Source organism: Manduca sexta, chromosome 20, assembly GCF_014839805.1.
Source record: "Manduca sexta isolate Smith_Timp_Sample1 chromosome 20, JHU_Msex_v1.0, whole genome shotgun sequence".
In the NCBI taxonomy this organism is placed as follows: Eukaryota; Metazoa; Arthropoda; class Insecta; order Lepidoptera; family Sphingidae; genus Manduca; species Manduca sexta.
In genome coordinates, this window is record NC_051134.1 from 9,369,131 (window position 1) to 9,912,830 (window position 543,700).

General features: G+C 36.4%; 7 protein-coding genes and 4 non-coding genes across 17 annotated transcripts; 5 read left to right on the plus strand and 6 right to left on the minus strand.

Moving 5' to 3' along the window:
* Positions 1-4,087: 4,087 nt before the first annotated feature.
* On the plus strand, positions 4,088-5,717 carry LOC115446284 (proline-rich protein 4). Its single transcript, XM_030172884.2, has 2 exons — positions 4,088-4,168; positions 4,547-5,717. The coding sequence occupies exons 1-2, from the start codon at positions 4,157-4,159 to the stop codon at positions 5,597-5,599; spliced, it is 1,065 nt and encodes a 354-aa protein (XP_030028744.2). The 5' UTR covers positions 4,088-4,156; the 3' UTR covers positions 5,600-5,717.
* A 4,489-nt stretch (positions 5,718-10,206) lies between these two features.
* Positions 10,207-46,657, minus strand: LOC115446281 (angiotensin-converting enzyme). Its single transcript, XM_030172882.2, has 9 exons — positions 45,988-46,657; positions 31,937-32,095; positions 30,598-30,838; positions 30,027-30,109; positions 28,508-28,714; positions 27,963-28,132; positions 27,468-27,592; positions 12,808-13,051; positions 10,207-10,309 (listed from the first exon to the last, which is right to left on the minus strand). Exons 1-9 carry the CDS (start codon positions 46,588-46,590, stop codon positions 10,207-10,209), a joined length of 1,935 nt encoding a protein of 644 aa, XP_030028742.2. The 5' UTR covers positions 46,591-46,657.
* LOC115446286 lies at positions 19,412-22,385 on the plus strand. The gene is made up of 3 exons (XM_030172887.2): positions 19,412-19,494; positions 21,335-21,496; positions 22,095-22,385. The coding sequence occupies exons 1-3, from the start codon at positions 19,434-19,436 to the stop codon at positions 22,295-22,297; spliced, it is 426 nt and encodes a 141-aa protein (XP_030028747.2). The 5' UTR covers positions 19,412-19,433; the 3' UTR covers positions 22,298-22,385.
* Positions 46,658-51,895: 5,238 nt separating the features above from the next.
* Positions 51,896-64,487, minus strand: LOC115446294 (angiotensin-converting enzyme). Of its 2 annotated transcripts, none has more exons than XM_030172901.2 (13): positions 64,375-64,487; positions 57,490-57,711; positions 56,952-57,207; positions 56,551-56,694; positions 56,104-56,295; positions 55,552-55,649; positions 55,112-55,284; positions 54,730-54,854; positions 54,229-54,356; positions 53,592-53,806; positions 53,225-53,365; positions 52,749-52,924; positions 51,896-52,021 (listed from the first exon to the last, which is right to left on the minus strand). In XM_030172901.2, the coding sequence occupies exons 2-13, from the start codon at positions 57,709-57,711 to the stop codon at positions 51,942-51,944; spliced, it is 1,950 nt and encodes a 649-aa protein (XP_030028761.2). In that variant the 5' UTR covers positions 64,375-64,487; the 3' UTR covers positions 51,896-51,941. The 2 variants fall into 2 exon arrangements, with proteins under 2 accessions (XP_030028761.2, XP_030028762.2); XM_030172902.2 differs by lacking the exon at positions 64,375-64,487 and adding an exon at positions 57,965-58,101.
* Positions 64,488-68,010: 3,523 nt separating this feature from the next.
* LOC115446292 (angiotensin-converting enzyme) lies at positions 68,011-126,330 on the minus strand. 6 transcript variants are annotated; one of them, XM_030172895.2, is made up of 12 exons: positions 126,204-126,330; positions 75,416-75,637; positions 74,408-74,663; positions 73,434-73,577; positions 72,424-72,615; positions 71,859-72,126; positions 71,404-71,528; positions 70,425-70,552; positions 70,063-70,277; positions 69,508-69,648; positions 68,705-68,880; positions 68,011-68,161 (listed from the first exon to the last, which is right to left on the minus strand). In XM_030172895.2, the coding sequence occupies exons 1-12, from the start codon at positions 126,216-126,218 to the stop codon at positions 68,085-68,087; spliced, it is 1,959 nt and encodes a 652-aa protein (XP_030028755.1). In that variant the 5' UTR covers positions 126,219-126,330; the 3' UTR covers positions 68,011-68,084. The 6 variants fall into 6 exon arrangements, with proteins under 6 accessions (XP_030028755.1, XP_037296715.1, XP_037296714.1 ...); XM_037440818.1 differs by lacking the exons at positions 71,404-71,528; positions 126,204-126,330 and adding exons at positions 71,255-71,379; positions 105,062-105,115; XM_037440817.1 differs by lacking the exon at positions 126,204-126,330 and adding an exon at positions 105,062-105,115.
* Trnad-guc lies at positions 115,516-115,587 on the plus strand. Its single transcript has one exon. It is a non-coding gene; the product is annotated as a tRNA-Asp (tRNA).
* On the minus strand, positions 116,374-116,445 carry Trnad-guc. The gene has a single exon. It is a non-coding gene; the product is annotated as a tRNA-Asp (tRNA).
* A 5,227-nt stretch (positions 126,331-131,557) lies between the features above and the next one.
* Trnad-guc lies at positions 131,558-131,629 on the minus strand. The gene has a single exon. It is a non-coding gene; the product is annotated as a tRNA-Asp (tRNA).
* Positions 131,630-132,130: 501 nt separating this feature from the next.
* LOC115440662 (centaurin-gamma-1A) lies at positions 132,131-480,035 on the plus strand. Its single transcript, XM_037440783.1, has 15 exons — positions 132,131-132,596; positions 414,863-415,009; positions 415,890-415,975; positions 462,324-462,465; positions 464,055-464,189; positions 465,260-465,387; positions 471,646-472,173; positions 472,352-472,517; positions 472,992-473,189; positions 473,421-473,626; positions 474,039-474,150; positions 474,557-474,674; positions 474,976-475,095; positions 475,363-475,585; positions 475,912-480,035. Exons 1-15 carry the CDS (start codon positions 132,401-132,403, stop codon positions 476,314-476,316), a joined length of 2,910 nt encoding a protein of 969 aa, XP_037296680.1. The 5' UTR covers positions 132,131-132,400; the 3' UTR covers positions 476,317-480,035.
* Positions 334,285-334,356, minus strand: Trnah-gug. Its single transcript has one exon. It is a non-coding gene; the product is annotated as a tRNA-His (tRNA).
* A 37,041-nt stretch (positions 480,036-517,076) lies between the features above and the next one.
* LOC115440699 (carcinine transporter) lies at positions 517,077-519,017 on the plus strand. Its single transcript, XM_030165116.2, has one exon. The coding sequence runs from the start codon at positions 517,129-517,131 to the stop codon at positions 518,836-518,838; it is 1,710 nt and encodes a 569-aa protein (XP_030020976.2). The 5' UTR covers positions 517,077-517,128; the 3' UTR covers positions 518,839-519,017.
* Positions 519,018-543,700: the final 24,683 nt, after the last annotated feature.

Genomic DNA, 543,700 nt, shown 5'->3' on the forward strand with positions numbered 1-543,700 from the left:
TGTTTCCAATTGTATTGTGTTATTGATATTTTCGCATCATTAAGCCATGCACTGTCGCCGAGAATTGCTCTGGTTGACTGATATTACTTCCTATCATATAAAAAGCTAGATACAGCATACTGTTACAAAAAGAAATGTATGCACTATTAAATTACAGGTGCTTATCTCTTAGATTCATACAATCCTGTAATATTTAGAAGCAGTTGTAATAAAACCTTACAATTAATAGTATTGTGTGTCACAAAATGGCGGCTAAAGAGCCCACAGCGTTTTATGCCGACTAACTTCATAATATAATTTATTTAAAATCAGCTAGGGGTTTTAAAACACATAATTGTAAAAAGGAATGAACTATGACAAGCAAGGGTTTTATACTTTTGGTCAGTAGACTAGAACGTTCTGGGTTCGAATCTTATGTCAAGCAAAATGTGTGATGGGTTTGTCTTTAACCAATTGTCTGGGCCTATATGCAACATATTTCATTATTTGGAATGCACTGTATCTAACACATCCAATGACGTCATTTGACAGCGCCAAAAAAACTCAATAAAAGACTTCACGAATCATGCCAGTTAAACAACGTTTCAAACTACATCTATGACCAATCGATTTGCCACCAAGTGTACGCCAGTTGGCATGAAGTGGACGTCACTCATACGCACACGCAACCATCATTACGTGGCAGCATCTAGGCGCTAATTCATTACTAGTATATGCATAATAGCGACCGGTTTTATTGGCCGCGCCTGTAATTATTTTATTGCGGGATTATTCAATGTAAGACGTAAGCTGATGGGAATTGCATTCGAATTATATTGGTAAATGTTTATTATAACATAGTAATTATAAGGACTTTTAAAGCAATAGTTAATTATAATTGTAGATGATAATTTTAAAAAAGCTCTGAGTTCCCGAGTTCGAATCTCAGGTCAGGCGAAGTGTTACTGAATTTTTTTGCTCAGTATCAGCCCGGAGTCATTAATTTGTCCCCGATATGATAATAGTCTCGTTCCCTATCACATCATAGGATGGAACACAGAGGCGAAAAGTGGATGCTCTAGTTGCAATTCAATCTTTTCCTGCATTCCTGCCGGTTCAGGGTTCTTTGACCTGGTCCTTACTAAGAATCTCAGATATCTGACATTCGAAGGTTCGGTGCGGTCGACCCCTATCGGCTCATCCAACAAACGTAACTAAAGTAAACAAGTATAACTAGACCCTGGTTTTTCATAGAAGACAACTCATAGATCCATCAGGGATTTTTGTATACAAGACTGTATGCTAAAAGTGAATTTCGAACGGAAACTGGTTCGCCGTAAGTTTATTTCATTTCGTGACGTCACACGCGATAATTCTATCATCCCGTTTGTTATTAATTTCAACGGAGAATATCATACGTGATTCATACTTCATCAAGTAATTGCCAGTAGACTTGGAGACCTAATAAAGCTTTGTACTACCATTTCAATGTTCTAAAAATCCAATCTTCCACAGCTGGAGGTCTATACAAACTTTATGCTACTATTTTAATGTACAAAAAATCCAAGCTATCATATCTTCCAGAACTGGAGTTTTAATCAAACTTTCTTATTATTTATGCTACCATTTCAAAGTACAAAAAATCCAATCTGTTCTATCTAGAACAGACAATCACAATTGTAATTAAAAATGACACAATATCTGCAATAGTTAACGTCATCAGCGGATTTTAGTATATTTATGCGCATATTGACCTTCGTTACAATACGTACTAATACATAAAAAGTTATGAAACTATTACTTAATCTATCGAATGACCGAGATATAAAAAGAAATCTGTCCTTTGATTGTAGTTTCTAAGGAATTCCCAAATTGTTTGATAGAATGGAAAATTTTATTCGATTGTAGTATTGATATATATTTATTGTTTGATTATAGCATACATATATCGCATATTTATTAAGAGCAGTAGTTTTCACAATTAGCTCTTGTTGGCAAACATCATTTCGAGTACCGTAAAATTAAATGTAAGCCAACGTAATATTTGAACCGCTTTTAGTAACCATCAAGTTATTTTCGATACAAAAATAAAATGTTTCAACTTAGTCTAAAGTAAGAATGTAGATAATAAAGTGCTGAGAAATTGTTAAAAGAACACAAAAGACGGTATTCCTTTGTTCTACATTTTATGTTTGTGAGATTTTCAACATCGTCATATTAATTTTTTTTAAATGACGAATCCTTAAACTCTTAATCCTAAATGAAAGATTAGAATATTGATTTTGTTTTAAAATGTTTTGATTATATTACTTTTGTATTACTAATATCATAAATGCTAGAGTTAGTGAAAATGTTTGGATGTTAATGTTTTGTTTGTTAATTAGATATACACATGCTGATACCGGAGGGCCTCTATAGTTTTGACACTTTGTGTACGGTAGTCGCTATCCTGGGGATATAAAATATATCCTACCACCATCCTTCTTTTAAGGGTTATCAATAGATTACAGGTACTGTCTAATACGTCATATCAAAACATGTTACAAGAACCAAAAGGTACTGAAATCGTAAACGTAATTATAAAAAGCAATAACGTTAGAGACGATAAATAATCTCTACAAGCCGCTTCTAGTACATTGGTCTTGAAATAATTATCAGAGGCATATGTTCAGCAGTGAGCTTCCTGGGCTGGTAATGATTTATAAATACGTAGTATGCTATCAGAGTTTCAAGACTTATTTCCAACAGCCCGGAATTTGTGTGGACAGTCAAGGACTAATCATCTCTCGTCAGTCGACACTCTATTGGACCCCACTCTACTTACCATCAGGTGTGGCGGTTACTTTGCCTTGTCCGTATAAAAAAAAACTTATGAACCTTTAAAAATATTCCTTCCTTCAAAGTAGGCGATTGTAACTCCTCAAGTATTATAGATGTTCTAAGCAACAATGACCACTCACCATCTAATGACCTACTTGCTAATTTGCTCTGATACCGCGCCTACAACCCTTCTATCATTCCCCTATTCATTTCTTTTAAGACTTGCAGCAACCTCTACAGTTTTTTCGTATTTTAAGTATCGGAACCCATTCGCTCGTACAAACCTATTAAAAAAAATAATGATTGCATTAATTAAGAATTTGGACAATTAAATCTAACCTACTCTCGCATAGTTTAACTTCACAAGGAAGTATTTCTCATTGTGTTCCTTCCTTACATTAAATGTCGTAAACTAGGTTTCGTTGTCTGAACGGCTTAGGAATACTAAATTACTTAATCTAGTGTTTTGTGAAAGTGGATATCGGTATAATCAGACACTAGTGTAGTGGTTAACGCAACGTATTAGGTTCGGTTCCGGCTTTAGTATTTTTAATACGATTTATTTTTATGTTATGTTTAAAGTAAAATTGAATGAACAAAAGCGAAATAAAAGTTAAATATAGATAATAAGGATGTTTTTTGAAATACTCAAATACAAAATTAAATCAATGAGAAACAAATGTTAAGACAATTATAGTTATAACTGACTTGAACTGCCTAAAAATATTTTGCATATAAATTATGATTGGAGCATAATAAAAGTGAAAAACATTTCAAAACTTTGCATATTTAATAAGATATAGCTATGTTACAAAATGATTTTGATTAAAAATAACTCTTATAAATATAATATGCATAAATATTGTGTGAACTTGAAATATCATAAACGCAAAACTGTGTACATTTCGTGGAAAGATTTTAATTCCCCATTGTTTCGATTTTTAAAAACTAGGTCTTTGTTACAAATAAGGAATTCCACGATCAGAATAACAAACGAAGAAAACTGGTCATAAATCCAACCACTCAATTAGAATTCAAACAGAAACATCTAAAACAAGACCAGACTGTCTCTTATGTAAAATGTTATCCAGAAACGAGATTTGAACTCTATTACGTATAAAATAGATCATACATGCAAATACACTTTGCTCCAACAATATCGGACCGTCGCAATTCCCGCCCCATCTTCGGATGAAAGAAAAAATAATCAACGCACACACGTAAAGTCAAATCACAACAAGCGAAAGCGTTTGCAACATTTATATATGAAACTACTTACACGAGGTATAAAATCAGAGAGCAGCCGGCTTACAACACACTCCGGCATTACATTCGCTGAACAACAAGCTAAGCGAAAATGAAGCTATTGGTTAGTAGAAAAATAAAAAAAAATGTGAATTAAAAAAGTGTATGAAAAGTGTGTGATGTGTATGATTTGTGTTGAGTGACATGTATAAACATCGCAAATAAAATATGATAAAGCTAAACATAAGTTTCTAGATCGGCGTTGCGTAATTGAAAATTTCCTGATTTGCATAACAATTTGGCCGGCAGTGTACAAATTGTTCGAAACCCACATAGAACGGCACTTCCCTGTTGTAGTGATATTGCGTTTTTGATTTAGTTTATTCATATTTAAAAGTAACAGTCATCATTCAAAGCTCTCTAATTGCAACTCATTGTTTAGACTTCAACGAACATCCTGTTTGCAAAAATTGTGTTTATAATTTGTTTTTCCGTTTTTCAGAGGGCATCCTTATTCCTGGCCGTGGCAATAAGCCTGGCTTCGGCAGAGGAAAAGGCTGAGGAGACCAAGGCTTTAGAGTCAAAGAAGCAGGACAAGAGAGGTCTGTCAGAGTACTACGGCGATTTCGACGGCGGTCATGGAGGACATGGGGACTTCGGCCACGGACATGAAGAGCACGTGAAGACCATCACTGTTGTCAAAAAAGTGCCTGTGCCGTACCCCGTGGAGAAGCATATCCCTGTACCCGTAGAGAAACACGTCCCAGTACCTGTGAAGGTCCCGGTCCCCCACCCCTACCCAGTCGTGAAGACCGTACACTTCCCAGTCAAGGAGTACATCAAGGTGCCAGAATACATCCCCAAGCCCTACCCAGTCACCAAACACGTGCCAGTTCCCGTAAAAGTACACGTGGACAACCCTGTCCCGGTGAAAGTTTACGAGCATGTGCCAATTCCAGTGGAGAAGCACATCCCTGTGCCCGTGAAGGTGCCAATCCCCCACCCCTACCCCGTTGAGAAACATGTTCCTGTACCAGTGAAGATACCCGTCAAGGTGCACGTTCCATACCCTGTTGAGAAGATCATCCACTACCCAGTCAAGGTACCAGTCGACCACCCAGTACCAGTGCACGTCGACAAGCCAATCCCGGTTCCAGTAGAGAAGCCAGTGCCTTACCCGGTTGAGAAGGAAGTACCATACCCGGTCAAGGTACCCTACGATAACCCAGTGCCAGTGCATGTTGAGAAACCGGTGCCGTACCCAGTTAAGGTGCCCGTGCCAGCGCCGTACCCGGTTGAGAAAGTGATCCCCTACCCGGTTGAGAAGAACGTCCCCATCCCGGTGAAGATCCCGGTCGACAGGCCCTACCCCGTGCATATTGAGAAGCATGTGCCGCATTATGTGGAAAAGCACGTTCCATACACAGTGAAGGTGGCAGTGCCCGTGATCCAACACGAGCATCATCACGAAGGCCATCACCACGAGGTGCACGAGGCCATCGACGAAGGCCACGGCGGCTCCGAGGGAGGCTACGACGAACACCACCACCATTAAAGAACTGATCTCTTCGTATCCTTTAGCTTTAAAATGTTATCTTGTGTTTAGTATTGTTTTACACACGACTGTCGTGAGTTACTATGTAAATATTAATTATAAAAATTGTGATAATTTATTTTGAAGTTTTATTGCACTTTCACAAAGTGGAGAAATCAATGTATTTACTCCAATATCACTCGCATTACGAAGTTTATTTTTATGTTTCGAAATGGTCGACACGCAAAAATTATTGCAATAATTTCCAATTTGTTGAGATTACTGAAATTTTAATAACATCCCAAGAAATGTATCTCTTGTTATGCAACACGTATTAATATTTAAACATTAAATATTATATTCAAATATTTGCAACACAAATATCAATAGCCTATATGTTTAAAAGATTATAATAAAATATTAAAATAGTGTTGGGGAATAGTGGAGGCCATATTAACCAGACTCCACACTCTCGCATTTAAAATGTATTGTTTTTAGAATATTTATACATATTTGATAAATATTAATCGTATTTCAAATAACAATTTCGCATGGTATTCCTATAGTATAAAGTTGTCTTTTGCAAACAAAATACTTTCGCTCATACATAAATAATAACTCATAATACGAGGTCAAAGTATCAACGAAACATGAAATATTAATGAAAAATCACAATTTGAATAAACAATTGGAAACCTGTTGCAGAAGAATAATATAATTAGAAAAAATTGGGCAATTTGGTTTTCGATTCAGCGTAAAGAAAACGTAAAATTGTTAAATGGATTCACTTTCCTTTTTATGCTAATTGAAAAAAATTACCTCACCTGTATAGCTATAGTTGAATACAGACATATACAAATAAGGATAGATATATGATTGTACATACTTAGGCAAATAAATGCTAAAAACTTAACAAAAATGTTATGGATGTTCCATTTTCAAAATTATATCAACGTAAATTTACTAGTGAATATTTGAAATTAGTATACAACTATATTTTGTGCTTAACCATTACTGATTTTTCTGTTAAGTATCAGGCCTGAGTTTGGAATTTGTGCCCGATATGGCGATAGGCTCGCCAACTATCACATCATGGGGCGGAACACACGTGGTGAAAAATGGTTGCCCTGGTTGCGCCTGAGCAAACCGCTTCGGGGATAAATGCTGGATGTTTGTATTTTGTCTTCAGTCAGGCAGGGCCGTATGGAATTACATGACTGAAGTTACGACTGATCAGCGAAATTACGCAGCAGTCTGACAAGTGTGCAGCAAACCATGCATAGTTAAATACGATACAGCTTGGGAACGGTTGGCCCAATATGCAAGAGTTTTTCTCTATATCATTGAATACGTGGGAACAAGTCTTGTATTCTAATGGGAACTTTTTGTTTGTTAGGTATCAACGTATAGCCAATTATCTATACCATACCTATTGTATTGAAGCAATGAGAAGTACAATGAGCTTTAAATGTATGTTAGTTCAAATATACTGATGTTATTTTTTTTTTCGATGAATGCTGTGACACCTTAGAATGTTGTGTATTAAAGTGTATTATTACTGTTATATATGATTGGAGCTAGTTATAATTAAATAACTACTGGCTGTCCTAATTAAATAAATAAAAACATATTATTAAATCTAAAAGTACAAAACTTAAACCTTCTTATGACAATCTACGTAACAATTGAAACAAGAAAGAAATAGTAGTAGTTTTGAATTTGAAAGATGAAAATAATAAATAAATTCGATTAAGAACAAAATAAAACCCTGAAACGCGAGTAATGATGGAAAAAAATATAATTCTAAACTTCTTGTAAGAATGCATTATATAATAAGCAAAAATAATTCAACCATAAATTAACATATCATCTAAACCAAATAGCCTTGAATTAATTATAAAAATCAACTTTAATTTGTCAAAGTGCTTGACAGTTATGTATATTTATAATAAATATGTCGAAATAATGCATCATTATAAAGAAGATTTGCAATCTTGCATCAACCATTCAATACTTATGTTTTGACATTTATATTTTATTCATTTCATAGTTTAAGTTAGAATGACCTCTTTCTCTTAAGGTCATGACCATTTAAAAGTTATATTATTTTTGTTTTGAACCTTCCCTGTACTGGGAATAGGAATCCTTCTTTTTTTAAATTGGTCTCGTTCCGAGGATAAAAAGTTCGCTGATGTTTTAGAACTTATTAGATCTACTATAAAAATATTTTTGACGACCAAAACTTGGTGGCGTCCCTCGACGGTCGCCACAATTAATTCGACTTATCTTCATGATTTTATTTAACTCTTAACGAGTCTTGACAAAATTGAGATTAGACGTGGTGTTTTCAGAATTCAGAATAGCTTGTAACATAGTTTATTCTCAAACTATTTTCACTACATAGGTAGGATATATTTTATATCCGCGCGGATAGCGACCACCCACACAAGGTGTTCAAACCTTAGTCGCCCACGTAAGTGTGTCGTGTTCCGGAATCAGCCTGTGTATCCGGTGCCAAAAGGCCGGCATTATTGTGTCGACAATCTAAGTGTAATCAGCTCGTCAGTCGATATTCTATTGGACCCAACTCCACTTACCATCAGGTGCAGTAAGTTCACATTGCAGTGCTTGTATAAAAAAGAACATCGTGAAGAAGGCAAGCATAAATGACATAGCAATTTCATCACCTGTGATGACAATCATTAAATCTTAATCCATAACACTTTATAATGTGAACGTCCATGAGTATACAATTACGTAGTGTTATGCGGAAACATGGTCCGTATGTTGCGAAATTTAGGCGGTATGTGTTAGTAAACATGGTCTGATGAGTGAGGAATTGAGATACGATGGATTTCAAAGTAGCCTTAAAATTTCTTCGAACCAGAGAAGCATGCTTATAGCATCTTACCTTGAAAACTTGCTTGCTATTTGGTACTAAAAATGTTATGTTTACATATTTGTTTTTTTTTTAATATTTATGGTGTAAAATAAAGTTTTAAATATATGATAAAGGTTTATAATAGTATTTAATTAGTAATAATTAATCTTTGATGAATGAGAAATTTAAGAAATACCCTTCTACGCCATAATATTATGTCCTCTGATAGAAAATTATAAAATACTGAAATTATGCGCCTAATGGCGTGAAGTGGTTGCCTTAGTGTGGTTCAGCATTTAGCTTGATATTTGTATAATCTTTTTTTAAAGATTTCAATGTGACAATTGTCAATCCAAATAAAAGAAAAAAACTCGAAATCGTTAATATTTTTTTCTCTTAATTAGCAATTGCGATATTTATTATTAAGTATCATTTTACACAAGCTAGTTTTGCTCTAAATTAATTTGAATTAGAAAATTACTCTTATTTTGGTACACTTATCCTTGTTCTTCTACTTGTATACATAGGAACTACATAATAGCATCTTTTTCTCATCAACTATCGGCCTACATTGAAGTACATAAGAGCTTAGATCTTCAATTTCCTTCAATAATCACTACATCATTAAGATTCTTCGTTGTTTCTTATATAACAGTTATATAATGTCAGCGATGGCACGTGGTTATTGTAAAACCAAGTAATATAATCATTTGATCTTCTCTCAAGAATATCGCCGTCAAGTCTATCTATTTGGTAGATTTAATATATAATTTACTAAAAACTAACTCCAGTTGTTTACCCTCATTGAAGTCTTAGTTAATAGCATCATAAATTGTTCATAGGAATTTTGCACTGTAATATTTCCTGCGTACTTGGCTGCTCCTCTGGGTCAAGATTGGTCACCGTGGCCGAAATTCGGTTAGAAAGGTATCAATTATAGGAATTTTAAGAACGTATTCTGTTAAATTATTATCGATGTAGAAAGTTCTGTTAAGTTTTATAGAGTACCTTGGAAGATTGTATTTACTAATTTAGCCGTTAACGTAAACAAGGGCCATATGGATTTTTTATTTTATATAAAGATATTTAGCCATTTCAAGCAACAGTAAGATTTATACTACAAAAGCAACTCATGCTACCGCCATCAAATACATTAGGCGTCTTATATCATGATCATAAATTTATTACTCAACAAATATTTTCATGTCAACTATATTTCCCGATTCAACTTTTCCAAGCACAAAGCACTCAATCAGCATTCTTTATCCTCATTACACAAGAGGTAATTGAACGTAACACGCTCTGGAGTCATAAAAATATCTCTCGCCCTCTAGGGAAAGTCAGCGTAACCTATAGGTCTGGAATAATCTAAGCAATGTGACATGAATTCTATATTGTGGTTGGACTGACTTCCTATTTTTTGTTGCGTAACATTAATTGATGTTTAAGTAGAAACTAGAATTAAGTTGTTTACGGAAAAGGCAGTTGTAATGTATTTTTGTCGAAAATTTATGGTTTAAATAATTGTACTGTATTTAAATTATAAAAATACTGCCCAAAATTATAAGCAATTAATATTTTTTTAAATATTTAGGTTCATATTTGGTTATGCATAGTCATATCCAATTAACATGCCTGTGTCAGAAAAAGATATGTTATCAAACATATTAGGTTCACGTATAAAAATACAGTCCTAAAAAAGAGATGGCTTCAAGTTTTTAAATTATCGTCAAGCTGAAATATTGACTTACCTTATATACGGGATGTTGGCAGGCACGTGGTACTTGGAGCCAGGGTCGAAGTCCAACTCGGAGCGAAGGACTGGCGGCTTCACGCCTTGATACTGTTCTCTAAGAATAAAAATATTATATTATTAGTTTTTCCCGTGCAAAAAAAATCGTAGATATGTGTTTCAAGTATGTACACGCAGTCGAAGTGCTTATGATTAATACTAGCTTTTGCTCGCAGCTTCGCTCGCGTGAAGGAGTTTTTCAATGCAATGCTGACTATTTAATGGATGTTATTATTATACATATAAACCTTCCTCTTGAATCACTCTATCTATTAAAAAAGACAGAGAAAGCGACTTTGATTTATACTATGTAGTGATACAGATATTGATTTCACGAATTACGTTTTTCTTCTCTTTTCATAGTAAGTGATGTCTCGAAAATTATAAAATATAATATATTATACATGTTTAACCCTATCGTCTAAGTGTACCTTCCTAACTTCGTCTGTTTTTGTTTTAGTACTACATATTTTTGGTCTGAGTCTTTAGAAAGCTTAGCCTCATCGTTCTCATGATTGATAACTTAATTAAGTACCTATTGTTAGTATGATTTTGTACTTATAAAAAATATAGACACCGCGTCAATAATATAACCAATAATCATCTTGCACGCAATTCGATCTAGATAATACGGTAATTGCAAAATATGAAATATTAATACGCATTGCAAGTATAAGTATGTTATGTCAAAACAATCATGAGACAATTTGGGCCAGTTGGCTAATTCGGCTTGCATTACGTCATAATGGCTGATGTTTGAACGCACTTCGTCGATTTACTTTTATTAAGACTGTGCCAATAATGCCAATAGCGAAATGAGTTCAATATTTTGTAGAAAGAAATTAGGTATAACCTATTAAAATATATTAGGTTTTAAAGCTGTTTTGGAAATGATCTATCTATATTAAATGATCTTGGAGTTAAGTGACAAGATATAAGATCCGTCATAACTTCGTGGTTGTAGCGAGATCCAAAAGACTTACAAATAATGGTGGACTAAATAGTCGGAATTCTATCCATAGAAGGCCAATAACTAATAATGAGATGTAATTAGTATAATCATATACTTCTTGTAGAATATATAAGGTTTCAATGAAAAAGTAAGTTCAAAAACTTTCTGTAATGTATTATAATTATTTCTTATGTTTACGCGAATGTTAGACATTGAAATAAAACTATTTTACGGATTTCTTCGCGGTGTTTTATATCATAATTTCTTCCGGATGTTTCGAAGACTTTGCAGCCTTGATAGTCATAAGTGACCCTTCTCCCTCCCGCCGTGATGATGATGAAGAATAGTTTTATTTCAATGTATTCTGTATTACCAAAAACTACTTCTGTTTTCATTTAGTACTGAATTAAAAGGAAAGAGAATTCCGCTACCCGCTAAGGCCTAGCTATTGGAGCGCTACTTTTGCTTTCATCCGAGAATTGAACCCGTTATATGCAAGTCAAGGTTGAGTAACACCATCACTTTTAAACAAACCAGTTCACTCTCCTATTATCAATGTTACGTTATAAACGGTTTGTACTTCGTATAATGCGGAAGATCTTTTATTTTTAGACTGTGGTATTGGTACATGCTGCCTTCTTAATACATCGAACTTATACGTGGCGAAATGTGGATTTGGTAAACCCTCGCCTGTCGTCTCGTCATTTATTTTGAACATTTGATAAAATTTCATCTGCCTACCCAGAAAGAGGAACAAGCCTGATGCTAAGTATGGTATAAGGGAAATTAAGATCTTTCTCATGTGACAAATTGTGTGCTAGTTGAATCAACAGAATTTCTCTAAGTTTAGTTTGTGGATTGACTATCTATTTATATTTCCATCTAAAATAAACTAAACTAATTAGTTTGAGTTTGTTTACTATGTTAGGTAATATCTTAAAATAAACTCATTATTATTTTTATAAAAGTTTTTCCTAGCATAATTAAATGCAGATTTCCTTGCCCGTTCTTCTCTGGTGAGTACTGCTTTCCGAACTGGTGGTAGAGCTAATATTGATGGAATCTGAATAATGTATTACATTTCACGGGTTCAAATAAATCATTTCACTTCATTTCAATCACATTAAAATAACATTTCCATCAAACTTAATTACATTAATGTTCACACATTGTTGGCTGCTCATTGCTGTTACTAGAACATTATATAACATTTTAATTCCACATGATTATAGATAATGAATTTATTGATTATGAAGTGAGCGTCCAGGTTACGTCCTGATGCGTAATTTCTTCGTCCATTAGACCGTAAGTATTATGTCACGTTATTTGTTTACTGAGGACATTAATATCACTTAAGGAATCAACATCATGTAGTTCTAGTTTTATTGTAGTATCTATTACATTATAAGCATTGATTGCATCGGTCAATTTTTATGACACCGATTTGCTGTGACCTGTTAATGCTTTGGCCGCCTTAAGAAATTGTATTCTTTCGGTTTTTCAATAGACTAGAAAATGGTACCTGCAATTCGCTCACCCGATGATAACTTCTTAGTTCAAGATAAGATTTAGCAGTATAAAAATAAAAAAAAAAACCAACAAACCTAAGCCTCCACCAATGACAATTGTACTGTTCCTTCCTAACGTCTCCTGTGAAGACGTCCCACCTCCACCGGTCCATCACCAGGGCAAATGGCAGGAAGGCCAACTTGTCCATGGCTTGCGTGAACAGATAGTTGATGTCGTGGGCTGTGTCATCCACGGACCGCTGCACGAGACCCAGGGTTTGGAGATGGCGAGGAGACGCTACTGACAGGGCGATAGTCTCACCAATTGCCTCGTGGAAACCTGTTGAAGAATGCGGCAGTTGTAGTTCATTAGTTTAATATAAAACGCTGAAGGACTCAGGGATTTATTTTTACAGTGTATCTCCTCAAATTTGGAAATCTCAATATCAAAGAAATTGCTTTTATAGTTAACATTTTGCCTCTAGCTTTGTCAGGGTGGAAACGGGACAATAATTTAAGCGTGGCTTTGAAACAACTTATATATTCCTAAACACATGTTGAGCTTAAATTTTCAGTGTTATTTGAATGCATGCTCTTGATGTTCCTCACATACAGTAACTTCAGTGTCAGCTGTGAGGGTATGGTCCCTATTAACTAACATTTTATTAACAAATCAACAATATTCGATCTTCTCCGCTTGTATAACTGAAGAAACGATTAAGTCATAAACAACTTGTGTCCTAATAAGAACGTGTCTAACCAAACTAGAATTCAGAAGGCTCGTGCTCGGAACTGGGGCATGACACCTCATGTATTATAAAACAGGCGGCGCATGCGCACAATAGCCAATTTAGTACGAGCCTCCGAACCATCGCCCAATCAAGTAATTCGAAACACGTAAATATCACGCAAATTTTAAAAAGGTTTGAATTGAAAACTAGATGGGTAGAATTTAATATATTTTCCCAGAACGAATATAGTAGTGTTAGAAGATGAAGTTTAGATTCAGAGTAGTATTTCTAGAGATTAAAGTCATCAAAAAAATCTTCAGCTTTCTAAAAGCCTAACGAATCATGATTAATACTTTTCAAAAATCAATAGGTACGATATCAGAGAACAATTTTCTCGATTAAGTACTAAGTACAAACAATCCATCGGAGAAAGCGCACGCGGAAGACTCCGATCCCGATTGATAGCTCGAGCTGAGAACCGGAACATCCAGCCGGAGTGTTAGCTCGTATTCGAGTCCCATTACTGTGTCTAGCCAGGTATAAAAATAGTGTAAAAATGTATCAACTTTTTATTAAATCTAATGTATGCAGAAATCGGTCCTAAGAGAAGGGATGAAAAAATATATTGCTATATAATTTGATATTTTGTTTCCGTGGAGGCGGTTTATAATTTTGTTTTTTCAGGATAAGCTTCCAGTTCTTATAACTAAACTTAATGTTTCGAAAACGATACTAAGATTTTACGGTAACCCTTTATGTTTTTTTAGGTGAAAATTTGTCATTAGCAACTTAATTTTAGCCTGTTAATGAAACTCACTTTATTTATTTGTTATTAGATTGTAAGTTTTAATTGAATAAAAAAAAACACATTAAAAAATTTGGATGATAGACCCCGATCGTCACGCAACCTTAATGAAATCTTCTACAATATTTTCTTATATCCTACATTCAATATAACTCCATCTAACTAGTACAACTACAATCCGCAAAAGTATTACAATCAACAATAATGGGGACATTCTCGCTAGTTCCTTAGATAACATTAAAAACGATTACAAATTCAGTGCATGAAGAATTTTAAGTTGAACTTGAACTCGCTTTACTAAAAAGGTGGGTTTGAATAAAGAGATAAAATTGCTAGATGCGTCAAATATCGTTTATTACACTGTTTTGTTGAAAGGTGGAGTACACGATCTAAAATTTATAGATTTATTTCTAAATTACAATGTCAATAGCTTGCTACTAATTGGTGGATATAATATTATTTTGATATATTTAGCATCATTCTATAATATTTTAATTCTTTACTACAAATTTCTTTTACATTTAGACATTGTTTTGTATGGAAGGAATGACGCTCGTTTTACTGCTGAGATACTTTACATGTATAAATATGAAAAAAAAAGAATTTATAGACTAATTAACTTATCACGTGAGTCATTCATTAATATGATACAAAAGTATGTGTTGTTGATTTGTTCTTCATTCTAGCAGAAAAGCAACGGATCAGCATTTTTCTCACATAGAGTTAATATAAAGTATGGGATACAAGAAAGGCTACTTGTTATTCAAAAAAATTTACTTCTGAAACATTTTATTTATGTAATAAAATAAGGCAACTCAGAAAACTATGTCAAATAATATCATGTAATATCAGTAGCTACGGTTAGGACTCATTTCTTCTACATAAAGGTTTTTCCTTTTTGTATGTTCATAGAATAAGATATTAGACGTTGTAATTAGGTTAGAAGATACTATGGCATATCCTTAATGGATAAAAACCCCGAACAAAATAAAGATAAAATCAACAACCACGCTCAATTATAAATGCCAGTTCCATAAACTTTATTTCGTAGCACGCGGCGGGCGGAGCGTGCGATGCGCGTGCGTTGCATCATAGTACCGTAATCTCAGTATAAATTTCCGTAAATTACTCGCACACAATACCACTCGTTATAGTGCAATTTAGTGTGATGGTATCATGAGTTTAGGAGTAGACAGAGGTGTATGCTGTTATGAAAACAGTTTTATGGCGTAACTTGGGTTTTATCATATCTAATTCTATAATTTTGTTATTTGATTTTTCTTGTGTCTATAGCGATGCAGGATTTTGAAATTGTAAGTTTGGCGAGGTTTGTTAATATTTATACTCATGAGCTCATGGTGGTGGTAGGATATATTTTATATCTGTCTGAAGAGCGACCGCCATACACAAGGTGGTACAACCGGCCATAGTGCTCACGTAAGTGTGTCGCGTTCCGGGATCAGAATATCTATTCGGTTCTAACAGGCCGGCATAGTTGTGGCGACTTTCGAAGGGTAATCATCTCTCGCCAGTCGAAATTTTATTGGACTTCACTCACCATCAGGTGCAGTGAGATAACTTTGATTTAAAAAAAAAGCTTACTATCAGAGTATCGAGTTGCCCGTGTTGTTACTAACATACATTCGACAAACACAAAAAGATTACGTAACACCACATTCTTCTAAACTGCAGCCATCACGTTTAACTATTTACACAACATTTAATAATCATCAACATACAATTATGTCCGACATAAATTCCCACTTCCATTTACATATTAACAAATTAGCTAAGAGCTGTGTACATATAATTATATAGAACAGTGTTATTAGCTTTTCCTGCCAATTTCGTTTAGTAATCTGACACAGATTTAGCAGCTGATAGATTTATGTAATATTTTACTGTCCTATAACATCACTAATAAGCGTAAATTATTATTTATTATAGTTTTAAATACAAACATAGTATCGCATCTATACCGTAGGGTAGGCAGAGACTATGGATTGCCACTTTTAATGATTCTGGCATAGTTCTCTCGCTTCCTTCACCTTCATCAATCTTTTCATGCATTCCCGCCGGTTCAAGGTACTTTTGGCCTGGCCCGTACTAAGAGTGACAGATATCTGACATTCGATGGTTCGGAGCAATCGACCCGTACCGGCTCTTTTAGTTTTAAGTCACAATAAATAATTTTCCACATTTCCCCATTCCTCTTCAAAGTTGAGTTTTAGCTTATTTTTTAAATTACATTGTAATTCGACCAGAGTGGAGTTGAATTTAGAATTCTGTAATATATTTGTATCCTGTCATGGTATGTTGATTACACTGCCCCCTGTGTTTTTTTTTTTCTCCAAACGAGTCACTTTTTTCATATATATTATTTTGCATAAATTTTTAACAATGTTACAAATTTGTATTTAACTCTAAGGATGTCAGAGAAGGGAGAGATTCTGATATTTAATGCATAGCTTACCCTCCCCCGATAGTATTGTGATACAAGAGGAATAAGTTATTTACCATAGTAGATTTGTTAGTGTATAAAATTAAAATGCTGGAAGGGGAGTAAAGTTCTTCTATTTGATAGCTCTCCTCCCCCTGGTATGCCCCTAACGGTATGTATAGTGTAATATAATTATAGTTCCATTATAAGAGGATGTAGCGCGCGACAGCCGCCAAAATTATGCCGGCCCGTGGGATAAGATTTACACAGGCTAACTGACCATGGATTCAAAATTGCGAACGTCAAATAATCAAAGTCATATTTGCAAATGTGAGAGTGGAACCCAAGACCTCATTTTTCCAGTTATCGCCTACTTTACCACGGATGTCGAATAATAATTACAATAAAACAACACTAGCGACAATAAAATTATTAATGACTAACACTTTCGCTAAACAACAGCGTAATTACGCGAGTGTTACGAAGGTGCGTAATTAGCATTACGTATGTTACAATTAGTTTATTAACAACACATAATTCAAACAAATGGCCTGGAATTTATTTATTTAGCACTTCATATACAAATGTATACAGGCGGACTTAATGACGTGGGCATTCTGTACCAGTCAACCATAGGGTCGTGCTGAGATAATCATGGTAGGTGCATGAAAGGAAGGTTGAAAATTAAAAATATTTAGAAATCAAATAATAATTACTAAATATATGTATATACATATAGATATGTAAAAAGATAAGATAAATATTATAATATATAAATATACATGTAATATATAAAGAACAAAAGTGGTGACTCTTCCGCTTTATTCGAAAGTAATTGCCGGAGTATCTTTTAATTACTGCATTTATTGCTTTAAACAGGTCAATATTTAAAGTCTTGCTATGGCCTAAATCCCGCGGTGGCCATTATCGATCCGTTAGGGACAGCTGTGGGCCACTTCCGACGGAAGTGTCAAATTTGTAATCCACAACTGCCCCTGCACGATGTCGCCAAGGCGGCTCGTCTTCTGAGTCTTCTCAGAGAGGGAGAGGGGCTCCAAAGACTCCGCGTACCGAAAGAAGCCTACCTTCGGCGATGCTGTCCCGCTCCCGATCCCTCTCGGCACTCTCCTACGAGAAGAACACCTCGAAGAAGGTATTGCCATTACCTATTATAAGTGGTAGAGCCACAATGAATATACGAGGATTGCTGGTGTTATATATTATTTTGTATCCGCCTGGATAGCGATCACCGTACACAAGGTCTTAAAACCTGCCATAGTGACCCACGTAAGTGTCGCGTTCCAGGATCTGTATATCGGGTTCAATCACGCCGCCATAATTGTGTCAATTGGCGAGCGATAATTATCTTAATCGTCAGTCAACATTCATCATATATATATTTTACGGATTCAAATAAATCATTTCTTTTCATATAAGGACCCCAGTACGCTTCCATCAGGTGCAGTACGGTATTTCGCGGTTCCCGTATGAAAAAAGAAGATAGTATTATAGCACCTGATGGTAATTTGATTGGGATCCAATAGAATGTCAACTGAAGATAGATGATTACCTCTTGACAGTCGACATGATAATGCTATCTCAATAAATAGCTATAGTTTCATCCCTTTTTACATGGAATCTAACATGGTTGCCAATAATAGAGTGCAACTTTGCCCCGGAAGAGAAAAAACCATGCTATGTTTATATTTTAAAAGGCTCCATAGACTTGAAACAATTAGTTCACTGTAACATTCCCCATTTTATTTCTTAACATAAATTGTCATCCGAGGAAGTGAAGTCATGTTATTTTGAATCATCTCAACTCCCTCAAGCCCCTGAAGGCTAGAACCATCGTGATAACGCTGAAGGTGATATATGCTAAAAATAGGGATCAAATCCCCATTTCATTGCTCTAGGTTAGAAAAATAAACTTATCAGAAAGAAGAGTAAAGTCATGCTATTAAATAACCCGCAAATCCGTTTGTTTACGCATCATCGATTTTCCTATCTAAGTGTTACCAGCTTAAACATTTTTACAGATTTTATGCTCCACCCAAGACCAAACCAAAGTAGTAAATTTGGAATCACATCATCATCGAAGACGAAAAAAAATATCAGCCCTTATAAAGCCTTTTGTAAAAGAGATATGAAAGGTTCAGAATATAATGCTCAATATTACATTTGCTCTAATGACCTTTACACAGTGATATACATTGATTTTTTGGCTAAAGATTATTTGGTAGCGTCTTGTTTGTCCATAAATAGTAACTATACTACACAGACCTTCGCATTCAAAAGTACTGTTTGGCACTGAACTTCGTATTATAGTTTTTATAATATGTAGTAATAACACTGGTTTCAATTGCCTTTAAACTGGAATACTACAATACTAGCACATGGCACTATACTGCTTTTTTTTATTGCTGCTGAACGCAGACGAGCTAACAGCTCACCTGTTGGTAAGTGGTAACCGTTTCTCGGGGAAGTCAGCAGTGCCAGATACTTAGTGGCAGATATCAGCATTGCCTATGTAACTATCAAATTTGCTTCTACCAATTGCCACGAAATATACATAATATATTTTAATTTCGAACATTAAAAAACATTTTTGTCTGAGCAGGACAAAATACTGACACTCCTACAAATTTTCTACGCAGGAACACCGAAGAATCAACTAATCAAATTATGAACTGTGTTACAGTACTAATTCAGTTTATTGTAACTGCCGCCCAAGTTCACATTTAACATGAGTTCATTGTTAACTTATATTCTAGTGGTTATCTCAGTTTTGTGCACTATCACTTGTGGTAAGTCGTTTAAACCATGCTTGTTTTATCTTGAGCATTTCCTTATTCTTTTTGTCACATGTAAGTACGTGAAAGCATCACTTGATAACTACTCGACTGGCTTGACTGATTCACTTTTTATTGTATACCTAATTATCAGGACAAAGTTTGTATCAAAGAATAATTTTGAACCCTCCTTGGGGTAAGACGGAAGACTTGGCAATTTGGGTGATATATCGCCGAAATCATCTAACCGATTTCAATCAAAATTTTTGTGAGAGTTTAATTAGATCCAGCTAGGATAATTTTGGACAGATGGCGCTACTGTCGAGACTTAAAAGATGAAAGATAGTTTACTTAAAATGCGCTCTGTGGCAGAACAATGTTTGCCACTCCCAAAAGTTCAATATATAATCATGATTAATATTCTTCCCCTTAGCACATTCGTAGTCACATACACGAGCAAAAACTAGTTGTAGTGATATGAGCTCACACGCCGCACCAACAGTAAAGTACATCCTCAGTCGATTTGTGCTTACGGAGATTGGCGCATGCAAATAAAATATAACTTATCTCTAAAGCTTTATCTCAGAATAGATTATATGATTAGGGCTAGCACATAGTAATGAAAGCATCAATTTAATTTAAAGTAATGTACATACACAAATACACTATAGGAAGTTGTCTTGTTTTCAATTTGGATTGGTTTCCTATCACCGGCGGCGTTAAAGTGTGGCAAATGGGTCAACCGCCCAGAACCTCACGATTAAAGATCCTCGATCTTGAAAGGGGCATAAAAACATAACTCGCACACTCATATGTTAAGTCCTGTTGTGTGTTTGTACAGACCCCCGATATAGATATATGATCTCTTTTCAAAAACATTCCTATCCCTATAACGTATTCAACATCATAATCCAATTCCGAGGATAAAAGTACGGATTCAGTAATAACAAGTTTGCCCTCGTTACCTAATAATATAGCGTACACTACGCGTTTAAGTTGGTATAATTCGGTTACTACTCTGATAGCTCATGACTACTTATTAAACTTGGTTGTGCCTTATGAATCTTGCCTTATCAAACAAGATGGTGGTGGTTCTTTTAATTAAATGGAAATTAAATACCGTCCTGGAAGTCTGTGTATATTTGACTTGTAGGTCTTTGGATAATAAGGGGCTGTTAGAGATGATTTTCTTCAAGTGACCATTGATAAGGTCATTGAAAATATTTTATTCGCTAGTCAATTTTTATATTATGTGAAGCCAGAATGTATTACTCCTGGTCGACCTCCGAGAGTAAGTATTGAACTAGAAGTAAACATTTTAAGCAAAAGACCATCTGGAGATGCAGTGCTGATTGACTGACGGGCTTCGTTGCGATTGATCGCCAGGATTAGCCCTGTATTATATACTGTCCCACTGTTGGGCACGGGCCTCCTCTACTACTGAGAGGGATAAGACCTTAGGCCACCACGCTGGCCCAGTGCGGATTGGTAGACTTCACACATCCTCGAAAATTCCTATAGAGAATATCTCAGGTATGCAGCTTTACTCACGATGTTTTCCTTCACCGTTAACGCAAGCCATAATTCACAAAGAATCCACACATAATTTTTTTTAGAAAAGTCTGAGGTATGTGCCCTTGGGATTTGAACCTGCGGACATTCGTCTCGACAGTCCGTTCCACAGCCAACTAGGCTATCGCTGCTTTAATAAAAACATAAACCTCTGTAAAACATAGACCCTCGTCAAATATTGCGAAACCTACCTATTAGGATCGGTCTGCTTCCATCTATAACAATGTGATAACATTGTAAAGGCTTAGAATAGCATTACTATATAACGATCAATCTCTTCCAGTGCATTCAATAATGTGTTATGACTGCAACAGCGCGTACGACCCGCGTTGTGGGGAAAATTTTGACTCGTTCAGTCTGGGAGTCGTGAACTGCTCGTTAAAGGACCCCCCAGAGCACATCCCACCAGTGGAGCCCACTATATGCAGGTCAATTAAGATGGAATGTAAGTATTTATAAAATTTATTGTATTTCACGTCAGAAGACAAGCAGACAATCATGACCCATGTGATGGTTAGTATCTCTTAGAATGAGCCGGAGTGTTAACACTATTTCAAAGGCACCTCCTCTCAAGCGGAACATTGTTGTGTTTTACATCAATAATTTTAACGTAGGCCAATTTTTCAGTTTAAAATTTGCAATCCACCTTATGGGTGCCAATATTGCCAATATTTTTGTGACAATGAAAATTTTTAGGCAATGACAATTATTATAATGTGACCCACCTGGTATATGGCTTTGTTGAAAAGAGCACCTTATAAATATTTAAAAAATCTGCCTGCCCCGGTAGCGTAGTTATTATGGCACGATTACAGTACAGAGGTTTAAGTTCGACCCCTGAGTCGGGCAAAATGATATTGAGTTTTTCTACACTATCAGCCCAGAGTCTAGAATTTGTGCCCGATATGGCGATAGGCACATCATATCATGGGGCGGAATACACATGGCAGGAATTGGGTTCACCAGTTGCGCCTCTGCCTACCCCTTCGAAGATAAAAGGCGTACCTAAGTGTGTAAAAATAATTAGTTTATACCTATTGCAGTTAACAACAAAGTCCGCGTAGTCCGTCAGTGTGGGTATCTGACCGACGAATGGGCAAACGAGACATCATGTCGTCGACTCGTTGGCGTCGGAGAAGTCTTCGTAACCTACTGCTCGTGCGACACCGACCTTTGTAACGGAGCCTCACACAACCAACAGATGGCGCTGATCGGCATACTATTACTAGCCGCGGCTACCTTTTAACTTTGTTAAATAAATTGTTTATTTGAGTGTTTATATCTTCTATAGTTAATCATATATGTCGGAATAATTATTAAAAAAAAAAAACAGATATAATTAATTGTTATTCTCCTTGCAACACTTTACGATATTAGCTGTCAGTAAGTTGTCAAAAAATTGACAGTTTTGCAGTACGACGAAAGACGATGAGTTTTGTTTTGCTTAAATTCTAATATAAAAATAAAGTTTTTTTTGGAAGAAAGTCGTCTGGCTGGTAATATCCCTACAACTTTTTGGGGGCTCGTCCGGGATAGTGAAAAAAACAGTCGGAAAAGGAGAATCAGACGCCTATCGAAGATTTGAAGAATGTAAGTCAGTTTGACCGTGCCGGTACGCCGCCATTGTTGAGTCGCGCCATTGAAAAGTTCGGACCGAACATAGGTTCAGGTCAGAAACTGCTTTACCGACATTCCGTCTGTTTCATCGACATCACTCTTGGGAATGTTGCCAGTTAAAAAAGAAATCTACAAAAATGGTAGTTTTTAAATTTGGACTACAATTTATTATTGAAGACGGAAGACTAAATGAGCCCAAATAAACCATCATTTTGTACGACGAATAAAAGAAGACCCAGCTTAAGAAGACGTTCCAGTGTGAAGAGAAAAACAAGTTTCGCAGCTACGATGCCGCCAAAGAAGGATGAAAAAAACGAAAATGAAGACGAAGAACAGGAGTATGACGTACAAATTTCATTTAAGGATTTGGAGAAATCGATGACTACTTTTACCGGGGATGACACCTACCCTATAGAAACATTTATTGAAGAATTCGAAGATACTGCTCAGATTATGAAGTGGACTAAGGTTGAAAAACTGATCTATGCAAAAAGGCTATTAGATGGAACTGCGAAGCTGTTTCTACGGACTTTGGGAAGAGTTAAAGATTATACGAGTTTGAAGAAGGCACTTAAAGAAGAATTTGGACCTAAAATTAATAGCGCAGTGGTACATAAGAAGCTTGCATCTCGTAAGATGAAGGCTGATGAAACCTATCAACAATACTTCCTCTCTATGAAAGAATTGGCGCTTCATGGCAAGGTTGAAGACGCTGCTCTAATGGAATACGTCATTGATGGTATCCGCGACTTGGAGACCAATAAAGCCATTCTATATGGTGCTTCAGATATAAAAGAATTTCGCAAAAAGTTGGATATATACAGTGAGTTTAGAAAGAAGACGTCTACTAAAGCTGCACATCCTGCACAAGCTGGTCCGTCATCTGCTCAGACTTCAACTAAAAAGAAGACTCGTGTGCACAGATGTTACAACTGCGGAGATTTAGATCATGTATCATCCAATTGCCCAAAAGGAATAAAATGTTTTAAGTGCAATGAATATGGTCACAAGTCTACTGAATGCAACAGTAAGCCTATGAAGACGCTGAACATTCAAAATAAAGATGAAAGGGAGAAAGTTCCTTACAAAAACATAAAGATTAATGGCAAAGACGTTTTAACCTTAATAGACACCGGAAGCGACATCAACCTTATTACGAAGTCAGAGTTTGAGAGAATTAAAGAAGACGTTAATGACTACAAAACAGAATCAACGTGTATTACCGGAATAGCGAAAAACGAAGTTTACACTGAAGGGATGTTTATAACGAAGGTACAAATTGATCAATACTACACAGATGTTAAGTTTCACGTTGTTAAAGATAATGAAATACCTGTTACCGCAATAATTGGAAACCCCATCTTGAAAAATTTTGAGGTATACTTCACTCCTGAAGGCATCTTCGTAGAAAAGATTATACATCTTACACTTCTAATGGAAGAGAAACATAACGAAGAAGATTATGATATAGGAGATTCAGTATACAAGGAAAAGATTCATAAAATGTGTAAAGAGTATAGACCCAATGAAAAGAAGAAAGAGAGCAACGTTGAATTGAAAATAATATTAACCGACGAAGACCCTGTTTATCAAAATCCACGCCGCCTGTCACCCTTGGAAATGACTGCCATTGATACACAAATTAAAGAGTGGTTGAACAAAGGAATAATTAAGCATAGCAAATCTGATTTCGCAAGTCCAGTTGTTTTGGCTAATAAGAAGGATAGTACACTAAGATTATGTATCGACTACAGAAAACTAAATAAAAAAGTAATTAAGGAAAGATTTCCCCTTCCGATAATAGAAGATCAAATAGATAAGTTAAAGGAGGCGAAGGTGTTCTCGTCGCTTGATTTGAAAAATGGATTTTTGCACGTGAATATACACAAGGACAGTCAAAAGTACACCTCATTTGTAACCCCTCAAGGCCAATATGAATTCCTTAAAATGCTTTTTGGACTTTGTACCGCGCCATCCGTTTTTCAAAGATTCATTAATGATATCTTTACCGACCTGCTTGCTGATGGCACAGTGTTAACTTATCTCGACGATTTGATTCTACCCTCCAGAACAGAAGAAGAAGGAATAAAAAAGCTAGAGAAAGTGCTTAAAAGAGGTGAGGAATTTGGTTTAGAGTTCAATTGGAAGAAATGTCATTTTCTCAAAAAGGAAATTCAATATCTGGGATACCATATTTGTGACAACGAGATTCAACCATCTCCAGATAAGATTAAAGCTGTAGCAAACTTTAAGAAGCCAGAGAACGTTAAAGCTGTACAGTCATTCCTTGGACTCACTGGTTATTTCAGAAAGTTTATACGAAACTATTCCCTGATCGCAAAACCAATGACTGACCTGTTAAAGAAAGATGCCGTGTTTAATTTTAACGAAAAATGTGAGAAAGCTTTCATAGAACTAAAACAAATACTGTGTAATTCACCAGTTCTCCGAATATACAATCCTGATTTAGAAACAGAATTACATACTGACGCTAGTGCCGACGGATATGGTGCTGTTCTTTTACAGAGAAGCCCTAAAGACGACCAATTTCATCCTGTACATTACATGAGCAAAAAAACTACTCCCGCTGAAAGAAAGTACCATAGCTACCATTTGGAGATTTTAGCTATCGTTGCGGCTATAAAGAAGTTCCGAGTTTATCTACTGGGAATACGTTTTAAGATAGTTACAGATTGCTCTGCCCTAACTATGACACTCCAAAAGAAGGACCTACCTCCAAGAGTCGCGCGTTGGGCTCTGCTTCTAGAAGAGTACGACTACAAGATAGAACACAGACCAGGAGCTCGAATGAAACATGCCGACGCCCTTAGCAGAAACCCTGTTTGTCTGATGCTCACAGAGACTACCGTCCGTATAAAAAAGGCACAGAATGAAGACGATTATGTAAGATTGATAAAAAAGATTCTAGAAACAGAAGATTACCAAAACTTCATGGTTGAGAATGAAATTTTGTATAAGATAAAAGATGGAAATAAATTGATTGTTGTACCGAAGAGGATGCAGTATGAGATAATTAGAAGGAACCACGAAAGGGGACATTTTGGAATTATTAAAACTGAGGAATTAATCAAAAGAGAATACTTCATTAATAATTTAACTGAGAAGATAAGGAAGGTCATAAACAATTGCGTTGAATGCATTTTATTATCCCATAAAAGGGGTAAAAAAGAAGGATTTCTACATCCTATTGACAAAGGTGATGTTCCCTTGTCGACTTACCACATTGACCATTTAGGACCGATGACGTCGACTCACAAGAATTACAAATACGTCCTGACGGTTGTCGATGCTTATACGAAATTTACATGGATTTATCCTGTCAAGACTTTAACAACAGAAGAAACACTAGATAAGTTAAAATTACAACAACAAACTTTTGGTGCTCCTGAGAGAATTATAACTGATCGAAACGCCGCCTTTACTGCGAATGACTTTCAAGAGTATTGTAGAAACGAAAATATCACGCTTTACACTATTACCACTGGGCAACCAAGAGGAAATGGCCAAGTCGAACGTATCCACCAAATCATAATAGCCGTGTTAAGCAAACTAAGCGTTGATGATCCCACTAAATGGTATCGCCATGTATCCAAAGTGCAAAGATGTCTGAATGGAACATTCCAGAGAAGTATTAAAATGACACCATTTGAACTACTTTTTGGCACTAAAATGAGAGATAAAGACCACGAGATCCAGAAATTGATAGAAGAAGAGAATATTCAAACTTTTATGGGTAAAAGACAAGAACTTAGAGAGAAGGCTAAGGAATCTATACGGAAAATACACGAAGAGAACATTAGGGACTACAATAGGAAGCGAAAGAAAGGAACAATTTATAATGTTGGAGACTTGGTTGCTATCAAAAAGACACAATTTGCACAAGGAAGCAAATTACTTCCAAAATATCTAGGACCATATGAAGTTATAAAAGCCAACCGAAACGATCGCTATGCTGTAAAGAAAATTGGTAACAGCGAAGGCCCGATTAATACGACTACATCAGCTGATTTGATGAAACCATGGATCTCACCAGAAGACAAATCATCTGAGACAGATGATTGACCAGGATGGCCGTGTCGGAATAATTATTAAAAAAAAAAAACAGATATAATTAATTGTTATTCTCCTTGCAACACTTTACGATATTAGCTGTCAGTAAGTTGTCAAAAAATTGACAGTTTTGCAGTACGACGAAAGACGATGAGTTTTGTTTTGCTTAAATTCTAATATAAAAATAAAGTTTTTTTTGGAAGAAAGTCGTCTGGCTGGTAATATCCCTACATATATTTAAATCGCAGGAGTTTTATTCAGTACTGCCTGGCATAAATCTTTATTTGTGAGGAGGTATAAAAGAAATCTCAAGTTATTTATTCTCACTCACAATAATCCCGAAATCCATAGCATTATATAATATTCAGAAAAATAACTATATTGCAAACAAAATATATAATAGCATTTCAAATAATAGTCCTTTTTTTAAATTTGCAAACGGCGTCAAATACGATAGAGTTAATTGAAAAGTGGGTAAATGCTAAAATGTTTTAGTTTTATAGTGCTTAATATATTATAGATGTTATAAAGACAAATTTCTTTCAATAGTTGTCCAAAGACCCAGTAAAAATTTTATGGAAATTGAATTGACTTACCATACTTTTTTTGTCAGTTTCCTAGTACTTAATATAATATGATAGACGTCATATTGAACTATTTCTCCTGATAGATTTTCAAAGATGCAGTAACAAAGACCTTTTATGGAAGTTGAATTGACTATTACTTACCAGGATTAGCGCCATCGCGGAAAACCTTAGGCTGGTTTCTGTACGCGAGGAAGTATTCTATGTGCGCCATTTCGTGGTGAGCCGTGATGAGGTCCTTCATGTCCACGTGCGTGCACATCTTTATTCTAAAAAAATATAAACTGTAGTTAGCAATGGATGTCACTAAAATTATAATTAATTTTTTTGATATAATTACTTCAAATAAAAATCATTGTAAGTGCGCTTAGTCATAATAAAAATAGCTATTTTTAAAAAAGTTTTCAAATATTTTTCTTTTTAATTTCAAATCTAACCTAAGTAAAATATTTAAATCTAGCATTATAAATCCTAGTTATAAAATTTAATATTTAGGGACTTAAAGTAAGACGTATTAACCTGCAGTAAGAAATATTTTTTTAAGTAGAAACTATTTTGTTGTTGCGATTTCAATTAATATTACTTCTACTCGTGAGTTTAAATTTGTTAATAATATATATTTTGTTAAGGTAACATTACCTGTAATCATGTCGGTTGCAAAAGTCCCACGCAGACGGCTGGCAGTGAACATGTCTGTCTGGGGGGTTGTCCAGCACGCTGAGAGACCAGAAGTCAGGAGGCATCGCTGTCATGTTCATAGAGACAAAGAACTCCTCGGCCAGTTGGAACATTGTCAGGGGAGTGTAACCCTGGAAAGAAATACAGAACTTATTGTGAACTGATCTCTTGGTAGTCGAGTTATTCTTGGATTTACTTTACAACATCACTTTGCCCAGTTAGTAATAAAAAAGAAAAATTAAAGACATCATTAAAGTATCAAAAGTGAGCAGAACTAGTACTAGTTCATTTACGATGCGTCAACATTATTTTAAACTCATTAGACGACAAAATGCAAGCCTAATATCGTTTGAGCAAAAATTTTCAAACTCTCCTCATGTGTTTTTTTGATCATAAATCGTTTCTTCTTTGCAATGAAGTATCAAAATCGAAACTCAACCTTAATTTGGTATATTCATAATTCTTTAAACGACATTTATTCCAAGCTTCTAAAATCCCAAACGAACCTGATTCAACATTTCTGGAGACACATCAACCAAATTCTTGCCAGGATAGGGGAGGGTGAAGGGCACTATTCCCGACCAGCTTTGCCCCCACATGTCGCCCAGGATGTGCGCCGGGATAGGAGCAGATCTGGAGATCCTCTCCGGACCGTAGGACTCTCGCAGACGACGACGGACGTAAGCATGAAGCTGGTCGTAGAGGGGCTTGATCTGAAAACAAAAACCATTATGGAGCTGCGTGAAATAAAAGATATAATAAACCTGAATTTGTGATACGAAAAAATGAGATAATAATATATCTGCCAATAGTAAGTGCCAGTAGCATCATGTTTAGAGGAATAAAAATAAGATCCTAGTGGAGTAATATACTTATCTCCAGATACCAATTAAAAGGAGGCAACGCGCTGGCTTAGGCCTTAAAGTTCAAACCTTAAAAATGTTAATAATTAATGATGAAATTGAGATTAAAATTGTATATAACTCAAAGCTGCTATCTTTATCTTTTTAAACTGATATTGAAGTTCTTCCAGAACACAAATCATATTTTTTTAATTAAAACAATATTCGATTAATAAAGATAGATTTTACCTAATCCAATCGAATCTTGCTTCATACTTCCATTTTTTTTTCTTAAATGATGAAAGTATGTATTGATTGTACCAATGTAAGTTATTCTGTGGTAGCAGAGTAGATCGCATGCTTTTAAAGAAATTTCATGTTTGTTAATTGTTCGTGATAAAAAGCAATTTGGAGATGATGTAACTAATCAGTGGTATTGTAACCTGGATAAGAGATCCGGGTTTTTGTGTTCCATCTAGATTTTATGTATAATATAGTTATTAGCATCTATCTGATGGCGATAGGCTTGCCTCCTATCACATCATGGCACGGAACACACATGGCGCAAAGTAGGTGACTTAGTTACACTTCTGTTTACCTCTTCAGGAATAAAGATTTAATGTGTATGTATATGTGTGTGTGTTTTGTTTTGCGGAGTCGGATAGTATCCCTTTACCATAGGCTTCAAAGGATCATTTATATTTAATTATTATTATTTGTTAGTAAGATTTTCTTTAGTTTTACAATCTACCTTTTTCCTAAAGTCAGAGAGTCTGTAGGATTTAAATTATTGACGAATGACTTAAAAAATCTTTATTAAACAGCGCGGTCATGAATTTAAAGGGATTTGTACATTGTAATAATACAGAACATTTAAAAAATAACTTAAATAAAAGCATTTTAACTCAAGGTAAAACGAAATAAATTAATATAAAACAAGATCAATTTCGCGGTTCTACTAACTATTTGCTAAAATAACTGCTTCAATCTTGTTCGATTTAAATTGAATGTAAGTGTCTAACATTCACGTAAAAATAAGAAATCATTAGGATAATCTATTATCAATTATATCGTTACAGCTGCCACAATTAGTTATTTCATGTTATATTTAATCCTTTGCTACTTGTATTTATTAATTGACAAATTGTCCCAAAATCTCATTAAAACATAAAATAACTCCTACCTGCTCCCACACCTCGTCTACTTCTTGTCTCATGTTTGTAGTTTCATAAGGGAACATCCAGTAAGCCGAAGCATCGGTGAAGTCTGAAAATAAGACGATACAATATTTATAATTACAATAATATAAACAGTATAATGAAAACGCCTATTTTGCCAAACTAGCAAATATATTATTTATGTTATTGCTATTAAATACTGACAGGCGTGGACATTGCATCACTTTTGTACAACACAAAAGCTTCAAGGAATATCTGTATAAGTTACTTCTTCAGACTACATTGACGGACTTTTTGATTAATATTTAGTTTAGGTTTTATATATTTTTTTATTCGGGTACGATAAAGTGCGCCCCCTGTACCTAATAGTATGCGAAGTGTGTCCAGATAAAGTGTTGACTGAGGACAGATAATTATTCCTCGCCAGTCGATACAATTATTTGTAATCCGATTTACAGGTGATCCCGCAACATGACACACTGACTTGGGTCTCTATGGCGGCTCTTACACTGTGTACGGTGGTCGCTATTCGACTGGATACAAATACTTTACAACTTCAAATGTAAAGTAACTTACTATTCAACCTGGCAGCTTGATTCGTCAGATCCACGAGCTGCTCGTACAGATCCCTGATCCTCCTGCCAGTGTTCCTTCTCCATTCAGTCCAGACGTGGGACAGCTCATCCCAATCTCTAGAGTGGGACATGATGAACTGCAGCTCTGGTTGCAGATGGAGACCGCACTTGAAGGGCTCGTTGTACGCGCATATCTCTGCTGTGTTGTATACTGCTAGCATGTCGTTGATGATGCGGTTGTACTGAAAATAGAGATGATTAGAATCATTAGAAAGAAAGCAGTACAACGATTTATTAATCCCACGATTAGAATAATTATAAAAAAAAAGAAAAACTACTTATTAGTTAAAGTCGTAATATCAACAAATATAAAGTACATGCATAACAAATAATATTAAAAAAATGGCTGGTGACCACATAGCAAATCGTTGTGATATGATTAAAGGTAATCAATTGCTAATTTATTTCCACCATAAGCGCAAAATTCATTGTCTTTATAATATATAATGACTAAAGGTTTTCCCCCTTATTCATAGACGTTATTTATCTAAGAAACAGAGTTGTTATCACAGCAATGCTCCGTCCTTAGTTAAATAACGTCTATGAATAGGGGGTTTGTGTATTCAAAAATAGTAACGACTTCTGGCACTGTTTTCGTAAATGATAAATGTTTGTGTCATATTCAGAGAAGGAAAAAACTAAATAAAATTTAAATATATTTCAACTTTTCAGCTATTTTTACTATACTTTAGGTGATTAATACCATCCCAAAAATTACATTTTATACTTTAACCGACTTAAGAATAAACGTTGTTAACATATGTAATAGTTATTCAATGTTTTGTCTATTCATGTTGGATAATATTTATTGTCAGATTAAGCGAGACGAAACATTATGCAACCAGATCAGACGTATACAGCGCGGCGATCATTAGTAAAACTCTAGTTATTTACGTTTAGTTCATCCTTCCTCAAACTTTCAATAATAGCTTAAATCAAATTCAATTAAAAGCGCTGATAGCCTAGTTGGATGTGGAACTGACTCCAGACGAATGTCTGCAGGTTCAAATCCCAAGGGCACACACCCCTGACCTTCCTAAAATTATGTGTGTATTCTTTATGAATTATCGCTTGCTTTAACGGTAAATGAAAACATCGTTAAAAAACTTGCTTACCTGAGAAGTTCTCTATAGGAATTTTGAGGGGGTGAAGTCTACCGATCTGCACTAGGGCAGCGTGGTGGACTAAGGCCAAATCCCTTCTAGTAGTAGAGGAGACCCGTGACCAGCAGTGGGAGAGTATATAATACAAGGCTGATATTATTATAAAATTGAACTTACTCTATCCAACTGATCAGGCGGTAAAGCAGCAGGGCCGATAATTGAGAGGAGACTGAGCTGCCTGTACGTGGCGAAGTCTCTGATGGCGCCTCGTGGGATCTGCTGGGCCGCCTCCCATAAGCCTCTTTGGAATAGAGTGTAGCGTTGTTGAGCGTCCAGCTGGAAGGAAAAAGCAATATTATTAATTGAGTTAATCGTTGGTAATAAATAAATTATAATATTTTTATAACATTTTCGAGTTTAGGAGAGTCAATTTAATACAAACCTAAAATTGAGAATCTCTTTCTAAAAGTTGGTTAAAAAGGCTATAAAAAACTATACAGAAGTGTAAATCATTTTAAATTTAAATTAAAAACAAATAAAATACAACAGAAAATTTATAAAACAAAATTCATATGATAATTAGTACCTATCTAAATTGTTTGCTTTAAAACATACGTCGACTTTAAACTAAATTTATATACAGCATGAATACCTTTGTAGTTAATTTCATAATACCTAGCATTACAATTATTGGAAACCCAAAAATTACGTAGAAAACGGCGATTACGGAAAACTTAAACAACGGCAATCTATCCAAGATTCCTCCAGAATTATAATTCATTCATTCATTTCAGATCCCCAACTGCAAAAATTCTCTGGTTATTTATTTATTTAAGGACCTCCAACGTAGGATACACGGCATATAATAAACACAATGTCGTAGCAACAAGTTAAGTTTAAATAACAATGTTATTCACAAGCAAGTAGCATTCAAAACTTCAAAATAGATGAGTAGCTGTCATAACTTTATCCTCATTGCTAATCTATTTTCATACACAATAACTAAACCAAAGCGACAATTAAGCAGGCAATTAAAAAAACGGCATCATTGTCATATTCGTCAATGCGGACAAATGGTTTCTTGCAGCATACAAAGTGACTGATTTGAACAGCGTCTAAGGTTTTAAGTAATGGTCGCCTTTTTTGTACTGTCGAGGTTGTACAAACATCAAAGTCATGGGAACTGATTTCAATATCTTTGAAAGACAATTTACTTAATTTTTCTTATAGATCTAGAACCTGGGTTCCTAATCTGGAGGTAATTACGCCGCGGGGGTAAATAAGCTATTACACGGGGGTAACAAAGACCGTAATTATAAGATCGTTAAAGAAAAAAAAGTTACAGAGCGTTATAATGATAAGGTTGTTGTGCAATTTATGATTAATAAAGATGTTTGTATTTGCTTATATTGTTTGCTTTGATAACATTTTGAAAGCGGGGTAAAATTTGTTTTTCACATAGATCACAGGGGTAACCATATTGAAAGGGTTAGGATCCACTGGTCTACAAAGTCAATTGTAAGTTGTAACGTTGAGTTTTTCTACTCAGTTTCAGCCTGGAGTCTGGAATTTGTGCCTGATATGGAGATAGACTCACCTCTACATCATGGGACGGAACACACATAACGAAAAGTGGGTGATCTGGTTAATCTCTGCCTACCACTTTTAGGATAAAGGCGATGCCTGTTTGTTTGTTTTATATTTATCACTACAATATTTTGAAATTCTAGTTTTGTTTTAAGTACAGTGTAATGCTAGGCAGTGTTAGTAGAGATACTATTATCTCCATAATGCCTCTCCAGGCATAATACTTAGAAGAGCTATTTCCTCATCTCCTTATTAAAGAAGTAAATAAAGTTAGAAACTCTTTTTTTATACAAGACTGGTGTCATGTTGGTTTTTGAACGTGCTAATCTCAGGAGCTACCCAATCGATTTTCATTTTTTTACTACATTACTGTTAAATGCTATAGGCTACTATTTATTCTAGGAAAATATTGATCCCCGAAAAAACTTTCACGCGGGTGAAACTGCAGACTAAAATAAGTAAAAACTATAACTAATTGATAATCCATTTTGTACTTGAATTCACTAAAAATGAGCTGACTGTTTCAATATAATAACCATACATAAAAACACAATTCATGGAAATAACTATACATCTGGCAAATTAGGGATATTAAGAGCCACAACTACTGTAGTCGTAAAAACTATTTGTCATACAACTGATGATTCACTGATGAATCAAGTGCGCAGATTCGTATCTGACTCAGCCATTAATGACTTGTGTAAAAAAACTATAATTATCATTGTTTTCTCACAATCGCCATCATTTTGAATGATGGCGGTCTTAAATTGTATTATGGAGATTTATAGTATTTTTTATGGTGTAGAAAAAAATGAAGCGAGCGAATTGCTCCCCTGATGATGAATGCTGCGACTGCGCATAAAACAAGATTCAAGAAACTCGTATCAGATTTTCTCTCATATTGCGCAGTAAGTATGGCAATAGTTTTCCTTAAAATATGCTTTTAAAGCCGTCTATCTATACTTCTATACTATTATATAAAGCTGAAGAGTTTGTTTGTTTGTTTGTTTGTTTGTTTGAACGCGCTAATCTCAGGAACTACCGGTCCAAACTGAAAAATTCTTTTTGCGTTGGATAGCCCTTTGTTCGTGGAGTGCTATAGGCTATATATCATCACGCTATACCCAATAGGAGCGGAGCAGTAATGGCTAATCTCAGGAACTACCGGTCCAAACTGAAAAATTCTTTTTGCGTTGGATAGCCCTTTGTTCGTGGAGTGCTATAGGTTATATATCATCACGCTATACCCAAAAGGAGCGGAGCAGTAATGGCTAATCTCAGGAACTACCGGTCCAAACTGAAAAAATCTTTTTGCGTTGGATAGCCCTTTGTTCGTGAAGTGTTACAGGTTATATATCATCACGCTATACCCAAAAGGAGCGGAGCAGTAATGACTAATCTTAGGAACTACCGGTCCAAACCGAAAAATTCTTTTGCTTTGGATAGCCCTTTGTTCGTGGAGTGCTATATGCTATAAGTATATCATCACGCTATACCCAATAGGAGCGGAGCAGTAATGGCTAATCTCAGGAACTACCGGTACGAACTGAAAAAATCTTTTTGTGTTGAATAGCCCTTTGTTTTTGGAGTGCTCTAAGTTATATATCATCACGCTATGACCAATAGGAGTGGAGCAGTAATGGCTAATCTCAGGAACTACCGGTTCGAACTAAAAAATTCTTTTTGTGTTGAATAGCCCTTTGTTTTTGGAGTGCTCTAAGTTATATATCATCACGCTATGACCAATAGGAGCGGAGCAGTAATGAAACATGTTGCAAACACGGGGACGATTTATTAGTTTTGAGAGCTTCCGTTGCGTGCGCTGCGTAAACGGTTAAAGTTATGCAACAATGATGTATGACGGGATTGTTCCTCTTAAAAAGTTGTAAACAATATATTATAAAACATAGTCCCCCGCTGCATCTGTCTGCCTGAACGTGTTAAACTCAAAAACTACCCAACGTATTAAGATGAAATTTGGTATGGAGTCAGTTTGAGACCCTGGGAAGAACATAGGCTCCCGGGAAACCACTACTTTTATAACGGAAAACTTAAGCCTGAAAAACTTTATAACGCGGGCGGAGCCGCGGGCAAAAGCTAGTATATGTATATATTAAAAGCAGATATTAGTGGTCATCAAGTGGGTCCGACCGACGAAATTAATATATTAATAACACATATAATATATAAGTAATAAATATAATTTATTGCACTGCCTTATATGAACTTTAATCATTCCAAATAATACATTCTTCTGTGCGCGCAATGTGCTTAAAGATAGGTACCAAAGTTTTTCACGCATAATTATTTGTCTGTGAACAATATTTTCCTTTAGCTTTCTGTAAATTTTAATTTAGTTAGCCTTCAGTCAAACATTTACAACAAATCTTTTTACAATGTAGGAAGTACTCACATCCTTAGATAACATTTTTAATAAAATAAGAATTAAATTTACTTCTCAAGATAGCATACAGACGGGGGTCAAAAGCTAAATAAAGTTATTGTATGTAAAATTCCCACTTTTTTATTGTGATTCATTTTAATTATTAAGAACACAGAATCAGAATTCTCCGTGGTTGCGGCAAAAAATGTGGTTCACACAATTATTTTCCTCACAGATCTGTATTTTATTCATAATTACGAGTACTAACTACTATCAAGATCTTATGGTATATTATTTAGACCGGGAATTTTTAGACTCAGTTTTAGGTCGAGCAATCCTTTTTACCACTAACTTAGATACTCACCGAATAAAGACGAGTCAAAAACACGGGTGTAAACAACTTATTCGGGTGTATTCGTTACTCAAAATTCATAGTCATATTTATTCGCTGATGGCTTAAATGAGGCATATGATGAAAAACAATTTAGCACGATAGCCTAGTTGGGGATGAAACGGACTGCGAAGGTGAAACTCCACAAGCTCAAAAGCCAAGACACAAATCTCTGTCTTTTTGAGGTACGTTTGCATTATTTATCAATGATTGATAAAATCATAAATTAAGTTGAACAAAACCAACGTAAAGAGACCTACATATCTGAAAATTTTCCATAAAAAATTTCGAAGGTAAGTGAAGGTTGCCCACCCGCACTAGACCAGCGAGGTGGACTAAAGCCTGAATCCTCCCGATAGTAACGAAGGCCCGTTTCCAACAGTGGACAGTACATAATACAGGGCTTGCATTATTATGAAACGTTTTATTATTGACAAAATAGGGGATTTAAAACCTGTGGTAGTTAAAATTAAAACTAACCTTACAGAGCTTACGATTAATTTAAGTAACAGACGTTATGTTACCTACATAATAGGTTAACACGTAATTTAGGTAACATAACATATTTTTGAACACGTAATTTGAACCTCAAATCACTGTCTTATCTTTGTCATAATAACTGTAATTGTTAAATAACCACAAAGTTGTAATTAAAATGATTTAAACTGAGATAATATGAACTTGGCCTTGTTTGGAGGTCTGTAGATCGTAAGCGATTACGTACAGTGTGTCAAAAGCATTCAAAACTTGAAGGTGTAAATTAGTGTAGGCAGTGAGGTAAGGACAAAATCTATTAATTTTTTCATAGACCCGAAAGTAGTAATAGTACTGAAAAGAAGTCTTATATTAGGCCTGGAAGATATTAAGGTATTAGTAATAGTTTCTATCTTAAAAAAACATGAAATGATTTTAGAGTTTAATATAACTAAAAGTTATGTAATTGTCCTCGCCACACTGTTTTCAATTGTTCCTTTTTTTTTTTTAATAATATACAGTAATTTTAATGAAAGATCGCAATCTTAATATTAATCTGATTCTGGGAATGAACCAATCAAAGTAACTCATTTGTAAGCATGTTAAAAAAAACTTTGTTCTGATGGCCCATTTTTAGATAGAACTAAAAAAGGGATTAGTATCGTTTATCGAAAATAGAGGTAAACTTTCTTGCAATTAAAATAATCAGCAATTTGAAACAAGTGGACTTGCATTATACATGTCAACGATTAGGAACTTCATTAGTCATAACAACCACACCGTCCATGGTTACATTAAATATATCACTTGTTACATAATCATTATGTTCCCACGCCACTAGTGAACTTGTGTCTTATTTATTTAATTTACATAGTACTTGTCACGATTTCTTGGTCGAGGAAAATCGGTGCTGATTATATTTATATTATGATGGAGGTACGTTGTATTTCTTATCTATAGCATAAATGTAAATGGGATAATTGATGCAGACTTTAAATAGGTCCGTCTGGATTCAGGAACTATATTCAGCAGAGGACTTGCAGTGAGACTTTTAGTACCTACGTAAGAGTGTCCTGTTTCTGGATCAGTCTGTATATATCTGGCTCCAACAGGCCGGCATAATCGTGTAGACTCTCGAGGGCTAATCATTTCTCGTAAATCAGGATTCTACTGGACCCCACTCAACTTACCATTATAAAAAAATGCGGCTGATTATAATAATGACCAAATAGGATAGCACTATTATCTCACAGGAATCAACGGTCAGTCGAAATTCTATTGGATCTCACTCCACTTACCATCAGGTGTAGTGGGGTCACTATCTCGTGACCAAAAAAATTGGACTGACAATAATGATCAAATAGGATAGTACTATTGTCTTACAAGAATCAACGGTAAGTGTCAGTTTAATCTTCCATTTTGTATTGTGAGTGCAATTTCTAGAAGCGTAAATCCTCCATTCCCTACTCCTTTCTTAAAAACCCTCGTGATTTTGTCAATCGCAAAGTTTCAAATTGATTTCCAGGTTTCATCAAAAACAGAACCTGTTTACTTTCAAAGATTTGGGCGTCGCGCTGTGGCTGGCAATTTAGCTCTATATCCAACATAAGACCGAAATTTTTACGGACACATATCAGAAAGGATTGGGATTAATGACAGCCCATCTGGCACCAATATTAAAGTAAACTACCAACAATAGTCACCCGAGGCAATTCTTGTGCACTCAGTCACCACACCGAATGCACGTCCAGGCACGGGAGGACATTTTTCGCGACCCTAGACACACAGTTAAGTTTGTATACCTCATGATTGTAAATTCACATTGAGGCCTATAAGGGCTCGCGAACATTTCCTGGCCTTCCTTGCTCCTCCTATCATAAAAGATTTCCCTATGCTTCCCCCACACTTCCTTCCCAACTGTTCCCTCCCAAAATTCATCCAGGGCTCTGCAGTTACTAAGCCGGGGGATTCCGCTATCCCATTCGCAAGATTCCTCCGGTGTTGACTGCAGAATCCGATACTTAAAAATAAAACTACTATAAAGTTACAAGTATGTAGACATCTTGTACCTAGGAATCTCCCTCAATGCCAAACCACAATAAAAAATAACGAAGCACAACTATTAATTCTCACACATTTAACATGGCCATTGTGGTCGGCTGAGGACATTCCCATGTTGTTTCGCAATTATATCGCGACGATGACTACGGTGACGTTCGTGGAAATGTTGGGAAATTGAGGGAAACTTGTTGAGAGAAAATACAGGAGTGTCGGGGCAATGGGTTGTGGTTCTAGAAAAAGGATGAAAGAAAGAATAGAAGATGCTTTTAGGACTAAGTTCTTTAACGCGGCTTGTGGTACGTGTAGTTTAGAAAATGTAACGTAACGAAAAATTATATAGCCATATTCATACAGGTGGCTAGGCAACAGAGTTTGTTATGTTAATAATGTTATCATTTATAATATTTTATTACATAAATAAAGAGCAGTCGGTTATATATTCTTACTTAAATATTGAAAAATGGAAACACAAAATTTCACTTCAATTACATTTGGAGATAAGAAAAAATTTGAAAGTAACTTTGTTCCTCGGAAAGGTCCCTGACCGCACACAGTTCATAACAAAATGCTCTCGCCTTTCATTAATATTGTCAAAGAAGTAAACAGGTGTGTAACTAGAGCACCCATTTTTGGCTTTATTTTTCCTTTCCATTATGTTTATATAAAGCTCTAAACTAATAAGTTATAACACTTTTTTTTGCATAATCACTAAGTATATTCCCAAGCCTTAACCGTCCGCTAAACACTACATCTAAAGGCATTTGTCACGCTTTATTTCAAAGACTTTTCATAAAAAAGTAACAAAAGATTCATTCATAACAAAGGAGTTCAAGTTTACTAGCGTACAATCGTATACACAAGCGTTTAGCGCCAATTTGTAACAGATACACTTATGCAATTCCTAAATGCACCGATTCACTATTCAGTGGTTAGCTAAATGGCACCTTAAGCCGTTGTAGTAAAGCTGTTAATAAAGATGATATAAAACCTTCTGTGGTTAAGAATGGAGTAAGGTCAGGATCCCCTTTGGTCATCAATTAGCAAGCAGCTAAACTTACGTGGGTTGTGTGAAATGGCGGTACAATTCTGCCGAAAAGTGGTTTACTTGTATTTGGAATAGCTCAAGACTTATCGAACTTTTTTTATTACCCAGGATCTATAACATAGCGTAATACCAATATAATATTATATATCTCTTTCTCGGACACATTTCACTCTCCGCTTTAATACTAAGCAGAAAAATGCAATATAAATTTAACCAACATCAGACACAAACCTGAACACATCATGACATAGTATTCAAAACAGTCTGCCTGATAATCAGATTCTGTCAATAATTATTCTCTACCCATCATCATTAGCCTGTTGCAGTCCACTGCTAGACAGACCTCTCTCAAAGTACACCACAGAGTCCAGTCTGCTGCTTTATGCACCCAGTCGCTGTACCAATCAATAATTACTGCGCAAACACTATTTTATACCCGACTGTACCCAATACGTGTTCAAAGGGTCAAGCTTATTGGAAAAAATCTCGGCCGCCGCGTCACGTCTGACCCTGGGCAGATCTCAAGGTACGCAAAAAATTGATAACATTGATAATACGTGCGCGAATTATTCAGAACTGGTCCAAAACAACCAGCTAGACAAGGATTTCGAATGCCAGCGTGTGAGTTGATTCTTTGCTGTGTCATGTGTTAGTCATTTTGTGTTACCACACTCTAAGATAGGGCCTAGACCATTATTGTCAGTTGTAGTAAACTTAACACTTAGAGAACTTAATTAATTGTTTATTAGTCTTATGGATAAGATAGTAATTTATTGCTAAGAAACTAGTTCTTATAACAAAGTTTCCGTCAAACACCAATGCAAATTGGAGCTGTTGTGTTGCAATATTTAAAAAACTACGTACAGAATAATAATATTTAACCTTAAAAAGCATGATAGCCGAGTTAGAAATCAAAAGGTTTGCCGAGACGAATGTCCTCAGGTTCAAAATCCAACTTTTCACTTGTATGTGTGTATTATTTATCAATTATCATTCGATTTAACGGTGAAGGAATGAAATTTCCCCTTTATTTCACTTTAAATCTGGAAATGTTTTAACTCGTATTTAAAAAATATATATCTATGTATAGTCTCTGTTCCTTAAAACTCAGAATGTTGTTGCTTTATCGTATTTAATTTCAATACTACAGATTACTCAACGCATGTCTCGTCTGCACACAATAATCACCCAAACATTTAATTTTGAATTGTAGGTTATGGAAAATATTGCAGGTAGCATATGTTATTCATATATAAACTTAGATTAGGTACTGTATACATGTATGTTATTGTTTGTTTAATTAATATTAATAAAATTAAAAATAAAAAAAAACAAAAAGGAAAACATCGTGAGAATTCGCATAGCTGAGAAGTGTCTAGAAGAATTTCAAAGGGTAAAGTCTATCAACCCGCACTAGGCCAGCGTGGTGGACCAAGGGTTAAACCCCTTTAGTAGTAAAGGAGGTGATATTATGTTTTTTTATTATAATAACATCGAATGGCTCAGGGCAACGTACGTAGTAATATGGAATACTCAAGAACTTGTATCACTTCTAAATCCTCAGGGAGAACTACATATAGGCACAGGTTACCATGAGCTTTATCAGAGTTGTAAATAGCAAATCAATAATAAATTCATGACTAGTCTAAATCGGGACAATTTTAGGCATAGGATAACCGCAATATTTCTAATAGCTTAGTGCAAATAAGAACACATTTTTTATCGATGAGAGAAGCACGTACGGAAAGTTTTTATATTAGCTTTTCTTACTGAAATCAATTTGCTATAGATTAAAGGAAATCAACCCATGAATCCAAGGACAATTCTATTGTATGCCAAAAATATGATTTTTTCTTAACGATTTCTTATGACAACACGAATGTTAGATATTGAAATATAAAAGACCACGATAAAATCCGTAAAATATATTATTTCAATGTATTTTCTGATCTTTAATTATTTTTTTCTAAAACTAGTATACCAAATGCAATCGATATTTCCAGAGCAAATATTATAAAATATCTAAGAAGGAACATTAGTTAGTGAACTCGTAATTAGGTATTAGGTACTTAATCTTAACAAATATCTAACTATATCAAAAAATTACAATCAAATGAAAAACAATGAATTTGTAATCAAAATTACCAATCCAATACAAAGTTGTATCTATAGATTTGTTATATATTCTTCCCAAAACAAATGAATATGGTCATAGGCCATTTACACGCGCGTCTCGCGATATCCTCCGAACATAATAGCCTATAGATAATAACACAATGCGAAGCCTTGGCGTAATGAATTATCTTTGTCTCATGGTCCCAGGCCATATATGTGGGTCAAGAACCTATAATTTACGGACGATATGGATTAGTTCCGCCATTTTGTCACCCTCCGTCCGCCATTTTGTTTAGCGTTGAATTTAAATTTGCAATTAATTTTAAGCATAAAATAATTTATAAAATATTAGTACAGATCAACTTTCCAACAAAATGCACTTGAGCATGTTTGTAGTCTTCGTGCAGGGATAACAATTATTTTTGTTTCATGAATACTAATTCATGCATTGATTTTATAAAAGGTGACCTATCAAGAATATTATTATAGGAGGTAAAATTCTCCTTAAGACACCTCACAGCTGAATTGGGCCACAGAATATTGCGGTGTCAGGGAGTGTTTTTTAATTCAAAGATCTAACTGATTATGCTATTGATAACGTAGTATCACTCATGATAAATCGAAGTATTAATCTTAAACCCACTAATTAAAATTACCATATTATTAGATCTCTTTTAAAATTCATTTCATTGCAATCGATAAAGCATTACTAATACAAATCAGCTTGAAGGTAACCATGATGGTTGAGTTTTGGGTGACAACCATTGTTCGACTGACAAAGCAACGGATGTTGCCGGTCACAAAGTATGCCGTGACAAGGAAATAATATATACCAATAAATACTCCAATGAAACTTGGTTATATAAATGGACAGATCAATTTTCAGTATCAACAATCTTGAATTAGTGCCCGATGTACAGCGGTGTAACGTGGACTAATACAGACATGGGCGTAGTCGCATCAACAAGGCCCCTTTTCTTACGTTCCCAAGATCTACCCAATAAATTTATCTTACCAAACATGCTTTGACACGACATATTTATGATAATAAAAAAATGTACGTTGGGTGAATATTGAAAAGCATATAGATTTGAAAAATCGCACTCAAAGAGGCCTCGCGAGGCCCCTAAAAGTGCGTCCGTGGGCTAGGGCCCACTTCGCCCACACCTAGCTACGCCACTGCGGATATGTATCGTATCATTAATGTGCAGCAGTAAGTTTCATCATTGAAGTCGGGCGTATATCGATTCAGATTTTTAATTAAAATCAGACTTCAGACAGACTTGAGATTCTACGTCATTGTAATTTATATAGTCACACTAAGCATATTCTATTACTAATAGTGAATATCCTTTCGGTCTAGTAACGCGTTAGGTCTCGATCAATATTAATAACGTTATAACACCGTGGGAAACGCCATGGTGTGCGTGATTCAGATACTTTTTGTACTTACTATGGTTTTAATTGAATGGTAGACCGAGCGTAAGCATACATTGTACCTACAAGATATGCCTGCGTGTTGTTAACTTTTAGTGCTGCTGATAATTCGTATTTGAATACATAATAAACGGATAAAGATGTTAATATAAAATCTATTGAACTGCGTAAAATATTAAAATACTTTTCGTTGTTTTAATTGTATTAAAACACCGACTAACGAAAAAAATAATCAATTGATATTTTATCACAGCCATTTATATTATTTTTTGCTACCAGATTGTAACCTTTTACAACATACCTATCTTTTACAACCCAAGACGATGTCACTAAACCAATGGCACTATCAGTTTCATTCCATACTGACAAAACTAAATACCGCTCGTAACTTCCGCGTCCTCCCGATCCTTCTAATAATACAGCCCTCGTGCTGACAAATGACAGTAACGGATATATAAATAGTTTTATCCAATAATCATTCCATTCTCTCCCAGTGGCCGTCTTGAGCTGAGGTTTGTAACCCATGAGCAGGATGCCCTCATTAGTCGCTAAATTTTAGAGGGTTGCAAGCGCCTAAAGCATTCACCCAAAAGTCCGTTATATAGTCTCCTTAGATGTAGATGCACATTGTTTTATACCATATTTTATTTTTATTTTAAGCGGTAATTGATTTATGTGTTTTTTGGAGAACTTATAATAAATAAATAAATAAGCCGACCCTTGTCAGGCTAACAAACGTGTAAAATCGAAAAACTAGGCCCTATCACCTAAAAACGTTAAACAAAAAACTTAAATAACAAAGGGCCAAATATCTCTATGAAGCTCCACGATTACCACAAACAATACAAACTCTTCATATAGCAAAAACAGAGAGTTTCGAATGTAGAAACTAGACGTTATCCATTGAAATATCTTACACATTGTTATGTGGGAACGAAACGCACCCGGAAACTTTCCAAGTGTTGCGTGCTGTATGGGATGTTTTTGGAATTTATTGTTGTAGACTTAAGCCTTTAAAGCCTTAAGCCTTTATAGCCTTAATCCCACAAAACTTAATTAAAATCTCTCTCTATAGGTTTCGGGTGCAATTGGCTTTGGCAAAAACACGTGTGACGTATGTTATTAAGTAATTACATTATTATACAAAAGGTGCATTTATACGTACCACTGCTAGACGCTGCTGCTGCACGTTTCGTCGTTGCGATTATGTGGTATGTGTAAATGGACTATAATATTACAAATGCGAGTTTATGAAGATATTGATTTGTTAAAAGAAACTCGAAATCCGTGCAAAATATTAATATATTTGGCACATAGATTGACCATATCTATGTGTAATATCATGTACATGTACTTTATTTCTACATTTAATTATATTATGTATGCGAAGACCATTCGTTGTACTCCTTTTCAAGTACATTGCGCGTACGCAGAAGTGTGGAATTTGGCATGATTAAAGTTCATAAAAATATCAATAAGATTATAATATAAAATTATAAACTAATGATAAGATTGTGTTACAGAATGTTTTCAATAAATTTGCCTTCGTCACCAAGTCTTCGGTAGTATAGTGGTCAGTATCCCCGCCTGTCACGCGGGAGACCGGGGTTCGATTCCCCGCCGGAGAGTTCCTTTTTTATAGACTTTTTCTTTTTAAGATTGGATTCTTGACGCGCAACATAAAACATAATTTGTATCTATTACATATTAATACGTACATAAAAACTTTGTACGACTTTTTAATCACATTGCGCGCGGAAGTGAGATTTGACAAAATTAAAATTCATATAGAGAAGTGTGGACAAGTAAAATCTATGTATAATATGTGTTATTCGACGGCCTTTGGACGGTCAGAATTTTGACCATTTGACGATGATAGTACTGAATTAAAGTATCTATCTATTCTGATACAGTACACGGAGCGTATTTCAATCTGAATATGTCTTGCTTCCGAACTAAACTAGTAAATAGTTCTAAAATCGAACTTTCTACCACGGAGCCGAATTGGTTTCCATATCACTAAACCCTAGATGTAACAATTGTCATCTCTATTGTTCGTTTGATAACTATCTTGATGATTGAGTCATTTGCAAGTAATGATTATAGCCGTACCTATAAATTATACGAATAAAAAATCTACGATGATTATCTGATGCACACACATTCACGCCATATATCCCGAAAGGGGTAAGCAGAGGAGCAACAGGTATGTACACTTTCCCCCATGTGTATTCAGTTCCATTATTGATGAATTCCACACTGATACTGAGTAAAAAAACCCAATATAATTTTGCCTGAGCCAGGGATCGAACCTGCGACCTCAACCCTCCAGTCCTACCAAAACACCACTACGCCACCAATGGAGTATGCATACAGAATACTAATTTTACTTATATTATTATTTTATAAATAATTAAGATTGCATTCGGATTTTGAAACGTAATGTCGTAGCAAAGTAAATCAACAGATGATAAATACATTATAGCCGGAGTATAATGTCCACAGGTCTTATCAAATTATACACGGTTATACACCGCTTTACCTGCACATCTCGTTTGACCAAAATGGCGTATTTGCATAGAGAATGTTATATAATATTTATCTAGTAATTTCCAATTAGTTCATATTGAGAGATTTTTAAAATCACTATCCTGCTCCTCAAGAACGTTGACTACTTATGCGTGAACGGGTGACCCAAATAGATGTTAGAAAACACGAAAAACGATTTAACTTACCGCTGCATGCTGAGTGGCGTCGTTAACATCGGTTTCAAAGTTCCACTGCGCTGCAACATTATTCGTACATTCTTTCGAAGCCTGGTCGTCAGCTTGGAGAAGAAAATCCCTGATCTGCTGCAAATTCACTCTATTCACCCTATCATCTAAGGTATTTGTATCACCTCTATTAAAATCGTAGGGGTTGGATCCTGTGTACCTCGGATCACTTCTTACAAAATCCGGATCGTTCCTTCTAAAGTTGGGATCGTTGTTCAGATCAATTCTATCATCACGACTTCTATCATCGTAGGGTCTGAGGGTAGAACTAGATACCCTTCCATCTACACTCGGATATCCATTGTTGTTTATATCAGGGTTGATTCTGCTATACGGGGTCGAGGAGACTGAGTAGACACCAGCGGTACTTGGACCGGCTGTCGGTCTTGCTGTACTGTACTGGAAGTTCCTATCATACTGGTTTCCTGGGGAGTTTATCGACTGCGTACTCGACAGTAATCCATAGCCGTAGTTACGTTGCGTGCTCGATATGGGAGGCAGGTCTAACTGGGGACTACTGGAGCAGGTATGTATTACAAACAGTAAACTAACAAGCCTGTACATTTTCACTGATCGCGTTCAATGGTGCGTGGTGCGCCGCCGGTCTCGCGTGGAAGACTGAAGTTTACCTCTGAGCCGGCGTGTGAACAGGCCGCTGTGGTACGTCTAACAATACCATAATACACGGTCATGAGGAACTGCGCCGTTTCAAGTTCGAATCGGTTTGTTTTCGACGTGACCTACGGGACAATCGTTTCACAGTGGATTATACTAGTATTATATCATACTTAATGGCCTCCTGTTTTGGTCTTGATACTTTGAATGTCGCTTTCCTACTTCATATTATAATTTCGATGATATAAGTTGTTAGACGAAAACAGAAGTATAGAAAAACCAAATCCTGGACTAACATTCGGGCTCTTCATTATCTTGAAAATCTCCACAGATAATAATTAGAAGTCCGTATTATATGGGTGTAGTCCGAGTTCTCTTTAAAACTATTAATAACTGTTAATCAATGGATTACACTATTTTCAAAGTAATTTGCCGCTTGAGTAACCATTGAAAACAATCTTCATGCATTTTTCAGCTTTATGCAAGTCATTTGACCTTCGCTTAATGATTAAGGCTCGGTTGTATCACCATTCATCGTAAATTTCGTCGGTCAGAAACATTGTCCAAAGCTTGCTAAAATTTGATTATCCTTATATTAACTTTGAATTTAATTAAGTAAGAAAAGAGTTCTAAAATAATTTTGATCAAATGTCAATTAATAATTTTATTGGAAAATTATAAACCCACAATTAATGTAGTGATTAGATTAGGTACCTAAGTACAATAAAGGTTATTATTACATATTTTTATTTTGCAATAGGGCCCAATACAGTGTTGACTGACGAGAAATGATTACTCCTTGCCAGTCGACACATTTACATAAACGTAGTTAAAACTTTGAAGTAACTTGCACATCGTTGCTGCTTGATTTTTGGAATGTTAATTAGTTGACACAAATAAACTAAGATAGAATTTAAATAACTAAAACTGCAATAATGGTTTACATAGCGTTATATACTACAAGAACAATATTATGAGAACGAATACGCAGGACATAACCCATTCTATTGACACTCTCTACCATTACCTGCACCATAAGATAAAAAAAACGTATAAAGGATGTAAATGTTTGTTACTTCGGCGTAGAATTGAACCTTTATTAAAATATCCCGGTATCTGGAATTAGTGCCGGATATGGTGTGAGACTCGGCCTCCATCATATCATGGGACGAAATTCACACGGCAAGAAGTGGGTGCCATAATGCCTCTGCCTACCCCTTTGGGAATAAAAAAGCTTGAATATATGTGTGTGTGAAAATCAAACCCGCCTTCCTCTCAAAAATCTACTTTAAGTAAAATGAAACAAAAAGCAATGCACTTAACTTACAAAATACTCGCAACTCGTTTACTCTACGACAATGAATGTGATAAGAGCGCTTTCGCTCTGATAAGATGTTAGTAACGTGGCCCCATTCGACAGGAAATGGCGACCTAAAACAACTACACTAGTTACTTTATAGTTTTACACTTTTTTTGTTGCGAGATTTTGGTTTACTTATTTTAACGATCTTCCGAACTTAATTACCCTGACCCTCTATATAGGTTTCACAGATAGTGCTATATATTTTCTTTAGCCCCTAAGCTAAGTTAGACTAGCAATTTCTCGAAGCAATATATTGCGCAAGAACGGCTGGTTACAATATTTGGAATATTTCGTAATCTTATACACACGCGAATCGCCGCAAGTCCAGTACGGTTCAAGATTTACAGAAATCAGTTTGTCGTGATTGTTTAAGGTAACATCGTTTGCCGAAGTCGACTAATAAGAGTTTTCTTTCTCGTTTAAAACACTTTAACCTTTAAGAAGCTTTTTTTTTTAATCCGGAAAAACTTCCAATAGAATGTCTACTGACGAGCGATGATTACCCCTCAACACTCGACACAATTATGCCGGTCTGTTGGAACTACATGTTCGGAAGCTGATCCCGGAACGCGACTCACTTACATAGGCCACTATGGCGGGTTTTAACACCTTATGAACTGTGGCCGCTATCCCGGCGGATATAAAATATATCCTACAAATAAGGAGAAAATAATGAAACAGTGAAGGTTCAAACACTACTTAGTTAATATTTACTTAATTATTGCAATTAAGAATTACACAAAAACTGCAAAAGGTTGAACCCCAAATTCGCATAAACAATTCACATCATTGCATGAAGCATATATCCAAAGCCATAAGTACTATCAAAACAATGCAGCAAATGTCTTCGTAGTAATGTTTATGTAACGCCATGACCTTCGCGGAGACAAAACTACAAGATGCAAACGTTTTCATCATACATTAAAGAATTTATACGAGTTACGGAAAAATCTGTATATTTATATAGAGTTGATACAACCTCCTTCGTCAATAACCATTATACTAGGATTACATTACAGCTACCACTTGCCTTTTATATTTTGGTAAGCACACAATAAAAATTTATGAAAATGATAGGGTATTTGTATCCGTCTTGACAGGCGTGAGGTACTCATATCTAACCAGTCGATGCTCTATCTCGATGCTGTTCCAATTACCATAAAGTGCAGTGGGGAGGGGGGGGGGGGGCAAAAAAACAAGCAATAATTAGTCTACAACCTATAATTTGCCCTATATTCCAAAAAAAGAACATGTATAATCTGTATATGTCAGTAATCAACATAAATGTACGGTATAACACTTTTTATAATTTTTTTTTTTTAAATAATATGGAGAGCCTAACATCAGCATATGAAAAAGCAAACAACAGATTTTACTATTAGATAAAGAAATTATATCATCCTACATTCTATGTGATTCTAATAGCCATGAATAATTAAGAGTCCTCACACAAACGAAATTGGTTTTAACATCTCTATATACATACTCGCAAAGCTTTTTAACGCAAACGCAATTTTCCTATTGTGCTAGTTCTGCCGTGGGAACCGGCGACGTACACATAATTACAAATATATACATATATATGCACAGTAGCGCCACGTACCAAGATAAAGATAAGTTGCTTTATGGAGACATTTGAAAGCCTTCGTAACTCATGATATGAATATATTGTAGGTTATATATAGGTTACCCTTGGCTTATATTACAGTTTAAATTGTCCTCGAAGGCCTAAAATGTTACGCGTGATTTAATTATTAAAAGCTAATATTTGACATGATTATCAGTATTTTCGCATTTAATGTCAGAATTAGAATGTAATTACGAAGCTTTTTGGTTCAAATTACAAATACGAAACTATCGCGGATTTTAATATAATCTGCACTATAGATATCAGGCCGTCGAAATCAAATACTGCAACTTGTATTATTGTAGCCTGGTTTGACAGGCATTCTACACCCGATGATAGAGATAGCACAATACATACAGATCGACTAACGTTTGCGCCCTTTGATGATTGTCAGAATTATATCGGTCGTAACTCGATTCGGTGGAACAAAACACTGTTAAGAGATTATAATTATGTGATAATTTTAAGGCATGAAATTGATGATGGTCGGGTTCGCTGGTATGAAATATGTGTTTGTTACCCTCCTAATAGTATCAATAACATTTTAATTTTCATGTCATTGAATTTTACATTTATATCTACATGTTATACTTCGCAGGATTATAATATTCAGTAACTAAGTTGAATTGGGTGTAACCTATAATGGCTGTGTGTTGATATGTAAATAAATGAATAAAAAAGTAAAACTGCCTTAAGACATTTGCCGTAAAGCCTACAATACAATGTACGCCAAAGGCCTTCCTACATCTGCATAAAAACTGCTTGAAATGACCTATAATTTATCTTATAATAATATAATTGTATCTATTACCCGCACGACTGCGCACTTGTTGACATACACAAGGTCAACAATTTGATCATTATGGTCTTTATCTACTAAAGAATAAAGGACAAAAATTATCCACTTCATTTTAAGATAACATTTTTTGTTTTTAGACGCATTTTGTTTACTTATGCCTGGAAATTAATTAGGTACCTATTTTTCTATGTTTGATTTTATAGATAGGTTTTTATCTATATTATATACTGAGAGATCATTTGACAGATATTGTGTGCATTGACAACCGTTGCAAAGAGAAGGTGCTTGAGAAGACAGAAGAATTTATCCGGGACTCTACTTTTTGGGTTGTTAATACCCGTTTAAATCTTTTGTTGGTAGCAAACATTTGCCAAATTTTTACTTCGTTTTGTAAAAGCGATTGGTTTTTATTATATTAGTACGCTTGTAATATTTATATATCGAATAAAGAAAATACATTCACGCTCTATAATGCTGACCCAACAGCCTTATTCTTTCACATATTATTAATCCATAGTCCATATTTTGTTTTTGTGGGGACGTAATAACGAGATATTTCAAATAAAATATAAGAAATAAAATTTCAACTTCAGATAGGTCTACTGACATATTATACGCCCCGTGCTTTAATAGGGTTTGAATCTAATACTATATCGGCCTACAATTCAAGTACCAAACAAATTGAGTTCATAATGAATCAAAAAACTCAAATCAAATTGAGAATAAACTGTACCTGGTAAAATAATCCAGAACTCAATGTTTCACAGTTCAATCAACCATTAAGCTAACGAATTAAAAAAAAAATATTTTTAGTCAATGGAATATAGGTCAATATTACACTTGAAATTCTTTTCTCTAGCTAAGTGGTGAACACGGTTACATGTCATGGTAGGTCAAGGATGGATGTTGTGTCACTTCCCGCCATTCAGTGTTACACTGGCTCTATGCTGGGTTTTACCTTTATTTCGACGGTAACAGTATTGACGCAGAGGATTGTTATTAAATTCACTGAGTGAGAGTGTAGTGTGAGTTTTTGAAAAGAACACCAGAGCTTCTTGCTCGTGAGAACTGATTTCCAAACTGGTGGTAGAGTTGACATTGACGGAATCTAAATAATGTATACCATTTTACAAATACAAATAAATTATTTCATTTTATTAGTCTATTGTATAATGTATTGTATTGTTTCTACAACAGACACAATCATTTCACTAGTTATAAGCATTCATAAAATAAACTTATTTTTTCTCTATGTTCAATTGAATTATATAACTAAATTAAAAAAGTATATTCTATAATATACTGTACGTAGTACATCTTCTACGAATTATTGAAAATTATTTTCTTTCTTCTTGTCAAACTAATTATTTTACTTTTATGATATTATCAATATAAAATCTTCAGTAAAAAAGGATATAAAATACAAAAGAACAGTTATTGGGATTGGGTAAAAAAAAATCGCGAATACATCTGATTAAAATTAACTTTATTAATATTTTAACATTCTATATTTACAAATTGGCGTATTTCTTCACTCTGGTGTTGAAACCTGAGGATTCCATCGCGGCTCTCTGCTCTGGCGTGCAGTATTCTGAAAAATGTTTCATATTAACATATTGACGATTCTCTTTTAAGAACTGGTGGTAGGTCTCTCATATGTGAGAGTCCGCCTGGGTGAGTACCACCCCAGTGTTTATTTCTGCCACAAATCAGCCGCGCGTAGTCACTGTTGTGTTTCAGTTTAAAAGACACTACCACTAATCATTGTAACTACCAGACATAACAAAACTTAACATCTCATGTCTCAGGATGGTGAGCGCAGTGGAATACCAAACAATACTTTGTAATTCAAGGTGTTGGATGGTGTTTCGACTGTTTATACACGGTCATATCGCTTACCATCAGGTAAACGGGAAACTCGTCTCGTCATTCAAAGCTATAAAAAAAGAACCTTTAATACCAGATTTCGCTTATTGTAGATATATCTTACAAATTAAAGAACATTGAGAAATCCATCCAAACTGACTTTTTACAATTACCTATTAATATGTTATGGAGATTCCTTATTTGGAATGTAATTTTTTTTATTGATTATATTATAGTATATTATAACTCTATCAATCAATCAATCAGCCTGTCGCCGTCCACTGCTGAACGTAGACCTCCACAAATGAGCGCCAACCATACAGCCCTTGAGTAGCCCGCATCCATCCATTACCCCCCACTTTTTTCAAGTTGTAGGTCTATCCAGTAGGGCGTCCCACACTACGTCTAACTTATATTCTACTGCTTGGTATAAAATCGTTGCATATACTTACGGACAGTGCTAGGTTCCCAACCGACGAACTCATTGTTTCGTTCGTTTTCAGCCTTCAACCAGTCATACAGCGGCGCGAAGTACTCCAGGACTCCACTGGCGTCCATCTTCCTCTGGCCTGTGATGGCCTCCATCGCATCAGGCCAAGGTCTCGAAGAGCCCATTTGTAACATTTTACTAAAATTACATAACATAATGTTAAGATTAGTTAAATAAGATGAAATAAATAATATAATACAAAAATAGAAAACATAATTTTTTGTTAATATAGCCTCAAAGCACAGGTATATACCAATAAGATAAAGGATACCATTAGGCTCCTGGTTTTGGTTTCTTGTCATAATATTTAAAAATCACATGAATATCACAATATAAGAATAAAAGCTGCGCGAAGGCTTAATCTCACTAGAAAGTCATCGCCTCCCCCTATCTGAAAAATTGTCTCCGTTAACCTTAAACTAGTAAAATAAAGCATACCCTAAAGCGTCACCAGCGGCGGTGCTCCTATAGATGTCGCAGTTGGACAGTAAATTGCTGGAGTCGCCTGGCGTGTATTCGCCCGCCAGCTGGCACAGCGTGCGGTGGAATTGGAACTGGATTATGTAAGAGATATAGTATCTGGAAGATAACATTATTATTATTGACTATATATGTGAATGGTTCATTATAAAAAAATACTTCTTATCAAATTAGGTTTTGCTCGCGGTTCCATATGTCTCCAAGTAAAAAACACAAAGCGGTCTTTATGTAAAAACAATCTATTTAATTCATGATTTGGTCTATTCATGCCAACTTTCATCCAAACCCATTCAGCAATTACTACATCAGTTAAACATAAACCTACCTCATATATTCAACATCAGCAGAAATATGATATTTAGCAGCGGGATCGAAGTCATCCTCAGTTCTTGGCACGGGGGGTTCGACTCCTTGCAAGGACTCTCTGAGTTGCCAGAAATGACAGTTGTACTCGTTGGGGGTAGTGGTCCCGCGGAAGACGCCATAACGAAACAGGTCCAAGATATATCCGAAGGGAAGAAACACTATTTTATCTAAGCCCTGGAATCAAAATTCATTCGAAGAGGGTAATATGCATTATATTAATGATAGGAGACTGAAAATAATTTATAAGTCAAGTGTGGATGGAACAGTCAGTAGGGGTCAGCAGCACTTCTTTTATTCGCATTCTTGGTAAAAGCAAAGTCAAAAGTATTCAGTACCGGCGAGAATGTACGAGGATATAGGTGGAAATGTTTCCCTAGAAGATATTAGCTTCAGGCAGGAGGCCGATCTTAAAAACTAAGGCAAGTTACTATCGTAAATATATGTGAAAAAGTGTAAACATCGATCCCACATTAGTGATATAAAGGAGTTATCAAGTCTCTTTCATGTTCATATTTTAGATAACGCCAAATCATTTATTGCTATTGAATTACTTTACTCCTAATGTAGCACAAAATAAGGCATATAATTAATCTTACCATTTTATAAAGTTGGTTAATGTTAGATTCAAGGTCATCGGGGCCATCTTCCAACAAGCCCATGACCCTCAAATGTTTTGGCGTGGCGACAGACAGAGCAATAACGTCTCCTACTGCCTCATGGAATCCTGTAAAATCAGGGTCCAAATTAGAATTAAAATTCCATAATTTGAAACTAAGGGATTAAAACTCCAAATAAAAGAAACTGCCTAGGAATATTAGGCATTTTAAATAAGAGAATGGGACTAAAAGTAACTTGGGATTTATCGGAGGTCTGATAAATTAACTGACCGTACGAAGTAAAAGAAGAGTTACAATCTTAGTTTATGAGGTACTACAATGTTGCCACTGGAACAAACCAGCCCCATCAAACCCAAGATAATTACAAGGTAAAAGCTTGGCTGAATTAATCCTATGTGACTGATTTTAATCAGATTTTACTTCCAGTTTTTCAAGAGTAAATACTTATATTACAAGGAAAGGTATATACAATTAAATAACCTGGATTTGCTCCAGCTCGGTACACCACAGGCTGGTCTTTGTACTGTTGATAGTATTGAATGTGGCCCATTTCGTGGTGGGTAGTTTTGAAAAATGCATCCGTGATTGTTGTGCACTGACGAATCCTGAAAAAAGTAAGATTAATTTATTTAAATAGTTGCCTGCATTGTTATGTCTTAAACATTTAATGTCCTTCCACTTTGCTTCGATATGCGATCAAATTTATTTTATTATGCTGCGTGTAAAAGTACTCTATATAAAAATATAAAAGTAGACAATCTATTGTGTGTGGTAGAATGACCTATTTCCTTACGTTTTAATCCAAACTTCCAGTATTTCATTTACAATACCACTTCTATTTTGAATAATACATAATATCTACCTGAAGTCTTCACCATCATAGAAATCCCATGCAGAGGCGTGGCAAACCATTTCTCTACCATCGTCAGGCTTCTCGATAATAGACTTCTCCCAAAACGTGTCAGTCATGGGTTGCAGGTTCAAAGACGTGAAGAACTCTTCAGCTGTCTTGAACATCTTCAGTGCTGTGAAATTCTGAAAATTGACATAATTAAAATATAGTACAATTTTTTTTATGACTACTGTCAATATTGAAGTACTCACATCTAAACTAAAACTGATGAAATGCATGAAATTGATAAAAATAAATAAAATGAAAGTGATCAAAAGAGTCAAGACTGTCTGTGCAAAGTGGCAGCCTCTATGCATGTAAACCGTTCAATGCTCGAAAACTATACTATATTCGCCCAATAGTTCTTAAGACTGCTTAAGAACCAAATAATGCCAATGAAATAACTCTACCTGGGCAATCAGAGCCGCTGTTACATCGATATCTGATTTATCAGGGAATGGGCGAGTAAACTTCTCCACATTGTTCCACGTCTGGGCCCAGATATTACCTGCAAATAAAATATAAAGAATAAAATTAATATAGTGATTGGAAATATTTAAAAACTAGCCAATCAACACGTCTGCGGATCTCCCCTAAAGGGTTCACTGGCAGAGATAGGAGACAGTATAATCCCGGAGGCCGTCAATGACCACAGCACGATGACTTACGACATTACTTTTGGCTTACACTTTATTGACCATTAGATGCAGCGTAATTTATTCCAGGATGAAAAAAAATTTAACCTTACAAAATAGCAGAGGCGAAGGGTGACGTTTTCTGTATGGTAACCCGACACCAATATGCATAAATGCCGTCTGCAAATCATTCTAATGATAATTAGATTACACATAATTTTTAAAAGAGACGCTGGCAAGAATCGGATTATATGGACCCTTCGCCACTGCAAAATAGTTTCTAAATTAGAGTTATTACTTGGGTTTGTTAATAATACAACAACTCACCAAGCAAATGCGCTGGTATCGGTCCTCTAGCAGAAACCACATCTTCGCCATACTTGAGACGCAAATGTCTCCTGACGTAAGCATGGATCTGTTCGTACAAAGGCTTGATTTGGGCCCACAAGGCTGCGAACTGGTCCTCGCTGTCTTCTTCCTCGTACTCACCTAGCCACCATTCGGCGACGCTGTCGTATCCTTAACATATAAAAGTTTGATGAATGTGGTTAAAAATGGTTAGAGAAGAATTCTTGGATTAAGCACAATCTGCATATTCTTATTGCAAAGAAGATGATGTGAAAAAAGATTAACAATAAGAATGTATCATTCTATGTAAGTTTTAATTATCTTCATTGAAAATCAGAGAAAAAATATATATTATTTATAGCAAAATAACTGCTTTTGATTTTATGTTTATTTTCAAAGTAATACGTTTTTTTATGTTAAAATTACCGTTCAGTTTGGCAGCCTCGTTATCCATCTGTACATATTCAGTGAAGTTTCCTTTAGACGGAGCTCCAGCTGCCTTATGCCATTCGACCCAGGCATACTTCAGTTCTTCGGCATCATTGCTGTTGGCGAAGATTTCTGTCACGTCTGAAAAAAATATCAAATATAAAGTTGCACAACTTCACCATGAATAATCTCTAACACCATCCTTTGCTATATGTTGGAAACGCATGATTGGTCTTGCATTGTCAAAGGTAATCTAGACAATTTATTCGATAAAAGTTTTGTCTAAAAAATACTGTTATGATATTTGAGAGTACGAAACGATTACGAGGGACGGAAAGAAAGTTTTGGTGTGGGTATCAGACCCACGGCAACGTGATAAAAATTATACCCATACCAACCTGGTTCGACATGCAAATCACATTTCGTCCTATCCTTATAATCACAAATAGTTGCCTTCGCGTAGTTCGACTGCATGTTGTTGATAGCCATGATCAGTCTCTCGTTCAGATCTTCAGGCAAAGCCGCAGTCCCCAGCTGAGAATACTTCTGGAACATTCTCTTGAGGTCTTCGTCTTCGAACTCGTGCCATAGGTAGCTCATGGTTTCCTTCCAGTATTCTTTTTGGTCTTCAGCCAGTTCCAGGGATATTTTGAGCTGAAATGAAGTGGATAATTTCAATGAATTTCGTTTAGTTCGCCGTATTGCATTAGATGTTATGACATATTTTTTTTACAATCGAATGTCGTAATAATTAAGCGGCTCGTCGGACGGTTAGTGCAGTTTACCTTTAAAAAAATATCCACAGGATCCAAAACTTCTAATTACAAAGCACTGCGTAGGATTCCACAGCACTTATAATCCTAAGACATAAGATGATAAGGCTCATAATGCCCAGTAATCACTTGCTATAATTTCATTCAAACAAGATTTACTCACCAACTGCTCTTCATTGTAAGTAGTCAAGTTACTCTCATAATTCCATGAGGCGATGGTCTTCTTGTTGTTGGCCTTCGCCATCAGTTCGTCAAGGTTCCTCATGTACTCCCTCCCAGCGGCCTCTTCTGCCGCTCTCTCCGCAGCGCGACCTTGGGCCGCCACCACGAACACCGAAGCGATCGCGCCCAGCAGGGCCAGTTCCCCGATGATCTTCATTATCATCTGGAAGGAATATTTTGCTTATAAAAACACCCATTTTACTTTAGGTATCCCGGAGACCCTGCGACATTTGAAACAAACACTATCATACAGACAAATTCTGAAATACCATTCTGAAGCCATCTTTGCGTCTGCGCGACGCCATAAAATTTAAAACTAAAACAATTTAATAAACACCATTTCTGCCTACCCCTATAAGCTTGAAGATAACTTATATTATGATCTCCTTCAAGGCAAAATAATCTTAAAACCATACCTGTTAAACCAAAGTATCACTAACAATAACCGGAGCGATCGCAACGAAACGAATTTATAAAGGCTCCGGATAAGATAAAAACTTCAACAAAACATCGAACATGTCAAGGAGATTATGTACTTCAGTGATCTAGATTGTAATGCATTAAACGAAATGAGACATCTATCGGTGTAACCATCCGTAAATAGTGTGGAATGTCAATCTAAACGATATAAAATAGATTATTGGTAGCCCAAGGTTGAAGGCTAATTAATGGCTTCCATCAAAGGTCGTGCCCGTAAGGTCCTGGAAGATATGATAAGCAAAATACTTAAAAAAATCCTCGGCAGTGACTTAAAAGAAACCTGAGTTCTTAAAAAGTTCATAGTCCTAGGGAAAATTTCAATAGGTAATATATGCGGCGGTATATATCACAGATAAACGTCTGCGATGGTCAAATTACAAAAGTAACGTAGATAACAGATCATTTAAAAACTCTAGACCACTTAATATAAGAATCATTTTCAAGCCAGCAAGAAAACATATTCAAAAAATTATACGCCTTATGTTGGTAAGGTACTGTAATTTTTTTGCTGAATTTCCAACATTGATTTAATAATGAATCTATTCAAAGAGACACTTCCAATAGGATTTCTTTATATTTAAATTACATTTAATATCATCTTCAGAAGTGAGGAATATGATCTTGAAAAAAAGTTGCACATCAAGATGAAAATGAAATGATTCTTTTTATATAAAAAAATAAATATCAATGTCAAATTACGCATTTAGAGATAATTTATTAAAATCCCTTAAAGAAGCACGGAAGCCTGTTTAGACTGATTGTTGATCGGGCCAGATCAATCAGAGTTAGTTATATTATTGCCCATACAATTCGCATAGAAAACCGATGTGAAATCATAGTTTTGTTATTGCATTTTACGCAGTGTATTATTATTGTTCATCCTTCCTTCATCTCCTCCATCTGTACTGCTTCTTCCAAATTCATATTACTCACGATTCTTCTACAATGTGCATATTTAATACAAAGACATTAAACAGTATAGTTAATTATAGATCGAGCACCAGGACCAAATTTATGCTTCAAAAATTATTAGTTATTATCAATTGGTAACAAGTCTATCTTATTTAAAATATACGAGTGCCAAGATGTCACAGCGTCCTTAGATGTTAACACAAAAATAATATATTTACAGAAAATATTCGGATTAAAAACATGCAAATCAGGTTATGGAAAAAATATATTTTACATTGGTGTTTTGCTATTTCACGGTAGATTAAGTAACCATCACATAAGCGCAAAATTTTTGGATAACAGTCTTCCCAATGTCTGTTCTATATAACCTTAGAACTTCTAGTATAGAAGTGTCTACATACAAGATTTTTACTCAAAGTACAGAAGTGATACAAGATTGTGATTACTCTTCTGATAAAATAAATATTTACTCACAAACAATACTCTTTTTGTAGTTTCACTGCAATAGCCACACGGCATTTTTCCTTTTTAACGTAAACTAAACGATCTACATCAATAACTATGGAACAACTGAAGGCGTTTCAGAGTTAGTTATGCAAATGAATTAGCGCGGTCGTCTCTCTGTCATGCTTGAAGATTTGGGCTTTTGTTTTGTGTCCGTAAAGATGTTGTTATGTCGTATGTCAGTTTTATGCATGTTTTCTTCAATATATTTTAAGAGCTGAACGTGACGTAAAATGCTTTGTCTGATGATGAGCTTAGCTACCGCCCTTATATGTATAAGCAGCTATCTAGAACTTGGTATCATAATCCACAGCATGTTAAATGTTGTGTAGCCATCACCCAAACATGAATCATTCAATGTCATAATACTAAATAAGTAGATATGACTGTCTCCGTTGCGTGGTTGTAATACGTACACGTACGAGTACGATTACCGCGCTGAGGTCCTGGGTTCGAATTCCGAGTTGTGCCAAAAATAATAGTGACTGAATGTTTTAATTTTAAATTATTCAATCGCAGCTCGGAGTCAGAATGTTGGCAGTAAGATACTCCCGTACCCCGGGAAGCACACAAAGCCGTTGGTCCTGCGCCTGATCTCTCTGGTCATGTCGGATTGCCGTCTCACCGGACTATGAGAGAAATGGAACAGAGAGTGTACCTGTGTATTGGGCTTACAATTATCACACACAATATCTCCTGCGTACCTGGCTGACCTCCGTTGAGATAGGCCACTGTGGCCAGAATTCAGCTAGGAGGGATTTATTCACTAGTTAATCACTTTGGGTGCCGTTTTCCTTAACACTGAACACAATAGTGATTGTAAACTACGAATTATAAGTGCTATATATTAACTCCAAGGATGCCTAACGCGTCTGTTCCTTATACGTACTTAATAACTTCTTTACACTTCACGGGCCTGTGTATTACCCAAGCATTGATGTAATCAGGTAATCCAGGTCTATTTGCAATTTTCTTTGCCATCCGATTTAGTAATTTATCTTAATGTTCAATATACTTTAGTGGCCTTAAACATCTTCCTGATTTATAGGAAAAGTACAATTTTCCTGATGCCATGCTATTATATATAAGGAAAATTGTACAGGAGTTGATTTGTATGTACAGTGTCATTTTGTCATTGCGTTACTAAATGAAACCATATACTTACCTTCTTGAAAATAATACTTTGAATAAGTTACTCAAACCGCAGAGGTATAATAAAAAATAAAGTTTTAAATAAAATAATTTTAAATAAAAAGTAATTTCTATTTTACACGCCCTAATTCTACTACTACTATTCTCAGAGAATTCGTCGTAGTGGCAACATCACACTTTCAGTCACAAATATTCTTGTGCGTACGCCACACTCGAACTAAATTAGAAAATGATCAAAAACTCAGCGTTAGCACAATGTTAGCAGATGTAAAGACGAATATGTGATTTCACATATTAATGAAATGCCAGAATGACTCTGGAGGGTACAGGGACACTGGACATTGTAATCAAAATACCTTCAGATCAGAGAACTCGATAGAACTGCATCTATTGATATAACAGAAGTCTACTAATACTTAATCAATAAGTACCATAGCGAAGGGTGAAATTTTTCAGAAGTGAACCTGGTAGGAATTGCTCATATGGACGCCTCACCAGTAATAAGTATGTAAGTAGGACTGCCCCGGTGACGTAACTGTATGCGTGCACGATACGACAACAGTCTGAAGTCCCGGGTTCGAATCCTGAGGCGGGGAAAGTAATATTAAGTTTTTCTACTCTCGGGAATTTGTGCCCGACAAAGTGATAGGCCCGCCCCGCATTACATCATGGAACAGAACACAGGCGAAAAGAGGGTACGTTATTTGCATTCCCAACCTCTGCTTACCCCTTCAAGAATACGTGATCGATGTGTTTATCTTATTAATAAGTACGTAACAATTACAATAGCCACATTAATTAAAGGCATTAAATCCGATTATACATCATGAATGAAGTGTAATTAAAATAATCCTTCAAATCCGAAATCCTTGACATTGGTGCTTGGTGACAGAAATAGACAATATAAGAATATACCTAACCATGTTATGAACCACGTTTCGTTTTATGTTCACATTAAAGCAATGCATAAAATTAAAGACAATGTATGAGAGTAATTGTGCCTTGACATCTATCATTCAAAATGATCTAAGTAAACATAATTGATATTAATCGAAGTTATAACCTCCTTGATCTACTGGTAATGATTACAGATTGTAAAATGTGAGTACATGGATTCGATTCCCTGATCACGTAACACTTTATGTGATTTATATCAAGGAGGCAGCTAATTATAATTCCAATCATTGAAGGAAAACAAGAGTCAGACGATGATACATAAATGATGGTATCCATAGAACTAAGTATTGCTTTGAATATTAACACGCTAGCGGCGATAACCTACTTGGAAGTGCAATGGACTGCCGAGATGAATGTCCGCATCAAATCTCAAGGACACGCACCTCTGACTTCTTTATAAGAATCTTGAAAGTATGTGAAGTCTGCCAACCCTCACTAAGCCCGCGTGGTTGATTAAGGCTATAACTCTCTCTGTGGGGAAAACCCGTTCCCAGAAGTGGGACAGTAAAAGCTTTTATTAAAATTAGTAATATGCTGACTTAACCGCAATATTGAAATTACTCTCTCGTTTAAAGTGTCAATGAGATTATCATAGGACCTACAAATTTGCCTCTGCTCTTTCCCTATATTCCTAAATATATACAACTCCTGTTCATAAAGGTTATTATTATCGAAGTACTCCTTAGAATTCGTGATATTGCATCTAGTTTATCTCCATAAGTATCCGACGCCTTAGTATATATATATTTCCAGAAAGATAAATATCAAATATATTCCATTTTCCTCCAGATTTTCCTTATACACTGTTATCAATAGCTAAAATCTTCAGTATCAAAACGTCAGTAAATATATTGCGTGATACATATTGCATGACACGTCCACACTGTTGTTGAAAATCGTAAACATATAAGTATACAAAACATTGTTAGTGAAGTAAATACGAACGTACATGATTTTCATATATACATTTAATATAGTATGTAATTCGACTTGAGGTAAACAAAATATTGCATACAAGAAGGACACGAGGCATGAACTGGAATCTTGACACAAACACGAGTAAACCGGTCTGTTTATGCTAAATAAATGAAATCAAATCGTAAATCACTTTTAATTTTTATTAGTCTTTTATCCTCTATGACGTCAGGAACTTCTCTTATCAGTCGACATTCTGTTGGACGCCAATCCACTTACAATCAGGTGCAGTGGAGCCACTGTGCCGTGCAACTATACATAAATCCGCACATTTTTTTTTATTACAGTTGAATGACGAGACGAGCATACAGCTCGCATGATGGTACGCGATACAACCACTCATAAACAGTAGTAACACACAGAACTGTGAATTACAAAGAATAACGTGGCACTCCACTGCGTTCGTCACCCTATGTCTTAAGATGTTAAGTTATTTTGCCCAGTTTACGCTGGCTACAATGTCCTTCAACTGGAACAGCATTCACTCTGCCCGGTATGATGATATTTTCGCCCCCTATCACATCACTGCTAGTACTGGTATGATGATAATATGCACCCTCGCCATTACAACGCAACGGTGACATATACACACATTTGCTGATGGTAGGACACATTTTATATTCGCCCGGATTACGACCACCATACACGAGGTGTTAAAACTAGCATCGTGGCCCACATAAGTGTGTCGCGTTCCGGGATCAGGCTGTGTATATCCGGCTCCTACAGGCCGGCATAATTGTGTCGACTGTCGAGGGGTAATCATCTCTCGTCAGTCGACATTCTATTGGACTCCACTCCACTTATCATCAGGTGCAGTACGGTCACTTTCTCGTGCACATAGAAAAAAACCCTCGATAAGTGATTAGTCTACTAATAGTAACCAGAGGAGCTCTGGAGGCGTCTCTGGTTACTATTTCGGGGATAAAAGGCGTGAGTGTTTAAATTAACATTTAGTGTTACAACTTACAAGACTGGTGTGTGCAGTATAATAAAATCACCACTGCTTAGAATATACCGTCTAGCGTAAAGGTTATATTGATGACAAAATATTCGTAAATGTCTAAGGCTTTCCGCACATTGGTGTCACGGCGGGATTTTTGGCGACGAGTAATATACCCTAATTATTACACACATACATACCAATACCACCTTTTCTCTTTTCACGAGTGAGAAAAAGTATACCACAACTATATTTCACCAGGTATTTTCATCTATTTAATAGATGACGAGCCTACTTGCGGGGACAATGCCAGATGCTAATGATACTGGATAGAAAACCCTATGTCAATTTACTGAGAATCGAACCTGACAGCATAGTAGTTGTATCACGTAAGCAATATTTCCACTAAGGCCATGACATTGTAGATGAACTAAAATAATCGCTGTGGCTACAAATGAAGGTAGTTCGGCAATCCTAATGAACCGCTGTATAGTAATTTTCATCAGTGTGCGCAAGCGCATAAGCAAGCCGAAGAAATACATGCCAAGGCGTTCCAACCGGTGTGCGCTTGGCCTAACATGCAATTCACTGGCATATTAGATACATGACTAATTAATTATCTAAACACGAATAAATTAACACTGCAATATTTAAATTTATATACAAATTTGCAAGAAATTACAATTATATTATTAAAGATCTATTAAAGGTATTAGTTTTTTTATAAGAAATAATTTTCATTCTTTTTTTACTACAATTTAGTTTACATATTATGCTTCTTTAAATTTACATTTATTTACGATTAACCTACATCGCGAAAAATATATTATATAATAATTCTATATAAAACAATAAAATATACATAAAATAATAATACAATCGAAAATTACAAATGTGTGCACTCACCGGCGGTCGATGATCAACAAACGATAGTACGCGGAGCGTCGCTTCGTTTATTCTCTCTGCTGTCTTGATCTACTGATATTCCTTAGTGATTTATAATCGTGTCACGTCTGTCTGTTTATAAGAAATAATGGTCAAGTGATCACTTGACCATCGAATTTAATATATTTTAACATATATACAATTATTTTTTCCGTCCTCTATGAACTTCAATCATACCAAATACCAGACTTCTTCGTACTCACAATGCATTTAAAAGGGCTACAAAGTTTTTCTCCACATATAAATATATAGATGATAAACAGATGCAGGTATTTTAAAGGGTGGGGACAGAAGCAGAAAACATAACTATATGCATCTATATTATTTTGTAACAAGGTTTAAGTTAATTAAGTAATATCAAAATCTATTCAACGGATGCCTGATTAATTAATAAATATAAAACATCTTCAAATTTCACTTTATCATATCCTCCTTCCTATAATTAGGGGTCCTTCAAAGGGAGCGTGAAGAAGCAATTATGCAGGCCGGCATGACTGTGCCGTCCTTCCAGAGATGCTTCTATCTTTTGGCCGGTCGACACTTACTATAGGTTCTTAACATCAGGTGCAGTGAAGCTACTTTGCCGAGTCACTATAAAAAAAATCAAATAAAGTTCCCAAGCAAAGCAAGGTGATAACGCTAGGGTTCTTAATGCCTTCAAATATAAGTATACTTTGAACAATGTCATTGCCTTTAGAGGAACGTGTGAGGTGAAGATGTCCTATATTTTTCCTTATACTATAATAATAAAGTTGTCATCTTATTATTTTTGTTATTTGTAAAGGTTTTGGATACTTACAATACTAGTTTATAGTTGAGGCTTCGCCTAAGTAAATGCCTTGTTGAAATTAAATTTCTGAGCGTATTTCGGAATAAAAAAACTATGCATTAATCCAAGCCTATGTCTATAATCTATACTGATATAAACTGAAGAGTTTATTTGTTTGTTTGAATCCCCTAATCTCAGGAACTACAAACCGATTTTGATTTTTTTTCACTAATAAGAAGCTACATTACTCCTGAAGGCTATAGGCTACGTTTTATTCCGGAAAAACTTTTCCACACCGGCGGTGCTGCAGGCAAAAGGTTAGTATTATATAAACTGAACATGAGATTCCCAGTTTGAGCATGCGCACAACGGTCTGTATAAAACATAGATGCAATTGACGATAGAACCTCGCGCAGGGTGTGTTTAGATAGGTCCAGAGAGCTACTCGTGACTGCGGCATTATTCTTTGGAGTAATTAAAAGACATGTATCTGTATCCGCCTGTGATTTTTGGAAATAACTAACTTTTTAAAATTAAAATTAAACTACTTTTCGGATTTTATCGCGGTTTTTTATAGACTATTCAGCCTTCATGGTCACCGGGGGGACAGAGGTGAGTGTGCTGCAAAGTCTTCAGACGTGAGGAGAAAACTAAAATATAAAAAGCCGCGATAAAATCCTAAAAGTAGTTTCATTTTAATGTCTAACATTCGCGTAAACATAAGAAATCATTTTTAAAATTATTTTATCATTTATATATGAATGTATAAAGACCTAACGCCAAAAGTATTGTCTACCAGTCTACCTTTGGGTGATGCAGAGATGAAATAAAATTAATTTTGATTTACGAATAAAATAAAGGTATAAATACATATTAAGATAAATAAAAGTGATGGCTCCTCAGTAATATATAGCTTTATTCTTTGGGATAGGTCGAGATGTAATATTTTATCTAAATCTATTCAACTGCTTCGGTGGCGTAATTGTATTGGGTGCACGTACGGTCTCAGGTTCGAATCTTGGATCGGATAGAGATATTGGGTTTCTTTGCTCAGTATCAGCCTGTAATCTGAAATTTATCCCGATATGGCGATAGGCTGGCCCATATCCCATCACGGAACAGAACTCACATGGCGAAAAGTAGGTACCCTAACTGCAGCTCTGCCTACCGCTTTGGATATAAAGGCATGATATGTCTTTATTTCTTGTGTTCTATTTAAAGATTTATGCACTGTTAACACATTCGAACATCTTTACATACTGTCGCAATTATAATATTAGTAGGATTTAGAAATATTAAATATCATTCAGGGGCCTTATTCTCTATCCCGCACGTTATCTTGACAGTGTGTAACAAGCACGTAACACAACGCATCATGTTTAGGACTATAGAAATTTGGCTTACAGAATACCATTCCACGCACATTTCTCGAAGATAACATGACACGGCCGCGTTACGCGTTTACACTATCATACAGAATAAGGGCCCTGTAGGACGCCAGAAAGGTTGAGGAGATACCTAAAGTGCATATGTAAAATGAGCATTTTTCATTGACCTTATTAAGCAATAAGGTCAATGGAAGCTAAAGTCTAAACCAGGGGCCTTATTCTCTATCACGCACGTTATTTTAACAGTGTGTAACAAGCACGTAACACAACACGTCATGTTTAGGACTATAGAAATTTGGCTTACAGAATACCATTCCACGCACATTTCTCGAAGATAACATGACACGGCCGCGTTACGCGTTTACACTACCATACAGAATAAGGGCCCTGGGGCCTTATTCTCTATCCCGCACGTTATTTTGACAGTGTGTAACAAGCACGGACCACAACGCATCATGTTTAGGACTATAGAAATTTGGCTTACAGAATACCATTCCACGCACATTTCTCGAAGATAACATGACACGGCCGCGTTACGCGTTTACACTATCATACAGAATAAGGGCCCTGATATTTGTTTTAATCCCGCCTCGAAATATTCAATATTATCTAAATATCAAGTTTTGAACCCACTCGAGATATGGCGTTCGGACAGTTTACACAATCTCTTATCTTGATGCACTAACATTTTGGATGCTAGATATTTTATTGTGACATGAGACGACATTATCTATTGATTACGAGCTAATAGCTAACCTGCACGGTTATTTCAAGTCTCGGTGGCGTATGCATGTTACGTAAATAAATTGTTACGATGCGGTGATCTGCGGATTAGGTAACTAGATAATTCTACTCAGTTATTTCCCCTTGATCTAGTAGCAACTTATATCCATGGACCAGACGGAGTTTGGATTCGATACCCACTTTGGGTAACACTAGAATCATATTACAGGTTGTTACAGCACGATTTGGAATGCTCAAAATAGATTTCTGGCAAGCGACTAATCGTAAAAAGTAAGATAATAATGAAGAGATCAGCATGTCGCTCTCCTGATGGTAAGCTAAACGCTCGTCCCGTCCCGTTGCAGTAGCAACACTATATAGTCCATTGAATAATAAACTTTCGAGTGCCACTCCACCACGTTCTTCACTCTCATAATGTCCAGTAATACAACGCTACAATGTCCTTCATACCGGAAAACAGTCACTCCCATGCGAGAAACCTATCAGTAAAGTCTTCTTTCTGCAAAATGCGTGCAAATGGTGTAACCATTTGCATGCATTTTGCAGAAGAGAAACAAAGCAAAATACATGAAGCAATTGGGTCTCCGGATGTCAATCTACGCTTCCAATAAACAATACCAAAAGAATCATCGATGCGAAAGAAAGCAATATGATATAATGTCCATCTGCAACTAAGGTTACAATAAAACTCAGTACTCCTAAAAACATTTTATTAAGAATACTGTGTCGCTTGTCTACTGATAATTATCCTAAGTAAGTACAACAGCGCGTCACGACTCCGCCGCCTCGTGTGACTCCGCCTGGGCCTTCGCTTGCAGCGCCGCTATTTGTTCCGCTGTGCAGTACTCTGGAATATCACATCCAATTTTAAGGCTAAGGAGCAAGTTTTCCAAAGTCAAGGAGGAACTTTCATGAGAGAGTTAATGCTATGGGAAAGTACCTAAACACTAGAAGAATAGGTAAACTCAGTTGCTAATGCGCTGCCTGCGGTTAGCAATAGACCCTGATGACGATAGTGAATGTGATTCAGTGATGTGCCCCTGAGTGACGTAGGGAACATTATACGGATTGTCCGTACAAGATACAACTGACTGAGCACCGGCACGCGAGCTTCTCAACTTGTTATTACGCCCAGCATATTTCGATTACTTGATAGTCTTCGAACACCATAACAGATTGGATTCATAACTGAGTTAACTTTAAACGTTCCTGCGACTTTTTTATAAACATAAGCATTGATAGAAAATTGATTTCGGCAAAGACATGAGCAGGTACCTTCACTGAACAAAATATGGAAATAACTTGTAGTATACACGCCATTTACGTTTCTGCCTACACCTTCAAAACAAGGTTAACGAAATGTATTAACGAATAGCAATGTATCACTCACGTGTTTTACTAGACTCCCATCCGATGAACTCTCCCGTCCGCTGGTTCTCCGCCTTGAGCCAATCGTGCAGCGGCCGGAAGTACTCCAGCAGACCATCAGCCTTCATCGCTCTTTGGCCGGTCAGCACCTCCATCGCGTCCGGCCAGGGCTTCGAGGAACCCATTTTTAGCATGTTACTGAAAATGTATTTGTTTGATTATTGTAAAAGTATATAAGTATACTCGTACATAAACGTACCTAGTTATGATTGTTCATACCTATATACTACATGGACCTTCTAGAGATTAGACGGAATTTCCGTGCTTTCTGGCGTATTTGCCATGCCTATTATTGTAATCAAATCTAACAACTCATGTGGACTATTTCGTAAATTTTTTATTAGTGGTTCTTTACAACCCGCTTATCCAGTTGTAAACGTCCCAACACTTAGGTTTAAAAGACTCCTTAGTTTAATATTTTGTTTCCCGCTTCGCTATGGAGGAAAGTGGAAAATTAATATTTCCAACTCATCCCTATCTTTCTGTATGATTAATTTCGTTGCGGAATACAGACTAATTAGTGTTCCCTGAGACTCGCCGAGCTTCACCGCCCGGTATCAAGAAATGTGTGCCACTACTGATCTTGGCTTACAGGAGTTGTAACGAGGAGTGCGAGGACGGGAAAGTCTCTAGTTATAAGTATTGTTGGTTACGGGCTCATAAGTTTAACATAGTGCAGTCTTCTACAACATTCAACAGACTTCACAGACATATTTATTCTTCAATAGCTCCAAACACATGCAATACCTCATTGAAATCACTTACCCCAACGCGTTGCCAGCAGCAACGCTCTCGAATATATCACAATCGACGAGCTTCTTGGTGAAGTCTTCGGGCACGTACTCGCCGGCGAGCTGACATAGCGCCCGATGGAACTGGAACTGTATGAGGAACGATACGTAATACCTGGAATGGAAAAATGGAAATTTTAAAAATAACGCCCGAAGCAAAAATGGCAACGTATCTCTTACACAGGACAGTCTATCTGTATAATAAGGAGGTACAAGAAAGAGTACGGGTTCCATAAATTTCATGCATCTTTGTTTTTAATAATTACATGTTGCGACGGTTATTTTGTTCACAAAGCATTTTCGTACCTAATGCTCAACACAGATAACAAAAGAGATTCTCCAGATAGCATATCATCATCAGCCGCAGGATGTCCACTGCTGAACATGAGCCTCCCGCAAAGATTTCCAGATCAACCTATTGGAAGCGACCTCCTGTGACTTTTATGAGGTCATCTGTCCACCTCGTGGATGGACGTCCAACACTACGTTTGCGAGCATATAGACATATAATATATCCTACCCTCCTTACCTAGCATATTCAACATTAGCAGACACGTGGTACTTGGCCGCAGCGTCAAAGTCCTCTTCGGTTCTGTTCACAGGAGGCTCCACTCCTTGAAGCTCCTCTCTTAACTTCCAATAATGACAGTTGTAATCCTCCGGGGCAGTCTTCCCTCTGAACACACCATAACGGAACAAATCCAGAGTGTACGCAAACGGTAGGAATACTATCTTATCTATGCCCTGAAAAAAACAATATAATTGTCACCAGTCTTTAATTTGCCATACATAATAGGGCTACGATCTCTTTCTACTTCATTTCTCTTTCAAAAATATATATCTAATACTAATTACTATTACAGCAAACTACTATCATTTAAAAGCAAATACCATTTTGTAAAGCTGATTGATTTCCGTCTGCTCATCTTCAGCTTCTCCTTGTGTAAGCCCGACACGTCGAAGATGCTTGGGTGATGAAACAGATAATGCTATCGTGTCACCGACAGCTTCGTGGAAACCTACAAATGTTCTTTACAAATCAGCATTTCAATATAAATTCAAATTACAAAACACTAACAATCATTAGCACGAAAAATTGTAAATAAAATATAATGATAAAACAGAACCCAAATGGTAAGATGATGATAATTTATAAGATAAAATAATTAAAAATAAACTGCATTTCCAAGTAATAAAATTAAATATGATATCATTGATGGCGCAAAAGATGGTTTAAAAATATAAATACAGAATATGATGTTAATTATGATTATCCGAAAACACAACGTGACCAGGAAAAATTGCATGAACGAATGTTTAGTACAGGGATACATAATTTGACACAAGAAATATAAGTACGAGACAAATCAGAATTTACTGAGCATTAAGATGGCATTTAAGAATGATATCAGACATCGAGTGATTTAGACAAGGATTATGAAACAGGAATATTTGGTAACATCCACAAAGAAACCAAAAGTATATTTATTATGCAATCATAAACATTTTGTTAAATATTGGCAACTCTCCACTAGTAATATTTTTTTTTTGTTGCACACAATGATTGTCCTGTCATGTGGTCCAATATAAAGACATTTAAATACTTTATAGACGAGGACATGATGATCGAAATATGGAACTGAAGCTGACATCAGCCAAAAGAAGCCTGCTAGAAAAGACAGATCGGACAGCTGATGATATCCCCATAAAAAACAAGTCACCTGGGTTCGCCCCCTCGCGGAACACAAAAGGCTGATTCTTGTACTGTAAGTAATATTGCACGTGGCCCATCTCGTGGTGTACCGTTCTGAAATGTTCCCTGTTCACCGATGTGCACATTTTGATCCTGGATACAGAAAACATCAGTTACCTGGGTTCGCTCCGTCCCGGAATATGTACGGTTGGTGTCTGTACTGGAGGAAGTACTGGATGTGACCCATCTCGTGGTGCGTCGTTTGAAAGTATTCGTAATCTACTGTTGTGCACTGTTTTATCCTTTAAATGCACAATTTGATTACAATTTTGAAAAATTACCACCACCAGTTTTGTAATCAGTAGGTTACTAATAGGTTAAAAAATTCATGTTATTAGAATCAATTATTATGTATCATCACGTTCTAATTGCACATCATTTGACTAATTAGCTTATGGTATTAAATTACAAAAACAAATGAACAACGCTAAAATAGCAAGCAGTATGATCGAAACATGGAAAAAAATCAAACAAATCGTTAATAACAAAACTGATATCAGCACGTTCTTTACCGTAAATTCTTCATGATATTTAGCGAAGCAATACGCCAAATATGAGAAAACCAAATTTACCTAAAGTCCTCGCCATCAAAGAAGTCCCAAGCCGACGCGTGACAAACTATCTCTCTATCATTAGGCTTCTCTATAATGGAATTGTTCCAGAACTTTTCGGGCATCGCAGTCAAGTTCAACGACCTGAAGAACTCGTCCGACATTTGGAACATTTTCAACGCTGTGTAGTTCTGTTCCTTCATTGATTGGGTGATGTCGACCTCCTTTTTGTCCGGGTAAGGACGGGTGAATGATTCGATGTTGTTCCATGTTTGCGCCCACATATTACCTGAAAATAGTAATTGGGATTTTATTAAGATGAACTCTAATTTCTGTTCAAAACGCGAAAAGGAACCAACGCTGTTTCAGCAGTGGAAGTTATGCGAGAATTACATATCATAGGCTCTGAAAGCTTTGTCAGAAATCCCTCGCTTGATTGCAACTTGTAACAAACTAAGAACCTGCAATTAGATAAATAAAATATTTTTGCATTTACATCAATTTTGCTTATTCTTAACTACAGGTTTCATCACGAGCAGAGCAGCATTTAAATTACCGAAACTATATCAAATACAAATAACATTACCCAACAGATGAGCTGGAATAGGTCCTCTGGCAGAGACAATCTGGTCTCCATATTTGTCTCTCAACCGTTTCCTGACGTAGGCATGTAGCTGTTCATACAGTGGCTTCACGTCAGACCAGAGCTTTGCCAGTTGCTCTTCAAAATCTGGTACCTCGTATTCAGACTGCCACCACTCCGCCACGTCTTTAAAATCTATAAAAAACGTATTTGAAATTAAAATTGGTTTTGGCAATTGTAATTCCTGGAAGTCAAAACATAAAATTTTATGTATGATGTCACAAATTAGTACTCTTGTGTATTTGTTATATTTGTTTATTATATTTTATATTCTGATAATTAAATTACAAATATACCAAAAAGAAATATTAACAAGAACCTGATAAAACTTAGAAATAAGATGCGTAAGCATATCAATTCCCAGAATTATATTAATATTTATAAATGTATTAATACTTAGCTGACGTTCGTAAGTTCCTAAGAAAGGTAATGAAGCGTATCTTAGAAACATGACGACAGTCGTCAAACAGGCGTGAAAGGCGACCTTGTCGCCTTGCCATAAGGAAAATAAGTTATGGATAACCAAATCAGCAAAGTATAACAATGTTTTAATACGAGTGCCGCATAGTTACCGACCTGGTCCAAGTGGAAAGTGGAATAGGGCTCAAATATAGAATTGACGAGAAATGATTTCGTAAAGGTATGGAAGTTAACATCTTTGTCACTTAAAGACAGTGTACAATACTTTATCAATTAGTTTTAACTAGAAACATAAAATTTCAACTATGATATAGAAGAGTCACATCGCTTGAAGTGCTTAGCTCTCGCCAAGAAATCTTGATGAAACTGTTTAGTTCCATTTCTTGATTTTCAAATTTGATTCAAATGAAAATCTAAAACTATGCTTTAAACAAGTTTATAGAGGCCATTAATGATTAGATAGATTATAATAGCGCTACACTGTTTCGTCATTTCCTCTCGAGTTATTTAGTAAAGAAAAGAAATATACTTACTATTAAGATGGGCAGCTTCGTTGTATAAATTGACGTATTCGGTGAAGTTTGCCCTGGCCCTCGCGCCGGCCGCCTTGTGCCACTGTACCCACGTGTCCTTCAACTCCTCAGGGTCCTGGGACGTGGCGAATATCTCGGTTATATCTGAAATGATATATATTTTTAAGTAATTGATTAAGTTCTGTTATTTTTCGAGTTTTGTGTTTACACAGCGAACAGCTTCATTTGTAGGAAATGTTAAAAAGCTGTTTAAGATTTCTAAAAGCGTTAATACGTTTTTTATATATAAACAGAAGCTATTCTGCGCAGAATTTTAAAGTGGTTATATATAACAGTGCTCATCACCATGAACATTCGATGTTGAGCCTAATAATACCAATGCTACTGCTTGCCTAGAAAGCAACAATGATCATAATATAGTGCGACATGTAGTATGCCAGGCGACAAATTATAAAAATTAAGGATACCTAACCATTAATGTTTTTATACATTAACACTATATTTATATCTAGATATATGACATGATTTATTCTATTATAAAATAATATTACTTGTAGGATGAGGCGACGTGTTGGCATTGGATTATTTATTTTACATTAATTACGACATTGATAAGTAAGAACGGATTAATGTACAAACTATTTGTAGAACATGCTTAGAATATGATAATTATTATAACACACATTTTTTTCAAGAATAAACATCAATTGAGGTCGCTCCGATTGAGACAATCTATACATTATATAGTCAATAGACTACAATACAAAAGCGTTGTTCTCTACATTTATACACACGCACACACCTTTTATATCAGAAGGGGTAAGCAGAAGCGCAAGTAGTTAACCCACTTTTCGCTTTGTGTTATTATTCCATCCCATTATATGAATGGGAGCAAGCCAAAACAATAGATTCTTTTCCGATCTGGGATCCATCACCCCAGGGCTATATCTCCAAAATACTATAAATTCACTAACCAGGCTCCAGAGCGAGGTCACATTTACTAGCATTTTTATACGAGCAGATCTTCGCGGTTGCGTAGTTAGCCTCCATTCCTGAAACAGACCTCATCAGCATCTTGTACTTGTCATCAGGTAATGCAGAAACCCCGAGTTGGGTGTACTTCTTGAACATTCTGCGTAGCGTGAAGTCTTGGAAGTCCTGCCACCGATACATCTTGGTCTCCTCCCATGCGCGCTTCTCTTGCTGTGACAGGTCTACTCGGACTTGAATCTGAATGGAAGTCAGGAAATCAGAACTAATAAAAAAATATTGCTTTAATACACCTTTCGTAATATGTTTAGGAAATGGGAAAACTCATGGTAAACACATTCGATAATTACTTTGCAAGACCTTTCAATTAAACTAATTATAAGGGAAATAATAGAAAGGGATTTCTTTATTAGTGAATCCTTCTCATATCTCAACTTCACTTTTTTCGAAACCCAGCCATCTTTTCTCAGATTTTATAAGTGCTCATGATCCGCAAGGATCACCATATTAGGATACCTATTAGGTACACCAACTACTCGCTTACTAGCCTACGGTTATAAAAAAACGCTGATTAGTTAAGCATGGATGAATCTTGCATAAAACTGCTTGATAACCCATTCAACGTGAAATCAAATGGAAAATTTAAAGTCACGGTGCCGCTCTTTGTTTGACCATATTGTTTTTACCAATAATTTTATTGTAATGTTTATTTCATATAACTATATGACGAAACCAGTATATTACTTATGAAGAATATTATCATTTTTCATGATACTAGACTGTGCTCTGCAATGCGTCCTTCATTCCTGAAATTACCTAAGCTCCAATAATCGCTGTCTTCTTACATTACTTTTTGTATTTGATTTTCCTTAAACGTAAGACACGCAGTGACAATTTCTAAACATGATTATTCATGACCAGCGACAGTCACTTACCATCCAACCCAACGTTTCGCTTAATAAGTTTAAAAATAAAAGAACATCAGTTCATACCCATTTATCCTCATTCTCCTTGGTGATATTCGCGGTGTACTCCCACTCAGCCAGGATGGCGAGGTGTTTCCTCATTCCCGTCGCGACGTCCAGCTGCATGATGTACTCCCGGCCCTCGTGCTCCAGCGCCTCCAGATCGGGATCCCGACCTTGGGTGGCCACCACGAACACGGCGACGATCGCCGCCAACAGCGCGGCTCCGCCACCGATTTTGAGCATCGTCTGGAACAAAAGATAAAACAACTATTAATCTGAGTATTGATGATTGAGTCTCGTAGGTTCTATATTATCCTACGGGGCCAATAATGTGACTCCACAATGCACTGCACCTAATGATAGCCTTAAAGGATAGTGTTCTTTGAGAAGCTACTATAGTAAATAACCACAATTTACTGTCACAAGCTAAAATATAAGCACTTGGTTTTAAAAATAATTAACATACGTTAAATAAGTAGTATATAACCAACGTAAGGTTTGAAACACTGCGTAATATGGACGACAAAATGACTAAATTACACCAAAAACATGTATAGAATACACTAGAAATCGTAGGAAAACCCATGGTCAATTAAAATAATTATTTTGAGGATACAACACAGTAATTAGCTCCAAATGATGGAGCTCGTTGTCATCTGCACTTACCATAGCTTTATAAAATAAAATCTAAACAAGATAAACGGCTAAAAATTCTCGAAATAACCATACAAAATATTTGAAACTGTCAAAATTTCTTTTTTCATTTTTACTTTTTTTTATATCAAATAGAAGCCGAACTGTTTTGGATATCATTTAAAGTAGGTTTTACATAAAAAAAAATCGTAATTATAATAATTTTATTACATTACAGTATAAAATTCGCGAAGAGTTAGTAAGATTGTGGAAGACTCAATAAATTAAGGCACCTTCCAATACCCTTTTTTAAACTGTCACCTCACACACACAATGCTTCCAGCAATACGAGTGTTTAATGTTAATGGGTAGCAGACAGCAGTGACCACTAACATTTTCAGGTAATTATCATTTACCTCCTAACTGACTCAACAGACAAGCTAATGGTTTTGGAAATCATAGAAACATTAATTTGGACACGAGATCTTTATTCACGTAGGTGAGAGATTATGAATTATGAAGAGAATTTAGAAAATTTGTCACTACAGATAAGGTCTGGAAATGTTTGGGAGAGTCCGTTGTTCACCAATGATCCTGTGACTGATGATAACTGCTAACATGTTTACATGTCAATGTTGTCGAAAGATCGCAAGCGTCCTTGACGTTTCGGTCCGGCGCGCATCTTATGGCGTATCATGTGAATTAGCTATTAGTTACGGACGTTTTAGGTTGTACGCCATAGAATGCTAAATCAACTATTAACCTTGTATGTCTGAATAATATACGGTAATAAGGTGTGCAGGATGAAGTTGGTATTGTGATACGTTAACCACATGGGCCCGCAGTTAATATAAGCTTCCCCGAAAAAATTCCAGATGGACTTGTCAAATGCGGATTGTTTGTCCAATATATTCCTGTGAACTTTTTCAAGTCGTTTGTCCATCCTTGTGACAGATTTTTTAATAATAATATTGTGATAAAACATATGGTGGTAGGATATATTTTATATCCGCCCGGACAGTATACACAAGGTGTTAAACCCACCATAATGGTCCACGTGAGTGTGTCGCGTTCCGGGATCAGCCGATGTATATCCGATTCCAAAAGGCCTAAGTTGTATCAACTGCCGAAGGGTAATGATCTCTCATCAGTCGACGTTCTATTGGACTCCACTCCACTTATCATCAGATACAGTGAGGTCACTTCACTGCCGTGCCAATATAAAAAAGGTATCGATTGACTACAACAATCAAGTCAACACCTAAAATTTAAAAAAGTTGTATATTTGCAAAATGTATGTAGATATTGTAACTTTTACTTTACGGATGAACAACACCTCAGTACCCTCCGTGACCATGAAGGCTGCAAAGTCTTCGAAACATCGGGAGAAAATAATAATATAAAAACCGCGAAAAAATCCATAAAATAGTTTTATTTTCAATGTCTAACATTCGCGTAAACATAAGAAATCATTAGTTAATTGAAGTTTGATATTGCCAACTGTTGTCTAGTTGAGTAATTTTGTTGTAACAATTATCAGCTCGTTACCGACATTTTGTATAGTGTCTGGTACAATTACGTATTAGTTTCTGCGCAGTGCCTCCTAGTTTTAAATCAAACAATACTAAATCTATAGATATTTCATAGGAACATATCAAAATCAATACAAAAATCCTTATTTCCTATTATGCTTTATATCACCAAATGCATTGTCTAGTCCCAGAATTAAGATCCCTAAATTCAAAACCTCATAGAATCTCAGCCGAGTATCCCCCGTATATTGCGGCTTCCTTCACCTTGACCCGAGCCCATCATTGGCGATGCAGGTGGTGTTGGCACCAATCCAAACACGTAGAAGGCTCTCTTGTAATCCATAAACTGGTGGTTTTATATTTCACAAGTGCAGCCGGTTGGCATTGTATTGGCCAAGGTGATGTCTTTAAAGGAATTTATAGCTTGTTTATTAAATAAATTGTTTTGTCTTGATTTGCTCGTGGTGCGCTCGCGCAACATTTTTGACTCTTGTGCACTGCACTGCACAATGTTTAAAAAATATTCATTAAATTTTCACTTTACGAATAATTGGAAATAGATAATTGTTTAGTTGTTTTTGATCCTAATTTTATTGATCATCGCTTTGTCACCTTCATAAATAACTGCATACCAAATTACAAACAAGATGGTGGCTCCTAAACCACAAATCATCTCCAAAGGTCCAAAGAAACATTAAAACACGTTTCATTGTCGTATTCTAACAAGTCCCGCGATCTTATAAACTGAGCGAGATCTTCGGTCAGCCACCCTTGCTGATCCCATCTTCGTAAGTTATGCAAATGTAAAAACCCAGCGAAGGTTGCTGTGCGCATTGAAGGCTTCGAACCAAAACATTTTGTTTTTAATATCTGCTATATTTATTATATGCAAAATTTGATCACACTAGTTATGGTTGAAAAAAATATTTTCAAGTTGTCATTTTGTATCGTGTTTGGTGTTATAATATATGTGGAAGTTTGATATCAACAAATTTGTAAAATAATTTTAAACATTTATAATTAGTCTAAGCTGTCCTAAGATTTAAAAGTAAAATAAAATAACTTGATATGTTCGGTACAAAATTTTACCGTGTCCTGCAACAGCTTATAGGTTAAAATACAAGAGACGATAAAATAAATATCGAAAATTACATGCAAATGAGAACATACGTAATTATATTGCACGAGATTTTATTATTTACTTCTGAATAATACGAACCTACCGCTCCTTAAACAAAGCTTGCAGAGAAGAGAAGCAAAATTAAATCCGTTATAGTTCTTTTGAACGTAGTGATAAAAAAATAATTGAATATAATCAACTTATACAATTTTAAAACCAACAAAACGGCACGCGGTAACATCATTAATTATAAAATCAAATAGGTTGTTTATTTCAACTGATTAATTGTTTTTTGATCTCGCGGGCTTTTTATTAAGATTTGAATGCATCGAGGTTTCTTGATATAATATATCAAACGCCACTATGCTCTATAATACAGGTCATTTGGATGTAAATCCGCCCTTAACTGTAACCAGAGTGCAAACACAATAACAATACAATAACATCAGCATTGTATTATATACTGTCCTAACGCCTGGCGCCCGGTGAATAGGTGGCGTTTGGAGAATTCCACCACGGTAATTCCTGCCTGCGGTAAAAGGCGACTAATAGGGGCCATCAAGGGGTCATCGTCTTGGTTGTGCACATCTCGGAGATTGTGATGACCCCTGGGATGAACGGCAGCGTAGAAGGTAGGCTTGATGCTGCCGTTGACCCCGAGGGCCTCCTTCGGTTGCGCGGAGGCTTTTGAACCGATCGTCAGTAAACATTGTTGTGTTCCAATTCGAAGTACATTGTGACCAAAGTTTCTCGGCTATATGAGATCAGAGCTCTTTTACACTACTTTTAACTAAATGCTTTTCATCCAGTTGTCAAGTGGTCCCAAATTGGTTTCAAATGGGTACCACATTAGCTTTCTAAAATGGACGGGTAATATTAAGTTAAGTTAAGCATTATGGAAATAGTTCATAATATCTTTGTTTTAGGCTGGCGAGCGCTCTAAAGACCTTTGCAATACTCTGTGTTCCAAAGTGCTTGGTGTGGCTATTGTTTTTAAATATTCGACACCATCTATAACTTGGGTCCCTCAAGCGGAGTGTGAAGAAGCAATTATGCAGGCCGGCATGACGGTGCCGATCGTCCAGGGATGCTTGTGTCTTTTTCCGGTCAGCACTTTCTTTGGGATTTACTTCGCTTAACATCAGGTGCAGTTAATCCACTTTGCCGAGCGCCGATAAAAAAAAATACAAAATTAGGCTAGTATGTTCTTTGTTAACTTTGTTCAATCAGCCACAAAAGTAGATGAACAAAGTAAAAAAGTCAAATTGACTTTCATACTTTGTGTCTGGGTCAAATATCGCTTTTATTTTTCACTAAATAAATTTCACAGTGCTCATTTTATTTTAGAAAAAATAACTATTGAAATTGACGTGTACAAACGTTTTAAAGTTTTGAATTTGTTCAGCCACTTTTGTGACCGACTGTACATTACCGTTTTACACATTATTGATTAGGTACAATACAGTAATGGCTTTTTGAGTATTTTATATTTTGTTCATTGCATCACGAGCTAACCTGTTCCATGATACCAGACATGAGTCATCACATAAATATTCCTTTTTTATGTGATTACACTGTCCATAGAGGCGCAATAGCCAAACACGCTCCAATAAATCTGTTTGCGAATTGTTTTATTCAAATAAGTTTCTGAGAATTTTCGATATGTTTGCTATTGAACAAAAAAAATTATTCGAAAAATCTGAGTCGTAAGTCGGAAGGATAAAATTACATTTATTTTACATTCGTATTGCCGATGGGATCTGTATTGAGATGTTATTAGATTCACTGCAGTTGACCTGCTTGGTTGCTTATATATGTATTAAAAATAGCGACTTTAACAATTTACGTAGCGCACGTAACGAAAGCTCTCAAAAGAAATGAAATTTCTCCATTTTTGCAACTTTTTTGTTTTCAAGATTTTATTACTGCTCCGCTTCTATTGGTTCTAGCGTGATGATATATAGCTTATAGCCTTCCTCGATAAATGGGCTATCCAACATTAAAAAAAATCAGTTCGAATTAGTACTTCCTGAGATTAGCGCGTTCAAACAAATAAACTCTTCAGCTTTATATAATAGAATAGATAAAATATACTTAGATACAATAGAAATGACAAAGAGTAAGTATTCCTTTATATTGACCTCCCAAATGCTCTGCTCTAAATAACATTCACCGCAAACGAAAGAAAAAATATATATAATAATAATAATAATATCAGACCTGTATTATATACTGTCCCACTGTTGGGCACGGGCCTCCTCTACTACTAAAAGGGATTAAGCCTTAGTCCACCACGCTGGGCTAGTGCGGATTATTAGACTTCACACACCCTCAAAATTCCTATGAAGGACTTCTCAGGTATGCAGATTTCCTCACGATGTTTTCCTTCATCGTAAGCAAGCGATAATTTGCAAAGAATACACACATAATATTTTAGAAAAGTCAGAGGTGTGTGCCCTTGGGATTTGAACCTGCGGACATTGGTCTCGGCAGTCCGTTCCACACCCAACTAGGCTATCGCCGCTTAAAACCACGTCTAATTATGTTCACTAATTATTACCATAGATAATATAATCACTCGCAATTAAGATAAACGTTGTTTGCAAAGGTTTAGGGGCAGTGCGGTGTTGGACATGTGTTCGAAATCGCGAGATAATAGGACACGTGTCGGCAAAAAAATATATCGCGTTACTGTCACTGCTATTTGTTTGCGTAGATACAACCAAATCTCATGCTTACTTAGAAAACAGTCCTCCGCCGCGTCTGTCTATTAAAATTAAAAACTGCCGAACGAATTTGGTTGAAATTTGGTATGAAAACTTTGGAGCCCTAAAGACATGTGCCACGTTTATCCCGAGAAAACTCTTTTATGCTGGCGATCCGCTAGCAAAATCCAGTATGTATACCTACATAAAGCAAACTTTTACTGAACAGCGAACCTAAAAATATGTGGACTAACCGCGCGTGTATGATCGTCCTAGAATTAAAGCCTCACTGTATTTTTTTATAACAAAATAGCCTATAGCTTAATTCAATACATGGTCTTCCTTAATGCCAATTATCATCCAAATCCGATTGGCGGTTTCTACGTTTACTTCTAACAAACATTTGCACAAATTTTCTCATTTATATAAGTAAGATATTTCGTATTGCATTTGCAAAGTCTTCAATAAGAATCTTTAAAATATAAACCCTAAGCGACTGATATAAGGTCTTAATTAAATTTCATTTTATTCCACACAAAGTTATCCCGTCACTATTTTTAAATAGGGTACAGGAATGCAGTAGAACGGGTCTATGCGGGCACCCTACAAGTTAACCCCCGACGATCTGGCTCAATCTTAGTTTGTTTATTCGAATCTTATAGACTTTAATGACCAGCTTTTGCTCGCGGCTTTGCCCGTGAAACCTCAGTGAGCATTTTTCGGAATAAAGATACCCTTTATGTCAAGGATAGATTGTGTACAAGCATGCGTCAATTCAAATTCAAAATCGAAATCTCATATTTAAGTCATTAATTCACGAATGACTAATGAAAGAAACATTCGATAATTTTGCAACGTCATAAGAATTAGTAAAGGTCTAGTCATACATTCGGTATTCAAAATATTTATAAAACTCGAGCAATTATAATTTTCAACGGAATAACCATTACGGAAATTTGCTGTTAGCTTAGTAGTTTAATCGACTTCAAAAAACGTGGAGGTTCTTAATAGGGGACCGGACTAATTTTTGTTCTTTACTATTATCAAATATTTACATAATATAAATTATAACACAGGAGGAATTATTAAAATCCATTAAAAATCAACAAGTTATAAGTCTTTGAATTTCGATGGAAGGGGTAATTAACAAGAAACAGAAAAGAGACGAAATACCCACATGTGACGTCATCGGGAATTAAGACGCGTGCGAAAGAAAGAGATGAAGCGATATCCCCACATTGCGCCCACTTCTGCACATTACAATATTTTAAATATGAATTACTCGCTCATTTTTTAACCATTTTTATGCAGTTTTCGCAGGAGTGATTCTTTTTCGTATTATTAACCATTACATATAGAATAATGTACAAAATCAAGCATAGGCCGGTCCCCTATTTGATAGATTTTTTGTATTATTTTTAAATAAGCATGGCAAAGTGACCCCTCTTCTTCTAAAGGTAAGCGGACTCCAGATAGAATATTCATAGATTCTGGAGTGCCAGGGTATTCATGAATAAGATAAGATCGTGTCAGAAATTCAATGAAAAAAATGCGCATCGATCTTCATCGATATGGTCCCTAGCATCCAATTCCGTAATCACACGTTTTACTTTTTTTCAATTATATTAGTGTTATAAGTATATAGTTATTGCAATAAAACTATTTTAAGGATTTTATCGCGAATTTTTATGTTATAATTTTCTCCCGTTTCGAAGATTTATAAAAAAAAGGTATAATCGTGTAACATATGTAAATATTGTAGCTTTGACTTTTCGGATGATCAACACCTCAGTCCGCCCCGTGACCACGAAGGCTGTAAAGTCTTCGTAACGTCGAGAGAAAATTATATTAAAAATCCATAAATTAGTTTTACTTCAATGTTTAACATTCGCGTAAACATAAGAAATCATTAAGTATATGGTTACATACATTAAAATGGTTAGAAGATTTTATACCGTGGAGGAACAGAGGTTAAGAAAATTTAGACCTTAGACATATAGCAATAACACATAAATTAACAAAGCAGCAAAAAAATTAAGTCTTGTATTGTGAATTTTACTCTAATTGCACCATTGAAGTGTAGATAATTTGTATAATTACTGAGAAATTGTTCATTAACAATAATTAAACCTTCATTTCGTCTTCGTCACTACAACGTCAACTAAAACTTTATACCCTGTGTAAAATATAAAAATGTGTGTCAATTTGATATATAAATATGTAAAAAAAAATCGCGTCGAATGTAGCTTTGTGAAAGGATAAACCAACAAACCTACTTTCGAAAATGATTAGTGAACATTATTTCTATAAAAAAAATATTTCGCAATATTTGTTTTCTATTTAACATAACATCTGCGGTACACTCGCGAATAAAAATATAATTTATGGATTTATATCAAACTTATTAATTTATTTGGTTTATTCAACCAAGTAAATACTTATTGTAACTCTGAGTTTAAATACAAAAAGCGCATAATTTATGTTTTTTATTTCAACGATAATACAAATAATGGTTGTATACAACTGGCATTGCTATACTACCGTTCTCAGACATTCTTTGACGTTCAATGTCAATCAATACATCACAGACAAAAACATCTTAGTTCACAGAGGTATAAAACATTTTACCAGGCCACATTCAATAAAAATAAATAAAATATTTCCTCATTTTTAAACTCCATTACAATCAGAAATTAATTCATTTGACTGAAAAATATAGGGAAAGAAGGTTTTATTTGTTTACATTGTCATTTTCCTTCCTAAATATAGTATATAGTATGACTAAGAAATACGTTGGCTAAGAATAAATTAATTTTATGACCTTTTAATCACATACCTCGCGAACTTATTAGCGTATATTACAACTTGATTGAGTGAACTGATGATAAAAATCTCATATTTGGTAGCGGAAACTCCTCATTGCTCTAGTGGTAAAGTTATTAGACTCTAGTTCGATTTCTAGGCTAGGCAATCGATCGTGTGTTGATATGCGAATTACATGCAAGTTACCCGGATGTGAAACTGTATAATGGCGATGGGACGGATACACCAATTCTTTAAGCTACATCTCTGTCAACCCCACAGAAACCAATCTAGGATCGCATAATAGACATGATACTATATATACCAGTAGAAAGTTGTATACAATCAAAGAAACAAGAAAGAAAGCCGTAAGCGAAGATTATGTTTATACGATACGACATTGACACCGCCGGGAATTGAACCTTGACATTATTACACGTTGCAAACCGTTTACAAAACAATGCATTGCATTTTTACATACGGAATGCAATTAATAGTTGGACGTGCCAATGTATTATCAATACTAATATTGACCTCAATTTGCTTACTTAATGGTTAATAAAACATATTTAATCAAAGATCAAATTAGCTTAATCCGTGTTGTCTTGAATTCTTTGAAAGGAAATGAAATACCACTGCTTAATTATTGGTAAAGAGGATTTTAACATACTTATTGAAATCAATCTACAACTGGACTTTATGAATCACAACACAATTGTATGAATAGAAAGTACAATACAATATCATTATGCAAAGCGATTTTCTTTCGCTAAAGCTGTGAAGAAAATCTTACCTGGGCAGGACTCGGCTTATTTCGGCATGAACTTTACGCGATACGTTTATCGAAATGTGCCGAAGTGTTACGGAGTTTACCGATCGAGTGAGTGGTACGGGCAGTCGCCGCGTCCGGCCGGCCGATGACTGCGGAGCGCGGCGCTTGCGCACACTTCGATACGCACACAGACCCGCTGTCCGATAATCGTACATGTTCGATCATAGATTTTATCGACAGATGTGTTATTGAATTTCGTAGGTATCGGAAGCCATTGTTCGAAGTATTTCGGTATACTGGAGTATTCTGAGGTGGAGATTAGATGCTAGGCTCTATATTGTTGTGATCCTACGACCATTATAAAGTAAACTCAAATCTAAGTCAATAGTGAGATATTTATTTTATAAGATTTTCTAATAAAAACTTACCATTAAACAATAACCATTGTCGCTTTGCGACAAAGAACCGTGTGAAACAAATTAATAGTATTATTTAACAGAAGTTCTACTTATACATTTTTGGGCCTTTTTAAAGCTGATTAAAAACTGCATTCCAAGTTCTCATAAACAAAAAAAAATTAAACACGTTTACAGTAGTAAAGATATTTGACATTTGATCAGTTATAACTTTGTTGACCTTTAGGAAAACCCAATAAACTTTGTGTTGGAGCAAGTCCAAGTATGCTAATGGACACTTAAAAAAGTTGAAGGGTATATGATTACTGATTGTTTTAAGAAAGTTAAAATAATTTTTATTATTCAAATTGTTAGGATTGATTTGACGCTTGGCAATGACTAAATCAATTTTGATGGTACCTTAATAGCAGACAGTGATTTAGTGATATAAAGAAGTAATTTAGAATAGGACAAGAAAATTTTATATTAATTGAGTTTAACTTAAAATAATATTTTTTAGTATCCATCTACCCGGATTTTCTCCAAGAAGAGCAGCAATCAATACCATTAATATTAATATAATGGATAATAAGACATACATTTTTTTTTTAAAAGCAATCATTATCTTGAATTTATTACATCATTTTTGGGATGCGATTAGCTAACATAAGTATATAAATAAAAAAATATTATGTCCTGTCTGCACTCGACTCTTTGGTCACGTGTTTATTTGTGTGCGTGTAAGACAACTTGTAAGCTTAACTGTCACTGCTTGTGTACAGTCGCTGACGACTGCGTTAATCGTGTTTTTTTTTATCCTTTAAAATATTTGTGATGGTTTATATAAAAAGACAAAATAAATTATTTATTTATTACAATAAATAAATATGCTTGATTGCCTTTCTGAACGAGATATCTATCAATGTACATCCTATCGGTTACAAAGAATTTATGCCAAAGAAATTTCAGTAGGATGTTTAAATTTTATTTATAAATGCATTGCTATATCAAAATTACAAAATTAACTGCGGCTTGAAATTCTAATATTAACAGGTGCTACTAAGGCATTGGACTCGTCAAAATAATTTGTATAACATTTTTTATTTATTTTTGATGTTTCAAATATTTATCACCACATTATCATCATTATCAAACAGCCACATGAACCATCTTGTTCCAACAGGCCGGGATTGTATCGACAGCCGAGGGATAATCATCTCCCGCCAGTCGACATTCTATTGGACCTCAATCCACTTACCATCAGGTGCAATGGGTTACGCCTTGAACGTTTTAAAAAATATATGTCCAGATAATCGCACTGGCAAATTAGAAATTAAAATTACTTCCCCTCAGGTAAATTTTTTGACGTCTAAAAATTTTAACACTTCTGTCCTCGCAAGTACCGTCTCAAAGCACGTTCAAGAGTTGCCGTTGAGTCATCCACAGCTCATTACGGTAGATGCACAGAACACGGACCACTCGGCAGTACCAACTGAAGTACCCGAACCACATGACCTTATAGAACTAGTATTTAAATACAAACAAACGTTAATATTAACTTTTAGTTTGAAATTTAAAAAATAAATCCCTAAGTGTCTATCGATGACAACACTCAAACTCGAAACAATTGAATTAAACGCTGCGGCCATCGCTATTTAGCAAGTGACAAGAGTGCTGGCAGCTTTCAATTTGTAGGGGGCAGGTGGGTTTAAGCCTCATATTTTGATGCATCTATCAGATCGCTAGGTAATCCCAATAATTTAACACCGGGCAATCGGCTACAAAATAGTTGAACAATTCCAAAACCTAAATAAAAATAATCAAATTCCAAAAACTGAATGATTTCAATAAAAATATTCTTTTTCCTTATCAAAAATAAGTTCACCCATTGCAATTTATTTTACTAAATAAAAAATGATTGTAAATAAGGTCACAAAAAATTAAATGGCGATTTTTTTATTTGTTCACCAACTTTCGTGGTTGACTGTACATAGATTTGTGTGTGTTTAATTATTGTGTTACATCTAGGGAGATAGGGCCTTCCAACTGATCCCATCTGCTTACACCCAAGTATATAGCACGTACGAATAATGACCCTAAAGTACTTGTGTCGTAGGTATTAAGAGTGAATATCGATTACCCAACATCCAAATTTAAAACTATTAAATAGATTTTTAGGATTTCTAATAATGGATGTACCAATTGTTCCTCTAAATATAAGCAAGACTTTTTTTTTATTTTAAGTTTGCAAAAAAAACGAAATAAATGAGCGCATACTTAGCGGCGATAACTTAGTTGGATGTGGAACGGACTGCCGAGACGAATGTCCGCAGGTTCAAAACCCAAGGGCACGCACCTTTGACTTTTCTAGAGTTATGTGTGTATTCTTTGTGAATTATCGCTTGCTTTAACTGTGAAGAAATGTTTATATTAGGAACAGGTATTCAACACTGAGAATAATAAATATAGATTTTATACGAAATTAGTCATTATTTTTTATACGTGCTACGTGCATGGTAAAGTGACCCCACTGTGATGGTAAGTGGTGTAAGATCCAACAGAATGTCGATTGACGAGCGATGATTACCCCTCGACAGTCGACACAATTATGCCGGCCTATTGGAGCCGGATATACACAGGCTAATCCCGAAACGCGACACACTTACGTGGGCCACTATGGCGGGTTTTAACACCTTGTGTACTCCGCTATCCGCTTCGACAAATAATGTCTTTAAGACCAATATCGAATCGATGAGAATAACTTCCCTAATAAAAAGTTGAACTTATTAATTAATGGGCGCATTAACATTCGAATGATGCAATATTAATTAATTTAACGTAATGTGTAATTTTAAACTGTTATCAAGTTCACGACCTGTCCCTCTGAGAGTACGTGATAGTTAAATCTGTCGCGGTACAAATCTATTTATAGTGTGACTAGCTTTTGCACGCGGTTTCGCCTGCATACTGATATATTTTCACGGGATAGAATGCAGCCTATTCCTCTTATTCATAGACGTTATTTATCTAAGGACGAAGCATTGCTGTGATAATAAGTCTGTTTCTCAGTGCTGACGGCATGGCAGACTTCGCAGTGCGTAGACATAGGGCAGTTGTGATTGGCTAATATTGAGATACAACTTTAATGTAGTTGGCTCTCAGATGAACAAAGCTGAGAAACAGACTTGTTATCACAGCAATGCTCCGTGCCTTAATAAATAACGTCTAGGAATAAGACGGAAAGTCTTTCGGAAGTCTTATGCTATCTCCATAGGAAACCTTGAAATCCGACAATTGCGTTCAGACAGGCAGACAGTTGAGATACTTTGTTTTATAATATATTTTTTAGAACACAATTCTGTCATACATTGTTGTTGCGTAATTTAAGCAGTTACACAGCGCACGCAACGAAAGCTTTCAAAAGGAATGCATTTTTCCCGTTTTTGCATAACTTTTCATCGAATCTCCGCTCCTGTTGCTCGTAGCGTGACGTTATATAGCATTTAGTCTTCCGAGATAAATGGGCTATACAAAACTAAAAGAATGTTTAATTTGAACCTGGAGTTCCTGAGATTAGCGTGCTCAAACAAACAAATAAACTCTTCGGATTTTATAATAGTATAGATATTCTATACCGTATTTAACCCACTCAACATTGAAAACACACAATGCTGATACTACATATTTCTACTGAAAAAAAGGAAATGTGTATAAGACCGCGCATAAGTATTCAAATGTTGCCTTTTCCTGATTAAAAATTAGTCTATAATTTATTTTTCAAGGCTTAGTTATTAGTTCGCCTGCCTTTAATCTAAATAAATTTCACGGTTTCTACTACGGCCTTAACTCCTAGCCAACATGCAAACATTTTTACAAAGTCAAGAGAAGTGAGAAGGCAAGTTTGACAGATTATTAAAAATATATAATATGTTCAATAAACTTACATAGCATTTATTAGGTACTATTATTTACATACATTGATTTGAAAGCATGATAAAGTTATTAATAAGTTAGAGGCTCGTTATGTTCCTGCAGACAAACTGCGCAAGTAGTTTTGTAGGGCATTGTACTAGTACGTAAGAATATAAAATTGTATTTACTTATAACAATAATAAATAAATAAAATATATAGTTAAATATTAAAGTCGACGTACGTAGAAGAAAAACATCTAAATACGATTGCATCCACTCGGAATAGAACCCAGTATTGGGCTTTACAGTTTAAGGAGTCTGCCACTAGTCCATAAGGCGAGATATGCTACTTAAATATCCAAATATTTATTTTAATAAGATCGTTCACTCCATACAACCGTTAAGTTTTAAATTCCATAATTTTCTAATTATAAAACAAGAATTCCATTTACAGTTTACACGTTAAAATATTTTAGCATTCGCATTATATGCTGTTTTCAACTAGCTTCCAAAAAGGAGATGGTTCTCAATTCGTGTGTTTGTATTCTTTTACATTATAAATGAAGAGACACGCAAACGACAAATAATTTCGTAAATATGTAGCAGTTCATGGCAATTTTAACATTTTTTGGGACAAAACCCTTCTAAACGTTTCAATACCTATAATGCGAATATAATGGATTACCTAGGTCCCAAATTCCCAACCATCATTAAACACTCATCTGACTTCTATAAATATATTCATAAGAATTGTCTTCAAATAGAAAACGCTAAAGAATTGTTTCACAAGTTTCGAGTAAATTTTATTTGACGGTATTAAGGAGCTAATGTAGATAGTACTCCTTTTATTACCATTTATTTAAGGGCGTAGATTACACTGCGACTTGATTAGGTGGGTTTATACATTTATGTGACGAGTTGCTTTTAATTAGACGACTTAGAGCCTCACAAGGCTCTAAGTGTTCAGTACTTTGAAACTGATAAACAATAATGCACCCTGCTGCTTGGCGACTTAACAGTAGACAATACTTGCTGATGGTAGGATATATTTTATATCCACTTGGATAAGGACCACCGTACACAAGGTGCTAAAACCCGCCACAGTACCTACGTAAGTGTGTCGCGTTCCGGGATCATTCTGTGTATATCCGGTTCCAACAATCAACTCTCGTCGTTCGACATTCTATTGGAACCCACTCCACTTAGCATCAGGTGCAGAAGAATCACTTTGTCCTGCTCGTATAAAAATAGTAACTACCCAAAAGAATATTTGCATATGGAAGTATCTATAGAAAGTTTCTAGTCTAGGAATTGAAAATGTACGCTACCTAAAGACAACTAAAATGAGTGTTAATAAGTAAAATGTTTTCTAATTACATAAAGACCAAAGCGGTGGGCTAATACACAGGTCTGAATAAAAATAACTTTTACCTGCGGCTAAGCTCGTGTGAAAACGGTTTTTTTTCCCGGCATATAAATTTGCCTATTGCATCTAGAAGTAATTTAGCTTTCTATTAGTAAAAAAATATCATTAGTACACTTGAAATAACAAAATTAACCCAGTTTTCTCTTTAATTTGTTAATGTTAATAATATTTAAGTAACACAATGGGTGTCAACTACAAACAAGCATTCAAAAGAACATAGAAAAATAATTTAATTCGTAGAATCTAAACTCTATCTGACGTCACTTAAATATTGTCAAACTTTTGCTTGCAGCTTCGCTCGCGTGGAATTCGTAACCAAATTTAAAAAGTACTGAACTTCATGACAATCGGCACGTGGAATAGCCCTAAAGACGTCAGAAAGTTTCTGCATTTTTTTTATATTAGTGAGGTTATGACCACTTCCATCCTGATTCCCGATAAAGGATTTTTACACAAACGCAGTCGCGAACGAAAACCAGTACGAATAACGTCTCCAAAATACATTGTTTTTGGATGCGCACGGCAAAGTGACCCGACTGCACCTGATGGTAAGTGGAATGGGGTCCAATACAATATCGACTGACGAGAGATAATTACTCCTTGGCAGTCGGCACATTTATGTCGGCCTGTTGGAACCAGGCTGATCCCGCAGCGCTGTACACTTATGGGCCACTATGGCAGGTTTAACACCTTGTGTACAATGGTCGCTATCCGGGCGAATATCTTACCACCAGCATCATTATTACTATTTTATTTATACTTTCAAATCATTCAGCATTATCATCGGAAACGTACACACCTCTTCACGCTTATTATCACGTGCAAGAAGAAACTATTATTGAGGAAATTAAAACGTGCACCGATTGCCTCAGTGACGTAGTTTTATTGGATGCACGATACGACATCGCTCTGATATTCTGAGTACGAATCTCCGATCAAGCAAAGTGATATTGTGTTTTTGTTCAGTAGCAGCCCGGAGTCTTTTTGTGTCCGATATGGCGATAGGTTCGCCCCCCTATCATGTGATTGGATCGAACCCTTAAGGTGTACAGATTGCACCTCTGCCTACCCCTGCGAGGATAAAAACGTCAAGTGTGTTTGTTTTATGTAAAACACGCGCTAAGGTAATAAAAACGAACAACATTGATTGGATCTGGAGATTAAACAGTATTTATTCATTTAATGCACCTAATATACAAATATATATAGGCGAGTTTAATGCCATAGACATTCTCTCTCAATCAACCTTAGGGTGGTGCATAGAGCCGCCCTGTGGAATGGGGGCGTTTGGAGAATTCCACCACGGTATCCCCTGCCTGTCGTAAGAGGCGACTAATAGGGGCCACGAAGGGGGTCGTCGGCGGGCAGCAGGGGGTTATCCGCCCTAGTGCATTTTTGTGCATCCTAGCACATTTTTCGGTTGACCCCCGGGATGGACGGCAGTGTGTAGTTGGCTTCATACTGCCGTAGACGCCGAGGGCGTCCTTCGGTGCGTGGGGGCTTTTGCCCCCCCCCCCCCCCCATAGGAGACGGGCCGCAAGGCGGCACCGCGCAGGGGCGGCTGCGGACGAAGACTTAGACACTTCCGTCAGAGGAAGCCTGCAGCAGTCCCTAATGCGCCGAAGAGGGCCACCGCGGAGTTTTAGCTGGTAGGCCGTGCATAGGTTAGTTGTACTCGGGTTAGGGACTCGGCCCGGCGGTCGCCCGAAGGTCGTCATCAAATCCGGGCGGCTCAACGCCGGGCCGTAAGGCACGGTTACCCCAGCATAACCGCTCAGTCGCCCCCCACGAAGGCTAGGCGGTAGTAATAAGGGACTTTCTCCGCGAATACAAAAAAAAACAAGGGTGGTGCATAGAGAAATAAGGTTTAGGCGGTCATATTTTAATCAATCTTTAGACAAATATTGTATTAGCGATCTAGGGATTTATCTGAAATTAGTGATCATTGCACTAAAAATAGTCACACAAACACACAACACACTTGCGCACACGCACGCACACACACTTTTCAGAGACATCAGCTGTTTGTTACACTTCGCTGACGTAACATTGATGACTAGCTGTATGGAAGTTTATGGGCAATGAGCGCTAACCTTGAAATAATCTACTAGTATACTTGCTCCTTATTTAATAAAACAATAAATAAATAATTTGTAAATGTCTTGCTTACGTGCATTGATTTGGTAGAGACGAATCCTATTTAACTTATTTTTTTAACGTGTATAAAAAGAATAAGACAGAAAATAAATTACATATTTCAAAAGAAACAGGAATCAAACATAAGATTCATCACTTCACATATCACGGTACCGTGTCGTATAACAATATAAAACAGTAGCACGTCTGTTTGTGCAAACAAGAGGCTCGGCACTGACGTAGTGGTAGGAAGTGGGTCATTGTGTACACGAACATTTGTGGCCACGTTGACCACAATGTAATACAGTTGGGCCAGAAAAATCATCCACGGTTGAAAGTTGAAACCGACATTATTTTCGAAAATTTTAAACTATGTTAAAAAAATATAGGAAAACGTGCTGATTTTAAATATACTTAATACTTATATAAGTATATATACTTACTAGCGACCCGCCCCGGCTTCGCACGGGTGCAATGCTGATACTAATTACACTATAGAAAAACTGTGAACGTTGTATATAAAAACATAGCGGCCCGCTCTGGCTTCGCACGGGTATCACATAACAAAATAACAGTATTTCTCCACTATTTAATGGATGTTATTATACATATAAACCTTCCTCTTGAATCACTCTATCTATTAAAAAAACGCATCAAAATCCGTTGCGTAGTTTTAAAGATTTAAGCATACATAGACAGGGACAGAGAAAGCGACTTTGTTTTATACTATATAGTGATACTTACTATACGACTAACTGTCGCAAAATAATGTCGCTTAAGTCAATTAGCTTTTCAACCATCGATATATTTTATGGTCCGTATTAAAAATATTATACTAAAATATCTAAATATAAAACAAATCCCCTTTTCTGTATATCGGTATGTTATCGATTTTCTCAAAATCTAAGGAACAAATTTTTATAAAATTTGGTATGGAAATAGTTTAAAACCCTAGGAAGGTTATAGGCTGTCTATCCCAGGAAAATATATAGCGGGACTTTATCCCAGAAAAGTCCTTCATGCAGACAAAGCCAAGAGCAAAAGCTATTATTATACAAAACAAATAGCAATCGGTAGATACATAAACAAATATACAAACACACAAATTCAGAACCCTCTCCTTTTTAGGAGTCGATAAAGAACATGGGCGTTAAATTTAAAACATCACCTTTAGCGAAGTCGGTTAAAATACCTTTATATTGTCAATAGACGAGAGATGAGTATTCCTTCTATATCCCTCTTGGTGGATCAGGTCTACTTGGTGGACATACTTACGCCGGTCTGCCTAAAACCGTATATACACAGGCTGATCCCGGAACGCGACACTTAAGCCACTATGGCGGGTTTTAACACCCTGTGTACGGTAGTCGCTTACCAGGCTGATACATATATCCTACAACCAGCAAAAGTAGGTAAGTTTATTCATAACATGAACAAACACGGATATTATCGCCAAATCAGTTACACGATAACATCTAATTAAAGGTAGTTAATTACATTTCTGAATTTGTAATGGCGCCATTAATTTTTCGCATGAAATATCAAAACAAAGTTAATTACATACCTTTTTCGAATTCTTTGATAATTAAATACCTGCATATTTTAGTCAAACCAAAAACAATTTTTAAAATTACTTGTAGTTTTTCATGGATATTTTACGAGTATAATAACATCAGGCCTGTATTATATACTGTCCCACTGCTGGGCACGGACCTCCTCTACTACTGAGGGGGATTAAGCTTTAGTCTACTGCGCTGGGCTAGTGCGGATTCGTAGACTCCACATACCTTCAAAACTCCTATAGAGAATTTTTCATGTCTTCAGATTTAGGTTTCAAGTCTGGATGGCTTAATTCACCAAGAATACATATATAATTTAGAAAAGTCAGAAGTGTATGCCCTTGGGTTTTGAACTTGCGGACATTCGTCTCGGCAGTGCGTTCCGCTTCCAACTAAACTCTTGCCGCTGAAATATTTTTCTAGGTTTAATGAAAAAAAAAATCAAAATGATAAATTTAAGCAATATGATAGCATAATATATTGCTCAAAATTTGTTGTTTTCTAATATGAATATTAGTATTAGGATTACTTAAATAGTTTCAGTGGTTAAACCGTACAAACACAAATTTACAATCTTCTACCTCTATATGATGTTTACATTTTTTCTCCACGCCATTAACAATAAGTGTGTTGTAAAAATATTATCAAATAAAACATTTATTACCTTGTCGAAACAATTAATTAATTGAGTTGAGTTAACTAAAAACATATTATTATGAACTTATATAAAAATCTTTTTTTATTTCTTTTTCCAGTTTATCGTGGAGTTTTGGCCGGCATACTTCTGGTCGCCGTCGAAGAGTTAATCTCAAAATGCCCCAAATGCTTTAAATATCTTTCAAACGAAAACTCAACAGACTTCTACTAACCACCACATCTAGCTAGACTGACTTTTATCGTCTTTTCACATCGAGTGACACTTGTTACTTGGTAGGTTAGTACAATAATGATTGGGACTGAAATTTTGCATCCGCCCAGATAGCGACCACCGTACACAAATATACTCGCCGTAGGGGCTAACATAAGGTCGTATTCCGGGATCAACTCGTGTATATCCGGTTTCATATAGGCCGGCATAATTTTGTCGACTGGCGATGGTAATCACAGTAGCGGTCTTAACCGACGCGAGGACCGGGACGGAGCAAAAAATAGTTTCCCGGTTTTAACAGTTTCTTCAGTAGGGTCATAAAAAAGGGTTCTTCAAACACCTTGCGAGGCCCTGAGCGGTTATTCACTTCACCAACACCTAAGGCTGCGTCATCCATAAGTCGACGCTCTACCTTCTCGTACCATCAGGTGCTGTAGGGTCACTCTGGCGTGCCAGTATAAGAGAAAGAAAGATTTATTGCTGTCACAATTTTAAATAAACAGATTACTGCATTAAACAAAGAAAATTACTATATTATTAATAAACAATTAAACAAATATTACATCAAGTCCAGCAAAGGTACCCCTCATTCAGCTGGGTGCTACAGTACGACCTAAGCATGAAAAAATCGATGATCGCTCGGTCAAGCTGTGATGCCCAAACAGACTTGCGTATAAGATTTATCACTTAGTCTTTCGTACGAGTTAAACTCGGCGTCGCATACTAAACATAAATCAGTGACGCAACGGCGCGTCCGTAATTCCCACGCATTACCTGAATGAATGATCCGCCAGTCGACTATAATCTGCTAATGTTTTTGTCCAAGGCAGACTCGCGGACGTTCGCGTTTAGAATTCATAAAAGAGTAGTCTTTACTCGTCACTCCCGCGTGGAAGTCACAGGATAAAATGTAACGGCAATTTCGAAGAGAATAAAGTAGTTATAGTGATACGGAATTGGTTTGTGTTGCAAATTTTTATTAATACCTATTAGACCAGCGGTTCCTTTGTGTCGACTGTCGAAGTATTCGTAAATACAGATGAAAATTTAAAGACTACATTTATGAAGTGGGTTAAAATATTAGTGACAAGTTAGACTGGGTATAATATAAATCCAATAACATTATTTCTATCCTACCTAATTTTATGAATAAGGTACAAGTTAAAGAGGCTTTCTCGATTATAATTATTAAATAAGATATCCTTACATACATATAAAACAAAGGTCACCACCACGTCTGTCTGTCTGAACGCAATAAACTTATAAACTACCCAACAGATTTCGATGAAATTTGGTATGTACATATTTTGAGACCCTTGGAAGGACATGAGCTACTTTCTATATCAGGAAAATAAATAGGGGTACTTTTATCCCGGACAAACTTTGATGCGGCCGGAGCCGCGAGCAAAAACTGGTCATAAATAATACAATGCTATGACCATATTGAACACAAATTCCAATTGCAAACAACTCGCATGTACTCTTTAGAATCAAGCACAAATTTTAATATCTACTAATAATCGAAGCCAGAGCCTCAGCGATTTACCGACCCAATAAACCAGTATTCGAACCTAAGTGACAAAAACTAATTATAACGAATGCATGAGAACTAAAAATAAAAGGTGTTGACTAGAGCTGGCCTGACCGCATTCCCGCCAAGGATGTTGGATGGCATTAAACGAGATATTTCTATTTTTTATCTCGTGTGCAGTATGCTATCCAGTCTCCAGTGCAAAATAATAAACATTGGTTTAGTACTGTTGTAATAATGGATATATTGTTGTAAGTTATTAATAAAGTTGACTAACAATGTGTTTGACACGACAATTTATTTCAGAGTAAGAGGTAACTAAGCAAACAAAAGACCAGAACATACAAATACTTTTAAATATAGAACATAAATATAATATAGTCACAATCTCCAACAAGTACAAACACACACTCATGCCACCCTCGAAGGTAGGCAGAGGCATAACTAGTGCGCACTTTTCCTCGTATGAACTCCGTCCGTGACCATGAAGGCTGCAAAGTCTTCTAAACATCGAGAGATAATTATAATACGAAAATTAAAATCCGAAAAATAATTTTATTTCAATGTCTAACATTCGCGTAAACATAAAAATCATTACACACAGATAAACTAAATATTCAGCGAGCACAGCAATTCGCATCGTAATAATACGTGAGGCAGATGAACTTGCAGCAAATGGATCGAGGTCGAACCTTGCGAGATTTTGCACCGCACGCATAATGTCCACGGAAAATAATTAAATGTTGCATATGCGTAGATATTGTAGAGCTACTTGATCTTGGTCTTAGGTTTCTCTGTACTTACTATTTTTTTTATTATATATACATACTGGCCTTCCTATATACATAACATAACATCACGCATTTATCCTCGAAGGGGTTTGCAGAGGCGCAACTAGGGCACCCACTTTTCGCCAAGTATGTTCCGTCCCATGATGTGATAGGGGGCGAGCCTATCGCCATATCAGGCACAAATTCCAGACTCCAGGCTGATACTGAGCAGAAAAAACCCAAATATCACTTTGCCTGACCCGGGATTCGAACCCAGGACCTCAGAGCGCTATTGTACCGGGCATGCAATACAACTACGCCACCGAGGCAGTCCTGTACTGGCGTTCCTGTACCGTTAGAATAAACCGCAGTGCGAAAAACGCGCATTATATGCGCCCGCGCTTGTCCGATGGAATATTCATTATACGACTTTATTTACCGCGTATACTTTACCCGTTATGTTCTAGTCATGTAGCGTTGGAATTATAAACGGTTGCATGTTTGAAGTTTCACTGGAAATAATTGCGTTAAAATTAAGGTGTTTTAATAATTTAAAGGATGATTTCTAACTGAATATCAGCCCTGGAGTCATTTTTAAGATGAAAATAATATTTTAGCCTGACCCGGGAATCGAACTTAGGACCACAGCCGGAAGTCGTACTCCTACCGTGTACAATTATAACTACGCCACCAAGGCAGTTAATTAAAAGTTATTAAATAAGGTACAAATGGGGAAAAAGCACTATAATTACTTTAATTTCTAAAGTTGAGAGATACAACATTTCTTGATAGTGTAATATTACCTTTCCTTAGAATAAGATTAATTGTAAATCCCACAGGCAATTAATAGCTGTAATCTGTTAATACGTATTAAAAGTTACAAAAAAAAATGTTTTCAAAATCTCTATCAATACTAAATTATCATGGAATCTATACCAGTTTTGATGATACAAGGAAATTTTATAAAAAAAAATTAATAACCAAAAATTGGTTTTGCGGGCTTTTGCGGGGAAAAACAAGTTTTGGAAGATCCGGGTGGAGCCATCATAAATACATTAATTATAATTAATAATAAAGGCCCTGTATAGTATACCGCTCACTGCTTAACAAGGCTCTCTTCTACTAAGAGGGTTTAGACTTAATCCACCACGCTGGCCTAGTGAGAATGGGCAGATTTCAACTGCCTTCGATTATTATTTAGCTAATTCTCAGGTATATGAATTCCTTCAAGATGTTTTCTTTCGCCTTTCATGCAAATGATAATTGAAAAACACACATGTAACTTCAAAGTCCGAGGTGTGTGCCTCGGGTTTTGAACCTGCAAAAATCCATCCATTCGGCAGACCGTTCTATTCCCAACTAAGCGAAATCGTACACTCACTCATAAATATGAACAAATTATTATTTTTTGTTTTTATCATGGGCAGGGCAAAGTTTTTCTTTTATATAGGCACAGCACATTAACCCTTACTGCATCTGACGGTAAATGGAATAATGTCTTATAGAATGTCGGCTGACGAGAGATTCCCCCTCGACAGTCGACATAATTATGCCGGCCTATTGGAACCGGATATACACAGGCTGATTCCGGAACGCGACATACTTACGTGAGCCACTATGGCGAGTTTTAACACCTTGTGTACGGTGTTCGCGATCCAGGCGGATATAATACATATCCTAACACCTATCATTAAATCGGAAATAATTTAGTATCACGAAAACATAAATTTAATAAAACTAGTTATGGCGCAAGTTCCCGCCTGTGCAAAAATCTTTCACTTTTGTAATCTAGTTTACTAAATGGCATGTGTTCATCATATGATTAATAGTTACAATATGAAACGCAAACAACCGGAATCAGATATGATACAAAAACTCTTATGAATTGTTGTTCTAACCAGGATTCTACTAAGATAAATGTGTCGACTGCCCAAATGAATGTCCTCAGGTTCAAATCCAAGGGGCACACACCTCTGACTTTTCTAAAATTATGTGTGTATTCTTTGTGTAATATCACTTGCTTTAACAATGAAGGAAAACATCGTGAGGAAATCCGCATACCTGAGAAGTTCTTTATAGGAATTTTGGGGGTGTGTGAAGCCTGCCAATCCTTACTAGGCCGGCGTCGAAGGCCTACTCCCTCTCCGTAGTAGTGGAGGCCCGTGTCCAGCAAGGGGACGGTATATAAAACAGGGTTGATATTATTATTATCTGTTACATTATCTATACTGATATATAAAAATTAATCCCTATTTCCGTTAGTCACGCGTTCATCACGCGTGAACGGCCGGACCGATTTCAGTATTTTTTTTGGTTGTGTTTGTTATTGTCAGGAGAAGGATCTTATGAAAGATAAAATTAAGGAAGTTGAGCGTAACGTTAGAAAATTTAAGATAAGTTGATTTCAGCAATTGACAGAATGCGCACTGCAAAATAGTTGATATCGTCTGTCGAGTCAACTTAGTATAAATAATAATATATATTTCTTATTCCCCTATTATAATAATAATATATATTTCTTATACTGACTCAAATTATGCCAGCTTCGAACCCGTATAAATAATGCCCAAAATAATACCAAGGCTCATCTTTTTTTCTTGTCATACGGTTCAAATGAATTGCAAACGACCGATTTAGTGGGGTCAGTGACCAGACCCGGTTCAATGTACCCCACACCTCCCGACATACCTCGTCTGTATCCATAATACGTGAAGCAATCGATTAATCGATTAGGGATCAATCGATTTCGTAATCGATTATATTTACATTAAGAACAAGGGGGAAAATAAAGGTATTCGGCAACAAGTGCTGTAAGCAGTTTAATGTTGCTAAAATTAAAAGATAATGTTTTGAAATTAAACTACTTTTCGGATTCTACCGCGGTTTATTATATTTTAGTTTTCTCCCGACGTTTCGAAGACTTTACAGCCTTCATGGTCACGGGGGGGACTGAGGTATTGTTCATCCGATAATACTTATTTTTATAAAGTCTAATGGCGTCTTCAGAACTTTAAAAGAAATTTTATTTGACAGTTATAAATAGTTTATGTTTTTTGTTAACTTAACTATAAGTTTTTTAGTCTGGTAAGGCCGGCTTATACAAACAAACCGGACTTTAGAGTAAGTGCTTTAGTAGATATTGCCATTTATTTGGTTGCATAGATTAGAGTGACTTTTTTATTGAAACGGGTTATACACTTATGTGTCGAGTAGCTTTAACTCAGAACTTATGATACAAGCCCTAAACATTAATTATTAAAATAAGAAAGCATATATCAAAACATTTATTATTGATTGAGTTTTAATTTACATTATCTTTTGCTGGAGGTTTCGCTTGCGTGAAGGAGTTTTCCGTTTTTAAAATGACCCTTAAATTTTCTATCTAACAGTATTCGTTGCAAATTAATATGATGTGTACTTTATGACTTGATGCATAGATAAAAAAAATTTAGTGGCATTTTATTATGAAATTAATTAAACAATATCTACAGTATAAAAAAAGTTAAGACTGGTTGTTTAATTACTTTTTTATAAAAATATTGTATTGTTATTTGTTAGAACGATATTTTTTTTAGAAATATAATGTTTACATCTTATTATTTATACATTATAAATTTGGAATAGATTCTAAAAATACGATTAGCATGCCGCTCAATAGGACCATAAAAAGATAGTATATATTCTAAATAAAGTCACAAACATCGTAGATAATATGAATAAACATAGTATACAGAGCAAATAAAACTTAATGCCACATTTTTCGGCTATAAAGGCCATTTAGACAACACTAAAAGTATTATGATCTCTATTAAAATGCTATAAAACACATCGGGGGAAAACCCTTATGTAAATCGTTTAAACTAATTATAGAAAATAGAGCATAAATATGGCTCATTATCATAAGAATTCGTTACATAATATTAATAAAGGACTATGACGGAACTATCGATAATCTACGTTGTTCGCAAAGCTACGTACAAAAGCTCAGGTAACCGTGTACAAATTCACATGTATTGACGTATATTCTATAGACACGACAACCATATAAACTATTTGTTCAAAATCTGAACTAAAATGGCAACCAAAACGTCACTGTTGAAACCTATTTATTCACTTGAACAACATATAATTTTACTTATTTGACTAACATTTTTTATTCAAATCCAGGTTTACAGTTAGACTTGAGTTCTTTTATCGTAAACGCCACTCCGTACATAACCACAAGCTGTCAAGATTGACCACACCAAAGTCAGTTTTAATGGATTGCAGTTCAATTCAGTTGAATACAGTGAATGTACGGAACGCCGCATTATGGATGATTTTTAGTACAATGTTCCTAAAGGTAAAGACGAGTATGTGGTTTCATTTAATATCAAAATGACCTAAATTAATTCTTATGGCGAAATTAGCCTCGATAAATCACCGGTACATAAGTTGTGCCGTAGCCCAACCCTTTGGTAAAAAGGCAAGAGATGTTTTTTATTGTATACAAGCGCCATCTAGCCGAACAACCGTGAACTAAAAACTTTTTGGGTTCTTAATATAAAATAAAATCAAACTATATTAATGTTATGTGTTCGTGCTTGCAAACGCATTATTTGTATATTGGTATATTCTCACTAAATTATTGAATTATTTACACGAACTATTATTTTATACAGAAATGTTTTAGTTTCTACTGAACTTCACAGATGTCGCTACTTTAAGGCACATAATGGATGCAAATTGAATGTACATACATTTATAATAGTTCCAGTAACACATTTGTTAAAAGTAATTTATGTTTTAGATAAGTTTATCAAAAGCAATAATGCATTTTACGAATTGAAAAATAAGGTATTCATTTAATTAACTTAGCTAAAGGCAAGTTCTGAATTAGATTCTCAGGTTGCTAAACAAAATTTGTGTGATTTTATACCCAAATACAACTAAAACGCCTAGCGTTGGGTTTTCGTTGAACGTATACAATCTCGCCGAAACGGAAAACCATAGCTTCTGTCTACCCTTTCAGAAATATGTATGCATGTATTAATATTTTAAACTCAACTATTTACAGGCCTACTGTATTTTTCCACGACATTTGTATAGTTATATAACTCGGCATGTCACTGTATGCAACATTAATGTAACCATCATAATCATGTCAGTGTAATGGCCAATTGTGGCGAAAATAGCAGGTGGCGATGGTCACGGGCCAACCGCTCCACGTGTGCTGTAGGGCTGGTTGAATTCAATTAAATGTGGTAGCTGCCTATTTGTTTTATTGTACAATACCACATGACACGCCATTATTACAAACGATAGGCAGAGGTCCAACTGGCATTCAATTTTCCATGTGTGTTCATCATAATTTAATCGGGACGAGCCTATCGCCATATCGAGCACAAATGCCAGACCTCACGCTGATACTGAGCAGGAAAACACAATATCACTGCCCGACGGGAATCAAACCCGGCACCACAAAGAGATGTCGTACCGCGCTTCCAACGCCACCGAACCTGACGATTAACATGATTTAGACAAAAGGGTAAAAGGTAAGTTTTATTACGTATTGTTTTATATCTGTGGATCTACAAATGCAACGAAAAAGATGAAAAAATATTTATAATATATTTTACGATTGTCACGAAAACATATTTTCGTTTGTAATCAAATGTAATTGAAAAAAGTTTTTTTAAACTGGTAAGTACCATAATATATTTTTACACTTGAATTCCTTATTGTTATCATAATAAACGAAAATTATCTTATCAGGACAATATTTAATTAATTTAATTATATTAAAATTCCTTTTAAACGGTAGTGGATTAACTGTATTGAATCTCTGCCAACCATGAGCACACAATGCAGTGATACTGTGTTTTACAATGAATTGGATGCACAACGTGATCCGAGCACAATAGACTGACCTCTGCCTACCCCCACGCGTTATAAAAATTGTACTATCTACAACGCGTAATAAACAAATATTTACCACCATAAAATAAACGAAACTAGATTTGAATAACACCATTTTCAACCGATTTCAAAAAAGGTGGCTATCATTTCGTGTTTTCGTTTCGTGTTTATGTTCAACAATTACGGGTCTTATCATTTTCTGGAAACAACTGCCCGATGGGACAGAGATGATCTCATTTTGAGACCAGATCTTCGTAATGGTCGACCTGGTAAACGACTTTAGAAGTCACTGGATAAAGACCGTTTCCAACACGTCGGTCTACAAATTTTTAGAGTAATCATTATAGTTGGTGTATCCAGTTAGAGATGTTTACATATCATCCATGGGATGATAAACCCGCCATGATTGTCTGTGTTTGGACACTATTTCGCATACTATCAGCTCACTGGGGTCACTTCAACGTATCCGTATAAAACGACACAAATGACTGATAAAGTTCTACAATTAGTAATAAACAACATTTCCTCTCACCTCTGGTTATCAGAGGTGCTTCATCAAATATTTTGAGTACCCATTGTGTTAATATGAGAAGCGAATGCGCGTAATTAATTTTTAAATACGAGTTATCCGTCCGTTATATGTAATAATATATATTATTATACACAATAATATGATACCTGTGTACCCGAGAGGTGAGGCAGAGATACAACTAACACCTACAATTCACCATATATTTTTCTATGCCATGTAAATAAGCAAACAATAACGAAACTCACGCAACTCGCGCGTCTTTAGATCAAGAAACTTAGAAAAATTTTGGTTCACTTTGAAATCAAACCCAAGTCATTAGTTTACGATGCCACATAAGCAAAGGCGATGTTTATATAACACGAATTAAACAAACAAAGGCAGTGAGGCAATTAAACGCCATTAATCTGTTAATCCTTTCATACAATAGCGCCATCTCGCGGCCGACTAATGAACAAAAACAATGAGAGGGTAATTGGAAATAAAAAGTGTTTTGCTCTGTTACGTACAAGACACGATTCCTTTGGTCACGCAACGTAATATAATTAAAAGGATGAATATTAGGGGTTAAAGTTGTTTATAAAAACAACACGAGTATTTGATGATTTTAATGCGGATACAAGGCTATAAGATGAGATAAACGGGGTGTCGCGCAGACGTCTTTGCCTTGTTGCTAAGAATCACTACACTACTATGTAAATGTGCGTGGCGGCGGCTTCGCTGTGCCCGTTTACCGAATTCTATGGGTGACGTTGACCACATCATTATCATCATTTCAGCCGGGAATAATGGACATAGAAAAAAAATGGGAGAAGAACATACGACCGAACGGGTTACTACTAAAAGATCTCCTCATAGACATCACAACAGCAAAGAAAACCTAAATAGAGAAGACCTTCAAAGAAAGAAATGGATATTTGAAATGCCAAATGACAATCACCTAAGATACATAACATTTCAAGATCCCAAAATTCAGTTGCCCTAAAACAAATTGAGACAATTATCAAAACGTACCAATAAGAACGCATTATCTAGTCCCCTTAGTAACTATATTACTGTGGTCAATCGCAACAATACAGTTCAATATATACGCAGCCACAACAGAACACCTGGTATTGCATCACTACTCATTACACGTAAATGCGACACGTAACATAAAAACCAATGGAAAAGAGAAAATACTCATTATAAAAATAATTGTTATGCTGAAAAACTAATAAATGCATGTATTCGCGATGGAGAAACAACTGACTTACTTTAATGTGATAACGTTTCACTTCTGATAATGTGGAGTGAAGGTGACTGCGTTTGATAGTATTGCGTAACTATATAAGAATAGCTTTGCTGGTGGTAGGATATATTTTATATTCGCCCGGATAGCGACCACTGTATACACGTCGTAAAACCCGTCATAATAGCCCACAAGTGTGTCACGTTCCGGGGTCAGCCTATGTATATCCGGTTCCAACAGGCCGGCATAATTGTGTCGACTGCAGAGGGGCAATCATCTCACGTCAGTCGACATTCTATTGGACCGCACTCCACGTACCATCAGGTGCAATGAGGACACTGCCGTTCCCATATATAACAATAATATCGTATATTACATACTGTAGAACAAATTCTGATGAATTTTGGCATATAGTCAGATAATGGTTTAAAGTATAGGCTACTTTTATAGTAAGAAATGGCAAGCGTGACTTTAAAGTGAAACTCTCACGCAGGTGGATCAGAGAGCATTGAGCAATAACTATTAATGATGTAATAAATATAGGTATCTGTAAATCACATAAACAACTTAGGACCAATGGTTGTCACTTTCACGTGCACTATTCTTGTTTATAACAAGGCTACAATATTATTATTTCGATTGTTACCACAAATCACAGTTGTAGTATTATGGGTTACGGTAGAAACACCCTAATAAGGTTGAGGAAGAATTGTAATTTGTAATAAGTTTCTTCAAATAGTTTCGTAACGATTTAAAACATTTTATACTATAACATTTCCGAAATTTACTTGAAATTCAATATTTTACTATTACAATACCGTTAACTAACCCCAAAACCATCGCCTACTATCCACCATTTTCAATAAACAATCTCAATCACCTTTTCGATCTATCTCAAAAATGGATCAAAAAAATAAAGTTTTTTGACATGTTTACAAAAAAAATGGACCAATAAATTTTTGGTATGCTTACAAATGACTCATTTTGATTGGTTCATTCTGGAAATCGGATTGAAGATTAAGATCGGGATCGCTTATTGAAAACTGCTGTAACTAGCAATGAAACATCATCCAATTCCCGTCTATCTGTAACTAACGAATCATTAAGATTACCGGTCTCCAATTGATCTAATCCTATCGTGACTACCAAATCCAGAACAAGCCAATCACAATACACATGTGGTGGGACGGCACTTAAGTCTACTTCATACTGGATATGGCTGCCTCAACCCGGACTCAATTTAAGACTTTTCCCTCAACATTTATCTGTTTTGTCTAACAATTGCCTGATGGATTCTGTTGCTGTTCATTATGATAAATGATGTAAGGGCCGATTGTTATATCATCGCGAAGTAAGACCACGTTGCTAGATTATTTCCTAGAAAATATTGTAAAGGACTTTTGGTGTAGTGTGTGGTTAGTGGTTAACCAGGGGCTGGCGTGAAAAAAATTTCTCCAAATCTTAGCTTGTTAAAGGATAAAATACAGCATATTATATGTTAATCCACAATATGGACTGTTCATGTAACAAATTCCATCAAATCCGTTGAGCATATTCTACTTCGTCATTGTCATTTTTTTAGTTATTATATATGTATAATAGGACTTAAAAAGATAGTACCATCAGGAGTATCATCAGAAAACTTGAATGCCATGACTTATGCATAGAAATTTTGTAGGTGTTTACCGACTGGTCATCGTGATGCAGCAATATAATAGACTTGCTCCCTCCATTGACACATTATAATACAGGACTTACATAAACTTGACTTCATAAGTGCGTCTAAAAGAATATCCTCAATCAGACCAGAATAATAAGTTGCATGTGTGGGTATTTGTAATTGCATTGTTGACCACTGTCCGTTCAAGGCAGACGTGAATATCAGCTAGATCTTAGCCCATCGCATTTAAAAGTAATGGAGGCTAATCTTCATGGTTGTGTGATGCTGTATTTAAGAAAATTCTTACATGTTTTTTTATACGTGCAAGGTATAGGGACTCCACTACACCAGATGATAAGTGGAGTGTTTTGATAAGTGATTACCCCTCAGCAGTCGACACAATTATGCCGGCCTGTTGGAACCGGATATGCATATGCTGATCCCGGAACGTGACACACTTACGTGGGCCACTATGACTGGTTTTAACGCCTTGTGTACGGTAATCGCTACTCGGGCGGATATAAAATATATCTTTCCACCAGCAAGTCCTGTTTGACGGTATTTTTATACATTTTCAGTATCCTCAGCTAAATAACCAAGTCAATCTTACAGTGAAAGTATTATCGGCAAATAGATGCAAGTTGTTATTACATTATTAAATAAATAGACTTTCTCATTAGTTCGTTGAAGTCATCACTATCCAATAACAACAAGGTGGTGTTTTTGGTAATAATAATAATAAATAATAATATCAGCCCTGTATTATATACTTGCCCACTGCTGAACACGGGCCGCCTCTTTTACTGAGAGGGATTAGGTGTAAGTCCACTACGCTGGCCTAGTGCGGATTGGTAGACTTCACACACCTTCGAAATTCCTATAGAGAACTTCTCGGATGTGCAGGTTTCCTTACGATGTTTTCCTTCACCGTTAAAGCAAACGATAAATTCACAAAGAATACACACATGATTTTTTATAAAAGTCAGAGGTGTGTGCCCTTGGGATTTGAACCTGCGGACATTCGTCTTGGCAGTCCGTTCCACACCCAACTAGGCTATCGCCGCTTTTTTAAGGTGGTGTTTTTGGTAAAATCCGAAAAATGCTTTTTATTTCAAAACCCGCTCTTTCATGATTTCCTTATGCGTGTCAGGAAATACTTCACTACCTTCTATTATAACACAGTTAGCCTGAACGGCCTATATTACGTGCGCTATGTTCGTAACACTTATTGAAAATATCCGTGTATTACGTACTCCTTGTGGCTTAAATTATGTTCGTGCGTAGAGTTTCCGATACCGCATTTGATAATATAGAAATTATATTACTATCACTTAAACGTTCATGTACAACAACTTTAAACTATCACTCGAGTTTACTAATATTAGAGATCAAAAGAGAAAAACACTATCATAGCTTACGAGTTATGGGTGTGATACATCGCTGCCTACGTCTGTAAAGGTAAATTGGGATGATATTAATGTTTATTTAAAGAACAAACAGAGGATGATGTGGTAATGGAAACGAATTGTCACAATTATAATATGAACCCGACTACGCTGTTTCCACTCTTATTTCGGTACATTTTTCCATTATTTGACGTAATAAAATGAAGATTATTGCAATTGTACTATGTTGACAGTCTTAGAATTTGTGACGTCAATACTATGTACAAAATCCAATTTTCTAATGTTATCAAATTACACGATTTGGAAGATGTGGATATAAAAAATATTGCCTAACGACAATGTTACCAAACATTCCAGAAATTACATATAAAAATTCTAGCTCCTATTTTCTTTGCAGTAGACTTGAAAATTCATGAATACATTTTCCAAAATGAAAATTGTTTTTACTTTTGTATAAGAGTAAGAGCCAATATTCTGCAACAAATTGCCACAATTAATGCAATTGTATTCGTCTATCGCCAAAACTTACAAACGAATTATCTCCTGTGTCGTTAAACTTGTCGACAATTGTTGGGTCGAGTTTGCGAGACTAAATTGTTGAAGCATTGAACTATATTAACAATATCAGCATTTTCTTTTATATTTATGGCTTTCATCATATATTTCCACGGTAATTTCGCCAATGTCAAGTAAAAAAAAACGTTTTGCAGAGAAAATATTAACATGGTATTTCTAACCTACGGGTGGGACGAATCTCATTAACTAATTAGTGGGTCTAGGCATTTACGCATTAAATATTCTTATAGTTTCCTTTTTTTTATTGCGTTAAGTGACAAGACGCGCTTGCCGTTCGCCTGCTAGTAAGCGATACGACCGCCCCTAAACAGTAGAAACACCATTGAACTCCTTGAATTACAAATGATTGTTTGCCATTCCATTGCGCTCGCCATCCTGAGACATGAGATGTTAAGTCTTATCCAGTAGTTACACTAGATACAATTCACCATTGAAATTTTTAAAATAATTTAATTGCTTAATTGAAACGTTGTCAATAATATTAATTATTATAGTGTCAACAGTAATCATCAATGACCCACTCATAATATGATTGTCTATAAAAAAGTAAATGAGAAACTTGGCGCCATATAACAAACTCTAGTTTCTTCTCACGATGTCGCAATAAAGTTATCGATGACGGTAAAATGGCGCGGAGCTCCGACTACGAATTTCATAAGTTTGAAATGAGACGATGAACGTGGTTGAACTTAAGAATATATTTTACAATTGAAGGGCACAAACAATTTTACTTATAAAAATTTCGCAAAGCTTTGCGAAACACAAATTTACTCGATCAACTGTAAGTCAGAACCCGCTATCTTGCCTCTTAATAAGATTTAAACTAGGAAACTGGTGATGTTTTGACAGCTATTTAAGCAATTCTCAACCATCTCTTAACGAGAAAAGAAGTTTATAAGAAAGACTGTAGATATTTGAATTAGGAGGTAAAGTCCTAATAAGCACTTTATGTTGGAATTGAAGGTATATGGGGATGAAATCGGTAAACTGAATACATATCCAGTAAAACATTATTATATAGAGGAAGATTAGCAAACAGTCTGACATAAATATATTTACCCTAAAGAGTTGTTTAAAAAGATTACAAATAATTTGAACGTTTAGAAGAATGTTTATTTTAAAGACTGCGAGTTGCAATTAATTTAGTTTCTTTGTCTTCATCTCAATCTTAGCAGTGAACATCCTATGGCTGATTATAATGATGATGATGAATCTCAATCTATTAGACTTCGACTTTTGTAAGACTTTGCAGCCCTCGTGGTCACTGGGTGTACAATGAATGCTGCAAATTCTTCGAAACATCGGGAGAAAATTATAATACAAAAACCGCGATCAAATCCGTAAAATAGTTTTCTTTCAATGTCTAACATTCGCGTAAACATAAGAACACAATCTATTTCTTTTCAATCCTCGGTTTTATTCATCTCGTATTCATTTATTGGATCTTAAAGTCAACAAAGCACATTACCTATCTATAGACTGCAGAGAGATTAGTGTGATCGCGTGCGGGTATCAATTAATTGGACCTAATTTGATCCGCCATGACACCGAGCCCTCGATGATTGTCCGCTTCTACGCATTCCGAAGCTCATGCAACATTGATTTGTTTGCTGATCCGTCCTATCGAACGTGATTGCTCATTAAACCAATTTCCAATCTATATTGACTAGATAGTGCAGTTCATATCTAGGCTTTAGGACACTTCAACTCCTTTGTGGAAATATTTTTTATTAATTAGATGTGCTTAATATCTTGGTAGCAATATTCTTTACAATTCTACGATTTTTTTTACCGTGCACACAACTCTGAACGAACTAACTCTATCGGTGTTCTCTTAGCGCTATGACCTATACTTCGTTAGACGAGACTTGAAAAGAGTGCTTAACTCCCGGTAGGAAGCGACTTGGATGTGCCCGGAATTGCTCAAATTCCATGGGCTTACCATCAGGCGGACCGCTTGCTTGTTTGTCTATTAGGGCAAATAAAAAAAAGCCCTCGAATTGTTTACAATTATGATTGAAGTTGGTTAATATTTTAATTAATATTTTGTGCCCCGCTTTGCCTTTCGGGCAAAACAGCACAAAATACGCGGCGATAGCCTAGTTGGTTGTGGAACGGACCTCTGACTTTTGTAAAAAAAATATGTGTGTATTATTTGTGAATTATCGCTTGCTTTAACGGTTAAGGAAAACATCGTGAGGAAATCTGAATACCTGATTAATTCTCTATTAGGTATTTTCGAGGGTGAGTGAAGTCTACCAATCCGCACTAGGCCAGCGTGGTGGACTAAGGCCTTATAGTAGTAGAGGTGGCCCTTGCCCAACAGTGGGACAGTATATTTACAGGGCTGATAATATTATATTATTATTTTGCCTTTCGTATTTCGTATACTGCTAAGATGAAAAGGAGACAATGATTCTAATTCCTATTCTTTTTTGTTTGAATAATTTTAGGTCAAACAAAACTTATATAAGACTCCATACCCAAGAATTCTACGTATTTACCAACTCACGAAAAGCCTAACTAACTCTTCTTAGTATTGGAACACTGGCATACCTACCTACCTACAGGATCAATATTATTAACGAAAAGTAAAACAACAGCATCACATTCGTTTAAAAAATTCCTATAAAAACTCGGCATGCGATCAGAAAAGATAACTAGAAAATTGTTTGCACATCGCCTTGGCTCCTTCGTTTTGTATGTAGCCGCACGTTTCCCCAGTACGATGTGCTGCGAATAAACAGTATTATAGATATGATCTCCGTGGACCAGTTTGTCAACAAATATTTGATATGTGCTGTATATTCAGAGAATTTTCAGTCTACATACCGAATGTATTTATAGCAGGGAATTTTAAAGCTACGTACCTTGGAATAAAACAATTTTTATGGAGTTTATCGCGGTCTTTTATATTATAATTTTCTTCCAACGTTTCGAAGACTGTAGTGTTCATAGTCACGAGACGGACTGAGCTGTTTATCATCCGAAAAGTCAGTTACAACATCTACCTACATTTTACTTTTTATTTAATTTAGCTGTTGACCATCCGATATACACAAAATGAACTCACAGTGTCTTGAAGCTACATATTATCTCATTAGAATACTAATAACGGCAATGATTCTAAGCGTTAACTAATTGGTACATTTATACACTTACATACATACTATCACGCCTTTAACAATTTAATGAATAAAATAAACGACAATCATTACCAACTCAGTTAACTCTTGAAACTGCTTAATTTTAAATAAATACATAAATGAAAACATTTTGAAATTCAACAAGTACCATCAAAAAGTTGGCAAATTTATACCAGGAAAGCAAGAAATACAAGACTATTTAACAAGAAGACTATTTGAACTAGAGCTACAAACAGCGATGGAAACGTTCAAGAATATATTAAGGCAGTCGTCGTACCGACTTTAATGGCATTTAATTTCGCTGGAAACAATTATGACGGAGATATGACAAACAAATCGTTTGAGGCGCGAGATCAGAATAAATGTCTTCATTTTAACAATTATACAATTGACGGACATGGAGATACAAAGCGATTTTATATTATTGATGTAGGAAGAATTTTGGAATAGAAATAGTAGCAGATTCCGTGATACAGAAGTGTTTTCGAGTTTTTGCCTAGCAAGAGGATAATATTTAATAACGGTAATAATACCGTTATTAAAAATATAAATCCATAACTATACCGACAATTTGTTTATATCTAAGAAGATGATAAAAACATAACAAGTTAGAAGAGTCCAAAAATAGATTACCTTAAATTTAATTAAATCAAATCGAACCTTAGATTTCTAAATATTTCTTTGTAGATCATTCAATAGAGAAACCACACAGAATGTATTTCGAGGTCACACGTAAACATGTCAAAATTTCATAAGAGTCAATTGATAACAATATATTTAGACGTAATTGAAAAAGGATTTCTAATCGAAAGTGGATTGCCCTTGAAAATACAAAGTGAAATCATATAATGATACACAACAAATACTACAATGTAATTTTATTTTAACAATGAACAAAGTACAAAGTTACTTAGACAGTAGTTAGTTATTCTTCTGAAGAGCTACTTCGTCTTTCAAAGTCTAAGTACTAGAAACACAGAAAATAAGCGGCTTACATTTCCCCTTAATAGTTACAAAGTTTGTTTTCTTCTTATACATTAATGTGCCAACAAGAAGTTACAAAACCATATAAATATATTTAAATTGATATCTTTCATACATGAATAACTAGGGCTAAAACTGTTGCTATAATTTTTCGATGTCAGTCTTTGTATATATTTCATGTCTTTTTTATTAACACGTTTACTTATTTACCTAAATACCAATTTCAGTTAAGTGATTGGTTGAGAGGAAGAGGAGACATATTCTAATAATATATTAACAAGGGCCATAATCCGGCATTAACTTGTTGATGTCCAGAGGAAACTAAACATGCTGGTAATAGGATGTAGCGACCACCGTACACAAGGTGTAGAGCCTTAATAGCTAAAGTAAAGGTGTCGCGTTCCAGGGATAGCCTGTGTATATCGAGTTTCAAACAGGCCAGCATAATTCTGACGACGGATAAGGCATAATTACTTATCTCTCGTCAGTCGATACTCTATCTGGACTCCCACTGCACTTACCACCAGGTGTAGTGGAACTATTTTGTCATGGCCGTATATAAAAATAAACATGCAATGTAAGTTATTAATATCGTGACGCTTATTAAAAAGTGGTTTAATCAAATAAAAACTGCAGTGTTACGCGGCTACAAGGAAATATAGTTATTGTCGATTTTTTAAACGGTATAAGCTTACATATCCAAGTTAAACTTGAAATTATATGGACATACAAACATAATTATAACTTTAGAATTCAATGACCCATATACCAACATATAAAATTTTATATTATCAAAAAAAATTTTTTTTGTTCATTTTTCACTTTACTAAACTTGCTAAAAAATTGCAAATAGTAATGCGCATAAACGTTAACGTAACATGATACAGAATGAATTTTGGTTTATCATCGTCCGTCTCATAGTCTGGAGTATTTCCTTTCTCAATACTAAAAAGGAAACCTACAATATAGTATCATTGTTTCAAACGTAGAAAAGATAGAATTATGCTAGAATCTGCACTTTAATCTACATCAAGTCGGAGGATGCTAGCCTAACACCGTATTAAGCAAAAAGAAAATCCCATACAAATTAATTTTATGACTTGGTCCTAACAAGATTACCTATACATCTCCACAGTCATTTTCCTTCGCAACTACTAATAATGCATTGTGTTTACAGCCAATAGCCATGAAATGTTCGGTCAGTGTTGACTTACCTCAGCACATTTGACCTGATCAAGGCAACATACACCCTATAAACAAAGCTTTAGAGGATAATACAGTTTATTAGGACGTCGACAGCGTTCAAAATAAGCGCTTCGCAGTTTCATCGTAATTATCGAAAAACTTTTAATGAGAAGAATTTAACCGAATTTGCTTTGGAAATCACCAGAAAGCGTTGAGTTCAGTCGTCTTCATGTTTTAAAAATTAATGCTTCGGCCATACAATAGAAGTGGAAAAAGTTATTTGAAAAAGAAAACGATCAAGAAGATACCTAGCCTAGGATCCCTACTGCCCGTGTTACCAGTATATATTTTAAGCTTAGTCTAAACATCATACAGTCGTCCCATTCATAGCAATCAACATCGCCCGATGGCCGAGTATTCAAGCACAATAGGAATGTCTTTATTAACCAACTGTGATTCAGTTTCGACAACAAAGCCAGATCTCAATGACGCTGCTTTTAATATATTACATTATTAGCTAGTTCAATTGGTATTGTACGACGGAGATCGCATAGACTACACTACATAAATAATAGTATACCTAATTTCAAATTAATCGTACCCGTTGAGATATGAAAGGAGCTGATCTTCAAATGCCCATCAGGATCACATCTGCTTTTAAACAAAAAAAAAACGCATCAAAATCGGTCTGTTCGTTTGGGAGCTAGGATGACAGACATACTAATATACAGATGCTTATAACATCCTCCTTTTTCCGCGGGGGATTAATAATCGTGTATAGAAGGACCAAGTTTAAAGATGAAATGCGGGAAAAAAAATAAGATGCGTAGTGATATTATCGAACAATAGGGAATTGAATACAGTAATACAATTCCGATGAGTATCGCTTCACTGGTGTAGACTTTAGTGGCTGTTTGGGTTGTCAACCTTGGGTCTATAGAGTAAGTAATATACTACGAAAGACATGGGTCAAGATTTATTGTTAAGAAACTTATGGTAACTGTGAGAGGGATAAACGAAATGCAGTCACGCGGTACTATCGAAGACAGCCTATGTCCTACAGTGGACAAGGATATAGGCTGCTGGTGACGATGGTACATTTGAATTCGAAGTTTGGTGTTGCTACACAAGCGTGGCGTTTACTAAAATATATTTTTTATAATATACTTTTATCGTGGTATCTCCAATTCCATCCTACTGGACAGTTCTTTTTGATAATAATGTTGCAATATAACTCCCATGCCTGGTAGTGTATGGATTGAATAAACACTCGTAAATAATTTTCACTCAATGTCCCAATAAGAGGCCAATATTATTGCTGTTGCTCTATTTCGTCTATAATCTCAGGTCTTCGGTAGTATAGTGGTCAGTATCCCCGCCTGTCACGCGGGAGACCGGGGTTCGATTCCCCGCCGGAGAGACTCTTTTGCAAAAATATTTTTTGAGTAAAATAAGTGATGACACTACAGTCTGCAAAGTTATATAAATTAAATATTTGTTTTACATATACCAGTAATAAAAATATTGCCATCCCATCCGAGCTTACCTCACCTGTATGCCTACTGCTGACTCCTAGGTAAAGTATAAAGATGCCTTACAACCCTATATCGAATAATATATGTAGTGTTTAACTTATGACTGAGTTATAGTCACAATAAAAAATATGAGAAGTTAAGAGAACAACTTCTCTCCCATCCATGTTCCTAAAACACAGTAATAACTATCAGAACAGTCAATTGTGTCGAAATAATAAAGACGAGGATATTTTATCAAATATTCTTAAATGTTTATGAGAAGTTAAGAGAACAACTTCTCTCCCATCCATGTTCCTAAAACACAGTAATAACTATCAGAACAGTCAATTGTGTCGAAATAATAAAGACGAGGATATTTTATCAAATATTCTTAAATGTTATCAAATACATTATTATGAGTACGTTTTCAAAGTAAAGAAATATCCACATGCCCACATCTGGTACAAGGACATGCGACTGTCTTATTTGTTTGTGAATCTTAATTATCTCATTATAAATGCAATAGTAAAAACAGAGATAAATTCGCCACATTCAACCGGTAGAAACGAAATCAAGATTGTGAAACCAAAAGTATTTGTTCAAACCAAAAAGATATATTCATAAAATACACATTTCGAGGATTGTACGATAGACTCGCAATTGATCATGGGCACAAAGAGGGTAAAACAGATCTCTCCGGCGGGGAATCGAACCCCGGTCTCCCGCGTGACAGGCGGGGATACTGACCACTATACTACCGAAGACTTGCAGTATGCGACAAAGTAACGCACCAGTTGGTTATCTTCACAAACTGTTCAAACAAAAAAAAGTATAACTTTACTTCACTGTAACGTTTTCAAATGACAAATATGTTTCGTTATCCTTTTACGGTAATTGAAGAAGTGAAATAATATTTTCAGTTAAACATTCTATCAAATTCTGTAGATAATATTTAAGTATAAAGAGAAAAATGTTGTTGAAATTAAAATTATTAATATGTCCGTTTGATAATATAAAAGACTATACGTTTGTAACAATCGCTACTCCTGTGAATCAGGATAGACAAGCGCACACACCAAATCCCCAGCGTATTTTTGGGAATCACTAGGACATCAGTTAAAATATAATAAATAATTATGTAATTCTGTCAACCTCGATCGTACAAACTCCTAAATTTTAAACCACTATAAAATCCGAAATCTATTACATGTATTTATGTCATAGATTTTACCTACTCTAACGACAGCTTCACGACCCTAAAATGTGATCTTTCGAATGTATACACCTTCCCCTATCCTACATTTCAATTCGGGTGACATACGACAGTCGGGCCGCTCGCACTGCTCCCATAAATGCAAGTTTAATTATAGTCTTGGACATTTAATTGCTTATAACTGCTCTTTAATCGCGAGTTCGCATGTCTGTTACCGAAGAAGTTTATACGAATGTGAGAATCAATGTGATATCGATTTCAATCGATCACTTAATGAACAGGTTGATCGGCTCATTATGAGAGAACACCGTCCATGCGCACTCACATATACAAAAATATCGTAGGTTCGTATATGGGTTAATTGATTATTTTTAGGGGCGAAGGCATTGTATAGCGGAAAGAGTTTATTAATCCCTATAATCTCACTGAACATATGAAACGCGACATAAAAACTACCACTCTAATCCAGTTCTGGTGTCGTGCTCCAACAATCAATTCAAACAGGTTTGTTTTGGTCTGAAAGCTTACTTTATACAGCATTGCTTTATCAAGTAAGCGTTTTTCAATCAATCCAAAATAACTGCTATTCTATCCATACAGAGAACTTTTTAGCAGAACGTCCAGTGTCACAGCCTTGTGCATTATTTCTAAACTGGGTCAGATTGGCAGTTCAATTTTAGCGTGAGATTGAAGTTGTGGTCCTTAACCACCGAACAGATTGCTGGCTGCGGCGCTGAATTGAATTTAAACTTGTGAAACAGTTTTTTAAAATGAAGTAATGTAAAAACATTCAAGTTTGAACTTAAAAGGATTTTTATGACATTGATATTTGACTTTTTTATATTAGCAAAGGGAATTGCTATATCAGGTAACTACAATAGTATAGTTCAAATATATAGAATTAAACAATATTGTTAGTTGAACTATGCAAAAAGATTACACGTCTATTGTCGTCAGAATTATGCCAGATCCAACTTTTATTTTGGGTTAAACAAGTGGGTATGAAAGAACTATCAAGTCTAAAACATATATCCCACTAACGCTACCATTACAAATAAACTTCCAAATTAGATTCCCAAAATAGAAATACGAATAAACAGTAAATTCATTGTCCCTACCGAAGTAAAGTAATTTATCTCCATGGTGCCACCTGAGCCTTTTATTTCCGTCTACCTGCATGTTAACGTACCCGAAAATTGAATCCTATTGTATTGGAACGCTCTGTCTCAAATTAGGGTTATTTGTTTTGGTGGCTATTTATTTGAATTTGTGTGTGAGAACAGAGGTATATTTATTCCATGATAGAACTAGAATCATGTAAAAGAATAAATAATTTAGAAAGAAAATAGAAAATCCTGGAATATATCTTTTTAACTGACAATTATTATAGTATTATGTATCTACTTCTATTACTACGAAAGTTGGAATTTCTTTAATAATCCACATCTCTTATTGATATGCGGCATAGAGCATTCATTATATTGATAATGAGAGGATTCTCTCAGCATTGTAACATTTTTAAGCCTATTTTCAAAAATAAAAAACCTTACCATGCTGTGAAAAAATATGGAACGAATTCTTGTGCTGGCTACATTAACTTTAAAATGAGAAAGTAAAAGTGACTGTCCCAAAGCATTTTTTTATTCTACTAGTCAGGTTATGGTATCAAACTGGTAAATAAACTACTATATGTATAAAGGCTAAGGAAATAAAGCTATAAACCATGCAAAACCTGGGTATGTCAATGTTCACAGCCAAATTGTCTTGCTGACATCAAGTTCATTGCGGCAATTAAAACGCTTGGGTGATATTATTTTTTGTTTCAGTTCGCTATGTTGTTTAGTGGCTTGAGAATGAAATGAGAAACTAAATGTGGAGTCAAATTTGTGAGAAACTGAATTCAGAATATGTTAAGTGTATACGTTATGCTCATGCGTGTTGCAAATGGGGTGAATAGAAGAGTAAATGAACTTAATTTCGCTCCAAATCCCAATCAAAAACACCTTAGGTTTATTTTTAACTTCTAGATACGTAAATATGTATTTATAGAAATATGTTTGTAAATACGAGGTGTTAAAACCTAACAAAATATAGTCTTTAAGTAGATATAATTTAGAACCATTTTCCTGTAACTTGGAAAGTACTGCAAATTAATAAAAACATTAAAACTCGCTTCCTAGAGGCCCATAAAACCCTACACAGCCAAAAGGTCTCATAATACGACCATAAAAGAAATTAAAAGATGCTAAATTGGTCGCAGATGTTCTTGCGTTGATTCAGCGTCGAATTGACCTCGTGATCTAGGCCTTGGTAATACTATTCATGCGAGTTTTCGATTCGCACAACGATGATCTAGCCTTATATCTACATAGCATCACGCATTATTCTTTTTCAGGGGTGGTCAGAGGTGTATCACACCGACATATCGCCAACTGTATTAAGTCCTAAATAGGAAGCAAGTTCTGACTCCGGGCTTATATTAAGCAAAAAAATTTAATTCTACCTTAGCCTATCGCGAGATCGAAATCTAGCCCTCGGTTGGTTGTACCGTTTACGCCAGAGAGCCTTTTCTTATCCAAAACTTAGTACTAAGATCACTCCATATCTAACCAACTAAGGATTCAGTTTTGGTTAAGGAAGTTGTATCCATAGGAGAGGAGCTTTGATTAACTGAAATCGTTAATCTTCATGAAAAACCAATGCCAGACCGAAGTGCGACGTCGCCTTTTAAAGAATAGAATTTAGATTGTAAAGATTTGATTGACTATAAAATTCTATCAATTTTATTGAACGTAGAGCTACTTTATATATGTTGTGTATAAGGTACTTGAGTTGTTGAAACTGGAAGAAACGAAATAAATATGTCAGAATCAAGCAAAATCGCAATCCATCATCCGCCTACTTCTATGGGATAGAGGTGTTATATGTAAGGATCTATGTACTTGGGTTCTGGAGAATTATACTATGTGGTAAATTTTTATGCCAGAGCCCGGTGGGGGAGGTGCTACCCCTATGTCTGGTATGATAGTAAAGAAGTTGCGGGTTAGATCTCATCGGGGTTTTTTATATGTATGTCTTCCAATATTGTCGAATCTGAGGGAGCTAAAATCGCCCCTAAATCCTGATATGAAATAAGTTTCGTATATGTATGTAATTTACTGCCTCGGTGTCGTAGTTGTACTGCATGTCCGGTACAATAGCGCTCTGAGGTCCTGAGGGTCGAGCAAAGTGATATTTAGGTTTTTCTGCTCAGTATCAGCCCGGAGTCTGGAATTTGTGCCCGATATGGCGATAGGCTCGCCCCCTGTCACATCATGGGACGGAACATACTTGGCGAAAAGTGGGTGCCTTAGTTGGACCTCTGCATACCCCTTCGGGGATAAATGCGTGATGTTATGTATGTATGTATGTAGTTTAGAATATGTAGGACATATTTCAGTTAGCTGTAACATTTGTGTAATTTCGTTATCTTATCACTAGCAAGATACAAACATAGCAACCCCTTAAATATACATAAACCTAGTAATTTCTGAGACAATACTATCTTATAATTACGTAGAATAGTTAGTTTTCAAAGTTCGTCGAAACTATATAAAACATGAACCTAGTAATTTCTGAGAAAATAATATTTTATACTATGATTACTTTTAAAACTAACAATTACGTGTAATTGTTAGTTTTAAACTATATTTTGTACAGTAAAGGGACTTTAAACTAGTAAAATAATAAACAACACACTACTGACTAACAGTCATTATCCGACTAAATAAATAATAAATACCCTATAATATCTCTATTTATGGTATTATATAATAAATTGTTTTTTTCCTCTTCTGTACCATATTAAGAGTTATTAATTTCCGTTATGAATGAACCAGCTTTAGTTATAAGAAGTTGAATGATTAATATTATAAATCGAATTCTCCTTGGCCCTTATGACTTCAATTTGGGGTTGGTCCACACGTGCATATTTAACTATTAAACAATACTTTTCTACGTAAGAGCTATTTACTTACCGGTATGAATGAACTAGTTTGTGTTTTAAGAAGTTGAATGATTAATATTATAAATCAGACTCCCCTAGGCCCTTATCACTTCAATGTAGGGTTGGTCCAACACATTTAACTATTAAACTATAATCAATTTGGGCCGTAACTTTCCTATTCCGAAACTGTGTACCACTTATACTATATTATGTAAATCCAAAATAGATATTGATATTTTCCACAACTCACACAACAGGCAAATACTTGTGACATATTATTTGATTCTTATGTCTCCAGTTCTTGATTCCCCTTTTTATATCCTGTTTGCTTATTAAGTATAATAATTTTTGTTATTTTCTATGTTCTCATGATATGTAATAGTATAATTTAACAATGTACGCATTACTTTAATGAATGTTCTGTGCTCCTTGAAGTTGGTTGTGCATCAGAATATGACCTTCGTTATATTACTCCTGTGTAAGCTCAATATATTATAATCTGCTGGAGAACCTAATATAAATAAATCTATACATATTATAAAACAAAGTCCGCTTTTCTGTCTGTCTGTATGTTATTGATTTTTTCAAAATCTACTGAATGGATTTTAATCAATTTTTCGTTTGGATTTAGTTTAAGATCCTGGGAAGGTTAAAGTCTATTACCAGGGAAATTATATAGCAGGACTTTTATTCCTGAAAACTCCTTCACCTGGGTGAAGCCGCGAGCAAAAGCTAGTAAAAAATAATAATAAATTAAACTCTTACCCCCTTATTCATAGACGTTTTTTATCGAACGATCGAGTAAGGCTGTGATAACAAGTCTGTTTCTCAGTGCTGACGGCATGGCAGTCTTCGCAGTGCGTAGACGTAAGGTCGTTGTGATTGGCTAATATTGAAATACAACAATAATAACCAATCACAACGGCCCTATGTCTATTTCTCAGTGCCGTTGGGCACTGAGAAAAGGCTTGTTATCACAGCTTTACTCCGTCCTTAGATAAAAAACGTTTATGAATAAGGGGGTTAGAACGCATCACCTGTCTAACTGTCTCTACAAGTATTACACATGGGCATTTTTTATACTGACTAGGCAAAGTGACCCATACTGCATCTCATGATAAGTGGAATCCAGATAGATTGTCGACAAACGATATATGATCCTACACCAGTCGACAATTATACCGGCCTGTTTGAAGCAGGATGTAAACAGGCTGACATCGTGGGTTTTACGCCTTGTGTACGGTGATTGTACTGGATGGATACAAATATCATACCACCAGCTTATTTTGATAAACCCAAAAATGGCAATGCGATAGCGTAGTTGGTTGTTGGACGGACTGCCGAGACGAATGTCCACTGGTTCAAATCCTAAGGGCACAAACCTCTGATTTTTCTAAAAAAATATGTGTGTATTCTTTGTAAATTATCGCTTGCTTTAACGGTGAAAGAAAACCTTCATACCTGAGAAGTTGTCTGTCCTGATCAAACCTAGAACTAGCTGATACAGGCTGTGAGTCTAGAGTGTTATTTCTTTTGCAAATCATTATGGGTAAGTTATAAGAACGTGGTTACGTCGTGTGCCGAAACGACATGTTTATTCATACGACCTTCAATTCCAAATTATTGCAATTGAATTTGCATGTCTAGTTCCATGTGTGGGGTCAAACGTCTATGTCTTTAAAGGGGTAAGCAGAGATGCAATTAACTCAGTACAGTTTGTTGAGTTCCTGTCATGAAAATATGGGGCGCACTATAATAATAAGTTTTTATATCGAACACTAATTCTAATCCCAATTTAGGTGTGATTCTGATTCTAAAGACGTGTTTAAACTCAAACTGTGATATGGACCTAAATTATACGAGGACGCCTAGCGAGCTATCAAAAGATTAAACATTGATCGTTAATCTTTTCCACCAGAGCGGCGCAGGCGATGCTAGAAAAATGAAGTGATACTATTAGCGATTTTTTCTAAGGCATCGCTTACTAGCCTGGCTTGTCTCGGTTTAGGACAATCTTAAGAGAAAATTGAGAACCTACCCCAAAAAATATGAGACAAAAGACGCCCTTAAAAATAAGCAAATCCAATATATTTATTAGAATTTATTCTAGAATGGAACCCCGAGGAGCTTCCCTAACGACTTCCTGTTGTCTGAAGTAAATAATGACAAGTAAATATTTAAGTAGTAGTCATTACGGTAATAAAAATGATGCTGCAAGGATGGCCTTGCGTCGACCAATCATTGCTACAATGTCATCTGATTGTCGCCTCGTTGGTGTAGTGGCGGTGCAGTTGACTATCTAGGAGGTATTGAATTTGATATCCAGGTCAACATTAGTATTAGTTTTAAATATATTACTCTACTGTAAGAATAGACCGGCTTCGGGCTAGATAATAGGAGTAGCTTATTCAAAACGGCCCAGCGGAAGATCAACCCTGGTTTTTATCAGCATACACTAAGTTGGGTCGCTTTTGTGACGAACAAATTGATTTATATTTTTTTTCTTATTTCGTAATATTGCTTGTTACAAATGAAGATTTTCTTCTTCTTCGCGGGCGATTCGTATGGTCAACTGCACTGCCTCACTGCCACCATGGACGAAGGCTGGATATCTCTTTAAAATTCTCCCGCTACCAGAAATGTACAAAAGTATTATAAATGTATTAACAACCAATTCGTAAAAAAGAACTAAAATAACAGATGTATCTTACCAAATAAAAATGCGGACAGAACACTATATAATGTAAGTAAATGGATTATGTACGGAGTATCCGAGGCACGGAAAAAGGAAAAGGTGATCCTATGATGTAATAAAAGCAGTGGGAAATAGATAGATGACAGAGGCACGAAACCTAGACCAGTGGAAATCTGGGAAAAATTAGAGAAAAAAAATCACTAATTGGAATATCCAGGGAACAATTTTGCGGGATAAAAAGTAGCCTATATCACTCAGGTGTAATGTAGCTTTCTTTTAGGAAATAAAATCAAAATCAATGTAGTAGTTCCTGATATTAGCGCGTTCAAACAAACAAACTGTTCAGCTTTATATTAGTATGAATACAAATCTCATTACTCGTCATTCCTTAAGAATAATCCTGTTGGAAACCTAATCCGTGCTGTAAAGGGACCTACATAACTTATCGACGCAACAATGTTCCTTGATTGGCGTTACCGGAAGTAGGAAACAATTTTCCCATTAGAGTAACACTAGGTCGGAAATCGTATAGTCCTTTTCGTATTATATAATTTGTCATAAAAACTACAAACAGGTATTTCAATTCGTAGAATGAAACGTACTAAGTTGAATTGAATTTTTAGTATATTTTATTCGTAAAATGTTCTGCTAAATTAGGTATAGGAGAAAATATAAAGGTAAAACAAAAATATATTAAATATTGCTTGTATGCACTATACAAACTTGTGTAATGTTAAGTAAAATATTTATTTATGTAAAAAATATATCGGCTTACTTAATTTTTTAAAATGAAAGGCTAGAATCAACTTTATTCTATAGCTGAACTCGTCCTTAGAAAAATGAGTAAGATAACCGTAGCCGACTTTTATATTATTCATGACGTTAACAAATTTTATTATAATAACTGATTTTGATAAAAAAAAATATGGAATCCGCCAAACACGAAATGAAAAATACACTTAATATGTGTTTAAAATACTAATTAACCAAGATACCTAAAACGGCTATGAGAAAAATAATAAAAATATAAACTGTTTAGTTTTCAATTATCGCGTCCTTCAAAAAAGCAGCATCTATGCAGACGGCACAAAAAATATACGAATTCTAAACTAATGAACAGACAATATCTTCTCACTAAGGGATTGGGTTAATGCCTACATGAAGAATTCTGGTGCGCAAAATATTACTACCGCAGTAATCGTAGTTCCTCCAGGATTTATTCTAAAACTTGACGAGATCGGCAGAATTCAAACTACAATGAACATCAAACTTGGACATTCACATTTATTCGCCTGCATTCGCTAGAGGATGTATGTGCATTGTGCACCTAATGCAACCTTAATTGTTATTATTGCTAATATTTAAATGATATTTACAATGCCATAATTAGACAATGAAAGAAATAAACTTCAATATCAATAATCAGCCTTCTTATTGATTATCTCTATATATTAAATTTACACTATGGTTTATTTGTATCTATTTGGGAATAGTTAGTTTAGACCTAAAAGTTTTAAAGTTGGCTTGTTAGACGATGTATTCAAATATTAGAAATGTTGAAAGGAAATGAATTCAGAACTACGATATTTGTCAAATGTAAGCCGATTAAAAATAATGATTAAGAAGAAATACGCTATTTTTCAATTTTAACACCCTGCATCTATGTGAAAAAGGGTGTTATTTCAATATTGAAAACAATTATTTTCCATCATTCTTGAGTTTATAGATTTAAAAAGGTATGTTTGATGAGGGTAGTTGTGAAATATTATATATTGTTTTCGGATCAGACTTGCGATTGATTTGGTTCTAGTAACAAATTGTGGTGACGAGTTAGGAATTTCGTGATAATGAGCAAGTCATTTCCGATCCACTTTTACAGATTTCGCGCCAAAATTCTTAAGTTGATTAGTATTATGTTATTTAATACTTCTAACGCCATACCTTTTGTTAGGGATAATTAATAAGGGAAAGGGGAAATTGATTGCAAATATTTTATTAATCTATAGCAACGTTTAGAAGTCCAAACCTAATATAGCCCCATAATTACCATTGCTCGCGAAACCTAAAAGGATTTATCGGGAGATTTAAGATCTGTTGTTTTTTGTAACTAATGGATATATTAATTTTATTTTATTTTTAAATTACAAAAATATTTCTCGCTCAATTTTCAGCAGCACTTCGTCGTCCTTCCACCTACATAAGCTAAATAACTTAACGCAGCGGTGACACAACTTGTACCAACAGTTAGTTACAAAGTTGAACAGTTAGTTACAATGGAAATTGACATCTTACCTAACGAGGTCAATCAGGGTTAGAACCCACTTAACATCAAGTCTAGCGCTCAACTGAGCTATAACACCCTAAACGCTCGCAAATTGATATCTAGTGTTCCGTTCAACACGTTGTAAATCGATCACAATCACTTCGGGTGTCAAATGTGACAGGATGTGAAGATTACCAGCATGGGAAAGCATACTTAATACATAAATCATTAGGAACGTTCCTATAATACAAAAACATGAATAAAATACACAGAACCAAATGATTAATGTTAAAAATCACCCGAAATTTATTTGTTGCTCAAACATTCGATTAGAAAACATAACGTCAATAAATATAAAACATTTACCTTGAATTTTGACATACTGATCTAGGTTGCTAGTTGTTAGTTACATTTGCAATAACACCGGTTACAGTTGCACTACACACACGGGACGTGCGATCTACGCTGCCGCCAGCAATGGACTGCCGTTGTGCGAGACCCATTGAATAGGCTCACGCACACTGTACAAGTTGCGGGATAGTGGGAAAGGATAGCTGATATAGCGAAGACGTAAAGCTGTTTCGAAGATTAGGACCTGTTTTACTTTTTCAAGGGTTGCGAGTATCTTAAACGCTCACCCAAAAGTCCGGTTTGTTTTTATAATTAGTCGACCCTTGTCAGGCTGTCAGGGACCTATTTTTTTTAATTAAGAATTAACCCTTTGTATATTCTGAACTGTATGACTTTTCGTTCTTTAAGTACTTCTTCTATTTTACTTTTTCTTAAGAATTCTATATAATATCCGTGGTATTTTCAATTATATATGAGCAATAATTAAGGTTTCCTATCAATAGGATATCATACCTCTGTTTATTAAATCTGGAAAAAATGTACAACTACGATAGATGTACCTAGAGAATAAAACTCTCTAATGTAGGTACTTATAGACCAGAATGAGGCCAGTTTTCAATGTTACCAATATGGGCAGTCTTATTCTTCTTGCCTTTATCCCACTTAGTTTGGGGTCAGCGCAACACACTTTTTAAACAGGTTGTGAAGGTAATTACGTACGACAGTCCATCTGCCCGATGTCAAGCACCATTAGGGGATCTCACAAAATGTTCTTCCTACCTGAAATACGAACTCCTGACCTCTCGATCCTGAACATTTACGATGCAACTAGACCAACACAACATAAGACAATAACGTACAATAAAACATCGATCAAAATCCCTTTTCCTTTCTAAGAGAGTCGCAAATCGATCTGAACAATTGACTGGCAAGGTCAATAACTGTCGTGTTTACTGGCCCGGTTCGAGCCGGTGTCGCGGTGTGCAAACCGCTTTACAATATAATTTTAATTTCAAGTAAGTGGAGTGTTTTCGTAACGCGCTAGGACCATTTTAGGCGAGCATATCCAATAAGATATTGCAAAAATTTAACAAAGAGTTTGTGACACGGTTCGAAATACCAGTTCTTTTGTTCATGTTATAGGTATTGGTACCTACTTATTGATAAGACAATATTTTTTTAGGATACCCGCCATTCAAATTATGTTTAATACTTTGTATTATTAATTTGGACTTCCAAAAAAGATCTTATCAGTTCACGTGATTTTGGCCCACAACTTTTCTTAATTATTTCATATACATTGGTGTATATACATCTTGATTATCAAATCAATAAGTAACAGCATTCGTCAAATTGTATTTTGTTTTTAGACATGGCAAAGTGACGTCACTGCACCTAAAGGGAAAATAAATAAATATAGGTAACCGATAAAAATATACAATAGTTTTTGGTGTTCTTTTTTATCAGGTTCACGTTCAAGGCCTTTTACTTACTTCCGTGTCTGAATCTTTTTTTATTGCTATGAATGACGAGACGAGCTTGAAGTTCGCCTGATGGTAAGTGATACATACTTACGACCGCCCATAAACAGCAGAGATACCATCCAACACCTTTAATTACAAAGTATTGTTTGGTATTCCACAGCGCTCGCCACCCTGAGACTGCGAAGTTAGGTCTTATTATGCTCGGTACTTACACGGGCTACAATGTCCTGCAAACCCGAACACAACAGTAACTACACACTGCTGATTATGGCAGAAATAGACATTACGGTGGTACCTACCCAGGCTGACTTTCGCATATGAAATTCCTACCACCAATGAAATTAAATATTCTTTGAAATAAACTTGGAAAATACAATGAATAAGCAACAGTACATTATATTGCTTCAAAAGATACATTATTTTATTTTTAAAATACTTGAAGTGAATGTCTCTGTCAATAAAACCTAGAAACCTAGTTAAACGTAAGCGTGTAGACCAAATAAATTTAATTGGTCACACAAGAATTACAATACGGATTGTATTATGTGTGATAGTATTATTGTATAATGGCGAGGAATTGTGTCAACACGAATTGTTTGCACGACGAGTGCGTGGGACTTACTGAGTGCGGATTTAATGCGAACACCGGGTCATATTTCTAGACTTAATGAGCTACGTATGTAAGTATATTATCTAGAAATGGTTTTCTGATATCAGTTAGTATTTTGAATCATTGTTTTATTGTTGTTCTGCATAAAATAAACCGCGCTTTTTTCTATTAGACAACGGGTAGATCATTAAATATGAAAAAGGTAATCGTCTCATGAATCAAGAAACGGCTCGAAAGGCAACTAAATATTATAACCATGATGGGAATAGCCGTAATAAATTATCTCCATTGTAAGAATTAGTGTAATTGACAAATATGCACAAAATGATTATTTTAAAAGGATAACTTTTTCATTTTGTGTACTTTTTTGAATATGGTGTAGCTACAAACTATAACATATCACACCTTTGCCCCCGAAGGGGTTGACAGAGATGCAACCGGGTCACCCACTAATCGCTATGTGTTCCGACCAATGATATGACAAGGGGCAAGGATACTCATACCAGACACATTAATGCTACTAAGCCGAAAAACAAAATATAACTGTCGGACCCGGCATTCGAATTTGAGACCTCAGAACTGCAGTCATAACTTAATACAACGCCACCGAAGCAATTTATAAAATTATTCACATTGAGTTGAGTCATTGTATTCTTGTAGGATTAGCATACAGTTTCAGTTGTCTTGAGAACAATTTCTTTAGTGATAACGACATTTTGGAAGTAAGACTTTGCTAATGCTCGCGGGCCGCAGGTACAATATGCCTGAGGCCATAGCCAAGTCTTTCAATCATTAACCTTAGTTAGACTTGCTAATGATCAGTTAGCCGCAGGTTCAATATTGTAGTGTGTGTGCTCAGTATATAAGTCATATCATGAGACCATAGGCAAGATGCCTTTCCTCAATCATTATTTGTTTATTTTTCCTTTGTTGTAAGGACCGGGTCCTTAGCAGTAAATTACAATCTAGTCTATAAGACTAATAAGCAATTCAATTCTAACTTAATTTTCTAGGTAAGTTTATTGCTAAAAAGAAAAAAAATATATATTTAAGACATATCTCATCGATAAGTCTATCGTTAATCCTAACGGAAGATTTATCAATTAGATTACTCATATTCATTCCCATAAATAAATTTAGCATTTGAAGAAAGCCATATTAGCTATGGCCCCTGGTATAGAAAAGTCTGATCATTAAAGTTAAAAGAATTTATAAAAGATATTCCAGGACATTCCACGTGCGACTCATTGACGATAGCATTATAGGTGTTATTTCTGTCTCAACTGTGGGTGTTAGTTGAGATAATCATATCATACAATTGATCTCGTACCCCCCGCACATAGCAATGTAATGTAAGGTTTGTTACGTAGTGAAGTATGATTTTTGAAACTGTACAAGAAATATCTATTTAAAATAATCTAATATTCAGACGGAAGGCTCCTCGGAACCCTTTTGTATGCACCTTATATTGATACATATTATTTTTCAAATTCATAACAAAAAAGAGATTTAAATTGAAATAAAACTATTCGGATTTTATTAATTTTTATATTATAATGTTCTCCGACGTTTCGAAGAAGAGAACTTGTTACGAAAAAGAGATGTTTGGAAGACTAAAAATCGTGTTGAACGTAAACTTCGTACGTGGTCTTTTAATATTATGACTATGTTGTATTCCCCGTGTTTTATGATTAAACAACGCCATTAAAGCATCGAGATTAAATCCTTATTTGTGGTTTTGATACTGTGCAGCCCTATGCTGTCTACTGCTGGACATAGGCATCTCCCAATGTACGCCATAGACCCTCGCTGTACATATATAAAGATAGCAACTTGTTTTGGAAAAATTAACTCTGACTGCCGCTCAACAACAAGGGCCCTAGTGCGTCATTTGGCTTCATTCAGTACTTAGTTAAAAACTAATATTTATAACTACTAGCTTTTGCTCGCGGCTTTGCCCCCGTGAAAGTTTTTGCGGGATAAAAAGTAACTCATGTTCTTCCCAGGGTCTATTTTCTCCATATCAACTTGTAACGAAACCCATTCGGCTGTTTTTACCCGACTTCAAAAAAGAAATAGGTTCAAATAGCAAATTGACGTGTTTTTTCAATGTCTGTAACCTCAGAACATAAACATTTATTGACAGAAATAAAAAAAAATATTTGACTGTATATACTTCCAAATTAGTCTTATAGAAATGTTTTTAAAATCGATTTAGTACTGTGGTTTTTAATCCGAAATAACAGGATAAGTATGTCGTCCAAGTAAACGCAATTTTCCTCTCCCGTGACTTTGTCAGTGGTGTTTTGTGTTAGGTCCATTTCTTATTTTATACATACATACATAGAATTACGCCTTTTCCCTTTTCAGGGGTAAGCAGAGGTATAGCTCCTCAGCACGATAGTCGTACCGCGTAAGCAATACAACTAAGTACGCTTTGAGGCTATGGTCTATTTCTTATTACAAACACAAAAAAAAAAAACAAATAAAACCTTTTGAACCAAAATCAAACCGCTATCAAATCACTAAAGCCCAAAAAGTATTTAGCATATTAATAGGTATATATACTTACCAATTATAAATTTGAAATTTATAATAATTTAGAAATCTGTGAGTTATAAAATTGCAAGCTAAGCTCGATAACATTAACAAATATACGGAAACAATAATTTACTACGTTCAATTATAATTAGCCACCAACTCCAAAATTGGTAATCAGTATGGTGAGTTAATTATTTTTTTATTTTTAATAGCGGTTTTCTTTTTGTTAAATAGGTTTTTGAGTTTATTGCATTCAGACAGGCAGAGGTGGCGGGGGCTTATTTTTATAATTTATTTTATTATTATTGGATTTGGTTAATTTAAGTATTCAAATATCTTTAAACTATTCCCAAAAGTATCTAAAACATCCTTGAACAGCAGTAATCTGTGGACAAGACGCATTGAAGTTGGAAATTAAACTATGAATTGTCTCTGTATTGGGCTTGAAACGTTTTTAAAACTGAATAATTATGTATATTATATGAATTTGTATTATTTTATAGTTTAATTTAACAAACCTAATCACGAAGTCAGGTGAATTGTCGTCACTTAATTGGCATTAAGGTAAAACATTAAATTTTTTAATTAAATCAAGGATTGTTACTTTTTGTGTAAGAGTCGAGTGCAAAGTCGAATATAACAGACACATAATGTTATTACTAATTATGCTTAATGCCGCATAGACCCGCGCTTCATAAATTACAAAACTTAACAAAAAAAAGTTAATAAAGATTCTCTCCGGCGGGGAATCGAACCCCGGTCTCCCGCGTGACAGGCGGGGATACTGACCACTATACTACCGAAGACTTACAACAATTTGCAAAATTATAATAAACATTCTGTAATACAAACATAATAATTTAATTTACAATTTTATATTATAAATTTATCAATATCATAATATTATACGTTTTTTTAACAAACCAGGGCCCTTATTCTGTATGATAGTGTAAACGCGTAACGCGGCCATGTCATGTTATCTTCGAGAAATGTGCGTGGAATGGTATTCTGTAAGCCAAATTTCTATAGTCCTAAACATGATGCGTTGTGTTACGTTCTTGTTACGCACTGTTAAAATAACGTGCGGGATAGAGAATAAGGCTCCAGACCATTTAGCACGATTATTGAAAGTTACCTATATTAATTTTCATTTATTACATTGCCATCTATCGGAAGTTTATAAAACTACATCTAATGGAACCCTATTCACATTATTACATTTTACACATTGTACTAGATGGCGCTGTTGCGCAAAATTCTATTTGACAGCTTTTTCCAACGCATCGTACAAACTACAAACGTGCGACAGTTCGGTAATGGCCGCCGCCGGTTGAGACGTCTTGCTGTGACAGCGGCACGCGTTGATTGTTTACTTTATTTACATCACAATCATAACCAATAATAAAAAGTGTCAAGTGTTTATCGTGTGTTATCGTTAATTATACAACTTTAGCGAAACGTGTTGTGTGTTTTAACAAAGTTTTTCGACAACGATGAGCGGTGTGCCGCTCACGTAGCGTTCGAAACGAGAATGCATTTTGTGTAGTGTTGTGGTTTGTTTGGATCTCCTTGGCTAAATGCTGGGCTACAGGGGAACTATGTGCAGCCGTCAGCACTCGCAGGCGTGTCTGAACACGTCCCTGTCGATAAGACAGGAGATACAGAGGTTCGAAAGTGTTCACCCGTCGATATACGCTCTCTACGACCTTGTAGAGTTGGTACCGGATCCGTTGCTGGCCCAGCAGATACGGGACCACGTCGTGGCTATAGAAGGTGAGTGGAAAATGTCCGGTTATCCGGCGAACTGGCACCATTGTTTACGTTCAAAGATGTGCGGTTTCTACGGAGACGCGGCGCGGTGTTTGTTTAGATAAATCACGCTGGATAACCTATATTGTTGAGTCGTGTTTGTTTATGATGTCGAACGTGTTTTGTGAGATAACAGTACGTGAATATAGAGAAACGTAAGTTACTTTTTATTTATCTTAGTGAAATGCTGTATTGTTTGTTACGATTGATGCAACCGGTGTATCTAATCTTGGTTATTGATTTGTTTTGGGCTGTATGTGATAAGAGTATTAAGGGTATTTTATAATTTTTTGTAAGCAAATGCAGTGCTTTGATTGTTTTCTATTTTCCCGCCATACGTCCGCGGATACAAGTATTTTGTAAATTAAAGTCGCCAATCAATCCTCCGACAATGTAACTTCATAAGGGTTGGATTCAAGTTCTGTCATCACAATTCAGAACCACGACATACAGCGTTTCCACAAATTTCAAACTAGAAACAAAATTAAACATAAGTACATCTTAGTTCGAAGTCTGATCCGACGCCCACACATTCCCTAACGCGTTCATGCATGCACAAAACCTATCGAAATTATTTGCTCTAATTTATAATTTTAACAAAATAACAGCTAACATTCGGTATCGAAATGAACTTATTAAAAATACAACAGCAGCAATAAATGTGTCCCACTTTGAAAGTATTATGAAATAAATACCAGTAGGGCCCGAACACACCGCGGTGCCATTAGAGTAGCTCCGTAACCTAGATATTGTTTATACCTAGATCTAGATGTAATTCGTTTTTCTACACCTGAGTAAGAACGGGTCAAAGACCGGCCATAATCGTAGTATAAATGATTAAGTCTAGTATGGTACAAAAATTACGCTAAAGCAATTTTAAAGAAATTAATCTTTAGTTTGTTGTAAAACAATTATGTAAAGTAGGTTTTTGAATGAATTTTACGCAAGAAGAATATGTTTACATTTGAATATCCAAGTAGATAATGCTATAATATTAGGCACAAATCAAACTGAAATGTATCTTATAATTCTAAAATTTAAGACTCAAACATCTGATCTTTAGAATCTACGAACAAAGATACTTCTTACGAGAAGGAATCTAGATATGGGGTGAGACATCTAAATCTTCAATCATAAGAATCAACCGGTTAATAAATCACTTATATATTATGTCAATTGCAACATAAAATACTTATACACTAGTTATTTGCGGTACGAAGGAACTTTAATTTCAACTATGCTGGCCTTCAAAATGGACAAAATAAAATAACAAGGTGAGAATTCATCCTTACGTTGCAAAAAAGATTTGTAAGCGAAAAGAAATCCCACGTCATTGTCGCACTCCAATTTGAAGTCTCTGCAATTCGCGTTTTTAAACAAGTGGCCGGAACGATTTGCCTAAGTTATTTCTTTTTTAAATCCAGTAATATTAATATAAAGGTTTATCCGACTAGGATATTAAGTAATGGAAGCTCCTGCCAGTTCACAGCCCGGTTCGCTATCAATTATCATTAATCCGTAGACTGCACGGTTTTACTTAAACTATTATTAAAACTGAACTAATTGATTTTATGCATGACTACGCTAATTTCTACAATTAGTGCTTCAAATCTCAAAATTCTTCTACAATTAGGAAGCTACATTATTCCTAAATGATTTAGGCTGCTTTTGATCATGGACAAAAACCAATTAGACTGACACGCATGCAAACAAGTAACATCAAAAGCATAAGAATTTTTCGTGGATACGTTAACGCGTGTTGCGCGTACATTCGTAACGTTATGAATATTGAATAATCCACATGCCCGTCCAGTAATTAGATTACTGTAATTAAAATGATTGCACCGAAGATTGGCCGCGAGTAGAAAACCAATACGGTTTCACGCGACGACACGCGGTTGTAGTCGTGGAGTCACACGTCAGTTGTGTTATTGATGAAGATGTTCTAGAATCTAGATTAACTGTGCCAGACAGGTGTGGTTTCATTTGTAGTTGTTAGGGTTTTCAACGTGGTTAATTAAAAATATGCAGTTCTAGTTATGCTTGTGGCTACGTTAGCATGTAATGTGGAAAAGCAAAATATAGAACTTAGAGACTTAAGATTTTGTGAAGGATTTGCAAGCAGCTTCCGATAGGTCGATCTGGAAATCTTTGGGAGATGCCCATGTTCAGCAGTGGACATTCTGCGGCTGATAATGATGTGGATTTTTCGAAATCTGAGTAGTATTTCCAAAGTTAATATATTTTCATAAAACATGTTCAAAGGACAACCTGTATCTTCCACATCGTCTTCCATAATGTGTTATGGACATAGTCGTTGCCATTAAAGCCAGGAAACTGTTATTACAACTGAGGTAATTGGACTAATGTAAACATATGACACAGAACTCCGTGGCAAGTTCGTGGAAGTTTCGAATTTGACTCCTCAAACAACAGGAACTATATTATCAAGGCGACCTTCGTCTGCGATGAATTATTCTAAGGAATTAGAGATATTTGATTATCTTAATTATCGTGATATTTTATTTATTTTATAGTAAAACTTTAAATATAATGTTTAAGCCTAGTGAAATAAATGAGGCAAATTATTATAGTATTCAATTATTAAAATAAATAAGACTATGGCGTCACTGCCTCGTAAATCATACAATTAAATATATTAATCTCAAACTATCATCACTTTTCGGATCAACAATTCCATTTAGATCTTGTTATAGATTGTGGAAATGATTTCAAATATTTTTTTGTTAATATTTCGTCTATTTGTAATAACAGTCGTGTAAAAACGACCTCGTCAATGTCTGACGAACAATAAATTATTTTACGATTTGTTGTCAAAGTTTATTGTGCGTTTTACAAAATGCCAGCAGTTTTATGGCCGCCTGTGCTTGTCACGCACGTAATTCTGAAGCTTATGTTCCGTTTGCGGTGCCTCGGGCGAGGCAGGGACGCTGGCTGCAGCCGTGAGCCGTCGCCTGAGGGTGAGACTTTTTTGGCATATTCATTTCCATTGAAGCCTCAATTATTCGTTTAGATTTTAGTGCTGACTTCTTGCATCAGTGGAGCAGCGATAGACGTATGAAAACAGCCTTTACCCTTGGACTGATCAGATGAATTCGCATCTTCCATTCACGTTTTAAATGGCAAACGTGACGAACAAATTTAATTATAATTTATAATCTCCAGACGGATTCAATACCCAATGTCCGATTCGACACTGGCCAGTATATTTGTCACGAATGTTTTGTCTGCGGTTCTTCATAGCAGTTTCAATGCGTGAACGTTCGTGCCTATACATTTAAACATTACACATTGAGCACTGTAATTTGTCTGACTGCGTCCGAAGTCCTGTCAACAGACATGAGAACTTGTCTTCATAGTTGCTATTTTCGGACCGAGTTTCAACCGTGCAAATTAAAAATAAGCACCGACCGCGAAGTAAAGTCGACGTCACGCGACAACACGCCGACATTCAGATCTTTACGAGCCGCACGGTAAGTTATAAAAACGGCAATATCTCCAAGCGACCTACTCCATTCCGCCGTGTAATATTTTTCTTTGTTTTAAACGGTTTGTTATTAAAGTTGGCTTACTTTATTGCTTCCTTATTGTTATTCCTTCGGTAATCTTATCGCAGCGGCCTCCCAACTTAAATATTGCTTTGTGCTTAAAGAAAAAACCTTACGCTGTTGGTACGGCACGCCTTGCGAGTCGCGTGGAATTTATTAAGTGTACTTTGAACAGTTTTTATACGTGCATTGTGTTCGGCGAGTTTAAACCGAATTGCAATTGTCATTTTTATTTATTTTTTAATGTTTTTTATCATCTTAGCAATAATTGTGTTAAACACTTAAAACCACATTAAACCATATTGAGTATTTATGGTCGTATAATAAGGAAAGAAAAAATAATTTTCCGAATACAATTATGATTCAATACTAAAATTATTGTCCTGTTATTGGCAATAAATAAATCAAAAATTATTTAACTGTTTATTCGAAGTCACTAATAAAATAAACGTCAAAGTATCTAATATCTACTTGAGTAAAATTCAAACACAACTCGCTATAAACATCATCCCATCCGATGACAGTTGCAATAACCGAAACAAATCAATCATTTAAAATTACTAAAGCGACTCGCCCTTACGTACCTCCCTCTCGACTTTGATTTAATTGAACATACCTCGCCACCATTAATCTAGGAGACGACGCGGATGCTCTTACCCCATTCCCTGACGCATTGATGTCTAATTAATGTGAAATGTTTCGGAATTCAATATGTAAAGCGTTTTAAAATATTTTGTTTGTTAATCTTTTAAATCATCATAAAAGTTTGCCAAATATATTTTTCTATATATATATATCTATTATAATATATACACTGCTGCACTTACCACATGTTAATTGATGACTTGCTTTAACCCGCGGCTCGGCACGTGTAAAATCTCGTTCCCGGAATACATAATACCATATAGGCATAAAGTAGCTTATTAGTGTTCAAGAGTTTTCAGAAGAGGATTAGTAATTCCTATGAAAGAAATAAAACTATTTTGATATAATATTTTATTACGGATTTATGATATATATATATATATATATATATATATATATATATTATATATATATATATATGTATATATATATATATATATATATATATATATATATATATATATATATATATATATATATATATATCATAGGTGGGTGTAGATCAGAAAAAAGGAATTTTTGCTTACGATAGTACCCGGACGACCAACTTCATCATCTGATATTATGTGATCCCCACTTGGAAAGTTATCATGACATTCCTGATTTTCTAACCTGAAACAATTTTGATATTAAAATAACAGGAACTCTCTTACCTACCTGCTTTGATTTAATATCGGACATACCTCTCCACAATGAATGTAACAAACAACGCTGATGCCCTCACCCCATCCCACGACGCATCGACGTGTAATTAACGTGAAGCGTCTTGGAATTCAATTTAACCGACGCGACGCGATGCTACATCCAATAATATTTTGAATCGAAACCAAATTAATTACTTAGAAGTTTCAATAAGGATTACCAGTGGGATATACCGGCTCTCCGGTATTGTATTTATAGTCTGTTTGTATGGAAATAATCCCGTTTGATTCGGCGTGTGGGACGATATTTGTCGTGTGTTGATTGGCTTATTTGTGGGGTTACTTGTTGCTCGGTATATTGTATAATTCCATTTGAATAATTAGCTTATTCTAGTCTACATTTTGTTGATTTATTGGTTTTGTGGTATAATGTTACGACTGTAAAATTAATGAATCTCATCCCAATAGTTGGATTTTTGTTAATGACAGGTGGATAACCTGGAATTGGTAGTCTGCCCGGTATAGTAATATATACCCTTGCCATTATAATGGGCTTCATATAGAGGGACATATCTAAAGTGACCTACTTGATCCTCTACCTCTTTATTCTATGAAATATAAACTTCATGGCAATCCACAGGTCCCTTCATCATGAAAGGTTAATTATCACACTGATCCCATTCCCAAAGTTCTTCATATAAAATAATGCCAGAAATTATGATGTCTTGATAGAGGACTTTGCAAGCCAAACCGAGTTTAAATGAATTATTGCTTCAATTAGTCACGATAAATTCAAAATTCTAGAATTCATTATACAAGACCATAAAATGTAAATACGAAACGGTCAAGAGTGGGCTGGTGTAGTATTAATAGGATTCAGTGGCCGTGTTCTAACTTTATTACCTAACCAGCAACTACATATTAACGGACTTAAACTTCTGTGCTACTTAGTAGTTAGTGAAATTTGTATGGAACCATTTAGTGGGGAATAACTTGGTCGTCTATTGTATTGGTATTTTATATTGTGACTGTTCTAGTTTTCTGAACGGAAGTTGAAAATGATAAAGGTAAGAGAACGGTGTAGGCTAAGGTTACAAGACAAGAGGATTCAGTTTTAAAAACCTTTGCTGCTGGTGGGGAATTTCGCAATATATTAAAAATACATTACCGAGGTAATCTGTGGACAGCAATGTGCACTAAAACAGACAGACGTAATTCTGGCGTTCCCTTTGGCGAATGCAGCGGTCCCTCGTTGCTCCTCAATCGTCATTAAATTTAATTGTAATAGCACCAAAATTATAGAAATATTATCATGCTGCGAAGAGACTTGAAATTTAATTCAAGGATACGTCGTATATCCATTACCAAAGCTTTTACCACAGATTTTCATTATTTGAATTTATATTGAAATAAAATGCTTTTGCATAAACTTAAATTGAATGTGAGTATGATGTAGCAGTTTCTTTTGAACGTTAGTCGCAGTGTTTACGTCGTGTTACGTGTTTGTATAAACGGATAACTACGTGCACCAAGGTTCATTCTATTACTACAGACAAGTTAATCGAATGAAGGTATCTACCTTCAGGGCATCTGCCCTTCAGCGCAATCAGCTGAATATGTAATCAAACTGTGAAATATCTAACCTAGTTACATAATGTAATTAACTTTAATTATACCATTAGTTATTGCTGCTTAAACATCGTGGTAAGATTTAATTGGGAGTTCATGGATCAAATTTAATTCGACGTCGCATTTACTTCTGACTTAATTTGGAAAAAAAGTCCAACCTGAATCCGTACGGGCACAATTTCAAAATTCAACCAAAGCTCGAGCATTTTAAATATCCAAATCCTACAATTTTGATGTATCTATCTGGAAATGAAATACCACGACATCGTAGATTTAATATCGCTTGACTTAAGAGACGATAGTTGGAAAAACCAACAATTTAAAATGCCATTTCTCCCTGTGGCAAGTTTGACTGCACTTTTGTTCGAGAAAGCTGTCGATCCTCGGCATGATCGTGGGATGCCTCTCGTGAAAGTTCGCTCGCAGTGTCATTACGTAAAACAGTGTTCGGCTTTAACGATTATTTCTGAAACACCCCGTGAAGTTGATGAATAACTTTTATTTCTTTTTGTGTAGTTTTCTTTACGTCGGGTAGTATTGATAAACATTTGTGGCGTAATGCGCCGAGATTAGCTATAGGCAGTTAAAAAATCGATTGTTTAAAGTCTGATGAAGACCATGAAATAAATTAGCTGCAGACATGAAATCGTCTCTGATAGTAGGCTTGACATTACCACATGTGGTAAAACTGAACAGAGAGGATTCTCATTCTTGTTTCTAAACTTAATGATAGGTAACTATTGTTCTCATGACAAATCTCCTCTCTTATTTTATATTTCCTATTTAATTTTGCTTCAATACTTACTTAGGTTTTTTAAACGTTATCTCAGTAATTCCACACTTTAATACACAAATAACAATATTATGAATGTGTATTAATGCAAGCGTTCCTATTTCTCATGCATACATTATGCATATACCCATATAAGTGTGCGCGTGACCGAGAAAAACCTCGCTTTTCCAATGCCTGCAGTAATCCAATAATAATCTGTGTTTATTGTTTAGATCGCCGCGGCCTTGTATACCCACTTGTGTCAATTTCAAAGCGAAACCTGTAAAGTGTTGTGTTGATGTGTTGAAGAGTGGATATTTTACGCATTTGGTTGCAAAGTTAGGTTTAGGGTTAAACTTTAATGTTTGAAAAAGAACTTACCAAAATACAGAATTATATTTAGTGGTAATATTTATGAATGGATTCGAAATTATTCCTTTGATTGAAAATATACTATGCAGTATTTATTTATTATATTTCCATAAATATAGTATTATTGTGTGATGATTATAACATGTACAATCAAATGAAAGCATTTTAACATTTGCGTGTTCATAGTTATGTAAACACCCCTTTGCAATACAGAAAATATTGCGTATGTAAATTAATAAAGTTTAAAGGTGTCACAGTATACATACTACCTCCGAATAGGAACCATTGGAGGGGACGTAGCTAACCAGGTAACATCTGCCTGATTGGAGATCTTCCCTTCCATAAAGAAACGCAACCATCTGTTCCTCTACAGTGGCGACAACCTATACACCGCTACAGTGTGCTTCAAAAACAAAAAAGGAATTGATTATGAATCATAGGTGGTATTTGTTTAAATATACATCCAAAAGTCACACACTTATACCTATGCGACACATTAGGGCTAATGTGTCGCAAAGGTACAAGTGTGCGGTATCGCGAATGGTGTTTGGTTGAACACCCACACCCGAAATAAATATTTGAAGACCACATTAGATTACCTAAATCTAGGGTTTAGTGTTTGACAGTTTATAAAAAAAGGGTTGCTTGGAGTTTATGATAAGGCACGAAGTGTTTAGTCCCAAAACATTGAGTGTTATTGGTCAATTTATGTTAATTTCTTGTGGCTTACGATTGTTCCTGTTGGAAGTAGAATGGACTCACAAAATGATGTCGCGGGTTTAATTTAGTCGATAGTATTTTGGACTTTTTAAAATACGCCTGATTTTATTTATCGCTCGCTTTAACGACGAAGGAAAACAGCGTAATCTGCATGACGGAGAGATTTTTGAGGAATTCCATCGTGCATTCACATAAGGCATAAATGGCGTCACATTATTAAATGAGGTCTTTTTCCTTCATTGAGACACAATATGGATCTGATATAACCATAATTATACCTTCACAACCACGGTCTTACAAAGATGTTACATGGACATTTAAAATGTAAATACAGCGATTAAATTACGGGAACAATCCGTCTTTAAATAATTCAGCGCTGCGACCGGGAATCAGGCCCGGGACTTGTCGTCTCGAGACACCGATTGGCTCCGAGATGACAAATTTCCCAGCCAATTGGGTCGGCAAACTATTAAGTTTAGCCTACGTACAATTTGAACTACATTATTTAGAACGTAGAGTTCTGTATACGTAGTACGACGTTCAAATGCTTTCGACGCTTAAGGACCATTAATAGACGATGAATTGACGTTTCGTAAAGAGTTGAGGACATTCCGGACATTCAGGCTTCCGAGATCATTGACGGGCAACGTTTAATATGATGTAACAAAGATTTTTTTTTTTAAATTTGCAGAACTTAGTTATTCTTTGACAAGTTGGATAAAACAGACAAGTAACACGGTTTGAAATAACAAGTTTGCTTTCGCACAAAATATGTCACTCCGAAATACATATTACATTCAGGTCACGGTATTGAAGCATCACAGGTCCCTCGTGGCTCTTATGTCCACGAAATAAAAATTGCATCTCTGTGTGAAATTCAATTCATAAATATGTGTGTTGTGGTATTTATTTATTAATTTAGGTACATATATTTGAACTGAGTTGTTAAATATAGGTTAAAAAATCTTGTGCGACCTTTACCAAATTATCAAGAAGGAAGAGAAGAAGGATATCCTGTGCAATTATATAAAAAAAAATGTAATTAAAAAGTATTTAATATACAAATATATGCTTTATTCACAAGGCCATTAATTTTATTTTTCGTTATAGTTGTTCCCTGTTCAAATGATTCTGTTCAAGCCAGTACGAATAAGTGAATGTATTTCGTCATAAAATTCCAGTACTCATGACGTTTTTTTACGTCTCTGTATAATATAAATGTCAGATGTGCGTGTAACGTGTTAGCCGTCATTTCAGATTATGTTTGTAATTTAATAACCACTTTATATAATTGAATTATGCTATTTATGACGGAATAATTTGACGCTAAGAGAGAGAGATTGATAGATCTACTTTACTTTTTTTTAAATAATTCAGTGTAGAAACACATCTCAATTGAGATGATTAAGCTTGACATGATCTGAGCGAATGGTACGCAATAATTACTTTGAACTACAAAATATAATATGTATAGCGCGAACAAATAATTTGAGATACTTTGAGTTGCACTGATAATTTTGTATTACAATTTTGTCCTGACCAGTCTTTTAAAATGTTAAACACACAACTTTTTACCGTATTACACTGAAATTAAACAACTCATTGTTTGCAACCGCCTTGCGTGTAAATTATTTTATTTCTAGTAATTTTACGAGGTCTGTAAATTTAACACCTTTTCGTATAAATGCTTCTTTTTTCTTACTTCGAACAGGTTCATTGACCTGGTACAATTTTAACTTAATTTTATACACTGTATCATTCTTGAATATTTATTATTAAAATGCTATATAAGTATATGGGGTTAAGTCTATCCTCAACAAAGCTGGTCTAATGCCAAATGTTACCATATCAAAACCTTTCAAATACTTAACACAACAAAAAAATCAATACCTATTTCGATCGGCATTTGCCATTAACGCGTTCACGAAGCAATCGATGCACCGAAACGTGACATTAGCATAATTTTGACCATTGACCACGCTATAAATGGCCGACCGAAACCGGTCGGTCGGACGCGGCGCAACGCGTCCCATACGACACCAAACAAAGCGCAAGGCCACGGTCAATACATTATTTAACTGTATCACCAGTCGTGTGCGCACTTTGGGTCCTTCGAGCCGGATGGTTAGCGCATCGAACGGCCAAACTTGCTTGTAAGTGATTGCGTGCTTGTATGTGTGTTAAATTGCTAATGGGCGGTTTTATTTATTGTGGGAATTATTGGTTTAAAAATTAAGTTCTCGAGTGTAGTAAGTTGTTGCAGGGATTATAAGAAGTAGTCAGACGTGAACGAAGTTAATTATTCTTCCAGGTGCATTGCAACTAAATCAGCTATGGTTAGACAACTCTATAATTTTCACGTAAACGGCCTATCGTCATATTGATCACACATTACTGCTTCGAGCAACTCACGCGTATTTCTATTATCCCACAGGGAAACTGTTTCCGACACCTCATTGATTTCACAGCTCCCACTTAGTCTAGTCTAGACCAGTGAGCCAACAAAAGTATTGATTTATTCACCGCGTCTATTTTCGAATATTTCAGATTTGATTCATACTACCAGTTCATAATGTCAATCAGACACTCGCGTACCCGGTTCAGCAATCAACATTAAATCTATTTTAGATGCATATTTCCATTCAAAAGCTAATTTGACCGTGTCGCATAAAGTTGTCGGGACCCTTCCCGTTTTGACACCGACGAATCAATAATGCACGCCGGGATGTGTGCGAGGGTGTAGCTACCAATGTCGGTGAAACGTAACATCGACTGGAGAGAGGAAAATATACTAAATCGATTAATATATTTGGTGAAATATGAAATAACAAAGCATTTACAAAAATATTTATCGTAACTCTTACAAAACCCTTTGTTGCATTTTAGGATGTCACCGAACAATACATTCGTTTTTTATTGAAACTAAATTCTAATCGCATGAGACAATAAAGGTATTTTGTTTTAAAATAAAACTACAAGTAAAAGCAGTACGAAACGACGTATCTAATCGATCTATCAGTGCTCAATTTAATCGAGAATTAATTATGTTGTAATCGATACAAATCGATTTGAAGATTGATTTTGCGATTAATCGATATCATGTTCCCAGGTACGTGGAGTTCACGGCGCACCATCTAAAGCGTCATAAAACGATATCGGTGTTATTTTTTATTGTCGCCACTCCGTGTGCCGCGCCGTGGGCCGCGCCGGCCACGCGTTCAACGCACTCTAATGAATTATTTAGCGAGTCGTTTTTGCGTTGCGAGATTAACTATCGGTTTCTATGTTGAATGTTGACGATCGCTCGCGTTTTGTTGTGACGCCGTTTTTTTGAACCATATTTTTCAATAGATTTTGTATAGCCTTTGTATCTGCGGCGCCTGACTGGCTTTCATGTGCTGATTTTTTTGAATAAACACTAGACTTTTGTTTGGGTTTATATCTCCCACATGTTATTAATTATTTTATATTCTCTTCTACTTTATACTTCTAAATATTGTTTATTTTTAGTTCACTTGGACTCTCGGCAATAGAAATTTACAAAACAGTGTCATGAACCCATACGAAATCTTGCAATACGAGAGATACACCACCAGTTAAATGACATACGTCGAATGAACTTCCCAAGTCGCACAGGTTGGCGCAAACGCTTGTTCTCGTTACACGAACTCCAGTCTACAATACTTGAAATCGGAAAATTGGAAACGTGCTCAACGTAGTCTAAATTCCTCCGCTTGTGACGTTTTATTAAATTTCAAGTCTGCATCTACATTATCTTAAGCATTGCGATAATACTACGCAATCCCGTATATGTGTAGTGTAAAAAGTAACTTAGTCCGCGAAGTCGTTACGCCTTAATGGCACTATGAACGCTCCGTGTAAATGAAGTTGTGATAGATCGTACGTTTGGTTTACTTTCTAGTGTGAAATGTTGATATTCATACTTAGGTCTGTCATTGTCTTTATGTGTTATTCGGTGTCAGGAAAGTCTTCTGTGGTGATGAAAAGCTGAGTAAAGCATTATAGAGTTTTTAGAGCATTATTTTGTACACATTTATTATTTATGTTGTTATTGTGATCTCCAAACTCCTACTGATGTTTAAAAAATACTTTACACAAATATAAATTGCTTACAACTATAATAGCCCTGTATTATATACTGTCCCACTGTTGGGCACGGGCCTCCTCTACTACTGAGAGGGATTAGGCCTTAGTTCACCACCACGCTGGGCACGCACCTCTGACTTTTCTAAAGTTATTTGTATATTCTTTGTGATTTATCGCTTGCTTTAACGGTGAAAGAAAACATCGTGAGGAAACCTGCGTATCTGAAAAGTTCTCTATAGGAATTTATGGGTGTGTGAAGTCTACCAATAAAATTGTTAGTATCTATTTAATTCTATGAATCATGAACATTTACTAGTCAATTTGCCATATAAATGCAAATAATAAACCATTAATTTATTTCATCTGCATCCAATTCGATGCAGGCGTTTGATTACATAAGCAAGTTAGTATCTATCAAATGGGAATCTAAATATAGCTTCTAAATATGCCTGAAATTACGAAATGGCAGTACAAAAGATTTCACTGCTATCTAATAAGTTCGTGGCAACATCTATCAGTTGTAATAACGGTTGTCAGTTGTATTCTTAATGAGGATGAATACAATGTCGAAAACTCAGTAGCACAAAAGATAATATAATCTATGATGTTTCTTAGGCTTGCAAACGTTATAAACATCATGGTTGACTTTATAAAACAAAGAAATTTAACCCTATTTTTTAAGATACGCTTTATCGCTTCCATAACTTGAATTGGTAGTTATGTTGGTTTCACCAGACTTTGAGCCCAGGACATCACAATCTATATTCTATATTATGAACGCAAACTAACCCAGAGACAATATATAAACATAATAATTTAGATACATTAGTCTAATACTAAAAGCATCAATTATTTTCACGGTCTCATAATTTCCATCAACATAAATACTCACAGTAAAATGTTTCCCATTTCCCCGGCAAAAGTTATATTACCGTTATTCTGTAGTCGTTAGTAAGCAAATAAATCACAAAATTGGCCGTCTCATTAAACTCTGGTGCCGAATCAATCAATACACCTTGTCAAGGGTGGCTATGCTGAATATCGATATTGAAACGATACAAGTTTCACAAACGTACAAATTGTAATGTGAAGATGTCTCACATTTTGTATTTGATAAGAGAAAAAAACACAGGGATCAATAAAGTGCGTAAAAGTTGAGTCAAATTGTAAGGCAACGTATTTGTAAATCATTTTGTTGTTTTTTTTGTTTATTTTAATTAATAATATTGAGCTAATTTTTGTACCTAATTAGAATAAAAAAAAAAAACTGACAGAATTTTATCCTTTATTACCTGCGACTTAGTCTCTGTTATAAAGCACAATTACAAATATTTGTGACCTTGCGCTTCGGGCACTTTCTTGCGTTCGTCATTCAAATTATTGTGATAGCTATTCTATAAAGAGGTTTAAAAATTCGTTTCTACGTATCGATAATCAGCATAGCCACCTATACACAGACGTATTATATACCGTACACCCGAAACGGGTTTGTCAAACTTTGTTCGTTACTGTTAAATATCGTTTGATTAAAATGTCATTATGTGGCGAATTTATTTTATGTTCCTCGAGCACTTTGTTTTGTATCGTGGTACGGGTTGATGGTTATGTGATTTTAATGGAACTGGTTCGGACATAGCTTAAAATGTTTATGGGTAATATAGTACGATGTTCGCGGATGAAGTTGTATTTTGTTAAAATATCATGTATTGTAGAATGCTTGTTTATAATGTATGTTTTAGATGCAGAAGATGGATTTCATTGGCAATTTATATTTTCGATGTTACATGCAATTTAATAACTACTTTTCTATATTATGCCAATTGCTGATTAAAGTACGCATGCACTCTATGCATTACTCCTGTTCTGGTTGCTTTCACGACTTTTATATAGGGAGGGAGCTGTTATTTAAATAAAGGGTTAAGATACTTTTCGCCAAGTGTGTTCCGTCCCATGTTGTGATGTGGTCGACGCTACCACCATAACCGGCACAAATTCCAAACTCCAGGTTGAGCAGAAAAAATCAAATATAAGTGATATTTGCCGACACGGCATTCGAAAACAGGACCTCGGAGCAAAGGTCGAACCGCGCATGTAATACATCTACACCACCGAGTCTGTCAAACCGAGGCAAAATTAAAAAAGCAACTTATTACTGTCGATAACTAATCATAAAGTAGCCGGCTAGCTGTTGGAAGTTTTCACACCCGCTGTTACACCATTAGCACACGTGTTAATAACATGCCACTTACCAGCGGCACAACGATACGCAATAAAATAATCATTGGATTATTGTACCTTCTAAATTATAATAGGTGTGAATTGATTGGAAAATGGTTTTTAGTTTTAAAGGTAGATATTCTGTTAATATGCATTGATAGTTAAAAAGATAAATGTTGCAAAATAGGTATTTACCCTGGCTAACGGATCGAACAATAATTATTATGTAGGTAGGAACAACTAGAGATTATGTAAATCATATAAAATTAGACTACTCGTCATAAATGGCACAAAATTTACAAGCCCAATACAATTTTGACATTGATTTATCAAACATCGAAATCTAAGTAGAAGAAGTTAAGAATTTCGAAGCAGTTCTTTTTTGTAAAATCTATTAAATGACCCTTTAAGGAAAATACAGGAGTATCGTTAAAAACGCATAATAAGAACAAGAAAGAATTATCACAGATATAGAACTATAGCCAAGTTCAGTCTAACTAAAACCGATTAAAAAAAATTACGAGCATCGAGTATAAAGATATTAAAAACTTGTTAAAACCTTTAATGAGTGGACCGCGATGTCAAGGAACTCTCGGCTTAACCTTGTAAATGAACCTTAGTTAGTGTGTATTGTGTTGTTTTTTGCATACCACGTGTTGGCGACATGCCGGCACGTAGCTCGGCGCACGTTCGATTCCGTGCTCAGCTTGAATGATGTTTGATAGTGTTTGAATGTTGATCGATGCGAATAGTATTTGAGTTTATTTTTAGATTTTAGAGAGATATTAGCTCGCTTATAAAATGCTAGTAATATGGAATTGAAATGTTTTTCAAGGATCAACTTTGTAGGTAAATAAATATATATTTGTTTCTTAATATTCTGTTACTACGTAGGAAGGTAAATTTTCCCTGAGTACTGTAGGGTTATTTTATTGTCATGAAGGAATATAATAATATAACAATGAAGAGTCCTAATATTTTAGAAGATCAACTATTATTCTTATGTTGGGTATTGCATTATTTATTAATTTAAAAAATACAGTATTCCAGATTTAATTTTAAAGTATATTTCTGTATGTAATTAATTTTAATTGTTTTTTTACTTACTTAAGTTACGGCCTCAAAATTATATTCTATTAGAAAAAAATGCAGTACATTACTGTAAAACATATAAAAAATTTATGAACTCTACTTATCGGCTCGTACCTAAATAGCCCACTTAGAGCGCTACTAATTACGAGCTCATCAAGATAAATACCTTGGTAACAACTCTTTTATGGCGCACACGTCGCCACGTGGCGTGGGTGTGGCGCGCGCTCATCCACTCAAAAACGAACCGTACTTTTTCGCTCTTATGTCTTTAAACATAAGGGTGAATAACGTTTAAGTACACATATAGTCGAGATTGTACGAGGTAACCGAAGGACGCCGCACCGATCCGGTTCTGCCCACGTGCTCTCGTGTTTTATAGGGGTACAATCAGCAATGCAAGTTGCGAAACTTGTACGACTAGTATGGTTTACACGTACCGGTTGACTTTATGTCCGGGGTGTACGCCTACGTTTGATAAGGAATGGGTTTACCTGCCTTGGTCCTTGAACAAACGAGAAGGCAGCTACGTGCAGTTAGTGTTTAGAGGATAATGTTAGACCAAATGATAAGACGAGTCATAAGTCAGATGAAACCAAAAAATTTAAGTGCCTTAGCCCACCACGCCGACCAAGTGCGGGTTAGAAAGCTTAGCATATCTTTGAAATTCGAAAATCTGAAGTAATTTTATTAACAATAATATCTTTTGAATAGTAATGAATATTCCACCGCTTGGGACTTGTTTTCGTTGTTAAAGAACAGCTGAAGAAACCACCTCATTCCTCAACAGCACGATCTGTAAACGAAGGGCGTTAGAGCGTCTCGTCTGCCCATAAACAGCAGCTATACCACTTGGTCCAAATTATACCCATAATTTTGTACTACGAACTAGTAGTGCTGGTTTACCTTTATTATGCTGGCATTATATGTGTTACATTGTTTTTGTCCTTCTAATACACATTTTTGTTGACTCTTCGATCCTAGTAAGTATTTGGAACCGTATTGTTTACTCAATAATATCCTGTTTTCAGTATTATAAAAGTTATTTAAATAACTGTTTTACCTTATGTTGAATTTTGTAGCTAAAACAATAATTAATTTGTTGATTAAGTTAAACACCAATTAATAATGGTTATTGATAAGGTCTGTAATTTAATTAATTATCCTTATACCGTAAATAATGATGATTGTACTAAACATTTATTTTTGTATTAAACAAAGAGCAACCAAATATTTATAGTATGCAACTAAGTCTGCTATAACGGTAACTTGAATCTTAACAATAGCAACAAAGCCGTGCTACCACTGGCCACAATATAGTAACTAGCTTAAACACTATCCCGGCGTAAAGTCCGCACAAAGAGCGCATAATTTACGACCGGACCCCGCCGAGAACGGTCAAACATTTACGTTTTGTGCTGACTAACCAATTTAGTATCGAACGAGATGTTATCCCAATCTTTTGTGAATGATTGATCGGTGTACTCTCACAGCGCTATTATCGTATTATAAGGTATGAGAACTGCTTAGAACCGTGAATGATCCTAAAATGTGAGTGAAAAGGTTAGAGTTTTTAGGAAAAGAAATTAACTCGGTCGAATATTGAGCTTATTATGTGTGCTGGTTAAAAGAGCGGGCTGTTTTTTTCGAGCTTGGTTTTGATACCTTAATTTAGACAGGAATAATAGCCTATTTTTTTTTTTCTTTTTTGTCTTACTACGAAAACTTTTAGTGTGATTAAGCTAATCATTGTTTTGTTAATCATATTTAACGTAAAGTATGACAAGAATTAATTAAAAAGTTTAAAGATTTCAGTTTCTCTGCACGTGAAAGACATTCCAAAACATTCAAGAAATACTACATGAGCGAAAGTTGTAACGGTAATTGAATTTTGCGTGGTTTTAATATATACATATGATTTGGATTCAATGGTTTTTTTTACATATTCAATCCCAGTTATATAAAAAAAAAAATATCGATTAGTCAATTAGTCGTATTAAAGTCGCTTTTATTATAACCTTCATATACTAAATATCGCCTAAAAATCAACTTGACTATTAACATGACGAAAATCATTCAACCACAATAGAATTTGGGCTTCACAAAACTACAATCGCGCGGCGGTGTATCGGCCGCTATCTGTTACTAATGACGTACTCGTGACCGCGTCATTAGCGCCGTACGGCTAATGCCGAATTACTGCGGCCGGTGGGGCTCTGTTGAAATAGGTAAGAGACGTCGGCTGTGTTGTATCTGTTTTACCATCACTTGGATTGACTTCGTTGAAATAAATTGTGTTGGGTTCCGGTTTGAAGGACATTGCAGCCAGTATAACTACTGGGCATGATAAGACTTAATATCTAAATTTCAGGATGGTGAGCGCAGTGGAATACCAAACTAGAGTTGGGTAGGACATGACATAAAAAAGAGTTTGTAAGAGTAGCCTCTTTTTAGCATTGAGCCGGTACAACGTCCTACTTCAAATGAGGCGAGGCGTAGTGAGGCTCGGCGCTTCAATGCGTATCTTACAGTATTTTGTAATGTTAACCCTCAAAATATTTCCCTCTCGCTCGCGACTCGAAACGCAGTAATGTAATGTCCATTGTAAAATAACGTCCTACTGTAATTTGTAGCATGCGGTTCTCTACCTCACTGTCCTCGTCCTACAGTTTACCAGAGACGAAGAATAAGTAACGCGACTGCCGCGTCATAAAATTTGAAGTAGTACAATATATAATTTTGAGCCACTCTTACATTTTGACGTCATGTCCCGGACAAATGTACCGCCTCTTGTATGTCCTACTCAACATTATACCAAACAACATTTTGTAATTTAAGGTGTTGGATGGTGTTTCTACTGTTTATGGGCGGTCGTATCGCTTAACATCAGTCGAACGGCAAGCTCGTCTCGTCATTGAAGGCAATAAATAAAATTAAAATAACAAAAAAAAATATCTGCCAGATAGGTTTCTTTTTTTTTTGGAAACTGCCGCGGTTATCACCGGGGGTACCCTGCTAACGATGAACAAGCGATCCTCCGGCTTAACAACAACGGTAGTTCCAATGAAGATTTGGTGGGCCCTACCGCTATAACTGAGGGTACCAGCGGACGGTACGCTGGCAACCCGCAGCTATTCGGCCACGGGCCTGAAAGGAAGAAGGGAGGGGATAAAGGGAAGGAAGAGAAGACAAAGGAAGAGGAGCTTTGTTAGGATGGTTGGAAGGAAGAGGGAGAGGAGACGTTCGCGAACCCTTTTAACCCAAGAGGTATACACATTACACTATTTGGCTAGAGTCGCGGCATAATGTGCCGCCGTGCATGGGCGTGCATTCGGTGTGAGGACCGAGCGCGCACGAATTGCCTCGAGGGGGTGCCAGATAAGTTGGTACGGTAATTGAATTAATTCCAAGTCATGGATGTTTTGTCTCTATATTAACTTGATGGATCATAATTCCAAAGAACAGTTTAGGTGGTCGGGATCCATCTAAGATTCTTGATGTTCCGCTTCAGACACCGTTATTTGAATTCATATCCATGCAAAAAGCTACCTCTTTCCGGGGGCATTTAAGGTTATCTATTCTTTACCACCAGTATAACCAAGTAGGCTATTTCTATATTAAAAAAAAGAAATTATACCTCCGATTATAATTCCTGCTCGGGATTTTCCACTAGTGTACTTAGTTTTCCCCGTGAGTGTGAGAGCTCATTACTAAACATCGTCCTCGATGCATGACTATCAATTTTATTCATGTGAATACGGACTGCAATGGTACTGGAGACTTGATTACCTGAATGCTGCGACGCAATTTGTTCGACATAATGCAGTACACGAACTGGGGCCTTATTCTCTATGACAGTTTTTGTACAGGCAAGACAAAGAGACCCCACTACAGCTGATGGTAAGTGAATTGGGGTCCAAGAGAATGTTGACTGGCAAGCGATGAGTACTCCTCGGCAATTGGCACAAATATGCCGACTTGTTGGAACCGGATATACACATGCTGATCCCGGAACGCGAAACACTTACGTGTGCCACTTTGGCGGGTTCAGTTTACCGTGCACCTATATAAATATATAAGATGTAGTATTATTATCTCCATTCTTGAGTCTGTTCGATTTGTCAGTCTGCCATACTCCCTTTTAAAGTTATATACCTTTTTTTTTTGGTTTCGCGGAGAAAGTCCCTTATTACTACCGCCCAGCCTTCGTGGGGGGTGACTGAGCGGTTATGCTGGGGTAACCGTGCCTTACGGCCCGGCGTTGAGCCGCCCGGATTTGATGACGACCTTCGGGCGACCGCCGGGCCGAGTCCCTATGTACAACTAACCTACACACGGCCTACCAGCTAAAACTCCGCGGTGGCCCTCTTCGGCGCATTAGGAACGGCTGCGGGCTTCCTCTGGCGGAGTTGTCTAAGTCTTCGTCCCCAGCCGCCCCTGCGCGGTGCCGCCTTGCGGCCCGTCTCCTATGGGTGGGGGGCTCAGAAGCCCCCGCGCACCGAAGGACGCCCTCGGCGTCTACGGCAGCATGAGGCCAACTACACACTGCCGTCCATCCCAGGGATCACCACAATGTTTTAAGCATGCACAACCTACACCAGCGGCGGTCAGCCCCCTGCTGCCCGCCGGCGACCCCCCGATGGCCCCTATTAGTCGCCTCTTACGACAGGCAGGGGATACCGTGGTGGAATTCTCCAAACGCCCCCAGTCCACAGGGCGGGAAAGTTATATACCTAGAGTATATATTTGCATTGTATTTATGAAATGTAGTTCCTTTTACTCAGACTTTGAAATGTTGGTGACTAACCCCTTAGAAGGCAAATTCCAGCTAATATTTTTTTTTATTTTTACCAGTTTCAAGAAGGCTCATTTTTATTTTTAACATTCTTTAATGACGTTCAGTTTCGCGATTACAGTATGACGAATTTTTATTTTACGCTTAACAATTGGTTAACTATGTGACCTTCGTTTTGCCAAAAGTTAAATAAGTCTTTCGCGTGTGTTCAAATTTAGTTTCGCATATTTTTTCTTACAATGTAATAGAATAAGTAGACAAAAGAATTGCAAAGATTTTTTATTCACAATTGGTTCCAGTACTTATAATGTGGTATTTACACGCTCTCGGTTACCATACAAAGCTCTTGCTTAGTTATTTCTTTGAACGAATATTGAAATGAAAATAATATTGTTATACCTCAGTTACCTAGATAGTATAATATTCAATCATTTTATACTAACCATATAATTGACTGTTATAATATTTGAATATAGAACACAAGTAAATGATATTGGATGAGAAGAAAGTTAATAGACGAGTCGTTCACAAGCAAAGGTCACAAGATGGCGAATGTATTCGTAAATTGGCATAAAATCTCTAATTAAAATAAAGACACAAAACAAAATAAACATATACAAAACTATTATAATATCATATAATATCAGCCCTGTACTATATACTGTCCCACTGTTGGGCACGGGCCTCCTCTACTACTGAGAATGATTAGGCCTTAGTCCACCACGCTGGCCTAGTGAGGATTGGTAGACTTCACACGGCCTCTAAATTCCTACAGTGAACTGCTCAGGTATACAGGTTTCCACACGATGTTTTTCCTTCACCGTTAAAGCAAGCGATAATTCACAAAGAATACACACATAATTTTTTAGAAAAGTCAGAGGCGTGCCCTTGGAATTTGAACCTGCGGACATTCGTCTCGGCAGTCCGTTCTACAACCAACTAGGCTTTCGCTGCTTACATAGATAGATATCTATTAAAATATTTAAATCATTGTTTTCCGCTCACTTCCCACTATAGTTTTGTCTGACTGGCGTAAAGTTTACAATGATGAGACCACCTTGAGCTCTTTCCTGCTTCGCCTACATGATCCGGTGACGCACCCGCCTGCCAACAATAATAGTAATCCTGAGGAGGAAAGTATTTACTAATCCTACGCCTGCTCAATGCAAATTGATTGCATCATTAATCGCTAGCGTGCAACATCTGCAGCTAATTGATTGAGGAATTTAAATGATTACCACGAAATGATCCAAAATATACGCACTAAATAGTATTGAAATGTACTTTAACGATAATTTTTACTTTTGTTATGTCTGATGTGTTTGTTACAGATTTAAAGATATAAGCTGATGAGGTCCTTGTATTGGATAATCGTGTAATAATTTTGATTGCAGGAAAAGGTTTATTGCCCATTGTCCAAGAATAAAATCTTCTCTCATGTAACAATTGACTAATCCGACATCTCAAGCAACGTAAATAAGCTTGATTCGTGTAAGCACTAGTTGCAATACTTCTTCGAGAATGTACACTTAACCTTAATCCATCATCATCATCAGCCGCAAGATGTCCACTGCTGAATATGTTCCTCCCCCAAAAAATTCCAGATCGACCTATTGGAAGCGGCCCGCATCCAGCGATCTTCTTTAAATAGGTATAATCTTGTAGTCACTTCATTTTATCCGGTTATCATGAAACATAAGTACACATAATTCCTCACATCACTCGTCAATAAATAAATCATATCGCCGCAATACAGAAAGATACGAACACTCAACCGATCGGTTAACGTTTTCCGGTACATTATCCCGGTATTATTCAACAGGCGATCCCTCAAATTGCCTTCGCCTCCTGGAAAAATAGCGATATCACGATTCAATCAATTCGACTCGTGGATGGCTCAACACTATTATAAATGGATTAAATCCTATTACAGTTTGTTTATAAATGGAATAGCCTAGTAATATATTCTATGTTTGTTTCCTACATGATTTATGGCTGTCAGCATCTCCTAGTGAAGGTTTTAATATGGGCATGGTTGAAAAAGTATGTCAGATTAATACAGATTCCAGTTGTTACTAAGAGGAGTCAAAAAAATTCATTCAAATAGAGTTTAAGACTGAATACACAAAATAAAGGCAATTCAAAGTTACTACTGCAGTGCAGCGTCAGTCAGCGATATTTAACAAAATATAACAACAATAAAAAGTAGAACACAGGTGAAATACAGACAATTCCGCAAAAACAAATCAATCGTGCATACGTGTAATTGACGCGGTCGTGAGCGGAGCACGTCCGCTACCGCGATACTATAGTTATTCAATAGTTTTATCAAATAGTTGTCGACCGTTACCCGAGCGCTGCAACGGTACGCGGCCATTTCACACTTGTGTGATCAGCTCGAGCTACTGTTAGGGACGGTTCCGTATGTGATTTTACGTACATAATATGAATCGTGTTTGTGGGTCAACTTGTAAATGTATTTTCAAAGAAATTATGTGTGAATTATTTTTAATTAATGCGCTCGTCTATCTGTTTAATTTATAAAAAAACAGGATATGGCACTGTAACTTGGGACCAACAAATGAAATAGGAAATAGAAGTAGGATATATTTGATATCTGCCCGGATAACCACCGTACACAAGTTATTAAAACCTGCCACAATGGCCAATGTAAATGTGTCGCGTTCCAGGATCAGCCTATGTATATCCGGTTCCAATAAGACGGCATAAGTGTGTCGATGGTCGAATGGTAATCATCTCTCGTCAATCGACGTTCTAGTGGACGTTCTACTTACCGTCAAGTGCAGTGGGGTCACTTTGCCGTGCGAGTAAAAAAAAACAGTTTCGATGATTTTTAACCGACTTCAAAAAAGGAGGAGGTTATCAATTCGACGTGATTTTTTTTTTATTATTTTTTTAAACAACAACACAAAAAATTCCATATGCATTTACAATGTCATTCATAACTTCAGTTGTCATTCGCATACATCCCAATAAATGTCGCCTTCGCATATGTTTGAAATGACTTTAGAATCTGTCGCTACGGCAAGGTTTGGAATCGAACCTTTTAAGTTACTGTTTGGTAAGTTAGTTCAGCTGACTGGTGCTTCGGTTTTGGTTTCGTTTACCCTATTGTGTGATGGGGCTGTTTGTGGAGCGGTGGGCTAGGTATTGAAAAGTATTATAGGAAATATTAGGTTAATGGTTGAAATATATAGGTTTAGAGTTACGTTTGTTATTTGTAGTTAGCTCACATAATATAGAGATATCACTCAAGCTGTTTGAAAAAATTGCCTTTACTATGCAATGACAGCACTACGCTCATCACTTCTACCTCTCAAGTAACACCGGTTACAATGTCTCGTAAACTGCAATATAATGATAAAATTATTTTATTTATAGTATATACAGATTCTGGAAAAGATGAAAAAGCTATCCGCTTACCTTTAGAGACTAATTAGAATTATCACATGAAATGTTCAGAGAAAATATACTTAAAAATCATAACCTAATTCTCATGGCGCATTGCCAAAACGCTGGTGTTCCACTGTACATTCCAAAATGCGATATATTAATTAAACGTGTTACTTAAAGTTGAAAGCTACTTTTAAAAATTAAAATTCCACCGCCTTTGAACACTTTTCCGCCATTTTCCACTTGTTACTTCGCTGTTAATTACGTTTTTAATTTTAAAAAGTACAATTTTTCTTTGTGATTCTGCTTGTACTGGTGTGATTTCAGCGCGCCATCTTAAAACCGATTCGTTTTTTTTGTGATTAGCGATAATATGTTTTATTCACAGCTTCGCATTGATAAAAGTCCAATTTAAAACCTAAAGCATTTAAGGATATTGTAGATTTCTATTAGTGAAACAATATTCAGAATTGAATCAGTAGGACTGAATGTTACTTCTTCAATCAAAACTCGCAAACTTTACCCTTTTTTTTCATTATTTAGAATAGATGTAAATATTAAGATCAGTGTGGTGAGAGATGAGATGCATCTGTTTTATATATTATTATTTTTTCTATAAATTACAGGAAGATGGGTCGTAGAAGCATGGAAACTTTGTAAACATCTGACTCGTTTTTGAGAGGGTCAATTCCTTTAAGTTCTCTAATCCATTCATTGTTTTCGATTAAGTATTCGCTCTTTGAAGTTCGAAAGAATTCGATAATATTTATAAATACAATTTTACCTACTTTTTATAAACGGTCTAAACCGGATCTGTACAACCTTGGAAAAGATTAAAATCAAAATAGAAAGTAAAAGGCGACGACGCATGTTTTGATTCGTATATTTTTGGTAAAACACGAAATGTTATTTATTACTAACGTATTTATGTACCACAGACATAACTAGTTTTAATTTAATTAACTGGTGGTAGGTACTCTCATATGTGTGAGTCCGCCTGGGTAGATACCACCGCAATGTCTATTTCTGCCGCCAAGCAGCAGTGTGTAGTCACTGTTGTGTTCGGGTTTGAAGGACATTGTAACCAGTGTAACTACTGGCCATAATAAAATCTCTCATGGCTTAAGATGGCAAGCGCAGTAGAATATCAAACAATACTTTGTAATCCAAGGTGTTGGATGGTGTTTCTTCTGTTTATGGATGGTCGTAGTGCTTAACATCAGGCGAACGGCAAACTCGTTCCGTCATACATAGCAATAAAAAAAAAGACATGAATTTAAAGTATTTGCTATTTACGTATATTTCGCTTAACTGTTTCTCACTATTAACCTTCATTCGGCGGTTAATTGATCACGATATCGATTTTGTACATGTTATTAACCTCGTTAGAAACGAATTTTGCGTTTTGAATATTAATGAACAAGTGATTTGAAGTAGTTGTTAACATTAAACTAAAGAATGTTGATTGGTTTTATCAATCTTAGTTGGAAACAAAATATTTACGACTGAAATAAAATTTATTATACTTTTCACATATTATATATTTGTAACGTATAGTATATGTGAATGGTGTCCCACTTATTGATCGTGCGTCACTTGGATCCCTCGTCGAAAATCATCGCTGCAGTATTGGTTACGGTGTAAGGACCTCAATGAGGGTTCCCATTGTTGGCACAATATAATGTATTTTTGTAACATAAATATTTAATCCTATTATTGTTTGTTCCAACAACAAAAACCTTCTTTCTTTTATTTATCTAAAGAGTTTTATATGGTGCGTCTTTTCAGAACAGTGAGTGGGCATTTACACAGCGCTTGCGGTGCCTTCAATAGGGGCCTATTGACTGAAGAAATAATTTTAGTCTAAACTAAATTGAAGCTATTTTGTAAATATTTTACCAAATAGCATGCCAGTGAGTGCAATCCCATTTTCAATGTCAGATTCCAACATATAGAAGAGCTCATAAATTTATATACTATACTTAATATCTTGTATTTAAAGATAATTTGAAGTCTGGACCTGTTTTGCCTGATTTAGATTTCACTCCGATGTTTTCTAATGCTCGACGGTATTATTACAAGCTATATGCCATGAATGGTAATATAGAAATAACAAAGGAAACAGTATCTAGTAATAATTAATTAAGGCCAGAAATTTGGCAACTATTGACTATATTCCTTGGTTCGTCACCTCGGGTAGTCTTAGCATTTCGTCATAGAAACATAATATTATTATATTTAAATATCTATAGGTATTATGGCATTTGTATCTATAACCCATTTTACATTACGATGTTTCCGAAACAAAACAAACACGACCATAAAAAGATCTACGAATATTAACGTTGTTTGGAGTTTTTTTGATTCGTCAAACCTATTTGATGGCGGCCGTAACACCCGTAATGTCATTTAACTAAGCCCTTCTCAGCGGATCCCCAGTGATTGGAGTGGCATTTTCCCGTGCACTACCCAAATTTGATTTTTGTGAGGTAGTAAGCTAAAATATTCCGTCATTTTTCGCTCTTGTGTCACCTTTGTGGGATTAAAATGTTAGCCATTTTTTTGCAAGTAGCCTGTCGCTTTTGTATATTTTAATATTTCCTTTTTATAATTGTAAAGTTTCCGAGTAAAGGGGGATAGAGGAAGGTTTATTATGACTCAGAACATAACTAACTGTACATAACGCAGTAGTAATACTGCCATTTTTAAGTCGCTTTCAGTAAATCTGCAGTTCCACCACCCCGGTTCAATTATGGAATAAGACCGTGACTAAAAATGTATGATTCCCGCGAACACATCGCATCCCATTATCTACGGACAGTAAAGGATTGACCCCAAAACGTATGGATATTTAATGAAACAATTTGCCCCTCCCTGATTCCCCTCAACCCCCTCGCCGTGCACTTTCACAATGTTTTCTCTAGTCGGCGTCGGCTGAGCGTTGAAAAGGAACGGCTCAAACTGCTAACGTTTCAAAGTTTATTTGCTTAGGGAGTCCCATTCTCTTTGTGAAGGATGTTACAAAGGCTAATTACACGGCCCAGTCTCTATCCATTAAAAAAATATATTTACCGAGCTGGTAATACGGTGCCGTTCGACGGTGTCTGTCGGCAAATTCTCCTATTTAAAATAAGTTCAGTTTGAAGCTTACTGTGTATGGGCAATGATGATATTTTTTCCTTCCTTATTTAAGGAGTTTTGACGATCTCACGACAGTGTCACTGCATACGTCACCCTTAGCCCCTATGACGCAGGAGCCGCGAAACGTGATAATCAAAGTTTATAGCTTAGGGTCCATTCATCTTTGTGAAGGATGTTACAAAGGCTAATTACACGGCCCAGTCTCTATCCATTAAAAAATATATTTACCTAGTTAGTGATGCCGTTCGACGGTGTCTGTCGGCAAATTCTCCTATTAAAATAAGTTCAGTTTGAAGCTTACTGTTTATAGGCAATGGTGATATTTTTTCCTTCCTTATCTAAGGAGTTTTGTCGGTCTCACGACTGTGTGAGACCTGTGAGTGCTTACACAATATACATTTTTTTTTTTTCAAATTACAATCCCCCTATGATGCTGGAGCCGACGAAACGTGATAATCCTTAACATCGGACGAGTTTCTCGTCTTATAATTTAACTTCGAAGTTTATAATCCAGCGGGAATGTAACGTAGTTCATAATCTAACTCTCATCTTTACAAGAGCGCACGTACGTAATGTATTTAAATTTTTAAAAGTTCGCCGCACTAGCGCCGCGACTACAACTGACGACGGTCCCAAACTTTCGCCGTTGTTTAACTTTTAACAAACATGCACACTAAAACAGTTCCCAGGGCACACCTTTTCGTGTGTCGACGACGTGAACTTTACTTTCATTGCTAGATGTTTTTTTTATACTAGTTTATACCACAGTTTTGTTTGATAATGCCAAGCTTTTTTTCTTATATTTCGTGGAATTTGGAAGGTTGATTTATTTTAAGCGATAACTGGAAATATAATAGCTAGAGATCGAATTCATTCCTTAATCGATTACGTATTTCTTACATTTTATGCCTTTTTAGAACCAATAGAGTTCTTTTTAAGTGAGTGTTTATGGGCGATGGTGGTTACACACATCAATTGATATACTTTATCACCTTGCATTTTACCGGCTGTTTAAAAATCACCGTACAATTTATTTCGTACACAAAAGTGTACCACTGAAAACTACATGTTTGGATTGTCTAGTTCTTATTTTGGGCAAAATATAGTTTTATAAAAAAAAGAGTTTCAACAATCAAGTTAGATAATCATACATTTTTATTCACGCTCGATATAATTTCTTTTACACTGCACACGCCAATGTCTATGACGGACGCGCAACAGTTAAACTCGTCAAAAGCCAATCACGATTTATTGCGCCATCCAGACAAACATACAGCCAACAATTTTAAATGTAAACATTTTCGCATCGGTCGTTCGCAACATTCTATTTGCGAACATTGTACCTCTACAAACAATGTTAAAAACGTATATTAATATTATTAAGCTGCCTTTTGTGTGAAACTTATTAAAAATGTTCCCGGCCATGTATTGTTTCATTTCACAATAGTGTTTTTTTTATAAAGAGTAGAAAGGGAAAACGGGTTATTGTTTTTTATTTGTATGCTAATTTCGGCCGTGAAGCGTCCTGCCCTATGTTTACGTGCTTTTATGGGACTTTCAAAAAGGTATTTTAGGAGCAACCCAGGTATCTTAAAAGACCGTATACAAATCCCCGGCTTGCCTCTTGGCCGGGCTATGTCAATAACTATTGCGTCTGAGAATTTGCTCTAAAATATTTATGAATATTGTAAAACGGAATGAACAAAAAATGAGTAATGTAAACATAGCTCAGATCAATCTTGTGCGTAAACTGTTTGAGCTTTTCCTATCGTAATCATAATAATGGTTGTTAATAAACCAGAACACTGGAGTAAAACAAATATAATAATATTTATTCAATTAATTTATGTGTGAATTATGGTAATCATTGATCGTATTTACCGAGTTTTAGTTATGTACTCTTGCCAAAGTTTAATTACCGTTTTTTGTTTGTTTAAGGTACACATTTTCATTTGGTGGAAGATGATGAGTGTTTATGGTGGGATATTGGTGTCCGCCCGAATAGAGGACATCGTACACAGTTTAAACCTGCCATAGTGGCCGACGTAAGTGTGTCGCGTTCCGGGAATAGGTTGTGTTTATCCGGTTCCAACAGGCCGGCATAATAGTGGCGACTGGCAAATGGTAATCATTATCGTCGGTCGACATAATCTGGATCCCACTGAAGGTGTAGTGGTTCACTTTAATTTGACCGCATAAAAAAAAAACTACCGACGCTGGGGCATTTTGAGCCTAGTCGCCGAATTTTTGATTGTGCGGGGGTTACGCTGGGGTGATAAAGACCAGCCAGTCGCCACAGATTCGTCAGCAGTACGCAGTGGTGCAGTCTCAAATACATTAATCTAGACATTCAATATGTCGCTGAGACTAAGGTTGCTATAATATAACCCTCGCATATCACGATCTCTGGCATTAAATACGCCTTTATACTTCTCTGTATATAAACCCCCTTATTCATAGACTTTTTTTTATCTAAGGACGGAGTACTGGAGATACAATAATATTAGCCAAACACAACGGCCCTATGGCTACGCACTGCGAAGGCTGCCATGCCGTCAGCACTGAGAAACAGACTTGTTATCACGACTTTACTCCATCCTTAGATAAAAAACGTCTATGAATAAGGGGGAAAGTGTATAAATGAATATTTCATAAAAAAATCAGAGCAGAATTATGCAAGTATTTTATATACTTCTTAGTTGGACACTGTAACTACAGGGAATTATGAGACTTAAAACGAGGACCCCAAGGAATGAGCTCAGTGCAGTGCCAAGTAGTATTTTAAATAAAGTTACTTGAGCTACTCATGAATAATAACTCGTCTGTTCATTTATCGTAGAAAAAAATGGTGGAAGGATATGTTCAGCTAGATAGCTACCACTGTATACAAGGTGTTTAAATCCCTCCCCGCCCACGTATGCTGCGTTCCTAAATCAGTGTCTGATTCGAACGTGCCGGCATAATTATATCAATTGGCCAGGGGATCATCGACAATTGACATTTTATCGTCTTCCCACTCCACTTACTATGAGTGCAGTGAGGTCACTGCCGTGTCCGCATAAGGGACTTACTTGCCTACTTCTTGTTTTCTATTTTTATTTGGGGGCTTTTATCCAAAGGTGGAATGTCAGTACTTGCCTTCATATCACTCCGTGTGTAGGCACAACACACCTATTCACAGCTGTTGCAGTCCCTAACTGACGATAATTCTCTAGAGATCAGTTTATAAAGTACTAAATACATAATACCAGTTATACAAATTTGCCTTGTTAGATAACGATTCCCTCAAGCATGCTCCAAGAGATATCAATGTTTGATATCTTATCGATACGTCGGCAAGACGAGTGTGTACTGTTCATTGATTTATAACGTTATGGATTAACACGTTATCAGAGGTCGTCGAACTTTATCTTGATACTATTTATGACTAATTTTCCTCAAATAATTTACTTGTTAGGGTTGTATTTATTTTTGTACTTGAAGTGGGTGAGCGAGTTGGATTCTCAATTTGCAACGCCTACGTATTATTTTCTTATATAAAAGCATTTTTATATTTTTGGAATTAAATGTACATTTTCCGTTCGTTAGTCTCATTATGGATTCAAGGTTTGTTTTTTTCTGTAAATAAAATGTATTTCGTCTTAATAAGTTGTTATTATTTCTATGAACATACTTGTAGTAGTTAATAAGCACAGAAAAATATAAAATAATTTTGAACCTAATAATTTGAATATGAAATAATAATGAAATAGAGTTCAAATAATTCCCTGTTTATTTATATCCACACCCTCTAGCGACCTCCTCCGAGATAAGAAAGTGGCGGTTAGTTTCTGACGTCATTAGACGATTTACGGACAGTCGGACGTGAGTGATTTGGCGCCTCGTTTACTTACTTTTATACAACTGAGTAATGAGATAAATATTTAATTAAAAAGGAATTATAAAGCACTGCGTCGCAATGCACTGCCTTAGTCATCCTGCGTTATTTGATTTTAAGTCCTAAGTCAATTATGATGATGCAATAAGAAGTCTTATCGTTTTAAGCTATCTCTTCCAGACAACCGTATAATATGTTAATATCGGCCCTGTATTATATACTGTCCTACTGCTAGGAACGGGCCTCCGCTACTACCCCAAGGGATCAGGTAGAGTAACATTATGTGATTGGCTTAAATCTAAAAATTCAGTAGTGCAACCGATATAATGTCCTATAATGAATTTTAATATAATTTACAAGCTTGCTACAATGAGCTTCAACCTGGAACATAATGACTTTCCTGGTAAAAGAAATGAACAAAGCAGGAACTATTTTTTTATACGATCTTGGCATTGTGACGCCACTGCACCCGATGGTAGTATTAAATTGGTATTTTACCCCCTTCAATTTTAAACGTCCTTAATGCTACTACTACTATAAGAGAAATCGTCGCCATGGCAACCTCATACTTTTAGTTAGAAATACATTCACGCACATGCCGTATTCGCCGTAAACTACAAAATGACCAAGAAATCAGAAGAGTAACTTGGTGAAAATATTAGATATTCATGGATGATTTTCAGTAAAATGTTAGTAAAGGTTAAGACAAGTGGTTCTATTTATCAACGCAATGTCTAAATAACTCCGTATAACCAATTAACCTTCGCCGTAGTAAATTTTTATCAGTTCAACGTCCCACACTACCGATTACTTTAGCAATGAAACAACGATTGGCCCGCACTGGTCAATGATCATTCATAGTGAATTGGCCCCATTAATTACAAAATGTCAACTGGTGTCACACTGCGATAGCTAATGTACAGATGCCGATGATTTATTTAATGTGTCGCACACGTAATTATCTAGTTTTGTTGACGTTTCATAGCGATGTATAAATCAATGTCTTATACCGTATATGGCATACTTTGTAGGTGGAAGGAGTTGGGTGAGAAAATTTTATATGAATTTTACACGATCGAAGTCTAAAATTTCTAATCTTTAATGTGTTGTGTGGCGTGGTGATACATAATAGAAAGAAAGACATTTATTTCGAACAAACACAAAGTACACGCACATAAAACAAACAGACAAAAAGCATTTAAAACTGTGTTTGTTATAGATGTTGGTATCTTGTCATGCATGAGTCTATTTGAGTAGATACCATATATTGTCTGTATCTAATTAAGCAGCAGCATGCAAGCAATGGTTAGCGGATTGAAGGTTATTATAGCCGATATAATTATTGGACATCATTAGAACTGCTAATATCTCAGTACAACAAGGGTATTTCCAATTCTAGATGACGAAATTATTAAGCAACCCTGATGCGAAAAGCATCTTGCTCGTCTCGCCACTATGTAGATTGAAGAACGCAATTACGAAAACATCTAATATTCCTCTTATTCCCGTCTAAAAATACGACAACACAAATAAACATGACATCAACTCGTTGATCAGCGTAACCCTGAATTGTCGCGGGACTCGTGGGGCGCCAATTAAAATATAAGTTATGTGTGACCGGCTAGATTGTTAGACCGTGACTCAGGACGTGGTAGATCTACCATCATGTCGACTGAAGCCGGACATATCGTAATAATCTCCTAAATTTCTAGTGATTGTGTGCTTCTGATACATTTGTCATGTTATTTTATGATTTTTCATTTAAATAAAATGATCTTAGGGCATCATCGTCAAGACTGACAGTCACTCTGAATGGAGATTAAAAAAATCATATTGAATTCTTTAGAAAGCATTTTGATATCAAAAGGAAAGCTTGACGTTTAACCATTATCCACATTATTAAGTTAGTAGAAGTTGAAAAATTACACCCTTCGTTGATACGCTACGATACTACTAGGCTCAGCTGATTTTAGGGTCAGGACTTGAATTAATTTATAAATATTTGTACAAAGTCGTGCTTGAAAGCTTTACTGCTCCCTGGACAAATCCGAGTAAACCTGAACGAATGGCAAGCCTAGGCCTGAAATATAGGCCGAGTATGATCACATGGTCAATGCTCTACGCTGAAACATTTCCTGTATGTGAAAGAATTTGTATGACGTAAGAGTTTAAGTGGAGAATGGGAAATGATCTATTATGTAGTCTCAGAATTTTGATTTCTTTAATACATTATACTACTTTTGGAATTTTAAGATATAAGATGTTGGATCTCATATTGTTCAGTTCCCAACACAATGAATGGCTGAAACCAAAACAGACTCGCGTACGAGACTAAACATAAATGGTGGAGCTGTAACAATGCTTACTATCCTATCCCTAATCTCAGTGTCGTAAAATCGGACATCGTTGGACATCGTCGCAGGAAACCAATTAAAAGACAAAGCCACGTGCAAAGCTAGATGTTACCGTGGCTCCGGACATGAATGCAGGTCATGTAATCACGTGGTCTCTGACTAGCCGGGAACGGTTCCTGTACACGAAGGAATTTGTATGATGCAATTGATTAGATAGTCTGCAGATTTCTACGTAGTTGATATGGGTGTATCAGTATTGAGTAGTATAATTATTATTTAAATAGCTAGGATGGAGTACCAACGCCCATAAGCACTCACATTGCAAGAAGTATCTTCAAATAATTATGAAAGAAACGATACAATAACTATACATAAAATGTAGGAATAACGCCGTTTTTGCACAGTTGCCACTGAATACTGATGAAAAATATTTTAGTAAATTGACGTGTATAGGTTTTGAATTTGATCAGCTACTTTTGTGACTAACTGTACATTTCGCAGTAAACCGGCAATATGTTTCCTGGTATGTGGAATGCTCTTGATTCAACTAGTGTTTTATGTATTAACATAAAATATCACTTGCAAGACTGCACAGTTTATTTCTGTCTTTATGGTTACTAACATGTGTTTCTGGATATGAAACGGGACCGTAATCGATTTATCCCATATCTTGATTCCTCTTTTTATTACTAGCAAATTGTTAAATGAATACGCAGGACTTGATGATAAGGGCGATGTAGTACAAATATAATTTCGAACAGATGAAACCCTGCGGTCCTCGACGGCAAGAAGGATGCCTGGTTACCCCATTTAATTTAATAAAATAAAAGAACTTCTTGAATCGAAATATTACGGTATGTTTACAATGGATATTATCCAGATTTGTATAATATGTATTCGATGCACTCTATTACTATTATTTGGATGGATAATTCAGTAGGGACTGCCTCGTTGGTGTAGTTGTGTTACGGTACGACTGAAGTGGTGAGGTTTCGGGTTCGATTTCCGGGTCGGGCAAAGTGATATTTAATTTTCCTACTAAGTATCAGCTTAGAGTCTAGAATTTGTGCCCGATATCGCCATAGGCTCGCCCCTTATTACATGTAGGCGAAAGTGGGTGTCTTTTAAGCATTTCTACTTACTCCTCTATTATAATGGCGTGATGACTTATTGTTTTGTTTTAATTTATTAGATTGTTATTCTAGTTTTTTAAATCTAATGCGGTCTGACGACCTTTAGCCAATGATACGGTGCAGCGTATTGGTATTACAACCTTGATGCAACTGTAGGTTAATAGAGCGCGCCAGTTATGCCGGAATGAGGTGTAATACATGTATACATATTATAAAACAAACCCCGCATTTCTGTCTGTCTGTATGTTATGGATTTTCTCAAAATCTACTGAACGGATTTCTATAAAATTTGATATGGAGATGTATTAAGAACCTAGGAAGGTCAGGTTCCATCCTGGGAAAATATAAAGCTGGACTTTTATCCCGGAAAACTCCTGCACGCGGCCGAACTCGCGAGCAATATTTATTATTATAAAACCATTGATGGCTCTATTCATTCTAAGTCTAGTTGACGGTACCTCTCAAAACATACCAAAGCAAAAGTCATTTAACTAAATCCATACAAATTGCCCTCAGTCGTAGTCTGTTGTCGATACGCAAAGGGCGGCTCGCAGCGCTTCGCTTGTTTGTGAATGGTAATTAATGCAGCACCACGCTCCAAGAACTATCTGCGATGGACTTGCAGCGTCCAGCTTATAACGGCTAAGTGCAAAGTGCAGTAAGATGACGTCAATTAGTACGGCTGGTTCCAAGTGTCTGAATCTAGGGTGTTTTGATACATGAATTATGAATGTATTCGTTGAAGCCAGAATTTTGAGATAATATTTTTATAATTTCTTAATTACGCGAATGTAAGACTTTGAAATAAAACTGTTTTTGGGATTATAACGTGGTTTTTTTATTACAAACTTTACTAGACGTTTCGAAGACTTTTCAGCCTTCATGGAGAGCTTCCGTGAGGCCTTAGTAAGGAAAAATATAATTTAGAATGTTTCCAATAATAGTGGCTCAATGTTGGATGTTCTTCCTTAGTTTATCTAGTTGTTTTAACATCAATAAATTTACCTTCATAATTTCCTACATTATCGAACCATGATAAAAATAAAAACATTTCTCGACGTATTTCCAGTGACCAGTCAAGAGAATCGCTTCAGAGTAGCGTGCCTAACTATTTTAAAACTGAAATCTTTATCTTGTTAAGCCTCGTTCACTGTTCTAGTGAGTTTGTTTAACAAAGTTGTTGGTTCGGACCGACGTCGACGTTGGATTCTATTTTAGAGTTTTAAAAGCGCTTTTGATGTAGCCCGTGTGTTAAATGAGGTCGCTTATGGGCAACCAAGGTAATAGTTTATGTTTTATGAGTATGTGTAATCTTGTGTTTTATATAAAATTACGCTCTTGTGGAAATTATAGTGTGTTTTTATGCGAAGATTAAAGTAGGCTGGTAGGAAAATATTTGGAGATTTATATTCATTTGTAGCTCGAATTAATTACGTGTTAAGTTTCGTGTATGCGTCTAGGTTCCTTTTGTAGTCATCTTATAGATTGTGTAAGGTTTATTGAATGCGCCGGTGTTTGTTTTGATATTATGGAGAATTATGAGCGGCATTAACTATGATTATAAACATACTTAATTTTTTTAACTCATTAATTGCCCCCTATTTAAAAAATCTGCCTAGGTGGCGTAGGTCTACTGCATGCGCGGTACGGCAGCGCTCTGAGGTCCTGGGTTCGAATCCCAGGTCGGGAAAAGTGATATTTGGGTTTTTCTTAGTATCAGCCCGGAGTCGGAAATTAGCGAAGGATAGGGCGATAGGCTCGCCCCCTATTACATCATGTGACAGAACACACTTGGCGAAAAGTTGGTGCGTGATATGGGTTTTTATTTTTTGTTTGTTTAAAAAATCTTCGAAACATTGCAAGGTGTGAAAGAAAAATATAAACGCTGATAATTTCATATCAAGTGTCCACCGAAGCTGCTAATGGGCAATGTTGTGACGCGACCGGCCCATTACAGGTAAACGCAAGCGTTGGTTGAAAGCCATGTCGGCAATAATCATAGACGATGGCAATTTCGCAGCTCGTTGGCACATTACGCTGTACGTTATGCCAAAACACCGGGTCCGTGCGTCGAGCGCGTCTTTAACTTTTATTTCGTTTGCTTTGGGGTAATTTGCGATGATAATGGAGGGAGTGGGGGTGTAATTTTGATCATTAATGTAGCTAAATAGTCTCCAGTTCTGAAAAAAATTATGGTAGTCACGAAACTATAATGTAAGACTTGTGTCTTAACTCTGATAAAATTTGTTGCTCTCTGAACTATGGTAATAAATATATCGAAAGATTCCATAGAATAGGTATAATGTTATTTGCATGTAGTCCGCTATCATTGCGATGTTCTCATGGTGTTTTTAAGCGAATACTAAAACGCGATTAATGGAACACTTCCATTCTCAGCTCAAAAACCAACAGGGCCATAATTACAAGTGGAACATTGAAAAGTACTGCGTGACCAATTGGACCATTGTTACGGCTCATCGCACATAACAATGTTTTTCAAACAAACTTTTTTAGGATTAAGGTTCGCACGGTCCCAAATGATGGGAAGGCCGCTAGTTGTTTTTTTTTTTTATTTAATCTGGCCAGTTACTAAGATTGATAGTCAAATTTCCGTGAGAATTACCTTTGGCGGACCGTGAATGTACCATCGTGGCTATACTCATTGTTTATTTTGTCAAGTTGTTTGTGTTTCAATGCATGCCGTGTACGCCTACTATTGTATCGACATTTAGCTTTAGATTACCATTAACGTTGTTATTGTAATGAATTATGTGTTAATGTACGTTACGTTGGCGTTACTAAATAAATAAAAACATCAGCGTATTACAAAGGTCAATTGCCTCGACTAAGCCAGACCGTCAAGCTGGTCTATTTGGCATCAATACAGGAGTAACACTTATCGGTGAATTCAGTAATAATGTCTAAGCAGAATAGCATTTTCATGTATAAAGTTATGTCTATAACCGAGCAAGCTCTGTGTAATATTGAAGCAGTGTTATTATGTATGTAAGGGAACTCACTAACTCAATTGTATGCACTGATTTAATTTACCAGGGGAGAATACTGCATACATTTAGTACCCGTTCGGATAGAAATTACAAACTATCGTGAGCGTGGTGTGAAATCCGCCATACTGCTCCTTACAAAGAATTGTGTTCCGAGGTCAGGCCATGAACTTCTTCCAATAATTTAAACCGGCATCATTCTGAAGACCATGAGACGTAACATCTTTTTATTAGTTCTTTCCAGAACTTACTATCAGTGTAGTCACTGTACCTGTGGCGAAAAAACATCCATGAATTCAAACCGGATTAACACTTCGCACAAATATGGGCGTATAAATGTGTTTTATGATCCATCGATTGGAGCAGTAATAAAAACTTAACTGAACCACTCGGAACTCGATGGCTTTCTTGCCTTGAGAGTCCTTATCGGCAACGATCAGATGGTTGACAGAAGCTGAAGTACCTGCCAAGAAGTCTATGTATAAGTTGTACGTAGAGTCGTTGAGTAATTTTGGGTTTTGACCATTTTTTTCGTCACAATGTCCTTGAGCTTCTTGAAGAAATTTTAAAGATTTTTAGTACAGTGTTTAGCTTTTCTGAAAATTATGCAACGCAGGAACCATATTTATGGGTTTCTAGTAAAAAAACATCTATTAATATTCGTAAACATAAAAGTGGTATATCGAAACACTATACCATACCCACTATACCCACTAACACCACGGTGACACCCTATAAATCCCATATGACCATTAATCTTGCATATTTCGGCCAGCCATTTCCTCAACAAAACTACTGAGATTAAACAAATGCCGTCCCTCGTCGTACCCGTTGCTAATGCTCGCAACAAATTCGCATCATTCCGCCGTCCCTAGACGGCCGGTGATGCTCTCAAATCCCAAATAATGCACACATAAGATAACACCTATGAAACAAACGGTAACTTTGCACTGAGGTATTTAATTAAGGTCCCGCGTAAATTCGGTATACCTCTCCCTTCGTACCCCTCCTTTCCTCCGCGCGAGGGTTGGAGGTTTGTCGTCTTCCGCCCTTGTTTGCGTTATGGCTGCACAGCGATGTTAATTGTGAAATAATATGGATAATTAGGGGGTGGAAAGGGGTGCAACTTGCGCGTGTTTACGGCTTTGTTTGTTATTGTTTGGCACACTCGCGTCTTGGAACTGAGTTTGTGATGTTTGTGGTGTCTCTGCTCGGTGGAATCGGTTTGATGTATTACGATTTTTGTATAGAAGTTTAGGAAACGAATCTTCGTCATTTGAGGTTGGGTGAGTGATCAGTACCTATACACGCCAATGAAAAGAGCGGTGAGATTTAAGTATTGGGGACAGAACGGATTCGGGACTCCGACAATCTAATAGATATGCCTGTACTAGATGTAACAACTTGCTTCTTTTCATCGGTTTGTGAGACAGTGATAAGACTGTGGTTCACGCGAAGGATCTTATTGTCATTAAATATAATAAAAAATCCTGTAGCAAAAAAAATATAATAACATATATTTTATAAAACAATTTTATTCATAAAGCTTTCAATATTACCGCTCACATAATAAAAATCCAACAAAACACTTACGAGTCATAAACTCATAACTTCACAATTTCCCTCACAAACCACCAGTAACAAATCCACACTCGTCCCAAACAATAAAGCGATGCAGCGGATTAAGGCGACAGGCCGTTTTCCATTCCATTACTCCTCTCGATTGCTGCAGCGCTGCAGGATTCCGACTTGTTGGCGCCTGGCCAACCCTTGGCCATCTAGCGCCAATTTTGATGGGTGTCGAGTGTTAAAGAGGAGTAAGGAGGGTCATTTGGTCTATTTATATCGGTAAGTTCAATAACATCGTGATAAATATAGTGGATTGTTCGTTTTTTGTATGCACTTGTTTTGGCTGCGCTAAGCTCCGTTGGTTTTAATCTCGTGTTTTATGGCTTATGGACTAGGGATTTTATTAATCTGCGGACGTCCTTACTTAATGTTTACGGTTTTTTGTGAAGTAGTATTTAGATTGTTCAGACATCATATTCAATCATTTGTCCTATTAGTAAATTAATTACGTAATTAGTGAAGTATAAAAAAGCGAAGCACAATACGAAACTAAGCTAAAAAAAACTAAAAACGTTTTTTTCTCTCTTTATGAATTACAATATTATTTTAAAGCAACTTGCTCTGAGCATGAACAAATAAGATAATTAAACACTTTGAATCTCCCCAATTTTTTCACCAAAGACGGAACCCAATAATTCAATGGAGCCAGCTGTCCGACTTGCAACAGAATGCAATACATTATAATGAACAAATCGCGGCAGTACCTTGGAAAGGTGAGGTGCTGGCATTTGTGGGCAACTCCTCGCGTTCGTAATGTCGTCGTAATGGTACGCTGGTGCTGTTCCATCGACCTCGGACTCCCAAGCTGCGAAAGGTTACAGCTCAAGTGTGACATTTGGGTATACGGATTTAGATAGGTTATCTAGATTGATAATGTAAGTGCCAGTTTGGTTTATTTTAGTTTGGTGTTTATAGTGGCGTTTGTAGTTTTATTTAGCCCCATGTTACAAGTATTGTAGGTCATCGCTGTTTTCAGTTGGTCGTTCAGAGTATTCAGTTTTGAAATGCATGAGCCCTAATTAAGTTATCACAAAATGATTTTTGAAATCTGTTTTAACCAATTTGTTTAATGTGCCTCGTCTTCCATTAGGGTTTTTTCTAATTATAGTAACTCGATTATTTTTATTTTCTTTAAACAGAAATGTATGTTCAACATCCGGTGTAAACACTATAAATTTCCAAGTTAGTAATACTGTGATGATTTTACCTTAAATAAATAAACTCATAAGTTAGTCTCCTCCTTGATCTTATAAATACCGAATCCCGTCATCTAGCAGTTCAATGTGTTTATGCAAAACTTTGCAAACATCCCAAAACTATTCGATATCTTGCGCGAAAGCGGTTTCTGTCAAGTTTTAAAACATTATGTTTAAGTAACCAAATACTTAGGTTGAAGGATGGAACTTTGCAATTTTGTAAATCAACTGCCAATCAAACGTCCGGAACAGGTTGTGGGTAGACTGCTTTGTGAAATTGGTTTTAGAGCCATCACGTTTGAAAATTTTGAATGTGAAGTATTGCTTTTCGATATCTCGTTACTTCCACAAGAGGTTTGGTGTATTTCGATACTTTGGAGAGTAAGTAAATCTGTCAGTTTCGTTGTTATACATTAAAGCAATTTAACACTTCAAGTTCTTATTCTTTTAAAGCACTCTGATTCTTATGAATTTAGATTTAGCGGGCAATTTACATTGCGACGTTTGCCTACGTTTATATTTCAGTTCGTCGAAAGAGTTACTTACGTCACGTCTTCCACGCTTACAAATCGCACCTAAAGCTCTTCGAATATGACTGAACCTTTTATAAACATTATTACCAAGCCACCATCCGTTCCAATACTGACGACATCACACGAAAAACGCAAACAATGTAAACCGGCCCAAATGAAAATAATTAAAATGCAACAACGTTAACGGCTAACACCGTTACGTACATCATAATGGGATACATGATCTGCGGATAAACAAACGGATCGTACGGATACTGTGCGGATAGATTTAACGTTTACAATAAAACATGCCAATGATTAATCACGTTAACTGTTACAGATCGCTTTTATTTCAGCGCTGTGTGACGATAAAAATAAAAAATTGGTTGTAATAAAAACGTCGGTGTTTAAAGTTGATGGTGTTTAACGAATGTGAATTTAGTTGGTGGTGATGGTTTAGTTAGGATAAGATTTATTTTGAACTGATTGTAAATTCCATTGCTTAATGAAATAATCTGTTGAAATATATAAATACCTGAGCAGTTGGATGTAGAAATAGAAGCATCACGAACGCACCAGGTCTAAGTTCTTTAGTTGACAAATATTGATTGTCGGGTTCAAAATTTTAATCAACGTTTTGAATCACAGCCTAGGAATTCATCTGAGTTGCGTCCTCTTGTGTCGTAAAGGCGACATTCGAATGTCATTAAACTAAATTCGACGATGTTTGTCTAGATATTGTTAATACAGCGTGTGGACTGTGCATCTCCCATTCGTTGCCGTCAGTACATCAGCACTCCAATGTTTATACAAACACTGAAATAACCATAGAGATTATACAAAAATAATATTAACCGGACGTACTAATGATAAATTCTATACCGTGCGTCATATTATATTTAGAGATAGGGCACGAAGCATAATATGGACTCCAATGAAAATATCGCGAGACACATAAAACCTTCTTCTAAATAGGGTTAAGTTAACGGACCATAAGCATACTAATATAGCTAATTAACTAGTAATTTCGATTCGAATAAAAAATATATATCTAGTTCTGGAACATTCCAGAATTTATCCACACTAATGTAGCGTTTTATTTGTAATTTATTGCCAACGAAATTTAAAATATTTTTGTTTTTTGACTAATTAAATGTAGATTTAAATAAAGTTCTAATAATAAAAAAATACATTTGCGACCCGGTATCGCTCTTTATAGGTAAATTCAGCGGATATATTTCATACAAATATAAGTTTGTATACGCGTCAGTTTTGTCACATCCAATGATAACCCCTACGCCTACTCACTCCGGTATAAAAAACAATCACATTTATATTTTTACTCTGGTAAAAGGGCTGGTTATAAAGTTTAATTATATTACTCAGCTTTTCTGGTGTTTACGTGCGTGCTTTTTAGGTTTATAAATATGTAGCTCCGGTGAAAGACGAGTAAACCCCAACATGGATCTCAGCTGCTGGTTTCTTGAGTGAGGAGTTTTTGATACGTGTGATCATGTTTTATTATGGTGTTTGTCCTTCGTATTTCCTATATTATAGACAAACAGTCTAGCTGATAGACACTAGACACTGATGACCTACATCAGTATGTAAATAAACATTCTTTATAATCAGTGGCACGTATTGGAAAAAGGGTTCCCCTCACTAGCAATCTCTTAATCGTAGTAGGTCCTACATTCACAATGGTTTCCATACATCTCGACAGGCTGGCAGCCTTATCAAACACAATACTGCAGGTAAACTCTTGGTCTCATAATGGAGCCCTTCATGGCGAGGAAACTCTTTTCTTTATACTTTAAATTTATTCCAAACACAGTAGAATTTAACACTTACAAAGATTTACAACAGATTAGACTTAGAAAGATTTAGAATTAGTGGGATCGGCGCAAGCGACGCGACGCCTATTTCTAAAATGATTCCAAAAAGATTCCGATGACTAATGCTTTACGACGGTTCCGCACGCCGCGCGTCGCTTTTAACACCCGTTTTTACCCTTTATAGTGTTCATTTAACGTTTAATGGCGATTCAAATCGTCGAATCGCGTCGTTTTATAGCAACTTAATGTCCAAAGTTGTTTGTACGTCTCACAGTTCGGAATTATTGTGCCGCGGGACTCGGGAGAGAATGAAATTTGAACGACGACGGTATGGTTTTACGCCATTTGTTCTAATGGACGTTTTTGTGGTTTTATAGGGGGATAATTGTGGTTTATTGTTACTGCGGCGATCGGATTTTTCCGTTTTATTTTTTAAATGTTCGGTGCATCTCTGTTGTACTCAGTACATTCATGGTAGAATGGTAAAGGTGACTAATATCAGTGCGAATTTCTTTAAATCACCTACAGTTTGGATGCACAAATTAGCATTGAAAAACTTTGGACCTGACGTTTCATCTTGTTTAGATGCTAAAGGTCTTTGGTCTTATTTGGATGAGTCGACGAAGAATACACTCCGTTGTTTATGTAAAGGAATAGGCTATATCTATGTTATTGATTTTACACATGGTTAGTGTACATTTCCTAAGTAGTAACATTGTACATATTATACTTTACTTTTTACGATGCACCTACCGTCACCAGGTTGAGTGGAAGAGATTCTCATGGCATTAATTGTACTGTATACTTTGTATATTAAGTACATAATAAAATATATAAATATTGATATTGCAGTTTTATCAACGTACTTCGTTCTGCATTATCTGATCATATAAATACTAACGTGGTGTCAAGACAACAATAGACCAGCTGTTATCTACATAAAAGAATAATAAAAAGCAACGCAATTTCTAATGGAAACAAACAAAAAGCTATCGACGGGATTGTTTGAGGAATTTGTGTTTGTGAGCAGTATGCTGAGGAAAAACTATTTAAAAATAGAGAAAAGTAAAGCTTTGAAGTCCGTTTAGAGAGAGGTGAATTTTGTGTACCGATCTTTGAGAGCGAAAGATTTTTCTTTTGTGAGATCAAATATTTCTGCCTTAAAAACACTGTTACTGGACGGTTGAAAAATGAGTCCTATTTTTGGTAAAGAAAAAACTGTAAAGCAAAGATTTGGTTTGTGTTCGGAATTCATGATGAGAAATCCTTATAGAATGTCATGATAATGGTGCATAAGATTTCGTTGTGTATATAAGCAGATTCCTATCGCCTTCTCTTTCGTTATATCTGTAAGTAGAGTTTTAAAATAAATAATAATATCAGCATAGAAATAATCTATACTATTATATAAAGCTGAAGAGTTTGTTTGTTTGTTTGTTTGAACGCGCTAATCTCAGGAACTACTGGTCCGAACTGAAAAATTCTTTTTGCATTGGATAGCCCTTTGTTCGTGGAGTGCTATAGGCTATATATCATCACGCTATACCCAATAGGAGCGGAGCAGTAATGGCTAATCTCAGGAACTACCGGTCCAAACTGAAAAATTATTTTTGCGTTGGATAGCCCTTTGTTCGTGGAGTGCTATAAGCTATATATCATCACGCTATACCCAATAGGAGCGGAGCAGTAAAAGCTTATCTCGGGAACTACCGGTCCAAATTGAAAAAATATTTTTGCGTTGGATAGCCCTTTGTTCGTGGAGTGCTATAGGCTATATATCCTCACGCTATACCCAATAGGAGCGGAGCAGTAAAAGCTTATCTCAGGAAGTACCGGTCCAAATTGAAAAAATATTTTTGCGTTGGATAGCCCTTTGTTCGTGGAGTGCTATAGGCTATATATCCTCACGCTATACCCGATAGGAGCGGAGCAGTAATGGCTAATTTCAGGAACTACTGATTCGAACTGAAAAAATCTTTTTGCTTTGGATAGCCCTTTATTCGTGGAGTGCTATAGGCTATATATCATCACGCTATACCCAATAGGAGCGGAGCAGTAATGGCTAATCTCAGGAACTACCGATTCGAACTAAAAAAAAATATTTCTGTGTTGAATAGCCCTTTGTATGTGGAGTGCTCTAAGTTATATATCATCACGCTATGACCAATAGGAGCGGAGTATGAGTATAATGAAACATGTTGCAAAAACGGGGACAATTTATTAGTTTTGAGAGCGTCCGTTGCGTGCGCTGCGTAAACGGTTAAAGTTATGCAACAACGATGTATGACGGGATTGTTCCTCTTAAAAAAGTTCTAAAAAATATATTATAAAACAAAGTCCGCCGCTGCATCCGTCTGCCTAAACGTGTTAAACGCAAAAACTACCCAACGTATTAAGATGAAATTTGGTATGGAGACAGTTTGAGACCCTGGGAAGAACATAGGCTCCCGGGAAACTACTACTTTTATAACGGAAAACTTTAGCCTGAAAAACTTTATAACGCGGGCGGAGCCGCGGGCAAAGCTAGTTAATATATACAGCGTAGTTGCTTAAAATCTAATTAAAATTAGTATTAGTAATGTAAGTGTCATCTTGCCTTTCGGAAAATTTCACCTTTCACCACTATGTGTTATTTTTTTACTTGATCAAATATTGTATTAAAACATGTATTGTGTGAACTTAGCCGCAATGATCCGTAGTTGTATATGTAAGGTAACGAAAATTACCTTACAGCCTCTATTATCCCAGTACATGTTCATAATAAAAGGTATTTTCATAAATTCAATTTTATTTTAACATAATCTTACCAAGTAATTTCAAACATTCTTCCTTCCTTAATGCAAATAACTAGAAATCGAGAGAAATTTTTGTTATTAGCTCTAAAATTCCAACCGTTTATTTTGTAAGAAAAATGTCTGGTTAACAAATGTTTGTTCAGAAAATGGACCAGTCAAAATGAACGACCGTTTGATTGTTTAGCGGAGTTTACAACGCAAATATATTTTTTATTTTATTTTTAATGGTTAGTAGGACTTGGACTAGGCTTAAGGACAGAAGATTGAATAGATGGGGGTGGATTGGAATCAATCATCTATACTAATACTGTAAATGCAAAAACCAGTCTTATCTGTTTGTTACGCTCTCGTGCCTAAACCATTGAACCGATTTTGGTAAGATTTGCTACGGAGTTAGTTTGAACTTTGAACCAGGAGGAAGGAAATAGAATTTTGTATTGTCATACACAGTATTTCACGAGTGAAGTTTCTCTTAAAATTCTAAAAAATGTATATTAAAACAAAGTCTCCCGCCGCGTCTGTCTTCTTATCTGAACGCGATTAACTCAAAAACTACTCAACGGATTTCTATGAAATTTGGTTTGGATATAGTTTGAGACCCTGGGAAAGACATGAGCTACTTTCTATCCCGGGAAAATATATAGCGGGACTTTTATTATACTACCTAGACATAGCCCTGTCTCGTACTAAAACATGAAATCTTGTCTCATAAGTATCAAAACTACGCAGTGCCTTTCACTCATTACAATATTAATGAATAAATACACGGACATAGACGATTATACGTCAAAAACTGTATTTAAACTGTTTTCTTATAACCATCACGTTTCCCTGAAATCCCTTTAAGGAACTGCAAAACGGCGGTACTATGGAAATATAATAATGTTTTGAAAAATATAATGAAATTCAGTGTGTGTTACAATTGACAGCGGCTTCCCATTGACTTTGTTCAGTGCGATACGCCTCCTCACTTTGCAACATTGTCCTTAATTGGCTTTTACGACAACCTCAAGGGATGTGTGTGACTGTGAAGTGGACGTATTCTGGCACTCAGAAACATCTTTGTTGTCTCTGAAGTACTACAGAATAAATTCATTATCGTGTTAACGATTTCGTCCATCGGGAATTGGACATATTTTTTTCTAGATTACATATACCCCACAGCTGGGCTAGGTATTTTTCAATTACGGATTGCACCATATCCTGATCATCTGATCTAAGGCGTGTTTAAGGTTCCGTTTTTTTTTTTTATTTATGTCTGATAAAACTACCCCCAAATAAATACAACAGAAGCAATGCCCGTTGGACACGCAAAAACTGAGAAATTCATTTTCACCGAAAAAGAAGTTGAAAAAACGTAATCAATTTGTCCGAACTTAATGTACTTTCGTGAATTCGTGTCGTTAATTTACGAATACTGGCCGTACATGGTAACGAGAATATTAAAAATGCATTCGCGTACGTATTCCGTACGTCACATTTTTACGACTCCCGCCGTGACGTGACCACGCCGGTAACTTTTATGACGTCTCGTAGAATGTTTAGTTTTACGCTTAGTTGAACGTGCATGAGGTTATGATTGTTTATATGATTGGCGTATATGGTTCAAGTTGTTTTGTGTTCGGTTTTATGACATTGAAGTCGTAGATCGAAATTGGGTTAGTTTTGAAGTAGTAAAAGGGTATTTTATGATAGTGCTTAGTGTATCTAGAATAAGACTGATGTAGGCCAGTATAGGTGACCTAGTAGTTTTCGTATGGTCATGTAAATTATAAAAAAATACAAATTATCAAATACTTGTAGAATTTAATCTATCCACCTATAAACATAAATAATTATTTAAAACGGTTTAGACTAAGATATTAAAAAGATTTTCATACTAACACACTTTCCTGTTATGTACAATCATTTACCAAAAATTTTAAAGCTCATAATTCTCAAATAATCCATATATAAAATATAAAAAAATAAAATTACAAAATCTTATGCAATATATCGTGTACAGAATAAGGACACGGCCGTTAAGTGGCTGGACGGCGGACGGTCAAGCGCGAACTTAATAATTTATGTAGAGACATGTCGAGTGCCATGAAAGCGGAAGTTTGACGGGCGTAACTTTTTGCTCCGGGCACATTGCTGGCTGTCAACTGGAATGAATTTCAAATGGCGAACGTACAAATTGATGGATTGTGATGCCATTAAAGCTATAGGTTGTCGTTAATGCGATCGATGGATATTGTGTAAAGGAAAAAATACCGGTAATGTATAAGACGCTCACGCCTTCTTCGTCTAGTGGACTGCGGAGTGGGAACTTGGAACGTTAATAAGTCGGATATACCGTAATGTTTTCAATACGTGACTGACTACTGTTTCAGATAAAGGCGTTATGCATAATAAGTTTTGCTAAAGATTAATTAAAATCCATCTGTAATATAGTCTTCTGGGATCTTAAGTTGCTAATGATATGGTGTGTCTGTGTGTAATATTGATCCAAATCCATCCAGCGATTTCGCATTTTCCTTCTGACTAAAATATCCAACCAAACATCTTAATAACTTCTATATTTATAATTTTAGTAAGATACCTTGTTAAGTTTTTTTTAATAATTATTTGCGGTAAGTAGCGATTTATCTTTGGGCCTGGCCCATGTTAATGGACAACGATGCCAATTTACGGAAGTTGGACCGAAAGCTCGATTACCTACTTATAAAAAAACTCTCCATGTATGTGTTTACATCAAAGAACCACACTGCGAATAAACAAAGAAGAAAATGAAAAACACGGAGGTCTTTCAGGGTCTGTGTGCGAGGATGCGGACGTTTTGTAATCTAGGACGCGAGTGTTTTGTCTAAGATTCGTATTCGGGTCGGTGCTGATATTCAATGGGCGAAGTCGTGACGATGTATTTTAGTTTTAATTACCAAGGGAAGAGAGGTGATTTTTTTAATTAATGGGTGTTTTATGCTTTATGATTTGGGTATTTTTTGGTTATTTTTATAGCTAGAGCTAATCAAATGAATGTGGTGAGCGATTTTGTGCCATAGAACTAAAAGTATTACCATGCACAGTTTACTACTGTAATAAGTGACCATGCCACTAAGAGTTTTAACAGAATATTAATAAAACGCTTATTTTCCACAAAAATTAACATATTATCTTAATATGTTTAGGTAGTATTCACTCATAAACATAACATATCGGTATTATAAGACAGGAGTGCACTCTCGCGCCGATCTTTATAATTCAGAAATAATATTATTGGCTCATAGATCGTCTATTAAATACATTGCAAATAAAAGCGTCGAAAACAGTAATTCAGGTGAACTGATAAAAATACGTCGACTGTCACGGCTCGAGCCCGCATTTAACGCAAAACGTCGATAGTGCGGTGAACCGTTGGATGTGCGGCCGATCCCGTGTCGCCATTATAACCTAACTAGGTGTTTCTCACGGCTTCGTCCGGGTGAAAAGCTTTTCTTACTACAAAAGGTCTTAAACTACTGGCCTTTCTCGCTACAAAAGTTTCTAAATCACCGTAGCGATTTATAACACATGTAAGACGCCAACGCCATCAATTAAAAAAAACATGTCCCATGAGAGTAAATTACCGGAATAAAAAGTAGTCTATGATGTAATCCAGGACATGGTCTCACTCTGTGTCAAATTTGAACCAAATCCGTTCAGATGTTCCTGCGTATACTTTTAAAAAACATCCAAACATCTTCACAAACTTACGCATTTATAATATTCGTACGGTAAAATTCGATTCTCCACTCCTAATGGTCACAGAATGTTGTAAATAAAGCCTTCCTCATAAATGGGTTATCCAATACTAAAAGAATTAGCGTAATTAGAATAAAAAAAAGCGGCGATAGCCTAGTTGGGTGTAGAACGGACTGCCGAGACGAATGTCCGCAGGTTCAAATCCCAAGGGCACACACCTCTGACTTTTCTAAAAAATCATGTGTGTATTCTTTGTGAATTTATCGTTCGCTTTAACGGTGAAGGAAAACATCGTGAGGAAACCTGCACATCTGACAAGTTCTCTATAGGAATTTCGAAGGTGTGTGAAGTCTACCAATCCGCACTAGGCTAGCGTGGTGAACTAAGGCCTAATCCCTCTCAGTAGCAGAGGAGGCCCGTGCTCAGCAGTGGGCAAGTATATAATACAGGGCTGATATTATTATTATTTTTTATTATAAAAGAATTAACGCGTTCACCAAAAAACTCTTCAGCTTTATAGAATAGAGATAGAGAAGTAAGAAATAGATTCGCTGCGCAAGTCAAGTACATCCCTAACTGAGTTAATAACACCATAATTCTGTTTTTTGAACATGGCAGCGTCGTTACTATTTACGGTCAGTCGTAACACTACAAAACGACCAACATGCTCGTCTTTTTATTCAGTTGTAAAAAAAGTTACAATGGGCCTGGTGATCTGTTTGACGCAAATTAACAACGAGCAATATGTTCTGACTGATTCTCGTAAGGCGCATTCAAACCATTCACACGATCTCGGAGCGAGCCATTGACTACACTTAAACCCACAGGCATTTATCACAAATAGAAAGTCTGGAGGCAATGTGTCACAATAGGAGAGAGCTTTGTGGTAATTATTTAATAAATATTAGCCATTGAAAGGTTAAGGTTATGTTAGGAGTTTCGCAGTTTTCACAGAATGCCAAGTAGTTACTTCACGATAATTTTCTATTACGTTTTAACATACTAATCGATGCGGCAATTAACGTAGACAAAATTGAATTGAACGTGCTTCTACAGATACTCAAGTTAGTAGAAGTAACCTACAACCACGGTAGATATGCGAATGTGCTTCATTCAAGCATTATGATCAAGACGATACTAAAATCGATAATAATAAAATTGGAACATCTGCAGGGGAGACTGCAGTTTTGCTCAGTATGATCCCTGACTCTAGAAATTATGCCGTATATGGAGTATAGAGATAGGCTCGCTCTCTTACACCTCTGGGAGAATAAAAGGCGCGAGTGTATTCTATATGTTTTTTTTTATTTCATAACCCGCCAAACCATCAGAAGTGTCACCTGATGTTGGTAAAAGTCCACTGATCACTAGCACCTTTTATAGAATATGGATTAGAAAAGGGAAGGTGTCTTGGATTCCCAATACAAACAATCCCACTCACCATATGAAACGCAATAGATGGTAGTCACTTGTTGGTTTTTGATAAAATAATAAATTATTTTATATAAACGGAGTTAGTTTTTATTAGAAATTACACGAGTTGAAGCGTGAAAGAAGACAGAGCGTATAGTATTTTGTTTTTAGAAGAAACCTATGCAACCACAATAAATCACATTACAAGGAGGTTGCGTTCATATTTCTTCAGTTTTCAATGGGACAATGGCACACCATCGCGGGTGTATGTAGGTATTGCTAACTGACACCTTCTCTTCAGCTTTAAGCCAATAGCAATATTTTTACGTGAATAAAATGTATTCGCGAATAAATGTCTCACCCGCCCTTTATGGATTAAATTCTTTCATAATGTGACATCAAAGTGACAGGTTAAAACGTAATAACACAATATAGGATATAGTACCACTAAAATATGGTGAGATTCGGCATGTTATCTATGTTTTGATATTAATTTGGATAAGAGCCTGTTACATTAAATACATTTTGACCGCATTGAATATTAGCTAATTTGTACAGCATCAGAATTGACGCAAATTTTGACAGTGATTTTGGGGATGATGATTAATGAAAATTTCATATCATAAGTATACATTTCCGTGGAGCCGGGTTGAATGAATTTGGTTGTTGTCTAAAACTACGCTAGTCATTACAAAGATCCGTATAGATGGACATAAAAAAAATTGTCTAAAATTAAGTGATTCGTCATATTTAGTTCGTTTTCGCGCTATTCGCTTCCAAATTGTAGCTCAATTCGAAGTGGAAAAGCTTCGATCATTGAAAATAATATGAATGAATATACTTGAAACCGCAATGCATATGAAACAATTTACAACGGAAAATCCGCACTTTCAAACTGTTGCAAATATTAAAAATAAAGATTGGATGCATTTGAATGGGTTACACGGCGGCCGGGGCTTATCCTACATTTGCAAAATTGTTGGTTTTCGCATAGCAGACATTGGAAAATAAATAAAATGGAGTTTACGATGCAAAAGTCGCGGTGCGCCCGCCGACGCCGCCGCCGCCGCGTCGCCCGCTCGCGCGCCCGCGCCCCGCTCGCTCCAATCCAATTTGCGGCGGTACGGACCAGATATTACCGGTTTGTGCCGGAACGTAACGACCAAATTGTACAAGTGCTTGTTGGGAATTTTGATTTTTGAGATTTTTAGTTTTATATTTGAAACGTGCGGCCACAAAGGCTTTCACCTGATTTGATGTAGTAACAACCATCCCAGTCCATACAGCATTGATCGTAAATAAAATGCAACCATCAATAGGATTACATGGTGAACTTGGTGAATTGTTTCATATCAAACTCAAAGGTTTATTGATTTTGTATTTTGGTTGAGAATAATTGATCCGATACTGGGTTGACGCAGGATTAAGAGGCGTATCAATCTATACCATATGATTAGAGGTTAACTTTAGCAAGTCCTTTATAGGTTGTAGTGCTTGTGAAATTCTCGGTGTCGGTTACCGCAGTCCTTAAGCTAATTATACAATAGCCACGGGGCTTAATTAACCATTTGCATTGTTATTGCAGACGTTGAACTAATCCTCTTGTTTTGTTTAGTTTAAGAATAGGATAAATAAGATACTTCGTTTGCTTTATTAATTGAGTTTATGGTACTTTAAATGTGACATTACAATAAATTAAGTAAGTTGAAGATATTCTTAAATTAAAAAAAAAATAACCTGAGTTAGTTCCTAAGGTAAAGAAATGCAATTCACTGATAAGGGAATAACATCTCACGTCACTACCAGAGTATTACGTGCGTGCGAATGAGATAGCGAGACGGTTCTTATATCTGCCCGCTAACTTCCTACGTCAATGTTTAACGCATCAATTACTGATTCGATTCGCTACCAATTTTAATGTCAAGTTATTTACATTAGCAAACCTAATATAACTAATTACAAATTCTTTCTACGGTGGCGTCGATGACGCTGTCATTGCGCTAGCGTCTGTCAATGAGACCAACGGCAGTCATTGTTATGCATATTACATGCAGGAGCCGCTGGCGCGCGATCTATTGTCACACCGGAAGGAACCTGTTGCACAACACGTTGCTACTGTACGGGCATTCTACTTATGGTAACAGCGACTCAAATTTGAAGACATGGAACCGAGCTCCATAAATCAGATCGTTCAGTGTTAAAATCCCTGAGCTTCATTGAAATTAGATGTGTTATTTTACGAATAGTTGACAACTGAAGCTAATCACAAGTCTAATATTAAGTGTTACTACTGCACATAGAAAATAACGGCCCACCACACAAAACATAGGTTTTTAAAACGCTGTACTATTGGCGCAGTATATCATAAGAACCTATTATGTACGAATTACTCATAATAAATAATAAAATTCCGTATTTGTTTTTATATGCGGACGGCATAATAACCCCACTACACCTGCTGGTAAGTGGAGTAGGGTCTAGATAGAGTGTCAACTGACGTGAGATTATTACCCCTCGCCAGTTGCCATAATTATGCCGGCCTGTTTGAAACCAGCTATGCACAGGTTGATCCCGGAACGCGACACATATACGTGGGCCCCTATGACGGATTTACACCTCGTCTACGGTGGTTGCTATCCAGGCGGATACAAACATCTTACCATAAGCAAATTAATTGCACTACAATGGTATATAAGCTATAACGTCCTTCAGACTAATCACAATGGTCCTTCCACATAATAGTCAATAAGGTACCTATGCAAACAAAAACGCCTAGGACCTACATCATCTGCTTTGCATCAATAATCAAGAAATATATCTTTCAACTAAAAATTGATAACACGTGAGTCTAAGTAACACACCGACTCCATTTTTAAGTAAATGGCTCAATTGAATTCCGATTTACGACGAAATTAACTTACTTTACGATATTGAAAGATTTCCATTCTTTGTGAGGAAAATTGAGGAATTAACCATATTTTTGTCAGGTATCCTTTTTATGTTCCCGTCTCTTTGACTTTTATCAGATTTCAGATATCAAATTTTATTCATCGTCGGTATTCAGAATTTTATTTCCCAGTTCAAAAATTGTTTGTTAATCGCTTAAGGTTCATTTCGTCGTAATCTTTGATTTATAAAAGAAGCTCTGATTTAATTTTAGCTATATAATAAAGAAGGAAATGTTATATTAAAAATTTGAAAAATTATATATTTTTTGTATTTTCTTCACTCTACGTAGTTTTAAATTACAAATAAAAAAATGGGACCCAGGTCAATCGACCAATATTTATACAATTTTTAAATATTCTGAAACCTCTTAGAATCATAAGAGTTTTTTTTTATCAGTTAATTAAATAAAAAATATATTACTCATCTAGACTTACGTCATATAAGAGTAGCTCATGTAAATGAGTAACTTTCATTTCATTTAAACCAAGTATTTCACACACTACCTTTGATCAAATGTCCAACAATACTGACCAAACATTGGCCACACAGCCTAAATTTCATATGTGCATAACCGTCCACACGAGTGACAAATCCCCTTCTTTTTACGACGACCGCTGTGTAATTCATACGCTAGCCCGCAGGTTTACGGTCGCACTGAAGGCTTTATTGGGCTGCTGAAGTAATTTTCAGATTCCATTACTGGAATAGATGCCTCGACGGGATATAAAGTCGCATAGAGCACGAATAGCGTTCCTGTTGAATGTAGTGATGTGAACATTTGTCGATGCGTGAGAAACAAATCTCTTTTGGAGATGGAAGATAAGATTTCAATATCTATTTAACCGTACCAGGGAGACATAATCACATATGCGACAAAGCCCTTTAAACCAGAATAATAAAAAAAATATTTCATTATGCAAAAGAAGTAGGTAGGACAATATAATAGCTAGTTCTTCTGTTGACAATGGCCCTGTTCGACCAAATGGTAAAACTATAATTATCCAGTGTAATGTTTAGTGATCGTGATGTCACTTTCGTATGATCACTAAATATTTGTTCTAAACTCCTTGTTCATAAATAACCTATAATTTTACTTATTGTATTCCGTTTTGTTTCAGGTAATTGAAGGCGTGCATTTCGGCAACTAAATATAAGGTCGTGACTGTCGACAATAATCGTTATACTGAAGACAATAACTGTACATCTGTTTCATGGATTGGTTCAAGTAACAATCCCACCGCACAAACTTCCATTGAAGTATTATCGTGATGTAAGCGCATTGGCGACATGTCGTGCTTCGTAGTAATAAGTTTGTCTGTAAAAGGTTTATCGATATCGATTGTTTGAACCGCCATTCCTCACTAGCATGCGATGACATCGAATCGTATTTGGAATTCAGTGTGGAGTAAAGCCGAGTTTAAAATGCAATTTTCTTGACACCGCACAGGTCAATTGCTACAGCGTCTATGGTACACGCTGTGATTTTCTACTTAAAATACCGATTCGGGCACGTATGCTCTTTTATATTTTGGTGCTGCAAAGGCTTTTGATAGAAGATGTACGGATTAATATATTCACTAAACAATTGAATGAATATTGGTCTGTAATATATTATTTCTTATGTGCTAGATAAAAGATACAGTTAAAGTTTCTCTTGATCAATAGCCATTTTATTCGTTCATTTTTATGTTTATTTAGCTATTCTAGACAGTATGCATTTACACTCAAATCGTCGCAAAGAAGAATTTTCACGATGTTTTCAGTGATATTTCTGTTTTAACTCAGGACTCAACCATAAGATCTTGAAATGAAAATGTAGGTGAGAAAGAAAAAAACATAGACGCGTAAATAAAAAATGTAATTCTTCCAAAAGCATCACATTTTAATGTTGAAGCCACTCACGGTTGAGTGCGGGATCGTGTTACATAAAAATATACAGACACTGCTAACGTTTATTGTAATGTGATGAATATCAAACGCCCAGGAGGTTTGGTTGGAACACGTACTTGCGCGCATTTAGTGAGATCATTTGCTTTTATAACAGCGTAAAGATTATTGTTTTCCTTCTTTTTATGTGTGGTATTGCGTTCTTACTTTTGATGTTTAATTTCAGTTTGTTAATGTTATGCGGTGAGTACGGGTACATTTTATTGAAAGCATTAATGTTTCCCCCGGTTATACTTATAATCGCGTCTTTTCTTCCCGAAGGGGTAGGCAGAAGTGCAATTATAGCAACCATATTTTGCCGTGTGTATTCTGGCCCATGATGTGAGTGGACACATCAGACATAAGTGCCCGTATTGAACATAAAAAGCCAAATTGGCCGATCCAGGAATGGAACCGGAGACCTTAGTGTAATGGCCACTGTTATCTTGTAATATTTTATAATTTATCTGCTCGTTTCGTATTCGTTCGGCTATGCACAACGTCTTCTCTCCGCGCCACTCAACAACCAATGTTCTAACTACCCACGGTTTTGCGTTGTGTATAGTTCGCGACGACAGACGGAAATAATTATAAATATATCCATAAACTACATGTAGCACGGTAGTAATACCACAATACAACGGAACCACCACGGCTATAATAATAAAATAATAATAATAATATCAGCGCTGTATTATATACTTGCCCACTGCTGAGCACGGGCCTCCTCTACTACTGAGAGGGAATAGGCCTTATAGTCCACCACGCTGGCCTAGTGCGGATTGGTAGTCTTCACACACCTTCGAAATTCCTATAGAGAACTTCTCAGATGTGCAGGTTAAAGCGAACGATAAATTCACAAAGAATACACACATGATTTTTTAGAAAAGTCAGACGGCTATAACCACGTGGTAATTACAATTCTATAATTGTTTCACACTAATCCGGTATATCAATCATATAAATCCCTGAGTGCAATTTAGTTACACATGTATAATTTTAAGTAGGATATATAACTTATCTTAAAACAAAAGCCTATTATAATCCTGATAATCTATTAGGTAATCCACAATCTATGTCAATATACTAATCCATTTCACCTGGGTGAATCATCAAAACAACATTAATACATCACTCTTAATAACTTCATAAGGTTACACGATCAACAATTATATAGAATCTAATGACCACGTCACATTACAACAGTTTAAAATAAACCCTTGAACCATAGCCCCGATCATGTCATTCACTCGACATCCACTGTAAAAGTGCAAAGAAACACAAGGATGAAAACACAACAGCACTTCCAAACGAAACTGCATTCCAAGCGCTGTAATTAAACGTACAGTTATAAAATGACCAGATGACAATTGTAAGCAAATGACGTCATAAAAGTTGCAAGGATCCGTCGGATGCAGACGGCGCGTCCGGAAATTTGTTTATGGAGAACACTCGTAACGCTTGTGTCGAACAGTGGATTTCTGCTGCTCCAGTGTCCGGTAATGAACAATTGAATTATAAAACGGAATTGTGGTAAATGAAAATGGTTGGTAAAATTCGATGGTGCATTTTTAACGTTAATTGGTTCCATTATCGGCTGCATGTAGGTATTTATGTTGCTGGGAATTACACTTGGTAAAATTTCTTCATAGTTTTTTATTATATATTAGCTGTAGCGTTTGTACAAATGCACTAGAATTTATTACCGAGAGTCGAACTTAGTCAGCTTTAGAAAAAATAATATATTGAACCGACACACTTCTCCTACATGGTGAAAACACCTCCTAATACAAAAAAATGAAATCAGAATTAAACAAATTACAAACCTAGTAACAATCCTACTAGGCCAACGGCGCTATTAATCTTTTGTATTTATGAACAAACGCTGGCAACACCTTGACAGCGACATTGACGAAACAAAGACTTGTACAAATGGCGGGACGTCGTTCACGCGGCAACGCGGTACGGACGCTAGGCGGCGCGGCGCGGCGGGCGGCAGAAGCCGTGGATGTGAATAATCGCACGGACCGACGAAGACGTATCGCCTAGTATACTCCCGCTCTACGACTGTTTGTAACTGTCCACCCGTGCCAGGTGTTCTACTAGCCTATGCAGGGGAATCTGTTTTCTAAAAGACTTGGAGTTATTTGGAACATTTTCCAAGCAAGGCACATCGTTTCGCATCTGTTTAAATAAATATGCTATAAATATAGTAGTCTAGATTAACCATTACACCGTTTAAAGCACTCGGATCGACCGCGTCATTTGATATGCAAATCATAAGTTTGCGGTTAATGTGATGGAAAGTTGGTTACATATCATCGCCCAGGCAGAAGTGGGCCGGTGTAACGTCACTCACCCGTGTGCACGGTGCATGCAGCCGGGTGAAGTTTACAGCATCCGATAGGGTCCTTATTCATGGTCATCGGGGGATTAACTATTAATTATTTTGTTAGTTGTAATAATTTGATAGGAATAATTGGTAAGAGGTTACGAGTGCACGCAGTCTGCAGTCTGAATTTCTACTTAATTTGAAATGGTAAAGAAATATAGAATAGATGTGGTAAATAAATTCAATGTGCACAGTAGACCAGTATTGCAAGTACTGAATAAATGGGAGATAGATTCGTTTTTGCATGCCGTCACTAATCAATAATTATAGCATTATCTATTCAAGAAATTGGTAAAGGTTAAGCAATACGATTTATCATAAGTTAATTTTCCACATGGCCGAGTCTAACTTACTGCATCTGACAATTAAATGCCATTGAGTGTTGGCTATTTAAAATAATATAAATTCAAATTGACCAACAGCGTCATCAGACAACCATCAAATTTCCTCTTAAACGTCAACAAAAGGTGGTCCAGCATGTGCATAGGACCGTGGTGGCCATCATTAAACATGCATTCGTGGCTGCCGGTAGCGGTGGCGAAACTATCGCAGATTGAGCTCCACCCTGATTACCATACGCAAATGGAGCTAAAAGCTGGAATTAGCAATGGTAAGTGGTTGAAGCGGATCATTCGGAAGCCATTTTCAATGCTATTTGATTGCTGTATTTGGAATTAATTCCCGCGAACCTGTTTCAACAAACATCACTATATTGTCTATTGAATTTGAGTTTTTGTTTCTGTTCGATGTTGCTTTTGTGTATATCAATTTTGTATATTTGTATTTGATACGTTATCAAATAGTTATACGATGTGTTTATTTTTGTGCCAAATTACTTTAAGGTTTTATATAGTATTTTAAATACCTTTGAATATATGTGTGTGCAATCTACCACGCACTAGACCAGCGTGGTGGACTGAGCCTTAAACACTCTCCAAAGTAGTATCAGTGCCCAGCTGCGAGATAGTGTATTATAATATTAACCTGGTAATATTATTATTAGCTCATTACGCCCATTCAAAGCCATCACATTGTATACCTGACTGGATAACGCCCGCCATAAATAACTTAAAATCCTCCATAGCGGCCTGCTATCATGAGTTCTTCCCTAGATAAACCAATGTATGTATAGTGTCCATTAATACAAACAACACAATTCTAGTGATCCTAAGGGACGTAATCACTCTTATTGCTCTTCATTATACTTGTACTACACTGGACTTATCAAATCAATCACCGTCAAAAAAGTTAAAGATATAAAATCTACGCCAATAATATGAAGAGCAATGGTGGCAGAGTTAAATGATTTATTTAATCTGCACGATGAAAGAGCAGATACTTTCCTCCATTCTGAAACGGTTTCACAATATTGAATCAATTCGAAGAGTTCGCGGCAACGGTATGAATCACTTGATTTAATACGGTTTCTATCGGCACGTATTCTACGATGTAGAAATGACGGGATAGCATCGGTAGTGCTCTGTGTAATGTTATGCTTGATAATTAATTGTGGGAACTATATGAGATGACTTATAGGCATCCAATTTAAGCATCTATAACCTATGTAATGACTGTGACCAGCTTTGTAGGTTGACAGTTGAGGTCCTAATGGTTAGTGAGCCAGTATTGGAACAAAATGATGGGTTTTAGTCAAACCTTCTTGATCGTAAAGAAAACAAAGACCCTAATCATGCCAAAAATTTTATTGTCATGACAGTAAACAAGAAAATCCAAATGAGAGATTACCAAATAGAATTTCAACACGTTTCTCGCTGGAGTAGTCATTTTTATATTTAAAGAACTGAATAGATAAATGGTGAACAACAAGCTTAATTCAACGCACGAACATCAAACAGAACATTACAAGCATAACTTCATAATTGCTCATTCCAAAAATAATTTAACTTAAATAAAAAAGTCACCTATCCCCGCTCGGCTCGCGTACGTATGGCAAAACAAAAAACTTTTTTTTATTCATTTTATCATCTGACACAAAGGTGCTCCGGGCTGAAATTAAACAAGTTGTGAGCGGAGTCAACAAGGGCCTTTTGTCGTACGCGCATAAACTTTAAATTGAACGGGTTAAACGGCAAAATTTGCCAGTACACGCCAGTTTATTTTTGCCAATATCAATATTTCGCAAGGGGCCAAAACGGCCGAGTTATTTGGCGGGTTAATTCAATGATACGCAAACACGCTCCCCGGACGGTTATTGTGGCCGGCTACCGACTTCGTGTGGTGTTTATCGTTACCAAAAATTTCTGGTTTCATTAGTGACTACATGTTGCAGCGGCGGGTGGTTTGGAATTCCGTGTCGCAAGTTAGGAAGAAAATACCACTTTTTAGACGGGGTAATGGAGTTTAGGTTTATTTACGAGCCCATTTAACCCTATTCTCTTTGGTTTTATCTTGGCGATTTCTTTAAAAATTTGGTTGCAGCGTATTTATTTGCAAAGTTTTAGTGGGGGTTTTGATTTATGATGTCATCGTTTCGCCGGACCGTACTTTGTTGCAAACATGTCGATTTCACGAAAATCTCCAAAATATTGATGACGGTACGTGAGCCTCGAAGCAAGTTGCATAAAATTACTTTAGCCTCGAGCGAGGATGCTTCACAAAAGTACTGTAATATGACGTCTGATATATTTTATTCACTGATGTCTCTGGAGCATATGACCGAGAAGTGTCTCAACTCTCAGGCGATCTCATTATTCATTTCCATTCATTATTCTTCCGACGTTATAAAAGAGTATATATCACGAGTATTTGAAGTATTTAAAAATGTTCAACGTTCCACCCCTTTAACGTACATGAAATAAATTTTCATAACGCTCGAAATATTTAAAATATTATGTCGTTTTACAAGCGTTGGCAATTTGGGTTGTTTGCGTCTCGTAAAGGCCAAAAGGAATTCTTGTGTCGCCCGATGTTTACCTCTTACCCATATGTTATTTTATCGTGTTCTTAATCCCAACAATTCTCCACAAAGTATTCATTTAATACTTGTGCATACTTCCAACAGTTCTTTTCACAAAGCGTTCGTGTGCTTTATCCTCGCACAAAGCTCTTTTGCGAAGGGGTATTTTGAGCGCACGTCATCAGAAACCGCGTGTAAAGATGGGATGCTACTTAATAAATGTGTTTTAGAAGAGTGGGTCAGTGGCAGTGTGCCTATATTGTTAAGTTGATCAGAGCTAGGGTTTGATGAGTTGGAGAATCCAATATATATGTCTGGGGTGACACTTTTTACCGCATTTGGCAATATTACCTCGTCCCATATCTTGCTAATAAAATTAGCAAAATATTTATCTAATTTTTGAACCTAATCTGCATACCTTCCTACAGGACGTAACCTCATGTATATATATTTAAAAAAATATAGTTTTTCATGAGATGACATACTTTTCAAGTTACGAAGATTTTTAGCACATACAGTAATATACAACATTTTCTGTTTCTCACACCGCAAATATCAATGTTTCAAATATAAAGCTTGTATTTTGTTACGATTCGTGACATATTCCATTTGGGAGCGAATGTTGTAGCGACGATCTTTATGCATGTTCCTGCAATGTTATTCGTATTTTATTATTGTGTCGTGTCCTACATCCATACTTATAAATATTACCACCAGAATTCCTTTGTCGAAAGGAGCCAGAATATTAAATAAAATACTTTACACCTACGTTACACCTAGTTACGAGAGCCATAACTAGCAACATAGACGTAGTATGACTTATTCATATGAAAGTAAATTAAACTAAGGTAATTTGTTCCTTTGGTTATATAAGACTGTCTCAGACGAACTCTTCCAATTATAATACTTGTTCATTTGACTTCAACAGAATTATAAAATAAGTTAACAATAATTTAAGTCGCAGTGAAACATGCGCGTGCTAACGTGGTGTGTTACAAATGTGCCCCAGATTTGATATAACAGTGAAATGTGAAATTTTCTTCTCATTCATGCCCTCACTTTAAGGTTTTTTGAGTGGTGCATCGTGTGCGCTTCGTTTGATCGCTTTGTCTGGCACACCGCGTCATGTACCTAAAATATTCATTACAGAATTCATAGTCTCTGCGAATAATTTTGCATTTAACAAACTCGATGTTTCGCCTTTATCTTCGATAGGGTAGACAGAGAGTAGAGACGTAATTAGTGCATCCGCAGTTAGAGGACCAATTTATGTCTTGTGGCGAGCCTACTGCAATATGGAACACGACTCCTATTTATTAAGGATCTGATTTTTAATGAAATACCAGTTTTATTGCCTGTCCTGGAATTCGAACTGCCTATGTTATCGGTTCTGTAATCTAAATAATCAAAACGATTGTTAAAGCAAAATTTACTCGAGCTTATTTTATCAAAACAATTACTTTAGTGAAACCTCCTCAACTGGACTACCTTTACGGACGCTTTTTGCTTGATGAAGTAACAAGTCGCCGGGAACACTGAAATAATTATTTCCTTTATTCTTATTTCAGCACTCATTCCAGATTCTAAAGTAATGTTTGTTTTTATATTAATATTCTTTGCTATTTCTTAATGGAAAAATAATTTTATTGTCGTTTATAACACTTTTGTGTGATAGCAGTTAAAGAAATCGAAGAATCATAGAGGAGACAAAGGTTAGTGCTAGTTTTAATGGAATACATAAAGGTATACATTTTGAGCAAACATTTGAGGCTTCTCGAAATGAATGTCAGAGGTATTTGAAATCTGACAACCTGTGTGAGACTAGCGTAGCGTGGCAGACTAAAGACCTTGCGCGTCTTACTTGTAAAGAGGACCGTGCCAAGAAATGAGATGACTTACAAACTTGGCTAAATAAGTGGTCCTACAGGTATGATTGTGAATGTTCTTCTTATAACATCACAGGGTGTTACTGCTGATCATAGGCCCTACAAAGATTCCCAGAGCAACCAGTTGGCAGATGGAAGCAGTCTGCATCTGGCGAACTGTGGTCTTGCTAAAATAAACAGGTTGTGTGAATAAAATATGTTATAATTATAGGCAGCTTATCTTCTGACAGAGTGCTATAGACTTAATTATCTATACTAATATATAAATCTGAAAAGTTTGTTTGTTTGGACACGATAATCTCGTGAGATTATAGATATATATTATGAGCTACTAGCCCGATTTGGATTTTTACATGATTCCTGAGTTCTGTAATCTATTTTTATACCAGAAAAACAATTTCACGCGGGCGGATCCGCTAGCAAAAGCTAGTTCGGGGTAAAATCCTAATAAATGATAAAATAGTAGTTTACAATTGAGTCAGATCTAACATTGTGAAAGTTTGTGAAAATGATTGTATGTTTGTATGTTTATTAAAAGTAAACAAATATCTGAACGGATTTGGATGAAATTTGACACATGGATAGGCCATAACCTGGTTTGATACAGAGGCTTTTGTTCCGGTAATTTGCTTCTATGAAAAATAATGCTATTTTTAAATAGATGGCATTGACATGTTCAGGTGGTTCTATACAGCGTTGGAGGTTTTATAACGGGAATGGATTTTACGCGGAAGAAGCCGCGAGCAAAACCCAGTTACATAATAAACACTTAAATATGAACAAAAATAATTATGATAGACGTCGCTGTGTCCCTTTACACTAAAACGTATAAAAACAAAGCTTGAATTAAAATTATTCAAACGCTTATGTCCCGTTTTCTATTCGCCTTGAACCTGTATTATTTCAAAGGAGATTTTGACGTCATTTTAATTAAAATTTATCGCTAGTTTCTTAGTTTATTTTATGAAATATTCCCGTTTTAATTATGATACGTCTAAGTGAGGTTCGTGACTATAATAAATTTTCATGTACCACAATAGTTAAATAATTTACGGACATTTTACTTTGGTTGGTAAGATTTTTTATGTCCTTGTTACGAAAATGATAAAATTACTGTCGCAATTAATGTAAGCGTAGCAAATCATATTTACACGATAGAATTTATAATATGTATATATTTAATACGTTAAGAAAATACGTATCCCATAGTAAGCAAATTATGCGCAGACTGTAAAATTTGGCACAATTCAAGTTTAGATATAAAAATTAAATGTATGTGTAATATGAGTCACAAGATCATCAAATTTGTCGATGGAGTTTCGGACACTGGACGACCTCTCGCTATGTTTTTTGTTTATGTATGGACACGGTGTTTGATAATAATTATGTTTACTGTAAGAGTAGATTATTTATGTAATTTACTTAGTTTTGTTGGTAACTATTTTGTAAGTAAAAATAAGTTAGTACATACTTCTAAGAATCATAAGAGAACTTTTTTAATATACTGAATGCAGTAGGAGTGTATAGTTTGAAGTTTTTGCCTTTATGTAAACAGGTTTTAACCAAATATCAAAGAACACCAAAATATTAAAAAAAAAAAGAATTTTAATTAAAAAATATTTGAGAAATATATAAAAGCACGATGAGCCGAGCCCAAATCGCAGTACACTGAATGAACAGCTTAAAAATAATATGCCTTTCATATCTGGCTCGTAATATCGCCGCGAGAGGAACTGTTCGCGCCGGCGGGATTATGAGAAATGTCGGTAATAGCGGATAAATCGGTTTTACCGACGTTGCGTTGAGCCGGGTGAATTTGTTTACCCTCTTAAGAATTACGGCATGGGAAGTTTCGGATCGTATCGGTGTGAAATATACTTGAAATATTATCTCGAATGACAGTTTGATTATTTGTTGCTAGTAGGAAAGCAACTGCAGTCATGATGTTACGTATGATGGTGAAAATATAATTTCGGTCAATGATTGCCGATTCGTGTCGTCAAAGTTATGCTGGCTTGTCTAATTTATTATACACTGGATGTAACCGAAAGTTCTTCCGAATAAGTCACTGTAGTAGGTTTATCATGATTTATAACCAGTTCGTCTGTCTCATTTTTTTTCATAATCAAATCAGTAATTCAACAAATACCCTTCAATGCTTCAATTATATGCTTGATTTAAGGATAAATTTTGTAGTTAATTTGTAGTAGTTTCTCTGCATTATAGTTTGAATATTCTTGTATTTTGAATAGTCTATCTCGATAGTCTCTCGTTTAATGGAAATTATCAAAAGAAGCAATTCAATATTTAAGATATGATTATTTTACCGACCCAATGGTCAAAGAGAAATTGACAAATTAGTTTTATAATTGCGCAGGTTCAACACGGTTCATTGGTAATTGTCTGACGAAGGCACTGGAGTCTGTGTTATTTCTATAAAACGAAAGGAATGAAAAACTTAAATTGTTATTCTGGACGTGAAAAACCAGCCTGAAAAGTATAATTAGTCGTTATCAATTTGCTTTCTACTAAAATGTTTTATATCAATGGTTAAAAATTACAAGCCCGGTAATCCACATTTCGACACACAAACGAACAATGTCTGTCCAAAAAAACAATTATAATAATAAATTAACAAACTTAAAATACTAACCTCAACGTAACCTGGGGCTGTCAGACTAGACGCCTTTCTACAATTCTTAACGCTTATAAAAAAAAAAATTAGAATGGACATATCCAAGCAACAGACTTATCGCTAGAATACGTCATTCATATTTTGTCATCAATTAGCGTAAATCTTTGTAGAAAGGCGTATTGTCTACGGCCCCTGTTGCTCACTATATCATAAAGCTCCGCGCAAAACTAATGCGCTAATTCGACAGACCCTTAAACATAAAAACACAGGCCAGCGGGCTCGCAACTTTTACGACTAGTCACTCGACCGGTGTGTTTGTTTGTGCAGAAGTCACCGTCAGCGTTGCGGAGTTTTTATTTTTTTTTCCTTTCATTAAAAATATTCAACACGGCAACTCCATTTTGAAACTGAAGTCATTAGCGAAGCGGGGTTTCGGCGCCACTGCTGGCTACTCGGCAGTGACGGTTGTATTTTCTGCTGCGCTGTGAGGGATATGTCCAATGTATTTTGATGATGGAGCACTCGTGTGCGAGAGTTCGTTGTATGTGCAAGCGATGCTGTTTCAATTTAAATGTTGAAGTTACGTAATTGGCCTTTATGACATCTGCCGACGATGTAGTAACAAGCAATATCTAAAAATTAAAACTTTATGGTTCGTTTGAGTACGCTGACAATTGACATATTAAAATTAGCCATTTCAATGACTAAAACATTACTGACTTGAAAAGACATGAGTTTAAAAATATGTTTTACGGTCCACACAGTAGCAGTTTTTCACTTCAGCCGAGACCCTGGCGGCGATTCTCTAGATACACTTGTGAGGAAAATAAACGACAAACAAGGAAAACCTATCAATAAGATTGCTTACTTTTCCATCCTTGTAAACTTTTTTCCAGCACAAGGTCGATAAACAAGTATTTTATTTTATAGCATCACTGGTCGATAGACTCGGACAATGGTGATAATAATTTTTGAGGCAGACAGAGGTCGGTAGTGAGAAGAATACTTGAGTACCTAGAGAACGGCATGGACACAGCAGTTTTACATCCACATTATAGTCCTTTCATTTTAGACAAAGCAGTTTTTATGTCTATAATTAAAGTTCCACTTCTGACCGAAAACATTAACTCCAAATTTTGGAATTTAGTAATAAGGATTGGTAGGTAGCCAAAACCTCATCCGCTACGTTTATCGCTTATTTGTTACGTGGTTTAGTAAAGTTGCAGAAGGCCTATAAAAACCTTTATCTTTCGAATCTTTAAACATTAGCGCCGCACTCACAATTCTGCTTGCATTAAGTAAGGGCTTTCATACCCTATGAGTTTCTGTTTCCACCAAATGTCTATACCGAAGTGACTCTTTTCATCCGACTTCAAAAGGTTAACCATTCGCCGTAAAATTTAACAAACAAAACTAACATACACAACGATTTAATCGCGAAAAGCTAGGCAGAGGTGTTACAGCATCCACTTTTCGCTTTGTGAGTTCTCTACCAAGTTATAGACGGCCTATCGCCATATCAAGCACAAATCCCAGGTCGACATTGAGCAGAGAATTTTCTAGAATCAAATTTCCGTTCATTCCATGGACACGTACCCTTACGACTCAACTGTCTCGTCTTCAGTACGCAACTATTCGCTCATTCACAGTTATTAAGTTTATGACAGAGCATTAAAGTCGAGAGTGCACTGCGACAGGATGCGTATAAATTTTAATTTCATTTTACGCGTATTTTCACGTCGAGTTTGTTTTCGAGGGTAATGTCGCAGACGAATAATAGCTTTAATGGAGATGTAAGGTAATATGAATAATAAGCTCTATGTACAGTTAATAAATACGATAATGCAAGTTTTTTATTACATTACGTTGTAGATTAAACTCTGGGGACACTCATGTTTCACCCCTATAGTTATAAAATTATGAGAGTAATTTAATTAATAGCAGATTCTAGAATTTTAATCTTTTACACGTTAATAATATTCATTTAAATCAAAGACATTTATCGATCAGGAACTCACTAATGAAGCTTTTTTTTCTTACAGCAAGCTACCTTTTGACATACGTCAAACAATAATGAAATCTTCAAAATAACCACGACTGCCACTCTAGCCCATGATCTCAATATGATTGTACCTACCTCCCGGGGCTTCGAATGCGTTCATCTAAACAAAGCAATATGGCCGCGAGCGTCGTTGGTTAATGTGACGGAAAAAGCGGCGTGACGCAGGCGAAATGTCACGTGCTTATTATATAGGGGTTGATATTTCATTGGGTAAAAAGGTGGGGTTACGTGAAATGTAGGTAAAAGCATATTTTTATAAATCTCAACGAAATAAGAGAATCCTTCTTCTAAGAGTAGCAAACCTATCTATTACGAATTACTAATGTCTACATTGCACTATATTGTACTGTTAACTGCGATGCAGGGAGAAATGCTCTCGAACCTATGAATTGAAATAACCTTTAGAACTTGTATAACTGTCGGCAACAATTTGACCGATCGCTTGTAGGTGTCCGCGAGCTAGCGCGCGCAGGTCCACGGCGTATCGTCCGAAACATTTGTAGATCTAGCAACTTTTACCTTTCGCACTCACCTCAGGCCCCGCCTGCTGGCTCAAGTTGTTTGACAACATCTACAATTGATATACTGGACTCATGACACTACTAACGATTCATTAGTCAGAATTTATATATTTTTATATATTATACTTACATTTTATCACAACCTTTCTTTCGTTGTATGGATTTATCTATTAAAATTAAAGACGAAGAAAGCTAAGACTCCGCCGCAACATTACAACTTGCACATTTTACCGCAACGTATTCGGAAGTTTGTAAAGAAATCGACTGTCAACAGGTCGACACGTCCCGCGCCGCGGGCCATTTGCAAATTGTGTATAAACAAATTCAATTTCAAACAATGCGATGGATCCGTTTGAGACATAATCGCTTTTGACGCGCTTATGTGGGGTGTAGGGGCGTATAAAGGATTGTGATAAGACGCGAGACGTGACGTATGATTCCATTTTATATAGTATGTGATATGTTCCTACAGAATTACTTGTCTGTTATTTTGTGTATTGTATTGGAAACGAAACAACCAGGAAAAAATACGGCGCAAAATATTTCTACCTGAATCGCGCTTTGCATTTTAAAATGAATTGCGAACAGAATTCCCCGAAGAATTATATTTAAACATAGTTCCAACTACTTGAGCAATAACGAGAACTTTAGCATCCCGCTTGCGAGTAGCCACTCGAGTACACAAAACCCGACAATATTTTATCTAAAATAATTTCTCGTAACAAATAAACAAGATGCAGAACATCAAAATTTAATATTAAAATGAGCAACATAAAGTAAGGGATTCCCTCGAATGGCTGTTGGGCACATTAAGCAAATATTATAAAATATTTAACTTAGGGACCCTTTGTCATGAGGTAAACAGCGAACAGCCATTAGAGCACCGGCGGTCGACGAGGCGACCACACGCGAGCGTTCCGAACGCTGCGTTTTTGAAAAGTTGAGGATGATATAAGTATTCCTGCATGGGTTTGGAGTAATTGGATATGACCACAATGTATACTGTAATGTGATAATGTGAAATCGAGATGACTTTTTGGCTATATCATAAATGAGAAGTGTTTGGAGGCGTAAACAGTCGCCTTCAATGGATCACGTCGAGGTTACGAGAAATGTGGGGAGATATTCCTTATCTATCTATCTATACTTATAATAAATCTGTAGAGAGGTCAATTCTGTACATGAAATATATTTCCAAAATAACTATCAGGGGGGTGATTAGGGATCGATACTGATGCCAAAAATGCAATTAGTAAAATTTTTGTCTGTCTGTCTGTCTGTATAACCGTTATAGAAACAAAAACTACTCGACGGATTTTTAACGAAACTTGGTACAATTATTTGTCATATTCCTGTGCTGGTTATAGTATACTTTTCATCACGCTACAATTAATAGGAGCAGAGCAGTGAAGGGAAATGTTGGAAAAACGGGAGAAGTTACTCCATTTTTTAAGCTTCCGTCGCGTGTGCAACCTTAATGGTTAAAGCTACGCAGAAATCATGTATGACGGAAATGTTCTCCTTAAAATTATGTAAAAATATCCCACGACAGCATATGTCTATCTTTTATGGTTGACTCACAATAACACGTGTAACTCCCGATAGCTTAGCAGTTCGAAGCTTTCTCATTATATTTGTCTACTCTTACGTTTATAACACTCTCAGTCATCCCTAATTAAAATAGTTAACATTATTAAATATTCCATAAAAAAGAATCATAGAAATCGGTATAGAAACACCAAAGTTATACATGAAATACGCTAATAATAAGCCATCACGCGTGAATACTGAATCATGCTATAAGCTTCCTTCGATTTCACCAGAATCCCATCATCAGACCCTGACCGGACAATCGGACCACCTGCATACCACCATACATTAAAAAAACATCCCGACAAATTGAGCACCTCCCCCATTTTTGAAGTCCGAAATCCACGCGGGCGAAGCTGCGAGCGGAAGCTAGTATTAAATAAAACGTTCGTAAACAATTGTAGAAAATATATATAATAAAATAATAATGTAAGAACATCAATTGTTGCTTCTCTGTGACAATATTTTTAAATAATTACATTCGTTTATCTACGACCAATGCTCTATAAAAATAAAGCGCTGGCTCGTAGAGTGTAACCAACCAATTCCCGATAAATGTAAGGTTACTTTTCAATTGTCAATGAATAAAACTAAAGCAACAAAACAAGTTATAGGTAACTTAGCAGTGCTTTAACATGCATTGTAAATATGGTATTCATCTCTCCCAATCGTCTAGAATCGACCACAATAATATTCCAATATACGCAAACCAGTACGATCTAAAACGCCGCGATCCGTTACGTTCTCGCCTCGCCTAATTTGTAAACCCACGATGCACGAAAATGTTGGCAAGTCATTCGCGAAACAGAAACTCGTCAAGTATACAATTACAGGTGTTTTTGTTCGCCAATTGTTTTATATAACTCCGTTGTTTGTACTGTACAGCTTCTTTGGAACATTCTGGAACATTCGGAAACACGACATCGACGCTGACTACGGAAGTCAAAAAGTTTCCGTACGAAAAAGGAAACTTTGTACACACAACGGATTTCAATTTAATCAGGTTTTACTTATGAAATGTTTTGAATATGTTGGTGCTACCTTGTTTATAAACGCCACATAATATCATCGCCAAGGAAATAAAGGCTGTTTTAATATACATGTTAAGGTATACACAATGTATTTACGTATTTAATAACAAAGTCAATGGATCTTGTCAGCTATTTATGAATTTACATCCTTTAGTACTAAATTTAAAATTCATTTTTCATTAAAGGAAAAATTTGAAAGTGTTTCTGAGGATTAATTTAATATGAACATCAAAATGTCAGGAACATAAACAAAATCTTGATTATACTAGTTTAGTTATAATCTCTAGTTTTGATAATAATCCATGCAGCGAATAACCGAATTGATTTCGATTTGTAAACTTCATTTATATTCTTCCTGTTTAATTCAACAATGGAAGACGCGCCCTCAACCCATAGTACTGCAATTTCTACGAGCCTAAAAATAAAACAATGAACAGGTTTCATTTCTAATGAAAACTTAAAAGATAGAAGCGTTCTTAATGACACAAGCAGGTAACCAAATCATAGTTGCATCAAATTGTAAAAGTATCAAACATTCTCCCAACATTGAGACATAAGAAGATTAATAACATCTACGATTTTGTACGCAACATGTTCTCTGGGTACCAAAATACACAAAGCGTTTGTATCTAACAAGAAGGGTTTAAACACGAAGACTTAATACATATTATTAATCAAACTGAACAGTGGAAAAGAGAAAATTATCGCAAGCGAACACCGGTGTTTGAAGTAGAAACAATATGATTATACGCTGCAAGGCAAAGGGAATGTAAAACGGCGGGCGAATAAAAGGCCCCGCGAATCAGGTTACGGGCGAAGCGATGGCCCTAATCCTTAGTTATTTCCCGGACGTTCCCGGATTATTCCTCTTGAAGGGGCGAACGGTTCAGGGGAGAACAGTGACTCAATTTTGTTGTATTTTAATAATTCCATTGTTTTTATATTCAAGGGTTAGTTGGTAGTAAAAGATTTATGGGTTAACGTTTCTGTGTTAACTTTTTATATGCGGTTAAGTTATGATTATAAATGATATTAAATATGTTCATGATGCTATATCAAATCTCCACATATACTTTAGTTTTACAATTGTTATATTAATATTTATCGAAAATCTCCCATCCCTAAAATTTTACACCGTACCAATAGAAAATATTTTAAAATTTCCAAACAATCAAAACAAACTTTAACTTGATTCACCGTCTGTACGTACACTAAGACGCAAACATCCAGCAAGCGTTAGCGGCGTTTTCGCCATGACAGCTCCTCTCTGAAGCCGACGTGAAATGTGGTATTTTGATGAATATTTCACTTTAAGGATTAGGATACGGCACTATTGCCGACTTCACGTGTGGGATTTGCACGGCCAGATGTCTTGTAATACCTGCTTTATTATTAGCATATATTAGAGATGAAAATTAGTTTACCCGGCGACTGTATGAGTGAACGTTTGGCGCGCTCAAATGTTCGATGTTTGTTAATTAATTTGCCGAGGTTGTCTGGGAATTTTAGTTTGTGGAGATAATGTGGTGCGCTTGTTCGTCGCGCTTGAACTTTGAAACGGTCTTAAAGTATGAAGTAAAATAATTTTCTTAATTAAGTAATGAAACTAAAAACTTTTGAATAGCTTTCGTTTCATAAGTAAAGGGTACACAGATAATCATGAAAATCACGAAAAAAATCTTAATTAATTACCGGTACTAGCTTCCGAAATGAAAACATTTCAAAGATTTTCCGCCCGAAAAGCGGTCTTTCATCACTGCCTACCCAGACGAGAGGCGATTTCACTGTAAGCTTGCAGGATAAATGATTCACATTTATCCAATTCTATCCAGGTAGATAACGTAAACTTCGTGCATCCGGCACGAAGGACCAAAATTATGTAGGTGTAAACAGGAAGTTCACTAGCACCGGAAATTGCCGCCGAGAGACGGCCAATATTCCGCTGGATATTCAAGTTATAGTAAAGCTGAGCTTTCTATTTTGTTTTACACGGACTGGCTTTTAGTTAAGTAACAGTTGGGAGTTAAATTTTAACTCTGATCACTATTCCAATATTCCTTTATTAAACTTGTACCGTTGTTTGAATAAGTTATGGCTATAGCTTTCTGGAGTACGGTCAATAGAAGCTGATTTTGGGGGAATAATATTTACATTGTTTGATTTCATTCCGGTGTTAGGGTTCCGTACCTCAAAAGGAACCCTTATATACTCATTTTGTTGTCCGTCTGACAGACCCCTTTTCTCAGGAAAGAGGTACCAAGTTTATTTATTTATATTAAGTTAAAATATATCGTATTCTCGGTTCGAGCGTCGCTTACAGCAGTGAAAAAATTTAAGTAAGTCAACGCGATCAAAATATGTTACCGTTTATGTCGCATATTCTGTGATTTCACAAGAAAATCAAAACCTATAGGGTATCCCATTATTAGCACATGTAAAGGAAAAAATATGAAAACCTTAAATATGTTCTTTGATAACAAATTAAGTACTTTGTACGGAATCCTCGGTGCGCGAGCCCAACTCGCACTTTTCCGGTTTTTTTTTTCGATTGGAAGGCATACTGTGCAATATTATGTTGGCGATTATTTTTTGCTTCTACGATGTTAATTATTTATTTTATATTACAGCCTAAGTTTAAAATATATCGCAGACAAAATTATTATTATGGCAAACTTTACATTACACTAAAAGTAATACCTTCATAAAAAAATTTACTAAATTATCGACGTCAATACATATTGTAATTAAACGAAATTTTACATATTTTGTAGTATTTTGTAGTATTATTTATTCGGATTGATCACGCGTTACATTAATTATACAACGGCATTACACAGCAAATTTTAAGTATGTCAAATACAATTAGAGAGGTGCAACCATATACTGAACTAAAAAGCAATAACCTAGTACAGACCTAAGAATATAAAGCCAGGTTCACAAAACTGGTAAACGCACAATTTCTATTTTATAACTTCAACACATATTAATTCCAGTAATAAAACTAATTAATGAAACACACACACAAAGCTAAACAGAGATAACAGTAAGACAGTAACAATGTCCAAGTTAGGTCGCGGTAAACGATAAGTTATTTCCAAAGTTTAACGCTCCAGCGCATAACTGTTACTGGACTCCATACTGATAAATTAATTTTGTATTACACTGTGTATGTTGCAGGCAAAGTGTATCCGACCATTCTATGAACTGTCAAGTCACACCTGTTCCATGTTGGGTTGGTTGCAAATTTTAGAAATTTCGATTATTTTTGTCTTTAATACATGTTTGCGATGAGATCATGTCCATGTATAACTAGTACACGACGTTAGTTATAATATTTAAACCATTTCCGGACGTGTGAATTTTTTAGACATTTTACAGAATGCTGGAAAATTCACATTGCATTTAACAGGTATACGTGGCCGTTGCTAGCCGCAGCCTCCCTCACGCCGAGCGGATTCGAAGCTCGACCCCCGCCACCTAAATGTGTCTGTTTATTGGCGAAAACTCAATTCAGTTTTATTTTTGCCCGACTGCGCGGGGAAAGCGGGGTAATGATATTCTCCTAATGTTCGGTGCACCGGCACAAATGCACGCCGACAATCGTAAACATTTTGACGACTGCGACGTTTTCACTGAAGCGAGAACGTTTGAGTTTATGTGTTGGACTGGAATTAAAAAGCTTTGTCGGGTCGTTGGATTCGAAGTTAATTGAATAAGATTCATGTTTTATATCATTTAGATTTTTCTATAATCAGATAATAATTATTTAACAAGAATACTACACAATGAACTTCAAACAGCATTTGTAACACTATAAAACTGAAAAAAATATTATACCGCCTTGAAAAACCAATAAAAACCAAACAATAATGTAAAATTACCTATATTACTGGTTACCAATTTTGAGATTAGTGACTAATTCAAATTGATAGTTAAGCTATATAAATACATGAACAAATATACAAAAATAATGTAAAAAAGGTCTCAAAGCAATTATAAGGTTTAAACTTTAGCTGGGTCATGTACATCTACATCAATCTTTATATATTTACACAATAAATCTTCACTAATATTGTACCTTTAGCGATAAATCCCATTGCCCCACCGACCGCAGCCACTTTGGTGGTCAACGTCCGGAAATTGTATTTATGCCAATGGTCTTGCAATCTCGTTACCGCGATTCAGAATCGATTGACATTTCGGTTAGAACATATATACGCCGCCATAGAAATTATTACGCTGCAGTATAATTATTCACTAGCTTCTGCTTCAGGTATCCACGTGAAAGTCACTATCCAGGGATAAAAATAATAAAAATAAATTTATAATGTGTCAAAGCGAGGGCATTTTTCTATTTATGAAATATGTTTTGGAATCTATTTAGTAGTTAGAGTTTATACACCTACACAGAATATTATACAGATTAAATACGTGATCTAAAACATTGATTTCCCAAAATAAAATTTAAAAAGGCTCAACTTCTTCAAAATATTATAAATAGGAAAAGCTTGTAACTTTTTTTGTTTTGTAGAGGCTCATATCTGTAAATACTGAACCGGTTTAAAAAATTCAGAATCCACATACTCCTGAGTGCTATAGGCAACTTTTTAACCTGGGAAAACGCTATCACGCGGGCGGAACCGCGGGCAACAGCCAGTACTGATATAAAATTACTAGCTTTTGCCCGCGGCTCCGCCCGCATTATAAAGTTTTTCAGGCTAAAGTTTTCCGTTATAAAAGTCACGCTATATATTTTCCCGGAAGCCTATGTTCTTCCCAGGGTCACAAACTGTCTCCATACCAAATTTCATCTTAATACGTTGGGTACTTTTTGAGTTTAACACGTTCAGGCAGGCAGATGCAGCGGGGGACTTTGTTTTATAATATATTTTTTAGAACTTTTTAAGTGGAACAATCCCGTCATACATCATTGTTGCATAACTTTAACCGTTTACGCAGCGCAGGCAACGGAAGCTCTCAAAACTAATAATTTTCCCCGTTTTTGCAACATTTTTCATTACTGCTCCGCTCCTATTGGCCATAACGTGATGATATATAGCCTATAGCACTCCAGGAACAAAGGGCTATCCAACACAAAAAGATATTTTCAGTTCAAACCGGTAGTTCCTGAGATTAGCCATTACTGCTCCGCTCCCTATTGGTCATAGCGTGATGATATATAACTTTGAGCACTCCACAAACAAAGGACTATCCAACGCTAAATAATTTTTCAGTTTAGACCGGTAGTTCCTGAGATTAGCCATTACTGCTCCGCTCCTATTGGGTATAGCGTAATGATATATAGCCTATAGCACTCCACGAACAAAGGGCTATCCAATGCAAAAAGAATTTTTCGGATTGGACCAGTAGTTCCTGAGATTAGCGCGTTCAAACAAACAAACAAACAAACTCTTCATCTTTATATAATAGTATAGATTTTTTTAGAACTTTTAAGAGGAACAATCCCGTCATACATCATTGTTGCATAACTTTAACCGTTTACGCAGCCCACGCAACGGAAATTCTCAAAACTAATAATTATAAATTGTCCCCGTTTTTGCAACATGTTTCATTACTGCTCCGCTCCTATTGGTCATAGCGTGATGATATATAGCCTATAGCACTCCACGAACAAAGGGCTATCCAACGCAAAAAGAATTTTTCAGTTTGGACCGGTAGTTCCTGAGATTAGCGCGTTCAAACATACAAACAAACAAACTCTTCAGCTTTATATAATAGTACTACGCTTTTTGCTCGCGGCTCCGCCCGCGTTATAAAGTTTTTCAGGCTAAAGTTTTCCGTTATAAAAGAAGTAGTTTCCCGGGAGCCTATGTTCTTCCCAGGGTCTCAAACTGTCTCCACACCAAATTTCATCATAATACGTTGGATAGTTTTTGAGTTTAATACGTTCAGGCAGACAGATGTAGCGGGGGACTTTGTTTCATAATATATTTTTTAGAACTTTTTAAGACGAACAATCCCGTCATTAATCATTGTTGCATAACTTTAACCGTTTACGCAGCACACGCAACGGAAGCTCTCAAAACTAATAATTTTCCCCGTTTTTGCAACATGTTTCATAACTGCTTCGCTCCCTATTGGTCATATCGTGATGATATATAGCCTATAGCACTCTAGGAACAAAGGGCTATCCAACACAAAAAAATTTTCAGTTCAAACCGGTAGTTCCTGAGATTAGCCATTACTGCTCCGCTCCTATTGGTCATAGCGTGATCATATATAGCCTATAGCGCTCCACAAATAAAGAGCTATGCAACACAAAACGAATTTTTCAGTTGAAACCAATAGTTCCTGAGATTAGCCATTACTGCTCCGCTCCTATTGGTCATAGCGTGGTGATATATAACTTTGAGCACTCCACAAACAAAGGACTATTCAACACAAAAAGAATTTTTCAGTTCGAATCGGTAGTTCCTGAGATTAGCCATTACTGCTTCGCTCCTATTGGGTATAGCGTGATGATATATAGCCTATAGCACTCCACAAACAAACGGCTATCCTACGCAAAAATAATTTTTCAGTTTGGACCGGTAGTTCCTGAGATTAGCGCGTTCAAACAAACAAACAAACAAACTCTTCATCAGCTTTATATAACAGTATAGATGTAGAATATACTTAGTCTGGCCATAAATACTGTTACACTTAATTATAAAAAAATATTACATTTGAATTTCGAATCTGTCATTTTTATACGATTGTTCATTGTGTTTTCTCATTTTGGCGCCAATACATTGTAAAATATTTTGCGATATTAAAATGGTGTGGGGTGATAAAGAGAACCGAATCGCTGTGATAGCATTACACAAAGTAGGTATGGAGCCAAATGCAATTTTTAAAACTCTCCATACACTTGGTATTAGTAAAATGTTTGTGTACCGGGCTATTAATAGGTACAATGAGACCTCCTCTGTTTGTGACAGAAAAGATCTGGCCGTCCACGTAGTGTTCGTACGAAAAAGGTGGTCAAAGCAGTAAGGGAAAGAATTCGAAGAAATCCTGTCCGAAAGCAAAAGATTTTATCTCGGGAAATGAAGATAGCACCTAGAACCATGTCGCGTATTTTAAAAGATGACTTAGGACTTGCAGCCTATAAGAGACGCACTGGCCATTTCTTAACTGATAATTTAAAGAAGAATAGGGTGGTAAAATCGAAACAACTACTGAAGCGGTACGCAAAGGGAGGTCACAGAAAAATTTTGTTTACGGATGAGAAAATTTTTACAATTGAGCAACATTTTAACAAACAAAATGACCGTATTTATGCTCAAAGCTCTAAGGAAGCTTCCCAATTAGTCGACAGAGTGCAACGTGGACATTATCCGACTTCAGTGATGGTTTGGTGGGGTGTTAGCTATGAAGGAGTGACTGAGCCATATTTTTGTGAAAAGGTATCAAAACATCGGCACAAGTGTATCAAGATACCATTCTTGAGAAGGTAGTTAAGCCCCTTAACATCACCATGTTCAATAACCAAGTATGGTCCTTCCAGCAAGACTCGGCGCCGGGTCATAAAGCTCGGTCCACGCAGTCTTGGTTGGAATCGAACGTTTCGGACTTCATCAGAGCTGAAGACTGGCCGTCGTCTAGTCCCGATCTTAATCCGCTGGATTATGATTTGTGGTCAGTTTTAGAGAGTACAGCTTGCTCTAAACGCCATGATAATTTGGAGTCCCTAAAACAATCTATACGATTGGCAGTGAAGAATTTTCCCATGGAAAGAGTGCGTGCTTCTATTGATAACTGGCCTCATCGTTTAAAGGACTGTATTGCAGCCAATGGAGACCACTTCGAATAAGCTTTTTATATTTTTAATTGTTTTATATTTATGTATTAAACTGACACACTGTAAAAGTAATAAATGTTATTTGCAGTTAACAATTTTCTTTTTTCTTTGTTACAATATTTATGGCAAGACTAGGTATACGTTCTTGGCAGACGGTGTTTATAGAAAATGTTTGAGATATTGAAATACATTATTAAATCTAATGACCGTATTAATTGAACCAACTTAGTTTCGTTCTGATGTGCTATGTCAGCTGATACGTTATCAAGTTAAATTCAGCATCTTACGAACGTCGCTATTTAATAAATACAACATGTCACCTACTTTACTTAGAAGCTTGAGCTTGGTAGCGGTTATATCAAATTTATTATTTTTAGAGCAGAGTTTAATTTATTAAGCAGTACCGCCTTAGCTGACAATAGGTGCTCAAATAGCAGCTAACTTTTTGTGTAACAAATAGTTAACTATTTTAAATGTTTACTAAAGATCGTACTCAAAGGTGACATTGGTTTATTAATACGACTCTAAGACTACGTCGACAAGGAACGAAACACGTTCAGAGTAAAGTCCAAAAGGCGGTTGGCGGAGCGGCCCGGAGTTCGGGCACGAGTGCCGAAACTTCGTACAAAGGTAAATCTAGTCTGTCGCTCTTACAAAGCAGTTTGACTTGCCAGCGACGGAGTGTGAGCACTTTGTGGAAATCTTGGAACACACGTGCATCGCCGTGTGTGATTGAATATATTTGTATATAGTATCTTCTATCTGTTCTTACGATACTTCCAGTTGATGTTATCCCGACATTTACCCGCATTAATTTTACAATAGACTGTCCGACTGAACTAAAACTCCTCTGGCACTAAATTACAGACTTCAGAAATGCAAACAACCTCTACCTTCCCTGATCATTGCCTTTCGTTTAAAGTCGGCAACGCATTCAGTATTTTGGTATTGTAAATGGGATGTGATCACATAACAATGACATTCATGTGACTCAATCGTTCGTATGCCAGCATAAGCTTACATCATCATTAATAGCCCGTTGCAGTCCACTGCTGGAAATAGGCCTCTCCCCAGGTACACCACAGAGCTGGTTTGCTGCTACATCCAGTCGCTACCGGCCCTCTTGTGTAATTCTTCCCAAGCTTTAAAAGAATGAATTACCGAATACGAACTGCCTGTTCGCCTACCAATATTCGCTTTAATAAACCTTCGGTTTCGGCGTGAACAATATTTGCAGTTTAGATACCATCGTAGAACATATTTAGTATGCAAAATCTAGGCGAGCGTTCGACCGTCAGAGGTGGCAGCCGAAACTTTGTACTAACGTAAACGCAGTCTGGCGTGTTATTAGAAAGCAGTTTGAGTTAGAATTCTGCTCACCATACAAAATCTTTAAGGTTCAAGGGACATAATTAAAGTTATAATATTATTAAAACTTACACGAGACATAATTAATTAGCCGAAAACAACAGGGCTGTACTTACGTACTATGTAGTTGCCGACCAGTTTCGACCTATTAAGTAGATCATCCTCAGGGGCAAGTACTAAGAGGGCGTCTCAACTGATCAGTGATCGAGAGGGTAATAATTAAAGTTATTCTGTGTTTTGCATTTTCGTTTAAAGCAATTTTTATCAACGCGTCGATTGATGTCCACCCTACAGCTTTAACACAAAAATTCCTAAATGAAATTAAGATGCTTCTACATTTACAGAACATCCAAATGTTTTCACAAACTTTTACATTAATAATGATAGTAGCATATTTGATTCTAGGAATGTAAGATATTTGTTCAGGTCACGGTTGTCTATTCCGAGTGCCCAGCTCCACAAAATGGGCTGGACAATGCATAATATAGAGCAATTAATTATGCATATTTTGTACAATTTTACATCATCATTTTGTGAATTTTTTTTTCATTAACCAACGCGGTATATTATTTCCAGTGTCAATAGTCAGTTCTGACTACACGAATTCCAAAAAAAGAGATTGCTAGGAAAGCAAATATACCAATTTATATGCAATTGTATCCCACTATTTGTAAAAACTGAACACAGAACAAAGGGAAGTTAATAAAAACTGTATATTTACCGATGCAAACCGATTCCCGGCTTAAGAACGGGACAGCTCTATATCCCGTGGATATTGGAAGTCGAACAGGACTCGTGTTTTTACAACAATTTAGATTTTAATACTGTTTTCGTAACAATCAAGATACATTCGAGACGATGTAACAAATTGTCAGATATATTCTTGATACTAATATCGTATAGGCAAGTTTGAGAAGGTATTTGATGATTTTTAAAATCAGGGGTAAACTGATTGATGTATTTTACAAAATTTAGTTCATAAATGTCCTAAGTCATGCATATACAGGTCAATTTTGAACCTAGCACATTGTAGATCATATTATAGGAACCTTTATTATAAGTAAATACTTTTATTGGCAATCGAAATACAAAAACCAAAGACATAATATCTTTAGATATCAAATATAAACATGATAATCAAACAAAACAACTGAGGCAGCAAATCGGATCAACAATATTTCTTGTTTTGTAATTCGCGTCGATGTTTTAATACACGAACAGCGAGCGCCAATTAGTAGCTCGTTCCGATACGCCGTGTAATTCACGTTATTGTAATCTTATACGGTACACGAAGAACATTTTGTGTTTGTTTTTATTTAATATTTCGTGTTTGTTTCTATAAATAAGTGATATCAGCCTACCAATAATGGAATACACATGGCGTATATCGGGTGCCTTGGTTTACCTCTGCCTATCCTCTCAGGAATTTAGGCGTGATACGTGTCAGTAATTCCAGCACTTTACTGTCCCAGTGCTGGGCACCTCCTACTCAGATGGTTTAAGCATTTGTCGACATTCCACCATACTGCTCTCGTGCTAATTGGCAGACTTCACATGCCTGTGGTTAACTGTTCATTCTTAACCGCCTTTAATACTATATTCGTGGCCTTATCCCACGTCAAGTTCAAATCGACGCAACAAACGTTTTTAAGTTATAGAAACGATTCGGTTTTAAGACCAACCGCCACATTGAGGCGAACCATCGCGTCTTGAGCAGGATTTATATTTTTTATGAGTGTAGGCCTCTTTATTTCCGCTGCCCCAGGCAGGTAGGTTTGTGTATGTATGTAGGTTTCTAAAATACTTAATAAGTTTCCATTTGTTTGTATTATAGAAGGCAATAAAGTTAAATAAACGAATGATTAATTAAATCGAGTGAGCGTTCTCTGATATCTGCCGCTCCTAAGAGTCTGCCGCCCATAGGCCGCGGCCTATACGGCCTATTTACAAATCCAGGACTGGTATTGAGTATTACTCCTAAATTCTTACGCAGACGAATCTGAAAGTCATTATGTCAAGTTAGTGTAAGAATAGAATTAATATTGATCACAGAAGAGTGCATTTAAACGCTTAAATAAAAAAAGTAAAATGTAAATAACGTCGGTGTTTAATTGCACAACGCCATAAGTAAAGCAAACAGTATTTGCATAAAGATTTGCATTTAGTTTTGCGCGTGAGAATATTCTAAACGTAAATACTGTTTCTTTAAAAACTTGCGTGATGCATTCTTCTTTGTAGACTTGTGTTGTTTAGTAGATTTTTAAGTCTATAGTCGAAATTCTGGAGTGCATTTTTATATAGTATTTTATATATGGTTTTTTGCATAATGGACAGAGGATAAAATGTTTTGGTAGAAAGATTTCTGAGGAAAATAAATATGAATTTAAAAACAGTTTATCTTGTTACTTCCTTGTCACTTAAATGGCTGGTCATTGTTATGATACTTAAGGTCCTATGCCTCAAGAAAACTTAAAATAATGTTCCGTGCAATCTGAGTTTCATATTTATGGTATAGTATGGTATTTAAAATCAGAGATGCTAGTCTAAAATAACGTCACTTTTGTTTTATTTAGGTTTAAGTACAGTCAGCCGGGAAAAAATAGTTGAATAATTATAAAAAAAAGTAATTTTTATTTAATTTTTTGAATAACGAAAGGAGCTTGCCGTTCGCTTGATGGTAAGCGATACGTGCGCCCATAAACAGTAGAAACTCCATCCAACACCTTGAATTACAAAATATTGGTTGGTATTCCACCATGCTCGCCATCCTGAGACATGAGATGTTAAGTGTTATTATTTTCAGTAGTTATACTGGCTACAATATCCTTCAAACTGGAACACAACAGTGACTACACACTGCTGCTTACCGGCAGAAATAGACATTGCGGGGGTACCCAGGCGGGCTCTCATATATGTGAGACCTACCAGTAAAATACATATATACATATTTATATACTGAAATTAATAAAGCGTAACACGGTAAGTGTTTAGCATGAAGACGGTAATTCGCAACAAGCATCGTGCCGAGGCTGGATTACAAGAGTACCCGGCACGGCTTATTGTCGTTCATTATTGTACGTACTCGTATGTACGCGCTAATTGAAAGGCTCAAACTCGAACGCGCTAAGTGACGACGCGTACAAGTTGTTAGGAGACGGCGGGTAATTAGCAGTAATAATGGTATTTATTAACACTATAATTATTTCTTATGTTTAGACATTGAAATAACACTATTTTGCCGTTTATATTATTATAATTTTCTCGCGACGTATCGAAGACTGCAGCCTTCTGAGGTTTTGGTCGTCAGAAACGGCAATACAGTGAGACATGTCCTGCAAACAAGATACGAATCATGGTACTATAGCAATCTCGTCAAGAGTAAATTTTTTAAAACGAAAACCGAATTCCATTAATAATAATTGATATTAACTGGTATATTTATTTAACAATTATTTTATACCGTAACCGGTAGAAATCATAAGTTGCATATAATATACATATTTCGCCACAGTTTGGGTATCCCGTGCCGGGAATTGAGAACTTTGTACACCACGAGACCATAACAAATGGACACAAGAAAAAATAGTTCACACAAACATTTGTTTCAATGTGGAAATTGATCATATATTGACATATTTTTGACTCAGTGAATTATGAGACGCACAAAGCAATAAGTTAAAACACTAATTAATAATATTAATTACCATTTGTCAAAGTATAAAGTGTCTTAACAAAGTGATAAAAAATGTTTCCGCCGTCGCTCGTTCCACGCACCGCGGCAAAGCAAACAGGTTGACAAGCCAATGTTAACAGAGTACCATCTTTACCTCAATACACTAGCTGTTGGGTTTACTCAGAGACTACGTACGCCGCATGTTTTAACTGCTCTGCAACTTTACCCAGATGGTAAGTCTGCAAATAGGATTACAGATGTATGAAGTACGCTACTGTGTCTTTTGGTCGTTAATAAGTAAATATATGAACGTTTACTATATGTTTAGGGAATAAAAATTAGCTTGTTGTTATGATAAAAAAAAATCATGCATATCAGGCAATTGTCAACACGCAATGTTTTTTTTAGGTTTAAAGATACATGTATGTACGCTGTTGGTGTACCTTCACTACATAGTATAAAACAAAGTCGCTTTCTCTGTCCCTATGTCCCTTTGTATGCTTAAATCTTTAAAACTACGCAACGGATTTTGATGCGGTTTTTTTTAATAGATAGAGTGATTCAAGAGGAAGGTTTATATGTATAATAACATCCATTAAATAGTGGAGAACTACTGTTATTTTGTTATGTTACACCCATGCGAAGCCAGCGCGAGCCGCTATGTTTTTATATACCACGTTCACAGTTTTTCTGTAGTATATTTAGTATCAGCAATGCACGAGTGCGAAGCCGGGGCGGGTCGCTAGTATTAAATAAATAAATAAAAAAATATTTTTGTGAGGCTATTTTCGCCATCAAAAACACTGAGCATTTCATAGACCAAGGCACTCGGTTATTGACAGTCGTATCGGTCGGTTGGTTTGTATATTTGTGAAAGTATATCTGCAGTCAGTGATAGGTACTTCTTTTATTTTCATAAAGACCGCTTCAGGTCAGGTTTATACGCTCAGTTTCACTGCACCTGATGGTAAGTGGAGTGGTGTCCAGTAGAGTGTCTGACGAGAGATGGTGACCTCTCGGCAGTCGACATAATTATGCCGGCCTGTTCGAATTGGATATACACAGGCTGATCCCGGAACGCGACACAGTTACGTGGGCCACTATGGCGGGTTTTAACACATGCGCCTTTTATCTCCGAAGAGGTAGATAGAGGCGCAACTGGTGCACCTACCTTCCACCATGTTTATTCCGTCCCATGATGTGATAGGGGGGGGGGGGGGAGCCTATCGCCATATTGGATACAAATTACAAACTCCGGGCTGATACTGAGTAGAAAAACCCCATATCAATTCGCCCTACCCTGGTATCGAATCCGTGATCTCAACACTGCAGTCGTACCGTGATACACCTACGCCATGCCATAGGTAGTCTATCTTACTAGTATTTTTGGAAATCTAAGTTATACCTACGGAACGTTGGTTCTCATAATCTTACAAAACATTTTATCTCATTTACCTCTTTAATACACCCTTTTAATTGTTCCTGCGGTTCCTACTGTCCAAAAAATTTATATTATCGATTCCATTTATATTAACATTTGACCATACTTATTAATACTTACAACCATGGCTGTCCTGTGCGGCAAAAATATTGATACTTCATTAGACAAACATTTGGTTTAATACAAAAAATAATTTCATAACCTTCGATTGCTGATTTATATTATTATGATGTTTAATCACCTAAAAAGCAAAGATTTAATAAATAAAACCATTTTTCACACAACCCATCGGTATGTCCCGGAGTCACACACAAGCTCAGCATATAAAGTACGACAGTACAGCAACGCGGCATTCAAAACAATTCCATACAAAACTCATACAATTAGTCATACAACAATGCGAGGGCTTACTCCACGCGACTTGGTTTAATTTAGTTCAGTTACCGCGCCCGTAGACGGTTACCGGCGGTGAAGAGATCATTCCAAGCGTCACTTAAATTCTGTTTCATATTTCCATTGTAAAGTTTTCTCATACGTTTCCCGGCGCGGAAGTAATAAAGTAAGTTGTGAAGATAGTTGCGGATTTGACACGAGTAATGAAATGCTTAGTGCTGCGACTTGGCTACTTATGTTAGTGTTTTTTTTTTGGTATTATAATTTAAAGTTTGAGTATGTCGCTTTCACTGGTTTAGGCTTAGGGGTATCGTTTAATATGCGTTATGAACCGCGAGATCTCGTGTTAGAGGGCCAAGTTGAGTAACGATTGATTTGATTAACGCCATGCTTTGATTATACACGATTTCTCAGGACTGCATTCCAATGAGGTGTTAGCATCAAGCAGGCGGTCGATCGAGGTAAAATCGACAAATCCTTTCTGCAACTTTTTTGTAAACAAACTAATGTAATATTATCTTAAAATGTTTATAATAAAAAAATATGTTCAAAATATAATATTCAAGCGGCGATAGCCTAGTTGGTGTGGAACGGACTGCGAAGACGAATGTCCGCAGGTTCAAATCCCAAGGGCACACACCTCTGACTTTTCTAAAATCATGTGTGTATTCTTTGTGAATTTATCGTTCGCTTTAACGGTGAAGGAAAAACATCGTGAGGAAACCTGCACATCTGAGAAGTTCTCTATAGGAATTTCGAAGGTGTGTGAAGTCTACCAATCCGCACTAGGCCAGCGTGGTGGACTAAGGCCTAATCCCTCTCAGTAGTAGAGGAGGCCCGTGCTCAGCAGTGGGCGAGTATATAATACAGGGCTGATATTATATATATTATATTATATAAGATTCAAACGTTAATTAAATAATGTAAAAATACAAAAATCCTCTCAATTTTCAGAGTCGCCTCACCGTCGCTCCGCTCGCGGCGTGCTCCGGGTGGAGTTGCAGGGGTCGTTACTTGCAACAACTAATAAGCCTCGGGTTGCTTTGTTCAGCTCACCGCTCCTTTCCCTCGGTAATTGTTTTTCTTATTCCGGAATATTGTTTAAGACTGCGCCTTGTGCGCCGAACCAGATATAACTTTGTGTTTCGAGAAGTTAATCATAAACTGGATTATGTACAGAGGATTTTTGAATCGTGATGGACTTAAGATTTTTGCACTATTCAATAAACTAACAGGTTTTTTTATTTTGAAGCAGGCGTCCTTGTAGTCAACGAGGGACATCTGCGAATGGGGTACTGGAATCGCTCGATTTGGCGACTGCAGGGCCTCGGGGGAGAGTTGTGAGGAAATTTTGATAGGGAGGAAGATAGATAGGAACCTTCTTTTAGTCAGAAGGGGGGAGGGGGAATGTTCGAGAGCCCTCATAAGCCTGAATGTGTATATACAACAGCGTTGCCAGATATTTTTTTTTTTTTTTGCCATGTCGGGATTTCGAAACTTTGTGTGAAAAAAAGCGGGATTCTTTCGTCGAAAGCGGGACATAGTAAAAAAACGTAAATTATAATCAGAAGTTTTTAAATATTAATCTTTTTATTTGAGTTTTGCATTACGTTTACGTGACATTAGATAGCAAAAATGGCCATAGAATAAAAATATATTTTATATCAGATTTACCCTATCGTCATGTAGTTGAGCCTTCTTGATTTTGCGAAAAAGAAATAATTTAAAAACAAAAATCAAAGCGAAATAAAAAAAGGTTTATGCATTAGAAAATTTGGTGTTTTCAAAATATAATAGTCACAAACATTAAAACAAATTGAAGAAGTACTTATTTGTCTCGCGCTCCGCCGCGCGCTTTTTCAGCACGCACAGTCGAGTTATCCCGGAAGCTGGACTAAGCCTGTCCTGTGCGGGACATTTAATTTCGATTTAAAAATCGGAACGTCTGGCAACGCTGATATACAACCAAGATGTTATACAGATTGGACTGTGTGACTAGAGCCGCGCAATGGCCACACGTGCATGGACGTGCACATGAATTGCGTGAGGAGCGGAATTAGCACAGGGTACCTGATAATAAATTATCTCTCACCATAAATACCCACAATACGAAGACAGGGAATACCTTACCGACTTCTTAGGGAAGATTTGGTGAAAGGCGATATTTTCTTTTACCATTGCTGGCATAAATTCTTTTGCCTATTAACAATTTCCATTCCCCCATAAAATACTAATCGCACCTAGTATAAATTTGTCACTGGAGTTGTTCGTCAGTGCTGCCGTTGACACATCCTTTACCATCAGGTGACACAACCGTTCGTTTAACGCACAAACCAGCCACAACCAAACCGAATAATATATATCAATGTATATATAAGTATAGATAGATAATGAGTCGATCAAGTGAGGCCCAGCTGGTTGTATTCGATTACTATAATTACACGGAATCGATTATGCGACGGAGCGCGGCCCGCCGGCTGTGCGGCGGTCAATGGAGCCCGTGATCGCCGCACGCACTGATAGTCGCCTCCCCGGGCTCTGGACCTGCTCTATTTATACATAAGAGGGTGTTTACTGTTCGTCAGGATTGATATTGTTTATGATGGCGCATTTCATACGTTTCAATCGTAGAATGAACTGCATTTCGGATACGTTTTTAATTATTTTTTTTTTGTTTTTGGAATGAAATATTGAACATTTGGATTATCGCTTGTTATTGTTACTTACCATCAGGCGAGTGGCAGGCTGGTCGAAGCATTCAATTGCCATTAAAAAAAATAATCGCCAAATTTGGTTTCTATTAGAAACGGCGAAATGCACACAATCGTGTAAGTCGCACGAGGTATATTATAACACAAATATTTGTGTAAGGAGTACAGATTATTTGAGAGTTGATTATCTCATTATTATGTTCTTTTAAAGATATACTCCAGTACCATTATTGCAGTAAAGTTTTATTATAAACGTAATTTAATTTCCTTTAAAATGACCTCTTATCATTGAATAGAAAATGATTAATTCGATGTTTTTATAATATTGCTATCAGTTCGCGAGTTAAGTAAGATTTATTATGATAGCTTCGAAGTGGATCTTATAACAAGTTTGACAGTTTGTGGCAATTTTGACAGGTAATAAAACGCCTCTGTAATTTGTCTTTTTACCTACAGTCACTGTATAATTAAGCAGGTAATTTTGTTCTTATTAAAGGAATGCTATAGAAACCCCAAAATTGTTACACATCAATTATTTAACTGCAACACCGAACAATATGTGAGTGTATGGAGTCTGACTGAGTTTAAACTGGTTTTAAATCGTGTATTAAATTCTATTATGGTACTTTAGTCCATTGAAATGTTACATTTTTTAGGCCTTACCCTGCGTTTTTTAAAGGACGCAATTTTATTTTTTTTAAGTGTAGGGGGGGGGGGTGGGGGGGTCAGTGTAAAGCTAAAACCAAGTTTGTGGGGTCGCCACCCTTGTCCCACGGCCGCCATCTTGAAAATAGGGGTTGAAATGGTTTTTACGATGTATCCCTTAAACTATTTATCTGACAAAAAAAAAAATTATTAACATTTTTGTTGCAAATTAAATTCTCTAAAAATTTTTTCCAGTAACTTTTGTCGTAGAACTATAAATAAAAAAGTTATAAGCGAAAATGTTAAAAAATTCAATGTTAAGCAATGTCCATTGCAACGTCATCAGAACTTGTGTTTATAAGGCTCATAATAGTTTTTTTTGTACTCTCATTACGTACAACACAAACCCGCGGTTGTCGGTTTGCACGCGAATTACTTGGATCCTGAATCGCTTTGGCACAGATGAAGCAATTGTTCACAAAAACAAAATTTACGAACTGTTTCGGAAGTTACTGTACATATTGCGTGTTATTGTTATTACGTGGACAATCGAACCGATAATGTTGTTCCTCGTTGCAGCAGCAGCTCCAGTAGTTTATCGTCAGTTTCAGAAGCTCCAGAGCCAGACTTTGATTTTATCGGTTCGATTGTCCACGTAATAACAATAACACGCAATATGTACAGTAACTTCCGAAACAGTTCGTAAATTTTGTTTTGAAATGATTTTTACGATAAAAATCATTTCAACCCCTATTTTCAAGATGGCGGCCGTGGGACAAGGGTGGCGACCCCACAAACTTGTTTTAGCTTTACACTGACCCCCCCTACACTTCAAAAAAATAAAATTGCGTCCTCTAAAAAACGCAACCCCAAATGTAACTTTTCAATGGACTACGTATATTACAAGCAAATCGAGTGTACATATAAAAAATTGCGAAATAAATAATGAAACAATTTAATTGTTTTACATAATATTTGTTTGCATACCACTTTACATCGAAGAAAACAAACTTATAATTCCGAAGCTCAACAAAACATTTTCATTATGTTCCATAATTTGTTAGTTATAGAAAATAGTAGATTAAATAAATTCGACTCTGCCAACCCTATGAATTCACGTTCAAATGTGACAAAATCCAGAGTTCCTCTCTTGTAACATTATGCATGACGCGTGGCGCGGCCCGCTCTCTCTTTGAGCCCCGTGTCAATGTTTGCGTCGACCCTTTGAACCACGTCGGACGGATTCGTGTGTACCGGACGCTTCGTCAGATTAATATAGAACGGTTGTATGTTTTGTAACGATTTATCAATGCGATGTTTGGTAAACTATTTGATATCTTTTTAGAAAATAATGAAATGCTGTTCGTAGGATATATTTTATATCGCCCTAGATAGTGACCACCGTATACAAGGTGTAAAAACCCGCCATAGTGACTCACGTAATGTGTCGCGTTCAGGGTCTGCCTGTGAATCTCCGATTCCAACAAGCAGGAATAATTATGTCGACTGCCGAGAGGTAATCATCTCTCGTCAGTCGACATTCTATTGGACCCCACTCCACTTACCATCAGGTGCACTTTGCCGTACCCGGATAAAAGAGAAAATTAACCCGTCGATTTTCTGATTACCGAAACGCGTACATCGAAGAACACTTACTTAACATCTCGAATTGCAAAAAAGAAGTGAGACATGCATCATCCACAGGCACATGAACATTATCACTCCTGAAGATTTCCAGGCGGACCTGTCAAAAGAGGCCTGTATTCAGTGTGTTCCCGCTTTCTTCACTAGGCCGTCGGTTCACCTTGCAAATGGACGTTCAACGCTACGCTTGCCGGTACGTGGTCAAGACTCAAAAACTTTTTTGAGTGAGACGTTACATAATATATTATGCCCAGTAACTACTTTGATATTACCACAAATCTAAACAAAGGTACTGACAGAAATAGTCAAAGCATTCTAGTAACAATCAAACTGACACAAGTCTTTTCTCTTATCGCTTGTTATTGCTATTGATCATCGTCACCGAGTTATATTTTAAAAACAATACGAATATTTCAACGATCTTAATTAATTTAAACACAATATGTGTATTCGAATAATTGTATGCTTTACAAATTGAATAATAACGCATTATTCACAGCACATTACGTTAAATAATTATTTACGTTAACGTATTATTGATATCAACAATATTACGAGAACCAAATTGATGAGTAAAATGTGTTAAAACCATTTTACAAGAGAAGTAATTATAATAAAGCAGTATATTGAAAAAGCGCTGAGTGATACAAGCGGAATGCTCGATGTTAATATAATTTCAACGTTTTCGCGAATGAATTTCTTATTAATGTCAGTACAGGAATGTTATATTAAAGTAATATGAAGTTATTTGTGTGTATTATATTTTAAAGTATACAATACGTAGCTCTATTGTTAATTGGTGCCTACCAAAAACAAAATACGTTACGAAGTTTGGCATCGTAGTGTGTTAACGTATAGAAAGCATAATTCTACCACTAGTTTGTTAGTAATTTATTTAAGGGGCCATCCAGTTACGTTGGCCGATATTTGGCATAATTTAACAGGTAATGTGTTGACATTTCCGATACTGCCATCAAGCAGCGCAAGCAATGTTTCGACCTGAAAGACAAATTGACATCGCCAATGTAATCTCAGGATTATAAACACAGAGCTTCGTTAGTCAAGTTTCTGGATGATGTTGCTGCGCCTCATGGGCAGTCAGCATGAATCATGTCTTTAGGATAGCTGTAGTAGTTACATGTGTGCGCTTGTATGTACCTGATTATATTTGTGAAATATTTATTTTGTGTTTTCCTCGTTTGTGATCTTGGTATGTGAAATATTGAGCGGGCTACTCATGGAAGAGTATAAAATAATCTTGTCTTACTATTACAAAGGCCAATGTTTGGGAAAATTGTTTGAATGTTTGTTGAAAGTAAACACATATACAACTAAACTGATTTGGATGAAATTTGGCAAACAGGTTGACCAAGTCCTGGATTAACACGTAGACATTGTATATGTTGAACCTTCAAACCACAGTCAATAATATATTTTAGTCTATACTCAAGCGTCAAAAGTTATTTTAAATCGGATAGATATAAATAAAAACACTTTAATCCTAAATAACGTTGCTTAATCTGTTAAATTTATTCCACCCATTACTTCACAAATTGTCGTCAAGGGTGCCGTCTCACTGTCGGCAATTATACGACTGACTGTCAACTATTTCTCTTTTATTAAATGTTCCGCTATTATATAATAGCATTTAACAAAAAAATATGTACACATTAAAAAATAATATCTGAACATTGACTGAGATCATTTAGAGGGATTTTTGCCAATAATAGTTTTTTTTTTGTTTTTTTGCATAGACCCATGTTCCGCAGTGGACATCCTGCGATGATGATGATGATGATTTAAATTGGCAGCCATAATTTTTGCCATTTTGGTTAGTCGCAGATTGGAGATATTAGAGGAAAAACACTAGACATCATTCCTAAGCAATATTCATTGGATATTAAGCTCCTATAATTAAGAAAATAACCGCTGATTCCACTTACCACCGACCACAATCTCCTCAAACATAATATCTTTGCCATAAAGGACAATGCCCAAAACCAGGCTATCATTGCGTCAGTCATGCGTCTTAACCAAATAACTATGTAAAATCATAATTTTAATTATTACTTCATTTGTATTTATTTCAGTCATGAGCAAATAGGGGTTTTAAAAATATGAAAAAAAAAGTTGTTTAATTGTTGCAAATCAAACACCGGATAATTTTCTGCCAATATGGCGAAGTGATACCAATTTATAACAAATTCCCCTTTTAAATGGAATATAAAAGTTAATATGCACAATAAATGTGCTTTTACTTGAATCTATAACATATGGATTAAATATTTTATTTATTAAACAAAAATATTGTTATAAAAAAATATATTTTACTTAATAATTATGACCAAACTCCAAATAGCTGGTAAAAAAGGTAAAATATTAATCCTTCTAAAAACAAACGAATGGCGACTTGTACTTGCATTGACAGAAATACTAAAGTCAGCTAAAACATTTCTGGACTTTATTTTTAATTAAATGAATATATGGGTACAGATTTTTATTACACTGGCAACTGAAATTAATGACATTTTGACACTTTAGAGTAGTCTGAATGAAAATATTTCATTATTAAAATATTTTACTCATGATCGGAGTGTTAATCTTATGTATTTTAATGTTGAGTCGAGAAATTCATTGTTAAGAAACAAGGTGTATAGTGTGTGTTCCGAACTTTGAGACGGAAGGCTTTTAGTTAGCAATACAATGTCGTCTAGAGCTTAGACCCAGGACAGTTAATCGAGACGACATATCCCGGCGGTGTATTAACTGCACCATTGCGGTGCCACAGCAACGATAAGTATATTTCTTAGACAAGCTATCCAGTTTGTAAGTTATGTAGATTATTATTAACCTACCCACAATGTGGAAAAAATCTTGCAAAAACTAAAGAAAACAGTTTAACAATAATAATAATCTGAACATGTTTACTCAATTTCTACATTATATTTTAGGTTTCAAGACTGGAATGAATTTGTGCTGCCTGCTGGAGATCAGTTAATAGAGAGGTTCACAGACAACAACGACATGACATGACCCGACCAGCACTGCAAGAAGTCATTCACTCACTTCAACAGTATTATAAGCGTGTTGCGGCCACATCAAGTCCTTGTCTGTTTGCTGAGAAGCCATATCTATCAAAAATACACATCTATATAAAAATATACATCGGATTTCGTATTTCTTGTTTTATTTTTCTTTTTTTATGATAAGTAACTATTAGCCTAATCAGGCTGTGAAATCAGTTCCTGGGTTCCTGTTCGATTTCCAGGCCAAGCAACATTTTATCTCGGTGTTTCTGACATGACTTGCCTGGGATCGGAATCCTCCAAAGAGGGTTGGCGTCAGGCATGCGGCCGGTCATAAAAACAAAGCTGAATCTATTCTACAATATGTGTTGATGCCATATTGAAATGAGATAATGGTAGGTGAAAATAAATATTAAGTTAATCCATCTAATAGAATAAGTCATAAGTCAGAAAAATATGTACTTACACAAAGAGTCGGGTAGTATATGCTCAGTGGAAAAACTAATATTTCGCCATACTATCTTAGAAGTTTTATTGGAGCTTCGTCTCATCAGATATGTTAATACCTATCAGTTTCTTATAAGGGCGATTAAAGCTAAGTGAAAAGAATGTCCAATAATTGTTTATAGCAACATCAAGTAAGTACTGCAATACTGAACTTAATTAGGCACGTAGGTACTTTCTACCGTAAATTATTGCGGTCCATACTTAACCTCAAAATAACCGAGTTACAAAAATTCTGATTACTCCGAACTCCCATCGAATATCCAATTGTTTTCAATTTATATAAGATTTAGAATATATTCCCTATAGTTTAGTGAAGGTTTTGTACAGACGCAAGCGTAGCCCAACTTTCATACAAAAATGGGCATTCTCCTTTACCATAATTAGACACACTTTTCGTTACTCCGCGATATGTTAGTTGAAGTTTTACAGCTAAAGTTATATTCGCCTCTCGTTTTTGCTACGACAGGTACCTAACTACCACAGCTACATTTACGTCATAATGGCATGTATATACGTCGCAATGGCCTCCGAATTCGGCCGAGTCATTAAAATCACATCAATACCGTAATCCTTCAGTTCGACAATTTTAATCAAAGGCGTAAGTGCAATTTTTTCTCTCGCAGTGTATTTTTAACGTGGTATTTATTTGGAATTGAGATTAAAATTGTGGTTATTTATTTAAATCGTTTCTGTGAATAACGGTATTATATTATTGGACTGACTCCATCTCCTTTCTCATAATGGAAAAGCAAGCCAGTCGTTCACTGGGTCGCTTATCCAAAGACTATCGTCCAAGAAACTGATTTCGACTCTGTGAAAGGTGGAGCCTAAACCTAGCCTCTGATAATCTCACCGATATATAACACAACATCAAAACACTAAGTAGTTGTAGGCAAGAATATTTCAAGCATTTTCGAATGAAACCCAAGAGAATATGTATGGGTGACATTATTATTACACCAATTTCCAGAACTCCGAGGAGACTAAATTCGACTAACTTTAATCACTGGTCGGTGGAATATTCTGGTTACTATATGATTTTAGTAATTCACATATTGGAAGGAAATTTCTATGTAAACTAGCAATAAACTAGGATATTGGACGTCGCGTCGTTTGAATTATCGCTGTAGTAAAATTACTTATGCGAAACGTAACTGCTGAGGTTTAGATGTTCCTAAATTAAATTATTATTTTCTCGCTTGTGTAACATAAGGTTTAAATCTGATATGAAATATAACAAAGACCAAATAATGTTGACTATCAAACGTTGCCTACGGCCGATAAAAATATGCTCATATGTCATTGCGATGGTCAACATTTCTACTACCCATTAGTTGTCTTTATATCAGTTAACGTACAATTAAACAATCTTCTAAAAATACTAATAGTACTTACCAGTGGCGAACGGTCCATACAACCCGATTCCTGTCAGTTTCCCTTTATGTAGAGTTTCATCAATCAGAACGATTTGCAGACTGCATTTATGCATATTAGTACCTATATGTTGTGTCGGTTTCCCTGAGAATTTCACCATTCGCCACTGGTGCTTACTACTTATAATATCATGATTCACAACCACCAGCTCTACAATATTGTGTTTTTTATTAACATGACAAAAGTGCAGTAAACACGTGTGTAGTGGCGTGGAGTCCGCATCGCATGGATCATTAAACAAGTTGAATAAGATTCAGCGGGACTGAGAGCAGGGCTACCAGACGCCGGGATTTGTCAGTGGTTTTATTTAATCGTCAGGACATTGGAAATATAAAGGGTTTTAGTTGAAGGACACACATATGTTTCCATAGAATTGGAAGTGGCCTTATTAAATGCCTTTATGATTTGTTGAATGTATTCTGATCTAATGATAACTCACGTGGAAGAGGAGGCTCACTTATTCGCTCTTCTTAATCGAAACAATTTGGTTTCATGATCGAACTATCCTAGATCATTAACCTGTTCAGCGCTTAACTTCAATTTAGTTGTTTATATTTAGAAAAAAAAATTCTCTCTAGGCATAATGTAATCAACGCGAAAATACATTTTCACAAAAAACATAGACAAAATCAAAAACTCCATAACCACTAATTATTCTTTGTCATTGTATTCAGAACAACCACCACTTCAAAAGAAATTTAGCTTTTTGCCAGTACTTTCTATTCTGTCCGGTAACCCTAAATGAGAGCAAACATTGCGCTTCGCGGAGCTAGAAATTGGTTCTTAACTGGTCTAAATTGTTGATTCGTTTCCACTTGTTCGTGTTTAATGTACTCTGAAAATACTGCGCTGGCATCGGCTTACGGCGCAGATTAGATGTAAACTCTACTGTTGTTTTAGAATTTGAGGTTTGCATTGTTTGTGCAGTGCCATATAGCCTTAGTGAGGTGTATATTTAATTTAGTTAAGTCTTATTGTACAGTTGGTGTGAGTGTATGTTTGTTACAGAGCGAGATTGTTCGGCATTCAATTATCTTCTTATTTTATGCCAGGTCCGAAAATCAAGATCTATAATTACCGGTTTAAAAAAAAATTGTTTGAGATTTCTCAGTTTTTAATTTATATACAGTTCGTCGACATTACGACCCAAAAAACCTTTGTGTGACCGTTCTTTAATCATCAAACATCACATTCAATAAATCAACATTTCTTTTCCAAACTGATCGCTAAGGTCACAAAGCTTTTGTCCCCACGTTCGACATAGGTCTTTACAATTTGCCATTTTCAATTTAGTCCACGTACAAAACATATTTGTTTTAGGAAAAAGTATATTTACCACAAAACAGAATAGCTTTAGTGGCACTGGTGCCGTGTGATAAAAATTCAATAAGTCAAACGCATGAATGAGCCCGTACAATAAATAGACGACCCAATTGGTGTCGCGAGTGCGGCGAGGCGAAGGTGAATGTGTCGAGTGTCGTGTGTCGTGTCTAGATACAAATGTTTGTAGGTCCCGCTCTAGTCTCTCGCGCGATCAATCAGCGGCACAATCAGCATATATCCTTGTCGTGTTTTCAATTTTTTGTCAGTCGTCTTACTGGTGACTTGGCCTTTTAATAAGGTTTAAAATATTTTCCTAGGCTGGAGAATAGTCCAATGCGGATTGGTGGGTATTAACTGTTAGTAAGTGCTTTTTGCTTAGATCACTATGTTAGTTGGACTCCATACGCCGCTTTCATTTTATTTTTTCAAAGCTCTGTTAACATTTCGTCTAATGCTTTTGAATGAATATGTTCTCTTTTATTTTAGATCGTGAATACGTGTTATTTTGAGTATAATAATAAACGCGTATTTTTTATTCGAAAAGAAAGTTACATTCACATTCGCTAGTAATATGATATCTCTAATGTTATCGTTTACCATTTGTTTGTTTCTTTTATCTGTATCGTATTACATTTAATATTGTATACGATAGTTATATTGGTAATTTGAGAAGCGACTGTTAATTCTATTTTTTTCCCCTTACTAATTGTTCAGCCAACATCCTTATATTTGACGCATGTTCCTTTCCCTGCTTCTTCGAAAAATAATAAGTTATTTGTTTCGTTTTGTCAAGTTTGTTTTAATTTTATACTTGAATCTTTTATCCAAGTTATCATTTATAACTTATAACAAACATGTAATTCCATATCATCTACATACAAAACAATTTCTTACCCTACAAATGAACTGCCAGTCTTATCATCAATCAAAATCAATCTATTCCGAACACTATACGAGTACACAACTGCAATACATTTTGCAATCAGTTCAAATAACACTAAAAGGTTAGGTTAGGTCTCGTCCGATGTGGCTCGGTCGTCGACCTGCGCTGTTTGGATTCGCATGGCAATCACCAACGCTAAGGGAACACCTAATATGGCACTCGCTTCCGTCCAACACAATGGATGATTTGCACTACCATAAAGAGTGGACAATTTTTCCGAATATTGTCAATGTGCGATTAAAACCCGATATGGTGTTGCATTGTTTGAGTTGGAAGGATCGTGGATGACCGTGGGTGGTATCGTCTATGAGTCAACTCTGGATATGGTGCTGATGGAGACGTGAATCTCTTACAACGACCACCTGGTAATGAGCTGCATTAATCTATAACTTAATATATTTTACAAGTAATTTCTTATACTTTCGTCTATTTAATCAGTTTCAAGTGTTTGTGTAGGTTTTCAGATAAATGAAGCTACTTTACGAAGAATTTTATCCATTACTAAGATCCCATTAAAAAGGCAATGAGAATACATTATCAATGCGCAGTGGTAAGTGATAGCCTATAGTTATCAACTTAGATACGTGTTCCTGAAACAACTAATTATTATTTCAAGGAAATCTGCGCTCTTCTTAATCAGGCATGCTTGTTCAAGAATCTGGGTCACGAAGATATTAAGTTTCTGCGAATGCGGCCAATTAGCAAGCTATTGTCATGGTTACTGTCAGTCTAAATTATTCTTGAATTACTTGCTTGTTTCTAGTTATTGAAAGAGGCGGATATGACTTCAGGATTCCAACTTTTGGTTGCATAACATTATTTTCATTATGGATTTGAAACTCTATTGTCGGAACTTCAAAGTCTACATTAGCCATTGAGTGATATTTTACCATGTTGATAGTGACGGTTAAGATATCAATTCGAATATAAGTTATTACAGTCATCAAAAAAAAATATTGTACATTTTTAAATCCTTTATATCAACAAAAACTGCAAAACTCGTTTGACGTATGTGAAAGATAAACTCGCCAATGATAAATCCATCAATAAAACTGAAAAGGTAACTTTGCACACATCGGGAGCGTAGTTTTTAGGGATCCGTATCCGATAGTCTGTCAACTTAACAATTGTTTTGCTACCTATAGAGCTCTTATAAATAATTATAATAAACGGTCAAATTTTTGTATAGAAAATGTGTTATTGCGTTGGAGTTTGTATCAAAACAAATTAAGGACAAAAGTGCTGGACTAATCTTGCAAATGTGACTAGCACTTGTTTTTTTATAAACAAGCATACTGTAGTGTAACTACAGCGTGTTGTTTATCCTGAATGCCGGCGGTTAGTCGACGGGACGTAATTTACGAGGGAACTTTCAGTGCGTACCTCTGATATGATTTATACAGCGCTTTTGTGTCTTGCGAGCGGCCGGCCGAATATTTACGTTGTTGTGGTATCACGAACGTGTAAATAAATCCCGCGGGGTGGTGGGAACAGGGAAATCTGGTTTCGTGATTTGGGGATGTCGTGTTTCGTGTGATGGATTTTGCTGAAGTGCCAGCGAGTGTGGTCTTAAAAGAATTGTAAGTCCTAGAAGGGATGGTGCGATTCCGGAAACCGGGTTTCGAGAATTGAGGATGTCATTTTTTATCTACTGAATTTCAATAAAGTAGCATCAAATATGTTAAAGAAATCCTGGAAGGGGTGGAAGGATTCTGAAAATCTGGTTTTGAGATTTGGATATCGCAGTTTTTTTAATATTATGAAATGGACTCATATGTCAATGACTATATAAATATTTTTTTGCTAAAGATCAACTTGAAGAATGAGTTATAAAAATATATTTCTAGAAAAGTTGGTAGTAGACTTGTGTCGAAATATTTATTTTACTGTTAATAGATCACATTAATTTATTAGATTGTATTTTATAAAGTATACATGATTATTTGCAGTCTTAACAATTGCAACTTAATATATAAAGACGGACTTAATCTATGGATCTAGACTGGATCTTATCTCCTCTGTACTAGTAATTTTTGGGGAGATGTGGAAAGATTATATTTTATTAGATTAATTATAAATTAATTACAAAGCATGAATTGAACAATGGCTTGCAGTTTCAAAACACCGTCAAATATTTACCCTTAACTCGAAGCATTTTTTATTCTTTCCACAGGAATGATGAATTATCCGCATCTTCGTCTGCCTTTCGCACATTTTTTATTGGAATCCCCTCACAACATACTCGCGAGGTAATAGAAAAAAATCTCATCCGGAAAAAGGCTTTATTAAACGTATCATGCGAAGATAGAATTAATGAAAAATTTTCTTCCTTTTCCAGCAATACTCGGTAAAAAAAAACTTAAAAGTTGTTTTGGTGTAAATCTATCATCTGTAAATCGCTGAATGTATTTCCGTGGAGTTTGGCAAACAGACAGACCAAATTCTGAATGAACTTATATGTATAGGCTGCTTTTTATTCTGATTGATTTAAAGTGAAATTTATTTAAGGAGAAGACTTTTAGAGAGACGGAGTCGAGAGCAAAAGTTAGCGTTAAATATTGCGAGAATTCTTTTTATATTGCGTGAGGATTGAGCTGAGATACGGTGTCGTTTGTGGCAAAGGCTTTTGATGTTTGCCGCCCACGAACACGCGTATGCGAGACTCTTCTAGAGTCTTAACTGTACATTGGAAAATTAAAAATTCTTTCATGAAATTTAATTTTGAATTTCAAATGATTTGTAATACTTTGCCCACTGCTGAGCACGTATTGTATAGCAAAAAAACAACGCTATTAATTACTTTAATGTTAAAGGTATTTTTTCTTTTTTTTGAAACTTACAAATCATTTTGAAATTCAAAATTAAATTTCATGAAAGAATTTTTAATTTTCTAACTGTACATTCAAAAAAATACCTTTAACATTAAAGTAATTAATAGCGTTGTTTTTTATTGTCAATGTAGTTACTGTGTTTAATAGTGTGTTTAGTAGATTTCGAATTTGTATTAAATTTGGTGATAAGCTAATAACATACCAAGTTATGGGATAGAAATAATTTCGACCATTCGTAAGGTCACTGTTTGCGCCTCTCTACTTCCGGTAATAAAGACGTGAGCTTTTTATTTTAAAATTAATTACATCAAATACTAAAACCATTGAATAAACAGAAAATAAAGAAAACTGTTCATACCTCCTTCTATACAATCTTTTATCCTGTAGAAAAGTCGTTTCGTAGAAGAGCTTCCATTGTTTGCTACTCACAACCTTTACAGCTTTCAAGTTAACTTGCATTAGAAAATTAGAAAAGCTATAATCCCGATGTGGAGGAAAATATATTGGTATTGTAAAAGGTCGAAGCACGATATTGGCTGTCTGTACTATAGTTAATTGTTCGCAACGTCCATATTGGTACTGGACTGGTTCACAGATGCATTTTGTTTTTTTGTACGGGTGCAGAATTTGCCTACACTGACACACTACTTGACTGACGAAGGATGATAACCTTTCGTCATTCGACATGACTACACCGGCTTGTGCGTATCCGAATATACACAGGCTGATTCTGGAGCGCGACACACTTACGTAGTCACTATGGCGGATTTTACACTTTATTAACATTGGTTGCCATCCGAGCGGACACAAATATCCTACCACGAATAAACAAGTTCATAACTTGAGTTGTTCTCAAGTTTAAGAACCTTACTTTCCATTCTTTCAGTGTCTCCCGAATGCAATAGGCGATCGTGTCTGACAGCAGTGATCACTTACCGTCAGATAACCCACTTGCTCGTTTGCCGAGCTTCAACTATAAAAACGTTGAAGGCATCATACACTTGGCTGCGTTGATAAAATTGGAATTGTTTAAAGAATTTCTAGTCTGATAACTTCAAATGCAACTTGATACAATTGTGCGCTGTGTTTTGTATCGAAAACGTTTTACCGTAAGATGTTCGTATGGTTTTGACGTGATGAAAAATCTTTGTTGATCTTCTACTTATATATTTACGCTATGAGGTTGATGTAGTTGAATTGTTATGTCGGCCTTTCTATTTCTTTACGGGAACGGCGATTTGACCCCACAGCACCTGATGGTAAGCGGAGTGAAGTCCAGATGTCGACTGGCGAGAGTTGCAGTAATTCTCTTCACAACAAACATTTGATCAAGTTTCAAACACTAGTGGCTGTTTGTAACTTAATCAAATGTTTGTCCATGTAGAAAATTACGTAAAATATATCATATATTCACAATTTGCCAAAACGTGTGAATTTTTCATGATAAACCTTTTTTCGAATGATATAGTCACGTCAACAGATGTCCCTCAACTTGTTGATTTCGCCGTCCCGTTTCGGACCGCTGTCAAAAAAAATCCCTTATATTTAGGCCCATACAAACAGGTTTTATTGTGTCCAATATCAAGTATAAAAAAATACCTGGACATAAATATTTCATTTTAAATGTTCCATTGTGTTTTTAGACGGTTTAACATCACAAAAGCTTTGTTAGAATATTATACTACACATTTTCTAAACAAAGTTTTATAACAGTGTACACATGACTGCACAATATATTTACGAAACATTCTAAAGGAACACAGAATTTAGAGTAAATTCGTGTTTTGAATAACATATCGCAGAATGTTTCTTTAATGAAATCATATTGTTATTTTAGTGCCACACTACAGTTTAGCACACTGAAGCTGTCCTATGAATATTATAGTTTGTCCAAACTAGTTAAAAGGACTAAGATAAGGGATTTTCATGTTTGAATAAAACTATTATGTTTTATAAAGGAATAGAGGACTAATTATTATACAAAGTAATGTGAAGATCAAAGCACTGAGACTATATTCGCTGGAAGCAATCTTCTATCTAACTAAAGAATTTATTTATTAAGAGGAAAGCTTTTGTCGCGTATTTCGCCCGGTATATAAAATATTGTTGTTTTTTTTTTTCTTTATTATGTTACTGTTTCTAATCAATGATATGAGAATTCTGTAAGTAAATTCCACGTGAAATTAATATAAGTATTGATTATGGAACGTCTTATGAAATTGACTTGCCAAATGACAACTTGCCTTGTCAAGTGATGAGGCTATTTTATTTATTTATTTTGGACTGCTTCGGTGGCGTAGTTGTAATGCGGTGCGAGTACGACTAGGGCGGCTTCGAATCCCGGGTCGTGCCAAAAATAATTGTGAGTGGGTAATCTAGAAAATTACTCAGTCGCAGCTCATAGTCAGGCAATTGGCGGTGTGATAACCCTATACTTTGGAAAGCACGTAAAATGTTGCTCCTGCTCTTGATCTTTCTCCGGTTATGTCAGATTGCCGTTACACCGATCTATGAAAGTGAAGGAACATCATTTCTTCTGCGTACTTGGCTGATGACCGAAGAGATTAGCCGACATGGGCAAAATTCGACTAGGAGGAAAAGAAAACTAGAAATAGGTAGCTAGATTTTTTGATGAATTTATATAATGTTCAATTATTGTCCTATGCCATAATAAAATAAAAACAGACAGAATAACAGTCTCCATTTAAAAATCAGAGTCTAGAAACAGAAAATCCCAATCAGTTTTTCATTACTTTTTTAATGAAGACACGACTTTGTTAATAATTTTAATAACGCGAAACCAGAAAATTCTTGCATTAAGATTTTCGCGTGTAAATTCCGCCGGTTTCTGTAGCGTTGTTATTAAATTAAAAGCTTTAATTAAACATTTTATAGCGGATCGCGACCGCGGCTTCGATACTTCGAAAATGGCGGATTAAAATTCATCAATACTTTATACTACAAAATGTGTGGTAATCGTTCGTCGAGTTTAATTTGCGGAAAATTAAATAAATGCAAGCGTTATTCCCAAATTATGGTGTTGTTGGTATCAGGAAATTACGGGCGGCGTACAATGACTTACCTACTTAAACCTGGTAGTCCATTGAAAAGTTACATTTGGGGTTGCATTTTTTAGAGGACGCAATTTTATTTTTTTGAAGTGTAGGGGGGGTCAGTGTAAAGCTAAAACCAAGTTTGTGGGGTCGCCACCCTTGTCCCACGGCCGCCATCTTGAAAATAGGCGTTGAAATGGTTTTTTACAAGGTATCTCGTAAACTATTTATCTGACAAAAAAAAATTATAAACATTTTTTGTGGCAAATTAAATTCTCTACAACTTTGGTTCAGTAACTTTTTGTCGTAGAACTATAAATAAAAAAGTTATAAGCGAAAATGTTAAGAAATTCAATGTTCAACAGCAGCTCCAGTAGTTTATCGTCAGTTTCAGAAGCTCCAGAGCCAGACTTTGATTTTGTGAACAATTGCTTCATCTGTGCCAAAGCGATTCAGGATCCAAGTAATTCGCGTACAAGCCGACAACCGCGGGTTTGTGTTGTACGTAATGAGAGTCCAAAAAAAAGTATTATGAACCTTTTAAACACACGTTCTGATGACGTTGCAATGGACATTGCTTAACATTGAATTTCTTAACATTTTCGCTTATAACTTTTCTTATTTATAGTTTTACGACAAAAAGTTACTGAACCAAAGTTGTAGAGAATTTAATTTGCAACAAAAAATGTTTATAATTTTTTCTTTGTCAGATAAATAGTTTAAGAGATACATCGTAAAACCATTTCAACCCCTATTTTCAAGATGGCGGCCGTGGGACAAGGGTGGCGACCCCACAAACTTGGTTTTAGCTTTACACTGACCCCCACTACACTTCAAAAAAATAAAATTGGGTCCTCTAAAAAACGCAAGGTAAGGCCTAAAAAATGTAACATTTCAATGGACTATGGACTTAGAGAAATATTTGTGTATCAGACGTGTCTCAGAATGACTTCTTGTTTCGCAGTAGAAATTGAAACCAATGCCCGCAGCGCTTCGGAGGCTGTTGTAATATGTAAAGGAATATTATGACTGACGTGAGGCAGCAATAAGACTGAATTATAGATCTTGGTCATCCGAGTGTGTTTCATAATAATGGTGTGTTTGAGAACTGTTAACATGAGAATGATTGATTATAATCGATATTTGTTTAGTATGGCCTGTGTTTTCTCTAAGATTATGTTATTATGTCGCTAGCTCTACAGTCTACTGTGTGTATCCTGACGAAGAACTGAAATAGATACCGCGCTATATTGCGATAAAATATGTAAAAAACAAAACACTGATAAAATTAACTTTAAAACGACAAGCAAAAGAGACGCTCGCATTTTTTTCTAGTCAAATTATACAATAGATGCCAATGTCAATAGTGCTAGTGAGATTTATGTTCATTTATAAAACATTGACCTTCGCGTCAATAGCTCGGTGGTACCTGCCACCATATCCCTGTGGGACTAAATGACAATCGAAAAATTTGTTTTGGTCTTCGATAAGAAATATAACGTGTCGATGTAATACTTGCGTCTTGCCATGTCCTTGTCTTGCGCGTGATGAATCTCGTTAATTGTAGTCTATGTTCTTCTTTGTTCCAGATAATAATAATTGTGAAAAGGTTTAACTGTAAATAAGAAACAATATTCTTATTATACGATATGAATATAAATATTGTGCACCTAAAATACAAGCTAATTATAAAAAAATAAGCAAAACGAGTAAAACAAATTCGATAAATGCAAATGAAAGCAATGAGAATTTCTTTTTTATTTTCACTCAAAATGGCCACATTTACATACGCAAAAAGGGAATTGCAATCACAGCATCAACAAAAAACCTCACTGAAAGAACCGTCTGTTTTAACGTTGTACATTCAATTTCAGGGTGAACAACAAAATCCACACAGAGACTAGACATGCATTTTAATTATAAATGTAATTAAAAAGTCGTCGCGCCGCCGACGGCACGTCTGCTCGCGACGCGCTCTGTCCGCAGAATGCAAACATTTAATTTGGTGTGCGGTCACTTGTGAGGTCATTTTGAAGGCCATTTTGTTTGCGGTGCGAATAGCAAATGTCAACGGATAGTGTTGATAGTTTTTGTATTGTCTAGTGGGAATTAGAAGTCGTTTTTGATGCTACACGTTTTGTACTTTGAAAAGGTTAAAAACTTTTGTCATTTGATGTTTACTTCTATTTAGATTTTATATTTGTGCGTTTATTATCGAAAAATTCCTTTACGTCTGTAGAATATTGAAATGTAGAGCGTTATATGGATATTACACCGAGTATGATCCGATGAGAGATTTAAGAAGGCAATTATGTCTAAGGATTGTAATGCAAGTTGATTTATAGTTTAATTAAATAGATTTTACTTTATATAATTTATTTTTTCATTATTTTAATGTATAGTGTTTTGGCTCAATTAATCTTGTTCTTGTGAACTTGTGATCATTTAGTTATTTTTTGTTATCTTGTATTTATTACGATTTGTTTCCGTTCACTATCTCCTAGTCTGTTTTAGCTTTTGGTGGAAACTTTGCTGGATTTTGTTTTATATTTATGTATTTATGTTCAGATGTAATTGTTCTGTGTGTTTCCCGAATACTAAATAAATAAATTAAAAAAAAAAAACAAAAAAAAAAATAAACTGACATACTTATATTGGAACTATATTACAATAAAATGTTATATGTTTTTATTGCATAAATACAAGTAATCGTAAAATACTTTACCATTACATTAACAAGAGACCAATAAACTTCGCCCAAACTAGTCAGGAAAAGGGCATCACAAGTTAGTCCCTAGCCACCATAAAGCGTGCAACCCTAAAATTTTAACTAATTCATAGTCAAAGTCTGCCGAGGCCGTAGACTGTAGGCGGAGTCATTCACAAATTTTCAACTTGTACACTTGTAATACATTCGTCTCGGCGGGAGGGACAAACTGCGGGACATCCTAAACCACGGTCCGTTTCGCTTTAAATCACTGTTTTCAGTTTTCATTGGACGCTTGGGCGATATTATTTACATAGGGATTATTTAGTTGACGCTTAGTATCGTGTCTAGCTGTTGCGATGGTAACGAACGTTATGGCCGGGATTATTCCGTATCAGCAGGGTTAATGTCTCCGTGGATTTGTAAGCCGTAATTTTGTCTGTTTTTATGAATTGTTACTTACAATGTTTTTTATTCGTTGCTGTTTACACATGGCTATAATAATTATGGTGATCGTATAAATTGTTTATAGTAAACATGCTCGATACGTTATGTGAAGTGTTCTTCTTGACAGAAATATGTTTGCATATGATACGTTGATTAGTATATTTACACATCATAATTGATACATATTACCAACAGACATCCATTTTATGTTTCTCGAAGTCACATGGATAGATGACGTGAAATGTCTTAACATTGGGTCTCATAGGATCGGTTAGACTCCTACGCGGGAAATCCTAATAATCTCGTTTCCTTTTAAAAGCCACCAGAACTCAACAAAGCATCCGTGCCCTTTACATTCCCCTTACCAGCTTATAATTATTGCACTACTTACGAAAAAAACGCATCCCCTATTGTCATGCTCTTAAAATAACATCCATTAATTCATCCCAAAAGCTGTATAACATCCTCACAAAGTCATTATCAAACGCCAACAACAGACACCGAATTAGGAATCGCTCACAAAACAAATTCTATTGTTTGCTTTAAAAATTTATCTCACAACTTTAACTCGACAATGGACGAAGACGGCGAAAAGAATTTTCCCATCAAAAGTGTCCCATCTCGATTGTGTTAAAATCGCAATTGAATGGGTGCCCCGTCCGAGTCGAGAAGTGTTCCAATCTTTCGGTTGGGTGGCCCGCGCGCCGCCCGCCCGCGCGTCAACGTTGATTCCAGAGGGTCTACTCCGAAAAACGAACGTCGAAACGTCAGTCCGAAACGAAGAAACGACGAACTTCGGATTTAATTCTACTATCAAATTACTTCGGATCCGTCACAGTTCTGTAGCTTACCTTAGTGGTAGGATCAATATTCCGTATATTTTTTTGGAGAAAGCAGTGGAACTTCGTTCTCGCAGATGGTTTTAAAAAGGGATGGTATAAGTTTTTACAAATTCCATGTCTTAAATATTGCGATGAACCGATCGGATCCGTCGTCGAATCCGTCATCGGATCCGTAACACTTCGTAGTACCAAAATGTGCGATCCGTCATCCGAAACTACGGATTTCGTTTTTCGAAGTAGACCCTCTGTTGCTCCAAATAAAATTCGTTCAATGAGCGACTTAGTTTACCAGGTCTTTTGAAATTGCAATTAATCGAGATTTGTTGGATGTACGGATTGCTTTTGTGATTGAGGTGGCTTAAATAATTATTGATTAAGACTTTAACAGGGTTAGAAGTAGTAAGAAAAGCAGTTTTAATCTTCGAGACAAACATTTATATGGTGTTGCTAATATAGTATTATACACTTCGTAGGTTATAACTTTAAAAAAACTTCGAAAGTTAATAAAGAATAATTATAATCGTATAATTGACAGAAAATGCCGTTTAATTTTATTTAAAAATGGAATACTCAACGGACGTGATATGACGTCTCGATGCTAAAAGTAGAATAAACAATAAAAAATATGTTTTTCAATTCCGGCTTATTTTCCGATTTATTTTAAAATTACTTAATTTTTTTTTTGTAATCATGAAATTTATAGACGCTTAAGAATTCCATGAACAATTAAATCTCCAATGTTCATTGACAACAACATATTTTAAATCTCTGTGTAGAATATGGGCTACTTTTTATTCCGGAAAATATACATGAGAGGTAGGTACTTTTATTCCGGAAAAACTTTCACTCGGGCACAGCCGCGAACAAAAGCTGGTAATTATATATTAATTACTTAATGAAGTTTCCAAATTAAATCATTTTTGTACCTACCATGTTTTAAAACTTCTACAAAGGCATGAATTAATTTCGTCACAGCGATGGTTAGCCAAATCTGTAGAAGCCATCCAATACCGTATTGGTCTGTTATATTAATTTGCAATTTCAATTAGTGTTACCAAATTATCAGTTATAAGCTGTTCGATTTAATTAGGTAATATGGTTTAGACTTTAGAGTATCCACATTTGTTTATGTAATACTAGCTATTGTTCGCAGCTTCGCCCGCGTGAAGGATTTTCCAGGGTAAAAGTCCCGTTATATATTTTCTTGGGATAAAAAGTAGTCTATAACCTTTCCAGGGTCTTAAACTATCTCCATACCAAATTTCATAAAAAACCGTTCTGTAAACTTTGAGAAAATTGATAATATACACACAGACAGAATAGTAGACTTTTTATAATATGTCTATATATTGACTTGCCGATATTGATATCAATATAAATATAGTTTAAACTTCAATACATACTTAAATTTATGCCTAGAGCCCAAAGGGTTTGCCAGAGGCACATAATTCGCACATAATATTAGTAACATAATGTGATAATGTTGCCATAATTCATAAGCGGGACAAAATCCAATCCTGCGCAACCCATCTGTGCATATTCGTATCAACAAACTCATGCATTTCTTTGCCCTATTTGGTAATTAAAACCAGAAACTCACGAACCACAGATCAACTATGTCGTCACCAATAATATAAACACAAACTCAAGATTTTCTTTATTCAAATAGTCTTTCACGAGCTCTTTTGAATCATCATAAATATATAACATCGCTTCGGAACGCGCTATCCCTGTTAAGAAAATGCGGCACAAAAAACTCCCTTAGTAACACGCTCTGTTGACATTTGTTTCCAATGTCATGTCATATCATATCTTTTTAAGTCATATCATATTCATTTCAGTGTAGGGTCACATATTTTTTTAATATACAAATCAGCACGACGTAATTTAATTTCAACGTTACACTTACGCGGAAAAGTAAAAAAACATTAAATACAATAATTGTGGTAAGGTAAATTAAATGTAATAATAAAAATATTTTTTGTTTCAGGTAAGTGAAAAATCCAAAAGCCAACACGAGACAACGAGGTTTAACTTAAACGTGTAACGTTAGCTCGGTCGCGTTACCGACGAGAGCTTTCAGACGCGAAACGTGAGGTATGCGGGGACAATTTATATCCGGACTTGAAACATCTTGGTACCTTTCAAATTTGTAAGGCTATGTTAACGCGGGCGTTTTTTTAACAGCTGCGTTTGGATTATAAAACTGAAGCAATATGCATATATCTAGGATCTATTTTTAGATTGTGAAATTGGAGTGCAATATACGTATACCTCGGATCAGTGGGAAAAGGAATATTGATCAAATTGTGTAATGGACATGATCGGAATTCATTCCACCGTTGTGTCACATACTTCTACTTCTACTACTACTTTTAATTTGCTATTAGTTTTATGAACGATAGTATCCTCCGACGAGACAATTTCATTCCATAATCGGGACATCAATAAATCAATAACGATACCAAAAGTTCCTTTAAAATCCGAATTTAAAAAAAAAATATAACATGACGGTTTACCCGCCGAAACTATCCTGCTTTTCACGGGTCTTCCAGCGTCGGAACCGTCACTATGAACACAGCCTTAGCGTGTTATTATGCAGTGAAACAAACTTTTACATTAAAACCTCAATGATGTGAACAACACAACGAGCAAACTTTTCACGTGTTGGTACGAGTCGAGTGCTGCGCGTTGTTTTCGTTTATTACATTCGGTTGTCCATTATATTGTGCACTCGGGTTTCTTATGTCATTACAATGGTTTTCTATAAATCTGGTTTCATAGCTCTGATTTTTTTTATTTCTTTGAATACGAAACGAGCTTACCGTTTACCTGATGGTAAGCGATACGATATAAACAGCAGAAACACCATCCAACACCTTAAATTACGAAGTATTGTTTGGTATTCCACTGCGTTCGCCATCCTAAGACATGAGATGTTAAGTCTTATTATGTCCAGTAGTTACATTGACTACAATGTCCTTTAAACCGGAACACAACAGTGAATACACACTCCTGGTTGGCGGTAGAAATAGACATTGTGGTGGTACCTACCCAGGCGGACTCGCACATATGAGAGATCTACCACTAGTAAAGATTTTCAGGTTAAACCATGTCAATTGAGGAGGATTGCCGAATACTGCATTTGTTATTAATTCACACACTGTAATGTGATTAAACCTTTTTGTGATAAAAACTATGCAAGTAATTGAAGTAAAATATCATCCAGCATCAGAAGTCGCTCTCGTTATAGCCGCACCAATTATGCTGGTCTGTTTTTCCTAGACATTTCGATAGGATTCATGATTGGTCCAGGAATCTTTATTTCAAGAATTTTTATTCCATGTAAAAATCATTGACTCAGGTATGCAGAGGCATACCTGAGTCAATGATTTTTATTTTTATTTTTTTTTCTGTCTATCCCTGCCAAATTGCATGCGCGACCATATATTTTGCACTGGTAAATGAAAATGAATAATTAATGATGCGGCGAGCAATAGTTTGACAGTGACATAATATGTATTTAATGCGATAATTACCATCAATTTTGGCAAATAACATTGTCATTTTGTCACATTAAACGTCGCGCGAATGTCATAATGTCAAATATTGTTTGAATAATATATCGGTTTAATTATGTCATGGTTTATTAGCGGCTTGATATTGTGTATTTCAGCGGTTCGCATAATAATGAATTTTAGCTAAAAGCCTAAATCGAATACTCAAAGACAATTGCCTATAAAAGATTCGGAGTAACTTGTATGAAATAGGTATTAAAAAAGAATATTTTGGAGCAAAAACTAGTATTCACTAAAAAGTTATTCAGAAATCAATAAAAAATGTCTTTTTCTAGTAAGGCTAAATTACCAGATTTAATAAGGAAAGTGTAGTACAAATATACACGATATATATTTTAATTGTTCTCTCTGTCAGGGATCGTCGATACATACATAAGTTTACCACGTTTTTGTTTTATTCTGTAATAACCCAAGTCACGGCCTATCAGTAGTTTATTAATAAAACGTATTGAAGTTCCGAATGCAGCGTGCACTTTGTCACACCAGTGTCCCGCCATTAGCAAGACGCTCATTTGCGAGAGTGGCCTCGCTCGCGTACACCTGAAAGCTATCAGCGGGTACAGTCGCCAACAGCGATATTATTATAGGAATGTTGGTATGCTGTGAAATTTTATAACTAAGCTATTTAATAGGACTGAAGAATAATTCGTTTTTATGCAGAATCTATGTCAAAATCTTTATATGGTAGTGTTTTGAAATGTTTAACTGAAGATAGTTGTTTTATTACTTTTTTATGTTTAATTTTCGACTGTTAACAAAGAATGACTTGCTCTAAGAAACGCACTTGTTTCAGTCGTGTGTTAAATGTATGTCTATTATACGCTGTGTGAGAAATCATACGAACATAATGTTGAACAGTATACAAACAGCTGAATGGATTTGGATGATTAATGATTTTTATGAAAAGTACACAATGACTAAGACATTTCCGGAAATAGTATTCCGCATTGAGCAGATACGAGCTACAGTAGATAAATAAATAAGAAATGTTCGATATACACCTTTCCACATTATGTATATTGTATATCCATTAACCATACCTTGACAATATTTGGCCGAGTAATGAGTAAACGTTTAAGGGAATGAACAAAAAAAAATAGAAATAACCCCTCTTTCTCCTTTTCTTATATCCATCGCATAGTCTGGAAGATATTGCCTAGAGCGGTAAGACCGCCATTTGTACTTATAGTTTATTTTTATTTTTTAAGTAAAAAAACCACTTTAAGTATGTTATAAATATGTCCACATATTAAATCTTGTGAATATGTTGCCGACTGTACTCTGGCGTGTGTCGCGGCCGCTTCGGGCGTTCCGTGCCTCCGTCCACACCGCATCGTTTTATTTCACCTCTAATAGTGTACAGTGTGAAATGCGTTCGATATTTCTTTGTTTGTATTCTATATTTGTCATTTTCTAGTGTGTAAATGTAAAAGTGATATTAAAAGGTGGAGTAATAATACATCTCACATAAAATTGACACTGGGTATCACTATTTATTCTATTTCAGACGACTGATAGCACTTTGTGTTGTCTTTTAAAAGACCTTAAAAAGTAGTTATTGGACATTATAACATGAGTAGGTACGGTCTTGTGATATACGTATTCCAGGCATGTAGTCTACGCGAGAGCGTTTGGGTTATATCAGTAACTGCTCATCATAATAAAGTTAAAGGACTAAGATTTTTTTCTTTTATAGGTATTTTGTGTCGAGGTTTATTTTTTTTTAAAGTCAATTTGAGGACCAGATAACTCCGCTATTATCTGGTTCCCAAATTGACATACACAAAAAACTATCTATTTTTTCTATTAATTTTGAATTAACAAAACGGACGATCTCATTCATCCTACAGTGATAACCCTTCTGCACATCGTAAAAATATAATAATAATCAAAAATAAAAATCCTTACCGAAGCCCGATGAATGAAGGAAGGAAATGAAATTAAGTTTATTATAAGCTCGCACCGCGGCGGGCGCCATAAAAGCTCTCATAATATTGATGGAACTTTTGATGGTCACACATAAACGTAACAACGTAACTTTGTTTATTTATATCATAACACGACCGCAGCGTGAAAGTGATGAGTTTCGGCAGCTTCGCTAGGGATGTGTTAGCCGTTGAGAGCATCACGTGACTCTGAACGTGATTGGCAGAGTTGCCTGCGCGCAAGGTTTTTATATCATTACTCTCTAATAAACGTATAGGGCTGTGATAGTGTTTTGTCTTACTATATTAATGACATTTATCATAAGAGCAAGTGAGACAAAACATTGTTTATGACACGTATACAGCGTTTACTGATAAAGTCCTTAGTGTTAAGACCGCCTTCGAGTAGGTCACCTGATGGCAAGAGGTTATTTGAAGCCATCAACACTCGCGCTGCGAACTGTGATTGTATTACCTATTAAGTACCCAACATTTACGAAAGGGATTTATAAATAGAGGAAGGTTTTAATAGCCATCCAATAACTGCGGTATTTGATATTTGATTTGATTAGTGATTTCTTATGTTTACGCAAATTTTATACATCAAATAAAACTATTTTACGGAATTTATTTTATTTTTTATTTTCTCCCGACGTTTCAAAGACTTTGCAGTCTTCATGAATTTCTTCAAGACCCGCCCCGTGACCATGAAGACTGCAAGGTCTTCGAAACATCGTGAGAAAATTAGCATATAAAATATTTTGATATTTGATGTAATAATTTCATGAATAAATCTCGGTGTATTTACACCCATATATATTGCGATAATAGACCATACATATTAAATTTAGCGTGGCCGTGGGCGATGGTATATCCACTTAAATACTTAGCTTCAAGCCCGGTAACGTATGCCGTCTGTGTACAGGAATGCTAAGCATTCTGGCTAAATGGCACACTCCACAGGTGCACCAAAATTCACAGAGTACAGAGTGTCTGTTGCGAGTTTCGGGTTTATCTTCGTGTGAAACACATTGCGATGGGCGTTACTCGACTCCTTTACATTTTACTTTGTTACGTGAAATTAATACGTGTTTGGGAACCGTGTTTGTGTTAGCTGGAGAATAATCCACCAACATTTTTTTATTAATTTTTAAGTTTAATAAATAAGGGATTAATTACATACAGGTCGTGACCTGAATTGGTTTAATATGTAGTTGTCTGTCAAGATTTGCTTCTCAAGCGTTTGCTTAGTTTGAGAGACAACTGATCTTCTATTGGCCTTAAGAATTAGTTATAAGATAATTACTAAAAATATATTTTTATATAACAATTATTACAATAGCATCTTAAAACTGTTCCCAATTTGCGTAAAATAGTTTACGATTGTTAACGGGTGTTCCAACTTTTTATGTTACAAATTCTACGTGTTTACCTCGCTCAGTAGCTAATTTGAAAGCATCCTAAACACGGCAGGAGCATGTACGTCAGGTTGAAATCCGGAGTGGTGGCACGGAGAGCTCGTTAACCGGTCGGTTCCGCTTCTTGTCAAGTGTGTCAGGACTGGAGGTAATTTGGAACAGGTGATGTTAGAAATGGGCATGTCGTCTATGAGCCGCGTTGGACTTGAGTGTAAGACAGAGACAAAACTAGAAATTCTTTGGGCATTTCTATGTATCGAAAGCCGATAAAAAATAAATTTGACTAACGTTATTGCAAACGTGTAGATTTTTTTTTTTATTAAAAGTGCACTAGAAATTAGTAATTAACAGAATAATAACTTCCGAAATAATTATTGTATTTAGGACTAAACACCACATGGTATTTATATACGAATATGATAAAGTGACGTCATAGCACCTGATGGTAAGAAAAGTGGAGCTCGGATAGAGTGTCTACACAATTATGCCGGCCTGTTTGAAACCGTAATTGGCTAACAGACAATGAGCACTGTGATATAATTAGGAAAGGAATAGTGGTGAAACGGGTAGATATAAATGCCTGTCTTATAGACAGCGATATACGAGTATGTATATTATATATGTATATAGTATATACCTAAGTCTTCCATAATCTACCAAGCTATATCCTCTACGCATCACACCCTCATACATTTCGCACCGGACATATTAACCGTGTCGACACTACACACGTTGGAATGCTCGGTTCTCTTTAATCTGCACCGATCAACCTAAAATCGCTATTTGCAACAAGAAATCCTCGAAAGGCAATATACGTCGACGCATGACCGCGTAACGCCAGCAAAGCTCAAAAGGATTCCACGCTTGCTAACCGTCCCGATGATCGGCCAAAGGCAGTCTGTTAGGTGTAAATTTTACTTGACATATAAATTACATTGGAAAGGTTACTGCAATTGTAATGTAATTAATACTGGACATTACTCTGATCTAAGAAATCTTCCGTAATGTTTCCTTTTTTATGCGATATATAATCAGACTATTTAACCGCTTGGTTCATTGTTATAATAAGGGTGCTCATAAACAGAACCGCAACAGTACTAAATGACTAGTTCTACATTTTACTAATTTCTGTGGAACTATATTAGCTTAAGTTCCGCAGGGCCTTAAATGCTACTATGTTTATATTTTCCCGCCCTTTTGGGCCCTATTTGACCTCAAATTTGTATTAACCTGACCGTTCTGTTCTTGGAATCTCAGTTTTCATACACACGCGTTTTGCGAGCTTTTGCTGGCTTTGAGGCACGATTTTCAGGGTTACTTGGAATGTGTGTAGTTTATGTAACCACTAAATGTTTTTCGAGGAATCCAAGAATTTTAATATAATTTTATGGTTGCAAATTAGTTTTTACCCGCAGCTTCTTAAACATGAAACTCCATTGGAAAGTAATCAATTAAGCAAAATATCAGACTATAATTTTTGGTGACGCGCCGATTCCCGTTAGCTGCGTACCGGCCCCGTCGATAAGTGTCGTGAATGACTAAAAAGTGCGTGTACATGCTGTGCCAACCTTTTAGAAATCTTAGGAACTTTATACAGATAATATATACGTTATACAGCCGTTTCGAATATGTAAACGATCCCAATGCCAATCTCCAATCCGATTCCGACAATAGAGCAATCAAAATAACACATTTGTAAACACATCAATAAAACTGTTCTGGTTGGTCCTTTTTTGAGATAGGTCGAAAAGATATATTTTATTACAGAGCATAGTCATATGAATTTTCTAACATAGTAAAATAAACCAATCCGAAACATACCAAGCTAAACATAATTAAATAAAATAGACAGCTTCACACCCAAGCTCTAAGCCCCGGAACATAAGTCGGTTGTTATAACAGAATTCCGCATATTGTGCTCCGCAAGCGGTCTGACAGAAGATCGTCGCGGTATCTAGCTAGACAAGACGTTTTTGTCTAAACGTAGACGGTTATGAACAGGCTATGAGCTGGAGATGCGGTGAACAGCGTTGGGAATATAATTTAGTGTGTGTTGGTGAAGTTGCATATATCCAATATAATAGCTTTGTAGAGTACAAACTATATTGAGTCTGCAAGTGACATAATATGGTTCAACAGATACTTGTACCATAATTAGTCGAAAAATTTAATCGAAAGACATCCACATACGAGGTGGACAGATGACCTCATAAAAGTCGCAGGTGCCTGGATGCGGGCTGCTTCCAATAGGTCGATCTGGAAATCTTTGGGGGAGGCCCATAATCAGCAATGGACATCCTGCGGCTAATGATGAAGACACTTTGGAGCTTCCTTTAAATTTGCAACTTGCAATTACTGTCAAAACTGACAATTGAAAATACACTAAATAAAAAAATTGTGTATTTTCAATTCGCATATCATACTACATGTTACTAAATTCATAACAAAGACATTGGTATATTAATCATAAAAATGGAAGTCAACTTCCTATCAACTATTATAAAAATATACGTATCCCATTCAGAATTTCGATATGGTGCGATGTCGGAACGTTGTTAAAAAATATTCATGGAGTATTGACACCGCGGTATAAAAGTCAGCCATGGAGAAAATAATGCTTTAGAATAATTTTCCGGTCCATATATACCTTGCCTCGTCGTCGGGAATTCTGCGGAAAAAATCACTGATATACGCTGTTATCACAACACCTGGATTTCAGATATTTATTTCCTCGGAAGTATGTCACTTCTAAAAATGCACTCAAAATCCGTAATAGGGTGATGGACGCAATCCAATGCCAAGCAGTTCTTTCTTATTCAAAGTTTTGATGGTGCTACCGTTGCTTGTGGTGGATTATGATGGTTATCCGCAGACGAATAGAAGACCTGGGCGTAAATATAGAAGACAGATGACTCCCGCATATGCATCGCTCTTGCCCAGAGGCTGAAAACGTATTCCTATTATTTTCCACGCAGACATAAAAGGATTATCAAGCTTCTCATTCCAAAATAAAACTATTTTTTTCAAAGAACTCCAAAACACGTACTTCACAAATAAATGATATTTTACAAAGGGCAATCTTACGACTGCTGCTCTAATATGTTATTAAATCGTACAATGAAAGGCATGAACCTGCTGAAGTACTTTATGGTGCCTTTTGTACCCTCACAATAAAACATTGAAGATTGCATTATGCACTTTATACTGTTAGATGTTTGCTTTTGTCCGAGACATGCTCAATAAAGGCAATGCATTGTGAACTTTAATTGCAACTGTACAGAGTCCATTCTTGTTTTCAATGTTTTGCAGGTTCTTTATTTTTCCTCGCGTCGTGATTAGTGTTATAGTATTGCTTTGTGTTGCCAAGCTTAAGTTAAACCATTTTACTTATTTACAGTTTCTAGTAATGGGAGGTAGCGAAACCGATGGCCAAAATATGGCTTTCGAATTCAATCCCTCCTCAGACTTAGATAAGTAAATGTATTTTCATATTATATTTTAATCGCCCTACTATATACCTCTGTAATAATAATTCAATGTTATGTCTTGTTATATTGAATGACATTTATCGTTAGCGGAAGCGAGACAATACATTGCAGAACCGTGACAGATGAATACAGCGTTTATTATTAAGGCCCTAAAAAATAATATTGAAACAATGTTATAAACTTTACCAATAAAATGTTGTCTGTGCCATGCTCGACCAAAAACTTATTTACTCTAAATCTCGTTCGTAACAGGATTTTGTTTTAAAAATGTAATCAAAAGACATAACCTACATACATATTTTACATCATCCCAGTTCGTGAGAAACATCCAGCAAAATTTTACGAACACCATCGGAATTTGAGGTCACTCCAATTACCCTATATTTGTATACAAATATATGGTATGCCAAATCGTATTGACGTATCCGACGGATCTCAAGGACGGTTTCTTCATATTTTCCTCTATATGCCGGCATTATTTATATTCATGTATTTATGTGAGTTTCCTAATAAGGATGTACTCTTTTTAATATCAGCATTGTATTATATACTGTCTCACTGTTGGATATGGGCCTTCTTTACTACTGAGACGATTTAGATCTTAAACCACCACGCTGGGCTACAACGGGTTGGCAGACTAATGAAATTTAGAATTCTTATGATTAATCTTTAGGTACAGTTAATTCTCCAGAATTATACTTGCCTGTTGTTGAATTTACGCCAGCTAAACACAGAACGCGACAAGGTACATGGTACTGTAGATTCATAACATGAATACTTTGTCTAGTATTTATATCCAGTACCTAGCACCAAAACATTCTATCATGATGCAATTCTTCGATTGAAGCCGTCGCCAAGGCCATCATCTACTAAGGTCAACGCTACAAGAATTAAAACTTAGAAATAAATACTTCATCAAACAATGTTATCAAAAAAGTTTACAATTTTTCCTCCGAGTGTCTACGTTCTTTCGGAAAGTAATAACTATAAAGAATCGAACATAAAGTAATTTTTACTTCGACGACGAACTACGAAGTGCTTATTCGATGCCTTGGACAGGTAATGATGAACGCTTATAAGGTTTAATATCGCAAATAACTTGTGAGCTGTATAACGGATTACTCTTATTTATTTGTAGAAAATAATTCTAATCAGATGTGAAGTGAGTGACCTCGTCTAATCATTCAGTCATCAAAATAACCTTTCCAATAACAAAAAAAAACATCATGAAATTAATTTAGAAAATTATCTTCCATTTGCTATTTTCTCGAACGAAATCACCATTCCAATAACTAGCGAACAATGGAAACGAATTCTGAACACTCTTAAATAAAGAAAATATTTATCAAAAGTTTCGCAACTCCATTCTGGAGCTCAGTTAAATCGAAGGGTCCCGAATTGTTTTAGAAGAATTTCGATCCTTTTGTACAATGTTTGTGCCATTAGTGCGGGACGGCTACGTGGAATGTGCTTTGCTGTTTTAATGCACTGTCATTTGTTTTTAATAATATTCTACTATAGAGTGGTCATAAATTCAGCGCCATCATCACTTTCCTTTTCAATAAAACCTAGTGTTTGACGTCTATAATAGTTTGACATCTATAACAGAGGTTAGCTATTGATGGTTTCGCTCTGAATGTTTCCGAAAACAGAGAAGTGGAAAACATGAAAAATTCTTAATTCTTGTTTATAACTAGAACGAACCCAACTGGTGGTAGGATATATAACAATTGTGTCGACTGCCGAAGGGTAATCGTCCCTCGTCAGTCGACATTCTATTAGAAACCCACTCCACTTACCATTAGGTGCATTTGGGTCACTATTCCTTTCGTAGGACTAACTCAATATTTATTCGGTTGAGCTCAGCTTAAATCGTCACACAGTAAATACGCCCTGAGGTGTCATCAGGAAATAACTATCTTACTGCGCTTTGAAGAACACGATATAAATGTTATTCATGCAAAAACATTTCAATTATTATTTAAATCGTATCCATGGGACCGACAATGTGCGATGTATCGATCGGTAGTCTATTAAACATTATGAAATGACAACGCACGGCGCGGCGCATCATTCAAACACAACGCTCGCCTTTCGAGGCCTTCGAGTTCTTCGAGGCCACAGCATAATGAACTCGTATGTATCCTGAGTGACTGATCTAGGGAACAGGGTATAAGAACATAGCAACACACTTTTTCCCTTTTTAGAGGTAGGCAGTAACAGAACAAATCCACATTTCGCCAGCAATGTTAGTCCCATGTTATAGCGGGCGAGTGGTGAGGGCTTATGATTAATCCAGGCCGCCTACAGTTTTATGTACAGCACGAATGAATCGACGCATAACTCAAAGAGCGTGATACTAATCATACAGTATCACTTAATGTGTGTGCTCTGTGAAATGGCTGGAAATAGCAAATTACGTAAAATTGTCATATATTGAAATCATCTAACCCCGAATTATTGTAGGTTTCCTGTTCAAGAATAAATAAAAATGATTCAATATGGAAAATATCTCCCGCGGGATGTAGTTACGTTAGGCCCTATGTGGGCATTAAATGTGATATGTTTTTTAAACTCGCATAATCCATTCCTTAATTTACTCGAAGTCGAATATTGCGACCTTTTTCAGTTGTTCAATCTATTCGGATTCAACGTCTATTTCGTGGGTATAATTGGTCTGGGTAAAATCCCTTGGGTACCAATTAGGTTTTCTCGTTTTGTACCGCTTTCACTGAGGTATTTGAACTTTGCATTTTTTTATTTCGTAAATGAATTACATGCATTGTATTTCTTAAAATCTACGTCTTTAAACATTTTCCATGATCATGTTGTCCAATCACCCAAATATGCATCGGCCTTGTCCCATTCCACTGCTAGCAATATCCTTTCCAATTTAACAACATGCAATTGCAAGTAAGTACAAATATCGTTTCACAACAGTTAATACACCGACACAATCCATCTTCTCAATCACTGCAACACAACGGCATGTAAATTTAACAATTTAACGCCGAAATAAAAATGAACAATCACATCGAAAACAGAATTTAAATCAACGAAACCAATTTTTTTGCGCATCGCCGAAAAAAATTGTTCAAAAAGGAATGTAAAACAATTTTTCGGCTTGCAATAAATCTCGAATGCTTTATATTCGAAATCTTTTCCGATCTTTCAATTAATCGACGCGGCCCGTGCCAGCGCCCCGCCGCCGGGAATTTATTCGATCTGGTAACTCCACTCTAATTCATTCGCCTTTTAAAGCTTCTTATACATTATGATATGAGTGTTATAAGTTTGGGGAATTCACTGGTTGGTTACGTTATGATGTGTTGAAATGATTTATGTTTTAAACTATTCGTGTATATAGGAGATGTTATATAGGATTTATGACTGACAGCACATTATTTTTTAATATTCTTTGCCATTGCAAGAATGTTCTTCTGTAAGTAATTATATGATGTCGAAATGATCATTAGTTGTGTGTTTAGACACGGCCAATACGGTATCGGTACCAACCGGGATTTTGTACTAAACAACGAAAACCGCGCCGTATTTATTTTAGTCGCTTTCTCCATACCTTTATGTGCTTAAAATAGTCCGCGCATTTTCTACAGTCTGTGTAAAAGTCTGAATACTGAGACAGGCTAATATACTTCATATACAGACGTTCGTATTAATTGCGTTGACGTCGCATGAAGACGTCTCACCTTGGTGCCGCCGTTTGAGCGTAATATCTACAATTAACCCTTGACACACGCCAGCATTAGTGTTACCATCGCGGTCTTATGTACCGAGCGTTCTCACGCGAGCGGTTACTGTCAACAACTTGAAGATTATGAGAAACAACGAACGGTTCAGTCTTAATTAGAATGCGATTAGGTTTGAATTTACTTGCTGAATTATTTTGATATTTTGGTTTTTTAGTTAATTTTTCTTATTAGAGTTTTTCGTCATTATTCATGCATGGTGCTTATAAAATTGTAGTATATAATAAGCTGATTTAGGTTTTTTTAATTTATTTATCAGTTTTTGCAGCAGACTTAACACTACGTTTACAAAAATTAAAATATTACAACTTATAGCTATAATTTAAGCTCAAGTTAGGAAATGATTTCAAGCCCAGCAAATTAAACAAACACCATATCGGAATATCGTAATTTGGAGGAGTTCCCGCAATAACATAACCTATTCCAGACTATATGAGTCTTGCGAGAAGCTTAAAATAATAATAATAATAATATCAGCCCTGTATTATATACTTGCCCACTGCTGAGCACGGGCCTCCTCTACTACTGAGAGGGATTATGCCTTAGTCCACCACGCTGGCCTAGTGCGGATTGGTAGACTTCACACACCTTCGAAATTCCTACAGAGAACTTCTCAGATGTGCAGGTTTCCTCACGATGTTTTCCTTCACCGTTAAAGCGAACGATAAATTCACAAAGAATACACACATGATTTTTTTTAGAAAAGTCAGAGGTGTGTGCCCTTGGGATTTGAACCTGCGGACATTCGTCTCGGCAGTCCGTTCCACACCCAACTAGGCTATCGCCGCTATCGAAGCTTAAAATATTTATTCAAAAAAAAATAACTCACACAAACAGAAGCTATAAATTGTGCAAGCTTTATCTAAGAATAAGAATAATTTCCAACACATAATTACTAATATTTACATCGAATTTTTTAATTTAAGTAAAGATCATTTTAACAAGTCAACCTATGTTTATGTTAGTAATCTTGTATATAATATTTTGCATAGATTTGTAGAAGTATGTAACAGTATCATCTCTTCACAGGTGAATGAGTCTATGTGAAAGGACATTGTTCTGTGCCCATACATAATTCGCCCTGGAACCAACAGCAATGGAAAAATGTTTGTAATATTTAGAATCATGAATAAATTCTCATGACATATTATTTATAAAACGGACAAGCTGGGATATCGCATTAATCCAAAAAAACAATGACATTTTGAGGTTATAATGGATAGTAAACATTGAAAGCTTTTCAATGTTCAAGGTAGATTTATAGTCCTATCATTTACGCTTTAAATATGCTTTTTATTGATATAAGTACCTATCTAATATACATCAGCCCTAAAGATTCATCACTATGTAAGCATCTGATTATTTTTTACTTAAGGTTATAGCTTAAGGTCCATTTTTCATACATTTTGTTTCACCTTTAATCTGGGTAACTAAACAAGTATTGACAAGTAAAGAATTTAAATTCACGTCTTGTTAGTGATTAGTTCTCGCAGTTGAAAGAAAAACGTAAAAATAATTAATATGCATGGATATTACGGCCTTTAAAATTTAATACGACGAAATTTTTATATGTATAATTCTTAAATATTTTGTACGACAGAAAAATAAATGTTCGCATAATATATTATGTTCTGCTACGAAGCCAGGGCGGGTCGCTAATATAGAATCTAAATAAACAAAGTAAATCAATATGAATTAAAAACTAAAAAAAAACTTTTTTCATAGACTTGATCTATAAACAATTTAGTCCTAAAACTAACTGCTTATTTATTTGAGACGCATCCACTGCTCGATTAAATATTATTATAATAATTAAATAACATATCGCCTCAAAAATCGAATATATTAAAATGTTTCAATAATTAATTATCGGTAATTAGATTTATCGTTTTGTCGAACCGGTACATCTCTATACACAATTAGTTGTAAACATGTCGGCGACTTTGACTTTAAGTCGTTACAATACTTTTATATATTATTAATTTTGGATGTAGCAGCTTGTCCGTTTTATACACATATTTGCAAATAATATAAAAAAATACATAAATAATTATGGTGTTAGTCACACCTTTGTTGGTTCTGGGGCCGTTTTCGACAATGTCCTTTGGTGCATAAATGAACTCAATTCTGATTAATCGTATTTAAAACTATCGATATCCAGTGAAAATGGTGTGTTAGTGGGTTTAAATAAATCCTTCTCAGACATATGTGTTGTGTGAAATTTAATTATAAAACAGCTATAATAAATTAATAACAGTTTGAAACTGATGTTAAAAGCGATTTCTATCCATACATCTTTTCAATGTTTCGAAATGTTTTAGAGTTATCCCAACTCTGGTGTACAAACTTTTTCTCAAGAATTTAACGGTATTCAATATAATATTAACATGCTTAAATATTTTTGGATATTAAATTTTCTTTCTTAAGCCGTAAGAAGTTTTTTAAAACTTAATTATTTTGATTAGGAAAATACTTGAATTAAGTAATATTTAATACGAGAACATATCGCTAGAACCTTTATAATTATAAAAAATAATATTAAAATTCTTCTAAAGTTTTATGTTGAAACTAACATCTAAGAGCAGCGACTTGAATATTCGCAAGAAAATTAACAAATACTTTTTTACTAATGATATGTGCTTGTTTCATAATTGATACTTGTTTCTTAATCACTACACGGTAATACTATAATTTGAATTCATAAAAATTATCTTTATATGCATAAGCTTCCAGGAAGCCTGCATAATTGTGTCGAGTAGCAATGTATCTCTCGTCAATGGAGACTCTGAACCTCATTCCGTTACTGTAAGGTGCAGTGGGGTCACTTTATCATGGCTGTTTTAAAAAGGGTAATTTTGCTCTGTTAGTACAGTTACTACTTAGTGTATCCTTGACCGAAGCCCATCATTTAGACCTTTTAAAGTAAGAACTGATTTTTTTTGGATGCTTGATAATCTTTACTATTAACTTATTAACATTTTAATTAAACCACGTACAGCTTCTATAAATTAACCTACACCAACTGTAAAGTGCTCTGAAGCCAGTCTCGAGATTTTATCCTTTATTGGATGCAGTCAGAGGTCGACAAAGATTGCCAAACCGCACCGTTGTACACGAGCCCGCCGGTGAGTTGTAGTCTCTTGGTTGCTTGCATGGTCCATAGCGTTTTCTTCTTGCTTCTTTTGTAGTTCTATAGTTGAATTAATCAATGGAATAGAAATAAGTTGCATGGTAGATAGCGTTGGGATTCTTTTGTATTGGTATAATGGAATTAATTAATGAAATGACTCAATGGAGAGTATTTAAGTAATTTATTTACAAGTCGAGAAGAGTTTTTACTGTTCTGTGGCTACGTACTATTAGAAGGTAAAAAGAAATTCACAAACTCAGGAGTGCTTTATCGGATACGTCCATTTTTTGTATTGAAACTTGTAGTTACCACAAGCGAACTGTCCATATAAAACAATTTCTACCGGCTTCTCTTTATGTAGAATTGATATAGGACGAGAACTATTTGTCGACCGCATTTATGCATCATCATAATCATGTGCCTACACAATATGTGCCTGGTTTCCCTTTCGTATAAATTTCCCCTTTCGTTTTGTGTTGTAACGATTTATACATATTTTTCTACCAACACCACATTGCACAAAGGTTACGATTACATCATCAGAAAATGTCTCCAAAATGTCAAGCTTGAAGTATTAATCAGTTTACCGAAATCACACGAAAATTATTAAAGAACGTTAGCTTCACATAACATAAAGAAATAACAGATGATCTTTAGTTACATATTTGTTGTTTTTGAGTAAACATCGGATAAGAAAGATAATAAGAAGCTATACAAAGTTCTGGCAGCGAGAAAGGGTCGATATCATATAAGGGTAATCTGATTCCTGATGGCTTCACTTTTGTAATTTATGTAAAAACGTATTGTTATTGGAAAGTTTAGCAAACCGCATTTATGTCTATTATTAGTACCTATATGTTCTGTCGGGAAACGTCAACCTTCGCCACTGGTTTCTAGTAAGACTTCAAATTTCAATCGCTGTTGCCATAAGTAGAATGCCCAGTACAGTCGCAACGTGTTATGCAACAGGTTCCTGCCAGTGTCACAACAGATCGCACTCCAGCGGCTCCTATATGCAATATGCATAACAATAGCTGCTGGCATCGACCACGGTTACCGTAATGACGACTCCGACCGACGTAAGACTTCGAAAATATAACACTTTTATAATGCACTTGTGTCAAGAATTGACGATGTGTACCGCCCGTTTCATTAGTGCTGAGTAAATTATACTCATAATATAGAATATAAGGCGATTAAAAAAGGCAAAACTCCTCTCACGTATTATTTTCTCAAATATATTTATTTATTGAAATATAATATTTTAAAATTTTGTAGAATTGTAAAGTGTAGTTATTGTTACTTTCACTTTTCAGGCGACCAACGTATCAGTCCCCTGCAAAATCTTCGAAACGTCGGGAGAATATTATTATATAAAAACCGCGATAAAAACCAAAAAATAGTTTTATTTTAATGTCCAACATTCGCGTAAACATAAATTAGAGAATACAAATCATTAGCGCATGCGTACACAAAAGTAAAGTAATAGAAACAACAGTAAATTTGCATCCTTTCTACAAGTACGCACAGCATTCGTTAAGAGAAAAGTTAACAATTACATAACAGCGTGTGATATGTAAGGGAGTCCTATAAGTATTATCCACAATACCCGTTTAATGTGTTAAAAATATAAACTTCACTGTAATAATATGAAACAGCCCTTATTGTACAATTTTTCGCTCGTTAAAAAATATCTTTAAAAAAACGGATTCTTTACGCAAAGCAATAAGATCGTAAGTTATGATTTCTATTTTTCGTGATAGTCCACCATAATTTCATTTTAGTTAAATGAATTTGTATAAATATATTGGTATTTTATGGCTGTGTAACTGTAATTACATAGCCGTAAAATATTAACAATGTTCTTTGCCTTCCTAATATAGTATTGGTTCGTAATGGATCAGTATGCCATGGATTTGCCTAATATTTAGTATGCAGATAGACCAAGTCCCAAAGTAGCATATACTTACATACTTGTTTCCCAAAAAAGGAGTGGGAGTTTTAATGCCAAAAAAAAAAACAAATAATTTATAACTTGCTATGTCAAAACACAAATAATGTTTTATCCTACATCTTAAAATGCAATTTCCTCAAACATATTAACAGTACTATTCAGTACACCTTTTAATATCGGCCGCCATTCATTTACATTTGCAAATGTATCGGGGCCCACCGTTGGGACTCTATCAAAGCCCATTCACGCGAACGTTTCGAATATGACCTAAATACGGGCACGCTCAATGGGATAAACGGGACGTCTGAGGGAGGGAAATGTACCGTGTAATGCAAAGGCTGCGATGGGGGCTTTTAAATGTCATCTATGTAGGATAGGCTCGGGGTGGGTGAGTATCTAGTGTGTAGGTTCAAGTTTCGGATGTTGTTTTAATATGCCGGTTACAGGTCCGTCTGGAAATTTGTAGGAATGGCCTAAGTTCAGCAGCGATGATGAGTGACAATGCGGATGAGGCCTTCGAGTAACGTCCATATTTACTGGCAACGTCATCCATAATTGTTAAAACAAAATATATACTACACGACACTAATGTGCTTGAGACCTAAGTACATATATGCTGATCGTCGTGTTGCCCGATGATAACTGGCTTTAATATGCCTTAGAGCTGAAAATTGCTTGCACACAATCCTTCGCAGTTGAAAAAAACATAGCGCTGATATCTGAATTCTCGTATACGAATAAACTAGCAGTGGCGAAGGGTCCACTTAACCCGATTCTTGCCGGCTTCCCTTTCGTAGTTTATATAAATATCATTACAACGATCGGCAGACCGCATTAATGCATATTGGTATTTATACAATCTTTTGGGTTCCCTTTTAAAAAAATTTACCTTACGCCACTGTAACCTAGTACTACAAGTAATTAAAAAAATGCATAAAACCTCAGAGCATTAGAACATCTAACGTTATAACTCAATTAATCATTTGCTTTTGTTAAAAAAGTATTGTATTTTCAGACGATGATTTTTCTCGCCTCGCGCCGCCATTGTGAGAGCTCAAGTTGTAATTAAAGCATGAATTAATAAACGTTGCGTACCTTTCTCCCGCTTTTCAACTGTCATAAGTCATAACTCGTAAGACAAATTCAAACAGCGTCAATGAACACGAATAACCACGAGAAGGATGATTACAATTTAAGCCCCTGTAATTATTGAGAATGGTAATTAGGTTTAATAATTATTATTGATTTTATTTTGAATTGGATTCGTGAAGGCTGGAGGTCTCAGGATTTATCCGAGGGTAGATATAGTTATAACACTTTTCGAAGGTAGACTGCACTCCTTCTAAATATTATAGTATTTTTTTATATAGGGGGCGAACAAGTATACGGTTCATCTGATGGTAAGTGATCAACATCGCCCATGAACATCTGCCATAACAAGAAGCATAGAGACGCGTTGCCAGACTTTCATGTGCTTGCTTGAACGTTGACTGAAAATAGCTAGAATAAATCTATATTATAAAAAAAATCTATAAGTATTTGGAAAATACTACTGGGCCAGTTTTTTTCTGCTCAAGCTGAATTGAGATCCTCCATTAACATAAGCTCCCTTATTTGCCATCCATAAATAAGTTCTTTAATCAGCTAAAACGTACGTTTATCTGAAAATTAAAGCGCAAATAATTTTTTACCTCTGAAATCTAAAAATTTCCCGCAAGGCGACCCGAACCCACCAATTTTGGGGGAATCATCGCAGTCTAGCATCACTGATTCATGCACACAATATTATGACCGACGTCATTCTCGATTTCATTTGCTGTCGGTAATCAATCGGTCGGGTGCACACGGTCATTTGATAGGCGTGCGAATGAACATGGGCTTTGTGCACTGTAACTGTGTACGCCACGCTTAATGTGCCCCAGTGTTAAGGTGTATATGGATGCTTTGTGGGATTGTAATGTGTTAGAGGGTTTATGATGATGGAATTCGATGACTTCTTCCAAAGATTAATTATGATAATGATTAAAGCACAATGATAAGATTTACAGGTAACATTGATCCCATACATTATCCTACCCTTGCCACGCGCCGCCTTTATAAAATTATTTAAAAAATTATAGATAACCATAAATTCATATAATTCACATAAGAATGACCAATTTCTCTAGGATATTAAACATCTATTCATATAGCCTTTATTAAAAAATATCCTGTAAAAACCAGGTTACTAGCGAACATAAAATAACCGTTTCCACATCCATTGTTAAAAAATCACAACAAAACGTTATAAAATATCAACTCGCGACTTGACACGAGCGGTGCACTGAATGCGACGCCTTAATCAAGCTTCAGAATCTAAATATAGAACGCGTTAGTTTTATATTCGGTGTATAAATACCGCCATTCACGTCTCGACTGCGGAACAAATTGAAAAATGCGATCGCGCGCGGACGCAATCTGCATACCATATTCCTGTGGATATTCCGGGAGCTCTCGTAGTGCCGTTATGGTGTGAATGGGGATAAATAAAATTTCCCCGTATCCGCGCGCCCACTGTGCTTTACTGACTACAGTTCGCAATTTATCTAGCGCATAAAGTATTTTATTTTCTTATTCAAACGATTTAAAATCACTTGACATGCCACTGGTGCTGTAATGTTGGTGAATGGATTAAGGGTTAGATTATTGGATTTTATACGATTTCTGAGATTTCCATCCAATTATCGGCTAGGCCACAGCTGCTTGGGCTGCATAAGTTTTCTGCTCAGCCGTTCATCTTGCCTTGTAATAAATTGCGTAACAAGTACTAAAGCCGTTCATCCTTCATTATGTGGCAGTGGCTCAGGTGGCTGTTTAGACGCTTTTTCGATAAAAAGGATGCAGTGGAATTCTTCAATGGCCTGGCAATATGCAGGGTGGAGAATAATGCGTAAGTTAAACATCTTTATAAATTATACACATTAAGTTCTAAAAATAAAATAATTATCCATAAAAAAATATATTTTACTATGAACTCTATCCTTAAATAATCCAATGATATCGGAACAATAAATTTAAACAATGTTGTAATAACACCACGGCTCAGTGCTCGCGGTACCCGGCCACGGCGAACTTGTTGAATTGTTCGACAATCCAAACTCGGCTAACAGCCGCCAACTATTACCAGTCGACGATGCTAACCATGAGATTTATATCCTTGAATATTGTATGAAACTTTATCAAAATTTGATGCTCACTTTGGAGCGAGTTAACGTCGTCAGTTTAAAATTTTGCTCGGCAACTTGTACAAAGTTGGAAAAATATTTTGCGAAATCCGCTCAATATTGATGCACTCTTGGAGTTTGAGTTGAAGTAACGCGAGGAAGTGGAGTACGATGTTTATTGTTTGTGCGGCTAATGGCTCGTGTTGGAATTTTTAAGTTATTCTTAGCGTGTCTGATAATCGGTATTTGCACTGGGTGACTGTAGGATGCGCGGCAGTGTGCAGCTTCTACCTCGTCCGCATGAAAGTTTCCTAAGATTCCACTATAGCATTTTGTTGTAGAACAGTACCCGGAACTTACGAAAGAACTCCGGTCTATCTCGAAATCGAGACCCATCAGATTTACAGTAAAAATTAAAAAAATAAAAGAAAAGTAGAGAAGATAACTGTGAGACGTTCTCAAATTAGGATGAGCATGTGCCTTAAGAAACTAATCAATATCAATTCAAAATTTCTTAAACGCGAGTTAAGGAGAGCCTATATTTTACATTTACTTAGAATGTCGCATATACTAAAATCTACATAATATTATAGTTATACAATATTATGTATCTTGAAAATAATATAAAATCCTACATTAATGTACCGCACCAAAATATCGAAATAAAAGAATACACGGTCGTAACAAAAATAAGAACGCGACCCGCGCCGTACCTTTACGATCTCGCAAGAATTATGTTTCACGGCGAATGGAATTGCAATTGTTGGCATATGCCGGCATCGTCTCGGTGCCGTAAGCTTCGCAAACGACGGCCAGACATGCCATGTGCCCTGAGCGATCTCAGTACACATGAGGAGTTATTGTGTACATCGAGTATCTTCTATATTTCCTCATTGTTGTGATATCGTTCATGCTTAGACCCTAATTACATATAGATTTTTTGTTACTATGTGTTAGTTTTTTTAATTGCATAAAAGGGTATTGGGTTTTTCAGCTCAGTATGACTCAGGAGTTTGAAATTTGTACCTGACGTGACAATAGCTTCGCCCCTATCACATTATGGGACAAAACATGTATAACGGAAAGTGCGTGGCCTGATTTCACCTCTTCGGAGGTTTTTACCACTTCGGAGATAAACGGTGATGTGTGTGTGTTTTTTTTTGTATAGATTGTGTGCGTCTTCTCATTTTAAGCGATAACAAAAATGCACGATTCAAAAACAATTGCATATACTATGCCTTCCTTAAAAGAAAATAATAAGGATTACATTAGGGTAAGTCGTTCTCTGGTCTTCCGAATATTTCACTTTTACGAAACAACAGCAATGTTTATTTATTTCTTATACTCAACGTGGTTTATTCATAAAAAAAACATACGAAATCTATATCATCTTGACAGATTATATAACAAAGTCTCCCGCCGCAACGGTCTGAACGCTATAAACGCAAGAACCAGCAAATGCATTTCGATGAAATTTGGTACGGAGATAGTTTGAGACCATGGGAAGGGCTACCTATTATCAGAGGAAAATATATACTCGTACTTTTACACGAAAAAACTCTCACACGGGCGAAGCAGCGACCAAAGCTGCTAAATAATAAACACCATAATAAGTATTAACTGTACAACGTTAATTCACACTTTTTCCGCCGCCAAATTAATCTCGCAGCGAGCACGAGCGCATTACCTCGCCGGTTTTAATTGAATTATTCCATCACGATCGGGCGCTCTTTGTTGGTATTAAACGTTAATTTGGCACAAGACTTACTAATTAGCCGGTATCCTATTTTGATGGCATTAAAGTAATTGTCAGTTGTGTATTACAACGGTTGTTGCGCGAAGTTGATTTAATGTTCGCTAGTGTAAATTAATTTGGATTTGTGTAAATTAATATTTGTGTTTAATTTGAGTGTGATTAAATAAATGTTAATAATCTTAATTATTATTATTATAAACTAGCTGTGTCCGCATGGAAGTCAGTGTGTCAAAGTTTTTCGCGCGTATATTCCGACCCACGAGATTTTTTAAGACCACGCATCTTCTTTAACGTTATACGTTATATTTCAGTAAATTTACATAAAACCGTAATTTATTATTAACCAAAACGTTCCTCAAGAATTGCACTATCGTTTGGTAAAAAACATACAAAAATCTTCGCCAACGTGAAGGTGTTTTCCGGAATAAAACTCTCGCTATATATTCTCCCGGGATAGAAAGTAGCCTAAAACCCTCCCAGGGTCTTAATATATCTCCATACCAAATTTCATAAAAATCCGTTCAGTAGATTTTGAGATACACGATCACAAACACACAGACAGCTTTTGAGGACTTCGTTTTATAATATGTATAGATGCGAGTTTGTCAAAATGTTTGGAGGTTTCGATGTTTGTTAGAAGTAAACGCAGAAACAGCTAAACAGATTTGGATGAAATTTGACACACGCATAGACCACATTCCGGATTTACATATAGGATTTTTATCCCAGTAATTTATTTCCATGGGAAATAATGGCATTTTTAATTTGATTTTATAAATTCATGACACGGCGTCCTGCAGGTGGGTCCATAAATTGCTAAAGCGTTTCGAATTTTTTTTTTCGGAAATCGCGAGCACAACCTAGTATGTAATTATTAAATGGGGCCTGATATTAAGGCGATACCTCAAGGTCCATTTTCATACATTTTGTTTCGGCTTTAATCTGGGTAACTAAACAAGTATTGGCAAGTAAAGAATTTAAATTCACGTCTAGTTAGTGATTAGTTAATAATCATGGATATTTCTGCCTTTAAAATTTCGTCATATTAAATTTTAAAGGCCGAAATATCCATGATTATTAATTATTTTTACGTTTTTCTTTCAACTGCGAGAACTAATCACTAACTAGACGTGAATTTAAATTCTTTACTTGCCAATACTTGTTTAGTTACCCAGATTAAAGCCGAAACAAAATGTATGAAAATGGACCTTGAGGTATCGCCTTAACGGCAAAATGTGGGTGGTTACTTCTGCCCAACTTTAAAGAAGGAAATGCCCTCGTATTATTAAAATGGTAGTTGGCTATAGAAATGAAGTGAGCGCGCCTTTTATATCCTAAACTAGAAAGAAATAGAACAGTAATAAGCGATATTTTTTTCCTTTTCTTCAATGTCGCTACACTATGAATCCCTTTTTCGACAATGGACCTTATCGATAAATACAATACAGCATATTATGTTAACTGTAACACGCTTTAAATAATATGAAGCTGAGTTTATATCGTAAAACAGAAATATTGTTTTGAACCACTTCGATATATTCGCGGTCGAACGTGACTAAAATCTCGTAACAACGGCTTCGGTCGATACTCGACACACAAACACCAAAACGAAGCAAAAAATTGCAACTAACACTCCTATTTGTATTAAAACACTGTTAAATAACGTTAGTCCATTAGCCGGCATTATCTGCCGCCGTCCGTGGGCATACTCATTAATCTTACTCTCATTAAAGTTTGGAGGTTGGTAAATAATGAGTGTTTGCGAAACACTTAGACCGGGCCGGCGCGGCGCGGCGTCCTGCGACGTCCGGAGGCGTCCCGGCCGGCGTGCGGTCGGACCTCTCGGAAGAATGTCCAACTATCCTGCAAGTTTTGTGAGGAATTTGTTACGCATTTCTTGTCATAATTAATGGATATTTGCTTGCGTTCGTGACTTTGCCCGTATCAATATCTTTTGACTGATTAAAAGTCTGACTGTGAATTTTTGCGGGCTAAAGCGTGGAGCGGGTTGTTTAAGACCAGAATGGGTGCCGTTCCCTTGCCCTACGTGCAGCAGTGGACGGCGACAGGCTGATTGAATTGAAAAACCTGTATGGGTTAATTCAAGACTTGAACTTGGTGACAATTTTTTTTCAAGTCTATTGAATAGTTAATAGGTTAACTTCTAACAAATATCTAAACATACAAACATCTTTATACATTTTCTCAATTGTTATATTAGATGTCGACGGGCAGGATTTAGGATGTAAGTTTTGTTTTATTTAAATACTGGTTATTGTGTTCTTTTGTTTCCGTGTAAGAGGATTAACCAAACCATCTACTTTACAAGAATTAGTCTCGAACCACCACAGAGGATCGACGAAATAGAAGTAACGAAATGGTAAACAATGGGAAACATTTTGTCGATACTTTGCGGCGAATAAATACAAATCTAGAGTATCTAGATAACTGTTGTTTGTAGAAATATATCATAATTTAGATTTATGAATATACAATTACCAAAACTGCAAGTCATGCAGTGGTCACTACACTCGCTCTAATCCTCACTTATATATATTGAAACAGTTATGTTTTCCACTGCGAACTCAACAATTCGACATTAAAAACTGAATTATGTACTTCCCCGCCCTAATGTTGCTTGAGAGACCGAGCAGAAACTAATAAAAACACTTACATGGTACGTATCGAGTTGTGAAAGCTGGCGAACAAGGCTCCCTAGACACGGTCGTGTGAATTCTTAATGCTCCTGAATGAGTTTTTAACACTTAATGCTTTAATGGAAGAGGGAATTGTATAGAGATGTGTATATAATGTACGTTTGTTAGTTACTATTTATTTAGATTAGTGTCTAGTCTGATTAAGGGTGTAATGTACTCATAAAAAATGCACCGTCTGAGAATTTTGAGTAACAAAACAATACATGGTACTGTACTGCACCTACAAGGCTGACACATGAGCTCTTAAATGTAGGAGCTCGCTGGATACAAGCTCATTATAACAGGCTGATTTGGAAATCTTTAGAGGATTATTTTCAACAATGGTCTACCAAAGGCTGGCGTTGATAATGTATTGCACTTGTACACCCAACATAATTAGATTTTATACCCTATAAACTATATAAGCTACAATATTGTAAGTATTAGAATTATTGTGCCGACAAACTATCGATAAAATATAACGAAAAGATGCGATGTTGGTTATGCTCCATGCGGACATTATAAAAAATATTGTTAAGAATTAATCAGTAATTCTATGCTAATATTTATTATGTTAGTATAAATTGAATTGGGTACTATGTATAACTGAAGAATCTTGAATCCTTGCCATCAACTTATGACAAAATGCATGTCAAAACATCAGTGTTACGTGACTTGAGCTAAAATATGCTTACTAGATCACATTAACCAAATTTCCTGCTTTCATGCAAAATACATGGTTAAAACATAGTATAATATATTAAAGGTCGAGGGTGTCGTAAATCACAAGTTTATAGTTAAGAAACACGAACAGCAAAAAAAAGAAATCGGTTAACAAAGATGAAATTCATCGTGTTCCCTCTAACATTAATTTAGAAGCAAACAAATAACCTCACTATCCACTCCCAAACGGCAACTAGCGCGTTACCAATAGATGAAAGTAAAGGCAATATTAGAAGTTCATTTCTGAAGACGAGCGAAGTTTGAATTGCGGTCGTAACTCACGAGCGGCGGCGGTGTGGGATTCCGAAACGTTTTACAAACTTGTGGGATAATAGATAATTCATTTGACAGACAGAAGTGGCTGTGAAGTTAGGTGTCGGTTTATTCTAGGCGAAGTAATATAATATTATGTCTGAGTCATGTATGGTTATTGAGTGAGGCTTTTGACACCGATAACACAAGATTTGGTGTTAAAGTGTGGAGAGAGGTGTTTGAACATTTGCGTGTATTTATTAATTTTAACAAAGTTATACTAGGTTTCTGGTGTTGATGTTTTAATAAATGGTAATAGATAGTTGGAAAAGAGAGCCAGGACCTGGATCAGAATCCAAACGGTCTCTCAACCACTGTATTGGATGGTGACGTGTGGTAGGAAATGTATATTTTCACCAATGAAACAGAATAATCTATCATCTGGAAGTTTTTAGCAAAATTAGCTATATATTGTGAAAAATATCACATTATTGAAATATAAATTTTAGCAATAAAGTAATCAAAATGTTATTTTTTAACCAATAAGTTATTCTACAGACACGAAATATCAATTTGTGTTTGTATGTTAACAGTAAAACCAGTTTAAATTGTACATTATCCGGACTCGTTCAGTTGCTGTAAAATCAATTTATAAAACCCGAGCTTAAATACAAAATCCCTGTAGCCGGTCGCCTTGCGCTCATTTCGTGTTCCAGGTGGAGTCAGGCCTCGTTCATTAAATCCCACCAATTTTATTACACAGTACTATCGCCGGGCGCTTATGATATGCGTCCGCAGACCAACTTGCAACTTCAATTACGTCACGCTAACATTATGGGACCGTGTGTGTAGAAATTCGAGAATTTTTCAACGGTTCAACGCGAATTTTTCGTGGACTTTTCGCCCTCAACCATGACGACGCGACGTGTCCACATTGTAAGAGTTGTGTGAATGATTTCACGTTCGGGCTTTTGTATGCGCCAGTTGTGATGTTGGCTTGTGGAATTGTTTAAATGCGGCGTCATTCAGGCTTACATAGCTGGAGGGGTAGGCGGTCTTTGTATTTTTAACCTCTGACGGGGAAAGAGGGGTATTATTTTAAGGTTTCTCTGCCTGTCTGTGGCATCATAGCTCCCAAACGATTGGACCTAACTTAAAGCGTTTTTATTTGTCTAAAAACTTATGTTATCGAAATAGTTTGTAGCTATAATTTGGGATCTATTCGGGCGTTTGAAGATTATCAGCTCTTTTCCTATTTTTACAGGTCCGATTCATTTAAGATTTGGTATGCTATCACAAACGTAAATCATTAACAATTCTTTGTAAAGGTAAAATATGTGGATCAAAATATATAATGTTGCAAACTTGTAAGTAGAAACCCGATGCGTAAATTAAAAAAACTAATACTTATTTTGCAATCTATCGAAGCTGTGGACTGAAAGAGGTTTAATGGATGAAGTCGCGGTAAGCCATTACAAAAAAAATTACAGGGTATAAAATTGGAGATAAACTCAAGTACAAGCTTGCGATGATAGTAGCATTAAAATGTTATTTGATTGAAAAATAATTCATAGAAATTCATCACCAACAATGATGATTATCAAGTGATTTTCAAACAATTAAGTCAGTAGAACAAATAACCGAGACAATAATGAATTAACAGTCCAGCTAGCAACACCTCTTAAATGATTAGTCAACATAGTCCGTCGCTAACTTTACATAAAAAAAACTAATTTTACACTAAATAGACTATGATGTAACTGGCCGATTTTCTCGCACACATAACACGGTGCAAATGCGTTGCATATTTTTACATTACGTCAGCCCGGGGGCGCCACTCGTAGTTAATATTTTCCCCGGGTCTCGTCTAAAGTGCCGTGTACACACGCTGTATGCAAATTATGATGACGCTCGGTTGGTGTGAACCGGCATGTTGTTCCACTTTCTGTGATTTTGTTTTTCCATGCCAGTGTTCACACTGTTCCGCCGCGCTTTCGGCTTGGTTTGACATTTTTAAAGATTTCCTTCAGGCGTATTTGGGTTTTGAATTTTTACACTTGGCGAGTTTTGTAGCGGCATAATAGGGTTACTTAATAAATGAAGTAAGGATGTTGTTAATTTTGCTAATTACTCTATATAAATAGAAAAGCGCTGCGTTTGTAGTGTTACGTCGGCTTAAGGCGATACCTCAAGGTCCATTTTCATACATTTTGTTTCACCTTTAATCTGGGTAACTAAACAAGTATTATACTATATAATTTCGTCATATTAAATTTTAAAGGCCGAAATATCCATGATTATTAATTATTTTTACGTTTTTCTTTCAACTGCGAGACCTAATCACTAACTAGACGTGAATTTAAATTCTTTACTTGCCAATACTTGTTTAGTTACCCAGATTAAAGGTGAAACAAAATGTATGAAAATGGACCTTGAGGTATCGCCTTAAATGATTTTACAAGTTATATGCTGAATCTTTGTAGAAAAGAATGGCTCGGTGTTGTAACTGTATTACGATACGATTACAGTACTAAGGTCTTAGGTTCGATCCCCGGGTGGGACAAAATGATGTTGGGTTTTTATACTCCTACCAATGCGGAGTCTAGAATTTATGCCCGATATGGCGATAGGCTCGCCACTGTACCACATCATGGGACGGCATACACACGAAAGTGTGTGTGTATGCGTAGAAAACGTGATAAAGCCAATTCGTGTGTATCATGTTTTAATTGAAAAACAAATATTATTATTTTTAATCTATGCAACTAAAAGAACCTTAAAAATATCCAGAGTGGTGCGACATTCGCTACATTCTATTGATTTAGCGGCAAAATGTATAACTAAATAATTCAATGGTGTCATACGTAATAAGTCCAGGGAGAGAGGTAAACTTATTCCTGGTGCTTTTTGAAATATCCATATAAATGTATCGAAGCTAAGCATACTAATAGAAGGAAAAAATATCTTTTATTGGAAAAATGGCATCTTGGTTCAAAAACACAGGGAAAAGTTTGCTGATTCCAAATATGTACTAAAATTTGATATTGTAGGTAATAAATTTCGCTCAAGTAAATTATGCTTACAACCGTTGATATTATTATTTATTGTGAATACTCAATCTGCAACAGAAACAAATGCATAAGCCCTTCACGAGAAATCCGCACAGATATATTTCGCGTCGATCCCATTGTCATCCATCAATGACACGGTGGTGGGGTTATAAAACGAGAAATGCACGATAGAGATAGACGGAACGACATCAAGTCTGTTTTGTTTTATAGTTTAGTACCTATAGGCTATACCTAATGGATCAGAGAAGTGATTAAATTTTTATTGTACACTTCGTCAGTTATTTTAGGGCCAATGTTATAGCGAGCGGAACTTTTGTCATATACCTGGTATAATATCAGACTCAGGTTTGAAACAGACGAGAAAACCAAATACCAGCTTGTTCAACCCGGAAATCGAACCCGAAACCTCAACACGGCAATCGTCCCGCAACAACTACACCACCGTCGCAGTCTAGAATTCTCTTGCAAAACCTCAAAATAAATCACATACATTCGTAATATGTACATCACCTGCAATCCCCTAAATTAGACATTAATAAAGCTCACAAAACCTAACTCAAACGGAATTAGCGTCGCGCGCGTCCATTGTTGAAGGCACAAGGCGTATCCATTGTCCCAAACCAAAGCCCACCGTGAACATAATTAAAGTGAGGATAGGTAGCAGACGTCACGGCGCCGAGCCGTCTCCCAAGACGTATTGTGCTCGCGTTTGAGATTACGAGTTGAAAGGAGATGAGACCACGGGTAGAGATGACTTAGATGTTTTTTTCATATGGATTAGAATCTAGTATATACTCTATTGTAGTGATTGAATTTTAATTTAGGATATTATGTAGTATTTACTCGGTCAGATATAATGTCTGATGAAATATAATTTGGTGAATTAAACAGTTGTGTAGTGTCCAAGAAATATAGTAGTTCTGTGGTTTCCAATCTGACAGCGACAGTTCGTCTAAAGGAACTCGTAGTTTGGTTAACTTGAGAGCACTTGCATTTAAGTACTCCAACTACACCCATGCAGTTCTGATACCGGTCTCAGATTGATTAGGTTTTGTGATGTTTCTGAACTTTGACCTCCCTATTTCCAATACAATATTGGGAATCAAAAGAATCCAGTAGATTTAAAGTAAATAGACTTCTTTAATAAATATTCTATAAATGAGCAGGGATTTTGGTTTGTCGGAATTGCTACTGAATACTAAGTGTTATGTGTGTTCATCATTTGTGTATAAATTTTCACTAAATAATCTATACTTATAATAAATCTTCTATACTTATAATAAATCTGTAGAGAGGTCAATTCTGTACATGAAATATATTTCCAAAATAACTATCAGGGGGTGATTAGGGATCGATACTGATGCCAAAAATGCAATTAGTAAAATTTTTGTCGGTCTGTCTGTCTGTCTTTCTGTCTGTATAACCGTTATAGAAACAAAAACTACTCGACGGATTTTAACGAAACTTGGTACAATTATTTATCATACTCCTGTGCTGGTTATAGTATACTTTTCATCACGCTATGATTAATAGGAGCAGAGCAGTGAAGGGAAATCTTGGGAAAACGGGAGAAGTTACTCCATTTTTTAAGCTTCCGTCGCGTGTGCAACCTTAATGGTTAAAGCTACACAGAAATCATGTATGACGGAAATGTTCTCCTTAAAATTATGTAAAAAATATCCCACGACAGCATATGTCTATCTTTTATGGTTGACTCACAATAACACGTGTAACTCCCGATAGCTTAGCAGTTCGAAGCTTTCTCATTATATTTGTCTACTCTTACGTTTATAACACTCTCAGTCATCCCTAATTAAAAAAGTTAACATTATTAAATATTCCATAAAAAATAATCATAGAAATCGGTATAGAAACACCAAAGTTATACATGAGATACGCTAATAATAAGCCCTCATACGTGAATACTGAATCATTCTATAAAGATTATTTCTGTATATATATAAGGTCGCGAACGCACAGGCAGGCGGCTTGCTTGGCACCTAGAGGCTAGCGAATCACCTAGCGAGTAGCTTCGTAAAACGAACATTCTCGAACGTTCGCGACCGGCTCTATTTTTGAAGTCCGAAATCCACGCGGGCGAAGCTGCGGGCGGAAGCTAGTCAATAATAATTATTTCTCGTGATGACAGAAATATATTCAACTTCTGAAAAATGACTCTAAATTAGAAACTTCACTGAATCTGTTTACAGGTAATAAAAGTAAACAAACAAACAAAACCTTCAGCTAATCTCTGAAAAATCGAAATCCGATACGCTAAAGCTCCATAATTACCTAAAAGTTTCTTAATCGGTAACAGCTACAGAAAAACCATTTACACACTTTATTTGTAAACTTCCAAACTGAAGTTTGTTCGTTGGTCCTGATACTTTTTCATTGTTCTTATTAATTGGATTGTTAGGATCGACTCTAATACCCAAAGTTTACACCTGGCTCATGGCGTCTAGACTAGGCTATCTAAAACTAATTACAAACTCTTGATGCTCTGATGTCCCAATTAATCTTATTGAAAAGATAATTAGTTAAGACTTTATTAATTGTTTTGTTTCCCCTTTAAAGTGGGAACATATAAAATTTCTAAATTACTGAAGCGATTTTTCACCCTTCAGGTGGTTTGAGGGACGCTATTTTTCACAATATAGGTAATCGTATTTTACACAATCCAGGTATTGCTTTTAATAATCCAATTTTTAGGTAGGTATATGAAACCCAAAAAAACAAGATTCACTAAGTAAATTGACTGGTAAATATTCCTCTCAACCCTTACGGATTTTTGCCCGAACAATTGAATTTCCATCAAGGTGTGAACACGGCGCGGACCGCGGTGTCCGTGGGCGAGTTAATATCCTGTTAGTGTTTGGGATAACATTAATCTTGGTGGACGTGACGCTTGCCCCCCACCCGCCTGACCCCCTACAAGTCCCCAACCACTATTCGCCACCGGAATACCTATAGGCCTGATATTAAATCGACTTTTGCTTCTATTTTACCGTGTAGTTTCTGTTTTCCTTCTCATGTAATGGACGTGGTCCAAAAATAGATTTGAGTGTTGAGGAAAAAAATCTATTGCTTAAATTTATTTATGGGAATAATTTCAATAAGGTTGTTTTTTAAAACAACAAAGAGAACAATAGCCATATCTCGAACTAATGAGTTTGGTTTTAAAATTACTGGAGATGTCAGAAAAGCCACAAATAGCAACTCCTGATTGGTGGCAGATAGACAAAGCATATGTAGATCTAGCCGGGTTTCCCTAGTGTGCACACAAGGACAGCATCGGTGAGCGGAACAAATGATCGCTGAATGTTTCCTTTCGACCCCTCGCAATATTTATGATGGTGATTAGTATTCTTCGGCAGTATTCAGTAGGCGCATTCATCATCATTTTCTCAGGATAAATGACTTTAATCGTTTAGCAGTCGTTTGATATAAATTTATATATTAACAAACATTTCCACAGATCAGAGGAGATGACTAAATTGTTCACAGAAATCATATTTTATTACTAGTTAGCAGCCACCGTATATGGTACAAATCATTACGTTAAAAGCCTGATAAGATTGATTCGAAGGCAGCCACATTGCGAGATGCTGTACATCTATTGAATAAGGCAGGCAAATGTTTGACGATAATGTAACGTCTCTCAATATTCAATTTTATAATCGGACTGAACTGCACCTTCAGTTGAAACTTAAAAATAATCATTATCTTGCACCAGTGTATAACAGCAATAGGCCATTACAATTAAAAAATACATCTCAAATAGCACACGTTACCCCTCAGCATCGGGGTTGCAACCCGCAATCTTAGCAACTAAGTTAATTGCGACCAGATTGCCGGCGCGCATTACGTCTGACCGGAGCAGCAGCGGCACCGACACCGAACCAAATTGCTTCGTAGCTGCCACGTTCTTTACTAGATTAACAGCTTTTCTGTTGCTCTTTTTGCGTCGTCTAAGGAATTCTTTTGTGTTGCCTCTTAGAGTTCGGATATTGTGGAATTCTTGCTAATGTGAAGAGATTTACGTAAAGGTTATTTTTTATAGAATTCTGTTTATTCCTACTCTTACGTTTAGACTTCAGATATTGTTTAAAAACTATTACAAGATGGGTTTCTGAATATCAAAAACACATTAAGTTTACGGATTTATTTACCAATAAGCCTTACCCCTCATTCACAACCCTTCGTGAGTTTCCTTTGAGGCGGGGTGATAAATGACCCCTAAAAGAAAACATATGCAGATGCAAAAGAGAATTATTTATACGAGATGGATCTGATGGATAAATAGATTTCTGAAGAGTATTAATTTATACGCATATAACCCTTTTATTGGATGATTCTCAAGTGTTACGAAATTAATACGAAGTTATGAATCGTATTATCATAAATAATAATAACATTAGTCCTGTATTATATACTGTCCCACTTCTGGGCACGGACCTCCTCTACTACTAAGAGGGTTTAGGCCTTAGTCCACCACGCTGGCCTAGTGCGGATTGGTAGAATTCACATATCTTCAAAATTGTTACAGAGATCTTCACAGGTATGCAGGTTATCCAAAAATGTTTTTCTTTCACCGTTAAAGAAGCGAAATTTCACAAAGGATACAACATAACTTTAGAAAAGTCAGAGGTGCGTTATCTTGGGTTTTGAACCTGCGGACATTCGTCTCGGCATTCCTTCCACTCCTAATTAGACTAACGATTAATAAAAAATAGACTTAAGTAATAATAATAATAATAATAAGCCCCCTAAAATCCCAACCATACGTCCGGATCGAACACCTGATCCACGTGGGGGGCGGACACGGTGAAATGCAATTTCTGGCACCGGCTAACATGGCTCTGGAAACCCATATAAATATGGAGACTCGTTTAAAAAGAAAATTGAGAGGGCCGCTTCCCGGGGGCGATCGCCGGGGCACACCTGGAGCTGACGCTGGGTGTCTCAGCATGCGATCCGTCAGCGGTGTGGAGTTGAGCAGGCGGACTCCCACCAGGTCCGTTAGTGGATTAGATATTACAGCCGACGACGAAGACAGACCGACTGACAGCACAATCAATAGCCCAGTTGAACCTTATAGCCCCAGTACAGTATCATATACACCATCAGTCCGATCATCACCAACAACAAGTATTGATGATCCCATCCCAACCTCGGATGCTGCGCGGGAGGTGAATTCCTTTTTACCCGCGTCCACCAAGGCTGGGAAACCTAGGATGCGCATGAAATGGAGTAATGATGTTAACATTTTTATTATGCGCACCTATTACTATATCACTAAACTTGAAACAGATTTCACAACATATAGAAAACGTCTTCATGAATATTTTACACGTAGCTATCCAGAAGTTAATGTCAACGAACAAAGAGTATCTGACCAACGGAGAACAATAATACGTAACAAATTATTATCACAAAAAAGTACTAAATAAATTAAAAGAAGATATAAGAATTAAACTATTAGATGAGGAGCAGCAAACAATTCATAACAATAGTATGGTAAATCAGGAGGATGAAGTAAATACTCAAATGCAATCACATACTCAATATCATACTCACACAGAACATCCAATCACACAATCACAAGCATCTACCTTGCATTCACAAACCACAAATACATCCACACAAACAGAATTCATTACATTACTTTTAGAAAACGATGTTGAAACATTGGTAGGTACGCGACCTGAAATTACTGAAAGCACTCAACAACTATGCGATAAATTCCGAACGACTCTAATGTTATATTCTGGTATGGATCCAGCTTCGCGTCCTAGGTTGCCCAAACTTAAATACAACTCAAAAGTAGTTAAACTTATTCAACTATTTAATAACATTATACTTAACGATTTTATATTTGACGACACTAAACTTATAGATCTACATACAATAATATACTGCACTGCAGTGGTTATATCTGAAGAGCTGGGATACCAAATACAGAGCGACAACACAACTGTGGGACATAAAGAAAAAAGTAAAGCAGCATGGCAAATTAGGCTTGAAAGAAACATAGAAAAACTTAGGGTAGATATAGGTAGACTCACACAGTACGTAAAAGGTAACAGGTCCATAAAAGTAACAAAACGAGTAGAAGCAATATTTAAAAATACTACCACCCACACTAGACATGAAAATGACAACAAAAGGCCTGAAGAGTATCTGGATACACTAAAACAAAAATTAGCACTGAAAGTTCATAGACTTAAACGATATAAAAAAGCACAACAACGGTTAATAGATAATAAGCTGTTCTCTACCAACGAAAAGACATTTTACAGACAATTACTAAGAAAACAAACACCAAACACTAGCGAACACACCTCGGACATAGACACAATAGAGTTACCAACAGAGAAACAATTAGAAGAATTTTGGGCAGGGATCTGGGAGAAAGAAGAAAATCATAATGGAGAGGCATGTTGGATAACACAGGAAAAAGAAAGATTTAAAGATATAGAAGAAATGAGTTTCAGTGAAGTAACAGCAGATGAAATAACTATTATCACAAAAAAATTACACAACTGGAAAAGTCCGGGAATTGATAAAATTTACAATTATTGGTACAAAATGCTGACATCTTTACATAAACCTCTTGCCAAAAACATAACAGACATAATACATGGTAGACAGAATATACCCACATTTATAGCTACAGGAATTACTTATATGTTACCCAAAAACAAATACTCACCACACCCATCACAATACAGACCAATTACTTGCCTACCCACACTGTACAAAATCGTCACCTCTGTTATAACAAAGCGTATTAGCTCACACGTAGAACAGTATAATATAATTGCAGAAGAACAGAAAGGATGTAGGCGAGGTCACATGGGATGCAAGGAGCAGTTAATCATAGATTCGACAATTCTTAAGCATGCTACTGCAAAAAATCGAAACCTACACTGCACCTTTATAGATTATAAAAAGGCTTATGATAGTATACCACATTCTTGGCTACTTAAAATTCTAGATATATATAAAATAAATCCATCAATTATAGATTTCTTACAAACAGTAATGACATATTGGAAAACATCGTTACAATTAAACTACCGCCAGCATAAAATTACAACGCGACACATACAAATTAAGAAAGGCATATATCAAGGTGACTCACTAAGTCCATTGTGGTTTTGTCTTTCCCTTAATCCTCTTTCACACCAATTGCATAGTTCTCAGACCGGATATAATTTTAATACCACTACCAACCATACCATGTTATCCCATCTTATCTATATGGATGACATAAAGCTTTACGCCAGGACACAGAAGGACATGAAAAAATTACTTGATATTACAACAGGTTTCAGCACAGATATTAAAATGAAGTTTGGACTAGACAAATGTAAAGCCGTACACATAATAAGAGGTAAAGTTCAACCTGGCGACTATGTAATTAATAGCAATGATATAATAGAGGCATTAGAACCTTCTGATGTATATAAGTATTTAGGTTATAATCAGCTTAAAGGTTTAGATCACACATCCATTAAACACGCACTAACTAATGAATATAAGTTTAGAGTAAACTCCATATGCAAAACACAACTCTCAGGAAAACATTTGATTAAAGCTATAAATACGTATGCTATCCCAATCTTAACATACTCATTTGGAATCATTAAATGGTCTAAATCTGATGTAGAACAAATAGAAAGAACAACTCGCACCACTCTTACAAAACACAATCATCATCATCCTAAATCTGCAATAGAAAGATTAACTATAAAACGACAATACGAGGGTAGGGGGTTGATAGATATCCAACACTTATGGCAAAAACAAATCTATAATCTTAAAAAATTCTTCCACACTAAATCTTTGGTAAGCGACATCCATAAACAAGTATTATTGAATGATCATAATTACACACCGCTTAACTTGGAACAACCTTTGAACACAACCCAAAGTAATAATACAGATCCTTTAAAACACAAGATAGAACAATGGAAAATGAAAGTATTACACGGAAGACACCCTCACGATCTTGAACAAGCACATATAGATTCAATAGCATCAAATCAGTGGCTTAGAGTAGGAAACTTATTCCCGGAAACAGAAGGATTTATGTTAGCAATTCAAGACCAAATTATCAATACTAAAAATTACAGAAAGCACATAATTAAAGACCCCACCATATTAAATGACAAATGTCGTAGATGTCACTCTCAGCCCGAAACTATCCAACATATCACCGGAGCATGCATAACCCTAACCCAAACAGATTACACCCATAGACATAATCAAGTAGCTAGCATTATCCACCAACACTTAGCACGCAAACATAACCTTTTAAAAAGAGCCTAACGCTATTCCCTATTACAAATATTCTCCTCAAACAATCTTAGAAAACGCTACCCATAAACTATATTACGACCGTGCTATCCTTACAGATAAAACAATTCATTACAATAGACCTGATATCACCCTTCAAGACAAACACAGTAAAACTACCTACTTTATCGACATTGCAATACCAAATACACATAATATACAAAAAACCGTAACAGAAAAAATAGCTAAATACACAGAACTCAAAGACGAAGTAACAAGAATTTGGAAACAAGAAAAAGTGTATGTTGTACCCATTGTTTTATCCACGACCGGTGTCATCCCAAACAATCTCCATAATAGCCTAAAACTCTTAGATCTCAAAAAAACTATTTACATTACTTTACAAAAAGCTGCTATCTTAAATACTTGCCGTATAGTAAGAAAATTCATGACAGAAGACAGTGACTAAACATAAATTCCACTAATTCATCTATTTCTTATGCCACATTTACTTGGTTTAGGCCCGTAATGTGGTGTTAACCAGCCTTGAGCTGAGATAAGTGTCCATAAAAATAAATATAATAATAATAAATGTCTCACTGGAGAACTACACTTTCACTCACAATTAACTCAACATCTATTGCAACCGACGAGATACCAATCGAGAATGGAATCTTTCAAGGAGACGCTTTAAGCCCCCTGTGGTTCTGTTTGGCCCTTAATCCTCTATCTAATATATTAAATGACACAAATTTCGGTTACAAATTAACACAACAAACAACAATCAATCATCTCATGTATATGGATGACATCAAAATCTTTACTAAATCTGAAAAAGAAATGGATAAACTCATAAATATTACACAACAGTTCAGTACGGACATCAACATGACATTTGGATTAGACAAGTGTAAAACGCTTCACTTGCACAGAGGTAAAGTTAATAATAATATTAATAATGATAGAAAAAAACCATCTGAACATATAAAATTCACAACAATGGAGGAAAATGACACATATAAATATTTAGGGTTACACCAAGGTAAATCAATCAATCATATAGCAATTAAAAAAGATCTAAGTAAAGAATACCTCCATAGATTACACCAAATTTGTAAAAGGCCACTATACTCCAAAAACTTATTAAAAGCACTTAACACATATGCAATACCTATTTTAACCTACTCTTTTGGAATCATCAAATGGACCCATACTGATATTAGCAGATTAGAAATAAAAACGAGGACTACACTTACAAAATATAATTATCTTCACCCAAAATCAGCTATAGAGAGAATGACAATACAAAGACAAAAAGGTGGTAGAGGACTAATAGACTTAAAGATGCTGTGGGAAGGGCAGGTACAAAAGCTAAGACATTTCTTTTACGCAAAATCAAGTTACTCTAGCATTCACAACGCAATAGTAATATCTGATACAAATTATACACCACTTAATCTTACAGACTTAAACAAAGTATTTATCACCGCACAAGACGCTGAACACTCAAAACTTACAAAATGGCGCAGTAAAGAGTTACATGGTCGACATATTCATGACTTGGAACAACCCCACATAGATTCCCAGGCCTCAAACAAATGGTTAAAACTAGGTTCACTATTTCCTGAAACCGAGGGATTCATGATAGCTATCCAAGACCAGGTCATTAACACGAAAAATTACAAAAAATTTATAATAAAAGATCCTAATATTCTAAACGACAAATGCAGAAATTGCCACCGTCATTCTGAAACAATTCAGCATATTACTAGTGCCTGCCCCAATTTGACACAAACAGACTACACACATCGACACAATCAAATAGCACACATAATTCATCAAAAATTAGCCATTAACCATAAACTTATTCTTAATAAACCCACACCTTACTACCAATACACCCCAAAACCTGTACTGGAGAACACCAACCACAGACTATACTTTGACAGAGCAATATTAACTGATAAGACTATCCACAATAATAGACCTGATATAACTCTTATAAATAAACACAATAAAACAGTATACCTTATTGATATTGCAGTACCTAATACACATAACCTTCATAGAACTATTACCGAAAAAATAAACAAATACACTGACCTAAAAGAAGAAATAATTAGAATATGGAAAATGAACAAAGTCTATATAGTGCCATTGGTGCTGTCCAGCACGGGGGTAATTCCAAAACATCTGCTCCAATCCCTTAAAATAATTGACATAGCCGAAAACACATACATGACCATGCAGAAAGCTGCAATCCTAAATACATGCCGCATAGTTCTCAAATTTCTACAAGAAGACCTAAATACACATATCGTAACAGACCATGAAACTCACTTGGCCTAGGCCCGTGATTTCATTGTACCAACCGAAGTGTCCTAAACACTTTGAGACAAAAAAAACAAAATAATAATAATAATAATAATTTATTTCCCAAAAAATATTTTTACATAGTAAGATTTTGGTCCCCTGACACCCAAACTAGGTTAACCTGTATTTCGGGTGACAGTGTTCCTCCACAAGTATAACATTGGCTTAAGTAAATGACACAATTTGGGATTAATATCTATATGAATAACATTAATAGGTAAGGATTATTTTACATGTTTCAAGCTATTTAAACTGCTATGGAATTCTTAAACTGTGGTGTATGTGTGTGTGTGTGTGTGTGTATGTGTGTGTATGTGTGTGTGTGTGTGTGTATGTGGTGTGATATATTGTAATTTTAAGGAGAGGAGAAGAGATTTTCTATAGCATCATTTGTTTGTTCCATAAGCCATGGCTGTACTTTGTTTTTAGTTTGGTATTTGTTAAGTTTGTGAATTGAGAGAATTTTATTTATTTTATTATACAGTTTAGAGCTTAGGTAGAAGAACTGGTTTTTCATGAAGTTGGTTTGATGTATAATAGGAGGGAATACAATATCGGCTCGACGTTTTTCGGATCTTACTAATGGTTCACGGTGTTTTCTTAGTATACATTGTGAAGCACAAACAATTTCCTCACCGATAGGACTTTACAGTTATTGTAAAGTTCTGCAGTCGGGTAAGTGTACGGCTTACACAGCATAACTTTAAGGACGGCCCTTTGTGCTCTCTCTATTTTGAGTAAATAAGTCTTACGGGCACCACCCCATGCCGGCAAGCAATACACTAAGAGAGATTGACATAGTGCGTAGTATATTGACAAAAGTGTCTCTGTGTCAGCCGAGAAACGCAGTTTTCTAAAAATGTACATGAGCTTCCGGACTCTACTCACTAGGCTCTCTATATGAACATGCCAATTTAAATGTTTATCAATTAGTATTCCTAAATATTTTATATGCGACGTCATTGATAATGAAGTACAAGAACAAGTGGGGTGTTGAGTGCGACCAGGACACGTGTGAACTTTAATTGTAATAGGGATGGTTGGTTGAGATTGACTACTTATGTAGAATGGAATTATCTTAGTTTTTTCTATATTTAATGTTAGAAGATTGTTTGTTAGCCATACTGCCACCGTATCCATTGCTGCCTGAGCAAAGCATTGCGTTTCTCTCCAGTTTTTGCCATGTATTAGGAGAGCTGTGTCATCAGCATAGGTAAATACCGTGGAGTTTGGGATGGACAAGCAGCAAAGATCGTTTATGTAGAGAAGGAATAAAGTCGGTCCCAAAATACTCCCCTGCGGAACTCCATATCCAATTTTGGCTCTATTGCTTATAACCTCGCCTAGTTTAATATGTTGGTACCTATTCCTAAGATAGCTCGAAAAGATGTCGAGCGCAATACCACGTATACCAATACGCTCCATTTTGGATAAAAAGATAGGGATAGAGACAGTGTCAAAGGCTTTAGTTAAGTCTAAGAAAATTCCAAGACACTTCTGTTTATTATCCATAAGTTTGGCCAATTTTTCGGACAAGGCAAGAACGGCATCCTCTGTAGCAATACCGGCCCTGAAACCGAACTGGTTTTTAGATATCACGTTATTTGATCGAATAAAACTAAGTAAACGGCTGTTTAGGATCTTTTCCAGAATTTTAGACAACGATGGTAAAACCGTTATTGGTCTGTAGTTGTTAACACTGTCCCTGTCACCCGCTTTGAGTATAGGATGAATTAAAGCTATTTTGAGTGAGTCGGGAAAGACGCCTGTAGAAATCGTAAGGTTACAGACGTGTGTGATAAATGGGGCTAAAGTCTTGGAAGCTAATTTCAAAATCTTAGTGGAGATACCGTCAATCCCAACTGCGGAGTCTGATTTTAGGCTTCCTATGATTTGCTCTACTTCAGTATTATCTGTTTCCAAAATACATATAGAACGGCAAAGTGAAGTTATGCTCGGGGTGGTTGTTAAAGGTGTGCAGTGTTGCAATATTTTAGTGGCTAATTTGTTTCCTACACTTGCAAAGAAATCATTAACAAAGTTTGCTGATTTATGTTGGCATGCATCAATGTTTAAAAGTTCTATAGGTGGCGAAGGAACTTGCTTGGTATGGGTTATAAGTTTTATGAAGTCCCAGGTCGCCTTAGGATCATTTTTTCGTTTCAGAAATTCTGATTTCTCGTAGTTAGTCTTAAGCTTACGCAATAGAGAATTACAAAATTACGATACCTAGTGTATGTTATTTTTAAAACAGAATTATCTTTTTGTAATCTTAGCTTCTGATGCATTTTGTCTCTATTACGTATACATCTCAACAAACCTGGGGTTATCCATGGTTTTATGTTTCGATTTTTTCTTGAGACTTTTAAGACACGTGTGTGTTTGGCTATTATGTTTTTGAGCAAAGATATCAGAATGTTTGTTGCTACATTAGCGTCATTGGCTAGAAGTACCGGTGTAAAGTCTGAGTTTTCGATGTCTCTTTGAATACTGGTTATATCCATTGCTTTGACATTACATGCTAATTTGTGTTTATGGCTATTTAAGTTAAGATAGAATATTACAGGTAGATGGTCAGTGATATGTGTATCTATTACTATAGTGGTCGCTGACTGTTTGGTTCTTAAAAGCACATGGTCGAGGCAGTTGTTTAACCTTGTAGGATACCTGTGGGCTGGTAGAAGCCCATGAGAAGCTGTGAATGTAAGGTATTCGTAAGAATGTTTGTCATTGTTATTTGATTTGATATCAATGTTGATATCACCAACTAAGGCAAGATGTTCTATTTTTGAAAGAGATCGTAGAGTGTTATCGAGGCTCTTTTTAAAGTTGTCAATATGTCTATGTGATGGGGATCTATAAATGGCCAAGATAGCTATGTTACTTTCGACTTTACATAGCAAGGAACTTGCATCAAATATTTTAGGTTCTGAAATTGAGCACTGTAATGAAGATTTTGTGTAGATAACTATACCGTCGTTTTGGTTAAGGTTATTTTTGGTAAAATGCTCATTGTAGCCATTTAATTTGGGAATTACAGGTAAATTATGTAGCCAACATTCTGTTAGTATTATGATGTCACATTCTGTTTTTAATGCCTGTAAAAATACTACAAGGTTGTCGAAATTTTTGTTAATGCTTCGAATATTTAGGTGCAGTGCTGATAATTGTTTTTGGTCTTTAGTTATAAACCTATGACTTTCGTTTAACGAGATTTTATATGACTTGGATACTTGAATAGCATCTAGGTCTAAACCAAGATTTTCTAACGTATTATTAGCCATTTTATAAGGTTATATAATAATTTACGTTAAATGGATACACTGAGAATTGAAATGTTGCAATAAGTGGTAATTTTAAATATCTTCTCCATGCTTGTTTGTGTGATGTGTGTGATATTTTTAAATGTATGTGGTGCATTTTACGAATTGTGAATGTGGTTATGGAGTATGTGTGAGGTGTGTTTGAGGCTTTGATTGACAGCATCAGGGTAAGTGAAGTAGATTGTGTTTGATTAAGCATATGAGTTTCTTTGTGGCTGATACTTGTGAAATCTGAAATATAGTGAATTCCATAGTTACAATAAATTAATGTTAATTTTATGTACATAATATCCAATGAAAAGCAAGTTAGCGGGTAGAGAACAATGTTGTACGATAAGAAGAATAGTCATTTATGATTTTTGAGGCGAGTTAGACAGTTTTCCGAAAAAATATGAATCTGTTTCTCACCCTCAGTCTTGCGCAAAAATATTTTGTTATTTGTACACCAGCAAAATTTATAATCATGTAGCTTAGCAAATTCACGTGCGACGTAGTACAATTTCTTGACAGATGGCAGTAAATGCTCACTTACATATATCGGTCGGTTTTCACACTTGAGACCAATTTGTGTAGAATTTAACTTCTCTTCTTTGACGCGATTTTTATTATAAAACCGTACAGAAGAGAGAAAGTTGTTTTTTACTGGAACTGATAAAAATTCGTAGTAATGGTACATATACGGTACATATTTTTATACAGTGTAAAATTTCCAATACAGATTCCCCTTATTATTAAATGTTTCTTATTACACAGAATTTAACAGGTATTATTAATATTTCAAAAGAGGGATTAAATGTGTAATTATTTAACAGAAACTGTGTGTTTATTCTGTTCGGTTCTTTGGGGATACATTTTAATGAATTTGCGTTTCGATCAAAATGTATTAATTGTAATATGTTTCATTTCAGGTAAACAGTTTGGTTGGTGGTTGTTGCGGTTATGGTAATTATATTCATTTCTATTTGGACGTTTTGGTCGATTTTACAAATAATTTTGGTTTTGTTTTGGGAACAATTTATTTTAATTTATAGCAAATTTGAAAAAAAAATTGAATTTATTGTTTAGGTAAATTAAATTCGTAATGTAAACAGGATTTTTTTTCATTTGAGAATAGTTAAATATCTGGTATATTATGTAAAAAGTAATCATATTATGTAAAATTACACATATATGACGAACCTAACACCTTTTTTTATACCTAACACGCAGGACAGTGCTAGATAAACCACGAGAGTGCATTTTAAATGTAATGTAGACTATCAAGTGTGGATTAATTTATTTACAGTCGCCAGAAACATGCCGGCTTTCGTAATTCCATAGTAGATTTATATGAGAAAACCATCATTTGCAGTGGAGTGATCTTACCGTGGCCGTATAAAAAAAACATGGCTTTCCACGAGTTTTGAACCTCCATCAATAAAAACGAAGCGACAGCGTAACTACTGAACATAATAAGACTTAATATCACATGATGACGACCGCAGTGAAATTCTAAACAATACCTTGTAATTCAAGATGTTGGATGGTGTTTCTACTGTTTATGGGCGGTCGTATGGCTTACCATCAGGCGAACGGCAAGCTCGTCTCGTCATTCAAAGCAATAAAAAAAATAGACGGAATAAATCCGTTACTATCCATTGAGCCTCGACACACTCTGATAAAAGATAAAATGATTATTCCACTATCATACGACAAGCATATCCACATTCCCATCCGCGCAATAAGATAATGTACATCCGATACAAAAGGAGGTTAATTTGTCAAACATAAAACCGAATGTAATACGCGAACATCAAACATTTTGAAGGAAAGGTTAAGAGTGATTTTTTCCCTGTTGTATAATAACGCTGGAAGTGGTGCTACAGGTGGAGGCCCCGAAACTGATTTATCAGGAAACTGATAAGACAACGGAATATTGGTTTATGTTGTGACGTAGATGTGGCTCTTAATAATGTATCTGGGTTTTTCCTTATTAAAAATTACTCAGTTGAAGCTCGGAGTCAGGTAGTCGGCGGTGTGATACCTGGTGATGAGAGTGAAGGAACAGAGAGCGCTTGTGTATTGCGCACACACTTGTGCACTATAATATCTCCTTGTGCACTAACATGGTTGATCTCCATTGAGATTGGCCGCTGTGGCCGTAATTCTGGCTAGGAGGGGATTATTATTAATAATGAAAATCTTTTTTTATGTCTGGATGATGATGTGGGTCTCGTTTTATATCGATAGGCAATGAACGCCGATAACATAAAGATCCCGAATGAGCTGATGGCGTTCAAGGATTTTTTTAGAGAGAGTGGGAGAGTGTTTGGACCTTTTTCAATTTTCTCTCCCATTTAACCACATTATAATATTATATTTAGATCAGACCGTTATTACCAAATTAAACCTTTATCGCGTTACTATTATAAATACTATGAACGAAAAACAGAACTTCACATGAATATTCCCATAGATTCCATTTGAGAATAATGTGTAAAGATCGTCGAAGCTTAGCGAACACTCACCGCTTTACAGATTAGCGAGATATGCGCGCACATCGGCCCGTACTCAAACATACATTTTGATGTATCACCATATAACGTGCAGTGTCCGTGGCAGGACCGTGTGGTGTCAGGAACAAAAATACTGGTGTAATTTGTGCGCGGTACGGACAGCAATTTGTGATTAAAAAACAATTGATTTGATGATTTTAAGTTTGTCAAACATGTTGTGGAAAATATGGTATAGACAAAAAGTCAATCTACGGTCTCACTTCAAATGCGTAACGTCGACTGAAAAAAAGATATAAATAGCGCGATTACAAGTATCACATCGGCGCGCACGCAGCAGCGAGATTACTTCGCCACTGCCACTTTCCACATACATGTGACCGAACCTTTATCAGCTGAAAACCGGTGAAAATTTCAATAGGTGCCGCGGACCGGCGGCCGTATGCGCGGTCACGTACCAGCACTCCGCCGCGCTCTTTACCGCCGCCTTTATTATAATGGACGCTGAATGTGTAGAGATCGCGCGCTTTTTTTTGCGTGTACGGCGCGCGATAATTTGCTCCTTTATGGATTTAATTTGCCCGGATTTGTATCATGTTTTTGGTTGTTTAGTGTGTTAAATTGTTGATTATAGTATATGCGGGTATAGTATAGTGTTATGCTTACTTGTGTGTAGTAACTCTATTTTTTTATTATTGGAAAATTATTACTGTCAAATTTGTGTCTGATATACTTAATAGCAAGAATTAAATTAAAAGATTTTGTAAACAATCCGTCCCAAAAATTATAAGCGGACGTCTTTCTGGATATTTACTTAGAGATCCATTTTTGATGAAAAATGTTTCTTTGGGTTTGTAATTTTAAAGCAAAACTTTTAAAATTTTTCAATTTAGATGTTTATTAATGATAATTATCAATAAACCGCTGAATGTTTTTGGATTAAATTTGTCGTACAAATATATCAAGTCCTGAAAATGTCGTAGTAAAAATCTAGTTAATAATAAGAAGCACAGAGAATCTACACATAAAATTTTGTAACATTTAAATGACAGTTTTTGTTCTGTTCGGGTGGATATCAGTTTGAAATCCTTTCATCTTACTTTGGAATCTTTTATTGGCTATTAAAGGAATAAAAGTTAATGCAACAGGGGGTGTTCAACGTCCCCAAAATATCCAGCAATGTATTAAAATAAAACTTACATATCGGTGAGAAAGACATTTGTTTCTTTGAATTTGAAATCCTAAGTATATTGGTAAGCGAATCTTGACATCGCCATTCAATTATTTATAGTTTTTATACAACACCATCTATTGGCATATTTATTTATAATTTAAATTAATACATCATTGAACATACCGCCCACCATGGACATATCATAATATGTCCATAAATAACAAGATGTTACATTAATTATAACCGCCCACCATCGCAATGTAGTGACTAAAATATTTTATCTGTTTCCAAAAAAGAGAAAGAACAAAAACATAGCAATAAGAAATTTCTCTGAAAGTTAACAGAATATTATAACATCAAATAACATTTACTTAACAACTTACTACTATAAAGTAATTATACAGGTCTTTTAATTTCATTATTGTTACATCTTAAAACGTTTTTCTAATGATACAAGTCGCTTATAAGCCTCTTTATATGAATAACCATTTGTATATTTACGTTAATCTGATCTAAAACGCAAGCGAACGATATAGCGACCAAACTCATCACGTTTAGTTGATGATATGAACAAATCTTCACATTTTTGTTCTTCGGGAGTGAGCTGCTTGAATTCACAATTATAGTTAGGTTCAGCTTCAATCTCCCAGAATTTTTTGATTAGTTCTTTATCACTTACTTGTGTTCTATGTAAGTTGACTATTACATTATGACATGCTTGATTTGATTCGCTATGGTTGACATTAATGAGCTGACCAGATAAGACACAATCAAGCTCGATATTTTGCGCGATAAGAGAGCTTGATTGGTCTTGACAATTCCTTCCAACAATATCTGGCTATATACTTCTGCTCCCAAAGGAAGATCTATCTTATTTGGAATATCAAATGACGGATCTCCTAAAACCATAGACGAATTATTCAATAAAACTTGAGCCTTTACCTTGCAATCTGGTAAAAGTGAGCTTAGTTTCTTAAGTACATAAGCTTTGACAGTTAAGACAAAACTAGGGACTACACGTGATTGAACATTATAACAAAAACCATCGATCTGCAAGTGATCGAGGCACTGGGATCACCGCCTAGACCTGAAATACAATTTTCACTTTGCTTCTTCCTCAAACTTAATAATTGGACTGCGGACTCGGTTATAAACGACGCTTGAGAACATTGATCTAATAAAGATTTTAAAACCATAGCAGTCCCATTTCTTGAATCCACTAAAGCAGTAGGCAATAACACTTGATATTGTGATTGTTTGAGAAACAACTTACAACATTTGTGGACTTTCTCACTGATGATGTTGTAGGAACCGGTGTTACATTTTCTAGAATATTTTTATCATCGTGACTACCTTTGCTGAATTGGGAACATTCTTAAAATGAAGAAGTGTGTGATGCTTCCTTAATGAACCTGAAAAACTTCACTTTCTCTTTCTAGACCACGTCAGTGAGGACTAGATAGATGTTCGGCACAGGTGATGGAGGACTTCGGCTCGTACTCCACGCGTTACGTATGAGCGCTGCCGCGTCCTGTCTTCTCGCTGAAGATGTTCTTATTCACCCGGCTGCAGACTGCACCCTTAGTTGAAGACTTTATTCTTCCCTTGTGTGCAGTCTGTGGCTTCCGCTTTTCAGGCTCTGGACGTATCCCGATCCGGCTCGAAGGACCATTTTGTTCAACGTCCCCAAAATATCCAGCAATGTATTAAAATAAAACTTACATATCGGTGAGAAACACATTTGCTTCTTTGAATTGGAAATCTTAAGTATATTGGTAAGCGAATCTTGACATCGCCATTCAATTATTTATAGTTTTTATACAACACCATCTATTGACATATTTATGACAATATTTATTTATAATTTAAATTAATACATCATTGAACAGGGGGTGAAAAGACCCGTTAAAGTTTCAACTTGCACTTTCTTTCCTTTACTAATGTCTTTATAAATAAGATGAATGTATTGTGTTCATATGTTGATATCTGTTAAGATGAAAATATATTTGTGATATCTAAAGAATATTTATACGAAATTAATAATAGTTACGTGCAAACAAATTATTATTCTCTATCAATAACTGTTTTAAATCTGGTATTAGGTTTTTGTCAATAATTTATCATTTTCTCTAAAGTGTCAAATAATAGGAGAATGACAATAATTTTAATTAATAGCTTCATTTAGACGTATTTTTGATAGGAAATCGGTAAACGAATTACTGAATCATCTGATGGTAAATTGTTAGAGAAATCGTCCTTTCTCCTCCAATTTTTGATAATAGAAAGTACAAGCAAATTCTTGAAGATATTGTCGACACGGTCGATCTATCTCGCGCTGTAGAGAAAACAAATACTGTAATAAACCGAGTGGGAGATATGTTGTATTTGTCTAGTACGTGCGCGATCTCGTCGCTGACAGCGGACTAATGTTCGTCGAGCAGCCTAGATCCATTTGTGTGAACATGTGTCTTTATACGACTAAATGGAGATAGTAGGTCGCTTGCAAAATGTATGAGCGATTTTTAAAGCTTACCCACTCGGGTTTTTTCTTTAGTCTAACCGAAATTTCATAACAAGCATAGAGTGGCGTAACAGTATACAAAAATAAGTAAATATGATGGTAAAAATTGAAACCAATTCATAACACAATACTCCAAAGAACTCTGAAGTTAATACAGGATTTTACCTTTTGTCCAACACACACCCTAACGTTCAACTGTCGATGCCAAAAAGAATATCCGCTATCACCAAGTCGTATACTGACGTCCAATTCATAAAAATGTCTGCCGGACTAACAGCCGGCAATATCCGGACACTTGGCAAAAAGAGCGGAACACAGACGTTCGGCCCGCGAGGCTATTACACGACGTCCCTCACCGCCGCGACAAATCGACGTCGTCGAGATCCTCTCGAATGATTGCTTTTGACTTATTACTAACTTATGCCGGTTACACACGTTCGTGTAGGACGTTCAGTGACGTCGTTCGGTTTTTTTATTAAAAATATGTGTAGACAGTAAAGTTAATTGGAAATGTGATATTAAATAATTTATCGCTGTATATTGTGATCAAAATAGTTTGCCTGTTAATTATTGTTAAGCCAAAATGTGTGATATTATTATAGGTGATTAAATAGGCGAGCAGAGCACGGCTCGTATTTTGGATATTAATCAAATTAATTAATTTTGATTTATAATTTTGTATAAGAGTCAGTAAAACACTGACGATATTTTTTGTCTTGCAAAGGGCGTCAATTTTAGTTTACTATAAGATAACCCGGTTCGATTGCCACTATATCTTTGAAAGAAACAAATAAAACACCACTGTATTCTTATAATCAATGTACAATAAGTAAATCAAAACATATTTACGACTAGTAACCATTACGATAACAAACGTGTATACACGTCAGTTTTGTTTGTTTGCATTTCACATTAGCATTACGCTCTCGGTCAATGGATCCGACGTATTGTGGGCCTTTGAATTGCCATCTTGATGTTTACCCACTCAGGATCGCAACAAACGATCCGTTCAAACATTCATTGATATAAGGACAAAACCGTTTCATTGTGAATCGAGATTCAATAGAGGGCCAATTATAGAAAATATCCCATATTCATACTAGTATGTTACAAGGACGAAATATGTAGCAATTTTTTATACAATTTATTGGTGTGACGGACACGTTACTTCCTTGATGGTTAGGGCTTTGACTATAAATAAAAAAGGAGGGCATGAAACTGCCCCGGGTATGCCATCCTGAGACATAAGTAATTGTAGTCTTATTTAAATTTTTATACTCACTAATAATTAGAACTTGAACACAGCGATAGTCGTACATTGTCGATCCTCGACTGAAACAGACAAAAAGTTCCACCAGATGACCTCTCGCATATAATAGACAGTGGGATTATGTCACAGCACTCCATTTAACTATAATACCTTTTCAAACTCAAAACAAATGTCCTTTTAGAAACAGCTGCAGTGGCTCGCCAAACTTTCCGACCGTGTGTCTCCAACTTTGTTCAAACGTTTTCACTTTCGTGCCATTTGTTTACGAGCCGGGAGCGCTGGAACACCTGGACCCGGGATCTGTTGGAATTAATCATCCGACGCTCGTTCGCCGTGATTAATTGCCGTCACGCGATTATTACCTTAAAAGCCTAACAGTTAAGGTATCGGTGACGATTCATCATTTGTGTTCAGTGTACAGATAAGATGTCGCTTTATCTGATAGGATTGAGTGATTATACGCGATGACTTTATTAGGGAGCGGCTTAATGGCGTGTTTAATGAGAGCTTTTAGTTATAAAGAATTGCCAGAGGAGTGGACGCAACGATTGCAGGACACGCCTTAATAACTCTTAACTTTATACCTATGTGGTTACACTGCGCAGGAGTGAGATGGTTGATACTCATTTGGGGAGGCCTACGTTCAGCAATGGATGACTATAGGCTGATTGAAGAAGAAGTATTTATACAGGGTGTAAGGGAAGCGCTACGGAAATGAAGACAAGTGATTCTTGACATTATGGCACTAAAACAACCGATCCAATGATTACTATTTAATTTCTATACTGCATCACGTGCTGATAGATAACTTAATCTCAGTTAAAGGTAAACATCACGATAAAATCTACATACCTAAACCTGTAACCTTTTTAAATTAGAGCTAATCTGTGCTCAATTTCTTTATTCGTTACCAATTGAGATGATTAATTAATCGTTAGGTGAATTAAATAAAACGAGATAGATTTTTAATACTCTATGTCTTCCAATTGTTGCTTTGAATGTTCCCGTTCCGTTTCCGTTCCCATGCCGCTCTAACTCTGACACTCGATATTGATCTTGCACGGAGTGTCACGGTCGATGTCACAATGAGTGTCAGAGACTCGATGGTAGTATCAGGTAAATGTCTCATCTGAACAAGACGTTTTTATTTAGTTAAGTGGTATAAAGGTATAGGTATCTGCCTTTCCAACCATCTAACGTTTATAATGAGCATTTTATTATGATTTATTCTATTGTTTTTTACTTCAATAATAAAGAGTTATAGAGATAGAAAAATGGATAAATAAAAAAGCAATATTTAAATTTAGTCTGTTTTATCATAATGATTTCTTATGTTTACGCGAATGTAAGACATTGAAATAAAACTATATCTAATATCTAAATGTATAATATCAGTAAAATAGTCTGTTTTTATTTCAAATTTTATTTAGTTGATTCAAATTTAATTCATTTCCAACAGCGCTGTGGTCTCAGACGTCCACAAAACATTTGATTTTCTAGAACATACCGGTTTTTAGAAGTAACACGCTTACTTTGTCTGCACAGAGTTCTTTCGCTAACGAGATTAGAGGACCGAAACGGCAGTTAAGCTGATGCGATGAACCCCAGTAAGCTGACCGCCACTATTTACCGTAACTCGATAACTCGCTTAAACAGATTACGGAGACAATCGTGGGATTGGCTTCGTGTGGGCGTATGTGGAAATAAGTCATATTAAGTTAGACGAATATATTATTGCTTATTTATTTATTTAGCACTTCATATACAAATGTATACAGGCGGACTTAATGCCATAGGCATTCTCTACCAGTTAACCTTAGGGTGGTGCAGAGATAATCATGGTAGGTGCATGAAAAAAGGTTGAAAATTTAAAAGTTCAAATAATAAATAATCAAAATATATATACAAATAGATATATAAATACATAAAATAAATATTATTATACATAAATATATATGCTTATCTTATGTATGTAGAGCTTTCTTTTATATATAGCCACGCCAAAATGACTCCACTGCACCTGATGGTAAGTGAAGTGGGGTGTAATAGAACGTCGATTGACGAGAGATGATTACCCCTCAGCAGTCGACACAATTATGCCGGCCTGTTGGAACCAGATATATACAGACTGATCTCGGAACGCGACACACTTACGTGGACCACTATGGCGGGTTTTAACACCCTGTGTACGGTGGTCTCTATCCGGGCGGATATAAAATATATCAAACAGATAAGTATAACAAGTAACAGGCAAGAGGAATGTCAGACGCCCGCCTACAAGGTGGACGGACGACCTGGCTAGGGTCGCAGCAAGTCGCTAGATGCAGGCCGCTTCCAACAGGTCGACGTGGAGATCCTTGGGGGAGGCCTATGTTCAGCAGTGGACTTCCTGTGGCTGAGATGATGATGATGATGATGATAAGTATAACCAAGCTCGACCACGTACAAACCTGTAACCTATTTTTTATATACAAAAGCACCGTTAACAGACTATTCACTAAACAAACTATTCGATTTGACTAGATTAGTTTCATATCGCTTCCGAATTCAGCATGTCTGTCCGTTTCAGCGAAAATAAATCCCTCACGGTAAAACGGTGAAAATGATACTCGGCCGTAAATAAATAAACACTGAACGAAATACACTGGTTCTTATTAAATTGGCGATGGAAAATAAAAATATTGCTCCGCGGGGCGTTTCATTACTTATTCTGTTTGGCCGATTTGTTTCCGAGTATTGTTTTTAGGGATCGTTGCGGGTGATTGTAAAAAACAAATGATCATTATTATTAATATTATGTGTACCGTTTTAAGGCCCCATAAAAATATGCTACTCGCCGAGTGCTGTGGCGAATGTTATGTACGCCGTACTTGATGTACATATCAGTGACTATAATTATTGTAAAACTAGTGTAACTATGTGTAACTGTTATTATATGTACAATGTGGCAGTGCAAATAAATAAAATGTATTTTTTAGTATCTTCGGTTACGTGATTGAGACGTGTTTTTATGAAATAGCGAGACGGTCAAGTACCTCGTCTGATGTAAGTGTCATGGCTGAACATAAACTGTAGTATTGCATGGATTTTTGTAAAAGTACTGCACGTCACTGTACTGCTTTTGGCATATTGATTATCAGATATGAAATTACTATATTTATTACTATATTTTTCTTTTGAATGGAACACGAATTACTTCTCGCTATTGAGCGACACAAATAGACAAATTGGTGATGCTTTTTTCACGTATAAAAGCACTGTAGAGTCACAATCTACTACGCGGTCACAAAATCGATGTCTTTAATACAAAATGAACATTGACCTCTGATCTACAACCTCTCATCTCTATTATTTTCAAAACAAATCTTCGACGACCTTCCAAAAATTAATATACCCTCAACAATCTAAAACTAAATTAACTAAAATTCCACAACGTAACAATATTCATAAACCGCCCATACTGAGGGCTTGAGATAAGCACCGCTCGAACAAACACGTCAACGAAGTTTACTTCGAAACGAAATTCTAAGCGAAACTATAGTACGGAACTTTCCATGTGGAAACCGCCCACGCTTGACACTCGCCAGCACCTCATCCGGGCACTACTACGCTCCATAAATATTGAATTTGTACGGAACCATTGCTCCCTTTTTTAGGCTTTTTAAGCGTGTTTATTTGATATACGTTTAGATGGTGAGTTACAGGTGAAATTTCTGATTGAAGTACGGTTGCTGATTGTTGAAGGCTAGTGATTTGGTCTTGAAGGTGCTTTACTCTGAACTTGAAGTCAATAAAGTTACAATGAATATGTCCTTATTTTATATAAATATTACCATTAAATTTCAACAAATCAAATATTGTAAATGCGGGTATATTAAAAGATTTGTATAAAATAATAATAATATAACTATCGATGAATATAACAATATAATTTTATTGTTATGAGAACATGCACTAAAATATAAAATAGTGATAAATGGAACTACTACCAAGCGGTTTTATTTTCCTAAATCGATATTGACTTTATATTTCCCAGTTTGACTGTAAGTAATTTTAGAGAAAAATTTCCTAGAACGACATACTATCTAGACGTGTATATTTCAAACCGAGTTTTTACGAATCGGTTTGATCAAGGCACTCGCGTGTTTTTGCGTCACGTCTTTCCTGTAAATTTCAATGGATTTAGCTCCCCCCACCCCCCCTTCTCTCGCGTTTTACACGTGAATTATTTATACGTTTATCTGTTAATTTGGTACGCGCGCCGCTCATATCGTTCTAAGTGGATGTGCGTGGGTGTGTTTGGAATATATTTTTAAAGCTTTTATGTACATTATTTTACGGTAGTGGTGTGTTTTCCTGTAAAAAAATAGTTTTTTTTTTTATAGCTCACACATAACTTTACTGCTGTATTCAATGTGGCCAGTAAATTGGCTAAAGTCTAATAAATTCTCTTCTCTCGTCTCTACATACATTTCCCTCTACGGGTTTATAATTATTCTGTCTCGTCGCGTGAACTACCTATCCTTTGTCTAATATAAAACAAAATATATTGACTATCTAGTGTAGAGTAAAATTTTGAAGCACTGTAAACTACAACGTCACTAAAATTCCACGTGGAAAAGCATTTGTTACAAAATACTATCTTAGAAGTAGTAGGTCTACATGATGTAATGGACGCAACGAGACGCCTCTATTGTTTACGCTAATAGAAAACAAAACATATATGGGAATGATGTATATATTTACATATATTTATTAAAAATATTTCTCCATTTACAGATGCACCTATCTTATTTATCTCTGCACCTGCCTAACGTCAACTAGTAGAAAACGCCTCTGGCTATAAACCCTCCTATATACTTCTCTGTATATTAACGCCCGTATTCACAAACGTTATTTATCTAAGGACGGAGCATTGCTGTGATATCAAGTATGTTTCTCAGCTTTGTTTATCTGACAGCCAACTAGATTAAAGCTGTATCTCAATATTAGCCAATCACAACGGTCCTATGTCTACGCACTGCGAAGGCAGCCACGCCATCAGCACTGAGAAACAGACTTGTTATCACAGCAATGCTACGTCCTTAGATAAATAACGTTTTTGAATAAAGGGGTACGTGTATAAATAAATTAACACATCCTAGCAATAATTTTGTATACTTTTTTTGTTTTCTATTGGCGTTTACGATTGTATAAATGTGTCTTGGCCACAGCCCTAGGTGTCGTTTCGACCTTGTCGGGTAAGACCTTGTACATACATAAGTAACAACTAGTGCGTGTAGGGAATTCGCAGAATAAATCCAGCGTAGCCGACTTACTGAATGTAGGCAATCACTTCGCTTGTCTGGGTTCCGTTTGGCACGATATTTTCGGGTTGTGTAATAGTTTATTAGAGATTCTATGTGAATATAAGCACTATATGTAGTGGTAAATAGTCTGTATCACTGTTAAAATTTCGGTATTTTTTTATATTCGGGCACGCAATGTGACCCCACTTTACCTGATGGTAAGTGGAGTGGGGTCCAATAGAATGTCGATTGACGAGAGATGATTACCCCTCGACAGTCGACACAATTATGCCGGCCTGTTCTAACTGGATATACATAGGCTGAGCCCGGAACGCGACAGACTTATATGGACCAGAATAGCGGGTATTAACACCTTGTGTACGGCGAACGCTATCCGGGTGGAAATAAAACATATTCTAATACCAGCAAAGCGAACGTCTTGGCTTGAGACTCACCGCGCAGACTAAAAAGGCTTAAAAGAAGGTATAACTATTATAGCACGTTATTATATAATAATTCTATTATTTTTCATACTCATTTATCATGAAATTTCAAGAACTTTAATATTAAATTCGCAAATTTGTTTTTTTTAATGTTATAGCGGGCGAAAGACCATACGGTTCTACTGATGGTAAGTGATTATCGGCGCCCATGAACACCTGCAATACTAATAGATCTGGCAGGTAGCTTTCCTGACTGAAGATCAACATCAAATCCGGGCGGCGCGGCACAACGCCGGGTCGTAAGGCACGGTGACCCCAACATAACCGCTCAGTTGTCCCCACAAAATGTCTGGGCGGTAGTAATAAAGATAATAAAGGTATAATAAAGCATTATCTCCGCGAAAAAAAAATGTAGCTTACCTGACAGGTGTAAAAGACCTTACAAAAATCGACTGTTAGGAGGTCCCAGGATTCACGCAGATGAACGTCTGAATAAAATTTGATATCAAATGAAAAATATTTTATAAAAAAAACAATCAAATAGTTTTTGTGTTTTAAAATTTATGCGAAAAATAAATATTCATAAATATTTTAATTGTGTCCTAATAAAACACTGATTTCATTGTCTGGACGCATTCAGAGACCCGTTGCTAGGTGCTGACCCTCCGCACTAAAACTTTGTACATATACCGAGAGATGTTCAGCTAAAAACAAGACCGTGTTAAACTTAAGCCCCAGGATTAAACAAGAAGCGGGAGATTAGAGGCTTTACTCCCTATACACGTTGGTATATTCGAGCAAATATTATGTGTGTACTCTGTACAGCATGTGCTTAGGATTAAAGATACGTCAGATGGAAATAAACGTGTCATTTCTTGTTAATTCCTTCGTTCTCTTGTGAGTAATGCATTAGTTAGTTTACGGAAATATCGATTCGTGGTAGCGTTTGACTGAAATAAAAAATGTCGGATAACATTACTGAACTATTTTCTAATTTACTGAGCTGCGTTTTTTATTGAGTTTAAGCGAAAGGAGCAATTAAGCGGAACGACGTAATAGTCGAGATGGTTTGGGGTTAAAGTTTCATTAGTTAAAGGATCGTTGGATTGTTCCATAGTTCCTTCATACGTTTTAATATTGACAATATCAAGGCAATCTCACGAATAAATCGTGAGACCCCCCACTGTCACTAAATTGCCCCCCACAAAATATCCCCTGCCCAACGTCCCTGCAGTCTTTGTATAGGCAATTAAACTTATTACGTTTTGCGTCCGCGTACAGCCACAATGAGCTTTTAATGGACGCGAAACAATAGCTTTATAAAGCTTTCATCAAATACAAAGCTTTAGTAATTTCAGTTAGATATTCATCGCGTGTAATACAACGGGAATGTATGTTTGGCGTCTGTTCATCGGTGTACTTTTATAAAGCCAGCGCACACTAGTGTTTGCGATTTATTTCTGCACGACAATTTAGTCGCAGAAACGCAACCTTAACACGGAAAACTGTGTATTTACTTTAAGGATTTTTGGATCTCACTTTAAGGGGAGGCATTGTACTGCAAATATATCTTTTATTAACATGAAATGCTGCTATCGCGGTTGTTAGGTTCATGCAAGCTTGTCTACGTAGCAATACCCGGACTATCATGAAAAAGTCAAACCTTTAATTACATCACAATTATAAAAGAATGCTCACGCGATGTGTGGTTACGGTGTAAAAACCCTACGATTTGACCCACGATTTAAGTCTATTATTATATGGTATTGTAGAGAGCGGAGAGCCTTAGAGTATCAAAATATATTTTGTTAGGGCATTATTGTGTGTTATTTGATTCCATGTATAGTTAGTAAATTTATGTCACAAAGGGATTGTGTATTTATAAAAGATTTTTGCTTGTATCGTTTGGTTTCGTAATTTTGATCTATGTATTTGTAAAGAAACACTGTACCTTTTGTTTATGTATTGGTCAATAATTTTAAATCTAAGATATTGGAATGGACATCCTGTCGTTGATGATGGTAATGATGATGATCATCATCGAAGATAATGCGGGGATTGAGTCGGGATTCGATTCGGTCGGGCTACAAATATTTGTACCAGAGCTCCAATTTCAAACTCCGTTATTGCCAGGGAATTTGTGCCCGATGTGGCATCAAGCTCGCCCCCTATCACATCATAGGACGAACATAAACTCCACGAGGTGTCGATGCTACTTAACCATTCAAAAATAGAGGTCGTTATGACGAGCCCCGTAAAATACTATCTAGATAGTAACATGCTTCGTAATTTGCTTACTAAACTATTTCAGGAACGTCGGCTGTGACATGCTTTACTATAGATATTTTAATCGGCTCGCGAGGCATCCGAGTTAGTTTGACAGCTGTTGGTAACTGATTAACTCGATCCTTATTAACATAGGAATTTTAATCCGTGATTAACATAAGCAATACACCGATTATTTTGATGAGATCTAAGAATTAAACTATTGAGGTGCAATGGGTTCCTTCTCACACGCCTTTCTGGTAATGACACTGCAATGGTAATGACTTATTGGCTGAAGAAGTGGCCACAGAGGTTTATCTTTAAGTCCTGCGACATGTACCGTTTTGTTAATACAAATGAAGCGTCACTGGCCAACTGTGAAAGGAGTGTTTTTAATAAATGTTGCCGAGAAAAAGGCTTTTGGCACTGCACGATTGAACCTGAGCAGTTATTCTACATGGATTACTGATTGTGTTTTGAGCAGACTGGAGCTCTCGGGAGCAGCGGGGGCATTCCGACAAATATGTTTACATATCTTGTGCGGGTGTCAGACTCACCATACTGCTCCGACTGTGGACCAGTATGTAGTTAGAGAAGACGAACACCATATTTGGTCAATGTGTATTTCATGTAAAAATGTAAAAGAATTATATAGTGTGTTGTCGGCTACTGCGTCAGAGGGGGCAAGAGTTTTGGTTGAATGTTTTAACAGCATGAACTATGAGGGGAATGTATAGGTACCGATCAAAGTGGACGCATGGGGTGACATAGTCGTAATACACGACAAATCTCTTTAATAATAATATCAGCCCTGTATTATATACTTGCCCACTGCTGAGCACGTGCCTCCTCTACTACTGAGAGGGATTAGACCTTAGTCCACCACGCTGGCCTAGTGCGAATTGGTAGACTTCACACACCTTCGAAATTCCTATAAAGAACTTCTCAGATGTGCAGGTTTCCTAGAAGAAGGATTTTTTAGAAAAGTTAGAGATGTGTACCCTTGGGATTTGAACCTGCGGACATTCGTCTTGGCAGTCCGTTCCACACCCAACTAGGCTATCGCCGCTACTCTTCTCTGTAAACAAGGATTAAAAAAAAATATAAAGCAGTGCCTTGATTCTTATATTATTTATTTATAAATTTTATGTGAGAAAATGACAAATGAAATACTATTTTACATTTCGTGGTTAGATTACATAATAAAAAAAAACTTTATGCAGTTTATTTTAAGTTATTTTTGAACAGGAAACAAACAGTATTAATACACAAACTTAGTGTAATCTACAATCAGTCATCGCGTAAGCATCAATTCCAACATTAAAAATTTTGTCTATAGTTTATAAATAATGATTAATAAAGCGTTATATAAACATCAATGAACAAATCCAGCCGCTTTCCCTTAATCGTGTTACAGTTTGCGAACAACCATAAATCAGACCAAAATGTGTATACAATCCATAGATAAAGTTGCAAATGCTGACAAATTGGTAGTAAGTATTCATTTGTGATAAGAAAAGTTCGTGGATAAGTTTAAGATATATATAGATCTATTCATACATTCAATTTATATTTATATAATCCTTACAATATTGTAAAACAAAGTTCCCAGCCGTGTCTCTCTGTTTTAACACGATAAACTCAAAAACTACCGAACGGACTTTGATGAAATTTGGTATGGGGATAGTTTGATACCCTGGAAAGGACGTAGACTACAGTTTATCCTGGGAAAATGTATAGCGGGATTTTTATCCCGGAAAACCTTTCACGCGGTCGAAGTCGCGAACAAAGTTAGTAATAGTATATTTAATGCAAAGCTAAAGAGTGTGTTTTTTGTTTCAAAGTGCTAATCTCTAGAACTATTGGTCCGCTGTTGAAAATTCTTTCACTAATAGGAAACTACATAATCCCCGAGAAGCGTACACTAGTTTTTATCCCGAACGGACTTCGCAAGAGGACATAAGCAAGTTACATAATATGCGTTCAGTTAGTAACTGACTTTTTATGAATGTTTAAAGTCTTTCAAACCGATTTAAAACAAGTTAGTTAATATTGTTTGTTGATGCGACTTACAAAGAATGAAAGCAAACTATTTTTGTGCATTCGTTTACTTTTGTGATAGGATAAAAGAAATTCCTTTTTTAATGGGTTTTTCTACTCTATATCAGCCCGGAGGCGGGTATACGATATGACGATAGGCTCGCCCATTATCACGTCATGGGACGGAACACACATGAAGGAAAGTGGATGCTTTCTAGTTTCCAATACCCACTCAAGTATTCTATGGCTTGTATAAACCTATGTATGTACATTACAGTACATTTTCGTAGCCATTGCGTACCAATTAATATAATATTCAATAATGTTTGCGCACTGTTCGTTTTGTTTTCGCTCTAAAGCAAACATTCCATATTTTCCCGTTCAGTCACTACGTAAAATTGTATTCAACAGAATTGTACGCTGTTTATTTAGCGTTGATATTCGATACAATGGCAGCAGACGGATGTATCGTAAACGTATGAAATACATTTTTAGATTTATGAATATTTGAGTGTGCAATTTGATTCCCGATCGGGCACTCTGATTCGGGCCGGGAGAGCGGCCCGGAATAGCTGCCGCGTGAAATTTTAATGCGCGCGGGTCTGTTTGTCTAATATATAAACTGTTTAATGTTGATTCCGGAACCCTTACTGTATTGAATTAAATAATCACGCCTCCATGTCGGTTTGAAGAACACGTTCAAACCGTCTGGTATGCATCTGTGATTTAGCTAGCGCAGGGCGAAAAATAGTATAGTAAGTACATACCCTTAAGCACGAAAGCTGTCGGTCCTGCGCCTGATCTCTCTCCGGTCATGTCGGATTGCCGTCTCACCGTACTATGAGAGTGAAGGAACAGAGAGTGCACCTGTGTATTGCGCACACACTTGTGCAAAATATATCCTGCGTACATGGCTGATCTCCGTTTTGATTCGTAGCCATAGCCGAAATTCGGTTAGGAATGATTTATAAGTACTAGGAATAATAAGACCATAAAATAAAATAATATTAAGAAATAAGTGATAATGTTTTTTTACACGAATATTAGGACATTGAAATAAAACTATTTTTCGGATTTTGTTGCGGTTTTTGAACTATAATTTTCTCCCGACGTAGACTACAGCATTCGTGGTCACAGAGGACCACAATAAGTAATAGGTCTCTTTAACATAAGAGGCTGTCTAGTCGGTGCCATCGTTTTATTTATTTTTAGTGCATTGCCGCTGTATGCAGTTATTTTTCTATCCAATAGGGGACCGGCCTGTGTTGGATTTTGTACATTATTCTATATGTAGTGGTTAATAATACGAAAAAGAAACCCTCCCGCGAAAACTGCATTAAAATTGGTTAAAAAATGAGCCAGTAATTCATATTTCAAATATTACTATGTGCCGAAGTGGGCACGAAGTGGGGATATCGCTTCATCTCTTCCTTTCGCACGCGTCGTAATGCCCGATGACGTCACACGTGGGTATTGCGGCTCTTTTCTGTTTCTTGTTACTTACCCCTTCTACCGAAATTAAAAGACTTATAACTTGTTGATTTTTTACCGGATTTAAATAATTCTTTCTGTGTTCTAATTTATATAACGTAAATATTTCTTAATAATAAAGAACAAAAATGATTCTGGTCCCCTATTGCATTAAGAGATTTAACATCACGTCTCAAGTGACGGACGTAATGCAACACCACGCGGTTTGTAGGTAAAAGTTTTGGAACGTTGCTATTGTTTATTGGCAAGTTTGATTGCCATCATGCGAACAACTTACTCGTCTCGTAATTTCATTGTATAAAGTCTGTTACTACCCAACGACTGGCGTGGTGGCGTAGTTATATGGATCCGCGGTACGATACCACTCCGAGGACCCAGGTTCGAATACTGAATCAAGTAGTGAAATTGGGTTTTCCTGCTCAGTTAATCCGGATCTGGAGTTTGTGCTCGATATGGTGATAGCCTCGCCCTCCACCTCATCAGGGGACGGAATACCAAGGCGAAAAGTGAGTACCCTGGTTTCATCTTTGCTTACCCCTTCAAAGACAAAGGCGTGATGTGTGTTGTGTAACTATCCAACGAGCGATGTCTTTTTCTATTCAGTTATACTAAATAACATTACATCTACAGCTATTTAAGCTATGCCTACAAATCTGTGTCATTATAAACCGTAATCCCCTACAATACGAATGAGCCCATGTTTAAGATTGGTAGCACAAAGAAATATGTACTACGTTTTCAGTAATAAACTGTTAAAATCTGTCTCCGCTAGCACGGTCGTCGCAGGTGCAATTCGTGAATTGGTCCCATAAATTGTGTACCTCATAATACTCCCCTCTTTTACCAATTTCGCATACATTTCCAGTTTTAGGGGTCCCTTTAAAATTTTATTGTGTTACTGTTTTTAAAGTGATTTGTTTTTTAGGTAGGATTCTTAAAGTTAGTATTCTTTAGGTAGGATTCTTAAAGTAAATTGTTTATATATAGGTTTAACGACCAGGTTTTATTGTTTTTTTTTTTTGAGAGTGCCAGTTTTTATTTGTAAAATTAAAATAAAGATTCGCAATATACGGTATTAATAAAAGCAAATTAGAAGTTTTGAATAAATTATTCACTTGATCTATTATTTCTCATGTTAGCACTTGACGTATTTTAAACCTTAATTACCTTTTTTCACTAGAAGGAACTAAATAAAAATATCCAACTCACCATCTCCTAAAACTCCGGACTCATTCCACCGACTTAAAAACTTTACTTTAACGGGGAAACAAAAAAAAATACGCAACCTAAGCAAGCCAAGTCAAACACAAAAAAGGATAAACAAATTGAAACTGTACTGAACCCGTTCGTCAAACAATGGCTCGCGTCCGGGTCGCTTTATACATTTTTCCGCTCCGACAAAACCATTTTGTAGAAGTTCCTCCGGCCGGCATTGTATATTTTCGTTAAATTAAGGTAATTTCCCAGTCTCATGATCCAATTTGAATTACGACCGGCGGGGATCGGCCCGCGCGCCCCACGTTTTAAAGTCTTTGCATACGTAACGTGATTTTTTTTCCTAGACGGGACAAATTTTTGATTAACAAAAATAAGGTAATAAAATATGCTGGATAATTTATCTCCGTAGTGTAATTTCAGCGTATTTGGTTGTGAAATTTATGTGGTTCAAGGTTTAGTTAACAGATGGGGAAGATTTCTCTTTATGGGTTTTTGGGTTTCAATCAAGACACCTGACTTATCTAGGATATTCGTATTTAACATGTCATCATTTCTATGTTCGTGTCTTAGGAATGATGTAAATAATGACGTGCAAAAGAAAACGAATTATAGAATAGCAAAATAAATAATTACTACTTGCAAACGTTTATGAGAATGTATTGTTGCTATAATGTAATGCAATGCATAATCATCATCGGCCACATTAGGTTTTCCATTGAACTTAGGCCTCCCCTAAAGATTTCCAGACGGTCCTGTCAAAAGTGCTCTTCATCCAGCGTGTTTCTACGAACTTTCCCAAATTGTCTGTCCACCTAGTAGGTGGACGTCCAGCTTTGCACTAAAAGCCCACTTTGCCCTTCAAGTCTTAATGCCACAATATTTTCCACCGCTCGCCACGTTCCTATACCAACGTTGTCACGTTACATATACAACAACCTTTACAGTGAAAAATAAAATATTGTTTTTATTAAAGGCCATCATATTTAATTATAGTAGTGTATTTTGCATACTTCCACAGCATTATGTCCTATTGTATTCTTCTGTGGGGCTCTGCTGCAGATCTGCAGACCATTTTTATCTTGCAGAAACGAGCGATTAGAGCTATTTACAACCTTCGCTCTCATGATTCCCTTAGGCAAATGTTTAAGGAGGTGAATATACTGACTTTGCCGGCCGAATATATTTTTCAGAATATAATGTACGTACGTAAAAACCTTAGTACTTTTATTAAAAACAGTGACTTGCATAGTCTAAATACCAGAAATAAAAATAAATTGGTTGTCCCTAATCATAGGCTCTGTAAAACCAATAAATTTTTCTTAGTTAATAGCATTAAGTTCTATAATAAACTTCCCTTCGAAGTTACCAATTTGACCGAACAAAAATTCAAGTGTTATGTTAAGCGTGAATTTATGTGTAAAGGATACTATACTGTATCTGATTACCTTAATGATAAGACGGTTTGGAAAGTTTGTCCTGCACACAATGACCCACCATGTTAGCACACATTAGTAATTAATTAACTGCCTAAAATGTCTTTTGTTACATGTCTCACATGCTTTTTTTTTTTATAATAATGACATTTCTATAGTTCTAATTTGACATAATCATATCATATCTTAATGAAATGTAATTTTTGAAAGACGACCACCCGATCATGTTGTGTTTGCCTGTTCAATATCACTATTTTTTTTCTTTTCTCATGATTGAAAACTATGATTGTAAATGTAGGCGAATGCACGCTGTACGCCGTTATTTAAGTATGAATCTATGTTCTCTTTTATTTGCTATCGCTAATTTTATTTTATGCCGCTCCAGGTTTAGTCGATTGGATTTCATCTTATCCCATGTTAACGGTGATGTGCGTGCATTAGCTTATATAACTATTGTGACTATGTACAAGAAAGACTTGGAAAAAATACAAAAGAAGTACTGAACAATTGATGACAAAAAGAAAGCCCGGAGTTTCTTTCTGCCTTTCTTCTTCGGGTAGTCATCACTTAGGTAGCTAGTGAAAGGCTGGTAGGTTAGCTAGGCTAGGGCTCATGTCCTCACCGGTGAGGATCGCGACGCGTTACCCTTCTATTTCCCCCTACTTGCCAGCCCGAGCTGGTTACTTCGGTTTGTACCTAATCTTTTGTATAAACTTTATCCCTAATTTAAAATCTCCATAGTTATATAAGTGATTTTAATAGTTGTTTAGAAATAATAATTATTCTTATTCTTTGTTTTGACGTATCATAAGTGCAACTTTGTTCGCCTACGTGATAAATAAAGTATTTTATTTATTTTATTTTATTTTAATTAGGAAACATGCCAGATGCTACCCACGGCTTTGTGTCTCGCCTCTCGTGGTTTACGATCATACTCTAGATTTTAAGTTAAGGAGGTTTGGCTGTGTCGCGTTTAGGTATATTTTTAATAAAATTACGAAAGGTAGGAGGAATTGAGTTATAATGATAAGCTCTCGTAATGCAAGAAATCGCTTCGGCTTTGGATGTACAAAAAGATGCGAAAGTGATAGAAAGATGATAGATACAAAATTAAGAAAATGGTAATCAGGTGTCAGGTTTCTCGCATTCATCTTGATTGATAGCATATTCTATCGGCTGCCCAAAGACAATGAACAGAAGTAAGTTATAAATCGGACAACAGGACTAAAGTGCACCAAAGGTTGTTACCAATTGATAATTATAAGACTTATTTAAAATGTCAGTGTGACAAGATGTCACAGCTTCTTTATACATTAATACAAAAGTAATATATATACGGAAAATATGTTAATATGTAAATTAAAAATTTATGAATCAAGATATGGAAAAAATATGAAGTATAATTATATTGGTGTTTTGCTATTTCATGGTAGATCGAGTAATGCTACTACTCGCGCGAGTGTAAATTTTTTGTATGACAATCTTGCCAATGTCCGCACTATATAACCTTAAAACTCTTTTCTGCCACCAAATAGTGTGCCAATTTACTGTTGTGTTCCACGTTAAAAGATTTAGCTAATATAATTAGGTGTTTTTAATTGAGAAATTTAAACTCAAATGATCAGGAATCTTAGTTCATCTTCCTGAAAATAATTAGTGTAGCTTTGTACGCGTTCATTACAGGGTAAAACAATAGGGGACCGGCCTATGCTTGATTTTGTACATTATTCTATGTGTAATGGCTTTAAATACGAAAAAGAAGCACTTCTGCGAAAACAGCATAAAAATTGGTCAAAAAATGAGCGAGTAATTCATATTTAAAATATTGTAATGTGCAGAAGTGGGCGCGATGTGGGGATATCGCTTCATCTCTTTCTTTCGCACGCGTCGTAATTCCCGATGACGTCACATGTGGATATTTTGTCTCTTTTCTGTTTCTTGTTAATTACCCCTTCCACCGAAATTCAAATGCTTATAACTTGTTGATTTTTCACTGGATTTTAATAATTTCTTTGGTGTTATAATTTATATTATGTAAATATTTGATAATTGTTAAGAACAAAAATGAGTCCGGTACCCTATTAACCCGTGAAATACAATATAAAATGTTTCAGGTATTGCGTAAATATTTAATATTCTCAGAAGTTTTTAATAAACGGCTGCAGTCGGTACCGGGCGGAATTTTTCGCTGATATCCTGAATACTTTGTTGTACAGTGTAACAAGTATTACCTTTTGTAAAATTTTAATACGCGTATTTTTAACAATAGAGTGTACATGTCTGCGTTGTTTGGAAATTCATTTAAATATGTCCTTGGAAACGTGGAGCCTTAAGTGTTTTATCTTATCATTTTATATAATATGTCATTCAACATTTCAGTTTAATTATTTGTATACCTTATTCACGGAATAAAAATTTTTTTTTGTAAGTAATCGTTACCTATTTTTAATTATTATCTCTATTATATTCGGCGTAAGTGACAGATCTCAACAATAATTCTTTGTTCACATTTTATTATTTCTTCTCGTCGATATGGTATATTTTAATTATGTTAATGTATGTTGCTGTCGATTCAGCAATACAGACTTTATCCAACTTCTATTCAACCGTCACCACGCTATTAGGAGCATTCTGCCTAGCCAGGCCATCACGCTGACTATTGTGATTATGTGTTAAACGTAGCATATCCTACACAGACGCATACAGATACAATATATACACATATGAGATAGTAATTACACCACTGTAATTATCAGTAATTGTAGTAACAAATCACTTAATTGGTTTAGTGGCAGCGTATACAGGGTGTGCAACTGATAGGTCGGGAGTTCAACCGGAAAGTGAGAATTTGAGTAGCTTAAGATTTGTAAAAATGCATGTAAGGTGTCTGAAAGTGGACTTTGATTGAAATGTAGTGATTGATCGTTCAAATATTGTGGATTGGAGTGTTAAACGAAACATGTCCGTGTCAGATCGCGTTCCAATATGTCTCTCACGTGACAGATATGAGCATTTGTTATAAATCAATTAAGGTTAATTTTGTCAATTTTGAAATTAATTTCAACGCTGATTTCACACAAGGATGATACATTGAAATAGTACCGTGGAACGAAGAGTAACGTACGTAAATTTAATGCACGTACAAAATGTGCATAAAATTTGTTATACAGAATAATTACCACTCTTAAAATGTAATATTCGAGACAGTGTTGTGTCACTCAGTACTTAGTAATTTATAAAATGGTAAAGTTTCTGCATACATATTATACGTGGCGCTTACCACCAGGGCGAGTGACTTGCCCGTCTTTACATTTAGTTGTACACAAAAACTTGGAGGATAATCATATCAGCAACCAGCGCATAACAGCTAATAACGGATCGCTCTATTTCAACATGCGAGATCCCCGTCGCTTCGCACTCTGCTGCCTCGATATTGGACGCGCGTGGATGCGCACTCTGATTACGTCACAAGACTGCAGGTATCACAGCTTCCTGCGAACTAGATGACTTTCGTAGAGTCATCGAGTCAGATATCGCTTTGTATCGTTGAAGTGACTGGGAGAGTGTTGTTCAATGGTTCGGCAGTGTATTCGGGCTGTGGGCTACGACGTTTTAGGTTGAATTCCCAAGTCGAGAAGTAAAAATTTGTGTGAATATTTCGTTTCCAAAGGCACACCATAGTGGCTTAGGATTGGATTTTTAGACTGCCCATAGGCTCTATATCTATAATTTAACATTTGACTTTTCATGGAAAGGATAAATGCCAAGGAGTGAGACCATTCATTCAACGTCTAAAAGGCTTGAGTGTTGGCACTACCTCCTAAAGCCAAGACAGTCCACTGACCACATTGACTTGTCCTTGTTCGAACACACCAATCAATGTGGCGATCACGCACGTATGTCGCATACGGAATTAAACCGTACGCAATATAGCGTCGCGGCAGCGCGGCGGAGGGTAGGCTGAACGATAAATCATAGGCGCGGGCACCATTTCCAATATGAGTAACGGCCACTCCCGGGCAAGTGGTGTGTGACCCCCCCCCCAACCATTCCCCCCTAACACACCCTAACCGCACGTACCCGCCGATTTAATAGCTCCGTGTATTGGATACGATTTCAATTTCACATATACTTTATTGGGTTGGTAATGTGTATGAGTAATATGGGTATCGATTATTTTATAGCTTAGGTGAGGGACGGAAGAACTGTGTTACCTGATGGTGAGTTTAGATATGCGCGTATAAACACTGGCATATTAAAGGAATTTACAAAAACATTTCCTGCTCAATAAAAACGGTAATCTACACTACACCTATGATAGTCTCCTACTGTCTATATGTAGCCGTACATACGCGAATCTATCGTACAATCTGTCCAACAATGCGTCTCACTCACGCTGAGCACTCGACGTCACTCGATCCCTATCGGTTTAATACACGTTCGATTGTATTGCATTGATTGCGGGGTTATTCGTTGTTTTTGAACGGATTGAAGGTTTTTCAGATGACAATTACTGGCAGAATGAGTAGGAAGGTATTTGGTTAATTGAAAAATGGATTAATTGCATTCATTTTTTTAGTTTATTCATAGATTAATTTTTAAAGAAATAACTGTATGGATATCGCTTAAAGTTGACACACAGATAGATCAAGTCCTTGAGCATTTTTTATTACAGACAAATGAACAAATGTATTTTTATTTCGGAAGATATCTTTCACACGAGCTAAACCGCGACCGAAAACTATTATTTACTATAAATTCTAATTTTCTAGCTATATTGTTATCAGTTATGTATAACATGTACTCTACATGCGCGCGTACATCGGAAAATATCCATTGGTGTATCAACAGGCCTTCGAAATAATTAGGCGTTGTTAACAACGGCATGAAGATAAATCCTCTATCCGCTCGCAGTTGTTTTGTGGGGAATAGGTTAGGCTATTTGCGTGGTTGCGATTTTTAATCGCATTATTTTTTGTTTGCAACAAGTCGCTCGCCTGATGGTAGGAGCCACGACTACATGTAAATAGTTACAACATTCCCAATAACTTTTAATTGGTAACGTGGGAACTATATTCCCAGCACTTACTTTACATGGATTATATAGGTAATGCTCAATTTTCAAAACTAAATTTTGATGATAATATGTAGACAATCACGATAATAGTAATACCAAAACAAAGAATCATAAAAATGTGTATATTTCTAATAGCAAATACCAGTAAGCAAATAAGCAACAGATATAATCAGAATGAACTGCTCTAAACAGCAATAAAAAACCAAATTATATATTTTTTTCTGTATCATAATACACATCATATATCACTATAGATTATACTTTAAACTGATTTTAAAAAGAGCTCCTTGCCCATTCTTCTCTGATGAGAACTGCATTCCGAACTGATGGTAGAGTTAATATTGGGGGAATCTAAATTATATATAACATTTTACAAATTCAAATAAATTATTTCATTTCATATTCGCCCTTAAAACGTGCACTAAAGTCTAAACCTAGATCTAGAAAGCGGGAATTCTGAGCGCTCCCCAGCAAAGCCGAGGTAAGTTTATAGATGCCAGTGTCTTCGTCCGTCGCACAATTAGTCTGATCAGACTCTACCGCTGGCGAAGTAACTTCACGATCGCTTTAAACGAACCGCACTAAGTTATATTTGTAACTACTTTAATCTGGTAAGGAACCGTTTATACTTGAAAAGTTCGGATATTCTATTCAGAGTTTCGGATATTATATGTATGATTTCGGATATTATAATTACTATTATTAGAATCAAGTATATTATTCCTACATAATTCATGCGATCGTTGAGCTACGAACCGTTTGTAATTATATTTGGGTTACATTCTACTTACCAATTAGGTATCAAGTCTAGCTACTTTGCCGTTCTAAAACTAAAAAGAGATTGTGGTTTCTGAGTCAATAAGGGAAACCTTACCTTACAAGTAAACCTCACCCATTAATGTTTCGTTTACTTTTTCCTAAAACTAACTTTAAAATTACTATTATAATAAGGTCAGGGGGCCCTATTCCGTCTGCAGGGGTATATCCATCTTATTGCAATTACGGACGTTTTATTCGAAGGATAGCTTTGAGAGCCGATAGGTAAATAGGGAATTTTTGTCTCTCTTACCTATACGACTATCGAAGCTGGCTTTCGAATAGAATGCCCGGGATGGCAAAAAGACGGATATACCCTCGTAGACGGAACAGTACCCTTCACCTTAATAAAAAGCGTAATATTAAGTCGCATACACACACAGGGCTTTATTCCTTTGACAAGACACGACCGAAGTTTGTCTCTCACAGACGACGGGATCAAGACGAAACAGCGATTCATTAGCGTGAATATCTGACGGGGCGCATAAAGAGATCCGCACGCGTAGATAACGCGCCCTGCAGACGTACGCCCGTGATAACTGATAGCGTTCGGCAAGGCTTTTGATAAGCAGAGCTTGTGCCGGGGCAATGTTATGCGTGTATTGTTATAATGGAGCACAAGTTAATGTTCCAGGATAACTAGTAAAGCGTGTCGTAGGGATTATTTTTAGGGCTGCCAGAATAATATAATTAAGGCACATATTATGATCAAACAAAATGTAAGTATTCGGTATAATATATTTTGAATGTTAGACATTAAGTCGAAATTATATCACTTACCAAGGCGCAACTAGATTTTGAACGGTTGGTATGTTTGACCCTTATTTAAGAAATACTAGGTTATCTCGCGATTCGGTCCGCGTGACAAAGATATACGGGTTAAAACCTCGCTTTTTATTTTCCCGGGATAAAAATACCACTCGAAAGTAATGTAGTCTCCTATTAGTGAAAATATTTTCAAAATCGATTCAGTAGTTCCAGAGTTTGGTCCCTACAAATCTACAAACAAACATGCAAAATTTCCTCTTCATAATATCAGTATAGTTATGTTATATATTTTAAATTATAATTCTTTGAGACAACTCAGGTATATAGCTTGACATACGATATTTGCTTTCATAGTTCATATTCGTTGTGCAATAAAATAATTGTCTGCAGTAAAAGTGAATAAATTGAAAACGACACGCAAAGAGCGAATTTCACGCTATCTCCATCAAAACGTGAAACCTGACCCGCGCGAGTTAAATTGCATTTTGTGATGTCATAAGACATTTGTCTGAAGAAAGTAAAATTAAGAAAGTATTTCATAGTTTACAAATTAATGACTAGTCTAAAAGAAAGTACAAAATATATATTTTTTTCATAATATATACAAATGAATAACAATACTTTTTGGACATCATTGTGACGAGACGAGCATGCTACTCGATTGAGGGTAAGAAACATACCTGTCCATAAACAACAGCAACATACAGAACCTTAAGTAGCAAAATCCCGTGACACTTCTTTACTATCGTCACCCTGAGCAAGAAAGAGGTGGTCGCTTGGTAATAGAATTAGTCAAAACGCAACCTTCCAGTGGCGAAGCGTCCATACAACCCTATTCCTACCGGCTTCCCTTTAAGGTTCATTTACGTTTATCTTAGTTATTGTTTTCCGTTCAATTAACTAAGGCATTTTTTTTTGGCCTCGGGTTACTTTTTGAAAAATTTACCGCTCCGCCACTGCAACCTACCTCAACTAACTACCGCCGTAGAATGACGTAAACTAATAATATCAAACGAAATTCACCCTAAACGTAATTCAGTTAACTTCCAACATCAATGTACCACGCCGTACCCCGTAATCTACACCATCAGAATAAGCGTCCAAAGACGTCCCCGACAGGCTGACGGACAATGGGTCCATACGTACCGGACCTCTATTGTGACGGCATAAACTTGGATGGAAACACTCGAAAAGTTATCCCGGCTGCGCCCGCCGCGTATAGTGCCACTTTACATGAGACTCTATCGGGAGCGGTAGAGTTGATGGGAACTATTGTCCTGTGATATTGAGTGATTGGCTTGTATTGTTTTCAATTAATCCATAGTCTCTACTCTCTAGTACAGAGGATATTGTCCGCGTTTGTTTGACTTCCTTTGGCACGAAAAGTCAATACACTGTAAAGAAACCATCTGATGTTGGTGCATAATAGTATTAATGTATGGTAATTTATGAATATTAACTAATTATTTACTTTACTACTATTTTTATTCGCATTTTCATATAATAATATGATAGATGTGCCATTAGTATTTTAGTGTTATATAAATACCAGTGGCGAAGCGTCCATATAAGCCGATTCCTACCGGGTTACCTTTTGTAAATTAACTTAAAATAATAAATGAAAAACAACTATATAACTAGAATAATAATAGTATATTCAAACAAGTCATCTTATACCTACTTATTTCATTAAATCAATACTTTAACGATTACGGTACATAGTTCATATTATTATCAATTCGTTAAATCGTAACTCGCGCGCAGTGCTCGCGCTTTATAGTGTTCGAAGTGAACCCGGCCGCGCATAGCTTCCCTCGCGATATTGTTGTCTCTTTCACACGCAGCGCGGTGTCTTTGTCTAATCTTTTGGAAGTGACGTAAAAATACATGTGTGCGTGCGTGTATGTGTACTTCAGGGTAACCCGAGAATTTGCGGCTTAATGTTGGGCCTTTGGCGCGAAATTTTTTAATAATTTAAAATGTATAATTAGTGTTTATGTATAGTGAGGGTTATTGATTTTTGTTGGGCTCTTTTAGATAAGTGCCTATGTTCGAAATATGTGATTATTTGTAAAATTAAGAGTTTAGAAATAACGTTTATGATAGAAGGAAATTATTATGTATTATGATATTTTACTGATTTTAATTTATTGTGAACAGCGTATTACATGTTAACTGTAGAAAAAACATTTCCTCGGGTTACCTTTTGAAAATTTTCACTCTTCGCCACTGATAAATACTTATAAATGCAAATAATCATCTTCATTTTACTTATTTAAATATAGAATGACGGTTATTAAAGTAAACATATCCCGCAACCGTTACTTGTCGACATAATATTCTCGCCCGTGAGTCTCCAACAAACGCTACGAAACCTCTACGAAGGAAACACGCTACGAATTTTGATAGTGTGTAGAGGGTGTAAAATTGCATTTAGCCGTACGCCCCGTGGCTAGGCATGTTTTTATTTCAACACGCCAGGGACGTCCTGGGGCTGTTAGTTAAGCTTCTGTGTGCAACACGGCGAGTTCAATTGAATTTGCTGTAAGTGCTCGGCTTGCATACGATTTTGTGTCGTATGGTTGTCGTATTGTATTATTTGCTGACTTTTTCGATTGAATTAGGCCTTTAGGAACATGATGATAGAATTTATAAGTATACGATATTGAGTTTTTAATTAATTTAACATTTTCATTCTCAATGGGGTAAACATCGTCGTATTTAGCGCTTTCAAAAGCATATTTCTGTACAATTTGATCACTGGCAAGCCTATCGCTGGTATCGGGAAGAAATTCTCATTCCGGTTAATTCAAGTATTTTTATTGTACGAAACTCCAGTTAAAATTTTGATCGAAACTTAGAGTCGAGAACCTTATCGGTTTATCAGCGTATATGCCAGTTGAAGGAGACGATTGACCACTCGATTCATAACCGGTACGAACATATCCTCGATGGAAATACTGCAGTGGAATTAATTTACCAGAAGATTTTCATAAAACCAAGGTTCTAATCCATTCGATTTTATTCCATTTGAGTTGAAGTTGTGAATAAATACGTATCATTCATCAGTTCAGTCTACTTATTCACTACATCGTGAATGACTTGACTGGACCGTGTTATTAGTACTGCCTTTTAGACAAGTTACGTGAAATCAACTTGTAGGCTTAATAGCATTTGGAAGCTCGAACAAACCTATTACAAACATTAAGTCGTCCTCCTTCTACCACTCCTATTCAATATTGATCACTTACCGTTAGAAGCGCTCTATTTGCCAAAACGCTACAAAAAATAACATTAAACTTGCAGACAAACTGCAGGTACCCGCATTACCCGTTACTGGTTAGAGCATTCGATAGATCGGCGCGCGGTCCCAGCGGCGTCGTCACGGCTGATTGGGCCGGTAATGAACCCAGTACCTGTGCAAATTTACACCCGACCCACAGCTCTCGCCACGCCGTCGGGGACCGCGAGTAGTTGCGATTGGTTAGCAAGGGAAGGAGGGCTGTGTAATTTCAATTATTAAGCATATTGGTCTAGTGATTGGTTTGATGTAAAATAGGTGACGCTGGGTTTGATTTTAATATGGAGGTAGAGTCATATACAAACTTGTGTGGGTAAAGAAAAGGCAATTTTTCGTGGTAGAATTTGTTTCTATTATGCTGATAGCCTTAACTAATCTGAACTAGAAAAACGTGTTCTACTTGTCTTGACGGGATAATTAGAGTATTGACATGGATTTGTAAAAATATTTCTTGAATCAGATTAATATATCTAGAGAAACTTGAAATAGGAATAATTACTTTCTTCGTAATGACTTTCTTTAACCACGAAAATTTCTTGAAAAGGGATCTTTTTTTCGTTTATAGAAATTCCTTAAGTATATTATTTTATGATGATTTCAATAAAAAATTCCAACTCTAAATAACTTTGTATCTCGTCACTGTATTAGCCTTTTTAAATAAATATTTTTAAAGTAAATGTACTAAAAAGTAAAGAAGATGGCTTTACGCATTATAAATTAACCATAACGTCTAAAAAGCAAATTGAATTGAAGCACTATTTACTTTTAATTTAAGCGTGCCAGTTTCTCACCGCGCTGGGGTCGGCTTTTCATTGAAAAAATATCTTTTATCTTCTTTTGTTGTTGGGACTTATTGCGGCCTACGGTGTGAAAACGATTTTTAAGTTTTGCCTAAAAAATAACAGATTTCGTAGCACTCATCATACAAATTAGTTTCTACATAATTTTATTATTTAATTATATGATGCCACACAGGTTTGAGTGATTTAACCATCAGTGAAATCCATCATCTGTTGTATATACGATTGGAATTACCAATGTCTTGTGACCAAGTGAAGAGCTTTGTTAGAGTTTCATGTAGTCTGTAAAATTTACAATTGCTATAAAAATTAAATCCCTATTATTTTTTTCATTTTTTAATGGATGATAACATAGCTACATATTCCATGGACCTTTTAAGCAAGAATGCTTTCCTTCTAGTTCTGCTTAAACATTTTCGATAAGTGGGATTAGTTACGTAACAAATAGCGGATAATCGCCCTCCCCCCTACCCCCAACAATAAATCACGTTGAAACCATAACATGTAAAATCATTAGTAAAAAAAAAACGATGTAAGACTTGTAAAATCGATAAGTCACAAACTGTTAATATCGTGCCAGTATCGTTCATCTCTATAACCGCCGTTCCGTCGGGCCGGGTCCGCGAGAGTGACACGGGGCACCCCCTTCGCTCCGGTTTTTTCTTCTTTCAACTCCAGTGAATAATCTTTATTTGCGAGTATCGTTTCTGTCAGATTCCCCGCTCGTTTTACAGATAACGCACCTGAAACAGTGTATAAGGCGCCGTTCATATGGTTTGACATCGCACATTTTTTGCATATTGTTCAAAAAATTATTCAGTCATATCAGAAGTATGACGTATCTGAACCAAAGCCCTTGTAACACGTGCTACAACTACTTGGGGTCCTTCAAACGAAGCGTGAAGAAGCAATGTAATAAGCCAGCATAACTGTGTTGACCGTCCGGCAATGTTTATCTCTTATCGGTCGACATGTTTTTTGCCATCTCTTCATTTACCATGAGGTGTAATGGTGCTACTTTACCGTGTTCTCAATAAAGTATAACATATGAATGAGTGCCATTAAGTGTATTAATGCGCACAATTTATCGCAAGACATACCCGCTATAACACTCTGTGCATTTCGTTTATACCATCACCATGCCATCTCTACCGGATCAGAAGCTGCAATTATTGACAGTAATTCAAAGTAAACGTCTTATGAAGGCGGAAAGGGTCAAGTGGATGTTGCTGTTAACAGTGGCGATAGGTCAAGTCTGCCGAAAGGTAACCCGACACAACATATACTGCATAAATGCCGTCTGCAAATCGTTCCAATAATTAGATGTTACATAAATTACGAAAGGGAAGCCGGCAGGAATCTGGTAATATGGACCCATCGCCACTAGCTGGTACTGCATCTGGTGGCTTAGCGAGTGTAAACCAAGCGGACACCAGATATTAATCCCCGCGCATGGTTGGTTTCATTTTGCTGGCAAACTTTGTTACGACACCGTGTCATATATTTTTTCATTTAAATTAATAAGACAACTAATTACACAGTTTGTCTGCAAGAATTTAAAGAAACTCTCAGCTAACATAATAATATTACCATGTTTTAGAATAAATAATAGGTAAGTACCTAATAAATGTTATTCAAGGTATTAAACATATTATATTTTTTTTAATAATATCTTACGTGCATCCGTAACTAATTTAATAGATATGGGATGTGCTTTTTCATAGTCTTATCACCTAGTAATTATTAATTCTTTGTACATAAAATTTTCCTTTATATATTGGCTAGGTAAATTTGTATACGATACAATGCAGCCTTATTTATATTCAATACGATGTTATCCGGCGAAAATAAAACGTGCGGTGCATTACCATGTGAACGTTGCCTATTGAAAAATTGTTATTATTTTTTCGTTCGGTTTTGCGCTCGACGCACCGCTGAATGCCTTTTATGTTCACGTTTTAGGTTCTTTTTCTCTTTAAAGGAAATATCGGAAGTTTTCCCTTAGTGCTGTCTGCATGTCGTACACCTTTGTTTTTATGTGCGCAAAGTCGGGTATTGTTCGGTGAATGCTGTTGTCACGTGTCAATATTTTGTGAGCTTTATTGTATAAGAGATGGGGTATGTTTTCGCGCATACATTTATTTAGTTTATTGATAAAAATTGTTTATTGGTATTGTTTAAAATAAAAAAAGAACTATCACTGACTACAGATATACTTTCATAAATACACAAACCAACCGACCGATACGACTGTCAATTGACCGTTCCAAGTGAAATACGCCTCAGTTACCGCTCGCAGGTTACTTATAGTGATTTGAATAGTTGACAGCACTCCTTTTCTTGAGTAGGGTAGAAATCTATAACTGTTTATTAAAAAAACAATTTTGTGCTTCGAGAAAATCAGTATTGTTCATGAGTAGTATCTATTTGTTTCTTCTTTTTTTATCTCCTGAAATATTAAAGGCGTATATTTGTTCGTGATTAGTATCTATTTGTTTTTGCTTTTTTTATTTCCAGACGCTTCGTACTAGAAGAATCCCTGCCCTCCTCTCAGGGTATGCATGCCTGAGCTTATCTATCATCTATAGTATTGGTCATTATTTTCAATGGAATCTACACATGTTTAAACATTTCTTCGATGATAACACTTAATATATTATTGTTACTTAAGAGGCGAAACTAGCGCCACTCATACGCTTTGAAAATGTTTTGTTCTATAGGAAACGTTCCCTCTTTGATATTAATATCTTAGCGAGTTGTTTATTTGTAACATTTCCGATAATGACTTGTATTGCGCACTAAAGATTCCTATTGCAAGTGTAATAAATTTTATAACTAATTTCATTTGTTAAGATTTTATAACTGCACCTTTTGTGTGGTCACCACCTATCACGACAGACATGACAACCGCATTGTAAGATTAGATATTTGTTTTTGACACATTATGAAGTATATTTGACTTATTAACTGCGATAATAGGTATTATGATTAATGATTCAATAGCATTACAAGGCATTACTTCAGGAAAAATATGTTTTATCTTTGCCTTCTCTTTGTGAAGTAATAGTCCCTACATTAAATAAAACGTCTGTACACAATTGCAGAAAATATAATTAATAAAAATACCAATGTAAAAACAACAATAATTTTCTGACTCTTTGACAAATTATTTTGAATATTTGTGTGCATTTTTAAAACGGCCAGCGCTCTATATGACTGTAGTTGCTACCTCAAAAAGTATAACCTATTTCCCATACCTTTTTTACTTTCTTGAATAAATTACTATAAAAATGTTAAAGATATTCACAACAAATTTCCCGTAATCAAGTCGACATCCGTGTTTCATATTATTTTTCCCACGCGGGAACTGAACGAGTGTAATGTCCATTAATACGCCATTACCGCGTATCCTCGCTCACAAATCAAATGTGAAATGAAACGAAAACTTAATGTAACTGTAATGGGACTGTTCACATATTAATTATAACTCACTGACTGACTGAAGTCATTTTGAATGCGTTAAATATGTGATTATATAGGGTCAATTTGACTTCGCGTTACTAAATGAAACCACATACTTATTCATTTGGAAATAACACTTTACAATAAGTTACTTGAACCGTAGATGTAAAACAAATAAGTGTAAACCAAAATTATAACTTATAGTAATGCAAGCCCATGTTAGGAAAACTCAACATGTATATAATTTAATCTTAAAGTGGCTTAAGCTACAGAATGCTATTCTATAAAGAAGGCCTCTTCCTCATTTGAAATAATTATTGTATAGTAAAATTAATGATTGTATTATCTTTTCTTGATCTTGTGTGTAGAGTGAACTATTGCCTACAAGATGACGCTGTTCGGAACAACCCTGCAATGGGTTGTATAAAGTAGTAATGAAATTTAAATAAAATAGTTCAAATATAGTCATTTAAATTAGGTCATTGGTAGTCACACGCATGACGTCTGCCGTCAGTCACAGCATAGATTTTTTAATATGAATCACTATCAGATCTAAATTTATTTTAGAATAAAATTCCATAGGAGTGTTTGTAACAAAAGGGAATAATCCCCTGGTCCATTATAATTACTACATTTCCTCAGATGTCACTTTACTCTAGCAGCAGAGATGACCCAGTGCCTATCTGATTATCTTCAAATATTGCTTAACAGTTCTCATACCCTGCATTCTGTCTTCTTGCATAAGAAATATCGGTTCAGCAATAAGAGTATCGCTCGGCTCACAATGGCACTCCACACTAGCGCCCTCGTGCGAACGACACCGCTCGTGTGGAGGGCCCACGAGTGGCTGCTTACCGGCAAATATACAAACAAACCAACGTTTGATCAAATTAAACGATATTGGTGTTATTATATGAAACGTAAATGTTTTTGCTGCGTCTGAGTGGAACTCGTGGTTTTGTAGTATAGTTTTTAATAGTTTGTATGCAGTGTGAATCTGATTGTATTTAATACCATAGTAGGTATTATGAATTTAAAAGAAATATTGAAATACCTAAGCGAATTAAAAGTAGTAATACTTTTTTCAAATTTCGAATTCCAAATCTCGACATTTAAAATAGAAAATTAATTTGTTACGTGTTTGGAATTCAAAAGAGAGAGAACACGATGCCGTGCCCAAACATTCTACCATTAGACTAATGCAGTGATAAAAAAATTAAAACTATACAAGTATTAAAAAATAAACCGATCCGGCAATAAAAATATACTCAATTAAAACTACACACAGTTGAATCCCCATTAATGGAGCCAATTGTGATCCACAAAGCCGGTGGCGCGTGAAGGTTGTGCCGCGCACACAATGGCGCTTCGCAGCGGTCGAGTGACAAGGGAAAACCGACCTTATTACATATGCACATAAATAAACACGCTGAACAGATGTATTGTGACGACTCATGTAATTTATGAATTATAATTGAATTGAATGAAATTTATAGGTATGTATATTATGAATGTCTGGGTAGATAGTCTAAATGGCCTTTTTCCACCATTTTTTTATACCTGCTCGGCAAAGTGACCGCACTGCATCTCATGTCGACTGACGAGAGATGATTAGCCAAGAGCAGTCGATTCAATTATGCCGGCCTGTTACAACTGAATATACACAGGCTGATTCTGGAACGCGACACTTACGTGATCCACTATGGCGGGTTTTAACACCTTGTGTATAACAGTTGCTAATAAAATATATTTCAATAGGGAAGACGGTTGGAAGCTTGCACAAGCCTGGGATCCAGTTCTACATTTAATTAAATCGGAACCCAAAAGACCGGCTGCCAGACTTCAAGACACTGTGAGCTCATTCTGCGTAGATCGGACCACCAACAGCTAAAATTTTAAAAAAAAATTAAAAAAGTTGTATAATTGTAAAATGGAGGTAGATATTGTAACTTTGACTTTACGGATGAACAACACCTCAGTCCCCCCCGTGACCATGAAGGCTGCAAAGTCTTCGAAACGTCGGGAGAAAATAAAATACTAAAACCGCGATAGAATCCGAAAATTAGTTTAATTTCAATGTCTAACATTCGCGTAAACATAAGAAATCATTGATAAAATATATCCTACTTCCAGCGAAATTCACCTCAGGTAGATATTTTTGACCCAGAAATTCATAATTAAATATGTTACGCGATCAAGGAATCGAAAGAGAAGTCTTAAGGTGGTAGCTCAAGGTCCATTTTCATACATTTTGTTTCGGCTTTAATCTGGGTAACTAAACAAGTATTGGCAAGTAAAGAATTTAAATTCACGTCTAGTTAGTGATTAGTTCTCGCAGTTGAAAGAAAAATGTAAAAATATATCTTTCAACTGCGAGAACTAATCACTAACTAGACGTGAATTTAAATTCTTTACTTGCCAATACTTGTTTAGTTACCCAGATTAAAGCCGAAACAAAATGTATGAAAATGGACCTTGAGCTACCACCTTAAGAGAAACTATATGTAGGTATCTAATCAATAAATCATCAATTCAGTTCCAATACGATCTATGGAAACCTCTATAGTGTGTACCCTACATAAGGACATTATGTGCTCATCCGCGCAATCAAAATCGACGTGCCCAATACATAGTTCAACGCATTAATTAATATAGGTGTATTAATAACCACTATTAATTACATTAACGGGCTACGATATCGGTATTTTGTTGGGTCTGAGGTTCGAGTTCCGGGTAGGGTCACTGGTGTCTTGGCTCCGTTTTTGGATGTTAGCACTCAGTACTCGTTCAATGAAGTTATTGTTATTCATTCTGCATTAGAGACTTTCCCGCCCTCACATCCACCACTACAACTCCTGTAAGGGATCAGCAGTGGCACGAATTTTATGACACCGAGCGGTGAAGCTCGCCGAGTCTCAGGGAACAATAATTTGTCATTATCTTCAGATATCATTAGTTTGAAGTTACTCTAGCACCAATATTTTGCGCTATAATAGTTTACAGTTCTGTTAAACGCGAATTAACATTCGAAATTCGAACGGCAAAAGTTTGCTTTTAATTCACCCACGTCACTTAGCTTTATTCCCTATGTATCACGTTATATTGACATTATTATATTATTCTGTATGATAGTGTAAACGCGTAACGCGGCCGTGTCATGTTATCTTCGAGAAATGTGCGTGGAATGGTATTCTGTAAGCCAAATTTCTATAGTCCTAAACATGATGCGTTGTGTTACGTGCTTGTTACACACTGTCAAAATAACGTGCGGGATAGAGAATAAGGCCCCAGTACGTAACACACATGTAAAGCATCGCGTCGCGTTTGGGACAAAAATTTACATACAGAATATCATTCCACGATAATTTCAGGAAGATAACGTAACACGGCCATGTTATGAGTTAACACTGTCATAGAGAATAAGGCCCCTGTATCTATAGTGCGAAATATTCGTTTTTAAAGCTAAACATTCACTGTCCAGCATAAGCGAAGGGTGAAATTTTTCCAAAAGGTACCCGACACAACATAATATAGGTACTAATATGTATAGATGCGGTCTGTAAATAGTTTTTTTTGGATAATTAGATTTTACATAAATCACGAAAGGGATGTCGGCAGGAATCTGTTTATATGGACTTTTCGTCACTCCTGTCCAACTCGTTTGCTAACTGTCCATAATAAGAAAATGCGAAATATAAATAAACATGAAAACAAATCATCCAAAAAAACATCACAAATACACTATTCACAACGATTTCGATGCTCGTGCGTATATCAAAAATCACACGAACATCTCAAGCGACCATCCAATACGAAAACACGTTGCGGGAAGGGTTGATTTCCCGCTGAAAATCACCGAAATATTTTCCCTGTAAAATATGACAATACCGTCAAATACGCCGTGTGATAGGGTTGCCGCGGTCGCTTTTATGGGCTCCCATAAAAGTTGAGCAAGTGTGGGTCTTACGGGCTAATGGTTCCGTACCTCGAATAAGTATTTATTTTTTAAAAATAGTATTTGGTAGTGGCAAAAGAGATGTGTCGAGATCGTAGCATGTGGCACTTACTTGTCTACCCTTGTGGGATAATGGAGTGTGTGTATGCATAAAAAAATCTGCTATAATAAAATTCTCAACGTAGTAGCATGTGGCATTGAGTTCCATATCTGCCTACCCCTTTGGATTAATGGCGTGTGTATGCACTTAAAAAAAAATATCTGCTATAATCAAATTTATTTGTTTACATAATGATTCCTTATGTTTACGCGATTAGACATTGAAATAAAACTATTTACGGAATTTATCGCTGTTTTTAATTTTATTTGCTTCCGTTTCCAAGACTGCAGCCTTCATGGTTGTTTTGTGTTGTCTTTGTTGGTATAAAAACTGGTAGTGTTGTTGTTGTTTACTGCCTTCAGAATGAATAAGCGTACACCACCAGCATTATGAATGAATCCCTCCTAGCCGAATTTTGACCACGGCGGCCAATCTCAACGGAGATCAGCCAGGTACGCAGGATATATTATAGTGCACAAGTGTGTGCGCAATACACAGGTACACTCTCTGTTTCTCCACTCTCATAGTCCGGTGAGACGGCAATCCGACATGACCGAAGAGAGATCGGGCGCAGGACCAACGGCTTTACGTGCTTTCCGAGGTACGGGGGTATCCACACCGCCTACTTCCTGACTCGAGAGCTGCGACTGAGTAATTTTTAAGATGGAAAAACCCAGTCACAATTATTTTTGGCCCCACCCGGGATTCGAACCCAGGACCTCAGCGTGGTAGCCATACTTGTACCGTGTACAATTACAACTACGCCAAGTCACCAGTCACCAGCATTATACCGCTATTTTAAGGACATACTAACACACTATTTTATTAACATTTCAGCCCACTATCTACTACGGAATTAGTAGGAAAAAATATGTAAGGCACAAGGCATAAGTTGTATAGAGTGTTCCCCTGGCCTTATATCTGCGGAATCCTAAAGACGATAACATATCGCTTACCGCCGCGGCGTCTCGCGAAACACACTAGTGGATCTTTTGTGTACAGGAACGGTGCGCGTGATCTGAAAGGGATTTGTACACGGGTGGATTTTAAACGTCAAGGGTTTTAAACTTCAAGGGTTGTTCATTTTCTCATATACGTATTTTATAAATTAATTTGTTTTTTTGTAGGTTAGAAAGTATACATTTTTAATAGTATTTTTTGTATACAACTGAGTAATAGGAGCCATTTCACCATAGACGAGCAATTAGTAATACAAATACCCGTTAACAGTGCGCACACAATTCAGAACTTTATATTAAACTCTATAAGGCACTAGACGATATCTTTTTGTACTGGCTCGCCAATTTAACCCCACTGCACCTGATAGTAAGTAGAATGAACTCCAATAGAATGTCGACTGACGAGAAATGATTAGTGATTATCCCTTGACAGTTGACACAATTATGCCGGCCTGTTGGAGTCGGATATTCATAGACTGATCCCGCAACGCGACACACTCACTTAGACAATTATGGCGGGTTTGAACGCCTCGTGTACAGTCGCTATTCGGGCGGATATAAAATACATCCTACCACCAACAAATTCTACAAGCAACAAGTTCTCCGCTTGAATCAAATAAAAACAATAATATTCCATCAATACATCGAAACTAAACAAACATCCTTTGTGACAAAGGGAACGACACAAAAGGAAATGGAATAAAGTTGATCACGCAAAAAGGTCGACGTATCAAATTCGTATAAAGGTGCGCGGAGTAATACGCGGCGCACATATTGGTCGGGTTTATATCAGCCGGAATCGAATCTGCGTACCGGCTGTTACGACAACGCGCTATTGAATGTTTGTGGTTTGTTGGGACGGATTTGAAGAGGTTTTTTTTTGGATTTATTTGTAAAGGCATTCGGGGCACGTGGCATGAATAGTTTAATTATTGTTTATTATAGCTTTATATGATACAATATATCGTTTTCTTATTGTCTCATATCTTGCGGTTTTATTGTAAATAACATTATTTTTAAGGATTTAATTTATTTTTATTTTGCAATTAAGTACCTACTCACAAATGATTAAAAAATGTGTTATTAATATTTAAAACGCAATTAATCCAAACTTGATATTTTACTGTTTTACTAAACACACCTACATTTATTTACATTTGACCAAACAATACACCTGTACCTTGTAACAATCCAAAAATTTTGAATGAAAGTAGTTGTTACATGTTTGTATAACTCAGTCCAATTTATAAAAGGCGTACCAGCAAAAATAGCGTTTCATAATTGATGGAATTCTTAGTTCCTGTCTACACCTGTGCGATAGAGACACGATATAATGTATAAAAGAAACTCATTTTGTATCTACATAACATTATTACAATCCAATAACATCGATTGCATTGTATCGGTGGAAGTATGTGGAACATATTGAAAAACTTAAAGCTCCGTTTTGGCGCGTATGAAACGCAGGTGCTGTCAGTATGGCGGTGTTCGTAAGGATTCGTTCTGTATTAGATGGGGGACGGATTTGGAACTAATCGATGGGGGGTAATCGTGTTTAATGTAGCCAAATTCTTATATTAGTAACCTATGTGTATTTTGTCTCTGCACCTGATGGTAGAAGATTGGAGTACCAGTAGAACGTCCACTGACGATAGGTGATTACCTCTCGCCAGTCGAGGCAATATGCCGGCCCGTTGGAACCGGATATATACAGGCTGATCCCGGAACGTGACACTTACGTGGGCTATGGCGGATTTTAACACCTTGTGTACGGTGGTCGCTATCCTGGCGGATATAAAATATATTCTACTGTCAGCAAAATGTCTACAGCATCGCCTGAGCAAACATCGGTTTATAAGTATAAGTATCAGCCCTGTATTATATACTGTCCCACTATTGGGCACGGGCCTCCTCTACTACCGAGAGGGATTAGGCCTTAGTCCACCACGAGGGTTGGTAGACTTCACACACCCTCGAAAATTCCTATAGAGTATTTCTCAGGTGTGCAGGTTTCCTCACGATTTTTTCCTTCACCGTAAAAGCGAGCGATAATTCACAAAGAATACACACATGATTTTTAGAAAACGGTTTATAACAAATGTTTAAAATAGTTACTTGTTCTGTCTTTCAAGGAGAATGGAAAGGATAATAGATTTTTTTATAAGCTAATTAACACACACTATAGTATTTTCACCGAAGTTTGCAAAGCTAAAGGTTGACACCGCCCCCTCCTTCTCCTACCCACCAGCGAAAATCTATTTGACCTATACTATTCACACAGGCGGAGCCCTATAGAATAGGATAAAATAATATTAGAAGATTTGGAACTTAGCCTGACACTGGATTCGTATACGCGACACAGGTGTTTCAATTGTACTCCATAAGTATTTTACAAGGATTAGTGCTGCAGTCGATCCCGGTGGACGGATTTGGTAATCATTATGGGGGATATAAATGTTTCGCGTGTTAAGAATTGTAAAAACTTGATAGGGGAGACCTAGGAAGGTTGTGACAAATTTTACTTAAATGAACATATCTCAAGAAAGAAATATACCACGATTATGAACTGTATGCCTCATTATAGCTCAGTCCTTACCGTTTTAAAAACAGTCATTAAAGTAAATAAAAAGGTATATGATTTCTGAGAAAATCCATGAAAACTGAAACTACTCCCTTTGTCGCAACTCTCCTAATACCGAGGTAAGTAGTTACTTGAGCCGTAGACGTAAAATAAAAAAGTATAAGTTTCGAACAAAATAAATATTAATAAAAAGCAATTCCAATTTTACACGTCCTAAAGCCACTACTACTACTCTAAGAGAATTTGTTGCAGCGGCAACATCATACTTCCAGTCAGAAATACACCCCCATACACGCCATATTCGCATTAAAGTACAAAATGATCAAAAAATCAGATAACTAAAACCAGGATTACTCGTGAAAATATTAGTTATTAATGGGTGATTTTTGGCACAATGTCAGCAAAGATGAAGACGAGTACATACTCGTCTTCATGAAACTCGTCTGAAACCACATGGTTTCATTTAGTAACGCAATGTCAAAATGGCATATTTATGAGATCAGTCGTTTTAAAATCAGTCAAAAATCTTAATCTAGTCTGATAAGCAAAAATAAATAAATGACAGACATCGCAGCTCGCCCCCAGTGCAATCTTCGTGAGACCAGCCTCTGCATTTCAGACACTGGACCCACTTTGCATTTGATCTGGTACTGAGCTACACTTCTCCTGCCTTCTCATTTTTTTGCCAACATAAAGGCAAAATACTTAAATACTTCTAGTTTCTTTTGTTGTCAGCCCATCATTGAATGCTGCACATGTCAATAAATAATCGCATAATATATTTTCTCCGTCTTCTGTAAATACCGTAGGACTGACATAACTCATAGACGCAGCCACATCAGTTGCATTATCTTGAAAAGCCTTTTTCTTCTTAATAAACCTATGTAAAGACATGTAGTTGAGATTGCAAGAGGATGCGGCATTTGGAAGACTTTGACCTCTTATTAGCAACTTCTTCAAAGGCCAATTCATAAATATTGACACTAACGAGGCCCCTATCAGTCTTTTGCGTGTAATTATTCGGCATTCTAAAACAAGAAATAGATAATTCAGCATTCAACATTAAACCGCATACCCAAACAAGTTCCTAACAAAAAAATCATTTTAAAGACGAATTTTAATTATCGCATACTTTAAAGTCAAAGTAGGGTGTAAGAATTAATTAAAACAAACGAATTTATACACATAAATAGAAAACAAACATTGCAAATAGCATGTAAAACAAGGTAATCAGAAAATGAACTTAGCCTAGGAGAGTTGTGACACGCTGTCACAACTTTCCTAGGTGCCAGAAATCGTGACCTGGTCAAAATAATATTGCTTAATTTCAAAACAAGATCCAAACACAAAAATACAGTGCCATGCTTTGAAACTTCATAAACCGCAAAATATAAAAAAAAAATTGCAAATCCACCTGGACATAATATGTATCGATATAAATACAATCAAAATTTTGATATAAAACTTACTTTTCAGTTTTTTTTCCATGCGGACGTCGTACTTACGAAACCGCTGGCCGTGCGCCACTGGCGCTCACAGTATCGAGTAGTGTGTCTCTAAAGAAACAATCGTGCGCTGTAGCCAGTTCCCTAACGGTCGGAGGTTCTGAGAAATCGTCTTTGTCACAACTCTCCTCTGTCACAAACCTCCTCGGTCTCCCCTACTGTGTCATCATCATTCCAGCCGAGAATCGTCCACTGCTGGATATAGGCCGCCCCCATTGAGCGCTACAGGGACCGGCGCTGGGTCGCCCACATCCATCGGTGTCCATCTCATCTCATTCAAACTACTAAACATCCAGACATATTCACGACCTCTCGTATTTATATTATAACTAGCTTTTGCTCGCGGTTTCGCCCGCATGAACGACTTTTCCGGGATAAAAGTCCCGCTTCTCCTGGGATAGAAAGCGGCCTATAATCTTTCCAGGGTCTTAAACTATCCCCATACCAAATTTTATAAAAATCCGCTCAGTAGATTTTAAAAAAGTCGATAACATACAGGCAGACAGAAAAGGGGACTCTTTTATAATATGTATAGATAGGTTTTGAAATTTAGCCATACATAACCACGATAGGGTTATTATTTGGGTTTTTCTGCTCAGTATCAGCCCGGAGTCTGGAATTTGTGCCCGCTATGGCGATAGGCTCGCCCCCTATCACATCATGGGACGGAACATACTTGGCGAAAAGTGGGTGCCCTAGTTGCGCCTCTGCATACCCCTTCGGGGATAAATGCGTGATGTTATGTATGTAACCACGATAGTAACTTATCCTGTAGTTGTGCCCATTTTGTAATTAACGTTTAATCTCGTCTGTACTAATGAAATTGTAACTAAAGCCCACTTAGCCTTAATAAATAAAAACAGGACATAATTCACTTCAAGTAATCTCATCAAGATAGCCTAGTCTTAGATTAAGTCGTAAGTCTAAGTAATCAGCTCGCACCGTGGCGTAAATATTTTACGCACAATACCTAAATATGTTTTCGTAGTCATTTATCTCTTTTTATGAATAATGTTGTTTTTTGTTTCAGGTAAATATGCTTATGGAGTTTGTTCATGTGATGGGAGGTTGTGACGTCAGCTAAGTATGTTTTTGTCACAAAAATATTTTTTATAGCTAAATAGTAGCGAACGGTAAGAGGTAGTTGATAATAACTTGTCACCTTCTTCCACTAAGTATGAAAACAGAGGTGAATGGTGTGAAAGTAACTTATTAGTAAATTGGTCTACAAGTTTATTTAAAATCAAAGCTGTCAGCTTCCTGGTAAACTAACAAACAGCCAAACATTTTTACGTACATTCATTTATGTATTTAGTAGGAAGTCGGATCAAGTGTTTTCATTAATATCTTAACATGTTATACTTATTTGAAAGTCTATATCACAATAGATCCATTTGCAATGTTTACGCTGTCGTTGTATCGGTGCTTGTCAAGGATTCCGTGCGCATAACTATGTAATTCCCAATTAAGCCACTCCATACGCGCCCGGGGGCGGCGTTGCGCTGTTTCGGAAAATGTCAGAGTCGAAATTAGGTACACGGGGGTCAAATACTATTGTTTAAACAGAAAACATAACGTACGTTCATACGTTCATCCTTGATGGAGTATACATATAGAAGTGTGAGCAGAGAACATTTCTCCCAGCTTATATGCATCCCATGATTTAATTGAATATACCAACATACAGCTGTCACATATCTCCTTATCGGGCACAAATTTTGAGTCCGAGAAAGTTATATGTATATCTTTTAAGTAAAGTTCAGAAAATCCTTTATCATTATAAGCTTGTAAGATATTTAGATACACTTACATTTTAAAAGATTACATCGCTAAGGAACTTAGAACCAACAGGTATAGGTCGAAGAATTCTAATTCGATCACGATTATGCAAGTAGCTTCCTGTCTCGAAAAGTATATAGTTATTCCTCACACTGACCCCGATAATCACATAAAACGTAACGTTCAATTTAGTTTAAAATCAATAGCAAGCCTCATAAAACCCATATTCAAATTACGGCCATACTCATAGAAAATAATCGCCCCTGGGCCCCGCTACGTCGCTCCCCAATCCGACCCCGGCGCTAGGCGCGCGTTTCATCTAATTTCAGCCGATATTAACAATGCATATGTTAGGACGGCCGGATTACGTGTTTTGCTTATAAATGCATTACTTTCTTTAGGCGGAATTGGTTCTTTCACTCGCTGATTGCCTTGTAAATCAATGATAGTCGGCGATAATGCGTTACTTGGATTCATTCCGTGTTACTTTATATTTATAGTGTTTTTGGTGTGTTCTATTTTGTTATTTACTTTAGTAATTAGTTATTTCTATGAACCTTATATTAGTGGACTAAGAAATAAAAAGCGGCACCCATTCATATTAAATACCCTGCAGGTCGTACGATTGAGAAATTAATGGTTTCACAATGTTAAATGTGATGCCGCAAATCGCGATAGAATTACAGGTAGCGGGTATAAGGTCGATTAACGAACGCTGGCACGTTCACAGAACTCCGACTAATACAATACATCAATCAATACAATTTTTCACATTATTGAAAAAAAATCATATTATTATAATAGATGTTAACAAATCACTCTGTATTATTAAATTTTGTTTAAACGTCGTTTTGGCGCCTGACCTATGTTCATTCACAGAAACTACACGCGCGCAACTTGTGTTTGTGTTGTACGAGCTAGCTTTAGATAATCGACCTTACGGTTGTAATCAACTACCATGAAATGACTTGCTTGTTTAAAGAAGATTAAATATTTCAATAACGGAACATTACACGACTTATAGAAGGTATTGTCTCCGGGTGATACCCGCAATGTAGTGCCATATTGCTCAGTATTTTAATTTACGACTACTGCGCTGAGATCCTGGGTTCGAATTCCGGATCGGGCCAAAATAATTATAACTGGGTTTTTTGAGCTTGAAAAATACTCAGTCGCAGCTCGGAGTCGATGTGTGTGTGTGTGTGATACCCTCGTGCGTGGTAAAGTACGTAAAACCGTTGGTCCTGCGCCATATCTCTCTCCGGTCATGTCAGATTGCTATCTCACCGAACTATGAGAGTGAAGGAACAGAGTGCACACTGTGTATTGCCCATACACTTGGGCACTATAATACTTTGCGTACTCGGCGGATCTCTGCTACATAGGCCGCCGTGGCCGAAATTCGGTAAGGAAGGAATAAGTTGTTCGACGTTTGTATAGTATTATCACTTCTTAGACAATCACGATGTTAGCAAATCAGGCGACCGGCTTGCCCGTCTCCTCATCCAGATGTATAAAAAATCGCCCTCTGATAAGTTGCACCTCGTCCCGTTGCAAAATCAAAACAACGCGGCAAGTAATTACAAACAAACTTGCTAATTAAAAAGTGTGATTACCTTCACAGAATTAAAGTTAATTAATTTGAAGGAACAACGGTCCACTTCAATTATGAGCGTGGTGCGATTAAAATTTTCAACTTTTGTTTGTGGAGTCATGTTGTGAAGGGTGAACTTTGATCCGATAACCTTTTTGGAAATTAGAGAAAACTGTGGAGTAATCGGATAGACAGGTCGGAAGATTGTGAAATTATCGGAGTACATATATTTATATGATAGGTCATTGTGTACGTACTAATAAATAATATTTGAATTAGTTAACTGATTTATAATGTAAACATTAGGAAAGTAATAAAGTATATTGGCATGAATACGGAATAACATAAATGTCTATCGTTATTGTTTATAGCTATTGCAATAATATTAGTCCGGTACCTAGTTATATGGCGCATCTTGATAAGCATTAATTGCGTACTGTCCGGAGCCCTTATCAAATTGGCGGCAATTTCTCTTAGACTCTGTGAAGACAAAACAATGGTGCAAGTTACGCCATCTATTGCCGATATAAGTAAACTCCATGCCTTCATAAGAAAGGAAATTACAAGAATTACATCATTTTTCTCTGACTTATTTACATAATTATGTAATCAAAAAACATATTTACAATGAATCTAAGTTTAATGTATGAAATTTCGTTCATGTATAATTTTTTTATTAGCGCCATCTATTGTGAAGTAGTGGTACTGATTTTTAGCTTAGTGCGCGACATCTGTCTGTACGATATGAGAACTACATTACTTTGATTTCGTTACTCCATTCGACGCTAGGTGGCGTCCTAATATAGCTGTAAAATGAAATTCTAATTTTTATCGGATAATTTGTTAACTATATTTTCAAAACAATTTATATAGAAGTTAAAATATGGTCTAAACAGAATAATATTCAATTAACTATTTTCGTCACTGTATGGTGTGTTATTCGAACATGATTAATAATTATCAAATATTCTAAATTGTGTTGATAATTACTGAATATTAAAAACTTTGAAAAAAATATATATGGTAATAAAAAAAAAAAGGAAAAATACAACTCCGCCGTGACAGTGTTTGACACTGCCGTGACCAGGATTCGAACCTGGGTTACTACGGCCACAACGTAGGGTCCTAACCACTAGACGATCACGGCTGTCGGAGCAAGTACGAGTAGTGGCGAATTAATCCGCCTATATCTAAACTAAAATGTTTTAAATAATAATATATATATTTTTTTATTTTACTACAGCATTACTTAAAACTTAAACCGACTTTACAACAAGCAAATAAAGTAAAAAATTCCGTCAATGGTATCTATTGGAGTTGAGACAGATAATTGATTGACCAGTTGCTGAATTCTACCATCTCTGGCATGCGAGGGCCCAGCTGGATAGATAATAGGTACCATCGCAATGTATATTTCTGTCACCAAACAACATTATGCAAGCACTCTTCTGTTATAGCTTGAAGTACATAATAGCCAATGTAATTACTAGGCATTAATGCCATGCTATTGTTTATAAGCGATCTTACCATCAGGCGAGCGACACGCTCTGGTCATTCAGTTATAAAACAAAAATATGTAGGTATGTTAATACATACCTACATATTTTTGTTTTATTTTTGTTTTGTATAAGTAATCTTATACAACTAAACTCTGCAATATCAAGTTCTGTAAAACAGAATCAAAACTAAAATGTTCGTGTGCATGTCCCCCTAATTACGCATCAAACGAATAAATCACAAGGCAAGTCTCTCGTGAAACCAGTGCGGATATCGAATGACAGTCCCGTCGCCACTGGACACTGCGCACTGGCCAGTCGACAATGAGGTATTCAAGCACCCCTCGAACGATCGCTCGCCACTCGCGAATGTAACAAGCTGGCTTATTTGCCATACTTGTTCCTTTGAGGACTCGTAAGAAGTGGCATGTGGAATGGAATGGAAATTGTCAATTTTTTCGTTGGGTAACGATGTATCGAATATAATATGAGTTTCGTTAATGTTTTAAATATAACTAGTTATATGTATTTAAAAATGTTTAGAATTTAGATTAATTGAGAAATTTCTTTGATTTTGTTTGTTTTTCCCGTCGGCGACCAGAAACAGATTTTTTTTAATTTTTATGACGTATATAGCATAATTGAACGTCATTATACGTCTTAATATTTTAGGGAGATGAGTGTAGTGTGCACTGCTCTGCAATCCAAATATCTGAGTGTTGCTATAGACAATCATAATGCACGTATTACCTACGCAATATACTTGTCATTTGTGTAAAAATATTCAATACAAAGTCCGAAACGGGCATCCCAATTCCCATCTCATTACCAAACGCCATCACGTCCTTATTCGTCTTGTTTACGTCCTCTAATTCAATATCTCAAACGCGGCGTCATTATCCACATTCAGAGTCGACGTCACACCCGTCCGACGGCTTGTCAACCGACCGCCACTTTGTGAACGCACCTTTATCTACAGTTTGTTATTTGCCCTAAACATGTTACGGTGATTTAAATGACTATTGGTGGGATTTTTGCATTGATTTGAGATCTTGTTTGGGGGAATGTCTTGGAGTTGTTTGTAAGATTGCATGCATGATTTATAAATAGTGATGTAAAAAAGGAGTTAGTCATGATGGGCGAATAAAAAGATTTAAGTTCTACTTTAAATTATACTAGTCAATAGTAATGTACAGTCACAAAAGTAATTGAGTAAAATTTCAAACAGCCTAAACTTTTGTCTCTGCATTAACAATCAACTTTTCTCCAATAAAATGAACTTCAAGGGTTAAAGTACTTTATTTTAGGTGAAGGAAAAATAATATTAGAATTGAAGTTAATGTGTAGAAACGCTTTGAATTTGTTTAGCTCGTTTTGTGGCTGACTGTACGTTTAAATAATTAAGCTGTTTGTCCTCTGGACATACAAATGTTTAGACACTAATCGCATTTCTAATAATATTTTAAAAGCAAAACATTATTTACGATTTATATCCACATCAAAGTCACTAAGGACATCAATAATCACCGAAGAAGCCCCTAATGTTAATTCTAATCTCGTTTTTTCTCGTCAAATGTCGCACATTGTTCGGGAGTGGCAAGTCCCGCGTCAAAATCCTTTCCGCGTCAAATGATGGTTTACTATCGTCAGAATGCATTAGACTCGGTCGTGTCGTCTGCGCTAATCCTTATTGTTGTGTTTACGTTTATTATGTTTACGAAGATTTTTTGTTGTATTGTGTTTTTGACTGGGCCCTTATTCTGTATGATAGTGTAAACGCGTAACGCGGCCGTGTCATGTTATCTTCGAGAAATGTGCGTGGAATGGTATTCTGTAAGCCAAATTTCTATAGTTCTAAACATGATGCGTTGTGTTAAGTGCTTTTTACGCACTGTCAAAATAACGTGCGTGATAGAGAATAAGGCCCCTGGTTTATTTTATTTATAAAAGTATTTTTTAAATACTGAGTTTGTTATGAAATATTTTTAATGTGTATGTTTGCTCTGAATATACTGTGTTCTGCAGATACTCTTTGTGTGACAGGTTAATTTCGTACTCCACGCTGGCTTAGGTTCCACATAGCTTCCAATGCTTTATGAAAAACTTATAAGATGTTTATATTTTGTTTAAAAACGATAGAATTGATGTAAACGTAGCTAAAAGAATAGAAGTACATGCTCTAGGAAAGAAACTACCCACTGTCCGTTCCACTCCCTTTATTGGTAATTTCACTTGGTTCGCAGTACGGTTTAACAGGTCCATTCTGCGGATGAGTTTAAATGAACTACTAACTACAATCTGATCTATATTAATTCTATTAAAACGCTTACAGACTTCCAAAAATAATAAAATACGACTCACCCCACGTAACATTAGAACTGTGTTATACCCTGACAAAACAACACTCTCAAGTCTATTACATTTCACTTTCTTGCACTCACACGTCACACTTTTTTGACTTGACGTGTCTTGACGTCAACTTGCAAATTCACCCATTGTTCCATCAGACCCTTGACAGTTGACAGGACGCGACAGTGGGGTCAACAATAATGCAAACATTAACTTGGAACGTTTGCTTTCTTTGAGAAAGTGCATTATTGTGCGTATCGCTACAATATCTGATGGGGTTAGATCCGATTTTGTTAACATAATAATGGACCTTTATTGGGATTTAATAACATTAGCTATTGTAATTGTGGAAGTATTTAAGAAATATTATGGTCAGTGGATGGTATGCAGATTTTATTCTCAGTTCGTAAGTATAATTTGTCGATAAAATCGAATTTTTACGTTATTATATTTTCACGGGGTTTTAATAAATTTTTTTAGAACGATAAATATAATAAATGTAACGTAAAAGTAAATAAAAAATAGCAAGCCAACAATGTTAGAAACATACAAACAATAAAAACTTAATACACTCGTAACACATTCTACAAACTAGTTTTTACGCATTCATGGGAAAAATATCATGTATTGAAGTGGTTACCATGCGATAAAAAAATGTTTCACTCCAAAAAAAGTAGATTGATACATCAATTCTAACTCAAAAAGTAACAATACACTCCCATTATGATCCAAACAGAATTGTGTTTTATAAAAAAAAAATATTTTGTAAAAAAAAGGATCTTGACATAATGAAATTACGGTAAAAATAACAAAACTAAAAAAACATGAAAACCGTAATAATAAGATATTTTTGCACGTGTGAGAAGATATCGCACCCTTAATTTTTTTCATAGTGTCAACCCCTCAAGACGACGGATTGCAATTTTAAGATGTGTCCATTGGACGAGATTTGCGAAGGGTGGCTCCCGACGTACAGAGGCGTTCCTGGAGGGATGAAATGGGTGTCAGTTTGGAGAACGGGATAATGTATGCAAAACATTTTAATGCGTTTTTAAACGGTTGCAATGACTGGGCGTGTGAATTTTGTTATTGTACGATTTCAATTTGACGTACAGATACGATCTGTCTGTATTCAGTGCAGTAGGGAATAGACATTTATGTGTGTGTGTGTGAATTTTGGAACTGTACACGAAATCATTGCATCACTTTTATTTATGAATTTTGTTTGAATTTAATCATATTCTATTGTGTAATGTTTATTTACTTGATAGAAGAATTAAAAAAATCCAATAAAACAAACTTTATTATACGATAAGTATACGATAGCAAATAAGTATACGATTATAACCTGAATGATATAATTATCGTAAACTGTAATGAATAACGGTAAAACATACACCAATTTTAACGCGTAAACTACGAGTTTTTTAAGAAACTGATACATTTCATTCTGTGATAATATGTTATTATGTGTGATTTAATGGTTTAACATTACGCTAATAAATTCATAATCTCTATTCATTATATAATTTATATTTTTTAACCAACAAAAGCTTTCTTTACACGACAAGATTTATCGTTGAGCAAATAAATCGTCCCTCCACTTAACGATTCAGTACAACGCTAATAAATCTATTAAATCGGAATAGTTGGCGATTTGTAAGCGCTTCGGCGGATTCACGAACCGTGACACCGCATGGTGACAATGGTTAGTGATAAATCATAGACAAAAAAACATCTAATTTCTATACATTCTGAATTGCACGCGCCATTTAACTTACGTTGTTTTGTGATTTTTTTCGTGTATACATGTAAATCGTAGCTAATTTTGAAGATAGAATGAAAAAGGATTTTAAATTGTTGTTGAAAGTTATACTGGAATCGAGACTTTTAATTCAGGAGCATTTGTCTTGAACTCGTCTATTGAAATAATATTTTATATAACTGCTGGTAAATACTTCATGTCAAGTCTATATAAAATGTATTCATATTCATCAAGTTTCGTAAATGCCTGAGAACTGTTGTGCAATCTTTTGAATGACTCTAAAACTGCATGCCAACTGCATAATTTTTTTAGTTACTAGTTGTCAAGACCGCATTGTTATGACAATTTAAATATCTTCATTCAACCTACATATTCCCTGTTACATCTCAAAAGTATAACTGGCAAGCAAAAAACCCTTTGTATTGCATTGCGTTCGTATTGTAAAATTCAAAATGCGAACAATAACCTTGTAGGAGCGTATGCAACGTTGCAATGTCCAACGGTAACAATGGACGTCTCGACAAGTACACTGCATAGAGTGGACGCGGTCCGCGCGAACAGATGTTGGGATTGTAGTCGCGCGGGTGCACCGCACGGTTACTAGGAAACGGGAATAGTCGTGTCGTGTGAACGCACTTCCGTGTTGCATAACCGGTTTATGCGTTATGAATTTAAATTTGGAATTTTAGAATGTGGATTTAATTTTAAAAATTAACCATGTGTAATGTTGAACACCTGGAGTTTTTCTTGATAATTCTGGCTTGTGAGATTAAAATTCATAATATAGATTGGAGGCATTCTGAATAAAATGTCATCTAGTAGCAGCCATATTTAAACTTCTGAAGAAATTCATCCACTGATGCTATTTAACTCATCTTGGTGAGGAAATGACCATGCGTTTAGAATACATGATTTTCTAAATACAGTCGCACACATAATAATTACTCCGCAAGACATGTAGCAATCCAAGCAACTGCAAATGCCCCACTTCCCATTGCATGGTTAGTACATTACGTAGGAATTAATGTCACCTCACGTATTGCCCTTTATGCGCGCTCAGAACCGTGCAGTTACAGAGACCGGAACGCGGATTAAAAATGTACGCGAATTTACTTTGTACGACGCTTTTATTAGCATTCATGATGATAAATAATAAGCAGGACGGATTAAAGACGCTCGCTTCGAATCAGATATGGATGTCGGACTTGGAGACACTCACAGTTGATATATTAGACTGCAGTTTTTACCAAAGCAGGGTAAGTATCAAAATGCTGTTATTCTCATATAAAGAACATACTTCACTGTTATATAAGTCTATCAAAAAAGTAGTTTCTGGTGTGTGAGAATCCGCCTGGGTAGGTACCACCGCAATGTCTATTTCTGCCGCTGAGAAGCAGTGTGTCGTCACTGTTGTGTTCAGGTTTGAAGCATATTCTAGCCAGTGTAACTACTGGATATAATAATACTTAACATCTCATGGCTCAGGATGGCGAGCGCAGTGGAATACCAAACAATACTTTGTAATTCAAGGTGTTGAATGGTGTTTCGTCTGTTTATGGGCGATCGTATCGCTTACCATCATTCTAACTGCAAGTTAGTATAGTCATTCTAAAAAAAAAAAAAAATTCATCGCATCATAAAATTTAATTTTTCATGGTACCACATTACGTAAAGGAAACCTATTTATTCTTCTATTAACAATATTTGTGTTGTAATCCATCTAACAAAATATTTATACTTACTTGATACATATCAAGTTTTGCCATCACATACAACACTTATATTTGTCTCCCTGACCTCCAGCACCCGTTCCTCAAGCCCCAAATTAGAATAGTCACGGCGAGGATTAGCGAGTTAAGTACATTTTAATTGGCGCGCCCCCTGCCACGCCGCGTTAGTTCCGCGTCATTCTTGACACGTCACATGTGTCAAACGTAATAAACCGTGACGTGTCATTATTATTTATGTGTCACTTTTTACACTGAGAACTTTGGTAATTATGTGTGCGGTTTGCGGTCCTTCGAGCCGGATTAATGGTTTGTTTGGATGTTTTAATAGGTGTTTTTCTGTTTGTAAATATTTTGATATGGTAGGTCATTATGAACGGTGCGTTTACCTGGCATAATGATTTTAAACAAGTATTACATACAATAATACATGTAGAAAATTATGCGCATTACTTTAACATAAGAATAATGATTATGATAGATTTGCTTATTTTAAATAATAGTCCTCTGTTTTTCGACATACTATTCGTATTTGTATAGCTATTTTTAATTAAAGCATATTGTGTATTTACCGTCTCAGTAAAATAAAATTATTTTGCATATTTTATCGCGATTTTTTTATAATGTAAAAACCGCGAAATCCGAAAAATAGTTTTATTTCAATGTCTAACGTTGGCGTAAACATAAGAAATCATTACCGTCTCAGTCTTAATATCTAAGTATTTTTTTATATAAGTAAACCAACATAAATCAAATCATCATCACCATCATCATCAGCCCTGTATTATATATACTGTTCCACTGTTGGGTACGGGCTTCGTCTACTACTGAGAGAGATTATGCCTTAGTCCACCACGCTGGCCTAATGCAGCTTGGTAGACTTCACACACCCTCGAAAATTCCTATAGAGAATTTCTCAGGTATGCCAGGTTTCCTCACGATGTTTTCCTTCACCGTTAAAGCAAGCGATAGTTCGCAAAGAATACACACATATTTTTTTTTTAATGTCAGAGGTGAGTGCCCTTGGGATTTGAACCTGAGGCCATTCGCCTCGACAGTCCGTTCCACAACTATCTAGGCTATCGCCGCTTAAAAATAATAATAAATCAAATACATATTGGCAAAAGTAATTGTTTAACCAACCGTACTTTTAAGAGTTACAATAACATCTTTTAGAAACCATTTTATAAATTCAACAGCATTTCATTGCAGAGACAATACATCAATCACTTTCATTAATTCCTCTCCTCGTGTCAAGGTGTGGAATTTTATATCGCAAAAGTTTGCCAACTACGTGCTTTTGGACATCGTTAATCATAATCTTGCAATTCACCTTAACTGTGACGTAAATGGAGCAAACATTGTAAATGATATGGTTTTTTTTTTTTTCTATAATAAAACTTTCAATACGCTGTATCATTAATATTGTGCTTTTTTAATCGCTTTCGATCGAAACTTTGTGTAATTTTAACAGTTATTTTTTCTATTTATTACTTTTGTAATATTTATTGTGCACGATAAATCGTTCAGTCCGCCCCGTGACCATAAAGGTTGCGAAGTTTCAAAACGTCGGGAGAAAATTATAATATAAAACCGCGATAAAATCCACAAAAAAGTTTTATTTTAATGTCCCGTATACGTAAGTAATCATTATAATAATAACTAGCTTCCGCCCGCAGCTTCGCCCGCGTGGATTTCGGACTTCAAAAATGGAGCCGGTCGCGAACGTTCAAGAATGTTCGTTTTACGAAGCTACTCGCTAGGTGATTCGCTAGCCTCTAGGTGCCAAGCAAGCCGCCTGCCTGTGCGTTCGCGACCTTATATATATACAAAAATAATCTTTATAGCATGATTCAGTATTCACGCATGATGGCTTATTATTAGCGTATTTCATGTATAACTTTGGTGTTTCTATACCGATTTCTATGATTCTTTTTATGGAATATTTAGTAATGTCAACTTTTTTAATTAGGGATGACTGAGAGTGTTATAAACGTAAGAGTAGACAAATATAATGAGAAAGCTTCGAACTGCTAAGCTATCGGGAGTTACACGTGTTATTGTGAGTCAACCATAAAAGATAGACATATGCTGTCGTGGGATATTTTTACATAATTTTAAGGAGAACATTTCCGTCATACATGATTTCTGTGTAGCTTTAACCATTAAGGTTGCACACGGGACGGAAGCTTAAAAAATGGAGTAACTTCTCCCGTTTTCCCAACATTTCCCTTCACTGCTCTGCTCCTAATAATTGTAGCGTGATGAAAAGTATACTGTAACCAGCACAGGAGTATGACAAATAATTGTACCAAGTTTCGTTAAAATCCGTCGAGTAGTTTTTGTTTCTATAACGGTTATACAGACAGACAGACAGACAGACAAACATTTTACTAATTGCATTTTTGGCATCAGTATCGATCCCTAATCACCCCCTAATAGTTATTTTGGAAATATATTTCATGTACAGAATTGACCTCTCTACAGATTTATTATAAGTATAGATATAGATATAGAAAATATATTTCATGTACAGAATTGACCTCTCTACAGATTTATTATAAGTATAGATAGATAATAATATCAGCCCTGTATTATATACTTGCCCACTACTGAGCACGGGCCTCCTCTACTACTGAGAGCGATTAGGCCTTAGTGCACCACGCTGGCCTAGTGCGGGTTGATAGACTTCACGTAGTAATCATTATGGTATAAAACATTTTAAAACATCTACGGCGCATTAAAGAACTAAAGGTTTGATTTTACTATCGGGAGATTAAGTTTGTGCAATCTGCAAATATTTACTCCTGCGTGATCTTCGATCAACAAACAGCTTCAATTCAAAAAACACGCTCGATTTGCTGCAGATTGGTTTTTGTGACGGCAGATTACCCTCTATTACACTAGACGGAGGAAATTCCATTACAAACAGTGAGTTTACTTCTAGATACGTTTTAGGATATCCCACGTCTATGGACGTCTACGGATGGAACGTATGTTTTTCCACTACTAACATAAGTGTAACAATTTAAAATCCCAGCGGTGCGTACTTATACCTTAGTTAAGGGTAATCATTCAAGCGCGCTAAATCAGTTTGTGTGCCGCCCTACGGTGCGATGCAACGCGGCGGCGCGGCGGCAATATGACGACGCCTCTCGACGTTGCGTGCCCTGTCCGATATCGTACGGTTTATATTGATTTTATAATTAATTTACAGCAGTGGACAGCCTGTGGGGTTGTATCGATTTGTTGATTGAGTGCAGTTTGTTTAGAATTATTAGGTTATCTTTATGTAATGAACTGGGGTTAGGCAAGCTATTTTTGACGGTTTATAGCAACTATAGCTACAAAGTATGTAATTACAATAGCCGTTGCAAAATTTCAGTATATCGAGCGTATTAAGGCCCGAGTTATGCTTAATAATTTACAGCTGTGAAAGGTTTTCCAAACAACTTGATCCTCTTGACGTTTAGTAGTGCATTTTTTTTAGCTTCATGCGAGAGTCATTATGATTACTACGAGATCCGAGGGACGACACGTCGTGCTTTTACATATTTATTTCGGATTGCTGTAAATTACAGTTTCCATTTACGACGTCCCTCTAAATCAACTACACAGCCCCCAATTCTTTCATAATCACATTACCACACCGTCCCGCCATTCAATATTAATACATATTGAAAATAAATCACATTTTCATCGTGGTGCCCAGTGGGTCGAGTAACTATCCCTCCCAGCCTCCCCCGCCCCGCCGCGCGCTGCCTCGAGGGATGCAGTGCATCCTGCAAGCATTCGGGATCGTTGCCGACGCTATGCCTATCGATTTTATCCCCGACCCTCGCTCGCGGCTCATTCGCCTAATGCAAAAATAATACAAATAGAATATAATATGGCGGTTTAGTCCTAGACGTGATGTCACGTTTACCTTATTAGAAAATGCATATTGACCTTATTATTTAATATACTTAGAGATTATGTAAAGGTATTTAAGACAAATTGTAACTTTTAAAGTTAAATAAGTTAAACAAAAAAATGTTTTTCCGAACGTGATTATACGTTGGCTTAGAGGAAAGCAATAACTTATATAAATTATGTTTATAAACACAATAAAAATTTTCTGAAACGTTAAAGATAAAAGAGAAAATAAAACGTGTGTTTGTTTCTACAATTTTATGAACACTTTAACTTCATTTGCTTTTTATTATGTAGCGAAGAATTTATTGCATTCAACACAGTTATTACTATAGAAATGATGCAACTGTTTTTATGGAAACATTGGAATTGAAATTTTATTAGACATTATGTTGATTGTATCTATCACGCGCATGCCATTTTCTATCAAGGTTCAGCCAGAAACGCAATTAATGCACCCACGTTGTACCGAGCTATAATAATATAAAATAATGTAAGAATACATGGTACATGCTTCAGAATCGTTCATAAGAAGGTGTATGAAGTCTGCGAACTCGCATTAGGCCATCATGGTGAACTAAGGCCCAGTGGCGAAGGGTAAAATATTCCGAAAGGAACCCGACACAACATATAAGTACACCATATCCATGAATGTCTGGAAATCGTTCTAATGATAATTAGATTCTACATATATTCTACATAAAGGGAATGGGGTAGGAATCGCTTTACATGGACCCATCGCCACTAAAAAGCCTAAACCGCTCAATAATGCAGAAGGTCCATGCCTGGCATCTAGACAGTATAAAACACAGAGATTGTATTACATTCCTTTAATAGACTATGAGGAATTTGTATTTCAGTTCCAAATCCGGATTCAATGCTATTGTTTTTTATTCCAAACTGAATGACGGGTCTACCCGAAGATTTTAAGCGACATAACCCCCCATAAACATTAGCATGTCAAAAGATAATTTGCTATACAACTTTATTGAAAACTAGCTTCAAACTGCGACTCCGCCTGTGTTATCTAGATTTCTGGGATAAAAAGCATCCTATAGCAATCAGGAGTAATGTAGCTACCTATTAGTAAATAAAAAAATTAAAATCAGTTTTAGTAGTTCTTGCGCTCAGTGCGTTCAAAAATACAAACTCTTCAGGCTTTATATATTTAAATTATTTAATATGGTAATTTATTCTTTAGCATTTCTTCAGCCGTCTTCGTAAATTTTACCAACTGTTTACTTTTTTATCTACTTGAAGTATCTCGTTTCTATGCAGCGCGTCGTTATCCACTGTTCAGTATATTTTTATTCTAACTCATAAATCATTCAAATAACCCTTCAGGATATTTTTATACCCGCTGTTGGCTGTGCAAATATGATGACCATTAACCATGACGCCAGGTACGAGACGCGAGCGTAATGTATCTTAATGTAATATTATTTTTAATGTTTTTATTTATTTATTTATTATCATATTATTATTATTATGTTACCAGCTTTTGTCAGTGGATATGCTCGCGAAAAGATCCTTTTAAAGTTAATTGTCTCTCCAATTTTACGGGAGAAAAAATTACTTAAGTGAGAATTCAGTGCTCGGTTTTTCTGCGTGCAAATTTTGTCCAATTCGATTCAGCAGTTTAGTCGTGTTATAACATATTTCATCATCATCCAAAAGTAAAGTCCACTGCTGAACATAGGCCTCTCCCAAAGATTTCCAGACGGACCTGTCGTAAGCGGCCTGCATCCAACGTGTTCCTGCGACGATATAATAATAACATATTTATAATATGTATATTAGATGCCCCAAATTGCTCCGACTGTGTAGTTAAAGAAGACGTACATCATGATTTGTTGGAGTGCGTGCGGTGTAGACCTCATACTGTAGGTTTCAATGTGGGCATTAAAAATTGTTTGTTGTCGGTTTCTGCGTCAGAAGGGGCTAGGGTTTTATTAAACAAATATTTTGAAATCGTGACAGAGCGACATGTACGTGAAATAACGACCAAGCTCCTTAAACAAATAATAGTAGGTAGTTAGAAAGATTAGTATCAGCGATAGCCTAGTTGGTTGTGGAACAGACGGGCGAAACCAATGTCCGCAGGTTGAAAACCCAAGGGCACACACGTCAGAGTTTTCTAAAATCATGTGTGTATTATTTGAGAATAATCGCTTGCTTTAACAGTGAAGGAAAACATCATCAGGAAACCTGCGTACCTGAGAAGTTCAGTATGAGAATTTTGAGGGCGCGTGAAATCTAACAATCAGCACTAGGCCAGCGTGGTGGACTAAGACCCAATACCTCTCAGTAGAGGATGCTCGTGCCCAGCAGTTGGACAGCATGTATATAATACAGGGCTGATATTATATTATTAGTAAGGTAGTTAGAAAAACTGCTTTACCCTATCATTATATAACTGACGGTGAATGTCTTTAACGCTCAGTATTTTTCTACTAATAAGCAATTATTTTTATGATACTATCCATTGACTGAATAGATTATATTTGTGTTCTAGACACGTTTATTATGGACCGATTGTGAATGCCAATTGCGGAAGGTGACGCAATTGTGCCCGCAGTCCCAGAATGAACGATGACCGATATTTCTTTTAGCATATTGAAGGTACCTATACATTCTTTTTTACAAGTGAATCCTTAAGTAGTAGGGGTTACTACTGCCTATAAGCAATATGGTTACCTACTTTGAATAACTTGGGTCTGTATGGCTTTGCATTGCGATATATTTGAGATATCAGATGTTAAGTTTCGTCTATGTAATCTCATCTCTCTGTAATTATAGTGGTTATAATGTCCTCCTCACGAGAGCACAGCATTTATTGTTGATATAAAAATTGGTAGAAAGATAGTCCATTATTTTAAAGTTATCATTTAAGTAATCTTCGCCTGCGGCTCCGTTCGCGTAGAAGTTTTTTCAGGATAAATATTTTCTTGGGATAAAAAGTAGCCTATAAGTAGCAAAAGTAGTAGTAAAAAAAAAGTAGCCTATATAGTAGGTACTGAAGAATAATGAGGCTTCCTATCAGTGAAAAAATAAAAAATCTCTTTAGTAGTTCCCGAGGTTTGCGCGTCAAACAAACAAACTCTTCAGCATTCTATGTTAGTATAGACAAGAACTGTAAGCCTTCAATATTAAAAACTGTGTTTAATTTTACTTGACAAAGCTTAGCAACAAGAAACGAGCAAACTGCTAACTATTTACGCGTAGCTACTAACGTTCTGTAGCTAGCGCGTTGAATAAAGAAAATTTTCCGCTCGCCGACCGACCTTTAAGAGGGAGAGTAGATGAGGCGCGTGCACTCTGAGGGGGCTTGGGGAGTGATCCTTGTTTCAGGGGCCAGTTGGTTTGGCCTCAGTTTTTTATTGGTTCGAATGACGATACGAGCTTGCCGTTCGCATGATGGTAAGCGATACAACCGCCTATTTGACGCTGTTTAACAAAACATCTCTGATACCAACCAACGCAGCTCCAGATAATTATAATTATTATTATATCATACAATTATATACTTTTTATACTAATAAAATTCACGGAAAAACACTAAAACATTTTTCATTAAATTTGTTACGAAGTCCTAAACTCCGAGTAAAGACAAAACCTCAGCCAATATTATAAGGAACCCGAGCAACGACAGCATCACATTTGTATATGCGTCAAGGAGTGCATCTCATCCCGCTTTGTAAAGAGGGTAATTCCCTCAGTAACGTGGGGTGCAACTATAATGATGTCATTATATCGCCGCCATGCCATGTCGCCTCGTATTGATTAGACATGATGGAAGGCCCCGTTGTCCGTGCGTTTCGCTATAAATCATGACTATGGCGTTATTTATGAGTTTTCTTGTATATTTTTTTATATAAAGGTTGATTGGATGTTGTTCTCGATGGATGCTGGATTATGAGTGATCTTTGTGGTATAGGCATGTTTAGATGTACTAAGCTCTTGATGGAACAGACGGATTTGTAATATGACATTATAATTATTCGGTGCTAGATTGAGTTGTATAAGAGATGTTTTGTCAAACAGTGTCGAAATAAGATGTAAGCTCTTTATTTTTTTGTAAACTTATTTTTATTAATCGAAGACATGTGTATTTTGAATATTAATATTTAAGTTTATATATTTATATTGTATTTGTTTATTATGTTTATTGAGTATGTTCGTGTAGTTATACTTTTGTTTTTATGCTATATTATTTTGGTATATTTTTTTTTCACATTCAATTTTTTTTACCTGTATTTTTTCATTTTGTGTCACTCTAAGTGTGATTGGGGGAGAATGCCTTAGGCATCAAGTCCACTTTTATACATTTAGATGTAGAAAGTGTGTAAATAAATAAATAAAACAATATGTGGCTTTTATTTCAATAATAATATAAAATTTTATTCATTTTACATTTATAATGTGGGGTACTTTTGACATCTCTGAACTCTAGATTTAACCAGTGGCAGGTTCGTAGCCTATAATTACGCCGTGTCTCCGCTCGTATGTTCAACGCTAACCACACCCTGCGACCTGTCATTTCGCGCAATGTCCAATGTTACGGTGAAACTACTTAATTGTACACGAACGGGGAACTTTCCTTCATGCCACCGTCACAGTATAGGCATAGCGCCCGTCCAGGAGCGGAAATGATCGATTGACTTTCACTGCAAACTGTTTTTTGTTATGATAGAGGTTTAATAAGTAAATATTATATAATATATTAAATGTGGATTTTGAAGGCCCTTTTTAACAGATACTTATTTTAAAAAATTTTTTTTTAAGAAAGCATCGACTTAGCGACATTTTAATTTATATACATTTGAACTAGGTTCAAAAAACATGGAAAAACGTGCTAACTTCAAATATGTATAAACTCTATAATGTAAAGAATGCAATACAAAAACCTGTATACCTAAGCATAAAAAAAACCTTTACGCTCAATCAGTAATAAAATATATAAATTAATCAAGAATACGAAATACGCACGGCGATAAGTAGTTGCTTCAGTTGCGCCTCTGCCTACGTTTTCGGGGATAAAAGGCGTGAGTGTGTGCATATGTAATTAATTATACTATCCGTATTTTATTTAATACTTATAATATATGTATATAAAGTCGCATACAACACAATTGAATTGTAAATAAATACACTTTCACTTAATGTTAAACGGATAATTCGTACACAGCGGAATTGAGGAAATGAATGAATTTTAATAATCAATTGGTGGTAATGAATACGTTAAAATAAATTCAGTCAACCGAGTTGTGACATCTGGCCTTTATGTGCGGGTCCAAGTTGTGATACGTAGCGATTATAATTAACTTGATTATTTTAATAATATTTTATTTATTGTTGACGATAAGGGAGCTTAATGATGGCGGAACCGCATTCGCACACAAGTTACTGCAAAATCATCTTAACATTTTACTGGCATTAAAATTAAGTCCCCTACACATTTTTGAATACTAAAAATAAATTAAAAGTACAAGACAAAACTATTGTAATGATTAGGATGAACTGATTCTGTTAAAACTGTACATGTATTTTGTCAAATTTTAAAGACATTTTTCCTGGATTATAACTAAACTTATTATCGCCTACAGAGCTGATATGTCTCCAGAGCTTCATGTTTTTGCTATCAGAATTTATATAAGAAGTTATTGGCACGAAAGGGACAAAACGAGACTCATGAATTATGATTGAGTTCATTAGAGCTTCTTATCAGACCAATGAGGGTATTCAAATTTGTAAATTAACATTTAAAGCCGTTAATAAAAATTATATATATTTGTCCCTAACTCAACACTTAAAACAAGCCCAAATATTAACCTCATGGCATTCCTCAGTTCCGTGAGGCCGGTGCCGTGAAAATTGTCACGCATTCGGCCAGTCGTCGGCGCGGCGGTGAACGAAACTATCGGCCCTTATACTGAATTATCATGGCTAATTCTATGCGATAATGTCTCGTGATTTTTATTATAATGTATCCGGTGTGTGGGTATAGTAGGAGCCGTGGTTAAGACACTTTTTTATTGCTTTGAATGACGAGACGAGCTTACCGTTCGCCTGATGGAAAGCTATACAACCGCTTATAAACAGTAGAATTTTACCACCTTAAATTACAAAGTATTTTTTGGTATTCCACTGCGCCCGCCATTCTGTAACATGAGATAATAAGTCTTATTATGTCCAGTAGTTACACCAGCTACAATGTTCTTAAAACGAGAACACAACAGTGACTACTGACTACACACTGCTGCTTGGCAGAATTAGACGTTGCCGTGGTACCTACCCAGGCGGACTCTTACATATAGGAGACCTAACATCAGTAAAACAATCGTTAACGCTAATAGTAAACAAAAATATGGGAGGGAATGATATTTCATTCTAAAGACTAATCGCTAGAATATGATGATTTTTTATTACTAAATTATGAAACATACTTAACTGTTAATATACCAAAAGTTAGAGCTAAGGTTTGCTAATAAAGTGTTCACCGCATTCAAGTGATGTTTCGAGAAGTTTCTAGAGGTAAACTGCATCAGGGTGCCTATGCCGAAAATGGAAACGAATAAAATTCGACACGGAGGAAATAATTGCAGTCGGTTCGTGGAGCTAAACTAGCGAGTAACTGGTTTGTTTACTTATAACTTATTTAAAAACATAATTCTTACGCCATTCATAAAATTAAATATAATTTAATGGAAATAACTATGTCATTGGAATGGGTTTTTTGTCCGATTCACTTACTTTTACGAAACAAAACAAATATGATAACAGTTTCCAATAATAATAATTCAATGCTGTTTTTAATGTCGTTTTTATTGTTAATTATATTAAAAATATTTTTGTGGTTGTTTAATGCTTACCACACTCTGTGTCAACGAACTTCGTTATATCGTAGCGCGATTCGATATAACCACCGTCAACCCATCAAAATTTCATAACTGCCACGTCTATTAGTTGCGAAGCTTATTAACGGTAAGCAGGCATACTTCTGAGAAGTTACAAACTTCGTCTAGTCTAGCTTCATGAGACATGTTTATAACTTAATATAATACCGAATTATACTTCACTGATAGTAATTGGATACTCGTAGAGTTTTGCTAGTGGTAGGATATATTTTATATCCGCCCGGATAGCTACTAACGTACACAAAATTTTAAAACCCGCTATAGTGACCCACGTAAGTGTGCCGCATTCTGGGATCAGCCTGTGCCTTTTCAGCTCCAACAGGCCGACATAATTGTGTCGACCGCCGAGGGGTAATCATCTTTCGTCAGTCGACATTCTATTAGATCTAAGTCTACTCACCATCAGGTGCAATAGAGTCACTTTTTCGTGCACATATACAAAAAAAAACTAAATACCCCCACATATTTAATGACCACAACTTTATACATTCAATTATTCTAACTTGAACCGATTAAGCGTTAATTTTTTACTTCCATGTGACATGCAGGAAGCATAGAGTAAAAATACGAGGGCAGTTTAGGGTCATTGATAAGGGAAACGATAGTCAGCACGTGAAATGCATATTAATTTTTGTTTTCGTGATTTAAGCTGTCATGTGTTTTTTTTTTTGATAAATGTTATTTTTGCATAATGATTTCTTATTGTGAAATGTTATTTTTTTTTTGTTTTTTTTTTTTATTCTGTTATCGTAAAGGGACTGTACTCTACCTGACGGTAAGCGCGATGCCGTCCAGATAATATATCGAATGGCAACGGATGGCTATCTCATGCTATGCGATACAATTGTGCTGGCCTGCTAAGATGCTTCTTTAGGCTACGGCGGAAGGATCCTGGATATAGGAAGGAGGGGGAACACGCGCCCAGACAAACTATTTAAAAGCTTGATGGTAGGAAAGAGTTGGCGAACCTATGAGCTAGGGCCAAAATATAAACGGGAATGTGTGCCAACGTTTGTATTTCGAAGTTCTTAATGATATTGGTTCTGTTTGTAGGATTCTTGCCACTTATAGCAACCAAGTAACGTGCTTGTTTCATCACCGAGTATCTCAACTCGAACGGCTCTACCTGATGGTGCACCGATCCTCGAGGTGCCTCTCTACCAGAGATGTTCTGCTATAGATGTGTGTGATCAGATATCACTTGATTTTCGTGTATTTATTTATCTGAACTAAAATAAATTAAGCTCCAGCGATACTGTCCTAGTTTGATATCTATAGCTTAGCAATACGGCACGTGTGTGGTGGAACGACAACCTTACAATGTGTTTACCGTCTCTTGTTATAACGAAACTATTTTAATAGATCGTTTACATGCCACGGTTTATAATAAAACAGTGTTTATTTATAGAAATATGTGCCGAATATTTTCATACGGCGCCATTCCGGTTGTATTTATGACATGGATTCATTCATTCGACTGTAATGTTTCATTTCGTTTCCGTTGTTTAGAGATGATAAAGATGTGGTTTATGAATGGTTTGAGAGATGTAAAGGAGATGGTAGAAAGAGTTTGTTCTAAACTATAAGTTTCGACTAAATGTTTATTCATTATAGAACTTGAATCTCGGGTTTATAATTGAAGTAGCGTTCTTGATTTGTCATATTTGAATTTACCTAAAGAAAGAAAGTAATTACTCTTTTAGTAACCAACACGAGTATCAAAACAGTCATAACTGAATTATGAATTATATGACGCTGCAAGAAGCTTGTAACCCTGACACATCAGCTCTTGAGTTTCAGTTACCGGTAACTACATAAAAAATGTAATATTTTCAACGGCCTATAAATAATATCTTATATTTGTCTATTCATCGGTTTAATTAGTTACAATCTCCCACAGACCTTCGGAAATCATCGGAATTTCATTGTATAGCTTATATTTTTTTATGTATACATAAATGTTTGGCGAGAAAAGGTACCTTACAGCCGTGAACCAATTCTTGAAATCTGGACGCACCCAGCCGGCCAGAGTCCGTGCAGTGACAGAGATTTTCATAGACCAGATGAGAAGTCGTTAATACACGCGAAAAGCATCCTTAAAGACGCATACAATTGTATAGTATGGAGGCTGAGATATGAATACAATGATAATGAATTACTGGTAAAATTGTAACGCATTTTCGCCTCTATGTTGAAATGGTATAAAAATATAATTATGGCAGTTTTAAGGCTATCTACAAACAAGTTCATATTCTTATTTTTTGTATGGACACGACAAGATGATCCCACTGCTTCAGAGCGTAAGTAGAGTGGGGTCCAATAGAATCTCGACTGACGCCTAAAGTAAAAACTACGCCTTTGTAGCTAGATTGCCCTTTCCCGTAGGCAGCAGCTTGGCTGGGGTACCCTGGTGTTGCTGAAGACCAAGAACCGCTTTCTCGTCACCTTAAAGAATATTTACATGGCACGGTGTCACATCAGACGGCTGAGTGTGGTCAAACCTTCGGACGGTTCGGATTACATGGTGGGACCTTGGATTTTTGGGTTGCGACCTATTTAACGTGATTCGCGATGTCAAAAATAGTTTTCTTGTTTGGCGTCATGACGTCAATGGGGAACGTTGCACTGTTCACTATTTTTGTAGTCCATTTTTTTCGTATTCAGTTCACCCACTTTACGCTGAACTTCAAAGGTGTGATGATAATGGATGTATCTTTTGTTATAAGTGTTTGTAATAGTCTAGGCGACCTAGATAGACTTCATCATCGTAACAGATTTTAGAGCTAATTTTATTGCTAAAGATGTTATGTGTTATCGGAAAATAGGAAGTTTAGGCTATTAAAAGATCAGGCACAATAATAAGATTACTGTTATTTGATGAACCACTTTGGACCTTATGTACATTTTTTTACTATCCTGGATCCCCTTTGTTCCTGTGCAGAATGCAATACAGCCCCGTTTTTTATTGTACTTAATAATAAAATGAGCTCTGTCTCTTATTAATAAATTTTAATTTAATTTTGCGCATGTATACACATTGACAAGAACATCCTTGCATAAAGAAAGAAACAAAAAACCCCAACCTCTAAATCTATAGACTAACCATAAATTAAAATGCAGCCAGAGTAAAATTCTCTATTATGAATTTCCTAATAAGCCCTTTTCGAAAAACGAAGTAGTCGTCAATAAAAAATAATTTCTCTTACTCAACTCCCCTACCCAATCATTCGAAAACTCATTACATTCGAATTACACTGTTGCTGAAATAATTCGAAACATTAGAACAACTGACGAAATAGTTTCATTCGTTCCGTGTACGGCTCTCGGTCACGGCATTGACTATCGATGGTTTATCGATTCTTCGGCATGGTCGTACCGTCTGCTAATAACGAAGGTTGTAGCAAGGAGCTATTTGCACAATGGTACAGAAACAAAAGAGTCAAGAGAACGTCTGGAAATATTGTCTTTTGTTGTGTGCTATGTTTTGTTGCAGATTTTTAGATTTACTTGATAACAAAACCTCCATTTTTACACCACTGGTGGTTAGGTATCTCATATGTGAGATTCCGCTTGGGTAGGTACCACCGCGATGACTATTTCTGGCGCTAAGCAGCAGTGTCTAATCACTGTTGTGTTTAGGTTTGAAGAACATTGTAGCCAGTGTAACTAATGGATATAATAAGACTTATCATCTCATGTCTCAAGATGGCGAGCGCGTGAAATACCAAACAATTCTTTGTGATTCAAGTTGATGGATGTTGTTACTACTTTTTATGGGCGGTCGTATTGCTTACCATCATGCGAAAGGAAAGCTCATCTCGTCATTCAAAGGAATAAAAAAAAATCATGCTATAATGTCGTATTTTTGTAGTTTACGTTAAGTCAACAATTTTTAATTTGTTATTAAGCACTCGTCTTACTAGATTAAAATGTTTACGAACTAAAAAGAATCGCAAAGGAAAAAGCACTTAATAACATATTATGCAGATGATTTATCGCCAAACCAAATACGTCAGTGAAAGCACTGATCGCGATTCATTCTACTTCCGTAGGTGTTCTGCGGTTATTTTTGTTTTAATGGATATGATGCGTACTTCATGCTAATGTATTAAATCAATATTTATAACCATCATTTCAATATATATCATATATTTGTGTTTTTATTCGCGGAGCTTATCGGGTGTTTTGCTGAAAATCTATGGCTCTTTGGTTCATATTTATCAATTGACACCTTAACCCATCAGATATTGAGTCTCATATTACTTATCCAGTAAACACATCAGCTAAAATGTCTCCGAAACCGCAACACAACAGGTACTTAAACAGTGCTGTTAGACGTTAAATAGGCGAGAATAGCGATGCTAGCAATGGAAGTCTTACTTCAGCAATAAAAAGTTATGCCACACATTGACACACATACCGCACCCACGTCAGATTCGGTAGCTATTCCAATACACGCTTAGAAAATTAAATGGCATCGATATAATCTTACAAATCGATTTTGGGATTAATAAATTGTGCATTGAATAGTGAAGGGTTGGCACAAAGGTCCGTGGCCGCGATCATAATCGACCGGATCCAATCGAACTGTCACATTTCACTCCATACATTGGATACGATTTGATAGAAATCGTTCCGGATCGTGAGAAATGCGGCCGTCATAAGGTAATCGAATTAGCAATCGATATTACGCCCGAACGATTACGAATAGAGGATTACTTGGGACGGTGCGTACTGATGTTGACTTGTGGGGTATGTTTAGGGTTGGTGTGCTTTTTGTTTCGAGTATTTAGTCGATGTATTAATGTGAATTATAATATTTAAAGATTTTGAGACTTAGGTCATAATATAAGCTTACGCCTGCAGTATCCTCCTAGGGGTAAGTAGGGGCGCGATTTGTTTTTCTTTATTTATAGTTTCCATTTATTATTTTTGTTGTTGAATGTAGAGTACCGTTTATCACAAGGTGATACAATCCTTGTTACATTCTCCTATAAAAATCAATGAAACCTTAAGTTAATTTCTGTATTTGTATCTTATCATTTACAGTACACGTAAGAATAAAACAATGATTAAACAATTCAATCTCCACGATTTATAGAAATGAAGAAAGTATAATTTGTCGATGTAAAATCAGTAATAGGACATCCCTATCACAGACACTGCGCATCGTAAATAAAATTTAGTTTTGGTTCGTAAAGAACTCATGCCCAGTGATATGTGACGTATTTATTACACGTGAAAGCATCATTCGTTCGTAATGGCACAGATAGTTCCCGCCTTTGTGGCTCCACATCGGGAACGGAGTTCAAATCTCGAACCGAAATTGCAATAACGGTCCAATCATCTTCGAAAATACTTTTGAATTTAGAACGATGTGTGTTCTGTTTTTAAATTTAAATGCTGGTCGCTTCAAATCGTCTGTTAACTTTGAAATGTTCTAGTACATAATATACATAAACGGGAACCGTATTTATTTTTTAAGTAGGTTTATACGCATTCATTTCCCTTCCATCAGGCTAATCCGGAATAAAACCCCGAGTTGAAAATGTTCCAAATAAGTGAAAATTTTACGTTAAGTGTTAAATTATGTCCGCCCATCATCCCTTGATTTAACATCGTGAATAATTTGCTGCGCCGCACCATTCGCCTATCTAGGTCACAGGCACATAGCCTATTCTGTTGGATGTTTATATTAATGATGTTTATAAACGCTAGTGTTTGCGTGTACACTAGAGATAGTCTAGTGTTAATGTTTTAAATAGGATTTTCTGGGAAGGGTTTAGTATAATTAAAGTAGGTACATGTCTATTTTGATAGTACTACGGCTGCCTATAATGAGTACGCGGTACGATTATGACTACTGTGTTTAGGTCCTGGGTTCGAATCGCAGGTCGGACTAAAAATAATAGTGACTGGGTTTTTACATTTCAAAAATTACTCAGTCGCAACCTGGAATCAGGAAGTTGACAGTGTGATATCCTCGTGCCTCGGTAAGCAAATAAAGCCGTTGGTCCTGTGTCTTATCTCTCTCTGTTATGTCGGATTGCCATCTCTCCGTACTATGAGAGTAAAGGAACAGAGAATGCACCTGTGTATTGCGCACACATTTGTGCATACCTGGTTCATCTCAGTTGATATTGACCTTCGTGGCCGTAATTCGGCTAAGAGGGATTCATTTATTCACCTTCGAACTTGGACTCGGAAAGTCCTTCATGATACTACACTGTACTTCATAATGATAATATACATACGTACATATATATAGTCAGGGGGCCCTATTCCATCTGCGAGGGTATATCCGTCTTTTCGCAAATACGGGCCTCCCAATTAAGGGACAGCTTAGATAGCCGTGTAGGTAAAAGAGTACAAAAATCCCCTCTTTATCTATATAGCCTGGTTCGACCCTGTTGAAGGAATAGGGCCGGCCCTCTGACTATACGTGTTTAAATACCACATTAAATATACTTGCAATGAACAATGCACACAAGATAATTCATTTGCAGTCCGTTCCAATCCCGTCTGATCTTTACAATAGTTCAAGGCTCGGAGATCTGTTGATACCGCTAAATGGCTTATATCTTGTTAGGAGTAGCGCGAGGAAACCTCACAGGTTCACGGCTCCACGAAATTGTGTCATTTCTATTGACGTTGACCAAGACCGAGATTTTTTTTTTTTTATTTTATTTTACTAAGTTTAGAGAGCCTTGATATAAAATTAATAGTAGTCTTGGCTACCTTTTGGATGTTACTCAAATGGAAAGGAAATACAATAAAAATGTATTATTGACTTTAATATTCGCACAAGAAAGCTTTTTGATACATTTTTTACTGTCTAAATAATAATATACGTAATACAAAATTTTTACTTCAGTAGCATGAGTTTGTGATAGTGGCCTAATTATAAAATTCATAAAAATGGTTCGATGTAAAATATTTTGTGTATTTTTTAAATTTATATTCCAATTACGGTTCCAAATGTGTCGTAAATTTTTTTATGGGCCTCTGAGAGACGTAATAAAAATACCGCCCCTACATAGATGTCGCTTGCCACCACGTTACCCTAATAAATCGCATATACCACCTTATAATGCCTGTGGCTTAGTTGTATTACGGTGCGACTGCAGTCCTAAGGCCTATGTTCGATGCTCGTGTCGGGCAAAGTTAGTTTTTCTACTCGGCATCAGCCCGGAGTCTGCTGAAATGTATGCCCGACATGGCGACAGGTTGACGCCCTATCACATCATGGGACGGAATACACATAGCGGAAAGTGTGTCAGTTGTGTCCCTGCCTATCCCTTCGGGCATGAAAGGCGAGAGTATGTATGTACTATTGAGCAAAATTTAAGGAACTTTAACTCTTTTCTAATTAGCAACACGTATATTATCACAAGGTCAACATTAATATTATATTACAAGTACATTAACAAAGCGAAATTTTTAACATTTTACGTTTTTGTTTCAGGTAACCAACATCTCAAGTCGCGAAACTGTCTTCAAAGTAAAGCGAAGGTATTTCGTTTCAAAGAAATTCCTGCTTTAAGTTCAAATTCCTGAACGCCCACTCGCAAGTATGTTTGTCGTTAAGGCATTGTGTTGAATTAGCCCAAGATGGGACTGAAGATTTTGTTATCAGAGCGGTGTCGCAGTATAGCAGGAGACATTTACAATTTGTTCTGTTATTTATTCCCTAGCCATCTTTTAGTAGTGGCTTGATATTAGTAAGATTATATAATGTATACTATATATATTGACCTTCAAACCTATTCAAAATAGTGCTTGCACTGATAGTTAGCAGTAAATAAATACTGTAAGTAATCAAATTGTTTTTTGCATATTAATGACAACCTAATAAGAATAACTAAGAATTCTTTTTCGTACGTAAATGTATGTGTTAGTGACGCAATCCAAGCTCGAATCATAACTCGGCACGGGAACTGATCCCGCGAACTTTACTTCCTTAGCTAGACGTATGCCCAGTGTGCCTTCGAGATCAGCAATTGAGAACTTTAATACCAATGCTATACTACCTACATGGTCTGCAAGGCTGTATTCTAGATTCTACACTAGTCTTAATTGCTTTGGTATATTGTCTCTCGCTCCTTCTCGATGGAAAGGGTGTAGGAAAGAAAGAGAGGGGTATATTTCAGTTTTGATTTGATTATAAATCGTAGGAGGACAGGTGCGTGGGAAACGGGTATATCTAGACTCGTTTATGGCAACGAAATTAAGTGACATATTGTGTTGTCCTTATTAAGTACCGCGCAAGGTTCGGATTTGTATACACTTGTGTAAGTTCCTGTTTTTTGTTTATCTTGTTAACGTTAATTACCTCTGTTAATACAAAATCAAGTTTTTATGCTTACAAGAGTAGGTATAATAAATCCATTCACGATTCGCTGATTTTATTTCCGTCCGAAATTTTCCAAAAAGGGCACACATTTTGAACCCAATTAACACCCAAAAGTTAAATGATTTTTAAATATTGAAATTTAACTATTTTATGGGTTTCATCGCTGTTTTTTAAATTATAATTGTAGCCTTCTTGTAATGTAATGAAATCTGCGAAACGTCGGGAGAAAAGTATAATATAAATAACCATATAGTCGCGGAAACGTAACTAATCATTATGATTTTTAAATCTGTGAATCGGACGTTGAATACCCGAATTAGAATTCGAACAGAGGACTTCGGTAAGTATTTTTGATATTTTTTGATCCTGATGATTTGTGTCATTAAGTCCATTCTTTTGTACGAGTCAGAGGATTTCTTTAGCACAAAAATTTTCTCTTCATAATTTTCAAGTTTCTCAATAGGGTCTGGTGACCTATTTGTCTAGAGAAACGAAATAATTATTAACAATAGTAAAAAGGGAGCATGGAAACTATCAATCAATATAAATAGGACAGTTGTTTTACGTCTTTGTACAGTCAGCAACATAAGTAGTTGAACAAATTCAAAACTACATAATGCTTTTGCATATCGACTTCAATTGAAATATTCTTTTTTCTTCATTTAAAATATAATAAACCCTTTTAAGTATATTCTAGGGAAGAAAAACAAATTTCGATAAGGACACAAAAATTGTAAAGCTAATTCAGTAGCTGACTGTACCTACTTACAATAAAATGCTGGGAGCATTAATTATAAATCTTACAAATCACACTAGACTTTTTGGCGCAGAACTTGAAAAATCATAAAACAAGATGCCGCGTGTTTTATCCCATATGTAACAAATAATTTCTATAATATTTAAATAATGTTAGTGGAACATAAAAAAGTAATAAGGCTCTTGTTACTGAAATTCATAACACTATAATTTGCTGTAAACTGGATTATACGTCGTTTTTTACTGCTTTGAATGACAAGATGAGCTTGCCGTTCGCCCGATGGTAAGCGACACGACCGCCCATAAACAGTAGAAACACCATCCAACAGCTTGAATTACAAAGTATTGTTTGGTATTCCAATGCGCTCGCCATCCTGAGACATGGGATGTTAAGTCTTGTTATGTCTAGTAGTTACACTGGCTACAATGTTCCGTTCCGTCCTGTGTTTTTGTATGACGCCATGCTCCTTCATACATATCTACATGTATATCGCAAACTCTTTGTGCACATACATTAGTCACAGCAATGATTTAATCTCGACTCACTGGTGTACAAATATAGTTTACCTCGCGTGCAGCGCTTTGGGTCAATCTTCCGTTTGGTCAGACATTGATTCATACGGCGTTTTGGGCTTCCCTTCCCGTCTCAAGCGTTTCCTGGGAGGAAGGCGTGGGATGGGATACGTGTTTCGGGAATGATGGTATTGTTTAGTGATATCAGATATCAATTTTTCTACTGTTCAAGAGGCTCACATTGCCAGTGAAAAAGGAACCATAATGGCGGTATGACCCACAATTTTTTATTAATAATTAATAGAAGGGTTAATGATTGGGAAGTTTTCATCAATTCATTTTGTAGACCATCGCTATACATCTTCCACTGTCTATGTAACACTTCATGAATATAGAAAGGCTGGTTGGAACTCCTGTCGAGTCAGGATAAGCTAAGCGACATCCTTTTGCCTTTTCAGTATTATGAGTTACTAAAATGTAGACTATATTTTTGGTCTAGATTTAATAATTTACTATTACATGAAGAAAATTTTTAAAAATAAATAACGGGTTCTGAAGATCCCAAGAATGCCAACTTGGCGTGACTACACAAAAGTTCACGTCCGTTTATTTCAAAGAAATATTTCACTATCTCAAATCTCGTTGACACTGTTTAAGTGTTCAACAAAAATGTTGTCTCGGATTTGTGCCTGGAATTTTCTTAAATGGAGTATGCGAATTGTTGCTTGGTGTAATCTAATGATATTTGTACTGGAAGACGCAACGAGTAGATCGCTCGTTGAGACGACACACTATACATATCTACAACTTTGAGGAATCAATGATTAAAAGATACTTTTGGACTTTTTGATCCCCAAGTATAAATATTAACGTAGCACACAAAGAGCGTTAATTTGTGGATTGAATTTTCTTTTTGTCTCATAGCCACGTCGCCACGCCAAAGAGACTGCCCCCTGCCCATCTTCACTTTGTAATCCATCATCTAGCTTCAATCACTTCTAAACGAAAAAAAAGGAAATCTAATATCAAAATGTCCCTATATTCCTTTTAAAATACTATACGAACACAAGCGAGCGTCAACCGGTTCAATTCCCTGTCCGAGCCTTGTTTACGTGGGCGACGGCGACATTCTCCAAATGGTAAGGATTGATGATAAAGTCTTATAATTAAATTGTGGGACAGGTTTGACGCGGCCGTGTTTTTTGTGTTTGCTCCCATTTGTTGCGCTTATAAGGGTGTGTTCGCTGTCGATCCCGTCGGCGGTAAGGATCGGTTGCTATGGCTTTAAATGGGTTGAGAATAGAGTTGTTTTTGCCTTACATATTGCTAGTAATATTGCCCGATCATTAGTCTCAAATACCTTCAGAATACTAACGAATCGCGTATATCGGAGTTTTGTGTTTTTTTTGTCTTTTGCACAGTGTATATCGTGGACATGCTGTTCATACATAGTTGTTGCTTTACATCTAATACTGTGTGAAATTTTGAGAAATCGTCACATCCATTGTCGGAGCACGATCGGTCTTTTGAATATGTGCCGCTTTATTAGGATTGGTTGAAAGATTTACACGTGACTGGCGCATTGGTCTCCTGATCAATAACAAACATCAAAATTAAACATTGACTTACGCGTCGCATTTTTTGAGACATTTTAAAGGGACAGAACTGTTTTCTTGACTGTTTTCCGTAAAAAAAATGGTATGATTGTAGTCACAACTCGTAATAAATTTATCCGTGCCGGTCGTGGCCAACATGAATAAATAAAAAAAACACTGGCAATATTACCATTAAACAATATTTCTAACTACTAAAAATACACAAGTCTATCGCTCTACAAAATGTTTTAATACCACATTGTTATGGAAAATACGAACACTTTTCACGAAGCTGTTTTAGTTTTTATAAACTTGAGACTGCAACGTCAATGTTAGCGCATTGAAGTCGCTCGGAGTTATAAAACTCGAGTGAATTTGCCTCGCAAAACATATTAAATTTATTTTACAACATGTTGTATCGCTATTTAGAATTTGTATAATGTTGTATTGTTTAGAAGAGAGAATTCTTTATAGTTTGATTAATAATTACTGTGTTGAAGTGTAGAAGTTTGATAACAAATATTTTTAATCGAAAACTTATTTTTTTATACTAATCATATTTTTTTAATTTTAATTGTAGTGTTTCTTATAAATGAACACATACATTCACCCCTTTTATCCCCGAAAGTATAGGCAGAGGTGCAACTAGTGTACCCTTTTCTTGTCGTGTGTGTTTCGTTCCATGATGTGATGGGGAGCGAAATTGTTTGTTTAATGATGTGTTTTGATAGAAGAAACTTATTTGTTAGAAATCATACCAAACTTTAATTTTTATTTTTAATTTAATTTTACTTTTTATTTTTAATTTAATTCACAAAACTGTTGTTCAAACATATAAGTAAAAGGCATGCTATAAGTAAAAGGTATGAAACAGTACAATAATTTTTTGACATCTATTAGATGTGAATCCGAGATGCATTAGGTATTCTTAATGAGACATTTAAACTTACACGAAATTAATTTATTTTTTGTATAAGTCCGTTGGTAAGTAGCTGGAATTGTTTTGTTTGATTACTTAAAAACTAAATACAAGAAACTAATAAACCATAAGAATGAATACAACAATGTGCGTCGTAAATGTTTGTTTGCAAATACATTAGTTAATGACTACGAGACGCGTTGGACACGTTTTACATTATTGGTGTGATTCAGACGCAGTTAAAGCGATTGCGTCAACCAAATCTAATGGTACGATTAGTATTTAAATATAATTATTGTGTTTAGAGTATTGAGTTTTGAGAGGGGGTTTTCAATTCGACGTGTATTTATTTTTGTTAAGTGGAAGTATCGCCTTCCTAACATAAAACATTAGATGTTTAGTCTAATAATACCCAGTAATGATACTAACATTCTTCAGCACACTGTTGCTTAGTGTCATTTATAGACAAAACGATATTTCTTGATAGCTACATAGAAGTTTCTCGCATACGAAAGATTCATAACTTAATTCATTTAGTAACAGTGTATGAGAAATTACATAAAATTATTTTTATTTTTTATTTTATTTTATTATATTTGGGTGGCTCACAGCTATCAAAAACAAACAAATATAGGTCGAAATGAATACAATAGATAAGCCAATCACGAGCCACCGCAGATAGTTTTTAAAACTAATTTATCTTATCGTCTTGAAATCTTAAAAATATGTTGACAAACGTTTACTTACTTACGTACTTAAACTTAGGTTATTTAAAAATAATAATCTTATCCAAGAATACAAAATATAAATGGTAACAACCGACTCTAATATTCATGAACAAATCCCTTGCCATCGGTAGGGCGCGTTCACGGCAACAAAGCGAACAGTGGGGCCTAATTATAGCCGTTGAAGATGCGAAATGGAAACATCGTGCACTTCGCGAAGATGTTAGATAACAGTTTGCACGACTCGCGAGTTGCGAGTTGCCCGGCCGGTGACGCGGCGCAGTCCAATGTTCCGCGGAAATCGACGCTTGCGCACTGCAATTACGTGGAGGCGATGGCGAATTTGTCCGGAGTTGGTTGTGTTCTTTTTTTGAAATTTAAATTTGGAATGAAATGGAAGTCTGGAGAGAGTGAGAACATTTTAAAGTTTTTTTTTTATACTGATTCATTGATTGATTTTGGAGGTTTGGATTTTTGTTGTGATGGTAATTGGCTGTTTAGTCTTTCAATAATACAATAGAGGTGAAAGACATTGTCCATTGCAACAGTCATTAAAATACTGAGATTTGCGGATAAACGGTTTATTATACCCAAACCCCCAGTCTTTCGTTTCACTGCCGACTGATCACGCTCTGCGCCACGAAGCCTATCAAGTGTAATAAATGTGGAAAATAATAGAAGTCTCGCAATAACAAGATTTGTTACAACACAGATAAGAAATATTGCTTAATACCAAAAACAGCTCGGTCTCAGACAATTACTTGAGCACTAGAACAAGGCTAGAACACTGCATAGGGACGCTGTGCTCGTAAAATTAGAAATTTCATTTTGTAAAGCGCGAGCTAGACCGACTGAATATACTGACGCTAGCGTGGAATATAAAAGTATGTTACTATGTATACGATCTTTGTGACTCTCGGGGACGTATTCAGGACTCTTTGGGTCCCAAATCGGGAACCCACGATGTCACTTGCTACTTGTATAATAGGAATCGTATACAAGTTTGATACTTATTTTAGTATTTTTTTTTATTGTGTGAGGTGGTATTTAACATCAGAGGTGGGAAACATTATGTTATATAGCTTATGATAATTTGTTATAACATCCTACACTTGTATTATATCGTATGCATATATACAATATATCTGAACATGAGTAAAACGTGTTAAACAAATTCATTTTCATAATGATTTAAATTTTTTTTACGTGCATCTTATAAAAGTATCACAATAATGATTTTTTCAAGAGAGCTTCGCGAGTCTACAATCCAGCCATAATTTCAAGCGAGACTTGGATAGTGTCAATATAAATGATAAACACATTATAAATTAATTGATAGCAGTTTTGACGGTATTTATCACCAAAGTGTAAAAAATTACTTCACAGAACAATATCATTAGATATACCGTAAAATCGTCTAATTTATGAGTTATGACTAATAACAACTAATTACTCAACTTTTAATAATCAAAATTGGCGCTCGAGGTCAAACGTGGCCGTGACTTTTGCATGTTAATCAACTTCCACTTTTAAGGCATTGTTCACCATTTAGTTATGTTTCACGTATGCGAAGTCCACATTAACTATGTAAGTCGTCTCATTTTTGTTATGGTGTATGGAATTACTTCGCCGCCATATATAGCGTAATGGCGCTTTGTGTTGTGTCTAGAAAAATGTTAACCAAGTTTTTGATAGCGTAAGATGGCAAATACGGTATGGCACCTGTGGTAATGAGCCTGCAACATGTGTATAAGTAATAACTACTTAGATTGAGAAATTAGTTTCGTTGGTGATAAGGGAATAATTGTGACTTGTAAATGTAGGGGATTTTATGAATATAGAACATTATTATTTACCGATAGTACAAAAAGCATAGTTGCTGCATTGTGTGGGAGTTTTCTTTGAAGAAGCGAAACCAATGATCGCACCGACCTGTTCATACTGCAAGGTAAAGGAAAATGGCTCTACATTATATCTTTTATCCGAATGACCAACTCTACCATGTATAACCTCAAAACTCGCACAGATTATTAAATAAGTTGGTTAAAATGTTGGCATGCCGAGTTTAAAACGTGATGCGATTCGCAATTCTTTTCCTTCTAGAGCATTGCTATTGTTAAATCTACAGTTATACAGACGGGCCTAGTGCTCAATACTAACTCTAGATACTCCTACATAGCCTATTTTGATTCTGGATGATTATTTAACTTTATTACAGAGTAGCATCTATAAATAATCTTCGCGTAGGTACTCCTACATGTCTTATTTTGATTCTGAATGATTACATAACTTTATCACAGATTGGAATCTATATATCATCTTTGCTGGTGGTAGGATATATTATATATCCGACTGGATAGTGAGAACCGTACATCAGATGTTAAAACCTGCCATAGCGGCCCACGTAAATGTGTCGCGCTTCGGGATCAGTCTGTGTATATCCGGTTTCATCAGGCCGGCATAATTGTGTCGACTGTCGAGGGGTAATTATCTCTCGTCAATGAACATTCTATTGGACAATATGGTGAATATTGTTTTTTTTTTAAGAGCAGAATTATCTCCGAGTCGGATCAGGACTGTAACGACTGTTATTTATTTATTTATTATTAAAAATTGGGAGGTGAATTGAAATACAGAACTGATAACCGCTGGAGTAAGAGTGTTCTGGAGTGGAGACCGCGTCTTGGGAAACGTAGCGTGGGACCGCCTCCGGCCAGATGGTGAGATGACTTACACAAGAGGGCCGGCAGCGACTGGATGCATAAAGCAGCAGACCGGGCTCTATGGCGTACTTTGGGAGAGGTCAACAGTGGACCGCAACGGGCTGATGATGATGATTCGAAATTGTCATATTATAGTTGCGTATCATTTGCTATAGTTAATAGACTCGTTCTCGTTAAGCCGAAATAGAATTGGCATCACTTCAGGTGTCACGATCAATCTATTTATATTGGCCCTTTTAATGTTATTCTTAGTACGACGCACATAAGGTTTTGGATTATGTGTTATTTGGTATAAATCGTGACTAGCAATTATTTTTTTGTCATATTTTTTCTTGAGCCCCTATCTCACGAGGAAATGTAGAATGCATATTTGTCTCAGTTTATTTCAAGACTTGCATTTGCATGATGCGATTCTTTCTAGGAAATAGAAAAGGCATTTTGTGATGAGTAGAAGCAATGAATAAACGCTATAGAATTATTAACGACGCAATAACAATATATAATCGTGTAGGGGGTCCTATTTCACACTAAATGTACTTGAATCCGACCCTGTCTATTAGCCAGACCTTTCAGCGGAGTTATCTTGAAAATTGTAGAGTCTGTTGCATCTCGAGTGCTAATAAGCGTTTTCATTTCAATAAGTAGGTTACATATTGTGTTATTTTTCTCTCGTCTATATTCTAGAAAATTCTTTTAAGATTATATTATTATAATAATACATGGATACTGTAAAATGCTTGATAAGTCTGTATCTATATAAATATTTTAGAAAGGAAAAGTTTGTGAGTTTTTTATAGGGACTAATCTCTGGAAATAGTTAACCGATTATGAAAATTCTTTCACTTATAGAAAGCTAAATTACTCCTTTTTATCCCGGGAAAATATAAAGCGGTACTAAAAAAAATCACTTGAGCGTAGTCATGGGTAAAATCTTGTATAAAAGGATATTTCGCGGAAGGCAGGCTTTTGACTAGGCTTTCTAGACAAATATCCATTGGTGATGCTGACCACTCGTCATAAACTGGGCGGATATTTTTCCCAACATAGCCGTTTATCCCACAACATAACATTTTCCCAGGAGGTCTTTTCTCGGCTATCGTGGGAATTTCCTCTTCAGTAGCCCCTATCAATCAAGTTTGCGGGACTTTTAAGATATTTAAAGCGTATTTTTAATTTTATAGCGATGGCCCATGTTTATAGGTCGGTGTATTCTGTAGTTACGACATACTTTATCACAGGTATAGATAAGGGCGTGGGTGATCGTCTCACGCTTGTGTACGGTTTAGTACAGGATATGGTTAATTGGATTATATACTGTGTCATTTTAATTGCGATTTTTTTTGTGTAAGTGGAGTTTAGCCTAAAGGTAGAGTCTTAGAAAAAATCCAGTCTTACTTTCGTACTTTTAAGTGATCTTAATAAAAAAAATATATATTATAATAATGTACTAATTGGATTATAAGAGCGTCTAATTCAATATAACATTCAACATTATAGAAATTTCAAATAATATTGCAGTCTAAATGTACGCGAAATTTAAATTGTTTTCAAGACACATTTGCATACGTTCTATCACATATAAAACTATTTTCTATGTACATAAATAACTTTGAATGCTATTATCTACCTAGATGAAATTAACCGCAAACTCATTCATTAAAACTGTGACCTTGCAAGCGGTTATCAAAGTATGGTAATCCACGCGACCTCAGCCCATAGAGCAGAGACTGCCTTAATGATAACGCGCCCAGAACCACCTTACGCACTGAGCCCCTCGCCGCGCCGCCTTATTCGCGGCGGACAAGCCAGTCCTACTCTATCCACCGCGCCGAGCGGACGTATGCACACACCTCGATGCGCGCCCGAACTCTTCCGATCACCATAATAAGAAAAGGATAACAGTGACACCGTGTGAATAGTGATACAGTGAAACAATAGCAAACATATTTCAAAAAAGGAACGCAATCTCGACACGGCCAGTGCCGTGCCCCATAACGATAAGTGAATTATTAATTTTCGACGCGATTATAATGAATCGAGTCGACCTTGCGATGTCAAATCGCGCATGAAATCTCGATTGGTCATAGTTCTGTTTTTTTCTTTATTCGTGGCAATGATCCAGATTGTATTGTTGATTGAATAGGGATGAGATATTTAATCGCAGTGTAATTATTGTAATCGATACGGCGCGCGAGATCGTGCAACGATGTTGGCGGTGAAAAACTTTTTCATGCCCGAGAAGCGGGTCGATTCCCCGAGGTTCTCCCGCATGCCGGAGGCATTGATGAGGTCCATAAGACGCAGGTCCTTGAGAGTGAAGAGGACGAAGTCGCTGGTGCTCGTCAACGAGAAACGGAAGTCCGGTGAGTGGTAGAGTATAACGATTTATTATTATTTATTTAAATTCCGTTTAGTTTATGGTTTTACGTCGTGAAAACGCGTTTTCTTACGATAACTACAAACGATAAGCACCAATTTACTTCACTTGACATATCCAGGGTACGAAATAAATTTAATAGCTTCGATAAAACATTAAATAAATAGCGCCAGCGCGTTTCCGTTGTCACAGTTGTCAGATAACGCTTTATAATCTTCAGCCGCGGAGCCAGCGCATTCATCTTCCTTAAGTCGACGTCTTGACTCCTGACGGGTTTCCCTTCTTACTTAAAGATATTATATTGTGGCTGTATCTGTCTGCCTTCGCTATTTTACGACGAAGGACGATTAATATTCTCCTCCTTGGTCATATTCTAATGGGGAAATGGTTTTGCCAATTTGTTCTCATACATTTTTACATATAGTTTAAGTATTAAACTGTGGTATTTTCGAATTTCTCGGAATATTTCTATAAAAGATTTACTCGAATAAAACTAAATAAATTATGTTAAGTTATTATTCTATTGCTGATATTTTCCATTTAGACACAAAAGGAGTGTTTGGCTTTAACGTTTTTGACAAACAAAATATTTTACATAACCGTGACAATTGACTGAAAAATAGATTTCTTCAATTTGCATGTTATTTACGAATCTTTGGTAAGTTTTAGCGTCTCTTTACATAATAGATTGCGCAGTAACAAACTTTGTAATCCAATAAGATATTCAGCCGCCAGACGTATTGTGTTAAAATTTCAAAAGTATCCTTCAGTCTGACAGTGGAGATAGTATAGCGAGTAAGTATAGAGAGATCGTGTAGTTTCCCAGGGGATATTTCAAAAGAAATGGACGTTTATATGGACATTTATTTTTCTGGTATTGTAATTATAATTATCTATCACCCCCCCATCTTTACCATGTCTTATCTATTCACTCATTTTGTATTATGTGCATGCTGTGACGACTCGTTATTGAAACAACGTTTAGCTTTTCGTTTGAAGCTTTGTATTAATCAGGTATCGATGTATGTTTAGCAAGTTGTTCCTTTTAATAAATAAATTTATTAATTAAATGGCGATGTTGTCTAAAATAGTATTCCTTTAAGTTCATATTATGTCGTATGAAACGTAGTCAGTTGCACGCGTCATTCATAATGCTATGTCCATGTCTATCTTTTTAAATTTACCTCTATATTAATCATCGCTGCCCCTGAATAGAACCATTCTGAATAAACCTTCATACCTGAAAATCTTTTATTAGAATTTCACACGTACCAGTGCGTAAGCAAATTTCAAAGTAACAATTTACTCTTTTTAGTAAGCCTATAGCCAGCGGTCGATCTGTAAATATAAATACAGATTTGTAATTATTAGCTTTTAAATCATGATTAACTAAATCTAATTCATCCTACTAATATTACAAATGCGAAAGGTTGTGAGAATGGATGTATGTATGCTTGTTCATCTTTCACGAAAAAACTATTGAACAGATTTGGATAAAACGTTACAGTAATATTGGTTATATATCAGAATAACACATAGGCTTCAATTTATAATATTTTTTTGTAATTTGGTCATAATATATCAAGTAAGTCGGAAAAAAATGTACCTATCCCGGAAAACTCCTCCACGCGGGTGAAGCCGCGAGCAAAAGCTAGTAATTCATAATTATATCCGTAATTGTGTCCTTTTTAACTCAAATGTCTCGGCGCTCATTTTCGAAAACAATTATCGCGAGAGCTCGTTAACGTTAATCGATATAATCTTTAAACAAATTAATTACTCAAATTACCCGTGTGATTCCCGTCACTAGATTGCTCCGTATTTTTTTTCTCGTTTAACGTCTATGGACGTTGGTAATTAAAAGCATTCCGTTTGTAATGAAGATCTATTAATATAATCATGACAATCGTCTCAACCGACGTATTGAGACGTCGTCGACGGATTTGTGAAGCGCAGTGTCTAAATCGTTTGTGGTTTGAGGTATTTGTTTTATGATTTATGGTAGGCTATCTCTTCTATAATTTGCGAAAGTGAATGAATGAATTTTTTGGAGGCTTATTAGGATGTTCTTAAACAAAAATTACTGTAGACCGTAGCGTGGATAAAACTCTGGATTGTATATTTTCTTTCGATATTCAACTATCTCGATGGCTTAGTTGTATTACGCATGCGTTGCGAATATCACGCCGAGGACTACATCACAATATATCGCTGTACCTACAATGCAATTACTTGATACAGACAATGACATCACCTCGATTTACATTATTCGATTCGTGTTTGAGTTGGATTATTTATTTTTTATTAGATTTACTTATAGGAAGTCCCTGGAACAATCTAGACCAATAGAGTCAATTTGAATCATATCGGGTTCAAATCTTCATACCTGGCTACTCAGATCTTCCTTTTCGAATCACTCTCATATTTTTATCGCCTAATTTAGGAATCGAACTTGAGGCTCATGGTTGTAGAAAAAAACATGAAATTATCGGTATATCAAAATTAGAGATAAATGCTACCTTGACTTTAATACACTTCATATTCCTGGGGCCTTATTCTCTATCCCGCACGTTATTTTAACAGTGCGTAACAAGCACGTAACACAACGCGTCATGATTGGGACTATAGAAATTTGGCTTACAGAATACCATTCCACGCACGTTTCTCAAAGATAACATGACACGGCCGCGTAACGCGTTTACACTATCATACAGAATAAGGGCCCTGACTCATCCAAACTGCTGAATTACTTTTTATGAATGTGACAGTTCGTGAAAATATTAGGATGTTAGCAGTAAATATAAAAACAGCCGAACAGATTTGTTCAAATTTGACACATGTAAAGTGCATGTCCTGAATTAACACAGATTACTTCTTCATCACCATCATCATCATCATCATCTCAGCCACAGGAAGTCCACTGCTGAACATAGGCCTCCCCCAAGGATCTCCACGTCGACCTGTTGGAAGCGGCCTGCATCCAGCGACTTCCTGCGACCTTAGCTAGGTTGTCCGTCCACCTACTTCTTATCCCGGTTATTTGCTCCAATGGGAAATAATGGAATTTTGTAAACTTATTTCTTAAATAGCGCTGGCGTTTTGGCTCTATGAATTGTAGTGTTTTAGGGACTTTTGCAGCGGGTTTTTCACGCGAAGCCGTGTGCTACACCTAGTCGCAATTAAATATATTACATCGTTAATTATTTATACAGCAGGATGTAATAGAACGCTAGTTACTTTGAAGTTCGGAGCAAACCTTTCTCCATATCGGGGACGAATTATATAATAACAAGGAATTCCTTGTTCGCTCGCAAATTGACAATATTTCTGTAGCATTATGAGACCAAAGTTAAACATAATTAGGTTGGAAATTGTCTTTAGCCAAACGACATTAAGGATTTAGATGCAAACAAACTTCTGCTTAGTTCAGTCTTTTCTCAAAATAAGAATAAGTAAAGTATAACAAAATAACTATATTGGTTCAGGATAGTATACCTTCTTATGAGTGAAATATGATTTAAATTGTTTACCTTATTAGGCGTCAGAATAAAAACACTGCACACACGGTTGGAAACTGCATAAATGATTCATAACACGAACATTGTAATATAACGTAATTATTATAACCAGCCGTCTTACACCATTCGTGAAAGTTAAACATTCGTAAAAACATTTCACGAAACTAATTCAAATCGTTTTAGAATTGATGGGTGACGAAATATATTAAAAATTATATTCGTGTTCATTGCTTTTATGAACAATTAACGTTTGCAAATAATATAAACAGTCGACATTAATTTAAAATTAATTGTGTGTGGTCGTCGGATTGTGCTCGATTTACAATTATCGATTTCGTACGATACGCTAGAGCCGATGGTTTTGAAATCGATTTAGTGACATAATCGATTGTTAATTTGATAATGTAGAAAATTTGTTCGAAATTAGTCGGGAGAGTTAGTTGTATGATATATTTATCCATTCAAATAAGTCAATTTGTTTACTTACATAATTTATGAATTAATGCAAAATGTTAGACAGAAATATTCCTCATATTTGTTCTAATAAATATTATATTTCTTCCAAACGTCATATGACGTCACGAGAACTACTCATTGATATTAGTGCTTAGAATTTCCTCAAATTATGCAATGTTAAATTCATTGTATACAGTTTCCTCTTTAAATAATAACAATATAATATTTTCATCCTAACATTTAACGCAGACAACCGAAAATTCACAATCCGACAAAAGCCGTGCAATATATATTTTAAATTCTATAAGCACACGGAACGTAATAAAAAAAAGCTTCGATCAAATATCAACAAAATTCAACAATATATTTACCTAGCCAGGTATATCTATATTATTCTTAGTAATTTGTAAGCTTCTTAATGAGCCTCAGCCGATGTTGAAGAAAATAAGAAACTTGTAGTTAAAACGTATTATTGCCGTCGACCCAAGAACGTGGCAAAGATTGCAGTCATCACTAACGATAGTTAGTACATGATGCTTGCCTTTAAAAAAACAGCTGACCATATTTATTTCATTCATCCTCATTCGAAATAACATAGACAAAAAAAACAGTTGAATTTTTTTCATTCCACTTTCGAAATATTTTTTTTTTAAATACAATAAAAATTTAATACTCTTTTGTTTTACAACCATCCAGTGAGTCGTAATTCGCTCAACATTACTACATTTTACTACTGTAGATGTAGAAAAAGCAATATTAGGTCCCGACGGTCTGTTTTTACAGCCGAACGTTTTATGTTTCGGGACCTTGGGTATTGTCCTTTCGAACTCTACATTTGTATAGCATAGGTAATAACAGAACTTGGGAATATATTAAGTCCTATGGCTGGGTACTGAAATTTCTGTTGAAAATTTCATACTGTGGTTTGTGTAAAAAAAAATTTTGTACTTACATAAGATCTTTCTTTACCAAATCTTTGTTCAATTAGAATGTCGACTGATGGCCCAATTGTTAAAATTATGCCGGCCTGTCTTATTGGTTCTAGATCGTCTTATACCAGGAGGAGAAATTTTAATGACCATTCATTTCAACGTAAGAATTAAGTCACAAATTGGCGTAAACTAATAACTATGACTAAATTGATGATAAAAACTATGAAAATGTTTAATTTTCAAATTAGAAGCTGTGTTAAGTGCTAAACTTTTGTAAAAAAATATCAATAATTGAGTTATTTATTTAACTAGCTTTTGCTCGCAGCTTCGCCCGCGCGAATAAGTTTTCCAGGTTAAAAGTCCCGCTATATATTTTCCCGGGATAGAAAATAGCCTTATAACCTTCCCAGAACCTTAAACTAGCTCCATACCAAATTTCATAAAAAATCCTTTTAATACATATTGAAATACTAGAAATTTGAAATAAATTTTCAGAAAATCGATAACATACAGACAGAAAAGGGGAGTTTGCTTTATACATATTATAAAACATTATACAGATTATATAGATTACTCTCTCGTTTTCAATCGGTCGGTACTATGTTCCAAACCTAATGTAACATTGTATGCCATAAAAATATGACGTAACGCAGTCCTGCACATGTTATCGTAATGTTTACTGCATTATGTTTGTTTATAATTGCATCTTGACATCATTCCCATAGGATTTTATGCGCAACATCAATGAACCAGATAAATTCACCCTTTTGATGTCTCAAAACATAACATGCATTTTACAATTATTATATAACAGGCTTGTTTTATCTATAAAGAAATGTGGTACAATCTGGCCTCAGATTTTTAACATAGAAAATGGATGATGAGGTTCACATTGTAGCTTGTGTAATTACTGGACATAATGAGACTTAAAATCTAATTTCTCAGGATAACGAGCGCAGTTGAATACCAAACAATAATTTGTAATTCAAGGTGTTGGATTGTTTTTTTACTGTTTATGAGCGGTTGTATCGCTTACCATCAGGCGAACGGCAAGCTCGTCTTGTCATTCAAAGCAATAAAAAAATGTATGCTGTATTAATATATATAATAAGATAAGTAGTAATTATACGTGACAATTAGCTAAAGTAATAGTTAATATTACTGTATTATTATATTGTGTGTTTATAAATAGTAAAGGTATACAATGCATTATTATAAATATGATCGGAATGTGACGCGTCAATTATCCTTATGCATATTTATTCTAATTGGAATTATTAATTGCTTGGGGATATTTCAATCTCGTTATTTATTGCTCAGGTTAATAATGTTAGTATTTCTATTTTTTAAATATTCAAATTACGATTTTTTTTATCTATATTTAAGTGTAATCGAAATAAAAAACCTTTTTTCATATACAAATATAAACGCTATCTGATATGAAAATAAACAATCAAAATATAATTGATTCGCAAATAAGTAGCTACAATGTGTAAATATGAATATCTACTGAATAGATTACTTACCGTGACCGCTATTACTAAAATCGATTATACCTCAATGCAAAAAGTAATCGACTAATTTACAATCCACTAATCCGTGACAGGGCGGGCACAGATAATATAAATTGCTCCGGTGTAATCTGCGATGCGTTTATCAGATGCGTTCGGGCTTGATTGACTTTTAGATCGAAAAGAGAGGGCGATAAAGGCGGTTTTATTATAAAGTTAATTGGAGGGCAGACAGTGCAATGTACGGGCTTAGACACAACGTGGTGTAACAATTTGCCCCTTAATGCATTGTGTGGGGCAATTTGTTAGTTAATTAGGATGGTTTAGCACTTTTGACGCTTTGTGTAGTGATGGGCTGGTAGAGATAATATCGAATAATTGATTAAAATTTATTTTAACTTTCTAACTTACCATTGGATCTACAATAATTTTCTATTAGGCTCTTATTTTAATTGGCTTATAATTCGATTTTAGTTTTACGTTACATTCTATTAAGTGTTCATCTGCAATAAAAATGGGATCTGAAATAAATATTTCATATCTTAGGAATACCTACCTTATATCTCGAGGTGAATACCTTCTTGTTTGTTTATAATGGACTGGCGACCCGTTCCGGATTCCTACGGATAGCACTAATTAATTATCTATAACCCGATGAATCCTGGTGAGCCGATCGTTACCAAACTTCACAGAATAACCCATTATGCTAATCTAAAGACTACCTTAAAATTACATTAAAATGGCTTCAGCCGTTTTCAATTCCATAAGGAACACACACACCCACACTTATATTTTAATATACATAGATAATTAGATGATATAAAGCATTTTTTTATCTACAGTTGATAATTATAGATAATTGTTAAAATAAACTGAATAAAATTAAATTCTCCAGCTGCATTGTAATAAACCCAAAAATTCACTTTCATTATACACAATCAAAGTTTTGTACCACGAACTATGCGTTAATCACAACATTTATCAACATTTTAATTGGTTTAGTCGATTATCAAAATCGATTAGGTTTTTTCTACTTCCGCCCTTTTTAACCGCAACCCTCCCGCACTAATTAGTCCATTTGCACCTGGCACGTGTCACTAAATGTCACAGTTTACGTTACGTAGCGCGAGTCGATTAACTTGAGCTCTAATTACATGCCGAATTACTATTTGTCACGGCTCCAGTTACATTGGTAATTTCTTGTTAACGCGTAAATTTTTTGTTAAGGTCTTGGCTTAATTTGAACTTTAGAATTCCATATTTGAATTAAATGAAAAACAAATGGTATGTTTTTTTTTCGGCAGTTCTTAAGTTTCTCAGCCAGTGTTCCTGTTGTGAGTTATAATGAAAAAATATTATCTTTCTTTATAAATTGTCTATGATTTAAAAAATATATTTATCGTCAATTACTTTCGCCCAATAAATTCCAATATGAGTATTAATAAAAACATCACGTGACACGATGTTTTATAAATACAGCTCAGTTTGACGTCAATGAACTCGTTGATCGAAATAAAAATAAATATTCTTTAATAAAAAAAGAAATGATATGGAAAGAAATCGTTACCCAACAATAAATTAGTAATACTTGTTTAAAAAATACGTACTTCTGCATTACTAAATTTCTACTCGTATTTCGGATATTTATTGATAAATACAATGTTAACTATCTTCCTCTTCATCAAATAAAGCTAGATTATATTCCAATAGCCACTGTTAATACAAAATTGACGTTTCCTTAATTATTTCTTTTTGCTCAACGGTTAGATCCCGTTGGCCAGTATTTTCCTGAACACGTTGAAGGTTGCTTAGAACAGCGATCTCTAAAGTGGATTCTGCGGTACCTAAAGATACTGTGGAAAATTCAGAAATATTTCCTAAAATTACTTATATTATACTTCACGTTAAAAATGAGTATAAAGAATGACATTGCATACTTAAATTTTCTTCATGACCCGTAAAAATAATAGCTAAAAACGCCATAAATAATACCATAACACCAACGTTCTTAAAATAAAAGTCATAAGGGTTGCCACAACACATCGTAATTTTGAAAAAAAGTCACGCAATTTTGTCAAGGAAGAAACTGGCCGTTAGAAAATATTTCGAATCAGAGATTTGTTCTTATTTTAAATTCAAACAATTTTTATGTACATATAATCATGTGATATGGGGCTTTGTGTAGTAAAAAAGGGTTTATTAAGTGTTCCGTTGCGTTTGCTGCTTTAGAAACTGTTGAGATAGAAATGCTTTTACAATGATGATGAGTCAATATCAACCGTTGGGCAGCATTCCACACGCATATATTGATGTAGGATGGTCAGGATGGACTTTTGTGATCGACGAAGAAAGCGTTTGTCCTCTGGAAGTTTTGCGTTTAAGAACTTCTTCGCGTTGTTTTCTTGTCAAGACTCAGGTACATTTGTCTAAGAATATGGTTAGTGGTATATTAGTGGTTTTCGATTAAGTGATAGGTCAAGGTGTGTTGAATGAGGGCAAATAATCTTAAGCTTACTAGGTGGCACATGGAATGTAATATATGATTATAGACTTATGTTGTACGTATACTTTATTCGTGTCTATGTCGCACATCTTCTGTTCTTTATTCCTTGGTGTGTAAGGTTTTAGTTAGTTAGTAGAGAATTTGCGTGACATGTGTTTTTTAAGTCATCACTTTAGACGAAAAATTATTTATAAATATGAATATAGTAAGTTAATATTACAAATTTTACAGCAAGCTCTTGGATTTAAACTAATTAAACTCACAGGTGTGCTTGTTGGTTTGTTCTTCCACGCAACGAAGCAATAACGAAGCGTGATTTATTGCATAGATATTATACCATATAAGCCAGACAGCGTACATACTACTTTTTATCCCATAAAAATGCACGATTCCTGTGGGACTTTGTATCGGGAAAAGATTATTACACGGACAAAGCCGCCAGCAATATCAGCATTCATTATTACCGTCATCATCAGGCACATGAAGCCCGCTGCTGAACCTATGTCTCGAGTAAATACTTCCAGGCGGACCTGTGAAGAGTCCAATATTTATGTAGTAATATTTACGAACTGCATTTTCAAAATAATTACGAGCCTCATAATATACTGGATGTTGGGAGAGATGCCAAGTTTTCCGTTTTCATTGAATGGATAGGCTCGCTCGGAGTGCATGAGATATGTGTGTGTGTGTGTGTGTGTGTGTGTGTGTGTGTGTGTGTGTGTATGTGTGTATGTGTGTGTGTGTGTATGTATGTGGAAGGCGGGTGAATAGGGGGAAGGTATGTACGGCGATATGTATAGTATTTAGAATCGTACTAAATATTATAGATGTAAAAGTTTGTGAACTTGTTTGGTAAAAGTAAACGCAGAAAATGCTAAGGGTAGAAGACCGTGTTCTGGTATTAACATATGGGAATTATTCAACGTATAGGAGTTTATTATAAGAAAATGCTTAGTCGAATTGTTATTCCGGAGCTTTCACGTGAACGGAGACGCGAGCAAAACCTAGCAGTGGCTAACGATCCACATAACCCGAATCCTGCTGGCTCCTCTTTCGTAATTGATGTAAAAACTAATTATCATTAGATTGATTTGAAGACAGTATTTATGCATACTATTAGTACTTATATATTGTGTCGAGTTCCCTTTCGTAAAATTTTTATTCTTCGCCCCTAAAACCTAGTATTAATATAAAGGTCTTCGTCTTCAAAACCAGTCCTTCGCTATTCTCAGTGCAAAGTTAAAACAATTTGTAGTTAAAATACTTGATGCAAAATACACAATAGACGGCATTAAACGTGTCTTATATTTACCGGGATTAATTTAAATTCTAGAGATCTCTGTCAGACAGCGTCGCAAATAAACTAATGCGAAATACGAACGCGTGAGAAACATCTCATCGTAATGTACGTTTGTGTGTGTTTAAATGTATGTGTGTGTGTGTGTGTGCATGTGTCTACACATGTATCCTGTGTTCTATTTTTAAAAATAATTCTTTGTCATTGGCCGACAACAATGGCACGTGATGCGAATTTTTAATGTTTCGCGATAAAATTTTATTATAATGCTCGTGAAAATATTCTTGCTTATGATAGTGATGCAGATTTTATCATCTAACCCCCTTATTCATAAACGTTTTTTATCTAAGGACGGAGTAAAGCTGTGATAACAAGCCTGTTTCTCAGTGCCCAACGGCACTGAGAAATAGACATAGAGCCGTTGTGATTGGTTATTATTGTTGTATTTCAATATTAGCCAATCACAACGGCCCTACGTCTACGCACTGCGAAGACTGCCATGCCGTCAGCACTGAGAAACAGACTTGTTATCACAGCCTTACTGGATCGTTCGATAAAAAACGTCTATGAATAAGGGGGTAAGAGTGTACATGTTTTGTTATCATACTTAATAACTTGCCGCAGGTAGGTAAGACTAATTTGATTAGTCGCATTATAACAGTATTTATTTATAATTAGTGATAATATTTTCTTTCATTACAAACAGACAATGGATTTTCAATGAAATTTAAAATGCTTCTGATATACGACTATGCAATAATATAAAGTCGTTGGACTTAACTTTTGTACTATTCCTCTATATACCCTCTCTATGTAGAGCTAATATCTATACTAATATATAAAGTTAAAATGTTTGTTTGAACCCATTATTCTCTGGAATTACTTAACTAATTTTGATTTTTGTTACTAATAGGAAGCTACATTATTCCTTTAGGCTATATGCTACTTTTATCAAAATATAAAGCGGAACTTTTATCCCGAAAAAAAAGTCACATGGGCGGAGCCGCGAACAAAAGCTAGTATATAATAAAATATGAAAAGTAATATAATATATTTTGTGGTAAAATTTAACTAAAAACACGTTCAAAGACTTCGAAGGTCAAGTATTATTGTTCCAAGATGCTTGAACAACAAGATACGCACACTAAACTTGTTTGTACATACTTTAGTTATTATGATAAGAGTGTGATGTAATCTTAGAGTGGTAACTGGGAATGTAGTTTTTAATTCTTTTTATTCTGAATTTTAAGCCAAGCAACAAGAGACGTTGCATCTTTGTATTTAAAGTTTTGTTTGTAATATTTCTTACTTGGATATAGTATAGTATAGATGCAAGCCGTTTCTGTCAGTCTGGATTTTTAGGAGAGCGCTATTTTCATTAGACTTTCTGTAGCCTATTATTATGTTAGTAAAGATATTCTTAATGTTCGGAAACTGATTTAATAAACTTAAGGTAATATGGTTTTTGGTCAAAAAGATGTTATCAAACCCAAAGCAATGGTAATACTTTGTGTGCTAGACCTGATGTAATGGAATTGGGAAAGTTGTCTGGTATTGGATTTTGAGCCCGATTTGGCGATAGGCTCGCGGCCCTTTGTCTTATGCAACTGACTCCACATGATGTTCTCTGAAATGAGTTTGTCCGATGGTTTTGTTTTCATATGGGCACGAAATGACCACACCTGAGGATAAGTAAGGTTGAATGACGAAAGATGATTACCCTTCGCCAGTCGACATAATTATGCCGGCTTGCATAGCGCTATGACTAACCGTAAACCAACATTGTATGCATTAGACAGGTGACAGTCGCAAAAAATCTTTCAAAATCAAAATAGTAACTGGAGGTCTGTTTTACAATAAGACATATTCTGATGATGCTCTACGTAATCATCTAAAAACAAAATTAAGTTTGACAAATTGTACTATTCTTCTGCCCACCACTTCTAGGTTAGAGATATGGACTTATGAAAAATTAGTATAGTTAGAAAGAAGAAGAATAAAGATATAAAAGAATTTTATTATTGGCACAAAATGCAGTTATAAAAAAAAAATTACATTACCGTGCCAACAATGGGCTACTCATTCTTAATGCTTCTGTAATACAGCTACAGCGCTGGTTTTCAATGAGAAGCCCAAGTGTTGCACGGATATCCAGTCGGTCTAAAAACTGGAAGTATAAATAAGCAAATAAATAAATAATAATTAACACAAATCAAACAAAAAAAAACAGTTATTGAAACGAAATGAAACGATTTATTTGAATTCGTAAAATGTTATACATTATTTAGATCCCGTCAATATTAAATCTACCACCAGTTCGGAAAGCAGTTCTCACTAGAGAAGAACGGGCAAGAAACTTTGGTGTTACTCTTTTCTAAATCAGTTTAAGGTAAAGACTACAATACATGATAAAGAGAGAAGAAAAAAAATACAATTGGTTTTTTATTGTTGTTTAAAGCAGTTCATTTATAAATATGCTCGTAAAATAAGGAATAAATTAATTTAAATTTCTATATGTGTGCACAACCCTCTCAGGAATCATGATTTTTTATTAAGCCAATTACGTGATGTTACATACATGCATAATTCGACGGGTCCGTCTGGCCGCGTGCCCGGCATCGAATAGCACCAAGCAAACCCTGGACCAGATCCAAGTAACTTAGATTAAACTTGATATCCAGCACGGAACATGGTGCATAACAAACGTGGATTATTAACTCCGGATTGTATTTTGTAAGCTCAGATGTACATACAAACTACTGGGTCGATAGGCCGGGTAGGCACAATCTGCGGTACAGTGGCGAAAGATGAAACTTTTCGAAGGGGAACCCGACACAACATATAAGTACTAATGCCTACTCTGCCTACCCCTTCGGGGATAAAGGAGTGATGAGTGTGTGCCTTGTACAATAACCATGTATTGGTGGTCTTGGTCTCTAAACCAAACGCATCAGTATTGCTTTGGAAGGTGAGAATGGGGGGAAGTCCCCTGTTTAATCTATTCTCTACATTGGCTACATCACCTGCAATTTCAAAAGAGTAAATAATGCTCCGCTTAAAGAGAATCCATTAAGTAGGGAAGGTTTGTTACGACTAGACGACTCCGAAGTTCTCATAAGGAACCATCGATATATATGTACTACGTACTAGATTTGGCTTCCGAACATCCACTGTGTTCAACTGAACTGCAATCCATTCAAACTGATTTTAGTATGGTGTCAATAATGATGCTTATGGCTGTGTACGGAGTGCGCTCATAATATAAAAATGCTAGTCTAAGTGCAAACTTGGATTTGAATAAAAAGTATTAGTGAAATAAGTAAAATTATCTGTTGTTCAAGTGAATAAATAGATTATGACAGTGACATTTTGGTTGCCATTTTAGTTCAGATTTTGAACGAATAGTTTATATGGACGTTTGTGTCAATATAAGGAACGCAATTGGATGTAGCTCTTGGGAGGTCGCGGGTCAAGTCTGCGGCGTACTAACAGAATGCTCACGCAACACGCCGTCTCAATCGCGAAGCTGATGCAATGTACGAGGAAAGGTCACTTTACCCATTGTTATAATATTGTTTACCGTTTATTGACCGGAGATAATCATAGCTTGTTTGCCTTCCCTAATAAGTTAACCCTATGAGTGCTTTGAGGGATTGGGTTGCTTTCAGATAATATTACTGAAAGTATTATAGTGCGGAAAGACTATCACTTAGCAGGAGTTTTTTTCCGATGTAGTCGTTATCACATCACGGGACGGAATACACACTGAAAGAAGTCGATGAAGTCGGTGGACTAGTTGCGTCTTTACCTACCTCTTTGGGTAAATAGCGTGATATGAATTAACTCTTGTTTATAATACGTAACAGGCACATTCAGGCCAATCTCGGACCATTATTACCAAAGTTATTTCATACACTAATCGAAACATCGCATCAATCTCAATGCTCGCTCCATTGCATCCATTTGTATGCGCTCTGCTGACCTATTACTGGCTGAATTCGGGTCATAGCGTGCAATTGGATGCAGTCCAGTTGTGTTCCACGTGATTGCGCACCTTGGATTGGTCGTCAGATGTTGTGACGTCACGTGTATTCTCTATCCCGTCTTCCTTATGCGCAAAGAGATAGAGTTCAATATGTGTGAAGATCGCCAACGTTATTGCGAGAGGAACCTGGATTGGACGCTTATGTTATGACGTCTACAGTATTGTCTCCCTTATGCCTTAAAAGATAGAGTACTAAATGGGCAAGCTGGAAATTGTGTTTTCTTTCTGTTACATAGTGCAAGGAAAGTCCTGGAGTGATACAGATAGAGAAGACCGTCTCAACTTCAACAGATTGATAATGAGCCTATCGTCCCCGCCATGCCACTAGTAAATAACATACAATTTGATAACATCAACCAGATGAGTGAATCTCGGCTAGTTTCTGAAAACAAAACTAAGTTACCTTAAATTGGTAATAAAATTAATAATTTGTAAACTTACTTATTAAGCTTAAACAAAATAAAGATCTCAAATGATTTGATAGAAACAATCGAGCCTAAATGAATATGTCGTTTAAAGTGTATCTTGCTTGTGGTAGGATATATTTTAAATCCGTCCGGATAGCGACTATCCTACACAAGGTGTTAAAACCCGCCATAGTTTTACACGTAAGTATGTCGCGTTCCCTGTGTAAATCCAGTTTCAACAGGCCGACATAATTGTGTCGACTGCCGAGGGGTAATCATCTCTCGTCAGTCGACATTCTATTGGTCCCCACTCCACTTACCATCAAGTGCAGCGGAGTCACTTTGCCGTGTATAAAAAAGGTACCCCAGTCTTCACAATAACTATAAAACCGTGGTAATACCACCGTTCTTGATTTTAATTTCACAGTAATATCGAATACACTGTATATCAGAGCAAGCCTCGCACGACCTGTTGTTACGTAAACAACAGTATAGAAATTGCAAAAGTTCCGCGCAACCCTCCCAAGTAATAAAATATTCATTTAATACCAGCTTACAGCGCCGTCGCTATTGTGAGGTCCAAGTGATGGGGTCGAGCGGAATTACACAACTTTTAGTACATTATATAATAGATTTTTTAAAACTAAGTATAAGCATTAATGGTCTTAATTAGTATTATTGGCATTAAGTCCACCTTTATCTGATATGTGTGCAGTGCAATGATAAATAAATAAACAATACAGAAAACATCTAAACATATGAGAATAATATATCATAGTGTTCGAATGTCACCAGTTTTTGGGAATTCCGACTTTATATTGGTATTTATATAAAGGTCAAATCAAAACATAAAAACTTGTTTGATTTTAAATGTTAACACCGTGTAGTGTGTACAATAAAACATCCGTAAAGTAAAAATATTCAACATTCATTATCCATAATATGTAATACCACATGTATCCAATGTACTATTTTTATACTATAAAAATGTCATAGTGTTTTTTATTCCTATTTAAGAAGCTTGGTCGTAATTTCACGACTATTTCGCTCGGTACGTCCGCTTTCACCGGTGTTCTCTTCACGATTTCAATTTTTTTTTAATAGAACCCTAGCCCCTTCCGACACAGAAACCGATAAAAAACAATTTCAATGCCCATATTGAAACTCAAAGTATGAGGTCTACTCCGCACACACTTCGACAAAACATGATCGTGCACAGTCGGAGCAATTTGGAGAGTAAAGTCTAACAAGAAATATATAGTGACAGAGTAGTTCATTGAAAGGGTTTATCGCTGTTTACTTATGATGCTGAATACAGGTATTCCTAACTGAGCATAAACCATCTTCTTCTTGACAATTCGTATCCATTCGCTGCCCAACCACATTTCTTAATAGGTAAGGCTGTTATGCAATAGGCTGACCTACATATCCTTGAGCCCTGTCACTCACAACACTTTTGATTTTGCAAAGTATGGAAATTTTCTTAATATGCACTTGACTGTTTCTTTGACTTAGTTGTATTACGGTACATCAGCAGTGCTGAGGCCTCGGGTTCGATCACCGGGTAAAGTGATTTCTACTCAGTATCATCTCGGACTGTGGCATTTGTGGCCCATATGGCGATAGGCTCCCTCTGTATTATGGGACGGAAAACACAGAGCGTAAAGTGGGTGAACCAGTTATGCCTCTGCCTTCCACTTCAGGGATGAAGGCGTTATGTGTATTTTTTTTTGTTTTGTATAACTTTAACATGCAACCAACACGCTGTCTCCTATACACCACACCCCACTCCCAAGACGAAGCTCGCAACAATTTATAGGGGTCAGCTAGATGGGCTTATGTTATTGAAAAGGCACCTTTTGGAAAATATTGCGGTCTGTGCGTATTTCCGTTTCCGGATCGCACTCCCGGGACCGATTTCCCGATTAAATTGTTACAGTGCGTGTGTAATGTCGATTTGTGTTTATACGCCGTCACGCGCCGAGATGGTAAGTTATGATGACTTGGTTAAACACACATCACGCTTTTGTCCCCGAAAGGTTAGGCAGAGTAGAATCAGGGCAACCACTTTTCGCCGAATGTGTTCCGTCCCATGATGTGGTAGGGGGCGAGTCTGTCGTCATATCGGGCAAATTTTAGACTCTGTGATGAGACTGAGCATAAAAACTCAAATATCGCTTTTCCCGACTCTGGATTCCAACCCAGGAGCTCAGAGCGCTATCTTTCATAATCTATTCACACAACTTACAACCTATAAGTATATTATAAAGACGAAAGTTTGTAGGAGTTAATACCTGGAACTACTGAACTACTTTTGCTGGTGGTAGGATATTTTTTATTTCGTAATAATGAAACCGATTTTGAAAATTCATTTATTAATAAGAAGCTATATTACTCCTGAGTGCTATAGGCTACTTTTTATCCTGAAAAAATATTTTCGCGTAGGCGGAGCTGGGAGCAAAAGCTACTGTGCACAAAACTTCATCTCATACAAAATTAATCACATCAATTAAATTCTGTGAAAACTGCGTGTGGTATGAAATAAGCCGTGCCTGATTGTGTTCACAATCATCGTTTCAGAGCACCAGACGTCCTATGAGTCACTCCATGGGTGACATTGACTCGTCGTATATGGCAACACCGCTCAATAACCTTAAGGAGTCTACTGCACTTGTCACAACACAGATATAAAACCTTATTTATATGCCAACCTCACGTCACAAATGGAAAAAGATTTGTGGTATAAACAATATCTTGTACGCTGAGGTTGTTGAGTTTAAATCGCTTCTGTTAAATTCAATTTAAAAAAAACTTCATTTCAATTTTCGAATTCAGTTAACGTAGCATCTCTTTAGAGATTCAATATTGCCGTTGTAATTGGTCACTGGCCACCAATTCCACAAAAACTAATTCAAATTTCCAATGCAAATACATTCGAAACACCAATGACAGAACCACAAAAGAACAATAATATTCAATTTGAAAATGGAAAAAACTACTTAACCGTTTGCTACCGATCGATAAAAACGGAAATAACAGCTATTCAGCGTATAAAAATCGACGAGACCCATCGGTGCCAACATAACGGACGTCGTCGCCGCGTTCTAATTTTGAAAATGTTTCAAAGCAGTAGCCGAGTGCTGGCCAAAGAAAATGCAGTTGACAAAATGGGTCGAGCTCTGTGCAATCGGAAAAGCTATTTGCCCGCAGCACAGGTCGCTAGTGATGTGACAGTTGACCTAGTTCGAGCTGGAATTGGCGACCCTCTATACAACCACAATGAAACCTCGTTAGCTGGAATATGGCCTGGAGAAAAATGGTTTGATTTGTATTGTGTTTATTCCGGCTTGAATGCGAGTTAATATTATTCGTTTGTTATTGTTTTGCGCTTTTTTACGAGCGATTGTGAGATGGTAATGTTGTTTTTTAATATCGTTCCGTTGACTAAAAAAGGAATATCGTTTTCTTTGCGGATTGGTAATGTAGATGATGTTCAAAGGATCTTTTGTAACGAGACGTGTGATCAAAATGTCTTTGGGCCCCTCGGGCGTTTCAAGGTCTTATTTTAAATTGATTCGATTCTTTTTATTGTAGCTGCTTAACAAGTAAATGGACAATGTGAAATTTTCTAACATCCAACTCAATAAATGCCGTAGAAAAATAATTTAAAATTAATTTTATCGTTTTGTGTTCCAACTTCATGGAAGCTAAAAAAATAGCATCGTGTTTGTTACAAATTACCGTGCATTTCGCTAAATACAGTGCTGCCAACACACTAAAGCGAAATGCAAAACATAAAATACAATATAAACTGCAGTTTGTCCAACGCACCGTATTCTCGTGACCGGCGAATAGTGATAACATTACATAAGAGGATAATACCGGTACAGCGGAATATAATAACTATATTTAACGTGAAATCCCGGCGGAGATATCGCTGGCACATTTTAAAGCTTATATAAATGCATTGCAAACGTTCTACAGTTTTGAAACGGATATTAGTCGACGGGAATCAGGGTTGGTGCCCTTCCCAGATGAAAATTATTTTGAGATTTTATATATTATAGATCCGCTAATAAATCTATTCATGTTTCGTTAGAGGTTCAGTTGTGTGGAACCGTCTTTGTTATATATTGTTGTAAATATTAATCAGGGTGTTGCGATACATTATGGTGAAACTTTTGTATTCTATACACTTGTCTATAGAATATAGAATTAATAAAAATGCTGCTAAAATCCAAATTTATAGTTGCAACATTGTCATGTTTCGAATGGGTTTTTTTAACTAGCTCTATCAATAGAAATCCTACTACTTATCAAAGGCGAAGGGTTCACACTAGCTCATTCCTACCGGCTTCCTTTTATATAAAGCTTATGTAGAATCTAATTATCATTAGAACGATTTACAGACCACATTTATGCATATTAGTACCTATATATTGTGTTAGGTTCCCTTTCGGAAATTTTCACCTTCCGCCACTGCCGTTGTAAAATATGTATATTTTTTATCTTCAATTTAATCTAATCAGTCACAACCCTACGATAATAGGTACGTACGTTAGTCTAGCGAGATATCGAGTGCGCAAATACGTACAGATCTGTACATTGCACTCTATATTTGTACCAACAGTGTAAGTAATGTGTTTGTTTTGTAATATCGTCTCAACTGCACGCTAGAAAATATTGAGTGTAGATAATGCAATACGTTGACTGAAGTGTGTATATTCCTTTATATTACATTTTTGACGTTCAATATTCTTGTATAGATTTTTGCAAGTTGCAAACGGAGTATATTCTTGACTGCCTCGGTGGCGCAGTTGTAATTGTACACGGTACAAGTACGACTACTGGGTTCGAATCCCGGGTCGGGCCAAAATAATTGTTACTGGGTTTTTCCATCTTAAAAATTACTCAATCGCAGCTCGGAGTCAAGAAGTTGGCTGTGGGATACCCCCGTGCCTCGGAAAGCATGTAAAGCCGTTGGTCCTGCGCCTGATCTCTCGCCGGTCATGTCGGATTGCCGTCTCACCGTACTATGAGAGTGAAGGAACAAAGAGTGCACCTGTGTATTGCGCACACACTTGTGCACTATAATATCTCCTGCGTACCTGGCTGATCTCCGTTGAGATTGGCCGCCGTGGCCGAAACTCGGCTAGAAGGGGATTCATATTCTTGACGTCTAATAACGTTTTATCGATAGCTGTTCCCCAAGTTGAAAAGGGAGAAAAAAATGTGTATATTAATAAAGCAATGAGCATAGTTGCACATTTGGACGGTATACATTTCCGACACTAAATGCGATTGTTCACGCATGACTAGTTAATAATAATTGCTTACTAATAAAGTTATAAATCAGGCAAAGGAAGCTTTAAATCAACGCTTTACGGATATTATCGCAAGTCGTTTTTTAATTATTGATTTCAATGGTTTAGGAAGACACAATGATTCCAATCTTCTACGATTCCAATCTTCTACATGATTTAATTTTTATGATTTGAGTAATAAGGATTGAGAGAAATAACTTTTTGTCTCGCCTCTTTTTTCTTCTTACCTTGCTACCAATATTTATTAAACTTTTTCGAAAATTTTGTTAATTATTTATACATAGTATAAACAAAATCCTCCCCTGTGTCTGTCTGTTTGAACGTGATAAACTCAAAAACTACGAAACTGATTTCGTTGAAATTTGGTATAGAGATAGTTGCAGGTCTTGGGAAGGACATACGATTATTATTATAGCGGGAAAGTATATAGCAAGGTTTTTATTCCGGAAAAACTGATTTACGCGGCCAACGCCGCAAGCTAAACCTACTACTTGATAAATTAAAAAAACAAGTTCCTGTATAGCGTTATTCCACTGTGAAATAGCGTTTCAAATAAACCACAAGTAGCATTGCAGTAATTGTTCATAAATAAAAAATTGTGCACAGTTAAGTTGGCACACGTGGCTTTGTGTGCGCGCGCCGCGGGAAACGGAAGTCATTGTTTAGGCGCCGCGATTTGAATCGTAAACGGCGCGCGTTCCATTCGAGCACACGTGCTGTCGATAATCGATATCATTTGCATTTTTGTTTTACGAGGCACTATTGTGTTGCTATTATTTTATTAGGGTTGCCGGTGGTGTGATTTGTAATTACTTTTGATAATGAAATTTGTAGATTTGTTAATTTAATGACAACGTGTATATTTTTTATTTACTTATTGTCTGCGTAGGTTTGTTTTATTTTAGACATATGCCAGTAAATAGCTTTTTATGCATTGCAAGATTACTGGACTTTGAATTATGCATAAATTTATGACTCCCCACTCTTCCATATCTCTAAACACACCAATCAAAATACATCTCACAATTACTTTTATTCTCATACTTATATTCATACCATCGACCTAACAACAAACATACCTAAACTTCAAAGCAACTACGAAGAGAAATGGCGCGACTATAACACGCATGAAGCGAGTGCAAATTTGCCAACACCGGACAGTCTCCACGTTCAGTTGGCAACATTTAGCCCGAGATTACAACACGTGGCGTTTATGGACATAGAGCTAGGAATTCAGTGGAATTGTCGATGGTTCGCGTCGAGGCTGGATTGTTACGTTTATGGAATTTATACTTACTTTCAAAGGCAGTATAGACCTGCGTGCGATATCAATAGGTTAGAATGATGTTTTTTTTTTTTATAATCTGATCAATTTAGGCAGCTGTTTTTGATTCTGTCTAAAGTAATGAGAAAGTTAAAAAAAATAAACTCAAGTAAAAAAGATATTACTATATGAATCTCAGTGTATTATTAGACTGAAGAATCATTGGTGAAAAAAGTTAATAATATCAGCACTGTAATAATTTCAGCACTCAATCATCTGGTAGGAATTTCTAGCAAATTTTCCAAAGAAAACTTGACTGTATAATATCTACCAACACTCCTGTAACATATTTGCATTCACCCACAAAGGGAGTGCTCGCTTCGAGCGTGACTTTAAACTCCATTCAGCTTCGTCCCAGTTTCCTTATGAATAGGGCTCCTAAACGCTCCCCCAGTGTTCGGGTAATGTGAAAGGCATTTAAAACTGTCGCTAGGCGGCGCGGGCCGGTACCTAGTGCCTCAGATGATGGGATTCTGTGTTGGATACAGCGAAGTGTGCATAAGATATATATAGGTAGCAGTGTGTATTGCTTGTTAAGATTACTATAAGTCATTGGCGAATTCGGACGGTTTTCCTGTATATTGAATTTTTGTAGATTGTAATTAACATTAGAACGGTTTGCAGATCGGATTCATACATATAAGTTCCTATATGTTGTGCCCTATCGGAATATTTCATCCTTCGCTACTGACAGTATAAGTATATTTATTTTTATAATTATATTAACACGGTGCTTAGAATGACTAGGAACATAGTTTGGCGAATTAAGCAGTTAATTAATATCCACTTTTAAAAAAAATATAGTAATCAACACGAGACATGACCGTAATTTGCACAGAAGTTGATTTATGTTTATATTGTTTGATCTTTGTTCAAATGTATTAATTATTCCAGTCCAAATGTTACGTCAAGAAGTTCCAGTGGCTTTGTTCATCCCTCATCAAGCATAAAATTAGTTGAAATAAAATAAAATGCTGTCTGTTTAGATTTCCTTTGCCATTTCACAATTCAGTTAATTAAACCTTCGTCCGCACAAGGATCGCGAAAGCTATCCACAATGATACGCTTAACAAAAGGACATTTATAATACAAAGGACAATTTCATTCTTTACAAGCTTTGTACAATCGTATATATTATCGTGAGATAAAACATTTTCATCTAGACATTTAGGGGATATTATATTTGAATGAGAATACATAGAGTTTATTTTTCTCTGTCGAGCAATCTTACTAATAAGCGAGTTGGTGAAAATTAACGGAGAGACTTCTAAACGTATCAAGGGAAAAGGCATGTTCAAGCTGCGAGAAACAGTTCCAAACATGTAAATCAGTTATCAACACCGTATCCATGTTTCGTGCGTCTGTTTGCGACACTGTTGCACATTATATTACGAAGTGCTGACTGCCATCGGCAAGCGTTAGGGTTATAACTTGCGCCTCTAACTGGAGACACTGATGGTATCACACGATTCTCTTGCAAAATTGTCTGTTTGTTTGATATTTTTTTATTTATTTAAAATACCAACAGCATTCATATAATTATACATATAATACATATAATTATACACAAACAAAGCTATAATGTATTGTGATTGATATAAATGCCAATAACAGGTACACACAGCATTTACCAATTATATGACGTGTTGTGTGAACAGAAAATATTGTAAAGTAAAATATACTGAGAAAACACAAATACAAATTTAAAAAGAAATTAATTATTTACGAATATGTTTCGACAATTTACTTATTTAAATGTCTTGTTTTTGTAAAACCAGTGTTTTGATCGAGGAATGATCCGAGATAAACATTTTGTGATTGTAATAAGACCAGTAACAACAAAAATTTTAATAAATTGTATAATTGTCCAATGTAGGTAGATATTGTTACTTTGACTTTTCGTATGACCAACACCCCAGTCCACCCCGTGACCACGAAAGCTGCAGACGTCGGGAGAAAAATATATTAAATTATATAAAAACCGCGATAAAATCCGAAAAATAGTGTTATTTTAATGATTGTGATCATCAAACATTTGTCTCGGAATTTAAACAAATTATTCTATCTGGGATCGAATCCCAAACATCGTGTTTCGTTATAGTTATTCTACAGCACATTTTTCTAAAACAACTAACAAATGCGACACTAACAGCGAGTATCTTCATGAAATGTACAAGTAACAGCTAAAGTAAAACCCATAAAAATTGCAACAACATACATCGCTAAAGTAAGAGCCATAAGAGTTGCAATATGAACGTAATTTTTTACAAGCCACAGTAATGTTGACTGTTAGTCAATAAAAAAACAAGCAGTAAAATTTCAGAATTTGCCATCCCTACTCATGCAGTGAGCACTAGATATGAATGAGTCTGTCAGGCCGTCTGTTCCTGCACACGCGTGTCGCAACTGTCACAGCTAGGCAACATGTAACAGATGTTAGCAATACATATTCGTATTTCATTATGTACCTATAGGTGTTTTGTATACGATTTAAAGTCAAAAGTATACATAGTAAGAACCACAAAAACAATATTAAAAATATTTTTATGTGTTGTTATTCATAATGTATTACAAACAAGCCTTTAACTCTCGAAAGGGTAAGTAGAAGCGCAACTAGTGCACCCACATTCCGCCGTGTGTATTCACTCCCATGATGTCATGTGATTGAGCCTATCGCCATTACGGGCACGAATTCTAAACTCCGGGCTGGTTAGAAAAATCTAATATCACTTTGCCTGACCCGGAAATCGAACCCGAGACCTCAGCACTACAGTCGTAATAATACAACTACACCACCGGAGCAGTAAACGTAAAAATCTATTACTTCAACTACAATTCTTTTAATTCGTAGCTTTACCACCTAACGACAGAAGTAGACCAAATATCCATGTAATGCTAAAGTTGGAAGGGTAAATAGGTTTTTTTTTTAATCTTGGCACGGTTAAACGTCTACATAAATATTGTTAAATATTGTGCCTGATCTATCCTGATACCTGATGGCTATCTGCATCAGCAGACTGAAGGCTCATCCTCGCCCACAAACATCAACTATGCAATGGCCATAGGTCAAGCCACTTCAATGAATACCTCATTTGAATATTCTTAATTAAAACCACTTAATTATCATCGCTAATTCTAAATTGCCCATACATATAATATTCAAAATTAATCGCAAACTGCCTCATGTCAAGTAACAAAACCGCAATAAAAAGCACATGATTTGCATTGAATGAAAAAAATAACATAAACATCCTTGGAGCGTGCGAATGGGTCGCGGTTGATGGGATAGGCGTCGCCATGGCAACCGGAGATAAACGATCCAATAATGATGTAACAAACGCACGACTCGCGTATCGGAAAACATGTAATTATGTTTTTTATATGTTGAGTTGAGGTGGCGGGAAGACGATTAGGGATGGGCCGTTTTGTGCGATATCGATTTTTGTTGTCGATGTTTTTGTGAGTTCGTGGATGATTTACCTTTTATTTACTTCTAAATGTGTCAGTGCTGGGTAAAGGACTTTGCCTAATGGATGATAATCCAAATCACTGTCCAGTATAAATTCATGAGTCGATATTAAGATTAACGCGCATTCCTGTAGTAGTCAACTCAACTATATATTAATTAGTTGAAACATCTTTGAAATAACGTAAGTGGACACATAAAAGAGCAACATTATACAAGTAACAGCGAGCGGAGATAATTTTCCACGAGTTTCTTTGCAACAAGGTCGACTGGTCTGCATAGCTTGTATTCATTTATGTCTAAATATATACATGTAGATAAATTCGTTGTCTGTACGTTGTTTTGGAATTAATTAAAGTTATCTTAAAGCAAATTACATCTATCTAAATGTTAGATTAACTAAGAAAATGTCTGCAATAGTAATGGTTGTTAATTGAAATGTACTATGTTATCTTGACGTGCCCAGGTATGCAATTAAATGCAGTTATTAATTGGTTTTTATCTGTTGATCCATTTGTTGGGAATTATTAACTTTTTTTTATTACGGAATTTACTTTTTGTTTACCAATATGTTTTCATTCCAAAGGGGAAAAGTAAGCAGTGCACTCTTTGATTACGTTATAGGAGTATAAACTGTGGAAAGTCCCACAAACAAAAGTCAGTTCCACAAGGTCGAAAAATCCGAAGCTATGATACCAAATACGAAATCTCACGAATGAAATCGCACGCATAGCTAGTCGGCTAGCAAGCGAGACGCACTAATAAAATACCATCGCACGTAACACAATCCCACTTCCACGGTATCGATGCCGATGGTATCTAGTTCAATATCCTACAAACTAAATCAATAACATCGATAACTATCTCTGATCGGAGATAAGAGATCGATATGTTTCTTTCATTTTGATACATGATACATTATAGTTGATTGATAAATGTTGTTGTGTATTTATTTGTATTTATGGGGGGTTTCAAGATTCCTTAGTTTATATTACCAGTGATATTATTTATTGCATGTACAATTGAATTTTTTCTACTTTTATTTGGTGACAAGTGCGTCGGGTCATTGAAAATCATATTTTAATGCAACTGAATAATAGCAAACTGCTACTTCGATTCTAGGTGTCAGACCAGCTTATAAGCACTTTCAATGTCAATACATGGCACTGCACCTCGCTCAACATCAAATGTTAGGCTTTATGATGATTACTAACTACTAACTTCGATTCTTAATAGACTAGTTATTAAAGTAATTACGAGGTCGCCGGAACACGATCTTTGTTCGCGATATTTTTTATTACTCACTGTCAAGTTGTCAATCTAAATTAGTTTCGGTTATGATATCATTGTACTAGGACGACACATAATATGATAAACAAATTCACGAGCCATATCAATATCTAGATGTATAAGGTCTTATAAAAAAACATGAAACAATACATACAATCAGGTACATTTTAAATCATCTGTTGGTATTCATTCCTTTACGGATGTTAAATCTATGCAAAGCTACAAAAAAGAATCTCATCTAGCACCCAAATTATAAATCAACCAGCCATCACTAATCAATACAACCAACAAAGAAAAAAAAAGCAAAAAAATATCAACCAAAATGTTTTTCGCACCGTTACCGCAAAAAGTATCGATAGTTTTTTCGCATCACTATTCGAGATTAGGGTTCCGCCGGCGACTTCGCACAAAGATGCCTTTAATCCGGTCACAAAAGGAGTCGGCACAAAGGCAAGGCAGATGTGCAGGGAAGTAGAATTGGAGCATGTACCAGCTGCCGTAGAACAATGTGAAGCAGACAGCGGTGGCCATTGTAGTGATTTAATTAAATTATTTAAAATGAACGTCTTTGGAGTGTTTTTCGCGTGCTACTTGGATATGGTAGGAGGTTTTTTATATCCCAATTAAGAAAGCCTGACCAGGAAAATAAAATACCTGCTTTGACGGCGCCATTTTTGCTCTTTCGTTTTAGAGTTAACGTCACCTCAAGATATAGACCAACAACTTGCCAAGGATTTTTATTTTCTTAGAGAGGCAAATTAAACATTTTTTTATTTTTTTTCCTGCCACATCTAACCGTGATGTACATGATGGGTACAGTCTAAATATTATTATAATATGAACACACGAAACGATCGGATCGCCATCAGCTAGTGCGAGAAATATCATTCTGCAAACTAAAGCCTGCATTTCTTCCACTCCTCTTCTATCCTCAAAGATCAATTTAAAGTACATCTTTACAAATATATCTATAAAAACATCGCATACAAAATACACTAACCCTCCAATGCTCAAGGGACGGGATCACGGGACGTTACATTAAATAAGTAAATCGTTTTGCGCAAAATACGGAGTTATCTAACCCTATCGCCTATCTCGGCGCCGCGACTCGACACTCTCATTTCACGCTTCGGAGACCATTACGCGGTGTGTTATTGATATTTTTTTTATGTTAACCCTTTTTACGTTGTTGATGCGATTTGCGTAAGTTTATTATTTTGTGATTTTTTTAAAGTTTTTTTTTTTAATATCCAATGGTAGTATACGAAATGATTACATATAAGGAAATATTTTACGTTATTATGACATTCAGGATCTCGAAGTTCTTTTAAGTGGGTAAGTACGTTTTTAAAAAAAAAAAACCTCTTTAGAACACGACGTCAAGAAAAAACTAATCAGAATGTACGAAGACAGCGCAATAGCTGTTTTAAACAGAGGAAAAACAATTGTTTTCATCGCAACAGTTTTCATTTTAGACGTCTTGGAAGTTGGATATTATTCCCTCAGAATGCTAAGAACGATGACGAGCGAAAGAGATAGATAATAACCTTTTGCCATAAGTGCGAAGGGTACCGATGTATTTGTTTTGTGTAATCTCAAAATCCCTTGTTCCTGTTGGTGTAGCGATTGTTTTTGTGGCTTAGTTTAATGAGTTTTGTAAGAATATCGTTTATGATAGCGAAGAAAATTGTTTTGGACCTACTTTATATGACTTTAAAGTGCTATATCGCGCGTCTCAAGGTTCTCCGCTAATCAAAAGGTTTGGTAGTTCTTTCCATGATCATGCCATTAACTTGTTTAATAAGCTGCGTGCACTCGAGTTATTACTTTAATTATGGATACTTAACGCAATCCTACTAATGTTATAAATGCGAAAGTTTGTGAGGACGGATGTATGTTTGTTCCTCTTTCACGAAGAAACTACTCAACGGATTTGGATGAAACTTTACAGTAATATTAGTTATACATCAGAATAAGACATAGGTTACTATTTATAATGATTTTTTGTAATTTGGTCATAATATAACAATACATAGAAAGTAACTCGGAAAAAAAATGTAACCCCTTCACGCGGTCGAAGCCGCGAACATAATCTAGTCTTATAAAATTATATTCACAACTTCCAAGAGATACAACGTCTTTTGCTCGCCAACTGTTAAAATTTAATTATCATCAAAACGATTGCAAACTGCATTTATATTAGTACCTATATGTTGTGTCCGCATCCCTTTAGTAAAATTTAACCCATCGCCAGTGGTACTTTGACGAACTAGATAAATGTAGAGTCGACAGCAAGTCATATTGCGAGTTGCAGCATAGCTCCTGTATTTATGCAAATCCACTGTTCCCTTGACGTGTTATCCGCTAGAGGTCGAACCATGGCCTCTAATACTACATGCAACCACAATAATATATTACAGCACTCTAACACGCGATCAGTTATACCATACCTTGATATTATCGTTCTTATTTCAAATAAGAATATTTAATATTAATATTAGACTTCCTTGTTGTATTTTAATTTTTAACCGACTTCAGAAGGAGACGATAAAGCGATAAAAGCAGCGATAGCCTAGTTGGGTGTGGAACAGACTGCCAAGACGAATGTCCGCAGGTTCAAATCCCAAGGGCACACACCTCTGACTTTTCTAAAAAATCATGTGTGTATTCTTTGTAAATTTATCGCTCACTTTAACGGTGAAGGAAAACATCGTGAGGAAACCTGCACATCTAAGAAGTTCTCTATAGGAATTTCAAAGGTGTGTGAAGTCTACCAATCCGCACTAGGCCAGCGTGGTGGACTAAGGCCTAATCCCTCTCAGTAGTAGAGGAGGCCCGTGCTCAGCAGTGGGCAAGTATATAATACAGGGCTGATATTATTATTATTATCAGAAGGAGGTGGTTATCAATCCGACGTGTATATTTTTCTTTTTTTTTATGTTTATTACCATAGAATTCAGTTATTTCTGAACCAATTTAGAAAAATATTTTTTTATTCTTAAGACTATGCCTCCAGATTGCTTATAGATATTCTTTAAAATCCTTTCAGTAGTTTGATTTAAAACTAAAATAACTAGAATAATTATTGCAGTCAGTTTTTCTATAACTCCCTTCTTAATATCGACGATTGAAAAACTAATTGAATTAAGCGACATCTTTTTCTGAAAAAATTTAACTAATTAAAAAAAAAAAAAACATGGAAATAAGTGCTAAGTTTACATATGTATGAAACTTTGTGTAACAAAAATTGTCGCATAACAAAAAAAAATTAACTAATTTAAAAAAAACATAGAAAAAAGTGCTTATTTTAAATATGTTTGCAACTTTGTGTAACAAAAAATGTCGCTCAACACAATTAGCTTTTCAACCATCGATATCAATTATATTTCACCACTCACAATCTCAGTCAGCGCACTGCTTTTCTCTCGGCATTTACGATTGAAGAAAAAAAATGACTGTAGCGCACAGCGCTCGCCAAATACGAACTCATCAAATCCAATTATTGTTTCGCGCTCCATACAACTCTGACTAATAAAGTGGGACGGTTAAGAGATGGGACGTAATCAGGAGATGGAGTAGGGGCTTAATTATGTTAGTTTTATTTTATGTAGCACTATAAATACGTTTGTCTGCAGCATGGGTGCAAGAAGTCAAATAACGTAAGCTGTCTTGTAGAAAATCTACATGAAGTAATGTGTTGTCAACTTCGAAGCGCGGTTGACAAATGCACAAATATTCATTCCGTTTTTCTAAAATTTAACTCCGTCATCGTGGATGTTCATGAGATGTGACTTGTGGTGAATGTTTACCTACTATCGTACCAAATTTGACCCATATTTTTTAGCTTATCATCCGTATGAATAGTAATTATATTACGTTTAGTCTAGTAAACATGGTTAGTAGAATTTCGGACTTGACATTAACATTAGGGGCATTCCACGTGAAGCGGGCACGAAAAAAAACTCGATGTCTCAGATTTTCGTAATATTTGATTATGTTATACCTGTATATGTCCTCGATCCAGATACAAAATATTATTAAAGTATAAAGCCTGGTAAGCGAGTTAAAGGACTTTTAAGTTTTGACTGGCCGGCTGGTACACGCCACTTCGAATCCAATTATCAAGTTTTTAAATGTTACAATAAAATAAATAAAGCAATGAAATAAATACTTCATTTATTGAGCTTTTTTATTGTATTTTTGGAAATTGAAAAATGTTTTTTTTTCTTTGAAAAAATATGTTTCAAAGTTTCAAACTTGAATTTCACAAAGTTGGCATATTTGTATTTTTTTATTTTTTTTCTAAAAATAGCTACTATTGTATAGATAATCTCTGCGAAGTTTCATAATGGGCTGAGAAGTAGTTTAGGAGCTAGACCGATTACAGTGCCGAAGCGCGGCGGTCGCCAGAAAGAGCGAAGTAGTAAAACTTTCAATTAAACTAAATACTTTCGATTAGACTATTTTATCATGTTTTGCATCGCTCTAACGATTCAATTACATCTAATTATAATATAAAAAATATATTTATATTACTGACGGTGCACAACAACATTTTAAAAAGATTTAATTGTATTAACTTGTTATATTTCAAACAGGATTGTGGTAAAGATGCAGAATTTCATTTTCGTGCCACTTCACATGGCAGAAGGGCAATTTGACGGTCTCAGTGGTAACCTAAAACGCCTGGAGACACAGGCTAGTTTACATAACGCATCAAACAAAAGCCTTCACGATACCCGACCGCTTATACATATAGGCTAGAACATCAATGCCACAAACTCATATTTATTATTACTACTACTATTTATTATTATTATTCATATATATTTTAATGTTTCAAACTTGTATTTCACAAAGTTGGCATATTTATATAATAACGTTTTTCTACTAAAATAGCCAATATTGTATATAGATTATCCTTGCCAAGTTTCAAATGTTGTTGTACACCGTCAGTAATATAAATATATTTTTTTATATTATAATCAGATGTAATTGAATCGTTAGAGCGATGCAAAACATGATAAAATAGTCTAATCGAAAATATTTAGTTTAATTGTAAGTTTTTACTACTTCGCTCTTTCTGGCGACCACCGCGCTTCGGCACTGTAATCGGTCTAGCTCCTAAACTACTTCTCAGCCCATTATGAAACTTCGCAGAAATTATCTATACAATAGGAGCTATTTTTAGAAAAAAAATAAAAAAAATATAAATATGCCAACTTTGTGAAATTCAAGTTTGAAACTTTCAAACATATTTTTTTCAAGGAAAAAAAAACATTTTTCAATTTCCAAAAATACAATAAAAAAGCTCATTAAATGAAGTATTTATTTCATTGCTTTATTTATTTTATTGTAACATTTAAAAACTTGATAATTGGATTCGAAGTGGCGTATACCAGCCGGCCAGTCAATACTTCAAAGTCCTTTAACTCGCTTACCAGGCTTTACACTTTAATAATATTTTGTATCTGGATCGAGGACATATACAGGTATAACATAATCAAAAATTACGAAAATCTGAGACATCGAGTTTTTTTTCGTGCCCGCTTCACGTGGAATGCCCCATTATACAAACTTTACCGAAATTACTGAATGATAGTGCAAGTGAGTAAATTAGCCTTATTCGAGTAATGGTCAGTCTAATGGTTTGAACCTCTCATGAGGTTTCCGACTCAGGTTAACAACTGCTACCCGTTTATTATCTAAGAGAATTCTTTAGGCGATAAGTAGATCAGGTGAGCTATCGATTAGTGTCATGTGGGTACTTTTTTTTTATTTTCAATTATATTTTTAATTTCAATTTTACATAGGTATTAAACAGCTTGTTTTGTTTTTTTCCTCTTAGCGTTATATGGGTACTATTATTTGTTTACATACTAACATCATCCTTAACAGAATAATAAAATAAAATCTTTCGTATATCTTCCATGTATAATATTTAAATTCAATATTTAACTACATTTTAACCCCCGCTCCCTAATCCTGACTACGTCCCCATTTAAAAGCGCAAGTGTTCTATCGCGGGATACAAGTGTCGATTAATCACTGTCGGTGTGTAGAGGGCGCGGGAGCGGCGGCGGGAGCGGGTTGTCACATGTGGCGCCGCGAATGAGTCAATGGACGTATAGTGACGTCTATGTTATGAGCGATTTGCGTGAAACGATCAGACACCTTAGCCAAAACGTGTTTCTATAATCGTTAACGCTAATATGAAACAGAATTAATGTGTGCAATAACATATCTTAACGATAAGTTTATCGGTCGGATATGTCTCTGCCATACAAAATATTACCGGTAATGACTATACAAAGGCAACTTAGCAACTACCCCTGAATATAAAGAGTTATGTAGGATTTCCAAGAATGAAATTATTTCCTAAAATTTGATATTTGCTGGTGGTAGAATAGATTTTATATCTGTTAAGATAGCGACCACCGTACACAAGGTGTTAAAACTCGCCATAGTGGCGTACGTAAGTGTGTCGTGTTCCGGGATCAGCCCGTCCAATCCGGTTCTAACAGGCCGGCATAATTGTGTCGACTGTCGAGGGGTAATCATCTCTCGTCAGTCGATATTCTATTGGATCTCATTCCATTTACCATCAGGTGCAGTGGGGTCACTGCCATGCTTTTATAAAAAAATATATATATTTAAAGGTGAACAATACCGCCATTGTATTGATTTTTGTCAGAGTTATTCTGATGGCAGTCCAATAAATAGACTGAACAGGTGGTTGGACCATACAATTACTGATTAACCAACTTCAAAAAAAGGAGGACGTTGTCAATTCTGTGTGTATTTTTCCTGGTTGTTATGAGCTCTATATTTTAATGCCGAAACTCAATCTCAACGCGAATTATACTTGACTTAAGAGCGGTCACTCGCCCCTCATGAAGTGGCGGTAGGACAACACATTGCGACAATTTGCCATCTACTTGCATGCATTAACCACTCACCGACTATATTTAGAGCCCCTTGAGATTACAAACACTCTCACTTTTGTCTGAGTAGCGACTGGAAACGGTTGCTTTTTAATTGTTTTGTGCGTGCGTTTGTTTGGGTCGTTTCGGGACAGTGATTCTTGATGATAAATCGATTTGATTTACAGTCGTTTTCAATAAACGATTCCATATTCAAAATTCAATCCGATTCCGAGAACGAACCAATCAAAATAACTCATTTGTAGAGATGTCAAAAAATACTTTGTTCTGATTGGTCGATTTTTGAGAGAGATCGAAAAAGTGATTGGGATTATTTATTGAAAATCGTGGTTAGTAAGATTTGAGAAAATTTAAGACTGCTATAGTTTTGAGCATACATTAAATTGACCTATAATAAAAACACACCTTCAGTCATGGCTTTAAGTCCACACCATCGCAACGCCCATAAAACTACCCAAAAAGGCGTGGCCACTTCACCCAACAAAAGGCACTAAATAACGTTACAGTGATTAAGCGGCATTTAACTCGGCATCTTTACAAAAGGCCGTCGCCGGGAATCGAACGCAGTGGCGCAAGGTCACCGGCGGTCACGCCAAGTATTGTTCAAGTCGTAAAAGATATGAGGTTATGCATTGTGTCCGAAAACGGCATTGGTCGATGAAGTGGAGCGGATTTTTTTGTTTTTTGAGTTATCGAGTTTTAGTTAGCGGGTTCGGTAGACGCTGTCTTACTGACAGTCTATCGTTACGTTTCACTGCTTTGTACGCGACTTCCAAACGTATTAAATAAATATATTACCTGTTCGCATGACAATATCCCTTCTTTATATTACGTAGTTTCTGTTAAATAACATATCGATCCAAACTTTGTTGCTAGTTACGTTAAAGGACAAACCTACTAAAATCCTATCGTAATTTCTATTTGCACGTTCTTGAAGGTTTAGTGATAAATCGTATTGCCAACAATGTCAATCACTACACTGATTATAGATATTCTTTTTCGAATTGTAACATATAATCTCAATTACTAGCAAATGTTATTAAAACTAATCACACGCGTCAAACAATATTGACCTAAGCTATAATTTAAAAAAATAATTTATTATTGTATAAGGCAAAAATATAATTATATAAATTGTGTTTTTTCCAATACTGGGGCCTTATTCCCTATCCCGCACGTTATTTTGACAGTGCGTAACAAGCACGTAACACAACGCATCATGTTTAGTACTATAGAAATTTGGCTTACAGAATACCATTCCACGCACATTTCTCGAAGATAACATGACACGGCCGCGTTACGCGTTTACACTATCATACAGAATAAGGGCCCTGTCTACATAGACATTTCCGTAAAAAGTATAAGTCCGAACGACTCTTTCTGTGTAGAAAGTAAATAGATATACACTAAGATACAGTACAGGCAGTGTGTGAAAAATAAAACTTCAAAAACTTACTTTGTACCAATGACGAAAGGTAGAGTTTTCCGAAAGAAAACCTTAAACAACATACATATATGTACTAGTAAGCATTAATGTGGTCTGCAAATCGTAATGATAATTAGATTCTACATAAAAGGAAGCCGAAATCGGGTTATATGGACCCGTGATATATAGGTATACATAAATAAACCAGGAAGTACGCTATCATAACAATGATATCTCGAACAGGCTAAAGGTCGATAACAGATAAAAATCACTCATGTACATTACCGGGTGTAGTCTGAAGATATTTAGTAGTGCCGTGGGCGGGATGTCAAGAAGTACAGTCAACCCCAAACGAATGTATACAAACCTACCACTAGGTACCATTACAATATGTATTTCTATCGACTAGTATCACAGTGTGTGCACTGTTGTGTTCCGGTTCGTAGGACATCGTAACCAGTGTAATTACTGGACATTATGAGACATTGAAATAAAACTATTTTGAGGATTTTATCACGGTTTTTATATCATCATTTTTTCCCGACGTTTTGAAGACTTTGCAGCTTTCTTGGTCTCAGAACGGTGCGCCCTATTTCAATATCTAACAGTCGCGTAAACATAAATAATCATTATTATGAGACGTTTAGTGTGTCAGAGAGAGAGCGGTGTTGTGGGTTTGTAATTGTTGGGTTCCCCTATTTGATACGTTGCTCTTAAGAAACAAGGCTATCTCAAAATCTGGCAAGGCATAAACGTTCCCTTGTATATTGTAGATGTTTATAGGCTGCTTGAATTACCGTCAGGTGGTACACTTGCTCTTGTACCACCTACATAACAAATAAAATGTTCAAAGGAAGCAATTACATTATGTTAATTATTTTGTAATTCATACATTTGGTCTTTATCTACGCATACATTAATTTGAGACAGACTGTACGTACCGAGTGGGCGTGACTTAAACAATAATAGTATAAAAGGCAACCTTTGTCACGTAGGATTGTGTGAGAAAGATGCGATTCCGAATGGAACACAGGTGGGATGGTGGGATTCAACGTGATTCAAAGGAGTGTGTTCTGGAACTCGAAGTTTACAACTGTCATTTTTTTAATCTATACTAATCATATAAATATTATAAATGCGAAAGTTTGTGAGGATGTATGTTATAGATGTATGTTTGTACCTCTTTCATGAAAAAACGACTGAACGGATTTGGATGAAACTTTACAGTAATATTGGTTATACACCAGAATAAAGAGAGCGAAGCCGCGAGCAAAAGCTATATAATATAAAGTTTATTTGGAACGCTCTAATCTCAAGAAGTACTAAACCGATTTTGATTTTTTTCACTAATAGGAATATACATTATACATCACTCCTCAGTGTTACAGGCTATTGTATCCCGGAAAATCGTTTTCAGGTGGACGGAGCCGCAGGCAAAAGCTAGTATGTAATTAAATGTAGTGTTTTTTTTGTGTCGAAGGAAAATGGCTTCTGAAATTTTCACTTTGAATTCACATGAAACACTTCTTTTGGTTTATTAACGCGACTGATTTGGTTGGTTTAATATATGTTGCTGCGTCTAGTTACCAGCATTTATGAAACCATCTCTGATAATAACATCAGCTCAGTAAACCAAACTCGAACCTACTACCTTGTTTTTGTATCACAAGTTAGGCCTTTCACACTAGCCTAATGCCCCTTAATACCTACACATGTTTTCCTTCCCAAATCTAAAAGGAATCCTATATTTACTTTCACTCTCGTCACGTCAAAACAAACAAACAGATCGTATTCCTAAAACCAAATATATAGGCAGACGAAAGCGAATTCGTGTCAGCCGAAAATCCACGTACAAACAATGTAATGGACAGTGACGCAACGCTGTGGGGACGGGAGATCCACTCGTAGGAGCGTGACATACGATACATTGCTTGTCTCGCGTCGTCTAAATACAAATGGATGTTTATATTTTGTTACTTGTTTGGGAAGGCAACAGATTTTGTACAAGTTGGGATCAAATACCTATAGTTAGTTATAAACCGAACATTAGGAAGAAATTAGTGCTTCAAAAGTTATTACCAATTGTTTATAAGTCGATGTCTTATTTGAAGTGTCCGTGTGACAAGATATCGTAGTCATTAGATATTAAAGCAAAAATATTTACAGAAAATATGCTAAAATGGTAATTAGAAACGTACAAATTACGATATAGAAAAAGTATTAAGTATTTTACGTTTGTGTTTTGCTATTTTACGGTAGATTGAGTAACCATCGCATGAGCGCTCAATTTTTGTATGACAATCTTCCTAATATATTTTTAGAAGTCTTTGGTAAGTAGATGACCAATAGGGTTTGCAAACTGCTGCGTGACAGCAAGGAAGTTACACTACCCCAAACAGAATCTTGATTAAAAGAAAGACAATATATAAATTCTAGGTTCTACGACGTCCAACACTAAAAATTCAACATTGATTCCTGATAGGTTGTAAGGTTCAAGATCCCTTACATTTAATTTCAATTGCTCCATTTTCTCAATTTTATTTTGTCACATATTTTCATATGGATGTCAAAGATTAAGATAATGATTGTGATGGATATCAATCAGGATCACCCAGATTTCGTGGTGATCTACATAACACTTTGATAGATGATGTGATAGGACTGTGAACCAGTTCGTCAGTCATTGAACAGAGTTATGAAGTCAAGTTGTAATGGGAAGTTATATATCATTTATTTGTCTCATTTCATAGAACCTTAGAAAGACTGAAGATTGGTGTTAGGTATGAGTACTTAGAGCCCGTAAATTCGTCATCTTATCTATACTAATGTATAAAGCTGAAGAGTGTTTGTTTCAACACGCTGACCTCAGGAACTATTAAAACTATTTTGAATTTTTCACTGTTAGGAAGCTACATTATTCCTGAGTGCCATAGGCAAATAATTTTTATCCCAGGAAAATATAAAGCGGTACTTTTATTTCGGAAAATTCATTTTTACGTGATAGGAGACATGAGCAAATGCTAGTAAATGAATAAGAACATTATTCTGATACATTGTGTGCAATAAATACCACATCCTATTTTCCTCTCCTTTAAAAGCATTTTTCACAATACAACATCGAAGCGCAAAGGCACTCAACCATCACTTCCATTTATCAATGCCATCTATACCGAAGTCGACAAAGGCACGAGCCGATGTATTGCCACTTTGGCTCCCGTCCCCGAGCGGAAGGAAGCCGTATCAGTCGGCCGACGTTTCCCATCGCGCTTCGATTACTTCCCGCCGCCAATGCGTCACACACTGGTAGCGGCTAAACGACGACTGAGTGTAAATAATTCGAAATTCCAAAATTGAATTTTGCTGTTCGAATTTTGAAATTTTATAGCGGCCCTTATGTTTAAATTTATTAAAAGCTGTTAATTACTCTTTAAAGAAAAATCGGCGTGATATATTTTTTTATAATGGTTTACGCCCAACTTTTTTTTTCGATTGCAAATTATGCAGCCATAATAAGCTAAGAACAATAAATAAACTGATTTTAATTTAAATATTTGTTAATTACGAAATTGTAACAACTCTAAAGCACGCATGTCATGAGGTTTCATAAAATACAATAGGTGGAACCTCAAGGTAAATTACGGGAGAATTCCACAATATAAATTGTTTACATTCCGAGAATAGAGCTCCGAGCTATGTGGAACTGAAGTATCCCTTGTACAGGAAAATGAAATAAATACAGTTAATTAAAATTATTAAGCAATAAGTAACATTTTTGGTAAATAAAAGAACCATTATTAGTCATTTAATTTATTTGTTATAAGGAAAGCGTACAGATGTAATAATTAGTTAGAGTGGAACATAGATAAATTTGCATTTTTATCCCAAATCGACATGGTTCAATTGGCAAACATTTTGTGGTTGGATACGTACCAAGTTTGTGACATCGGAAGCACTAATGACTTCCTCTTCTTGATCTCTATTCTTTCCTTCAAGGTCCGTAGTGCATTAGAGTTTCTTCCTTAAGTTTTTTTTTTAAATTAATATTGACTATTGTGCCAACAATAAACCATTTTTTTTCTTAAAACAACTTAACGGATATTTTCGCGGTTTTTTATGTTTAATTGTTCCCCACGTTTCGAAGACTGCAGCCTTCGTGGTCACGGGGCGGACTTCTATCTTCGTCTATTTAGCATCAGGTGCTTGCTCGGTTACCGACGTAGGCTATACAACCGTCGGGTTCAAGGTTTCATTATAATATGACGCGCATTCTCGGAGTTTTGCTCTATTTGTATCGTTCGATTGTTTCACGCATCATTAGTGGCATAATTAACTTCTACTGTTTATGTTTATTTATGTTAAATCGATTTCATTGCGGATAATCGATTGCAATTCCTCGTAATCGATTTAAGTTTGTAGTCGTTCGAAATTTAAATTGTTTGCGTTAAATTAGTGCGTTCTGAGGATTTATTTGTAAATGTTTGTTGTTCATGATTTTATTTATTTTAAGGGAGTTTTGAGTCTGGAAATCTTGTTGGCTGATCGAAAAGAAAAAGCAAATCTGTTACATTAAGACTTATTTCTGCAAGGCAGTGTTAGCACCCTGATCGAGTCTTCCTATTCATTGTCCAAAACTGGCTCCTTACTCTACCACTTAAAACTCACATTAAACTGGTCCAGGGTCATAAAAACGGATTAATCGAATACAATCTAATTGACCAACAAAAGGAGCATTATCGGGGCCAAGAAGAAAGCGAATTCAAAAGTAAAAGTAAAAATATAACCCTTTAAAAACAACCCACGCCTTTCAAATCCATTAAAAACATGATCTCAAACCCTCGAAGGGTAACGAGATCATAAAGCCCTCGCACGGCCGCTAGGATCGTCTCGGCCCATGAATGTTAATGTCGGCGTATTAACGCACCGGTCAAAGGGGCCCCAATGAAATCTGGATTTATTACACCTGGGCGACGGCAATAATGTCCATTTATTGAGGGAAATGTACGATAATGATCTCGTTTCATTGTAGGGTTAACATAAACACGCCTTGTATGAAGTATTGCTTCGTGTTTGACAAGTTGTGTATAAAAAAAAAGTCATAATTTAACCCGTCGACGTTGGCTTGAAAATAGCCTTTAAGACGGTCCTTACGGTTGCAAACATGTTCTTACTTCGAATTGAGTTTTGCCCTAAATTATTTCGGTGTCACATATTTCATATTTGGAACAAATATTTGCGGTTCATTCAACACATTTTTTGAACGTACAACAATTTTGGTTGACCCTCCGTTTCTCTGCTGGTTGTTCAAAACAGGAAATATCTCTTTCTTATCCAGAATGGCAAAACGAGAAAATAACTCGCCTGAAAAAACAAACCCAATGCCTGAGTTGTACTTTGAATTAGTGTGTAAATAAAATTTGGCAAACATAGATATTATGTCGGTGGGAAACAAAGGTATATGGTGCTGATGCTGACCTTTCTATCCATAGACCCTCGACCCCCATAACACGGGATCGGATGATCCAGTTAACGAAGGTTGACAGTCTCACTTTTGATGAGATTTTACGCGAGCCAGAATAATGTCACGCGATTATTATGATGGATAATTTATATAAATATATCTGGGTTAATTATTAATAATACCAGCCCTGTATTATATACTGTCCACTCCTGGGCACGGGTCTCCTCTACTACTAAGAGAAATTCGGCTTTTGTCCACCACGCTGGCCTAGTGCGGATTGGTAGACTACACACACCTTCAAAATTTCTATAGAAAATTTCTCAGGTATGCAGGTTTTCTAACTATGTTTTCCTTCACTGTTAAAGTTAGCGATAATACACAAAAAATACACACATCACTTTAACAAAATCAGAGTTGCGTGTTCTTGGTTTCTATAGTAAGGTTGACAGGAAATTAAGAGGACCGTTTCGATAGCAAGTCATTCGGGTTTATTCCTTCACCGCTCAAAGTCATAAAATGTGCAAAACTGTCGATACTCATTTACAGGGATAAATGACATGTGAGGATGATATAGTCCTTTTTCTGATAGAAACGTAAACTTCTATATTCCCATCAATACTGTACACTATCACGGCACATTATCGCATAACAATCCAAACAACACAAAGTGAAACCATAATGATGGTGAAGAGCGCGGGTCTATTTACGAGAAACGATGGTTTCGCGTGACGGATGTGTGAGCGACGTCGCGCTACGCCCGCACTTTGATTCAATTCGCGACACCACATGGCGTAATGCGCTCATCAGACTGCGGCCACTAAACCATAGATATTCGATCCATCATAGATAAGATTTTTTATTTTGCGAGCATCGGGATCTACGCCACAACGGCGCGATTATTGACAAATACTTTTAATTCTTCAAACATTGGCGATATTATTTCCGTATACACGGTACAAGTTCTGAGAGAATGAAAAAATGAAGGGAATGAAAGGTATTTGCGTTTTTGAAGTTTGAGTACAGGAATTGCGTCCAATTATCAATATGGAGTTACTGTAAATATGGATTACTTGTCGCATGGTAGGCTACTACTATAAACCTTCCGCATAACACCTCGAACGCAGGAAGTTTAGGAGAAGCTGGAAACCAGCGCTGCTCGGAACTACTCTCCTAGTCAGCATGAGCTCAGCCGCTTCCTTTTGCTTTTAAATTATAAAATTTTACTGTGCTTTATAACAATAGATGTAACTAGATAATAAGGCAATAAACGGGGTTGGTTTTTTTTTATTTTTAAAACGCCTTTTAAAATTAAGAAGTTAGTCCTTACAAGATAACAACTGACATACTTGAAAAATAAAACTAACTCAATTAACTACCAGTTGTAGCACCGAGTAAGAATTCAGAACTAAAGCAACAAACTGATATATAATGCGTTTTGAAAGTTTTAAGTCGGTTCTTTATAGCATTAGTTAGAAACTTTCCAACGATAAACAAACAATTCAAAATGGGTCACTGCGGGAATTAGATTTGACCTGTTATTCGATAGTTTAATTGTATCGGATACCAATTAGGAGAAATAAATATTTGCATATCCTATTTGTCGACAAGTTACATAATTACTTTTATCAATGGAGCTCGAATACTATTGGGTTTTAATGTGCCAAGCGGTATTAGAAATGCCTTATAATTGAACTACTGGAAGCGCACTTCTTTTAATCCTGACATATTTGCAGGAATGGCGGACGTATTTTGTCTTTTTCAATTCATTAACACTAACTGGTGTACGCAAAATTGGATAATGTGTTCGATATGGCTAGAGGTTTTCCCACCAATGAGGCAGGATGACATATAGAAACTCGGAGAAGTACACTATAGTATTGTATTTGATTTGAATGACATTGTTGCCAGAATTAGTGAGAAATATGAGACATAAATAAAATATAATGTCTCAGAATGACTTGCATTGTTTTCGATAGTTTTGCTACCGTTTATAGGCATAACGTCAGGTGAGTTGCTTGTTTGCTTCACCATTCATTTATAACGAAAGTATGAGTGTATTATTATATTAAAACTTACAGTAGCTGCCAGTAGTGAGAGTGTAATTTTTGAAAATGTAACCAGAATCAAATAAATTGCAATGGCAATTCAACAGAAAACAAAAACTAAGACAAAAATAAATAAACTTAAAGGGGAAGCCGGTAGGAATCTGGTTTGTATGGACTATAAATGCTTCGCCATTGGTAGCTGCTGGTTTCATGGCCGCATCGCTAGTGGACTGTGACAAATGTCGCCTCAGGTAAAATTGCTCGTTGACGGGCACGTGCCGATGTGTTTTTTCTTTTTTTTTGCACAAAGTAGAAAGTGCTGCAATGACAAAGTTACTTGTAGATTTGTCACTTTTATTTTAGCTCCACTTTTGTCCGAAAACTTTCGCACGTTGTAGAAGTTTTTACCGTACAACGTGATTGTCGATAATGTTGACAGATTTATGTTTTTAATAACAATGCATGGTTAGCAGAGTGCACAGCTTGGCGTTTCTAATTCGGGGTCAGTGGGAAGAATTGACTTTTCTTGAATGTGGGTAGAACATTCTTGCCAGCTCGCTCTAATAAAAAAAACTTCTTTCGAGGAGTACAATATGTGAACTTTTTGATTCCGATGCATTCTAAATGTTTGCAAATCATTCAATTCAAATCTGGAATCAAACCTCTGGCCTTTCGTTTCGTAACCAACTATTTCCAATCAACAATTTGCATCATCAAAACACAAAAAGATTTCTCTCTTATAACATCGTTACTCAGCAAAAAAGTAACAAAAAAATACAATACGATCATTTTCAATACGATTAATATCGGATTGCGTAAGTCACTGTCGATGGTAACGTTGACATTGCAGCGATGTACCGCGCCTCCTGAGTTATGTAACATCTGAGATGTGGTTTTGGGAAGCAGAGCTGTCAGCGATTTTGGCGCGGCAAATTTCTTAGTTCGGGGTAGAAACTGTGTTTAGAGACCATAAAACCTTTTTGTTTCACCCGAATGTATCCAAAAGTAGTGTAAAATTAGTGCAACATTACTTCAAAGTAAATGGTGCTTTAAGAAGGTATTTTTTTGTCATCTGTGCTTAGCCCACGCCACGAACGTCTAAACTAATGTGAGGTTGGCCAGACACTTTGATTTCAATAATGTTGCAGATGTATCAGGCATATAGTTATGAACCATGAAATAGTTTACGTGGCTGGCTTGCGAAATTTCACTACTCGCTCCTTTAGTCAATAAATCCAAACCCCACCCAAATAGGTATCGTTTCCGCCGACTAATGTAGCGTGATGTTTAGCCGTGTCTACCCCGCAGGGACAGTGGCGTGATGCGGTAATATCACACCGCGTCCGGAAGCTAATGGGGTTACAGTATACCGCGATAATGTGACAACGCGGGTCAGGTTACTGTTGGCGGGTTTAATTAATGATTGATTTGGATTAGGGGAGTATGTCTTGGGGTTTGTTTCCTTGGTGGTTCGTTTAGGACCGGCATTATCTATTTGGGGCGGGCTGGGAGAAATATTTTATTGCGCTCCTCTTTTTTCTGGCCAATTTTTTTTGGTGCCTCGGAAGTTTTTACTTGTGACGCCTTTCTAGACGGCTTCCCTAGGACCTTACGGCCTAAGGAATACGATCAGCCCACTCCACCCTAAAGATGCTAAAGGCACCGCGGCCACCTACGAGCCTTCTCCAGTCTCCACATAAGGTCAGAGAACGCCTCCCGACCCTTGGCACCTGGAGCGGCCGCTCCGTTCGCCCTACGGAAGAGCCGGCCCTGGGTTAGTTTGAGGTGTTTAGCTGTAGGTTGATTTAATAGTACTGTTAATTCGGTGACAAAAACTATTATAAACTCTTAAAGAAAACAGGCGATGCGACATAATATTATTGTTATTTATTAACATCCTTTTCCATACATTCTTATCAAATATATTTGCAATATTTCTTCCCTTCTAAATGTAGGAATAGATATTTCATAAACCTTTTAAGACTCATCATATATTTATTATTTATTTACATCCATAATGTATTTACATACTATTACGACTGCACGAGTATAGACCTTCTGGGAAACAAAATAAATATTTGCTTACTCACCTATTACTGAGTTCTGTTTGACCCGCGGGACGTCACAAAACTAAGAGCTTGTTTTTTTGAATATGCACACAGTAACAATAAGTCGCAGTGGTTGATTTCCTCGAAAGGCTGACAACGCTGCAATGGCTAAAGATGAAATTTTACAAAAGGGAACTCGACACAACATATAATAATAAATAATAATAATATCAGCCCTGTATTATATACTCGCCCACTGCTGAGCACGGGCCTCCTCTACTACTGAGAGGGATTAGGCCTTAGTCCACCACGCTGGCCTAGTGCGGATTGGTAGACTTCACACACCTTCGAAATTCCTATAGAGAACTTCTTAGGTATGCAGGTCACAACATATAGCCACAACTAATATTCATAAAGGCGATATGCAAGTTGTTCCAATGATAATTAGAATCTAACTACATAAAGAGAAGCTGGTAAGAATCGGGTTGTATAGACCCTTCGCGAGTGCTAGGCTGGAAACATGACTGCGCTTGTGGTATAGTCATTTAGAGAATGAATAATTTACGCGATCTTTTTTATGACAATCAATTCCCTATCGCACATATATGAGGAGACTGAAATCAATTTAGACATAAGAACTAATAATTACAAAATTCACTAAAACTTCTGTCATACCTTTCATTTATTATTTCTAATACCCATCATATTAACTTATAATACGCATATTTGCACGAAAATAAATTAGATATACATTTGTTGCATTATTTTATAACAGTCTAGTAAAAGGAAAAATATTAACGCAACACTTGAATCAATATTGAAACGAGATTTATGTTAACCGAGCGGCTATATCAGACGGTTTCCTGTGCCGATTAAGTTACGTTCAAGCTTTAATGAAACAATATGACACAACCGGTTCCAGGGTTTTATCTAACTGACATAAGGAAGTGCCCGGCTCGCCCGCCGCGCCCGTCTCGTCCAGTGAAAGTTGTTTTACACCAAATTACTAAATGAGGCGTTTTTATTAATTTAATTAATGTTCGCTTCGTTTGATTGACTTTGTTTGTTTTGATTAACCGGTTCAAGTTAATTATGGATTACGATGCGATGGATATCGCACGAATGACGTTTGCCAAAATGCGCTGCTACCCCCGTCGGGCGTAGGAAAAACATATCTACATACATGGTATATTTGCAAGTCTATTGATGATATAATGATTATAATCAATACGTAATAGGCAACATAAATTTTATTTTTTAGAATCTGCTTCATGAGTGTTTACTTTTTGATTTAACTTGTCGCGCCGACTGAAAAAATACCTATTATAATTAATTCTGAACGGTATTATCGCAGGAAAGATCTGCGAAAAACAATATAAAGTTAAGCGCCAAGTTGCGAAATAGTTTTTTTTATAAAGCGCCACCTGTTAGCTTTTAGTAACAACTTTGCTAGTTGGAATATTTACCGATAGGTGGCGCTTGTATCACGAATCTGACTTCATGTACTAAAATATTCCTTTCTATCTTTACAGATTCCTTCGTAAACAGCCAAGAATGGACCGCGTCACGGGGCGTAACGGAGCTGCGGGTCGGTGTACTGGGATCACCTGACAGCGGTAAATCGGCATTAGTGCATCGGTACTTAACGGGGGCTTACATGCAAGAGGAAAGCCCTGAAGGTAAGTTCATATTCGAGTATAGTGCCACCTAGTGTCGAATGGATGTATTATATGACTTGGTGTGTCATGCGTACTAAATGTCGCTGAACTTAAATGTAGTTTCAAATATAGCCAACAGGAGGCATTAAATTCAAGTTTGTCATTTCGCCGCTAGATGTCTCTATAATTGTAATTTGCTGTGGAGCTACTAGGCGTCACTTTAAAGTTAAACTACTCTCATAACAGGTGGCGCTATCAGCCGATAACAAAGGCTTAGTTCACCGACCCCGCTTGGGTAATGCGCTGATAAAGCCCATACAAACGTTTTATTCGTGTGTAGGACAGAGGACTCGAACCATTTGTTTGCACACGTTCAATGAGTCCTCTCGGGCACTGAGCATACGAGTCACAACGCTTCGAGTTATTAGACAATTATATTTGCCTAGCAGTGTTTACAAGCTCCATCAGTATAATATTATTATTGCGATGTAGCTATCTAAAGCGTATGTTTCGAGATTGATTGGATATTTAGGGTGTGGATAGCTAATTGTCTGGGAGATGCAAGAGTTGGGATACTTGTGAGAGGGAACAATGCTACTTATCCTCTCAAATCAAGTACTTACCAATTACAAATATGTATTTTATTACAAAGAAATGCTCTCTAACATAAATAGAGAGACATTTTAAAATATCTTCTGTGGCCACTTTGCCTCTATTTTGGCCAATTCTTTTCGTCACAAGAATGTTAGCCTCTAACGAGTCCGAATTATCATGCACCACCTTCAGGTTGACTAGTAAAGAATGCCTATGGCATAAAGTCTGCCTGTATAAGTACTTTTGTATATGAAGTGCTAAAAAAATAAATAAAATAAACAATAAACTTAAAAATTGTTTGTTGTAGGCGGTCGCTTCAAGAAGGAAGTTATTATTGACGGACACAGCTACCTTCTGCTCATACGCGACGAGGGAGGCTCTCCGGAAATGCAGGTAAATGTTTCAATAGAACAGGAATTAATTTTACTAATTAAATAACAAAGTGACAAAACTTGAAAATTTCACGATGAAATTCATTTTGCGTTTAAATAAAGTCCGAAATAAAGCATTCGGAGTTCGGACTCACATAAACAAATTTCGATTTTCTATAGATTTTATGTTTGTTTACCTCTTCGACGATAAAAGCATTATATTATGTATGTATACGAATTATCAGAAAAAAAAAACCCTCCGCCTAAGCCCAGAGTGTTTTCATAAATTTCAAATGAGTATCGATTTTCCATCAACTTTGTAGTCTGTTAAAAATTAACCAGTACGATTCCAATACAATATGTAAGTAGCATAGCATAGCGAAGGGATAACGTACATTATAACCATTGGTGGGGGGACCACCCACTCTCATTACTACCCCCATAATTGGCATATAAATATGAAATCGATCAAATCACCGATGAAATATTCAAAGATGTTTTACAGATATACAATGTTCATAGAAATGACATTTTTGAACAGGAATGTGCTACTTATGCTACAGTAAGATTTTGCACATAAATTATAATTTATTGCAATATTATTGATTGATTATTGAGTACATGATTTAGGCACAAATTTTGGAGTGCAATCTAGATTAAGTCCTAACCGTAGCTATAGTCATTATTACAAGTTTTGTTTGTATTCTGTATCTTAAATACAAGGTTTTTAAGTCTATTGGAATTTAGAGCTGATGGAGAAAGATTCTAAGAGATCCATCTGGAAAGATACTTTTACTATATACTCGATATATATCATAGATAGATATAGTTATATAGGTTTCGACGATTATATTGACTTGGGAATCAGTCTCTTGTATGAGAGAATCTGACTAGATACAATAGCAAAAAAAAGTCACATAGTCAATGTCTATTTCTGCGATAAATTGGCATTATGGAGCGTGACATTTCTGCAATGTTTTTAAAAGGACTCTGGGTCCCAATAAGGGTAATATGCGATCAGTTTCGGCATTATATACATCTTAGAATATGCTTAAAATTTAAAAAAGATAATTCAGTTCCCTTTTATTTCTTAACATTACACAACAACAACAACATCACGCATTTAATCCCCGAAGGGGTATGCAGAGGCGCAATCAGGGCACCCACTTTTCGCCAAGTGTGTTCAGTCCCATGATGTGATAGGGGCGAGCCTATCGCAATATCAGGCACAAATTCCAGACTCCGGGCTGATACTGAGCAGAAAAACCCAAATATCACTTTGCCCGACTCTGCGTTCAAACCCAGGACCTCAGAGCGCCGCCGTACCGCGCATGCAGTACAACTACGCCACCGAGGCAGTCTTAACATTACTTCTTCTATAATTCACAATAGCGTCTCGGTACAAGCGAACACGACATGGAGCCATCGCGTGCGAGCTGCACACGAATGTTCATGCATTCGTAAATTACATGCGAGGGGAGACAGGGGGATGACTTGTCTGTACACAAGTACACAAGTGTTTCGAAATTCGTTTGACCCAGTATCGGATGTGTGTTTCCACTATAGGGATGCTTACGATACGTTATAGCGAGTAATATTATTAAAATTTCGTAATCACGTCATTGTTTATTAATATCGCAGGGTAAGGAACACAACCGCCCTGTGGACTGGGGGCGTTTGGAGAATTCCACCACGGTATCCCCTGCCTGTCGTAAAAGGCGACTAATAGGGGCCATTCGGGGGGGTCGCCGGCGGCCAGCAGGGGGCTGTTCGCCGCTGGTGTAGGCTGTGCATGTTTAGCACATTGTGGTGACCCCCGGGATAGACGGCAGTGTGTAGTTGGCTTCATGCTGCCGTAGACGCCGAGGGCGTCCTTCGGTGCGCGGGGGCTTCTAAGAACCCCCCCCCCCCCTCCCATAGGAGACGGGCCGCAAGGTGGAACGAGGTGGACAAGGACGAAGACTTAGACAACTCTGTCAGAGGAAGCCCGCAGCCGTTCCTAATGCGCCGAAGAGGGCCACCGCGGAGTTCGGCGGAATCCGGGCGGCTCAATGCCGGGCCGTATGGCACGGTTACCCCAGCATAACCGCTCAGTCACCTCCCACGAAGGCTGGGCGGTAGTAATAAGAGACATTCTCCGCGAAACCAAAAAAAAAAGGGTAAGGAACACAAGGCCAAAGGGCAAGTGTCTATAGACGGTCATGTTCATAGAATTGTCGGGCGACCGGCTTGTTCGTCTTCGTCTTCTGAAGGACAAAAAATTAATTTACTGAGATTAGATTAAATTAACTTAAATTCGTGAATATGTAGTAAAGCTTATCCCTTGTCTCTTTATGTAGAATTAATGAAACTTTTTAAACAAATACGTGTGTCATTCAGTCTTACTTATAAACTTGTTTTAGCGTTAAGAGGTGATTAAGAATTGCTTAAAGAGCTGTCAAAAACAGCACCGGTTTCCTGATTTAAATCTTATTAAGAGGCAAGATTGCGGGTTTTAGCTTACAGCTTATCGAGTTAATTGGTGTTTTAACTACGCATAGCTTTGCGAATTTTTTATAAGTAAGACTGATTAACTATATATTTTACAAGCATAATATAACACAAGCAAAAGCTCTCCCGATGTCGTGGATTGCCGAACGATGTCGGCCGACAACGGAAACGCACCGCGCGCCAGGATGCTCCTATCGATTTGCGCTATAAAAGGGGAATTTGTCGGTTAACAGACGTTTTACGTTATTTAAAGCCGTCGGTAATGTTTTATGTTCGTGCCTTCTTGTACTCAACGAGCTATTGCGGTTTCTAAGGATTTACAAGTATGTAACAAATGGTTGAGATAATTTTATAAGGGTAGAGTTTTGTTTTTCTATGTGGTTGGAGGTAGGCCTAAGGGTATTAATTCACTTCATGATAAATGGTCATAGTCATTATATGTTATTCATTTATGTATGATTGATGGACTTAATAAGATAATGAAATAAAATGAACACATTGTTCAAAGAATTTTGCATACTTTGCCTGATGTTTGTGGAGGAAAGGGGTTTGTGAAAGCGGCAGGATATTTCCACTGCAATAGTGGGAGATTGCAATGATTCTTACCGGTCGACATCGCATTCAAAGAACACGTTACAATCATCAGGGCGAAGTACGAATGTAGCCAATTTGTGTTCTAGAATAATAAAAAATGAATAAATGCGATACATTTTCAAGATGCTTGATTATTTGTTAGAAGTGTACATCAACAAAACACACGACAGGAGTTGGTGCTACGTGTGGAACTACAATAATTAGGGCAAAGATTTCCCAAGCGAAACGTTTCGTAGAAAGTATCTCCATTTAAAAATAGGAGTCCGCTTTTTTTCTCATAATAATCTTCTATGGCCGTCAGACGCCAACAATCGCGCTAACTTCAACTCGTTCCGTGTCCTTCTTTTTTCGGTGTTGCCAACAAAAGTAAATGCGAAAACCGCTGTACGGTCTTGAATGAAATTTGGCACACTGATAAATCATGATCTGAATTGACATATTTTAATAGAGAGGTTTAAAAGCTATAATAAATTAGTTGGTTGTGAAACTGACTGCCGAGACGAATGTCCGCACGTTCAAAAAACAAGGGCACACACCTCTGACTTTTAAAATCATATATTACATGTATGCTTGAACGGTGAAGGAAAACATTGTGAGGGCACCTGCATATCTGAGAAGTTCTTTATACAAAGTTTGAGGGTGTGTGAAGTCTACCAATCCGCACTAGGCCAGCGTGGTGGACTTAAGGCCTAATCCCTCTCAGTAGTAGAGGAGGCCCGTGCTCAGCAGTGGGCAAGTATATAAAACAGGGCAGCTATTATTATATATTATTATTTTATTAGATAAGTTACTTTCTATCCAGAAATATAAAAGGCAAAAGTAACACAGTGAGATTTCTACACAACCAAACATCTTTCGCGGAGCTCGAGCAGCCACGTCTACTTTGAACACAATTCGGATCTTACATACTACCCAAAACAATACACCATTCAGAAACGCCAAACATTTCGATAATGCCAACGTCGGGCGCACGGCCGAAACTAATCCGAAAGCTATTTAGCGTCAGAGCAGAGCGTCGAGAATCGAACGTGGACGCCCCCCGGTTAATTAAACGCCGACACGAGCCGACACAGGCACGTTGGTATAGCCTGCATCACAATGGAATCAGCATCGCCCTTTAACAATACGATATACTCAACATCACGAAATTTCTCGTAATTAGTATGTACTAGCTTCTCGCGACGTCGTCCACGTGAATGAGGTTTTCCGGGGTAAATTTTCCGGTATATTTTTATAAGCCTATACTCAACATTTCGAAATTTCTTGTACCTAGTAAGTACTAGCTTCTCCTCGCGACTTCGCCCACGTGAATGAGGTTTTCCGGGGTAAACTTTCCGGATATATTTTTATAACCCTATACTCAACATCACGAAATTCCTTATACCTGATATGTACTAGTTTTTCCTCGCGACTTCTCCCACGTGCATGTGGTTTTCATGTTAAAAGTTCCGGTATATATTTAAAAGTAGCCTATGTCCGACCCAGGGTCTCAAACTATCCCCATGCCTTTAATTGAAACCGTTTGGTACTTTTAGTTTATCGCGCTAGGATAGACACGGCGAGAGGCTTTGTTTTATAATATGTAAGAATTTACGATCGCACATCGCAATTCTTAAATCGGTGGGTATCAAAGCATGCAATTTTCCTAAAGTATTCATAAGATAGTGTTGCAAGCAGAAAAAAGTATAAATTTAAAATTTCATGAAACTGAGCCAATGTTCGCGTGTGTATAATAGTACTTATATTAATTGTAAGATAATTGCACAATGATTAACAAAATAAAATTAAAAAAATATAATGAGCACTATTTTTTTCTGCAATATGAACACACTAATTAATTTATTTTAAACTATATACCATTTTACATAAGATTCACTGTTTAATTGCCGCACTGCTCTCCAGTGCCGGGTCGAATTGTTCCCGGCGCCCCCTTCAGGCGTTATTTGGAATTAAGTTTTAAATTAGTTTGTTAGTTGTGGTGGACTGAGTGACTTCGGTTTGTTTTACTTGCGGGCTTGGTAAGATTTGAAGTTAAATAGAACTCGGGTTTAATTTGAACACTGATGCAATTTCGTTGAGAGTTTTTAATTAATTAATTTTAATTGACCCAGTTAATGGCGTTAGCCAGTTAATTATTCATGTATATTGTGTAGAGTTAATTAATATATTCGTTAGGGGGTATCTGCCCGAAATTAAAGGCTATAATGGAAAATAATATATTTTATTTTTTAGTCTTGTAGTGTCTACAAACTCCACCCTTTCTCTCCTAAGTACGCCTATGAACCAGTAAAAGACTTTAGAGTAGATTGTGGACAACGGCTTGGCCGTGCGTCTGGCATTGTAAAGCCCAAGGGCGACGGATGCTGCTTAACATCAGGCGGACCATTCATTCGTTTGCTTCCTAAGGAAATAAAAATAAAATATATAGTGTCACAATCACAAATACATGTAAACATAAATGCTGTCATCCCGTTGTCTCCAAGGGATAGACTTAGTGCACTTTAATAGTTCTTCAACTCAAAGTTCACATTTTAAGTCTAATACTAAAGTCTAGACCAGAGATTCCCAAACTTTTTTTCTCATAGACTCCTTTCTATGTTGGGGTCACCGTGCCTATTGCGACCCCTATCAATATTATCTGCCTAGATTGATAGATGAAGTCAAGGCAACATTTTAGTACTTAATCAAAACAAAAAAAATCATGGACCTCCTCTGACAAATTCTGGACGCTCCTTTTTTGGTCACGCCCGTCAAGAGTCCCCCGAACTACTTTGGGAATCAATGGTCTAGACCAATTCAAATCACTCACAACCGTAGACAAGTAAAAAAATCAATTCTAAGTTACTAGGGGAACAGCATACTCCTGGCAGTAAGGCTTACTGCAGGCTAATGTGACCATTATTCCAATTAATTGAACTCGCAGAACTTAAGCCTTTCTTATCTGTACGCTTTCCAATCGTATTAGTGACCCGGGGCCGGCCCGCGCCCCGTGTCGTGTAGGGCTGCTACTATTTTTTAAAAGATGTAGAAATAAGTTTCTATCGTTATTCTTCTATTCTATAATTATTTTCTACTGAGGTAGGAAAATGGAGACGATTTTAAATGAGGATTTTTTTTTCAATAACCTAGCAACGTGCGACACTAAAACGCCCTTGCTTCGCTGAGATTAATATCCGTTTCGCAGCTATAACGGTTGTTCATTGAGATTAACATGTTTCATCCACATTAAAAATAGCTAATATTTTTTTACAAATTATTACTTCATTAGCGGTATATAGGTTGACACCGCTATAGAGGAACAGATGGTTACGTTCCTCCAAGGAAGGGAAAGATTTCCAGTCAGGCAGATGTTGCGGCCCCTCCGTTGGTTCCTATTCGGTGGTGGTATATATGCAACGCGTCGTTCAAATTCTGTAACCGTAATCCAGGATCGTTTATCGCCATCTTGCGTGATTGCTATGCGATAAATCACTACAATTGTGTCAATACCACATAGGCTTTCTCGTAGTTCCATTGATGCTAATGAGATGGCGTGTGTAAACTAATTGTACCGCCACACTTTATATCTACCGTACGGGTGTGAACCCTAGCGGCGAGGTCGGGCCCGTGACGTCACCACATTAGCTGGGATCGAGCCGCGTCCCGCGGAACCATTGTCTCGATATAAACTGTCCCAAAAATAGAGGCGCGTGACGTGCGGGCTGTAGGGACAAAAAGCTGTGGTATACGAGAAGATTTTCTGTTTTGTAAATAATATTGAAAAAAAATTACTAAGTACATCAAGTAAAAATACAGTTGTATGAGACTTATCTGTAAAATCAAAGAGAACAAATAGTAGTGAAAATAAAAAACAAAGCTATTAAAAATATCCTGGTGTTATCATTAAAAATGGCCTATAAGAAACTACGAAATAAGTGGAGTATTTAAAAATGACTGTCCCGGTGGAGTTGTTTATATTACAGTTCGACTGTAGTACTGCGGTCTGGGGTTCGACCCCCGGGTCATATATAATGATTTTGAGATTTTATCTCAATGTTAGCCCGGAATCTGAAATTTTACCCTATATTGCGATAGACTCCTATCACATCTCGAATCACCAGTTACGCCTCTGTCTACCCCGTCGCGGATGAAAGGCGTGAGTGAGTGTGTAAATTTCTTTCTCTTTTAAAATGAATAACGCTCTCATTCATTATTAATGCTAGACTTAATGAGATTAAAATGGAAAATCTATATAATATGCATGACTATAGTTCATTGTACCTACATATATAATAGTCCTTTGAAATTGTGCGTCCAGTGACAATCAAGCTGTGGTCGACATTGCAATTGTCCTCTGAAACCGGGCTTGGAGCGGATTGCATTGGATGGTTCATGTTCAGATTAGATATCGATTCGCCATGTTGTGTCTTGAATATAGGACACGTGTATGAATTTTGTAGCCATTATGATGAAATTCTAAGTGAAATATAGTAATTTAATGATATTAGTTGTTAGGCTCTTACCATAATGCGTTTGATTAGTTCCAGCGAGTTATTTGAATGTTTTTGACAAAATATTGTGGTTTGAGAACACTATGATATTTTATAAGAAATACAAAAAAAATCCTCAACCAAAAACACTTCCTATAAAATATCCCATAACCCATGGTCCCTCTAGTCCCGCATAGGGTCGTCGCCGAAACATCGCCTCGTCAATTTGATAACTAATTGAGATGCCCGATTGGGTCACTCGTACGAGCCGCGTACAAAAATAAACGCGCTATACGGATTTGTACGGGATACACGTGTAGTGTATTTAGTGCATGTCTTTAAGGCTCATATTCGTAGATGAAACTCAGTTACGCTCTCAATCGCGATATCAATAATCGCTGATATCGATAATCGTTGTGATGCTCTCAAGTTAGAGATAGCATCTTAAGAACGACGCTAATTAATGAGCAGATATCAATATCTCAAATAAAGTCTTAAGTCACAATATAAGAAGGGTTTTGATAGCTGAGTTTTGATTACTTCGGCGCAAACTCAGCTAATGACGGGCGTTCGAATAATAGCTCAAGTTTTATATTTACTTAAATTTGAGAGCGACTTTTACGGCCCTTAGACTTGATATTTCTACATATAAATAAAGTGACTAATAGATCAATTAATTAGAGTAAATAATTTACTTTTATGAATAATGTTTTTTTTTTATTGAATTATCAAAGGTAACGATATAAGCCCGTATTTTCTGCAGTATCAGAAAGGGTTGGACCAAGGTTGCCATCTAAATTGACTCTCCTTTTATAAAGCTTTCTTGTTGGCAACTTAAATCCTGTTAGTTTTACTGAGGACATTTTTGTAGACACGCTAATTCCCAAAAGAAAGTCTACAATTTTTTGTACCCTTCCTTCCCGTACTTTTTAATGCCAATTTTTTCAATATTATCGAAATTTCTTTTGGGAGCACTGGGTGCCCCCGCGTGGCTCCACAAAAAGCCCTTGTTTAACTATTCCCAATCCTTCCGTTTTAAAAATACTATAATGTTAATTTTCCTTAAACCATTCGCCTGGCGCGTTTTTATTCCCACTCTAACAAACCAGCCGTAAACCGTTCCCTCGTTCGCTAAATGTCTCTAATCCCTCGCGCGGAATCAAAAGCAACTCGCGAGCGGCTCATCCCGTCCCGGATTTTAATTGAAAATCTTGCACCGGCAAGCGCCGGGAGCCGGGATTGCGCCCGCCGACCCATTTCCTGCGCGAGCGCTCGTGCGTCCGCGAAATGGGAGAGCACGTCCGGAAGGTTGAAGTTTTTTTTATTAGTTCTTTACAAGGATGTGGTTTTTTTTTCTAATGATTCTTAAAAGGGTACTTTTATTATTCTAACTGAGGGTGTGGACAGTTTCGCTAATAACACTGCCCTGTTTTCGCTGTACAAGGATGCGGTTGGTTTTGTATTGTTAGGTGTTTGAGTTGACTTGGTGTGATAGTGTTGGGAAATGATCTCTTTGGTTGGTCATTTGGGCATTCATAAGTAACGTTTTCTGTTTGGATTTTGTCCCGCGTTAATCGGAGAACAATTAATTTAAGCGCTGCAAAACTCCTCTACTTTGGAAATATTGTAAATCTGAATAAATAGTGTTCTTAATAATCTGATATCTTTCATGACTTATGATTTAAAAAAAATGTCTAGTTCATTCAATAATTTAACAATCATCCCTTCTTTTTACCTATAAATCTTTCATCTCTGTCGGGTTTGTATAAATAAAACAAACATTGAACTGCGTATCTCATTTAAAACCTCCAAAAACATTTACCATATTTTTTAAAAACACATTTCGAGTATGAATTCAATTATTTCGCCAAAAAAAACCTAAATTAACCCTCAAATGACGCTTCAAAAGAATATTTCAGAGGCATGCAGGCGACGCGTGCAGAGCCGTTAATGAAAACGTTCGGAAAATGTGTGCAGTGAACATGTCCTGCAGCCTGCAGGCAGGACGGACGGCATTGTGCGCGCTCCCGGTCGGTAATTGCCGAGCTAGGGATGCGATCCGCCATCGATACTTTTCGCAAATCGAGATGAAAAATGGAGTTTTAAATGCACACTTAAATAACGCTTTTTATATTTGAGAGGCTACCTTTTTCAGCATGACTAATTTTTTCGATGTTCGTTTTAGATATTGAGTTGTTTTTATCGATCATTTTATATCTCTATAGATTTACGGATGTGATGAGTCACTTAAAGGCTGTAATAAAGATAATCAGTTATTTACTTTATATGAAGTTATCTATAGATACCTGTAATTGCTTTATTGAAGTTATAGATAGTCATAAATATATTTAATATCGTCCTCTGAGCAAACGGCCGTGAGCATCCTTTCAAAACATTTAATACGCACGAATAACGTGCGGGAATTTGCAAAGATTGACTAATAATTGTTGTAAAAAAGTTGGTCTTTTTAAATATTTTAAACTATCAAAATGTTCTTATTAAATTGTCTATCTAATAGTATTCGTTGGAAATAAATATGATGTGTACTTTAGGAGTAAATGCACGGAAATAACAATTTTAGTGGCATTTTCATTATTAAATTAATGAAACTATATATGCATTATAAAAATATTAAACAACCAAAGTAACGATACCATATTGTAAAAATATTATGTTTAATTTTTTTCTATATGTATTTAAATTTCCAATAGATATTTTCTAAAAATTCGCTTAGCGCCGTTTTGCTCGGAGCGCCGCCTTAAGTATGTTACCCTGACCCTAGACTGAAGTGAAACTAGGGCAGGCGGAGGAAAGGAAGGACAGGTGATATAGTTAGATTACATAACAATTATTGAATAATAAGGACAATTGTTTATCCGTCTGTTTAAAGATGTAATTACTTCTCATGCTCCTATCGACTTATTTATATCGACAAAATTTTGCTTCCCGGTATAAACTACCCCATCCCTAAGCGACCTAGTTCCGCGCGTCCTGCGAGCCATCCTGCACGCCGCGCTGCATAGCTCTCCAGTGGGTTACGTTGCATTTAACGGTTGTTTTATGGCTCATGATATAAAATATGGAAATTTATAGTGTTTATACTGAAGTAATATTGTTTATTTCGGATTAAATTTGGAGTGGTCTGTACCTAAATGCTTGGTGTTGTAAATTGATAATTATTATCAAAAGGATTATGTCTGACACGATTTCATCATCTTTCTTTGTTTTTGATTTTAAGTACAGATTTTATTTGTATAGTTTTTTTTTTTATATGACTTTTGTTCTTTTATATTTTTTATATGACACGTTTGTTAGCCTGACAAGGATCGGCTTAACAAACACACTGGACTTTCGGCTTAGGCACTCGCAATCCTTGGAATTTAAGTGACCATGCTGAGGGCAACCCGCTAGAGGGTTACGAATCTCGGCTCAGGACGGTCACTAGGAGAGGATAAGACATCAAAGATTAGGGGTTTGTATAGTAACGAACTGGCTCGCGCATCGTCAGAAGTCCACCTACGAGGTGGACAGATGACCTCATAAAAGTTGCAGGAGGTCGCTGGATGCGGACCGCTACCGGTAGGTCGATCTGCAAAACTTTGGGGAAGGCCCATGTTCAGCAGTGGACACCCTGCGGCTGATGATGAAAGTAACAATATAGATACAGGATTGCATTCAATCTAAGACATAAGTTAAAATGTATTAATGCCAAATAATTATACTGGGCTTCAATGTCCTTCAAATACACTCTATTATTTAGTTAATATATCTAGCAATGTACTTACTACCTTATCAGACTGCATTCAAGCGACCAACCTAACTAGATACCAAATAGGTTTAGTAAATATTTTAAAAGTTCCATCCAGCAAAATACTATTAAAATACTTTATTAATTTGATTACTCTCACTCAATAAACAATTTATCGACTACTCGATCTCATAAAATTTTCAAACTAAATCCAACTAATTATTAGTAAACAAAGAGCGCCCGACTGCCGCGGGTATTTCCAACGTCGCGCAAAATGGCGGAATGAAAGAAACGCTCGATCAAATTAGAACCCCTCGTTAATCGCCACCGGGGTTGGAAAAACTTCATTGAATTCCACCAAAGTACGAGTAGGTAGCGATAGTTTGTAGCTCTCTATGTTAATGAAGAATTTCCGATGTTACAGATTGGAATTGTTGATGAATGAAATGTTTATATTGGATAACGAACGTGTTCTGTACTAATTGGTTGTTGTCGGGCCTTGTAGAACTTGTGCTTATTGATTTTAATCAAGAGTGTATTTAAATATTAGTATATGCTTTTCCATGGTTTCACTGCCACGGCGTAGATATATTACGGTATTACTATAGTGCCAAGATCTGGACCAAACCCCGGATCGGGGAAAGTGATATTAGGTTTCCACTCAGTATCAGCCTCTGGAATTTGTATCCAATATGGAGATAGTCTCGGCCTCTATTACATCATGGAACGGAATACGCACGGCGGAGAGTAGGTGCATCAGTTAGAAGGTCAATTAAAAATGTGTAGCGTTTTGGAATTGAAAGATTTGGTGGTGTAACTGTTAATTGACTGTCAGTCGAGTCGCTTATCACTAGGCAAGCGGCTCGCTCGTCTCGTCATTTAATTATTCAAGAAAATAAACAGAAAATGTAATTAAACATGCGGTAGGACCATTGTTTTTTCGCGGAAAAAACTCCTTACCTTTATCTCCATTGGGGGGTGAGTAGAACGGTTATGTTTTCACCGGTCTTACGGCCTAATGTCGACAATCGGGAGTATAGCATCATCGGGGGAGCATTGGGCCGAGTCTTTACCCCTCCATCGGCATACCAACCAATACCCGCAGTGGCCTTCATCATCACATACGGGAAGGTCTCGGGGTATCTTGATGCAGTGGTACCAATATACCAGGCCAACCTATTTTCTGCTTGGCCGTAAAGTCTTATTTTGGATAGTATTCTACACTAAATACTAAGTTGAGGATTGCGCACCGGACCCTCGTAGTTGATAACCATTACATCACTCTGCCCACCCTCAGGGAAAACACCCGCGTGCCGACTGCATGGCGCCAACGACTTACCCCCATTTCGAACTTGTTTGATAACAAAGAAAGTGCTTTATTTTGGCGCCAATTTTACATAACTAGCAGTACGATTCTTTTTTTAAAAATTGTATACGCGTCGAAATGTAGTGTATCATTCGCCAGCCCCGAGGGAAAAGGCCCGCGTGCCGACTGTTCGGCGCCAACGTAAATTCAGCAGCCATTTTGTAAGATAAGAATGACATTGCTTTATTTTGGCGGTAAAATATTTTTTTTTTCTAGCAATCAATTATTTTTTGTGTTAAGTAGGCACGATAAAGTCAGATTGAAACGCCAGCAATTTAACCTTTTGCAAGTAAAATTTAATAAAATAATATTTATTAATCTTGATTAGGCATGGCCATGATTGGATATCACTTAGAACTAATTCAAACACGTTTCGTGAACATTACTAGATTTCGTTGAAATCGCTCCATTGAGCCTTTATTCAAAGTTATTGAGTTTACCTCAACTGCTTAACTATTAACTCGCAATTGGGCTACCGAAAAGTTTTCCTTCACTTACTTAATTAGTAGGATTAGTAGGAGAGTAGGATGTTAGGATGTGCAGAAAATGTGGTAAGTGAAACTAATTAAATGCCCATTAAGCAATAAAAACTTTGCGAGTTTTGATTCCAAGAACATATTTTATTGGTGGTAGGTCTCTTATATGTGAGAGCCCGCCTGGGTAGGTACCACCGCAATGTCTATTACTGCCGCCAAGCAGCAGTATGTTGTCACTGTTGTGCTCCGGTTTGAAAGGCATTGTAGCCAGTAACTACTGGATATACTTAATAGGACTTAACATCTCATGTCTCAGGATGGCCAGTGCAGTGGAATATCAAACGATATTTGCGATTCAAGGTGTTGGATGGTTTTTCTACTGTTTATGGGCGGTCGTATCGCTAACAATCCGGCGAACGGCAAGCTCGTCTCGTCATTTAAAACAATAAAAAAAAATATTCTCCGTGTCTAGAATGCGTCCTTGATATTGCGATCGGGTCACGATAAGCCAGAGAAATAATGCCTACCTACATCTCTGCCTTCCTCTCCACGAATAAAAGTGATCTGATTATCTAAAAAAACCTTTTTAGCTTGCAAGAATCAAAGTAGCCGACGCGCCGGCGACAACGTGCATAATAATATGCGTGACCTTTCAGCATTCATTGTCGAACGATAGAGTCGCCCTCGGAATATGTTACGTGCGATCACTCCATTATCTGAAGCGACACATATTATACGAGTTTGTGAAGTGTTAACATTGACTATTTTCAAAGGTGTTAGTATGTCTATATGTAAGGAGTTTGACGAAATTTATGTTATGTCCATTCTTTACCCAACATTATTTCCCTTTGAAAATTGAGTACTGCACTTGTGATTTCTCTAGTGACTAGGAATTTTTGATTTGTAATAACCCGTCAGATTACCAACTTACTTATATTTATATTTAAAAAAAACCTTTTTTAATTGCTTTCTAATAAATACTCTACTTTCTCGCTCACTTTTTCTCTCTCTACGTACCTAACGAGTACAGCCATGATATATCCTACATCAATAAAACCCCATTACATTAAACCTTCATATTCCAAATTCAAACATGATGCGAAATGACAAATGCGATTCCGAACAATCATAACAACCCCAATGCGAGGTCGGCGGGCGACGTGCATTTAGTTTCACGGATCACCGAGCGAGTGAATGAAAGAGCGAATGATTGATCGGGTACTATACAGCGTGTAGGGTGAAGGTGTACGGTGTGGACAGGATATGTAGTCGGTGTTGAGGGTGGTGCGTTGCGTGTGGCGCCAGCCAGCCGGTTTTACCTACACAAAGAGTTTGCATTGTAATTATGGGAATGTGTGTATGTCTGTGTTTGGTATGGGGTTACTGTCGAGTGGCGATTGTCGGTGGGTTTACCCTGTGGTGGAATTTATTGTATTGATTATGATGATATTTATGACGTAATTTGAGTATGAAAACAATGCGTGAAAAGATAATTAACTGCCTTGCTACCACTCCATCAATTAGTAGCGTATTGAAGCTACCAATGTTTTTTTTTATTTCGATTAACGAAGGGAAATATAGGAAAGCGCTGTGCTATTTTATTGCATGCTTTTCATTATAAGTGACGAACTCCAACAGTACCCATTACTCCAGTACTCCATTGAATATGATTTATCTTGATTGGACTATATAATTTATGCCTGATAGTAAAAAAAATTATGTGATCTTCAGAACCTGTATCAAAATCTTTAATACACCAAAGCCTAATGATAAATTAATCTTTACCTACCGCAATGCCCTGTTTACAGAGCGATGACAAACAAGCAAACTCAGTGTTTGTAAAGGAATTAAAAAGTTGAGTAGCCGTCTCGATAGTGCGGAAGCGGCGTGTTCAAACTTTAAAGTGCAAGTGCAGACATTGTAGGGTGGTGAAACTCGCGGCATCTACCCTACAACGATTTCGCAATGAAAATCCTTCGTTGTTTCCTTATTCTTTTGTTTAAACATGTTTTTTTTTGTCTTTTGTGATTAGGGGAGTTGGGAATAATTCTTAATGTTAAAACTGGTAATTTTCATGATTCGAATATTCAAATTATTAATACATATATATGACTATAAAATATGGGTGTTATATTAAATTTGACGTTCCACGCTCACCAAGCCGAGACATTTGCTTGTGTTTGCTGATTACTTCTTAATAGGATAATCCCATTATTTTTATATTATCCAAAATCTTTCTCAACACCCCCAATCTCCCCTCGTCCCAGCCATTCGGCATCACCAATTAATTCAAGTGCACACCGAAGTCGATCCAATTTGCCACAGTAACCGCTCGCGACGCCCGCGTCCCGAATATCCCCCGGGAACTGATAAAGGCGTTCGTAAATTCCGACGGCGGTGTTCCGGAGAGGCGACACCTGTGCATAAACGGGACCCGGGATACGTTTTATGGGGACTCTGTTTACTGAAATAAAGTTGTTTTTGTATGAACATACGGGAATTTGTTTGGACGTCTATTATGCTGGTTTGAACCGGTTTTAATAGCTTCATTGGTCTACTGGCTTGGTTTACGTGGGTTCTAAATCGTGAGGTTATGGATTCAATTCCTAGATAGATCAACTATAAGTCATATTTTGTAAAACTTATTTGGCAATAGGCTCGTGTATTTCTAAATATTTTAAGAATCAAAGTGTTCTATAAAATAATACTTTTTATGTGAACAAAAACTACACTGAATGTACTACTCTGCCGACTCAGAAACAAAACTAAAATCGATTACTCAAACTATAACGACCGAGACTCGAACCGAAGACCGTTAGTTCACATTGAGAGTGCGTTGCACTCTGGGGTCACGTTGCTGACTTGCAAACTTGCTCATCCGAGAGGTCAAACATTTGGAGATGGAATAGATTCGGACTGTATGGTGAGCGAATGAGTATTGGAATCGTTTTTAAAATGTTTTGAATACTTAAATACTCTTAAAAGCATTCAGGTTTATATGTACGGCGATGGCCTAGTTGGTTATGGAACGGACTGCCGAGACGAATGTCCGCAGGTTCAAATCCCAAGGACACACACCTCTGACTTTTCTAAAAAAGTAAGTATGTGTGTATTCTTTGTGAATTATTGCTTAACAGTGAAGGAAAACATCATGAGGAAACCTGCATACTTGAGAAATTCTCTATTAGAAATTTTCGAGGGTGTGCGAAGTCTACCAACCCGCACTAGGCCAGCGTGGTGGTCTAAGGCCTATTCCCGCTCAGTAGTGGAGGAGGCCCGTGCCCAACAGTGGGACAGTATATAATACAGGGTTGATATTATATTATTAATCAAGTTTATACATAGCACCACGCATTTTTTGTCTTTGCAGGGGTAGACAGCCATGTCATATCTACAATTCACAAAACTTAAGTCCCATGGTATATGAGTCGCGCCCACTACCATACGAGTATACCCAGCACAATTTCAGGTTCCCGGCTAAGAAGTAAATGTTTGCATAACCCTATTCGGGTTTAATTTGGTTGTATGTTTATTGAGTTGACGTTTGACAGGAGCCAGCTGTGAAGCGACAACGGGTTCGAGTCCATTGTGTGTAATCCATAAATATTTTTTCGGTTATAAGAGCGAAAGTATCTTGTGATTTCGTAATACAATTTGCATCTCAATGTGACAGAATATTTTCATATAGTTCAATGGTTTCACTTTTATAATCAATCAGCTTATAATTTATTTCTTGGATGACACTAAATAATGTTTTTGTTAGTTTTATAATTGAATCTAAAACTATTTACAGATTTAATCGCGGTTTTTTGTATTATAATTTTCTCCCGACATTTCGAAGACTTTGCAGCCTTCATGGTCATGGACTGAAGTATTGGTCATCCGCAAGTCAAAGTTACAATCTACCTACTTTTTACAATTATACAATTTTTATTTTAGCTGTTGACTAAGAAGAAAATAATAATATAAATAACCGCAATAAAATCCGTAAATGTTTTATTTCAATGTTTAACATTCGCGTAAACATAAAAATCATAATTGAATTTAACTCGGCTATAACGTTGATTTTTATACACTCGTCTTTAAGAGTCAAGTACAAATCAATTCTCATTTCTGAAAAGGAAACCCTAACAAATTACTGGGATAACAGATTACCAATCACCTTATTCGTCACATGCGTAGACTCAAATTGTCTGTCTGTCTATAATTCAGAGAAAAGTTTCTCGATCGCAGTATATTCGCGAAATCGCCGTGCAATATATTTAATGTTATCTAATTTATACATGTCTCCCCTCTGGCGGCCATGTTTATTGCCAGTAACCGTGGCTGAGGAACTCCCGCGCGATGGGATGTGAAAATTTTATTATGGCATACGTAGGAAAATCAAACGAAAACGAAAGAAAACTTCATGTTTGATTTACGTACAAAAAGACTCAAAAAGGCCGGCATAGTTTTACGGACCGTCGATAGACGCAAAGTTGTTCGTTGACACTGTATTTGGCGAAGGTATATGGTATTGTTTAGGTTAGGTTGGGAATTATTGCTAAATAGGTATATGGACCTAATTTTGTACAAGATTTAAACTAAATTCTAGATTAAGATATTTCAAGGACATTTTATCATGGAAAATTGATGTGATTTTTTAATTAGAGAAAAGTCTTTCGCAGGCGAAAATGCGAGCAAAACTAGTAGTGACAATGAACTCAATGCTTATAGTTTGAATTTCCAAAATGATATCGTTGAAAAGTTTCACTGCAGTTGCAGTAATGGCCTCAACTTTGCAAATGTCATTGAGAGTTCATTTCGAAGCACTCGACCGACTTCATGGCTTCATTCAAGATGTATTTTATGTTATTATTGTTTTATAGTAGTTTGCGGCTTGTTCTAAATTAATTTGACTGCCTTAATGGCGTTGTTGTAATGCGTACACGGTACGAGTACGACTACCGCGCTGAGGTCCTGGGTTCGAGTCCCGGGTTGTGCCAAAAATAAATGTGACTGGGTTTTTCCATCTTAAAAATTACTGAAACGCAGCTCGGAGTCGAGAAATTGGTGGTGTAATATCCTTGTGCCTCGGAAAGCACGTGAAAGCAGTTTGCCCTGCGCCTGATCTCTCTCCGGTCATGTCGGATTACCGTTTCACCAAACAATGAGAGTGAAGGAACAGAGAGTGCACCTGTGTATTGCGCACACACTTGCGCGCTATAATATCTCCTGCGTACCTGGATGATCTCCGTTCAGAATGGCCACCGTGGTCGAAATTCGGTTAGGAGGGAATCTAATAATAAATATAGTAACATACATTAGAAAATCGACTTCTTTGACATTGCACCTATTTGATTACATGGCCATACAGATTCAAGACTGCCTCAGGTTTTAGCTTGTTTACGCTGCGGCTGTATCATTTACTGAACAAAGAAAATTTTTACAATACATTAAAATCCCAAATAATATAATATATTGTGATTAATTTGCTGCACTTAAGCCACTTTTAGATTCAATTATATGCATGTTGAGTTTTCCTAATGTGGGTTTACATTATAGTTATAAGTCTACTGGTAAACATAATAAATAAAATAAAACCGGTTGTATTAATCAACATGGCTTAATCCAAGGTAATTTCCGATGGAATATTTAGGTTACAAGGTGTTAAAGTACGGAAATAAAATATCTTCTTTAATACTGATGCTTTTGTTACATTTACGTTTAGTGGTGGACTTTATGTAGCTGATCATGGGTACCTACGAATAAAATTATAATTTGTAAATTTCTTTGTTTGACACTTGTAAACGGATCAACTACAAAGCGAAATTATTATTAAAATCGATAATGAAATAAACTTAACATTCAGTTTTCATTATAAATAAGAAATAAAAAGGAATCATTCGTTCCTTCCTTCTGAATATAAAAATGTTGCCACTTCAAAATAATAATTCTTTTTACTTACAGCCAATCTTTGCTATTCCTAACCGTAATTAAAAATTAATAATAAATTTTGGTCGGCCTTTTGAACCCTCTCTCATAATAAAGGTCGATATGCATACATTAGCATTTCTAACTCTATTGGCATAATGAAATTGAAAACATCTTTTATAAAACACGATTTTCGTTCTGCAAACCGAGGTCTGTGGACTTTATATCCATTAAATTAGGGTCGCAAATATAATTTAAACATATTAAGTACGCAGGGAAGTCGTTTGCAGACAATTTAATTAGGAACAAGGGATCCCCATAACAATCTTCAAGTTTTGTTTGAATGTGCAGAGCTTTGTTATTGTTTGACCAATGTTTGACTAACAATCTTGGTAATATCATAAATTGGAGTGAATATTGTTCGGGTAAGTTGACTGCTGTTGTTTAGTTTGCAGGTGGTAGGATATATCTTATATCCGCCTGGATAGCGATCACCGTGCACAAGGTGTTAAAACCCGCCATAGTTGCCCACGTAAGTGTGTCGCGTTCCGAGATCAGTCTGTGTATATCCGGTTCCAACAGGCCGGCATAATTGTGTCTGTGACTGCCGAGGAGTAATCATCTCTCGTCAGTCGTCGTTCTATTGGACCCAATTCCCCTTAAAATCAGGTTCAGTGGGGTCACTTTACCCTCCAAGTATAATAAAAAGTCTCTCCGTAACAATATTCGTTCGTTCCTTTTTTTTTTCACTATAATGTATCGCTGCTTAAGTTTATTTTTACTCTTACATATTATATTAAGAATTTTTTTTTATACCATATTATAAAATAAAACAATTTTGCCGATTTTATCGCGGTTTTGTATTATATGTAATTTTTTCACCGATTTTTGGAAAACTTTATATTTTTAGCGATGGTAACAATAAAACCGCTATAAAATTCGCAAAATTGTTTTATTTTAATGTCATAATATTCGCCTAAACATAAGAAATCATTACCATATCATAAATCAAGATGAGATTCATTCAAAGGCGCACGACACATCAAGAATACTCAAAGGTTTTATTGAACTGAGAGCTAACAAACGCGCTAAAAGATTAATTTATATAAAATACTCGTTCTAGATTTAGTTTCAGCACGTTTGGCGCTCATCTAAGAGGAGAACCATTTATCACACTCACAAGTAATAAATCGTCTAGCAGCGACTCAATTTGTGAGAGATTTAAAAAATTAGCGATATTGCCTTTTTTAAGCTGTACCAGATTTTAAAGTGAGATTAATTAATGGTTTGACGTCGTTCTGGCTTTATACTTTAATGGTGCTATGATCTCCATACAAATAATTGACCTAGTAGAAATTTGACTGAATATTGACATAACAATTAGGTAAATAAAGTTAGCTAATACAGGAATTCATAAAATGTTTAAAATATATTTTGTTGAATTATGGCCAGAATATTCCTAAGACTTCAAAATGGCTTCCTTTACTGTCAGTAAGTGTTCGTAATAGGAAATCTTTTAGTTGTTACTATGATGACAAAGCAATATAGATACAAGAAAACTAGAAATTATAAATATTATGATCTTTGACTCGCACCCGTGGGCCGTGACCTTATCAATATATTAACAATAAGAAATCCTCAAAAATACATAAATATAAATAACTTGTTTAGCATAGCATTTTATATCTTTCCAACGCGTATATTTTATTGCCGTTCGAATAGCAATAAAACTGTTTAAAACGAATTTATTGTCAGTATTTGACATTATAGTATTAAATTTAGTGAAAGATATTATAAAATACCCACAAAATTCGCTATTTTTTGCATTTCATCTCGAATAAGTGCACGACTACATATTTCCAAAAGTACAAGTTCATCGTGACGAGGTGCACATCGTGCATTATAATGGTCCCCTAAATGGAGTAGAATATTAAAAGAATCCACGAATGTTTTTGCGGAAATGGTAACCAATCCAAGATAAATTATATCCGCTATCTTAGGGATTATTTATTTATTATTCTACTAGTTAAAGGATGTTATTAATAAAAAATAGGGAAATTTTCAATTGATAAATATGTTAGGGGCCCAATTCCGTCTACGGGGGCGAATCCGACTTTTTGCAATTACTGGCGCTCTAATCGTAGGACAACTTCGATGGCCTTATAAATAAATAGAGGATTTTTTAACTCTCTTACCTATATGGCTACCAAAGCTATACTATAATACAAAGCCCGTTATTGGAAAAACACGGATATGCCCGCGTAGACGGAATAGGGCACACTATATTTCCTCGTTTAAATTTTAGTGTAGATTATTTAAAATGACAGTATTAATAAAACCATACTAGAACAGTATATTTCAGACAAAAACCCCTTTCAACTCCCACATACTCTAAGCTTCTCTAACATCCAATTAAACCACTTTACACCGATAAATCAGTGCGCGTAAGAGAGAGCATTTCCTCCTTATTGTTGTGGACTTGCGGCATCAGTGTACGGTGTCGCAGGTATCATGTGCCGTAAACAATGCCGGAGACGCGAGGGTCGTGCTGTATCGAGTTACCTGCCCGGCCATTATTCTCTGCCCTATTCATGTTTTTGGTTAGGGATTGCTGTGGTTAAGATGTCGATAATTTATGTTAGGTTTTATTATGTTGATAAATTTATTTTCGATTAATTTAAATTGATATCTGGGGTGTCAGGAACAATGATTTTATTTTACTTAAGAATATATTTATTGTTTTTTTTTTATGTTGATCAAATTCTAAATAGTTGTTCTAAATAATTATTATAACCTGAAAAGTGAATGTGAAAAAAATATGTTTCAATTAACCAAATATAAAGTACAAAAAGTCATCAGCGTGTACAATTATTTTAATTACCCTTGTGGGCGACTATTATGAATACGTTTAATCGTCCATATCCGGTACATTAATGAATAACTAATACCTCCCTTTGTATCTACATATCCTATCAGCCCACTCCAATATGCAGACTTCCTCACATCATTACGGAAGGGGGGTTCGAGTCGACGTCAATCGATAATAATTATCCTTAATTAGCCACTTCCACCAATATCGATATGCGCACGACGCGGCTCTCTCCAAATAAAAAAAAAAAACTGTAACTAACTCACACACGGGCGTTCTTTGTTCTGAACGCACCCCGCTATTGTGCCCTCACTAAAACCAGTTCTTAGTATTCGAAATATAACAAAAGTCCCACAAATTGTGCGCGCCTATGCACCGTCGGAACGTACTTTACGAGGCCACTTTATAAAGTGAATAATAAAAATAAAAGAAAGTTGTGTTTATGTCTACATATTTCCCCTGATTTACGCGCGTCGGGGGAGTTTGTTTTTCTTAGCTGACAACACTGAGTGAATGGTTTTGATTTGATTTGTTGACAAGTTGACTGATATGTAACACGGCGGAATTTTTTGTCGTTCCTTCTTTAATATTGTTAATGATAATTTGTGACTCCGTCCTTCAAATTTAAATGCACCTGTCTTGACATTTCGGCAGGTGCTTTCAAATAAATGAAACGACATTCCTTATTTGCAAGTTTTTCATTATTACTGTAATATTAATGTAATTCTGATAATGTTATTGCAGTATTATTATGCATTTTAAATTGAATGAATTGTGATGATGGCCATCAGTGTCGTTTTAATGATAAAGTAACTATATTCGTTCTTCGGTTTCGGCCATACATTATTACACCACTTTTAAATAATATTGTCGTTCATCTTTTCGGAGGACGATCTTAGATTGCGTCCAACTATTTGGATGCACTTAGATATTTTTATTTTGTCTCGTTATTGCTACGTAGCAGTTTGCAAATAAAATTATGTTCCTATGTGAAAGAATTTCATTCTAAAACAACATTCAACGTCTCAAGATGACGAGCGCAGTCACTTGACTAGCAGTATTTTGTAATTCAAATGAGGATTGTGTTGGTTTACGGGCATTCGTAGTGCTTACCATCAGGCGAGGGACTGTCTCGTCGGCCACTTGTATAGAAAATGCAAGGCTCATGCATATTGGATGAGGCATACAATGTTCTATTGAAGTGAAGAATAGTAAGATTGATGCAACAGGATACTTTATCATTTCACGCGCACTGTTCGTGTACATTGGCCTGATATGATAATTCACCGGAACCTTGTCGAAATGTTTGTTTCATGTCATAGTATCCTGATATTGTGGCCAGTTATGTATTAACGCAAGTTCAAGTAATAGAAATGTATTTTTAAACTCATTTGTGATCCATAAGTTTTCGTTCTGTTCGGATTTTGGATCGGCTTATATAAATATCAGCCCTGGAGTATACTGTCTCACTGCTTAGCACAGGCCTTAGTCCACCACGCTGACTTAGTGCGGATTGGTAGACTGCACGCACCCTCAAAATGCCTATAGAGAACCTCTCAGGAAAACTCCTGGAAAACATCGTGAGGAAACCTGCATAAGGTTTCCTCACGATGTTTTCCATCACCGTTAATTAGTTTAATTGGCAAATGTTTTATTTATTCCAAAAATAGATTTACCTGGCTCGTTCGAACTAGAGTTCCGAAGACCAGTCAAGATCTAGTGACTGCCACGACATGCAATCTTTTCATCCGGTGACTATTTTTTAAACTGCTATTTTGTGTTTACCACCACGTGCAATGTCCTTCCTTGTTGTCTTAACCATAGAGGTATGCATCCTTATGCAGTTTGAAGTAACCTCCCACGTTTTTTTATACGAGTACAGCACAGTGACCACACTGCACCTGATGGTAAAGAGTGGGATCCAATAGAATGTCGACTGATGAGAGATGATTACCCCTCGACAGTCGACACAATTATGCCGGCCTATTGGAACCAGATATACACAGGCTGATCCTGGAATGCGACACACTTACGTGAACCACTATGGCAGGTTTTAACACCTTGTGTACGGTGGTCGCTATACCGGCGGATATTAAATATATCCTACTAAGAGTCACTATTCTTTGTTTCACACATCATAATGGTATGCAAGATGCGGAATTCCCGCATCCGCATTGCGCGCTGACGAATGTCCCAAATGAGGACAATTTAACATCCTTATAGTAAACGTCCATTTCCTAGGATAGTGCTGCCCACGTGTGCACGTTCAATTAACAGCGTAATTGTCCTTTCCTCTGTACAAACTGCACACGAGTGAGTGAACTATTTGATAATGTTACGTGTTGCGAATCGTGTGGGGCGTGAATGTTGTGAGCTGAGACAAGTTTGTAGTTTGAAGTCGGCCAGCATGTGTATTATGCACAATTCCATGTATTGTCGGGATTTTAAAAAAATATTAACAAAAATGGACTTTATTTCATGCTAATTAAAGTCGGTCTCAAATGGCTGCCACTTATCAGTTGACAGTCAATTCATGGACTTGCGCATATAATTCTGGAAACTGGTAATGGATATTTGTATCAGACGAGATTATAAGATTCAAAGGAGCATTACAAGAATTATATTAGATTTTGCTTGAGCCTTGATAATTCTCCGTGAAAGACCTTTCCCAAAATACAAATTTTACCGTCTATCTGTGAGATAAAAATTTGTATAAACGATTAGCTTTTACCTGCGGTTCCGCCCGCGTGAAAAAGTTTTACGAGTTTTGCGAGATAAAAGTAGCCCATAGCAAGCACTCGGGAGTAATATAGCTTCCGACTAGAGAAAAAAAATCGGCTTAATAGTTCCTGAGATTTACGCGTTCAAACAAAGAAACTCTTCAGCTTCATATATTAGTAATGTCAAGTTAAAATAAATACAAAAAATATATTCCCTCAACATAATATTAGAATAAAACCTCAAACGGACACGCGTCGGCTATTCTCTGTAATCTGCTACGATCTGCAACTCGATCCGATCGCGTCGGACACGACGAACTGAGAACTGCTGAACGTGTATATGGACCGTTTATTGCTTCCTTGCGATTTCACTTCCTAGGGCTGCCATCACCTGAATTGTCGACGCCGGATAAACACGACAACAATCCCGGACATTTGGGCGAAATATGGGTTTTTTCCCAGGACACCTCTGAAAAATTATTTTTTGCAATAAAAACATCCTTTTTATTTTTATTCATTTATACATGCGGGTTCATCATCATCATCATCATCATCACAGCCACAGGAAGTCCACTGCTGAACATAGGCCTCCCCCAAGGATCTCCACGTCGACCTGTTGGAAGTGGCCTGCATCCAGCGACATGCGGGTTATTATGAATGAATTTTTAACTAAGATTATCCATATCTATCTATTATGATTTCCCCTGACAACAATAATGTCTTTTTAAAAACCCCTGCCGTATGTCCCCCGTACGCCCTTCAAACTAGGACAAATCCGGGGAACTCCTAACGGATGGCAGCCCTACCCTAAACGTTTGCTGGGATGTGACGAATTTGCGTTTTAGTTTCGTCGTATTGCCTTGTTTAGTGATGTGGTTACAAATCGATCGGTTTGGTCGATTGAATTTATTGTGGCTGAAACTGATGCTGTTTGTGTTGTTATTTTTTCAGAGTCTCGAATTGTGTCCTTTTTTATAGGTGCACGGCAAATTGACCTTAATGCACTTGGTAAGTGGAGTGGGGTCCAATAGAATGTCGACTGACGAAAGATGATTACCCCTCGGCAGTCGACACAATTATGCCGGCCTGTAGGACGGATTTTATCACCTTGTGTACGGAGGTCGCTATCTGGGCAGATATAAACTATGTCCTACCACCAGTAAAATGTTTGACGATGCCCTTCTTTATCATATTCATAGGTAGCCCAATCTTAAATTAGTTCTAATAGATACTTCAGCCCAACATGGAGTAATATTGATTACTTAGAAGCCACTGAACTTGAAGCTCTAAAAGCTCTATTGTTTTTATCCGTCAATCATTTTAAAAACAACGAATTCTCTTTCGTCTGGTATTGAACCAACGACCTTTCGCTTTTCAGCACGCCTGCTCACACCACCTTGAAGGTCATTGTAGTAGGAGTGGTGCAAATATTACGTTTGACCCTTTCAGTGACCTTTTGTAATGGAAACATAGTGACACCGTGGCACTTTGGAGAGCGCGTTACAGCGCCTATTGTAATAACTAATCGGATTCATTCATTCGGTCATTGATCCTCATTTGCCTTATCGGTACAGTGGAAGTGAACTAGGTCGATGAAGCCAATGAATCCTGGATTCGATTATTAGATCGGGCAATGAATTTGTATGATTTCTGTCTAAATAAAGACATTCAGATTTAGTACGAATCATAAAAGATGTAAAATTATTCCTTACTTATGACTTACCTTCCAAAAACATCTTCAGTAAAAAATATAATCTTCAATATCTTCAGTATAAATCTAGTCATTCAAAAAAATAGTCTAATTCAATTATCTATGCATAAAAAAGAAAACCTATTTACCTTAAACACGCCCCGACTCCAAAATGAGTTAGCATTTGGATATCTCTCGACCTTGCGTCGGTCCAGGGTTGTTCAACCGCGTGGTCTTCGGACACGCTCGGTCCAAGGTCCCGGACCGTTCACCCGCGACCAGCGAGTCGTCGGACCCTTGGGAGCATTGGGGATTTTGTAATTCTGGTGCGTTGACCGGTTTCTTTTGCTTAGAAGTCGTTTGCTGTTAGTTATTACGATTGATTTACCGTCAATCGTATCGTTGGATGGTTTTCACTTCAGTGAACGGATGTAGTATTAATACCTCTGTTTATTGATTAATACTTTGGACACAAAAGTGTGAATAAGTGTTTGTGTTTGTTAGGTATTAAAAATTGACAATAATTATTATATTTACAGTGGATAGTATTCTACAGGCTATTTGAAATGTAACGTTGTACTGCCAACAGCTTAACGTTAATGTATTATATTCTGAACCATCTATCAAAATACTGAATAATTTGTGACTTAGCCTCAAGAAGATAAAAGAGGTATAAAAGGAAAAGAATTCGTCGAGCTCCCGGAAGAAACCCTAAAAACAAAAGTGTAATATTTTTTTGCATGATCCAGTCATTGATCCCCACAATCCTGACTCCAGATGGTGCGTTCACCCCCAAACTGCGAGACCTCGAAGCCCTTGAGACCATCTGTTGAGAGGGTTAGGGTTTTTGTGCGAGCCGCGAGTGCAACGTTCTGTGTTTCGCAATTAAAGGTTGCGTGGGTTTAATTATTGAAAGATATCTGAGTGGATTCTTTAATTAGATGTTGTTTACGAAAATTGAAAAATATATTGAAATTGGAGATCATTTGCGAACAACTGAAGACTGTAGATAGAATGTATATCGCTTACTTATTACATGTGCCTATGTTATATTTGATCTGCAAATTAAATTATGTATATCATACTATTCTATGTAATTTTCTGTGAAAATGTTCAATAACCAATATAGATAAATAAGGGGAAACATGTATTATAGTGTTCATATTTTGACGAACATGATTTTTTTTAAATTAAATTTTTGCAACATAATTAAAAATTAACATATTTGTAACAGTGAGCTGGCGAATATATATATATATATATATATATATATATATATATATATATATATATATATATATATATATATATAGGTAGCTTTACGCTTTATTCCTTAGGAGACAGAGATGCAACAAGTGCATGCGTCATTTTTGTTACCTAATTTTAGTTAGTTTATGCAATTTATTTGCTAACTCAAACTAATTTTGGTCGTCCAATTTGACAATCGTCTCCGAGACATCACCAAATAAACTTTAAAGAGCTTTATTCTCATAGAAATATAACACATATCACTTACAATGAGATACATAAATTTATAACTTAAAGTGGGAATATTAGTGTCTCTGTTACTCATCGCGACAATGTGTAGCTTAAGTTTATTTTTAAAAGTATTTACACTTTCACTGTCTTTCACATTATTCGTTAATTTATTGTACACCTTTGCACCCTCATATAGAATGGTGTTCTTTCCATAACTATTACTATTAATTAAATGAATCTGTTTAACAAACATTGACGTCACAAATCATTAATATACTTAATGACGTCAATACCGTTCCTCTAATACGGGCAGATATCAATGACACGATATTTTCGGTCTCACATTGTTTTATTGCACACAATGACATGTCGGCCATTGTTCTTGTTCACAATGTGGCGACGCACATCGGGAGGCGACAGACGCTATATACTACGGAAGGCTGTGTGACGGGGAAAATACATGCGGAAATGTTAGCGTGATTTTAATTTTAAATGTAAATCAGTTCGCATAGATAGTTACTAGGAGGCAACATCGCCCTTGCAATTTCTGTAAGACTAGGTTAAAAAAGATGGTTCACCAATGCACGCGACAAAATATGCCAAACAAAAACATAGTTGGGTTATAAAAAAATCGTTAAAAAGGTGCACTCGGATAGAGTCCTGGATGGTACATTACGGGTAGGGCTGCCATCCGTCCAGAATTCCCCGGATTTGTTCTAGTTTGAAAGGCCTCCGGGGGCCGTACGACAGGCGTTTTTAAAAAAATAAAACGATGTTTTTATTTTAGTTGCAAAAATATTTTTTCAGAACTGTCCGAGGAAAAACCCATATTTCGCCCAAATATCCGGGATTTTTGCCGTGTTTATCCGGCGTCGGCAATTTAGATGATGGCAGCCCTAGTTACAGGTCATATTATTTTTATAAATAATGGCACGTTAATCTTTTAAGGTTCGTCATCCCTCGCCTAGATCATCAATGGCGATGAAGCTGGTCCCCGGGAACATTAACCTGTCTTTAAAGCTCTTGAAAATTCCAAAATGAGTCCTGAGATGTTTGAACGTCAGTTAACATCCACTTAGGCATGTCAAAATTTAAGCAGCTAACATACCAAGGATTTATCATGAGTCGTTGGAATTTGATCCGTATTTAATTCTACTTTAAGCCTCCATAGATATATGTAATTTAATAGATGTTATATAAATATAATAGAGAACATAATCCCTTTCAACTATCAAGGCGGCAAAGGTTGTTTAACGTAAGGGGCCGTGACGTCATAATTGCGCTGTAAGCGGGTTGAAGTCTCACTTCACGCGGCGACTTTGTGAATATACCTAAGTTAGAAATGGATTATTTTACGAGTAGATATTAAAAAAAAAGAATGTGTGGAATTCTATTTATTTTAAGAAAATATTTTGACATTTTAGAAGTGTAATAATGTATTTTATTAATGTTATAAAAAAAAACATTTTAAATGTTTTTTACTGTCATAATGTTTTTCTTCCTTGCGTTAAATGACATGAATGTAAAAGAAACAAATTTCGCATGAGTTGTTAAACTTTTTTTTTGTCAGTGCTTGTATCCATATAATAGAAAAAAAAAACATTTTTTTGAATACTATAAAAGGGGTGCGAGAGCCACGGTGGCCGTGTAGTTTTATTACTGCCAGATTGCAGTGCTGAGGTCTAGGTTTCGATCCCCGGGACAGGAAAAGTGATTTGCGTTTTCCTACTCAGTATTAGCCCCGAAGTCTGGAATTTGTCCCGGATATGGCGGTAGATTTCCCCATTGTCACATGGAACGGAATACACACTTAGGAGAGACTGCACCAGTTTCGACTCTACCTATCCCTTCGGAAATAAAAGGCATGAGTGTGTGCGTATAAAAAATGTCTAAAATGAAACGTAACAGCACGATGGTGAAAATGTTTTAAAACAAAATTATAATCTGCAAGTGTACAAGCCAAGTTTGATCGCTACACAAGAAACTGAAATTAGTTTAGTTTCAAAGTTATATGTCGTTATGTTAGGATGACACTTTACAAAATGAAAACTCGATTCTTTCAACGTGTTGAATTGAAGAGTAGATAAGTATATATACAAATATATAATATTGAAGAGTTTGTTTGTTTAAATGCGCTAATTTCAGGAACTACTAAAACGAATTGATATTTTTTCACTAATAGAAAGGTATAATTCTTTTTAGTGCTATAGGGTACTTTTATTCTGGAAAAACTTTTTCACACGACCGGAGCCGCGATCAAAAGGTAGTAATATAAGTAATGTTTTATTTTGTTTAATTTTGAGTACTAAATGACGTCGCTATTTATGCTAGACGCGCAATCGTTTGAGTGATGTAGTCGGCTCGGTATTCTGTTGTGTATAAATTAGGAAAAATAATGTATTATCGGATTAAGATCCAATTGTTCGTGCTAATTAGATAGGGAGCTTTTCTATTATTAAAATTAAATGTCGACAAGTTTATTTCCAGTTATTTCTATTTTTGTTATTCAATTTAAATATTGCATCTTAATTTAAAAGAGTTAACATACCCAATTGTTTAAAATTAATTGATATCACTCAATAACCAGTGAAGTACGACCGACCTTGAACACTGAATGCCGTACAAAACACTATCTCTTGCTTAAAAACGATTTCTGAAACCTAAAACAGATGTAATGTCGCTCAAAGCCTGCCTAAAACAGACGTAATGTCGTCAATGCCAGCTATACGCGATGCAGAATCACTCGGAACAGTGTACAATGCAAAACCGCGTCATGTGAAACACCGCTGTATACTTCGATGTGGCCGGAAACGAGCAGGGTTGCAACGAACAATCCGCTTGATAAAAATGAGTATTTTTTTGTAAAGTAACTTGCTTTGTTGGATTCTGATAACGTGGCATGTTTTGTAATAGTGTTTTGTATACGAATGTGTTTGCGTGAAGGTCTAGATATTCTGAATATTGCGTACACGCTCTTCATGCTGTTATTGTAGTGAAAACTTTAGATTAGTTTTGTATAGACGTGGAAATTTATAAGTATACTTTTGAGGTTAACATTTTTTGTTTATTATACATCCATGTAAGGGACGGTATTTTGTTTTGAAACAAACACAAAGTAGATTACATAGGTACATTTATCAAAATACATTTATTTAGGATTCTAAAATATAAAATATCACGGTACAATTTACAGCTTTCCAAACCAAAATATATTGCTAAAATTCGACACCGTAAATAGCTATTTTAAAAACGTATATAAACTCAATTTATCATTTTTAATACTTATAGCGTTGCACGCCGTTGCCGACGCGACGACACGAAAATAGCGAACCTTTTACGCGTATATTCCCGTGGACATTGCATCGGGATTGCATCCGTGCATCACCCCCTCACGCTCTAGCGCGACCTTCGTGACGGGTGCGGGAGGGATGCAAGATCCGAAGGCTTCGCCGCCCTAACCGTGCCGCCCGCCCAGTTGCCAACCGCGTGCCGCCCAGCGAGCACAGATCTTGCGCGGGTTGAAAACTGATTTAACCATTTTTGTTGTCACATATTATAACACAAAAACGTTTTTAGTGACCGAAATCTATTGAGTTATTGTTTTGAGTGTTGTTTTTTGTTCGAATAACTATGCATCGGTGAGTTGCGAAGATTTATTTTTATCAATGCCAGTCGTAATTCGAGATAAGGCGAAAGCGTAAAGTTGTGTTTTTTTTTCGGTTCACAGAATGTATATTCGTTATGAAAAAGGGTAGTATTTTTATACTAAATATTTTTCTATTTGTTGCGAGTGCTGGTCGGTGACCTGTGTTCGGGTTGGGCGGATTTTTATTTATTTAAAAGTTCGCCGGATTATCATCATTATTTTGAGAATTACTAAAGCGTAAAATTGTATCCGTGAAGTATTTAAAAGTTGTAATGGTCATTAATGGTGCCGGCAAAGAGCGTGACCGACACGCGTTTAGTTCCGTAACTATGTTATAAAGTTGGTACTGATTGATGTCTAATTTTTGCTTGGTGTACTTACTGCTAAGTTAAAAGTAGACAGAGGTGCACTCACCTCTCGTTGTGCGTATTCCGTCCCATGGTGTGATAGGGAGCGAGTCTATCGCCATATCGGACACAAGAAAGCGAGCAAATGTATAAATAAAATATATTTTATGAAACATTAACGAGCTAACGAAAACTAAATATGCCACGTTATATTTAGACTTCAATGTTACCCACTCAGATCAATAAGTGGACATATAGTAGCTGAACAAGAAGGATTTGAACTACACCCATTTATATCTAAGTACAAGACTTGCCGTTTCTCTAATTTATGTTAAATACTCTGACTGCCTCGGTGGCGTAATTGTACTGCATGAGCGGTACGACAGCGCTCCGAGGTCCTGGATTCGAATCCCGGGTCGGGCAAAGTGATATTTAGGTTTTGTTGCTCAATATCAGCCCGGGGCCTGGAATGTGTGCCCGTATATGGCGATAGGCTCGCCCCCTATCACATCATGGGACGGAACACACTAGGCGCAAACTGGGTGCCCTGGTTGCGCTTCTGCATATCCTGTCGGGGATAAATGCGTGATGTTATGTGTGTATGTATGTAAATTTTTTTTTATTTATTTATTTATTTCCACATACAACTATTTTACAGGTAATACCCAATACAATAGCGTAGTACAATAGTTATTATAATATTTTATTATTACTTACTATTACATAAGCGGCCGATGTGAATTCCGTCAAAGAGCATGAAAATATATATAACAATCTTGTGGGGCGTAGGATCGGCACAGGACGCCTTTCCGTCCCCACAATGAGTGCTGGATTGCGTGAGGGGAAGTGGCAATGCCAATTAATAAGGCCCGGGAGGTTTTTATAACGTATATTCACTATTCACACGTAAAATGATACAATGATCCGGCGGACACACAGTAGCGGCGTACGTTTCGCAGTGCGGCGTGAGCGGTGCAGCATGCACGTCGCTCTCTCCTTTTCTTGCACTGTTTTTTCCTGGCTGGAACACTTCAGGGCTTCTTGTTTTCTTCCTTTTCTTGACTCGAACTGAACTTGCTGGAACTCGAACTGCCGAATGCCAAAATTGCATTCGCTTATATATAACCCGGCTATCCCGTAGGAGAGCCGCCAAAAATAGAGCCTTTTTGCAGCCTCATTTTCACTTCCTAGCTATCACTATTTTATAAATAAAAGTTGGACCTCTGGAGTCCCCTATGTGAAATTTACACGGTTTTATAGATAAATCAATTACCTATAACTATACATAAAAATAATACGCCTATGTGCGATACGAAAAAGTTACAATAACAAAACACAAGAAATTTGTCTACAGACGACGCACAAAGGCCTTAAAACGCTATTTACTTTGATATGAACTTATATACAATACCCATGTTTACGGCATGGGGTAGGCAAAAGCAAAACTATATCTACGTAAAGTTTCTACACTGTCACTTCAATATCTCGGTCGTGAGATCGCTTTATAACGCACTACTAAAAACAGTCACACACACGTGCGCGGGCGCATTGTCCGTCCCTCTCTGGTGTGTCGTTTCGCTCGACACACCTACTGCGCATGCGTGAATGCGCTGTCTCGCTCTTTTCGTGTGTGCGTCCTGCACATTCTTCCGCCGTGTATCGCCCAGCGTCCAGGGGGCGATACATTATGTAGACGTGCAGGACGTGCTCGCCGCCGATTGCGGCGCCGCCTCTTCGTTGCCGCTGCCTCGTCGCTCGGGTGCCGCAGGGTGCAGGAGGACGATTTTCTTCACGGGGCGTCGTAGCACGCCTCCCCGCGTGGCTACGTCCACTGTGCGCGTCACGCCGTCAGGTCCCGGATGCGTAGCACAGATGCGGCCACGCACCCAAGTGTTTCGTGGGAGCGTCCCGTCCACGATGCGCACGACGTCGCCGATGTGTAGCTCTGGTCCCTTGTTGCGGGGCTCCCGCCGGTTGCGGAGCTCGGGAAGGTACTCTCGTAACCAGCGGGTCCAGAAAGCGTCGGCCAGCTGCTGCGACGCTCGAAGGTCGGCATGTGTGCCGTAGCCGTGTTCGGCTGGAAAATTAGGTGTGAGCGGAGTGGGCCCCTGACAGCCCAACAGAAAGTGGTTAGGCGTCAGGGCCTCCGGATCTTCGGGGTTCACCGACACATGAGTCAGTGGGCGGCTGTTGACTGTGAACTCCACCTCGGCGAGTAGCGTCGACAGCGTCTCTTCATGTGGCCTCTGCTCGTGAAGCACCGTCGTCAGCGCGGTCTTGACCGACCGCACGAGCCGTTCCCAGGCGCCACCCATGAATGGTGCGCCTGGAGGGATGAAACGCCATCTAATCGCCCTCCGCGACGCCTCTTGTTCGGCGCCAGCGAGGAGGGTGTTGCGCAGTTCCTTTTCTGCGCCGTGGAAGTTAGTCCCGTTGTCGGACCAGATCTCGGCGGGGCTCCCGCGGCGTGCTGTCATGCGCCGCAGAGCCATGATCGCTCCTTGTGTACTCAGGGAGTGCACCACTTCGAGATGCACCGCCCGCACTGTTAGGCATGTGAAGAGAGCGACATACCTTTTTTGACTACTCCGGCCCACGGTGACTGTGAGCGGGCCGAAATAGTCCAAACCGGTGTATGTAAACGGCCGGTGATGATGCGCCAGTCGGCAGGGAGGCAAGTCTCCCGTTATCGGTTGTGGTGGAGTGGCCGCCCTCTGGCGGCACTTTGACGCAGCTCCTGACCACCGCCTTGACCGTCGGGCGCAGTCGAATGACCCATTTGTACTGCCGACAGTAATTGACGACGCTCTCCACGCCTGCATGGTGGAGTTGTGTGTGGACATGTTCTACCCACAGTTTCGTTGCCCGATGTTCGCCATCGACGATCGGAGGGTTCTTTGTTGCGGCGCTTACTCCCGTGGCGGCTGAAATTCTGCTGTCGAGGCAAATGAGTTCGTTAATAAATGTTATACTCAAAGCGTACAACCTGCTTTCTTTTGACACGGGTTTTCCTTTTCGAGTGAGCGTAGTTCTTCCTCGAAGGCGGCCTCCTGACTCGCCTTTATGATTATGCGCTCGGCCTCTTCTTGCAACTCGGCTGGGAGCGTCACGAATCGCTCCTCCGGTGCTTGTACGACTCGTTTCGCCGCATTTTTCGCGGCTTCGTTGCGCCTCCAATCCGGATTCTCGCTTGCGGCCGCCTTGGTCCTCTTGTAATGGACCGTGTTGACGCGTCGTTTGAAGTGTTGTACTGCTTGTAGTACGCGGGCGGCAGCTCTAACGTAGCGATTCCAATTTGAGAATCGATTCACGTCGGGCAGGACTTCCTTGTACTGTTTCTCCCGACGCTCTGTAATAGTGTTCACTCTTTCCTCACCCGTGTCGGTGCTCAGCTGTGTTTCCTCCGCAGGCCATAGTTCGGGCGGGTCGCGGAGGAACTCTGGTCCGTTGAACCACCTGTGTTCCCGCGTGAAGTTGTCGGGAACGTCGCGCGTAGCGTCGTCGGCAACGTTGTAGCGTGTAGGCACCCATCTCCATTGATTCGCCTGTGTGTGTTCTTCTATCGCGGCGATTCGATGCGCTACGTAGGGCTTGTACGACCTGGCTCCCGTTCTGATCCAGCACAGTGTTGTCTTGCTGTCGGTCCAGTAGGTCGTGGATTCTGGCTGCCTGGAGTGCTCCTGTGTCACACTCGCAGCCATCCGTGCGCCGAGTACAGCTGCCTGTAGTTCAAGCCGTGGTATGGAGGTTAATTTGAGTGGAGCTACCTTTGCCTTGGCCGCCAGTAACGTGACTGTGACTCGTCCGTCGTCGTCCTCGGCGCGCCAGTAGAGCGCGGTCGCGTAGGCTGACTCGCTGGCGTCGGTGAACACGTGGAGTTGGAGTTTTCTCGCTCGGGAGTAGCCGGGATAGCAGCGCGGCACTGTTACGCCGCTGAGTTGCTTCAAATGGGTGAGCCAGTTCACCCAGGCGGCGGACAGTTCGTCGTCGATCGGGTCGTCCCAATCGGTGCCGCGTCGCCACACCTCCTGTAATAGCTGTTTAGCCCGCACAGTTATCGGCGACACCAACCCTAGGGGATCAAACAACGACATTACTATTTTCAATGCTTCTCTCTTCGTGGGTGCTTCTCGCCTCAGTAGGTTCGACGGTATGCGGGCCAAGTCTAGGTTGAACGCCAACCTGTCTTCTTGCGGCCTCCAAATAAGGCCTAGGACTCGTTCAGTCCTTTCTATTTCCACCGCTTCGGTTGCATTGGGCGATTCGCCGAGCGCCTTCAACACCGCGGGCGAGTTACTCGTCCACTTCCTTAATTCAAAGTGAGCTTCTCTGTGTATGTTACGCACCTGAGTAGCGATTGTTATCGCCCTGTGTTCATCTTCATAGCTGTCGAGGTAGTCGTCCATGTAGTGTTTCTTCTTGATCGCCTCGACAGCCTCAGGATGCGTGTGTCGGTGTCTCTCCGCGTTGCGATTCATGACGTATATCGCCGTCGCAGGAGAGCACGATGCGCCAAAGATTAATACCTTCATTCGGTACACCTCTGGCGGCCGGCTATCTCGGCGGTTCCCCCGCCAGAGGTAGCGCAGTGCGTCGCGATCTTCCTCGCGTAGACCCACCTGCATGAACATCTCCGTGATGTCCGCTGTTACAGCGACGGGATGTTCCCGGAATCTTAATAACACTGCGGGAAGAGGCTGTAACAAATCCGGCCCTGTTAATAGATTCTCATTCAAAGTCGTACCTTTTGTTTTGGCTGCTGCGTCGTGTACAACTCGCAATTTGTCGGGCTTTAGAGCGTTTACGACTGCGAAATGCGGCAAGTACCACGTCCTTGTGGTGTGGGACGCGCGTGGCGCTATTTCCGCGTAGCCTTTCTTGACTAGGGCCTCCATGTGCTCTTCATACCTTTCTTTAAGGTCGGGATTCTTGTCCAACTTGTTTTCTATGTTGTGCAGCCTTTTCAGCGTGTTTTCATAGTTATTCGGCAATTCCACGCTGTCCGATTTCCACAACAGGGCCGTCTGATATCTTCCCTCCGACGATCTCTCCGTATGTTCGTTCAGTATCTTGAGCGCCTTCTCGCCGGGGTCGTTCTTGGGCCTGCGGGGGTCTATAAACAGGTTGTCGGATGTTATAAAATCTCGCAAAAGTTCTCTGTGCGTTCGTCGGTCGTGGTTTGACCGACGAAATTCACTCTGTGTCCCAGAGTCCGAGTCCGGCTTCCATGTATCACCCAACCGAGCGGCGTGAGTGATGCGACCGGTTGATGTCTCCCTACCCGACCGTGTTTTCGTGGCGAGGAGGAGATGCCAGTTATCCTGGCCTATGAGGATTCGGGGTTTCGCCTCTTCCGCTCGTTTAGCGGACAGTAGGCCCTTCAGGTGTCCGCAATCCCGTATCGCCTCGTCCGGGGATGCGCTGCGCCGCCAACTGGAGATTGTCGACGGTGCGTGCTTCGATGCGAAGTCGTCCCCGGCTTCCTTCAATATTAAACTTGACGCGCCGAGAATTGTTGCGTGTCTTCCTCTCCCCGTCGTACGTTGCTATGTGGAGTGGTTCGTCCGGTCCTTCCGCGCCGATATCTCGAGCGAGTTCGTCGTCGATGAGGCTCACCGTCGATCCGTCGTCGAGTAAGGCGAAAGTGCGAGCCACTCCCGCCGGTCCTGAAATGCACACTGGGGCTATTTTTAAAAAGGACATCTGTGGCATCCATGTTGAGTTCACTGCCTCGTTCACTGCTTCGCCGGGTGCGTCGGTGATCTTATTTTTCGCTCCGAGTGCAGCAAGCGGTGATGTAGATACTCGCACCCGTTGATGTCGCATTTCTTCGGCTTGCATGTGTGTTGTTTGTTCCTGAATTTCAAACATCTGAAACATAGTCTGTGCTTCTTTGCGATGTCCCACCGCGCGTCTATGGCGGCGTCGCGGAAGCGAACGCAGTCACTCATCGAGTGCGTTTCTTTGTTACACACACTGCATGTCGACCGTTTATCTGCCACAGTCGTGTGTACCCGCTGCCGGCGTGGTTGTTCGCCGCCGCCGAATCTTGCTGGCGAAGCCTTGTCCGAAATGACTTCAGGCGTCGCGAACGGGCTGCAGAAATCGGCTTCTCTTCTTATGAAGCGACAAAACTTTAATAAATCGGGCTCACCTCTATGCTGTGCGGCGGCGAACTCGTACCACTGTCTTTTCAACGTCGGAGTTAGCTTCTCCATAACTGCCTTAGTTACCTCCGGGTTGTAGAGGTAGAAGGCACAGTCGAGCGCTTGTAGTGTGCCCACGATGTTTTCTATCTTCGTGGCGAATGTGCATATGTCTCTCGGCGTATCTGTAAGACGGGGTAGCGCGCGTAGGCGCTCTATTTCGGCTAATGCGATTGAGTCCGGGCGCCCAAAGCGCGTTTCCAGACTCTTTAACACGGTGTTCGGGTCGGCGTTGGTTATAAGCAGTCCTTGTACTGCTTCCTTGGCGATGCCCCGGAGGCTACGGCGTAGCCGGGACATGTTTTCCAACGTCGTGAAGTGGCTCATGGACTCTATGTAGGCCGCTCTATATGTGAGCCAATCGTGATGATCACCGTTGAACGTAGGCAACTCTGTGTACCTTAAAGGTTGCCTATGCTGTGCGGCTTGCACAGCTTGTGTTATGGCGGACGCGAGTTCTTGATACTCCGTCCTCGGTCGCGATGCGACCAACGCGCCGTCTTGCACTTGTTGCGGGTTCGGCGTTGATTGCGGTTGCTGCGAAGCTGAGTTGTCTCGTAGCCAGGCTGCTACGACGGGCGGCGGTTGCTTCGTAGCGCGGTGTTCGTCGCTCCGTGCGGCGATTACAGGCGGCGGCTGCGTAGCTTGTTGAGTTCGTTGCCACGATGCGGCTTCAATCGTTGGCACTTCAGGCTGCGCAGTCGGGTTCACTGAAAATGGCATAAAACGGACGGATTATTTGTTTCGGGCGTTGTGACGGGATGCGTCGGCGGGTGCACGGCACTGGCTCCCGCCGGTACAGTCGCCGGGTTGTCCCATGATACGGCAGCGATCACTGGGTCCGATGACTGTATAGGGGCTTGCTTTCCCGTCGCAACATCGGTCGGTCGGCTCTCGATCGCGAGTAATTGGCTAGTTTGAACCCAGCTATGTACTCGGCAATCTTGTCCGGCCTCCGTTATGACGGATTCGAGGTCGTCCTCGCTATCCTCCGCCTCGATTTCAGCTAGCTTAGCGGCCGCTAGCTCTATTTTCAGTGCGGTGAGTTCAGCCCTGGCCTGTGCCAGGCGGCGTGCCCTTGAAGCGTGTTTAGTTGACGACGCTGCTTTGCTTCGGGCTCGCTCTTGCGTCGATTGTTCCGTTGCGGCGGCAGGTCGCTCCTCCGCAGCGGTGCAAGGCGCGGTTTCCCGAAGCGTAGCGGTGTGTGTCGCTGTGCTCTCGGCGATTGTTTCTTCGGTTGCTTCAGTTGTTCCGGTGACGGTCGCCGACGTCGCTGTAGCGGACGTCGCCGTCGCCGAAGTCGCTGTCGCCGAGGTTGCTGTAACAGACGCTGATTCCGCCCGCCTCCCGGTGGACCTTGTAACCGGCATCCTTCCCGCTCACGTTAATCCGGCTCGAAGGACCAAAATGTGGGGCGTAGGATCGGCACAGGACGCCTTTCCGTCCCCACAATGAGTGCTGGATTGCGTGAGGGAAGTGGCAATGCCAATTAATAAGGCCCGGGAGGTTTTTATAACGTATATTCACTATTCACACGTAAAATGATACAATGATCCGGCGGACACACAGTAGCGGCGTACGTTTCGCAGTGCGGCGTGAGCGGTGCAGCATGCACGTCGCTCTCTCCTTTTCTTGCACTGTTTTTTCCTGGCTGGAACACTTCAGGGCTTCTTGTTTTCTTCCTTTTCTTGACTCGAACTGAACTTGCTGGAACTCGAACTGCCGAATGCCAAAATTGCATTCGCTTATATATAACCCGGCTATCCCGTAGGAGAGCCGCCAAAAATAGAGCCTTTTTGCAGCCTCATTTTCACTTCCTAGCTATCACTATTTTATAAATAAAAGTTGGACCTCTGGAGTCCCCTCTGTGAAATTTACACGGTTTTATAGATAAATCAATTACCTATAACTATACATAAAAATAATACGCCTATGTGCGATACGAAAAAGTTACAATAACAAAACACAAGAAATTTGTCTACAGACGACGCACAAAAGGCCTTAAAAACGCTATTTACTTTGATATGAACTTATATACAATACCCATGTTTACGGCATGGGGTAGGCAAAAGCAAAAACTATATCTACGTAAAGTTTCTACCCTGTCACTTCACTATCTCGGTCGTGAGATCGCTGTATAACGCACTACTAAAAAACAGTCACACACACGTGCGCGGGCGCATTGTCCGTCCCTCTCTGGGTGTGTCGTTTCGCTCGACACACCTACTGCGCATGCGTGAATGCGCTGTCTCGCTCTTTTCGTGTGTGCGTCCTGCAGAAATCTCGATGGACAAAGCAAAATTTTTAAATAAGAATCGACTAAGCAGGTACTCATCCAAACTAGGATTTGAATTGAGTATACTAATTTATTACTTTATATGTAACACCGTATAACATTGATAAGTTTAAGGGGGTAATTACTGTATAGTATCCAACGCGACATTTTTTCGAGCTTCGAGATTTAATTCTTGTTTGTTGAAAATTCTCAGTTTTGATAAAAAAAAAGAATCGGTTTGAAGATGGCCATAAAATAAAAGAGTCATGCTTTAAAGAGCGTTTCGAAGTGGGCAAGAACGCGTGAAAGGATTAATGATGGATAGATGAATGGTCTTCAGTTTTTACGTGTAGTGATACAAAGGTTCAAAGTTTTGTAAGTGGAGCTACTCTGTAAACGGTTTTGGCTTCAGCATCAATATGTAACGCCTCGACGCGCCGAAACCGTGGAGGTAAAACTATCTGATAACACTGAGATAAATGTCAAGTAACGCTCATTGAAGGCTGTATAAGGCGCAAAAACTGTGATGAACCTAAATCAAATTTCAAAAACCGTTTCCCAATTTTGCTGTATGTTATGTCTATACTTAAACCAAGTCTCGATTTTAGCGACAATTAATGGCATTAGACTTTTCTCTTCAGTGTGACCACAGCGACTCAGGAAACTGGCGCAAAATAACAGCTCTGCTGTTGCGTTCTGAAAGGCCATTAAGATTACCGGAGGCTCAATAAATTCCTCGCCCTTCCCCAATTCTCGCCCTTAAAGTTTGCCCATTTACAATTCTCCTGGTGGGCTCGATTTTTTTCACCCTCCATTAGTTAACGCACAATAAAAATATTTTTTTCTCAAATTACGGTACTAGAACACACACGGCTCTTAAAATACCATAACAGCGCCATCTATAATCTAGTGCGCGGAACTAAAAGAAAAATTTCACGCGCCATTAAAATCCATCATACATTCCACAACCTTCGCATAGTCACGGAACGTATGATGGATTTTTACCGGGATCGTGTCACGCGATTAACCCGCGACCGACCGTGTTCGGATAGTGGTATAATGGGCCATGGGCCTTGAACCACGGCGAGCATTGTGGCCCATAATCTTACTGCTATTAAATACTAAAGTTTGTTAAGGATCGAATTGAATGTTTAAGTTATACTTGGCTGAACAATGAACTGTGAAATTTCCCCAATTTATGTAACAATAACATAATTTAATATTTTCGAAATATTTAACGGCAAACTTCAACAATGAAGAGGCACTTGAAGAAGAAGAAGGTTACAATAGACAACGCCTTGATTTGACATTAATTATTATAGGGCTCTTTTTATTCTGCTAAAATACAGTGGGACTTTTATTCCGGAAAAATATCACGCAGGTCGCCAGTAACTGCTCTATTTGATATCTTATAGTATTTTTAAGATAATTTTTAAATTCGATCACTAACTGCCTTACGAATAAGCTTATTATACTAACATTGACGTATATTCTATGGACACGAATGTCCATATAAACTATTTGTTCAAAATTTGAACTGAAATGGAAACCAAAACGTCACTGTTAAGTATAACCAATTCATTCTCTTGAATAACAAATAATTTTACGTATTTGACTAACATTTTTTATTCACGTCCAGGGTTACACTTAGACTCGAGTTCCTATATTATGAGCGCCACTCCGTACAGAATCACAAGCTGTCAATATTGACACCATACTAGCCAGTTTGAATGGATTGCAGTAAAATTCAGTTGATCACAGTGAATGTTCGGAATGCCAAATCTAGTATGTAGTACATAATATATATCGATGCAGTATAATCTATCTCTTGCTATGTTGACTCTTCTATATTCTAAACCACGTCAGTCCAGTTTCCGATCGCACAACATAAACAACTGCGCCACAACCCGACATAATAACAAATAAGCCATTAATATTCAAGAGCTGTTACGACATTGTAATAAAATGATTTTTCCTAACACGAGTTTTTATTAATAAACTTTCGAGTATCGAACCGGTATCTATGTTGCGAGTGCTGTATGAAATCAGCGAATGTCTTATATGTCTAAGATCTCTGATGATCATCATGGCCGATGTTATTTGCTGGCCCTCTTTGCCTCTACTCTTTTTGGTATTGCGAAAATTTTATTCATCTATAGTGCTACAACTGTTGGCAAGCGCCGGTATTGGTCATAAAATGTAATCATATCACACGGAACTTTAATTTACTAAGTACTGCATGGCTCTACACTGAGCTGATCATACCATCATAGGATAACAAGTTTTATAATGTCGCTCACCACCATGTCAAAATTGTGGTATATACATTAACTGTCGTATACTAAATACTTTCAAAAAGAAAAATTGTTGAGTCACAAATAAAAACATTTGCCACATCATTAAACAGAGGAAAAGCTTGTAGGTTGACTCGTTCCCTTCTCTCTGCGATATTGGGCTCTCGAAGTGTAATGAAGCGATTAAGCAGGCTGGAATAATTATTGCGACCGTCAAGAGATGCCTCGTTGGACTAATAGCAAGCTGTTGTGTGTTAATAGGGAGATGCATACTACGATATATCTAAGTCGAACAATTGTTCATGTGATTCTTTCAGTGAACCAAAATACAAACATACGATTTGAGATCGTCCTTCTTTTTTAGAAGTCGGTTGAAATGGGATTTAATTTGGGATGCGGCGTTAGATTTTTTGTATGAATGCACGGTAATGTGACCCCATTGCATTTAATCGTAATTGGAGTGTCACAGTGTGAGCGCGGAACACCTTTGCCTCGCTGTGAATTCGCTCGCAATTCTCCAGTGTGATTATATTCATAATTATATGTGACCACGGATGAAACAATGCAGCCCTATTATGCAATTACAAAATGAGTTCAGACGTTTTTAATATTGTCCCTGATTCTCACTTTGACAGCAACATTTCCGCTTCGAATATTATGACGGAATTTTACGTTCGTAATAGCACATCGTAAAATTTGTCGCGGAGTACGCTATGGCGACGTTAAATAAACGTGTAATAAACTATTGCTAATTTATACACTTCGGTCAACAATTTTTGGTTTCTGAAGTTGATACAGGCCAATCTAGATATTGATTTTTACAAAATTGGGCAAACACGAAAACTAGATACAATAAGTCGTATTGAATAATATTATAATTACTATTACTTAACGTATTTTTAGAAGACTAAAACAAGATGCTAGCGACACACTGATATACATTATAAATGTATTAAGCGGTATCATTCGTGTAATAATACTTAGATTTGCTAATTACTTGTAACCTGACAATTTTGTCTATAATCCGCAAATATTTACGGTCTGAGCGTTCAAAGTCATGGCTTTCCGTAGTTCCTTTTGTAAGGTACAAAATTAACAAGAAACTTCAAAGTTGTTAATTTCAATGAACACCCATTATAACTAAGGGATTTGAACTCGCAACCCTCCACTCGTCACCGCACCAACCCCACCGTGCGCGTTAAAAATTCAAGTTGATATAAATAGCCCAGTACGAGAGACAACGTCCGATGCTTCGGAAAAGCCCACGGTTTTTCTAAAGTATTTTCCTTCGTTGTCAAAGTCACGTAGCGACGACGCCCGGATAGCAGCCCTCGATTGTTGACGAGGTAGGGGGTATGGGAGGGCTGGGGAGGGGAGTTAACCCTCCTACGCACGCATCTTCATTCAAGTGGAAGCTGAGTTAGTCATACACTTTGTGCATGTCTGTTCATGATAAATACACGATACAAGCCTGTCGGATGTCGCACTGACGGGCTATCTTTATTTATTACATTTTTACGTTATCGCTAAATAAAAATGAAAAATAAATACCTTGTAGAATGTTTCTGAATGGTGGATATTCTCTTTGACATCAGGCATAGTGTTGCCACTTATAATTATTCTCCTTTTTATAAAGTTATCAGTTTATTGTTACAATGGTAGGTTGTAAAATACAAGATAAAGTGAGAAAAGACAAATTGGTACCTATTTTACTAAGACCTTAATGCTTTAACTGTTATTTTATTTATATTTTGGTGGTGGTCGATAGTTCTTCACAAGATTCCATAGAAGTACCTACCAAATACATATCAACACATTATAAGAAAACCTTAAATGAACAGATTGGGGATTTAATAGTTTGGGATTTCTCTGTCCAATGAATTAAAAGTTGTAACATTTAAAAATATGACGCAATGAAAAAACAATACGCAAGACTCCAATTGCTAAGTTTCCTAATATTAAGCAATGACAAATAATCATTCAAAACACTTACTTCAATTATATTATTATTGACAGAAATCTACCATTTTATATACTTTAAATCTTGTCTTTTTTAGAATACTTTTTCACAATGTCGATGAGAACATCGCTCGGGGACGTTGTCTTAGCAAACTTTTCATCGCGTGCACTCCAGCGTTTCCCTAAGGAGTAGTGGTTGCTCCTCGACAAGCCACTTTGGGACTTCAAGTAGCTATGTTTTAAATCTTAGAAGAGTCCTCGATGCGACCGTCCACTGGGAATTTAGAACAATGGCAAATGGAGTGTGGTAGATGGTTTTACAACTTTAATACGTTGCGTGGTTAAGTATTACTGAGTTAAGAAAGTAGTATCGGAATGATCCTGGTGGATTATACTTAAGAATTCTGCGTATTTTATAATAGGAATCTCTTTGTCTAACTATGCATGTCGAAAATATCGTGCGATGAATTCAAACTGCCAAATTTTCTTTCAGTCATTATTCAATTATCACGATTAGCTTGCAAAGAGTTAACACATTGCATTGTGAAGTGATGACTGATGAAATACTACCCTTATAATAAAAAATGTGCAATTATTCCATTATCTAGATAATCTACACCCAAAATATTTTATATGGGGTGATGAAGGGCGGACCCTACGGTCAATGTTGAAATAGCTTAATATTATGTAATCATTTCATCACCACCACCTCACATCGGTGACATTAAATTTGCGCGCACAACAACCCTTCCGCCACGAAAACCCCTACAAATGCGTGGAATTACCCCCCATGTAATTATTATGGGGCCCCGCGGGTGTCCGCTATATAGTGGATTTTTTTAGGGTTGTATAAACAGTTTGTCAAACCCTTGTTGATGGTACTGCCGCGTTTTGATTGCTGTCTGTGCGTATTATGACTGTTTTACCAAAAATACTTTTGTGGATTCACATTTGAAATAACAATTTTGACGGTTGTGGGAAATCGGAAAATAATCATACTCATACTCCTTATACGTACTGAACCTTCTAAACCGTCGAATCCGCATTCTGGTTCGGTTATTTTTCTACCTTCATAAGTAATTTCGTTGTGAAGGGGTTAGACGACACGACGTAACGTCGGGGATTACATAAAATAATATTTTATACGCTAGTTACGTTGCTTTTAGTGCGTCTATGAAGCTAAATATAAATATTTTGTTTTTGTCTGTAAGAGAAAAGGAAAGAAAAAAAAGGTGACGATATTGTGAATTAGGAATTGATATGGAAGTTTTATAAGCTTTAAACGTATTTTATATAAATCCAATTAATGTTAGTTGAATTTTAACACACATTAATTTTTAAATGCCACTCAATTGGACCGATTATAATTTTTAATTTATGAGATGTGATACATTAAATTCTAGTTTTAATGACAAGTGTTGAAGCGAAGAAAATAAAAATCACAATGTTATACGAGTGATTGAAATATTAACTATCAACGTTCAAGTCATTGCTCCTCCATGATTTCTATCGTTTTTTTTTATCAAATGGCTGATAATTGGCTAATCATATAGTATGGCCAATTTCCATAAACATCCTCAATAACGCAAGAAATATAGCCGCTGCGAGGAGTAATTCGTGTTGGGCCCTTCGCCCATCATACTGTCTTTGCGAAACATAAAGTGGCCACTTCTGACTTCACACCATTAATTGAATGGTTTTACCAAGATTAATTCATTTCGTTGATGCTGTAGACAAAATAAGTTATTGAGCCTAAAGATAACTTTACATTAGTTATTTTAAAAAAAATGCATAAACTATTAAATAACCACTCGTCTCCTTTGTTGCAGTTCACGGCGTGGGTGGACGCGGTAATCTTCGTGTTCAGCCTAGAGAACGAGATCAGCTACAACACAGTGTCCAACTATTTTAATAAGATGTCCCACTATAGGAACTCGGCCGAGATACCAATCATATTGGTCGGCACGCAAGGTGAGCTCGTTGTTTAGGACTGATAGGGTCTAAAGTATTACATTTTTTACATAGGTTTTACAGTAGCTATTACCAGGATGTCATAGATTATTAGAATTTTTTTTGATAATTCCATTGAAGGCTCATCAACTACTTGGACGTTATAATTGTAGACACACTATTACTTCTGTTTTTTTTTTTTTTTATACATGTTTGTATATTTTATCATCACAGCTGCATTGTGTGTCGTGTAAACGTGATTTTTTTTTACATTATTATACGATCAATGTCTGCTGAAACCTGCTCTACTATTTTTAAACTTCCTTATTATTACACGCGATATTATAACATCTGAATTGTCGATAAATCCGAATTGTAATATCTCCAAGGTTGTTATCGCGTTTCGTTTTCGATGAATGTCATTGGCGAGATATGACTGTTTATTTGCTGAAACGTTTGATATCATGGGACGACGATTAAAATGTGAATTGCGTGGCGTTCTGACACCTAGAGATTTAAAAGATATAGTCGGTAAAACCACTGTTATCAAACCTATCGATATATGTCTGATAACCATGGTGGAATATTGCTTCCTGTACGTCGTTTTAGGAGAATCCATAGACGTCATCTACATATTATCATATGTTTTTGTGTATAGCAGTGGAAGTTAGTTACAATTTATATAAAAATAAATTGCATTTTTTTTTTTATTTCTATCCTAGCTCCTTCAACAAGAAGAAAATATAAATTAACATAGCATCATAATATTGTAAGCCCACAGTCTCATAGATATCCAGCATCGAATGCTAAATTGAGAACGGCTTCGCAAGCAATTCCAAGAAACAGTCCTGTAGATACAACCACTAAACGTGATGTTCCCCATCCGGCATTCGATCCAATTATATCGACTATTGACTGTTTAACGAACCTTTGCTATGTTCGCGAACTGTGCCGTTCCGCCGTCCAGAATATTAACAGAAGCGGTAAAACTCAACGCGCACTGTGAATATAACGCGGCTGCTTAAGTGTTTACAATGTGAAAAGAAATTTGGAAAAAGTGGTGTGTCTAGGCACGCGAGGTGAAACCTAGCGGATTCGAAATTGTAATGACCATTGGCTTTCGTACGTAAATTTGATTCGTGCGGTAACCTCTGTCGCATTAAGGGATTCACTTGTTCAGCAGACACGATTAATTTGATTCAAAATTTCGTATAATGAAATCCGTTTCAGGTCTTTTGTAAAAAGCTTGATTAGAGGACGTGAAGTCTGAATGAAATAGAATATCGTACAAAACTGATAGGCTGGCAGCTTTATTTTTAAATCTCCCTGATATTCCAACCATTATTTTTATGGCTAATTTTCATAATTCTTAGGCATTTTGTTATTTATGGCATCTACTTTTAGCTAATAGATAATATAACTTTATTGCGTATTAGAAAGTACTCTTACAATTCTATGACATCTTGGTACTTGTCCCTTCTTATGTATACGTTACGACATTTTCCCTACTAGTAACTTATAAAACACACTATTTACATAACAGACACACACATGGCGCGTAGATTGTTTCCTATTTAAGATCGATAGTGAACGATCGGTCGCTCTTCCAGATTCCATAAGTGAAAGTAGCCCACGTGTAGTGGACGACAACCGTGCTCGCAAGCTGTCCAATGAGTTGCGAAGGTGCTCCTACTACGAGACGTGTGCCACTTACGGACTCAACGTGGAGCGGGTCTTCCAAGACGGTAAGTGTAACTTATTTTATTCGGCACGCACGTTTCGGTCTCTAGGTGATGTCATTTCTATCGTTTTTTGTACAAAAAATATCCGATATAAGAATGTTGTTACCGTTTCTGATTAGCATAAATTGTTTTTTGTGTTATCTACGACAGGCTCTGGCTGTTTCAAACACAACGTATTCAACGATCAATATCATTTTAGTACCAATAGAAAGTGAGATCATTGCGCGAATTCCAATGTGATGTTTGAAAATAAAACATAGTGCCGGGTAATTAATAAATATAAGTATAGTAGAAACGCACACATAGAAGTACACATCTGCATTCTGCACATGTTCGACGCCGACGTTGTTTTTTTTTTCCGGTCCTTTAAAACGGAAATAATATGACTAAGCGACAAACAAATTAAGCCGGTAAATACCTAATATTGTTTACTTGAAAAGCTATAATCATTTCAAAGTTCATAAGCATTATCTGATAAACGTAATCGATCGTTGATATTGAGAAATAATAAATCCATAAGATCGATTAGTATATGATTTGGTTTCATTAGCTCAAGCAATTCATTAGGCCGACATCTACATTTATAGAGAGTTGGAATACGTTACGTAACAAGAACGTATTTTTATTGGTGTCTAGCGTGTTTTTGCGGCGTGATGCGACTGGAGTAGTTCGGAACTAGTTTCGCCCCGCGGGGAATTTAGTGGCGTGCAGTGGCAACACCGGCCCCCAACCGCGCGGTCGCTTCTTTCGTTCTCGTTCATTCGGTTCGCGCGTTGTTTATATTTTTTTGGCGAGCGTCGTCGGAAGTGTTTTCGTTGGTTTCAAACACGCGAGTCTGAATGGAACTATGGAGAGGACGCTCATATTTAAATCAAACCTGTCTCCTATATCGAGTTTGAGACGGAGAAGTTCGTGTTACAACATACAGAGAGCCGAAGAACGCGATCGTAGGAAATCGGCTAAATTTGAATGTGCGTGAATTTATAACTAGTTTAGAAGATAATGTTGTTTGTTTTTTATTGTTGTTGTGAAAGCAGTGTGGTGTTTATGTTGTAACGTGGTGTTTATTGCAGCGTGTCAGAAGATCGTCGGGACGCGGCTGTCGGCTTCCTCCCAGTGTCTGTCTGGGGGTTCGAGGCCGGTGACTCCGCAGCCCCTGGCCAACTCCCCGAGCCACAATCATTCCACATTTCTATGCAAGGTATGTTTCATCATTTCCATGTTAAGTGCAAATGAGGAAATGTTTCATTTCTTTTAATGAGTGCTTAGGACGGAAATGTAACGAAAAATTTACGCTAGACGTTAAATAAACACATTTTATTTTGTATATTTTAAAATTTGTGAATAAAATAAGATAATAATAATATTAACAATCGCAACCCACAGAAAGCTTTACATAATATTATTATTCATGTCTTAAATCATCATTTCTAAAAATTGTATGTTTACTTACTATAAGTACTTACTTATTTAGTATTAACATAAAAGCAACCATTGCTATTTTAAGTACAGAATGCCTGCTACCATTTCAGTAATAGCAATAGAATGATAAAAGTAAAGTAACCTTGGGCAGAATTTATAGAAATGTGGTGGAATTATAAATTGTTTGGCCTTTGGCATTGTGTCAACTATCTGTTGCACAACATTGAGTGAAAACACAAAAACTGTACCACCAATGAATTTAGAAAGAGAACAAATAATGGCATTTCTAAATATTCATAGAGAACCTTGGTGATTGCCAAGTTTCTCACATTCAGATTTCAAAAAAAGAAAACATTTAAAAATAGAATATTGTTTTTGGAATAGCTAAATAAGACCAGAAACAAAAATAGTTTGGCAATCACTTATTAAAATAATACATATTTATATAAATTTACACAAGTACAAAAAGTTATGCTGTCTTTTTAAATTTAACACAACTGCCTTTTATTTTTGTTGGTCAGGATTTGTCCTAAATGGCAAGATGTCCTAGAAGCACATTAGAAACTGTCCTGGCTCATACATGCATATAATATGCAGTTAAGTACTTGCATATTTTCATTAAATTCCAATTTCCAACAAATTTGCTGTAGGTAGGTGTTTCTGATGATAAGTCCAGAGAAAATGTTTTAATTTACTTCAGTGGAACTTTTTCTTAGCTGGATCTAGAATATAAATAATGAGACCTCTTAGTCTGTTCACAATTTTTTTTATGCAATTTATTAAATTAGATATTGTAAATTTTATTCAGCAATCTTAACTTGTTATATTTGGCAAACCATGAACATGAAACAAAGAGTCCACATTACTGACCTACTTAAAGTTCAAAATTCTAGTTCCCAGTGTGTGGCACAACACATTCTAAATATAGAAGGTACACCCAAATTTGTATTCCTAATTATAAGCATCAAAACAAAACTTGAATTTGGAATTTACTTTTTTTTTTATATATCAATGTTTGTACATTCTAGCTTCATTTAATTTGTATAAGATATAAAATTCATGAAACAATTTCTAATTTTTTCACCAAATTAAATTAATTAAAGTTTTTTGAACACTGCGCAATATTCTGCAAATGAAGATTTGCAAAAAATTTATTTCTGATTTTTAAAATTATTCACCAAATATTTTTTTAACACGTCACAATATTCTGCAAATAAAGATCCAGTAAAACACCTATTTCTGATACTAAAATAAATTGGAATCAATTGTTAGGAGAAACATCCACAATTACGTTCATCATTGGCCAATTATTATTGTGTAGTCTAATTAAATGGTTGATTTCTCCTATAATCTGTTCATAATTAATTTGTAACTTGAGCCGAACATGCCTTCGCTGCAATGTAACCAGAGTTATTGCTTCTTACGTTTGTAACCAGTTTGTTACTCTGACACTAGTGGAAAACAGTTAAACAATGTAAACATATCTTTGTTTGTTTGGCAAATCGCAGCTGTTGGAAAATTATTCTAATGTGATTATGGCATAGTAGTCATTTGACTTGATTTATAGACTTAAGTTGTCAATATTAATAAATATTGTAATAAAACTTATCATGTATGGTGGGATTTTGGTTTTCAATAAAAAATTCCCTGTTTAAAGGCTCTTTCCTGAACACAACAAAGCACATACACAAGAGAGCTAACTTAACTTAACTCAGGGACTTCCTTGTAAACTGATGAGATTGTCCATATCAGAAATAAACAAGCTATATTGCTAAACATATTAATTTGTCTAACAATGTGCAGATAATTCTGTTAGTCAGTGTATACTGGGCTTATAATATCTTGCTAACAATAAATATTGAAACTTTTATATATCTTGTTAATAATAAATATTCAGTTTTACCGACACTCTAATAAATCTAAATTAATTATAATGTATGTTTTGAACTTGAAAGAGAAATTAAATAACAGTTCTGAGTAATAAGTGATAAATATTATCGCAAACTTTGTGATAAATTGTGACCTCTCGTGACATCGCCTGTTCGAATCATGGAGTATATTTTTACGACATTATTTTTACGGCAGATTTTTTATTTTATTAATGTTTGTTAAGTGAAAATACAATAATCCTAATTACTGAAACTATTTTAGTAATATGTGTCAGAATGTTTCGAAGCATATTAAAACACCGCAATTTTGTTTCAATGCGATTTATTAAGTTTCAATATAATGTGTAATTGTTTGTATATATCTCAGAAAGAAAAAATACCATAGAAATGTTATAATACCGAGATAAGTAATAAGAGTAGTTTTGTTTTACTTTTTCCACATGAATAAATGGCACTCAAAGATTTTTTATATTATATCGAATGTTAAATATGTATCTAAAATAATCATTTTCATTCATTTCATTTTATAGTCTACTGCCTCTATAAAACCATGTGAAGTTAAATACGAAAATCAAATTTACTTAAAAAAAAAAGTTGTGGTAGCTTTATTTGTCCGTTAGAATGTTACGTATTCAGTGTTCTTGTTCGTGTTAGTTCGTATTTATATTATTTAATTACTCCTAGGTAGTAATCGTAATATCCGCAGAGAAATCCGAAAGTGTCGCTCGAGTAGGTTTGGCTACTATTAAAGGAAACCAAAAGGAGTATCGACATGAGCGAAGAATGTTTCAATTTGTTCGAAACTTCAACTGGTTTAACAGTTGATGCTTTTATGATTTAAAATAATATGTCATACTAGCTCTTGTTCGAGGCTTCGCCTACGTGGAGATTTTCAGAATAAAAATTCCAGAATATATTTTTCTAGGATAGAAAATGGCCTATAACCTTCTCAGGATCTTAAACTATCTCCATACCAAATTTCATAAAAATCCCTTCAGTAGATTTTGAGGAAATCGATAACATACAGACTGACAGAAAAGAGGATTTTGTTTTATAATGTTGTATAGATTACAGTTCCAATCCCACGCTTAGATGCTTGATTGCGTCATATTCGGGCATTCAAAATAAATTCGATAACAGACACTATATAAATAATTTACGAATCTTGGGCCAAAATTGCCTTATTTATAAGTTAATGACAAATTACCACGGGCGCCAGATATATTTATTTATCGACAATAAAAAACATTCCTATTATCGCTATCTTAATAAAATGGATTAATTGATGTGATTCGAAAGAAACGTGAAAATTATTATCTTGTTTATCCTTCGGTTATCTATTCCTAGTATTTTTTTTTTTAAATTAAGTATATTAATAACTAAATCAGGAATCACCCACGAGGTGGACAGATGACCTAATAGAAGTCGCAACAGGTCTCTGGATACGGGCCTCTTCCAAAAGATCTATTTGGACCTCTTTGGGGGAGGCCCATGTCCAGCTGTGGACAACCTGCGGCTGATGATGATGATCATGAAATCAGAAATAGGAACGGATATTTATAGTTCAAAGTCCATGTCGAATTAATTTGTTATAAGTAATGCAAGTTCATTTTGATTTACCCTGACATTTAAGAATGACTAAGTAAGAGATCTTTTATAGAAATATAGGAATCGACCATGAGTATACGTGATATTACCATATTTTTCGATATTACGTTCATTGCCTATTAAATGCGCACACATATCCGATAACAAATTGCATATCGGCCTGGTATTTTTTTTAGGATATCAAAGGATTATTTTGATTGAACAATGTATATCCATAATGTATTAAACAATTTGTGTTTTTTTATATTTAGTTCTTTTTACGTTGTTCTTTTGTGATGTAATACATCGCCCCCGGCCAACTTTGTGATTTGAAATTTAATATTGTGGCCCTTTGGTAAATGGAATTCAATCTCGATATTGGTTAGTTTAGTGTTTGTTGGAAGACCCAATTTACTCTGTTTAATATTCTCTAAAATCTCTCAGTGACTCAAATAATCTAACTTTTTTATTATAATTTTAATCAGTCTTGGTCATAATAATATCAGCCCTGTATTATATACTTACCCACTGCTGAGCATGGGCCTCCTCTACTACTGAGAGGGATTAGGCCTTAGGCCACCACGCTGGCCTAGTGCGGATTGGTTGACTTCACACGCCTTCGAAATTCCTATAGAGAACTTCTCAGATGTGCAGGTTTCCTCACGATGTTTTCCTTCACCGTTAAAGCAAGCGATAATTCACAAAGAATACACATATAATTATTTGGAAAAGTCAGAGGTGTCAGAGTGCCAGGAGTCAGAGCATCGAAAATGCCCCAAAAATATTCACTATCGCCCTTATCGTAATAGCGAGATCGATTCGCGAGAATTGTATGATGCTATCAAAATTAGGTGAATTCATAGACAATCTTAATGAGTGCATGATATTGACAACGTTATCTAATCTATCGTCAGTGTTAGCAGATATCTCGTTGCGTAAGGTAAAGTTGACTGTACTGTCGAGAGCGCACGTGAGCTGGCTAATATGTGCCGAGCTAGAACCATGGCAGGATTCAAATGAAAATGAAATGTTCTGCAAGTGGACAGAGTTCATAATAACATATTCGGTAGTAGACCTGAACGAAGATGCATTTGAGTATGGTAAATGTGATGGAAAATCAAAAATACCATTTTATTTGTTACATTTAAAGTCTCATTGTATCGTTAGTTATCTTATAGATATAAGTAAAACAACGAAACCCGGTTAGATAATATTAATATTTGACATTGTTAGATACAGTAGATAATAATTTGTGTGCATGAATTTCATTGCATTTGCAGGCATGTTACATCCATGGAAACATCCGCGTCGTGTAACGAAAACCAAAATTCAATTACGAATACGAAATTAGTATTGTTCTACATTATCATAGAATTCGTACCTATTTACCTACCTGTCATCTACATTCATTTTGATCCTTGTCAAACTTTACGAAGTTTCGTTGGCTGATGTTTAAAAATTAACGCGCCGACTGAGTTTACAGGCAAAAATTTACAAGACTAATGCTGCCGAAGACATTAATAAATTAATAGCAAAAGCAGATAAAGGGCCTTAACAGAAGCCTCTAGACTTCAGAGACATGAATTTAGCACACGAGTTCTTTATGTAATATAGGCCAGTACTAGATAGAGTTTTGATACATCATCCCGGATGTTGAATTGGGGAGGCGGTTTGATAAATATACCGTGCTGATAAAAAAGTATTGTTTATGATAATATTCAACCCCCAGATCCGACTTAACTGTCTGGCATTACTACTATTACTACCAAAGACTAGGGCGGAATTGGCGCAAAAAATTAACATGCCCGGTTAAAAGATTTGCTTTTGTGTCATAAGGTCCAAAATACAGTGAGTCTAACGAATCCCACTGATTCACCGGACTTATAGACAGCATTGTTCAAGATCAATGATCACACATATTATCAAGTAACTATCATTAAAACAAGAAAGAAAGAAAAGTTTTTTTTTGCATCAAAGTCTAGCACACACAACAATGAATTCTGCCTTCGTACAATTTGGCTAAATACATATACATCACGTCAATTGCATTCATTTGTGTTGATACATTGAATTATGCGCCACTAGCGTGCCCTAAATACGGACATGTCCGGCCAGGCCCTTCGTAGGAAGTGACCCCATTTGCGATAAACTGATTTTTAGCGCTGCGATGACCCGATTGTCTGTGGAGTTGCCAATCTCTTTCATTAATTAAAAGCAAACTAAAAACTGCACGATGGTGTAGATCGAATGAACTGCTGGGCATTTTGTATTTATTTATTTTGGTACATTGATACAATGATTTAACATAGAATTGCACTGAACTATTGGAAGTAGGGCAAAATGTTTGTTTATTTTATTACAATTTCGTTAAGTTCAAATACGTGTTATGCAACTTAAGAAGTTATATACACTATGCAAGATGAATTCTTTTTTGGTGTGTGGTAATTTTGGTAATCTGAAGTCCTACTTAACTTTTAACATCCACAACATAAATAATATGGTTTCAGAAGTTTGCTATGCTTGGATTTATTTCTACTTACCACAACAAAATTTCTTTCCAGGATTCTTTGCCCCGTGGCCACCACACCCTTTCAGCATCATCCCACCATCTCCACAGAGGCGCTTCGTCGTTCGACGCCTCTTCCAACAGCAGCGGCATATCGTCAACCCACGTGGTCGAGATCCACAGCACCAACGGATCGGACACGTCCTCGCGATGGGGAAACTCGCTCGGCAGCCACGGGTCGTCATCAGGCCTGGTTTCCATAGCAACGGAGAACAACAACGTAAAATTTACAGCCCCACAGTGCTTGGACAACTTGCAGCCGGCTAAGGATTGCAAGGATCTCCCAACGCCGTCTTCTACCCCCACCACGTCCAGGAAGTCCAGGAGACGTTCCAATCTATTTACACCTTCGAAGAAAGGTGATGATAGGCTGAAGAATGGAGAGCTGGGGTCTGGAAGGGCGATACCCTTAAAACAGGGCTATTTGTACAAAAAGAGCAGCAAAGCTCTGAACAAGGAGTGGAAGAAGAAGTACGTCACGCTGTGTGATGACGGCAGGTTGACTTACCATCCCAGTTTACATGTAAGTATCGATTTTGATTTGAAGGTTCTTCAAAGTTTGGCACAATGTCTTCCTTACAATAACCATTAGACATTCTAGTAATGAAAATAGATTGATAAATTTTAAATACGTCAATGTCAAGCTGGTGCTAAATTGTTTGACTATTCACAGTTTTCAACTCACAATTTCTTTTCCACAGGACTACATGGAGGACGTGAACGGCAAGGAGATATCCCTCCAGTATGTGACGGTGAAGGTGCCTGGACAGAAGCCGCGCGGCTCCAAGTCGATCATCACCACCGTACCAGGATACAATGGATACACCAGCCTCGACATACACGACAGCATCGGGGGACTCTCAATTGGTGAGTGTGAGAAACCATAGTTTAGGCGTATTATGGACTTTCTACCTCATAAGCCGGCATATTGATGGTCCGTGATTACTTACATATGATGAACTATTCGGTAGTTTTTCTTCTCTACAATAAAAAAAAATGTGGGTATCTTTCTTTGGACTAAATGGTTTGAATGTACAAAGATATTTGTAATAGCGCCATCTATTTTCTTAGGTCAACAATGTAGACTGCCAATTTACAGATGGCGTAAATGTTTATCACAATGGGTGTAAATTTTTTATCTACCCTGAAATTAGATCATAATGTTTTTAAACTGCTATAGTAACAACTAACATTATATTTACAATTATTTTATCATTAGAGTGTCGACATTGTATTGACTCTGCTAGTATTTGAGGTTTTCTTCAATGAAGTTATGCTTTTGACATCGAATTTTTTTTTCAATTCAATTTGCTAAAATGAATACCACATATTTTCTTACAGGCTATAAAGACAAGCCGACCCGAGCGACCGATAAGGCGTTGCTGTCCGCGTTCGAGGCCATGAAAGAGCCGGCGTCGAGCCGACAGTCGCTCGCCTCCGAGGCGGAAGTCAGCGCCAACGGGGACAAGGACACGCCGCACGTCAAGAAACGGCATCGACGGATGAAGAGTAGCGGGGTGAAGAAAGATGGGGATGAAGGTAGGATTTTGCATAATTTGTTCTTTTTTATGTGTGATAGAGTTGATTATGAGTGATGTGAGTTTGACAACCCCATTATAGGTGGTTTGTGGAGCTAATTTGTGTAATCTTAGATATCCATATCTTTTCCTTCAGTTATTTTGTTTTTTTTTTCACCGCTTGATCGATGACAATATTGTTGACATATCTAGTTAAATAAGAAACAATGTTTAATATACTGTTTTGGTACAGAAGGCGACTACGGTTCGTCGTGCGAGTTCACGATCGTGAGCCTGGAAGGCAAGCGCTGGCGCTGGGAGGTGTGCGCGGGCGGCGCGGGCGCGGCGGGCGCGGGCGCGGGCGCGGCGGGCGCGGGGGGAGCCGCCGCCGCCGCCGCCGAGCGCGACGCCTGGGTCGCCGCCGTCGAGGCGCAGATACTCGCCTCGCTGCAGGGACGGGTGAGACTACATTGCAATACATTGTTGCTTTATACGACATGGAGACTAGACACAATCGGTTGCTTGATATTTGCTCAAACCATAGAAGCAATGTTATAATCGTAATGAAGATGTTGATTCTGCTACTTCTTATATATCCTACATGATTAGCACAATCACGAATGTATTTTATAATAAGGAGACGAGGAAATCGACCGTCTGATGGTGAACGTTACGGTAGCGCCTATATATAAATAATAGCTATAGCATGGATCTGTTTAAAAAAAAATCATTTATTACTTTTCAGAAGGTACGATGTTTAGTAAACACTAAAAGGAGGCGACAGCAATAAACTTAATATCAATTTTGCTAACATTAATTACAATGTTTGTTTGCCGACAGTACAATATATTCTTCATGTATGTGTTTGCAGACGTCCCGCCAGCCCGCGCCCACCGGCGCCAACTCCACGGGCGACGTGCGCGCCACCTACTACATCCGGCGAGTCTACGGGAACGACAAGTGCTGCGACTGTGGAGCCGCAGGTAAATACTCTGCAGAAAATAATAATATAAAAACCGCGATGAGGCCGCAAATAGTTTTAAATTTAAGGTAAATACTCATGAGTATAGTTCTATAGAGGCAAGGCGATACTGCACGAGTATACACATATTTCTATAGAATAAAGTAGTTTTAATGAAATTTAAATAATGTTATATACTTCCTCGGATAATGAAATTGAAGGCAGTCAATTTCATTATCCTCATTTTCGGCAATGGCCTTGTATACCGTTTGCAAGAAATAAGAATTTAAGTGTAGATGAAACCAAATAGATTATATCTAACTATAATGTTATATTTTTAACCGACTTCAAAAAAAGAGGAGGTCCTCAATTCATCTGTATTTTTTTTTATTGTTAGAAATATTTATGAACCCAATGTAAAATTTCAGACCCTGACTGGGCGAGTTTGAACCTGGGCATTCTGATCTGCATCGAGTGCTCCGGAATACACAGGAACCTCGGCTCGCACATATCGCGCGTGCGCTCTTTGGACTTGGACGAGTGGCCGTGAGTACTCAATACATATTATGTACATAACGAATAAGTTCCTATAAGTGTTATTTATATATGGGTATAACATATTTACTAAAAAAAATCTGGTATCCACAATGATAGGTATACTAACTGGGTTTTACGATTTGGTGCTAAAGTAATCAGCCACTCAAGGATCTAATCTCTCAATAGATAGTGAGGGTTGGGGAGGATATTTAACCAGTAAAAAAAAATATATATAGATTTAATTTAAATGCTAAAAATTATAATTTCGAATTTCGTATAATTTGTAACGTGTATGCATTATTTGTGTTAGGTTGAGCCACGTGAGCGTGATGGTGTCGTTGGGCAACACGCTCGCCAACTCGATATGGGAGGCGGACACGCGCGGCCACGTCAAGCCAATAGCCACCTCCAGCAGGGAGGAGAAGGAGCGGTAAGTGTGCATAATAATTTGATGAATTATTAAATAACCATTATTTGTTACTAAGGGGATAGCTGTAGAATTCCTAGGGTAATAGAAAAAAATACTGTTAAATTATTATGAATGATACTAGGATTTTTTCTTTTATCCCTCTTCCACTCCAATGTGGGTCGGCGTAGTGAATTATTTCAGCATATTGTAAAATAAAATTACTAAACTTTTCATTCAAGTCAACCCTCTAGTAGAAAGTGTACCTATAATACATATTGTATTCTGCAGATGGATCCGCCTGAAGTACGAGCGGCGGTTGTTCCTGGGCGCGAGCGCGGGCAGCACGTCGAGCGAGGTGCTGCGCGCGGCCGCCACGCGCGGGCAGGCGCCGGCGCTCGCGCGCGTGCTCGCCGCGCTGCTGCCGCGCGCGCCCGCGCCCGTCGAGCGCGCGCTCGCCCTGCGCGCCGCCGCCGCCGCCGGACACCTCGCCGCCGCGCAGCTACTCATATGGGTAACCAACACTTTATACTCAGAAACGCAAGCTCGGCCATCCACATTATTTTATTTTATTTCATAACCCAATAATGGCTTTCTCTACCTTTAATTTTAAACAATTTCAAAAGAATTCTGAATTCATATTATATACGGCCAGCGTTAAAAGATTAAAAAAAATAGGCTTCTAGATATCTCAATTGCTGTACAAAAAACTGTAGGTGAATTCTCTACAATGTGACTCCAATATACAAAGGTAGCCTATTTACACTATAAACAAAAACAAAACAGCATGACTTATTTTATTCCATCAAAAATAATTAACGAAAGTTAATCAACTTCCAGCACAATGGCAACCCGAACTATCCAGATAACGACGGCCATTCATGCGTGTTCTACGCCCGCGCAGCCGCTAACCACTTGTCAGGCGTGGCGCCGCAGCGGGCGCGGGGGCTGCAGATCGTGTGCCCGCTGCACCCGGACCCGCCCGCCTCCGCCACCAGCTCCAGCACCAATTCCAGCTCCTCCAGCACAAAGAGCTCCCTGAAGAACCCCGAGCCGGAATGCAACTGCATCATCTTTGAATTACTCAACGCGCAGAACGCGTGCAACGCGCTAGTCGAACTACTTATCGGATTGCAAAATAATCAGTACATGAATGGTTATGACAGCACATCGTACGGAACCCTCGGCCGGCCATCGCTGGGCCCCAATCTATCGTTAAACGGCAAGTGTGGAAGCATAGTGTAAAGTGTTGTGTACCAGTGTTACCAAGTGTTAATGTGCATTCAGACTATGCTACAGCATATAACATATAGAAAGTAACATAGCTGTAAGGTTGTCTATGAAAACAGATACCAAGCGATTTTGTTGTGCTACATTTGATTTATATATGCTATGTTGTAGCATAGTCTGAATTAAGCTTCAAATATGAAGCATTGTGAATCTGTATCTTAAATGACTAGAGTGAATGGAGATAGAATACGAATTTGCGTATTAAGCTGTATACCGAGAGAGAATTTATTCATATGTACTGTTAACTTTAACTAGCCTTCGTAACTCGCATTGGGTTAAGACCTCCCCTTCTTTATGGCGAGGCCTTAATCCACTATTGGTGCAAAGTGGGTTTGTAGGCTGCTATTTCCTGAGATGTTTGTTGGTAGGGTGTACCACCAACATGTGGAACTGGCTTGGGGTCCAAAAGACGCCCTTACACCTTTCTTAATATGGCCACATATTACTTGGATATTGTGTACTTAATTTCATTATTTACTTAAATAAATAGCATGTAGCTATTCAAAGTTAAGAGGAGTCAAAATGCAGCAGTACTTTATAATGTAATATATGGAGCCATTTAAAATAAGTACAATTCGCTAATAGCATCGCTATGTATATAGTTGCAGTTTTATTATTAACGTTAATTGCAAAACTTATGGTTATTTTGAACAGTAGCGTTACTGTAGCATTATATTCATATTAATGGAAACATGCATTAATATAATGAAACAAACATTGCATACTTTTTTGTGAACTCATGCAAAAACGTATACGGTCTCTACTCACGAATAGCTTTAGTGAATATTTTTTTCTTATAGCAGCAGTAAAAATATTCGACTGTTCATTTGTGGAAGTCAATAATGTGCTCTCTCAATATGTACATATGAATGAATTTTATAATTTTAAACCATACGACTTTATTTATACACGACTGACGTTTGTTAGCGGTTACGATAAATGAATAATTCAAATATTAATATTATAATGCATACATTTTTTCAATTTATTAGCTAAATTGTGTCTGTCAATTTAAACGTTAATTAAATATTAGAGAAAATTTATTGATAAATGATTTTTGAATTGTTTCACTTGGTGTTATAGGTCAAATATTTTCATTTTAGTGTTTTCAATGTGTATTTGTAGATATGTTCCCTGAGAAAAGCATTGCAGTTGTATAAAACACTAATAATAGTTATTCGCCCTTATATTTCAAATTTCAAGTGACATACTAAATTGATGCCAGAGTATCATTTTGATCTTTTTGTATTGAATTTTGGAAAAGGAACATTTCCATCGCGTTTATTTAGATTGTTGTGAGATGTTACCTTTGGATCGACATCTACATGAAATTGTATTTTACAAAATATAATATTTTGGCAGCTATTATAAAAGATCTTGTTATGTGACATGAGTATTCGCAAAATTAATCTTTTCATACATTTTAGTAGTAAAATTAACCGTAAATATTCGGGCGAATAACCAAGGAAACATTACTGGAACATTTTATGAATATTTTTTTCATACATTCAATGGTGTATTAAATATTTAATTAATTTTATTCATGTCAGTTTGTACAGTTTATTTCATATCAAAGTCCGACACTAAATGTAAAAAGTTACGTCATGTCGTTCAGGATTTTGAATACGTAATATATAAGTGGATAAATTTTAATAGGTATTCATAAATTATTGTTAGGTGCGAGATCTCAGCTCAATATTATTTTGTAGGGTAATGTATTAGGTTAATTAATGGTAACTGTTATCGCTTTACCCTCACTCCCGGGCGGCGTCTACCCTCGATTCTATGACTAAATGTCCACAGATTATATTTTCAGTAATATAATCTGTGGACAGACGTAATTCGCTACAGCGCCACCTGTTATTTAGTTGCGGAATCAAGGTGTTAACATTCCACTGTTCGTCCGGGGATTTATAATAGTTGATGTGATACCTAAGGATTTCCCGTAATAAGCCAAATGTACTGAACCCTTCTGTGCCTACTTTAGGTAGTTTATGCTTCTAGGGCCCGCCGTGGGCCGGGATTTCGAGATTTTTAGTCTCCCGGCCTATGGCGGGACGTTTCCAAAAGTATGTAATATGGTACTTCATACGCATCTATTAGATTATGGGTTAGGGCTGAGGGATAGAGAGTGGCGGTGAAGAGGCGTTTTACAATAGAAACTGAACCTTATTTTTTTACAGCAGAAATTATTTTGGCAAAACAACGTAGCTCTAAAAGCACGTAGTTATATGAGCTGTTTGTGAGAGTATAAGGTTGAGTTTTAATTACGGTGTAGAGTCTCCTCGCCATCGCTATGTCCGTCAGCGGTAACCGTATGAAATATGTAGGATAAAAATTACTTAGTAATTTTTTCGTGCATTTAGTTTGGATCTTTAAAGATGAACTTGTCGCTTACACTCGCCTAGTTTCGGTTGACCGTCCGTTGAATATTTATCCATATTACAAATGCATAAGACGCAATTTTATTGTAGATAAGAATCTCGAATTTATTTTCATATATGACTTCGTTTATGTTTTTGTTTCATATATCTACAACGCTGACGGGAAACGGCAGCAGAGACTGAATTCAATAACAACTTAAATTCAATTTAAAGTGCTTTTAAGCATGGTTGATATTAGCGTAACAATATTGTGGTGCGAGATTCTATTTTCAAATCTCGTATCACAATATTGCTTGCAATTTTTCTCGTTAGAGCAATATCAGCCATGTATGGAAGATTATACAAGTCTGTTTTAATTGCTTTCGATTTGTTTTCCGTCTGCGCTGACTCTTATTGCGGCACTGGGACTGCTTTTACAGCTTTTCTAATAATATTTTGACATGAAAATATTAACTTTTGACGAATATGTTGTCAAAGAAACGTTTACCTTAAGATGTAAGTGTAAAGTATGTTTTTGTATATATTGAATGTTTGCAAAAGGACGGTCAACATCACGCTCGTACCTACACTTCGTGGACTAATGTGGTATTTTAGTGTTTGACGCATTCGCTACTAATTTTGTATGAAGCAGGAAATCTGCAGTTTTTATATTTTTGAGTCGAATAGTAGAGTAGGCCGTTTTCAAATTCATAATATTTAGATATATCGATAATATCAGTCCGATATCCAGAACCGTATTTTGATTTATATTAATTGTTATTTGTGGATGTTTTTATGTAGACAGTACTTTCAGTCTGGCAGTGTAGTCTACTTACTGTGCCTGGTATGAAAAAAAAAATCGAGTAGCGAATGCGTCCCAACTTTCCGTCTTGTAGTTATCATTTTTGACTAATTTGTAAAAATAAAAAGATTTTACCAACGTCAGTATTCGACACGACACTATACATGTAATGCACAGAGAAACCATCGCGCACTCGTAAACATTATTTTGTATAATTTTGTAATAAACGTCTTTTATTTAAAACAATTTCGCTGTTGGAATTTTATTGATAATTTTAAATCATGTTATTACGTCTTGGGTTCGCAGTTTTATTTTATAAATATGTTTTTGAATTGTTTTATTTTGTGTACATGTTTTTTTGTACGGGCCAAAGAGCTTAACTTTGTACATATAAAGATAGAGCAGCCGCGCGCCGCTGTCGACACTTGGTCTTTCGTTATAGTAATTTTTAAGAGATTTGTTGATGTTCTCGATTTTGTGAAAATAAAGTGTATTATGAACACAATTGAGTTGTTTTCGTTTTATTCCTGGATCAGGACCCCTCTGAACATATTTTGTCACAAATATTCCAATATTATTTTTTTCTAATAAAATTTGGCGTGATTGCAATAAAATATATTTTTATTTAGTTTCTTTTGGATCCAGTATCAGATAAATAAAATATAAGAATACATTAAATAGGCTAATTCTGGACACTAAATTGCATTTCCCGTTCTGTGATAAAATGTTTCATTGCCATTGCTTTGCTACTTCAATTTCGGCATAAATTAAGTTTTATGATAAAACGGAGAAATTATTGGACGCCATCTATTTTTTAAGTTATAAATACAAGTTTGCGATAAAATGAATCAAAGCATGGAAGTATGGGTTTCAATGCTTCTGTTTTTTTTTTATTCAGTAGCAAGATCGACGTGACGTCCCCATCAGCCGCCTCTTAGCAGTGCTACTTTACAATATCACTATGTTTTAACTATATCATATCATCACCATCTGTGGTCATATCGAAAACGCTTTTCTTCAATCGTATACGTTATTAAATAAACATTTACATGGGAATGATATGTCATTCCCATACATTATTTCGTTTAATAGTGATTGTAGAGGCGTTTTGGCTAATATGGTGACTCATATACCGCTCTAATAATAAGTACTTATCTATTATCTTGTATTTTTGGTTTCGTCTTGTAAAAAACTTAATGCAACAACTCAAAGTACTTAACACTAAAATAATTATTAATTTAAATTAAGAACACCTATAACTTATGAAGTGTCCGATAAAATTTGTAAGATGTCGCTAGTTTCGTTTATCTACAACAATAGCTTATGAGATACAAAACATTAGATTGTGAGTTATAATATAGTTCTCGTATTCAACTAGAGATGGCGCTATGATTATATATTGAAGAAGAACATATACGATTCTATCGTCGTGTGATGTAGAGTCTAATTGATTTCTGGTAATTATGTATTTTTTCCCTTTCATAGAGTTTTATAAAAAACATTTATTTAAAATTTACTGCCCTTTTATTAACCGATTCAACTATTCACTGTTGTTTCAACATAGATAATATAAATAATTTGATTTCTCGTATTATATTAATAGTTGCAGTTATATGTGCAACAGACAATAATCAGCGAGGTGAAAGAAATCAACTATATATATTTCGAAAAACGTTACAGCTCCGTGGTGTAGTGGGTGGGGAGCCAGACGCGCCTTTAAGGAGAGGCAAACCGTCCAACCACCCGGGGCTTCGCGCTTGCAGGAGTCTCGCGCAATGCCTTGGAGGACCTTTTTCATGATCTTACGGATAAAAAAGTTAAAACCCTTTATTAGAAATGAAACTTTAGTACTTGCTTACTGTACTACTTTATTTCTATATTGCTTAACACTATCACATTGTGTGACTTGCCGGTCGCCGGAAGGGCTAACAGTATTTTTTTTAATTTAAAGACAAACATAGAGGTAAGTACCAAAAACAATATGTTTAATATACTAGGTATAGATAACAAATTCCTATACCCATTTTGCTCCGTCGGAGGCCTCGCGTCCTTTAGAGCCGCCACTGTGGGGAGCCGTACCTACGTGAAGCGCCAACTGTACTAATATTTATTGTTGTAGGATCTGTAAATACTTCAGTTCTAGTTGTGATATTAAAAATAACTTCTCCATTATGCCAACGAAACAAGATTTGCAACTCAGAGTATGGTCTGAACAATATGAACCTATGAATATAATTAAGTGAAGGATACATGTATGAAGGTAGTCAAGTGTTCGTTCTATCGTTTGGGGATTGTATATTTCCCCGGGACAGAAGGGTGAGATGTCAATTTCCACTCAATTTTCTCCGACAAGCGCTCTGAAGTTTCAGAGCCTGACTGCCTTTTATTTTCCAAACTCCCTATTATTTTAAGAAAGTAAATGTATTTTTAAGGACATTACGGTTGTTGGGACACACACACTTGCGCAGCTATGTAAGTGCACGTGCGTAGTTGTGCGAGAACGCTGTGTCACACCATACCTCCCGTATAAAAGCAACGCGCGTCTTTGTTTAATTAGTACGTCTTACGATTTGTTACTATTACCATCTAAGTACGCCTCTGTGTATTAAACGTACTCTGGAGTTTTGAAATATACAATATATACAGTGCCATCTTTGGAGTTTCATTATAGCTAGAGTTGCGACTCCCATACATTACATCAAATACACATCCAACTCTTCATTGGTGACCCGACGTGATCCATCCGACGTGATCCATCCGACGTGATCCATCCGACGTGATCCATCCGACGTGATCCATCCGACGTGATCCATCCGACGTGATTCATCCGACGCGATACACAAGACGTGATTCATCCGAAGCGATACACAAAACGTGATTCATCCGACGCGATACACAAGACGTGATTCACCCAACGTGATCTTCAAGATGGCAACCAAAGCTCCAAATACACAGACTCAAGAAACGGATCTACTGGGAGTATCCGTTCAGGCGCGTATTCCTGACTTCTGGGTAGATGAACCTCGCGCCTGGTTCATCCGGATTGAAGCCACCTTAGAACCGCAGAAGGTGAGCGACGACACATGCCCAAGGAAGTTATAACATCAATTTTTTGGCACAACCTCCGGAAACAGGAAACAACATATTACTAGAAGTGGTCGAGTGATCAATATTCCTGTAAGATTTATGGATTCATTAGGACTCACATTATATATAAGCATATACATTTTTTACATATTTTTACTTTATTCTTACATAATATTTTTTTTTTCTTTTTGTTCATATACACAGTGTTTATATTTTACAAAATTTATCATGTGCAAAACAATTCTTCGAATCATTACTATTGCATCAGATCGTAAACAACGCACGGTATCGAGTCGAGTACATGCCTGCTCATGTTTCTGCTCGATCAGCAAGCGTTCGCGATGGACAGTTTTTGTACACATTTTATGTCTTTTATAATATTAACGTTATAACTTTGAATAATTTTAAAACAAATTGCTTTGTCAAATGTTACCCATCGCGAACAAACTGCGTAACGATGACCTAGATTTTAAATTATTTGTAACATTTTATTTGCTTACTTGGACATTGTCATAAGGTATAAGAAGCATTTATAGCGCTATAACTTCATACGTTATAGACCTCGCGGACAATCCACACTTTACGAATAATCGTAACAATGGGCAAAACTTATAGCAAAGAAGAAGTAGTTATAGCCCAGAATAGCGCAGTTGAAACGCAAGTTAATCAATTTAACATAACATTGATCGTCATAGCATCACTGCTAGTCATCGTGTTAGTTACTACAGCGTGGTTACAATGTCGACGCAAAGTTAAAAAGTGGTTAAGAAAAGAGGTATCAAGCGCTGCAACGAAAGCAAACACCTCGCCACCTGCAGACAGCTACGCGTAATTCGAGCTGTATCCTGTTGACGCGTCGAACTTATCGCAATGTTCAACAACAGCATCAGTGTCCAGTGTCTAGCGTTATTATTAGTCAGCGATGAACTTGTACTCGTCACATATTGTTTTTATTGTACTTATGTGTAGTTACTTCTTTTTTATAAAATTGTTTTTATGCGTAGCGTTAATTTTTTTTTTTGTAAAAGGGGGGAATGGTGTTGGGACACACACACTTGCGCAGCTATGTAAGTGCACGTGCGTAGTTGTGCGAGAACGCTGTGTCACACCATACCTCCCGTATAAAAGCAACGCGCGTCTTTGTTTAATTAGTACGTCTTACGATTTGTTACTATTACCATCTAAGTACGCCTCTGTGTATTAAACGTACTCTGGAGTTTTGAAATATACAATATATACAGTGCCATCTTTGGAGTTTCATTATAGCTAGAGTTGCGACTCCCATACATTACATCAAATACACAGTCAACTCTACACGGTGATATCAATATCTTGGTTAGGGGCCGTTCAAGTAATACTTAATTATGTAACGCAATTTTTGAAGATTTTTGAACGCCCCACCCCCGCATGTAACGCGCCGTAACGTTTTCTTGTATGCTCCCGCCCTCCCTTCAAAGTTACGTAACTCTAAAGTGACAATTTTTTTCACATTACGCATGTCACGGAAAAATAACCTTATTATGTAGTATATAATAAGGTTATATTCCCGTGACACACGTAATGTCATGTAGCTGTCATGTAACTGTCATGTTTGCCGGCAAACATTCCGCTGGTAAATGGGTTAAATAAAAAAAATCAATGTTACATAGCGCTTTGTACGGGACCTCTCCCGCGCCTGTAACGCATCGTAACGTTTTACAAGAGCCCCCTTCCCCCTAAATTGCGTTACGTAATACTTGAACGGTCTCTTAACAGCAACTGGAAACATTTAACATACGAAAAACCATAGTATCATAAAATCATATTACAATTGTTTGATATTTCTAAAGCCAGACTTAGTGCGGTATTACTACAAAGACAGTAACATGCGTGCGTAGCCTTTGAACAGTAGGTATTTTTAGTGTTATAGTATTTTACTATGACTGTGGGTACCATAATGGAACTAAAGTATTATTGTATGATACCATCCTTTATTATCACGCGTTATCTAACTCATTAATAATATTGACATTAAAGATCCTGAGTCCCTTTTTAAAATTTTCGAACACATATCACGCATATATTCCCGTAGGGTATGCAGCGGTGCAAGCAGGGCACTTACTTTTCACCTAGTGTGTTCCGTCCCATGATGTGATAGGGGGCGAGCCTATCGCCATATCGGGCACAAATTCCAGACTCCGGGCTGATACTGAGCAGAAAAACCCCAATATCACTATACCCGACCCGGGATGCAAACCCAGGACCTCAGAGCGCTGTCGTACCGCGCATACAGGACAACTAACCCACCGAGGCAGTCAGCCTTTATACTATAAATTTTCAAATTCAGGAAATACCCAGGTAATTTGTAATTGGAATCCCCACCTTACATCTTTCTCCTCCATCTGAACCACTCGTTCCTCGCAAATTACAGGGCTTTAGCTAATATATTAGCCCCAGTTAGCTAGGAAAGGTCCTAATTCGCTGTAGATAACCGTTCATTTACACTAATGGATGAACCATTTGTAGCACTTCTTTTAGAAAAATAACTTCAGACGTTAAGAGGGTTGTTTGATCAATATCAGTTTTACTTATAATCTTGTTTTAGCGTTAAGAGGTGATTAATAATTGCTTAAATAGCTGTCAAAAACATCACCGGTTCTTTTAAACCTTATTAAGAGGGAAGATGGCGGGTTTTGACTTATAGCGGATTGAGTAAATTTGTTTTAACTAAGCATAGCTGCGAATTTTTTGTAATTAAGACTGTATGTTTAGATAAATTTAAATCTATTTATTCTAGTATAAATAAGACACGCTAATGACAAATATATGTTCATGAAAATAAAAAACAAATTTTGTTATTTGTAACATTATTTCATGATTACAAAATTATTAAAAACTTGCTTTGCTTTTTTTATACGTGCACATCATAGTGTCCCCACTGCATCTGATGGAAAGTGGAGTGAGGTCCAATAGAATGTTGACTGACAAAAGCTGATTACCCCACATCTATTACATCTTTCCTTCTGCCATATTTTACCGTCCCAAGAGTAGCCTTTATATTAATTCAGGGCTTGGTCTTTTTCGTGCCAAATTTAACTCAAACCCCACTAAGATAATTTTGCATTCACCAAGAAACATCGTTCCAAAATTTACTCTAAATATTAGTAGCAACATAATTATGAACTATGACTTATGAAAGGCAAAGTTTACATCTATACTATTATATAAAGCTGAAGAGTTTGTTTGTTTGTTTGTTTGTTTGTTTGTTTGTTTGTTTGAACGCGCTAATCTCAGGAACTACCGGTCCAAATTGAAAAATTCTTTTTGCGTTGGATAGCCCTTTGTTCGTGGAGTGCTATAGGCTATATATCATCACGCTATACCCAATAGGAGCGGGGCAGTAATGGCTAATCTCAGGAACTACCGGTACAAACTGAAAAATTCTTTTTGCGTTGGATAGCCCTTTATTCGTGGAGTGCTATAGGCTATATATCATCACGCTATACCCAATAGGAGCGGGGCAGTAATGGCTAATCTCAGGAACTACCGGTCCAAACTGAAAAATTCTTTTTGCGTTGGATAGCCCTTTGTTCGTGGAGTGCTATAGGCTATATATCATCACGCTATACCCAATAGGAGCGGGGCAGTAATGGCTAATCTCAGGAACTACCGGTACAAACTGAAAAATTCTTTTTGCGTTGGATAGCCCTTTATTCGTGGAGTGCTATAGGCTATATATCATCACGCTATACCCAATAGGAGCGGGGCAGTAATGGCTAATCTCAGGAACTACCGGTCCAAACTGAAAAATTCTTTTTTGCGTTGGATAGCCCTTTATTCGTGGAGAGCTATAGGCTATATATCATCACGCTATATTCAATAGGAGCGGAGCAGTAATGGCTAATCTCAGGAACTACCGATTCGAACTGAAAAAATATTTTTGTGTTGAATAGTCCTTTGTTTGTGGAGTGCTCAAAGTTATATATCATCACGCTATGACCAATAGGAGCGGAGCAGTAATGGCTAATCTCAGAAACTACCGGTTTCAACTAAAAAAATTCGTTTTGTATTGGATAGCCCTTTATTTGTGGACCGCTATAAGCTATATATCATCACGCTATGACCAATAGGAGCGGAGCAGTAATGAAACATGTTGCAAAAACGGGGAAAATTATGAGTTTTGAGAGCTTCCGTTGCCTGCGCTGCGTAAACGGTTAAATTTATGCAACAATGATGTATGACGGGATTGTTTCACTTAAAAAGTTCTAAATAATATAACAAAGCTCCCCGCTGCATCTGTCTGCCTTAACGTGTTAAACTCAAAAACTACCTAACGTATTAAGATGAAATTTGGTATGGAGACAGTTTGAGACCCTGGGAAGAACATAGGCTCCCGGGAAACTACTATTTTTATAACGGAAATCTTTAGCCTGAAAAACTTTATAGCGCGGGCGGAGCCGCGAGCAAAAGCTAGTTACAAATAAAACCACAATCCAATCTTAAAGATTGGGTTACACCAATACGCCATTCGACAAAGTTTGTCCACGAAAGGAGTAGAAATTACCACAGTGTAGACTCTGACCGCCAGAGAACCAGAACGTTAATTTGTGGCCCCTAATCGGTTTACTTAAGATATAGTTGGGGCAAGTTCGTGCCGGCAAAGTTTGCTAAGTTTAACCAAACGTTAATAGGAACCTTTACTTCGTGGTTATTACTAATAAGTGAAGGATTCTCAATCATCAGTTAAACGTTATCGATGAAATAAACTAGAATCTGATTTATTCATGGTTACCTCTTTATATTTCGGGATTATTCGAATTTTTCACCGAAAACTACTTAGAATTGGACGTAGAAACGCAAAAAGGATCCAATCCACAGTATGGTCGAAAATGAGTCCAGTGTGCTAAATTAGCTCTAGTCTATTAGGTCTATATTTTTCATTACTAAAAACATTTTAGTCTCAACTTTTTATTAACAAAATATAATATAGAATATCAATGAGCAAAAATACGATTTAAACTTCAATCTTCACTATTTCAAAAGTGTTATTTTGTGGGCTCGATCATTTTTGCGTGTCTATGTCTAGTTATGTTACATAAATTCAATTTGCACATTAAATTTAACATAGAATCTTGTTATAGTAAACCAGTCAAATGTCGCACTGCATCGAGTTGTGGCAGCTTGTAGCCTTGTAACCATTTTAATCTAAAAGAAATAATCTGGATGAAGCAACATATATTATGCCTAGCCGCTGTACTTTCTACCACATGGCACCGCTCAAGTTTTATTGGAACGCGTCGCGACTACTCGTAATGTGACTTAGGTACGGGTAATGTTTGACAAGAGGTGCTTTGGAGAATAGTCGTGTTGAATTTAATAGAACGTGCGGAGTATTTATTATATTTTAAACGAAAGTTGTGCAAAATTACAAATGTAGAATCTAAAATGAATATTTCAATACTATTTATTGAATATTGAGACGTTGGGGAATAACGATCACTATGTAATGCTTATGGTATCATAAAATTATATTCTAATGGTCTGTTTCAAAACTTCTGAGTAGATGCGACTCGTCACATAAATGTATAAGGCGACTAAATACAAAATTCAATATATTTTAAATAAATAGCAATCAGATAAATACCATCTACATTAAGTATTTAATACTGTAACTGTCAACATTTATTTGAACCTTGTAATACAGGGCCAGTGCACAAGTAGTATAACAATACAGATACAAAGGCTAATAAAGCGTGTTTTAAAAAGATTCGTTACCAAATATTTAAAAGGGAAGAGGGGAAATATCGATCATTATACATAAAGGTACCTATGTAGTAGGGGAAACGAACATAATACACTAATTAATTATCTTAAATGGGGCACTAAACGTCCTCTGCTGCCAGAAAATCTTCAATTAATTAAAGACAAATGGAACTGTTTTGGTGAAACACTTAAATTAGGAGACATTCGGAAACCTAAGAGAGCAGTGTAAATGACAAATGCTTTGTTTTGAATGAATTTTCCTTGTTAAGGGAAGGTATACACAAACGAACAAAGGGTACAATTAATGTCTAAACCTACCTTAGGTATATATTATGTCCATAAACGGTGCTGAAGGGGTGGGGGGGAGCTCTGGCTAGCTGCCCACCTACAAAAAAATCCTAGCTTCACCAATGATTATACCAAAAACAATAGTGACTGGGTTTTTCCATCTTAAAAATTACTCAGTTGCAGCTCTGACACAGAACATTAGCGGTGTGATATCCCCGTGCCTCGGAAAGCACGTAAAGCTAAGTTCTAAGACTGATCTTTCTCCGGTCATGTCGGATTGCTGTATCACTGTACTATAAGAGTGAAGGAACAGAGAGTGCACCTGCGTATTGCGCACACATTAGCGCGCTATATCTCTTGCTTACCTGGCTGATGCCCATTAAAATGACTACCGTTTCCGAAATTTGGATGAAGGGACTCATTCATATTATGCATCCAGCGTCACAAAATGTAAGCATACATATATTTGAATAATGAATATTTTATTTAGATATACATAGGTACTTTAAAAATCAGGTTCTTTTATATCTGTTATAAATTGGATGCAGAATTGATACTGACTAGAAAAATCCAATATTATTGCTCGACCCGAGACCTCATAGCGATAGTCATACCATGCACTCAACAAAATTACGTCAACAAGCCAGTCAATAGCATCGCAACACAAACCTCATTTATTTTTCTTGAAATTGCAATTTACATTTAATACCAAAGATATGTCTATCAAGTACGCCAAAATCTTGTAGAAATTAGCGAAGACAACCACAACACAGCTCTGGCAAAATATTTGGCGTGCCAGTCGCGTGCCATCTCTACGGTATTATCAGCACTCCGGCCACAAAGCGATAGAGAGCTCATAACGCGTATCCCACAAATTCCGCAGTGGATAGCAATGATGGAAACATACGGAAGGAAATTGTACACGAGTCTGCTGCGTTTTGTGAACATTTTTGGATAATTGACCAAGAATTATTTAAAGTGATTGTGAGTTTATATTTTGGAACGATAAAGGAACGAATTTGGATAGAATGCAGAAGCAACTTCGCGGTCATAAAAAAAAAGACAGCAGTTTAATTAAAGCGATTTTGAAGAGCAACAACGTCTCTTCTAAATAGTTACTTTTCTTGACACAAGTGATAAATGCAATGCCTTATAGTATCCGTAAAAAACGATGAGTTTTAATTCAGTCCCTTTCACTCCCAGAACAGGTGGTTAAGTTGAGTACCTACGCGTGCCCGTCTACAATTCCGCTTCGTATGTTCCCAACAGAATTCTATTACCGTTTGATCGCGAACATCGCGCCGACATATTTGATAGAATCAGCCTCACCCTCATTGATTTAATAAACGAATCACTTTTGACATCTTGCGCACAACTTTCGTTTACCTCGTCAATTCGAAGCATATTTGGATGTCAATTATTATAATTGATTTTGTAAAATTATTACAAATAGACTGAACAGAGTTTGGGCACAATGTAGTGTGAAAAATGATAACAAATTTATTTTTAAATGTAATCTTGAATGTTATTAATATTCCGTTTTGACATCTTATAGGATCGTTTTATAAAGCTTCAATTTTTTTAAATAATACATATTAATATATCTTAGGGTAACGAGCAGTAGTGACAAATAAGTGACAATGGGCTAACCACATATGTCGCAGAACTGATAACCGCTGGAGTAAGCGTGTTCTAAAGTGGAGACCGCGTCTTGGCAAACGTAGCGTGGGGTGCCCTCTGGCCAGATGGCGGGACGATTTACATAAGGCCGGCAGCGACTGGATATATAAAGCAAAAGACCAGGCTCTGTGGCGTACTTTGGGAGAGACCTATGTCCAGCAGTGGACTGCAACGGGCTGATGATGAGGGTGTCGAAGGCCAATACGTTGCAGTCCTTTGTATTTTAAGTTTAGCATGGTGCTGGTATGGTTCATGACGGCCGTATTGTTTTCTGACAGACATTTTAGCTTTTCCCGTCATTCAGTTTTATAATTGGAATTGGAATCACCAAATGGTGTAAATATATTACAGTTTTGCACGTTTTTAGATATTAAACGACACCGATTGACAAATGACAAATAACGGGCCCCCTTTATATTAGCAATTTGACATTTCGACTGGTTCTGCATGATTGTTATTTCAAAGTACCTAACTTTTACACTGACATTGAGATTAATAAAAACGTTCTCGACATATTAATTTAGCTGTGTCATTGAGTTTGCTATTCTAATATCAAGTCTTTGCTCGTTTGCGTTATAAAAATAATCCCTAAAATAACTGACCTATACATTTGACGTCAGTAATTGCAAACGTTTCAACTTTGACATTCACCCCAAAGCGCGCCATTTGTCGCTCCCGGATGCTCCCAAATGAGCAGTCGCTAGGTCTTCTGCGTATTGTTTTAATTGCCCGCTTTTGATTGTTTTTGAGGTTTTAATTGAGACTTTTTTTTAGTTTTGATTTGGTATTGTGAATATAATAATTTTATTCTCAGTGACGTATTGCGAAGACAATGTCTGGCTAGGCTGTATGGCTGAGAGCCTTTGCTTTCTTCTTAATGAGTAAATCAAACCAAAAAAAACGACAATGTCTGGCTATTGTTAAGGGTTTGCTTCCAGGTTGAGGAAAATTACAGTTTAATCCTCAGTATCATATTGTCAATAACCTCTCCATTACATGGAAACAAAGATAACAAACGAAATTAATTATATTATAATTTTTCTGCCCCCTAAGAAGGTAGAAAAGCGTTATACCTATATTTTTGTTTAGATGAAATGAGATGAGGGATAATGAAACAAAAAGATATGTTAATTGATTTACTACGCTTGCTCACGGATTCGCCAAGTTTATAAGCATGTTACTAAAATTCTTCTAAAGCAATTCATACGTCACGTTTACGAGACCAGCGCCATCTATTAAAAAATATTAATAAATTTCATTATTTACCACGAGAGCAAATTATCAGGATAAAAAGCCTAAAATTTATTATCCCTAGGCTTGTCTAACCATATGCCAAACATTCAAATCCGTTCAGCAGTTGATGTATTTACTTTTAATAAAGATGTAAACATTTTCACAAACATTTGCATATGATATAATACTGTTACACCCATTGTCACTAGCCAATAATAGCGCCTACCCCAATATGGAACGTTCTGTGATGGAACGTTCTCGAAGGATCTCGATGTTTCCGAAATGTCGTGGAAACACGATAACGGACCTAAATTTTACTAGAGAGTTGACCTTTTCGGACCTTCGAGAATGTTCCACAGACATCGATGGTACATACGGCCGGGTATAAAACGAGCGCGCGCGGCCGCCGCGAGTCAGTCTTGTTTATGACGCGATCAAGAGTGGTAACTACAAGTGTTGTTGTTTTTGTGTTTTTATTAGTATTTACGTGGTATTAGGATTATTGTGTTTTTCTAAGTACAATCGATATTGTTTTGTCTATCCAGAAACCTAGCACGTAAGAATTACAATTAATAACATTATCTGAAATGACATTACAATATGGCTACAATCGCAATCACGTGCCGGATTCACAATTCGATTGCAGCATGTAATCGTATTAGACCGACGATTCGGAAGCACTATTTGAAAGCAATTTACTGCGAACAATGGGAATGACTAATAACTAAGAAGATGGAATATGTCAATGGCTGGGAATAATTAAACACGATATCACTTAACGTGAAGAGATGTCGATTTCAATTGTTTTGTCTTTACAATTGAATGTTTCTGTTTAAGGTTATAGCTTAAGGTCCATTTTTCATACATTTTGTTTCACCTTTAATCTGGGTAACTAAACAAGTATTGGCAAGAAAAGAATTTAAATTCACGTCTAGTTAGTGATTAGTTCTCGCAGTTGAAAGAAAAACGTAAAAATAATTCATATGCATGGATATTTCGGCCTTTAAAATTTGATTAATATGACGAAATTAATACCCAGATTAAAGGTGAAACAAAATGTATGAAAATGGACCTTAAGCTATAACCTTAACAATCAATATATTCTATTGATTTAATACAAAAGTTTATGAATGTTTAGAGGTAAACTCGGAAACCGTTTAATGGAATTTTACATATATTTTTGGAAATTATTTATTTGTGGCTCAAATTAAAACTTATACTGATTGCTACATCTCGATTCGCAGCTGGATTGTTAATCAACGAGTTTAAAAGTCCTAATAGTTATACCGGCCTGTATTATACAGGAGCGCCGAATTTCACCTATAATCGCATTAAACCAACGAATCGCAATGCGGCGGTGTTTGAATGCATCTCCACTCACAATGGACGTGTCTATTTAACTGGAATTAATGGCTGAATGCTGCAGAAAAATGGATAAAATCTCTTCTCGTCATTAGTATAATAGCCCATACAGTTTTGTATGCATTCAAATATAATTTCTAAAGAATTTGTAAATAATTTAAATGGAGCTGAATATAAAGCTAATCTAATTTAAATGAGGTACTTATAGATTCAGATTTTCATGAAATTCAATTAATTATCATAAAACACCTCAGTGTTTATTTATATTTATTGAAGTCTTATAGAAGATGCGGCAATAGTCTAGTTGGGTGTGGAAAAGGCAGCCCAGCCGAATGTCCGCAGGTTCAAATCCCAAGGGCACACACCTCTGGCGTTTCTAAAATGATGTGAGTATTCTTTGTGAATTATCGCTTGCTTTAACGGTGAAGGAAAACATCGCGAGGAAACCTGCATACCTACCCGAGAAACTGTCTATAGGAATTTTGAGAATGTGTGTAGTCTACCAATCCGCACTGGGCCAGCGTGGTGGACTATGGCCTATTCCCTCTCAGTAGTAGAGGAAGCCCGTGCCCAACAGTGGGACAGTATATAATACGGGACTGGTATTATTATTATTATTACAAATGCGACAGTATGAATATACTTGTGAATGTAACAAAAGCAAAAAAACCTGGGCAAATTACTTAAACTCATATTAATATAGAAATAAAAACTCATTTCAATTAACAGTATCGTTTTTGTGGATTCAGCTAACGGTTGGCTTTCATTATAACTTAGCTTAATTACACTGACGTTGGCTTCAGGCGGGAAGTTCGTGCAATTAGCATAAACTCTCGGGGATTTGAATGGAAATAAAAAACTATTGTCTGTGAAGATTTTTTGTTTCTCCTCGGAAAACATCGTGAAGTGGGTAATTAATTTTTCAATTGAATTTGAAGATAATGTAAACAAACAAATGAATGATGAATGGAAGAATGAACGAGAATGCCTATGTAAAGCGTGAATTCAGCACAAAAGCAAAATGTTTTTGGGATCAGTAAATATTTCGATTCTGGTTATTGTAAGACTGAAAATACCTTCTCCATTGTGCTTAAGAAACAAAAATTGCAAGTTGGTGTATGGTTTGAACAATATGAACTATGATTATTGATTGATTCCCTCTTAATCAAATATAGGCCATAGCGGTCAATCTCAACGAAGTTCAGCCAAGTACGCAGGACATATTGCAGTGTACAAGTGTGCGCAACACACAGGTACATTCTTTGTTCCTTCAGGCTTCACTCTCATAGTCGGGTGAGACGGCTATTCGGCATGACCGGGGAGAGATTAGTAGCAGTACCAAGGATTTTACGTGCTTTTCGAGAAACAAGGGGTCACACCGTGACTGAGTAATTGTTAAGATGGATACACGATCGGGGATTCGAACCCAAATCCCAGCGCGGAAGTCATACTCGTACCGCGTACGCGTTGCAACTACGCCACCGATGCAGTCAGAAAAATCAAATACTGCCAATTTTGCTTTCTACATTGTGTATTGTATGATATTATAAAATCTAACTTCATCAAAACATTATTTTAGAAGTCTGACGAATAACAAAATCTTTTAAAATTTATGCAGCTGGTCATTAGTCATATTGTTTCCAATTTCTTAGTTGAAACAATGTTTGAACATTTCTTGGGCTTCATCCTCTACGCCACACGTTATTTTGTCAGTACGTTATAACGTAACGCACCACGTTGCGTTTAAGATAATAGAAATTGGCATACAGAATACCAATCCCCGGTACTTTCACGAAGGTTAACACAACCGCGTTACAAGTATACATTGTCATAGAGAATACAGCTCCCGCTTAGCATCAGAAATGCACACCTCCTACTGCAACCCAGACGAATATCCATATTTATTATATTTATGTCATAAGTTTGTTTTATTAATATTCTTATTATGTGTGTTTCCATCCTCTACACCACCCCAAGGTCGACTGGGAGAGAATGCCCATGGCATTAAGTCCGCCTATATATGTGTACAAAATGTAAATAAATATCCATAGAACCGTAATACACAGTAACCGTAATACAAACCGTATATACACAGTTGTGTCACGAATGGTCAAACACACGAATTTATTAATAGGGATTAAGTGCTTTGCCTAATTAACACCAGCAAAACTGGCAATTATAGTACTTTATAGTTTTAATTAACTTTTATTAGGCTCGAGTGTACGCTCCATGTAAAGGCAGGCACGGATCTAGAATTACGTCGAGTTAGGCAAAAGAGGTTTTCTGGGATAAAAGTACTGTTATATATTTTCTAGGATAAAAATAGCCTTTGTACTTCCTTAGGGGCCTAAAGATAAAAGTAACCTCGTCCCAGTGTTTCATACTGTTTCTGTACCAAATTCTATCAAAATGAAAAGACAGCCATAGTTATGTCGATTAGGGAGGCGGGAATATAATTGTCTCGTCAGTTGATACGTTATTTAAACAACACTTAACTCCCGATCAAGTACACGGGAGTCACATATCTTACGAAATCATTCACATTTATCCGTATAAAACTCTCAGGCAGGGAGATAATTCCCCCATTGCCACTTGGATACGTGCCTGCCAAAAGAGTCATTAGCGGTCTGCTATTCAGTGCCCTGGTTTAATTGGAAAACCAACGATATTATGCCGGAAGCGGTTGTTTAACTAGACAGCTCAGTTTTTACCTACCTTTTCGGGATTTATACATGTAAACTGAGTGCACTTAGATTTTTTTGTTTTAATAAATGAATGGATCATTCACGTTCCTATAACAAATATATTCGTGCAACATCAACGGACATTTTTAAATATTGATAATGAAAGTCAAATCTAAAACGAAATCATCAACCAAGCATGGTTGTAAAATTACGACCAAGCTCCTTAAGTTAAGATAAAGAAATCTTAAAGTTAAGATAAAGATTAAAAAAGAAAGATAATGAAAAAGTCTAATGTGAATGCCTTAGAATTGAAATCCAATCTACTCCTGTCGCGGCAGTCGGCCTCCCGCTAGAATACCCATAAATAAACACCACAATTCCATCACCTGAAAGTTCAAAATGCAATTACGACTCCATAACCCTGTAATTTGAATCGAAATTGACAAGTTCGGAAACGACGTCGTGAAGTTGGTTTTAAACTCCTTTTACTGAGAAGCGCCGAATTCAATCATAAATCGATTACGTGCGGTGTTAGAGCGAGACGATCAAGTACTTATATAGAAGTTTCTGGACGGGTAAAGAAACGATTCCTCAACTAATCAACAGGTATTTCAACTAAATTGATTGGTAATTAATTGAAAAATATGACAAACCAGTTCTATAGAGTAAAATATGAATTTATGAGAATTAATATCATGTGTCAGAGTTGGAACATTTCAATGCTCGCTCGAATGAGTGACTCCCGAGTGTCGATATTGGGGCGTAAGACCGGTGAAACCAACATAACCGTTTCACTCACCCTCCAAATGGTGGTAGCGATAATGCATTTTTTCCGCGAAAAAAAAGAGTTGTAACACACATGGCGAAAAGTGTTCTTGTTACACTCCTTTCGGAGGTAAAGGTGATTTGTGGTAGTCGTCGGAAAACTAATTTTTGCTAGCTATCTTTTTTTTTTGAAGTTGCTATAAAATTAAGCTTATTAAAGACAGGTAAAAAATGAAACCGCATAAAAAAAAAAGGTACAAAACTAAAAGGTCGCTAACAGAAATTGGTTGTTTGATTCCTACAAATTGTCAATTTTGATATGGGTCATTATTTTATTAAGAGTGAGGTGTGTTTTGTTTTTGTTTCGGAATTGGAGTGCAATACAATACGTCGCAGTACTTTAATGAGCACAATATGGTACAAAACAGTATTTTGTTATTTTGTATTTATTGATACCTACAAGTACACGTGGCGCTGGTTTCGAGAGAGCTGTAGGTCTCAATCAATATAGAAGAGGGCTCGTTCATCTTTGTCATTCTTTGTGAATAATTTTAATAAAGCTTTTTGTTGGAGATTGTAACCTTCGTCGTGACTTATTATTTTTTATATGTTCTATTTTTAGAACTAATTGTATTTTGTTTGCCATAGTTACTTCCCTTTTAGTCCGAAATAAACACTCGTGTCAATAACATCTTTTTACTAACTTTATTTAATTACTAAGAACATATACCATATTTACAACACGTTATCAGCACGAACGCTTAGTTCTTAGTTTTTTCACGTTATTTAGTAAAATAAAGTTGAATATATTTTTGTGTGACTAGGAAATAGTAATAGTCTGAAAATGTCACATGAATCTGGAGATGTTTCGAGTATGAAAAATTCCCCTGCGTCGATCACATCTTTTCCATTTCCTTGTTTGAGGATAAAAGATGGATATCCGACTTGGAAGTTCAAGATGCGAAATTACCTTATCCATGAGGATTTATGGGAAACAATTAGTGGATACCCAAATGGAGACACAACCCCTGCCTCTACAAAGGTACGCAAAGACGCAAAGGCATTAGCAAAGATATGCTTATCAGTAGAAGGTGCAGCAATAACCCATATAAGATGTGCGAAAACTGCATCTGAGGCATGGACTTGTTTGCAAAAAGCCTTTGAAGATAAGGGAATAGGACGAAGATTATTTTTGGAGCGTAGACTGTACAGGTTGAGTCTATCAGAGTTCAAAAATATTGAACTATATATTAACGCAGTTATGTCAACCGCACAGGATCTTGCGGATATTGATGTAGTCATAGAGGACAAGTCTATTGCTGCAATACTTTTGGGAGGTCTAACTCCAAGGTATGAACCTCTCATTATGGCTTTAGAAAATTGCAATGTAGACGTGACTACAGAGTTGGTGAAAACAAAACTGCTTAATGAAATGTCCAAAGATGTGGCTACATCATTAGACTCTGTCTTTCATGCGAAGAAGAAGCCTAAGTCAATGAAGAAGAATATAGTTTGTTATGAGTGCAAGACACCTGGACATAAGAGACCAGACTGTCCACAGAGAAACAAGAAGGAGAAAGGCAATGCGGTAAATACCAATGATACGATATTTACAAGTCTTAATACTTCTGGAAACCCAAGAAAGGACATAATTTATGTAGATTCAGGTTGTACTAGACACATGACTTCTAGACGGGACTGGTTTCAGAATATCTCGATACAGAATCAAGGTACTGTTACTGTCGCAAATGGAGAACAGATTAAGTGCTGCGGAATTGGAAATATTTCAATAAACACGCCCGAGAACGTGGTCAACAATATTAGTGATGTTGCTTATATACCAGATTTGAAAGCTAGTTTGTTATCTGTATATAAAACTGTTGAAAAGGGTTTTATTTGTGTTTTTGATAAAAATGGATGTAACTTTTATAAATCTGATACTTTTAATTTTACAGGTGAATCTGTTGCTCATGCCTCGCCCTGTGGTGGACTGTACGTTTTAGATGGTACTGTAAATGTTTCCGAGAATGTGGCGGATAATTTTTGACACAAGATGTGCACTCTGGTTGTCAGGATAGTTATCAAATATGGCATAAGAGGTTAGGACATTTGTGTCGTATAGGCATGAACCAACTGAAAAATCACAAGGTAGGTATAAAGTATACAGGAGTAGATAAAACTAGTTGTATCGCTTGCGTGGAAGGTAAACAAGCAAGAAAACCTTTCAAAAGGTTAGCGTTTAATAGGGCTACTTCCCTTTGGAACTGATCCATATGGATTTGATGGGACCGGTGTCTACAACTTCTTTTCAAGGAAATAGATATATGTTGACAATAGTAGACGATTATACGCGAAAAGTGTTTGCTTATTTTTATTTCTTCTAAAACAGAAGTCAAAGATATATTTTGTGTGTTTCAATGTTTTGTTGAAAATCAGTTAGATAAAACAATTAAAGCAATTAGGACTGATGGAGGTAAGGAGTTCGTGAATAAAGAGTTTGTTGATTATCTTGCTTCAAAAGGTATTGAACATCAAACAACGACGCCTTATAGTCCTCAGCAAGTTGGAGTAGCGGAACGCACCCATCGTTCGGTTACAGAAAAGGCAAGAACGTTGCTAGCTGAAAGTTCACTACCGAAAGCATTCTGGGAAGATGCATTCCAAGTTGCCATTTACCTTAAGAATAGGTCTCCTCATCGAGCCTTAGGTGGACAAATTCCTTATGACAAATGGTATGGACGAAAAGGTGATCTTAGCCATCTAAAAGTATTTGGTTGTAGAGCTCTAGTCCATATACCTTCGTGTCACAGGAAGAAATTAGATGTCAAGGCACAGGAAGCAATTTTCGTCGGTTATTCTGAAAATCCAGGCACTTATATTTTTAGGGACCCTGCTAACCCACGAAAAGTTATTATATCCAGAGATGCAACCTTTTTTTGAAAATTGCTTTACAGCGCTAAAGCAGAAGCAATCTGTCGCACAGTCAGAATCTATATTGTTATTTGATGAGCAAAAAGAGATTGAGTCTGAGTTTGATCATGACTGTCAATTCTATGACTGTGATGAGAGTATCAGCCCGGCGGCTGAAGCAACTTTACCAGTAAATCTAGAAAGTGCAAAAGAGTCAGTGACTCTGGAAGAGCGAGAGTCTCTCAGTGACTTAAGGATGCCTAGTGTGGAAGAAGAGACAGCGAATTTGGAACAGGAATCGCACCCTGAGCGCAGATACCCTTCCAGAGACAGAAAACCAACAAATTTTTATAAAGCTTACAATACGTCAATGGTAGATTCTAATGAACCTACGACATATTACGAAGCTACTCATGCCGATGATGCTGATAAGTGGCACCATAATATGGCTGGTGAGTATAGTTCTTTAATGAAACTCCATACATGGAATTTAGTAGATAAGCCTAAAAAAGGTTATGCCATGTAAATGGATTTACAAAATTAAACTACCAAACTCTATGGTAAAGAACTTATGATATTGGGAATTTTGTTGATGACATAATAGTCTTCTTTAAATCTAATTTGACATTTGACACTGTCAAGAATTTGAATTTTGAGAAGATTTGTCGAGATATTTTTCATTAAAAGATCTCTGAATTATATTCTTTCTATATTAGAAAAGTTTAATATGAAGGAGTGTAAGACCGTGGATACTCCATTAGTTTAAAATAATATGGCAAGAAGAACGGATGGTCAAGTCATAAGAATGAAGAACCATTTAAAGGGTTTTTGTGACGCAGACTGGGCAAACTGTCCAATCGACAGAAGGTCATACACCGGTTATGTTTACAAGTTAAGTGGAGGTCCAGTATCATGGGAATCCAAGAAGCAACCTACTGTTGCGTTAAGTTCGGCCGAGTCAGAATATATGGCATTAGCGTCTGCCACGAAGGAAGCGTGTTACTTACGTCGGTTTATATACGAGATAACAGGTATACTTTGTTCAATTAACTTAGCTTCTGACAGCCAAAGTGCCATTAATCTTGTTCGAAATCCTGTACACCACAGCAGGACGAAGCATATAGATACTAGGTTTCACTTTATTAGGGAAAAGGTATCTAATAATATTGTTAAGTTAGAATATATAAAAAGTAACGATATGCCTGCTGATGTACTAACGAAGGCCCTCGGACCTCTAGCACACAAACGATGTGTAGTTAACTTAGGTTTAGAAACTTAATTATTTTATTTGTTTTGTTTCTGTCACAACTGCGATTAAGGGCGGCTGTTGGAGATTGTAACCTTCGTCGTGACTTATAATTTTTATATGTTCTATTTTTAGAACTAATTGTATTTTGTTTGCCATAGTTACTTCCCTTTTAGTCCGAAATAAACACTCGTGTCAATAACATCTTTTTACTAACTTTATTTAATTACTAAGAACATATACCATATTTACAACACTTTTGACTGCGATGTTTTTGAAGTGCCCGGGGTCGTGTCACTTGAAATATAACGCGGTATGATGTACAAGTGTAATAAAAAATGCTGTTGGAAGTAATTCGGAACGCGCCATGGGTTTGTAGGCGACGTACATTATGATTGCACGTGAGTGGATTTCCCAATAGAATTCAGACGACTGCATGAAAAGTAACGGTGAAATGCAACATTCTTATTATAAATATATATCATGGAAATGTAAACTATCGTGAGGGGCAAATATCGACTTTACAGTGGAGCCGAAAAATATATATATTCCACTTTTTTCCTATAAGGTTTTTTTTTTTATGAATAATTGTGAAGATGTCTGTGAACGTGAACCTTAATGATTTCTTTTGTTTACGCGAATCTTATACATTGAAATTGAAGTTTTCGAATTTTATCGTGGATTTTATATTTATATAATAATTTTCTCCCGAACTTTCGAGGACTTTGCGACGTTCATGGTCACATGGACTGAGGTGTTCGTTATCCGAAAAGTAAAGTTACAATATGTTCCTACGTTTTATAATTATACGATCAACGCAGAATGAATAACAAAATTTCCAATAAAGCACTTTGTCATTTAAGTATTACAAATTATACACCGCGGTTTCCACATTTGGGGTGTATAATGTAGGGGTATGCACAGAATATCGAGTGCCACTTGTTTTATTTTCCATGAATATTACTCGTAGGTTAGAACAATATATTCGTTAGTGTTGGATGAAATAAAGCGCCTCGTGTATGGACGGCGGCGCATGAATGCAATTGTTTTGAAACAATGTTACTTTAGTTAGTGTGTTGCAGTGTTGTGCGCTGCTAACAATTTAAGATTTGATAGAACTATATCGTTGTTATAAAGCAAACTATAAGATATTTGAGGTTTGTCTGAGTTAAGAGAAATTGGGAATATAATACATTTTACATATATAAAATGCTAACTCAGACCATACACTAAGGATGACATAATATTTTGGACATGCACGTCAAAGTGATCCCACTGTACCTGATGGTAAGTAGAGTGGGGTCCAATAGAATGAATAGAGATGATTACCCCTCGGCAGACACAATTATGTCGGCCTGTTGGAACCGAATATACACAGGCTGATCCCAGGCGACATACTTACGTGGGCTGTAGCGGGTTTTAACACCTTGTGTACTGTGGTCGCTATCTGGGCAGATATATTGTACTACTAGTGATTCATGTCCCTCTCAGTAGTAGAGGAGGCCCGTGCTCAGCAGTGGGCAAGTATATAATACAGGGCTGATATTATTATTATTATTTTATTATAGTGATTCATGTCCAAGTTCCTGCTTGATCGTAACACGACATGTATTTTGTCATATTAATGACATAAGCAAGGCGCTCGCCTGATGGCATCACGACTGCCTCTGACTCAATTTACTGAATAGTAACTCCACACGAACTTGGTAAGTCGATTTAAATTCAATGTTAAAAACCATCTAAAAATGTATTTACTTATTTAGATTTAGAATCGTAAATATCTATCTATAATTGGATGTATTTAATTAAAAGAGCAAACAAACATCGGGGCAGGCATACGAATTAGATTTTCGGCGCATTACCATACAAATTATTTTGAAATTGCTAGAACATTTCAAATGCATACCGAATATATAAGGGCTCACGGTCGACCCTGAAGGATAAGGTGGAACAGAAGCGTAATAGAGGGTTTGACTCACTTCAGTTACCGTCGTCGTTGTCCACCTGTTTTTAGCGTTCCGTTCACCAAAAGGAAACCTTTTAGAATCACTTTGTGGTTAATTTATTTACAATGTAAAATTTAGGTAGATTTTGTAACTTTGACTTTTCGGATGATCAACACTTTAGATCGCTCCGTGACCATAAACCCTGCAAAATCTTCGAAAGGTCGAGAAAAAGTTTTATTTCAATGTTTAAAATTCGCATGAACATAAGAAATTATTATACTTTGTTAACCGTCTGTCTATCTATCAAGACCCTTTTTCTCAGGAATGCGTACAAGTATCAAATAAAATTTCATATTAAGCTACTGCTTACCCTACTGGGTCTACGGTATTTTGCAACTCTCAAAAAAATCAAAATTCAAACGTCATCAAAAATATTACTGTTTATATCGTATATTGTGCGATTACATAGGGAAATCAATACTACGGGTAGTTCCCGTCGACCTAGAGTCATGAAGGCAGGAAGCAAATCTGTATGCTCATGTAATGAAAAAAAACCGTAAATAAGTACTTTAATAATAAAAAACTAGTTTGTACGGAGCCCATGGTGCGTGGGTTCACTTGTCAAGTTTTTTTAAACCATAGCCAGACAAACGAGCTTGTGGATCATTTTAAGTAACTCACCCATTTCACAATTCTCCATAATATCTTATTTTTATATTATAGCTGTGACGGACACACGTTATGGCAAATATGAACAAATAACAATGCTCTTCGAATCCAAGTACTTACAATATCAAAAGAGTACTGCCCTGCCTCAAAAAAGAATGAGGAAACAAAGGAAGGTGACAGTGATCTATAACTGAATGATACTTTCCTGTCTGCTTCTTTATGAAGTTTAACTCTGTCTTCAAAGGAAACTATCCCAGAAGAAAAACAACGCTCTTGGATATAGCAATTAGTGTAGGCACGGTTCGCATAGTTTGTTTCTGTTCTACTACGAGATGGAAGACAGTTATATTAAGAACAAATTTCGACAACAGCATTTAACGTGAGCTATGTCTCTTTAGAAAAATTCAATTTTAATAAGGCTGCCGTTCGCGACATAGGTGTCGAACTCAGAAACTGATTTTATGCGGTAACTAATGAAGTCAACAAACAATATGTCAACCCTTTATTATTGCATTTTCCCTTCTAGAAATCGAACTCAGAAACTCATTTCGGAGCCATCTCCGCTGATCCAATGCGGTCAAATAAAATACAAGAAAATCTAATACATCGATCGCATTGTCAATACGTGTACGTTGTAGTCTTATTTGCACGACTGTGTGACAATATTACAGCTCTCGGTGGCTTGGAGGTTTAAACGTTAGCGAAGATGTGAGGTATTAGCTATATAACGTAGGTTATTGTATTTACACATGGGAAGCATCACCTTTACAAGATGTCTAATGAATTAATCAATGAACGAATGACAATGATTGAATGGATCGATGAATAAATGAATGAATGATATCGGTTTATTTTGCATCAGATTTTTTTTTTGTAAATGTACAATAACAGGCAGTCTTTTCGCTAAAAGTGATGATTTCCTGACAACTAACAGTAATCATGTGACCAATAATATGAACTTTACAATTGTCATTTAACGATATGTATCTATTTGTATTTTACGTATAGGAAGCGTCGTCTTTACGAGATGGCGAAATGGCGCCGTGTTATCGTTATATAATAATGTCGCCTATAAAGGCGAAATAGTCTGGTTTGTTTGGTGACAGCGTTAATAGATAATATTATTCCCATTTATATTAGAACGGATAGTTTACCGAGACATACAACTTTTACCTTATGCAGAAATCAGGACTATGTGCTCTTTTATGTGTTCTTTACATATACAATTTAAAATTTCAAACACTTTGAAACCACTCAAACAGCTACAACACAAAAGAAATCAATAAAGAATTGAGTGAAAACTTTTCTTCAGCACTCAAAGTACAAAAGCTTTTTAAAACCTTTCAGAACAATAGCTTAGGAAGATTTTCGTTAGAATTAACCGTAGTTCAGAACAAGGGACGTTGGTTTCTGCCCCAGGAACTAACTTATGCATGGTAGGGAACACAAACTACAAAGAGGGCATTGCTCGCTTAGGGCCATGCTTTATTGAGAGCATGCTATGATATGCAAAAACAAGGAGTTTTATGTTTAACTTATCTGTTTATCTGGTATTGATCTTAGACTCAAACGTTTTAATAATGCTCATGAGAACGTGATTAAAAATCTAATTAATTTCAAAACTTTCGTTTTAAGAAAATAGTAATTTTACTGCTTTACGCAGTACTTTTTTATAGTAGAGAGAAATTAGGCGATAGTATGCACTTATCACTTCTATTCATGTGGTGGCTGGTGGTAGGATATATTTTATATCCGTCTGGATAGCAACCACCGTGCACAAGGTGTTAAAACCCGCCATAGTGACCTACGTAAGTGTGTCGCGTTCCGAGAACAGCCTGTGTATATCCGACTCCAACAGGCCGGCGTAATTGTGTTGACTGCCGAGGGTTTATTCCCGTTAGTCTAAATTTTATTGGACACCACTCCACTTACATTCAGGTACCGTGGGGTCACTTTGCAGTACAAATATAAAAAAATATATATCATGTATATTGTTTTGTTCAGAATATCTTAACCAGAATACAACAGTGCTTGCTTAGCGGCATAAAGCGTTATATCGCGTAGCATATCGTCGCTTCGTTGGTGTCTGTCTGCCACCTTGGTCACTTCAGACGACCTTTGTATGCGCCCCACAGCTCAAACTTTCATCTTAGCATCTCATCGAACGTTGGCTACTCACACAGATTTGCTATCGAAATTTAACACTGTTTTGGGACAAAGTTTGTATGAAAAAACTTTTTTACTGACTCAAGATGTAAGGTTACAGTGTGATTCGTTGAATTTTGTGCAGATTAATATGTATTCTTTAACGAGTTAATTATAAAGATTATATGAGTTTGGACAATGATTTAGGTAAGAGTAAACATTAAATACCAATTTTCAATGTTAACAAAGGCAACGTTTACAAACTTAGAGGCATTAAATCTGGCGAAATATTAAAAGCCAGACCAGAGAATCGAATTTGATTCGTCACATTTTATAACCCAGCGACTAGACCAACGGTAATTTTAATACTTTACGTTCAAATATATTCTAATAAGTTTTCCTCTAAGAAAGTGGTTAGACCGTAACATGTTTAGCAAACTCGACATGTGTCTGCACATATCTCGGAACACAGGGTCTTAATTGCTCTACGCTTTGATCTCGTGTTTATTTGCTGAGATACCGTTTGCTAACACGGAATTTGAACTATGCGAGGTTGGTTTAACTTCAGTACCTTATGTATTTATAAATGTTAAATTCTTACTTCAATTATTAAGTTTTGGAGGGATTGAAAATGTTTATTCCTTTCTATGTTACGCCCATTAAAAAAGTGTAGAAGTAATTGGCATTGCATAATCTTATTCACCATCGTGGAATGTAACACCCTACATATTTATGTGTGGAATAAATGTTATTCTTTGAACGATTATGCTGAATACTCCATTTAAGTATACGTATAGCGTTTCTTTTAAGTTTTTACTGATTTTCCTGCATAAATTTTATATATTTTCTGGAAACATGTTCTGTATATTTCTCCGAGAAAAATTTGCCATGAAGTGAATTAATTATAAGCCAGATTTTCACGAACAACTACTTTCGATTAAAAATATTCAGAGTTAGGAAATCCGAGGTGAAAAGGCAAAAGGGTAAGTAAGTTATATGATATACATAGTACATAGATCATCGGGTACGGGTTTGAGATCAAATCTCAACTATCAGATTGAATATCAGGTGTTTCATGTGGCAAGATGTTTAATTCTAAATATCAATATTCAGAGAGCCAAAGTACATAAGCAATATGAATTATGTAAGGGATATCTAATATATATGATACATAATAATACTAGCCCTGTATTATATACTGTCCAGGCACGGGTCTCCTCTTCTGCTGAGGTGTAGGCCTTAGTCCACCACGCTGGCTTAGTGCGGGTTGGCGACTTCCGAACCATCGAAATTCTTATAGAGAATTCTTAGGTATATTATAATATTTTCTCACAATGTCCTCCTATTAAAGGATGATATTTCCCCTCGATGTTTTTCTGTTACATGAAATGATACTTCATAAATATACAGAATAAGATTTATAATAATTCTTCAAGATATATTACTTCCTTCTATTGTTTTAAACTAGTAAACGTTTCAAATATCAAGCAGTGAACAGTCTACTCTTATTGTTTCCAAACTCGATTTCAATAAAACCTTTGTTCGTAAAATACTGTTTTCGGTTATCCCATATTATCCCGAGCGTTGGACGATAATTCGAAAATCACAATGGACCGGGGTTCGTTTAAAATTCCGGTCACTCACGATATTTTCGATGAATTGCAAAAGAATTCTTACGTGACCGCTCGTTTATTACTGTTTCTAGGCTTATGAAGTGGAATAATATGACATGGCATATTTAGGATTAATGTCTACTATATTCTTGATTATATATAATAATAATATAATATCAGCCCTGTATTATATACTGTCCCACTGTTGGGCACGAGAGTCCTCTAATACTGAGAGAGAATAGGCCTTAGTCCACCACGCTGTCTTAGTGCGGATTGGTAAACTTCACACACCCTCGAAATTTGTATAGAGAACTTCTAAGGTATGCAGGTTTCCTCACGATGTTTTCCTTCACCGTTAAAGCAAGCGATAATTCACAAAGAATACCATATTTTTTTAGAAAAATGAGCTGTGTGCCTTTGGGATTTGAACCTGCGGACATTTGTCTCGGCAGTCCGTTCCAGAACCAACTAGGCTATAGCCTCTGTTATTCTTGATTATCATTGTTTAATTCAAATTTCGAACCCAAAAGATTTAAAATGTTATTGTTTAATTTTTTATTTCTTGAATATCATATTGTTTGTGCTTGTTCTTTCCACTTTATAAAATGTTGATCCGACGATCGTCATTCCTCATTTTACGTAGGCCGGCATAATTCTGATAACTGTTGTAGTTAGTTGTGTATAGTTAGTCAGTTTGATTAGTATAACTATAATTATTATCACGTTCAGTATGCGTCGCTGTGCTATTATTCCAATTAAATGACGAAACGAGTATGCCGTTCGCTAGTTGATAAGCGATACGACCGCCCATAAACAGTAGCAACACCATACAAAACTTTGTATTACATACTGCGTTATACTGCACTGCGCTCGTTACCCTTAGATTTAAGATGTTAAGTCTCATAATACCTAGTGATTACGATACAATGTCCTTCGAATCTGAACACAACAGTGCATTCACATTATTGCTTGACATAGATATTACGTCGTACCTACAGCCAAACGAACTACCACCGACCTACCTTATAAAAAAGCTAAGAATACTTGCCCAACTCCGATCTATACTTCCATCCCCAGATACCCAAACTGCCCTTTAAACTTCACAAACCTTAATTATGTAATAAAATAATTTAACTTTCACAAGAGGAAGCTTCAGGAATCCTTTGTACCTCTGATTAATTTCGTTGCGGTTTACGAGGAGCGCCTCTCTCGGGACTGTAAGATTTACCGCCGTACATTCAAACTCGTTATTTCAGAGTTATTTCGGTGCAAAATACTTTGTTATATCAGGTCAGTTGTAAATCATTTGGGATAGTTTATTCATTTATAAACTAAAGGTAAAGGAAAATATCGTGACGTGGTTTTATCTGTGAATATAATTTGCATGTTGGCAAAACAAAGAGAACAGAGAGAGAACGAATTTTTTTAGAGTGAATACCCCAAGCACATCGCTGGACGCCTACCTACGATGTGGAGAGACATCATGATAAAGGTCACAGGAATTGGATGCAGGCCATTCCTAATAGATCTGTTTGGATCTTCAGAGAAAGCCTATTCAGCAGTAGACTTCATGTAGCTAAACAATCAAAAGCTATGATAATCGAAAAATGATTTAGTAACGCACAATACCTATTAAAAAATCTTCATTCTTAAAGTCTGTTTGCGAACATAAAGATATGTTAATACCACACATAAATGGCTTACATCGTAGCAACAAGATCCCGTCATTAGTAGAGGGGAGTAGTCACTAAGATAATCTACGACTCGCTGATGCCAGACGTGTGTTAATTATAATAGAGCGAATAAGTCAAGACTGGCAGGGACTTTATGGACTACTAGCGACCCGCCCCGGCTTCGCACGGGTGCAATGCTGATACTAAATACACTACAGAAAAACTGTGAACGTTGTATATAAAAACATAGCGGCTCGCTCTGGCTTCGCACGGGTATAACATAACAAAATAACAGTATTTCTCCACTATTTAATGGATGTTGTTATACATATAAACCTTCCTCTTGAATCACTCTATCTATTAAAAAAACCGCATCAAAAACCGTTGCGTAGTTTTAAAGATTTAAGCATACGTATAGGGACAGAGAAAGCGACTTTGTTTTATACTATGTAGTGATATCGCAGTTGAATTGTGGTACGACTTGGGTTTGATTCCCGGGTTGGGTAAAGAGATAATGAAGTTTTTCTACCAATCTGGAATTAGTGCCCGATATGACGTTGATCCTATGAACATGCGACGTTATAAGTATAGAGAAAAGTAGGTGCACTTGTTATCCTTTGGGAGACAAAAAGCGTATGCTAGGACGTTACTATGGCCAGGGTAGGGCAGCTGTTCCCCCCTGGATTACAGTATCTATAAAGACTTGTGCTGAATTATGAGGACTATTATAATTGGGATACGAAATTTCCGGTTTACTTCCAAGTACTATCATATGTGCGGTCTTTCATATGTGAGAATCCGCCTGGGTAGGTACCACCGCAATGTCTATTTTTGCCGCCAAGTATCAGTGTGTAGTCACTGTTGTGTTCCAGTTTGAAGGACATTGTAGTCATTGTTTATGGACATATAAAACATAATATCTCATGTCTCAGGATGGCGAGCACAGTGGAATATCAAACAATAATTTGTAATTCAAGGTGTTGGATGGTGTTTCTACTGTTTATGGGCGGTCGTATCGCTTAAAATCATGCGAATAGCAAACTCGTCTCGTCATTCAAAGCAATAAAAAGAAGTGTATATGGTTCAAAGATCTCTCAGCAGTTTTACGTTCTAAGATAAACAATCTGTCGCCAGACGTATTTTAATTATAATAATCTTAAGCAAATAAGTCAAGACTGGTGCTCTGGTTTACAAAGAATTTAATTAATGGTGGATGGTCTGTTAGTCCTTGTTATTTTCAGTTGAGTTTGTAGTTGTTTTCTTTTTTATGCTACAGCTTTAGTATGGTAAATTTTAAAGTATTTATTGTTATAGTTAAGGCTCGGTGGCGTAGTTATTACGTGCGAGATTCATCTATTGGTCGAGGTCCTGGGTTCGAATCTCGGGGTCGGCCAAAGTGAAATATCACTTTTGAGGTTTTTCTGCTCATTATTATTGCTAATAGGCCGAAATTTGCGAAATGTATATATTTTAAATCTATGCCTACCGCTGAAAAGGGGAAAAGGCGTGATGGTATTCAATAAGGCGATATATTAAAATCAAATATTAAATATCAGATGTCAAATGCCACAATGCATGTATTTGTCAAATTTATCGCGATGGCTACACATACTTTGTCGTGAATGATGCAATAATTAACACTATAAGACGTATATGTGGCCTAAGCAATATGAAAATAGAATTTCGTGAATTTTTGTTAATCTGGTTTGGCGGTGTGAAATTTCAGTAGTGTTGGAGCGACTGCCTTAGCGTATTGCATGTGCGATACGCCACCGTTTTGAGGTTCAAGGTACGAATTCCGGGACGGGCAAATTTGGGTTTTTCGTTATCGTTGTGGCAAGAGTTTGCCCCCTACTACAGCATGGGACAGAATACACAATGCGCAAAGTGAGTGCACCTGGGGCCTTATACTCTATGCCACACGTTATTCTGACAGTGCGTAACAAACACGTAACGCACCGCGTCGCGTTTAAGTCAATAGTAATTGACATACAGAATACCATTCCACGCAAATTTCACGAATATAACGTAACACGACCGCGTTACGTGTTTACACTGTCATAGAGAATAAAGGCCCTGTTGCGCCTCTACCTGCACTTTCGGGGATAAAAGGTGTCAGTGTATTCTTAAGTAAGGGAGCAACAGAAAACATTTCTTAAAATCCCTTAGTCAGTATGTGTGTTCGTAAGTGAGTACAACAAAGCCTTCCTCAAAATTAAGGCTGTGATATTTCACCATAATCACCACGTCGAATTAACAAAGGCACAAATTAAACCCGTTGGAGTGGTTACTTCACAAGATCATTTCTATTTGTGTTCTTAGAACAGTTATTCTGGGACAGGTCAGGTAATTAACTGTGTCCCGGGGCGTTTGTTTGGAGTATCCTTTAGGGACTTTGTTTACTGAAGCTCGCGGTTCATATAACAATGAGGAAATTGTTTATTCTATATTACTTATGTTTACCATTGGCTACCTTCATACATATATCCTTGACTAAAATATTAGACAGCCTCGGTGGGCTATATTACTTATGTTTATCTGACTGTGTCAGTGGCTGTTGCACTGCATGCGCGGTACGGCAGCGCTCTGAAGTCTTGGGTTCAAATCCCGTTGGGCAAAGTGATATTTAGGTTTTTCTGCTTAGTATCAGCCATCTAGAATTTATGTCTGATATGGCGATAGGCTCGCCCCCTATCACATCATGGGATGGAACATAATTAGCGAAAACTGAGTGCCTTGATAACGTGTCTGCATACCCCTACGGGGATAAATACGTGATGTTTGTTGTGTTGTACTTATGTTTGTTTCGCAACGCTTTACATGGGCCTTCATAATGTAGTTGTGGCGGTACAATTAGTGCACATACCGCCATCTAGTCAACATCGCCGGTACTGCAAGAGGATCGATGCAGTGACACACATATATATCACGGTAGATGGTGACATCGATCATGAATCACACTTGCACAATCTGCGCGACGTCTGGCTGACTGGAGATCTTCCCCTTCCATAGACAAACGTAACCATCTGTTCCTTTACAGTGGCGCCAAAACCTAAAGAATTGTTAATGTTATCCTATCCTTTATTTTATTAATAAAACCAAGCGTACTGGTTTCCAAAATCACAGCTTTGTGGCCCCAATCCCGGCTCGAACAAAATCGTTCAGTACTTCATAATTCTGCCGCACCATCAAGGTGTGGACCAGTTTGCCAGCATAGGTTCCCTCTTTCCTACAACTTGGAGTACTTGAAGGGAAGCGTGAAGAAGCTATTAAGCAGAACGGTGTGCCGACTGTATGTTTATCTCTTATCGGTCGTAATTTTTTAGCAATTCAACTTTACCGAGCCGTCAATAAAAAGAGTTACGTTTTTCTTGTCAGATCCTTTAGTGGAGTTTCTTTAACTAAAAGTCTTTATATCTGGAACATAATACGTGAGTTCAAGTTTTATTCCCAAGGGAGAAGGTGGAATAAGAGCACTTTCAGTTTGATAAGTTTATATTCTTTCATATGACAGGTGTCCAGTTTACAACTTTATCGGACACCGCATTGTAGGGAATCACTTTACGAAATAAAACTATAAATCATATAATTAATCTAGCTCAAAACTTCGAATCGCCTTTGACTCGAAGTTTGGAGCTGTCGGTGGAACGTTACTAAACCTTCAACCTTATAACTCTGCCCACCACCACCAACACCTGTGTTGCCAACTCTTTATTTGCTGACCCGTAATAAACGACTCAAAGCATTTGAAAATTGATAAAATGATTTTCCGTGATATTATATTTAATATTTTCAGCATTGGTTTTCGCTTTTTTAGTAGGAGTATTATTTTAGTAGTTCATATTTGGCTTCCTCTCACTAATTGTAGTGTACCAATATTGTAAACTATTTTATTAACAAAAATACCAGCCAATAACATCAATATCTCTTCGCGTAATGGGCGGTCTAAACCATTAGTTTTCAGTGGTAAGTCTTCTAAGTTGAAAATACTGAATACCATGTATTAACAGGCGAATAAATTGAAAAATGTCAAACAAGAAATAAAATGGTGGCGAAAATAGGAATCGAAAGGTGATGAGGTGTTAATATTTGTAGTTCGACAGTAAGGTTCGGCACACAATCATCGTAAACCGCCGCTGAATCCCGGATATTACAACTATTACACTGAGGGACAAATATATGACGCACTCTTTGGCTTTCGTAACATAGACAGAATATTTAACGTTGTGAAAAGCACAAACAATATTTTTCTGGGTAAATCGTCGTCCACTATACATTTTTCAACTGTGTTTTTAGTTTAAATTTCTGTATAATTATTTATTTGTGTTAGAATTTTTATTGTTTTTGTTTTCCTTTTTAATTTTATTCAAATTTATGTACTACTATTGCAATTTAGATGGTATATGGTTTGTCCTATTTAACTTTGTGTTTGATGTCCACGATACAAGCATAGCCTACTGTGGACATCGTTGCTAATTGTTACAAGAAGTGTAACTTTTTGGAAAATAAATTTATTTCTTCTTCTTTATTTCTTTTAAATAATAACTATGATGAACATCAGTGGCGATGGGGCCATTGCAAACCGCATTTATGCATATTAGTACCTAGGTATATGTATGTTCCGTCGGGTTCCTTTTTGGAAAATTTTACCCTACACCTCCACATATTAAATTTTTCATGGAAATGTTATATCTCATGCTCTGACAGAATATTTAATTTAATTTAAGTACATTTAGGAACGTATAAAATGCTTCTATTTATAATTTGTTCACTTTTAGGAAATAAAAGACATAAAAATTCTTAACCAATAAACATTTAAATTAGTAATTGACTTCATTAATGTCTTCTCGACCCTAAACACTGGTAAAAGTTTATTCACCTTTAGGGATTTTTTTTCCTTACTGTACGTTTGTTGGCCTGACAAGGGGTTTATTTTTCTCATATAGTTCGACTATCTATGGTATGGGTCATTTATCTATTCAATATTGCGGCAGCATCACTATTGTGGTTCGAAATTATGTTGTTGAGGATGGGGCTCCCCACTCCCATGCTATGCTATTTGATACGTTTGTCCTGCTATTTGATCAGGCGTGGGGCCCTGACAAGGGTTAGCTTATACAAACATACCGAACTTATTGGTGAGCGCTTTAGGCTCGCAACCATTGCAAAATTAAGTGACCATGCTGAGGGCAATCCAATAACGGGTTACGAACCGCGGCTCAGGAAGCTCAATGGGAGAGTATCAGACACCGACGATTATGAGGGGGGTGTATATTAAACATTCGTTGTCGCTTTTTTTTTGGCCAGAACTTTAAACAACTTTGGATATAACGCAAGATCGCAATAAAGTCTATATTTGTTAAACCGTCAAGTACATCGTTTCTTGTTGCAGGTGGAGTCTCCCACAGACAGTATATTTTTAATATATTTCAGCAGTTTGTTAGTCACCCTTATGGAAAATAGATTTACTATAAATATGTACTAGTTTTCACTTATTCTGATAATAAGAATTTGTATTTAAGAGTTCGACAATTATTGTTACTGAAGTAGCCGACTTTTCTTGTTACCTTATTTGTGTACTTATTTATTCATGTATATGGTTATGTATATACATTAATATTTAATATATAATTATATGTACATTTGTTTTATCTATACTGCTATCCTTTTTTACACTTGCCTCCGTCTATCTCTGTACCACTCCAACGTGGACTGGTAAAGAATACCCTTGCATTAAGTCCAACAATATACCACAAGTACAAAGTGTTTTAAATAAATAAATAAAATGGTTTGATAAAATCAGGCCATACAAACACTAAGCATAAATATGAAACTTGGCTCAAATCGCGCAATGCATGGTTTTTGCGGCCGGAACTGAAGCTACACTAGTTCCGTTACTCCCTGTGGAGCAAAGTATCAAGAAAACTCATAACTTCACCAATTTGTAACAAGTGTTCGATATAACATATAGGAAAGTTATAAAGTGGAACATTAATGGAGACTTAACGGTGTCACGTGCGACCTGTCGAGTTAAGGGCTGAGTCTCTTGGAAGGTGGAAGCGAAGTTATGGCGTAAAAACTGTAGGAGGAAAAAGTTCAGATTTCATAGTTACTTTCTGAAATGTATATTTTTATTGACGACGAAACGAGCTTGATGTGCACCTGATGATAAGAGATACGACCGCCTATAAATAGTAGAAACACCATCCAACACCTTGAATTACAAAGTATTGTTTGGTATTCTATTGCGCTGGCCATCCTGAGACATGAGATGTTAAGTCTTATTATGTCCAGAGTTTTTTATGACTTTATCAAATTCTCGAACTAATAAGAGTTGGCTGTCTACTTAACATATCATCCTATGTCTTTAAAGGCGAAAAATTTCTACAACGCTTGCAATCCTCGTCCACAATTTTTTTTTCTTCGACCGGTTTTTTTTATAGTACTAGATGTAACAAAAAATAAATACACTAAGGAAGATGAGAACGTTTATGTATTGAAAGAGCGGCGATAGCCTAGTTGGTTGTGGAACGGACTGCCAAGACGAATGTCCGCAGGTTCAAATCTCAAGGGCACACACTTCTGACTTTTCTAAAATTATGTGTGTATTCTTTGTGAATGATCGCCTGTTTTAAAGGTGAAGGAAAACATCGTGAGGAAGCCTGCATACCTAGGAAGTTCTCTATAGGAATTTTGACAGTGTGTGAAGTCTACCAATCCGCACTAGGCCAGCGTGGTGGACTAAGGCCTAATTCCTCTCAGTAGTAGAGGAGGCCCGTTTCTCCATTACCTAAAAGTAATCATTGTAAGGTCCATCAAGACTTCATAGTTTATCTCAAGTTTTAATCAGACGATAGTTCATAGCGTCGCGTCGGGACTCGAACTCTCTCTATATTGACTAAATTAAATTTCCCTAGAGCACACTTCCCGTGGCAAACGACTGGAAAACAAATACATGAAAACATATTTGTACTCAATTGCTATTTATTGAATGTTTTGTCTGTCTCGGTTTTGTAATTGGATACGAGTACGACTATCGCACTAAAGTACTGGATTTGAATTCTGGGTCGGGCCAAAATAATTGTGACTAGGTTTTGCCCATCCTAAAAATTATTCAGTAACAGTTCGGTTCCAGAAAGTTGGCGGTATGATACCCCCGTGCCTCGGAAAGCACGTAAAGCCGTTGGTTCTGCGCCTAATCTCTCCCTGGTTATGTCGGATTGCCGTCACGCCGGACCATGAGAGTGAAGGAATAGAGAGTACACCTGTGTAATGCGCACACACTTGTGTACTGTAATATTTCCTGTGTACCTGGCTGATCTCCGTTGAGATTTGCTGCCGTGGCCGAAATTCGGTTAGGAATTATTTTTTCATTGATTGTTAGTATATATATTGTCTTATTAGTATCTCAAAAAAGTTGTATAATTAATCCACAAAAGTATGGATGAAGTTGAGTAAATTCGCTTAATAATTAATGTTAATGTTTTATAACTCAATAGTCTAATGAATCTAATTAATGTTTTATAACTCAATAAACGACTTGATATATCCACATTGGACAAATTATGTATGTTGACGATGAGCCAGTACTCAACCACGTAAGTAAAATATTAAAATTAAAAAAACGAGTGTTGGCGACGTAAATACTTTTTGGTGGATTTGGTTTTGTTTTTAAATTATTTAAATTCCGATCCCTCTATAAAATGTTGTTTTTATTATAAGTGTTTTCCGTCGTATGTGAATAAATATTTTTCTTATAACGTCTTTTGCTTTATTTTAACTGGTTGAGTTGAGCTCATCGTCAAAAATGTATATTATTACATTTAAACATAAATACAAACACGATCTTTGTACAGTCCGCCTGTATACATTTATATGAAGTGCTAAATAAATAAATAAGTCTTTGCTTATTTTGTTTTTATGCACTATCTCGTCTATCTGAAGCATGCAATGTCAAAAAATTATATAAAACCTAAGATAGAGTATTTTACCATACATGTAAGAAAGTTGATATTCGAGGAAAGTGAACAAGAACTCTATAAGCTATCTCGGGCCTATCATTTGGGATTAAGCAGCCCGCTGCTATGAGGTTTCTTTCATGACCTACGTAACTAGTTTCATTGGCTAATTAATCCCATCTGTACTGTGATTATTATTGAGTTAATTGGAGTTTTTTGTATTAAAGATTGAATTTCTGAGTGGCAACATTCACCTTTTAATACGTAACAAAATTACACAACGTAATATTTGATTGCATATTATGTGGGATTCTCCGAATCCATGAACATATTAATGAAAATTTGGGAAATATGGGTTTTTGCAAATCTCACAGCAAATATGTTCTTAACATTGGAAAATTACCTAAACTATTAAACAATACATCATGTGCGTCATAAACAACCGACAGCCGTCAAATCCTTAAACAAACTAAACGTACAGATTTAGAACGTTATCATTTTACCACTGGAAAATTATATAAGGCGAGTGAAATATTAGGTAACACACAGTTTAATAAAGTTTACAAAACGAGACAGATCAATAAGATCAATAGGTCCAAAAATGGACGTCGCGAAGGAAAGGCCCAAAGCCGAGGCCCGCGAGACACAAACTGACAAAGATGTCGTTGATTATGATGAACTACTGTCATCTGCTGGTGAGTTCGGTCGCTACCAATTTCTGTTGTTCATTGCAACCTTCCCTTTCTACGTATTCGGAGTATTTGTTTACTTCTCTCAGCTGTTCATGACAGAGACGTCGTCGAACCATTGGTGTTGGGTGCCCGAACTTGCCAACATGACAGACATAGAGAGAAGATCCTTCGCCATACCAAAAACAAATGATTCTCTATTCGGGTATTCGCAATGCAGCATGTATGAAGCCAATTGGACTGAATTATTGGAAACTGGGCAAAGACCAGATGAATCATGGAGGACGATACCATGTCAGCATGGATGGGAGTTCAATAAGACAGAGATACCCTACCCCACCATATCAAGTGAATTGGGATGGGTATGTGACAAAGATAGTTATCAAGCGTCGGCTCAATCAGTATTTTTTCTGGGATCCATAGTTGGAGGATTTCTTATTGGATGGATAGCTGACAGATTTGGACGGCTACCAGCTATAGTCATCAGCAATTTAATTGGATGCCTAGGCGGACTTATAAGTATATTTGCAAGAAACTTCGCCGAATTCACTGCGTGTAGATTTTTTATGGGCATCTCTTATGACAACTGCATGATGATGGCATATCTCCTAGTGTTAGAGTACGTTGCTCCGAGGTATAAAACTCTTTTAGCTAATCTGTCGTTTGCTTTGTTTTACTCCGTTCCTGTTACTTTACTGCCGTGGTTAGCGTTGCTATGTGGACATTGGTGGACAATCGGTTTAGTCACTAGTGTGCCATTAGCGTTAGGGCTATTTTCACCTTTATTTATACCTGAAAGCCCGAGATGGTTGCTCTCTAGAGGACGAGTTGATGATGCTATTAAAAAGATAGAAACGATAAGTCGAGTGAATAAGAAAGAGATACCGCCAAAGCTGATAGAACAGTTTAAAATTTCGATTGCAAATCAGAAATCTCCAGAGTCACAAAGTTATATGGAGATTCTCAAAAGGCCATCGATAAGAAAGATGTTTATACTAATATGTCTCCTGTTCATGTGCTGCACCATTGTCTTTGATGGCCTGGTCCGAAGTATAGGACAGTTGGATTTCGACTTCTTCATATCATTCAGTGTGGTGTCATTCACTGAATTCCCATCGTTGCTTGTGGTGGCTTTCATTATGGACTGGATGGGACGCAGATGGATGGCTATAACTTGCATGACACTGAGCTGTATCTTTACTTTTTTGACTGTTGGCGTGGGCGCTGGATTTCCATCGGTAATATGCGCTGTGATAGCAAGATTCTTTGTGAACATGTCATACAATGCTACGATGCAGTGGGCTGCTGAGATCTTACCAACACCTGTCAGAGGGTCTGGAACCGCATTCGTTCACGTCTGCGGGTTCATAGGAAACGTCATTTCCCCGTACATAGTATATTTGAAGATCTTCCGATATTGGCTCCCGTTAGCGGTGGTTGCATTAATAGCGGGACTTGGAGGTGTCATCTCATTTGCTTTACCAGAAACAGCGAAGAAGGAGATGCCGCATACCTTTGAGGATTCAGAAGCATTGGCTAGGAGTCATAAGCTGTGGGATCTGCCGTGGAATAGAAAGAAGGAGAGTGTTGAAGGTCATGTCAATAATAGTTTTGAAATGTGATTGAAAATAAAAAGCCTGTATTCAAGTTAATTTCTCTGATGTTTCTGATAGTACTTTAAACCGACCGCCTTGAATATGTTAGAAGAGTGGTCAAGTATGTGTAGCAAATACTAAACTTTGTAGTCTGCTGATTCAAATAAATAAAACATTGGAATGATTTTGTAAATTCGGACCAAAAATATGTTTCATTTTTACTATGCACCAAATTCGTTACTTGTATAATATTATTTATAATACGCGATATACTATAGAATCCCAATGATGGGTTTGAGTCCTGCGTAAATGTATTCCCAAGACGCAGTTGTCTTCATCGTCTTTGCAACATGATAAAGTGTGTTTTTATGAGTGCATTTTGAAGTAGAGTCATGAGCGTAGGCGTAGATGTGCAGTGTCCTACCTACAAAAATTATTGGGCTTACATAAGCCTGGCGTATTGCACGCATTTTCATAAATTCGGCTAGCATTTTTTTTAATTCCTGCCCATCCTGGATAAAATCCCTTGCTATACCATTGATTAGTATCATAGTAAACAAAAAGAAGAATGATTTTTAACTGCTATTCAACTTAATGTTGCACAACCTCCTGCGAATTCAGGATAAGTACATAATGTCTCTAACCATGTCAGTTCAGTATAAACCTTTTTCTAATACAGCGCAAGTAATATCCTAAGTCCTTAAAACAAGGTCTATTTCTCGCTTCATTTGTCACATCCGTACTAATCTTCCAAGGTACTTGGGTAGCGAAATCAAATAGTCTAGCTCCGATATTGGTATGACGATATATATTGTATGCTAGATTTAGTTTTACGAGTGTAATCTCTTGGAATAATGGAGATATACGACGAAAGTCTGTGTTTTAGTGTCTTAATATTTATGGTAAACTAGGTATTGCTCGCGGCTTCGTTTGCATGACAAGCCTTTCTCGCTAAGAAGTCCCTAATTAACTGTAACAATCCATAACACCATCTTTTTTTTATTCGGGCACAGCAAAGTCACTCTACCTAACCTGATGGTAAGTGGAGTGGGGTTCAATAGAATGTTCACTAACGAGCAATGATTACCCCTCGGCAGTCGAAACAATTATGCCGGCCTATTGGATCCGGATATACATGGGCTGATGTCGGAAACAGGCTCACTTACGTGGGCCACTATGGCGGGTTTTAACACCTTGTCTTCGGTGGTCGCTATTCGGGTGGATATAAAATACATCAGCAAAATATTTACACCAGCATTTACAATATTAGATTAGGTAATAGAACGCTGTGGCATAGACCTCATTACACTTATTTTTATATGTTGATAAGCGATAAGCAAGTATTTTTTTAAATAATAGACTACACCTTTGTTATATGACATACTTATCACATCATGGGACGGAAGACACGTGTTAAAGAGTTCACAAGTTGCGCATACGCCTACCCTTTTTGGTATAAAAGGTACCCTTTGTGGATATTAATATAACATAGCTAAATATTAGCTTCTGTTTGGGTTTGCTCGCGTAAGCCTGTGTTTAAGGTATATAAATTGTAGCACAGGCAAAATGTAACCTTTCATTTGCTTAAGAATTTTCAATATCGTGTATATTTTTTTAATATGCGTGCATTCTAATAAATATACAAAATCTTCCGTTTTATTATCTACTAGCGACCTGCCCTAGCTTCGCACGGGTGCAATGGTGATAATAAATACACTACAGAAAAACTGTGAACGTTCTATATAAAACATAGCGGCCCGCTCTGGCTTCGCACAGGTATAACATAACAGTATTTCTCCACTATTTAATGGATGTTATTATACATATAAACCTTCCTCTTGAATCACTCTCTCTACTAAAAAAAACCGCATCAAAATCCGTTGCGTAGTTTTAAAGATTTAAGCATACATAGGGACATAGGGACAGAGAAAGCGACTTTGTTTTATACTATGTAGTGATACAAATATGCGGAATAGTTTATTTAAACGCGCTTATCTCAGGAACTGCTTATCCGATTTTGGATTTTCACTAAAAGCAAACTACGATATTCATGAGTGCAATAGGCTGTTTATCTGTGGAAAATATTAATCTCCGAAAAACTTTCATACGGACGGAGTCGCAGGCAAAAGCTAGTATTTAATAGCTAAGTCTTAGTTATTTTTATACACTAGTGACCACAGTAATACCGCAAAACAACCGACAAGAAGGCTTACGAACGTCTGCATAAGTTTGGAATACCGGCTTTTACTACCAACCAACTTGCTAATGGGGCGTAACGTACCGCCAGGAGACTGATTCTTATTTTCTTAATAAAGTAACACCGAAATAGCTAGGAATGGAAGCTACTGAGATTGTCTAGCTTTCTATATAACTGTGTGTATATTATTGAATAACGACATGACTCCCTGATCATTTCGTTGTTCTTATTCAGAGTAAATGAATAAATTTTAATGGATTGCCGTTTCAAAAATATAAATTAAACGTCTTGCTTTATATTTGCCCTTCATAAAAAGTAGTCTATAACACTCAAGAGTAATGTAGAGACTTTCCCGCCCTCACACCCACCACTACAACTCCTGCAAGGCAGGATCCGCAGTGGCACGAATTTTATAACACCGAGCGGTGAAGCCCGTCGAGTCTCAGGGAAAACTTCATCAGGAGTAACGTAGCTTCCTATTAGTGAAACAATTTTCAGAATCGGTTTAGTAGTTCCTGAGATTAGCGTGTTCAAACAACGAACAAAAATCTCTTGACGGTCCTCATATTTTAGGGCATCTCTTCACATACCATTAGTTGCAATGATGTCACATCGCCGTAGCTCATGTATAGGTGTTTATTTTTGTACACAAACTTTATTTTTGTACATAAACTTCACTACCAACGTGTCGAAATAGTAGTTTTCTCATCAAACATTCTGCAATGAAAATTAGTTTGCGAACTAGTTTGACCAAATTTCCTTTTTGTTCACGAATAGTTGATTGCATGATGGAATGTTTCTAAACTGGAATACACGTGTTTACTATGTAGGAAGTCTTTATTGCGCAACATTTTTGTCTTTGACATTTCTGGAGACTAAAATCTCTTTCCTGATTTCCATTATTTTTCTTTAAAACTAGCATTCTTGTTTCGTTACTATTATGCGTGTTTAAGGGCGGTGAATATTTTTGTATGAGGTGACATATTTTCTTGTTTGATAGTAGGCCATCAAGAATACTTAAAAATATACAATTGATGCCATCACCCTTATTGACGTAGGGAACATTATACAGACGATATAGATATTATAGATTAGGAAAAAGATGTAAGCAATATGTAGGATATAGGGTTTGTTTCGTTTTTTGTCGACATTAGTGTACATAACTTTTCTAGATTGTAGGATAAATTCAATACGACAAATGGCTGTTGAATAAATTATCGAAATTGCCACTCGCCATAATGAAATTAGAATAGAAATTGGGTCAGTAGGTCGAGGCTCTCTTTATGGTATAGCCTCCATTTACTTAGGCTAATACGCAACAGCGTGTTGATATGGGTATCAACGAGATCATCGAGACAACGGAATACGAGAGGAAAAATAAGGAAGATACCCTGTAGCCTGATAATTATAAGAGCGAGTCTGAAGTCTCTAATATCGCAATAGAAGGTTACGAATTATTGTGGCTTCAATCTCGGGTGGGTCATCGGGAGATAGAGTATGGGTGGCTGGCAATCGGTTCGGCAAAAGATTTGTTTCTTATTGTCCATCCTCTACATTCTTACACACTTCGAACCTTTAGGTATTTCGAATCGTAAGTATAAATATGCACCATTTACACCCCCGCAAGGCACATCAACGTGGAAAGATTCAATGGATTGGTCACTGGCGCGTGAGTTTATCAACTCGGTTAAAGTAGATAGTAGATACTTGATACGTAGTCTTCGAACGCTATAACAGCCAATTTCTTTATAACTATATCCATTCGGAAATAATCAAATTAGGTTCGCGTATTCGTCCACGTGTAAAGCCTTTCCAAATAGAAAAATCTTTTAATGACTACCATGATGTCATAGTACTATTCGACGCCAGTGCCATCTACTTATAAAAATCAGATTACAAATTAAAATATATGCCAAAGGAGTAAATTACCGTTATAACAGCCAATTTCTTTTTTAACTATACCCATTCCAAAATAATCGAAGTAAGTTCGTGTCTTCGTCCACGTGTAAAACCTATCCAGCGAGAAAAAGCCCTAATGACTGTCGAGATGTTATAGCGAGATTTATTCGATGCCAGTGCCATCTACTTCAAACATTAGATTACAAATTGAAATATATTCCATGGGACCTAATTACTGAGACAAAAAGTACCTTGTATATTAATCCAGGTCAAAGTTTATCCGTGTCGCAAATTTCATCCAAATCGGTTCAACGGTTACTGCGTTTACTTTTAACAAACATTCAAACATTTAAACAAAAATTTAATTTCATATTAGTAATATTAGAATGGTACAGAATAATCTCATGTATTTGTAAGGAAACATGGAATAGAATTGATTAGACTATGTTTGCGTTTCAAATTCGAGACTGCGAAGTGGAGTGGCGTAAAGCCGGCATTTGGTATTCATCGCGATCATTCCACTAACAATAGAGAGGAAACTTAAATGGAAAACAAAGACTAAGAAAGACAAAGGCAATATCGAGTGCCAGACTCTATAAAATTATTATTAAACCATGTTTTATTCTTACCTCACTACGTATAAAACGAAGTCTGCCACCAATTTTTTTTGTTTGAACGTGATTGTTGGGTTATGACTATATTTAAATCAAATTTAGTAAGATTTCTTTAATTCACATATATTAATTCGTACGCTAAACGAATTGTACAATATATTTTGACACAAGGCAAAAAACAACGCCACACGGCGGAAACCAAAAGAAACAAGAAACGTTTACAAGGATACCTTTAGATTCACAATATATATAAGATGTGTTTATAAAGACATTATACAAACCTTTAAATTTATCTTTATTCAACAGTGATAAACTCAAAAACTACTGAACGGACTTTAATGAAATTTGGTATGGAGATCATTTGAGACCCTGGGAAGGATATAGGCTACTTTTGGTCTCCTAAAATTTATAGCGGCACTTTTACCCTAGAAAAACATGTTTATGCTACCAAAGCCTCTGTAAAATTGTTATGCTCGTTTCTCACATCATAACTTGTTGCGCTCTATCTACCCTTTCGAGGAACAAGGCGAGGTTTTAAGTTGTACATGGGAGCAACAGTACCAGTTTTTCATATAATCCAATTCCTGCAAGCCGTCAGTCAGTCCACAGCGGCAATTCCATTACATTCCCACCGTTTTATGCCCATTATGTAAATCCAATTTCACGTTTTTCTCGTGTGTATGCTATTTTGAATATTATTATATAAGAAGAACCTTTCGTTCAGTAATTCCTGAACGGAATAGTTGCAAACCCAGAATTTGAATTGTAAGTTACTGTATAATAAAACAATTCTGGCAGTTTTTTTCTTTATTATGCGGGCAGGATAAAGTGACCGCACTACTTTAGATGGTAAATGGAGTGAAGTCTCTAGTATTGACGAGAGATGCCGGTGTATTTGGAACCAAATATATACAGCGGAACGCAACATACGTGGCCGATACTACAATAAAGTAACGTGTAAATTGTACGCGTCTGCTCAGCACCTAAATGAGTACATCGCACACCGTATACATGGTATTTTAATAATTTAACTATTGTTTTGTCTACAGCATAAAAACGCCGCGCGCTATAAAAGCGTTAGTATAAATAGCAAAGGCTGCGTCACAGCGCAATGGCGGAGCTCTTACGGTAACTTATAAGTGAAACACTAATGGAGAGTCTGGAATACATTAACGTTTAGTGTAGGACGACACGCAGACGATATATAAGTCTAACGCTGTAATAATAATACTGACACAAACGTAAAAGTGTGTGAAAATAAATTTCTAACTTAGGGCCCGTTCCAGTATTACGTAACGCAATTCGGGAGGGGAAGGGGGCTCTTGTAAAATGTTACGATGCGTTACAGGCGCGGGAGAGGTCTCGTACAAAGCGCTATGTAACATTGTATTTTTATTTTAAAACAATAACAAATGTATTTTAGCGACTTTCCGGTATTTTGCATAATATAATTGTGAATATTAGGAAAAAATGTAAATTTAGAATTACATAACTTTTGGAGGGGGGCGTACGCGTACAGGAAAACGTTACGGCGCGTTACATGGGGGGGGGGGGGGTCAAAAATCTTCAAAAATTGCGTTATAACTGCTGTATGGTAATGAAATTCGTCACAGAGATAGACGGTCTCTTAGATTATTATTTGATACTATAATTTTTGCGCAGACGCACAGTCAGTTGACAAGAAATGCTACATAACTTTGCTGTGGTAGGAACGTGCCTTATGTTCCTCGATCAGTCTGCATATATTCAAACAGGCTGGCGTCTCTTTTTGGGAAAGAAGAAGAAGAAAGGGCACTTGACATAAAAAATTGGTCCTAATATTCATACATGCGGTCTACAAAGAGTTTTATGATAATTAGATTATACATAAAGCACTCTTAATAAAATAATGACATGTTTCAAAATTGTTACTTTGTGGCAGTCGTCAGAAAACAAATTTTTGTTTGCTACCTTTTTTGAAGTTGCTATAAAATTTAGCTTATTAAAGATAAGTAAGAAATGAAACGTATAGCATGAAAAAAAGGGAAAAAACTAAACGGTCGCAAACAGAAATTGGTTGTTTGACGATTCCCACAAATTGGCAATTTTGGAATGGGTCATTGTTTTATTACGAGTGAGATAAATCTATACATATTATAACATGAACTCCCCTTCCATCTATATGTATATTATCGATTACTTTCAAAATCTACTGAACGGATTTTTATGAAATTTGGTATGGAGATAGTTTAAGACCCTGGGAAGGTTATAGACTACTTTCTATCCCAGTAAACTCTTTCACGCCTTGAGCAAAAGCTTTAAATAAAGGGAAGTCGGAAGAAGTCGGGTTGTAAAGACCCTTCGCCATTACTTCTCAGTTAACTTCACTTGTCATAAGGTGCAGTGCTGTAACCTTGTCTTGCACGTATAAAAAATAAATTGACAATAGGTTTAGAAAATTAGGCAACTTTCGCCTTATATTTTTGTTAAATTAACAGCGTCTGCGAGCCGCCTAATTTCGTATTCTGTGTAGGCAGTGGTAAGTATATGTGTATGCTTTTAGACATGCACTTAAATGAAGCTATGATAACTTAGTCAAGCCAACACACGCGCATGGAGCTGTGCTCCAATTAAGATATAATATTAAGGGAACAACGCAATTCTGCTTTATGTAAAGCTAAATTTAGATTAGCAAGTTGTCGCAGCAATATTTTGAGATTGAAATTTCAGATGCGAATTTAATTATTTTTATACACGTACGACTCGCTGCAAGTCAATATTTGCAGAAGTCAGCTTGCTTTACTTGTTAAACTCGCTTATGCAATATAGAAGCAAGCGACTTATGTTCACATTTTTTTTTGTGGGACCCTTCGATGTCCTATATTACCTTAGTGGGACGGATGACGCTGTGGTCCCTGGTGCAATTCTCTTCTTCAATACTCTAATGTTTACATGCTATGTCTATTCGTTGTTATTGTTAGCCTATATGTTTGTTTTTAACCGACTTCAAAAAAAAGGAGGAGGTTATCAATTCGACGTGAATTTTTTTTTTTATTTTTTTTTTTTGTATGTTTGTTACCTCAGAACTCGCTCATTTATGAACCGATTTGGAAAATTCTTTTTTTATTCGAAAGAATTTCTCTCCAGATTGGTCCCATAAAATTTTTTTCAAGATCGCTTCGGTAGTTTGGTTTTAAAATTAAAAAAACTAGAATAATTATGTCGTCCAAGAAAACGATATCGCGAATTTAGCTTTCCCGTGACGTATTTAGTTATGTTTTTGCATTGAGTTTGGTTGACTGTACTTCTCACATACTTATACATATAGCATAACATCTTTTCCCCGTATCAGGGGTAGGGAGAGGCGTATCATTTCATCGCGATAGTCGTACTGTGTATGAAACATATCAGTTGTGTTTTGGGTTTATTTTAATTGACTCTACTTCTTACATACATACATATATGTATATAGCATCACACCTTTTCCCCTTTTTAGGGGTAGGCAGAGATGTAACACCACAGCGCGATAGTTGTAGTATGATCGAAAGATATCAGTTGTGTTTTTCCGTTAGGTTTGCTTGACTCTACTTCTTACATACATATATATAGCATCACACCTTTTCCCCTTTTCAGGGGTAGGCAGAGGTGTAACATTTGAGCGCGATAGTCGTACTGCGTGCGAAACACATTAGTTGTGTTTTTGTTGGGTTTAGTGGACTCTACTTCTTACATACATACATACATATAGCATCACACCTTTTCCCCTTTTCAGGGGTAGGCAGAGGTGTTACACCACAGCGCGATAGTTGTACTGTGAGCCAAATATATCAGTTGTGTTTTTGCGTTAGGTTTCCTCGAATCTACTTCTTACATACATATATATAGCATCACACCTTTTCCCCTTTTCAGTGGTACTGAGAGGTGTAACTCCTCAGCGCGATAGTCGTATCGAGAGCGAAACACAACTATACCATTGAGACGGTCTATTTTTTACTAACACAAAACAGCAAACAATAAAAATAATTTTAACAAAAATTAAACCGCCTTCAAGAACCACTCAAAACCAAAAAATAATTTCACATAACAAGTATATATTGGATACCAATTTTGGAGTCGGTGCCTAATTAAAATTGATAGTTAAGCTAGATAAATACATTAACGAATATACGAAACCAATGTGTTGCCAGCGTACAAAGTCAGCAAGTCAAATCGTCACCGGAGATAAACACATAGCCGCAGCACAGCAAATGGAAGCTATTAAGGAAATATTTAAATTTGTGAACTGTACACTACCCAAATTCTTCCCCTGTTACATATAGCTGGTCAAATGTGGGTGTATTACACTCTCTGCCTCGAAAAAAGAGGAAATAAAAAGATGGAACACCATACATGTGCTTGGTATTACACCTTTTACTGTGTATGTTGTAGTACACGCAAACCTACTCCTTTTAATTGATTTGAAAGAAATTTAGCTCATAGATGGACTATGCAACAAATATAGCTAACTAGCAATTTTAATTAGGCACCGACTCCAAAATTGGTATCCAATATAATACTTGTTATGTGAAATTATTTTTTGGTTTTGAGTGGTTTTTGAAGGCGGTTTAATTTTTTGTTAAAATTATTTTTATTAATTTGCTCGTTTCGTGCCAACCCTAAAAATTTTGCAAAGCAATAAATTTTTATTTTTTTTGTTTGTATTGTTTGATTGGCACAGGCCATGGCTTATGGTTGCCACCATGTAATTAATTGCTTATTTACATTCACTCTGGCTTTACTTGGTCAGTTCCATTAAAACACTTAAGGGCTCTTGTCATGACGAAGAAAATTAATTACTTTTAAAACATTCAAATAAGTAGGTCAACTAATGGGAAGTGTTTATAATCCAACTAGGTGAAGCGGCGATAGCCAAGTTGATAGCGGAACGGACTGCCGAGACGAATGTCTGCAGGTTCAAAACCTAAGACACCTCTGACTTCTAAAGTTATGTGTGTATTCTTTGTGAATTATCGCTTGCTTTGACGGTGAAGAAAAAACATTTCGAATCATCCATATTCTTTACCTAAGCCTGGCGAGGTATTCATGATTAGTCTCTTGAAAGTGTTTACAAGTTGTATATTTCTTTAAGATAAGACGTGCCAAATTGCACTTACAAAAAATATTGCCTAATTCTTATGTAATACTTTTATTGCGTAATTAAATTCACATTTTCTATTTGTTTACTACGATAATGGAGCTATGCATTGGTTGTCTCTCTGCCTTACCTTCAAAGATTAAGGCGTGAACTTCTAACCTTACTAGATTTTCACGGTACACTTCCGAAGGCAACAAACAAATAAATTTTCCCGTAATTTCCTGCGATTCCCGGTCCACATCAGACCATTAACAAGATATACACCAGACGTGTCGAAAAATATTACCCAATTTATCTGACGTGAAGCCGAGTGTCGCCTAATTTAAATGTACACAAGGTTTATATTTGTACAATCTTTGTTCATGAATTTGTTTGGTTCTGAAGTGACAATGTGGATTATAGACAGGCAAATTTTGGCTTTAATCCCCATAATCATCTTACAAGAATGTGAACTAAGTATCTATAAAAAAATATTGATATTCTTTCTCCGCGAAACAAAAAGAAGTAACCGCAGTTATCACAACCGCAAAAAACTGACGAGTCCATTATTTTTAAGGATTATTAAGTATCAAGATATGTTTCTATTGAGTCTTTTTATATGCATTACTGGTCCAAATAAATTGTTATTGAATAATTATGAATCGACTTCGCCTAATAAACGAAATTACCCAATGTTTTATTGCATAAAAATATACTCAGAGGCCCGTCTTCTCATACATCAAGTGGAAGGAAAAGATTTAAGGAAAGTTCTAAAGGGTTCTCTGCTATCTTTATCACGGGGAAATGAGGTGAGACGAATGGAATTGCCAGGGGACTGATAAGATACGAAGAGAGTTGTGCGGATCTGTGATAAAGAAACTACGGGCATTTTTGCGTCTATTTATTGACTTCTTTAATATAAGTTTGTTGTATTTATTGTTATTGAGTGATAAGAGCAACTTCAAACAATGTTTTACATCGTTTCTTGCGAGTATGTAGGTGTTGAAATAAAATATTTTTTCAAATTTTATTGCGGTTTCTTACATTATATTTTTCTCATAACGTTTCGAAGACTGCAGACTTTATGGTCACGGGAGAGCGCATGGTGACTGAGGTGTTGCTCGTCCGAAAAGTCATTTGGCAATTATAAAAAAATATATATAATTTTAAAATGTAGGTAAACATAAGATATTATTATGGAGGTGTCCTTGATAATGGACGATAAGAGGTTGGACTATAATTGGTCACGCATTTCTGGCTTTTCAAAGTTGTTATTCCTTTTGATTATAATTCGTTTTAACAGTGACAAAGGGACACGAGGTCTGTCAACCCTTATTGTGCCTGAAATAAGGTCTTTATTATTTGAAATTTGATATTAAATTTCAAAAAAAAAAAATATTTGAGAAGGCTGGTTCTCAATAGCGGCACAATTTCATACAGTGATGATAATTTATTATCTAACATGAGATCATGCATCTCTAAATGGTTGAGTGGAGATTCAACTAATATACCCAAAAGATTTCTATTAATTTTGTTTTTTTTTTACAAGTCTCTTTGTAATCATAATTTGACCCTAAAGTTTAACCCCCTTATTCATAGACGTTTTTTATCTAACGACCGAGTAAGGCTGTGATAACAAGTCTGTTTCTCAGTGCTGACAGCATGGCAGTCTTCACAGTGCGTAGACGTAGGGCCGTTGTGATTGGCTAATATTGAAATACAACAATAATAACCAATCACAACGGCCCTATGTCTATTTCTCAGTGCCGTTGGGCATGTTAGAAATTACTCATTCGACGACATCTTATTTGGAAGCATCATTATAAATTCTCTCTTATATTTGGTCTAGGTTCTATATCAAGAAAAAAATATTTTTACATTTCAAATTTTTCCATGAAACTAGAACAAAATCAATATGGCAAAAATAGATAGGAAATTTCGGTATAAAATAATAGGGCAAAGGGCGGAGGGCCGTAACAAATTTCGTAGCCCCCATTAGGCGGGTCGGTGTCGTCGAGGGTACTCCGACGATTGCCTTTTACAATATTGTGTTACAAAGTACCCAATGGTTTGAAGTTTCTAGTCGCAACTAACGATGTCGTTTGAGTTACTTTGGAATTGGAAATTTGCAATTTATTTACTAAACTAAAATCTACTTATCTTAATTATACTATTTTATTGCTTTCTGTTTGTAATAAGTATATTTATGTTGTGACATGAACCAAATGATTTATTTGGTAAGCAATAGAGAACAATAAATAATAATAATAATAATATCAGCCCTGTATTATATACTTGCCCACTGCTGAGCACGGGCCTCCTCTACTACTGAGAGGGATTAGGCCTTAGTCCACCACGCTGGCCTAGTGCAGATTGGTAGACTTCGCACACCTTCGAAATTCCTATAGAGAACTTCTTAGATGTGCAGGTTTCCTCATGATGTTTTCCTTCACCGTTAAAGCGAACGATAAATTCACAAAGAATACACACATGATTTTAGGAAAGTCAGAGGTGTGTGCCATTGGTATTTGAACCTGCGGACATTCGTCTTGGCAGTCCGTTCCACACCCAACTAGGCTATCGCCGCTCTAATAGAGAACAATACTACAGGTAATAACACGAAATCGGAATCAAAGTTTATAACTGTAAGCTGTTGATTTTCTTAAGAATATAAAAAATAAGAAATTAGATCTTTGCCACGTGTGTTTCAGTTCAAAGGACAATGTAGCACGCAAGCTTGTCATGTGTGTTTCAATTGAAAGGACAATGTAGCTACTAATTACCAGCCTTTATGGGACTTCATTTATGCTTCAGTCATCCGACTGTCTACGCAGAATCTTGGATTACTCCGGTCAGATTGCACGAAAACACGGTGATAACCTCGTGAAGCTCATCATGACCGGCAAACTAGATGGGAGGAGACGTCGAGACCACAGGCCAATGCGTTGGACTGACCAGATTCGCACCGCTCTTGACTGTACACTTTACAGCGCCCTCCAGACTGCTGGAGACAGTAACAGATGGAGAGAGCTCATTAAAGGGAAGATGAAGTAAGGTCACGACCCTCGATATTGACGCAAAGAGAGAGGGGATGAGACTTCGAGTCCTGCATCAGGGCGGAGACCGTGGTGCAATTCAAGATGGTATTGCCTTATCGCTTACCTTCATGGCAACTTGCTCGTGTCGAAAAAAATATAGAGAACTACACGTTGCTCATGGCTTTGCCTGCGTATTGAGCCTTCCTTTTTCAAAACTATATGTATATAGCATCTTTACGATATATTGCCTTTCAAGCGTTGATATAGAGATAACATTATGTAAATCTTATGTTAACAAATCTAACAAAAGCATTAAAATTAGAACATGTTAATACGATCGTAACATTGAGCGACACGAACGACATAATGTTTATAAGGATTATCCTATGTATAAATAAATGCAAGATTAATGAGGTAGATTGATTATAAATTCAACAGGCTTGTGGTGGTTAATATCAATGCTTACTTTGTTATTCATATTTATGTACTTGCTGTATGAAATATATTCTGCCTCCTTAAGTCCGTTTGGTAATCTATGTACGGCTCAGATCAATGACAAGGAGATGTACGGATCATTTTGACATTGTGTCAAAAATCGTCCATTAATAACGAATATTTTCAGCAGAAGTCCTTGGTTTAGTTTTCTTATGTTTTTATCATTTTGTAGTATAATGCCAATATGGCGTGTGCCTGAATGTATCTCTGCTTAGCTGATCGCAAAAATAAACCCAAATGGTTATTATAGATTCCAACATAGAGTTCAGTCACGATGAAGACATTATAGTTAGCTCTAACTTTAGAGATATACCAGATTAAATTAGATAGTATTTTAATTAACAAAAAAGAAGTTAAAACAATGTTTATTAGCTGTTAGCCAAATAAATGGTGATGTTAAAACGAGTTTCATTATAAATAATTGTGCTAAACAAGTTGTTTACCAGGGCCCTTATTCTGTATGATAGTGTAAACGCGTAACGCGGCCGTGTCATGTTATCTTCGAGAAATGTGCGTGGAATGGTATTCTGTAAGCCAAATTTCTATAGTCCTAAACATGACGCGTTGTGTTACGTGCTTGTTACGCACTGTCAAAATAACGTGCGGGATAGAGAATAAGGCCCCAGAGCTCGTTAAAACTTGCCGTCTAGCAAGCGACCAGGCGTCGACTGCAAGAGAAATTAATGTTTTTTTAAAACATGGTGCGAATTGTAAGTTAAAGCGATTAATCCTAGTAATAAAAATAGCAAACGTCCTAGAGATGTAGGTTGCAACTAGCGCGCACACTTAGCTGTGTGTATTTTGTCCCATGATGTGATAGGAGGCGGCATGTCCCATGATGTTAGTAAAATGTTTTTAGCAAAGTAATTGAAAACGTATAGAGCCGGATCAATAGGATTTATGGCCCATCAACTCCCAGGATAATAAAATTAGTAAAATTACTTTTACATATTTACATATATTATACAATAAACATTGATATAAATTTTCGAGGCTACGAGGAGGCGAGCCTATTGCCATACCCGGCACAAATTTTAGATTCTAAATTGATACTGAGCAGGAAAAGCCAATAACACAATTCCTGACCCAGGATCCGAACCTGGGACTTCAAAGCGGTCGTCGTACAGCGCAAGCAATTCTCCGCCAGGAAGTTGAAGATTATTTTTTCTAAAATTAGTTACTTACCGTTTCGTATGTCGTGAAAATTGAAACACGATAACATATCGAGACAATTGTATATTGAGAAATACTCTCTCAGTTCTACGTCTTGCAACACATTAACGATTTTTCAATAATATGTTTCTAATTGGATCCGTAGGTGATCCTAGCATCTGATTGCCTCGGTATTTGACAGCGGGTAAAAATAGTTCTCATTTTGTTCACAATTTATTGATGTTAAGAAAATATTTATCTAGCGAATTGATTTGATTGCCGCGGGGTTATTTCATAAGGACCAATTTACATTGGCAAAGTTGATGTGCGATTGTTCGTCGCTCTGTCTGCGTGGAAAACTAATTTTAAACCACCATTTAATTCCCGAAGGGTTGTATTGTGAAATATTCTTAATTAACCTTGTAGATATGAAGGGAAAAAATCTGTGGAAAATGTATGCTTTTTATATTATATTGATCGAGCTCTATATTCCTTCAAGTAAGATGATTTGGTGTACATGATATAGAAACCGATACGCGTATGCGCGCTATAGTGAGCGGCCAAGTCAAGCCAATATGCAAGTTCTTCTGCAGATTAATGCACAGAATATAATATACTACATTTTGTTTTAGCTATGATTTATTTTATATATCCGCTCGGATAGCGACTACCGTACACAAGGTGTTAAAACCCGCCATAGTGGCCCACGTAAGTGTGTCGCGTTCTGTGATCAGTCTGTGTATACTATATATCCAGTTCCGGGACAATTGTGTTGACTGCCGAAGGGTAATCACATCTCATCAGTCGACATTCTATTGGACACAACTCTACTTACCATCAAGTGCAGCGGGGTTATAATAAAATAATAAATAATAAAATAAATCAAATACGTGTGATTCGTCGTTTGTCTCCAATGTGAACTGAACTTTAGATGTTAGAATACTATTGAAAAATTATTCGCAGTTAAAAACTTATATATGCATTATAAATCGATGAGTTTATGTTTAAATTGAAGTCTAGCTAAGTAAACGATCGAGAGGCTTGTGTATAACCATTATGCTCGGGGAAGTGTATGGAATATTAGTTTTTGTTTATCAGTTTAGGTACAATGTTACCCAGTTCATGCGGTGCTTTGTAATACAGTTTCAGATCGTGTTGCTACCGTTTTTTACACGGTAAAGGTTCCCCACTGTAGCTGATGGTAAGTGTCATAGGGTCTATTTCCTGGGTTCCTATCCTGGGGGCGATTACCCCCATGCGAGTAAAACAGCTATTTCACGGGGATAACAAAGAACCTGATTAAAGGACCGTAAAATAAAAAAAGTAATAGCTGACGTTAAACTTATAAGACTATTGTGCAATATGATTAATAAAGATTATATTTGCTTGCATTGTTTGTTTTGACAACATTTTGAAGGCGGGGTTAAATTAGTTTTCCACATAGATCACATGGGTAGCAATATTCAAAAGGTTAGGAACCATTAGTCTATATAGTGTCGACTGACGATTACCCTTCGTCAGGAGATAATTATACCAGCCTAGGGCCTCTTCTATGACTGTAAATCTGTAACACCGTGTTATTATCTTCGTCAAATTGTCAATGCTAATTTCTATTGAACTTATTATGACGCGCGTTGCGTGTTTCCTTCGCACTATTAACCGTATGGCATAGATAATTAGGCCCTTGTTCGTAACGCAACACTTACAGGGGCCACTGTGGACATCTTGTTTTCCTGGTGGATACAAATATTCTGCCATTGGCACCACTCTATTGTTTATGGGTTGTGTTGCGTACGATCAGATTGGCTTGTCTCGACCTTATAAAAAATTTGGTTCGAGGTTATACTTTACACACATTCTTGGGATTGAGTAAATATTTTATTATGTTACTCTCGGCTAGATGGAATGGCTGTTATTTATGGATTGTTATCGAAAAGAATTTATTTATTGGATATTTATTGAATCAAGGTTTTAGGAATTTAAAGTATTTTAACAAACACAACAGTTTAGATATTATAAGTATTTATTAGTGTATATAGATATAGGAGAAGAGTACTTGCTTAATAAAACCTTCATTCATCATTTGTTTTTTACGCATTTTGATTAAGATGTTACTTAACAATAGACAATTTCGCAAATTTGTACGAAAGCAAAATATTAGCTTATAATTTTTAAAAATAAACAGCAGCAATCATTGTTAAAAATAGTCGGCAGAGATGCTCAGAGGTCCAGCTCTATTGATACAATGCCTCGAAATAATTAATCCTTTTATAGGTCGACATTAATAAAATTTTAATATTCTAAATCTCATTTAACTTTAAATCGGACTATCACCGCATTTGTAAACAATTGTAAATACTATAATTTCTTCTTGCAAGTTCCAGACGGGACACTTGCACCGATATAGATACATGAAAAGCGATTGAAATTGCTAGAGACAAGAGATAAAACCTAGTTTAACATAAGATTAAAGGCTACCTTTAAACCCAAAGTACACAACGAAATTTCTATAGCGATTAAGAACTTACACGCGTCTGAAGCCGCAAGCAACACGAATGAAACTACATGATAATTACACCTAAAACTACCCGCAAATACCCGAAGTTTTCCGAAAATTGCCGACAGTTTCCGAGCGAAGGTGATAAACGACCCTGGCTATTTCACGGAAACGGATGCACGGTGATGGATGGGCAGAAATTTTTGGGGCGACTTGTTTACGTCAGCATTTGTTTTCAAGAACTTTTAGGAACGGACCGATCATTTCTGCTGACATGTTTGACTTGTTTATCTTGTAGATAACAAAACGTGTGTGTACTTATCAAGTGTGATCAAGTTTAAATCTATTTAAGTTTGCTGGTGGTAGGACATATTTTATATTCGCCCGGATAGCGACCATCGTGCATAAGATATTAGTACCTGCCAAGGTGGCACGCGTAATTGTGTCGCGTTCCGGGATCAGCCTGTGTATATCCGGTTTCAACAGGTATAATTGTGTCGGCTGAGCAGGGGTCATTATCTCTGGTCAGTCGATGTTCTATTGGACACCACTCCATTTACCATCAAGTATAGTGGGGTCACTTTACGGTGTACCTATAAAAAAAACTCTTGAGGTATATAAGTCAATGAAAATTAATAATTTGGTGATGGTTTACTAATTATACCGTATCCATTATTGTTAATCTTGGTGAGCGGTTCTAAAATAAATATGAGCATTTGAATTTCGATTTATTTGGTTGTACCACAGAATAAAGAATGGTATTACATATTTATTCTGCCTACCAACCAGTGACGAAGCATCCATACAATCCGATTCCTACCGGCTTCCCTTTTAGGACTATTTATGTTCGTCTTCTAAGATGTTTTTATTACATAGAAACGTTGTCCGAGCTCAATATTGACAAGACGAAAGGAAGGTAATTGCCCGACATTCACTTAGTCAACCTTCAACCACTGTCGCGGGTAGTCGGCTTACTAACTTTTGTATTTTTGTAAATAAAACGCCATCCTGTGTTTTTAGACGATTTAAAAATTATACTCCAACTGGGAATGAAGAAAACGTTTGATTTCATACGTTAGTAATAAGTATACACTATTTAGCTTATTTTTAACTAATAAATACATTTTATTCGACTGTCATAGCGACCGGAGACCAATAAACTAGATGGTCACGGCGGTCGACGCTCGGGTCTTATCAATGCGAGCTGCTAGGGCTATACAAGTATGTGACTATAGTAAATAGTGCGCTGTTTTTATGTCCAATTTTATTAGTCTATGACGCGTCTATTTGTAAAACGTCATTGCGCGATATGTTAACTAAGTCATTTTTTCGTTGCATCGGGTTACCTTTTCAAAATTTTCACCCATCGCCACACCTACCTACATAGTCGTATAAAGTAAAAGGTTTGTAATAAGTTCCCGACTTTTCATGTCTTCTGTAATTGGATGAAGAATGCCATACAAATATGAAATACTTTCGCTAACAAGCCCCTTGTAAAGTTATTCTTCGTACAGTTGAGGTTCGTCAGAAAATTATGTAGGTGGTTTCAATTATATGTTTCTGTTTTTCACTTCATATTATTAACTTTTATCATCCCACTTCCATTAGTACTGTTATTTTTGTCTCACGACGAAGAAAATAAATTTATTCTGATACTATGATAGCGGCGATAGCCTAGTTAGGAGTGGAATGGAATTTGGACTATGGACTATGGTGTATTTAAAATTTTTCTAACATAACATGTTTTAATCTAATTTTTGCAAAATATGTATAAATTCACATATAACCTTGTAATAGTAAGCTAGCGATATGTAAGGATTATATAGATCTTTTGTTTATATTTTATAACACGAAATAAACACAAAGGTTTAATCCAAACTGTACAACAAAAGCGTTTGAAAATAGAACATTTCATTAAACAAACTTTGAAAAAAGAATAAACATTTTGTCGCGGAAAATAAAAACTTGTGTTCATGCTCGCAGCGTTTGTTACAAAAACAGCGTTGTACGGGTCGGACTATTTCCTTGGAACAACCGACACCTGTGACATGTACTACAAGTTATAGGCGGAAGTGGGAGTGGTTATGGACAGTTTAGTTTACGTTAAAGGTGGGATAAGTATTTCATACGAAAGTTTATTGAGTTTAGTTTTGTGGTGGATAAAATACTCTTTGCCAGGAGCTATTGCAATACAAGTTATTAGATACGGTGGAGGTGGCAGTCATAATATGAAATAAATATTATATGAAAGCCTCAGTGGCGTAGTATGTTACGGAATGCCTCCAGTGCTAAGGTCTCGGGATCGATCCCGGGTTGGGCAATGTGATATTCGTTTTTTTAAATTCAGTATCAGGCCTGAATCTAGAGTTTGTTTCCGCTATGACGATAGGCTCACCCCCTTTTGCATCATGGGACGGAATACGCACGGCGAAAATTTGATGCACTAGTTGCGCCTCTGCCTACTCTTTCGGGGATAAAAGATTTGTGTTTACAGCAAAGAAGTGACTAAACGTTATTAGATTAAGAATAAGAAAAGCACCCAAACTTTACTGGCCATTTCCATACAACTAACTTGGAATCTTACTGTTCACGGCTTCAGCTTATCATTCGGCCGATGAGACAAATATATTTCTACCGCGACCGCTTGTATTTTAGAGCAGTGATTTCGTACCTCTGCCTTTAGCGGTTATACTGTTTTCGCAAATTATATAAAACAAGCAATTCATTGTTTGTCTGTCGGTCCGTTATGTTTACCGTACAATAGAGAATTGTATTTAACTAGTCTTTATTTATTTAGGATTTCGATAAGTTAACGTAAATATTGGACTACAATTTCATCATGCTTAGTTTTGGGGTCAGTTTATTTAGTTTTATGACGGAATTGTTGAAATAATTGTTATATGGGATGTTGGACATTATTTTTGTTCATTGGTTAAAACCGCGAAATAGTAAAAAGTAGATCTTTTTTCCACGTTGTTTTTGGCATGGAAATGTAATGTGTTGTAATTTTCGTTTTTTTATTTTAGCCGACTTCAAAAAAAGGAGGAGGTTATCAATTCGACGTGAATGTTTTTTTTTGTATGTTTATTACCTCAGAACTCGCACATTTATGAAACGATTTTTTAAAATTTAATTTTGGACTTTTTAAAATTGCTTACTTTTAAAGTTCAATTCCGGGTTAGGCGTCACATTGTTTGGGTTTAATAACATGATTTACCCGTAACTTGATTCCCGGAGAGATTAGAAGTCAGAAAGAGGGCCGATCTTAACTGCCTAAATCATTCTGCAACATGCTTAAACAACCTGTGTTGCTATCCGCAATATCACCATAGGTTAATCGTATGAAAACCCATGGAAAATCCGCTAGATCAGGTAATTGAATCCAAATATTAGAGATATACTCTGATACGCATAAAGCCAAGAACATGAGCATTACAATAACTTTCTTGCGAATGATACATAAGCAAAAGTGCAATTTCCATGTATCATTCCTGCGAATGCTCGAAGCTACGTTCGCAGTAATGTCCCAGGCGAGTCAGGATTAACCTGTATCATTTCTTTCTACTTTTCGTGTCCACTCCGTGTCGCTTGCGTTCCTGTATGCTCGATAAAATGATCTACCAATATGTTCGACTTCGATGGTTTTTAAAATAAGATTGTAATAAAACATCGAGCGTTGTTCGAAGTGCGGCTCGGTGCTTTGTTACAAGGGAATACTCTATACTCAATTAAAAGCAATATTTTCGACATGACCTTTGGAATTACTCAGTTTTCATCCCAAAGGTATATTGTTTTAACATAAAATTCCGCCCGTGGAAAACTCAATTTATGTAATTTGAATAAATAATATAGAGTGTACGTCGAACCGCTGTCGCTTTATTTTCTCTGTTTAACTTGATGTCAGACGCAATAACTTGATATTGTAAGAAATAAAATATTCTTTCAAAGGGTTGACGTCGGATCTTTGCTCTTCTGAGTGTTAAACGACTTCGAGCAAGGTTTGCTGATATAAAAAACCTTAAAGGTTTTCTTATGTTTACAGGTAGAAATCAATATAACACTAGTTTTAAGGTTATTGCGGTTTTTTACATTTTTTTTATAACGTTTCGAGTACTTTGCAGTTTTTTTTTGCTATAATGATTCGTAATCTACTAGGTAAGTGACAATACGTTCCATAAACTATTTTTACTACTTTTATAATGTAGAATAATAAATTACAAGACCCGGAAAATAAAGGTAAAAAAGGTGCAGGAAGGAGAAGCAAGTCGTGGCTGAGTAATGAATAAGAGTGGATTGGAATAAAATGGTTCAAGAATTGTATTGACTAGCCATGGATTAGGAAAGGTTCAAGGGACTCCTAACCTTCAGTTATGGGATGCACTTGAAGAATAGAAGTAATGAGCTGGATGGACTCGAAGACTATGGCTGACTTTTCAATAGACTTCTTTAATAGTCGGGCATAATTTTAAGGAAAAAAAGGTTTTTATTATTGGAACAAAACGAAAAATAACAGCTATATATTTATGTTGTATTTTTATTTGTTGTATATAATTTCCTGGATTAGCAGACAGGCTACTTTTTTATCCCGATACGTCGCCCCCGTAAGATTTTTTTCTGATTTTATACGTAGTTAGAGAGCGTCGTAGAATTGGACTATGCCGCTATAGATCGGTACAGTAATTTAGGAATTTTTTTAGTAGGCGAAGCGGCGATAGCCTAGTTGCCAGTGGAACGAACAGGCGAGAGGCATGTCCGCAGGGTCAAAATCGAAAACACGTACCTCTGACTTTTTTTAAGGTTATGTGTGTATTTTTTGTGAATCATTGCTTGCTATAACGGTGATGGAAAACATCGTAAGAAAACCTGCTTATCTGAGAAATTCTTTATAGGAATTTTGAGGGTGTGTGAAGTCTACCAAGCCGCATAATAGGCGAGCGTGGTGGACTAAGGCATAATCCCTTAGTAGTAAAAGAAGCCCGTGCCAAACAGTGGGACGGTATATAATACAGAGCTGATATTATTATATTATTATAGCGGACAAAGCCGCGAGCAACACCTAGATTTTGCATAAAACATGTTAACTACTGTGTGAGTAAGTATTACAAGATAAAACATTGTGTTAATTAGTTAAACTTGTCCCCCAAAGGATACGGTAATTAGGGTACATTGTTTTACTTCCGCCTTTGTTACCGCGCGTTATTTCAGAGTACAAGCGCTAGTTAACATTTAAAAGGAAATAATGTTACTTCTAATAAAATTACGCAGGCGAAGCTGCGAGCAAAAGTTACTTTATACGCTGAACAACTGTACTAATACAGGTCCCAGAGCTTTGGACATAATTACTGGTAGATGTATTCAATTACTTAGTTGATTACGTATTTGGTGAATTTGAATTGTTATGGAAGTCTGGGTAATTAAGTTTGAATTTGCAGCGCGCATTCTGTCAATCGCTGACAGTTATTTTAAACAATTGACAGTTATGTAAAATTTATATTTTCGTTAAGTTTTGTTAAATTTTCTAATTATCCGCGCAATTTTTTGAATTTTTTCTTTCTTTAGAACCTTCTTCTGACAACATCAACAAAAAAAATAGTGAAATCGATCCAGTCGTTCACGCGTGATAGCGTGACCAAGGGAAATAGGGATTCACTTTTATATATATAGATATATGTCATTGAATTTATTCTGAATTAACGGTGATGTGTGTGCCCAAGCTTATAATTGAATATGCCATTTCGAAAAGGACAAATCTCATAAATATAAAATATCTAGAATATATAATAACAAATAACAACAAAACTTCTGTATTTTTTATTGCTAATTGTACCCAAATTGTTACCCAACAATATATTTTTTTTACACTATTTTAGAAAATAATAAGCTTTTACGATTTCCTAAACTTTTACATTATCAGACATGTGCCTTTTAAGATATTGCATATTCAATTATAATTGTGGCTAATAATATAATTAGTGTGAACAACAAATTGACAATGACAATAACAAATTCGGCTCCAACATAATTGCGTCAACTGCCGAGGGGTAATCATCTCTCGTCAGTCGTCATTCTATAGGACCCTGATATTCCACTTCAGGCTTACACCCACCGATGGCGACTTAACCATCAAGAAATAAACACGTTAACGTAAACTTTAACGATCGTAATACGTTTGTTAGTGCCTGTTTAAGATGTCCGAGTAAACGCTAATCGTCCAATATAATGCGACCAAATTTACAAGTCAATTTACAATTAAATTAACTACCTATATGTAAAAACTTTGTTTTTACGAAAAGAAACGCCATGTCGCTACCACTACTGGAGGGTGAGTGGTGCGGTCATGTTGGTTTCATCGGTCTTATGGCCTAATTACACTCAGGAGTATAGCATCATCTGAGCGAGCATTGGACCGTGTCCCTAACCCTATGTATCCTTTACACCAGCATACCAACCAAACCTGCGGTGGCCTTCTTCGGCATGTATAAGACGGCCCCAGGGTACCTTGTTACCTATATGCGTTAATTGCCGTATACGTCACCTCGAGGCAATAAAAAAAATAAAAATAAAAATGCTTTATTCATCACGTAGGCGAACATAGTTGCACTTATGATAAGTCAATGTACATGAGAATATTTAATTATTACTTAATTAAATTAGCTTGTATAAACAAAGACAATTTATATTGAAAATAAAATAAATGAAAAATATACTTAGTAAACAAAAAAGCCAGCTCGGGTTGGCAGGGAAGAAAAATTAAAAATTCTTGTGCGCTCGGCCTCCATAGTCCACATCGAATACACGCCGATGCTAGGACATTTGTCGCGGCCCTAGGCATACAGTTAAGTGTGCATACCTCATGGTCACCAATTCACATTAAGGTCTAGGAGGGCTCGCGAACATTTCTTGCCCTTCTCCCTCCTCCCATATGTAATATATCGTTGCAAGGAGCACAATGAAACGCGTGTATTCAATTCGACCATTTATTGCGGACTGCCAGATTATCCTCATTAATACAATATTTATACTTATCACTATAGTATAAAACAAAGTCGCTTTCTCTGTCCCTGTGTGTGCTTATATCTTTAAAACTACGCAACAGATTTTGATGCGGTTTTTTTTAATAGATAGTGTGATTCAAGAGGAAGGTTTATATGTATAATAATAACATCCATTAAATAGTCAGCATTGCACCCGTGCGAAGCCGGGGCGGGTCGCTAGTACATATATAAAGCTGACTATACTACACCATCTTAAGAGGGTTCCTTCACCTTTCTCCCCCCTTCCTGGCCCAGATACCCCCTTCCAACTTTCCTCCAGGTCCCTGCAGGTTTTCCCCGGTATTGACTGCGGGGGCCCATACAAAAAAAACTGCCGTTTACATTATCTGGTGGATAATATTTACTTGACCAATATAAATCTCTAAGAGTTTAGTCACTTCCCACTCTAGGTTTCCACCGATCGATGAAGGATAAACCATTAAGGAGTAAACGTTAACGTTCGCGTTAACGTCAGGTCAACAGTATGGTAAACATAACTCGAACAATGAATGTACGTTTTGTACATACTTGTCAGGCTGTCGTTTGGTACGCTGTTATACTGTTTACAAAGTCATGGACGGAGTTAGGCATTGTGGGGGATATGGGCCCTCGTTATAAAAGTATAATGCGATAGAGCGGCTAACTGATCAATCATGCGTGACGTAGAAGTTCAAACCGGATTGTCATGAGAGTGTTAATGCAACATTTTTAAATGAAAATTTATTTGCGAAATATAGGTAACAACAAAAAGGTTACGTAGAGTTATTTTTTTATGATCAATGTACTCGTATTGAATGCCCTGAATTTGTTAATAGTGTTCCTTAGACAATTCTATTTAAGTCTTTGATTTGATTGCAAAATTTATACAAAT

Coding starts and splice junctions, on each gene's coding strand:
- LOC115446292 (XM_037440818.1), bottom strand. CDS start 105,100: ATGCAATACCAGGTGTTCTGTTGTGGCTGCGTATATATT. Junction 71,380..71,858: donor TTTGATGGCGAGGACTTTAG/GTAAATTTGGTT, acceptor TTCTGTATCCAG/GATCAAAATGTGCACATCGG. Junction 70,278..70,424: donor TCAATCAGCTTTACAAAATG/GTATTTGCTTTT, acceptor TGTTTTTTTCAG/GGCATAGATAAGATAGTATT.
- LOC115446281 (XM_030172882.2), bottom strand. CDS start 46,590: ATGTACAGGCTTGTTAGTTTACTGTTTGTAATACATACCTGCTCCAGT. Junction 32,096..45,987: donor ACGCCACTCAGCATGCAGCG/GTAAGTTAAATC, acceptor TTTTCCTTCCAG/CTGGACGCTCAACAACGCTA. Junction 10,310..12,807: donor TGTCATTGGTGGAGGCTTAG/GTTTGTTGGTTT, acceptor TTTTATTCTTAG/AGAACAGTATCAAGGCGTGA.
- LOC115446286 (XM_030172887.2), top strand. CDS start 19,434: ATGAGTTCATTGTTAACTTATATTCTAGTGGTTATCTCAGTTTTGTGC. Junction 19,495..21,334: donor TTTGTGCACTATCACTTGTG/GTAAGTCGTTTA, acceptor AATCTCTTCCAG/TGCATTCAATAATGTGTTAT. Junction 21,497..22,094: donor CAGGTCAATTAAGATGGAAT/GTAAGTATTTAT, acceptor TACCTATTGCAG/TTAACAACAAAGTCCGCGTA.
- LOC115440662 (XM_037440783.1), top strand. CDS start 132,401: ATGCTGGGCTACAGGGGAACTATGTGCAGCCGTCAGCACTCGCAGGCG. Junction 462,466..464,054: donor CATATTGGTCGGCACGCAAG/GTGAGCTCGTTG, acceptor TCGCTCTTCCAG/ATTCCATAAGTGAAAGTAGC. Junction 472,174..472,351: donor CTTACCATCCCAGTTTACAT/GTAAGTATCGAT, acceptor TCTTTTCCACAG/GACTACATGGAGGACGTGAA.
- LOC115446294 (XM_030172901.2), bottom strand. CDS start 57,711: ATGATAATGAAGATCATCGGGGAACTGGCCCTGCTGGGCGCGATCGCT. Junction 56,296..56,550: donor CGAGGCTGCCAAACTGAACG/GTAATTTTAACA, acceptor TTATATGTTAAG/GATACGACAGCGTCGCCGAA. Junction 54,855..55,111: donor TATGATGGTGAAGACTTCAG/GTAGATATTATG, acceptor TACTTTTTTCAG/GATTCGTCAGTGCACAACAA.
- LOC115440699 (XM_030165116.2), top strand. CDS start 517,129: ATGGACGTCGCGAAGGAAAGGCCCAAAGCCGAGGCCCGCGAGACACAA.